Genomic DNA, 576716 nt, shown 5'->3' with positions numbered 1-576716 from the left:
AGTGATGAGTTTAGTTAGAGAAATAACTACATTTTGAACTGTCCTAATAATGAGAATGTATGAGGGAAATGGAAAGCCTGTCTAGAGTACAGGCGGGGGTCGGGTGGGGAGGAGGGAGATTTGGGACTTTGGTGATGGGAATGTTGCACTGGTTATGGGTGGTGTTCTTTACATGACTGAAACCCAAACACAATCATGTATGTAATCAAGGTGTTTAAATAAAATTAAAAAAAAAACTTAAAAAAGTTTATGTATGTGTGGCAGCCTTATACAAAAATAATGACAAAGAAGAAATATACATTAATTACACAGTCTCATTCACAATAGCACCACAAAAATTCAAATGCATTGGAGTCAACTTAACTAAAGAAGTGAAGGAGTTATACATGAAAACTACAAAACACTGCTTTGAGAAATAAAGAGGGCATAAGAAAATGGAGACATATAACCTGTTGATAGATTGGGAGGATTAACATAATTCAAATGACAGTACTACCCAAAGTTTTATACAGATTTAATGCAAACCCTTTCTTGATAATCACGGCATTCTCCAAAGAAGATCAAACAGTCATGAAATTTGCCTGGAACAATAAATGCCCAAGAATATCTAAAGTAACCCCAAGGGAAAAATGACTGGAGGCATCACTTTCCCCAACTTTATTTTGTACTCAAAAACAATAATCATTAAATCAGTTTGGTATTGCACTAAGGACAGACCATCATCATATTAATGGAACAGATATAAGTATTCAGAGAATAAACTCTAGCATACCATCAATTAATATTTGAAAAAGCAGAAGAAATGCAAAATAGAACAAGGAAAACCTTTTCAACAAGTGGTGTTGGGACAACTGGTCAGCCATATGCTAAAAAGCAAACTCAGACCTCTCTCTAACACTATGCACAAAGGTCAATCAAAATGGGTCAAAGATCTAGATATCAAACAGAAACTATAAGGTATATAAAAGAAAACGTGGGCCAAACACTCTATGACATTGAGACTAAAGGTGTCTTCAAGGAGAAAACAAACACCACTGTCTAAACAATTGGAAGCAGAGATAAGAAAATGAAACTACATTAAATTGTAAAGCTTCTGCAATTCAAAGGAAATAGCTACTAGGTTATAAAAGGTTATCTGTGGAATGGGAAAAACTATTTCCCCAATACCCATCTAATAAGGGCCTAATATCTAAGATATACAAGTAATTGACTGAATTTAACAAGAATAAAATATCTAACCCCATCAAAAACAGGGAGAAATAATAAAAGACATTTTCTCAAAGAATAGATACAGATGGCCAAGAGACACATGAAAAAAATGTACCACATCACTAATAATCATGCAAATTTAGATGCAAATCTAAATAACAATGAGGTATCATTACAAGTCATAGAGACTGGCACACATTACAAAGAACAAGAACAACTACAGATGCTGTAGATGTAGGAAGAAAGGAACTCTAATTCACTCCTGTTGAGAATGCCCTCTAGTCCAGCCTATCTGAAAAACAATATAAATATTCCTGTAAAAAAAACTGGAAATTGAGCTGCCATATGATTCAGCTCTACTGTTCTAGGGATATACTTTAGAACCAGAAAAGCACTGTACAATATTGTTCTCTGCACTACTGTGTTCATTGCAGCACTATATATAATATCCAGAATTGGGAAACAACCCACATACCTGATAATCGATAAATGGTTAACAAAACTTGTACATCTACACAGTGGAATACTGAGCAGCTATTAGGAAAAATGAAGTCATATTTGCCTATAAAAGATAGAAATGAAGACAATTATGCTGAGTAAAATAAGTCAGAAGAGAGATATGCAGAATAGTCTCACTCATCTCTGGTATTTAAGAGAAATAAAAGACAGTATAGTAATAGTACACAGATACAATAGAGATGAGGGCTGGAAGGACCAGCCCATGAAATAAAGCTTACAACAAAGAGTGGTAAGTGCAGTTAGATAAATAACTACACTAAGAACTACCGTGAAAATGAAAAAGACAGGCTATGACAATCAGAGATATAAATTGTCTCAAAGACAAGCAGTGGATGGGGGAGGAGGGAAATGGGGGACATTGGTGGAGGAAAACTTGCACTGGTGAAGGAGGTTGCATTTTATGGCTGAAACTCAATTACAAACGTGTCCGTAACCATGGTGCTTAAGTAAAATTTTATTGAAAAATAAAATTAAAGTATCTTTTGGATAGTTTACTAAATAAGTATAAAATTTCAGCATTAAAATAAAATACGTGGTTTAAGCGTCTATTGTAGCTAGGTGAAAATGGCAATAAAACAGCAGTGCAGGGGCTCCTTCCACAGCTGCAGTGCGGGGGAGTCTGGATATAGGGACAGCAGCTCATGCACTTGAGCCCCTGAGAGAAAAAAAGCCCTGAAAATCTCCCAGAGAGGAAACACCACCTATTGGTGATTTAAAATCAAGCTCCTAGGGAGATTGCTGGAGAAAGTGGCAATAATGCAATGAATGGTACTCTAACATTGTCCCAAATTTTCCTGACTGACTGGAGTTCTGGAGAGCTGTGTGGATCCATCGCCATGCGAAACTCACAGGAAACAGAGAGAAAGGCAGCTGAGGCACAAAATGAGTGCAGCTGGCACTTAGGGGGTCAGCAGAGGTCCAACCCCAAGGCCAAGCTCCCACTATGAGAATATTAAGAGTGTTGCTGACCCATTAATGGAGTGCATCTAAGCTAGGTTTGGCCCTAAGATCTGGCAGAGCAACACAGCTGTTAGAATGTTGGCTACAAACAGCCAGTCAGTGAGCCTCAGCAATGAGGCCTGGAGGCCATTTTATTAGTTGGCATTTCACCCAGCTCAGCTCCACTTCCCTAGCAATTCAGTTAGGGCCTCAGGCCCAACTATCATTTTCAAGGAAGGTTCTGCACCCAGATAAAAGCATGGCTGAGACAGGCAAGATAAGAGCCCAGCAGTTGTGGTGACAATGGGCAGCTTTTGAAATCAAAAGGGTAATTTAGAACTCAGGCTAGTTACCTAAAAACAAGCATGGTCCTTCACCTAGATCTGTGTACTTAAATTTTTCTAACTCTTTCCTGGTGTGCATTGGTTCAATTTGAGACCATATCGAAGAGTGAATGTCGTGGGTGCTGTGGTGAGTTGGAAGGCAGGTGTCAAATCAAACCTTCTGGGAGTGATTTCAGTAAGAGCACTCATTTATTGTAAAGAGGAAAGAGATATTTAAACTGCTATACAGCAAATAGGGAAAGCAGAATTTACTCATGCAAAAAGCTTGAACAAAGGGAAATAAATGTCCTTACTTTTAAGGTGTATGTACATCATGTCATGTCTGTGGACATTAACTATGTGATGGGGGTGAATGTGACCTAGGTGTCTGGGGGATGCTCAGGATGTGGGCTTCTTTGTGACATGCCAGATGTTTGATCTCACAGGTGACCATCTTATTCTTTCCATAATTGGTTGGGGTTTCCCTGTCCTACAGGGTCCCTCCTTTTAGGGGTTTATTTTGGTTGGCTTGAGAGTCTGCTCTGACAGTGACAATCTCAATGGAGTCCAAGCCTGTCTCTGATGGGCTCTGGCTAAACTAACCAAGAACCCCCACCAAAACACTTAAACAAACACCGCTATACTACAAACGTCACAGTGGGGAGGCAAACCAGAACCCTGCCATGCTTTATGAACAAATAACATCAGCCACATATATAGCCTCTCTTATAAGGACTTTAGAGAGGACATGTAGAGGATGTTGAAAGTACTCCATGTCGAAAGACACCATGGAATAGATAGCAATATGATTCAAGAGAATATGAGAGTAGAAGTGAGAAAAATTAAAACAGATATGACAAAATATCATATTCCTTGGTAGTTGAAGTAAAAATCTCACTTGAAGGCCTCACCAGCAGAGTAACAGCTGCTGAGGAGAGGATTAGTGAGCTGGAAGATGAGTTGCATAACCACTTAATACAACAAAAGAAGCTGGAAATCAGCTCTTAATTAAAGTAAAGGAAGATAAAAAATTTCTCAAAATAAGCATATAAAAATATACCTTTGGGATTAATTCAACTGGAACAATATAAGAATAATAAGTATCCTAGAGAGACAAGAAGAAAACCCCTATGTAAAACAACTGTCAAAATGGGCCGGGTGGTGGCGCTGGAGGTAAGGTGCCTGCCTTTGCCTGCGCTAGCCTAGGACGGACCGCGGTTCGATCCCCCGGCGTCCCATATGGTCCCCCAAGAAGCCAGGAGCAACTTCTGAGCGCATAGCCAGGAGTAACCCCTGAGCGTCACAGGGTGTGGCCCAAAAACCAAAAAAAAAAAAAAAAAAAAAAAACAACTGTCAAAAAATCATTGATGAGGGGCTGGACCAATAGCGCAGGGTAGGGTGTTTGCCTTGCATGCGGCTGACCCAGAAAGAACCTGGTTTCAATCCCCACCATCCCATATAGTACCCCAAGCCAGGAGAAATTTCTGAGCACAGAGCCAGGAGTAACCTGAGTATCACTGGGTATGGCCTAACCCTCCCAAATCATTGATGAGTAGTTCCCAGAGTTGAAAAGTGCATGAATCCACATCTTGGATGCCCAAAGAGTACAAGCTAAAAGAGACTCAAATAAAAACACCCCTAGGCACATCCTCTTCACAATGATGAAAATTATATAAATGAGACTGAAAGAAGAAATAACAAATAGGGAAATTACATACAAAGAAGTATCCTGAAGAGTCACATCAGATTCATCACAATCTAATATGAGGTCCAAAGGTGGTGGGATATAGTAAAAAAAATAATACCTCAATGAAATGAATACCTTGTCATGAATACTTCACCCAGTCAGACTTTAAATTCAGGTTTAAAGGAAGTATACACAACTTTACAGATAAACAAGAGCCCAGAAACTTTAAGGCTCAAAGCAAATCTTTTTAATTAATAATTTTTATTTTGACCAAAGTGGATTACCAAAGTAGATTCACAGTAGTATTTTAGGTAGATAGTGACATTGAATTAGGGGCATTCTCACCACCAATGTCCCTCCACCCCTGTTCCCAGCATGCATCCCATATCGTCCCTCCTTTGCCCCCCAGCTGCTCATATAAATGGTCCCTTCTGTGTATAGCTTGTTGTAGATTGGGTATCAATTCTGTTGTATTTGGTTTTGGATTTGGTGTTTAAATCTGATCATTTTTTATTTCTACTCAATGTTCATACTACTCTTTGGTCTTGGTGCCCTCCATTATTTCCCTCTCAATTTGTGAGCAGAACAAGATGGTTCAAGTTATGTGGTTCTGTTTGAAAGTAAGAAAGAAAAAAGAAAAAGGGGGGGGGGGCAAAAATTCAAGGAAGCAAAAAAACTGAAGGAGTCCTTCCAGAGAGTATAAAATCAGTTTAAGAAAAGAAAGGGACTAAGGAAGGAAAACGAAAATAATACAAAAAAATCAAAACCCAAAACCAAAACAAATAAACAAACAAACAAAAAACTGAAAAGCACCACAGTAATAAAGACAACAACCATAATTTGACACGTTGGAGCTCAGTCATAGTAGATACCATATTCAGTTTGCATTATGAAAATGTCTGGATAAAACACTCCAATATACCCCCTCTTTCTCTGGTATATGCCCTCTATTAGCACCTCAAAGCAAATCTTAAAAGAAAAACAGAAGTGTCTATTTTAAGGCAATACTACAATCAAATATCTAGTAAAAAAAATGGCAAAAAAAAATGAGGAAAATAACGGTAAGATGAAACCGTGGTCTCACAATTTGTATATTTTTATTTTACAAATAACACCTCTTAATGTTAACAAACGAATCCCACCAGTTAACACACATCGAATGGAAAAACTGTATCAGACATTTGAAATGAATATTCTATTCCCATTCAAAAACACATTTGAATAGTCAGAGTAAACACAAATTCAAAGTTAAAGGTTGAAGGAAAATCTTTTTTTACCAAACACTTAAAATATTTTATTATAACATCATGATTTACCAAATTTCACATAATGTAGTTGTTTTAGGCATTAAATTGTGTTCCAATCAAATTTCACCACCAGTTTGGCCTTTCCTCTTCAATGTCCCATTTTCTCATCCTTCACTCTAGTCTGTCCCTTTAGTAGAAACAAAATACTTTTTTAAATTTTTACTTTTATTTAAATACAGTGATTACAAACATGATTGTAGTTGGGCTTTAGTCACAAAAAGAACACCCCCCTTCACCAGTACAGCATTCCCACCACCACTGCTCCCCATAACCCGCCACCCACAACTCCTGCCTGTGTTCAAGACAGACATTCTACTTCTCTCACTCATTAACATTGTCATGGTCGTTATTTGTGTTCTAACTGCACTCACCCCTCCTCGAGGTGAACTTCATATTATGCCTTGAGGTGAGCTTCATATAGTGAGCTGGTCCTTCCGGCCTTCATCTCTGGGTATTATTACAATAATGTCATTTATTTTTCTTAAAACCCATAGATAAGTGAGACTATTCTGAGTGTGTCTCTCTCCCTCTTCCTTATTTCACTCAGCATAATAGTTTCCATGCCCATCCATATATATGAAAATCTCATGACTTTATCTCTCCTGACAGCTGCATAATATTCCATTGTGTATATGTACCACAGTTTCTTTAGCCATTCATCTGTTAAAAAGCATAAGTCCTTGGTTGCCATACTAATATCAGAGACAAATGGGCTGGAGTAGTGGCTTAGGGTGTAAGGTATCTGACTTGCATGCGTCAGCCTAGGAAGGACAGAAGTTTGATCCCCTGGCATCCCATTTGATCCCCCAAGTCAGGAGCTATTTCTGAGTGCATAGCCAGGAGTGACCCCTGAGCATCACCAAGTGTGGCCCAAAGACCAAATACACACACATATCAGAGACAAAGACTTAAGGATTAAAATATTACAAGAGACAGAGTTATTTTCTAATTATCAAGGGATATGTACATCAGGAAGAAATCACACTCCTAAAAGTATATGAATCCAATGAGGGCAAGCAAAATACTCAAAACAACTGCTAATAGACTTGATGAAAGATATCAATAGCAACACAAAATAATGGGTTACTTCAACATCATCCTGTATCCTTTGATAGACCAAGTAATCTAACAGTTAACAAGGATATGTTGAAAGTCAAGGAAGAAATGGAAGAAAATATTTTGATATATATATAACATTTCATTCCTCAAATGATGAATGCACTTTCTTCTCCAATGCAATGATCATATTCCAATATAGACCACATACTGGGTCATAAAATATAACTCCATAAAATTAAGAGGATATAAATTGTACCATATATATTCTCCAACCATGATGCACTCAAAATAGAAGTGAATTACAAACAGAAATTGAGAAACGACCTTATCAACTGTAAATTAAGCAGCTCACTGATGAACATAGAGTGACTCAGAGAGAAAATAAAAAAAAGGAAATCAAAAGATTCCTGAAAAAAATGAGAATGAAGACAAATTATCAGCATTTGTGGGACACAGCAAAAGTGCTATTAAGAGGAAAATTTATAGATTTGCAAGCATATATCAGGAAGAAAGAAAATGACTGCATAAATAATTTAAAGCACAGTTTAAGAAATTGTAAAATTATCAGTAAAATAAACTCAAAGTAGGCAGGCAGAAAGAAATAATAAAATTTAGAGCAGATAATAATAAATTGAATATAATTAGCAATTAGGAAATAAAAACAGGAATACAGATAGGAAAGAAAAAATTAAGCTTTCACTGCAGATGTCATGATTCTCTATCTTGAAATTATAAAGAGTGTAAAAAAGGCTTTCAGAAGTGACAGTATAGTAAAGTTACAGGCTACAAAAGTAATCTGCAAACATCCATAATTTATTTATACAAAACAATGAAAGAGAAAAAAGGTATTAAAATATAATCCTATTCAATATTTTACCTCAAAAAATGAAGTACCTTGAATTATACTTAATTAAAGAGGTGAAAGACCTGTACAAAGAGAACTACAAAAAATTGCTTCAAGAAATAGAGGACAGAGGAAGTGTGTGTGTATATATATATATGTACACATACACACACACATATATCCATGGATTGGGAGAATTAACATTACTAAAATGGCAATACTTTCCAAAGCATTGTAGATTTAATGCAATGACAATGAGAAAATTCATGGCATTTTTACTTTAATGAAGTGGAAAAGACACTTCAGAAATTCACATGTAATAATGACTCCACGAATATCTAAAGCTATCATTGGCAAAAAGAAGATAGGACCACTCACTTTCTCAAACTTTAAAGTATTATTTAAAGCAGTAGTTATTAAATCCTAATGGTAATAGAATAAAGACAGATCCTCAGATCAATGGCATAGACTTGAATATTCAGAAATGGAACAACAGGTTTATGACTAAAACCACAGATCTTAGTATTTGATAAAGGAGCAAGAAATACAAAGTTAAGCAAGCAATGCCTTTTCAACAACTGGTACTGGAAAACTGCTCAACTACATGCAGAAGTTATCTCAGACCTCTCCTTAACATCATGCACAAAGGTCAAATCAAAATCGACAAAAAGACCTTGGTATTAGCGCTAAAACCATAAGGTACATGGAGGAAAACAGAACACTGAATTTGAAGCTGTGATTTTGAAGGATTCCAAGCATGTGGAATCAAAGCAAATGGGACTAACTACAGTAAACCGAGAAGCCTCTGAATTTCAAAGGAAACAGTGACTAGGATACAAAGACCAGCTACAGAATGGGAGAGACTATTCACTCAATATCCATCAGAAAAGGGCTTAACATATAAGATAGACTGATAGAAATCAGCAAGGAATAAATCATCTAACCCTATACAAAATGTGGAGAAGAAATGAACAGATATTTTCTCAAAGAATAAATATAGATGTGTAAAATCACTCAAGTACTGTATCTGGAACCCAGGTGGTCTGAAACAAAGTTGTTGCAGGAACTAATCCAGATACAGCTGTGCTTCAACCAAGTATACTGGCAACCTTCTACTCCTTATCAAGAGCTAGTTATCTGCCAGAAAGTTTTTTTATTGAATACAGAGACCACCCACAGGACAGATTAAGGACAGATAGCTTAAACTATCCTGAGCCAGTCCCACCCAGATTTACATGTAAAATAATCTCTTCTTGTGGGGAAAAGCAAGTTGTAAACAAATAGATAAAGAGGAATCAGGGATAATCTTTGTTTTGGGTGAAACCAATTGTAAACAAACAGATACAAAGAAAACAGGAATGATATTTGGGGGGAATTAAATAAGATATAATCTAATACAGATGCCAAGAGATGCATAACAAATGTTTCACATCTCTATTCATCAGGGAGATGCAAGTTAAGAACAAAAATGAAGTATTATCTCACACTGCAAAATCTAGCACATATCAAAAATAACAAGAACAGCTAGTACTAGCATGAATGAGCAGAGAAATGGACTCTTGTTCATTGCTGGTGAGAATGCAAATTGGATCAGGCCTTTTGCAAAAAATATGGATATTACTTAAAAAGCTAGAAGTTGAGCTCATATATGACTCAGTAATACTAATACTTTGTATGTACCCTATAAACCCAAAAATACAATACAGAAAAGTCTTCATTCCTATGTTCATACTATTTACAATAATCCGAATATAGAAAAAACTCAAGTGCCAGAAAACAGATTAGTAGCTAAAGAAACATGTACATTCATAAAATGGAACAATATCCATCTATTATGAAAAATTAATTCATGGAATGTTCTTATACTTGGATGAATATGGATATTATTATGCTGAGTAATATGAGGTAGAGAAGTAGATATAGAAAAATATCAATAATTTGTGGGATATAAGAAAACAATAATATAGTATGCTAATAATATCCAAAAGCAGTGCTGTTAGGATAGATTATGTACCATTATGACACTGATTTAGTTGAAACTGATCACTGAATAAAATGGGGTTCTAAAAAGAGGACAAAATTATATGTATGAAACATAGCACTTCACTAACAATTGTGCAAACAACAGTATCAAAAGGGACTAAATGGAAGAGAGACAGAGTGCGCAAGAGAGAGAAGTAAAACCTCTGTTAAGTGGCAGGCAAGGAGGTTTGGATGGGAAACTACTGACATTGGTGAAGGGAATTGTTCAGTGGAGAAGGGTGGCGTATATTTTATGACTGAACCATGGTGCTTAAATAAAGTAATTATAAAAAATTTCAAATGTATGGGACCGGAGAGATAGCATGGAGGTAAGGTGTTTACCTTTCATGCGGAAGGTCATCGGTTTGAATCCCGGTGTCCCATATGGTCCTCCATGTCTGCCAGGAGCAATTTCTGAGCACGGAGCCAGGAAAAAACCCTGAGCACTGCCGGGTGTGACCCAAAAACCACACACACACACACACACACACACACACACACACACACACACACACACACACACACAAATTCAAATATAGGGGCCTGAGAGGTGGCATGAAGTGGTAAGACTTCTGCCTTGCCGGCACTAGCATAGGTTTGATCACCCGGCGTCCCATATGGTCCCCCAAGCCAGGAGCCATTTCTGAGTGCATAGCCTGAGCATCACCAGGTGTGGCCTAAAAAAAAACAAACAAAAAATTTCAAATGCCCCTCTACACAGAGAGTTTGAACAGTGTAAAATCACCCCTTTTTAAATCGAAATGACATAAATTTTATAGCAGAGGGAAAATTAAAACATAATTAAAACTACAAAATTTTATTATTTATATTAGAATCATTCTTGGAGTTGTAAATTTTATAAGTTAAAATATGTAATGTTTACTATCAGAATATTTTCATTTCTCTAAAATTCTCTGTGGGTGTATGGAACAGCTCAAAATATATTAAACACATGGACAAAGGAATCTTTCTAGTACCTGCTTTTAACTCACTTTTTGGTGGTAACACATGATTTTTAAATTAAAACTCTAGGTTTCTTAGATTTTTCTAAGTTTTAAGTTTTACTTAGTGACTTAGCAAATATAAAATAAAAATTAATATTTTTAACTTTGTACCATCTTCACTGCTCTTTCTTATTCCAGAACCTTGCTGCAATGGGGAAAATGTTGCTTGCATATTTGTACATGTATTTTTGTTGTGTCTATGTATAATCATGTTTTGAAAATTCATGGATATAATATATGGATGGGGTACTCTTAGCACATGTTTATATACTCTTTTAGACATTATACATATATACATATGTATATATACATACATTTCTTCTTCGAAAATGTCAAATGTGTGATATCCTTACCCACATTTCCAGTTTTCACTTACTTATAAACCCTGTCCATGTATTACAATTTTTTGTAGTTTGGATATATTATTGCATAACTCACTGTGAGAGTCTTTGAAAGGCTATCTAAATCAGTTGCTCAATTTCTGATATGTAGCTAACCTGATGTTTCCAAAAGGTCTGCTAAGTTTGTCCTCATTCTGTAAGGTGCTTTCATAACAACATTTTATCAGGCATTTCAAAAATGGTAATGTGCCCCTGGGTAAAGAAGAACATGGCGCATTACTAAACTTGTCAGCTTTGGTCTCAAATTGTTTATTGTCTATATTTCAAGTTTCATCTACCCACCTCTTTAATTGAGTCATCTTGGTCAAGTTATTTAAACTTTCTGTATCTTGGTTTCCTAGTGAGAAAGAATAAGGACTTGAGAGACTTGGCTTCCTAATCCATCAACAAGCACAGCCTATAAATTCTTCAGAGAACCTGCAACAAGGAAAGTTGTCTACATAGCACAACTCCTGCAGAAAAATGCTAATCAGAATTTTCCATTACAAGCATCTCCAAGCAAAAGATGTGGGAAATTGCTATCCTTGGCACTTACATAACCTGTCTGCTAATAATGACTTTCCTGGAGTGTCAATAATGAGCAATTCTGCCCTCCTAGGCCACGTGCATTTATTTTCAATAGGCATGTATGGTCTGCAGTGTCATGTACCATATTCAACACAAACTAAGTAGGTACATAACAGCAGGATTAAAATGTAGCCACTATGGCTTGGTAACATAAGAAAGTTGCCAGATTGTAAAATACTTTAAAATCCCTGTAGGAAAAGTTAGAACTACTGTTTTCCCTCCCTGTATTGTAGCATTAGTCCCCTTCTTTGTACTTCCACTTACCCCCTAGTACTCTGGTAAAACATTCTGAGAGAAAAGTTCTGGCCTTCTGTAAATGTCTACTTCTTTTTTGGTTTTGTTTTTGAGCCAAACCTGTAGGTGTTCAGTGCTTACTCCTGACTGTTTTCAGTGATCACTTAAGATGGGCTCGGAGAACCATGAATTGGAAGATATTCAAACTTGGATTGGGTACATGCTAAGTAAACACATTACCCCCTGTATTATCTCTCCTGGTATAAAATTCTACTTCTTATACATCAGATACTCTGAGCACCTGTAAACTCCCACAGAAAGAAGCATTGTCTAGAGGCTTTTATAGGAAAAGATCATAATAATGAAGAACAATTAGAACTACATTGTTTTGGTGTCATTGTGTGTGTGCAAGCTCAAACTTACCTTTATCTCCTTAGTCCAAGTGATAATAAATAGCATTGTCATTCATTCAACCACACACAGTTTCCTTCCAGAAAGGAATAAAATCACAAATATAACTGTATTTTGTATCTATTACTTTAAAGAATCCAATATTGCTTACCTTTAATAAAGTGAATATAAAATGGTTGCCTCATAAAATATTAGCCAATTTTACATCCACTTCTAATATCATGTAACTGTTGAGACTATCTTTTGCTATATATTCACAAATCTATTTTCAATGAGAAGCTCTGCTCTTAATATGGAGTAAAGACTTAAAGCTAGGGCAGCTCTACTTTTAACAAATGGACATGGACAAGGACTGAATAAAACTTCAGAGAGCATTTTGAAATTAAATTTTGTCACCTAACCGATTTCTTTCTTGAAAGCTCCTTGTCTAATAACTTTAAAACTACAAATGCCAAATAAATACACATTGTCTTCTGAATTTAATGACCTTCCCATATGTCAATTGAAATATTAATCTCTTGTTAAGACACTCTTGATTTAGAGAGTTACTTATATTTTGAGAAGTACATCTTTTCATGTATATATTTCTTCATATAATATACATAGCAAGATAAGACTTAATTTGTTTGTAGATACTTTAGAATAAATTGAATGATAAAATCATGTCTATTACATATAAAAACTTTAAATTAGACTGATCACCCCACTTCCTTGTTACCATGGCAGCATTGCTCTTTGAAAAGTCAATCTGGTCTTTGTCCAATTTCATTCTAAAGGAAAAGTATCTTTTTGGAAAAGTATTTTCAACGTTTCTGTTTACATATGGTTCTTAAGTCTCCTCAACAAAATATGCTTTCTTCCTTCTTTTTCCCCACTGTTTTATTATATTTCTTTTAAGATGATTAACTACAGACTGTGCTAAATTGTTTAAAATGTTTAAAGTAGAGGTCAGAGCGATAGCACAGTAGTGGGTCATTTGCCTTGCACACAGCCTACCCAGGACCAACCTGAATTCAATCCCTGGCATCAAATATGGTCCCCGAGCCTGGAAGGAGTGATTTCTGAGTGCAGAGCCAGGAGTAACCCCTTATCACCACTGGGTCTGAACCAATAACAAAAAAATTAAAGTAATGTATTTTAGGTTATGCTAATAGAATAATGTGTATTAGCATATAGCCAATACGTTATCACACTATTGTGTCAACAAGTAGAAAAAAGCAGTAGTTTTTTGTGTCAGAGGTTGAACACAGTATTCAAGCATATAGGGCTGCCATCTATTTCTAAACCACATCCCCAGCAAACAAGAGCCTTTAATAACAAATATTAGTTTCTTAAACTCTCTCATATAAAGTTAAATGAATAATTTCTAAGGTTTAAATTAACATAGTATAGTCACATTTAAAAATATTATTCAAGTTCTTGATCAAAGGGCAGGTTCCCCAAACTCATCACTAATGGTGAGATAATCAAAATACACTCTGTCCTTTGATCTGTGCAAAAACTAAGATCACTAATTACAGAATACTGACTGCAACAACCGTAACTGAGCAGAACTTCTGGAACCATAATGAAAGGCTCTATCCTAGACTTCATCCTAAGACCTGTGCAAAAACCAAGAACTCTAATTACACAAGACTGACCTTGACAACTACAACTGAGCAGAACATTTCCTGGCACCATAAAATGGTCTCCGGGAATCTACAATGAACATGGCTATAACCTGTAGTTTACCCATGACAATATGCTTCAAGGGTGTAGAAACCCTGTATGTATTAGGCCAGTGGTCGGCAACCATTTTTTTCAACTGAGCCAAATCTCGCCAAAACCACGATTTAAATTTATTTTGAGAGCCACATTTTTTTGTTTTTATTTTTGTTTTTGGGTCACACCCGGCAATGCTCAGGGGTTATTCCTGGCTCTACGCTCAGAAATCACCCATGGCATGCTCAGGGGACCATATGGGATGCCGGGATTCAAACCAGTGGCCTTCCACGTGCAAGGCAAACCCCTTACCACTGTACTATCTCTCCGCACCCCCTTTTTTGGGGGGGTCACACCCAGCAGTGCTCAGAGGTTACTCCTGGCTCTATGCTCAGAAATCGCTCCTGGCAGGTTCAGGGGACCATATGAGATGCCGGGATTCAAACCACCAACCTTCTGCGTGAGAGGCAAACATTTTACCTCCATGCTATCTCTCCAGCCCCGAGAGCCACATTTTTATTTTTATTTATTTATTTATTTATTTATTTATTTATTTATTTATTTATTTATTTTATTCGTTCATAAGTTTTGTTTTGTTTTTTTAAATATAATTTTTATTTTGATCATAGTGGCTTACATATTGTTGACAATAATATTTTAGGTACATATTTACATAAAATCAGGGGGGATTCCCATCACCAAATTGTCCTCCCTACACCTCCGTTTTTGTCCTACCTCCCATTTCCTCTTCCCTCACCCCCAGGGCGGCTAGAATATGTGGTCCCCTCTGTATCTAACCTACTACTTAGTAGTCTTGCACCTGTTTGGTCTTGATGCCTCCCTTATTTCCCCCTCTAACTGAAGGCAGGACTAGCTAGTTCAAGTTGCGTGGTTTTGCCTGAAAAAGAGAAGATAAATAAACTGGGGTAAGAGTCTAATACCCCGAAAATGGGCGGAATCCTTCTAGAGGCTCTCATCATCGATTTGGGAGATGAAGGAGAAAAAGAAGGTGAAACACATTTTTAAAACCTAAAATACATAGGATGGTACACTGTTTTTAGTTTCAATAAGTTTTTATTAAGAATATTATGCATGCAAGTATCCACATAGATCGGGAGGATACAAATAACACAACTAATAGAAAAAACCTTAGAACGATATTATTTATCGATAATGTTAAATTCCATAAAATTTGCCTTTCAATGTAGAGAAAATTACATCCTGACAATGACTGACAAAGTCACAAACACTAATGTGAACATTGGCATTGCATTTCCTTGGATAGTTTGAGTAAGTCAAGTTTGTATGTTGTTTTTAATTTTAGGGACAATTCCAGGTTCTCATCATGAGACGATTTCTCAATTTACTGTTCATAATTCATGCTTGAAAATGATTGTTCACATAAATATGTACACCGAACAAGGAAAGAACAGCAAACGCTAGCTTTTTTAGTTGATTATATGTCAGGAATACTATTCCAGGTGATAAAAATCAACATATCTTCTTTCTCCAGGTCTTTCAAAGCAGACCACTTATGCTGTGAACTAAGTTCACATTTGCATTTCTCCAATCTTTCTAAATTAGCACAAAGACGTTCAAATTTCGAGCTCTACAGTTCTTTGTTTTTTAAATCCAGCAATTGCATTTTAAAGTTGCCAATGTTGATATTAAAGGGAGAAAATTTAATTCGGTTACAGTGGCATACAAAGCTTTTTTTAAACAAAGGCCAACGTTGCTTTGCTGTTTCTGAAATCCTGAAACCTCTTGAGAAAAGCTTCCCTTATATTTAAAAGTGCTGTTTTAAAATTAGTAATGTCAATATCAGAATTATTTTCTTGGCAATGTTTCAACAGGCTTGGAAAGTGAATCAAAGTTTCTCTGTCAAAATCTTGAGCAAAAACAGATAATTTGTTTTCAAATGAAATAACTTCTAATATAGAAAAGAACTGTGTTTCCTTTCCCCTGTAGTTTATTATTAAGCTGATTTAAATGTGAAGTAACATCCACCATGAAATACAGTTTTTGAATCCACTGATTGTTAATTCTGGATAGTGAACACCCTTCTCGAGAAAAAAATGCTTTGATTTCTGATAATAAGGAAGCAAAACTAAGGATGACACACTGTTATGGGGGGATCTTTGGATGACGCACTATTATGGGGGGAATCTGTGGATGACACATATATGGCATCTTATGTGTGTGTAAATAGTATTATAAAATTAGTGGGGCTCATCATGGCTATTTTAAGCAGGGTTCACTCAAATAGTTCTCACTGGTACTGTTATATATTGACCTCAGTAGCTGGCCAGTAACTTATTTTGCTGGCTCCTAGATTTAAAAATTGTGTGAAGCTCTGGCTCACAGGGCCCCAATACAAATATTGTCCCACAGGACAGGGGTGGGGCGGGGTCCAGGCTGAACAGTGACTCACCAGGCACCACGATGCAGCCACTGACCCACACATAGCTCTCTCCTCTGTTGCTCCTCATTCTGTAGTTCAGAGAGGATGCTGGCTCAATGTCGCGGTGCCAGACAGAAAGTCACGCCCCCCCATACCACATGACCTGACTGGACCTGTGTGGCACCACACAGAAAGTCATGCCCCCCCATACCACATGACCCGACTGGAGCTGTGTGGAGCCGGCCGCCAGGGTGCACACAGGGCGGGCACTGACAGAGGCTAGGAGCAGAGTCTTGACTCCTGGAGTGGCCGCCGGAACACAGAAGAGCCAAATTAAAAATGTAAAGAGTCACATGTGGCTCGCGAGCCACAGGTTGTCGACCACTGTCTTAGGCCAAGGGAATTTCCTTTCTAATTTCCCCAATTACTGTACCTATGCAAAACAAACAAACAAACAAAACCAAAAAACAGCCTCCTCCTGTTTTTTTATTTGATTGTGTTTTGTTTTTTCTTTTTCTTTCTTTTTTTAATTTTAAATTCATAGCTTCTACACAGGGTTATCCCTGTTTTACTTTTTCTTTTTTTTTCTTCTTTTAATTTTAAATCCATAGCTTCTACACAGAGTTATCCCTGTTTTGTTTTGTTTTGTTTTGTTTTCAACAGAAACAGAACATGAATCAACTAGTTCTGCCTCATAAATTGAGAAATAAAAGTGGATGGCACCAGGGGAAAGCAGTCTTATGAACATTGAATAGAAATAAAAAATTATCAGTCCTTAATACCCAACCCAAAGTCAATGACAATAGAATCAAAAGACTCAAATTACAACAAGCTGTACACAAAAGGGACTTGTTACACTAGCAGTTTAGGGAGCTAAGGGTGGAGACATGGGAAACATACTGGAAACAGGGGTTGAGGGAGGTCAACACCGGTGGTGGGAATTGCGCTAATTCACTGTCACTATGTATAAAATTGTATATGTATATAACTGTGAAAGAGTGAAAGACATGTAATTCACATTGGTCTCAATAAAAATTATGTAAAAAAGAAAAGGACAGTTTTAAATATCCAAGCCAAAGGCAATAGAAATAGAATCAAAAGACCCAAACTTTAATAATCTAAACTTAAAATGGGCCTATTATATTGGCAGGCTGGGGGTAAGGAGGGTATTATGGGATGCACTTGGGGAACATTGGTGGAGGGAGGTGGATACTGGTGGTGGGATTGGCTCTGATTTATTGTATGTCTGAAATCCAACTATGAAGGACTTTTAAATCACAATGGTTTCAATAAAGTAATAAATATTAAAAGAAACCTTGGGAAAATATCATTCAAGTTGTTCATAGAGAAATCTTTCTCTTCTTGTGAACATGCCACTCCAATTTCTAACAGGAAATGATGCTATATTTAGTGTTATTGGCTTAAAACATATGGCAGATGTGTTAACTAATACTAGTACTACATCCTTTAGATTTAGATAAGAGTTTAATGGTTCATGCTCACTTATCAAATGATATTTCATTCAAAGTTGTGAACGACCCATAAAAACACATTTTATAGTTTATATTTGATTACCAATGAACAAAAATGAATATAAGTGGTTGAAATAAATAATAGCCAGACTATATTCTAAAATTAGCACATGTAAAAAGCTATATATTAGTTTATTGTGTGCATAAAATGAAATTTTAAATAATTTTTAACTTGTATTTGAAAACAATAAAATTAACCTGGGACTCCAGAATATTAACCCTTTGTTCAAACCCTTTGAGTAATATCCCAAATCTAAATTGCTTGTTCTTTTTTTTTTATTTTAGGCTCACAATAAGATGTTCATGTGAAAAGTTTATACATACACTACCTGGTAAAGCAGGTATAAGGTTGATTTAGCCAATATAATTGTACCATAAAAATCTGTGATAAAATAAAATTTCCTTGTCAAAATTGAAATAAATAACACTGCTCAAGAATCAATTTTGTAAAGATTTATTTGCCTAGAGCTGGTTTCCAATAATACATCAGCAATTATAAAATGAACAGTTACTATTCTTCCAGACTTAATTTTAATAATTTTATAAAATTTTTCTCAACGTAACTTTTAATTTAAATTTTATTCCCATTTTGTACATGAGAAAATTGATATCTGTAGAGATTTTCCACCAAATTATTTTAATTAAAGAGTCACTATTTACAAAGTGATTGATAGATAAGTTTTAGGCATATAATGTTTCAATCTTCAAAACACAGTCAATTGCCAAAATCTTTATCTCATACTCCATCATACCCCTCAACCCTACCTGCCACCAATTCACTTTGAAGTGCCAAATCTAGGTAATACACAGCAGTTTGAATTCAGGATCAAAGTTAGTACCCACTTCATAAAAACCAGGAATTTTATTAGGAAGAACTAGATCATACCTATAGGTGGATAATAGGGAGGAACCTGGGTCATTATTGGGAAATGCCACACTGCACACCCTGGAGTGGAGAACAGAGAGGGACCTGGTTAAAGCAACATATTCCCCTAATTTACTTAATATAAAAATGCAGAAACATAAGGAAAAACAAAGTAATTTGCATCTCAAGGTTCAAAGAAAAGGGCAGATGTCGCTAATGAATAATTTATTTGAACAGTTTCTTTGATATTTCTCTCTAAGATTTTATTTATTTTGTTCATCTTTTGTAAAAAAATTAATCTTTAAAGAACATTAATTTAATTAATTTACTTAAAAGAGCATTAATCTTGAAAGAACAGGTTATATTGAATCTTTGAATTGCTCTTTTGATTTTTATGTTGTTAATTTCTTCTCCAGTTTTTTTTTAATTCTCCAGATTTTTGAAATGTATGTGTTTAAGTGGTGGATTTGTGCCTTTTCTTCATTTTAATGTATGCCTGTGATGCTATGAATTTCTCCTGTAGTACAGCTTTTGCCATATCTGAGAAATTCTGTAAGTTTGTATATTCTTTGTCATTTCTTTTAATGAATCTTGTTTCTTTCTTGATTTATTTCCTTTTTTAATCAATTTTTGTTGTCAGGCTTTCTTCCATATCTGTCCACTGTAAGATTTATTCCTCTTATTTCTGTGGTTAGGTTCTACTTTCATGGCATTATGGTCTGTGAAGTTAATTTCTATAATTTCTATATTTGTAAATCTATATATACTTGAGTTATTCCATTTGGTTTTTGCTAGAGATGGATCCATGTACATAAAAAATATTTATTCTTCCCCAGTTCACTACTTTTCTCTTCTTCAAACCAAACCACGCAAATTGAACTAGCTAGGCCTGCCTCCCAGTTAGAGGGGGAAATTAGGGAGGCACCTAGACCAATCAGATGCAAGACTACTATGTAGTAGGATAGGTACATAGGGGACCACATATTCTAACAGCCCTGGGAGTGAGGGAAGAGGATATGGGAGATAGGACAAAAACGTAGGTGTAGGGAGGACAATTTGGTGATGGGAATCCCCCCTGATGTTATGTAAATATTTAACTAAAATATTATTGTCAACAACATGTAAACCACTATGACCAAAGTAAAAATTATATTAAAAAATGACAAAAAATATTTATTCTTGCTTTGGGGCATGGGGAGTGCTATATAAGTGCAATAATTAGTTCCATTACTTCCTCATTTAGGACTCTTTTCTCTTTATTTATATTCTGTCTGATCTATCTAATGGTAAATATGGAGTGTTTATGTAACCCACTACTATTGTGTTTTCGCAATGTGTTTCTTTAGGCATGTTTGTAGAAGTTTTTGAACTTCTATGAGCCATCATTTGTTACATAAATGTCGATGGTAATAATTCTTTTTTTTTGTTTTGTTTTGTTTTTTGGGGCCACACCCTGTGACGCTCAGGGGTTACTCCTGGCTATGTGCTCAGAAGTCGCTCCTGGCTTCTTGGGGGACCATATGGGACACCGGGGGATCGAACCGCGGTCCGTCCTAGGCTAGCGCAGGCAAGGCAGGCACCTTACCTCCAGCGCCACCACCCGGCCCCAATAATTCTTAATATATTTTTTCTTTAATGATAAGAAGTGTCCATCTATGTCCCTAATTACATTCTTGTATAATGAATTCTATTTTGTATGGTATAATCATGCCCATCCTGACAATATTTTCCAACCTTGATTTTTTCCCATCTTTTTATTTTGACCTTTTTTATCCTGTGAGTTTAGTTGTGTTTCCTATTGGCAAAATATGGATGTATTTTATTTTTAGATCCATATAGCTAGTATATTTCCTTTTTAAAGGGAGATGTTCCATTGACACTTAAAGATATAAATTATAAGTCAGGAATAAGCCAACTGGTGTGGCTCCAAAACAACAAAAATAAAAGGTTTTAAAAATGTGGTTGTTAAATATGACTAAATGAAAGAAACATATACACTTATATCATGTACATAGAAATCAAACAGTATTTTCTATTTGTTATTATCATTATTATAATTATATATGTAATTGCATTGAGTAATTAATTTTACTTGCACTTTTTGTATTTAAAATAATTAAATGCTGCTTCAATCAATATTTTCCAAATATTCTATTGTCAATTATAACATAACTAACAGAAATAGAGATAAATCGTTATCAAGATAAAATAAGCAACACTAAATGAATACATTGCTTAGCAGAAAGAAATCTACAAGGGAAAGAAATTCACACTTAAAGCAAACATTTGAAAACTATTTAGCTGTGCAGATGGATATGATTCGATAAATATAAAACACATTTTCTACATAATATGAGCAAAAAGCAGAAAAAACATTATTTATTTACCTATTTCGACATGGCATAGCTTGTTTTTGACCTATAAAATTATCTTCATTTTAGCAGTCACATGTTTGTATGAAATATGTCCCTTGTCTTAGTCACTCTCATAGGTCTCATACCCTTCAGAATTATTAAAAGATAGCAAAAAATTGATCATTTTTGACAAATACACAAATTTGTAAAGAAATAAGCGAAGTATAAAAACAAGTGATCTTCTTTTCTACATGTCATGTGGTTTAAAAACAATATAATCTTTTAACCAAATTCGCATGTCAATCGAAATTCCATATTTTATAATTCCAGGGAACTATGAAGAAACATTATAGTTATCTTAATGTCTCTTTAAATAGTATGAGTATTTTATCTTGAATCTAGCATTTTTTCATCATCTCTGGACTAGAGAATATTTTCAATTTCTTTTCCAGCTATAATATCAAATTATCAAAACTCTTCTGTTAACCACAATTGTAAATTTCATTTTCTCCATGTGTATTTGTGATGACAACAATGATGATCTCATGTTTTGTTTAGGGGATGATTGTCCTTTTATCAATTTTATTTACCAATCTTTTTTGTTAGTAATTGGTCAATACTAACTCAATAATTTTTTCACATATTTATGCTAAAAAAGATATAAGTAATATATAGGACTGAATTGACATTTATCTGTATGAGTATGTTAGCTTTATTTGTTTTTAATAGTCTTTGTTCAATAACCTTCCACCATTGGTTTAGTTGTTGCAAATAATGCCAATTCCACTTTGTCTTAAAAGGTTTTTGTCCGGGCCTGAAGGTGGCGTTAGACATAAGGTGTCTGCCTTGCAAGCGCTAGCACAGGATGGACTGTGGTTCGATCCCCCGGTGTCCCATATGGTCCCCCCAAGACAGGAGCGTTTTCTGAGCGCATTGCCAGGAGTAACCCCTGAACGTTAAAAGGGTGTGGCCCCCCCAAAAAACAAACAAAAAAAAGGTTTTTGTACCTACTTCAATTGTAAATTTTACTTTCTCAGAATGGTGAAATCCATGCTGCACATTTTCTATTTAGTATTTTGAATATATCATTGTATTTCTTTTTGTTTATGTGTCATTCTATTTCTTCCTGGCTTGTAAGATATCACATATAAGTAATTCTTAGGTTGTTTCCTTTGTAATTGAGGTTTACTTCTCTATTGTTGTTGTATAAAAAATATATCATGGCCTTTTGAGTTTAACATTTCATGTCTGAAATATTGGTGTTTTATTTGAGTATCATTTCTTTGATACAATTTGACTCTCTTGGGGCCGGGTGGTGGCGCTGGAGGTAAGGTGCCTGCCTTACCTGCGCTAGCCTTGGACGGACCGCGGTTCGATCCCCCGGCGTCCCATATGGTCCCCCAAGCCAGGAGCGACTTCTGAGTGCATAGCCAGGAGTAACCCCTGAGCGTCACCGGGTGTGGCCCAAAAACCAAAAAAAAAAAAAAAAAAAAAAAACAATTTGACTCTCTTAAATGTGTGCAGGTGCTTCCTCTATACATTAGAAAAATTCTTGTTAATTATTTCTTCCAGCAGCTATTCCTCTCTTTAGAATTTTTCCTTTCCTTCTGAAAATTTTATAATTTAAATATTATTCTTCTTGTAATTATCTAGAAAAATTTTACATTTCCTTTCACTGATTTATTTGTTTTGTTACTTCATTAGAGGTGATGGTTAGTATTTCGTCTTTAGATTCACTGGTTGAGTACTCCTGAGGTTGAAATATGATCCTATTACTTGGTATTGTATTTTAATTCATTTTATTAAATTCATATGGATAACTTGATTCTAAAACCAGTTTAACTTTCAGTTTGTAAAATTGTATTCCACTGATTACCTTATTTTCTTGGCAATTGCATGGAGCATTGATTTTAGTATCTCATCATTGAGGATTGAGGCTTCCTTTAAGTCAGGGGTCTCAAATTCGCAGACTGCGGCCATTTGCGGCCCTCTGTACAACATTTTGTGGCCCATGGCCTGCCTTCAAATATTGCAGTATTTGCGATTATTTGCTAACTGAATAATCACAATAAAAATGGCATTAGTAAGAATAAATTGAATTAAACATTCGCATACCCCGAGCAGTTCCATTCAGGGTATGCAAATGTTTAATGCTATTTTTTGGGGGATTTTTTTCTGACTAGTGCGATTTTTTATTGCGAATATTTGGTAAGCGAATAATCGTGAATACTTTGCGCCTAGCGCAGACGTCATTTCCGCTGCTCCTGCCCACTGTCCCTTGCATTATTGGAGTTCTAAGGGAGAGAAGGGAGAGAAGTTTATTACAGAATTAGTTTTTGTCATACCTTCATCATGACTTCATCAAAGCCTGCAGTGAAGAGAAAGATTGTTGACGAGCACAGACAATTTCAGGAAAAGTGGGAGACGCAGTATTTCTTTGTTGAGCACAGGGGCAACCCCACATGTCTTATTTGTTCAGAGAAAGTTGCATTGCACAAGGAATACAACTTGAAACGCCATTATTCAACTAAACATGCTGAGGAATGTGCAAAATATCAAGGAAATGAGAGAGCCAAGCGGGTTGCCAGTCTTAAAGCATGTCTAATGAGGCAACAAGATTTCTTCAAGAAAGCAACCAAAGAGAATGTTGCTTCAGTCGAAGCTAGTTACATGGTTAGTTGCTAAGGCAGGGAAACCATTCACAGAAGGATACTTTGTTAAAAAATGCATATTACAGGCTGCAAGTATTATCTGTCTGGAAAAGAAAGGTCAGTTTAACAAAATCAGCCTTTCTGCCAACACTGTGGCAGAGCGCATTTCTGACATGTCAAGTGACGTTTATCATCAACTGTGTGAGAAGCCAAATGTTTTGATGCATACTCAGTTGCTCTTGACGTGGCACAGATATAACAGACACTGCGCAGCTCACAATTTATGTCCGTGGTATGGATTGCAATTTTGAATTGACAGAGGAGCTGCTCACAATAATTCCAATGCATGGCCAGACCACCACTAATGAGATATTTCAGCATCTGTGTGATGCCATTCAGAATGCAGGTTTGCCATGGAAGAGGTTTGTTGGAATAATAACCAATGGAGCACCATCGATGACAGGGAGAAAAAATGGACTGGTGGCACTTGTTCAAAAAAAAAATTAAAGAGGAGGGTGTAGAGAAGGCCATTGCTCTTCACTGCATTATCCATCAGCAGGCCCTTTGCAGTAAATGCCTGCTGTGTGACAATGTGATGTCTGCTGCTGTGAAATGCATCAACCAAATCAGATCCAGGGGCTTAAAGCACAGGAGGTTCCATGCTTTTTTAGAGGAAATGGAGTCAGAATATGGAGATGTGCTCTATTTCACCGAGGTATGTTGGCTCAGCAGGGGAAATGTCCTGAAAGATTTTTCGAGTTGAGGGAAGAAGTGAAAGCCTTCATGGAAAAAGATGGGACTGCTACTTCTGAGTTGAGTGATCACAAATGGCTCATGGACTTAGCTTTTCTTGTTGACATCACACATAAGCTGAATGTACTAAACAAGATGTTACAAGGGCCGGGGCAGCTTATCAGTGCTGCCTATGACAATATGAGAGCATTCTCCACAAAACTTGTGTTATGGAAATCCCAGCTCTCTCAGACAAACCTTTGCCATTTCCTTGTATGCAAGGAACTTGTGGATGCAGGCATTACCATTCAGTGGTGAGAAATATGTTGATGCTATTTTTAAGCTAGAGAAGGAATTTGATCACAGATTTGCACACTTCAGAAAGCACAGAGCCACTTTCCAAATTTTTGTGGAGCCCTTTTCCATTGATGTGCAAGATGCCCCTCCTATGCTTCAAATGGATCTCATTGACCTGCAATGCAACTCTGATCTCTAAGCCAAGTTCAGGAAGATTAGTGGAAAAGCAGACATGCATGGGTAATTTTTGAGAGAATTGCCCCTCAGCTTCCCTGATTTTTCCCGAATGTTCAAGCACACCATGTGCCTTTTTGGGAGCACATAAGTGTGTAAAAATTTATTCTCCACATTGAATTTCAATAAATCAAAGTAAAGGTCTAGACTTAATGATGGTCATCTTCAAGCCATACTGAGGGTCTCAACTGCTTCCTCTCTAAAGCCAAATGTGGTTCAGATTTGTGAGAAGAAGCACTGTTAAGTCTCTGGCAGCAAGGAATAAGCAAAAGACGCCATGTTCAGAAGAACTGTTCATGATCTTCACTCAATGTTCTATTCATGTTCAGAAGAAATATTAAAACTGTTAATAATGATGTTTGAGGACTTTTTTGTGAAATCTCTTATGCAGCCCTGCCTCACCCCGACTTTGCCTCCTGTGGCCCCCAGGTAAATTGAGTTTGAGACCCCTGCTTTAAGTCTACTAGAGCATGTGAATTTCTTTTTATCCTCGTTGTCCTTAAATATCTGTGGGTGATATAATTTGAGTTGGAGATTACCATTTGTCTAATACATAAACTGTTTCTCTATACTTCAGACAACAGTTACTTTTTACAAACTTCATCTAATAATTTCTGTGCCCTTAGTATATTAATTTTGTTTTCAAGCAGGTGAATATCTAATAATCCCTTTTGTATAGAGGTTAAGTATAGATGTATTTGAGTCAAGATATCAAACCAGAAACATTTAGTGGGCTTGAAGTTATACATTTTCTATGTATACACAACACAGTTTTAGATTTAAGTAATGCAGGGAGCGTGGAGTGGTAGCACAGCAGTAGGGCATTTGCCTTGCACGTGGCTGACCCAGGACGGACTTGAGTTCAATTCCAGGCATCCTATATGGTTCCCTGAGCCAGGATCGATTTCTTAGCACAGAGCCAGAAATCACATAAGAGCTGCCATGTGTGGTCTCCACAAAACAAAACAAAAAACATGAAAAAAATTAAGTCGTTGTTTGACATCATTGGTACACATAACTAGGGAAAAATTACATAATTTGAAAAGGAAATAGGAGCAGGAAGAGGGTTGGAACCCTTGATACACACCTAGATTACAAAATAAATCTGTGCCAAAAATATGGGACTCTTGGGACATGTTCTGGTTTTAGAGGAAGGTGGCATCAAGGGAGCTTTATTGATTCAATGGGTCAGATGATATCAATGAGGAAATTAAAAAATTTCTGGATACAAATGAGAAAGAAGACATTATCATAATTTATAGGACACAGCAAAAGTGGCATAGAGAAAAATGTTTAGCTTAGGAAGTAATCATCAAAAAAGAAAATATTGAAAAATGACCCAGAATGTGTCTCCAAACCAGGAAGATGGAAAGAAATTAAACCTAGAGAAGAACTTAATGCAATACAAATAAAAATCTAAGAGATTAATAAAACCAAGAGTTGTTTTTTTTTTGGAAAAATAAACACTATAGATAATCCATTACCAGGACACACAAAGAGAGTGTTCACTCTAATAAACTGAATCAGAAATGAAAGGGGATGGTACTACAAACACTACCAATATTTAAAGTATAATCACAGATAACTGAGGATCAGTATGCCACAAAACTAAAAAACCTAGAATAAACTTATAAATTATTGACTCCCTAGACTCTTAATGTTAAACCAAGATGACTTAGAATACATAAACAACAAACAAAAAGAAAACACAAACTCTCCATGAACTGAAAATGCTACTCAAAAGTTTTCATAATTATAAAACTCAGACCCAGATGTATTAACTAGTAGATTTTTAAAACCCTTAAAGAGGACATACTTTACAGTTCCTTTAGGTAACTGAAGAAACAGATTCCACATATTTTCTATGAAGCTCAGATAACCACGACAACAAAAACATACAGAAGATCCATCAAAAAAAGGTAAACTCCAGGCTGATATTTTAATGAACACATATGGAAAAATACTCAATAAAATACTAGCAAAAATAATCCAATAAATTTTTCAAGAACATCATACAAAATGATCAAGAAGAACTCATCCTGATGATGCAAAAATGACATAACTGAAGCAAGTCAATAAACATAATACACCATATCAAAACAATAAAACTAAAAATGTTTGATCATATTAATAGAAGCAGAAAAAGCATCTGATAAAACTTAGCACCATATAGTGATAAAAGTTCTCAATAAGATAGAGATTGAAACAATTTTCCTCAATATATTCAAACAATTTTACACAAGCTCATATCAAAGTATTATACTATATTTGAAAATAAACTAAAATTATTTTCCAAAATATCTGGCAGAAAACAAGATTGTCTACTTTCACCACTTCTACATAATGTTAATAGTGTAATTGCTTGCCATTGCAATTAGGCAAGAAAAATATATCAAGTGCACCTATATAGTAAGAAATATATAGTATATACTATATATCTGGTTTATAGTACATATATTATATAGTAAAGGAAGAAGTCAAGATCCTGCTGATTGCGAATGACAAAATATATTCAAATATCTTAAATACTCCACAAAATTTTCTAGAAACAATATATTTGTATAGAAAATTTGCAGTTTACAATATAAGTATGCAAAATTTTGTTGCTTTTCTGTATAAAAATAATAAAAAGAAGGGTGTATTGTGAAGCCTAAGAAGAAGGGACTCTATTTTGTCTAACCAATGTTAAGTATCCACATAAGGGTAACGAGGTGTTTCCATTTAAGAGCCAAGTTTCTATTTAAATAATAATGATGAAGGCCACAAGGCCATAAACCACAATATATTGCCCTAGACATCTAGCCATAAAAGAACATGATAAAATACCCTAAACAACAGCCAATGAATATGACCATATAAAAATTTGGAGTTGTTACATGGCCACATTTGCAACCTCTTGTTACAGGAATTACAAGCACTATTGGTAAAACTGCAGCATTTGTGTGGTGAGTTTTGGGCTGTCAGTCCCTCCAGAAGTATGGGAAGGCATCTGAACTCAAACCAAATAAAGTCCTGGTGATTTGAGCCCAAATACTGACATACTCAGTGTTTTGGTCAGATTAGTGTCTCTGCAAAGAACCGTAGATAATTGGTTAGGCCAGGCCATTGTTCAAGTGTCAGTTGTGATCGTTGGTTGCAGCTGGGTGGCTTTAGCAGGGCAGGGATTAGGCTTGGCTACTCACTCCTACCAAAAGTTTTAGCTTCAAGGCCCATATATCCATAATTTTTAACAGCTTGGTATAGTTTTAAAGAAAAAAGTGAGTCTATAGGAGCTGGATGCTTGCAGGGATTGTAACTGCTTTTGTAGATGTGGTTTCAGTTCCCAGGACTTCCAGAAGTATGAGAATGCTATAGAAAGTTTCCTCACTCACTTCACAAAAAATGTCTTGGAGATGTTAGCCCACATATCAGAATTACTGGGCGCTTGGTCATTTTGACATATCTGCAGAGGTCAGTGGTTAAATAGTGATATTAGACAATTGTCCAAGCGCCAGTTGTGAGTGGTGGTGTAGCTGCCATGGCATCCGCCAGGCAGGGACTTGGCTGACCCTCCCCTCCCAAGACTGTTGTTTTCAGTTGTGTGTCCTATGACCCATGGTTTTACATAAATTTCTATGCATTTCTTTCAAGAATAGAGTCCGTGGAGCTGGCTGAATGCAGATATGGTGACTGCTTTTTTCCATATATTTTAACGGTAGCCCTATGTATCTCATTTATATTTGAGATGGGTAGGAAAGGTAAAATTTATAAATAAATAAAGGCATACTAAGCAACATTTTCATCAAAATGTGTCCTATTTTCAGTCTTTTTTTGTTTGTTTTTTTTTGGGGGGGCACACCCGTTTGATGCTCAGGGTTTACTCCTGGCTAAGCGCTCAGAAATCTCCCCTGTCTTGGGGGAACCATATGGGACACTGGGGGAATGAACCACAGTCCTTCCTTGGCTAGCGCTTGCAAGGCAGACACCTTACCTCTAGTGCCACCTCACCGGCCCCATTTTCGGTCTATCGTAAAAAAATACAACTACAAAATGCATCACTTAATAGTGGCTATTATCTCATAGTTCTCTTGGGTGGAAGTCTGAATTAAGTGTGTGCGATATTATGGTGATTTCTGCTGATTGATTTCTGATCATTCGAGGTAGCATGCTTCTTGTAAATTTACACAACTTTTTCCTGTGTGTGCACATGATGAAAGTTAATTTTTATTTTTATAGGCCATCAATCCTATATGATTTAACACAATGCTTGTTTAAACTTAAGTATTATAAACCTATTTCAAAGTATAGTTAAATTGGTCAGTAAGGCTCATGAAAATTGAGAGCGATATAAAATTTCTCATTTCTATCCACAACAGTGTGTCTTTGGTCAAAAAGAATTAGTGTACTGAATACTAACATTTGGGGGAATAGAACACCTTTTAGAAATAACTTTACTTTTTCAGTTACAAATGTATAGCACTAAAATATGCAAAGTGAGTGAAGATAATACAAAAATAAGGCAAAACAATCATACTCCCACTGCACAAATAGATCAGTTACTAATAACTCACTGTATATATTATAGGAATTTTTCAATGTATACACCCAAAAATTTTTTTAAAATAAGCAATCTAATACCTGCAATATGTATGGTTTCCTAACATGAGATTTTTGTTCTGTGTTGACATACAAGTTTTCAAAATTTTTGTTTTTGTTTTTGTTTTTGGGTCACACTGACAGCACTCAGGGGTTACTCCTGGCTCTCCACTTAGAAATTGCTCCTGGCAGGCTCGGGGGACCATATGGAATGCCGGGATTTGAACCACAGACCTTCTGCATGGAAGGCAAACGCCTTACCTCCATACTATCTCGCCGGCGAAAATTTTATTAAATATACCAATATTTATTTTCCACTTGTGTGTTCAACAATATGGTTAGTTTTTCATCTACCCAAGTATCCTACCCTAGTGGGCACAAATTGTTTTACTTTATATTGCTTGTTACAACATAATAGAAAATGAGATTATCTGAAAATACACCAATAAAATATATTTTTATATTTATTATACGTCATATATTACTAAATTTCTTGTATGAGAATTTACTGAGCTGGTTCGTGCTTTTTGAGCCTTCTGTGTTATTTTTTTCTCATTGAGGTTGGTGGTTTTCTGTAAAATTTTTACATTCGGTTTGCTGTGTATTTACTGCACTGTCAGTAGTATGAAATTTGATATATTCTCCCTTGCTATAAGTCCCAGAAAACCTGTCCCACATCCAACATTTTCTTGCTTAAAATGCCACAGCTACATAAATAATCTTTAAAAGGATGCAAAATGTTCGAAAACTCTAACATACACATTTTAAAAGCTGAATAGAATTCCAATGCTAGAACAAATTGTAGTTTATCTAGTATTTCTGCTTTTTCACATTAGCCAATAGTTTTATAATCAATACAAATGTGTATGTGCATCCATTTCTGTACATTTATTCAAAATTTTTAATATGCTTAAATTCTTAGTAATTAAATAAATCAGAATAAAAGGTTACTTTTAAGGGGTTTTCATAAAATTGCCTGATTCATTGTATGTCTGAAATCCAAATATGAAGAACTCTGTAAATAACTATGGTTTCAATAAACTAAAATAGTTAAACAAAAAATAAAATCTTGTATTGAATTAAATGCTAAGAAGAAAATAATGAAAAGCTTTTAGATTTTCATGACGAAAAGAACGATCGCCAAACTGACTTTCAGAAAATAAATGTGTAATATCCTTAAATAGAAGCACAAATACAAGTATAAATGACATTAATTCTGTAAATTATACTTCATCATTTTATATATGAAAACTTAGTAGACTAAAATTAGTTTTCTACTTTAACATAATCATGGTGACTTCTAGTTTGTTGAAACATTGATTTTATATACTATTATAACATCCCATAAATTTCTGAAATATATCCATCCATTTTCTTTACTAAAAATGGTGTGGTTGCTCTTCATTTGTGATGTTATATATTCACTGATGAATATTTTTTGTTTTTTTTGTTTGTTTGTTTGTTTGTTTTTGGGTCACACCTGGCAGCGCTCAGGGGTTACTCCTGGCTCTCCACTCAGAAATCGCTCCTGGCAGGGGACCATACGGGATGCCAGGATTTGAACCACAAACCTTCTGCATGCAAGGCAAATGCCTTACCTCCATGCTATCTCTCTGGAACTTCACTGATGAATTTTATTGGCATTAACTTTTGGCTTTTATTTTGGGGGCCACACCAGGCAGTGATTGTCACAGGCTATTTCTCACTATGGCTTGCATGTTCTGGTGGTAGTTAGAAATTTATATAATTATATGGATTGAACCTAGACTTCCCTCTTATAAAGCATGTGTTTAGCAGTTTAAGTTGTCCTCCAGTCATGTATTGACAGACATTTCAGTGATCATTTTTTGATAGGTATGCGTTTTTAATTTTCTGGAGCAGAGAGATAGTACCTGTGGGTAAGGTGATTTTCTTGCAGGTGGCTGACCCAGGTACAATCATCAGCATCTCAAATGTTCCCTCAAGAATCTGCAGGAATAATCCATAAACAATGCTGTTTTGCAGCCCAAATACAAAAATATATGCATTTTACTTGAATAATTATTCATTTTAAATTTAAGGGTTATAGCTCAAAACTTCTACATATTTATTGGATTCACTCTACCAACTTCAAATTTCTAGTGATATTTTTACTGCAAAAATATACCTATACCCATTACCTACACCCATCTACTTTCTCTCTTTTGATCAGTAAGTTTTAGTCAATTTACTTCCAATTTTTCATTTATTTATATTCCAGATATGAGTGAAATCATATGGTAGCTGTCTCTTTATTTGATCTGACATGATCACTTCAAATTCCATCTGTTTTGACCCAAATGACACAAGTTTCTAATGTTAATGGCAAAATAATATAAAACATATACTCATTCATTCTCTTGTTAATGGACATTTAGGTTTGTTCCATTTTGTATTATGAATAATGTAGTGTGAAAAGGGGTACACAATTTTAATTGCTACTTTATTTGTATGTATAAGTAGCAGTGGTACTATATTCTGAAATAAAATGTCCATTTTGTTTTAAGTAACTAAAATACTGCTTTTCATAGAGGAAATTAACATTCCACTAACAATACATTTTTCCTACATCTCGACCAACATTTATTGCTTTCCATCTTTATTTTTTTTATCCTGAGTATTTTTTCTATGCAAAAGCATTATAAGTTGATTTAGTTTCATTTGTTTCTTTGCAATTACTTGTCTTTACCTTTGGAAATAAATAATAGAAGCACCTCAGAAAACCTTATCCTGAAAAGATGTAACCATGTAAATTACTCATGTTTATGATATATTGCATTAGTTGAATTGTATACTAAGCAGGTTTGCATCTCTGGGATATGTAAATCCCACTTGCTAATAGCAAAGTATTGATATTATATATTCTTAGATTTGTTTTTAAGATTATGTTTGTAGGTCTTAAAAATAATTTTCATGAGGGTTGATGCCAGAAAAATATTTAGTGGTTTGTATGTCTGCTTTTGGTATTTGGGCAACATTGGTTTCATAAAAGCTGTGAGGAAGGATACTGCTATCTTCAGTATTTTGAAAAGCTGAGGAATATGTAGTGGAGGAATAAGGCTTTAAAGATTCTATAAACACAGATAAATTCTTCATTACCAACAGAAGTGTTTAATTCCTCTTTTAATTTACTTACTCTTGGGTAGTCTATTCTGGTTTTCTACTTCTTCCTGGTTCATATTATAATCTGATTCAAGTATAGATGTAGAAAGATCAATCTTAAAGGTGATATTCTTTTTTTTTTTTTTTTTGGGCCACACCCGGCAGTGCTCAGGGGTTACTCCTGGCTGTCTGCTCAGAAATAGCTCCTGGCAGGCACGGGGGACCATATGGGACACCGGGATTAGAACCAACCACCTTTGGTCCTGGATTGGCTGCTTGCAAGGCAAACGCCGATGTGCTATCTCTCCGGGCCCTTAAAGGTGATATTCTAAGAATGTATCTCTTTTCTTCTTTTTAATAGTTCATTCATTTAGTAATTTCGAGTTATAAAAAGTAACCTCTAAATATATTTTGTATTTCCTTTTTCTTTGTCTTTTAAACTTTATTTTGTTTGTTTGGTTGGTTGGCTTTGGGGCCAATATCTCCTGTTTTGTGGCACAGCATGTGATATATCTTGGAGAATGTGCATTATGCATTGAATAAGAATGTATATAAAAATTTCTGGGAATTAAAATCCTTATATATAATTATATATACACATTATATATAATTATACAATTATATATATATATATATTCTGAGTGACTCTCCTCTATTTCTTTCATCAACTCAGTTATATACATTTATAATAAAGTGTTCATGGGTTACTCCTGGCTCTATGCTCAGAAATTGCTCCTGGTAGGCTTTGGGGGCCATATGGATGTTGAGATTCGAACAACCGACCTTCTGCATGCAAGGCAAATACCTTACCTCCATGCTATCTGTCCGGCCCCCGTTATACACTCTTTTAGTTGAAGTCTTGTTGTCATTTATGAGGTGACAGGGAGGTGTTGTAATCTCCCACTACTATTGCTTTGCTACTGTTGTCTTTCTTTGAATCTATTAACAAGTTGTGTTAAGTATTTCCTGACCCTTCATTGGATGTATATATGGTTGAGAGTATAATTTCTTTCTGACATCTATATCCCTTGATTCTTAAAAATCACTCTGACATTATTTTTTGAGATTGATATCTATGATTTCTGACATTAATAAGAAAAATTTAGCCTTTTGAGCATGTTATGCTTTAAGAATTGTCTTCCAAATTTTGACTTTGAGTCTGTGTTTTCTCTGACTATTCAAATATATGTATTGCAAACAGCAGAATGTTCAATTCAATATTTTTCTTTTTTATTTTTTCTTTATTTAAATATCTTGATTACATAAATGATTGTGTTTGGGTTTCAGTCATGTAAAGAACACCCTCTTCACCAGTGCAACATTCCCACCACCAATGTCCCAAATCTCCCTCCATCCCACCCCACCCCCACCTGTAATCCAGACAGGCTTTCCAGTTCCCTCATTCATTCACATGATTATGGTAGTTCTCTCTGTAGTTATTTCTGTAGCTGTACTCACCACTCTTTGTGGTGATCTTCATGGAGTTAGCTGGTGTTCCAGCCCTCCTCTCATTGTCTCTGAGGATTGTTACAAAAATGACTTATTTTTCTTAAAACCCATAGATGAGTGAGAATATTCTGTGTCTATATATCCCCTCTGACTTATTTCACTCAGCATGATAGATTCCATGTGCATCCATGTATAGGAAAATTTCATGACTTCATCTCTCCTGACGGCTGCATAATATTCCAATGTGTATATGTACCACAGTCTCTTTAGCCATTTGTCTGTTGAAGGATATCTTGGTTATTTCCAGAACCTGGCTATTGTGAATTGTGCTGCAATAAATATAAGTGTGAGGAAGGGGTTTTTGTATTGTATTCTTGTGTTCTTCGGGTATATCCCTAGGAGTGGAATAGCTAGATCGAATGGGAGCTCAATTTTTAGATTTTGGAGGAATCACCATATCGCTTTCCATAGAGGTTGGACTAGACGGCATTACCACCAACAGTGGATAAGAGTTCCTTTCTCTCCATATCCCCGCCAGCACTAATTGTTCTCATTCTTTGTGATGTGCGCCATTCTCTGCAGTATGAAGTGGTATCTCATCGTTTTGATTTGCATCTTCCTGATTAGTGACAAGGAACATTTTTTCATGTGCCTTTTGGCCATTTGTATTTCTTTTTTATCAAAGTGTCTGTTCATTTCTTCTTCCCATTTTTTATGGGATTAGATGTTTTTCTTGTAAAGTTCTGTCAGTGCCCTGTATATTTTGGATATTAGCCCCTTATCTGAAGGGTGTTGGGTGAATAGTTTCTCTCACTCGGTGGGTGACTCTTGTATCCTAGGCACTATTTCTTTTGAGGTGCAGAAGCTTCTCAGTTTAATGTATTCACATCTGTTGATCTATGCTTCCACTTGTTTGGAAAGTGCAGTTTCCTTCTTGAAGATGCCTTTAGTCTCAATGTCATGGAGTGTTTTACCAACGTGTTGTTCTATATACCTTATGATATCCAGGTCTTTAATCCATTTGGATTTTACCTTCGTACATGATGTTAACTGGGGGTCTATGTTCGCTTTTTTGCAAGTGGCTAACCAGTTCTGCCAGCACCACTTGTTGAAGAGATTTTTCCCTGCTCCACTTAGAATTTCTTGCTCCTTTGTCAAAAATTATTTAATTGTATGTCTTGGGAACGTTCTCTGAGAACTCAAGCCTATTCCACTGATCTGAGAGTATGTCTTTATTGCAATACCATGCTGTTTTGATAACTATTGCTTTGTAGTACAGTTTAAAGTTGGGGAAAGTAATGTCTCCCATTTTGCTTTTCCCTAGGAGTGCTTTAGCTATTCGAGGGTGTTTATTGTTCCAGATGAACTTCACTTCCTTGAAGAATGTCATGGGTATTTTTAAGGGGATCACATTAAATCTGTATAATGCTTTGGGTAGTATTGCCATTTTAATGATGTTAATCCTGCCAATCGAAGAGCACGGTATGTGTTTCCATTTCCTTTCTTGGAGCAGGGCTTTATAGTTTTCTTTGTATAGGTCCTTCATGTCTTTGGTCAAGTGGACTCCAAGATATTTGAATTTGTGTGGCACTATTGTGAATGGGATTGCCTTCCTGATTTCCATCTCTTCCCTATCATTATTGGTGTATAAAAAGGCCATTGATTTCTGTGTGTTAATTTTGTAGCCTGCCACCTTGCTATATGAATCTATTATTTCTAGAAGCTTTTTGTAGATCTTTAGGGTTTTCTAAGTAGAGTATCATGTCGTCTACAAACAATGAGAGCTTGACTTCTTCCTTTCCTATCTGGATTCCCTTGATATCATTTTCTTGCATGATCACTATAGCAAGAACTTCCAGTACTATGTTGAAGAGGAGTGAAGAGAGCAGAAAGCCTTGTCTTGTACGAGAATTTAGAGAAAAAGTTTTTAGTTTTTCTCCATTGAGGATAATATTTGCCATTGACTTGTGGTAGATGGCTTCAACTAGATTGAGAAAGGTTCCTTCCATTCCCATCTTGCTGAGAGTTTTGATCAAGAATGAGTGTTGGTCGAAACATCCAGGCTGGTCTATAACATCACCTGGAAGCAATCCTCTACCACGGAAGACCTACACTGCTCAGACTTCGACCTGCTCAAAAGAGACTTCCCTTAACACTGAGAAGACTTAACAACAACAACCTGCTTACAGGACAGGGCTCCCTGCATTGCCCTTTGATTGTGAGGTGAAAGGAGAGGATGCTCCACGTCCTGACTTCAATGTAAGATATGCAGATTCCAGGATCTTTAATACAGAAACATGATACCAACAACAGAGACTGTGTGAAAAATAAAAGTGTGTTGGCACTACAGACAATGTATTGGATTGGACGATCTAGCTTGCTTGGAGCCTAGACTTGGTCTTGTGCCAGGAAACTTCAGGGGTCTGGTCTCTTTGTACTTAGGCCAAGGTTATTTCTTTCCATGTCCCTCATATTTTGGTGGGCCTATGCAAACAACAATTGCCACTCTAACACCATTCTTATTGTGCTCCTTTGACTCTAATCCTTAAAAAGAACTCACTTAAAATTTGAGGTTAACTTAAGCTAATATGCATGTATATGGAAATGTAAGAAAATACTATGCCTGTAATGTTTAAGGAGTTACATAAGTTTTATGGCTTTAGATTGCCTTGTGTATTGTTAAGAAATATTATAATGTGTTACAATCTGGGGACTTGAGGGACAAAGTAATTGTACATGGATTCTGTCTTATTTATTAATGTTCTTTGGCTGAAATTTCAAAGTTAATATATCAGCAAGGGGACTTCTGAGAATTATGTTATGGGTGATTGTCCTTCCACTGTAACTTTACCTTGTCCTCTTACTTTGCACCCTTGTTCTCATAATTAAAAATAAAAATTAAAAAAAAATTAAAAAAAAGAATGGGTGTTGGACCTTATCAAATGCTTTCTCTGCATTTATTGATATGATCATGTGATTTTTATTTTTCCTGTTGTTGATGTTTGTAGCAAGTCAGCCCCTGAAGAGGTTGACTGATGGTGGGATGGAGGATGAGGCCTTTTTCTTCCAGCTCGGAGCACGCGTCTGCCACCCTGTCTAGCCCACGGTTCTGAGGTGAAATGGCGGGTAAACAGCTCGCAGACAGTCAGGCTCGTGGAAATATTCGCTTTATTCGGAGGACAAAACTGAAGTCCAAAGACTCAGCTTCAGTTCCAGCCAAAAAGCCTCGGCCTTCCACAGACCCTTGTTTTTATACCCCAGAGTCAGGTACCACCCAATGGTGGGATCAGATACCAACCAATGGTGGAAACAGAATCAGGTCCTACCCTAGGGTGGGGGCAGAATGTCAGGTCACACCCTAGGGTAGGGCACAATCACCAATCAGTTTAGGATGAGTAACATAGTAATTCCCCAATATATTTACATACACAACAGATGTTGTATATGATGTTGATAGATTTACGGATGTTAAACCATCCTTGCATTCCTGGGATGAAACCTACTTGGTTGTAGTGTATGATCTTCTTGATGATACATTGGATCCTATTTGCCAGGATTTTGTTGAAGATCTTTGCATCAGCATTCATCAGGGATATTGGTCTGTAATTTTCTTTTTTGTCAGTGTTTCTGTCTGGTTTTGGTATCAAAGTGATGTTGGCTTCATAAAAGCTGTTTGGGAGTGTTCCGTTTTTTCAATTTCATGGAATAGCTTAGCTAGTATTGGTAGTAGCTCTTCTTGAAAGATTTGAAAAAATTCATTAGGAAATCCATCTGGGCCTGGGCTTTTTTTGGGGGGCAGATGTTTGATTACAGTTTCAATTTCCTCAGTAGTGATGGGGGTGTTTAGATCTGCTATATCCTCCTTACTTATATGTGGAAGGTTATAAGTGTCCAAGAATTTTTCCATTTCATCTAGGTTCTCATGTTTAGTAGCATAAAGTTTCTCAAAGTAGTGTCTGATTACCCTTTGGATCTCTGCAATATCTGTCTTGATCTACCCTTTTCATTTCTAATACTGGTTATCAGATTTTCTCTCTATTTCTTTGTGAGTTTTGCTAATGGTCTATCAATCTTGTTTATTTTTTCAAAGAACCAATTTCCACTTTCGTTGATTTTTCAGATTGTTTTTTGGTTTTCTACTTTATCAAGTTCTGCTTTCACCTTTGTTATTTCCTTCTGTCTCCCTATTTTTGGTTCCTTTTGTTGGTCATTTTCAAATTTTTTGAGCTGCGTCATTAAGTTATTCAGGTATGCTCCTTCTTCCTTCCTGATGTGTGCTTGTAGAGCTATAAATTTTCCTCTCAGGACTGCTTTTGCTGTGTCCCATAGATTCTGGCAGTTTGTGTCTTCATTATCATTTGTTTCCAGGAAAGTTTTGATTTTCTTTTTTTTTTTCATCTCGGACCCACTTGTATTTCAGTAGCAGTGTGTTTAATTTCCAATTGTTAAAGTTTTTCTTCTGTGTGGCTTTGTAGTTCACAACTAATTTCAGAGCCTTGTGGTCAGCAAAGGTAGCCTGCAAGATTTATATCCTCTTTATTTTATGGATGTATGTTTTATGTGTCAGCATGTAGTCTATTTTGGAGAATGACCCATGTACATTGGAGAAGAATGTGTATCCAGGTTTTTTGGGATGGAGTGTCCTGTATATATCTACTAGTTCTCTTTCTTCCATTACTCTTTTCAGGGCTAGTATGTTTTTGTTGGGTTTCAGTCTGTTTGACCTATCAAGTGTTGATAGGGCTTTGTTGAAATCTCCCACAATTATTGTTATTATTGATTTCTTTTTTCAGATTTGTCAGTAATTGTATTAGATAATTTGCTGGTCTCTCATTGGGTGCATATATATTTAATAGTTTGATTTCTTCCTGTTGCACATATCTCTTAATTAGTTCATAGTGTCCATCTTTGTCCCTTACCACTCTTTTGAGTATAAAGTTAGTGTCATCAGATATTAATATGGCCACCCTAGCTTTTTTGAGGGTGTTGTTTGCTTGGACAATTTTCCTCCAGCCTTTGATTTTGAGTCTATGTTTGTTCTGACGATTCAGATGAGTTTCTTGTAGGTGGCCGAAGGTTGGATTCATTTTTTTGACCCATTTTGCCACTGTTTCTTTTAATTGGTGATTTTAGTCCATTGACATTGAGGGAGATGATTGTCATAGGATGTAATGTCATCTTTGTAGATAAGTTTGCTGTGCTTGTTTGTCTTTCTTGTCTTAGAGTACAACTGTCAGTTTTTCCTTAAGGCTGGTTTATCATCTGTGAAGTTTCTGAGCTGTTGTTTATCCATGAAGCTATGTATTCTTCCTTCAAACTTGAACATGATTCGGGGTGGGTGCAGTATTCTCGGTGAGGCATTCATTTCATTCAGTCTTGTCACAATATCCCACCACTGTCTTCTGGTCTTGAGAGTTTCTTGTGACATGTCTGCTGTAAGTCTTAGGGATCCTACGTTGAATGTAATTTCCCTTTTTGATCTTGCTGCTTTCATTATTCTATCTCTATCTATGGGATTTATCATTGTAATGAGGATGTGTCTTAAGGTGGTTTTCTTTAGGTCTCTTTTAGCTGGTACTCTTCACCATGCAGGATTTAATTGCATGTAGTCTTTAACTCTGGGAGTATCTCTTTGATTATGTCGTTGACAGTTGATTCTTCCTGGAGATCTTCTTCCTGGGTTTCTGGGACTCCAATGATTCTTATGTTGTTTCTGTTGAGTTTATCAAAGACTTCCGTTTTCATCTGTTCACATTCCTTGAGTACTTTTTCCATTGCCTGTTCATTTGTCTTAAGGTTTTTTTCCAATTTCTTCTGTTGTGCTGAGTTTTTCTGCATTACATCTTCCAGTACTCCGATTCTCACCTCAGCTGCTGATACCCTGTTGGCAAGGCTATCCATTGAGGTTTTTCAGTTGAGCAACCGTGTATTTCAGATCTGTTATTTCAGTTTGGAGTTTTCTCATTTCTGTCTTTGTGTTCTCTTCAGATCGATCTATGCTTTTTTTGAGTTCTACGAACATCTTCCATATTTCTATTCTAAACTTCTTATCTGAGAGGTTAATCAGGTGGTTGGAATTTATTAAGTCATCCGAGCTTTCATCTTCATTCTCTGTGGATGGTGTTTGCCTGTGAAGATTCCCCATTGTCACGCTTGTAGTGTGGTTTTCCTGCATGTTTTGGTGGAGTTCATTTGTTAGAAAGAGTGTGTGGCCATGAAGCAAAGCGAAGCAGGTGCGCTCTTCGGCTGCCTCTAGTTGACAGTCCTCAGAGTGAACAAAGAAACAGCAGGGTGAAGCCTCCACAGGCTAGAGATCTCAGTTTATTGGACATCGACCCCCGCAGCCAGAATGTACTTATTGGGCAGCCTCGAAATGCAGTTTTTGGGGGGTGCACTCCCTAGGCCTCTGAGGAAATCTTCAGGGATTCAGAAACACCGGCAGATAGGCGCAGAGGAAGTTTCCTTTGAAGTACTCAATTCAATTTTTTATCTATTTGCCTTTCTGTGGCTCTTAATCTTTCTTTTTAGTCCACTGTAATTGAGAGAGATAATTTTCATGGAAGTTTGTGATATTTTGTAGAAGTTTAGTACATTTTTGGTTTATGTCTTGTCATAAATAAACCAGTCAACTTTATATGATTAATTTTGACTTTGTAGAGTTCTTTAGTTTCTTTTTCTGTAAAGGTTTTATTCATCCTTAAAACTTGCATAAAAGATAAAAACCGGCTATCCTTTGCAAAAGCTGGCTCCCTGTGTGTGACACCAGGCGGGGAAAATCCGCGAAAGTACACCGGCCCAGTGGGGCTCAGCTGTGAAAGACTGTGAGTGTGACCTGTCTATGTCTGTCTACTGTCCTCTTGCGTGAAACTCTTGCGAGTGGGGCAAAAAGAGGCTCAGAGGAGCACGGCCACTCCGCTTCGCTACGCGGCCGTGCACTCTTTCTAAGGAAAGAACTCCATTGCAACAAGAAGGAAAAATCACACTAAGAACGGCGCTATATCACAGAAGCAAACATTTCTCTCTGGACTGTCTTCTCTGTTACATGCTCGGGCCTAAGATTTGACCCAGTGTGAGGCTTCATCCACGGAGGACTCCCCTCCCTTAGAGGCAAGTCAGCCCATCCAGAAAGGGAGGAGCCAGAGGAGTGTGCTGCCTACATCATATAGACAATGAATACCACTACAACACGTAGAAAAACCCACAATACAAATGTGACAATGGGGAAACAGCGCAGGCCAGCATCAGACATAGAGAATGAAGATGACAATTCTGAGGACCAGATAATGACTGAACAACTAATCAACCTCTCAGATAAGGACTTTAGACTAGCAATATGGAAGGTGCTCAACAGACTCCAAGAAACCATGGATCGAGTTGAACAGAACACTAATAAGAACCAAGAAAATATGAAGGCAGAAATGACAAAACTCCAAACTGAAATAACATGTCAACTAACAGGCCTGAAAAACTCAGTAAACGAAGTGAATGACAAAATGGATAAGCTCTGGGACAGGGTATCAGAAGCTGAGAATAGACTTGGTGCTGTGGAAGATGAGATACATAACAATTCCATACAGCAGGAGAGATTGGACAAAAAACTTAAAGCAAATGAGCAGACAATGGAAAAATTAGTCAAAGAATGGGAACAGACGAAAATAGAAGTCTATGATAAGATCAACAGAAACAACTTAAGAATCATTGGAGTCCCAGAGACCCAGGAAGAAAATTTCCAGGAAGAATCAATGGTCAAGAACATCATTAAAGAGAAACTTCCAGAGCTAAAGAATATATGTGATCAAATCCTGCATGCCCGAAGAGTACCAACCAAAAGAGACCCCAGAAAAACCACCCCAAGACACATCCTAGTCACAATGACAAATCCCACAGATAGAGACAGAATTCTGAAAACAGCAAGATCAAAAGGGGAAATCATGTTCAAGCAAGCTTCCCTGAGATTTACAGCAGACCTGTCACCAGAAACGCTCAATGCCAGAAAGCAGTGGTGGGATATTGTGACAAGACTGAATGAAATGAATGCTTCACCCAGAATACTATACCCAGCAAAACTCACTTTCCGGTTTGATGGAAGAATACATGGTTTCACAGACAAAAAACAGCTCAGAAACTTCACAGACACAAAACCAGTCTTAAGAGAAAAACTGAAAGACCTAATCTAAGACAAGACTACCCAAAAGACACACCAAATTTTGAAATAAAGATGGCGTTAAATCCCAGGACAATTCTTTCTCTCAACGTCAATGGACTAAATGCACCAGTTAAGAGACACAGAGTGGCTAAATGGATCAAAAAACTCAATCCAACCTTCTGCTGCCTACAAGAAACGCACCTGAATAGTCAGAACAAACATAGACTCAAAATAAAAGGCTGGAGAAAAGTTATCCAAGCAAACAACACCCATAAAAAAGCTGGAGTGGCCATACTAATATCAGATAATGCAAACTTTATACTCAGGAAGGTTGTAAGGGACAAAGACGGACATTTTATATTAATCAAGGGGTACGTAGAGCAGGAAGAATTCACTCTCCTAAACATATATGCACCGAATGAGGGGCCAGCAAAATATTTAATACAACTGCTGACAAATCTGAAAAATAATATCAACAACAACACAATAATTGTGGGGGACCTAAACACGGCTTTGTCAACACTGGACAGGTCAACCAGACTGAAACCCAACAAGAATATACTAGACCTGAGGAGAGAAATGGAAGAAAGAGGCCTAGTGGATATATATAGGACACTCCATCCCCAGAAACCTGGATACACATTCTTCTCCAATGTACATGGGACATTCTCCAGGATAGACTACATGCTGGCACATAAAACATACCTCCATAAGATCAAGAGGATAGAAATTTTGCAGACTACCTTCGCTGACCACAAGGCTCTGAAATTATTTGTGAACTCCAAAGGGACTCAGAAGAAACACTTTAACACCTGGAAGTTAAACAGCCTCATGCTCAATAACCAGTGGGTCCGAGATGAAATCAAGGAGGAAATAAAAAGGTTCCTGGAAACAAATGACAATAAAGACACAAACTCTCAGAACTTATGGGACACAGCAAAAGCAGTACTGAGAGGAAAATTTATAGCTTTGCAAGCACACATCAGGAAGGAAGAAGGAGCTTACCTGAGTAGCTTAATGACACAGCTAATAGAACTAGAAAATGCTCAACAAAAGGACCCAAGAACAGGAAGACAGAAGGAAATAACAAAGCTGAGAGCAGAAATCAACGAAGTGGAAACTCAAAAAACAATCCGAAAGATCAACGAAAGCAGAAGTTGGTTCTTTGAAAAAATAAACAAGATTGATAGACCACTGGCAAACCTAACAAAGAAAGAGAGAGAGAGAAACTTGATAACTCGTATCAGGAATGAAAAAGGAGAGATCACTACTGATATGACAGAGATTCAAAGGGTAATCAGAAACTACTTTGAAAAACTCTACGCCACTAAAATTGAGAACCTGGAAGAAATGGATAAATTCTTGGACTCTTATAATCTTCCACGGTTGAAGGAAGAGGATGTAGCATATCTAAACACCCCCATCACCATTGATGAAATTAAAACAGTAATCAAATGTCTGCCGAAAAACAAAAGCCCAGGTCCAGATGGATTCACTAATGAATTCTATCAAACTTTCCAAGAGGAACTACTGCCAATCTTGGCAAGACTCTTTCATGAAATTGAACAAACAGAAACACTTCCAAATAGCTTTTATGAAGCCAACATCACCTTGATACCTAAACCAGACAGAGACGCTACCAAAAAAGAAAATTACAGACCAATATCACTGATGAATGCAGATGCAAAGATCCTCAACAAAATCCTGGCAAATAGGATTCAATGCCTCATTAAGAAGATCATCCACTACGATCAAGTAGGTTTCATCCCAGGAATGCAAGGCTGGTTTAACATCCGTAAATCTATCAACATAATACACAACATCAATAACAAGAAAAATAAAAACCACATGATCATATCAATAGATGCAGAGAAAGCATTTGATAAGGTCCAACACCCATTCTTGATCAAAACTCTCAGCAAGATGGGAATGGAGGGAACCTTTCTCAATATAGTGAAGGCCATCTACCACAAGCCAGTGGCAAATATTATCCTCAATGGAGAAAAACTGAAAGCCTTCCCTCTAAATTCTGGCACAAGACAAGGCTGTCCTCTCTCACCACTCCTATTCAACATAGCACTGGAAGTACTTGCTATAGCGATTAGGCAAGAAAAGGATATCAAGGGAATCCAGATAGGAAAGGAAGAAGTCAAGCTCTCACTGTTTGCAGATGACATGATACTCTACTTAGAAAACCCTAAAGACTCTATCAAAAAGCTTCTAGAAACAATAGACTCATATAGCAAGGTGGCAGGCTACAAAATTAACACACAAAAATCAATGGCCTTTCTATACACCAACAGTAATAAAGAAGAAATGGACATTAAGAAAACAACCCCATTCACAATAGTACCACACAAACTCAAATATCTTGGAATCAACTTGACTAAATATGTGAAGGACCTATACAAAGAAAACTATAAAACTCTGCTCCAAGAAATAAGAGAGGACACACGGAAATGGAAACACATACCCTGCTCATGGATTGGCAGGATTAACATCATCAAAATGTCAATACTCCCCAAGGCATTATACAGATTTAATGCCATCCCTCTAAAGATACCCATGACATTCTTCAAAGAAGTGGATCAGACACTTTTGAAATTCATTTGGAACAATAAACACCCTCGAATAGCTAAAGCAATCATTGGGAAAAAGAATATGGGAGGAATTACTTTTCCCAACTTTAAACTGTACTACAAAGCAACAGTTATCAAAACAGCATGGTATTGGAATAAGGATAGGTCCTCAGATCAGTGGAATAGGCTTGAATACTCAGAAAATGTTCCCCAGAGATACAACCATCTAATTTTTGATAAAGGAGCAGGAAATCCTAAATGGAGCAGGGAAAGCCTCTTCAACAAGTGGTGTTGGCACAATTGGATAGCCACTTGCAAAAAATTAAACTTAGACCCCCAGCTAACATCATGTACAAAGGTAAAATCCAAATGGATTAAAGACCTCGATATCAGCCCCAAAACCATAAGATATATAGAACAGCACATAGGCAAAACACTACAGGACATTACAGGCATCTTCAAGGAGGAAACTGCACTCTCCAAGCAAGTGAAAGCAGAGATTAACAGATGGGAATATATTAAGCTGAGAAGCTTCTGCACCTCAAAGGAAATAGTGCCCAGGATACAAGAGCCACCCACTGAGTGGGAGAAACTATTCACCCAATACCCATCAGATAAGGGGCTAATCTCCAAAATATACAAGGCACTGACAGAACTTTACAAGAAAAAAACATCTAACCCCATCAAAAAATGGGGAGAAGAAATGAACAGACACTTTGACAAAGAAGAAATACGCATGGCCAAAAGACACATGAAAAAATGTTCCACATCACTAATCATCAGGGAGATGCAAATCAAAACAACGATGAGATACCACCTCACACCCCAGAGAATGGCACACATCACAAAGAATGAGAATAAACAGTGTTGGCGGGGATGTGGAGAGAAAGGAACTCTTATCCACTGCTGGTGGGAATGCTGTCTAGTTCAACCTTTATGGAAAGCGATATGGAGATTCCTCCAAAAACTGGAAATCGAGCTCCCATACGATCCAGCTATACCACTCCTAGGAATATACCCTAGGAACACAAAAATACAATACAAAAACCCCTTCCTTACACCTATATTCATTGCAGCTCTATTTACCATAGCAAGACTCTGGAAACAACCAAGATGCCCTTCAACAGATGAATGGCTAAAGAAACTGTGGTACATATACACAATGGAATATTATGCAGCTGTCAGGAGAGATGAAGTCATGAAATTTTCCTATACATGGATGTACATGGAATCTATTATGCTGAGTGAAATAAGTCAGAGAGAGAGAGAAAAACGCAGAATGGTCTCACTCATCTATGGGTTTTAAGAAAAATGAAAGACACCCTTGTAATAATAATTTTCAGACACAAAAGAGAAAAGAGCTGGAAGTTCCAGCTCACCTCAGGAAGCTCACCACAAAGAGTGATGAGTTTAGTTAGAGAAATAACTACATTTTGAACTGTCCTAATATTGAGAATGTATGAGGGAAATGTAGAGCCTGTTTAGGGTACAGGCGGGGGTTGGGTGGGGAGGAGGGTGATTTGGGACTTGGGTGATGGGAATGTTGCACTGGTGATGGGTGGTGTTCCTTTTATGACTGAAACCCAAACACAATCATGTATGTAATCAAGGTGTTTAAATAAAAAAAAAATTAAAAAAAAAAAAAAAAAAAAACTTGCATAAAAATCTGGCTGGTTAAATTGTTTTTAGGGAGGTTTTCATTTAATTGGGTTTTTTCCCACTATATCCCAAAACTGTTTTAAAATGCTCCGCTGGATATTATTTTCTTTTTTATACTCTGCTTTCAGTGTTTAACACAACCTGTGGCAATCCTCACTGTGAGTAGGGTGTGTCTTGGGATGCTTTTGGGGAGAGAGGTTGTACTCTTCTGGTATACTGGATGTGGTTTCCAGTGTTTTTCAACTCCAAAAATTCTCAACAATCATGTCTTTAATTGCTACATCTTAATATGGGTTTTCTTCTTGGGTCACTGTAACACCAATGACTCTTATGTTGTCCCTGATGAATTTATCACAAAGGTCTATTGTTGTTGGCATATTTTGAGAATATTTTCTATATTCAACTTATTTTATGGCTCTTTTCCAACCTATTCTTTGGTATCAAAGTGTTGTGCTGCTCATATTTCAGCTCACTGATTCTGTCCTCAAGCAGCTGTTACTCTACTGGTTAGGCCTTTCAGAGAGTCACAGCTTTTCTCTTTTTTGGGCACAGGGACTGAACTGGTGTCAGTTTCCATTGAATCCGAGAGGTACCCAACGACTTTTTTGCAGTCTTTTTCCATTACAGCTTTGTTCTCAAGATGTAAGAACTGACCTGGGTTAAAAAGGGCCCCACTGTTTCTCACAGGAGCCCATTGCCACAAGTCACAATCCTTTCTATTACTGGTTGTATGTAAAGTTGAATTGGAGAAGTTTACTATGAATATTCAACTTTCCCTTTTATGTATGTAGTATTCTATTTCTTTCATGTTGCTTTATGGAGTATGTATCTTCATTTCTTTTTTTCTTTCTTTCTTTCTTTCTTTCTTTCTTTCTTTCTTTCTTTCTTTCTTTCTTTCTTTCTTTCTTTCTTTCTTTCTTTCTTTCTTTCTTTCTTTCTTTCTTTCTTTCTTTCTTTCTTTCTTTCTTTCTTTCTTTCTTTCTTTCTTTCTTTCTTTCTTTCTTTCTTTCTTTCTTTCTTTCTTTCTTTCTTTCTTTCTTTCTTTCTTTCTTTTTTCTTTTGGTTTTTGGGCCACACCCGGCAGTGCTCAGGGGTTACTCCTGGCTGTCTGCTCAGAAATAGCTCCTGGCAGGCACGGGGGACCATATGGGACACGGGGATTAGAACCAACCACCTTTGGTCCTGAATCGGCTGCTTGCAAGGCAAAGCCGCTGTGCTATCTCTCCAGGCCCTTATCTTCATTTCTTGTGGTTTTCATTACAATGCATCTTGGTGTTCTGTTTTGGTTTAGCTTATCACTTTTGAGCCTTTTTGCCATGGTATTTCTTCTGTGAAGAAATGTCTGTTCATTTCTTCTCCCCATTTTGGATGGGGTTAGTTGTATTTTTCTTCATGCTAAGTTCTGTCAGTTCTTTGTATATCTTTGATTTATCAAATGGTATCAGATGGTTACTTAGTATCAGATGGTTACTTAGTAAATAGTTTCTCTCTTTCTGTTGATAGTGTATCCTATTCACTGTTTCTTTCGAAAAGCAGAATATTCTCGGTTTTCTGTAGTCAATTTGTCTATCTTTGATTACACTTCTTTTTTTTTAGATACTATTTTTTTTTTTTTGGTTTTGGGGCCACACCCAGTGACCCTCAGGGATTACTCCTGGCTATGCATTCAGCAATCACTCCTTGTTTGGGGAACCATATCGGATACCATTGGATCTAACTGCGGTCTGTCCTAGGTTAGCATGTGCAAGGCAAATGCCCTACTGCTTGAGCCACTGCTCCGGGCTCTAGATACTATTTTAAATGGAATAGAGTCTTTGATCTCTTTCTATTCTGATTTACTTTTGTATAGAAGAATGTAATAGATTTTTGTGTTTTGAATTTGAAGCCCGTTACTTTGTTGTCTTGATTAATTTTTCTAATAAATTTTACTGTGGAATCTTTAAGATCATCTATGTATATTAGTATGTAATCTCTGAATAGTAATTATTTGATTTTTTCTTGTCTAATTGTCATAATTTGATTTTGTTATCTTGCCCAATTCCAATAAATTTCCCCTTCTTACAGAACCTATAGGTTTTGACAACTTGTATCTTTAGTCATTAATTACAAAATAATTTTATTTCTGGGGCTGGAGTAGTGGCACAGTGGTAGGGAGTTTGCCTTGCAAGTGGCTGACCTAGAAAGGACCACGGTTAGATCCCCAAGTATCCTATATGGTCCCCCAAGCCAGGAACAATTTCTAGTACATAGCCAGCAGTAACCCCTGAACATCACCGATGTGGCCCCCCCAAAAATTATTTTTTCCTTGATATTCTCTTTGATCTAGTTGCTATTACCAGTGTTTTTGTCAGGTTTCATTGTTCAAGTTTTCTTCATAGTCATTCTGTGTTTAATGTCTAATTTCATGGCATTAATATCTGAGAAGTTACTTTGCAAAAGTTACTATATTTATAAGTTTATATATCTTTGATGTACTTCCTAATATGTGATCTCTCTTGGAGAATATTTCTTCCATGTGCACTAGGGAAGAATATGATTCTTGTTTGGAGGATGAAGTACCTTCTATTTGTCCAATAATCCCAGTTTTTTTTTAGCTTCTCACTTTGGGCTCTAGTCTCTTTATTGATACTTGTTTTGTTCTGTCTAGTGATGAAATTAGAGTGTTGGAGTATTGCAACTGTATTATCTCTGTCAATGTGTTTCTTTTGGTTTTATAGCAGATTTATAAATTTTCCAGGGTGATCATTTGGTACAAAAATGATGATAAGATTTATTATTCAATTTTCTTTATTCAATAGGTAGTTTTCACCATTGTTTCTAATACCATCATTATACTGAATATTATTTAATCTGATATATGAATGTCACAACTTTTTACTTTCTTCCATTAGCATATATGGTAGTTTCCCATCCTTTCACTCTGAATGTAATTAACCTTTAAATTAGTTATGTTTACTGTAAGCAGCAGATGGATGGATTTTGTTTCCTGATCCATCTAGCTACTCTGTAAATGAAAGTAGAGGAGTTTAGTTCTTTGACATTCAGAGATTAAAGATATATAAAGTTGTGTTGCCATCTTTTTTGTGGACAATTAGGCATCATAATTGTGGAATCTAATGTGGAATCCAGCTTTTTTTTTCCAAGAATCTATTTCTTTTTGGTAGCCTTTTGGTAAATCTTGAGGAATAGGTTTAGTTGTTGAAAATGTTGCAAGTTCTTGTCTATCTTAGAAGGTTATTGCCCCTCCCTAAATTCTAAATGTTAGTTCCACAGTGTGGTGAATTTTAAACTAGATTTCTTTTTATTCATTACTTTAATTATGTCACTCCATATGTTCCATATTGAAAGATAAGATAGAGAAGTTCTATTTCTGTTGCTATATTGTTTCATTTATATTCAAGTTTTTTCTCTCTTTCTCATTTAAGTAGTCTGTCTTTGTCTTTTGATTTTGCTATGTGACATGCTGTTATTTTGCTTGAGCTTATTTTATTTGGTATATTTTAGGCCCTTTGAATCTATTCAGGATCTTCTCTCCAGAGACAAGGCATGCTCTAGGTGATTATTTCTTCTACCATCTAGTATTTCCTTTTCTGTTTTCCCCTCCTTCTGATATTCCTATAATTTGAAGGTTATCCCTCTTGCTATTATCTATCACACAATTTACATTATCTTCCGTTTGTTGATTTTTCTTTTATCACTTCATTTTTGGTGATAGTCAACATGTTTTCTTCAATATCATTAATATGTATCTCTGCATGTATAATTCTGTGGTGGTTAGTATTTTATAACTCCTTCAATTTTATTCACGTGGATTCTTGTATTTTCTGAGTAATTTCTTCTTTCGCCTGGTTGAATTGGTGATTAAATTACTGCCTTATTTCTAATTCCATGGAATGGAGTATTGTTTTAATTTCCCCATTGATAAAGGGTTGAGATTTTGTTTGAGCTCAATGAGATGGCAGGTGTAAAATCCCCATCTAGGAAATGTAAATGTTTGTTTCTTCATCCTTTTAAAGATTTTTGTTTGCTTTTATTTGAAAATAAGATTCCTAATTTTCTGAAATCTGAACTGTCTCTTTATATTTCAGCAAATATAACTCACTATAGTCTTTTAATCTCACAATGCCATGATAGATACATCAGTGGTTATATAGGAGAAATACTAGTGGCCCTATTTGCCTAAAGGGCAGATGAGAAAAAAATCTTCCAGATGCAGGACAGCCTGGAAGAAATGAACACGGCTTGGTGACGATTATATGGTCTGACTTATGAATAGTATCTTTTATGGGAACACATTCAGCAGTACCCAGAAATAACTGCTTTCTCTGCACTCAGCGATCACTCCTTGTGGAGTTCAGTGGAGCCTATGGGTTGCGAGGGATTGAAACATGACATCTATATGCAAGGTAAGCAACCTACAACCATACTAACTCTTTAGCACCTAGGGCAGGGTGGAAAGTGGGTTTAGAGGTGACTGAAGAACTCCTTTTATTATCAGGGAGGAGTATTTAAACAAAGTTAATATGGCTGGGAGTACACAGGAGGTGCATTGTGACATGCAAGCTATTTGCTCTCTAACAGGTGCTCAGCTCCTTCTTCCCCAGCAAGGGCAGGGATACCTAGGTCTGCAGGGTGCCTCCTTTCAGGGACTCTGTTCGTAGACCTAAGAGTGGTGATCTCAATGGAGTCGAAACCAGTCTCTGAAGGGCTCCAGCTTTATCTCCCTCTCTTTTATTATATTGATGATATCGTGAAATTATTAGGTGTTTGAGAAATGAGGGACTCATATCTCTGGACAGTAAACTGATGCATCATCATGTGTGTTATTTTTCTTAAGCAGGTCGTGGGAAAGCTCATGAAGTAGGAGGCAATAAGTAACAGAAAGTAAATCAGAATAATTGGCTAAAGAATGCAATGAGTCTTTCAGGGTTAGATAATGGCTGGAGCAGTTTAGATACACATAAGTTTCATGTCTCAAGTACTACACAAAGTGTTAATGAGCCCTACCTATGTAGGTGGCTACCCTATGTAGTATTGTCTGCTGCATCTTATGTATTGAAGTTCCTTTCTTAAAGAGAAACTAACAGTGTGGGTTTTATTTAACATAGATTGAATTGGTGATGAGGAGTAAGAAGAGGAAGAAGAAAGGGGAGAAGGAAAAAAATAGGGAGAAGAGAGAGAGGAAATGTAAATTTGCCAAAACATGTTCTAAAGTAGGTCTAAGGTAGGTCTGTGGTTCACAGTTGACTGTTTCAGTGCTCTGAATGATCATATTCTTTAGGTCCTAATAGAGGACATTCAGCAGAGGAAAAGGATATATTGGAATGTTTTATCAAGACAATTTCATAATGCAAACTGAATATCTACTTATCTAGTATGGCTGAGCACTGCGATGTAAAATTAGGGTGTCCACATTTTAATAAGGCCCAGGCCCATAACTGATTAAATGCCTAGAAACTGGGAAAACCTTCCAACCCTGACGTACTGACTCAATCTCTTTTATTTGATTTATTTAATCTTTTTACTATATTTATTAATTTTTCTTTTCTCCTCTCTTATCACTTGCTCTCCCTTCTTCTCTTTTTTAAGCTATACTTAAACTAAGTATTTATCTTAATTCAACCAGTCCTTAAGAGCTCAGACCATTTCTATTAGGGTCAGACCTCTAACAACACCTTAAGAATAGATCACTAATGTATGTCTTTATGTGGGCATGAAAACATAAAGAGAAGACTCCTTTATGAAAGCCAAACCTAAATTGTAAACAATCCATGCCTATAGTGTATATAGCCCTTCTTATATACTATTCCTCCTCCCCCCTTCAGAAATCCTACTATCCGTTCAGACCCCAATCCTAATACAATATCCCACACTATTAAGGCTCTTTACCCTCAGGTCTTAACCCATTAGGTATCAAGACTGGTATCCTGCCCCAATAAGACACACCCTGCTCCCAAACAAAAGGAAACTCACTCAGCCCCACATCTTGTCCCCTGGCAAGAAATTACAACCAAAACTCCTGCTGAATCATGCTCTGTGGCCGTCCTCACATCTGTCCCAACTGTGGACTGTTGCTTGATACCAGCTTCAGCTCGAAAAGAACCCCCAATGAAAGAACTCCACCCTTTCTGCCCTTTCTAGCCCTTTCTGCCCCAAAGCCTTTCTCAAACTCAACAAGACCAGGGTGTGTGATGTAATGTGCCCTGTATTGCACCTCCCAAAAGAATATCTCAAAAGACAATAGGGAAGCCTATATTTCCTTTAGAATTTTAAGACTTCTATAATTCTACTATAAATACTTTTTTAAAACTCATCCTTATTTATTTTTTCCTTTATATATATATATATTATATATGTGTATAGTGTGTATGTGTATTTTGTCTTGTGTTTGTTTTCTTCTAATCCTTAACTTCACCTGTTTTGGATCTTCTTGTTACAAAACCTACAAGAAAAGTTTTTTTTATTTAAACAACTTTATTACATACGTGATTGTGTTTGGGCTTCAGTCATATAAAGAACACCCCCCATCACCAGTGCAACATTCCCATCACCAATGTCCCAAAATCTCCCTCCTCCTCACCCAACCCCGCCTGTACTCTAGACAGGCTTCCTATTTCCCTCGTACATTCTCATTATTACGATAGTTCAAAACGTAGTTATTTCTCTAACTAAACTCATCACTCATTGTGATGAGCTTCCTGAGGTGAGCTGTTATTTCCAGCTCTTTTCTTTTTGTGTCTGAAAGTTTTTATTGCAAGAATGTCTTTCATTTTTCTTAAAATCCATAGATGAGTGAGACCATTCTGCATTTTTCTCTCTCTCTCTGACTTATTTCACTCAGCATAATAGATTCCGTGTACATCCATGTATAGAAAATTTCATGACTTCATCTCTCCTGACAGCTGTATAATATTCCATTGTGTATATGTACCACAGTTTCTTTAGCCATTCATCAGTTGAAGGGTATCTTGGCTGTTTCCAGAGTCTTGCTATGGTAAATAGTGCTGCAATGAATATAGGTGTAAGGAAGGGATTTTTGTATTGTATTTTTGTGTTCCTAGGGTATATTCCTAGGAGTGGTATAGCTGGGTCGTATGGGAGCTCAATTTCCAGTTTTTGGAGGAATCTCCATGTTGCTTTCCATAAAGGTTGAACTAGATGGCATTCCCACCAGCAGTGGATAAGAGTTCCTTTCTCTTCACATCCCCCCAACACTGTTTGTTCTCATTCTTTGTGATGTGTGCCAATCTATGGGGTGTGAGGTAGTACCTCATAGTTGTTTTGATTTGCATCTCCCTGATGATTAGTGATGTGGAGCATTTTTATGTGTCTTTTGGCCATTTGTATTTCTTCTTTGTGAAAGTGTTTGTCCATTTTTTCTCCCCATTATTTGATGGGATTAGATATATTTTCCTTGTACATTTCTGTCAGTTCCTTGTATATTTTAGAGATTAGCCCCTTGTCTGATGGGTATTGGGTGAATAGTTTCTCCCACTCAGTGGGTGGCTCTTGTATCCTGGGCACTATTTCCTTTGAGGTGCAGAAGCTTCTCAGTTTAATATATTCCCATCTGTTAATTTCTGCTTTCACTTGCTTGGAGAGTGCAGTTTCCTCCTTGAAGATGCCTTTAGTCTCAATGTCCTGGAGTGTTTTGCCTATGTGTTGTTCTATATATCTTATGGTTTCGGGTCTGATATCAAGGCCTTTCATCTATTTGGATTTTACCTTCGAACATAAAGTTAGCTGGAGGTCTAAGTTGTGCCAACACCACTTGTTGAAGAGGCTTTCTTTGCTCCATTTAGTATTTCTTGCTCCTTTATCAAAAATTAGGTGATTGTATGTCTGGGGAACATTCTCTGAGTATTCAAGCCTATTCCACTGATCTAAGGGCCTGTCTTTATTCCAATACCATGCTGTTTTTTATAACTATTGCTTTGTAGTACAGTTTAAAATTGGGGAAAGTAATTCCTCCCATGTTCTTTTTCCCAACCTTTTTCCAACACCCATTCTAGGGTGTTTATTGTTCCATATGAATTTCAAAAGTGCCTGATCCACTTCTTTGAAAAATGTCATGGGTATCTTTAGAATGATCACATTAAATCTGTACAAAGCTTTGGGGAGTATTGCCATTTTAATTATGTTAATCCTGCCAATCCATGAGCAGGGTATATGCTTCCATTTCCACATGTCCTCTCTTATTTCTTGGAGGAGAGTTTTATAGTTTTCTTTGTATAGGTCCTTCACATTTTTAGTCAAGTTGATTCCAAGATATTTGAGTTTGTGTGGCACTATTGTGAATGGGGTTGTTTTCTTAATGTCCATTTCTTCCTTTTTACTATTGGTGCATAGAAAGGACATTGATTTTTGTGTGTTAATTTTGTAGCCTGCCACCTTGCTATATGAGTCCCTTGTTTCTAGAAGCTTTTTGGTAGAGATTTTAGGGTTTTCTAGGTAGAGTATCATGATATCTACAAACAGCGAGAGCTTGACTTCTTCCTTTTCTATCTGGATTCCCTTGATATCTTTACAAGCAAAAGTCTTTCTGGGATAAAAGCTCATGACAAAACACAGAGATAATGGAGCCTGACACTCTCACCCCCAAATGCACTAGCAATATAATATAGTACCATTTCTTTTTGCAAAGGCATACTAAAAAGGAGGAAATTTTAAGTATAGAAAGCTCTTATCTATTAGAGAAGGCATACATTTTACAATACAAGGGCACTTCTCACCTTGAACATATGTCCTGTGGCCCCAATTTAGACTCCATGTGATTAGACAGCGACCATCCAACCCCGAACCATAGATCTCAGACATAGAACCGACAGAGTTCTCTGCAACAGTTCCTGGAATAAACTCCCTCTGGGACTTTCTTAATACTGCTCTGACACCAACATGAGCTAGTTTTGATAGGACATCTTGACAATGAGGAAATGGCAACAATTTTATCTAAGAGCAGGTTGTCTTATCTCACCACCTAATGATAAGATAAAATTATAAGACACATCAGCCTTTATATGTGCAAAAGCCAAGATTGCTAACTAAATAAGACTGACTATGACAACCATGACTGGGCAGAACTTATCCTGGGACCTAATAAAAAAGACCCTGTACAACTACCAAGATCTCTAATTCCAGAAGTCTGAGACAACTGAAACTGAGCAGAACTTCTGGAAACATAATGGAAGACTCTATCCTAGGCTTCATTCTAGGATCAGTGCAAAAACCAAGACCACCAACTACAGAAGACTGATTCAAACAACCGTAATGAAAGACTTCATCATAGGCTTCATTCTTTGACCTGTGCAGAGACGAAGATCTCTAGATACAGAAGTCTGATTTTATCAACCATGATGGAGCAGAAGTTTTCCATACACCACAAAAGGACCTGGGGAGAGTAAGTGAACATGTATGGAGGCGGTAGTTATTCCCATGACAGTATACTTCAAGGGTGGAAAAACCCTGTATCTCTTAGGCCAAAGGAATTCCCTTTCTAATTTCCTCAATATTTAATGTCCCTATGTAGGGAAAATGAAGAAGCACCACAAAATAATTTTTATTGGTTTCATTATTGTTGTTGTTTTCATTTTTTGTGCTTTGTTTTGTTTTTATTTCAGGACCATGGTTATTGTGTGGTGGCTCTCTTTATTGCTGTGGTGCTTTTTATTTTAGGTACATATTTGTAGTGCTTTTTGGATTTTCTGTTTTATTTTTCTTTTTGTATTGTTGTGTTTCTCTTCCTTTTTCCCTTTCTTCTCTCAAATTGATATTTATAGCCTCTAGAAGAACTCTGCCCATTTTTTGCTGGTCTGATTTTTACCCCGTTTTATTTTTTCTTTTCTCGAAACAGAACCCCACAACTTAAACCATGTTGTTCCACCTCTCAAATTGAGGGGGAAATAATGGAGGGCTCCAAGACCAAACAGTTTTATGATCACTAAGTAGTTAAAAAAATGATCGCACTTAAACAACAAATCTAAAGCCAATGACAACAGAATCAATACCCAACCTACAAGCCAGACACAGAAGGGACCACTTATACTAGCAGCCCAGGGGGTAAGGGAAGGGGATATGGGATGCATGCCGGGAACGAAGGTAGAGGGAGGACAGCCTTGGTGGTGGGAATTCCCTGATTCAATGTCAATATGTACCTAAAATATTACTGTTAAAGATTTGTAATCCACTTTGGTCAAAACAAAAATTATTATTATAATAAAATAAAAATGAAAGTGAGAGGTGAAAAAAGAATGTGTGATATTTAAACATGTGATCATTTGTTCAAGGAATATCAGAGGCAACTGGGTTCCATATAGATGAAAAATAGGTTTATTCTTATAAATGTAATTTAGGTTCCCTAGGACAGTTCTGGGTAGTAGTGAGTCCCTGAGTATGTTCCCATGTCCCTGAGTAAATCACATATAGTATTGACTATAGTTCTATCACTACAGGGCCTTGCAGTGATCTAAGAGTTTAGTTCACTGCTATGTGATATGATTCACTAGAAAAAGTTTAATTAATTAAAAGTTTTAATAATTTATTATAGATAATAGAATTTAAAACAATGTATATAAGATAAAGGAAATCACAGCAAGTCAGCAGGACACAATATAGGCACTTTAGGTATCCAAAAAGTGTTGAACTTACGCATTTTCCCCAATTGATATGATTCCAGTTTACATGTCAATACACCAAACAAAATTTCAGCTCCTTCAATTTCTAGAAAAATAGTCCCTTTATCTATTTACATTATAAGATGAAGAAGCTACTACCTTAACAAAAAAGGAAATAAATGACTTTGTGTAATTGATATTCATATTGCCTTGGTATATTTCAACAAATATGATTTATTTGTCATCTTTGAAGACTTGTGCATTTATGATTCTGACTAAAACCTTATTTCAAGCCAAGAATTTACCAAACAGTTGTTCATTTCCATATAATAGAAATGAATCAGTTTTCTTTCAGATTGTAGCAAGTGCCATTATAAAAGATATCAATTATACTAATACTATATATATATTTATATATATATTCTCCTATTGAAACAGAGATTAGCATTGATGCAGAGAGCACTAGAAAATATGTAGAAAGAAAGGTAACTCTAATTTTGAAATGAGATTGGAAGAATAAATAATATGAGTATTTTTCAGAATCACTCAAAGAAAATAACTGCAAAATCAGTGTGAGCTTAAGCAAGATAGTGAATCTTATACTAAATAATTGCAAATGGAGGGAAGAAACTTAATTTTAAGATGTAAATGGCATGCTATGCATGATTTGTGCTTTAATTAGAATTTGAAACATTATAGGCCTTCTCTAAACAACACTATTTATACTCAGAGTACAGTGATGCTCAGAGAACCCACAGCTGCTCATTGGTTATAACCACATCATTGGTTATAAACAGTAACCCCCCTGCTAATTCACTAAGTTGGATGTCTTCAGCAATGAGCCCTAGTGACGCTAGCACCACTGGAGAGTTTCCAATAAAATATTACATTAAGACTCCTTAAATCATGTATAAAGAGAATTTTAAAAAACATTTCAAAGAAATTAGTCAAATATTTAATTAGCATAAAATTACAAATAATTTTACTTTATATGTAATACATTTGTCTTCCAATAGTATTTGCCACTTCACAAATTTTCAAGTATATCGTGTCTATAATAAAACATTATATTCCCTTTCAAAATGCTTTCTTATTAATATAGTTATATTTATTTTATCCTTTTTATTAATATCTTTATTTAAAATCTTGATTTCAAATATGATTTAATTGGGTTTCAGTCATGTAAAGAACACCAGTATAACATTCCCATCACCATTGTCACAAATATCCCACCTTCCCACCCACCCCACCTATGCTCTAGATATGTTTTGTGCTTCCCTCATTCATTCACATTGTTATGATAGTTCTCAATGTAGTTATTTCTCTAACTGCACTCATAACACATCGTTGTGAGCTTCATGTCGTGAGCTGGACCTTCCAGCCCTACTTTCTTTGTCTCTGGGAATTATTGCAAAAATGTCTTTTATTTTTCTTAAAACCTATAGATGAGTGAGACTATTCTGCATTTATCTCTCTCACTCTGACTTATTTCACTCAGCATAATCGATTCCATGTACATCCATGTGTAGGAATATTTTATGACTTTATCTCTCCTGATGGCTGCATAATATTCTATTGTGTATATGTACCGCAGTTTCTTTAGCCACACACCTGTTGAAGGGCATCTTGGTTGTTTCCAGAGTCTGGCTATTGTAAATATCGCTGCAAAGCATAGAAGTGTGAAGAAGGGATCTTTGTATTGTGTTATCCCTAGGAGTGGTATAGCTGGATCATATGGGAACACAATTTCCAGTTTTTGGAGGAATCTCCATATTGCTTTCCATAAAGATTGGACTAGCCGGCATTCCCACCAACAGTAAATAAGAGTTACTTTTTCTTCACATCCCCGCCAGGACTGCTTGTTCCCATTCTTTTTGATGTTCTCCAATCTCTGTGGTGTGAGATGGTACCTCATAGTTAATTTTATTTGCATGTCCCTGATGACTAGTGATGTGGAGCATTTTCTGATGTGTCATTTGGCCATTTGTATTTCTCCTTTGACAAAGTGTCTGTTCATTTTTTCTGCCCATTTTTGATGGATTAATTGCTTTTTTATTGTAAAGTTCTGTCAGTGCCTTGAATATTTTGGATATTAGCCCCTTACCTAATAGGTATTGCGTGAATAGTTTCTCCCACACAGTGGGTGGCTCTTGTATCCTGGGCACTATTTCCTTTGAGGTGCAGAAACTTCTCAGCTTAATATATTCCCATCTGTTTTCTCTGCTTCCACTTGTTTGGAGAGTGTTGTTTCCTCACTAAAGATGCCTTTAGTCTCAATGTCATGGAGTGTTTTACCTATATGTTGTTCTATATACCTTATGGTTACAGTCTAATATCAAAGTCTTTAATCCATTTGGATTTTACCTTCGTACATGATGTTAGCTGGGGGTCTGAGTTCGATTTTTTGTAAGTGGCTAAACAGTTGTGCCAAAACCACTTGTTGAAGAGGCTTTCCTTGCTCCATTTAGTATTTCTTGCCCCTTTACAAAATGTAGGTGATTTTATGCCTGGTTCACATCTCTGAGTACTCAAGCCTATTCCACCCATCTAAGGATCTGTCTTTATTTCAATATCATGCTGTTTTGATAACTTTTGCTTAGTAATACTGTATAAAATTGGGGAAAATAATGCCTCTCTTATTCCTTTTTCCAAGGATTGCTTTAGCTATTTGAGGTTGTTTATTGTTCCAAATGAATTTCAGAAGTGTTTGATCCACTTCTTTGAAGAATGTCTGGGTATCTTTAAAGGGATCGCATTAAATATGTACAATGCTTTTGGGAATATTGCATTTTAATGATGTTAATCCTGGCAATCCATGAGCAGGGTATATGTTTCCATTTCTGAGTGTCCTCTCTTATATCTTTGAGCAGGGTTTTATACTTTTCTTTGTTTAGGTCCTTCATGTCCTTTGTCAAGTTGACTCTAAGATATTTGAGTTTGTGTGGCACTAATGTAAATGGGGTTGCTTTCTTAGTGTCCATTTCTTCCCTATCATTATTGGTGTATAAAAAAGCCATTGATTTCTGTGTGTTAATTTTGTAACCTGCCACCTTGCTATGTGAATTTTTTGTTTCTAGAAGTCTTTTGGTAGAGACTTTAGGATTTTCTAAGTATAGTATCATGTCATCTGCAAACACTGAAAGCATGACTTCTTATTTTCCTATCTGGATACCCTTGATACCTTTTCCTTGCCTAATTGTTATAAAAATACTTCCAGTATGATGTTGAATAGGAGTAGTGAGAAAGGACAGCCTCGTCTTGTACCAGAATTTAGTGGGAAGGCTTTTAGTTTTTCTCCATTGAGGATAATATTTGCCACTGACTTGTGGTAGATGACCTTAACTACATTGAGAAAGGTTCCTATACTTTCCTGGAAGGGGAGATACCATGATCACGAAGGTGGTTTTCCCAGGGTGAGGCTTATTCGTTGCACTCCAAAATTGCTGACCCCTGCTATTTCTCCAAATGTGGGAAACTCAACTGCATAATTTGTCGTAGTGGGGGTACTTATTTAAAAAAAAGGAAAAATAAGAGAAAGGTTCTTTTCATTCCCATCTTTCTGAGAGTTTTTTTAATCAAGAATTCGTGTTGGACATTATCAAATGCTTTCTCTGCGTCTACTGTTATGATCATGTGATTTTTATTTTTCTTGTGTATTATGTTGATAGATTCACATACGTTAAGCCATCCTTGCATTCCTAGGATGAAACCTACTTGATCATAGTGAATGACATTCTTGATGAGGCATTGAATCCTATTTGCCAGGATTTTGTTGAGGTCTTTTTATCTGTGTTCATCAGAGATATTGGTTTGTAATTTTTTTGGCATCATCTTTGTCTGTTTTTGGTATCAAAGTGATGTTGGCTTTATAAAAGCTATTTGGACGTGTTCCAGTTTTTCAATTCCATGAAAGAGCCTGGCCAGATTGGTAGTAGTTCCTCTTGAAAGGTTTGAAAGAATTCATTAGTGAATCCATCCATCTTGGCCTGGGCTTTTCTTTTTGGGCAGACATTTGATTAACATTTTAATTTCCTCAATAGTGATGGGGGTGTTTAGATATGCGACATTCTCCTTTTCAACCGTGGAGTCCAGTAATTTATCCAATTCTTCCAGGTTCTCATGTTTAGTGGCATAGAGTTTCTCAAGTAGTTTCTGATTACCCTTTGAATCTCTGCAATATTTGTAGTGATCTCCCCCCTTTTTATTTCTGATATGAGTTATCAAGTTTCTCTCTCTCTCTTTCTTTGTGAGTTTTGCCAGTGATCTATCAATCTTGTTTATTTTCTCGAAGAACCAACCTCTGTTTTCGTTGATTTTTCAGATTGTATTTTGGGCTTCCACTTCATTGATTTCTGCTCTAAGTTTTGTTTTTTCCTTCTGTCTCCCTTTTTTGGTTTCTTTTGTTGATCATTTTCTAATTTTATAAGCTGCATCATTAAGCTATTCAGGTAGGCCCCTTCTTCCTTCCTGATGTGTGCTTGCAAACTATAAATTTTACACTCAGTACAGCTTTTGCTGTGTCCCATAGGTTTTGATATTTTGTGTATTCACTGTCATTTGTTTTCAGGAAAGTTTTTAATTCCTCTTTGATTTTATCTCGGACCCACTTGTTATTCAGTAGCAGGTTGTTTAATTTCCAGGTGTTAAAATTTTCTTCTGTGTCCATTTGTAGTTCACATCTAATTTCACACCCTTATGGTCAGCGAAGGTAACGTGCAAAATTTCTATCCTCTTGATTTTTTGGAATTATGTTTTATGTGCCAGCATGTGGTCTATCCTGGAGAATGACCCATGTACATTGGAGAAGAATGTGTATCCAGGTTTCTAGGGATGGAGTGTACTATATATATATACTAGGTCTCTTTTCATTTGAGTAATTATGTAGAAAATCTAAACCTCATTTTTTAACTACATTTTTTAAATTATACTGAAACAAGATATTTTAACAGTGGTCTAAAAGAGAAAGTTCAAGTCTTTAAGATAACTGTTTCACTCAAAGAAAAATACATTTCCCACAAGTATTAAAATAAATTTTATGAGAACTATTACTATAATGCTAGTTTAATGTGAAAAAATATCACATGGCTTAACATTTCCTTCTGAAACTGTGTTCACAATATACATTCAAATATGCTGTGACCATTAAGATTGGGGTAGATTTACTTTTGTTTTGAAAACAATCATTAGTCATTTGTAGATAATATACTTAGTGCTACATAAAGCTTATTTTCATTTGTTCATACATGGAAACATGCAAAGTAGCAGTTATTGTCAAGATTTCATCCTATAATTACTACTCGGATATCATGCCCTCTAGTGTTGAACTATAAAGAAGCAGAAATTTAGTTCTTTTGGGGTCTACAACTGTAGAATATGCTTTCTCAATAAGGAAATTTATTAATAGGAAGAATGTGAGAGTTCAGAGATTATTTAATGTATATTAATAGTCATTTCACATACTGCTCTGTATAAGATGGTGATTATAGTTTGTTTTTTCTCCCTAACTTTGTTTTTATAGAATCTTCACATGACACCTAAATATTAAAACCTTTTGACTTTCCACATATTTTCAACACATTATTATGTGACAGAGTTGAGACAGAGAGACTGGGCTTGTCAATAAATTGTGAAAGACAAAATATAAAAGACAATGTACCATTTATCTGTCATCCAGCTGTTTTACAAAGCTTTTTTCAAATGTGGCTACATTTTGATTAATATTAAATTTTCAGAATAAATCTTCATGAATGAAACTGTTGCATCTTAATATGAGTATAGACTAGGGTCTTTTAATATGCTATTGTTTCATCTAGATTTCAGCAGAAAACCATGTTACCACTAATTATAGAATGCTATAGAATAATAAATATATAAAAAATAGCAATTACAATTATCATTACTGAAAGTACTACTATTTATCCTGTTCCATGTTCTTCACACTGAACTGAGTTGTTGTAAGTAGTCTAATTTAATATTGCAGGAGTTCAGTTAGTTATTGTTTATTGCCCTTATTTTACTAGTTGTTTGAAGCTAATTGGATTGGCACATTTGATCCTGGCCCAGTAGAAGAGCATCACATTGAATGAGACAAACTCATGAGACCAACATATACCAGAGTCTGATCAAGCTGTATATCACCCAAGCAGCCAATTTTGATTGCACAGGTAGTCCTGTGAGACAAAATTCAATACAGTGAAAACAAATAGAATTGTGAGACTAATTTAATACTCTCCCACTCCAAGAGGCTTCCAACACTAAGCGTTTGTTGACAGAGACATTAAGGGCAATTTGTACGCACATCAATAGTCAATTAGTATAATAAATCAGAAACTCTGTTATTTTACATTGATATTAAAGTACCATTAAAATACATAATATTTACAGTTTCTTCTATATTTTCCATGGAGTCTTTATAAAAGATATTAGCACACTTATACAATGTTTTCCTGGTGTATATTTGCCACTAGCAATTATTTGCTGTCGTTTCCTTTTCTAAATGCAATTTTGAAAAACCTCTGAACTCTAATATCTAAACTATTTTACCTATGGTCAATATCTATCCTTGTGATTTTTGCTTGTGGAGTAAATTTCTACAACTAGTAAGGACAGTGTGAGTCAGAAAATATAGGGAAAGTTTTAATGGAATAGTTTAAATTACTTTAAATTAATTAGAAATTAATTAGAAATTAATTAGATTAAATTAATTAAATTAGATTTATTAATAAATAAATAAATTAAATTAGATTAATTTAATTAAATTAATTAAATTAATTAAATTAAAATTAATTAGAAATTAAGCAGGCAGACAGGTTGGGTAGCCCCTACCTTTCTCCCATGGAAATGAGTTCATGGGACATAATGAAACTTTTTGGAATATAATAGAACCAAGATATAGGTTTTAAAGATGGCTTCCCGGACCCACCTTGTGGACACAGGCATCATTAGAAGTTAACCTGGCAACACTGCAGGTCTAGAGAAGGCTGGAACCTATAACAAGAAATGTTTCAGTAGGAAAAATGATCAGGTAAGGAATTCTTAAGACCATCAACTACTCCAACTCCTTTGCCACAACCATAACAATGAACTCTTACCTATGAGAAAAACTCACATGGGGCAGGTTGGGTAAATACTTTGAAAAACAAGTTGGATTAAAGGAAATGCACAAATGTGTGTTAAAAGCCCATACATATGTTGTCCACAAACATGATGCCTACCTCTCTTCTATTGTAATGTGTACATTTATACACACCTATAGGGATGTATACTGGTGCTCTCTCTGCCTTTGATGAAATCTATACACACAATCTTTCTCTCTTTCTCTCCCTCTTCTCTATCTCCCACCCAATTCTTCATAGCCTCCAAATAAAATCTGTTTACACTTCACAGTTTGTATCCTCCTAAAAGTATTTATTAAAAAAAATAACAGTGGAACTGAAAGGTCTTAGTAAGGTCTAGTAATGACTTTCCTTTCTGTTAAGATCAAGGCCCAAAGTCCTGTATCTAATCACTCAGCCATTCTGGGATCGCAGAGGTGGAGAATGAGTGGCAGGATTACTTCTCTTGGTTCTTGCCTCTCTCTTTCCACTTTATATAAATCACCGGAGGACCTCCACCAGAATCAGAACCAGACCTTAGGTTTAGCATATGGATTGATATTTTTTATTCACCTGCCACTGTCAGATTGAAGAAACACAAAAATGCATGTTTTACTGATGAATCATAACTACTGTTATTATCTTCTGATTACAGGTCAAGCAATATACTGATTATAATTTTAATTACCTGTAAGCCTTTTATCATTTTTACATAAACATAAATAGTTAAAAGTTGATTTATATCTTGATATGGTATTCAAATTTTATAAACAGATTAAGGTCATAAAAGTAGTGAGCATATGCCTATAGGATGAAGATGTCATCTTTGAATTCCAACTCTGTGGTTAAAATGAAAATGTTTATCAGATGAACTAGGGTGGCAGTGAAGAGCAGGAATTTGCAAGATAACACTAAAAGTAAATTGCAAAATTGATAATTCATGAATTAGTATCCAAAAGATTATGTAGTTTAAAGTTAGAGTGATTATTGTGGATATTGCTGGATTTGTAATATAATTAAGTTTCCTACTTTAAAATCTTATTAAATGCATTATATTCTATGTATCTTTTGACATAGGGCCAAATGTGTATAACACATTCAATTCTGCCAGCTGTGTTTAAGGAAAAAAAATATCTTGTTTTCCTGCAACTTGATAGATATTCTCAGTGTGTGAGAAAACAGAATTTCTCAAAATGTGATGTTAGAATCAGAAGAAACTCTGAGATATTTCAAAAAGAAAAAACTCATTGGCCTTATTAGAATAAAATATTTTGTTATTTCTCAATTGTATTGAAATTGTATTAAGCCTATTTTTCATTATAATTCTCTTAATATATTCTCCTTTCAGATATGCCAAAATAAAAGTGACTAAACAAACCGAGCTAGTATAGGTTTTGCTGATACCTCCCCCTGCTACGAAGGAAAAATAAACACTCAGGAACCAACAATAGTGAGTCAATGATTGAGGCACAAAGAAATGCAATGTCTACAACATAAATAACTCATGTCTGAAGAGATACCAAGGCTGACTCGTCATTTATGACATACTGATTTTGAATCCTGATATCATATATGACACTAACACAAAGTATTTTTAAACAACTTGAGAAACAGATAAACTTTTGAGAAAATGTGTCCCCAAAATTAAATAAATTTTTCGCTTATTTTTTTATTTAACCAACTTTATTACATACATGATTGTATTTGGGTTTCAGTCATGTAAAGAACACCACCCATCACTAGTGCAACTCCCTTCACCAATGTCTCAAGTCTCCCTCCTCCCCACCTAACCCCTGCCTGTACTCTAGACAGGCCTTTTATTTTCCTCGTACATTCTCATTATTAGGATACTTCAAAACGTAGTTATTTCTCTAACTAAACTCATACTTGTTTGGGGTGAGCTTTATGAGGTGAGCTGGAACTTCTAGCTTTTTTTCTCTTTTGTGCCTGAAAATTATTATTGCAAAAATGTCTTTCATTTTTCTTAAAACCCATAGATGAGTGAGACCATTCTGCATTTTTCTCCCTCTCTCTGACTTTTTTCACTCAGCATAATAGATTCCATGTATATACATGTATAGAAAAATTTCATGACTTCATCTCTCCTGACAGCTGCATAATATTCCATTGAGTATATGTACCACAGTTCTTTAGCCATTCATCTGTTGAAGGGTATCTTGGCTGTTTCCAGAGTCTTGCTATGGTAAATAGTGCTGAATGAATATAGGAGTAAGGAAGGGGTTTTTGTATTGTATTTTTGTGTTCCTATGGTATATTCCTAGGAGTGGTATATCTGGGTCGTACGGGAGCTCGATTTCCAGTTTTTGGAGGAATCTCTATATTGATTTCCATAAAGGTTGAACTAGACGGCATTCCCACCAGCAGTGGATAAGAGTTCCTTTCTCTCCATATCCCCACCAACACTGTGTATTCTCATTCTTTGTGATGTGTGCCATTCTCTGTACTGTGAGGTGGTACCTCATAGTTGTTTTTATTTGCATGATCATATGAATAGACACAAAGAAAGCATTTGTTAACGTACAACACCATTCTTGATCAAAACTCTCAGCAAGATGGTAATGAAAGGAATCTTTCTCAATATAGTTAAGGCCATCTACCACAAGCCAGTGGCAAATATTATCCTCAATGGAGAAAAACTAAAAGCTTTACCTCTAAATTCTGGCACAAGGTAAGGCTGTCCTCTCTCACCACTCCTATTCAATATAGCACTGGAAGTCCTGCTATAGCAGTCAGGCAAGAAAAAGAAATCAAGGGAATCCAGATAGGAAAGGAAGAAGTCAAGCTCTCATTGTTTGCAGATGACATGATACTCTACCTAGAAAACCCTAAAGACTCTACCAATAAGCTTCCAGAAACAATAGACTCGTATGCAAGGTGGCAGGCTACAAAATTAACACACAAAAATCAATGGACTTTCTACACACCAATAATAATAGGGAAGAAATGGACATTAAGAAAACAACCCCATTCACATTAGTGTCACACAAACTCAAATATCTTGGAGTCAACTTGACTAAAGATGTGAAGGACCTATACAAAGAAAACTATAAAACTGTGCTCCAAGACATAAGAGAGGACACACGGAAATGGAAACACATACCCTGCTCATAGATTGGCAGTATTAACATAATTAAAATGGCAATACTCCCCAAAGCATTGTACAGATTTAATGCAATCCCTCTAAATATACCCATGATAACTTCAAAGAAGTGATTCAGGCACTTTTGAAATTAATTTGGAAAAATAAACACCCTGAAATAGCCAAAGAAATTATTGGAAAATAGAATATGGGAGGCATTACTTTCCCCAACTTTAAACTGTATTACAAAGCAATAGTTATCAAAACAGCTTGGTATTGGAATAAAGACAGACCCTCAAATCAGTCGAATAGACTTGAGTAGTCAGAGAATGCTCCCCAGACAGTCAGTCATCTAATTTTTGATAAAGGAGAAAGAAGTCCTAACAGGAGCAAAGAAAGCCTCTTCAACAAGTGGTGTTGGCGCAACTGGCTAGCCACTTGCAAAAAAGCGAACTTAAACCCCCAGCTAACATCATGTATGAATGATGTAAAGTCTAAATGGATTAAAGATCTTGATACCATACCTGAAACCATAAGGTATATAGAACAACATGGAGTTATAACACTCCATGACTTTGAGTCTAAAGGCATCTTCAATGAGGAAACTGCACTCTCCAAGCAGGTGAAAGAAGAGATTAAAAGATGGGAATATTTTTTTTTATTTAAACACCTTAATTACATACATGATTGTGTTTGGGTTTCAGTCATGTAAAGAACACCACCCATAATCAGTGCAACATTCCCATCACCAATGTCCCAAGTCTCCCTTCGCCCCACCCGACCCCGCCTGTACTCTAGACAGGCTCTCCATATTCCTCATACATTCTCATTATTAGGACAGTTCAAAATGTAGTTATTTCCCTAACTAAACTCATCACTCTTTGTGGTGAGCTTCCTGAGGTGAGCTGGAACTTTCAGCTCTTTTCTCTTTTGTGTCTGAAAATTATTATTACAAGGGTGTCTTTCATTTTTCTTAAAACCCATAGATGAGTGAGACCATTCTGCGTTTTTCTCTCTCTCTCTCTGACTTATTTCACTCAGCATAATAGATTCCGTGTACATCCATGTATAGGAAAATTTCATGACTTCATCTCTCCTGACAGCTGCATAATATTCCATTGTGTATATGTACCACAGTTTCTTTAGCCATTCGTCTGTTGAAGGGCATCTTGGTTGTTTCCAGAGTCTTGCTATGGTAAATAGTGCTGCAATGAATATAGGTGTAAGTAAAGGGTTTTTATATTGTATTTTTGTGTTCCTAGGGTATATTCCTAGGAGTGGTATAGCTGGCTCGTATGGGAGCTCGATTTCCAGTTTTTGGAGGAATCTCCATATCACTTTCCATAAAGGTTGAACTAGACGGCATTCCCACCAGCAGTGGATAAGAGTTCCTTTCTCTCCACATCCCCGCCAACACTGTTTATTCTCATTCTTTGTGATGTGTGCCATTCTCTGGGGTGTGAGGTGGTATCTCATTGTTGTTTTGATTTGCATCTCCCTGATGATTAGTGATGTAGAACATTTTTTCATGTGTCTTTTGGCCATGTGTATTTCTTCTTTGTCAAAGTGTCTGTTCATTTCTTCTCCCCATTTTTTGATGGGGTTAGATGTTTTTTTCTTGTAAAGTTCTGTCAGTGCCTTGTATATTTTGGAGATTAGCCCCTTATCTGATGGTATTGGGTGAATAGTTTCTCCCACTCAGTGGGTGGCTCTTGTATCCTGGGCACTATTTCCTTTGAGGTGCAGAAGCTTCTCAGCTTAATATATTCCCATCTGTTAATCCCTGCTTTCACTTGTTTGGAGAGTGCAGTTTCCTCCTTGAAGATGCCTGTAATGTCCTGGAGTGTTTTGCCTATGTGCTGTTCTATATATCTTATGGTTCTGGGGCTGATATTGAGGTCTTTAATCAATTTGGATTTTACCTCCGTACATGATGTTAGCTGAGGGTCTAAGTTCAATTTTTTTCAAGTGGCTATCCAATTGTGCCAACACCATTGTTAAAGAGGCTTTCCTTGCTCCATTTAGGATTTCCTGCTCCTTTATCAAAACTTAGGTGGTTGTATGTCTGGGGAACATTTTCTGAGTATTCAAGCCTATTCCACTGATCTGAGGACCTATCCTTATTCCAATACCATGCTGTTTTGATAACTGTTGCTTTGTAGTACAGTTTAAAGTTGGGGAAAGTAATTCCTCCCATATTATTTTTCCCAATGATTACTTTAGCTATTCGAGGGTGTTTATTGTTCCAAATGAATTTCAAAAGTGTCTGATCCACTTCTTTGAAGAATGTCATGGGTATCTTTAGAGGGATGGCATTAAATCTGTATAATGCCTTGGGGAGTATTGCCATTTTGATGATGTTAATCCTGCCAATCCATGAACAGGGTATGCGTTTCCATTTCCGTGTGTCCTCTCTTATTTCTTGGAGCAGAGTTTTATAGTTTTCTTTGTATAGGTCCTTCACATATTTAGTCAAGTTGATTCCAAGATATTTGAGTTTGTGTGGCACTATTGTGAATGGGGTTGTTTTCTTAATGTCCATTTCTTCCTTATTAGTATTGGTATATAGAAAGGCCATTGATTTTTGTGTGTTAATTTTGTAGCCTGCCACCTTGCTATATGAGTCTATTGTTTCTAGAAGCTTTTTGATAGAGTCTTTAGGGTTTTCTAAGTAGAGTATCATGTCATCTGCAAACAGTGAGAGCTTGACTTCTTCCTTTCCTATCTGGATTCCCTTGATATCCTTTTCTTGCCTAATCGCTATAGCAAGTACTTCCAGTGCTATGTTGAATAGGAGTGGTGAGAGAGGACAGCCTTGTCTTGTGCCAGAATTTAGAGGGAAGGCTTTCAGTTTTTCTCCATTGAGGATAATATTTGCCACTGGCTTGTGGTAGATGGCCTTCACTATATTGAGAAAGGTTCCCTCCATTCCCATCTTGCTGAGAGTTTTGATCAAGAATGGGTGTTGGACCTTATCAAATGCTTTCTCTGCATCTATTGATATGATCATGTGGTTTTTATTTTTCTTGTTATTGATATTGTGTATTATGTTGATAGATTTACGGATGTTAAACCATCCTTGCATTCCTGGGATTAAACCTACTTGATCGTAGTGGATGATATTTTAACGAGGCATTGAATCCTATTTGCCAGGATTTTGTTGAGATTCTTTGCATCTGCATTCATCAGTGATATTAGTCTGTAATTTTCTTTTTTGGTAGCATCTCTGTCTGGTTTAGGTATCAAGGTGATGTTGGCTTCATAAAAGCTATTTGGAAGTGTTTCTGTTTGTTCAATTTCATGAAAGAGTCTTGCCAAGATTGGCAGTAGTTCCTCTTGGAAAGTTTGATAGAATTCATTAGTGAATCCATCTGGACCTGGGCTTTTGTTTTTCGGCAGACATTTGATTACTGTTTTAATTTCATCAATGGTGATGGGGGTGTTTAGATATGCTACATCCTCTTCCTTCAACCGTGGAAGATTATAAGAGTCCAAGAATTTATCCATTTCTTCCAGGTTCTCATTTTTAGTGGCGTAGAGTTTTTCAAAGTAGTTTCTGATTACTCTTTGAATCTCTGTCATATCAGTAGTGATCTCTCCTTTTTCATTCCTGATACGAGTTATCAAGTTTCTCTCTCTCTCTTTCTTTGTTAGGTTTGCCAGTGGTCTATCAATCTTGTTTATTTTTTCAAAGAACCAACTTCTGCTTTCGTCGATCTTTCGGATTGTTTTTTGAGTTTCCACTTCGTTGATTTCTGCTCTCAGCTTTGTTATTTCCCTCTGTCTTCCTATTCTTGGGTCCTTTTGTTGAGCATTTTCTAGTTCTATTAGCTGTGTCATTAAGCTACTCAGGTAAGCTCCTTCTTCCTTCCTGATGTGTGCTTGCAAAGCTATAAATTTTCCTCTCAGTACTGCTTTTGCTGTGTCCCATAAGTTCTGAGAGTTTGTGTCTTTATTGTCATTTGTTTCCAGGAACCTTTTTATTTCCTCCTTGATTTCATCTCGGACCCACTGGTTATTGAGCATGAGGCTGTTTAACTTCCAGGTGTTAAAGTGTTTCTTCGGTGTCCCTTTGGAGTTCACAAATAATTTCAGAACCTTGTGGTCAGCGAAGGTAGTCTGCAAAATTTCTATCCTCTTGATCTTATGGAGGTATGTTTTATGTGCCAGCATGTAGTCTATCCTGGAGAATGTCCCATGTACATTGGAGAAGAATGTGTATCTAGGTTTCTGGGGATGGAGTGTCCTATATATATCCACTAGGCCTCTTTCTTCCATTTCTCTCCTCAGGTCTAGTATATTCTTGTTGGGTTTCAGTCTGGTTGACCTATCCAGTGTTGACAAAGCCGTGTTAAGGTCCCCTACAATTATTGTGTTGTTGTTGATTTTATTTTTCAGATTTGTCAACAGTTGTATTAAATATTTTGCTGGCCCCTCATTCGGTGCACATATGTTTAGGAGAGTGAATTCTTCCTGCTCTATGTACCCCTTGATTAATACAAAATGTCCATCTTTGTCCCTTACAACCTTCCTGAGTATAAAGTTTGCATTATCTGATATTAGTATTGCCACTCCAGCTTTTTTATGGGTGTTGTTTGCTTGGATAATTTTTCTCCAGCCTTTTATTTTGAGTCTATATTTGTTCTGACTATTCAGGTGCGTTTCTTGTAGGCAGCAGAAGTTTGGATTTAGTTTTTTGATCCATTTAGCCACTCTGTGTCTCTTAACTGGTGCATTTAGTCCATTGACGTTGAGAGAAAGAATTGTCCTGGGATTTAACGCCATCTTTATTTCAAAATTTGGTGTGTCTTTTGGGTAGTCTTGTCTTAGATTAGGTCTTTCAGTTTTTCTCTTAAGACTGGTTTTGTGTCTGTGAAGTTTCTGAGCTGTTTTTTTTCTGTGAAGCCATTTATTCTTCCGTCAAACCGGAAAGTGAGTTTTGCTGGGTATAGTATTCTGGGTGAAGCATTCATTTCATTCAGTCTTGTCACAATATCCCACCACTGCTTTCTGGCATTGAGTGTTTCTGGTGACAGGTCTGCTGTAAATCTCAGGGAAGCTTGCTTGAACGTGATTTCCCCTTTTGATCTTGCTGTTTTCAGAATTCTGTCTCTATCTGTGGGATTTGTCATTGTGACTAGGATGTGTCTTGGGGTGGTTTTTTTGGGGTCTCTTTTGGTTGGTACTCTTCGGGCATGCAGGATTTGATCACATATATTATTTAGCTCTGGAAGTTTCTCTTTAATGATGTTCTTGACCGTTGATTCTTCCTGGAAATTTTCTTCCTGGGTCTCTGCGACTCCAATGATTCTTAAGTTGTTTCTGTTGATCTTATCATAGAGTTCTATTTTCATCTGTTCCCATTCTTTGACTAATTTTTCCATTGTCTGCTCATTTGCTTTAAGTTTTTTGTCCAATCTCTCCTGCTGTATGGAATTGTTATGTATCTCATCTTCCACAGCACCAAGTCTATACTCAGCTTCTGATACCCTGTCCCAGAGCTTATCCATTTTGTCATTCACTTCATTTACTGATTTTTTCAGGCCTGTTAGTTGACATGTTATTTCAGTTTGGAGTTTTGTGATTTCTGTCTTCATATTTTCTTGGTTCTTATTAGTGTTCTGTTCAACTCAATCCATGGTTTCTTGGAGTCCGTTGAGCATCTTCCATATTGCTAGTCTAAAGTCCTTATCTGAGAGGTTGATTAGTTGGTTGGTCATTATCTGGTCCTCAGAATTGTCATCTTCATTCTCTATGTCTGATGCTGGCCTGCATTGTTTCCCCATTGTCACACTTGTATTGTGGGTTTTTCTACGTGTTGTGGTGGTTTCCATTGTCTATATGATGCAGGCAGCACACTCCTCTGGCTCCTCCCTTTCTGGATGGGCTACCTTGCCTCTACGGTAGGGGAGTCCTCCGTGGATGAAGCCTCACACTGGGTCAAATCTTAGGCCCGAGCATGCAACAGAGAAGACCGTCCAGAGAGAAATGTTTGCTTCTGTGATATAGCACCGTTCTTAGTGTAATTTTTCCTTCTTGTTGCAATGGTGTTCTTTCCTTAAAAAGAGTGCAAGGCCGCGTAGCAAAGCAGAGCAGTCATGCTCTGCTGGAGCCTCTTTTTGCCCCACTTGCAAGAGTTTCACACAAGAGGACGGTAGACAGACATATACAGGTCACACTCACAGTTTTTCACAGTTGGGCCCCACTGGGCCGGTGTACTTTCGCGGATTTTCCCCGCCTGGTGTCGCACACAGGGAGCTGGCTTTTGCAAAGCTTAGCCGGTTTTCATGCTCTGTAGTCCCTCCCTGAAAATGGCGCCTGGGCGAGCGAGGTTTCTGGAGCCTCTTTTTGCCCCACTCGCAAGAGTTTCACGCAAGAGGACAGTAGACAGACATAGACAGGTCACACTCACAGTTTTTCACAGTTGTGCCCCACTGGGCCGGTGTACTTTCGCAGATTTTCCCCGCCTGGTGTCGCACACAGGGAGCTGGCTTTTGCAAAGCTTAGCCGGTTTTCATGCTCTGTAGTCCCTCCCTGAATATGGCGTCTGGGCGAGCGAGGTTTCTGGAGCCTCTTTTTGCCCCACTCTCAAGAGTTTCACGCAAGAGGACAGTAGACAGACATAGACAGGTCACACTCACAGTTTTTCACAGTTGGGCCCCACTGGGCCGGTGTACTTTCGCGGATTTTTCCCACCTGGTGTCGCACACAGGGAGCCGGCTTTTGCAAAGCCTTGCTGGTTTTTCCAAACACTTCTATTTTCATCTGTTCACATCCCTTGAGTACTTTTTCCATTGTCTCATTGTTTGCCTTAAAGTTCTTTTCCAACCTCTTCTGCTGTATGGAGTAGTTCTGCATTCAATCTTCCATTTCAATGATTCTGACCTCGGCTGTTGTTACTCTGCTGAAGAGGCTGTCTGCTGAGTTTTTCAGTTGAGCTACCCTGTTTTTCAGATCTGTTATTTCAGTTTGGAGTTTTCTGATTTCTGTCTTTGTGTTCTGTTCATCTAAAACTATTTTTTCTTTGATTTCCATGAGGATCTTTCATATTTCTATTCTATTTTTATCTTTTTAGATAAACTTTTTATCTGAGAGGTTAATCCGATTAGTATTTTTTGGGTCATCAGAGATATCTTCATTCTCTGTGCATTGTGTTTGCCTTCGAGGTTTCCCCCATTGTCATGCTTGTAGTGTGTTTTTTCCTGCGTGTTGTGGTGGGGTTCATTAGTTAGAAAGAGTGTACAGTCGCGAAGCGAAGTGGAGAAGCCGTGCTCTTTTGGGGCTTCCAGGAGACAGTTTTTTTTTTTGGGGGGGGGGCCCTTCCTAGCCTCTGAGAGAAGCTTCAGGAGTTCAGAAAAGAGAAAAGAGCAAAGTCAACAGGTGCCTTCAGCTTCTGCCAGAAGGCAATCTTACAGCAGGGCAGATTCCTCCACAGACAAAGGAGACAGCACTCTGCCTAGCATCCCTGTTTGCCTGTTTTTCCTGCTGCTTTCCTTAAAAATTACTCCATATGGGATAATATAAAATGCTGGGGATCAATCCAAGGTCAGCTGTGTGCAAGGCAAACAACCTACTCCCTGTGCTTTTGCTTTAGCTTCACAACCATTATACTTTTAATATTTTATCTCAATAGTAAAGTGCTAGGTACTTACATTACATTTAACACGTTATAAAAATTTCTCTTTTCAGATGAAATGTAAGGTTATTTTGGGTGATTAAGCAACAATGATGAAATTAAATAATGTTAGTTCTGTTATCTTTCATTTATATAAACTATTTGAAATAAATCATGCTTTTTCTTGTTATAATTCTTTCTAGCTCAAATTGTAAACAGAGAAAATGTTAAAAATACGTGTTTTATAGTACAAATTAAATTACTGAATCAGTAGTATACTAATAGTCTATTTGGCATATGTTATTGATCAATTTTTTGGTTTCTTTTTTTTTTTTTTTGGGCCACACCCGGTGACGCTCAGGTGTTACTCCTGGCTATGCGCTCAGAAGTTGCTCCTGGCTTGGGGGACCATATGGGAAACCGGGGGATCGAACTGCAGTCCATCCAAGGCTAGCGCAAGCAAGGCAGGCACCTTACTTCTAGCGCCACTGCCCGGCCCCCAATTTTTTAAGATTTCTCTTTTAAAAAGTATTCATGGTTTATTCAAAAAATTGAGACTTGTGGCTGATCAGAGTACAGTGAATATAACAATTGACTTGCATGCATTGATCTGCATTGCATCTCCAGCGCCCCATATGTTCCCAGACCATTGTCAGGATGATCTTATTTTTTTAACTTTATGCTTTCTTTGTTCTTTTACCAAATTATTTTTCCATCAAATTCTTTATTTTTTTTCTTACCTCCCTAATGGGTCAGTCACCAACCTAAGGTAATTAGTGTGACAATTAAATAAGAAAATAACTACAAAGTTGCATAGCCATTTTTCTAACACATAACAATTCAGCGAGTGTTAAGGATTATCATTAGCTCAGTAATGAAAGCAAAATCAAACCTTTTACCTCTAATCATCATACTTTTGCAGTTAAATTTTCAGAATTATTTTGTGTTTGATCTTGGGGAAGCTTGTTTCTTCTTATCCTGAGGATTTTAATGTGTTATGCTGCTCTTTTGTTTGAATTATGTGCATCCTTTCCCAATTTTCCTCTTTGCCTCATGAGAAGAAATAACCAGCAATGCAGGTGCCCAGTAATTTCGGGCTGGGTAACTCATACATGTAGAGTCAGCAGGGATTCCAATTTAGAATCACATCAGCAGACATCATCCTCTGTAAATATTTCAAAAATTGATGGACATGGCAGTTTTCATGATTCTAAATTACCATATGTGTCCATCACTCAAATCTGTTTCCATTCACAAATAAACTTCATGATGTTCTTTGGGGGAAAAAATAAACGAATCCAAATTTCTACCAACATCCATTTTAGTCATTCTCATTCTTTTCAAGGGTTGACAAGCGAAGGGAAGGTTTATAAATTGGTGATTGGAATACATTCTGCATAATCCCGTTGGTCAGCAATGTCCTATAAGCATGTTAGAAACTAAAGGTAAAATCTCCCAAAGTCAAAAGCTGTTTTCCAAGGACAGCTATCTCATATTACTTCTTTTTTTCATATTCTATTAACTTTAATTTTTTAATAAGGAAGTATTACCATTCTAAACTCAAACAAATTCAATGCTTATTATAGTACATCAAAGGTATATATTGTTCTTTACAGTAAGTTCTCTGAAATCATTATGACATAATTACAGGATACACACAAAATTAAATACATCAGCATGATGCAACTACTCAGTACTGCATGCAGTGCATTATTTATAAGACACCACAAGGACACAATTCTTATAAATTAACATGGATTGTTGTTCTCAGGTTTGTGCTATTATTCCTGTTAGTGATAGTGACCATCAACATTGAATATTTTGTAGATGGCTTCCCTGGATCAGAGGTGACTGGAAAATGCCCAAACCTCTGAGGTTTGTGCCAGATCATCATGTCAATGTTCAGGGTTTGTAAGGTTCCATTGCACCACAAGATTAGTGTATTCCCACAAATCTTGTACTGCAATGGAACTTACACCCTGAACATTGACATGATGACCTGGCACAGACCTCAGAAGAATGGGCATTCTTCATTCACCCCTGATCTAGGGAAGCCATCTACGAAATATTCAATGTTGTTTATGACATCACCTGGAAGCAATCCTCTACCGGGAAAGACCCTACTGCTGCTCTGACATCGATTTACTCAAAAGAGTCTTTCTTTAACACTGAAAAGATTTAAACAATAACAACGACTTGCATACTGGACAGGGCTTTCTGCATTGCCCGTTAATTGTGAGATGAAATTAGACGCCACTCCACACAAGCCTGACTTCAATGTGGGATGTGCAGATTCCAGGGTCTTTAATACAGAAACCTGATGCCAACAATAGAAACTGTGTGAAAAATAAAACTGTATTGGCACTACAGACAATGACTTGGATTGAACAAACTGGTTTGCCTGGAGCCTAGAAATGGTCTTCTGTCAGGAAACTTCAGGGATAGGGTCTCCTTGTATTTAGACCAAGGCTTTTCCTTTCCATGTCCCCCATACTTTGGTGGGCCTATGCAAACGATATTTGCCACTCTAACATTGTTTTTTTACTGTGCTCCTTTGACTCTAACACTTAAAAAAACAAACTTTTCGTGTTAACTTAAACCAATATGCATGTGATTGAAAATATAAAAAAAATACTATGCCTTCAATGTTTAAGGAGTCACATAAATTTCATGGCTTTAGATTGCTTTGTGTACTGCTAAGAAATGTTAGAATGTGCTACAATCTGGGGACTTGCGAGCAAAGTAATTGTACATGGGTTCTGCCTTATTTTTCTTAATGTTCTTTGGCTGTAAGTTCAATATTTAGGCGTCATCAAGGGGATTTCTTCTGAGAACTGTTATGGGTGATTGTCCTTCCACTGTAACTTTACCTTGTCCTCTTTGCATCATTGTTTTCATAATTAAAGATAAAAAAGATTAGTGTGTTCCTATCTCTATTAGATAAGAAATTATTTGTATGTATAGTGTTTTCCATTTTAATGTGCTCATGCAAACAAGGAATAATGCCACCTGGCATTATCAGCACATAAGGGGGCCGCAAGAACAAGTCCAACAATCCCCGTGACCTGGTTCAAACTTAAGTATTAAACTGAGGGACTCTTTCACCAAAATTTCTTATTGAACAGTTCCCAGTGAGATTGGTGCCTATGGGGATGCTAGAACAAGTCCAATAATCCAATTGACTTGGTTCTTATATAAACGTTAAACGGAGGGACACTTCTACTTCCTTATTTAACAAATAACAAGGGAAGAAAAGATAGAGAGGGACTCTTTCACCAAAATACCTTATTGAACAGTTCACAAAGAGGAGAAAAGATAAGAAGTGGTGAAAATAAACAATCTAACTTAAGACAGTGGAATCAATTGTCACCATTAATGGGAACTAATCAGAAACCTAGTATGGTAGCAACCACAGTTACATAATGAAAGAAGGAAGAGGCCATGAGGTCACTGAGATTAAACCAGTAGATAAAGAGTAATGGCCTCTTCCCAGCCTGAGAGTCCATCCTCTCATTTTTATTTTGAAAATGTATGGTACCCCCACCCAAACTGGTCTCTTCCCAAACTGAGAGTTTATCCTCCCATTTTATTTTAAATATATATGGTTTTTGATATGGAGACCAATAAGAAAAAAAAATACCAGTGAATGTCACGATGTAATATCCCAACATACATCAGTGCTGCATTGGCCGGCCATCTACCTCATGTGTCCCCTAATTAGTGTCGGGAGAGAAAGGGGGAAAGCCTGAGGACCACGACAGAGTCTACCTGAGCCGGCAACCAGGGAAGACCTGGACAAGGGGAGAAAATAGGGGAATGGCTGGAGGCCTGCCAAGCCTCCCAGCACTCCCCAAACTAAGGAAAGTGCCTGTAGTATAGGGTGTCCCCTAACCCCATAACTGGGAAGATCTGGCCTCCAGGATCAAAGCACCAGAAGCCAGGTATCTGCCTGGCCCCTCCCTCAGCTCCTCCTTCCTAGAGTAGAGAGGGGTGGGAAAGCCTGGAGACCCCTAATTGAGTCCACCTGGAACCCACAGCAGGCCCCCCCTGAGGTGGCACTCAGGCCGGGCCTAGAGTCCAGGGGGAAATAGGGAAATGGCTGGAGGCCTGCCAAGCCTCCCAGCACCCCCCCCCCCAGCTAGGGAAAGTGTCTGCGGTGTAGGGTGTCCCGTAACCCATACCTGGGAAGAGCCGGCCTCCAGGATCAAAGCACCAGAAGCCAGCTATCTGCCCGGCCTCCAGGAGTGATTTTTAAGGGCATACACAGGAGTAAGCCACTAGTACCACATGTGTTTTCCCCTTCAAGAAAATTGTATAAGGCTAAGACCAGAGATTTTCAGCTTTTATGTAAACTCCAAAATTTGTAAAAAAAATTGTATTTCAGATAATTTTACATGTCTATTTTATGGTCACTTAGTTCTACAGAATTAAGAAAGGCAAAAGGGTGAAATAAATGAGAAAAAAGAAGGGTAATGAAGAGGGGGAAACGATAGTTTAACATTATATCAGAACTTGATGAAGCCTGATATCATTAACAACACTGTGATATCTCTAGCAACTGCAAAGCTAATTATTTCCTAGCTAAAGGCAAATTTTGTTGCTCAAAGTTAGAAAATCATGTAAATAGCCTAATTAATATAATTTGCCTTATGTTTTACTAATAAAACAAACAAATATGTAGCTTTTAGAATAAATATCATGACATAGACTAATTATTACAAAGATTCAGTGAATTTTGTGAACAAATTTGCTGATTATAGAATTTTTTCAGATATTCCATGAAATTCCACGTGATTTAATGAAATTATTATGGTTGCTTGAGTTAACAGCTGCATTAAATAAAAAAATAAAACATTTATTTTGCATTAATAAGTGGAAGATATATCCTGGTGTGGGCCTGAGGAGATAAAGAAAATGTTATTATGTTTCTTGCTATGACTAATCTCAGAAGAACCCCAAGGTTAAAATAAATCTTTTAAAATAGTCCACATGCCACTGGTAGAGAAAAATAATCATTAACTATTTGCCATTCTATCATGTAGAAATGAGAGGAAAAGCTGTTTTTAAGACTTAAAAGACTCACCAATCATTTTATAACAGGTTTTCATGTTAATATTGATAAGAATTTATTTGCACATGTAAAATGTATAAAGAAATATCTGAATTGCATTGCTATTTATTTAAGGGCCTTCCTCTGTCCCTTTAATTTTAATAAACTGGCCTCTGTTTTGCTAACAATTATTCAGCACTCAAAATAAACTAATACCACAATAAACAAAGAGAATGTGAATACTAAATAATATTGAGGTACTGTGTAATCAGCATCGTGATAGGACCTATAAATTAAACAGAAGCAACAATTGTTCACAAGAGTATAATATTTATGTTTTAGACTAGCACAGTGTAACTTCCACCAACATAGCAATATACTATACTTTTGTCTGTTTCTGTCTTCAGCCTAAAGATACCTTTTAGCCATCTTTTCTTACAGTAGAGTAGTATTCAACTGTATTAATATGCCAGTTTCTTAATTAAATTAATTATAATGAAGCTTAGTTTACACAATTATGATAGTGCCAGCAATTTTAATTTGGATGTACAATTACTGTACCTCATTAGTACCAAGTTGTCCAAGATCCCCCCCACATTGTGCTTATATTACTTCGAGTCTTCCTCTTGATTCAGTTCATTCAGTATTTATATGTTATTGCTTTGATACCATTGATGAAAAAGAATATTCTAGTTGTGGGGCTGGAGAGATAGCATGGAGGTAACGCATTTGCCTTGCATGCAGAAGGACTGCGGTTGGAATCCCGGCATCCCATATGGTCCCCCAAGCCTGCCAGGAGCGATTTCTGAGCATAGAGCCAGGAGTAACACCTGAGCGCTGCTGGTGTGACCCCAAAACAAAAATAAACAAAAAAAGAATATCTAGTTGTATCCTCCATTCTGATTTACATGGTTCATCATTTTATTCTCAATTCCAGCCAATTATCAGAAAGTTGAAAGTATTCATTCTTTCTTATAGTTGAAAAGAATCCATTGTGTGTATATATGTATGTGTATATGTGTATATATATGTATATATATATATATATATATATCACAACGCCTTCATTCACCTCGATGTATATTCGTTTGTTTCCATATCTTGGCTACTGAACTTAGAGCTCTAACACACATATGTTTGAAATGAGTTAATGTTTTTGTGTTTATAGAATATATAACAAGATGTGGAATCACTAGTCATATGGGAGTTCTATTCTCACATCATTTATCTATCTCCATGCGGATTTCCATAGATGACTATCCTACTTATTAAGCATGAAGATTTTTTAGCATGCCCATACTTTGGCAACAGTTCCTTCTCAGCGCTGAATAATTTGTCCATAAATTCTTGATTTGAGGCATGTGAAAGCAGTTGTTCTTTCAAAGAGATTTCTGTAGTAAAAGAAGTATAGAGTGGAGGTTTGTCCAATGGTTGAGAAAGGAAGGAAACCAATCATAATGTGTAGGAAAATAATGTGAACAAATATTGTGTGAGGAAAACAATGCCTGGAGTTTCCATAGAGCAAAGGAACATTAAACAATGAGACCAGGTGTCCTGCCTAACAGGAAGCATCCTATATTGAGATTTTATGAATAGAGTACTTGACATTCTATAAATTACTTCATGCTGGATATGACAGTTTCCCAACTGGATTGTACATGGCAATGTCCCAGGTCTTGAATCCACTATAGATATATCCAAAATCACTATAGATTCACACCTAACCAATAATGAATGCTTATGTTTTATTTGCCATGATATACTCAATAGAGTGAGTATACTTCTTTGTAATTTTGACCTAAATTTTTAGGTTTTTTTTTGGGGGGGGTCAAACCCAACAGTGTTCATGGGTTATTCCTGGCTCCAGGCTCAGAAATTGCTCCTGGGGGCCGGGCAGTGGCGCTGGAGGTAAGGTGCCTGCCTTGCCTGCGCTAGCCTAGGACGGACCGCGGTTCGATCCCCCGGTGTCCCATATGGTCCCCCAAGAAGCCAGGAGCAACTTCTGAGCGCATAGCCAGGAGTAACCCCTGAGCGTCACAGGGTGTGGCCCAAAAACCAAAAAAAAAAAAAGAAATTGCTCCTTGCAGGCTTGGGGGATCATATGGGATGCCGGGATTTGAATCAATGACCTTCTGCATGAAAGGCAAACGCTCTATCTCCATGCTACCTCTCCGGCTCCTGACTTAAATTTTTGACAAGTTATGATAGATAGTTTTGTATGGTTTATTCTGAAAAGTTTTTCCTTGACCTAAAGAGAACTGCCTGAGGGTATCTAGGATTGAGTCTTTGGGCCTTGACTCAGGCAAACATTAAATCCTAGAATTCTTGTACACATGACTACTCCTCAGGATTATAGGACTAGGGAAGGAATATACTTAGTATTATGCTATATTTTTATTGTAGATAAAATTTATTCTTTATTAGAACAGTCTGATATGTTTTTATAATTTTTGTTATATCTTATTCTTATGTAATTCTATTTTCTTTAATTTATTTGATCATCAACAAATTTTAGTGCCTTTTGCTATCTTTAATTCTTTGAGGAAATGTCTGTTCATAACTTTTTCCCATTTTTGGATAATTTTAAAATATTTTTCTTTTTTTCTCTTTTTAATTTTATTTAAACATCTTGATTACATACATGATTATGTTTGGGTTTCAGTCATGTAAAGAACACCACCCATCACCAGTGCAACATTCCAATCACCAATGTCCCAAATCTCCCTCCTCCCCACCTGACCCCCGCCTGTACTCTAAACAGGCTTTCCATTTCCCTCATACATTCTCATTATTAGGACAGTTCAAAATGTAGTTATTTCTCTAACTAAACTCATCACTCTTTGTGGTGAGCTTCCTGAGGTGAGCTGGAACTTCCAGCTCTTTTCTCTTTTGTGTCTGAAAATTATTATTGCAAGAATGTCTTCCATTTTTCTTAAAACCCATAGATGAGTGAGACCATTCTGCGTTTTTCTCTCTCTCTCTGACTTATTTTACTCAGCATAATAGATTCCGTGTACATCCATGTATAGGAAAATTTCATGACTTCATCTCTCCTGACAGCTGCATAATATTCCAGTGTGTATATGTAGCACAGTTTCTTTAGCCATTCGTCTGTTGAAGGGCATCTTGGTTGTTTCCAGAGTCTTGTTATGGTAAATAGTGCTGCAATGAATATAGGTGTAAGGAAGGGGTTTTTGTATTGTATTTTTGTGTTTCTAGGGTATATTCCTAGGAGTGGCATAGCTGGATCATATGGGAGCTCAATTTCCAGTTTTTGGAGGCATCTCCATATAGCTTTCCATAAAGGTTGAACTAGATGGCATTCCCACCAGCAGTGGATAAGAGCTCCTTTCTCTCCACATCCCTGCCAACACTGTTTATTCTCATTCTTTGTGATGTATGCCATTCTCTGTGGTGAGAGGTGCTATTTCATCGTTGTTTTGATTTGCATCTCCCTGATGATTAGTGATGTGGAGCATTTTTTCATGTGTCTTTTGGCCATTTGTATTTCTTCTTTGTCAAAGTGTCTGTTCATTACTTCTCCCCATTTTTTGATGGGATTAGATGTTTTTTTTTTCTTGTAAAGTTCTGTCAGTGCCTTGTATATTTTGGAGATTAGCCCCTTATCTGATGGGTATTGGGTGAATAGTTTCTCCCACTCAGTGGGTGGCTAAAATATTTTTCTTACTAAATTCTAGCAATGCCATGTGTATCTTATATATTAGACCCTTATCACATGAGTATTGGGTGAATAATTTCTTGAATTCTGTAGATAGCATTAATATCCTAGTCACAGTTTCCTTTGAAGTGAAGAAGCTTCTGATCTTAATGTAATCCCATTTGTTTATTTTGTTTCCATGTGCTTGGACATGTTTCATCTTTGAAACTGTTAGTTTCAATGTCATGGAGTGTTTTGCACATATTTTTCTGTATGTACCTTATGGTTTTAGTCCTGATATCAAGGCCTTAAATAATTTTTTAACTTTGCGCATGGTGTTACAAACAGGTCTGAATTAACTTTTTTTTTTGCATATAGTTGACCAGTTTTTCAATATCACTTCTTGAAGAGACTTTCCTTGTCCCACATAGTATATCTTGCCCCTTAAACAATGTTTAATTGATTTTATAACTGGGTGTCTGTCTCATAATATGCAAGCCTGTTCCATTCATCTGAGACTCTGTCTTTATACAATTTTTTTTTTTTTTGTTTTTGGGCCACACCTGGTGATGTTCAAAGGTTACTCCTGGCTATATGTTCAGAAATCGCTCCTGGCTTGGGGGACCATATGGGATGCTGGGGAATTGAAGCGAAGTTCATCCTGGATCAGTCCCATGGAAGGCAAAAGCTCTACCACTGCGCTATCACTCTGGCATCTTTTATTCCAATATTATACTATTTTAGTAACTATTGTCTTAAAGTATAATTCAAAGTTGGGGTAAGAGATCTTTTTCCCAATGGCTGCTTTAGCTTTTCATAGACTTTTATTTTTCCAAGTCAATATCAAGAGTGTTTGATCCAGTACTTTTAAAAATGTTATGTGTAATTTTATAGGGATTTTGTTTAATTTGCGCAATGCTATGGGAAGTATTGACATTTTAATGACAATAATCCTATCAATAAGTGAGTATTTGTATCCATTTACTTGTATCTTGAAGCAGTGTTTTGTTATCTTTGTATGTCTAGGTCCTTCATCTCCTTACTTAGCTAGACTCTGAAGTACTTGATATTCTGAGACACAACTGTGATAGAATTTTTAATGTCAACTTATTCTCTTTAAATTTTGTATATAGAAAGGCCAAGGATAATTTCATGTTAATTTTTAGCCTGCCAAATTACTCTACAACTCTATTGATTTTAGAAACATTTTGGTAAAGACTTCAGGATTTTCTAAATATAGTATCGTATTATCAGCCAACAGTGAGAGTTGACTTCTTTCTTTACTATCTAGATGTCCTTGTTATAGTTTCTTTGCCAGATTGCTATGCCAAGTACTTCTGGTAATATATTGAATAGAAGTGGCAAGAGGGAGGGAGGGGCTTGCCTGCCACCACTGATAGCACTCCAAGGGCCTGAAGCTGAACATCACTGTGGGTGCTGGGAACAACCCAGCCCAGAAGCCCTTGCTGAAGCTGTGTAAGCGGAGATAAGCTCAAAATGGACAAGCATGGAGGAGTGTGGCCACAGACATGGGCATTTCCAAGCCCATGAACCCAACCACAAAATACAGTAAAAGCCACATTACAAGGATGACACAAGAAACTCTCAAAGCCAGAAGGCAGTGGTGGGATATAGTGACAAAACTGATTGAAATGAATGCTTTGCCTAGGATGCTGCACCCAGCCAAACTCACTTTCAGGTTTGAAGGAAGTATACATACATAGCTTCACAGATAAACAGCAGCTCAGAAACTTTACAGTCTCAAAATCAGTCTTAAAAGAAAAACTGAAAGGTCTACTTTAAGACAAGACAGACTAACAGGCACAACAAACTTCTACACTAAGATGACACTAATATCCCATGACAATTATCTATCTCAACATCAATGGACTAAATGCACCAGTTAGACACAGAGTGGCAAAATGAAAAAAAAGGCTGAAGCCAACATTCTGTTGCCTACAAGAAACGCATCTAAATAACCAGAACATAGGCCCAAAATCAAAGTCTGGAGGTAAATCATCTAAGCAAACAACTCACTTAAAAATATGAAGTGGCCATATTAATGTCATATGACACAAACTTTAGACTCAGAAAAATTGTACGGGACAAAGATGGTTATTTTGTATTAATCAAATGATATGTACAGCAGGAATAAATCACTCTCTGAAACATATATGTACCCCATGAGGGACCAGCATAATATTTAATACAATTGTTGACAAACCTGAAGGAAGACATCAATAGCAATACAAAAATAGTGGGAGACCGGAGTGAATTTCGGCCCCTTTGTGCGGCTTGGGTCGGCACCTCCTCCCAGGGGCTCCGGCGTGCAGGCGGGAGGCGTGAGTGAGGAGAGACCTGAGTGAATTTCAGCCCCTTTGCGCGGCTTGGGTCGGCACCTCCCCCCAGGGGCTCCGGGGTGCAGGCGGGAGGCAGGAGTGAGGAGAAGCGTGAGTGAATTTCGGCCCCTTTGCGCGGCTTGGGTCGGCACCTCCCCCAGGGGCTCCGGCGTGCAGGTGGGAGGCGGGAGTGAGGAGAGACCTGAGTGAATTTCAGCCCCTTTGCGCGGCTTGGGTCGGCACCTCCCCCCAGGGGCTCCGGCGTGCAGGCGGGAGGCGGGAGTGAGGAGAAGCGTGAGTGAATTTCGGCCCCTTTGCGCGGCTTGGGTCGGCACCTCCCCCCAGGGGCTCCGGCGTGCAGGCGGGAGGCGTGAGTGAGGAGAGACCTGAGTGAATTTCAGCCCCTTTGCGCGGCTTGGGTCGGCACCTCCCCCCAGGGGCTCTGGCGTGCAGGAGGGAGGCATGAGTGAGGAGAAGCGTGAGTGAATTTCAGCCCCTTTGCGTGGCTTGGGTCGGCACCTCCCCCCAGGGGCTCCGGTGTGCAGGCGGGAGGCGTGAGTGAGGAGAAGCGTGAGTGAATTTCGGCCCCTTTGCGTGGCTGTGGTCGGCACCTCCCCCCAGGGGCTCCGGCATGCAGGAGGGAGGCGTGAGTTAGGAGAGGCCTGAGTGAATTTCTCTCCCTTTGCGCGGTTTGGGCTGCCCCCCCCCCAGGGACCCCTGCGTGCCAGCCGGAGAGTGTCCAGTGACTCCCTTCCCCCAGGTAGGTGCCTAGAAAGGCAAGTTGAGCTACCCGAATAGACGGGAGAGATAGGGCCAGCCATCTGGACTCGCAGGTGACCTAGAACAGTCCACCCCCCTGGACCCTGGAGTGGACCAGGGACTCCCCAAGGGTGAGGACAGAACCAAAAGTGTTGGACTGAGGGAACCCTTCAAGGGAGACGTGGAGGGGGCGGAGCCCCAGTGACTCCCAGAGAAAGGAGAGGGGATTGAGAGCTAGGCTCAACAGCGCCAGTAACCATTGTGGCCAGGAGTGGAACTGCACCGCTGACACAAATAAGGAGCAGAAAGGGACAAGACCCACAGCAGGAAGGCTGCACTCTAGGTAGCAAAGGGGAGGAGAAAGGGCTAGGCTCAACAAACTCACCCAACAGGCCCCTCTAGAAACACCTTCAGGAAGGGGACCAAAGCAGGCCAAAATTAGAAGCCACAGCACTCCAAAATACACCATTAAATACAAAGAACAATGCGTAAAGCAAGGAAATCGCTAATAACTGGAGACACCATGACAAACCCTATCAAATTTCCAAGTCCACCAAAGCGCACAGATCCATGGGAAGAAGACCTAAAAGCGGTCATGAGGAAGGAAATGCAAGAATTACTAAAAGAATTAAAAGAAACCCTAACAACCGAATATAAAAAATCCATGGACGAACGAATCAGCCAAATTAAAGAAGAAATGTCAAAGAACATGAGAGAGTCCATACAAAAAGAAGTGAAGGAATTAAAAGACAAGGTAACAAGCCTTACGAGCAGAAACACAGAGTTGGAGAAGCACATAGAAGAACTCGAAGGAAAACTGCAATCAAAAAATGATCAAGAAACCAACAAAGAAAAGGCAAAGCACTGGAAGGAAAAATCCAATATCTAATGAACAAGGACAAAAGAAACAATCTAAGAATTGTGGGTATACCAGAAGGGGAGGAAATAGGGAAGGGGGTAGAACAGGTAGTCAGGGAGATAATAACAGAGAACTTTCCCACCCTCTGGAAAGACAATTCAGGACAAATCCAAGAAGTCAAGAGAGTGCTAATAAAATAGACCCCAATAAACCCACAGCAAGACACATAATAATCCAAATGGCAAAAAACAAAGAGAAAGAGGAACTCCTGAAAGCAATAAGGGAAAAAAAAACCTCAAGTACAAAGGAAAGGACATAAGAATCAAACCAGATCTCCCATTTGAAATAATTCAAGCAAGAAGACAGTGGAATGACATATTTAAACGACTGAATGAAAGAAATTTCCAACCCAGGGTCCAATACCCAGCAAAACTCTCATTCATATGGGAGGGCAGATTAAAAACATTCTCAAACATGAATGAACTTGAACTATTTGTGCAAACTAAGCCGATCCTAAGCGACTTACTCAGAGAAGAATTACACAATCCAAACCCCCGATTGTAACAACAACCACTCCACACAATACAACTGCACAACAGTCCTCTCTATCAATAATTTCCCTAAATGTAAACGGACTAAACTCTCCAATTAAAAGACACATAGTAGAGAACTGGGTTAGGAAAAATAAACCGGACTTCTGCTGTCTGCAAGAAACACACCTACAGCTACAGGATAAGCACAGGCTTAGAATAAAAGGATGGAAAGTAATTATTCAGGCCAATGGAAAACAAAAAAGAGCAGGGACAGCCATTCTTATATCAGACCAAATTGTATTCAACCTCAAGAAAGTGATCAGAGACAAAGAGGGTCACTACTTACTGGTCAGGGGAACATTAGATCAAGAAACACTAACCCTGGTCAATATCTATGCACCTAATGTAGAGTCACCAAAATATGTGAGGCAACTACTGGCAAACCTGGAGAAACACATGAAGGGAATTGTGATAATAGTAGGGGACCTCAATACTCCACTATCACCACTGGACAGATCCTCCAAGCAGAAAAATAGCAAAGAAATAAGAGCTCTAAATGAAAAATTAGAAGATTTAGGGCTAATAGACTTATATAGAGCCCTCCATCCCCAGAAAGCAGAATACACATTCTTCTCAAACCCACATGGAACCTTCTCCAGAATAGACCATGTCTTAGGATACAAAGCCAACCTATGTAAGATCACAAAGGTAAGGATCATTAGAAGTACCATTTCAGATCACTATGCAACAGAGCTTAAAATTGATGTCAAGAAGAAGCAATGGAGGAAAACTAATACCTGGAGACTAAACAACATGCTGCTCAACAACAGCTGGATCAAAGAACAACTCAAGGAAGAAATAAAAAGATTCCTTGAGACAAATGACAATGAAGAGACAACATGTCAAAATCTATGGGACACAGCAAAAGCAGTAATTAGGGGGAAAATCATAGCAATACAGGCTTATGTCAAGAAACAGGAAAACAACAAAACCAACAGTTTAAAAGATCACCTCAAAGAATTGGAACAACAGCAACAGAGAAATCCAACCACAACCAGAAGGCAAGAAATAATAAAAACCAGAGCAGAAATAAACAACATCGAAACTAAGAAAACAATACAAAAAATCAATGAGACCAGGAGTTGGTTTTTCGAAAAAAATAAACAAGATAGACAAACCATTGGCAAGACTCACCAAAAAAAAGAGGGAAAACACCCAAATCACTAGGATCACAAATGAAAGGGGAGAGATTACAACAGAACCCCAAGAAATACAACATATCATGAGATCATATTATGAACAACTATACTCAAGTAGGCTAGAGAACCCAGTAGAAATCGACAGATTCTTGGACAAACACCCTCCTCCAAGACTGGAAAAGGAAGATCTAGAAAGTCTAAACAGACCAATCACTTCAGAGGAAATTGAAGAGGTAATTAAAAAACTCCCTAAGAACAAATGCCCAGGCCCAGATGGATTTAAAGAAGACCTTTAAAGAAGACATTTAAAGAAGACCTATTACCACTGTTTCAAAGGCTTTTCCAAACCATAGAAAAAACAGGAATCCTCCCCAACTCCCTTTATGAGGCTAATATCACACTCATTCCCAAAGAAGGCAAAGACACCGCCAAAAAAGAAAACTACAGAACAATCTCACTAATGAACATAGATGCAAAGATACTCAACAAAATCTTAGCAAACCGAATCCAACACTTCATCAAAAAGATCATACATCACGACCAAGTGGGTTTCATACCAGGAATGCAAGGTTGGTTCAACATCCGCAAATCAATAAACATGATACATCACATCAACAACATGAAAGACAAAAACCACATGATCATATCAATCGATGCCGAGAAGGCGTTTGACAAAATCCAACATCCTTTCATGTTAAAGACACTCAGCAAAATAGGGTTAGAAGGAACCTTCCTCAAGATAGTTACAGCTATTTATGAAAAGCCTACAGCCAACATTATACTTAATGGCGAGAAACTAGAAGCATTCCCACTAAGGTCAGGAACTAGGCAAGGCTGTCCACTCTCTCCACTCTTATTCAATATAACCTTAGAAGTCCTAGCAATAGCAATCCGACAAGAGAAGGGAATCAAAGGAATTCAAGTAGGGAAAGATGAACACAAGCTAGCTCTATTTGCCGACGATATGATGATATACATCAAAAACCCTAAAGAGTCCACAGTAAAACTCCTAGAAACAATCAACCAATACAGCAAAGTGGCTGGATACAAAGTCAATACACAAAAGACAGTAGCGTTTCTATATACAAACAATGAAGTTGAGGAGAGAGAGATTAAAAATACAATCCCATTTAAGATAGTATCAAAAAATATCAAGTATCTAGGAATAAACCTTACAAGAGAAGTGAAAGACCTATACCAGGGAAACTTCAAAACACTTCAGAAAGAAATTGAAGAAGATCTAAAGAAATGGAAGAACATCCCATGCTCATGGATAGGTAGAATTAACATAGTCAAAATGACTATCTTACCCAAACTTCTATATAGATTTAATGCAATCCCTATCCAAATTCAGACACAATTCTTTAAAGAAATAGAACAATCAATCACAAAATTCATCTGGAACCACAAAAGACCCAGGATAGCCAAACACATACTGAAAAACAAGAAGCTGGGAGGCATCTCCTTACCTAACTTGAAACTATACTATAAAGCCATAGTAATTAAAACAGCATGGTACTGGAACAGAGACAGGAACTCAGACCAGTGGATCAGAACAGAATTCCCAGACATAAACCCCAAGATATACAGCCAACTAATATTTGATAAAAGAGGCAAGAATCTGAAATGGAACAAAGAAAGCCTATTCAACAAATGGTGTTGGTACAACTGGAAAACCACATGTACGAAAGTGAAAATTGACCCATACCTCACTCCTTATACAAAAGTCAACTCAAAATGGATCAAAGACCTTGAAATCAGACCTGAATCTATAAAGTTTATCGAGAATAAAATAGGCAGAACACTCGAAGACCTATATATCAAAAAGGTCTTTGAGAACGGAGCACCAATGGCAAGAACGTTAGCATCAAATATAAACAAATGGGACTACATCAAACTAAAAAGCTTCTGCATGGCAAAAGAAACCCTACTAAACGCAAGAAGACAGCTAACAGAATGGGAAAAAATCTTTTCACTTCACATATCAGATAAAGGGCTGATATCTAGAACATACAAAGCACTCAGAAAGCTGAGCCCCTCAAAACCAAATAAAGCCATAGAAAAATGGGGAGATGAAATGAATAGACACTTCTCTGAGGAAGACAGAAGGATGGCCAACAAACACATGAAAACATGCTCACCTTCACTCATCATCAGGGAGATCCAAATCAAGACAACAATGAGATACCACCTTACACCAGTGAGGTTGGCTCACATCAAAAATAATGGAAACAACCTTTGTTGGCGAGGATGCGGTATGAAAGGAACTCTCATCCACTGCTGGTGGGAATGCCCCCTAGTCTAACATCTATGGAGAAAAGTCTGGAGAGTGCTCAAAGAACTCAGAATTGAACTGCCATTTGACCCAGCAATTGCTCTACTAGGCATATTCCCACAAGATGGAAGGACATTAATTCCAAAATATATATGCACCCCACTATTTATTGCAGCACTCAGTATAATAGCCAAATCTTGGAACCAACCTCGATGTCCAACAACAGATGAATGGATCATTAAGATGTGGTACATATACACAATGGAATATTACATGGCAGTCAGGAACGATACAATCACAGACTTTGCAGCAACATGGATGGACCTAGATCATGTTATGTTAAACGAAGTAAGTCAGAAGACAAAAGATAAACACAGAATGGTAGCACTATTCTGAAACACCTAGAACACATAGTTTATACACAACTAAATCCTATCAAATAACAGGGTAGAAACTCCGAACACTGTAATAGTCAGCATAGACGTGGGAGCAGTGTCCAAAATACATGAAAAAGGAACAACGCAAACTCTTGACTACACATTATACCACAAAGAAAACAGCAACAACAGAAACGACAGCATAGAGAGTACAGGTATGTAATCAGACTTCTACAACAAAGGTCCACAATAATCCCTTAGAGTTCATATACAGGAACACAAGTATAGAACACCAAGGGAAATCACGGAATACAATGGCAACATACCATAACACTACCTTTTAATGCCTTTATCTTACTATACTTTAAATAACCTCTCAGCTTTTCTGCCCACAGGTGCCCTTGGATACAAAGGGCGGACAAACTAAGGTGGCAACTCGTGATACCACACGGGATACCATACCTTGCTTGCACTACGAGATGGCCACAAGAAAACTCTTTAACATACACTTTATCTCTAGGTAATACCTTCATTTAGGAATTGAAGCACGTGTCCAGTCAGACCACTGAAGCAGTACCTGAGACGTACAGACTTAAACTACAGGCTCTATTCTTCGAACACATTCAATCAAACCAGCATTCCCTTGCTATTCTCTCCCCTCTTCTCACTACTTTTTTTTTTCTTTTTCTTTTTCTTCTTCTATTCTGCTCATTACTTTTCTCCCTTTCTCCCCCCCTTTTCTCTCTAAGGTATTTTCTCTTTTCTCTCCCTTCAAACCCTTCCCATACACCTTCCCCTTTCCCCCCTCCGGAAATCCAACTATCCCCTCACCCCTCAATCCCATCCAGATCTCCCACCATATTAAAACTCTTCACCCCCAGTCCTTATTCTATTAGGCATCAAGATTGACCTCCTACCCAACGAACCAGTACCCAGCACCCAGGCGAGAGGACACCCAGATAAACCCACACCTCGTCTCCTGAAAGAAAAGACAGCCAACTCCCCTATGGACTCATGCTGCGAGGCCCTCCCGACCAACTCCCCCTAACGCGAACTGCTCCTTGAAACCGGGCCTAGATCCAAAAGTATCCCCAATGCAAGAACTCTTCCAAGACCTCCCTGCCGCAAATATTTACCAATCTGAAGAAGGTCAGGGGGTGGGTTAGGAAGATGCATGGGAACCCACACACCACAAGAAAAACCCAAAAGACAATGGGAAAAACTGTACTTCCAACATAGGCATAAGACCTGTAATACACCACCTCTTTACCTGCCCTCCCCCAAATGTAAGGTAGTCTTTTGCACCACTTTGGTCCCATAAAAATTTCGCTAACTCATTTTATTTCTTTTTTTTTTAAATTTATTTATTTATCTTTTTTTAAATGTTTGTCCTTCATATATATTTGTGAGCACATACAGTTTCAATCCCCCCCCCTTTTTTTTTCTTCGTTTTTTGGTATGTGACCTGTGACTGTTATCCCATCAGTCCACCCACGAATATACAGACATTATAATGTAGCACCACTTCCCCCTACAAAGGCACACTAAGTAAAGGGGAAATTTTACATTTAAAAAAAATAAAAGAGAGCTCTTATCTACTAGAGATAGGAACTCATAGTTATTTAAAATATAGGGATATCTCCTGCCTTGAAAATATGTCATGTGGAATCAAATTAGACCTCAGGTGATTAGATACCATTCATCCAGCCTTGAACCCTGGATCCCCGACATAGAAACGGCACAGCTCTTCACAACAGCTGCAGGAAACAAACTCCATCCAGGACGGCCTTAATACGACGAGACCAACAACAAGGCCCAGCTCTAACATGATATCCTGACAACGGGGAAAATGCGACCATCTTGACCTTAGAGCAGATTAGCCTACCTTACCAACTAACGACAAGACAAAACCAGAAGTCTTGGCTCCCTTTGGTAGGACAAAAACCCAAGATCGGGATTTACAGATGACTGGCTGCTTGATCCACGACCAGACTGTATACATCTTGGGACCAATAAATAAGCCCTAGTTTAGGGTTTGAACTATGACCTGCACAAGAATCATGATCCCCAGCCCCAAAGATCCGGCAGAGACAATTGTAATGGAATGGGGCTTTTGGGGAGCACAAAGAAAGACGCTATCCTAGGTGCCACCCTAGGCTCAGTGCAAAGACCAAGATCATCAACCACAGAAGATGGATTAAAATGACACTGAGGTAACAGAACCTCTAGAACCACAAAGACTGACTTCATCATAAGTCCCACCTCAGGATCTGTACAGATACTGAGACCTCTAAACACAGAGCAGAAGTCTTCCACACACCAAAGGAAAATAAAACAAAAAAAAACAAAAAAAAAAACACCACCGGGAAAGTAAAGGATCCTGAGCAATGTCTAGAGTTGATCCCATGACAGTATGCTCCAAGGACGGAGAAATCCCATATCTCTTAGGCCAAGTGAATTCTTTTTCGAATGACCCCAATATTTACTGTGCCAGTGAAGGAGGGAAAAAAAAATACAAAAAGCACAAAACCTTGGCTATTTTTTTGATATAAATATATATATTACCTTCATTTATTATTGTTATTATTATTTTTGATTTACCAATCTATTTTGGTCGATTTCTCTGTTTGGGTGTGATTATTTAAAGTGTAGTCCCCAATTATACTTATTTTTTTTCTCTTCCTTTCTTCTCTTTCGTTATGTGCTATGCCATGTTTCTTAATTCAAGACCATGGCGTGATTTTTGTTTGTCTGTTTTTGTTTTGTTTTTTTTTCTACTTGTTTGTTTGTTTGTTTTGTCTGCTCTGTGGGGTGCTTATCGATATAGCTGGAGCCCTCACTGGATATTTGACACTTCTTTTGGTACTAGTGGAGTGTTTCACCTACTTTTTCTCCATCTCCCAGATTGATGATGAGAGCCTTTAGAAGGACTCCGCCCATTTTCGGAGTATTAGACTCTTACCCCAGTTTATTACTTTTTTCTCCTTCAAACAAAACCACGCAACTTGAACTAGCTAGTCCTGACTCCAGTTAGAGGGGGAAATAAGGGAGGCATCAAGACCAAACAGGTGCAAGACTACTAAGTAGTGGGTTAGATACAGAGGGGACCACATATTCTAGCCGCCCTGGGGTGAGGGAAAAGGAAAAGGGAGGTAGGATAGAAACGGAGGCGTAGGGATGACAATTTGGTGATGGGAATCCCCCCTGATTTTATGTAAATATGTACCTAAAATATTATTGTCAACAATATGTAAGCCACTATGATCAAAATAAAAATTTATATTAAAAAATATCCAAAATGTAGTGGATATAAAATAGTAACCCTAGACAACTAGAATATGTGAACTCATAAAGATTTACTCTTCTACCTTAAAATATAAAATAAATAATAGTTATATTCCTAATAAAAAAAAATAGTGGGAGACCACTGATAAGTCAACCAGGCTGAAATCCAACAAGAATATACTAGCTCTGAAAAGAGAAATGGAAGAAAATAGAATAGTAGATATTATATCTATGTATATGTATATGTATATGTGTATATATATCACTCAATCCCCAGTAACCTTGAAACACACTATATTCCAATTCACATGAGTCATTCTGGCCCATAAAATGTACCTTCATCATTCTGGCCCATAAAACATACCTTCATAAAATCAAGAGAATATAAATTGTATAGACTACCTTCTAGAATCAAAAGGCACAAAAATTAGTAGTAAACTACAGAGGTTCACAGAAGAAAATCTTTCTCACCTGAGCTTTTTTTCAGAGTGAATCCTGAAGGTAGAGTCAGGACTCCTGAGAATTGTCAGGTTTAAGAAAAGAAAAAAAGAAGAAAGAAAAGTAAAAGAAAGAAATGAAAGAAATAAGTAAAGAGAAAGAGAATGAATGAAAGAAAAAGAGACAAAGTAAAAGTGAAAGAAATGGAAAGAAAGGAGAAACAGAAAAAAAGAAATTGAAAGAAAAAATTGAAAGAAAAAAGAAGAAAAGAAAGAAAAACATAAAGGAAGAAAAGAGAGAAAGAAAGAAAAATAGAATTAGAAAGAAAAAGAATGAAAGAAGGAGAAATAGAGAAAGAAAAAAGGAAAGAGAAAGGAAGAAATAGAAAGAAAAAGTGAGAAATAGAAGAAATAGAAAGAAAGAAAAAGAGAAGAGAAAAAAATAAATAGCAAGAAAGAAAATGAGAAAGAATAATAAGAAATAGAAAAGAAAGAAATAAAAGGGAACAAAGAAAAGAGTGAAAGAAAAAGAAAAGGAAGAAAGAATAGTAGAAAAAATAGAAAGAAAAAGAGAAATAGAAAGAAAAAGAAATAGAAAAAATGAAAGAAAAAGAGAAAGAGAAAGAAAGAAAAGAAAGAAAAAGAAATAAATGGAAACAGAAATATGAGAAATAGAAAGAAAGAAAAGAGAGAAGGAAAGAAAAGAAAGAAAAATAGACAAAGGAAAGAAAAGAGAAAAATAGAAAGAATGATAAGTACGAAGAAAGGAAGAAAGAAAAAGACAGAGAAATAGAAAGAGAAAGAAAGAATGCATGAGGGAATGTTGCACTGGTGATGGGGGGTGTTCTTTACATGACTGAAACCCAACCACAATCATGTTTGTAATCAAGGTGTTTAAATAAAATATTTAAAAAAATATTGTGGAGCCAGAGAGATAGTACAGCGACGTTTGGCTTGCAAGCAGCCAATCCAGGACCTAAGGTAGTTGGTTCGAATTCCAGAGTCCCATATTGTCCCCCGTGCCTGCCAGGAGCTATTTCTGAGCAGATAGTCAGGAGTAACCCCTGAGCAACGCCAGGTGTGGCCCAAAAACCAAAAAAAAAATAATTGCATTCTAGAAAAAACTAATTAATATTAAAAATTATCAAAGAATTTTAAAATGTTTTAACTATACTGAAACAGTGATAGTTTGCTAAGTCACAATGAAAATTCTCCAAGTATTGGTATGATAAAATTTTAATATATAATAGAAAAGTGCATTAATAAAAGGATTTAAGTTTTGGAAAAAGAATGAATGAATGAGAGAAAGAGAAATAGAAAGAATGAAAAAGGATGAGAAATACAAAGAGAAAAGAAAGAAAAATAGAAATAGAAAAAAAATAAAAAATAGAAAGAGAACAAGAAAAAGAAAGAAAGAAGTAGCAAGAAAGAAAAAGATAAAGATAAATAGAAAAAAGAAAGAAGAAAGAAAAAAGAGTGAAAGTAAAAGTAAGAAAGGAAGTAGGCTAGGCTATGTTTGGTAGTTTATATGTATTAAGTACATGTAAATGTAAATGTATTAACTAAGCTTTTTTAAGTTTGTGAGGACTTCATAAATTATAAAAATTTATTTTGAATCATTAAATTGATTAAATATGTAATACACCCATATTAGCATTATAAAGTTCAAGTAGACGTGTAAATTTTATCAAAATATTTGTACTGGGGCTGGAGTGGTGGTGCAAGTGATAGGGCCTTTTCCTTGCATGCATCTAATCTAGGACAGACTTTGGTTTAATCCCCTGGCGTTCCATATGGTCTCCCCCCAAGCCAGGAGTGATTTCTGAGCACATAGCCAGGAGTAATCCCTGAGGGCCACCGGGTGTGGCCCAAAAATGTTTGTACTGAATAGGTATTAAAATGACAGTATTTGGGGGGGGGAGTTCACACCTGGAGGCACTCAGGGGTTACTCCTGGCTCTGTGCTCAGAAATTGCTCTTGGCAGGGTCGGGGGACCATATGGGATGCCAGGCATTCAATTCGGGTCCATCCCGGATTGGCCATGTGCAAGACTAATGTCCTACCACTGTGCTATTACTATGGCCCAAAAGATTTTAATATACAACATATCCTAGAGTAATATTATTTTATTATCAAATTAATGAGAAGAAAGATCTAGTCTTAGTCAATGGTATTGCATGTGTAATAGGGACACACTTTTTTACAGGACTGTGTTTTCGCTGCTATTCTGGTTTGCTCCTCCATTCAAGAGATTTGAATCTATAGGTTTAATCTAGAAGTTTAAATCTAAAACATAAGATTTAAAGATTTGCTTAAATAGCATCAATATAACTATTTTGTGTATATGTGTGTACACTACCATGGAAAGCTACACTTGACTTATTTTTAGTATGCTTTCACTCTCTTAAAAAAGCTCCTGGGAGTTAATATCTTGAGCTCAAAAAGCACATTGGAAGATGAGTGATTGGATGAATATATCATTGAAGGGTATCTGAAGTGTTTGGGGTCTTTATTAAGAAGTGTGATATGGGGCCTGAGCGATAGCACAGTGGCAGGGTGTTTGCTTTGGAGGAGGCCAATCCGGGATGGACCTGGTTTGATCCCCAGCGTCCTATGTGGTTCTCCTAGCCAGGAGCAATTTCTGAGTGCATAGCCAGGAGTAACTCCTAAGCATCACTTGTTGTGGCCCCAAAACAAACAAAACGTGTGGTAATATTTTAGTGGTTCAAAATAATGTTTAGGACACCTGCCACCTTGATGGGAGAGAAATGGCATGCAAACAAGCAAGAAAACAAAAAACATGATGCTACTGAATCTTCTTAGATAGAATGGTCCAGAACTCTGCAATCTTTTTGAAATGGGGGCAGACAGTTTCCCTTTTCTTTCTGAAAGCACAATTCATGTCCACACCCAACACCCTCTGACTCAACAGTCTAGTTCTCCAACTTATCTCAAAAATAACAGGAAAAAGAAAATGTTTTCCATGTTGGACAAGTCTATGGTCAGAAAACACTGGTATATTATCAGAATGGGTACAGGAAATGCCTCTTCCACACAAAACTCCCAAACATCACCATTAAACCTAGCAGCCCCACTACATACCTGACATCTTGCCTGCTCCAAAACAAATCTCAAAAATAACATGATGCCACCAAATTTGTTTACACTCTCAGGCATAGTGATGACCTCTATCCACAATTAAACATCACCATCAAGCTGCCAAACCACCAAATCAATTTATATCCCCACTCCTGGAGTGCATAACTGCATATGGGGCCATGAGTCACCTCCAAATTTCATAGTACTACCAGCCCAGTAAGATCACAAAAAATTTGATGGGGCAGTAGCATAGAAAACCAATATACTCAATGTGGCTATAGAGACTCTAGACATCTTAAAAACTGACAATAAATATAATCTTTAGGTATATCATTTTACTATAGATCAAAGCATCCAACAATGCCATATGCGCTGCATGTATAAAATCTCTGCCTTCTTTTGAATTTTGGAATTAAGCTCAGATATCCTAATTATCTATACTGAAATTTTCAGATTAAATACTAAAGAAGTTTTCTGCTGACATATCAGTGAGAAAACAATAAAATCATTCCTCCCTCCATATAATCCAGATATACCACTCCTAGGGAAAAAACCTAGGAACACAAAGATACAATTAAAAAATAACCTTCCTCACACATATATTCATTGCAGTGCTATTTACAATAGCCAGACTCTGGAAAAAAACAAGATGCTTTTCAACAGATGAATGGCTAAAAACACTTTAGCCATTTGTGTACATATATACAATGGAATATTATACTGCCACCAGGAGAGATGAAGTCATGAAAATTTTTCTATATGTGGATGTACATGGAATCTATTATGTTGTGTAAAATAAATCAGAGGGAAAGAGACACAGAATAGTCTCACTCATCTATGGGTTTTAGGAATAATTTAAGGGGGCCGGAGAGATAGCCCAGTGGTAGGGTATTTGCCTTGCATGCAGCCGATCCAGGACAGAGGGAGGTTCAAATCCTGGCATCCCATATAGTCCCCTGAGCTTGCTAGGGGCTATTTCTGAGAGCAGAGCCAGGAGTAATCCCTGAGCACCGCTGGATGTGACCCAAAAACCAAAAAAAAAAGAAATAAGAAAGAAATAAAGAAAGAAAGAAAGAAACAAAGAAAGAAAGAAAGAAAGAAAGAAAGAAAGAAAGAAAGAAAGAAAGAAAGAGAGAGAGAAAGAAAGAAAGAAAGAAAAACAAAGAAAGAACGAGAAAGAAAGAAAGAAAGAAAGAAAGAAAGAAGGAAGGAAGGAACGAAGGAAGGAAGGAAGCAAGGAAGGAAGGAACGAAGAAAGAAATAAAGAAAGAAAGAAAATATTTGGGACTAGAAAGATAGCATGGAGGTACGGCGTTTGTCTTGCATGCAGAAGGACGGTGGTTCAAATCCCGGCATCCCATACAGTACCCCGAGCCTGCCAGGAGTGATTTCTGAGTAACCCCTGAGCACTGCCAGGTGTGACCCAAAAACCAATAAATAAATAAATAAATAAATAAATAAATAAACATTATTGTAATAAAGCCCAGAGACAATAGAATTAAGGGCTGCAAGGGCTGGAAGGACCGGCTTACAATTTGAAGCTCACCACAAAGAGTGGTAAATGCTTTTAGGGAAATAACTACACTAACAACTAGCATGAGAATATTAAAGAATGAGAGAAGTAGAATGCCTGTCGTGAATACAGGCAGGGGTGGGGGAGGAGTGGGGCATTGGTGGTGGTAATGTTGCACTGGTGAAGGGGGTATTCATTTTATGACTGAAACCCCACTACAAACATGCTTGTAATCATGATGCTTAAATAAAGATTTATTTAAAAAATTCAAATCCTTCGAAGGCAAATAATGGTCTTGCTAGTTACTTTGCCAGTTACTTTGGTTCCGCTTGTCCAGCTCTTTCTTCAAGTCAGTGTGTCCATGTGATATTTTTAAATGTCCTTTGGAACATAGTTACCTATGATAATTTATCAACCACATAAAGTTTTTTAGTTACCTGAGATCATACATTACATTTGCTTTCATTCTATAACAAAACAAAAATGAAAAGTTTCTGTGAAAAAAAAAACAATCTATTCTCTCAGAATGTAAAACATGCTGTCTTTTCTGCACTTCTGAGTTACATAAATATGTATTTACCACTGGCGAAAAAAACTCTTAAAGAAAAATCTTATAATTCCCACAGGTATATTTATCTTTGAACATATACTACACTCACCACCTGTTCAAGTTTTATAAAAAATTCATATTTTAGTTCAGGTTTTTATTTATAGAACATTATTACATGCAATTTTGATACTTATTCATTACTTCAGGTCATCTTCAATAGAAAATATCATACACAACAAAACATTTCACATTTTTCATTTTATTGAATAAGTTAGTATGCATTGCATTGACATAATAAATCATTACTGGTCCTGCAAAAAGACAGTTGCTCATTTCAAAGCAAAATGAGTGCCTGAGTCCACAGTTCTACTTCTATTGAAATAATTCTAGGTGTCTTGATGTGGGTATAGTCTTTCCCAAGAACCAATTCAAACTAGGCTTGGCTGTCACCTCTTTCTTCAGCTGAGGATTCACCGTATCTAAAATGGGCTTGTAAATAACTCTTCTGCTGTAGAGGTAGTTTTATTCCTGAACTATAAATCACAGAATACATTTTGTCAAAAATTCCATAAAAGGGACAAAGAGATATATTAGAACTCAAAGTTAAAACCATTTTAATTTTTAAGCTAGTCATAGTAGCAAATGTAACAGCTGAACTTTAGAACAACATATTCAGCCAGTGAATATCCAAAACATGCAGTTGACTGTGATGACCATAATTTTTAAATAAATCTTTATGTTTTATTTGATATCAAGAATGTAATTTAACATGGAAAACTACATTAATATACAATTACCACTGTTTTGAACAGAATAGTGACTCCCTAAATATATGTCTATGTTCTAAATGTTGGAAATGTTATTTGGAAAAAAAACTTTGCAGATTTAATGACATTAAGGATCTTGAGGTGAGGTAATTATTAAGAATAATTATAGAAGTCCCTAAATGCCAGTATAAGTATCCTTTTAAGTGAGGCAGAGGCTGATAAAATATATAAAGGGGAAGATAATATGACAGCCAAGCAAAAGATTTGGCCACAAGTTATGGAATAAGTCATAAAGAAGCTATATAAGGCAAGGAAAAGAATTTTCTTTAGAGCCTTTGGAGAGTGTAGCCTTGCCAATACCTCAAGTTGGCACAGTGCTTTTAAAACAAGAAAATAAATTTTGGTTGAATTCAGCTATCATGCATGAAATAGTTTGAAACTGCAGCCACAGGAACCCAATACAGATTTTGGAATATGGAAGTCAGGTACTAATATTACTAAAACCTATTTGGGTGTGATTATGGAATTGTATAATGAGTAAGGATGTGGAGAAAGCATATATTGCCTTCAATAGGCTACTGATAGAAAAAGTTAAAGATGTTTTTAGTGATGGGGAATTCAGAAAGAACCATAGAATATTTTATTGAAAATTAGAGGAAAGAATCCATATAGTGGCAAAAAACCCCACACAACTTTATAGTGGTAAAAATTTGAACTGTTTGCAAGTGTATAAAAAGCAGAACTTTAAGTAATTCACTTGAATATTTACCTGAGGACATTTCAAGCAAAGTGCTGAGGGAATAACCTATTTTCTTCATTTTTAGTAAAATATGAGAATAAATAGACAAATTAATGAAAATGGTTAAGCAGATGTGAATCATTATCTGGTAGATTTTTGAATTTTTTAAATTAATATTGTAAAAGATACTATAATTCTGATTCACTGCTAAGTTAGTGTGCTCTGAAAATGAGGCCAAGAATTTGGCTGGAAAACCTTTGCTGGCTTTAGGGATTAGGTATTAGGTAAAAGAGACACTCAAAACAAGTGAAAAAAGAGAATTAGTAGAATATCTGAGAGAACACTTTTGTTTTAAAGGAATCAATATGACACGAGAGAGGCCTTCAAAGTTTTTGAGAAATTTATAATGGCAGTATCTTTCATTGGCTTTTAATGGCTTGAAAACTACAAAAACAGGTCACAACAAGAAGTGGTCATGTAGCCAAATTTTTATGAGCAGGAAAGGGACAGGTAAAGTTGCAAATGAGTGCTATGCTTCAGGTACAGTAGTCAAGGCTCAAACATGGGAATAGAGACACATAAACTTATACATGTAAACTACAATGCTTTGGAGCAGTTCTCCCAAACACACACTAATCTCTAAAATTTGTAATTAACTGCTTTACTTAGAAAAAGAATCTTAGAGTTGAAATTCAGTTGAAATTAAGTTTAGAATCTTGAGAAAATTATCTGAAATATATGAGAGACTTAAGTGTCTATATGAATTTCAATAAAGAGAGATCGAGGTAAACACCGTACACAGAGAAGTGATGTGAAAATATAGCAGAGGGATATATAACCATAACCCAATGGATGGCAATATTCAACAAAAGATAGAAGAGGAAAGCTTTTCCTCTAGAGTTGGTGGAGGAAGCAAGGCCCTTCATATTTGACATCTGGCCACCTGAATTGTGAAATAATATATTCCTGGCATGTTAAACCACCGATATTTTGGTAATGAAACTACTAGTTTGTGATAATAAAAATACTACAGAAAATGAAATTAATACAACTAATAAACACTTTTAGGGTATTTTACTTTTAAAACATTACAAGAAAAACTTTATAGTTGTTGTTTCACCTATATGGGAGTAATAAAATTAACAAAATATTTTAATATAAATTGGTTCTAAAAATCTCACTATATACTTTTTGAGTGAAACTTTTCAATTTAAAACACAACTGCAAATGTCTAGCACAGGACCATTAGAAACCTGGGAAAACTCCATTATATTGATTACTGGAACTTAATGAAAGAACATGAAGTATTGTTGATACTTCAGGTTTTCCCAAAAAGCTAAAAATCTGGAAAGTTTAAATATGAAAAAGGTGATAAACATTAGCATTTCTATTTTTTGCCAGCTTGATATTAGGGTATGACAATTGTCCCTAAATTATAATCAAGCTTAATATTTCAAAATATTATTGTACTATATCTAAGAACCTATCAAACATCTTTAAAAGAGAGGACAATGTGAAGATATATAAAAACATGAATAGCTAAAAAATACTTATATTAAGTTTTTATATAAATTATTTGGCCCTACATTTTTATACGGTATTAAAAATTTGTGAGAAATTGATATACAACATAAACCTTTGTGTGTGTCTTAAGATTAAATAACTTTAGATACTATTTCTCTAATGTAAAACTTCAGATATTATTATTCTCTTTGATTTTTCTCATAGCAACTTCATAGATTTTAGCAGTATAAAACACAAGAAAGAATGTACTGGAGAAAAATTAAACAATTCTTCTCATTCTACATCACGTATAAAGAAAACTATGATTTACTGCTCTCTTGTTCTGGGATAATCACATTATCTGAGGTGGTGACTACCAAGCCCTAGTATTTGTTCTTTCTATAATATCTGTGATCTGTACTGGAGGAGTAAAAATAGTATTTTCTATATAATAATAAACACATATAATAAATCACAGTCACCAGCATTGATTAATTTTAAAATTGCATTCTGGACAAGTTATATCACATTATTCCAAAACATTTTTTAAATAACTAAAATTTATGTGTAACCTTTCTCCCTCATTTATTTAAGAAAATTGAAGAGACTATCTGTCCTTATAAAGTGATTTTAGAATTATCACCCTAATTTGTTAACACAAGGCATATGTGTTTGAAAAGCTTTCTTAGTCACCAGGACATGAAATTATTGTAGCCATAAAATAACATATACATACATATCTGTCCTTTTATTCTTCAAGTCACCAAAGCAAAATTGGAAAGATGAGTAAAAAGAAAGATAAAAATTGGCTTATCAGACACTTCTATTTCTGCCTGTAGAGATAAAATTTTTCCTTTTAGGGTTTGTAGAATTAATTCTCTGCCTTCAATGTGATTATGGGAGAAGGAATCAAGAAAGAGAAAAAATAAAGCAAAGACAATAAGAATCAATGTTTATCTTTAACAATCTAAAGGTAATTAAATGTTCAGGTAAATCCCATGCATAAACATTAAAATATAATGCTTTTCCCAAAAATAGCCATATAAAGTATTTGTATAAAGTAGATATATGTGCATGATTAGAAAACACCTTTTAAAATAAAATTTAAATCACTTTATTTCTAACTGGATTCTGTTAAACTTTGGTTTTATTTTTTAGCAATAAGTGCCTGAAATAGCATGCTGAAACTCTAAATTAATAAATTTAATTTACGCCAAAGCAAAACTTTCACTACAGATGAAATTTTAAATGACTTGACGGGTGAAGCAGTACTTCTTTGAGTTTTTCCAAAATAGCTTCTCTTACAGAGCATGCAATATTAGCATTTCTCCAGAGCACAAACATGCATATTTTCATTGACCTTTTCTTTTTCTATGTAACAGATACCAAAAGCAGAATTGAATCTATTTAATTTTCTCTTTTTTTTTTCTATATTGTAAGGGGGTGTTGCAAATTTAAGTAACATTGTAAACTTCTGACAGTAAATATTTTCAAAAGCCTTTAAACTCTTCCATTTCTTACTCTTTGCACTATTATCATTGGGTCACACTAAATAACAAAAGTACAGGTCTGTACACAAAACAAAACACACATTTTATAATTCTAGTCATTGTGTTCACGTAAAATTGTGGGAAGTCTTATAATAACAGGAGAAATGCACACTATTTCATCCAGCTTAGCTTGATATTTGCAGACTCCACTTATTTCCTCTCCATTCCTTGTTTTGTTCTTCATAAACTGTACGATTTTATTTACTTAAATATATTCATATACTTTGGCATCAGCAAATCACTTAGATGAGACAGCTCCATTGTGACGAGAGCGTGATCTTTCTAATGGTGGTACTCGTCTGTTATCTGTAAGATTAAAAAAAAGCATGAAAATTATGTGATCATTTTTATATAGTCTATTACTCATTGTAAGGTACAGCCAAGTTCTCAACCTGTTTTTAAGTATCACTTAAGTTAGATATTAATACATCAATAAGTAACAACACTGGTAGAATAATTTTTATTTTACTTTTTTAAAAAATATTTTTTTAGTAGTTCACAATTTCTATAATTAGCAGAATGGCTTTTCTAAGGAAGCAAAGATAGAGTGATAAAACAAGTGGAAATATTCTTCAGAGTAGTCCCATTTGAAATAGCAGATGACACTAAAAATTCCTTGATAAATATCTGGAATAAAAATAATTTATGTTCAGTTACTTAAGCTGTAATGTAGGCAGATACTTCATAAAATTTAAATGTTCTGCTTACCTTTAGAGGACAAATTATTAGAAATGCTTTTTATTATCTACAATGCAATGGTCTTATTTAGATACCATTGCATTATATACTACTTATAGAAGTTAATACTGATAGCTCAAATTCCCTAAGAAAAGTATCACTGTAGGTCTGGTGAGAGATGGCTGGAACATATATTGTATTTGTCTTACCAAAAGATTTACGTTTTTTCCCCAAAGTATATCTTATGCAGAGAATGCTACTTGGAGCTGAAGTCTGAGTGAAGGGGAAAAGAGCATCTAAAAACTATGTGGGTCTTATAGAATAAAAAATACAGTATTTCACATGCAGGTTCTCATGTTCTCAGAACTCGATGAGCAATCAGAGCACCAAGCTAGAAGTAGCTTCCTCCACTCAGCACTTCTGGTTATGGTCTCAAAACCAACCCTAAATTTAGAAATACACTGAGCATGAAAAACAAAGTTTTATAAGTTACTGAAAATTTGAAAGTTGATTAAAATACTATGTTATGGTTACATGTCATTTCTTACCTTAGGTACAAAATACATAGTTTAAAATTATTTTCTGACAAAAGCACAATGTACTTAGACTCCCTGTTTAGAAGGAGATTATGTTCTTAGAACTAATGTACAGATCTATATGCTAATACTTTATACTCCTTAAGTATTATTTGTGTTTTACTAGCAGAGGTCACACACATTGATAAAACTGATGTGGACTTACAACACAAATATAATACTCAAAAGTTAGGCTGCTTTATTCACATCTAAATAAGATGTGGGGGGTCTCCTAAACAATTGCTTCCTCCCTAAAATGGTAATATCCCACATATATCCAATCTTGACCCCATATGTCATGGTAGGAATAAAGTTTCACAATAGCACATTTTCCTTCTGTGCTACTATGTCCTGACTAATCTCTAGTCATGTGTAGTTTATTCACAGAGAAAAGCGCTAGTTCCATGAAGTTTGCCTCAGTAGTATCTCTGTACAAGCTAACAAACAAAAATGTTTCATAATGTAATAAGACCATAGACATGTGAAAAAGACTTTTCTGTTTAGAAATTTGTCTGAGTGATGGTTTCATTGGGTATACTTTAAAAGATATGGATGCTACTCCCAAATGGAAGGAATATTGCACACAAAATTAAAAGCAGCAAACAACATTGAATTTATGCTGTTGAGATTATAAGATTTATTTTCTCCTCTGCCCAAAGAAGAGAATACAGAAATACATATGTCAAACCTTTACTGTGAAATATTTCTTTAGATTTGCAAATACACTTGCAATATATTTAGAAGATCAGCCGCAGAAGAATTTATGACCATCCGGATATCTATCAGTCTGAATATGGAACATGCGAAATTTTATTCTTTCTAAAAATAAACTTTAAAGAATGGAGAACAAGTACAATGGGTAAGGGTAAGGTAAGTATAGTGAGTGAGCCATGCACACAGAAACCTGAGTTCAATTCCCAGTACCACATATGGTCCTCCATGCCACACCAGGAGTGATCCATAAGCACAAAGCCAGGAGTTAGGCCTGAAGCAGGCAGGAAGAATGGGTGCTGGCACACACACACACACACACACACACACACACACACTTGTTGCCTTGGCAATGAGGATAGCATTTGGAGGGTGGGTGCTGGCAATGAAGTCTCAAGAGATGAGGTGGGATTTAATTAATCACATCTTTAAATTGACCTAACGTAATCATAAGGCATTCTGGCTGAATTTACATTGTGGACACAGGAGCTGAGGTCTGATAGAGCCCTGGATGCCCTTTCCGGAGAGAGGTTACAGCCGAAACAAACTGTATTAAGGACACTCAGCTTAACACCACTTGAACGACAGAATCTGAACACCATAGGAAGCCCTATATGGAGGAAAATTTTGGAGAAAAATCTTTAAAACCAGCCCTCAAACTAAATAGATTGTTTGACCATTCTATGGAGGTTGGCCCTCTTCTCCACCAGAGATGTGTACTCTAGACTCTCCTGGAGAATTTCAGACTCTTATAAATGAATCTCTCTCTTTTTCTATTTATAACTTAAAATATAACTGTATTCTTGACTATTCATCTGCTTCTTGCATTCTTTTCTTCATAGGAAAGCAAAGGAATTGGAAACCTGGTTTAGAATTGACTTTCCTTTCTGGCAAGGAGTTCCAGCCTGAATTCCACAGCCTTCCAAGAAATTAGATGGTAGGGATTATTTGCCACGTTGAGTATAGTAAATGGAACCTAGGTGATGTCTGAGGATTTCCCCAGGGGGCTGGTGGGAAATAATGTCTTTGCCATGCAGATGCTCTTCAAATACTCTTATTTATTCTAAATCTGCTCAGGTGCTTCTTTGAGTGACTGAGGTGGAAAGAGAAAAGCAATAGACTATATTCTTCAAGCTTCCATCTCTCTTACCTACACCACATCAGTCACCCTACAGTGATTTTATTCTTTAAAATTTCATTATATTTGTGATTCAGATCACATGAAACTTTATTACTTAGATGTCACTAATGTGTATATATATGTTTATATATGTGTGACATCTAAGTAATAAAGTATATACAAACATATATACACACACATATATGTTGCCTTGATTTAGTTTTTCTGTTTTGTTTTGCTACACTTGGCTGTGCTCAAGGCTCACTTCTGGCTCTAAAACTCATGGGTCCTTCCTGGAAAGCACCGGAGACAATAATCATCACTAGGTATGGAACACGAGTTGGATGCTTGTAAGGCATTCTGTTGTAATAACCTCTATTCTGATGGTTTGTGAACTCTTATCATCTAAAATAAGCTTCTAATATCAAACTTGATCATTGCATTACTAGCATTTAAACATTCACTATTAAAGCTATTACATATGTGAATGGTAATATTATATAGAAAGGATTGGTCCAGATTAAATAAAGATTTGTGCCTTGGTTATATAAACACCATGATCAACACCAACCATATCTCACTCCTGAAATGTTATCAGAATATACTCACTACTGGATCAAAGAAATAAGCATGTCCAAAAATTTACTACAACATTAGACCTGAAACAAACTTATTAGTAATAAGCAGCTATAAAGAAATAGGTAAACAAACAGAAATCAACTTTCAGGTCAAAATGAACTGAAAAGAGAGCATAAAAACCGGCTAAGCTTTGCAAAAGCCGGCTCCCTGTGTGTGACACCAGGCGGGGAAAATCCGCGAAAGTACACCGGCCCAGTGGGGCTCAACTGTGAAAGACTGTGAGTGTGACCTGTCTATGTCTGTCTACTGTCCTCTTGCGTGAATCTCTTGCGAGTGGGGCAAAAAGAGCCTCCAGAAACCTCGCTCGCCCAGACGCCATTTTCAGGGAGGGACTTCAGAGCATAAAAACCTGCTAAGCTTTGCAAAAGCCGGCTCCCTGTGTGTGACACCAGGCGGGGAAAATCCGCGAAAGTACACCGGCCCAGTGGGGCTCAACTGTGAAAGACTGTGAGTGTGACCTGTCTATGTCTGTCTACTGTCCTCTTGCGTGAATCTCTTGCGAGTGGGGCAAAAAGAGCCTCCAGAAACCTCGCTCGCCCAGACGCCATTTTCAGGGAGGGACTTCAGAGCATAAAAACCTGCTAAGCTTTGCAAAAGCCGGCTCCCTGTGTGTGACACCAGGCGGGGAAAATCCGCGAAAGTACACCGGCCCAGTGGGGCTCAACTGTGAAAGACTGTGAGTGTGACCTGTCTATGTCTGTCTACTATCCTCTTGCGTGAAACTCTTGCGAGTGGGGCAAAAAGAGGCTCAGAGGAGCACGGCCACTCCGCTTCGCTACGCGGCCGTGCACTCTTTCTAAGGAAAGAACTCCATTGCAACAAGAAGGAAAAATCACACTAAGAACGGCGCTATATCACAGAAGCAAACATTTCTCTCTGGACTGTCTTCTCTGTTGCATGCTCGGGCCTAAGATTTGACCCAGTGTGAGGCTTCATCCACGGAGGACTCCCCTCCCTTAGAGGCAAGTCAGCCCATCCAGAAAGGGAGGAGCCAGAGGAGTGTGCTGCCTACATCATATAGACAATGAATACCACCACAACACGTAGAAAAAGCCACAATACAAGTGTGACAATGGGGAAACAACGCAGGCCAGCATCAGACATAGAGAATGAAGATGACAATTCTGAGGACCAGATAATGACTGAACAACTAATCAACCTCTCAGATAAAGACTTTAGACTAGCAATATGGAAGGTGCTCAACAGACTCCAAGAAACCATGGATCGAGTTGAACAGAACACTAAAAAGAACCAAGAAAATATGAAGGCAGAAATGACAAAACTCCAAAATGAAATAACATGTCAACTAACAGGACTGAAAAAGTCAGTAAACGAAGTGAATGACAAAATGGATAAGCTCTGGGACAGGGTATCAGAAGCTGAGAATAGACTTGGTGCTGTGGAAGATGAGATACATAACAATTCCATACAGCAGGAGAGATTGGACAAAAAACTTAAAGCAAATGAGCAGACAATGGAAAAATTAGTCAAAGAATGGGAACAGACGAAAATAGAAGTCTATGATAAGATCAACAGAAACAACTTAAGAATCATTGGAGTCCCAGAGACCCAGGAAGAAAATTTCCAGGAAGAATCAATGGTCAAGAACATCATTAAAGAGAAACTTCCAGAGCTAAAGAATATATGTGATCAAATCCTGCATGCCCGAAGAGTACCAACCAAAAGAGACCCCAGAAAAACCACCCCAAGACACATCCTAGTCACAATGACAAATCCCACAGATAGAGACAGAATTCTGAAAACAGCAAGATCAAAAGGGGAAATCATGTTCAAGCAAGCTTCCCTGAGATTTACAGCTGACCTGTCACCAGAAACACTCAATGCCAGAAAGCAGTGGTGGGATATTGTGACAAGACTGAATGAAATGAATGCTTCACCCAGAATACTATACCCAGCAAAACTCACTTTCCGGTTTGATGGAAGAATACATGGTTTCACAGACAAAAAACAGCTCAGAAACTTCACAGACACAAAACCAGTCTTAAGAGAAAAACTGAAAGACCTAATCTAAGACAAGACTACCCAAAAGACACACCAAATTTTGAAATAAAGATGGCGTTAAATCCCAGGACAATTCTTTCTCTCAACGTCAATGGACTAAATGCACCAGTTAAGAGACACAGAGTGGCTAAATGGATCAAAAAACTCAATCCAACCTTCTGCTGCCTACAAGAAACGCACCTGAATAGTCAGAACAAACATAAACTCAAAATAAAAGGCTGGAGAAAAATTATCCAAGCAAACAACACCCATAAAAAAGCTGGAGTGGCCATACTAATATCAGATAATGCAAACTTTATACTCAGGAAGGTTGTAAGGGACAAAGACGGACATTTTATATTAATCAAGGGGTACGTAGAGCAGGAAGAATTCACTCTCCTAAACATATATGCACCGAATGAGGGGCCAGCAAAATATTTAATACAACTGTTGACAAATCTGAAAAATAATATCAACAACAACACAATAATTGTGGGGGACCTTAACACGGCTTTGTCAACACTGGACAGGTCAACCAGACTGAAACCCAACAAGAATATACTAGACCTGAAAAGAGAAATGGAAGAAAGAGGCCTAGTGGATATATATAGGACACTCCATACCCAGAAACCTGGATACACATTCTTCTCCAATGTACATGGGACATTCTCCAGGATAGACTACATGCTGGCACATAAAACATACCTCCATAAGATCAAGAGGATAGAAATTTTGCAGACGACCTTCGCTGACCACAAGGCTCTGAAATTATTTGTGAACTCCAAAGGGACACAGAAGAAACACTTTAACACCTGGAAGTTAAACAGCCTCATGCTCAATAACCAGTGGGTCCGAGATGAAATCAAGGAGGAAATAAAAAGGTTCCTGGAAACAAATGACAATAAAGACACAAACTCTCAGAACTTATGGGACACAGCAAAAGCAGTACTGAGAGGAAAATTTATAGCTTTGCAAGCACACATCAGGAAGGAAGAAGGAGCTTACCTGAGTAGCTTAATGACACAGCTAATAGAACTAGAAAATGCTCAACAAAAGGACCCAAGAATAGGAAGACAGAAGGAAATAACAAAGCTGAGAGCAGAAATCAACGAAGTGGAAACTCAAAAAACAATCCGAAAGATCGACGAAAGCAGAAGTTGGTTCTTTGAAAAAATAAACAAGATTGATAGACCACTGGCAAACCTAACAAAGAAAGAGAGAGAGAGAAACTTGATAACTCGTATCAGGAATGAAAAAGGAGAGATCACTACTGATATGACAGAGATTCAAAGGGTAATCAGAAACTACTTTGAAAAACTCTACGCCACTAAAAATGAGAACCTGGAAGAAATGGATAAATTCTTGGACTCTTATAATCTTCCACGGTTTAAGGAAGAGGATGTAGCATATCTAAACACCCCCATCACCATTGATGAAATTAAAACAGTAATCAAATGTCTGCCGAAAAACAAAAGCCCAGGTCCAGATGGATTCACTAATGAATTCTATCAAACTTTCCAAGAGGAACTACTGCCAATCTTGGCAAGACTCTTTCATGAAATTGAACAAACAGAAACACTTCCAAATAGCTTTTATGAAGCCAACATCACCTTGATACCTAAACCAGACAGAGACGCTACCAAAAAAGAAAATTACAGACCAATATCACTGATGAATGCAGATGCAAAGATCCTCAACAAAATCCTGGCAAATAGGATTCAATGCCTTGTTAAGAAGATCATCCACTACGATCAAGTAGGTTTCATCCCAGGAATGCAAGGCTGGTTTAACATCCGTAAATCTATCAACATAATACACAACATCAATAACAAGAAAAATAAAAACCACATGATCATATCAATAGATGCAGAGAAAGCATTTGATAAGGTCCAACACCCATTCTTGATCAAAACTCTCAGCAAGATGGGAATGGAGGGAACCTTTCTCAATATAGTGAAGGCCATCTACCAAAAGCCAGTGGCAAATATTATCCTCAATGGAGAAAAACTGAAAGCCTTCCCTCTAAATTCTGGCACAAGACAAGGCTGTCCTCTCTCACCACTCCTATTCAACATAGCACTGGAAGTACTTGCTATAGCGATTAGGCAAGAAAAGGATATCAAGGGAATCCAGATAGGAAAGGAAGAAGTCAAGCTCTCACTGTTTGCAGATGACATGATACTCTACTTAGAAAATCCTAAAGACTCTATCAAAAAGCTTCTAGAAACAATAGACTCATATAGCAAGGTGGCAGGCTACAAAATTAACACACAAAAATCAATGGCCTTTCTATATACCAATAGTAATAAGGATGAAATGGACATTAAGAAAACAACCCCATTCACAATAGTGCCACACAAACTCAAATATCTTGGAATCAACTTGACTAAATATGTGAAGGACCTATACAAAGAAAACTATAAAACTCTGCTCCAAGAAATAAGAGAGGACACACGGAAATGGAAACGCATACCCTGCTCATGGATTGGCAGGATTAACATCATCAAAATGTCAATACTCCCCAAGGCATTATACAGATTTAATGCCATCCCTCTAAAGATACCCATGACATTCTTCAAAGAAGTGGATCAGACACTTTTGAAATTCATTTGGAACAATAAACACCCTCGAATAGCTAAAGCAATCATTGGGAAAAAGAATATGGGAGGAATTACTTTTCCCAACTTTAAACTGTACTACAAAGCAACAGTTATCAAAACAGCATGGTATTGGAATAAGGATAGGTCCTCAGATCAGTGGAATAGGCTTGAATACTCAGAAAATGTTCCCCAGAGATACAACCATCTAATTTTTGATAAAGGAGCAGGAAATCCTAAATGGAGCAGGGAAAGCCTCTTCAACAAGTGGTGTTGGCACAATTGGATAGCCACTTGCAAAAAATTAAACTCAGACCCCCAGCTAACATCATGTACAAAGGTAAAATCCAAATGGATTAAAGACCTCGATATCAGCCCCAAAACCATAAGATATATAGAACAGCACATAGGCAAAACACTCCAGGACATTACAGGCATCTTCAAGGAGGAAACTGCACTCTCCAAGCAAGTGAAAGCAGAGATTAACAGATGGGAATATATTAAGCTGAGAAGCTTCTGCACCTCAAAGGAAATAGTGCCCAGGATACAAGAGCCACCCACTGAGTGGGAGAAACTATTCACCCAATACCCATCAGATAAGGGGCTAATCTCCAAAATATACAAGGCACTGACAGAACTTTACAAGAAAAAAACATCTAACCCCATCAAAAAATGGGCAGAAGAAATGAACAGACACTTTGACAAAGAAGAAATACACATGGCCAAAAGACACATGAAAAAATGTTCCACATCACTAATCATCAGGGAGATGCAAATCAAAACAACGATGAGATACCACCTCACACCCCAGAGAATGGCACACATCACAAAGAATGAGAATAAACAGTGTTGGCGGGGATGTGGAGAGAAAGGAACTCTTATCCACTGCTGGTGGGAATGCTGTCTAGTTCAACCTTTATGGAAAGCGAAATGGAGATTCCTCCAAAAACTGGAAATCGAGCTCCCATACGATCCAGCTATACCACTCCTAGGAATATACCCTAGGAACACAAAAATACAATACAAAAACCCCTTCCTTACACCTATATTCATTGCAGCTCTATTTACCATAGCAAGACTCTGGAAACAACCAAGATGCCCTTCAACAGACGAATGGCTAAAGAAACTGTGGTACATATACACAATGGAATATTATGCAGCTGTCAGGAGAGATGAAGTCATGAAATTTTCCTATACATGGATGTACATGGAATCTATTATGCTGAGTGAAATAAGTCAGAGAGAGAGAGAAAAACGCAGAATGGTCTCACTCATCTATGGGTTTTAAGAAAAATGAAAGACACCCTTGTAATAATAATTTTCAGACACAAAAGAGAAAAGGGCTGGAAGTTCCCGCTCACCTCAGGAAGCTCACCACAAAGAGTGATGAGTTTAGTTAGAGAAATAACTACATTTTGAACTGTCCTAATATTGAGAATGTATGAGGGAAATGTAGAGCCTGTTTAGGGTACAGGCGGGGGTTGGGTGGGGAGGAGGGAGATTTGGGACTTGGGTGATGGGAATGTTGCACTGGTGATGGGTGGTGTTCCTTTTATGACTGAAACCCAAACACAATCATGTATGTAATCAAGGTGTTTAAATAAAAAAAATTATGCATTAGAAAAAAAAATGAACTGAAAAAAGATATAAAAGTCCTGGTGAGCCTTAATAAGACTGATTAATGTTCCAAGTCTATCTCAGGACATATTTCCTCCTCTCCAACCCTTCCCTTTAATACTTCTCTTGCAACACACTTTTGGGATCTAATGGGATCCTATGCTCATTAGCTACTTACAAGAGAAAAATATGTAAAAGTCAACATATACCTTTATATTTCTTTCATTTATTTTCCTGTGGTGACTGGTTGTGATGATCACACACGTTACTTGTCATATACCATAAAGAAAGAGAAGAAAAATGTCTGCCACAAAGGCAGACAGGTGGGAGGGCAGAAAGTAAACTGGGGTTATTGGCGGCAAGAAGTGTGCACTCAAGAAGAGTGTTGTAGGCCTGGAGAGATAGCACAGCGGTGTTTGCCTTGCAAGCAGCCGATCCAGGACCAAAGGTGGTTGGTTCGAATCCCGGTGTCCCATATGGTCCCCCGTGCCTGCCAGGAGCTATTTCTGAGCACACAGCCAGGAGTAACCCCTGAGCACCGCCGGGTGTGGCCCAAAAACAAAAAACAAAACAAAACAAAAAAAAACAAAAAAAAGGGTGTTGTACATTCTATGACTGAAACTTAAACATGAGTAACTCTCTAACTGTATCCAAATTGATTCAATTAAAGAATGTAATTACAAATAAAATAGATTTAAAAAGGAAAAGTTGGAGGCGGAGTGGTGGCGCAAGCGGTAAACTGTCTGCCTTGCCAGAGCTAGTGTAGGACTGACCGCGGTTCGAACTCCTGGCATCCCATATGGTCCTCTAAGCCAGGAGTGATTTCTGAGCACATAGTCAGGAGTAACCCCTAAGCGTCACCGGGTGTGCCCCCAATAAAAAAAGAAAGATTGAGGGGCCAGAGAGATAGTACAGCAGTAGGGCGTTTGCCTTGCACACAGCCAACCAGGACAAACCCCCGTTTGACTCCTAGCATTCCATATGGTCCCCTGAACCTGCCAGGGGTGATTTCTGAGCACAGAGCCAGGAGTAATGCCTGAGTGCTGCCAGGTGTGGCCCAACAAAACAAACAAAAAGAAAAAAAAGAATAAAGAAAGGTTGAAATCAACTGGTTTAGTGCCCTGGTTTAGCTGCTGATCCATACACGAGTATCCACTTGTAATTTAAATAGATATAGAAAAGTTAAAGAATGCTGATTTGGTTGGCAAAAAATAGGACCTTTCCTGCCAAATGTCAGTAGTCTAAAAACGTGTGGGGTGGATATGTATATATACATATATACATATTAATTACATAATTTTCTTTCAAGGGGACTGGCTTCAATCCTTACCACATTTCCCAGAGCACCATTGGAAGTAGCTCCTGAGCAGTACTGAGTATGATACCTTACATAATAATAAAACACACACATATATATTTATATTTATCTGAGACAATATATAGTTTTGTTAACAAGAAATAGCGTCCCTTTTTAGTTTTCTTGATAATATTTTGGAAATTGATGACCAGAAGATATGGCAGATAAATGCTGCCTATATTTGTATATTTGTTTGATATTTTGTACAACGATGAAAAAATTCATTGGAGGGTTTGTAAATATTGCTTGCCATATTCCTCTTCCTTTTTATTAACACCTGAGTTAATATAGTAAATAGAAAAGTAGGTATAATAAATTATCATGGTTTAAAGATTTATCTAATTACTCAAGATTTTATTGTTTGTAAACATAAGAACCAGTGTAGCAATGAAGCCAGAGATTTCAGTCCCAATATGTCCCTTTCAAATTCACAATATTCATATCCATAACATAACTAATTCTCTTGGTCATCAAAGTGTAGTCTAGTCTTACACAGAGAGAAGTGGCATAATGTAAAGTTGAAGAACAGACAAAGTTACATAAAAGCATGCTTTTTAAATAAGTAGGACAGCCAAGAGTAAAACAATATTCCAATCTGTCACCAGTAGAGAATATTAATACATGATCTAGCTGTAACAAGCTTCTGCATATTCTGAATCTAAAGTTAGTCAGCTCAAACTAATATAATAGCTTTCCACACTGTCAGAAGAGCAAGTCATTTTATGCATTTTCTCAGTATCAGTTGGTTCGGCATTCATCTCAAAGCTTTCTCAAATGAATCCTGAAATGAATGGATTAGGTCTGTAATTCTGCTCTAAAATTCATTCATACAACTATTAATTTAGAAACTATATACAAGCTAGATCTTCCATGAAATATCTAAATGTCACAAGGATTAAAATATATAACTAAATTACATCACTACATCAGTAATTTCCTTCTTAGTGAAAATATAATCAAGTGAAATTATTGTAATAAGCACATCACAGATAAAGTTTAAAAGCAACACAAGAAACAAAACAAAGAACTCAAACTTGATGCATTTAATTTATAAATAGGCAATTTAATTCTCTAACAAAACTGAGTGTATGCTAAAAGTATAATAATATATCTTGTAATTTGAATGAGTTAGTTAAATTGGATTAAAATTTGTGATTAAAAAGGCCAAGTTTATTATTCATTTTCCCTAAGTAGGTTTCCATATGTTGTCTATAAAAGAATTGTTTGCTCTCGGCTATTTCATAGGCCTATAGACCATGTTGAATTAATATATTGTATTGGCTCCTCCAGTCAAGGTAACATAAAATAAATATGTGTCCAGTATCTACAGCTCTTTGTGTCAAACCTTACTCCATTTTAATGCAAATTGGTTGACTAGAAAACAAAGCAAAGAAATACTTTGTAATTTACTGTGATCTTTTACTTTTTTAAAAGTAAAATGTGATAGACTGACCATAGGCAATGTTCTGGCAAATTGAGCAAATGGAGGTCAGGGACTATGCAGTTTAGGCTAAAAAACAATAATAAACAAACAAGTCATTCAATAAAATGTTAGGTTTCTTTTGAAATGTATGTTGAGCTGCTATTTGTATTTTAATCCTTAACTAAAGACAATTTTAGATTTTTAGACTGAAATAACTTCACATGAGATTATACTTTTCCTACTGAGTGCCAGGATTAAAAAACTGATCTGTGTGATGTTTTTCTCAAATCAGTAGAAATGACTCGAAGATGGCAGATAAAATTAGGATATAGCCTAATGTTTTGGTGAAGAACAGCTGAGTAGATTCCAAATGATAGTAAGTATATGAATACCTTATCTCACTTGAGAATTTTAGTATTTAAAGTGGTTTTATATGACAAGCAAATAATGCTATTTGAGTCAATCATTTAATATTTCCCAAATTCCAGTGAGATAATATTGCTTACATATATATACATGTTCAATAATATCTGTTAATATTTTACACTTTGGTCTGTCCCTTCATTTTTAAATTTAGAAAGTGTCTAGATAGAGACATCTAGACACTCCTCTTGTTACCCCTTTCTCTTCTTTAAAATTTCTTTCACATTTACCTAAATAACTAAGAATTTGTTTATTTTTTTGGTTTTTGGGCCACACCCAGAGATGCTCAGGAATTACTCCTGGCTCTGTATTTCAGAAATCATTGCTGGCAGGCTGGGGGACCATAAGGGATGCAGGGATCGAATCCAAGTTCGTCCCATGTTGGCAGCATGAAAGGCAAACACCCTACCACTATGCTATTTCTTTGGCCACAATAGTTTTTTATAGACTGAAAATATAAATTTCCTTACATATTTCTTTTTTTAGTTCTTAGAAAGAATAAATGAGTTATTCCAGCATATTATTTGTATAGAAATAATAAACATCTATAGATATACTAGTATTTGTTTTTATGTCATTGGCCAAAGAATTCTCCAATATTTTTTAATTTTTTTTGGGGTTTTTTGCCATGCCCATTTGATGCTCAGGGATTACTCCTTGCTAAATGCTCAGAAATTGCCCCTGGCTTGGGGGGGCATATGGGATGCTGGGGGGTCGAACTGCGGCCATTCCTTGGCTAGCGCTTGCAAGGCAGACACCTTACCTCTAGTGACACCTCGCCGCCCCCCCTTTTTTGAATTCTCCAATATTTTTATATCAATACTTTCTAGTTCATTACTTCAACTTTATAGTAGGTCTACTATTTGCTGGAGAGAGTTCTTTGCAATTTATATCTTTAAATGTATAAATATTATATGGTAATCTTTGGAACCCCACTCATGCTATGTTAACTAGGTTATTCTACTAAGGATTGGATAAACCTATTTGAGTGCCAATGTATCAAGTGACTCTAGAGTGCTAATGGTATTTTTAAGAATTTATTTCATGTTTTCCATATACTTAAGGACTTAATAAACCACTTCTTGACTTCTAACCACTGTGCTACTGGAAATAAAGCAGAAATCATCATTATAAAAAAGAGTGCACCAATTCAAATTCAAAGATTTTTAGACATACTTATTCTTATTTTTCTTCTCAACAGTTTGAATGATTAGAATTAAGTTTAAAGTATTTTTCTGCTAATATTACAAACTTTTTCATATAGTTTGTAAACTGTATTTTTGCTTGTTTTACATATTTGGAATGCAATACATTCTTTCCACAGTAGAGATTTTTGTGTTCCAACAGAACTGTTGAACCTATTGGATGCTTTGCAAGAAATTGTAAATGAGTCAATTAGCTTTATTCAACAAGTACGTACTTCTAGCTTATTCTAACATCAATAGCAGTGAACTGTTCTTAAAAATATAAATAGACAATATCATACAATGTACATCCTTCATTGCATATAAATATTTATGCAAACCTAAATTTTAGTTTTTATTCAGTTTGGAACAACAAATAAAATTTATTTGAATGATGATGGTGGCTGTTCAGTCCCCTGAAATTCTACTGATGAGTCCAAGAAAGACCCAGTGAAAACTATTTCCTAGAGGCTCCACAGCAGACAGGCTCTCTCTCTCTCTCTCTCTCTCTCTCTCTCTCTCTCTCTCTCTCTGAAGGGTGATGAAATCTCTAGGGAAAATATGAAGCAGAATGGTCATCAGAAAAAGCTACCAGGAAATAAGGGGAAAAGAAAGGCCACAGAAATTAATAAGCCAAGTTGACAATTAAAAATAACATTATGCCTATCTATCCCAGAGGTTGGAGCAGGTAGCAAAAATAAACAAACCCTAACATTTAATGATGGGTAGTATAAGAAAAAGAGTGAAAATTATGCTTCCCTTGGTAATGTTAAGAGTAAGAAAATTATTACTAGATGTGAAATTTCTTCATCTCTGACCCAGTGCAGGAAAGGCAACTGAAGTTTAGGGCTCTATTGTTCTCTCTACCCCAACAGCCCTTTAAGTTGAAAAAATAAAGCAGAAACCTCCTTATCTTCATGGTGAAATTCACAGCCTGAATTAGAAGAAAGCCCTGAAGATCCAGCTAAGTCAGCTCATAGGACCAGAACAGAAGGCAGACAATCCCGGTGTTCCTACAGCAGTGACCATAACTGCACAGCAACTAGCAAGAATGACATCCTCTGCCCAGACTATGGATAAGGGGGGTTGTGGGCCTGGACACTGGGGGAGCTGGGCTAGCAAGATCAATAGACAGGTATAACAGGCTCTCGCAACAGTTAATTTCAGATGTGAAGATGGTATATAAATCTATTAGTGATCTGCAGGACCAGCTTGACTCCTTGGCTAAAGTGGTATTACATAACAGGCAAGGGTTAGATTTAATCTTGGCAGAGAAAGGAGGGCTTTGCGTGGCCTTGCAAGAAGAATGTTGTTTCTATACTAACAAATCGGGAGTAGTGCAAGACAGAATCAGACACCATCAAGAGGAGCTGGCCAAAAGAAAAAAGGAGCTATTAGACAGTTCCTTATGGTCTATATGGGGTGGGATTCTCCCCTATCTAATACCCCTTCTGGGGCCCTTTTTGGGGCTCCTACTCTTGGTAGCCATCAGGCCATGCATAATAAATCGCCTCACTACATTCATTCGGGCTCAGGTTGGGGAAGTCAAGCTCATGGTATTATGCCAACAGTACCAAGAATTAGCTCACGCAGGCAATTCTGACCAGGAATATCAGGAGATGGAGGCTCCCTATCACAATGGTTTCTAGGATTAGAAGCCTTACTACAAGAAGTGGGGATTTAAAAGGGAAGTCAACAACTAGTTACACCAGCCCCCACTGCTGGAACTTAAAGGTCAGGTTTTGTAACCAGAAATCTGTAATTTTCTATGCTTATACCTGATTTTGTATCTAACACTTTTTGTCCTAAAAAGGAAGTTTATACCAACCCTAACCTCATGTGATAACTTGTACTACCTCAGCGGATGTTATGCCCTGATAAGGAACTTGGACTACCTCAGTGGATGTTATGCCCTTATAAGGAACTTGTACTACCTTAGAATGTCTCAGCGGATGTTATGCCTTTATAAGAAAATCATCCCTACCCCCTCTTCCCCTCTCCCCTTTAGTTGCCCAGGACAAAAAGCAAGGAAGACTGGGTCGTGAGTGAAAACCAGTTATCAGCGATAAATTGCAGAAAGGCAGATACCTTTGTCTGTGAAGTCAGGTGGGAAGAATCTGGCCAGCTGTGTGATTATCAATTGGGAGAGACAATGCATGTTGTCTGTGCGTGTTTTTATACTGTACTTCTCCTGAGCCTCTCCTGAGTGGGCAGAGAAGGATCCAGCAAAATTGCTCTCCTAGAGGCTCCAGAAGAGCACGGCCACTGCGTTTGGCTTCGCGACTGCACACCCTTTCTAACGAATGAACCCCAGCATAACACACAGAAAAAAAAAATCACACTACAAGTGTAACAATGGAGAAACAATGCAGGCAAACACCAAGCACAGAGAATGCAGAGAATGAAGATGATAGCTCTGATGACCCAAAAACCACAAACCATCTGATTAAACTTTCAGATAAGGAGTTTAGAATAGAAATATGGAGGATACTCATGGAAATCAAAGAAAACATAGCCTTAGCTGAACAGAACACAAAGACAGAAATCAGAAAACTCCAAACAGAAATAACAGATCTGAAAAACACAGTGGCTGAATGGAAAACACAATGGAAAACCTCTCCAGCAGGGTAATAACAGCCGAAGACAGAATCAGTGAACTGTAAGATTAAATGCAGAACAGCTCCATACAGCAGAAGAGATTGGAAAATAACCTAAGGCAAATGATCATACAATGGAAAAAGTACTCAAAGAATGTGAACATACAAAAATAGAAGTCTTTGATAAACTCAACAGAAACAACATAAGATTCATTGGAGTCCCAGGAACCAGGAAGGGATACACAGGAAGAATCAACATTCAAAGACATCATCGCAGAAAAACTCCCAGAGCTAAAGACTGCATGCAATCAAATCCTGCATGCTCAAAGATTATCAGCTAAAAGAGAGCTGAAGGAAACACCCCACCCAAGACACATCCTAGTCCCAATGACGAATCCTACAGATAGAGATAGAATACTGAAAGCAGCAAGATCAAAAAGGGAAATTACATTCAAAGGAGCATCCATAAGATTTACAGCAGACATGTCACAAGAAACTCTCAAGGCCAGAAGACAGTGGTGGGATATTGTGACAAGACTGAATGAAATGGAGGCTCCACCTAGAATACTGAACCCAGCCCGACTCACATTCAGGTTTGAAGGAAGGATACATAGCTTCACAGATAAGCAACAGCTCAGAAACTTTACATAAGAAAAAATAGCCTTAAAGGTAAAACTGAAATGTCTAGACATTTCAAAAGTCAAGACAAACCAACAGACATGCCAAACTCATACACTCATACATTAAATCCCATGACAATCATCTCCCTCAATGTCAAGGGACTAAATGCAGCAGTTAAGAGACAGAGTGGCTAAATGGATCAAAAAGATGAATCCAACATTCTGCTGCCTACAAGAAACACACCTGAATAGTCAGAATAATCATACACTCAAAATCAAAGGCTGGTGGAAAATATTCAAAGCAAACAACACCCTTAAAAAAGCTGGAGTGGCCATACTAATATCAGAAGACACCAAGTTTAGACTCAGAAAATTTGTAAGTGACAAAGATGGACACTTCGTACTAATCAAGGGATATGTGCAACAGGAAAAAAAATCAGACTACAGAACATATATGCACCCAAATGAGAGACCATCAAATTATCTAATACAATTACTGACAAATTTTAAAGAAGACATCAATAATAACACAATAATTGTGGGAGGCCTCAACAAGGCCCTGTCAACACTTGTTAGGTCAAACAGACTGAATCCGAACAAAAATATACTAGCCCTGAAAAGAGAAATGGACAAAAGAGGCCTATTAGATATCTATAGGACACTCCAGAAACATGGATACACATTCTTCTTCAATGTACATGGATCATTCTAAAGAATAGACCACATTCCATAAAATCAAGAGGATAGAAGTTTTTCAGGCTACCTTTGTTGACCACAAGGCTATAAAATTAGATGTGAACTACAAAGGGACACAAAAGAAGAATGGTAACAACTGGAAATTAAACACCCTGCTACTGAACAACCAGTGGGTTGGAGATGAAATCAAAGAGAAAATCAAAACTTTCCAGAAACAAATGACAATGAACACACAAACTAATCAGAATCTATGAGACACAGTTAAAGCAGAACTGAGAGGAAATTTTACAGCTTTGCAAGCACACATCAGGAAGAAAGAAGAGGCATACCTCAGTAGCCTAATGACACAGTTCCTAAAATTAAAAAATAATCAACAAAGGGAAGCAAAAATAGTGAGACAGAAGAAAATAACAAAGCTTATAGCAGAAATCAATGAAGTAGAAACCCCCCCAAAAATCCAAAAGATCAACAAAAGCAGAAGTTGGTTCTTTGAAATAATAAGATTGATAGACCAATGGCAAAACTCACAAGAAGTGAAATTTGATTACCTGTATTAGAAATGAAAAGGGGGAGATCACAACAGATATTGCAGAGATTCAAAGGGTAATTAGAGATTACTTTGAGAAACTCTATGCCACCAAATATAAGAATCTGGAATAAATTGATAAATTCTTGGACTCTTACTACCTTCCACAGTTGAATAAGATGTTGCGTATCTAAACACCTCCATCACCATTGAGGAAATTTAAACAGTAATCAAATATCTGCACCCAAAAAAAGCCCAGGCCAATGGATTCACTAAGGAGTTTTTTCAAAGCTTTCAAGAGGAACAACTACCAATCCTGGTCAGGCTCTTTCATGAAATTGAAAAAATGGGAACACTTCCAAATAGCTTTTATGAAGCCAACATCATCTTGACACCAAAACCAGAAAGAGATGCTGCCAAAAAAGAAAATTACAAACCCAAATCCCCGAAGAACACAGATGCAAAGATCCTCAACAAAATCATGGCAAAAAAGACCAAGGCCTTATCAAGAATATCATTCACTACGATCAAGTAGGCTTCATACCAGGAATGCAAGGATGGTTTAACATCCATAACTCTATCAACATAATACACATCAACAAGAAGAAAAATAAAAATCACATGATCATATCAATAGATGCATAGAAAGCATTTAATAAGATACAACACCCATTCTTGATAAAAACTCTCAGCAAGATGGGAATGAAAGGATCATTTCTCAATATAGTTAAGACCATCTACCACAATATAATGGCAAATATCATCCTCAATGGAGAAAAACTATAAGTATTCCCTCTAAATTCTGATACAAGACAGGGCTGTCCTCTCACACCACTGCTATTCAACATAGTACTGGCAGTACTTGCTATAGCGATTAGGCAAGAAAAAGATATCAAGGGCATCCAGATAGGAAAGGAAGCTTAACTGTCACTGTTTGCAGATGGCATGATACTCTACTTAGAAAACCCTAAAGACTCTACCTAAAAGGTTCTAGAAACAATAGATTCATATGGAAAGGTGTCAGGCTACAAAATTAGCATGCAAAAATCATTGGCCTTTTTATCCACCAATAATGAAATAATGATAGGGAAGAAATGGACATTAAGAAAAGAACCCCATTCACATTAGTGCCACACAAACTCAAATATCTTGGAGTCAACTTGACTAAAGATGTGAAGGCCCAAGAAAAAGAAAACTATAAAACACTGCTTCAGGATATAAGAGAGGACACTAGGAAATGGAAACACATACCCTAGTCATAGATTGCCAGGATTAACATCATTAAAATGGCAATACTCCCCCAAAGCATTGTACAGATTTCATGTTATCCCTCTAAAGGTACTCATGACATTCTTCGAAGAAGTGCATCAAATACTTCTGAAATTTATCTGGAACAATAATCATTCTTGAATAGCTAAAGTACTCCTTGGGAAAAGAAATATAGGAGGCATTACTTTCCCTAATTTTAAACTGTATTACAAAGCAATATTTATCAAAACAACATGGTATTGGAATAAAGACAGATTGTCAGATCAATGGAATAGGGTTGAATACTCAGAGAATGTTCCCCAGACAAACAATCAACTAATTTTTGTAAAGGATCAAGAAATCTTAAATGGAGCAGGGAAAGCCTCCTCAGCAAGTGCTCTTGGCACAACTGGTTAGCCACTTGCAAAAAACCAAACTTAGACACCCAGCTAACATCATGTACGAAGGTAAAATTCAAATGGATTAAAGACCTTGATATCAGACCTGAAACCATAAGGTATATGGAACAACACGTAGGTAAAATAATCCATGACATTGAGACTAAAGGCATCTTTGAGGAGGAAACAGCACTCTCCAAACAAGTGGAAGCAGAGATAAACAGATGGGAATATATTAAGCTGAGAAGCTTCTTCACCTCAAAGGAAAAGGTTCCTAGGATACAAAAGCCACCCACTGAGTGGGAAAAACTATTCACCCAATACCCATCAGATAAGGGGCTAATATCCAAAATATACAAGGCACTGACAGACCTTTACAAGAAAAAATCATATAACCCCATAGAAAAATGGGGAGAAGGAATGAACAGACACTTTGTCAAAGGATAAATAAAATGGCCAAAAGGCCCATGAAAAAAATGCTCCACATGACTAGTCATCAGGGAGATGCAAATCAAAACAACTATGAGGTATCATCTCACATGACAGAGATTGGTGCACATCACAAAGAATGAGAACAAGCAGTTTTGGCGGGGATGTGGAGAGAAAGGAACTCTTTTTCACTGATTATGGGAATACCGTCTAGTCCAACCTCTATGGAAAGCTATATGGAGACTCCTCCAAAAACTGAAAATTGAGCTCCCATACAATCCAGCTATACCAGTTCTAGGAATATACCATAGGAACAGAAATATACAATACAAAACTCCCTTCCACACACCTATATTCATTGCCGCACTATTTACAATAGCCAGACTCGGGAAACAACAAAGATGCCCTTCAACAAATGAATGGCTAAAGAAACTGTGGTACATATACACAATGGAATATTATGCAGCCGTCAGGATAGATGAAGTCATGAAATTTTCCTATACATGGATGTACATATAATCTATTATGCTGAGTGAGGGAGAGAGATAGACATGGAATAGCCTCACTCATCTATGGGTTTTAAGAAAATTAAAAAACATTTTTGCAATAATTCTCAGAGACAAAGAGAGGAGGGCTGGAAGATCCAGTTCACAACATGAAGCTTATCACAAAGAGTGGTGAGTGAAGTTAAAGAAATTACTACACTGAGAAATATCATAACAATGTGAATGAATGAGGGAAGTGGAAAGTCTGTGTAGGTGGGTATGGGGTGGGTAGGAGGGAGATCTGGGACATTGGTGGTGGGAGTGTTGTACCATTGAAGGCCAGTGTTCTTTACATGGCTGAAACCCACCTACAATCATATTTGTAATCAAGGTGTTTAAATAAATATATTACTTTAAAAAAGATAGTAACAGCCATCTAAATTGCTTTTATATTATTCTTAAAGTTGAAAAACTGGAAGCATTCTCACTGAGGTCAGGCACAGGGCAAGGATGTCCATTTTCTCCTCTCTTATATCACATAATATTTGAAGACCCAATTATAGCAAGCAGGCAAGAGAAGGAAATCAAAGGGATCCAATTTGGAAAAGGGGAAGTTGATCAATCTTTATTTGCAGATTACATGAGAATATGCACTGAAGATACAGAAGAATCCACAAAAAAACCTCCTAGAGAATGGTCTCAGTCATCTATGGGTTTTAAGAAAAATAAAAGACATTTCTCAACAATTTTCAGAGACAAAAGAGAGGAGGGCTGGATGTTACAGCCCACCTCATGAACCTCACCACAAAGACTGATGAGTTTAGTTAGAGAATAACTACATTGTGAACTATCCTAACAATGACAATATATGAGGTAAATAGAAATCCTGTCTAGAGTACAGGTGGGGGCAGGGAGGGGAGGAGGGATATTTGGGACATTGATGATGGGAATATTACACTGGTGATGGGGGGTGTCATCTTATATGACTGAAACCTAACCACAATCATGTCTGTAACCAAGGTGTTTAAATAAAAAATATATTAAAAATTCTCCTAGAAACAATGAATCAAATAGCTGTGTACAAATTCAATACACAAACAACAGTTGCAATCCTTTGTGCAAATAATGAACCAGAGGAAAAGAGATCAATGATTTTATCCCATTTAAAGTAGTTTCAAAAACTATCAAGTACCTAGGAATCAAATTAACAGATGAGGTGGGAAACTTCTGCCACAAAAGATTGAAAAATTAAAGAAATATTAAAGACCTAAATGTAACAACATCCCATGCTCATGGATGAGAGTCATCAATGTTATCAAAATGACCTTATTACCTAAATTCCGATCCTAATTCAGAAACCATTCTTCAAAGATTTCAAATAGTCAATTATAAAGATTCTTTGGAACATGAAAGACCCCTAATAGTAAAAATTATACTGAAATACAAAAAAAAATTTGGGAGGAATCTCATTGCTTATTGTAGCCAGGGACCTTCTAAGACAGGTTTGGACCCCATTGAGATTTCCACTCTAGCAGGGCAGACTCTCATGCCTGCTGAATGGAACCCCTGAAAGGAGGCACGCTGTAGGCCAAGGCACCCCTCCACATTAGGCAAAAGGGAGAGGAGCATCTGTTAGAGCAAACACTTAGCATGTCACAATGAAGTCCACCTCGTGTTCTTTCCCCAATAAGTCACATTCCCCCTACTCACAGAGGTCATGTTTACAGACTTGACATGCTGCACTTATACCTGACCAGTATGGCCCACCCTTTCCCTTTCTTCAAGCTTCCCACTGAGGTAAATCCTATTAAATTTGTAATTGTTTAAATAATCCTCCCTAATAATAAAGTGAATTGTCTCACTGCAATGGCTCCAGAAGGCCTTTCTTTGGACACTGCTATCCCAGCTTTCTACCCTAAGCTGGCCTGAGATAGGTTGCAAACTTGACCAGGATCTAACACCAAGAGTGACATCCTTTACATCTTTTGCAGCCTAACTTGAAGCTGCACTACAAAGCCATAGTCATCAAAATATGGTATTGGTACAACGACAGACAGACTTCGAACCAATGGGTCAGAATAGAATGAATACCCAAGGACAATCACCCAAGTATATGTTCAACTAATTTTTGACAAAGTAGCCAAGAACATTAAATGGAATAAAGACAGATTCATCTACAAATGTTGTTGGAACAATAGGATAACCATGTGTAAGAAATTCAAACTGAATCTATATCTCACACCAAATGTAAACGAAAAGTGGATCAAAGATCTTGAGATCAGACCTGAGTCGATAAAGTAAAATGAGGAAATCATAGCAGAACACTCCAAAACCTTGATCTCAAAGGAATGCTCAATTATATGATGCCAATGGAATTGGTTATAGAATCAAACCCGAAGAAATGGGACTACATTAAACTAAAATATTTCTGTATGGTAAAAGGAACATGTGCTAAAACTAAAAGACAGGTGAGTGGGATAAAATATTTGAAATCAACACATCAGATAAAGGGTTGATATCTAGGATATAAAAATACTCACCAAGATTGACCCCTTAAGCCCATAAAACCCATCAAAATGAGAAGAAATAAATAGGCACCTCTGTGAAGAAGACCAAAAGATAGACACACACACCTAAAATAATGCTCATCCTCACTTATTAGGGAAATCCATATTAAGATGTTGATCAGATATCATCTCACACCAATGAGGATGGCATATATAAAAATACTGCAGCCAATTTATTGCGGGGGCATATGTTGAAAAAGGAACTATCATCCACTGCTGGTTGGAATGCTGTCTAGCCCAACTTCTATGTAAAACAGTATGGAGGGTTCTCAGTAAACTCTGAATCGAGGTGTTTGTCATATGACCCAAAATTTCCACTTTGGTTTATCTATCCTCAGGACAGAAAAACATTCAATAAAAAGGATGTATTCACACTACTATTTATTGCAGCACTCAGTACAATAGTTAAGATTTGGAATAAACATAGATGTCCAAAAACAAATGAATGGATTATGAAGATGTGGTACATATACCTATACAAATTGAAATAGCACATAGTTGTGCATGTAATGTGCAGCAACATAGATGGGACTTAAGTACATTAGTTAAATGAAGTAAGCCAGTGAAAATAATAAATACAGGACGATATAACTTATATGTGGTATTTAGAGTAACTTTATGAAGGAATGCAATGGTTTGAATAGAGATTGTCTAGAAATCACTTGGCCCCAAAGTATTGTGAGAATGAAAGAACTGACTACAGAAGGAAAAGGTCAGATTTAAAATAACAGGGGACACATAGTAATATTATGTATGATTATTGCTGCTACAATTATGTATTTGGTTAATAAAAGTGGCCTTTCAGCAGTTCATTTGTTAGTTTGTTCATTAGTTTGATTATCATGGACATTGCAATTTATTTTTTCATCAATAATGTTTTTATCCACTTCTCCCATATAATGAGAGATGTACTCTGTAGTGATAGACTCTAAGTTAAAAACGTCTTTCAGTAAACTGAATATGTCCTTCCACACTTTTCTTGCCTGGAACATTTCATATAGGAGATCTGTTGTGATTCTTATGTTCTTTCCTTTATGTTTAATACTTTTCTTCTCCCATACTCCTTTAAGTTGCTCACCTTTCTCTTAGGGGCTTAGGTCCACTGTTGCATAAGGAAATGACAGAAATAATAATCCAAAGCACCAAGTCATCAACAATAAAATCATGTTTCATTTCATGTAAAACTATGAAAATTTAAAAACCAAACTTAAACGGTACCTGCTATTTGGCAGGCTGGAACAAGATGGTGTATACTGTAATTCTATCACATATAAAGTATAATAAAGTATTTTTAATATTACTGAGGAAATTACATTATATAGGACAGAAAAATGGGAGACAGATATAATAAAACATGTCAGGTACTTTTCTTGTATGCAGCTGACCTGAGTTCAATCCCTAGCATTGTATATGATCTCCTACACATTGCCAAGAGTGATTCCAGAGTGCATAATCATAAGTAAGCTCTGTGCACTACTGGGTGTGTTACAAAACCCCCAAACAAACAAACAAACAACAACAACAACAAAGAGTACAGAAAAATCCCAGGAACAAACGAACTTTATATAAAAAAGAGAAGTAACATCATATAATACCAGTGCATCTGTAAAATATCTGAAGACACTCAGAGAAGGGAACAAGTTGTTCACATTTCTATAAATATTCCCCTGAAAAAGATTTAATAGCATAGTTAAATTAAGCAGTATGTGAAAGCAGAGGGGCAGGAAAAATCCATGAAAAAATAGTTTAGCATTGAAAGAAAATTTTCTCAAGTATTAGGTATGATTTTAGGAACAGTTGTCTCTAATATACTTAAGGTTGAGAAAAGAGTCACAGTTAATTACTATAAAAACAGCTTTGAAGTCATGAAGTGACGTCGAATAAAGTATCATTTTACCTACAATAATGCCAGACATATATTTCATACCATTCATGTCTAGAAAAGATGTCAAAACAAGCAATACTTCAAAGTTTAGTTTCTTTTCCTTTAACACATTTCTATTCTTTTCACCCATTACAACCATTTCAATGAGAAGAGATTAGTTGATATTTAAGAAAAGAAGCTAACGGTTGAAGATATAGTACAGCTGGTAGGGTGCTTGCCTTTCAAGTAGCCTACCTGGCTTTGATCCAAGATCCTGTTATCATACACAGGTCTCCAAGCCATCTAGGAGTGATCCTTGAGCTCAGAGCCAAGAACCCTAAGATTTCCAGGTTTGGCACCAAAGCAAAACAAAATAAAACTAATAGAATGGAAACTAAGAAGCAGTTTGAAATTATATATGGTACATAATAATATATTTCTACATTATTTGACTTAAAAATTATAACATTTTCTACATTCTAGAAGCTATGTTTCAGTTCATGTCAGCAGAAATATACACATTGTAATCTCACTGAAGCTAATTTCTAAATGTTTATAAAACATGAATAATCAAAGGCAAGTTTTCAAAATATCACGCAAAAATGAACATTATCAATTAACTTATAAGAAAAAAGACACTTTAAAATGTTTTGCTTTACATATTCCCTATTCATAAGGTACTCTACTTTGAGGAGAATTAATTATATACTCAGCCATTATTAGTATTTTATTTCAATAATACAGGGATAAAAATACTAAAGGTGTTAAACTACTTGATCTATAATAATTTTCTACTTTTACTCTTGAATACATTCACAAGCTGTAAATGTGCACTGTGGGTTAGAGGTTTCATTACAAAAAACTTTTCCTTTGGCAGAAGCCCTTGCCAGCATGGGGAATAGCAAGGCTATGTCGAAGGCCTTCTTACCAAGCTTAGTGGGGGCTGTGGAGTTTGGGCTGTCCCCAACAGCCTTCCTTCCCTTTCCTCCCAGACTCCAAGGCTATCCCTGGGCATCTGTCCAGGAGGCCAGCGACATGGTTTTCATTTTTTTCTGAGCCACACCTGGTGATTCTCAGGGGTTACTCCTGGCTCTGTGCTCTTATTCCTGGCTTGGGAGACCATATAAGATGCAGGGGATGGAACCCACGTCTGCACTGGGTCAGCTAGGTGCAAGCTAAACTCCCTACCACTGCACCATCACTCGGCTTCGAGAGTTTATTTTGAATAATGAGTATTGTCAGTGTTAAATCTTATTTTGTTGTTACTTTCTTTTTTAAGACAGAAGGCTGAGACTTACTGAGATGCATAATAAACATCAATGCTGAAACAATTATATTTACCAGTCTTGCCAGCCTCTGCTAGTTTTGCTTTCTCACAGTTAATGTGTGGGATATAAGATAGAAACAATAGAGGTTTCAAAGTGTTATAATGCAACAATCATGACAAAGTTAATAGAGAAGTAGAATGCCTGTCTCGAATACAGGCAAGGGATGGGAAGGTAGGGGATGGAGCATTGATGGTAGGAATGTTGCACTGATGAAGGGATGTGTGTGTTTTTTACTGAAACCCAACTACAAACATGTTTGTAGTCATGGTGCTTAAATAAAGATATTATTAAAAAAGAAAGTGTTATAATGACATAAAGAGACAAAATTATTCTTATGAAGCAGCAGAATGGAATAGAATAAAGTGAGATAAATTAGACTATAAGATCACAAAGAATTCTTATTAGAAAAAAGTTGAGATTAGCATAGGATAATATATAAAGCAAAGAATCAGTGTAGACAGCATTCATCTGAACCATAATGAATTTTCAGTGCTTTTCGTGTTTCTTTTCATTTATAAATGAGCTGTGCAGTATAATCAATGCTATTTAAGGCAACTGAAAAAACTTTCAAGCTTCTATAAATAGTATTTTCTTCCTATTTGTACTACCCAATATAAATTATTTTGAATTTTACACTTATGTTGTGTATGTAAACATTTATGGGATTATTATGTTACTGACCCTACCCTGATCAGTGATTGTGTCCTACCATAGGGTGTGACCTGGCATTCTTCTCCCACCCTAGGGTGTTAACTGATTCTGCTTCCACCATTGGGTGGTATCTGATTCCACCATTGGGTGGTACCTGATTCTGGGGGATAAAAACAAGGGTCTGTGGAAGACGAGAGGCTTTTGGCTGGAACTGATACTGAGGCTTTGGACTTCAGTCTTGTCCACCGAATAAAGCTAATATTTCCACAAGCCTGATTGTCTGCGAGCTGTTTACCTGCCGCTTCACCTCAGAACTGCCAGCTGAACAGGGTGGCAGACGCGTGCTCTGAGCTGGAGGGGAAAGACCTCATCCTTCATCTTTCCATCAGTCAACCTCTTCAGGGGCTGACTTTTAACATAATGGTGCCTGGACAGGCTGAACCTGGACCCTCAATAACTGTAAGTAAAATACTTCATTGGAAATTTATTCTGCTGACCATGAAATTTTTCTGTGGTTAGTCATGTGGATTCTGCCACCTTTTTGCTTATGCATTGGTTCTCTATTATACAAGTGGATTATTCCATTTTATTTAAAACTAATTGGTTTTGATCTAAGGACAATCACTGCAGTTGGATGGTTTTGGTCTACATTTCAAATGAAAATTGCATTGTCTCCAGCCGTCATAGTTTGTGAAATTTCTGTGTTGGCTCACGTTGTTACTGTAAGCATAGTTATTGGCTGGTATTTAGGAAATAGAAAGTGTAAAAATGGTGAGACTAAAACCAGTATGGATAATAAGGAAATATTTCTGATGAAAATTCAGACCAAGGTGCAGGCTGACGAATCCAGCACCACCATCAACAATATAGGAATTTTTGCTGGAAGAAAAACAACTTGGAAAGGAAAGCCTGATTCTAGCAAATCACATGACACTAGTGACTCAGAGAATGATCAACCTCCGGTGCTAACTCCACAAGTGAGGCCTGATTCTATTCACAAAATTGAATCGCACAACAATGAAGATTCAGACGATGAACTACACGCGTGGCCTCAGAGCTCTATTCAGAGTAATTTTGCTAATCCAGCCTCATCCCCTTTACACAGGGTAAATGTACCTCCATGTACCCTATCTGATGGAAGAATTAGATTGGTTTAAAAAAGCATGTAAAGAGTATGGTCCAAAATCACCATAAAGTGTGGAGTTACTAAGACTTTGGAGTCATAACTAATCTTGTACTTTGTATGATTTTAAAAGTATTGCTGAAATATGCCTGTCATCTAAACAGTGAACTGAATGAGAAATGTACTATTCAGAAAGTGTAAAAGTCAAATTATATAGCCCGGATGGTACGAAAAAAACAAGTGGCAGGTGTTACTCTATTGTATGAATTATTGATGGCAGAAAATTAATTTGCAAATATTCAGACACAAGCAGCTTTATCTAAAGAAATCTTAACTTTAATTAGGGATATTGCATTGTCATCATGGGAATAAATTGATTCTAACAGCATTGGTAGAGGAAACTTTTTAAAAATTATCCAAGGCCCTTATGAGTCATATGCAGAGTTTGTAGGTAAGATTAAAGATGCTCTGAAGTTACAAGTTGAAGATAGATGAGAAACTTCCTAGTAAAATCTTTGGCTTATCATAATGCAAATTCGGCCTGTAGATTAGTATTGAATACATTAAATGAAAAGGCAGACGTGAATGATTTCCTTTATGCCTGTCTGAATGTCTATGGGGAACCCCAACCCCCACTCCACTTAGACTCGGTACAAACCTTCCCAGTTACCAAGGGAATGATGCCTTACTCCCCTCGGGGACAGGGCACTTTCCTTAAACCAGGTCTTTGCCCAAAATGCAAAAAGGGTCGCCACTGGGAGAAAGATTGCAGATCCAGAAACCTCAATGATAATAACCTAAGTAGAGGTTTCGACACAATCCCCAGGAGGCAAAACATCTGCTACCATTGTGGAAAACAGGGGCATATGAAAAGAAATTGCGGTTTCCTTATAAATTCAGCTCCTCAAGGGCACACATACAAGATGCAGGGAAACGCCCACAGGGCCTCCTTCCAGGCCCTTCCAAATCAGGGGCAAAGTTCACAGACAATAATCCTTCCAAGCACAGCCCAAGAAAATTCATCACGATAAGGGAATTAATTCACTCCATATCAGGGAGTGCCAGATTAGGCATATTATGCCCAGAGGACATTACAATTTACCCAGGAGCATGCCCTTACATGCTAGAAACTGGCATTGCAGGCCTGCCAACCCCAGATACTATGGGTTTGATTCTAAGCAGAAGTTCCCTCAACATAAAGGGTATATTAGTAACCACTGGTGTCATTGACTCAGTTTCTATGGGAGAAATTATTGTAGTTATTACCGTACCAGTTACATGGACCTTTAAAAAAGAAGAAGCAATTGCCCAGATATTAATAGTTACTTATGTCAAATTTGGGACTTCAGGTAAGACTAGAATTGGAGGTTTTGGAAGCACTGCTCAAAACTGAATCGTGGCTTTGGTTACTAATTTTAAAGATGAACACACAATGATCAAACTTCACTTGGAAGGGCAACCCTTTGACGGAATGATAGATACTGGTGCTCAGGTTAACGTAATTTCTGATAAAGAATGGCCAGAAAATTGGCGTCTTCAGAAAATCCCATATTCACTAGAAAGAGTAGGAGGCCTGAGCTCCTGTCTGTTAAGTGTGAAGACTATGATATTTTACGGCCCAGAAAAATCAAAAATCGATAATCAGACCTCAAGTGGGCCCATTTTCATTATCCCTGTGGGGCCGAGACCTACACAAACAGTGGTAAGCAGAATTCCACATCCCATTAGCTCCAGAAGAGACTGAACCTTCTTTTGACTTAAGAACCCAAAGTTTTTATAGTGGCCACTGTCATAAAAACACCAGCACCAATAAAAATAAAATGGAAATTTGACGAACCAATTTGGACAGGTAATTGGCCCCTTAAAACTGATAAATTAAAGGTGCTGGCAGCATTAGTGGAGGAACAGCTAAGTTTAGGACATATTGAACCATCTTTTTTCAATGGAATTCACCTATATTCACTATAAAAAAGAAATCCGGTAAATGGAGACTTTTGATGGATCTTAGAGCTGTAAATTTATTCATGATACCTATGGACAAATTGCAGACTGGTTTACCATCACCTGTAGTTATTCCAAAGGAATGGACACTAATTATAATTGATCTGAAAGATTGCTTCTACCATATAAATATCCACCCAGATGATAAAAAACGTTTTGCATTCTCAGTTCCTTCTCTCAATAACACCCATCCCTGCAGAGGGTTCCAATGGACTGTTCTCCCGCAAGGCATGCTGAATTCTCCAACAATGTGCCAGTTTTTTGTAGATAAGGTTTGAGCCTTGCTCCTGAAAAATTTCCTCAAGCCATGATATTTCATTATACAGATGATATCTTGCTCACAATGAACAATGAAACAGATTTACAGTACTTATACTCTTATGTTATTGACTGCTTACAAACATCAGGACTAAAAATAGCTTTAGAAAAAATACAGATAATGCAACCATATCAATATTTGGGTTTTATTTTGGACCGGATGTCAATACGTCCACAAAAAATTTCTATCAAAAAAGAAATCCTCAGAATGCTTAATGATTTTCAGAGACTTTAGGTGACGTAAATTGGCTCCGCCCTGCACTAGGAATCCCGAATGCAGAGTTGTCTAATCAGTTTAAAACTTTGGAGGGTGACCCTGCGTTAGATAGCCTGAGAAACTTAACAGCTGCCAAAAATGAAATGGACATCTTCCTGAGCAGATTACAAAAATCATTTCTCTTAATATTCATCCCAGGAGAAAAGGTATTTCTGTTAATCTTCCATACTATAGAAACCCCCATGGGGGCCTTGATGCAACAGGCAGGACCTTTGGAATGAGTGTATTTACATAACAAACAGCCTCACTCAGTTGTCCCCTACTTGCAACTAATTTCAGAGATTATTATCAAGGCAAGACTCAGATCTATATCTTTATTAGGTTTTGACCCAGATATAATAGTTTTGCCAATACCAAAAAAGGAAATTGAGTCAATATTGCCTCTTAATGAATCTCTACAAAGGGCCCTCTCAGATTTCACAGGAGAAATATCCTCCAATTATCCAGCAGGAAAAATTTGGGACTTTTTAAAGAAAACTCAATTTGTTATTTCTTCAATTGTTCGGGATTCTCCTATTCCCAATGCCAAAGTTTTTTACATCGATGGATACCAAAATGGAAAAGGAGAAATAACTGGAGACAACATTAATATGACCATAGATACCAAATATAAATCTTCACAGAAAGTTGAATTAGCAACGTTAATTTACCTACTAGAAAATGTATCTGAAGCCATGAATATAGTTTCTGATTCTTTGTATGTGGTAAATTTATGTCATGTAATAGCCACTGCCTCCCTTAATGCTAAAAACCCAATCATACAGAACTTACTTAAATGATTACAGCAGCTTCTTAAAAAACAAACTGAGCCCATCTTCATCATGCATATTAGAGCCCACTCAGGTCTTCCAGGACCGATGGCTCAAGGAAATAAAACTGCTGACTTGCTAGCAATGCCTATATTTAAATCACCTGTAGAGAAACATTCAGCCCTACACACAAATGCTCACTGTTTACTTGTGAATTACCAAATTCCATGAAGGCAAGCCAGAGAAATTGTAGAAAACTGCAACATATGTGCACCGTTAACAAAAAAGACTCACATAGCAGGAGCAAACCCAAGAGGCTTACAGTCTAACGAACTTTGGCAAATGGATATAACTCAAACAGATTTATTTCCAAGAAAACCTTATCTGCATGTTTAGGTGGACACTTATTCTCAGTTTATGTGGGCAATTCCTATGTCTTCTCAGAAATCTAAGGCTGTTTGTAGTTTTCTTTTACAATGTTTTTCTGTGATGGGTATTCTGTATTCTATAAAAACTGATAATGGGCCAGCCTATGTTAGCAAAACTTTTAAATTTTTTTGTAAAGAATGGCAAATAAGACATCTGAAGGGAATTCCTTACGATTGTAGCGGACAGGCCATTGTAGAAAGGACACAAAGAACCTTTAAAAACTCAATTACAAAAAAATAGAAAAAGAGGTTTACCACCAACAGATTTGCTATCTTTGACTCTTATCACACTTAATTACTTAAACTTACCCCAAGGGGAAAGTTACACTGCAGCGGAAAGACATTTTAAAGAAGATATTCAGAGACAAGGAACAACCCATAAACCTATTTGGATCAAGGAGGATGAAAAATGGATAGCTGGATATCTTCTTTTGAGAGGAAGGGGTTATGCCTATGTTTCTACAAATGACAACCCTCCCAAGAAATTTTGGGTTCCATTATGCCTTGTTAGAAATTGGGCTAGCACAAATGATCAGGTTCAGACTATAAACTTCCCTTTCAGAGCAAAAACAAAATACTCAAGACTATCAACAGTAATATTGCTGAGGTCTCTGGGGCAGAGTACAAGGATTTAGCTATAACACACCATACATTGAGTGAGACTGATGGTAGTGATAAACCCTTACACTCCGAGATGCAAAAGGAAAGACAGGAACCTGTCTTAACTGGGCTCCAAAATATAGGAAACTCTTGCTACATGAACTCAATATTGCAATGCTTGTATAATATTTCAGACTTGACTCAGTATTTTCATCAAGATCATTATAAAAAGGATATTAACAAGAAAAATCCAATGGGGCATGAAGGTAAATTAGCTGAAGAATTTGGTCGGCTTATCAAAACCATGGGAAATGGATTTCATAGATATATTAACCCTGAAAGCTTCAAAGTAACAATTAGTTTACTTAATGACCAGTTTGCTGGACACTATCAGCTAGATCCGCATGAACTACTGATGTTTCTAATAGAGGGACTATATCAGGACTTGCTTACTGTAAATATAATGACAAACAAAACTACACAGCTTATGGAAAATGAAAATTATGAACAATTTAGTCCAGAACACCAAAAGGCTCTCAATTCTATTATTTATGATCTCTTTCAAGGTCAATTAAAATCTATACTACAGTGTCTCACATGCCACCAAAAGTCTGAGGTTTATGAGATATTTGTTCATTTGTCTCTGGCTGGTACATCTACAGATAAATGTACGTTACGGGAATGCCTCTCTGAATTTTTTAAAGAAGAGTTAAGGGATGACAACAAAGTTCAGTGCAACAGCTGCAAAACTAGAAGAGATTTTTCAAAGAAAACATATTTATGGAAACTGCCACCAGTATTTATAATACACTTGAAACGTTTTGCTTTTGATGGCAAACAAATAAAAAAAATTGCACACTTATGTGGATTTTCCTTTAGAAGACCTCAATTTAGTAGAATTCATTTAGGAGAATAAAAGCAAGATTAAGAAATACAATTTATCATCAGTGTCAAACCATTATGGTAAAGTTCACTATGAACACTGTACTTCATACTGTAAAATTGCTGCAAAACAACACTGGTTCAATTTTGATGACAAGAAGATCAAAAAAGTCCCTAATACATTGGTGAAATCCACAGCAGCATACATCCTGTTTTATACTTCTTAGAGATCTACAATGAACACCAGATAATCATTTCACTCCCTTATCAGTTGCTATTAATGCTCTATGATTCTTTCCACAAGCATTATCAATGAATAGGATTAAAAATCATGGATCCCCAATGTGTTTCCTTGTATGGTGGATTTATGTCTTAATTTCATTATTGCTCTAGGTCTCAGTTAATCATGAAACCTTACAATTTAATTTAGTCAAGGTTCACCTGAAAGAAAAATTTCTCATCATATTAATGTTGTTTTCTTTCTAGATATACTCATTTAACGACTTTCACTCTTTTTATTTTAACATCATTGCTTTATTTCCCTCAATTTAGGTTTTAAGACGCTGACATAATGATTATTTTAGGTGGACTTTCTTCACAGTGCTTCGCCTAAGATTGACTATCATAGAGTTACTGTTATATAATAACTTTGTATATATACTCTTATACACTTATAGTAGAGTTTTCCATGTTTGTATTATGCATGAAATTCTCTTTCAGATCTGCTCTGCTCTGAGATAAAAATTTTTTTTGAATTTGAAATGATTTATCTAAACAGTTGCCAGCTATTATATTTTAAAGCGCTTTTAGTTGATTCAGCTGAATTCTTTTTTTTTCTTTTTCTCTATTTTGTATGTGTATGTCTTATTCAGTGTCTGTTTTGCATATTTTGTATATAGTTCCCTTTTTCCTCAACATTATCTTCCCCCAATTTAGTCTTCCTTATCCTTCCTTCTCTCTTCCTAGTCCTTAAAATTTATTTTTCAGGATTCCCTTCACCTGTGCAACTCATCTCCTTCACCCACAACTACAAGCCTCTCGGCCTGAGGAAGAAATCCATGTCTATTGGACTTTTGTACCATGTTTGCTGCAAACTTGTTGGAAATGAAGCCACCTGAAATTTGTGTCACAATATAACCCCAAAGAAAGATCCATGGATAAGATCCAGAGTCCCTAGATCCCAGTTAAACTGTGCCATCTAAATTTCTTGTTTTCCATCCACATACATAGTGCTACTGTTGACCATTTCTACAATGGCTACCCGAAGATTGCACTGATCCCAAAGGAAATGTAGACGCCCAACCAACTCATGATGGTAATGATGTAACGCTTAGGGATGCCCTAACAGATGCATGATTGTACTGGCCTTCCTTCTTTATTTAGCTTGATGTTATCTTCTGTACCAGGCTTCAACCCACTTTTTCAGACCCATCAAGTGTCTTTTGCCAGTCTTTTCGAAGTTCCAGACCACTCATCTTTACAGATTGGTATTGGACTCTGTAGAAATTTCACCTTTTGTATTTTTCTTATAATTGTAATCCTTTGAATTTATATTTGGTACTACACTTCTTTTGACTATTGTAATTAATGTTTTTCTATTTTAGTTTTTAATCTTAGGAATTGATGTTGTATTACATTAGGGTTTTGCTTTCTTGACTTTAGGTTAGTGGGTTAGATATTGTTGTCTATAATTTCCTAACTGATATTTTTGTCTGGTCTCAGGGCTTTTTGCATGGGCACATCATAGGCAAAATACTAGGCTTATAGGAGGTTCCATCCATTTTGGATGGGCCCTCAAGTTGTTTATTTACACAGGGAGGGTCTCTGCCTTAAACATTTTGTTTTGGTTTGTGACTTAAGCTCCCATCTATAAATAATCGACCTCATTGGTACATCAATTTCGGACATCATATGGACTTCAGCCTGGATTAAGAACTTGGATTAAGTTCAGAGCCTATTTACCATCATTGCAGTGGCCCCCCACTGTGCAGGGGGTATATGCTTCTTCCTCCAAAATAGGGGCCTAATTCAATGCCCTCAAAGATGGGCTTTCTGGTCTCCCTGAACTTGAATATAAGTGGGTCTTGAGAGATAGCATGAAGATAAGGTGTTTGCCTTTCATGCAGAAGGTCATTGGTTCGAATCCTGGTATCTGCCAAGAGCAATTTCTGAGTGTGGAGCCAGGAGTAACTCCTGAGCGCTGCCAGGTGTGACCCAAAAACCTAATACCAAAAACCAACAACAACAACAAAAAATAAAGAAAAGATGCTTCTTCTTGCCTGCTACACAACCTTTCTGACATCTCTTCGAAGGATCTATGTACGTCTTAGATTTGTCTTCTCAGGAGCCTGTAGTTGATTCCTTGATACATGTTTCTGGTTTTAGACACCCTGTGTTTAGGTTAGAAGTTTTTCTTTACATTTTCCTGTGATGCGCTTATACAAACAGCCGCTCTTTTATTATTGACTATTTTTTCCTTTAATAATTGTAGACAATACTGTTTGTTTACTAAAACAAATGGGGGAATTGTTGTGTATGTAAACATTTTATGGGATTATTATGTTACTGATCAGTGATGGTGCCCTACCCTAGGGTGTGACCTGGCATTCTGCCCACCCTAGGGTGATACCTGATTCTGCTTCCACCATTGGGTGGTATCTGATCCCATTCTTGGGTGGTACCTGATTCTGGGAGATAAAAACAAGGGTCTGTGGAAGGCGAGAGGCTTTTGGCTGGAACTGATGCTGAGGCTTTGTATTTCAGTCTTGTCCACCAAATAAAGCTAATATTTCCACAAGCCTGACTGTCTGCGAGCTGTTTACCTGCCGCTTCACCTCAGAACCGCTGTCTGAACAGGGTGGCAGATGCGTGCTCCGAGTGGAGGGGAAAGACCTCATCCTCCATCCCTCCATCAGTCAACCTCTTCAAGGGGCTGACTTGCAACACAATTAAATCATACTTAATATGTTTATATAAACTCAATTATGTTGGCAGAACATTTCTGAATTTTCAGGTAATTCTCCTGTTGCCTTTATTTTGCAGATTTTAGGTCCATTAGTTGAACTTACTTTAATGCTCGTTGTTTCTGTCAGTGCATAAAAATATAATTTAAAATGGGACCATAGGGCCTGGAGCAATAGAATAGCAGGTAGAGTATTTGCCTTGCATGCAGCCAACACAGCTTTGATTCCCAGCATATCATATCGTTCCTAGAGCCACCCAGGAGTAACTTCTGAGTGAAGAGTCAGGAATAGCTCCTGAATGCTGCTGGTGTGGCCAAAAAAATTAAAATGGGGCCATAAAATAAAGCCTATATATATTAGAAATGTTTTTTAAAATCCATCTTCAAATCAACAATTAAATTATCTGATGTTATTACAATAAAAATAAAACTAAAATTGTACAAATCAGAGTTGCCTCTCATTTGCTTTTTTGGTTTTATTTCTCATTCATACCCAGCAATACAATATACTGGGCTTACTCCTAGCTTGGCACTCAGCAATGCTTGTTGGAGGTACTTAAGTACCATAAGAATGCTAAAGATTGAACATGAGTTGGTGGAGTGCAACTCATGTGTCCAACCCACAATACTAAGACCTCAGTTCCTCAACCTACCCTTTTCTATGTCTAACATGGTACTTACAAGATAACAGATTAAATAGTAAACATAATTAAAATTAAAAATAAACTATGTACTCAAATTCACAGCTTATACTTTCTGATAAAACTTCATAATTTCCAAAGAAATTCGAAAATAAAATCAATATTAGAAACCTAAAAATGAATCTGGTTTGAGACTACTGAAAGTGTTAAAATATAACCATTATCTTTTAAAAACTCCTTAAGTACTGTTATTTACAAAGTTATTGATAGTTGAATTTTAGCCAAATAAATCTTAACAACAACCCTCAAGGCCAGAAGGCAGTGGTGGGATATATAGTGACAAAACTCAAAGAAATGAATGCTACGCCTAGAATAATGTACTCAGCCAAACTCACTTTCAGGTTTGAAGGAAGCATACATAGCTTCACAGATAAACAGCAGCTCATAAACTTTACAGACTCAAAACCAGCCTTAAAAGATAAGCTGAAAGGTCTACTTTAAAACAAGACAGGTCTAAAGATGCATCAAACTTCCACACAAAGATGGCTCTAAATTCCATGACAATTATCTCTCTCAACGTTAATGAGCCAAATGCACGAGTTAAGACATACAGAATGGCAAAATGGATCATAAAGCTGAACCCAATGTTCTGCTGCCTACAAGAAACAAATCTGAATAGTCAGAACAAACAAAAAATAGTCAAAATCAAAGTTGCAAACAAATATTTTTGATTTTTTTCTTTTTAGACTTTAAGAAAAGGTGAGGATAGTAGTATAGGAGAAGGATATATCTATAAATCCAAAGTACAGACTCAACACTGAAAACATAACATCTGAGCTACAACCTACAACCTACTGTTGTAATGTACCTATCAAAGTGGCAGGCAGAGGGTGAGGTTATGGGAAAATGTGATGGAAGCTGACATTGGTGACAGAATTGTTGTTAAGATTTCTATTGTTAAAATTCAAAGTTGCAAGCACACATTAGGATAGAAGGGACTTACATAAATAAGCTTAATGACACAGCTAATAAAATTAGAAAACAATTAACAAAATTTTGAACCCAAAACAAGTAGGCAGAAGGAAGTAATAAAGCTTCAAGCAGAAATTAATGAAGTGGAAACCCAAGAAAGAATTCGAAAGATCAACGAAAGCAAAAGATGGTTCTCTGAAAAAATAGACAAGATCGATAAACCACTAGCAAAACTCACAACAAAAGGAAGAGAAACTAAATAAACTAGATTAGAAAATGGGGAGGCCACTACAGATAATAAAGCGATCCAAAGTATAATCAGGACTACTTTGAGAAACTGTGCTATGAAATATGAGATCCTGGAGGAAATGGGAGAAAAAATAAAATACATTTTTGTAATAATGCCCAGAGATGATAGAGATGAAGGCCGAAGGACTGGCTCACTATATGAATGCAGTTAAGAGAAATGACTACACTAAGATCTACCATGACAATGTTGATGGGTGAGAGAAGTAGAATGTCTGTGTCAAATATAGGCAGAGGGTGAGGGAAGATGGGGTAGGGGGGCACTGGTGGTAAGAATTTGTACTGGTGAAGGGAGGTGTTCTTTCTTTGACTGAGGCCAAACTACAAGCATGTTTGTAATCATGGTGCTTAAATTAAAAGAAAATAAAAGTACTATAATTAAAAAAAGAAGTACATCTTAGGGGCTGGAGAGGTGACACAATGGCAGGGTGTTTGCCTTGGATGCGGCTGACCTATGACAGACTGCGGTTGATCCCCTGGCATCCCATATGATCCTCCAAGCCAGGAGCGATTTCTGAGCACAGAGCTAGAAGTAACCCCTGAGTGTCACCGGGTGTGCCCCTCCCTCCCAAAAGAAGTACATCCTATGGGGCCACAGCAATAGGACTGAGATGGTTGGGTGCTTGCCTTGCACACAGCTGATGCAGGTTCAATCCCAGGCATCCTATGTTGTCCCCAAGCCCACCAGCAGTGAGCACTGATCCAGGAGTAATCCATTTCTGGATGTTGCTTCAAAACATAAATTAATTAATGAATAAAGTAACTATCTTCTCAGATGAATACAATTTTTATATCTACTTCTGTCCCTTTTGTCTTTGAGGGAAAAGTATCCAAACTTGGAAATTTAAAAACAAATTTATATATAAATTTCAAATATTTGAAGATATTTATCAATTTATTATAAAATACAAACTTACATAATTTAAATACAGATATATGTAACCAAAATTCTATCAAGATTTATTACTGGAGTAATGATGGTAATCCATATTATAATATTAACTTTGCAAAGCTTTTGTGATTTTTTTCTCATTTTTATGTGAGATAATACATAGTGACTTTCTGAAACCACTGCAGAGTTGTTAATAATGAAAGAAATTTAAAAACCTTTTTATTACCCAGAGAATACTATATTGTGTTCTGCTATATCAATGCAAGTGTACAATAAGACAGACCAGCAAACCCAAAAATCTCAAGTAGAAAGAGAAAATATCCTGTACTTTTAAAGTCCCTTAAATAATAAAAATCCTTAGAATACTTTTAGGAGTTAATCTACATAAAGGTCATTTTTTCTCAGTAAATCTGTATGAAAGCTACTAACGAAATCAATTACTTGTTAGTATTATAAATAGATTTACTAACTCATGTCTATTTCCTCTGTTTTATATACAATATTTATAAAGATTAATGAGAAGTTGAGTAAATTATAAACAAATGTCTGACATTTCTTTAGAAGTATTTAGGAGTATTGTCCTATAAATAGGAATTAAATCTACTTCAATTTGAGATTTGGTTAAAAAAAGAGATCAGTGTCAAATGCAAATTCATTTGATATCAAATGGACATCAGAATAAGAGTTGGCGTTCTCACATGCTTGTGAGAACACATAAGAGAAGAAATTGTGAGAACCAAATAGAAGCCACAAAGCATCAGCAACTGAACAGTACAATTCAAAATGAGCAGAAAACAATCAAAAGGCAGCACTAGCATTCATGTAGATTGGTGGGTAAAATTAATGATAAAGGGAGATGCTAAATTTAGGGACCAACAAGACAGAACAGCAGGCAGTGTGTCTGCCTTGAACCTGGGTTTAATACTTGGTACTACATATAGTCCCCCCAGCCCCATCTGAATTGATCTCTGATTTCAGAGCCAGAAATAAGACCTGAGAGCTAATGGATGTGGTCCAAATTATCCCCAATCTCCCAAAATGTTTAATTCATATAAATATTTAGCATGACTAAAGAATGTTTAATGCAGACAAAAGAATGTTTACTGAACACAGCCAAGAAAGCAGTGAGAAAACCAGCAACCAGCAAGCATTGAGACAACCACAGGTAATCAGAGACCTCTGTGTGGCAAGAGGTAAATGGCATGAACAAGTGCCCTGAACAGGAAAAGCATGGAGGACAAAAAAGTGGTTGGGATGAGCTGCAATGAGGATTGATGATTCAGACACAAAAGCTTCTATTTCTGTAACTATAGCAATTTGCAGATATACTTACATAGGTATAACTATAACTCCAAAGACTTCTGGTGGTCCGTGCACTATTCTTACACACAAGACTAGAAGTTACTCAATATTATCTCTAACAGCTTCACAAAAGCTGACAGGGAAGTGTAGGATATAGTCTTTTATACATATAAAAGGGGCTGCCACTGACCACTGGTACAGAGGTGGAATTCTTCTGGAGAGGAAGTATAGTTTATAATTTCTTTAGATCCTTAGAAATAAATCTAATTATATGGTATATAACAGAGAAAGATTAAACATAATTACTACCACAAAAAAGAGCAATTTCCCTTGTTGAAAAAAATTTAGGTGTTTCATATATTATGATGAATACCTCTTCACTTAGTACAGTTACAAAGCAGTGTCTGTTCATATTACAAGTACAAATTGCCCAACCCAAAACATATCTTTAGCCCTGGTGGAAGAGCAAAGGCCACCTTCAAAATATTCATGTGTACATGACTCTTAGAAATATTTCCCCTTTGAACAGGGGAAGCAGAAATCTATGAAGAAGGCTATTTAAATATGCCTGATTTGCATTCATGTTCCCTTTGCATAACAATCATAACTAAGACTTCATTTTCTTCACAACCATGATTTATGAAGTAGCTAAACTATTTTATAATTTTATCAAAGACCAAGTGCATAGGTGTTCAGTTTTTCTGAGTTTCAGCCTGTTATAGGATGTACATAGGTTATAAATAAATGTGCCTTTGCTTTTTTATTCATCAACATGACTTGCAGTTGTTTATGTGTATAGGCTCTGAAGAAACAAGAGAGGCATAGAGTGATTACTTTTCAGACCCTCTGTTCCATGAAGTTTAGATACAGTTTTCCTGATGATTTACTCCTGAAATAAACATCTATAAACAGGAGTAACAAATGATTTTATGAGCATAGCTATCGATAGTATCATGTCTGATATTTTTTGTCTGTGTATTTTTGACAAAGAATTAAAACCACCAAAAGTTACTTGTCCTAATGTATGCCACACTTTGTTACCTAAAGAAATTTTCCTATGGGACCAGAGTAATCTCTTGCCTTATACATAGGGGATGTGGGTTCGATCCCCAGAATTCCTTATGATACCCTGATCATCACCAGGAATAACATCTGAGTGTAGAGACAGGAGTAATTTCTGAGCATTGCTAGGTGTGGTTCCAAAAGAAATACAAACAAAAGGAAATTCTCCTACATAGGATCAATAACTCAATGGATTGGAGGAGATACTCAGCATTTTACGCCTTGCAAAGCATGTTCATCCAGCGCACCCCTGTGAATGACTGAGAGAATCCCCTGAGCATTGCTGGGTGTGGGTCCTGAAACCAAAAACAAATGAATAAATAAAAGAATATTTCTAAAATATTCCATAAAAATGAACTAGAAATTGACCTTAATTCATACTGATCTGCAAAAATTTAATGAGGAAAATTGCAGCAGAGCTGATTCTGTTGTAGAACAGATAAGGACAGTGATTGGAATTCCTATTATGAGCATCATTACAGGTTGCTCAGAACAGTTTTGCATACATATACATGTAAGCTTAAGTGATCTGTATTCAATTTTCCTCTAGATGTCAAAGAATAATTCAAGCTAGACTACATAGTGATACTTTCTATCTTCTGAGATGTCATCCTAGATCTTTTAATGAGTATGTGTTAATGAGGGGGCCGAAGCAATAGAACAGTAGCTTTCATGTGACTGACCCAGGTTATATCCCCAGCATCCTATATGTTCCCCAAGAATTCACCAGAAGTAATTCCTGAATTCTGAGTAATAAATAATCCTATATTATTGCTGGGTATGGCCCAGAAGCTGAAAAACATATTTTATATTCTAGAAATGCAAAGGAGAAAGGTAAGAGGATATATAAAGACACTTCTGTGCTGCTCAAGCACACAATTCTGTATCAAATCAAAACATAAAATTGAATTGCGATTTTGTCCCTTAGGGAGGGACACAGACTTAGAAGGAAGATTTAAAATTTAATGAACTAATCACAATATTTAATATCATTTTGAATTTCTAATCCAAAATGCACACTGTCACCTCATTTTTACACAATAAACTAAAAACACTGCAGTTAGAAGTATAGTTGCAGAGTTATATATTTAACATACTATAATTTTCATCTATAAGTAATAATAACAGAGATAGTCAGCAATGATAGCAATTGCACACATCTTGGCTGTATGCAATTGAGACCCATTTCAGAGATTTTTGGCTATTTCCTCTCATTTTACTTTACTTGGAGAAAAGAACCTTATTTATGATTGGGTTAATACTGGTTTTCAACCGAAGCAAAGATAGCTTCCTCTTTACATGCTAAAGACTCACCTGGGTGGGAAGAATTCTAGATGAGTCCTTTGCCTTTGCTCCCCCTACCGATAGGGGTGGTTTTGGTTCCTAATAAAAACTGCAATTTTGACAGCCCCCCCTCTCTCATACACACTGTGATGTGGAAGCTTCTCAGACCAACATGTTTCACCCTCCTCAGGCTGGTTTGATTATTTCCTGTGGTGACCCATGTGAAAGACCTGCTTTCCCAGGGTGGAATTATGGTATTTGGGGCCCTACATCTGGTATGACAAACAGGGACATGAGAACAAAGACCTCAAGAATAGTAAATGACATAATACCCTGGTGTATTAAGGCCATAATCCTTCATGTATCAAGGTGGATTAAGGCCATTGTATTATCTTGGTTTTTGACTGAAGTGTAGGAAGTGTGTATGAAGTGGTAACATACATGCTGGACAGTTTGATGTTACTCTGGTGCATTCACATGGGGCCAAAATGCATATGAAAAAATGCTCCAAATCACTAATAATCACAGAGATGAAAATCTAAACAACAATGAAGTAACTCATACTACAGAGAATGGCACATATCACAAAGAACAAGTACAATTAGTGCTGGGGTAGATGCAGACAGATAGTGTCTCTTATTCACTGCTGGTGAGAATACAATCTAGCCTAGTCTTTATGGAAAACAATATGGATATTACTCAAAAAATCGGAAATTGAGCTCCCATATGATCCATCCATACCACTCCTAGGAACACAAAAAACACAATACAAAAATGCCTTGTGATAAACCTATGTTCATCGCAGTGCTATTTACAATACCCAAATTTTAGAAACGACCCAGATGCCCAACAACAGATGAGTTGCTCAGGAAATTGTGGTACAACTACATAATGGAATAATATGCAGCCATTAGAAAAATAGTCATGAATTTTGCCTATCCATGATGGACATGGAGATTATTATGTTCAGTGAAATGAGTCAGATAAAGAAGACAAATATAGAGTGATCTCACTCATCTGTGGGATATAAGGAAAATAAAACACAGTATGGGGATGATATTTAAAGTTAAAAAAGATGAGTATTAGGAGGACTAGTCCATGGTAGGAAGCTTGCCACAAAATGTGGATAGTACAGTTAGAATAGAGAAGGGTACAGTTAGAATAAAGGAAGTTAAGAACTTTAATAAGTTGGAACTTATCACTGTAAACAAAAATTGGGTGCTGAAAGGGAATAAAGTAAAATGCATGGCACCCCATCTTTAACAACAGTGCAAACCACAGTGTCAAAAAAAAAGAGTGAAGTAAAATGCCTCCCCCAAGAGGTAGATAGGGGATGACGGTGGGAGGGAATGAAAAGGGCATCAGGGTGGGTGAGAGGAAAACTGGGAACATAAGTGGATAAAATTGCGCACAGGTGATGGTTATTGTACATTATATTACTAACTCAATCATGAACAACTTCCACTGTAAAAAACTGTATATGAATAACCTTGTAACCCTGGTGTTTTTATAAAACAAATTTTAAAAAGAAGCCATCCCAGAGATGATAATTTGTTGTTCACAACAAATTAATGGAATTAACCAGATAGGTTATCATCTTCCAGTTCTAATACATCAGGTAAAGTCAATGCTAATGAAAAGTAATCTACTACTACTTTGGACTCAGAACCTGAAAGCTATTTAGTAACATCGTCTTCTCTTCCCCTACTTCAGCCTCCTTCAAGACTGCCATCCTATCTGTAGGATATCCTTAATCCTATGAGGTCTTAAATATGATCTCACTCAGCTGGTTTAAAAATGCCTGTACCAATATGTACCTAAAATATTATTGTCAACAATATGTAAGCCACTATGATCAAAATAAAAATTATATTAAAAAAGTCAAGAAAAGGAAGACAAAATTTTAATAAAATTATGAGCATGAAATAAGTGGAAAAAAATGCTTTTCTCATGTTTAGATATTATTTTGTTTTGTCAGAAAATAAATATTTTATATTCAAAAAAAATGCCTGTACCTCAGATAGACCAACATTCGCATATTGTACTGAGTACCTCACAGGCTGGATTGAGAGTGCACTTTGGAGTACTTAGAGTTTTCATATTATTGCTAAGATTTGCCTGAATTCTCTGCAATTTATGCAGTGGAAAAATGTGACTTAGTGATAAGGTTAAGACAAAACTCCACACTCTTAAGTCATTCTTGAAGTAGAATTTAAGGGGTTTGGTTGATTTAGGAGATGTCGATCAAAGAAGGGAAGTAGACTGACATAAGAAATAAGTTGCCATACCTTGTGCTAACTTAGCAAAGGACCACGAGATAGCTTGGGAAAAGATTGATGCTGATTGCAAATTTAAAGAAAGGTATAGAAATATTTTTCACGAAGTTTCTGAGCTGTATGCAGAATTTCTAAGAAAATGATGGATGAAATCTAGAGACAAGTTAGATGTAAGGAAAAAAATAGCAGCACCTAATGAGACAATTAGCTTTTGAAAATGCCAACGAATACTGCCAGGTGATCTTGTGCCTTTTTAGAGATAGGGACGATGTTATGGGATACTGAAGAGCTTGTCAAAATGATGTTTCTATAAAATAACAGGCACATATTGATGACACTGTGTCCTAGTTCATATGAATGCAAAGTCAAGAAAATCAGGATAAATCAGGCTATTGCTACTAGAGAATACAGAGCCTCTTGCAATACTACCCTTCAATCGCACCCCACAGACCATATTTGAGTTGCAGCAAGGGAAAACATAGGGCTAGAGACTGCAACTGGACTGGTAATCCTGTCTTGAGAAACTGGATAAGAGGCCAGTTCCAGTATTTGCAAACTCAGAGTAGATGTTTAACTGTGGTAAACTAGGGCATTTTCATAGAAACTGAAGGATTCTTCTTGGATCTGCCTTCTAGAAACCACAAGTTGTCGAATGGGGCATCCTTTCCAACCTTCCTTCAGTCTCCTTCTCGTTCCAGTGCCATCACTGTTTATCTGCCCTTTGGAACTAGCCAGAAACAGGTGCAAAAGTGTTTGGAAGCCATAGGCTTCTACTACAGAGCTCTCTATAAGTTTTAATGTCTTAATTTTACTATGTCTATAATAACTCCTTGATTGTTTTGGTCACCCCAGTACCACATTGCAATGCTATACTATATTAGGTTCAGGAAACAGGGCTCATTATGATAATGTCAGGTCAAAAATTCTAATCTATTAATTTTCTACTTGATTATGCCTGCTAATATAAAGTTTATGTCCATAGATAGCAATGAAATATTCAACTGCATGCTATAACACTTCTGCTATAGAGCTCATTCATTGAATATATTATTGTAATCTATTTTCAATTGTATGCAGTTTACCATTATACCATAATGCTCATGATTTTAGTTTGCTTTTAGGAAAGGAACCTGGAAGCTCAAGACCCTCTAGACAATTCTTCATGATGTAGATTCTTCTTACAGTGCTCATTACCTTATCACTTAGTTTTCTAGACCCGAAAATTATGATTGTTTTTATGAATGCTCTATAAACAATCTAACTCATGAAGCTTCTTAAGTAAAGTTTACCCTCACCAATCATGATTGGCCTAGAAAATTGAAAACTTCTCCATCTGACTTGTTGGCTTTATATTTTTAAGCTTTTTGTCCCATTTCACCTGGGTTAGCTTTTTAACTATAACCCATGGATTAAACTTTAGTATCTTTCTATGTGTTCACATGAGTGTATGTGTTGCCCACCTCAATATCTGTCTAATGTTCATCTGTAAAGTCTGTCTATGTTGTATACTGTCCTTTACCATGTTATGTATAATCCCTCTTTTTCCCCCTCACTAACCATCTTACAAATTATTTTCTAACCCTTCACTCTCTTGTCCTAATTTATTTTCCCCATTTAACCCTTTATACCCTCATTTCTTAAGGAAACAGAACATTCCACCTACCCATTCAGCTGCCAACCAAATCCTATAGTGAAAAGATAGATTCTCAGTCTGAGAAGAATCTGCTAATGTCACTGCTGCTCATTTGCTTTCAGTGGCCCCCTTTCCCTTCCTTCCTTTACTGTGGACTGTTGCTCATTACCAGATTCAGTATCTGAGAATCCCCCAGCTCAAGAATTTCCTGATATATGACTACAGGGAGCTATTTTTTAGACTCCACAAGACCAAATCACAGACTGATGCTGTGCTCCAGATCCCCCCAGACTATTTCAAAAGACTTAAAGGGGATATGTATATATCTTTTGAACATTTCTTTAGATATATTTTCTTAATAGGTATAGCTCTTACTGTCTATCTTCTCATGTAGCAGCAATTTCCTCCATTTTTTATCTATTTAGTAGGGAATTCAATTAAATAAGTTTCTCTAGTCTTCTGAGTTCACGTTAGAACCAGGTTATAGGGATTGTTTAGCTTGTTTATTTTACCCCCATATGCACCAGAAGTACCATGTGGTATTATTCCGTTTTGCATAGGCACATTCAAATGGGGAATTTGTATGTGTGAAAACAAGTTCCTATCTAATAGAAATAGGAATACATAGATATTATATTGCAGTGAAGACTTACACACTGAACATTTGCCATAGCTACGTGGCTTAGGCTTCAGAAGATCTGACATTGACCATTCACCCCTGAACCTTGGATCCCATCTATGGAAAAAGCACAGTTGTCTACATCAGCACCAGGAATTGAACTTCTACCAGGAAGCCCCTACTGCTACCTTGGCATTGGCTTCCTCCAGAGTGGGTTCATATGACACCCTGACAAATTGTAACAGCAAGAAACTGCTTTCAATGCAATATTCTCTGCATTGCCACCTAATGGTGAGATGAAAACAGAAGACATTCAGCATCACCTTGACTTCGACGTAGGATCTGTAGAGAAAGCAGGATCTCTAACAAAAACCTGACAGCAACAACTGTGATTGTGAAGAGCTTTTACTGGGACCAAAGAGAAAGACTTTGAAATTAGATAACTTAATATGCCTAAAGCCTGTAGTTGCTCTTATGCCAGAATTAATGGGTAAGGTCCCCCTGTTTGTAAGCCAAGATTTTTCCTTTCTATTTTCCCTATATTTTGCTGTACCTATGCAAACAAAAACGATTTTCACACACTTTTATATTGTATTTTTATCTCTTATCATTAAAAATAGCTTACTAAACCTTTTGCTATTGTATTAACAACTCTATTGGAGATACAATAATTTTCACAAATATACTTGCTACTGAACTTTTTTTCTTTCTTCTCTCCCATTTTATTTTATTTTTTTCAATAAATTTGCTTTCCTTATCTTGAAACAAATATATTATGATGAGTCAGGTCAACTATGTGATACACTTTCTTTAAATAATATAATTAAAAAAATAGAAACTACAACTCAATCAATCTGTCTTGGGTAACTGGGAAAGGGAACAGTGTCAAACTTTGCAGAATCAGGAGACACTCATGTCTGTAACTTTTCTTTTCAGCCCAGGCCAACAGAGCTATGAAGTTGCAGCCTACAACTTCAGGATATTTCCTGCCCTGAGACAGTAATCAAGACATTGGCTCAATGCCCCCAAGAAATTAAAATTTGGCATAAAAGGGCCAATCCCTCCAGGCACTGTAAAAATGCTCATAGGAAAAAGCCTTCTGATTTTTGAGGGAATTACTGTTCATGTGGGAGTAATAGATTCTGATCATGTTGAAGAAATAATTGTCATTTGGGTGCTAAATCTTTGGAATTTTGAGAAGGGAGAATACAATGCCCAGCTTCTGTTACTACTCTTTGTAAAGTCTGGCAATGATGATCGACCTAGCATTGAAGACTTCTGTAGCACTAACACCCTCACATCCTCTACTGATCCACTGCTAGCCTTTTTCTTTAGTATTACAAAGGTGAAGCACCCAATTATAAACCTTGAGATACATGGGAAGAAGTTTAAAGTTATATTTGACGCAGGTGCCAATGTTTCTATCATCTCCACAATACTGGGCCTGTAACTGGGCCATGCAAAAGATGGCCTGCAAGGAGTTAGTTCATTGCCTTCTTCCTCTGACTGAAAGAATGCCAGATGGTTGAAAAGCTAAAGCATTCCAACTCCTACCCAGATTGAAAATAGGCAATTCAAGAGGAAGCAGAAAGAAAACCAGCAGCAAATCCCAAGGTAAGAAGGAGAACAAACGAAAATGTCACCCTAAACTAGAGATTAGAGTAATCAGATTAAAAATTTCCATCCTATTTTTTGTAAAACTAGTCCATTTCTCACTGGACTTTAAAACTTAGAAAACACTTGTTACATGAACTCAGTTTACAATACCTGTGTAGTGTTGTGTTGGCGGATTGTTTCAACTAAAACTATTACCAGGAGCATAAAGGTAAATTGGCAGAAGAATTTAGCTTAATAATAAAAGCTCTGTGGGGAGGACAGTAAGGACATATTAGCCCAAAAGACTTTAAAATAATCATTGGGAAGAGCATGACCTCTTTGTAGGATACAGACAAGGTTAATATAAACTACTTTTATTTCTAAATGATCTTTATGAAAATCTGAATAAAGTAGATAATCAGAAAAGACATAAAGAGGAAAACAATGATTATCTTGATGACTAGAAAGCTGTAGAGAATGCTTGGCAGAGAATTAAACAGCTTAATGAGTCTAATATTGTTAAAAGTTTTCAGGTTCTATACAGTGGTCTTCTCTCTGATTGCCAAACCTAAACTGTAAACAATCCATCAGAGTATATAGCCCCTCTCATATATTACTCCTCCCCCCACTTCAGAATCCCTTCTACCTCCTCATCCCCCAATTTTGATCCATTATCCCTCCTTATTTAACCTTCTTTACCCTCAGTTCTTAACTCATTAGGCACCAAGACCAACCTCCTGCTCTAACAACCACCCAGCTCCTAAATGAAAAGACACCCTCTCAGTCCCATATCTCGTGCCCTGGCAAGAAACTACAACCAATTCACCTGCTGACTCAAGCTATGTGGCCCCCTCAAAACATGGACTGTTGCATGGTACCAGATTCAGCTTCAGAAAGACCCTCAGCTCAAGGACACTACTTGATCCCATAATGCTGCAAATCATGTCTCAAGACCAAGGCCTTGATAAAAAAATTGCCTTGGATTTCACCTCCCACAAGAATATCTCAAGGGGCCGGCAAAATGGCGCTAGAGGTAAGGTGTCTGCTTTGCAAGCGTTAGCCAAGGAAGGACCGTGGTTCAATCCCCCGGCATCCCATATTGTCCCCCCAAGCCAGGGGCAATTTCTGAGCATCAAACGGGTGTGGCCCGAAAAACCAAAAAAAAAAAAAAAAAAAGAATATCTCAGAAGACCTCCTTGGGAGGCCTATATTGTCTTTGTATGTTTAATATCTTTATAATAATGCATCTTAGGATGTTTATCCCAAATATAAAGGTACCCTCGTCCATCACTTGTTTTCTTCAATTACTTTTTTAAAATTCAGTTTTATTTATTTGTTCTATTATATATATTTTTTCCTTTATTTTCACCAGTTTTGGATCTGCTTGGTACAAAAGTCGAGAAGAAAAAGTCTTGCCTGGGATAAAAGCTCAGGTCAAATCCAGAGCACAAAGACTGTGTAACCTGTCATTCTTATCCACAATAGCACCAGGAACACAATATGACACCATACGCTTTTGTATAAGCACAGTATAAAAAAGGAAACCATATACACGGAAATAAGATCTTATCTTCTAGGGATAAGAACTCATACATTTTATAACACAGGGGCGCCTCCCACCCTGAACATGTGTCATGTGGTTACAACTCAGTCTCCATAAGATTGGACAGTGTTAGTACAACCCCAGACCCCAGATCCCAGATGTAGAATTGATATAGCTCCCTGTAACAACACCAGAAACCAAACTCCGCTGGGAAATTTCTAACACTGCTCTGGCACTAACTTGCGACAGTTCTGATATGACATCCCGACAACGAGAAAACGACAACTTGATCTAAGACCAGGTTGCCCTATCACATCACCTAATAATAAGAGGAAATCAGAAGACATGGAGTCCTTAGATCTGTGCAAGAACCAAGAGCGCAGGTCCGGCGAGGTGGCTCTAGAGGTAAGGTGTCTGCGTTGCATGCGCTAGCCAAGGAAGGACTGCAGTTCGATCCCCTGGCATCCCATATCGTCCCCCCCAAGCCAGGGGCAATTCCTGAGCACTTAGCCAGGAATAGCCCCTGAGTATCAAATGGGTGTGGCCCAAAAAAACAAAAACAAAACAAAACAAAAAAAAAACAAGAGCAAGAGCACTAACTACAAAAGACTGACTGTGACAACCATGACTGTGCAGAACTTATCTTGAGACCAATAAGAAAAACCTTACCCTAAGCTATAGCCTGAACATGTACAAAAATCAAGATCTCTAACTACAGAGGCTTGACTTTGACAATGAACTGAGCAGAACTTTTGGAACCATAAGGAAGACTATCCTAGGCTTCAGCCTAGGATCTGACCAAAAACCATGACCACACATTACAGAAGACTGATTACAACAATGATGGAACAGAACTTCTAGAACCTTAAAGACTCTATCCTAGACCTTGTCCTATGATCAGTGCAAATACCAAGACGTCTAGCTACAGAGGCCTGATTTTATCATCCACAACTGAGCAGAAAGTTTCCTGGCACCACAAAAAAGACCTTTAGTTGTGGTAATGAGCATGTACGGAGCCAGTAGTTGTTCCCATGACAGTATGCTTCAAGGACAGAGAAACCCTGAATATCTTAGGCCAAGGGAATTCCCTTTTTTAATTCTCCAATACTGTGCCTATGCAAAAAAAAAGGGGGGGGAGCACAAAACCTTGCCACACCAACAGTCCTTTTTTTTTTCTCTTCTTTTTCTTTTTTTTATGTTTCCTCTTTTCTCTTCTTTTTTACGCTAGTGGTTATTATTTGGTGATTCTTTTGCTGCTGGGTGCTTTTATTCTTTGGTAGCTGCTATAATTTTTCCCCTTTGTCCTCCTACAGCACAACCACACAATGTGAATCATCTTGTTTTACCTCATGAATTGAAGGAAAAATAAAAATGAACAGTACCAGTACCAAACAGCCATATGGACATTAAGTGGAATTAAAAAATGAATCGACTTAAACATCAAACCTAAAGTCAACAACATAATTGATACCCTGTCTACAACAAGCTATACACAGAGGGGAACGGTTTTACTAGTAGTCTACAGAACAAAGGGGAGATAAGGGACACATGCTGGGAAAAGGGATGAAGGGAGGAGAACAACACTGGTGGTGGCAATGGCCTTGATTCATTGTCACTATGTACCTTAAATACTACTGTGAAAGATTTGTTATTCACTCTTTGGTCACAATAAAAATTATTAAAAAAAATTTTGGGTCAGTTCAAACCCACAGTTCAGTGCCTCACCTGTCCAAAAGTCTTGGATATTTTAGATTTTTATACATCTATCTCTGCCATTAGCCTCCACAAGTAAATGTATATTACAGGTTATTTTCCAAGAAGAAATACTGATAGATAACAGGTTTTTATTGCAGTCACTGAAAAGCTAAGTGGGATTCTTAAAAAAAAATGATAGAAATTTGGAAGTAATCACCTGTGTATATAGTACCTCTAAAATGCTCTTCCTATGAGGACAGGCAGAAGCAAAATTACAACATATGTGGACTTCCCCTTGCAAATACATGACTTGCCACAGTATGTTATTAATTCAAAGAACAACTTGAAGAAATATAAGATACAGCAAGTTATAAGCTAATTGCCTCTGAAAAGATGTCTGTAAAAATGTTCTAATATTTTCACCCACAGAAATACAGGGAGAAGGAACATGGATGCTATGGACTCTCAGTACAGTGCTCATTATAAGAATGTTTTGGCAACTTGTTTTCAAATCAAGTATGTATGCAATAATGTTCTAATATTTTTGTTCACAGAAATCTAAGGGACAAAACTTGGAAGCCCTAGACTCTCATTACATGCTCAGTACTCTAAACTCTCATTACAGTGCTCATTATGAAATTTTTAGCAACTTATCAAAAGTCCTTTATGATAAGCTTAATACAGGATTTTGAAAAGCCAATTGGTTTGATAATGATGTATATATAATCTAACCTATGACACCTTTAAGACAACTTTACCCTTAACAGCAGTAAATCCTAGAAATTAACTATTATAGTAATTGGTTTAAAATTTCCTCATCACCTTACTTGCTAGCTTTATATTTATGAAGCACTTTGAGTCATTCCCATTTACCATTCTATATTGATCAGTTGTACATTTGTAACATATTGATCAATCAACTATTTATGTGTTTACATGTGTGTATGTGTGGCGGCCACCTTTATGTTATTCTAGTGTATATCTGTGTTGTACATAGCCCTTCTAATTTATCTTCTCCTGCATGCCACTTCTGAAAACCTTTTCTATTGTTTACCTATGTTCACTTATCCTGGATTTGTTGCTTTCCTTATTAATATTATGCAGCTGTTAAAATTAAGTCATAAAATTTGTTTATAAATGGATAAATATAAATTTATCTGAGCAAAATGAGTCGGAGAGAGATAAAAATAGAATGAAGACATTTATTTGTGAGAGATAAAGTGGATAATATGGTAATTATATCCAAGGATATAAAGGCAAGGGTCAGAAGGATCAATTCAAGGTAGGAAACTTGCTACAAAAAGCAGGGGAGAGCAGCTAGGTCAGAGAAGGAACCATGATGACAATAATAGTTAGAAATAATCTCTAAGGTCAGAACTGGCTACTGAAAGGTGATAAATTGTTATTCATAATATTTATTTTGTAGTCATATTGCAAATCATATTGGCTAGCAGGAAATAAAGAAGAAAGAGAAGAAAAATGTCTGCGACAGAGGCAGGCAGGGGAGAGGAAAGTGTGGAAAATGTGATATGGTAATAAAAATGGAGCAATGGTAGCCAGAAATGTGTACTGGTGAAGTGTGTGGTACATTGTACGACTGAAACACAAACAACTCTCTAATTGTATATATCAATTGTATTTATATAAACATAGTATATAATTTATATAAATATCTTATTTATATAATATTTTATTTATAAATAATTAATTTTCTACTTAACATTAGAGCCTAAGAGAAAACTTTTGCAATGAGAACACTTACTTTGTTCTTCTATTTTAATAAATATATAAAGTAAAGCATAAAAGTTGCCTTAGAGAAGGAAGAAATCTTGATTTATATGGATTATCCCAAATTAGCTGAGCTTTTCCTTAGCCATAGGTATAATCAGAGATGGTAGACTTTCATTGGACGTCCAGTTCAAAAAGGAGATTGTTTAATTCTTTATGTGTTTCTCTCCTCCTTGATATCAACATTTGTATTTTTCAGCAAAGACAATAAAATATGTTCCAACCTTTGGGACTTTGGTGGCTGGTGAATTTACTATTTCTCTTTTTATTCCCATCACAATGGAAAGTGGATCTATCTCATACTACAGTATATAAACAATGCCCTATAAAAACATTTTGTTTCCTTATTTATAATAGAAAACTAATATGCCATCCTTTTGAACTTGTAATTATCCATCTACGTTTGTGAGAGTCCATACAAGTATTATTCTTATAACCAACAATTTAAAACGTTCAATATCAAACACAACAGGAACATTTGTTCCTGACTTTTTTGTAAAGTATACAGTTATTTGATTATAATAATACCAAACTGGGACACATATGATCACAGAAATGTAAAAATCTGAATCTTTACCATAAAATGAAACTGAAAAACTATCTTTATGAAGACAATTATGTATTTGCTATTTTTCTTACATTTTTCTTAACAATGAATTTTTACACTTAAGAGTAATATAAGAGTTAGTAAGGATTTTACCTGAGGTCCTTGGAATTCGCTTTCTGCGATCTCGGAATGCTGCACCTGATTGTAGGGCTTCTAGAAGATTATCCATAACACCAGTCTCATCACCTTCTGGGTAAAGGGAGAAAGGGAGAAATCAGAATTAATCTTTTTTTTAATAAATTATCTTTATTTAAACACAGTGATTACAAATATAATTGTAGTTGTATGATTACAGTCATGTAAAGAACACCCCCCTTCACCAGTGCAAGATTCCCACCACCAATTTCCCGGATCTATTACTCCCCACCCCACCCACACCTGTACTCGAGACAGGTTTTCTTTTTCCCTCATTCATTCACATTGTTATGATAGTTTTCAGTGTAGTTATTTCTCTAACTGCACTTATCACTCTATGTGGTGAGCTTCATGTCATGAGTTCACCTACATGGGAAAATGGGGGGAAATAAGGGTTGGGATTAAGGCAGTAAAATATTAGAAATAAGATTTGTAGGACAGTATCAAGGTCACAATACAAGATGGATATTATGGATATATAAAATATATGCATACAATACTATCAATAGGAAAACAAGGAGAAAAATTCCAGTGACTGTCCCAACATAAACCAGTGCTAAAACGGCCCACCCTCCTCCCAAAGTGCATTCCCATTAGTGTAGGAAGAGGTAGGGGGGAAGCCTGAGGACCACTGAGTCCACCTGAACCCACTTCTGGCCATCTGAGCTGGCACCCAGGGAAGGCCTGGAGACAGGGGAAAAAGACAAGGATGGCTGGGGGCCTGCCAAGCCTCCCAGCACTCCCCAGGCCAGGGAGAAGGGCTCCGGAATGGGGCCTCCCCAAACCCCATACCTGGCAAGAGCTGGTCTCCAGAATCAAGGAGGAAACCGGAATTAATCTTGGAGCAATTAAGGTTAAACCACATAAAACCGAAAGGAAAAAATACTGTCATATTTACATACTACCAGAAAAATAGCACCAATCACAGCTCAGTAAGTCCTTAGACACTGACTCTAGTAACATTATGGAAAGATATAACAATCATTTCAAATTTACCTCTGACGCTATGTTTTGGGAACCACATTTGTCTTTCTTTGTCTTGAAACAAACTATATGAAGTAAATTTATTTGTATCTGCATGGAGGCAGACTATGATGGTGGGTGGGAAATTGCAGACACTAGTGAAGGAAAGGTCTCTGATAGTGTACTTAGTGTTTTAATATTTAATGCCAGAAATGATTGTATGAGGAGCAACTTGGTAAATCATGGTGTTATAATAAAAATTAGGGAAAATAACCCCCCAAATTCAAGGATTGTTTAAAGATACATTGTGAAAAGAAATAGCCTGCTGATAGCTCAGGACAAAAACTGGACTGTCTTGAGAGAATGGGAGAGTTAGAATTATTCTCAACAGCTTTTTTCTTTTTAAAAAAATTACTTTATTTAAACACCTGATTACAAAATTGTTCATGAATGAGTTTCAGTCAAACAATGAACACTACCTTTTCTCAGTGCATGTTTTCCACCACCAGTGTCCCTAATTTCCCTCCCACCTACCCCCTGTCCACTTCTAGGCAGATTTTTCACTTTTCTCTCTGTTACATTTTTCCCTTTTTGACACTCTGGTGCACTATTGCTAATGAAGGGGTACCATATGTATCACTTTATCCCTTTCAGCACTCCACTTTTGTCCAGTGTGACAGGTCAGTTCCAACTATCTTTGTCATAGTGGACTCTTCTCTACCATAACAACAATTGTGGCTCATTGTTGAAAGTTTCCTTCTTAGCATTGACTCAGCCAAATATGAGGCAGTTTGGAAAATAACAATAGCAACAACAACAAAAGAAATCATAGCAACAACAGCAAAAGAAATCATTTTAAATTAGTCTCAAAAGGTGCCGGAGACATAGCACAGCGGTGTTTGCCTTGCAAGCAGCCGATCCAGGACCTAAGGTGGTTGGTTCAAATCCCGGTGTCCCATATGGTCCCCCGTGCCTGCCAGGAGCTATTTCTGAGCAGACAGCCAGGAGTAACCCCTGACCACTGCCGGGTGTGGCCCAAAAACCGAAAACCAAAAAAAAAAAATTTAGTCTCAAAAATTAGCTTGGTGTATTCCATTTTGAAGTAGTATTTAGAGATTTACTTTGGGTGGGTGTATACCTAGCTCTCTTTCCTTGTTAGTGTACTGTACTCTGGAGATCTCTGCACTGGTTTTCAGGGTATGTATGTATGCATTTCTTTTACTTTAAGGGCTCTCTTTCTGTTTTTGAGAATTCCATATTCTGTACTCATAAGCTTTTTAATAAAAATAGTTTCAATTCATTGTCTACTCTGGAAAGATTCCTTACTGTGACCAATCTAAACACAAGGCCTAGTATAAACTGGGATCTAATCTAAGCAAAAAAAAACCCTATTTGACTAATTAAAAACAATATCTAGTATGATTTAATAAAGTTGAGTTGCTACTGTATTAATCATTACTTGAAGAAATGCATTTGCATTCAATGCCTGCCCAAATCCATATCCTCCACACATTTCAAAAATACTAACAATGCAAAAGAAAAAGAAAAAAAAAGTGACCAAATCATCTGAAAGGCCACATTTCATATTGGTGAGACATTAGCTAGAATCATCATTCATGCTAGAATGTTGGTATATTTCAAAACATTTTAATGGGTAAAAATGATGAAAATTTACGAGCAGAGTATTTGAAAATGTTTATAGATTTCACAATATATATTAATTCAGAAAAGTTTTTTTGACTCTTTAGTTTGAATATACTGGACAGATAAAGCTCCTATTAGATTTGTTGGATTTTGAAGACATTATTTGCCACAAATTTGATACTAAATTTGATAGGCCTATGAATTGCCTTAAAGTATAAAATGACTTTACAGTGGATAAATATGTGGTATTTTTTCATATGTGCTATAGGGTATCTGTAAAACAGGGTAATTAAGAGAAAATAAAGAGAGGGAACAAGAATAAGCTAAAGTCTGAGTATGGTCTTCAGAAACTTTGAGATTCTTTATTGGTGTAATCATATATTTCTAAAGTACATTCTCTGGGATCATATCTTAAATTAAAAAGTAAATAGCCACCCAGGATCAGGTTTGCTAACTCTGACCCCCTCAGATAGTTCCTAAACTGCACATACCCTACCTCAGCAGGGACACCCCTGTGACCCCTAGGACCACCATTAGGCACATAAGAACCCCCCTAAGGACACTCCACATGCTAAATGCCATCAGGTTGGAGAAAAAGAGAAAAAAATCCACAGGAAAATTCTGTCCAGGGTCAGATTTACGAACATGCCCCCTTAGTCCTCAGACAGCACATCAGTATCCTCATGAAGACAATTATAACTTACACCATATAGCTCTAGATAGGTCATACTTAATATTTCTTTCTCTTAGATAATCCACACCCCCAAAAAACAATGAAATGGTTTGCAATACCTCTACAATACTTAGATAAAGTCGTTGTCTAGAAAAAATAAAATCAAAATCAGATATACCTCTAGTCACTTTCAATACAATCAGTTCAGTAGACTGCTTTATTAAACACCCTGAAACTTTAGCATTACAAACCACCAAATGCAAAGAAACATGGGTAAACTAAGGAAGACATCTGTAGCTGGGGATATTGAGAGAAATCCTAGCAAGTTTCCAAGTCCACCAAAATACATGAGCCCAATATATGAGGACCTAAAATCAGCAACAAATGTTTAATAATAGAACTCAAGGAATCACTAGCCTGCAAAATTAAGAAATCTATAGATGAACAATTGATTCAACTCAAAGAAGAACTTGTACAGAATGACAGAATTCATACACATGGAACTAAGGGAAATAAAATACGTTAGCAAGCCATAATAGCATAATTGCACATGTAGAAAATTGCATAGAGGAACTTGAAGAAAAATTATAAGTCACCAAAGACAAAAAGTCAATAAAGAAACAAGAGATAACATTGGAAGAAAATGTTAGGTACTTAATGAAGACAAAAGAAAATGTCCAACTTATAGGAATAGTAGAAGGGGAGGAAAAAAGAAAGGCAAAGAAAAACTAGTGAGGGAGATAATAGAAGAGAAATTTCCCACTCTATGAAAAGAAGCTACTGTACAAATCCAAGAGGCAAACAGAGTGCCTAACAAAATAGACCCTAACAGAACAACACCAATACATATAGTAAAGAGATGAATTCTTTAAAGTAGTTAAGGAGAAAACAACTCTCAAGTATAAAGGAAAGAAAATAAGAATCAGACTAGACTTTCTTGCCCAAAAAAAATCTAGGCAAGAAAAGAATGGAATTACATATTTAAATATTTTTTTTTGGTTTTTGAGTCACAACCTGTGGTGCTCAGGAGTTAATCCTGATTCTGCACTCGGAAATTGCTCCTGTGAGGCTCAAGGGACCACATGGGATGCCGGGATTTGAACCACCATTCGGCTGCATGCAAGGCAAAAACACCCTACCACTGTGCTATCTCTTTGGCCCCAATATTTAAACTTTTAAGTGAAAGATACTTTCAACCTACAGTGCACTATCCGTTAAAATCTCATTTACATGGGATTAAGGATTAAAAATATTCTCAGACAAAAAGGAACTCACAATATTTGAGCTAACCAAACTGATGCTACATAAAAATAAAATCAGTACTAGATGATCAATTATCTTCCGCTATTCCTTAGAGCATAGCAAAAAATTATGTTGAGTTAATTCTTTATTTGTTTCTCACTTTTATCTTTTTTTGTTGATATAGAAAATTAATTGATGGATTCTGTTCTGGACTATCTTTCCTAGACAATTTGATAGTTAACAGCCTCTAGAAAAGTTATTAAAATGTTTTCTCTCAGGATATTATAGAACATTTGAGTTCTCTTTAGATTTCTCAGAAATGAGAGATACTGCTGTTTATTATGCAATGAAATTTACATTGGCATCATTCCATGAGAGAGAAATGCAATACTGACATAAAGCTCAAACATCTTTGTTGTATAATATATAACAGTTTTCTTTTTAATCTCTGGCTTGGGAGTCCTGTCTATTCTGCCAACATCTTTGAAAATGGCAGGCTAATTTTCAGTCAATCAAAATATATTTGACTCACTATATTTTAAAAATACTCTGAGGCTTCCATCCTTTTCATTATCAATTAAAATTTTCCTTATTATTCTAAAAATTATTTAACGGGTGTCTTGTATTTTTATAAAAGAAGAACCCATTACTTCTAAACAATATAAAAATCCTAAGAACTGTGTATAATCGCTTAATAGACTCATAGCATTTTGATCTTATCAACTAAGGTTTTAAGCAATGAGCTTAAAAAACTCAAACTGAAAAGGAGAATAAAAAAAAAAACCAGCAGGAATAGTGGCAGGTAACTATCAGATATGGGGTGGGAATAGATGAAGTGCCAACTTTAAGCCATGTCATTTTGTGTACCCATAAAAAACACAGCTGTGAGGCAAATAAGAACAACAAAATCATTGGCAGCAAGGTGGCAGTGGTCACTTTCTGACATGGAAGGCACACAGAAGGCCACATCAGTGAGTGAACCCCAAAAAACATTATTGTGAGGCAAAAAAGCATGGTGACAGGAGCAGGTCCTGCTTTGACACAGGGGAAGAAGACATTTTAAGCTATATCAGTGAGTGAGCCAAAAAATAACACAGTCGTTAGGCAAAAATAATATCAGAGGCAGCAGGTTCCTCTTAGACGGGGAAAAGCTCAATATAAGCCAGGGCAGGGAGTGTGCCCAGGAAGAGCATGGCCCTTGAGATTCATTATATGGGCAACTTTACTTCTAGTCAATGAGCCCTACCAAAACACAAAAAAGACATCACCACACTGCAAAGTTAACAATGTAAAAGCAATGCGGAACACCACAATACTCAGGGGGAAAATATGGTAATTTGGAAATACAACTAGTATCAGCTACCTCTGTAGTCTATCTGATACTTTAGAGGAAAAGTGTTGAGATGTTCAAATAACTCAAAGTTGGGGATGCTCAAAAAAACTCACAGAAACCATGGAATGAACAGTCAAAGGACTCAAGAGGATATGAGTGTAAAAATGAGAAAATTTCAAACAAAAATGACAGAACTGAAGAAGGTGATAGGGTAAATTAAAAGCTCACTGGAAGGCCTCACCAACAAAGTAACAACTTCAGAGGACAGAGTAACGGTAGCAGGGGTCTCAAACTCGTGGCCCGTGGGCCGTTTGCGGCCCTCCATACAACATTTTGTGGTCCTGCCTTAGAGGAATCTTTTTTTGTTTTGTTTTGTTTTAGTTGTTTGGGTCACACCCCCCAATGTTCAAGGCTTACTGCTGACTTTGCACTCAAGGATCACCCGTCTTTGCCTCCTGTGGCCCCCAGGTAAATTGAGTTTGAGACCCCTGGAACTGGAATAAAAGCTGCATAACAACTCAAAACAACAAAAGTTGGAAAACAGCCTTAAAATGAGCAAACAGAAGATGGAAAAATCTGCACAATTAAAAATATGACAATAAATAGAAGAATCATAAGGGTCCCAGAGATCCAGAAAAATATTCCAATGAAAAAGAATTAAAAGTCAAAGACTTTATTGCTGAAAAGTTACCAGACCTGGGAAGTGAATACACTGTAAGCCAAAGAGTACCATTAAAAAGAGATCCAAATAAAAGCACCCCAAACACATCCTAGTTACAGCGATAAAAAACATATGTTATTTCCCTTTTTTGATCTTACATGTAAAGAAACAAACTTAAATTTTGCAGAATATTTATCACAAGCAACTGACCAGACTCAAAGACAGTGATGAGTTATAGTTAAAATCTCAATGGAGGGGCCGGAGAGATAGCACAGCGTTTGCGTTGCAAGCAGCAGATTCAGGACCTAAGGTTATTGGTTTGAATCCCAGCATTCCATATGGTCCTCCGTGCCTGCCAGGAGCTATTTCTGAGCAGATAGCCAGGAAGTAACCCCTGAGCACCGCCGGGTGTGGCCCAAAAATTAAAAAAAAAAAACTAAAATATAAAAATGGAATGAACACCTCACAATAAATACTTCACACAGTCAGACTTCCATTCATATTTTATGGAAGGATACACACAATTTCAAGGGTATAAAACAGTTCAGGAACTTTACATATTCAAAATAAACCTTAAAGAAGAATTGAAGGGGCTATATTAAGGTAAAATAAATACCATAAAGACACCAAACTTCTATAAAAATATGGTACAAAATACCATTATAATCATCTTTCTCAATGTCAATGAACTAATTGCACCAGTTAAGTGAATTACAGAGAAAAAGATTATCATCTGAAAATTAAATAACTCAGTACTGAAAAAGCAATGGGTCATATATGAAATAAAATATTCTGAGAATTAATGAGAATGAAAATATAAATTATCAGAAGTTGTGAAATACAACAAAAGCTGTATTAAGAGGAACATTTGCAAGCATTCATCAGGAAGGAAGAAAGGGCTTAAATACATAAATAACACCTTTAAAAATCAAAAAGGATCAACAAAATGAACCAAAAATAGGCAGGTGGAAGAAACAATAAAACATAAGAAGCAATTAATGAACAGAAAACCAAAAATAAAAAATTCAAAACATCAATAAAACCAAGAGTTAATATTAGATAAATAAACAAAATCAGTAAACTATAAAGACTCACAGAGAGAGAAAATAAACTGATCAGGAATGAAAAGAGGAAGGTCACTACAGATAGTATAGAGATTCAACGAGTAATAAGAGATTACTTTGAGAATCATTTTGATTCAAAACAAGAAAATCTTGAAAAATTGGTAAATTCTTGGACTATTATAACCTCACAAGGTGGAACCAAGATGATCTAGACTGATTATCTGAAGAGACCTCTCACTATTGAGAAAATTTAAACGGCAATCAAAAGTCTTCCCAGAAACAAAAACCCAGGCCCAGACGGATTAATTAGTAAATGCTTTCAAACCGTTCAAGAGGAATTACTGCCAATCCTTCTCAGGATTTTGTCTGTAAATTGAGGAAACAGAAACAATCCCAAATAGTTTTTATGAAGATAACATTACCATGATACCCAAATCAGACAGATATGCCAGAAAAAAAGAGAATTGCCGACTGATATACTTGATCAACACAGCGGCAGAGATCCTCAAGAAAATTCTAGCAAATAGAATCTAAAAGCTAATCAAGAAGATAATACACAATGACCAAATAGAATTTGTTCCAGAGATACCTGGATGGTTAATAGATACAAGTCAATCAATATAGCTTATCATATCAAAAAAGAAAAAATACAAATCAAATGATCATATCAATAGATGCATATAAATAATTTGTCGAATGCACGGCAATTGGACTTGGACACGTCCCTTGATACCCCCACTTGGCATTTGGACATGGGCATAGTCCTTGAATACCTCCACTGTAATGACTGTTGAAACAGGACTCGCCTCTTGGTCATGCCCTCTGTTATGTCGGGTATAAAAGAAAAAAATTGAACTACTGCGGGGAGTGGGAGGGAGTAGGATAGTGACCAGAGCAGAACCTGATGGTCCGCAGAGGCCAGAAATAAAGCATCAGAAAAATGATGCTTGCTTCGTATCTATTCATTTTTCTTTCTTTTTTTTTCAGGGCCTCCCCCAGCCACCTCTGTCTGGTGATATTCCCCTTCCTCTTTTGGAAACCCCTGGTTGGTGGCAGGTTTCAGACTCCAGGAGGAATAAAAAAGACAGTTTTTCTCCTCTCTTCTCTCTGTCCTGTGCAGTCGCTACAGTCAAGGTCCAGCACCTCTTCATGATAAAGAAATACCAACAGCCACAAGGCCCATGAAAAATGCTTGATATCACTAATATCAGGGAAGTGCAAATCAAATCAACAACATGATATACTATCACACTGCAGAGAATGCCACAGACCACAACAAGAAGAACCAGTGCTGGTACAGAAGCACAGAGAAAGGGATTGCTGGTGGGAATGTAGATTGGTTCAGCCTTTTTAGAAAACAATATGAATATTTCTCAATAAAATAGTAATTGATCTTCCATATGATATAGTAATACCATTCCTAGGATATACCACCAACCTCCTAAAAGAACCAAGCAGAAAGTCCTTTGCATTCCTATGTTCATTGTAACAATATTTACATTAGCCAGAATTTGAAAACAATCAAAAATCCTGAGAACAAATGATTCACTAATAAAACTGTGGTACATCTACACAATTGAATATGATAAAGCTGTTAGGAAAAATGAAGTAAATATATTTCATTTTAACATGTATTGATAAGCAGCTTATTATTCTGAGTGAAATGAGTAAGATGGAGAATGATAGTTATAGAATAATCTCATTCATTTATGAGATATAAAAATAAAAGATAGTATGGTAATTATGTCCAGGGACTATAAAGATGAGGGAAAGGAGGACTAGTTAATGGTATAAAGATTGACACAAAGAAGGTGAATGCAGTTATAGTGGAGAAGGGTTCAATAAGATAGATGGAACTGATCACTCTGGACAAGAACTTGGTGCTGAAAAGAGATAAAGTAACATGCATCTTAACCCTTCCTTAACAATAGTGCAAATAATTATCAAGATGAAAGAGAGAAAAATAAAATGCCTGCCTTAAAGACAAGCAGGGGTGAGAGAGCAGGAAGGAAATTTGCATTTGTGGTGGGAAAAGTGCACTGCTTAAAAGTGGTATATATTCTATGATAGAACATAAATCATGAACAATTTTGTAACCACATTGCTTAAATAAAGTATAAAAATGGTAATAAAATATTCTGACCCTTAGTTTCTTCATTTTGAAATATGAGCATTAATATCAGAGTTTCATAAAGATAAAGAAGGAATAATACAGAAAGTGTACTTTAAAGTTTTTATGAAACTGCAATGTAATAGAATAAATTTGGGGCCAGAGCGGTGGCCAGGAGAGGTAAGGCGTCTTCCTTGCCAGCGCTAGCCTAGGACGGACCATGGTTCAATACTCTGGGGTCCTATATGGTTCCTCAAGCCAAAAGCAATTTCTGAGTGCATTGCCAGGAGTAACCCCTGAGCGTCAATGGGTGTGCCCCCCCCCAAAAAAAACCCAAAAGAATATATATGATGTTAATATTTACAGCTTTATAACTGATTTTTTTCTGAAGCAAAACAAAAAATCATCACAAACTATAAATATTTACTTACTGGTAGAATGTCCTAAGACAAATTTTTATTCTGGAAAGTAAATTTTTATAGATTTTTGTCTTGTTTTTCAAAACATGTTAGGTTTTGTTTTTCTCATAAATAAAAATTAAATAATTGAAATAATACCAATTTTTTACAAAAGTGAAAATTATCTATAGTTTACCTACATATAGTGACCTGAAACCATAAAGTACATAGAGCAACACGTAGGTAAAACACTCCATAACATAGACTAATGGCATCTTCAAGGAGGAAACTGCACTCTCCAAGCAAGTAAAAGCAGAGATTAACAGATGGGAATATATTAAACTGAGAAGCTTCTGCACCTCGAAGGAAATAGTGGCCAGGATACAAGAGCCCCCCACTGATTGGGAGAAACTATTCACCCAATACCCATCAGATAAGGGGCTAATATCCAAAATATACAGGGCACTGACAGAACTCTATAAGAAAAAAAAATCTAATCCTATCAAAAATGGGGAGAAGAAATGGACAGACACTTTGATAAAGAAGAAATACAAATGGCCAAAAGACACATGAAAAAATGCTCCACATCACTAATCATCAGGGAGATGCAAATCAAAAAAACTATGAGGTACCATTTCACACCACAGAGATTGGCACACATCACAAAGAATGAGAACAAGCAGTGTTGGCAGGGATGCGATGAGACAGGTACTCTTATCCACTGCTGGTGGGAATAACGACTAGTTCAACCTTTCTGGAGAGTGATATGGAGATTCCTCCAAAAACTGGAAATTGAGCTCCCAATCCAGCTATACCACTCCCAGGAATATACCCTAAGAACATAAAAATACAATACAAAAACCCCTTCGTTACACCTATATTCATTGCAGCACTATTTACCATAGCAAGACTCTGGAAACAACCAAGATGCCCTTCAACAAATGAATGGCTAAAGAAACTGTGGTACATATACACAATGGGATATTATGCAGCTGTCAGGAGAGATGAAGTCATGAAATTTTCCTATACATGGATGTACATGGAATTTATTATGCTGAGCGAAGTAAGTCAGAGAGAGAGAGAGAAAGATGCAGAATGGTCTCACTCATCTATGGATTTTAAGAAAAATGAAAGACATTTCTCAACAATTTTCAGAGACAAAAGAGAGGAGGGATGGACATTACAGCCCACCTCATGAACCTCACCACAAAGAGTGATGAGATTAGTTAGAGAAATAACTACATTGCAAACTATATAAACAATGAGAGTATATGAGGGAACTAGAAAGCCTGTCTAGAGTACAGGTGGGTGTGGGGAGGAGAGGAGGGATATTTGGGACTTGGTGGTGGGAATGTTACACTGGTGATGGAGGGGTGTCCAGCCACAATCATGTTTGTAACCAAGGTGTTTAAATAAAAATATTAAAAAGATATTCTATACCTTTATTCATATCAATTAGCTGTTTCTTTTTCTTCTGGCGTTCCAATTTTTCTTGTTCAGCTTTTTCTTTAGCAAGTTTTGCCCTCTTACTTTTTTCCTCCATTTCCTTCCTCTTGTTGTTTTCTTTCACTGCTTCCTACATGCATGCAAGACATTAAACAAAAATATCACATTATGTACACATTTTAAAAGTTGCACAATTAATTAAATATTAAAATATAAAGCTTCAAGGTACATTTATATAATATATATTTTGAGACAAAAAACTAATTCTAAAGTGTCTCTTATTTAAAAAATATTAGAATTAACCCCAGCCTCTATTGTTATTGCTAGTGATGGCAAAATATTTAATACAAATAAAATATTTAATACAAATGTTTACAGATTTAAACATAAATATTTTATGCTAATAAATTATACAATACAGTAGATACACAGTAAAGATTCCATAGTAATTACTTATTAACACAAATTTTACTACTTATATATTTTCTGCTAACATAGAATTTTTGTTCATAAAGGATTATTATGAAAATTAAAGTAGATACATCTATATACCTGTATCTATATATTTTTTTGTTTTTGTTTTTGGGCCACACCCGGTGACACTCAAGGGTTTCTCCTGGCTATGTGCTCAGAAATCTCTCCTGTTTCAGGGGACCATATGGGATGCAGGAGAATCAAACCGAGGTCTGTTCTGGGTCAGCTGCTTGCAAGGTGAAAATTTAATCTCTAAAATTTATATTTTCTTACAGAATCCCTAGCAATTTATACATTCAGGAGTGTATAGATATAGCTGTGCTACCGCTGTACTATATCTCCGGCCCCTGTATCTACATCTTGTATAGATCATCTTATATACATCTAAAAGATGTATCCTTACCATCATGCTTATGTGATAATAGTGGTGGTAGTAATAAATACATATAGTGATGCATAATATAAAATAGTCAGATATACAGATCAAATCACAGAAAAGAAATGCCATAAAAGTTGGATTTTTAGGTGTTGACTTAATTAGAAATGATGAAATGTATTTCAAGTTTTTATCTTTTAAAAAATTTCAAAAGTCCACCAATCCTATGAACAAGAATATCTTATAGTAAAATACAGCCATCCGTTCATTTAAATCATGGAAATATGCTGATATGACAAATAAAGCCATTTTAAACACATTATTATTAATTTGAAAATGTCCATATTGTTTTCCAAGTAGAAACTAGAAAGAAATTGTTCCCAGATAATCCTAAAACAAGTATTCTCAATTGAGACACTTATTATTAGTTTGGGCAGGATATATTTCTGGATGTTGATATAGTTTCAGAATGTTTATAATCATGTTAGCTTTACTCATTTTACTCATTTTGTGCAGGAGTCAGTAGTAGGTTTGGTCCTAGTGACCAAATTTCCTTTACAACTTGCCAAAAGTCCCTTGCAAATCACCTCTGGGTAAAAAAAACCAAAAACAACAACAAAAAAAAACATTACCCTAAAGTAATACCAGACAACTCAGTCTTGAAGCAATTTATTTTGCCTCACAATAACCTGCACCAATTATCTTATTTCGCAGGAATATTTTCAATCATAAGAAGAATTGATGGTTAGTGAATGTTTTTCCAAACATTTAATGGCTAACTCTTAGATGACAATTATTTCTGATAGCAACTTTCTTAGAAATGACATATCTGTATTACAGCTATGAGTCACATTTCTGCTTCTGGTAATTTTGGAAACATTATGTATTAACTGCTAATATTAAACAACACATATGGTGACTGGACCCAGTCATATATCATGTCTTTATTAAAAAAGAGTAAATGACTCCCATTTTGCTAATAAACGTTTTTTGTGTGTAGGTATTCAATATTAGTTATTTTTTCATAGTCTGCTTGCTATTCCTTACTAGAATATGAACTCTGGCAGAAAATATTTTGATTTTTTTCATCCTTGGGACATTTGATTTATTGTTTTCTTAATTTACTATATCATTCAAATATACTTTTTAGTGATTATCACTCTGAATTATCCACTATAGAAGATAACTATCATGTTGATATTATCTGAGGGTAAGACACAACACACTATATGAAAAAAATATACTAAGATGAGTGGGTTGAGGGGAAAATACACTAAGATGAAAATATATATAAGCCCACAAAGTTAGTAGATAAGCCATTATGGGAATACAACAGAGGGCTTTAGGTGAATTGACTTGGAGTATCTGGCTAAGCAACTGGAGAGAAAGAGAGGCTGGAAAGAGTATTTTTTTTTTTTTTGTTTTGTTTTTGGGCCACACCCGGTGACGCTCAGGGGTTACTCCTGGCTATGCGCTCAGAAGTCGCTCCTGGCTTGGGGGACCATATGGGACGCCGGGGGATCGAACCGCGGTCCGTCTCCTAGGCTAGCGCAGGTAAGGCAGGCACCTTACCTCGAGCGCCACCGCCCGGCCCCTGGAAAGAGTATTTTCAGTTGCTGGGAATTTTGATTCCCATTGACTTTTATAGGGATGAGGACATGCTTTTAGATAAAATATTGATTTACAATATAGAAACAAATATGTATGAAGTAAAGTGAAGAATAGACCATCTAGCAGAAGGTAATACTAATAGCATTAGCTTCTAGGATCTTCCTGTTTGGGCCATAACAGGCAGACTTTCATAATACTTTTGGCCAATCTTTTTTGGGGGCGGAATTTCGGGCCACACTCGTTTGATGTTCAGGGGTTACTCCTGGCTAAGCGCTCAGAAATTGCCCCTGGCTTGGGGGGACCATATGGGACGCTGGGGGATCGAACCGCAGTCCTTCCTTGGCTAGCGCTTGTAAGGCAGACACCTTACCTCTAGCGCCACCTCACCGGCCCCACTTTTGGCCAACCTTAAAGATAAAGGAAAAGGTCAGCTTGTATAGCCAGTGCTTATCTTACATTTTTCCTATTTTCTGGTGTTTGATTGCAATTTATAAAACCTGACAGGTGGGCCAGCGTGATAGCACAGCAGTAGCGCATTTACTTTGCACAAGGCCAAGCTGGGATGGATCACGTTTCAATCCTCGGCATCCCATATGGATCCCATGGAGCCTGCCAAGAGCGATTTTTCAGCACAGAGCCAGGTGTATCCCCTGAGAGCCTCCAGGTGAGGCCTCAAAATATCTTTTATTATTGTCATAATCAGAACCTATGATCTGGCCAAATAATTCCAACCAGTGGAGAAATATTTTATAACACTTATATATAGCAAGAATTTATCTTTCATTAGCATAACTGGCACACACCTTCATTTCATGCATGCTGATATTTACTGTACCTCAAATAATTATTTTTAATGCTCACATTCTAAAAAAAAATTAGGTATTCAAGGTCAACTTAGTGCAAAATTAGTTTCTCATATAAACAATGAAAGAAAGCTCTTAATACACTATAGCATTTTAATGTATTAAGTAAAATATAATTATAGATGCTAATTTTTTAACTTGGGGGAAATTATAATAGTGTGCCATACTCAAAGTAAGAGTCATTCATGTATTAATTATTCGTCTACTATAAAATTTGATTATATAAATTTACATGTATACCTAAATTTGAAGAATATACTTGTTTTTATATCAAGGCACAGCTTATGTTTCTTGATATAAATTTATCTATGTCATGAATAAAAATATGTATATAAATTTCTGACAAATCAGTAAGATCAGCAGTTTTATATAACAATAATAGAAATATACACAGGCAATACTGATAGATAAAATTCTTTTGTATATTTCTGTAGTCACATTTTAATAGCTATAATCCTTAGTGTTTACTTTCATAGGTAGAGATAGTTTTCCCCATTCCTTTTTAGGATCTGCTTATTAGGAAATTTCAGTAGAAAAGTCTTCTTTCAGATCGAAGTCAGGTTAAAAGCAGTTTACAGAAATTTTTTTGCTTATTATCTTTAATCTCATATGCACCAGTAGTATATATAATTTGGCATTGTTCCGTTTTGCATAGACACATTAAAATGAGGGAAACATGTATAGAAAGAAGTTCTTTAAAAAAGAAGTTCTGATTTAAAAGAGATAAGAATCCATAAATTTTATAGTAATGCCTTTCACCGTGAACATTTGTCATGGAGTCTTAACTTAGGACTTAATTGATCGGACATTGACTGTCCAACCCAGAAAGTCAGATCTCATATTTGGAACCGGCATGGTTTTCTGCACCAGAACTAGGATTCAAACTCCTTTGGGGGAGACCCTAATGCCGCCTTGGTACCAACGTGTTCCAGAATAGGTTCATATGACACCCTGACGGTGAGGAAACAGTAACAACTTGTTTTAAGGGCAGATTCCCTGCCTCACCACCTAACAGTGAGATGAAGTCAGAAGACACTCTGTGACACTCAGGTTTCGAGTTAGGATATGAGAAAAATCAAGATCTCCAATTATAGAAGGCTCACTGCAACAACTGAAACTGAGTAGAAATTTTCCTGGTACTATAAAGAAAGACCTTGGGGTTGGACAATCAGTTATCCTGGAGCCTGTATTCAGTCGAACGACAGTATGCTTCATGGGTAAAGACACCCTGTGTTTTTAGGCCAAGTGTATTTCCTTTCTAATTTTCTAAATGTTTACTGCGCCTATGCAAAAATAAAAGACAGAAACAATGAAACAACCCCCCTCCAAAACATCTCTCACATCCATTCCCCCTTTTAAAATTTTATTTTATTTTATTTATATCTTCCAGATAGGGTCTCCCACCTTTTTAATAGAACCTTGGAACATTAATCATTTTGCTTTACCTTATATAATTATGTCTTTCTAAATTTGAGAAAAGAAAATAAATGTGGATAGGACCAGGGGTCAAGTGGTCTCAGATGCATTGGGTGGAAAAATGTCCAGAACTAAATACCCAAACCAAAGTCAATGAAAATAGAATCATGAGGCCCAAAGTATAACAATATAAACACAAAATTGACTTGTTAATACTGGTAGATGAGGTGGCTAAGGGTGGATGTATAGGATGCATGTTGGGAACTCTGATGGAAGGAGGTCAACACTTGTGGTGAGAATGGCCCTAATTCACTATCACTATATGCCTGAAATACAACTATGAAGAATTTGTAATTCACAATTATCTCAATAAAATTAATAAAAAAGACAGGACATATCCAGCAGTGCTCAGGGACTTCTTTTGGCTCTTTGCTAAGACACCACTCCTAGCACTGCTCAGGGTACCATATGCAGTGCCCATGACAATACCAAGGTTTGCTGCATGCAAAGCAGGTCCTTTTTCCACTGTATTGTCTGGCTTGGTCCAGAAGTTAAAGTAAAAGAACAGTTTGTGATGCTTGAAGTTGTTTTACTTACCAGAAACAAAGTTCGAAAGTTGCTGAGATCACCAAAAAACTCTTCTATGCTCACTGTCTTGGGGTTAAAAATAAAATATTCTCCCAGATTCTCATAGAGTTTTATCATGTTGTTATACATGGTGAGTAGTTTTTCATATTGTTCTCTGGCACTCTTCGCAAAGCTGTATCTTTGAGTTAAGGTGCATAATTCAATTGTATCTCATAAGAAACCACTATGATTTTAACAGATTTTAACACTGAATTATACTATCATTTCTAAACATGAATGCAGCAATTTTTCTAGAGCTGCCATGACAAAATACTACTGTCTTAAAACAACAGTTGTAAATTTTTCATAAGATTAGGAGGTGGAAGTCAGTATCAAGTTGCGGATATGCTCAGTTTCTTCTGTGGTCTCTTGGCTCACATATGTTTTTTTTTTTGTCACTGTGTCTTTAAATGATGGTCTATGCCTTTTTGTGTAAGTCAATCTATCCTCCATATATGGACACTATAGTGATTAGGACCCATACTACTTAACTTATTTGTAACCTAATTAAATTTTTTGTTTGGTTAGTTCTTGGCTCAACATAGTTCAGTGTTTAATTACTCCAGGCTTTACATTCAGAGATCACTCTGGCATGAATGAGGTACCAGGATTGAAACTCGTTCAGTTGCTTGCAAACTGCACTACAGCCTGTAACATCTGGGCCCTGAATGAACTTTGAGGAGCTGTGCTCAGAGTTTACTCCTGGCTGAATCAAGATTATCCTGGTGGTACTCAGGGGATATGAAGTGCAAGGGACTGAATCTGACTTCTCAGATGGCAATGCACTCACTTCAAGCCCAGTACTATAGCAGTGGTACCATCTTATTACATGTTAAGGTCATTCTCATTTTTATCTTAAATGACACCGTTTTGAATTGAATTACCTCCAAATGGCGTTATCTCCAAATGTTGCCAATATGCTGAGGTTATGGTTGAGGTTAATGTGCCTCAGCAATTACACTTTAGGAAATGAAATTCAGATTATAGCAACAAACGAGAGCCTTGGGCCGAAGTGGTGGCACAGTGATAGGGCGTTTGTCTTGCACGCGACTGACCTAAGACAGACTGAGGTTCGATCCCCCGGAGTTCCATATGGTCCCTTAAGCTAGCAGTGATTTCTGAGTGCAGAGCAAGGAGTAACTTCTGAGTGTCACCTGGTGTGACCCAAAAATCAAACAAAGCAAAACAAAACAAAACAAAAAAAACAAGTGAGAGCCATTTTATAAGTGAGGTTTAAAAAGCAACGAATGAGGCAGAAATATTTACCAAATATCCAGAAATAATGTTTATATATCCATATTCATTAATAAAATCATATTACAGCAGAAAATAAAAATATACAAAAATGCATCATATTAACAACTTAGTGTATATATAAACAGCAATCAAGCATTAATAAAATAGTTTCCTCATAAACAGCAGTCAAAACTAATAAAAATAGTTTCCTCTTCTTTAATATTTATGTTGTATAGAACTAAGAAGACTACACAAAATTCTATGAAGATTATATAGATAAGTATGTGACCAACTAGATATGATATAAAACCTCATATATCACATGAAGAGGAGAAAAAGAATGAGGTAGGAAAGAGAGAAAGAAAGAGAACAGGGTAAAGGACGTAAGAACGAAGGATTAGAAATAGATATGGCAAAAAAGGGAGGAGACTGTGGAGTGGAGGGAGCAGAGAGGAAAGATTCTAATATATAGTTTTATCTACCTTGTACCAAAAGAATAAGCTAAAATTCAGCTATATATATGCTGAGCTTCAGTCTAGGCACCTGAGAATTCTAACAAATTTCCAGATGAATCTAATACTTCAGGATCAGCAATATTTTAGTAACATGCTTCTGAAAACTGATCAGAAGCAAACAATTATATATTAATTTCAATATCAGTAAAATTAAATTTTGTGATAACAATCACTATCACATCTTAACTTGAACCAAATAAATAAATAAATATATTCAACTAAAGGTTTCTCTTTACATACAAGTGTACACTTAAAGAAATAAATTATTAAACTTATTTTTAAGTAGCACATATATAGAATTAGACTGCTTAAAATTTAAAAATACAAATTAAATTTTCAAGCGGTTTATAAGTATTGTGAAAATTTGGATCATTTATCCCCTGGTTTTATTTCCATGGCTACTACATTAATTAAATATTAATTATAAAGATGATTCACAGAAAAGTAAATGAGCTAAGAAAAAAGTAATAAAAATTTTTATAAATCATAAATTAAATATATCACAACTCAATAATAAACACAGAATAAAAATATATTTGTATGTAAAAGCAAATTATGATAAATCTTACTTTACCTGAGGTATAATTTATTTTTCATGAGGACACAATTTTATAGCAAAGTATAAATTAATGGGATCTTACATTACAGTTAATAGTGAAATACAACACAATTTTAAAGTTAGGTGGCCCTTCTTCCTTCCTTCCTTCCTTCCTTCCTTCCTTCCTTCCTTCCTTCCTTCCTTCCTTCCTTCCTTCCTTCCTTCCTTCCTTCCTTCCTTCCTTCCTTCCTTCCTTCCTTCCTTCCTTCCTTCCTTCCTTCCTTCCTTCCTTCCTTCCTTCCTTCCGTCTTTTTTGTTTTGTTTTGTTTTTTGGGCCACATCCATTTGACGCTTAAGGCTTACTCCTGGCTATGTGCTCAGAAATTGCCCCTGGCTTGGGGGGACCATATGGGACGCCGGGGAATTGAACCTCGGTCCGTCCTACGCTAGTGCTTGCAAGGTAGACACCTTACCTCTAGCGCCACCTTCCCGGCCCCAGCTTCATTCTTTTTTTTTTTGCTTAGTGCTTATTTCTGGATCATGCTCAAGGATCATTCTTTGTGAGGTTTCAGAGACCTATAGTGTATGCATGAGCAAACCAAGATCTGCCATATGCAAAGACAAGAACCTTAATTGCTATTATATTCTCTGGACCTGCTGAAAGTAAACGTTACAAAGTAAATAAAATATCTGAGCTGTGCAAATTATATATTATTAAAAATAAAATAATTAAAAGACAAATTAAAATATATTTCATGCTCATATATTAAAAGAGATATGCTACATGTGGCCATTTTATCAAATGAAAATTGGTTATTAAATGAATTCTATAAATAAAAATTTCAAACAATATTGAGAAAAAAACCAAAATATTTTGTAAGCATAAAATACCCCTATATGGCTGAGGCATTTGGGTTCAAACAATATTTATGAAACTGGGGCACTTATATGAATAAAATGAGCCTAAAATAAAAGACAATTACTTGACATTTTTACTAATACATAGAATATAAATGAGCAAGTAAAATGCAATAAAATATTCTAAGACCTATAAAAAACTACAAAATACTGTTTTAATAAATAAAAGGACACAGAAAATAGAAACATATACCATGTTTATGGATTGGGAAGATTAATATAATAAAAATGTCAATATTTCCCAAAACAGTGTACAGATTTAATGAAATCCCTATAAGGACACCCATGACAATGTTCAAAGAAATAGATCAAACTCTCTCGAAAATTATATGTATGAGTAAATCTTTATTAAAAGCTAAAGCAATCCTTGGAAAAGAGAAAATGGGAGGTATCACTTTACCCATCTTCAAACTATACTATAAAGAAGTTGGTCGTTAAAAGAGCATGATACTGGAATAAAGACAGACACTAAGATCAATGGAATAGACTTGGGTATTCTGAGAATTATTTTTAGATATATAATCAATTAAATTATTGTAAAGGGGTGAGAAATGCTAAGTAGAGCAAGGATAGCTTCTCCCATAAGTGGTTTGAGAAAACTGGTCAGCTATTTGCAAAAAGTCAACTCAGATCTCTCTTTAATGCTATGAACCAAAGTCAAATGAAAGTGGATTTAAGCCTTGATGTCAGACCTCGAACCATAAGGTACACATAGGAAAACTAGGCAGAACTCTCCATGGCACTGAAGCTAAGAACATCTATAAGTATGAATTATCACTAAACACAAGTGAAAGAAAAGATAAACAAATGAAACTATATTAAACTAAGAAGCATCTGCACCTCAAGTAAATGATGACCAGTATATAAAGACTACACATGGAAAGGAGAAACTAGTTACCCAATAACCATCTGATAAATGGTTAATATCTAAGCTATTCAAGGCATTGATAATTGATAGAGCTTAGCAAGAAAAAATATAACTCCCTACAAAAAAGGGGCCAAGAAACGAACAGTGTTTTTCTCCAATAAGAAAAACATATGGCCAAAAGACATAGGAAAAAATGCTCCACATAATTAATCATTAAAGATTCAAATCAAAACAATCAGAAATCATCTCACAACACAGACTGGCACATATCATGAAGAACAAGTATAACCATTGCTAGCTCATATACCCTTACTTTCCTTTACTGCTGGTGGGAACGTAGAGTGGCCCAGGCTTTATGGAAAACAATATAGATATTTCTCAAAATATAGATGTTTCTCAAAAGTAGAAATTGAGCTTTTATATAATCCAGCAAATCTACTACTAGGAACATACCTATGGATCCCAAAAGAACAATGCAGAATAGTATTGAAACATTAAAATATTATTTATCAAATGGTTACTTGAATACAGATTTCCAGGTTGATAATATTTCTCTCACAAATAAAGAATCAAAACTGTTATGGAAAAAAAATAAAATATTATTTATGATAGCCAGAATCTGAAGAAATATCCAAGTGCCTGAGAACATATGAGTGGTTAAAGAAACTGTGGAACTTGTACCCAATGGAATACTAGGCAGCTGTTAGGAATAAATGAAGTAATGACATTTACTTATACATAGATATGGAGGGTGTTATGCTGAGCAAAATTAAACAGAGGGAGATAGGCATAGAGATTACACTCATTTGTGGGATATATAAAACAAAAATGATAATATGGTAATAATATACAGATACAATAGAGATACAGGAGGAGGATTCCATTCTTAGGAAACTTACCATTAGAAGTGGGGTGTACAGTTAGGGCACTGAAAGGACCACCACTATGATAATGATAGTTGGAAATTATCACTCTGGCTAAGAACTGGGTGTGAAAGGAGATAGTGTTTTGTATCATATGCCTACAGAGAGAGAAAGCACAAAAAAATGTCTGCCCCAGAGGCAGGCAGGGCGGGTGGGCAACTGGGAATGTTGGTGGTAAAAAAATGTGCACTGTTAAAGTTTATTGTGCATTGTATGTCATACTAAATCACGAACAACTGTAACTTGTTAAAAATAACTAGCTGATTTATGAACAAACTTGTAACTACAATGTTTAATAAAGTAATTAAAATAAAAATGTGAGGCTGGAGTGGTAGCACAGTGATAAGGCATTTCCCTTGCTTGAAACTGACCCAGGATGGACCCGGGCTCAATCCCAGAAATACCATATGGTCCCTTAAGTCAGGAACAATTTTGGGAGAACAGAGTCAGGAGTAACCCTGAGCACTGCTGGGTGTGGCCCCCCCCAAAAAAACAAAAAATTAAAAAATATTTCTAGTAGAAAGCTACATGCTAAACAATTTTTAAAAAGTATCAGGGGCCAGAGTGGTGCCAAAAGCGATAGGTGCATCTGTTTTGCACACGCTAACCTAGGATGGACCATAGTTCAATCCCCTGGAGTCCCGTATAGTCCCCCAAGCCAGGAGCGATTTCTGAGCGCATAGCCATAAGTAATCCCTGGGAATCACCGGGCATGGCCAAAAGACAAACAAGCAAAAATTGTATCATAGATTTTTGTAAAAAATTTGATAGAAACCAGATTAGAAATTAATGGAATTGTTGAATGTGGTTTAAGGGTCAAACTTGTAATGCTAAATGTACTAGAATGTTGGTGGTAGATAAAATTTTATCTATAATTATAAAGTTGTGATACCAAAACAATCAAATGAATGTTAACTAGATGTTAAGTAGATATTGCTCTTATGTAGGATAATATAAAAAAAACATTCACCCCAAAGCATGTATGGACACCACTATTTATTGCAGCAAATAGCTAAGACTTTGAATCAACCTAGATGTTAAACAACAGATAAGTGAATCACGCAGATGTGGTACAAATTTACAATGGAATATTATATAGTTTTAAGGAATGATGCAGTCATGCATTTTGCTGCAATATGGAAGGAACAGGAAGATATTATGTTAAATGAAGTAATCCAGAAGGATACATACAGAGTATCACTTACAGGTGGCATTGAAAACAACTTTATGCAGAAATGCAATGATTTAAATGGAGCTTCTCACACACCCTTGCCCCAGAGTATAATGAGGACAAGGAAAGAAAGGATGAGTATTAGGGGTCATGTGGTCTCAGGTACATTGGTGGTATTAAAAAAGGACAGAACTAAATATTAAAGCCAAAGTCAACAACATTGGAATCCAGAGATCAAAACTTTAACAATCTAAAATTAAAATGGTCTTGTTATATTTTCAGGCTAGGGGGCAAGGGCATGTGGTCTGGGAACATTGTTGGAGGGAGGTCAACACTAGTGGTAGGGTTGGTTTTGATTCATTGTCTGAAAACCAACTACAAAGTACTTTGCAAATCACAATGGTTTTAAAGAAATGAAATGAATGAAAATATAAAATAAATCCTTAAATATAAGTTCTTGGTAAGTAAAATTAAATGAAGGGCATATAATAGCACAGTTTAAGGGTTATAAATGTCCTTCATTACACAGGGAAGAACAGAAGGAGCTGCTAAGCGCAAACCTGTATGAACAAAAATTATCTAGACATCAAATCTTGCATATTTTCTGCTGGAACTCTTTGAATACAGTAATTATCAGAACCACTTAAGTCTTAACTGTTTCAGGCTACAGTGAACCATTTACTAAATGACCAAATAAACATGATATGACTAATCACTTTCACCTTATACACTGCACTATCTATCCATATGCAAATGACTTAAATAAAACACAAAGTTATTTTATTTAGTAGCCTAGAGCAGAGAGATCACTTATTTATTATACAAAAAAAACTCTCTGAGCCAGACCTTCTGGTGTAAGTAAATTCAAAGGGGTTCACAATTAGAAATTTTGGTTAATATTGTCTTTTAAGTCATACTATCCTGCATTCTGAGGTCACAAATAATTCAGTGTGACCTGAAAGCATTATGTAAGTGGATTATCATTCAAACCATAGAAAGAATATTCATAAAATAGAAAATGACTTACTTTTTCCATTTCACTCATTGAAAGTACAGAATTCATAATTCCACTTCAATGTTAATTGAATGTTAATTCCACTTTAAAGTTAATTACATTCACTTTTACTGAAAACAATTTATAACAAAAATAATAATTTATAATAATAAAACAATAATTTATCTTGTTTGAGAAATTTGGAAATTAGTAAAATTTGCTACTTGCTAACAGTAAAAATGTAAGCACAGCATATTCTGTTTCTAGGAATTTTAAGTTTTCCTCTTAATAAAGACACAAAGAAAATGAAAGTATTTATTAGAGGAAGAGGATTGGGCCACATCTGGCTGTGATCAGCACTTATTACTGAGCACATGTCAATGTTTAGGATTAAACAGGGCCAATAACGTGCATGAAAAGTATTCTAGCCTTCCTGATCTTTCCCTCAGACCTCAAAAAAATTTAGGACATGGGTAGCCAGTGAGATACAATAAATAAGAAGCTTGCTTTGCATGCATATGACCCAGATTCAGTCCCCTGAAAACCATATGGTCCTCTGAGCAATGCCAGATCCATTAAAGTGGAGACATGAGTAAATCACTGCTGGAAGTGGCTGAAAATCAAACAAGATGAAGGATGGTAGAAATATGCTAGTGGTCAGAGAATATTTTAAGGGTCTTTCACTATCATTTAAGAAGATTTTTTTTAGAAGAAAACAACATTTTGATGTATAAGTAAGAGTAAAAAAAGAATATGTGATATAGAAAGGCTGGAAAAGATTTATTGCATATGTCACTGAAATGTAGCTGGCGCAACCCATTACATTACATTATATACACAAGATCCATATTACTGATAACTTTGCGGTTAAATGTTTGTTAATTTGTACAAATTAGGTGGTAAAATGATACCTGTCTATTCATTAATATTACAAATTAAGTTCCCAGTTCAATTAGCAACATCATGAATAAGAAACTAATTTTACTTGAATATTTCTAGTACAAACATCATCTCTGGGTTTGAATCAAATATTATAAAGTTTTTAGTATTGTCAACTCAAAAGCATTTTGCTCTATACCCATGGGAATTTTAACCAAAATAAAGGATATCTAATAACATAAAAATGTGTTATATAATAAAAAAGAAATATATCACATTTCTAGGACACTGCTTTGGCTAAAAAAGGTAAGTCCACCATAATTGGCAAATACGGAAATAGTACTGTAATTTTTTTAAACATAATTTTGATATAGGTTTGCCAACTAAAAAGGAGTAAATATAAATGATTCTATCAAGAGCAAAATTAAACAATTAAATATACTATATATATATTCCTTTTTGCCTTATATTTTCCTGAAATAGTAAATTAAGAGGTGAGAAGCTTTACAATGATAATTGCCATGTTTCTTTCTATTTTTTCTTTCTCACACTCCACTTTATAAATTAAAGTATACCAAAAAATTCCATGAAAAAAGTGACAAGATATCCAGTCACCAAGGATTCTTTTGTTTTAAGGGAGATGGCACAGGCTACTTTAGATTTCATTTTATTTTATTTTTAGATTTTAATTTTTAATATCTTTATTTAAGCACCATGATTACAAACATGTTTGTAGTTGGCTTTCACTCATAAAAAAGTGCACCCACTCCACCAGTGCAACCAATACTCCCCATTTTCTCCCTCCCTCACCCCTCCCTGTCTTTGAGATAGGCATTCTATTTCTCTCACTACCACTGTAATGATAGTTGTTAGTGTAGTTATTTCTCTAACTGCACTCACCATTCTTTGAGCTGGTCCTGCCAGTCCTCATCTCTATTGTATCTGGGTATTATTACCATACTGTCTTTTATTTTTCTTAATTTCCACAGGTGAGTGAGACTATATTTAAATCAAGTCAAATGTCCCAGTGATGTTCCAATAAAGATAATTACAGCCTTTGTATGAATTGTCAGGAACTACACAATATATACAGCTAAATTCAAATTGGGAGAGAATGAAACTTATAATATGAAAGTCTAATATTAAAGTAAATGCTGTTAAATATCCTTAAGACTTATTTATATATATGTAAAAGAATTAAGGGCTGGAGAAATAGTACAGGAGATATTATACACACTAATGTAGCCACAAAGCTAATTCAAATTCTTAGTGTCACATATAGTTACCTGAGTACCAATAAGGGTCACTCCTGGGCATAGAGCCAGGAATAGGACCTGAACACCTCTGATAATGACCTAAAAACCAAAATCAGGGCCCAGAGAGATAGCACAGCGGCATTTGCCTTGCAAGCAGCCGATCCAAAACCAAAGGTGGTTGGTTCGAATTATGGTGTCCCATATGGTCCCCTGTGCCTGCCAGGAGCTATTTCTGAGCAGACAGCCAGGAGTAACCCCTGAGCACCGCCGGGTGTGGCCCAAAAACCAAAAAAAAATCAAGCAAGAAAGCAAGCAAGCAAATAATGAGGATTTTGATTTTCCCCCACTGTGGAAAGCCCATGTTTTCTGTTGAACACACATTTCTTTCTCTACCATCACATTTCTCTAAGTATTTAGTTTGAATAATAACTATTTTACTTCATTAAAACAAACAAAAATAAACAAAAAGAACATCATCTTAGGCCATGCATATTCTTTCAAAATTAAGGTGATTTTTTTGTTTAAAAATTCAAACAATATATTATGTATATTGAAAATTCTTTGCAATGAGAACTGTGATTTCAAGCATGTAGATGGTTAATATTAGATGCTAAACTTTCTCGAAAAATGTCTGATTAAAATGAAAATTAATGGCAATAATAATTTGACTTAGCACTGTTATGTTTAATATTTCAGTCTACTCAACAGGGACATACATGTTTCCTCCTCAGTTGTTAGATATTGCTATATGAATTATCCTTTATTTATTGCATATAAACTATATTGATTTTTTCTTTTTGACAACATACTAAATTTATTCTAACTTCTACAATTTTGAACACTATCCATCTTATTCATAATTCTCTTAACCAATTTTTGTATGGCTGGAAACTATTTAAGGTCTATTATTTATTTCACCCTATTATCTGCACCCTTTTGTCCTTAGTTGAAGATGTGACTTAAGGTAGTGACTTCGGATATTATGGAGAGTTACTCAGTTTTCCTTGGCTTCTCCCATATACCAGTAAATATACTTGTTACTAAACTTCTGTTTCTAGACTGTTAACTGGCCTTTTATAACAAAGAGGCCACAGCAAAAAACTTAGAAAGATATGTGAAAAACTAATTTTTTTCCAAACCCAAGTCCCTTAAATGTGTGGCATAAAGCATACGTAACAACTTTAGGAGTTTAACTGAAGTGTTCCATCATATTGCTACCTCAGTAATTATTTTTGGGAGAGGAGGTTGGGACGACAGCTGCTAGCTTCTAAGAGGCTTAGGAAACCATGTGAATGCAAGGATAACACAGGTAGGACTCGAGTAGGCAAGTGCCTTTCTTGGTGTACTATCTCTCAGTATTCTTTTATAACAAAATAGAGGCATTGAATAAAAGAATTTGTCCAGATCAGAGTGTCTTGAACTTTTCTTCTTTTGACTTATTTTCATATAAGAATTCTAGAAATATATCAAACTCATTAAACATTTGATTTCAAATTGTTTTGACCTCTGTATATTCAGAAAACCTTTACTGTTGCCAAATATTTTTTCATGAAACTTCACAGTCAGAGGTGACTAAGTATTTAAAAGCTAGACCTTAGGTAATATCAGAAACATATGCAATGGTAATTGTTCAAAATTATTTACACAGTCAATGTGAGTAAAATTTGCTGTCACATCTTTGGGTTTTCACTACTTTTTAAGACCTTGAATGATAGATCTATCAAAACTATCCAGATTAGACCTTTAGGAATGTCTCATTTTAATTTGTGACACCTGGGCCAGTCACATGCAAGCCAAGCATTATATCAGTTGTGGCATCTCTTTTTTACCAAAATATTTTTAAAAATATTGTAAGGAAGGTTGTTAAAATTCTTTGAAAAAAGTAAATTTCGGCAGTTGCAGTCCTGTTCTCTGTGTTCTCTCTGCCGAGCATCGCTGGGATGGCCTCCAAAAACCACGATCCCACTGCTACCAGTGTCGCCGCTGCCCATAAAGAAGCTGAGCCCAGTGGTGGAGCTGCCCGGAGCCTCGTGGGAAACAGTCTACAGGAGGATCTGATGACCCTCATGGCCATGAAGACCTGAGGTATAAGCTTTCCCTGGAGTTCCCCAGTGGCTATCCTTACAACACACCCACAGTCAAGTTCCTCACACCCTGCTACTACCCCAATGTGGACATCCATGAGAACATCTTTCTGAACATCCCGAAAGACAAGTGGTCTGCTCTCTACGATGTCAGGACCATCTTACTGTCCATCCAGAGCCTGCTAGGAGAACCCAACATCGACAGCCCCTTGAACATGCATTCTGCAGAGCTTTGGAAAAACCCCCCGACCTTGAAGAAGTTCCTGCAGGAAACCTACTCGAAGCAGGTGTCCAGCCAAGAGCCCTCACAGAAGGACCATCTCTGCCCTGCCCCTCCTCTATCTTCGTCTTTACTGTCTTTTCAGCCATTACATTTGTGTCTCTCTGTCTCTATCTCTATGTATAGGATTCCATGTTTTCACTTGTATCATTTTTGTTTTGTTCTTGTTCATTTTCAATTATGTCTGTTCAACTTTTTTGATGGTTATATTAAAAATTATTTGGGAGGGAAAAAAGTAAATTTAATGGTAGGGACTTGAAAGGCATAGCACAATTTCATAATTTCATAGCACAAAACATAATTCTGCTTTCTCCATTGAAGACATAGCTGATTTCACGTTATGCCATGGAAGATGATTGATCATCATCTTCCATGGCATAACGTGAAATCAGCTATGTCTTCAATGGAGAAAGCAGAATTATGTTTTTATATACTTTTGTACAGTATTTTCTTTGCTAATATCCATCAGCCAAACATAGCCTTATTTAGGGCATAGCCTTATTCCATCCAATGTCCTCTATATTAACCAAGTTTACTTTAAACATCTAATCCCATCAAAAAATGGGGAGAAGAAATGAACAGACACTTTGATAAAAAAGAAATACAAAGGGCCAAAAGGCACATGAAAAAATGCTCCTCGTCACTAATCATCAGGGAGATGCAAATCAAAACAGCAATGAGATACCACCTCACACCACAGAGATTGGCGCACATCACCAAAAATGAGAACAATCAGTGCTGGCGGGGATGTGGAGAGAAAGGAACTCTTATCCACTGCTGGTGGGATTGCCGTCTAGTCCAACCTCTATGGAAAGCGATATGGAGATTCCTCCAAAATCTGGAAATTGAGCTCCCATTCGACCCAGCTATTCCACTCCTAGTGATATACCCTAAGAACACAAGAACACAATACAAAACCCCCTTCCTCACACCTACATTTATTGCAGCACTATTCACAATAGCCAGGCTTTGGAAACAACCAAGATGCCCTTCAACAGACGAATGGCTAAAGAAACTGTGGTACATATACACAATGGAATATTATGCAGCCTTCAGGAGAGATGAAGTCATGAAATTTTCCTATACATGGATGTACATGGAAACTATCATGCTGAGTGAAATAAGTCTGAGGGAGAGAGAGATGCAGAATAATCTCACTCATCTATGGGTTTTAAGAAAAATAAAAGTCATTTTTGCAACAATCTTCAGAGACAATGAGAAGAGGGCTGGAACTTCCAGCTCACTTCATGAAGCTCACCACAAAGAGTGGTGAGTTCAGTTATAGAAAAAACTACACAGAGAACTACCATAACCATGTGAATGAATGAGGGAACTGAAAAGCCTGTCTGGAGTATAGGTGGGGGTGGGGTGGGCTGGAGGGAGATTTGGGACATTGGTAGAGGGAATGTTGCACTGGTGAAGGGGGTGTTCTTTATATGACTGAAACCTAATCACAATCATATATGTAATCAAGATGTTTAAATAAAGAAAAAAGTTTCAAATAAAAAAATGACTTCAGGTATATAAAAGATACAATAGTATGGGGAAGACACTTACTTGTCTTGCATGTAGCCAAGCAGAGTCCAATCCCTGGGACTAAATATGGTTTGCTAAGCACTGCCAGGAGTGTTTCCTAAATGCAGAGGCATTGAGAATCATTAACTATGCCCATTTCTTACACCCTCCAAGAAAAAGGTTTCAAAATTCATATGGCTGAATGTCTCCTTTTTTTTTCAGAGAAGTTCCATGTATACAAGAGATATAGATGTCATTTAGAAATTTATATTTACTTTTGTCCTTATCATTTTGAAATCATTTCTTCAATCTATGTAGAACTTAAAGAAGTAATAATGATTTTGTGTCCTAACTCTTGCATATTATACTGTCTAATCAATAAATATAAGGAAAATACACTTAATTTTAATTTATTTGGGGGGGACACACCCCTGCTTTGCTCAGGGATCACTCACTCCCAAGGAATTTAAGAAACTATACATGGTTCCAGCAATTGAATGCAGGTCTGCCACAAGCAAAGCATAGGGTTCAATTCTTGGCATCCCATTTGTTCTCCTGAGCACTAAATGGAGTAATTGTTAAGTGCAGAGTCTGGAGTAATGCCTGAACATTATCAGGTTTGGCCTTACCTCCACCTAATAAAAGAGAACTCTTACCTTATTATACATTCCCATATCCTTCAAATAGAATGTAAGAATGTAAATTATGCATTAATTTGTTCACTAAATATATAGAAAACTTTAATATTAAGTCTAATATTCCATTATACCATCTACTTAATTTTGACAAAAGAAAGGTGCCTAACATATTTCCATGATTTATTATGTTTTGATTAATTTATGTAGTAGGAATGAGTTAACTCTAGAAATCTCATACAAAAAACTTTCTAATTGGAACATATAAATTTAAGTTTCTGTCAGGGAAATAGTATTTATTTCTGACATTGATCTAACTTTTTCAAAATTTAGTCTGAAACTACATGCAACAAATTAATTTACTTAAGTAATCATTATTAAAAACACGCTCCAGAGTGATAGAGTGATAGTACAGGAGCTAAAAAAAGTGTTTTGCATGTAGCTGATAATGACTCATATCACTGGCACCACATATAACTATTTGTGCATTGTTTTACTATTTTGTGAAAATATTAATTTACTTATTTGGTCAATAATATAATACTTACCTTAAACAGGCATGAATTAGCTGTCCTACAACTGATTAGCCTTTTTCTTGGGGCCATATTAATAGTGTTCAGAGTCTACTCTTGGTTCTGTGCCTCCAAGTAGGCTTGGGGGATCATATGGTTTTGCAAAGATTTAAACCTGGGTAAACCTTGCCCAAGGCAAGTGCCCTAATTGCTGTCTATTTCTCCCACTCTAAAACTGATTGCAACTTATAAGTATGTTGCAAAGGAGATTTATTGTTACCTAAAGGTGAAAATTTATGAGAAGAATATTTTCTGACTAGAATTACAGTTTACTGCTGTTTAACAATAGAATTTTGAAGTGCTAATTAGGAGCTCAGATCAGATATTTATTTGTTCAATGTTTAAGACAACTCTTGAGTAGCTGGTAAGACAGATCAGGAGCACAAGTGTAATGCATATAGGACATAGTTTGATCCCAGACAACAGACTCCAAACACCACCAGGGTGGTCCTAGATCCCATTTTTCCTTCCTCACCCGTGCAGGGCCTAAGCAGCACAGAATCCTTGGTACAGCCATTAGAATATTACTGGGAGTGTTACCTGAGATCCCTGAACACTGCTTGGTAGGCATCCACTCTAAGTAAAATTATATGGTAAGCATATTATTTTAACATACTAGAGATGATCTTGACCATGGGTATATAGAAGTACAAATAAACATGCAAATGTCAGATGCCAACAGCTTGAGGTCAAGCTTTCTATCTTATGCACTGTTGTAAAATCTGGCAATGCATATTTTGTACTCTATTTTATTAAAGAGCAAGGGTGAACAAAGGGGGGCACTAGGAAACTAAATTCAACCTAGGTACTTAGTTTTAGGACCATCCCAACATTTCTGTTACCTATGGTGTTGATATTGTTTTGAAGGCCCAAATATGTATCAGCACTGTTTGTATATTTTGTTTTTTAATCATTTTTACCTCTAAATAGGTTAGATTGAATTGGGTAACATTATTTTTAAGGCAAATGCTCCCACAACTGTGCTAAGTACTTAGTCCATTTTCAGGGTCAGTGATGTGAGCAAAATAATGTATTGATAGGAAAGAGAATGCACTGAAAATTTCAAGTATAATGAATTCTATTATAGAATAACAACTATATTTCTAATTTTAAAACAGTAGCAAGTATCTAAGAGTAAAATATTCTCTTGTGCAATTCCAGAGAGTAGGACAAAATAATAAAAGACAGAAAAGTACAAGGTTAAAAAACTTGCCTTGCATATGGCTGACCCTGATGTGATCCCTAGCTTCAGAGAGCACTAAGGCAGGAGTAAACATTGAGCACCTTTGGGAGGGTATGCTCCCCTCAAAATAAGAAGAAAATAGTGGAGACATAATTTTTAGGAACCTAAATACTCATTAAAATTATTTATATGAAAATGTCTTATGATCTATGATAATTATGCATTTTCCTTTTTCTAGAACCTCAAAATTCTCAGTATTTCAATGCATGAAAAAAATTATAATAGCTCTATCATTACATTCTATAAATTTGAAGTTCCCCATAAATTAAGTTGGATATTCTAACTTTTTCCTCTATAATAAATTGCTGATTGTATAAAATATGACATACATGTAATAGTCCCACACATTTTAACACAGTTTTCAATCCCATTATGGGCAAATAGTCACATTTTAGAGCCACTTAAATGAAGAATAATAATTCATCTGTCATAGGCAGATACCAAATGCTGTGTTTTTCATTTTAAATTTTAATTACCTGCCTAAATAGAGAGATAAAAATAAGTAATCCACAGCAAATTCATAAAAGGTTTAAATTATTTTTTAAAAATACACAACAAAGACTTCTTACTTTTTGAAGCTGCTGTGTAGAGACATAGCTCAACTTTAGAAGAAAAAGTTGAAATTTTTGAAAAAAAAAAAAAAAAGAGAAGAGAACATGGCATCAGAAATTATGTGTTATATGAAGAAAGCACCAAAACAAAAAGATAAAAACTGTGGGTAGTTTCTTTAGCCACTGTGCAACAAAAAATATTTGAATGCAAAATCTAACCAGCAATTTAAAAGCTATTATAGCTTCATATTAAAAATCCCAATATGTACAATTCTAAATTTCCATTTAATTTTTAAGGATTTTATGGCTCTAATAATGCACAAATATATACTTCTGATATTCCTATTTATGTAGGCACTCAGTGCCATTAAAGGAGCTCTTGAAACATAATATTAATTCATGAACAGAAAAGCCTGAAAAAAATCACATAAATGTCATTGTAAGTTACTAAAGCTCAGTATTTACCTTTAATTTGGGCAGTGAAAGAAAATGTTTTCAGAGAAGAAAGACAGGAATAGATTTAATCTTTAAATGAGGTGAATACCAGTAATTATTCAAGGAGTTTACTTAATTTCAAATAAAGAATTCAGAGCACTTATATCTATAAATATAAAATGATGAATCAATCTGAAGTTTAAGATGTGTATTAAAACATAGAGGAGGATATGGTTTTAATTTTTGCAAACATGAATAAGACATAATATCAGTTTTAATGCTCGGCAATAACATTTAAAATTCAAGCCATGCACTATTTCTCAAGTAAATCTTTAATATATTTTACGATTTATTTTATAATAATATATTATAATAAATAGGGATTTCAAAAACATTTATCCCATTGACCTAAGTTTCAAACTCTTTATTTATGCTTTTACTTTGATGCTAACAATTCTTTCAACCTACTGACATGAATCATCCTCTTGAAAATTCCCGTGTTACCTTTTATTTTATTTGGGGGGGGGGTGAGGCGCACAACCGGTGGCACTCGGGTTAATCTTGGCTCTGCACTCAGAAATCATTCCTTCCTTAGGATGATATAAGATGATTGGGAGCAAACCCACATCTGTCCTGGGTCATCCGCTTGCAAGGCTAATGTCCTACTGCTGTGCTAACGCTCTGGCCTGCATATGTTACATTAGAAAATGCCAAGCATAGATAAATGGAAAAATATAAAATTCTGACAATTATTTTTCTTCTTTATCAAGTGTTTTAGGCAATTCATCATTGGACATTAATACTTAGATTAGTGTCTCATACCTTTGATATCTTGTGGACATTCAAAGTTCTCCTTTGAGAAATAGCTTCATTTTTATATCATATCACTCCCAGTCATCTTCAAAACAATATGAACTAGAATTTTTGCGGCTAACAAAAAAGCAACCTCCATAAAATTACCTACAGGCATGTGATTTGCATAGTAAATTTAGAATTGACTCTAGAGGAGGTAGAAAGGAATATAAAGGGAAAAAAATAAGTAGGTAGACATATAGAAGGCAACACAGAAAATAAAATATAAAATGATTTAAATAAATAAAGGATATTGTCATCTTTTCCACAAACTTGTCATGTTGATTATCTGCATCTGGAAATTTCTTCAGATTACGTTCTAGATTAACAATTTGTTGTTCCATTGCTGCAAGGTTACTCTTTAGAATTTGTGCTGAAACTAAATAGAAAAGTAAGTGGTTAGACTATTTGATCTCTCTGACCCCATAACATATTTTTGAAATCTTAATCATAAAATTATTGTCTTTAAAATAAGTAACCGCTATTTTGCACACCACCCAAATCAATGGTGCCATGTACCTTGTAACTGTTGTCTTCACATACCATCTTGTTGCTGTAATGCATAAGTTGTATTATTACCCACATTGTTTCCCTCCTAAAGTTTACCCTTATATGCCTTGTCCCTACCTTCAATAAATGAAGTCCATTGCTCTGACCCAAAAAAAAATAAATAAAAGAGGATACAAGAAAATGGAGACCTATACCCTGCTCTTGGACTGGGAGTATTAACATAATGAAAATGGTGATAATTCCCAAAGCATTGTACAGATTGAATGCAATCCAGATAAGATTATACATGACATATTTCAAATACATTGATCAAACACTCCTGAAATTTATTTGGAAGAATAAAAGTACACAAATAGCTAAAGCATTCTTTGGGGAAAAAAGATGGTAGAAGGAATCACTTTCCCCAACTTTAAATTATACTATAAAGCAGTAGTAAATAAAACAGCATGATATTGGTTATAAAAACAGGAATAAAATTGAAAGTCCCAAGAATGGCCCCCATGTGCAATCAGCTAATCTTTGATAAGGAGGAGGAAATACGAAATTGAGCAGGGATACCCTCTTCAAAAAGTAGTGTTGTGATAACTAGTCAATTCTATGGAAAACAAATGTACTCACTTTAACACTGTGCACAAAATACAAATCAAGGTCTACCACTTAAACTTTTGAGGTTAACTTAAATTAATATGCATGTGCATGGAACTGTAAAAATACTATGCTTTCAATGTTAAAGGAGTTATATAAATTTTGTGGCTTTAGACTGCTCTGTATACTGCTAAAAATGTTATAATGTACTACAATCTGGGGACTTGAGGGACAAAGTAATTGTGCAAGTGTTGTGTTTTATTTTTCTTAATGTTTTTTGGCTGAAAGTTCAAAATTAAGGTGTCATCAAGGGGATTTCTTCTGAGAATTCTGTTTATGGGTGATCATCTTCCCACTGTAGCTTCACCTTGTCCTTTTACTTTTTGTTATCTTCATAAAATAAAAAATACAAATCAAAATGGAATGAAGACCTTGACATCAGTCCTGTAACCATAAGGTACATAGAGGACAACATAGGCAAAACATTCCATGACACTGAAACTAAAAGTATCTTCAAATATGAAACACTATGGTCTAAGAATGTGGAAGGAAAAGTTGACAAATAGGATTACATAAAACTAGGAAGCTTCATCACTTCAAGAGAAACCGTAACTAGGATACAAAGGCTACACACAGAATGAGGGAAACTATTCACCCACTAACCATCTGGTAAGGGTTTAATATCTAAGATATACAAGTGCTAATGGAACTTAGCAGGAAAAAAATCTAACCAATCCAAAAATGGGGAAAATAAAAAACAAGCATTTCCTCAAAGAAAAAATACAGATGTCCAAAAGTTATATGAAAAATGCTATACATCACTATTTATTAGGAGGATGCAAATCAAAATGATAATGAGATAGCATCTCACACCATAGAGATTGGCACATATCACAAAGAACAACCACTGCAGGATTGAATGTGGGAAAACTCTCATTCACTGCTGATGGGAATATCTTTTTAGCCCAGCCTTTCTGAAAAACAATATGGATATTTCTCAAAAAAACAAATAAAGAACTCCCTTTTGATCCAGCAATACCACATTAAAACATATACCCTAGGACCACATGCACACACACCAAAAATACCAAAATATTCACTGTATTCCAATATTCATTGCAGCACTATTTACAATACCAGATTTTGGAAACAACCCAGGTGCCTAAAACCAGAAGAGTGCAAAAAATATGCAGTATATATACAATGGAATACTATGCAGCTGTAAGGTATAATGAAGTATGAAGTTTGCTTGTACATGGATGGCCGAAGAGTTTAATGCTTAGTGAAATGAGTGAGAGGAAGAGAGATAGACATAGAATAATTAATACTGATGGTTTGTGGTATATAAGAAAATGAAAAGGCAGCCTGGTAAAATCCAGAAGCAATATTGATGAGGGACAAGAAGACCAGTCAATGGTAGGAAGTTTGCCATATAGAATGAGGACTGCAATTTGTGCAGAGAAGGTCCACCATGACAATGATAGTTGAAACTTATCTTTCTGAACAAGAAATGGGTATTTTGTTAAGTCTGTATTTCTGGTAATTTATTTGTATAAGATTAACTATCATTTAAAGTAGCTGACAAATAAAAATCTATACTGAGTCTTTTATGTTAAAGGTTTGTACAGTTCAACTATATTGAAAATTGAAACTTAATGTCTTTGAACAGTACTGGAGGAAAATTGTCATTGAAATATTATATGCCTAAAACTTAACTGTAAATAACTTTGTTAATTATATTTTTTACTTTCCTTTTATTTTTTACTTAAAACAAATGTGGTTTACCAAGTCACTCATAATTGGGCTTTAGATCAGATTCATATACTTAATAGAGTAAGGATCCAATATTCAAATATAAAAAATAATTGAAAAATTAGCAGTAATTTCAGATTCAATACCAGCAATTAAGTTCAGAAGGAAGTATAAAGAAAACAAGGGTTTCTGTATAATAAAATTTCCAAACAAGTATACAAACAAGGATGGTCTTGAAATCATCTTTGACTTTTATAAAACATGTGAGGAGCAAACTCTGAGAACTGGCAGGTATGGCACAAACCCTGCTCAAAGAAATTACAATTATGTTAATTCTTTATTCTCATCCACAGGGTTTTAATATAAAATTGCATATCTTTTTAAAATATCTATGAGTTTCAGTGTTTTGGGGGAGATATTCTAAGTTTATACTATAGGTGTGTATTACCAGTCACACAATTTTAGATACTTAGCTTTATATAGAATAAATGTAATCAGAAAGTATATTTTTTCATGAATGCAACATATTTCATACTTTAATTTTACTTTCACATTGAAATGTTTACTTTTCTTTGTTAAATTGAGTCTACAACTTTTGTACTGAATTGATATATTTGGCAGAAAATTGGAGGCTGGAGTAATAATACAGTGGGTAAGGTGTTAGTCTTGCAAGCAGGCCATCAAAATTCAATATTCGCATCCCATATGGTCCTTTAAAACTCAAGGAGCAACCCCTGAGAACAGATTCAGGAGTGAACCCTCAGCACCACTGTGGCCCAAATTACCAAAATATCTTTAATGCACTAAGTATATAGATTTTAATAATGTAAAAATATGACTATATATTGAAATGATTTTACTTTAAACATGAGTTTATAAATTAAGCCATTGAGTAATCAACCTATTGTTCTTTTTTTTTTTTTTTGGTTTTTGGGCCACACCTGGCAATGTTCAGGGGTTACTTCTGCTCAGAAATAGCTCCTGGCAGGCACGGGGGACCATATGGGACACCAGGATTCGAACCAACCACCTTTGGTCCTCGATCGGCTGCTTGCAAGGCAAACGCCGCTGTGCTATCTCTCCGGGCCCTGTTTATATCTCTTTTGTTAAAAAATAAACAGTTCGTTTTTATTATCACACTAAGATAAAGTGTCTAAATACATTTAATTATAGGAGTTTGAAAGATAGTACATCACATAAGGCAATTACTGCTTTCCAGGTCCTTGACACAGTTAGATATTTGGCACCCAATATATTCCTTGAGTCTGGCAGAAATAACCACTGAGAGCAGAGCCAATAGCAAATCCTGAGAATAGCCAAATGTAGTTTAAAAAAAAACCAAATTAAATAAAACTGAATTAAATAATTTAATCATTATTTTTCTATTTTCACTTTTATTACATAAGGCTGTATTTGTATACCTGTTTGTATTCCATTCTCAATATTGGAGTGTTAGAATGTGATTAAAAAGGAAATCAATAAAGCAATAAATTTAACAAGGTAAGTTAGACTAAATAATTATTTAAGTATAACAAAATATTTAAGTATAAATGAATTAATTTCCTTGATCTTTTATAATGATTTATTGTTTTCCTTAGGAGATGTTAATTCAAAAGTACTTTTGCTAAGGCTTTGATAATAGAATTTTTTTAAAAATGAAAAAATGGACTTGGTAGGTAGCTCAGTAAATTGAGCTCATGAATCACATGCCATAGACCCAAATGCTCTTACAATGCAGGTGTCTCCGGAGTACTATGTGGAGCAACCACAAGATTCTGATCACATCTAGATAAGGTTTAGTACTGCCAACCACAGCAAAAAAAATGAGAACTATAACTATAGGCATAAAATAAGATATATAATTTTAATCATTACTAGTACTACTACTACTTACACTACTACTAATACTAAAAATGAAAATAACAGTACAGATAGAAATATGGCAACATATATGTATAAATTACATATTTAATATTTTTTAAGATTTTATTGACTATTTAATCATGGAGGATTTTGGAGACCAAATGAAGTTCTAGGTAATGAACCCACCTCAGCCACATATGAGGCCATCATGCTATACACTGTTCTATCTCTGAAGTCCCTCAATGTAAGATTAAAGAGTTATCACTAAAAACAAACTGAACATTTACTCAAACATATCTTTAACGTTCTTCTTCCCAAAACATTTCTCAAATTTAAGCTACATATTGATTAAACAAATTTTAATACAAAATTTTGGTAGTTAGTACTTAAAACTATAATAACAAAACTGAAAGTATCCGGCATAAGGAGAGGTCTTGGGGACATATAATATTGGATAAGGTATTTGCATCACTTATGAACCCCCAAACATTCCATGAGTGATACTTCAGTACAAAACTGTGAGTAAACCCTAAATACTGTTGTGTGCCTCTTCCAAAATTGATCTGAGAACTATTTTCACACCAGTCAGTGCATCCCAAGAAGTTCACAGTTTTGAAGAAGAAAGGGATCTGCAGCAGGCTCATCTTTAATGTAAAAAAGACAATTTCACAGCTATGGAGGACAGAACCAGTGAGCTATATGATGTGCTGCATGAAATTAAACTCAATGAATACTCATTCCCAAAGCTGACAAAGATACCACCAAGAAAGAAAACTTAAAACCAATCTCACTAATGAACATGATACATGTAAATCCTTAACAAAATCTTAGCAAACCACTTTTATGTTCTGGAGGCTAGCTCTTGCCGACATGGGGTGTGGGGAGACCCAGGCCAAAGGCCCTATTCCTTGCTTGGGGGTTGCTGGGAGGCCAGGGAGGCTCAGCCATCTCCCCACTTCCTCCCATACTCCAGGTGTATGCCTGGGTGCTGGCCTAGTTAGCCAGAAAGGTGGGGAGGATTCTAAAGGAGACCCCAGGTCTATCCCCGCCCCCACCCAGCACATGGAGGTACAAGATTAGGGAGGGGGTGGGCAGATTTCTAGCTTCCAGTTCTACACAGAATCCTTTTCTGTTCTGAAGGCTAGTTCTCGCTGGCATGGGGTGTGGGAAGACTCCAGGCCAAAGGCACTCTCCCTAGAGTGGAGGGTGCTGGGAGGCCAGGGAGGCTCCCAGCTATCTCTCCACTTCCTCCCAGACTCCAGGGGCATGAAAAGTGGGTGTCGGAGAGGACTCTAAAGAGGATTGGGCTGGGCCAATCACCAGAAACTAACTTTCTCACTGATCTCTATTTTGCTGTGCACTAGATTTTTATCCCCCCAGACTATTTCAAAAGACTTAAATGGAACATGTGTATATCATTTGAATATTTCTTTAGATGTATTTCCTTAATAGATATAACCCTTATTGTCTATCTTCTTATGTAGTTGCAGTTTTCCCCAATTTATGGGATCTACTTAGTAGGGAATCTATTAGACAAGTTTCTCCAGTGTTCTGAGTTCATGTTAGAACCAGGTTATCAGGATTGTTTAGCTTGTTATTTTTACCCCTATATGAACCAGTAGTACTATGAGACATTGTTACTTTTTGCATATGCACATTAAAAAAGGAAATCTTATGTGTCCAAACAAGTTCTTATCTAATAGAGATAAAAAACACATAAATTTTATATGGCCATTTAATCTTACACCCTGAACACTGGTCATAGTGACTTGGCTTAGGTTTCAGAAGACTGGTCATTGACCATTCACCCCTGAACCTTGCTCCCACCTATGGAAACAGCATGGTTTTCTACACCAGCACCAGGAATTGGACTTCTAAAAGGGAAGGCTCTCCTGCTGCCCTGGCACTGTCTTACTCCAGATTGGATTCATCTGACACCCTAACAACTTTGTGATAGGAACAACTTGCTTTGAGAGTAGGGCTCTCTGCATTGCCACCTAATGGTGAGATGAAACCAGAAGATGCTGTGTGTCACCCTGACTTCAACAAAGGATCTGTACAGAAACCAGGATCTCTAACTACAGAAACCTGACAGCACAATCGTGATTCTGAAGAGCTTTTACTGGGAAAACAGAGAAAGACTGTGGGGTTAGACAACATAGTATGCCAGTAGCCTGACGTTGGTCTTATGCCAGGGTACTTCTTGAGTAAGGTCTCCCTGTTTTTTAGTCCAAAGGTTTTTTCCTTTATATTTTCCCCATTTTTTCTTTGCCTTTGCAAATAATAACAATTGCCACACACACACCCCTTTCATTTTATACTTATCTCTTACCTTTAAAAAATAAGAGCTTACTAAATCTTCTGCCATTGTAATTAATGACTTTATTGGAGATAAAATAATTTTCACAAATATACTTGCTACTGAGTTTTTTCTTCTTTATCTTTTCTACTCTTCCATTTTATTTTTAGTTTTCCTTTCTATTTTCTTTTCATTTTTTCAATAACTTTGCTTTCTCTTATCTTGAAACAAATGTATTATGATCAGTTATGTTAACTATGTGATACATTTTCTTTAATAAAAATTTAAAAAAAATTTTGATATCTAGCATATACAAAGAACTTACAAAGCTTAACTCCACAAAACCTAAAAATCCCATCAAAATAGGGAGAGGAAACGAACAGACACTTATCTTAGGAATACCAACAGAGAAATGAAAAATGCTCATCATCACTTATTATTAGAGAAGTCAAAATTAGAGAGAAACGAGATATCGTATTTTACCAGCGAGGATGACACATATAAAAGTACTGGGAACAATCTCTGTTGGCAGGGATATGATAAAAAAGTAATTCTCTTCCACCGTTGGTGGTCCTAATGCAGCCTGATCCAACCCATATGGAAAACAGTATGGAGGATTTTCAGTAAGCTTAAAATTAAACTGCCATACAACTTAACAATCCCCCTTTTGGGTATATATCCCAGGGCAGAAAACATTTATCTAAAAGATATACGCACTCTGCTATTCATTGCAGCACTCAGTACAATAGCTAAAAGTTGAAATCGATATAGATGTCCAGCAATGGATGAGTGGATTATGAAGATGCAGTACTTGTATACAATGGAATACTTCGTAGCTCTCAGGAATGATGCAATAATGAAAATTTCAGAAATATGGATGGAACTGGAGGATATGATGTTAAATGAAGTAAGCCAAAAGAAGGGTAAATACAGAAAGATATCTAACATATGTGGTGTTTAGAATAACACCTTGATAAAATTCAATGGTCTAACTGGGAGTTGTTGTGAAAACCCATGGCCCCAAAGAATAGGGAGGAGAAGGAAATTGAATGGATGAGGAGAAACACAAATTTAATGGATGGGATCCAGGGGCCAAGTGGTCTTAGGTCCACTGTTGGAGATAAAAATAAAGACAGAAATAAAATACAACCCAAAGTCAACAACAATGGAATCAAAAGACCCAAACAACCTAACTTGTAAGTAGGCCTGTTATACTGGCTTGCTGGAGGGCAAGAGATGAAATGGGATACAATGAATAAATATTTTCATAATATTATAAGAAAAGGAATAAAAAGTATTATTATTTTTCCTTTGGCCATAAAATTAAATGAATTCTGTTAAATTTCAGTCATATAGTAAGGAGCTGACTGATAATATTTGACCAGAAGATTTGAGCATCAACAATATTACAAGAATATTTTTCCTCCTATGGTTGACTTTGGTGTGTTTAGGGGCCACACTCACCAGAGCTCAGGGGTTATGTCTGGCATTGCACTCAAAAGTCACTCTTGTGGTCGGAGCGATTGCGCATCTGTAGGGCATTTGCCTTGCATGCAACTAAACCAGGACAGCCTGTGGTTCAAACCCACAGTGTTTCATATAGTCCCCCAAGCTGGGAGCGATTTCTGATTGCATAGCTAGGAGTAATCCCTGAGTGTCACCCGGTGTGGGCCAAAAATAAAAAAGTCACTCTTAATGGGATCGTGAAACCTTTTAGAATGCCAGGGATCAAACCTAGGCCATCCAATTGCACAGCAAGCACCTTACCTTATTTTTCTATTTTATAGATTACGCCTGTTTATCTTTCAGAGGATTGTAATATGTTTATATGATTTATAATACCTTGGGAAATATATTCTTGAGTCCTCACTGAATGGACTAATAGTTACTGAAAAATGAAGTAAAACAGTGCAATTTTAAAAATATGATTTATGACAAGCTATTCAAGGGAGAATGTACTTCTCCACATATATACTCTCATGTCAAAAATTGTTTCCTTTACTCAACTCTTGCATTACATAATTAAGGATGGGGCTGGATGGCAGTGGATGGCGATGGATTTCTTTCTGCCATCCCAGACCACGTGGCTCCGCATCCCCAGTTAGCCAGCGGGTTCCAGGCCCAGGTAATCGGCGTAATCACTCACTCACAGGCAGGCGTTAGGAAGCAACAACTTTATTCATGCCCTATCCACCACATGTGTGTGGCCTACTCATAACCTTTCAAGCATTCAGCCATTCTTGGCTAGCCCTGCGTCTTAACTCACTTCAGCCATCTTGAGGGCCAAAGGAAATGGCCAAAAGGCCCGAATTCCCTAGGTCCCAGCCTTATCTAACTTTTCCAAGACCCCTCCCAGGAATGGGAGGGTCTTGCAGGTAAGGTTACATTAATATTCAGTTCCCAAGACCCCTCCCAGAAATGGGTGGGTCTCAGGTACACTACACTCAACTATTTTCTTTTTTTTTTACTTCTCAATATCTTTTAAGATATTTTAGGTAACATAAGGGTCTGGAGAGATAGCACAGCAGTAGGGCATTTGCCTTGCATACAGCCAATCCAGGATGGACGGTGGTTCGAATCCCAGCATCCCATATGGTCCCCAGTGCCAGCCAGGAGAGATTTCTGAGCGAAGAGCCAGAAATAACCCCTGAGCGTTGCCGGGTGTGACCCCAAAATAAAAATATAGGTAATATAAATCACAAATTTAATTACATAAATTAAAGCTCTTAAACATATTTTGTTTACTTTGTAACATTCTGCACTTATGTCCAATGGGTCTGTTCTAGTCATTCAATAACGTCCTGCTATCTAGAGGTAGCACCAAGAGCAGACTCCTTATTACTATACCAAATATCTGAGACAGTCACTTTATTTCTCCATTTAATAAATGATTCTATACTTATTCCAATGCATTCTGTCATTGGTCGTTCTCATTGTTTTCGTAAACAATACTTTAAACAATCCTTAAGCAGATACTTAAACAATTCTTAAAAATACTTATACAACGTGATTGTTTAAAAGCAACCACAAATCATTACCTTTACTTGCACTTTCTACATGTTCAAGTTCTTCAGGAAACTTCAGAATATCATGATATTTTTCTTCACAAATTTCAGCAATAAAATGCAAGAGCGTCGTTTTTTGATCTGCTGATTTAGTATCTCTAATCTGTAAGAAAACAGAATTTTTGAGTATCTTTAAAATTGACAGATTTTTTTCTAAAACAACTGACATAAGTAAATTCTATTTACAATAACTCTTGTTAAAATTCATTTGTTTTTGGTTGTGGGCCACACTTGGCTGAATTTGGGCTTAATCCTGATTTGGTGCTCACGGATTATTCTTAGTGCACTGTCGGGATCATATAGGATAACATAGATGGAGCCTGTGTTGGTCTGGGGAGAGGCAAGTGACATGATGTACTATTGCTCTGGCCATATCAATTTACTATAACTCATGGAAACACAAAGAGGTGATTTTCAAAGGAGTTTTATTAGTAACATTATGAACTTACAAATAAAATATTCTGAAAGTGAGAAAACCCACAAAAGTAAAAAAAAGGATTTACTTGTAAAATATTTAAATCATTATGACAAAACAAAATATTTTTTATAAGACCACTCACTTCAAGATTGTTAATAACAGGCAATGATAAAATGTTATGTTATTGGCATTTTCTGCTTTATTTTTCTGGCCACAATTGATGCAAATATTATTAAAATGGTTGATCACATTTTATCAAGCATTATTTGCATGGGTATCATAAAGAATAACTGAAACCTCTGAATTTTTATTTGCATTGCTTTATATGGGGGACATAAAATACACTTGACAGTGGTTAAGGGATATTCCCAAATCTATGATATCTCTGCCACTTAACTTATAACTTTTTTTTTTGGGTTTTGGTTTTTGGGTCACGCCAGGGGACGCTTGGGGGTTACTTCTGGCTCTGCAGTCAGAAAGTCAGAATTCGCTCCCGGGAGGCATGGGGATGCCAGGATTTGAACCACCATCCATCCTGGGTCGGATTCATGCAAGGCAAACGTCCAGCGCTGTGCTATCTCTCTGACCTCTTAACTTAAAACGTTTTATTTTTATTGTTAAACAGAATCTGACAGCACAATCAGGATATTATGAAATTGTTTATTTGCCTGTTTATATATTATATTTTTCTTTTCACATATTATATTTGTTTCCTTGTAAGAGTCAATAGAAAATGAAAGGGCTATTTTGAATTTAGATTATTGTATCCAGAGAAGAGTGTAGCCATGAGACAGACAGTACCAGTGATCAACAGTGGTAGAAGTGGGAGGATTTTTGAATCAAAAGAGCCATTTTGAACTTATTATGTTGAGTGAAATGAGAAAGAGAAAGATATAGTATGATTGTACTTATTTGTGAGATATTAAAATATGATAGTATGATAATGACATTCAGAGACAATGGAAACGAGAACAAAATCACCATTCCATGGTAGGAATCTAGCCACAAATAGCAGGGTATTCCACTTATGGCAGAGAAGGGACCAGTAAGACTATGATCCTTAGAAATAATCAATCTTGGGCAGAGCTGGAGTTCAATCCCTGGCATCCTATATAGTCCCCTAAGCCAGGAGCAATTTGAGCATACAGCCAGGAGTAACTCCTTAGCATTATCAGGTGTGGCCCACAAACCAAAATTAAAAAAAACACAATCTATTTAAGCATGGGTGCAGAAAGGAGACAATGTCATAGGCATACCTCTTAGTAAAAACATTTCAAACCAAAGTATATAAAAGTGGAAAAAGAAGAAAGGAAGAGAGAGAGAAAGAGAGTGAAGAAAAAAGTTTGCCTCAGAGGCAGCTAAGGGGGAAGGTGGGAGTGTATTTGGTCTCATTGGTGGCAGAAAATGTTCACCTCTGAAGGTGTTGTAAATTGTGTGACTGAAATTCATGAACAATTTTGCCTCTATTAAAAAACAACTGTATTATAAGCAATCCTGTAACCATGGTGCTTTAAATAAAGTAATGTACAAAAGAGACACTAAAAAATTAAGTGTAGCTAGAATGTAAATTTCTCTTTTATGTTTTTGGTCACACCCCAGGGTTCTTAGGGGTTAGGCCTCATTTTGTTAAGAGGAGTCATTCCTGTTGGTGCTCGGAGGACCATCCAAGATGCTGGGGAATTCAGGTCAGGTGCTAATGTCCTATACACTCTGCTATCATTCCAGCCCTAGAATGTAAAAATCTTAAAATAAAGCACAGTAATTAAGATGCAAGACTTTTTTAAAAAGTAAATCGTCATGCTGGACTAACTTGTCAATATAAACAATGATTTACTTTAAAACAAACCAAAATGGCATAAATAAAGTTTCGTCATTATTTGGGGTGTTTTAGTACTACTAATCCTTAGATGATGGGTTTATATATTGATGTTCATACTGATGCAGTTTTGGGCTTCAAGGATTACTATTTTTAGAATAAATGGGAATTCATGACAATAAAAGTTATGTATAAATGGTGGAAGGCATCTAGATAATAACAAAATAATTTATTCCTTATTGTTGTATTCACTAAGAAAATTAAACCATCAGATTTAGTACATCAATATTATTATGAAAATTTACAAAACAGCTTTTCAATAACTCCTTATGTCCCATTGACACAAACACCAAAATGAAATATTAATCTCAAAGCAAAATATCTCCACAGGAGGTAAGATCTCAATATTTTAAGTGATCAAAATTATACCTTGTAGAATTTTGCTATTATTATAATTCCAAATGAATAGAATTATCATGCTGATTTCTTAAATACATAAGTACCACATGGATGAAACAACACAATCCAAGGACAAGCTCTAAGAGCAAAAAGCAACAAGCTCTTTAAAAGTCATGTGCCTGGAGGCTTGGCACTGAGATAAAAAGCAATGTGAGGATTAATTTTCTAAGGAGAGGCATACTTAGTACTTCATAAAAATATAACTTTTAGAATCTTCTGACTTTTTCCAATAGCAAGAATATTTTTCTTATAAATTAAATCCTATAAACAATAGGCTGTTACAAAATCAAAAATAAGTTATATAATCCTAAAGTAAATCAAATTAATGTATATTTTTGAATTATGTGAAGATTAAAACAAACAGAAAAATAAATATAGCAAACAATAAAAGCCCACCAAAATTCCAGGACACCAAGCTATATATGTTGATTCTATATATTTTTAATAATGTCTTTATTTAACCACCATGATTACAAACATGATTGTAGTTGGGTTTTGGTCATAAAAAGAACACCCCCCCCTTAACCAGTTCAACAATCCCATCACCAGTGCCCCCTATCTTCCATCTCCCTCATCCCCTGCCTGTATTTGAGACAGGCATTCTACTTCTCTCACTCATTAACATTGTCATGGTACTTGTTAGTACAGTTATTTTTCTAACTGCATTCATCACTCTTTGTGGTGAACTATAGATTGCACTGATTCCATTTTTATCTACACGGTCAATACCTGTCAAAAATGCACAAATAAAAATCAGAAGAAAGTACAATGGTTAAGGCACTTGACTTGTATGCTTTGAACTCAGGTTCGATTCATGACACCACATATGATCCCCTGACAAATACCAGGCATTATCCCTGAACATGTTTCGTGTGGCCCAGAAACCAAAAATAAAATTTCGGGTCCAGGGTGGTGGCGCAGGGCATTGGTTGTCTGTCTTGAGCTTGCTAGCCTAGAATGGACCGCGGTTAGATCCCCCAGTAGTTCCAAATAGGTTCCAAGTTAGAGGCGATTTCTGAGCATATAGCTAGGAGTAACCCTTGAGCATCACCAGATGGGGCCCACCCCCTCCAAATAAATAAATAAATTGTAAAATTCCTCGAATAGAATAGAACATGACCTTTGTACTCATATGCCTAGTTTATGGATGATTTAAAACTTGAACTACTGGGCTGGAGAGATAGATGACACAGATTCTGATGGCCCTGGTCCGCAATCAGAAATGTCTGCCCCTTAAAGGATAAGAGATTTAGTTATTAGAGGACCCTTGTAACTGTTGTTTAGGAGCAGTTTCCTGCCTACTATATAAGACCCAGGCTAGAGTGGAGGGCTGCTGCCTTCAAAGGACTGTTATGCTGGATGGTTGTTGCAAAAGTCCTGGAATACTTTGTGCTGAAATTCCTACTTCTGTAGCTTTTTCTTTTTTGGGGTGTGCTGGTCATTTCAGCCTTCTAAATATTCATTCTGATATCTCTTTGATTTAGCATTTTTTATTTTTTATTTTTATATTGATATCTTTATTTAAACACCTTGATTACAAATATGACTGTAATTGGGTTTCAGTCAGGTAAATAACACCCCAATTCACTGGTGCAACATTCCCACCACCAATGCCCCAAATCTCCCTCCTCCCCACCCCACCTCCACCTGTACTCTAGACAGGCTTTCCACTTCCCTCATTCATTCACATTGTTATGATAGTTCTCAGTGTAGTTATTTCTCTAACGGCATTCACCACTCTTTGTGGTGAGCTTCATGTAGTGAGCTGGATCTTCCAGACCTCCTCTCTTTGTCTCTGATGATTATTGCAAAAACGTCTTTTATTTTGCTTAAAACCCATAGATGAGTGAGACTATTCTGCGTCTATCTCTCTCCCTCTGACTTATTTCACTCAGCATAAGAGATTCCATGTACATCCATGTATAGGACATTTTCATTACTTCATTTCTCCTGACTGCTGCATAATAATCCATTGTGTATATGAATCACAGTTTCTTTAGCCAATCATCTGTTGAAGGGCAGCTTCGTTGTTTCCAGAGTCTGGCTATTGTAAATATACTGCAATGAATATAGGTGTGAGGAAGGGATTTTTGTATTGTATTTTTGTCTTCGTAGGGTATGTCCCTAAGTGGTACAGCTGAATCATATGGGAGCTCAATTTTCAGCTTTTGGAGGAATCTCCATATCACTTTCCATAAAGGTTGGACTGGACAGCATTCCCACCAGCAGTGAAAAAGAGTTCCTTTCTCTCCACATCCCCGCCAACACTGCTTGTTCTCATTCTCTGTGATGTGCGCCAATCTCTGTGGTGTGAGATGGTACCTCATAGTTGTATTCATTTGCATCTCCCTGATGATTAGTGATGTGGAGCATTTTTTCATGTACCATTTGGCCATTTGTGTTTCTTCTATATCAAAGTGTCTGTTCATTTCTTCTCTCCATTTTTTGATGGGATTAGATGTTTTTTCTTGTAAAGTTCTGTCAGTGCCTTGTATATTTTGGATATTAGCCCCTTATCTTATGGGTATTGGGTGAACAGTTTCTCCCATTCAGTGGGTGGCTCTTGTATCCTGGGCATCTGATGCCTTTTCTGCCTCTCATGCTCTTCCTTCCCTTTTTATGGTCCTCTCCCTGACTGACCCCTTGCTTGGTCCAAACCTTAGCCCTCTCTCTCTCTCCCTTTCTCAGCCTAGGGCATTGGCTTTATAGCCTTTGACTTACCTGCCTCTCTTTCCCCTTTTCAACCCAGTTCCAAAACCCTTCTTGTTGGTGTTGTGCTTGGCCCAGACAGTAAGATAAAAATCTTGCACACAGACAACCCATGTTCCATCTTCAGCATTCCAGAGGGTCTCATAAACACCACCAGGAGTAATTTCTGAATATAGAGTCAGAAGTAACTCCTTAATGTTGCCCAGTATGGCCCCATTACAAAGAAAAAATAAAAAAAAAGAACTTCTCTTAAATACCTGCAAGTGTCTAATTTTCTAAAATATTTTTCCTTTAAATATCTTGTTTAATAGAAGAGATTTTATAAAATTAAATCCATCTTTTGAGACATTTTTACTCAATTCTTTGAGATATTTATTACTGTTCATGTTTCATTTTAAAAAGATAAATAAGACATAATGTTCTAGGTTAATAAAATCTTAGTATCTTGGTCAAAATCAGAAAGTTATAGATGAGAATACATGTGTATATTTAGAATTAAAACTTTACTTAAAGCAGTGCTTCTCAAATACTGGGGTACTCCCCCCTCCGTAAATGCGGGCGCGTTTTACCTCGGCAAACACTGTCATAACAAGCTAAGCCCTGTGTTTATGTCTCTGTATGTCTCTGGAGCTGAGAGTTGCTGTGTCCTGCCTCAAACCCCGCTTCGAAAAGCTATGCATTGCAAAACGTGCTCATTGTAACCATTCATCCAGACATCACCTCTGATTAAAAAATCAGCTCAAATTATTTTATATATTTTTGTTTTGCAGGTTAAGGTTTTTTTTAATAATGATAATATTTACAGTCACATGGGGGCACAAAAAATAGGAAAAAACTAAATCAGAGCATTGCAATATTAAATATATTTCATCATTATAAAATAAAATTTATTTCCATCTGTAATCTGATTTATTAAAATGTGTTTATTTTATATTAATATCAACCATTCTAAAATATATCTGAAGATTTTCCAAATGGATTAGTGGATATATTGTTAACCATTTCAAGGTCGGCTTCATCTAGAATTAAAGTATATCTTTGCTTCCCTTCCTGTTATCCCCCTTAACTCTCACAACCAGTTTGACAACAGAATGAGATTTATATAAGATACAAACTTATAAATACAATACTGACTCTTTAGATCCTGTCTTGAACATATTTTCAAATAAAATAACTCTCCAAGTCATTTTAGAAATCGAAATGCTTGGACCTACAAGCATTTTTACTATTTAAATTATTTGTTGTAAATATGTTAAAATAAATGAATATTCTCATTGAAAAACTGTCATCAGTTTATAAGCCATGTATTATTTTACTGAAATCACCTGGCCAATAAATGATAATTAATAATTATAATCAGAAATAATTATAACTATCTAAAACTTAAAAACTTTCTGACATGGCATATAAATATAAAACTAACACAATAATACCAGCTTATATCACTTATTATGGCTATTTCTGTTTTCTTCTAATAAATATGAATATTATATATTTGTGCAGATGAACAAGAGCTGTACTCAAAGATGATTCCTAGGGAACAGGCAGTTTCTGGGATCAAATTCTGGTCTATTGAATGTAAAACTCATGCTCTAGACTTTGAACTACCTGAATTGTATTATGCCTGAATAATGATGCTCAAACTACCTAAATTATATTATGAAATATAATATTTATGTTTGATATAATAAACACATTTCTAATACTTTAGTTTAGGCAAACAGCAAAATATCTGACTAACTTCATTGTAAAGTATTTTTAAATTTCACATACACTGATTCAAGCCAAAGATCTTCAGAAGTTACTCTGGTTTTGAAGCCAGGTATTTTGAGCAAAAATAATCAACACATAAACATCTTCTATGATAATTGCACATGATTTTTCTTGGAAGGAACCTTTCTGTAGATAATTTCCCTTCTGCTGAGATTTAAGCTTATGTTTTCTTGCTTTGTACTCGGTGAAAATCGAACATAACTGATCATTATCCTTTGTATCATTTCAGTTATATTTCCTTCTCCTATGTCCTGTTTTTTAAAACAAATTATGTCCATTCCCATAACTTCTCTATTATTCTTTGTGGTGTTTGTTTTTTATCAAGATAACTATAATTCAACTAAGTTTCCTACTTGATAGATTTCCCTCATCTACTACAAAAATCAATCAAACTTTGATTTTGTGTACTAAGTTTTCACAACATGGGATTTGCCTAAATTTCTATTATGTTTACTACCACTTTGTAATGTATCTCTTTTATAAACTAGTAGTAACTCATTTATCACATATTTTTGTCTATTAACATCTCTAGTCTTACCTAGTTTCCACCTTATCTTTCTCATCTACCTTCATAATAAAAGACTAGTTAACTACATACCATCTCCTATTTGAAGACTTCTCTATCTCACGACTAATTTTGCTTTCTTTTGCCAGGTAACTTCAATATAAGCATCTCAACATAGTAGGGCCCTCCAGTCAATGAGGGTTATTTTAAAGTCAGAGATCCTATTTTAATGCTCTTTTTCCCATGCACCCTTGAAAATGCTATAAGAGCTAAACTGGCAGTAAAATATCCTGAATGGAAATATTTTTTTAAGTTAAATGTTCACTTCCATGTGCTACAAAAAGAGATTTGCACATTCAACATCTCTGTTTTCTTACTTAACAATAGCCATTATAAGGGCTGAAGTAATAGCACAGCAGGTGCCTTTTGCGTTGTATGTGGCTGACAGGGGTTTAATCCACATTATTCCATATGGTCCCCTGAGCCTGCCAGGGCAATTTCAGAGCACTAGACAGGAGCAACCTCCCCCCTGAAAAAAAAAAAGAGAAAAGAAAAGAAAAAAAATAACTTACACTCATATGTACTACATAAAGATCAATTATATCAAATGCCCAATGGTAACAATAACTGTTGCATTAAATAATTAGTGATGATGCTGGATAGAGTGGATGGATGGAGGGATTTTTCTCTGCCATCCCAGGCCACATGGCTCCGCAATCCCCATTCAGTTGGTGGGTCCCAGGTTTAGGTGAATGGCGGAATCAGACTCATCCAGAGACAGGCATCAGGAAGCATCCACTTTATTCATGCCCTATCCACCACATGTGTGGCCTATATCATAACCTTTTAAGCATTCAGCCATTCTTAGCTAGCCCTACATCTTAACTCCTGTCAGCCATCTTCCCTTTGACCTCCATGCTGGCAAAAGACCAAAAGCCAAAAAGCGCCCTCATCCCCTCTGGTCAAAACCTTATCTACCCTTTCCAAGACCCCTGCCAGGAAATGGGCGGGGTCTTGCAGGTAAGGTCAAGTTACCTAGGAAGGATGGGTTGGGGATGAGTCTTCATCTCCCCCTTCTCTGAAATATAAAAGAACCTTTTCTTATCCTGACAATGAAGCCTCATCCCCCACCCATTCTTCCTAGGTAACTTGACCTTACCTACAGGACCCCGCCCATTTCCTGGCGCTCAGAACTCTGACCTGAAACCTGGACCCAAGAAAACAGCGAATATGGTGAGATTTCTGCTCTTCCGTTTGATTTTGGCTCTTTTCAGATGGAGTCAGCCCAAAGTGTTTGGCCACGTGAAGTCATGTTCAAAGATGGCCACGACCACTTCTAGGGGCAAAAATATCAGTAAAACAGGGGAGTTGAAAAATTGTATCAATCCCATTCAAGACTTAGGACTGAAACTTTGTTGCCTAAAATCCTTTTTCCTAAAACCTCGGCCTCCTCAAAGACTGATTAAAAGCCTAGATTGGAAATGGAGGAGAAAAAAGACTATTGAAAGTGCACTGATTTTCTTTTTTTGTTTTTTGTTTTTGTTTTTGTTTTTTTGTTTTTCGGGCCACACCCGTTAGATGCTCAGGGGTTACTCCTGGCTAAGTGCTCAGAAATTGCCCCTGGCTTGGGGGGACCATATGGGACACTGGGGGATCGAACCGTGATCCTTTCATTGGCTAGCGCTTGCAAGGCAGACACCTTACCTCTAGCGCCACCTCGCTGACCCCAGAAAGTGGACTGATTTTCTAAGAACAAACTTTGGCTTGAATTTGGATTTCGACTTTGGAAATTTCGGACTGGACTTTTAGTTTAAATCACTTTAAACTCTGAACATCCAAAATTGCCCTGTAAAGCTGTGGCCGAGAAGCTGCAGCGGCTGTGGCAGCAGAACCTGCTTCCAAAGTGCACCCGAAGGGGAGAAAAGGCAGCGGTGATCAGCCAACAGTGCCCGTCCTGCAGCAAAGAAGCAGCGGAAAACTCCTAATCAGCCCAGAAATGGCAACACCTGCAGCTTGGCTCTGCTCTGCTATGGAAAAGCAGCAAGCCTGGAATCCACCCTCCAGATCACAAAGCAAACCGGCCTGCAGAATGTTTAAAGAAGCCACGTGGTGAAATCAGCGTGGGACAAACCAGCATCTGGACTTATGGTTTTAGGTGTAGGGACTAAGTGGGTAGTCATATATTTTACTCATAGTTGGTGATGGGATAAGTTTTAGTTAGTGGTTTAAAAAAAGGAGTAATAACAGTTTAGCCCATTTAAAGATCTGATTTCTAACCGCTTGCATCTCTGTCTTGTAAGTCATTTTCTTTATAATTTAAATGTGTTTTGTTGTTTTCCATAGTTAATATTTTCAATTGCAAAATGTATTACTGTGTGTATTTTAATGTACTTAGCCTGTTTTTAAAATGTATGTTAAGCATTTATGCTGTAGTACTTGTGTGTACAGAAGGTTAATAGGAACAGAAAGTTCCCCCAATATAGTTTAAAAGTATAGGAACATGAAAGTTCCGGAATAGTGCTTGGTAGAAAAACATTAAGAAAATTTTAAGATACAGGTGTATAGTATATTTTGCCTAAATGTTATGTTTTAGAAAAGGGCTGGTATGTTAATTTTCACTTTATTATGTTGTTGCTATGGAAATATTAACCCGCCTTTGGCTAAAGGTGGAGACAGGATTACAAAAGGTTCTTTTATATTTCAGAGAAGGTGGAGATGAAGACTCATCCCCCACCCATTCTTCCTAGGTAACTTGACCTTACCTGCAAGACCTCGCCCATTCCTGGGAGGGGTCTTGGAAAGGGTAGATAAGGTTTTGACCAGAGGGGATGAGGGTGCTTTTTGGCTTTTTGGTCCTTTGCCAGCATGGAGGTCAAAGGGAAGATGGCTGACAGGAGTTAAGATGCAGGGCTAGCTAAGAATGGCTGAATGCTTAAAAGGTTATGATATAGGCTACACATGTGGTGGATAGGGCATGAATAAAGTGGATGCTTCCTGATGCCTGTCTCTGGATGAGTCTGATTCCGCCGTTCACCTAAACCTGGGACCCACCAACTGAATAGGGATTGTGGAACCATGTGGCCTGGGATGGCAGAGAAAAATCCCTCCATCCATCCACTCTATCCAGCATCATCGCTAATTATTTAATGCAACAATAACAAACCTATAAATTATAATGTCACAACAACCATTTCTATCAATAGTTTCCTTAAATGTCAAAGGACTAAACTTTCCAATCCAAAGGCAATTTGAATCAGGAAACAAAACCCAGCTACATGAAGTCCGCAAGATACACACTTTCCAAAAAAATTTCAGGATAGACTAAGTCTCAGAATAACAGGATGAAAAACGATTACACAATTTACTGGAAAACAGTAAAAGGTGAGAAAGCCATACTTATATCAAATAAAATTACATCCAACCTCTAGAAAGTACTTAGAGACAAAATGGGCACTATTTATTGAACAGGGGAACATGAGACAAAGAAGTACTAACTCTAAACATTTACACACCAAATATATAGTCAGCAATATATGTAAGGTTTTTTTTCTCTCACAAACTTAGAAAAACATGGACAGAAATGTGACAGTAGAGGGAGATCGTAATATGCCACTACTGCCACTGGATAGACCCACTAAACAGAATATTAGCAAAGACATAAGAGCCCTAAATGAGAAACCAGAAGAACTGGGATAAATGAATCTACACAGGGCCTGTCATCCTTAAAGCTAAATATTCACTCTTCTTAAGTGCACATAGAATCTTCTTAAAGATAGATCACATTTTAAAATACAAGTCCTAAACTTACATAAAATAAAAAATATAAGAATTATACCAAATATCCTATCAGACCACAATGCCATAGAGATCAAGATTAATTTTAAAAAGAAGATGTGGAGAAAATCTAATACCTGGGGACTAAACAACATGCTGCTCAAAAACAGCTGGATCAAAAAGAAAATCAAGGAAGAAATAAAGACATCTCTTGAGACTAATGACAATGAAGAAACAAATTGCCAAAATCAATGGGACACAGCAAAAGCAGTGATTAAGGGGAAACGCATAGCAATATTGGCCTACATTAGGAAAGAAGAAAATTGACAATTGAACAAAATTGACAACCTAAATGTACACTTTAAACATCTGGAAAACCAACAGAAAAGGAATCTGAACACAACAAAAAGAAAAAAATAATAAAAACCAGAGCATAAATAAACAATATAAAAACAAACAAAACAATGCAAATATTTGATGAAACCTGGAGCTGTTTTTTTTTTAAGAATAAATAAGATATACAAAGAGTTGGCAAGATTCACAAGGAAAAAAAGAAAAAATACTCAAATAAATTGGATCAGAAATGAAAGAAGAGAGAGTACGACAGAACCCCAAGAAATCTAAGACACCATGAGAGCTTGCTATGAACAACTGTACTCAGTTAAGTTAGAGAAACTAGAAAAATGAACACATTTCTAGAAAAATATAATCTCCAATACAGAATGAAGAGTAAGTAGAAAGCCTGAATAGGCCAATCACAAGTAAAGAAACTGAAATGGTAATTAAGAAACACTCAAAGAATAAAAGTCCTGGACCAGACTGGTTTATGGGTGAGATTTATCAAACTTTCAGAGCACAGATATTACCAATGATCCTTAGACTCTTAAAAATTATGGAAGAGATGGGAATTCTCCATAATAGCTTCCAAGATGCTAACATTATACTCATTGCCAACTCTGACAGAGATACTACCAAAAAAGAAAACTATCGACTAATTTCACTGACATACAATGATGCAAAAATCCTTAACACAATCTTAGCAAATCAAATCTAACAACACTTCTAAAAGGTTACAGTCATCACCAAAAGGGTTACATCCCAGGGATGAAAGAATGGTTCAATATATGCAAATAAATCAATATCATACACCACATCAGTAAACGGAAAGAATACATGCTACAAGGGCATATCAATTATTTCAGTGAAAGTATTTGACAAAATCCAAAACCTATTCATGATGAAAAGCCTCAGTTAAATAGGTATGGAAGGAACCTTCCTCAAGAAAGGAACAACTATCTATAAAATACTATAGCCAATATTATTCTTAATGTTGAAAAACTGAAAACCTTTCAACTAAGGTCTGGAACTAGGCAAGTATGTCTACTGTCTCTACACTTTTTCAACACAATATTAAAAGTCCTAGCAATAGAAACCATAAAAGAAAAGGAAATCAAATGAATACAAATTGGAAAAGAGTAGGTCAAAATATCTCTATTTGCAGATGACATAATGATATAGAGTGAAGACCCTAAAGAATCCACAATAAAGCTCCTAGAAACAATAAGCCAATACAGCAAGATAACTGGCTACAAAGTCAATACACAAAAGACAGTTGCACTCCTTTATACAAATAATGACTCTGAAAAGAAAGAGTTCAGAGTCTATTCCATTTAAAATAGTATGGCCACTGAACTTCACTGGATCTCAGATGCCAGCACCCTTCTGCCTCTCTACTCTGCTGTCCTGCATTTTCAGCCTGATTTCACCCTTGGTGCGGCTCATCAGCCAGCCTGCCTTCCTGTGAGCTTTCCGGGGAGTCTGCCTTCCCGTGAGCCTTCCGTGGAGGTGAGTAGACACGCCCAGAAAGGGAGGAGCCACTGAACTTCGCTGGATCTCAGATGCCAGCACCCTTCTGCCTCTCTACTCTGCTGTCCTGCATTTTTGGCCTGATTTCACCCTTGGTGTGGCTCATCAGCCAGCCTGCCTTCCTGTGACACGCCCAGAAAGGGAGGAGCCACTGAACTTCGCTGGATCTCAGATGCCAGCACCCTTCTGCCTCTCTACTCTGCTGTCCTGCATTTTTGGCCTGATTTCATCCTGGGTGCGGCCCATCTGCCAGCCTGCCTTCCTGTGAGCCTTCCGTGGAGGTGAGTCGACACGCCCAGAAAGGGAGAAGCCAGAGGAGCACGGTTGCTCCGCTCCCCTTCGCGACGGTGCACAGCATTTAGCCGATGAATACAATCACAACACATAGAAAAACACGCAGTACTAGTGTGACAATGGGGAAACAACACGGGCCAGTGCCAGACATAGAGAATGAAGATGGCAACTCTGATGACTTGAACATGACCAACCACCTAGTCAGTCTCTCAGATAAGGAGTTTAGAGTTGCAATATGGAACATGTTCAAAGAACTCAAACAAAGTATAGAAGAGAAAACTAAAAAGAATCAGGAGAATATGAAGATAGAAATGAGAAAACTCCAAACAGAAATTTCAGATCAAATAACAGGTCTGAGAAACTCAGTAGATGAATTGAAGAAAAACATGTTTGAGATTTCCCACAGGTTAACAGCAGCTGAGGATAGAATCAGTACACTGGAAGATGAGATACATAACAATTACATACAGCAGAAGAAATTGGAAAAAAGCCTCAAAGCAAATGATCAAACAATGGAAAAATTACTCAAAGAATGGGAACAGATGAAAATAGAAGTCTATGATAAGCTCAACAGAAACAACTTAAGAATCATTGGAGTCCCAGAGACTCAGGAAGAAAATCTCCAGGAAGAATCAACAGTCAAGAACATCATTAAAGAGAAACTACCAGAGATAATGAATACATGTGATCAAATCCTGCATGCCCGAAGAGTGCCAACTAAAAGAGACCCCATTTAAAATAGTATACAAAACTATCAAGTACTTAGGACTCAACCTTACAAGAGAGGTGAGAATTTTATACCACACCAACTTTAAAGAAAACTTAAGAAAGTATCTGATGAAGACCTAAGGAAATAAAAGAACCATGAAAGAATGAAAGAATCATGCTCATGGATTGGAAAAATCGATATCAAAATGACCTATATATCTTACAAAGACCATTGTATAGATTCAATGCAATCTCTATTCAAATTCTGAGAACATTCTTCAAGTACTTAAAAATTAATTATAATGTTTTTGTGAAGTCATAAAATACTTAGAATAGGCAAATCTATATTGAAAAGCAAAAACCTGGGAAGCATCTCATTACTTAACTTGAGCTCTATTACAAAGCCATAGTGATAAAAACAGCATGGTCTTAAACTAAGACAGACTTTGAGACCAATGGGTTACAATAGAATATCCAGTAACAAATCCTAAGTTTATGGCAATTATTCTTTAACAAAGGAACCAAGAACTTGAAATAGAAAGAAATCTCTTTAAGAAATGGTGTTGGAACAATGGGATAACCACATGTAAGAAATTTAATATTGGTCCATATCTCAAATCTTACACATAAGTCAATTCAAAGTGAATTAAAATCTTTGAAATTATAGTAGTTCTCAAGTAGTTATTTCTCTAGCTATCAGTGAGTGAGGGATGTAGAAAGCCTGTCTCAAATACAGGCAGGGGGGTGAGGGAGGGAAGAGATGAGGGCACTGGTGATGGGAAGGTTGCATGCGTGAAGGTGGTGTTCTTGTTATGACTGAAACCCAACTACAATTTTGTTTGTAATCTTGGTGTTTAAATAAAGAAATTGTTTAATTTAAAAATATTCTAAATCTAAAGGGTTTCCCTGTACTATTTTACAACGCAAGATAAAAGATAATTTAGAAAGACCTTGAAATTAGACCCGATTGAATAAAATTATTTGAGAAAAACATAGGCAGAACTTTCCAAGACTTAGACCTCAAAGAAGTCTTTGATGATAGGATGCCAATGGCAAGGGCTACAGCATCAATTCTGAATAAATGGGACGACATCAAAATAAAAATAAGATCCTGAATGGATCTGAAAGGAACATGGGCTGTAATCAGAAGATGGTTAACTGAGTGGGAGAAAACTTTTAATTTATTTTCTTACCCTCAATCCCCCCTCAGGAGAAAACTTTTGCACTCAACATATCAGATCAATATTTGATATATAGGATATACAAAGGACTCAAAGTTTATCTCCATAAAACCTAGAAACCCCATCAAAACTGGGGAGAGGAAATGAATAGACACTATTCAGAGGAAGACAAAAAAATGGCAAACAGGCAAATGAAAGTGTTCATCATAACTTATCATTAGAGAAGTCCAAAGCAGGACAACATTAAGATATCATCTTACACTAGTGACAATGGCACATATCAAAAATACTTGAAACAATCCCTGTTGGTGGGGATGTAGTGAGAAATGAATTCTCATCCACTACTGATGGGAATGCTATCTGGTCCAACCCCTATGAAAACATTATGAAGGGTTCTCAGTAACCTCAAAATTGAGTTTATGACCCTGTAAGTTTTCTTTTGGGTATCTATCCCCAAGACAGAAAAACATTCATTCAGAAGGATGTATGCACATCACAATTAGTTGCAGCACTCAGTACAATAAATAGCAAGCACTTATAATCCACCTAGCTGTCCAACAACAGAGGAGTGAATCATGAATTTGTGGTTCAAATATACAATGGAATACTATGTAGCTATAAGGAATGATGCAATCATGGAATCTGCAGCAACATGGATGGAATTGGAAAATGTTATGCTAAATGAAGTAGGCCAGAGAAGAATAATAAATACAGAATTCTAGCACTTATATATGGTATATAGAAGAACTCCATAAAGCAATACAATGGTCTAAATGGTAATTGTCTTGAATACCATAGTCTCCAGCGTATAGCAAGGAGAAGGAAAGAAACTGAGTAGAAGAGGAGAATCACAGATAGGAAAAGATGCAGGCCAGGGACAAAGTGGTGTCAGATACATTGATAGCGTTAAAATGGACAGAACTAAATATCCAAGACAAAGGCAACAATAATGAAATCAAGAAACCCAAACTTTAACAATATAAACTTAAAATGGGCTTGTTATACTGGCAGGCTTGGGGGTAAAGGGGAGTGGTTTGGGATGACCTGTGGAACTTTGGTGGAGTATGGTAGAAACCTGTGGTAGGATTGACCCTAATTCATTAATGTCTGAAACCTAACTATGAAAAACTTTGTCAATCACAATGATTTCAACAAAATTAAAATGAGAAAAATAAATTAAGGACAAAATAAATAAAATAAGCCAATATAGCACTTTTTTCTTTTTTTTGGTTTTTGGGCCACACCCAGCGTTGCTCAGGGGTTACTCCTGGCTGTCTGCTCAGAAATAGCTCCTGGCACGCATGGGGGACCATATGGGACACCGGGATTCGAACCAACCACCTTTGGTCCGGGATCGGCTGCTTGCAAGGCAAACGCCGCTGTGCTATCTCTCTGGGCCCAATATAGCACAATTTGAGACTTATTTAACTGTTGAACATAGTATAATATCCTGATTATGATCATTTTATTAGAATTAATGACAGCCTACTAATCTTTATGCAGGCCAAAACATTAGCATAATCTGGATCTCTGTTAGCACTGTGATTTTATTTTTATCTTTACTTATTTATCACCATAATGTTCAGCCATGCTGACTGACCTTCACATTGGCAAATCAGAAAAGTGTTGCTTAAATATTCACTAAACATTTTTAATCAGAATAACAAATTCAACTGCAGACATCAAAAATTTTGCACTGGTAATGATTTCACAGTTCACACATTTAATATTTATGAATACTGGTTCTGAAAATACAAATTCCTTGACCTATGTATCAAAGAGTTTACTCATAGGAAGCTGCAGAGAGCAGACGACAGTAGTTGCCCATAATGGTAAAGAGAGCAAGGAAAGAAGAATGACCCTTGTCTGTCACACAGGAATCATCTGATACTGTTTGTCTCGTCAGCAACCCCTTTTGGAACTGGTGTTATAGACAAAGTATCTTTAATTCCATATATTAACATACATTAATTAACATATTAGACATTATGCTAATATCAAATTTTACCTCACATTCTACTCAAAAATTTCCATTTAAGAGTCAAAATGAATAAACAAGCAAATAATCCAGTCAACTGCAGGAGATTATTATTTTCCAGAAAGAAAATATAAATACATCAGGTATGTATAATTTGCAGTAGAATATGCATTTACCCCCAGATAAAAGTGATTTTATGTAAATAATGAGAAAGTAAGTCATAAGGTATATTAATTATAGTGAAGGCAAAAGCTTCAGGGAAGACATAATATGTTCTATAAAGACTAAATTGAAATTGTACTGTGCATCTGAAGAAAAACACTTCATATATTCCTTTCCTCAACCTCAATATCTGTATAATAAAATAAGCAAATAAAAATTAACCCTTACTCAGAAAAATGTCTAATCAAGGCAAATGTTCTGATAGAAATGTAACATAAAACATATTGATAATGGATAATCTTTGGGGAAAAAAGGCACAGAAAAATTGAGTGAAGAAATATGGTTGGGTTGATGGAATAACCAAACCTAAATTACTAATATAAAAAACCAGTTTATTTCTAATAGCAAAAATCCAGTATATGGCTTCTTGTTTCACTGTCTTACTTGTATCGTCATAAAATGTTTAATATTTAAGCAATCACAAATGCTACTATATAAATATATGTATATCAAAACAACTAAAATTTGCCAAATTTAATACAACACAGAAATTTTATTTTTATAGTCCTTTAAACAAAATTAACTTCTTAATTTCTGCATAGGGGAGTTACAATGAGAAAGAAAGGTAATATAAAATTTAGGGTTATACTTACCATAAACATATTAGTTATTTCTCTACAACTATGTGTTCTTTTGATCATACTGCTACAATTTTTTGTTCTATTTTGATTTAGGGACCATACCTGGTGATATTCAGCACTTAGACCTGGATCTGAACAATGGTATTATTTGTTTGTTTGAGGGGCTACACTTAGCTCTACTCAGGGCTTATACCTAGTTAAAGATCACTCTTTCTTGGGGGCTGTTTATTGGGGGTGCTCACACCTGATCACACTCAGGAGTTACTCCTGGCTCTGTGCTCAGAATTCGCTCCTGTCAGGCTTCGGGGACCATATGGGATCTCGGGAACTGAACCCAGCTTTGTCCTGGATCGGCTGCATGCAAGGCAAATGCCCTATTGCTGCACTATCTCCCCGGCCCTTAAGATCACTCGTAGTGGGGCTCAGAGAACTTCATGAGTTACAGGGAATAGAATTAATTCAATTTCATTCAAAGCAAGTGCATTGCCTACTATCTCTCAGGCCCAAAATAGACTTATGCAATGTTTCAATGTAAAAAAAGTGAAAAAACGGTATGATGTCAAAGATAGATTATATGTCTTTTGAGCTATTTCATCTCATTAGTTTTTCAGCCTTTCACCTCATATTATGTTAATTTATTTTCTCTATAACAAATAGCTACTAAATATAAATATGTATATCAAAACAACTATTATTTGCCAAACTTAATACAACACAGAAATTTAGTTTGCAATAGTGTTGGTTTGCAATAGCTTACTTAATAATGAACATATATGATAATTTTCAAGTCACTTGTTCAATTTGATAAGAATTAAAAAACAAAGAAGCATATTACCAGTAAAACAAATGTCTAAAGGCAAAAACAGATCGACAAAACTGAGCTAGCTTACCCATCATCACTCATAATTAGAGAAACACAAGTCAAAACAACAATGAAATATAGTTGTGCCCGTGAGTTTAGCAGATATCAAAAAGATGAAATAGAAAGTATTGTTGGGGTTGTGGTGGTAATATCTATTAATGGGAATGTCCTTTGGTTAAGCCACTATGATAAGCAATATGCAATTATTCAAAAAATAGAACTAGAACTCCCATTTGATTCAGCGATACCAATTCTCGGTATCTATCCCCCAAATACAAAAGCATTAATCTGTAAATATATATGTACAAATATTTTCATCGCTGCTTACAATACAATTTAATATATGAAAAAAAACCAAATGTCAAATTACAGATATTTGTATCAAAAAGTTGTGGTAAATATAAATATTTTTTTTGTTTTTGGGCCACACCCGTTTGACGCTTAGGGGTTACTACTGGCTATGCACTCAGAAATCGCCCCTGGCTTGGGGGGACCATATGGGATGCCGGGGGATCAAACCGCTGTCTGTCCTATGCTAGCGCTTGCAAGGCAGACACCTTACCTCTAGCGCCACCAAATTATTAAATAAATAATAAATATTGTAAAAAAAAAACCAAATCATGCGATTTTCAGTAACATGATGGAACTAGAGGTTATCACGCTGAGTGAAATCAGACAAAAGAAATGTGATAAATACAGAATAATTTCATCTGTGAGACTTAAAGATACATAGCAAGGTAGTAACAAATGTCTAAAGGAAACACAAGTAGAGGAAATTATCCACAAAGTTGAGTTGGGGGGAGGTGAGAAATATGAGTCGTGATGCTCTTGGGGAAAGGAAAATGGGTACACTAAGGATAGATGTTGTGTTGGAATCATTTGCATGAGAAACCATTATCAATAGAAGTGTAAATCATAGTCTCAATAAAAAAATAAAAGATGTGGGGCCAGAGTGGTTGTGTGGAGTGGTAAGTGCCAGTGCTAGCCTAGGACGGACTGCAGTTTGATCCCCGGTGTCCCATATGATCCCCCAGGCCAGGAGCAATTTCTGAGTGCATAGCCAGGAGTAAGCCCTGAGTGTCACTGAGTGTGGCCCAACCCCCCTCACCCCCCAAAAAAGATGTATACAGGAAACATGAAGAGATGGAACTTGAAACTAGTTAAGGGATTCTTATTGGAGTATCATATATTTGAAACCTAAAGATGAATAATTATAATTTATGATGGCTACAATTTTAAAATTAATTAAAATCTGAGATTACCATGGTGCGGAGATGAGCTAGAAAGGGCAGATGCAGCTAGTTGTTTTCAGGCCTGAGCCTTGAGATAACGGTGGAGGGAAATACACAATGGGAAGGGCTGGGGTATTATATGTTTATAACCCTATTATTAACAGTAGTGTAAATAATGGTGACTCAAATTATAAAAATCACCAAAAAATAACACTGAATTCATTGTAAGCAAGAAATGTCTTTCATTTGATCTTTTTAAACCTTTGGTTAATGAACCTAGTAAAAGTTCAATAACACATTATCCTACACTAAAGAACATTATTTTTTAAAAATAGATTAAGAAAATATATTTTAAAATACGTCAGTAAATTTATCGGATCAAATATTTATTGTAAGACAAATCTAACATAAAGGAATTGAAGCACATGATGCATCTATTTTATAATGATTTTTGTTTATTTGTTTTAGTGCCTTGTCCAATGCTGCTTAGGGATTAAACTTGGCTTTCTGATAAAAGATCAATTCTAGTGGGGCATAGGAGACAATATGGAATTGAATTTAGATCTGCCACATTCAAAGTCAATACTCTCCCAATGTAGGCCTAACTTCAACTTTTATTTTGATTTACAAACTTCAATAACATCATATCAGCCTCAGCTTTTAAATTTTCTTTGGAGTTTAAAGAGAATATTTCTAAAATTTATTAGTTTTAGTTGACATATAACTTATATACCACAAAATAAACTTTTCTGAAGCATTTCTGGGTTCATTTACTCTAATGTTGTTTCTATAGAGAACGAGCCCTTTCATAGAAGAAATCATTGTTGGAAATTAGAAATATAATTTTTTATCTTACCTTACAAAGGAAGTTGATCTTAAAACCCAAGGACTGGGCATTTCTTGAGCCAGAGTTCATGTAGTTTCCTACCAAAAGAACTAACTCTAAAAGTTTGTTAAAACTTTCACTTTTTTTCAGCTCTTCACAGGCAAGAGTTACTGCTATGATGCTTGGCTTGATGTTGTTTACTTGTTCTTCAAACATAAGCTTGAAAAGAATGCTATTAAGGCGAGACTTTAACATTTTCACAGAGCTCATCTGTAAGATAAGAAATAGTCAATCAGAATATACATGTAAAATCTCTTATATTCTATTTCTAGTGGGAATAATTTTAAAGATAGTACATTAAAATTTGCTCATAAAATGAATTTTATCTTTGTTTTCATTGTTTTATTTGATAATAATATTCTAAAGAAATAGTCTATTACCCTTTAAAGAAGCCATGGGATAATATTGACTCAATCTAGAAACACTGGTAGAGGGATTGGTATAGTAGCTGTGAAACTGTAAAATAACTTCAATACATTGCAAAATATGATGCAATGGTAAACAATTGAGAAAAAGTTCATTATTATAAAAACTATCAAAGATCTCTTTGAAATAAACATAGAAAACATATGAAGATGACAGAGTTGAATAAATAGCTATACCATAGCAGTGCATGATAACAAAAAGTATAAGGGAATCCATTTTTCTTAAGCAATTAGCTTCTGCTATCTGTGATTAGAGGACCAGATCTGACTAAGAATTTTTTTTAAATTTTATTTTATTGAAACAGTTCTAATATACAAAGTCCTTCATAGTTGCAGATTACAATGATTCAGGGCCCTTCCCACCACCAATGTCAAACTCCCTCCACCAATGGACCCAGAGTGCATCCTATTTGCCCCCTGGCCTGCCAGTATAACAGGCCTCCTTAAGTTTAGACTGTTAAAAGTTTGGTCCATTCATTTTATTATCATTGACTTTGGCTTGGATATTTAGTTCTGTACTTATTTCCCTGCCTTGCATCTGAGACCACTTGGCCACTGAACCAGGCTTTATTTATACAATTCTTATTAGTTTTATTTAAAAAATGCAGGAATATGTGCTAAAATAAAGTAATATGTGTCCCAAATTTTATGAAAAAGGTGGGAGCTTTGATTTAAAAGATGAGATAAAAATAAAACAAAATAAGAGGTGCGTGTGCGTGGCAGTTTTTTGTTTGTTTTTGCATAGGTACAGCAAATTACTGAAAAAAACAGGAAGGAAAAATCTTTGAACTAAAAACAGAAAACCGTACCCATGAATCATCCTGCTACAAGACCAACTACAGGCTCTGGGTATACTAAGTTCTCTAACCCTAAAGTCTTTCTCTGTAGTTTCAGTAAAAGTTCTTCACAATTATGGTTGTCATGGTAAGATTTCTATAGCTAGAGATCCTGATTTTTGTACAGATCCTATGTCAAAGTAAGGGTGACATGGAGAGTCTTTTGGTTTCACCTCACCATTAAGTAGCATTGCGGAGATTCCTGCCATGTAAGCAGATTGTTGCTGCTATCAAGTTGTCAGGGTGTTTTATAAACACACTATGGAGCAAATCAGTGCCAGGTAACATTAAGGCCTTCCCTGGTAGAAGACCAACGCCTGGTGCTGATGAAGAAAACCTTGCTTTGCCTAGAGATGGGATGCAAGGTTCAGGGGTAAGTGGCCTAAGGCCAATCTTCTGAAGCCTAAGCCAAGTCTCTATGACAAGTGATTAGAGTGTAAGGTCTCACTGTAATATAAATTTTATGTCTTCATAAATTCAGAAATAAATAAATTCATAAATAAATGCCAATCCCTATTTGATAAAAGCTTGTTTCCACATATAAGATTTCCCATTTTAATGTGCCTATGCAAAAAGGAACAAAGCCACATAGTACTACTGGTGCAAATCGGGGTAAAAATAACAAGCTAAACAATCCTAATAATCTGGTTCTAACATGAACTCAGAGCCCAAGAGAAACTTATCTATTAGAATTTCCTACTAAATAGTTCCAGAAAAAGGAAAGGGGAAATCTGCTGCTACATAAGAAATTAGACAATAAGAATTATACTTATTAAGGAAATACATTAAAGAAATATTTATAGGAGATATACACATACATATGTCCCCTTTTGAAATGGTCTGGGGGATAAAATCCAAAGCAGAGCTTCTGAGAATTTAATAAGTAAAAACCCATTAAGTAAATTCATAAAACGTTTTAAACAAACATGATTAAAAGGTTTTTACCAACATTAAAAAAGGTTGATGTCAAATAGTCATGGTGAAATCACATTAACTTGTTTTCAAGCACATTATTCCAAAATTGAATTAAATTGTTTATTAAAGAAGTCTATAATGTTTCAACTTAGGTTATAATAATTATCTTACAGTATACTGGTTTACATTCTATGTTTGCCTTGAACATTTTCTATGAAAAATTAGTCTAGTTTAATTTTAATTTTGTTATTTTTAATTTTAATGATTTTAATTGTGACCAAAGTGAATTACAAATCTTTTACAGTAATAATTTAAGTACAGTGACATTGAATTAGGGGCATTCCCACCACTAGTGTTGTCCTCCCTCCACCCCTGTTCCCATCTTGCATCCTAAAAACCCCTCTTTTGCCCCCAGGCTACTATAATAAGTGGTCCATTCTGTGTATAGCTAATTGTACAATGGGTATCGGTTCTGTTGCAATTGACTTTGGATTTGGTGTTTAAGTCTGATCACTTTTTTATTCCTACTCAATGTCTGCTTTTGGTATCATCCATTTCTTCCCTCAATATATGAGGCAGAACAAGATGATTCAAGTTATGTGGTTCTGTTTAAAAACAAACAAACAAATAAAAAACCAGGAGGAGTCCATCTAGAGGTAATATATATAAATTTAAAAGAAGAAAGGAAAAAAGAAAACATAACAAAAAGACAAAAAAACTGCAAAACCCAGAAACAAACAAAAAATAAAACCAACAAAAATCAAACATAAAACAGCAACTACAAAAAAGCACCAGAGCAATTAAGACAACAACCAAACAAAAACCATGAGCATAAAATAAAAAGTAAAAAAATAAGAAAAATAATTTTACTTTTTTTTGCATGGGCACAGCAAATATTGGGGAAATTAGAAAGGGAATTCCGTTGGCCTATGAGATACAGGGATTCTCCGCCCTTGAAGCATACTGTCATGGCAATGACTACAGGCTCTGTACATGCTCTTTTTCACACCCCGAGGTCTTTTTATGGTGCCAGAAAATTTTCCGCTCAGTTGTGGATGATAAAATCAGAGATCTTGGTATTTGCACAGGTCATAGGGTGAAGCCTAGGGTAAAGTCTTTCTAGAAGTTCTCGGGGCCGGGGACGTGGCGCTAGAGGTAAGGTGTCTGCTTGTAAGTGCTAGCCAAGGAAGGACTATGGTTCGATCCCCCAACGTCCCATATGGTCCCCCCAAGCCAGGGGCGATTTATGGGTGCTTAGCCAGGAGTAACCCCTGAGCATCAAACAGGTGTGGCACAAAACAAAACAAAACAAAACAAAAAAACAAAAAAAGAAGTTCTAGGAGTTCTGTTCCATCAATGTTTTAAAAATAAATATTTACTTATGCACCATGATTAGAAGCATGTTGGTAGTTGGGTTTCAGTCATAAACAGAATACCTCTCTCACCAGTGCAACATTCCCAGAAGTAATATCCTCTCCTTCTCCACTCCTGCCTATATTCACGAGAGGCATTCTACTTCTCTCATTCTTTAACTTTGTCATGCTAGTTGTTAATGTATTTATTTCCCTAACAGCGTTCACCACTCTTTGTGGTGAGCTTCAAATTGTGAGCCGATCCTTCCAATCCTTCCAGACCTTAACTCTATTGTCTCTGGACCTTATTACAGTAATGCCTTTTGTTTTCTTAAAACCCATAGATGAGTGAGACTATTCTGTGTCTATTCTCTCCCTCTTTCATATTTTACTCAACATAATAGATTCCATGTACATCCACATATAGGATAATTTCATGACTTCATCTCTCCTGACTGCTGCATAATATTCCATTGTGTTTCCAGAGTCTGGCTATTGTAAATAGTGCTGCAATAAATATAGGTGTGAGGAAAGGATATTGTAATTGTATTTATGTGTTCCTAGGGTATATCCCTAGGAGTGGAATAGCTGGATTATATGGAAGCTCAATATCCATTTTTTTAAATGAATCTCTATATTGTTTTTCATAAAGGCTGGACTAGATGGCATTCCCACCAACAGTGGATAAGAGTTCCTCTCTCTTCACATCCCCGCCAGCACTGCTTGTTCTCATTCTTTGTGAGCACTAATCTGTGTGTTATGAGATGGTACCTCACTGTAGTTTTGATTTGCATCTCCCTGATGATTAGTGAAATGGAACATTTTTCATGTGTCTTTTGTCCATTTGTATTTCTTCTTTGAGGAATTGTCTGTTCATTTCTTCTACCCATTTTTGATGGGAGCTTTTGTTCATGTGTCTTTTGGCCATTTGTATTTCTTCTTTGAGGAAGTGTCTGTTCATTTCTTCTACCCATTTTTGATGGGGTTATATATTTTTTTTCTTATTAAGTTCTCTTAGTACCTTGTATATTTTTGATATTAGCACCTTGTCTAATTAATATTGGGTGAATAGTTTCTCCCATTATGTGGGTGGCTTTTGTATCTTAGGCACTATTTCCTTTGAGGTGCAGAAGCTTCTCAGATTAAATTTCTAGCCATTTAGCTGGTTTATAATCACCATATAAAGTATAAATTATATAAAACATAAAACTAAAAACACATGACAAAACACAAGCACACAAAAAGTGAAGAGAATTATTAATATCACTAATTATATTAATTTAGTTATGCATAAATGAATCCCATAATTTCTTGAATATAATTTTCATGTACAAACTAGACAATGAGATTATATACAGTTTGAATAAAATAATTTTTTTGTTTTGGGGCCAAATTCAGCAGTATTCAGGAATTTAAGGCATTGTGCTCAGAAACCTCTCCTGGCAGGCTCAGGGGACTAGATGAGATGCAGAGGATAGAACCCACATCCGTCCTCAATCAGCCACATGCAAGGCAAATGCCCTACTCCTGTACTATCACTCGAACCCCCCAAATAATTAAATAATTCTAATAAATCTAATGAGCTGATGAACATACCATAACTCCTTCAAAATCTGTCTGATTTTCTTATTTGAGATGAACTTATTTAGTAGCATGTATATCTACTTCTATAAATATTAACCTTCCCTTTCTGCTAATCACAGATTATTATCAGCATATATATGAGAAAATGAAATAAAAAGTTAATATTTTTTCATAAAAGAGGAAAACTTATATTAAAATTATAGTGTTTACTAAAGATTTCATAGTAGAAAGGATAGAAATGGAGATGCAGAGTTTAAAAAATTTCAGGATTAAGAATAGATAGAATTCTTGTCCCAAATTTCTTCAACTAAGTTATTAAACTAAAAATGTTAGGGAAATAACTCTTTTGAACTTCTTTTACTACATAGATAGTCATTCATTACTCAACTTGATTTCCGGAATAGGTGTTACTTATAATGGACTTAAAACAATCTTTTAAGCAGATAAAATATATGCATTTATTTATCTTCTAGAATATGATTTGACAACAGTTAATCCATATTATTGGTAATGAATTAGCACTAAAATGAATACACAAATTAATAGATTCATTAATTCAATTAAGTTTGAATACTAGTAAAATATTAGATTGGAAGGAAATACAGCAAAACTTGTATCCTTTAACGCAAATGTTGGAAGGGAAGGGAGTATATAATTTGTTACTACATGAGTCATTTTAATGTGGCATGCTTAATGACAGAATAGGGTCTTGCTGCAAGTCACTGGGGGTCCCACATCCAACTTTCCCTTATGCCATGTTAACCAACATGGAAAACTGCATGTCAGAAAAACACCATCTAACTGATTGGCAACAATTAATGACCTTTCTCTTCACTCTACCCTTCCCATACATGGGTAATCTCATCTTCCCTACTGTTCCCAATTCTGTATAATTATCCCATCTCCACCTGCAATAAAAGAGCTGTAACAATGAACTGCCCACAGAGGGTTAGTCATGTCTCCTCTGCATTTCACCACATGCTGTCATTCAGATGAGGGGCTGCGCTTTCTCGAGCCTGGGCCCAGGACATTCCACAAACAGCTACATTCTAGAATCAATACCCCGTCTCAATATTGCTCAAAATTCATAGTCCTATACACATAATTGGGTTTGGTTTTTGTGGCAGACCTGGTGAGGAATAATCTAGGATCAATGATCACTATGTCACTCTGTAATTCTGGGGGACCATGTAGTGTTGGAGATGTTATTAAGTGTTATTTTATTTTCGTGGCTGTTACTAAGTGTTATTAAGCAAACAGTTCAGCAAGTAAGGAGACAGGCCAACAGGCTCCCCCAGGTTCTCGCCTCTTCAGGCTCTCTGCCTCCAGGTGGCAGAACCTCACTTAAAATTCCACAATTACAACAACCCTCCATTGACAGAGCAGTTACATGGGTCATAAGGACAGAGTATCACAGTTATAGTTGGATTCCTTCAGGTTTCCAGAAAGTAAAGGAAGAAATCAAGCTCTCACTGCAGACAACATAATATATTTAGAAAATCATAAAGACTCTACCAAAAAGCTTCTTAGAAAAAATAGTTGTATAGTAATTTGACAGGATACAAAATTAACCTGAAAAATTCCATGCATTTTACAAATAATGAAAGATAAGAAAAGTAATTTATTAATTTTTATTTTTATATATTTGTTTAAGCACCATGGTTACAAAAGGCACAATTGTGAGTGGGATTTTTAAGTACTTTTTAATGACTGAAAACCAACTGAACAATTTGTAACCATGGTGCTTAAACAAATATATAAAAATAAAGATTAATAAGTTACCTGGGGGTCTGTCTCCTAACTTGCTGAACTGTTTGCTTAACCATGCAAAATCAAATCCAAAGAAAACCTGCCTCCCACTTGCTGATCTACTACATTGTCCACTTAGCTGCTGCTTCTGCTGCTCCTGTTGCTTCTGTGTCTCAAGGCTATCTGATGTTTAGGCATTTTAAGTCTCCTGCTCTTCTCTCTCTCTCTCTCTCTCTCTCTCTCTCTCTCTCTCTCTCTCTCTCTCTCTCTCTCTCCCCTCCCTCTTTCTCTCTGTAATATTAAATGTTACATTTTGTTACATTTTGGCTCCCAAACAGTGACCTGAACCCTGGATCTTGGAAACAGGGACCTCAAAATAAGGAGAGACCTCAAGACAAAGAAAAAGATGTGTTGTTGTATGAATGTTGAAAGACAAGACAAGAGGAACAGAAAAATTAGATAAATAAAACAGGAGAAAAAAATCAAAGAAAAAATGAGAGAGAAAAATATTTTAAATGGCATAAAATTGAAGAGTAAGACAGAAAAGGCATTTATTTTTAAATGGCTTAACTTACAAGTTGTACTAAGGGTTTATATTTGGAGATGAAAAAAATGAAATGGACAAAAAGAAACTAGTTGAAATTTTGGTAGGAACGAAAGGCACATATGCCTGTTCTGTCCCTGCTATTTTGAAGCTATTTAAACAAACTCTTGTTTTCAGAAAGTTAAGCTATATATAAAATAAACTAAAATTTCTTTCTATTCTTGACCCAGTAAGAAGCCAATTTTTCCGCTTGATTTTATGGAGGCAACTTTTATGTCTATGTATGTGGTTTACCTTGGAGAATGCCTTATGTGTATTGAAGAATAATGTTCTTTAAACTTCTGGGGATAAAGAGCCCACTGTATATCTAAGAAGCCACTATCTTATATTTCTTCATTTAGAACCAGTACACCTTGTTATGTTTAGTCTGATTAACCTTTCAAAGAGTGACAGGACATTGTTGATATCTCCCACTCTTATTGTATTGCTACTGATGTCTTTCTTCAAGTATACAGCAGTTATTTTTAAGTATTTTGTAGACCCTTTATTAGGTTCACATGTTTAGCAGTGTAATTTCCTACTGTAGGCCCATTTCTGTCTCTTAAAATCTTTTAAGCCTAAAGTCTGTGTTGTCTGACTATGGTCCCCCTAGCCTTTTTAAGTTCTTTTTGCCTGAATTTTTGATTCAAACCTTAGACTTTGAATCTATGTTTCTTCTGACTAATCAGATGTGTTCCCTGCAGGCAGGAAAATGTTGAATTTAATTGTCTGATCCATTTTGCCACTCTATGTCTTTTAACTAGTGTGTATATTTAGTGCATTGACAGTGAGAGAGATGATTGTCATGGAATGTATTATCTTCATTTTGCAAGAGTTTCGTGTCTTTTTTGGGTATATCTAGCCTTAAAATAGATCCTTCAGTTCTTTGAGTCTGTAAAAATTTTAAGCTGTTGATTGTCTGTGAGTCTGTGTATCTTTTTTTTGAACCTGAGGAAAAGTATCTCGGTGATGCATTCTTAGCAAACCATATATTTCATTGATTTTTGTTACTATATTTCACCACTGAATTGACATGGATGGCTGCTTATAATAAATCGCCAGAAAATCTTAGGGATGCTTTTTTCTATGTTATTTCCCTTTTTGATCTTCCTACTTTTAATTTCTATCTCTGTAGGCTTAATTTTTGTGGCTAGGTTGTGTCTTGTAGTGCTTTTCTTAGGATCTCTTTTAACTATTACTCTTCTAGAATCTAGGATGTGGTTGCATTCACTATTTTGCTCTGGTAACTTCATTTCTAAGCAATGATGTCCTTGTCTTTTGGTTCTTTATGGAGATTTTTTCCTGGGTCTATGAACTCCATGATTTTTATTTTGTTACCATTTATTTTATCCAAATTCTACTATTGACTCTAAGCTTGCTTTGAAGATTTTTCCATCTTCTGTTCATTTACTGAAAGGCTCTTTTTCAAAGTCATATGATGTATAGAGGTGTTATACAGCTCATCTTCCAGCTCATTGAATTTGTCGTTAGCAGCTGATACTCTGTTGGTGAAGCCGTCAATTAAGTTTTTCATTTCATCTACCAAGTTTTTAAGTCCTGTTATTTTTGCTTGAAATTTTCTCATTTCTCTTCTATTTTCTTGAGTTTTATTTGTGTTTTATTTCATGGTTTCTTTGAGTTCTCTTAACACAATCCACATTTCTTCCCTAAAGTCCTTATCAGAGAGGTTATATAGATGACCAGTATTGTTGGGGTTTTTGACTTACCATCTTTACTCTTTATGCATGGTGGTGTTCTTATTTTTTTCCCATTGTGACCTTTTCAATGTGGCATTTTATAGGTTGTGCTGGTGCTCACTGATGAAAAAAATGGATGGCCACAGAGACGATTGAGTGTCCATGCTCTACTTGCTGCACCATTCTGATTTTGTCCCTTCTTCCTAGGCTGAACTGGTCCTGTCACAGGAGAAGCAGGGTGTAGCTTCCTCAGGCCCCTGGTCTGGTTTTGTTCTTACTAGGCTGGACTGTGCTCATCCTTTAAAGCAAGTCCTTTTATGAGGGAAGTTTAGCTGGTCTAGTTTTGTCCCTTCCTAGGCAGGGCCTTGGTTACTTATAGAGATGGACCTGTCACAGGTGGAGCAGGGCTACCAGAAGTGATCACTACCAGAAGTGATTCCTCAGAAAAGAGGCAGGATAAATCACTAAGCATTGCTGCGTGTGACCCCCAAAATTAAATATGAAGATATCTACAAACTACAATGATGCACTGAAAAGAGATGAAGTTATACTTTTAATTGACAGGCCAATGATGGTATCACCAACAAATGTAGGAAAGAGGGAGGTATCAAATAGAAATATGAGGGAACAAGCTATGTAATGTAAGAGAGGAAGAAAGGACCTTATTAAATTAAAAAAATGAATGAAAGTATAATATAGCTGAGGTAAAATTGTCAAGAGTCCAAGCAGAAGTGCTGTGCTGAGATTGATTTGTAGAAGGGTAAAAGTCCAAGTGGGGAAATAAACTAAAAATAAGTATTATACATTACTGAGAAATTATGATGGTGCACGTGGAGAGATTAATAGGTAGGAGGATACTTTACATAAAATTAGGTTTCTTTAAATAGGTGTTAGATTTCTGTTTAGGGCAGATTACTGACTACGATTCTTTAAACAGTGAATGGAATGTGAAATAGTAGAGAATAAAAGGTGTTTAAACATTGAGAATACTTATACTAGGAAATGGAGAAGGGGTTGTAGCTAAAAAGATAATCTTATACTATCAAGCTATTCATTTTTAGGCAATTAATGGTTTAAAGAAGCTTAAACAAACCTTTAAAACAATAAGAGGCAATAGATTCGATCACAGAACTAAGAAAGAAAATAACACTGCACACCTAAAGTTGGCAGGAAACAGAAAAAAGAAAAGTAAATTTCAAAAGAATATCACTGTCTTGGGCACACAGGTGCATGCAAATATACAAATGTACATGCACACACTAGTATAGCACAGAAGTTAAAAGCACTAATTAATCATACTATCTTGGTTGAGTTAGACATCTACTACATATTATATAATCTTGGATATTTCCCTACAGTTCCTTGGCCCTAGTTTCTACCTTTATAATATTGATCTAGTCTACAGCTCCAGCCTGATGAGACAAATACAAATATTTTAAATGTGACCATAACATGTAAAATGATTTGATATAGTAACACTTCAATATCTCTGCTTTTATCAATAATAACAAAACTGTATTAGTCATAGTAATAAAGCACCCTCTTCCCAAAGATTTGAGAATCTTTTCAGATAGATATCATTTGTTAAGGAGAAAATATATTGGAAGTAATAGCAGTGTTTTTATTTTTTATGCTGCATAAGATATTAAGTTGTTGGAATAAGTAAAAAGAATGGTAAGTATAAAAATGGAGGACTCCAGAAGAAAATTTAAAAAGTGGTAAAGGTAGTAAGGAAAATTGAAACAGCTCTGAATAGGAACAAATTAAATTACTCATGAAATGGGAATGAAAGTCTCACTGAGGTAAAAGCTGAAATTTCATAAAGACATCAATCACTCGGTCCATTCAAGAGAAAAACAAAATATAAAGCTAGAGAGTAAACGGCAAAATAATTCTAAAATATTCACTATTATTCTATAATGACTGTGAGAATACAAAAGGTGTTCAAATAAAATCAAATGATGAATTTAGAATATTCATGTCATATCATTAATATGAGGAAAGAACAAAGACAACTGATTTGAACTCTCACTATTTTTTATGATTATACACATTACTAAAATTATTATAAATGTAGCTTTCTAATATATATTGAGGTTAAAATTAGTTGGTGTATTCACAGAAAACAGAATTTGATTTTAGTTACCAAATTAGCATATTTTTATTTTTCAGATATAAAATCTCCCATTTTAAATCTCTACCGTAACCAAGATATTCTAAGCCATAGTCTAAGTATATATATTTAAAATACATCATTCTTTCAAAAAATCTTACAGAAAGGTTATCTAAACTTTATTTGGCAAACTATTACTGATATGGTCATTTAATTTATTAAAATAATTTACATAGTACACACTACTTTTCGATGTTACTGGTTTTGTTTTTTTTGCTCTATGGACTATTATAGATGATGAAAGCAATTAAGAATACCAAATAACTTCACAGATTCAAGAATTATTTATGGCCATTTCCTCAGTGCCATGCCTAGGATATTCATTTAGAAGGATTTGTTTGGAAAACTAAGATACATTCTAAAATACACTGTATTTAAAAAATAGTTTCAGAGAAATCACATAGCATATCTACTATAAGATTTATAACCATCAAGACACATCTGAATTTTAAGATTTTCAATTATAAAATAAATCAACAACTTAAATTTCAGTATAAGATTTATTTTCAAGAATTATTTAATATTGTATAAAGTATGGATAGTTTTTTAATATTAAAGTATCAGTTGAGTTACCTAAATTAAAAATAAGATACATGTCTAGTTGGATTGTATACAATTCTATTTTCATATATACTTCCCAGCTTGTTTTAAAAGACTTTGCAGACTCCTATTGCATTGCATAGTACTTGCAAAGTTAATACTGACTTTTAATATGGGTAAGTTCTTGTTACTGCACATAGCCAAAAGATATACTTTGTGTTCCATCTATTTTATTTTTACTTAAAAAGATTTTTTAAGATTCCATAGTACCAAATCATTTCTAGTAGATTACTATTACAAAGATCATAAAATATTTTGGATAAACTAGATGCAGTATGTAACTATTATAGGCAGTGGTCATTGTTAACCATAATGTAATAATGCAAAATGGTGAGAAAGATTTAGTAAAACAGGCAAAAATAATATAATGAAGACATTTATATTGAATCAAAAAGTTGTAAAGGTATTTTATCTAAGATATAAAAGAATAATGTACTCTTTCCTGTTTCTTTAATAAAATATTAGAGGAATGCTTAAAATATGACCATGTATGTTACTTAATATGTAATTTGAAAGTACACAGACCTCTTTTGTAAACCTCAAAAGAAAGGGGAATAAGGAAACAAGTCATTACAATGATAGTTTAATCAGACAAATTATATATTTATGGGATTTTAATCCACAGCTTCATGTCTACATTTAAAAATTTCAAGTAATCACATTCTATAAAGAACTTAAACATCTTTGTGTTTTTTCTGATCCAATATGTACTATAGTAAATAGTCTTCAGAATATTGCCATTAGTATAACTACTATACCTTTATTTTTGTCTCAATTAAGGGAAGCCAAATTTTATATCAAGATTTAAACAGAAAAGAGCATATAATGTATACAATATGTTCAATTATCACATACATAATATTAAATGCAAGCACTGATCTGGAAGAAATCCTATAAAATTTCATAACTAATTTTGGAGTTTATGACTTTTATGCTATATACATACCACAATTCCAAATTGTTCAGGCTCACAGAGGTCATTATACTCATTTTTCAACTGTTCTAATTCATTAAGTATGCTCTGCTCTGGAAGATATTTTACTAGGTTCTACAAAGAAAAAATAGCTTTGTATTATTGTTAGAATCAAAATTAAATGAACAAAACTAAAACTAATACATATATTATGATTTTATTGTAAATTAAATATGTCTCTATATTCAACCTAAATAACCCAAAATTAAATTAATAAGTATATAGCAACAAATGGTATTCCAAAATTGATTAAACCTTAAATTGACTTAAATCCTTAAATCACAGTAAACTTGAAAATAATTACTTATTATGAGAGTAAATCCAACAATCATATACAATGAATAACTAAATATATAATAATAACTTATGATTGTTAAACCTCTTAAACATTAATTCCAGAGGTACACAGATTATCATCAGAGAGAGAAAACAAGAGAGCTGGAGGGCAGAAAGAACAGCTAGCAAGGAACAACCAGAATTAGAGAATGAACTTCAAGCACAGGTAGTAGAGGCCCTGCTTAGGAGCATAAATTCCAGAGCTAGAGAGCAAGCAAGAGCAGGATGCCCAGGAGAACACGCAGCAGTCCAATGGACACAAACATTATAACTATGATAAAAGCTATATTATTACCTACAGATTATAAACACAATGAAATTACTAGCAATAATTTTTCTTGTATTTGAACTAAAATATATTTCTCAACAGGTGTTTATGCAAAATTTACTTGAAATTACTAAAATTTTATTCTAAATTTTATTGTTTTACAATTAACTTTATGCCCTGGATGTTCATCAACATATACGAGGAATTATATGAAGTGGTAGAGTGGTAGTCTAGGGTCATGGATAGTTTGGGGAGTTTACCGTAATTTTTCTCAATACCATAAACTAACAGTTCTATAATATAATTATCATATATATGTTTATATATATCAGGTACTACACTACTACACCTTACCAGGGTAAGGCGTTTTCCCTGCATGTAAATTGGGTTTTATGCTAGGTACCAAAAGTGACCCCCTGAACACTGCCAACAGTGATCCCAGAGCATAAATCCAGGAGTAAGTTCAGGAACAAGGGATAGCAGGTGTAGCCTCAAAATAAAAGTTTAATTAAAAGTAGCCAAGAGGAAAGAAATAGAAATTTTCTGCCAAAGACAGGTATCAAGGTAACTCAAATGGCATATGTATAATAAAGAAGAAAATTGGGGGCCAGAGTGATAGCACAGCAGGAGGGAGTTTGCCTTGCAAGAAGCCAACTCGGGACAAATGCGGGTTTGGTTCCTGGAATCCGAAATAGTCCCCCAAGCCTGTTAGGAGTGATTTTTGAGTGCAGAGCCAGGATAAATCCCTGAGCACTGCCAGGTATGGCCCAAAATCAAAAAATAATTAATTGAAATATTATCTCACTCACTTTGCACAAATGTTAACACTGTATTGACGACATGATTTTAGTTCCCAATCCATATAATACATGAAATAATCATTATTTTTTAAGTTCTATAAAGCACTCAAAAAATTAGCAACAAACAAAACATACTACCCCGTATAAAGGGGGAGAAGAGCTGAACAGACAGTAATGACCAACGGGCACATAAAAAAATGTTTAGCTTCACTGATTATCAGAAATGGCAATTTAAATTACTATCTCAGATCAATAAAAATAGTCCATAAAAATAAGCCAGAAACAAGAAGTATGGGCAAGAAAACAAATGATGATTGAAATGTAAGATGTTTATGGAAGCATCTTTATGGAAATAGGAAGGAAACTTCAAAATATTAAAACAGACTGCTAAAAATAAACCTACATCCAGAAGTTCTATATAACATGGGATAGCATGGAATATTTATATATGTATACATTGTTATTATTATCATATAGTTATCATAAGGTTATTATCATACAGAATTATATATCATAAGGCATGGAATATCTATATATCATATCATGAGATAGCATATAGCCCATGAAAAATTTAGGAATTAGGAAAAGTGTATGCATACCTATATTCATGGCACCATGCTACTAGCCATATGTTTTTGATGAGATTTATTGTAATTTGTTCATAAAGTTACTGTCTTTTATCATCCATAATCTTCCACCCACCTTCTTAATAATCTCAGTTTTGCTTATAATAGCCAAATGTTTGTTTTCCTAGATAGATATGCTCCATTCCTTTATTTTGTTTCTTTACCTCAAATGAGTGAGGCCATTTGGTATTTGCATTCCTTCCTCTGATTTATTTCACTAACATGATGTCCTACAGGTCCATCCAAGTTGAAACAAGCACATTGCAGGACTAATACCATTAACCAATAACAAGAAACTATTCATCTAACTAGAGTTAGATGAGTAGATAAAGAAGCTTTGACAAATATACCCAATGGAATACCTACTCAACTATATAGAAAGATGAAATTTTCTTCTTTTTATAACATATATGAAACTGGGGAATTATCATGCCAAGCAAAATTTGTCAGAAGAATATATTCAAATACTAAATGAAGTCACTCATATGTGATATATAAAGAAACATTTTAGGGAGGGATAGAAAACGTTCACTGAAAACAAATCATTAGACTCTGACCATAGAACTGAAGTTACCAGATAAGGTAGAGGATAGTCTGAAAAATCCAATAGATTTTGGAATATTGCCACTTTGACAAATGAAATAGTGTGGTAATATTTTATTCCAAAAATTAGAAATATTTACATATTTGTAAATTTATGTTACCTACTTAAGAAATTAAAATATATGCATAATAAATTGACTGTAACATGTATATTTATTAGTTGCATAGAAAATAAAATGCATATTCTTAAAACACATATGATACCATATATAATATAAGCTTATAGTACAAAGCAAAGAAAGTTCTGTATACACAGCCTATCTATTAAAAATAATAAACACTGAATTTTTGTGATTCAGAAACAGTCTAAGTGGACAATATAAAATTGTCACAGTATAAACTACTTGATCTTAAAAATACAAGAACAAGAAAATAACAAGGATCAAAATCAAACAACATAATTACAATATTTATGTAAAACTTCTGCAGCTCTCTTCAGAAGTCCAAGCAGATGGCCAAATACATACTAAAATTTCTAATAATGTGTTATTAAGTTTTACATTTATGCTACAAAATGCTTTGTATTGTTTAATCTTCATAGTGACCCTGAAATCTCAGATGAGGAGAATAGAATAAGTTTGATCCTAGTACACAGGATAATAAAATAGAAAGAACAATGTATAATGAAATAAAAATCTATATATTTGATGCCCAGATCTGATATTCTCAGATCTCTTTTCTGCCATGTACGATAAGGATAAGTAATACTTCTAAAACTTAGTTTCCTCATCTTTACTAGGAGAATAATAAATCTTATCTCATAGGACTGTTATAATGTACAATACATAAAGTACTTGGCACTATTCCCAGTACATATTAAGTGTCTAACAAACCCACTCGTCCAGGATTCTTACACAAACCAGTTAACCATTTGGCCTCTTTCTCATTTTTATACCCATAAAATGATAATAACAAATTCAATTAACAGAATTATCTTGATTATAAAGAAATGCTATTTTGTGTACAGTGAGCAACAAAAAATAATGTATTTACATATGCTGAAATTTATTTTTAAATATATAATAAATATAAGAGTATAATCTAAATCTAGATAATCTATGTTTGAAGTATTTTTAAACATAACAAGATACTGTAAATGATATTATCTAAGTATGGTAGAAGTATTCTTTAAAATTACATTGAGCAAGAAGCCATTTAGAAACAATGTTGAAAATCAATTTGAAATGGAAACCATGTAACTTACCTGAATTAAAGCCTCACTCAGCATGGATTCATTAACCTCCAGAATAATGTTTTTAATATCTTCATATGGCATACGATAGGATCCTAGGAAGATAGCTAAAATATGATTTTACTTAAATTAGAATGACACCACATTTTTGAAATCTAATATATATCCTAGTTTTATTTTATAGGCTCAAAATATAAAATTACTGTAACTAATAATAATTTAATCATGAATAAATAAAATATTTTCCATTCAATTCATAGTAAAAATATTAGAAACTAATGTTTAAAGCTACTACATATGTGTGAACAGAATAATGCTCCTACTAATGTTACTAATAAGATATTAATTCACTTGATATTGAGATATAAAATAGCTGATGGAAATACAGAAATTGTATATCATGTTGAACTATAAGCTTAGGGTAGAATTTATTGTAGAGAATGCCAGATGTGTCCTATAGCACCTCTCAGTAATGATAATGAAGGAACCAAAGTATTGTTTGGTTGTTTTTTGTTTTGGGGCAACATCCACCAGTGCTCAGGGGTTATTCCTTGATCTGCACTCAGATGTATTCCTGGCAAATTGGGAGACCAAATGGGACAATAGGGGTTGATCTGTGTCATCTGCATGCAACACTTATGTCCCACCCACCATGTTTTATCACCTTGGTACCAAAAGTAACCGAATATTTATAAGTTGATATGACTTTTAAAAATTCAATAGTTTTTTAATATAAGAAAAAGATAATTACATGAGACTGCACCATTTTATGTATTCTAGCTGACAGCTGGTACATTATCTATTTTTATATTAAATCAAAAAATTTCATCAAAGTTTTCTAAGTTAGAAATAAAGATGCCATGGTAAAATATTCAATGAATTACACTTAAAGCTGATATATTTCTTCTGAAGATAAATTTATCAACACTCTTCATGCTTTTATTTTGTGTATGTGTGTGTGTGTGTGTGTTTGTCATACCAAATTGTGATCAAGGCTTATTTCTGGCTCAGAAATCACTCCTGGAGGGGGGGCTCAAGGGGCAGATGTAGTGTTGCAATCATACCAGGTGTTCAAGACAAGAATCTTATATCCTCTATAATATCTCACTGGCCCCAGAAGGTGCTTCTAACAATATGTTCGACTTGTTCTTCTAAAGAATATATGTTTTATTATCACCAGAATCTGTATAAATTGCTAGGAAATATTTTCTATGAATAGATCTGCATGGCATTAGTTCTTTACAAAAAAGGGGGGGCTACTGTCAGAAAATAATTATTTAAACATAATACTAAATGGTGGAATTAGTTTGGACCCATAAAATGGTGCTCAGGAATTAATCCTGGACCTATGCTTAAGGATCATACGTGGCAGTGTTCCAGGAACCATATACAGGCCCTGGGATTGATTCTGGGTTGGTCATATGCAAAGCAAGTGCCTTAATTCTTGTATTATCTTTCAGAATTCAAACGTTTTTTTAAGGAGTACCAAAACTTCTATTTTTGTTAAAGAAAATGTACTGCTAGGTAAGCAATATACATATTCACAATATCTATTAGGATGTGATTCTGACCAAAACATTACTATTGATGTAATCTGTTGGAAAAGTTACATAGTAATCTACCAAACTCAGTGAGCCTAAATAAATAGTAACACTGAAGACTCAACTAGCACCAACCACAGTCCAGTAAATTCTAGCCACTGACTTTAGTAACACCACAGAGAAATAGAATGATCATTTCAAATTGACCTTTGCTGACCTAAGTTTTGAAAATGCCATTTTCCTTTGTGTTATATGAAGAAATGTGAAAAGTAAACCTGTTTGTACCTGTATGGAGGCATACTATGGTGGTGGGTGAGACTGGGGAAACTGAAGAAGAGAGGTCATACTGGCGGTGGGATTAGTGTTTGAATACTTAATGCCTGAAAGGACTGTATGATGAACAATTTGGTAAATTATTGTGTTATACTAAAAAGTAGGAAAAAAGCCTTAAATCCTATTTAAATAAAGATAAATTTTGCCATATAACTGATTCAGAAAGCCATATTTAATGGTTGACTAGATTGGTAAGACATAAGGCTTCACTCACTCATTTTAAAATGCAGTGGTTAATAATATAACTTGCTCATATAATTAATTCTTCAAATATAAAACAATAGCAGAAAAGTAATTTCCTCTATATGACTAGTGACATCCAAACTATTAATCCCATGGCTAGAGAAAAGGAAAGAAAAAATGCCATTTTTACTAGTCTCCCAATGTCTTTAACAATTATTGAAGCCTTTATGTTTTTAATAATTATCAAAATTATCAGTGCCTTTAAAAATTTTGCTATTTAAAGGTTTTTTTTTCTTACTTGACCAAGGCTAAATGCTGCTGACAAAATAACAAAAACAGCAATCTACACATTTTACAGAATTTTGCTTCTAGAAAATGCTACATATAACTGTTGACAGAAGTTCCAACCTTTTTAAATGAAATTAATAATTCCTTCCAACCAAAATCACAACACCGTTACAAAAAATACATACACAGATTCTGGGCAGTTTTGGCATCTAAAACTCTCAATTCTTTTACCCTCTTCTTTGCAGACATAGGCTTCTTTTCTTCTGTAGTGTCTGGATTCTTTTGCACTGGAAGAAAACAATTTTTTTCATAAATAATAATGGTACTACACCAACAACTACCATGGTAAGGGAGGAGGGAAATGGGGGGCATTGGTGAAGGAAAAGTTGCACTGGTGAATGGCGGTGTAATTTTTATGACTAAAACTAAAATACAAATATGTTTGTAACCATGGTGGTAAAATAAAGATATAGAAATAATAAATATTGAGGGTCCAGGGACACATTACAGTGGGTAGGACAAAACTATTGAAGGGAGGATTAAAAAATTTCTCAGTCTAAAAAGAATTCACAGTATTTGCGTTAACAAAACTGATTACTCAGAGATAAATTACACAATCCAAACATCCAATTGTAACAACAACCGCCCTACACAATACAATTGAGCAACAGACCTCTCTGTCAATAATTTCCTTAAATGTCAATGGACATTTAATACCCCCCATTAAAAGACACATAGTAGGGGATTGGATCAGAAAACAAAAATAAAAGTTTCTTGTTGACTGCAAGAAACTCACCTAAAAGTACAAGATAGATACAGGCTTACACTAAAAGAATGGAAATCAATTATTCAAGCCATTGGAAAACAAAACAAAGCAGGGACAGCCATTCTTATATCAGACCAAATTGCATTCAACGTCAAGAAAGTGCTCAGAGAAAAAGAGGGTCACTATTTACTAAATCATGGGAACACTAGATCAAGAAGTACTAAAAGTGGTCCTTTATGCACAAAATGCAGAACCAACAAAATATGTAAAGTAGTTGCTCGCAAACCTGGAGAAAATATGGAAGGAAATGTGATAGGAATATGAGACTTCAACACACCATTATCACCACTGGATAGATCCAATAAGCAAAAAACTAGCGAAGACGTAAGAGCCATAAATGAGAAACTAGAAGAACTAGGACTAATGGACTTATACTGGGTCCTCCAGACCCAAAACGCAGAATACATTTTCTTCTCAAGTGCACATGGAACATTATCTAGAATAGACCATGCCTTAGGATACAAAACTAACATGCAAAAATTCACAAATATAAGGATTATTAGAAGTACCCTATCAGAACACTATGCAACAGAGATCAAGATTGACTGTAAAAAGAAGCTGTGGAGAAAATCCAACATCTGGAGATTAAACAACATGTTGCCCAACAACAGCTAAATCAAAGATGAAATCAAGGAAGAAATAAAAAGGTTTTTGAGGGCCAGAGAGATAGTACGGAGATAGGGCATTTGCCTTGCATGCAGAAGGATGGTGGTTCAAAAACCAGCATCCCATAAGGTTCCCTGAGTCTGCCAGGAACAGTTTCTGAGTGTAGAGCCAGGAGTAACCCTGAGCATTGCCGGGTGTGACCCAAAAATAAAAAAAAAAAGATTTTTTAGACAATAATGAAGAGACAAATGGTCAAAAACTGCGGGACACAGAAAAGCAGTAATTAGAGGGAAACTCAAAGCTATACAGGCCTATGTCAGGAAAGAGGAAATGACAAAATCAACTTATTTTATTTTTTATTAATATATTTTTAAACAACTTGGTTACAAATATGATTATGGTTGGGTTTCAATCATGTAAAGAACACCCCCTTCACCAGTGAAACATTCCCATCACCAATATCCCAAATCTCCCTCCCTCCCCACCCTACCCCTGCCTATACTCTAGACAGGCTGTCTAATTCCTTCATTCATTCACATTGTTATGATATTTCTCAGTGTAGTTATTTCTCTAACTGCATTCATCACTCTTTGTGGTGAGCTTCATGTCATGGATTTTACAGCCCTCCTCTCTTTTGTCTTTGAGAATTATTGCAAAAATATCTTTTATTTTTCTTAAAACCCATAGATGAGGAGACTATCCTGCATCTATTTCTCTCCCTCTGACTTATTTCACTCAACATAATAGATTCCATGTACATCCATGTATAGGAAACATTTATGACTTCATCTTTCCTAACAGCTGTGTAATATTCCATTATATATATGTACCACAGTTTCTTTAGCCATTCATCTGTTGAAGGACATCAGGTTGTTTCCACAGTCTGACTATTTTAAATAGCACTGTAATGAATATACGTGTGAGGAAGGAATTTTTGAATTGTATTTTTGTGTTCCTAGAGTATATCCCTAGGAGTGGTATAGCTGGATCGTATGGGAACTCACTTTCCAGTTTTTGAGGAAACTTCATATCACTTTCCATAAAGATTTGACTAGATGGCATTCCCAGCAGCAGTAAATAAGAGTTTCTTTATCTCCACATTCCCCACCAGCACTGCTTGTTCTTGTTCCTTGTGATGTGCGCCAATCTCTGTAACATGAGATGGTACCTCATAGTTGTTTAGATTTGCATCTCCCTAATGACTAGTGATGTGGAGCATTTTTTTCATGTGTCTTTTAGCCATTTGTATTTCTTCTTTATCAAAATATCTGTTCATTTCTTCCCATTTTGTAATGGGATTAGATGTTTTTTTCTTGTATACTTCTGTCAGTGCCTTGTATATTTTGGTATTAGCCCCTTTTCTGATGGGTATTGGGTGAATAGTTTTTCCCATTCAGTGGGTGGCTCTTATATCCTGGACACTATTTCATTTGAGATGCAGAAGCTTCTCAGTTTAATATATTCACATTTGTTTATCTCTGCTTCATCTTGATTGGAGAGTGCTGTTTCCTCCTTAAAGATGCCTTAACTCTCAATATCATAGAGTATTTTACCAACGTGTTGTTCTATACACCTTATGGTTTCAGGTTTATCTCAAGGTCTTTAATCCATTTGGATTTTACCTTCATACATGGTGGCAGCTAGGGGTCTGAGTTCGCTGTTTTGCAAGTGGCTAACCAGTTTTGCAAACACCACTTATTTAAGAGGCTCTCTTTGCTACATTTAGGATTTCTTGATCCTTTATCAAAAATTACATGATTGTATGTCTGAGAGGCATTCTCTGAGTACTCAAGCCTATTCTACAGATCTGAGGGTCTTTTTATTCCAATACCATGCTGTTTTGATAACTATTGCTTTGTAATATAGTTTAAAATTGGGGCAAGTAATACCTCCCATCTTACATTTCCCAAGGAGTTCTTTAGCTATATGAGGGTGCTTATTGGTCCAAATGTATTTCAGAAATGTTTGATCCACTTCTTTGAAGAATATCATGAGTATATTTAGAGGGAGCACATTAAGTATGAACAATGCTTTGGGAAGTATTGCCATTATAATGATGTTAATCCTGCCAATCATGAGCAGGATATGTGTTTCCATTTTCACGTGTCCTGTCTTATTTCTTGGAGCAGGGTTTTATAATTTCTTTGTATAGGTCCTTCACATCTTTAGTCAAAATCAACATTTTAAAGTGACACCTTAAGGATCTGGAAAAACAGCAGTAAAGAGACCCAAACACAGCCCAAAAACAAGAAATAATAAAAATCAGGACAGAAATAAACAATATAATAACAAAGAAAACAATAAAAAAACAATGAGACAGAAGTTGGTTTTTCGAAAGAATAAACAAGATAGTCAAAGAGCTGGTAAGACTCAATAAAAAAACCGAAAATACCCAAATGAGTATGATCACAAATGAAATGGGAGAGATTAAAACAGAATCCTATGAAATCCAAGACATCATGAGGGCTTATTATGAACAACTCTACTCAGTTAGTTTAGAGAACCCAGAAGAAATCGACTGGTTTCTGATAAAATTTCATCTTCTGACATTTGATAAGAAGGCTGTATAAAGCTTAAGCAGGCCAATCACATCTATGAAAATTGAAACAGTTATTAAGAAACTCCAAAGAACAAAAGTCTGGGACCAGATGGTTTTATGGGTGAATTCTATCAAACATTTCGAGAAGAATAACTTCCATTGATCTTTAGGCTCTTTCAAAACACTGAAAACAGGAATCCTTCCAAAGTACTACTATAAGGCTAATATCACACTCATTCCACGAGATGGCAATGACATCATCAAGAATAAAAATTACAGATCAATCTCACTAATGAACATAGATGCAAAACTCCTCAACAACATCTTAGCAAAATGAATTCAACAATACATCAAAAAAATCATACACCATGACCAAGGGGGTTTCATTCCATGGCTGCAGTGATAATTTAACATATGCAAATCAGTCTACATCATACACCATATTAAGAACAAGAAAGTCAAAAATCAAATGATATGTCAATCGATGCAGAGAAGGCATTCGATAAAATCCAACATTCATTCATGATGAAAACACTCAGCACAGTCAGGCTGGAAGGAAGCTTCGTCAAGATAGTTACAGCTATCTACGAAGAGCCCACAGCCAACATTAAACTTAATGCTGAAAAAATGAAAGCATTTCCACTAAGTTCAGGAACTAGGCAAAGCTGTTCACTCTCTCTACTTTTATTCTACATAGTTTTAGAAGTCCTAGCAATAGCAATCAAACAATAGAAGGGAATCAAAGGAATCCAAATAGGGAAATAGGAAATCAAACTATCTGTTCTTATAGATGTTATGATGGTATACATTGAAAACCCTCAAGAGTCCACAGAAAAACTTCTACAAACAATTAACCAATACAGCAAAGTTTTTCAGATACAAAATTAATACACAAAAGAGAGTTGTGTTCCTCTACACAAATAATTAAGTAGAGAGATTTAGGAGTCAAGCCCATTTTAAATAGTATCCCAAAATATCAAGTTTCTAGGAATTAACATAAGAGAACTACAAGACCTATACCATGAAAACTTCAAAACACTTCAGAATGAAATTGAAGAGGACTAAAGAAAATAGAAGAACCCCTCATGCTCATGGGTAGGTAGAAGCAACATCCTCATAAGGACTATCTTACCTAAACTTCTTTATAGATTCAATGCAGTCCATATCCAAATTTAGGCATCATTTTTAAGGAATTAGAACAACCAATTATAAAATTCATATGGAACCACAAGGGATCCAGGTTATCCAAATCCATACTGAAAAACAAGAAGCTGGGTGGCATCTCATTACCTAACCTGAAGATTTACTAATAAACCCATAGTGATCAAAACAGCATGGTACTGAAACAAAGACAGTCTCAGGCCGATGATTTGGAAAAAAAATATCTAGGGATATACTACCAAATATACTGTCAACTAATATTTGACAAAGGAGCCAAGAACTTGAAATGGAACAAAGACAGTCTCCAACAAATGGTGTTGGAACAACTGGATAACCACTTGAAAGAAATAAAAGATTGATTCATGCCTCACACCTTACACAAAAGTCAACTCAAAATGGATCAAATACCTTGAAATCAGACAGAAAACTATAAAATTCATTGAGGAAAAAATAGGCAGACTATATCAAGACTTATATATCAAAAATTTGATGATAGAATGCCAATGGCAAGAACTTTAGCATCAAACCTAAAAAAAAAAACAAGACTACATCAAACTAAAAATGTATCAGCATGGTAAAAGCAACCTTGGTTAAAACTAAAAGGCAGCTAATGGAATGGGAAAAAAATTTGCACTCAACACATCAGATAAATTGTTGATATCTAGGGTATAAAAAGCAGAGGGGCTGGAGAGATAGCATGGAGGTAAGGCATTTGCTTCACATGCAGAGGATGGTGGTTCAAATCCCGGCATCCATATGGTCCCCTGAGCCTGCCAGGAGCGATTTCTGAGTGTAGAGCCAGGAGTAACCCCTGAGCGCTGCCAAGTGTGACCCAAAAACCAAAAAAAAAAAAAAAAGCTCTCAGAAAGGTTAACTCCAAAACGTCTAGTAAAACCGTAGAAAATGGGGAGAAAGAATAAATAGACAATTCTCTGAGAAAGATCAACAAATAGCTAATAGACTCATGAAAACATGTTCACCATCACTCTTCATTAGGAAAATCCAAATTAAGACAACAATGAGTTAACACATTACACCCGTGAGGATGACAAACATCAAAAATAACGTGACCATGGGCCAGAGATATAGTACAGTAGTAAGGCGTTTGTTTGCCTTGCACATGGCCAATATAGGATGGACCCTGGTTTGAATCCTGGCATCCCATATAGTGCCCAAGCATGCCAGGACCAAGTTCTGAGCGTACAGCCATGAGTAACCCCTGTGCACTGCTGGGTGTAGCCCCCCCCCCAAAAAAAAAGTAAATAAATAAAATAGCATGACCAATCTCTATTGGTGGGAATATGGTAAGAAAGGAACACTCATCCACTCGGGAATGCTGCCTAGTCAAACCTCTATGGTATGGACGGTGCTCAGTAAAGTCAGAATTGAGCTGCCATATGACCCACCCAGCAATCGCACTCCTGGGTATCTATACCCAAGACAGAAGGACATTCATCCCAAAGTATGTATGCACTCCACTATTCTTCGCAGCACTCAGAACAATAGCCAAGATTTGGAACCAACCTTAATGTCCAACAACAGATAAGTGGATCATGAAGATATGTACTTATACACAATAAAATACTACATAGCAGTTAAAAAATGATACAATCATGGATTTTGCAGCAACATGGATGGGTCTAGAAAATGTTATGCTAAATGAAGTAAGCCACTGTACTATTTCTCCAACCACTCCTCAATTTTTGTGTCTCACATCTGACTGTGCTCAGGCATCAGTACTACAAGAGATAAAACTGGTATAAGCTGAATATAACGTGAATGCACTACTTGCTATACTATTTTTCTAGTCCCTACACACATGTAAATTTTTCTTATATGTATATAAAGAACATTACTAACTCATCCACTTAGTTAATACTACGAGAGCAGCTGGCTTAAAGGAGCAACTGGATTTATTAATCAATATCTTTACAAGAATTGCAAAAAATTTACATAAATAAATCTTTTTTTTGAGATTTAAAAATAATTTTTATTTTTATTTTTAAATGGATTTTTGATTTTTCATTTATTTTTTAAATATTTTTATTTATTTAAACATCTTGATTACAAATGATTGTGATTAGGTTTCAGTCATGTAAAGAACACCCCCCGTCTCCAGTGCAACATTCCCACCACCAATGTCCCAAATCTCCTTCCATCCCACCCCCCCTCCTGTACTCTAGACAGGTTTTCCAGTTCCCCCATTCATTCTTTTTTTTAAATATATTTTTTAAGTAACATGATCATATTTTGGTTACATAAATAAATCTAACCTGCCTTTATTACCTGTCTCCTAAGGTTTTGTGTGTGTGTGGGGGGGGGGGGTGCCCACAGCAAGCAGTGCTTGAGAGTACTTACTCTGAACATAAAAATGGGGATGGTAGCATCCAAAGCCAGTGTCTGACCAGTTATACTAGTTTGTTAAGCCCTCAGTCCTTATGTTCACAAAGGTATACTTAATTCACATTATTAATACATTGAAATGGCAAAAGACTAGAACTTACCTAGAAAGCCATGAACAGTAAACTGTTAAATAAATTATTATTTTTTACTTATCAGAGAATTCTATTTAGCATATAAAAAGAACACAGTATATAAACAAATTGCTATGATATAATATAAAATGTGCTACTCATAATTCGTTTTCTTATATATGGAGAGTATTACACTAGTGAAATGAGTGAAAGGGTGAGGAATAAATTGAATGATCTCACTCAATTTGTGAGACATATGGAAAAAGAGATAGTATGGCAATAAGATCCAGAGACAATTGAGGACCACTCATTGGTAGGGAACTTGTCACAAATAATGGAGCAGTGCAGTTACAATAGATAAGGGACCACTATGACAATGACTATTATAGTTGAAATATCAGGGGCCAGCGAGGTGGTGATAGAGGTAAGGTGTCTGCCTTGCAAGCGCTAGCCAAGGAAGGACCGTGGTTTGATCCCCTGGCATCCCATATGGTCCCCCCAAGCCAGGGGCAATTTCTGAGTGCTTAGCCAGGAGTAACCCCTGAGCATCAAATGGGTATGGCCCCCCAAAAAAGAAATATCAAACTGGAGAAGGATGGGGTAGCTGAAAGAAGATAAAGTGATATGCATGGTACCTCTTCATTAACAGTAGTGCAAATCAGTGTCTAAAAAAGGAAAAATGGAAGATGTGTATGTGTGAGTGTATATATAGGTGTATAGTTATATAGATATGGGGGGAATAATAGTCTACCCAGAGGCAGGCAGTGGGGAGGACAGAAGGAAAACTGGAAAATGGGCACAGATAAAGGGGTGTACATTGTATGATGGAAACTCAATCATGAAAAAATGTTGTAACCACACTTGTTAATTAAAGTATTTAATCATTTAAAAAAGCAAAAATGCACTAAATGAAAGGAATCAAAATAAAAGTTATACAACCATATATACTCCTAGAAGCATAAAATATTCATATATATATATATATTTTTTTATTTTGGGGGCAAGCCTGAAAGTGCTAATGTGTTACTCATGGCTCTGCATTTATAAACCAATCTAAGTGGTACTCTGAGGACAATATGCCTGGGGATAGAACCTAGGAAGGCTGTATGTAAAGCAACTGCACTGTACTGTATCGCAGACACTGTATAAGCATTATTTGCATGAATACCCTGATATAAGCATATCCTACTTTTTTCATATATAAAGTAGTATAACGAAGAGCAATTCCTGGAGTCACTGAAAAAACATTAAGATGTATTTTTTGATGTTTACATCAATATTTACATGATTAATTTCTAGGGTTTGTTACAGAAAATCTAGGCAAAATATAGTTAAGAAGCTAATTCACAGACTAATTGTATGAAATAAAACATTTATAAGATGTAAAATCTGCCCTAGTTTGAAAAAATATTATATTTAATTAAATTACAAAATCTGTTATAATTGACAATATAACATTAATATTAAAAGCCAAAAATTCAAAAATTTTACTGAAATGGAATGTTAAAAATTCAAAAGATTTTACAAATGATGGAGCCGAAGCAATAGCACAGTGGTAGGTCATTTGCCTTGCACATGGCTGACCCAGGACAGACCTTGGTTTGATCCACGGCATTCCATTTCGTCCCCAGGAACAATTTCTGAGTGCATAGCCAGGAGTAACCCCTGAGTGTCACTGGGTGTGACCCACAAATTAAAAAAAAATATTTTACAAATGTAATCATAATATAATATCAAATAAGAATTATATAAATATTAAGGATTATATATTATATTAATTCAGATAATATGATTATTGAATAAATAACATTTTTAAAGAAACTAAATTGGTGAGTAATACAAATATAAGAGGAAAGAAATAAATGAGCATCAATCTTATTTCAATTTCATGACATCTTAAAGTCATTAATACTTTATTACAATTTTATTACTATGTATATATCAAAATATTCATATCAGTATTTCTCAGTAAAAATTATTTCAAAGCAGAGAAGACCAACATACTAAAAAACAGAAAACAAGTACTACAGTTTTAGATGAAAAATCAAATATATGCAAATTAAGTAAAAATAAAAATTCTTACATAAATTTATCTGTGAACAGTGCAGTGCAGAAAAATATTTATAAAATTATTCTCAGATATTTTTGTTACAGTGCTTGATTCAAAGTGTAAATTGTGAACTTATACTTAAAAAATGTACCTTTTATTTGCGTGGCAAAATTCAGTGCTAATTTTGCAAAGAGATCAGCATTTTCAAACTTGTCCTCCTTAGCTTTTAACCAGAAACAGTTCTCAGATAAATCTTTGGGTTCAATCTGAAAGACAAATTAAATGTAAATTAAATAAAGTAAATAAAGATAAATATAATTAAATATCTAAATAATTTATATTTAATTTTCAAATAATTCTGTTTTAATAGGCTTAATAACAGCTCATCCATGTAAATATCTACAAAATTTATTTTAGGAAATATATAAATTAATGCCATTAAGGACATTTTTATTAAGAAAATAACAATTATATTGTTATGATGAGAAGATATATTATCAGTAGCTGATACTGCAAACTACATTTTAAAAATCTACTGTATTGGTTTCTCAAAAAAATATGAACAGATCTTCCATTTGAAACCAAAATTCAATTTATTGGCATAGATATCCCCAAAACAAAACAAAATCTTATTCAAAAAGTTATATGCAAACCTTTGAAAAAGATGCATGCAAATCTTTGACTACTGTATTTGTTAATACAACACTTAGAATATAGAAATAACCTAAACCAAATAAATGTTCATTAACAAATATTTAGAATAAATAAATTGTCGTATATAAACATACAATGGAATAATAAACAGAAATAAGGAATGATAAAATGATGTGATGCACTGAAACTTAGATAAAACTGAGGGTGTCATGCAAAGTGAAGCCAAAAGGAAAGGGATAAATACCAGGTGTTCTCATGGTATATGGTATACAGAGTAGCGAAACAAGGCAATGGAAGGTCTCATTGAAGGCAAACCCTTGGCCCTGTATTACAGAAATTAGAATGTCAGTAAAAAGGAGGGAATGATGGGGCTGAGGTGAAGAGAAAAAGTATCCAGAATGGTAGTAACAGGGGGACAAAATCAGCGACTTGGAAATTATATATTGACATCATAATGCATACATATGGAATATGTATAACAATTAAAATATAAGATTAAAAAATTAAAACATAATCATGCACACATACAATTGGGTCATTAACTTCTGGGCATTATATATTGGAATAGTGTATATAATAAAAATAACTACATGTGAACATACATATATTTTACTATAAATGAAGCATAAAATATGCTTAACAACACAACTGAGTCTTAAATCTGGTTAAACCAATTTATTATATTGATATTATGTTATATCAAATATGTTCATGAATCTTACATTTACCTTACTGTAGTCAGGTTAATTATATTTTTGTTAATAGTAGTAATTCCTACTGTTAGGGAGTTATATAATTATTTTTATTTATTATTTCTCTTTATGTAAGCACCATGATTAGATACATGATTATAGTTGGGTTTCAGTCATGAAAAGAGCACCCACTTTCACCAGTGCAACATTCACCATCACCAATGCCCCTTGTCTCCCTACTTCCCCACCCCCTACCTGTAATTGAGACAGGCATTCTACTTCTCTCACTCATTAACATGTCATGATAGTTATTGTAGTCATCTCTACTACACTCACAACACTTTGTGGTGACCTAATCATCCAGAGCCAGTCTTTCCAGTCCTCATCTCTGTTGTCTCTGGGCATTATTACAAATAATTAAAAAAAAACCTTAGATGAGTGAGATTATTCTGTGGCTCTCTACCTCTGACTTACTTCAATCAAGATAATAGATTTCATGTAGATCCATGTATAGGAAAATTTCATGACCTCATCTCTCTTGATGGTTGCATAATATTCCATTGTATCACAGTTTCTTTAGCCATTCTTTTGTTGTTGAAGGACATCTTGGTTGTTTCCATAGTCTGCCTATTGTAAATAGGCTTCAATGACTATAGTTATGAGAAGGCATTTTTGAATTGTATTTTGTGATTCTATGGTATATCCTAGTAGTGGTATAGATGAGTCATATGGGAGCTCAATTTCCATTTTTTTTCTTATTAAGTTCTATCAGTACCTTGTATATTTTCGATTCTAGCCCCTTGTCTGATGGGTATTGGGTGAATAGTTTCTCCCTTTCTGAGTATGGCTTTTGAATCCTAGAAACTATTTTCTTTGAGGTGCAGAAGCTTCTCAGCTTAATATAGTCCCATTTGTTTATCTCTGCTTCCACTGGTTTGGTGAATGCTTTTTCCTCATTGAAGATGCATTTAATCTCAATGTCATGGAGTGTTTTACATACATTTTGTTCTATATAACTATGGCTTTAAGCCAATGGAATATTATGCAGCCATCAGAAGAGATGAAGTCATGAAATTTTCCTATATGTAGATGTACAAAGAATCTATTATGCTGAGCAATATAATTCAGAGGGAGAGGGATAGATACAAAATAGTCTCACTCATCTATGGATTTTAAGAAAATTTAAAGATATTATTGTAATAAGGCCCAGAGATAATACAGTTAAGGGGTGGAAGGGCAGGAAGAACTGCCTCACAACTTGAAGCTCACCACAAAAGTGGTGAATGCTATTAGGGAAATTAATACACTAACAACTAGCATGACAATGTTAAAGAATGAGAGAAGTAGAATGCCTGTCTATAATTCTGGCAAGGATGGGTGAGGAGGGGGGCACTAGTGGTGGGAATGTTGCGCTGGTAAAGGGGTGTATTCTGTTTTAGACTGAAACCTAACTACAATCATGCTTGTAATCATGGCACTTAAATAAAATTTTAATATATTTTTAAAATATGGTGTAAAGAAAGAAAAAACAAAACAAAAATAGAATGGGTGTTGGACCTTATCCAATGCTATCTCTGCATCTATTGATATGATTCTGTGGTTTTAATTTTTGTTGATATGGTGTATTATGTTGGTTGATTTAAATATGTTAAACAATCCTTGCATTCTTGGAATGAAAACTACTTTGTTATAATATATGACCTTATTAATGAGGCATTGGATCCTATTTGCTAGAATTTTGTTGAGGATCTTTGCTTCTGTGTTCATCAGGGATATTGGTCTATAGTTTTTTTTTTTTCCAGCATCTCTATCTGGTTTTGTTATCAAGGTGATGTTAGCTTCAGAAAAACTATTTGGGAGTGTTCCTGATTCTTCAATTTCATGAAAGAGCCTGAAAATCATTGTCAGTCGTTCTTCTTGAAAGGTTTGAAAGAATTTATTAGTTCATTAATCTATCTGGGCCTGGGCTTTTATTTTTTGGAACAGCTGTTGATTAGCACTTTAATCCCTCAATAGTGATGGGTCTGATTAGATATTCTAGATCATCCTAGTTTAACCATAGATGATTATAAGAGTCCAAAAATTTATCCTTTTCTTTCAGGTTTTTATGTTTTATGGCATAGAGTTTCTCAAATTAGTCACTGGTCTGTAGTGACCAACCACTTTTTCATTTTTAATATGGTTTATTTATTAAGTTTCTCTCTCTATTTCAGGGGTCTCAAATTTGCGGCCTGCGGGCCGTTTGTGGCCCTCCGTACAACATTTTGTGGCCCTGTCCTAGAGGAATATTTTTGTTTTGTTTTGTTTTAGTTGTTTGGGTCACACCCCCAATGTTCAAGGCTTACTACTGACTTTGCACTCAAGGATCACCCTGACTTTGCCTCCTGCGGCCCACAGCTAAATTGAGTTTGAGACCCCTGCAGTCTATTTCTTTGTGAGTTTTGCTAGTTCTGAATCAAACTTGTTTATGTTTTTCAAAGAACCAACTTTTGCTTCTGTTGATTTTTCAGATTGTTTTTATTTTGCATTTCCACTTCATTGATTCCTGCTCTAAGTTTTGTTATTTCCTCTGCCTGCCAAGTTTTGGTTCCTTTTGGTGGTAATTTTCTACTTTTATTAGCTGTGGTATTAAGCTTTTATATAGGCCCCTTGTTCCTTTCTGATGTTTGCTTGCAAGATTATAAATTTCCTCTTAGTATTGTTTTTGCTTTTTCCCATAAATTCTGGTAATTTGTGTCTTCATTGTCATTTGTTTCCAAAAGTGTTTGGATTTCCTCTTTGATTTCATCTCTGTCCCATTAGGTGTTTAATTGTTTTGATTTTGAGTTTATGTTTGTTCTGACTATTCATTTGTTTCTTGTAGACAGCATAATGTTTGATTCAACTTTTTGATCCATTTTTCCACTCTGTGTCTCTTAATTGGTGATTTAGTCCATTGACATTTAGAGAGACAATTGTATTGGGTTTTAGAGTTTTGTGTATCTCTTGGTCTATCTTGTCTTACAGTAGACCTTTCAGTTTTATTTATGGCTTGTTTTGTGTCTGTAAAGTTTCTGAGCTGTTGTTTATCTGTGAAGCTGTGTACTTCCTTAAAACCTGAAAGTGAGTCTGGCTTTGTGCAATATTCTAGGCAAAGCATTCATTTTGTTGATTTTTGTCACTATATACTACCACGGTTTTCTAGCCTTGAGGATTTCTTGCGACAGGTCTGTTGTAAATCTTTAGGATGCTTCTTTGAATGTAATTTCCTGTTTTGATCTTGTAGCTCTCAGTATTCTATCCCTATCTGTGGGATTCATCATTTTGACTAGGATGTGTCTTGGGGTGCTTTTCTTCGGGTGTCTTTTAGCTGGTACTCTTCTAGCAAGTAGGATTAGGTTGCATGCAATACAGATACTCCTTGCTTAATGACCAAGTTCCGTTTCAACGACTTGGTCGTTAAGCGAATTGGTCTTTAAGTGAGGAACTGTATTACTGTATACAGTAGTACAGTAGTACAGTAGTACAGTATATACATAGTACTTGACAATACAGTATTCTGAATAAATAAAATAACAAGAAAGATAAAATTGAAAACTTCCACTTGTTTTAATTTGCATAGGTTGTGTAATTTACACACAGTACTGCAATATATTACAGAACTTAAAGTTAATAAAGTAGGTACAGTAAAGCACCAAAAACCACAGTACTGTACAGTGTACAAGATGGGAAAAGGATATTCATCTTCCTCTGCCAGGTTCTGCTGTGCTTCCAATTCTATTAAATCTTTGGTAGTAAGCTCTCCCTCCCTGTTTTGCACTAATTCCTCAATATTTTCCACCTCAACTTCTAAATTAAGCACTTTAGCAAGTTCCATACTTGTTTTATTTATGGAATCAACATGTTCATCTTTCTCAAAAACTGCAACATTGTTCACAAAACGTTTTAGCCAATTTTTCCATATACCTTGCATACACTTTTCTGTCACTTCCTTCTAAGAGGACTCAATGTTGTTTATGCAGTCTAAAATGTTGTATGAACTCCAAAAATCACTAAGAATTATACCATCATTTCTGTTGCTGCTACAGCTTTGGAAAAATTTGTATGTAAATAGTATGCTTTAAATGTGGCTATGGCCCTATGGTCCATTGGCTGAAGGATTAAAGTTGTGTTTTTAGGTAAATATACTGTACAGTATAGCTGTTTATAACGTTTTTTCTTTGCACCGCAAAAAATAATTTACTGCTGAAATGTGAATACTGATCAGGAAAACAGCAGTACCAGACCTCAGAATAGTGTACATCAGCCATGAATGACATTGAGTCGCAGGGCCGCTACCACATTCTAGCATATACCATCGGTGAGATAGTCATAAGTGTGAGCAATCATAACAGTGAAGACATGGTTGCAAGTGCGAGCAGTCGCTAAACAGGTAGGTAGTTAAGCGAGGAGTATCTGTATTTAGTTCTGGGAATTTCTCTGCAATGATGTCCTTGACTCTTAATCCTTCCTGGGGATTTTCTTTCTGTGTCTTTGGGACTCCAATGATTCTTATGTTGTTTCCATTGAATTATCAAAGACTTCTATTTTCATGGGTTCACATTCTTTGAGTATTTTTCCAATGTCTAATCATTTGCTTTAAAGCTCTTTTCCAATCTTCTCTGCTGTATGGAGTTGTTTTGCATTTACTTTTCCAGCTCACTGATTCTTTCCTAAGGTGTTACTCTATTGCAGAGGCTTTCCACTAAAGTTTTAAGTTGATCTACTGAGTTTTGCACACCTGTTATTTCAGTTTGGAGTTTATGATTTCTGTGGTTGTGGTCTCTTCAGATCTATTTATGTTTTTCTTTAATTTCTATGAGGATTCTTCATATTTCTTCCTAAACTCCTTATCAGAGAAGCTAACTATGTGATTTCTTCTTCTCAGGTCTTCAGAGCTGCCATCTTTATTCTCTATGCATGCTGTTGGTCTGCATTGTTTCACCATTATTTCACTGGTAGTGTGGTTTTTTCTACATATAATGGTGGAGTCCATTGGCTATAAGGTGTGCGCAGCCACAGAACAGTGGAGCTGTGCACTTCTGAAACCACGCTTTGTTGGTGGGGACAGCCTACCTTGCTGGTGAGCCTTGATGGGCTTAAGTTTGTGATTTCTTCCTCTGTAGCCTCACGCAGGAAATTAGGAAGTCAAGTTAGTTATGTAATTTAACTAACATTTTAGTAAAACTTATTCACTGGCAATTGTAATATTAAATGTTTTAGAACTATTCTTTTTTTTTCTGTTGTTTCCTGCATGGTTTGTTTCCTCAGTCATGGTCCAGAGGACACTGAGAAGTTGTAGGAATATGCAGGCGCAGTCTTGAGGGCCAGCTTGATCTCCAACAGCGTGGAAAGGGACTGTACATCCTGGGGCAGAGCCCTATGCTCCCCTGCGCCACCTGGACAGTGCCCGGGGAGAGTGACCTCCCGGGATATCCACGTGGGTTTTAGAACTATTCTTAACTAAATCCTAAATTTTCTTTTTTTTTTTTTTTTTTTGGTTTGTGCCATATCAGAGGTTGTGAAAAACTATTTTGGGTGTAAAACAGGGGTTTAAAATATCTTCAAGAAACAAATTACTGAGTTAGTCTCAGTAGAAATAATGTTTTTATTTAATATTTCCAAAGAGGGGCTGGAATGATCACACAATGGGTAAGGTATTTGCCTTGCATGCAGCCAACTTGAAGTTTTTTCCCACAGGCATCCCATATGGTTTCACAAACCTGCCAGAAGTGATTTCTGAGCACAGAACCAGCTGTAACCCCTGAGCCCCACCAGTTGTAATACAAATACAAATTAAAATAAAAGATTTCCAAATACATTTTACCAAGAGACAGAGAGAAATTGAGAGAGAAGAGAAAAAAGTTTACCAAAGAATTTAAGGAAATCATTGTTTTCCTTTTATCTAGATATTTAAAATATTCTCTAAAGATGAAGTCATGAAATTTTCCTATACATGGATGGACAAGGAAACTATTATGCTGAGTGAAATAAGACAGAGGGAGAGAAATAGACATGGAATAGTCTCACTCATGTATGGGTTTTAAGAAAAATAAAAGAGATTATTAAAATAATGACCAGAGACAACAGATATGAGGGCTAGAAGGACCAGCTCATGATATGAAGCTCACTACAAAGACTGGTGAGTTCAGTTAGAGAAATAACTACACTAACAGCTATCATGACAATGTTAAAAGTTAGAGAAATAGAATGCATGTCTTTAAAACAAGTAGGGATTGGGAGAGGAGTAAGACAAGGGGCATTGGTCGTGGTGTATGTTGCAGTGGAGATGAAGAATTAGTGGTGCGATTGTTGTACTGGTGAAGATGTTCATTTTATGACTAAAACCAAAGTACAAGCATGTTTTTAATTATGGTGCCTAAATAAAGATAATATTCAAAATAAAATAAATATTGTGTAAATCAGTTTCACATCGATTTTCCTATGGTTTCTACATTAATTTTAAATTATCTATCAAGTTTCTAATTATTTAAGTAATGAGTTTAAAGATAAATAGGATCTCACAAAAATTATATCAAAGATTTGGCACTTGCTTGAATTCAATTGGCTGACTCAGGTTTGATCACAAACAGCAAATTTGGTCCCCCTATATTAAATCGAGTGACATCTGACCAAATAATCAGGAATAAGGTCTGAAAATAGTCAAAGATGTCGCACCCAAAAAATGAAAATATAATAAAAGACTTAATAGATATAATCTAAAAAGTTATAATGCTTGTTCATATAAATGTAATTATTATGTTAATTATCAACTAGCCTAAAAATAAAAAATCCAATCATAATAATACCTTTGACCAATTGATTCTCTTCATGGAAACCTCAGGTTTATATACTTTCTTCTGCTTCATTCCATAAGGTAAGGCAAGTGTTACTCCTGGGGGAGGAGGAATTCCTCCAAGTACAGGTGGTGGTGGAGGAGGTCCCCCTAACAAAGGTGGTGGTGGTGGTGGTGGTGGTGGTATACCACACATTCCAGGTAAGGGAGGTGGAGGAGGAGGCGGGGGTCCTCCAGGAAGTGGAGGTGGTGGTGGAGGTGGTGGTGGAGGTGGTCCACTACTGGATAGTGAAGGTGGTGGTGGAGGGCCTGGAATTCCTGATGAATTTGAAGATCCCTGAAATATGAATAAAGTTATGTTTAAATGCTTATAACAAAATAGAGCAGTCAATATAGATGAGTAGACAGTTGTGGTTTGTTTGACATAACATATATATTATTAAATTTAGCAATTTAAAATTTGAACAACATATAAGGAGGGAATGCTGGTATTAATATGCACAATAAATGATGATCAACAACTATCATTATTTAAGTATTTGTTAGGAAAATTGTGATTCTATAGATTTTGTGAAATACTTCTCCAAATAATGAAAAATTACCTTATATAGATATAAATGTAAAGATGAAGTATTGCATAATATCTAAATCTCTTAAATAAGTTAATTTAAAAATGAGAAGATATAAAGATGTAACACCACATTTTACACCTAAAACTTATTTCATAGCTCTGATTCATTAGATCAGGGGTCCTCAAACTTTTTAAACAGGGGGCCAGTTCACTGTCCCTCAGACCATTGGAGGGTCTGACTATAGTAAAAACAAAACTTATGAATGAATTCTTATGCACACTGCCTATATCTTATTTTGCAATGAAGAAACAAAACAGATACAAATACAATATGTGGCCCTCGGGCCATGGTTTGAGGACTACTGCATTAGATGGTCACTTACCTTTAAAAGTATAGTGTATACATAGTGCTAGTAACATAATTGTCTTATAATGCCAATAATTATTACAAATATCAGCAATTTACTTAGTAATATATGTATATAAACTATTTATACCTGTTATTTCTCTTCATTTATATTATACAAATCTTTGGTAAGTATTGCACTTTATCTCATTGCTTATTAAGAAAATGTAACTACAAAATATATAGATGAATTAACAAAACTCAGTTGAAAATGTGATGAAACAATGTCCTTCTTGTACACCAATAATGATAGAGAAGAAATGGACATTAATAAAACTACCAATCACATTAATATCTTACAAACTCACGTATCTTGAAGTCAACTTTATTGAAAGTTTGAAGGACATATAGAAAGAAATCTACAAGACCCTACTTCAAGAAATAAAAGAGGGTCTAGAGTAGTGACACAAGCCATATTGCATTTGCTTTGCATGCAGTAATCTAGGATGGACCACATTCAATCCCTCGGCATCCCATATGGTCTCTCAAGCCAGGAGTTATTTCTGAGCACATAGCCAGGAGTAAATGGTGAGCATCACCACATGTGGCCACAAAGAAAAAAGAAAAAAAACGAAAGACATAAAAGAGGATACACACATTCCCTTCTCAAAGATTGGTAGGTTTAACATCATTAAAATGGCAATACTCCCCAAAGCATTGTACAAATTTAATGCAATCCCTCTAAATATAACCATGATATTCTTCAAATAAGTGGATCAAATACTCCTGAAATTCATTTAGAATGATAAACACCCACAAACAGCTAGAGAAACCCTTGGGAAAAGGAATATGGGAGGCATCACTTGCCCTAACTTTATATTATATTACAAGGATATAGTCATTAAAACTGCATGGTACTGGAAATGAAACAAACTCTCAGATCAGTGAAATAGACTTGGGTATTCAGAGAATGGGCCCTAGATATACAATCAATTAATTTTTGATAAAGGGGCAAGAAATGCACAATGGAGCAAGGAGAGCCTCTTCAACAAGTGGTGTTGGCACAACTGGTCAGCCAATTGCAAAGAAGAAAACTCAGACCTCTATCTAGCACCATGCACAAAGGTCAAATCCAAATGGATTAAAGACCTTGATATCAGGTCTGAAGTCATAAGGTATATAAACCAACATGTAGGGAAAAAAACCAGGACATTGAGACTAAAGGGATCTCAAGGAGGAAATAGCACTCTCAAAACAAGTAAAAGCAGACATACACAGATGGGATTATATTAAGTTCAGAAGCTTCTGCATTTCAAAGGAAATAGTGCCTAGGATACAAAAGCCACCCATAGAATGGGAGAAACTATTCACCCAATGCCCATCAGATAAGGGGCTAATATCGAAAAATAGAGGGTAATGACAGAACTTGACAAAAAATGTAACCCCATCAAAAAATGGGGAGAAATGAACAGACAATTCAAAAAGAAGAAATACAAATGGCCAAAAGACACATGAAAAAAACCTCCACTCACTAATCATCATAGAGATGCAAATTTAAACAGCGAAGAGGTACCATCTCACATCACAGAGACTGGCACACATATATCCTAGGGATATATGCTAGGAACACAAAAAATGCAATATAAAAATGCCTTCTTCACACCTATATTCATCGCAGCGCTATTTGCAATAGCCAGACTATGAAAACAACCAAGATGCACTTCAACTGATGAATAGCTAATGAAACTGTGGTACACATACACACTGGAATGTTATGCAGCCATCAGGAGAGATGAAATCATGATTTTTTTCCTATACATGGATGTACATGGAATATATTATGCTGAGTGAAATAGTCTCATTCATCTATGGGTTTTAAAATATAGACATTTCTGTAATAATACCCAGAGAAAACAGAGATGAGGGCTGGAAGAACTGGCTTGATGTGAGTTGTAAGTGTACTTAGAGAGATGTCCACAATATCTTAACAATGTTAATGTGTGAGAAAAATAATGGCTGTCTTGAATCTAGGCAGGGAGAGGTTGGGGAAGGAGGGAGATGGGGGCTTTCATGGTGGGAAGGTTGCACTGGTGAAGGGGCATGTTCTTTTTATCATGTATGTAATCATGGTGTTTTATTAATAGAATAAATGTGACTAAGATGTGAATGGGGTGCTTCTCATACCTAAAAGAATCCTATTTTCATTATCTCATATAGGTCTTATTTGTTATTAAAGAAAATAATTAATATTAGATATTATGAAAATATTAACTAGGACTTCTGTTATCAGAAAATAACTTCAAATCATATAATAATAGAGAAAAACAAAAGTAGACATTATACTCTGTATTATGTTTATTAATCCGTATTATATCTTTAAATCTATATAATTTATAGTGCTTTACATTCTGAACAAATTAATATATAATTGAAGAGATTTACTATTATCCTTAAGAATATCCCTTTCGAGATATTTTTTGTATTGTTGTTATATTTTTCTTCCTTTTTCCCTTTCTTCTCTTAAATTGGTATTTATAGCCTCTAGAAGGTCTCTGATCATTTTTTGATTGTTTGATTTTCCTCCATTTTATTTTTTCTTTTCTTCAAACAGAACCACATAACTTGAACCATCTTCCTCTGCCTCACAAATTGAGGGGGAAATAATGGAGGGTACCAAGAACAAACAGTCATATAAACATTAAGTAGAAGCAAAAAATGGTCAGACTTAAACACCAAATCCAAAGCCAACGACAACAGAATTGATACCCAATCTACAACAAGCTAGACACAGAGGGCAGCACTTATTATACTAGCAGCTCAAGGGGTAAAGGTGGGAGATATGGAATGCATGCTGGGAACAAAAGTGGAGGGAGGACAACATTGGTGGTGGGAATACCCCCGATTCAATGTCACTATGTACTTAAAATATTACTGTGAAAGATATGTAATCCACTTTGCTCAAAATAAAAATTATTATAAAAAAGAATATCCTTCTAGAGGCCTCTACTTCTGTGCTAAAGCACCTCCTTTGAAGATGGTGACACTATATGTTTTATCTCACGTGCTTTTGTGTGATTTGCTGTTTAGAAACGTATGCATCATGACAAAGTATGTGATCAGCACTGCCACACAACCTTAAGTAGAAGTCCAGTCACTATAGACACAAAAAAAATGAAAGAGGAAATAGAAACAGAAATGAAACTGAGCAGTGAATACATATGCTTTGTAATCAAGATATGGCATAAATTTTAATAGAAAAATAGTTTGAACTAATAATATATTTTTCTAATATTACGTAGAGCATCAAGTGGGGAGTGAGTGGAGCTAAATGAGCTCAATGTAGTATTCAGAACCCTGGAGACCTTCTGACAAAAGCAAGTATATCAGACTATTGGTTTACTGTGAGGTTCTAAAGATGTAATACTGCTCAAGCCCTACAGTAATGGAAATTAGCAGAGCCACTTTGTCAATGCTAAGCTGTCTACAAAGGTAGAACAAATGATGCTCAAGGTACTGTGCATTACTAAGGAATCAAATCAGGGTTGGTTGAATGGCTCTTGTGCTACTGTTTTTATTTGGAGATAAAGTCTCATTTTAATAGCCTAACTCTGTCACTTGTACTACAAAACTGTGCTAATTAGACATAAAACATTTACAAAATAAGCAAAAATATTTTTGGAAAACCATTATAAGAAATAAATTATTTATAAGAATACTAAAAATGAAAAATAAGAGGTAGATATTATCATTAAAATTTTACTCTTAAGATCCCAAGCATATTTATGGAGTCCAACAAATCTAATAAACAGTTTAAATAAATCCCAGTGGAAAAAAACCCTGTAAAATTAACAACAAAATGTGAACTGAGATGATGAGAGGTGTCAAAATGAAACCTGGATTAATGGTAGAGGGTTACTGACATTCTGCTGTGGGGGTAGTAAAATAGTATTTTAAGAATAAATCAATAATTTGGAAAATGCTATAAACCATATTACTTTAATATATTAAACAAAAAATAATATTCATTGTACATTATCTAAATATGCTCATCATATATGTAAATTGTGGTATGTATATATATATCTGCAAACTAAAGGGTTATATACTTAACATCAGACAGTAATTTCATGATTTAAGGAAGTATAAATTTTTAGATATAAATAAGAAAAACTAGACCAACTCCCAAAGTACTACATAAGATAGAAATTCACTCACATTAAAAAATTAAAATATAATAAACAATTAAACCTGGCAGAGATCCTTGTTACCACATGAACCACTAGTGTGGCCCATGCCCACAGACTGTGCAGCCAAATCCAAGCATGATGGGACACAGCAAGTCAGAGACCAGCTCAAAGATACTAGAGCATTTCTCTAATTATGTATTTCTTTTAAAATAAACCCAACCTCAACATCTAAAAAATATACTACAAAGGTGACAGTTGGGAAACAATTGAGAAATTCACTATACTAAGTACTAACCACCTATATAGCTGCTCAGATAAGGACTTTAGAGAAGAAATGTGAGGATGTACAATGAACTCAAAGAAAGCATGGAACAAACTTAATGAAACAAAAATAAGACTAAGAAAAATATGTAAATAGAAATGAGAAAATTTCACACTGAAATAACAGGACTGTAAAACTTGGCAGGCAAAATAAAAAAAACTCACTGGAATGACTCACCAGCAGAGTAATAGGTGCTGAGGACAGAATAATTAGGATGGAAAATGAACTCAAGACAACAGAAGATGCTGTAAAAGAGCCTTACAATAAACATTAAGAATACGGCACAAGCAGTAGGGCATCTGACTTGCATGCACTAACCTAGGACGGACCATGGTTCAATTTCTGAGCATCCCATATGGTTCTCCAATTCAGTGGCAATTTTTGAGCACATAGCAGGAGTAACCCTCAGTGTCACCAGGTGTGGCACAAAAAAATAAAAAAAGATTATGCTGAGTGAAATAAGTCAGGGAGAGAGAGAGAAAAATGCAGAATGGTCTCACTCATCTATGGGTTTTAAGAAAAATGAAAGACATTCTTGCAATAATTTTCAGACACAAAAGAGAAAAGAGCTGGAAGTTCCAGCTCACTTCAGGAAGCTCACCACAAAGAGTGATGAGTTTAGTTAGAGAAATAACTATATTTTGAACTGTCCTAATAATGAGAATGTATGAGGGAAATGGAGAGCCTGTTTAGATTACAGGCGGGGGTCGGGTGGGGAGGAGGGAGACTTGGGACATTGGTGATGGGAATGTTGCACAGGTGATGGGGGGTGTTCTTTACATGACTGAAACCCAAACACAATCATGTATGTAATCAAGGTGTTTAAGTAAAAAAAAAAAAATATATATATATATATATATAAAGAATATGGAAAAAATCCTAAAAGACAGTGTACAAAAAATAGAACTTTGGGATAAACTCAATAGAAACAAACAAACAAAAAAAAAACAAAGAACCATTGTCGTCTCAGAGGTGCAGAAAGAAAACCCCTACAAAGAATCAAATATCAAGAACACCATTGCTGAGAAGTTTCTAGAGAGATAATATTGAATAGAGACAGGGCCAGAGCAATGACACAGCAGTAGGGCATTTGTCTTGCACACGGCTGACCCAAGATGGACCACAGTTTGATCCCTGGTGTCCCATACAGTCTATCAATCCAGGAGCGATTTCTGAGTGCATAGCTAGGAGACCCCTGAGCAACACCAGGTGTGGCCCAAGAACCATAAAAAATATGAGAGACATAAATAACAAAAAATGATAGTGGAAAACTTCAATACCACCTTGTCATCTCTTAATAGGTCAACCATGCTAAAACATAACAAATATATACTGGCTCTGAAGAAAAAAAAGTAGTAGAGAGTAGCTTTATATATACATATATATGTATACAGATATATACATATACATAGAGAGAGCTCTTTATCCCCGAAAGCTGCATACACATTCTTCATTCTTCTTCTACACACATGGGACTTTGGCCAACATAGATAACATGCTCTATCAGAAAACATACTGAATAAAATCAAGAAGATAGAAATGGTATCAACTCTCTTCTCATATCATGTTGCACTGAAAATCAAAGTAAATTAAAAGCACAGCGAAAAAACCTTTAAAACACGGAAATGAAAAAACTCACTAGCGAACATACATACAGAGACAAAAATCAAAGAGGAAATTAAGAGACTTCTGGAAATGAGAATTAAGATATCAATTACCAGAATTTGTGGACACAGAAAAATCAGTATTAATAAGAAAAGTTTAACTTTGTAAGCCTTCATCAAGAATAAAAATGGACCTAAAATATTAAATTGTACAGCATAAAAATTAGAAAATGGGATCAGAGCAATAGCAAAACAAGTAGGGGCATTTTGCATTGTATGCAGCCATACTGAGACAAACCTGGGTATGATCCCCAGCATCCCATATAATCACCCAAGCTTGCTAGGAGTGAGTTCTGAGGGCAGAGCTAGGAGTATTCCCTGAGTGTCACTCAGGTGTGGCCCAAAAATTAGAAAAGAAAATTGGAAAATTAACAACAAAAAACATACCAAAAATAAGCAGGCAAAAGGAAATAATAAAGTTTAGAGCATATATTAATGAACTGGAAACCCAAGAAAACAATAAAAAAATCAACAAAAGCAAGAGTTGGTTCTTTGAAAAAATAAAGATTGATAAGCATTAGCAAAACTCACAAAAAAGAGAAAAAATTAATAAATCACATTAGAAATGAAAAGGGAAATTTATTCCAGATACTGTAAAAATTTCAAAGGCTATTTGGAGTTTACATTGAGAAACTTTATGATAAAATTTTATGATAAAAAAGACCTGCAATAAAGTATGGATATAGTATTGGACTAGTGTAACCTCCAAGGTTTGAAACAAGATGATCTGGGATATCTGAACACACCTATCACAATTGAGTAAATTGAAATGGTAAAAGAGTTCCCAAATACAAAAGCCCAGGCCCATATGGATTCATTAGTAAATTCCTTCAAACCTTGAAAGAAACCTACTACCAATCCTTTTAAGGCCTGCTGAGGAAGTTAAAGATACAGAAACACTTCCAAATAGTTTCTAAGATGCTAGCATCACCAGAAATCAAAAGAAGACAGAAATGCCACTATAGGCCAATATACTTAATGAACATATACTTAATGATGCAATGATTCTCAACAACATTTTAGCAAATAGGAACTAATGGTTCATCAATAAAGACATACACCATGACCAGGTGGATGCATTCCAGAGATGCAAGGGTGGTTTAACATAATATACCATATCACCAGGCGGGTCTTCAGGGCCACGCCTGGTTAATCGGGCCCTGGGGGGTGGGGAGGGAGAGAAATTACTCCGTATGCATCCACAAACTACAGAGGCAGGCTGGGTTCAGAAGACCCCACATGCCAGGACTTCTGGGTGTCTTCGACTGGTATGTTGGGGGTTCTGGGCAGGACAGCTAGCCATAGGCCCCCTGGGCTGACCACTTAGTGCAGGGGACTGAGATCCCACCACACCAGATTAGACCTTATTCAGGAGTTCTCTTCTTACTATTATTCATTTTTATATATACTTTTTAACTACACCCAAAAATATTATTAATTCTTGACTGTTTTTTAAGAAAAAATGGAATTCCCTAGATTTGGAGGATAATATTCAAATAGGTCTCTAAAATCAGTGTATATGTAGACGTGAGTTCCTATACAGTGGTCCTCTGACTACCAAGCCTAATCCATAAACAATTCATGTATGCAATGTATATATTCCCTCCGATATATTTCCCCTCCTCCACACAGAGCCCCTTCCACTCCCTCATCTTCCAATCTGGATTCGTTATCTGCCCCTTAATTAACCCTCTTTACCCTCAATTCTTTAGTTTGTTAGGTACCAAGACTAACCTCCTCCCCAACATATTCTGCCTTTTTGCTCACCCTTATTACTCCTTAACTCTCCCACCCCCAACCATCACATTTACCCTTTTAAACTTCAGTACTACACAGTTCTAATCACAGACCAAAGTCGTGCATTTGATTTACCAACCCCCAATTATTTCAAAAGACATAAAATGAACCATATGTCTTTTGAATATTTTATGTGTATTTTCTTTAATAGCTATAACACTTTCTAAATATTCTTTTACAGTGACGATTCTACCCACTGTTTATCTTGTCTTCTCTTTGTGAGCTATTCAATAAGGAATTTTGGTGGAAGAGTCCCTCAGTTTAATGATTATGATTGAACCATGTCATGGGGATTGTTGGACTTGTTCTTATGGCCCCCATATGTGCCGATAACGCCATGTGGCAATGTTCCTGGTTTGCATAGGCACATTAAAATGGGAAAATACTATACATACAAATAAGTTCTTATCTTATAGAAATTGGAACACACAATTCTTGTAGTGCAATGGGACCTTACACCCTGAACATTGATATAATGACCTGGCACAGGCCTCAGAAGAATGGGCATCCTCCATTCACCCCTGAACCAGGGAAGCTATCTACGAAACATCCAAGATTTTTTATAACAACACCTGGAAGCAATCCTCTACCAGAGAAGACCCTACCACTCCTCTGACATCGACATGCTCAAAAGAGACTTCCCTTAACACTAAGAAGGCTTGACAACAACAACGACCTGCTTACAGGACAGGGTTCTCTGCATTGCCCTTTAATTGTGAGATGATATGAGAGGACACTCTGCACCATCCTGACTGCAATATAGGATATGCAGATTCCAGGATCTTTAATACATAAACATGATACCAACTTCAGAGACTGTGTGAAAAATAAAAGTGTATTGGCACTACAGACAATGACCTGGATTGGACAAACTAGTTTGCCTGGAGCCTAGAGTTGGTCTTTTGCCAGGAAACTTCAGGGGTAGGGTCTCCTTGTATTTAGGCCAAGGCTTTTTCTTTCCATGTCCCTCATATTTTGGTGGGCCTATGCAAACAATAAATGCCACTCTAACACCGTTTTTACTGTGCTCCTTTGACTCTAATCTTTAAGAAAAACAACCCACTTAAACTTTTTGAGGTTAACTTAAACTAATATGTACGTGCATGGAAATGTAAAAAAGTACTTTGCCTTTAATGTTTAAAGAGTTACATAAGTTTTATGTCTTTAGATTGCTTTGTGTGCTGCTAAGAAATATTATGTACTACAATCTGGGGACTTGAGGGACAAAGTAAATGTACATGGGTTCCGTTTTATTTTTCTTAATGTTCTTTGGCTAAAAGTTCAAAGTTAAGATATCAGCAATGGGACTACTAAGAATTCTGTTTATGGGTGATTGTCCTTCCACTGTAACTTTACCCTGTCCTCTTTCATTGCATCTTTCTTCTCATAATTAAAAAAATAAATAAAAATAAAAGAAATAATATGCCATATCAACAAAAGGAAAAATAAAAATCATATGATTTTATCAATATATTCAGAGAAAACATTTGACAGGATTCAACACCTGTTCATAATAAAAATACAAGATCCAACACCTGCTAATGATTAACACTCTCAACAAGATGAGAAAGGAAGGGAAAATATTTCTCAGTATGAAAAAGGCTTTTTACCACAATCCCATGCAAGTATTATACTCAGTGGGGAAAAACTCAAAGCCTTTCCTCTAAAATAAAGTTTTCTTTTCTTTTCACTTCTTTCCACTTCTACTTAATATATTACTGGAATTACTTGCCAGAGCAATCTTGCATGTAAATTATATCAATGGCAAATATATAGGAAAAGAATTCGTTGTTTGCAGATGACATGATACTGTACTTAGAAATTCCTAGAGCGAACAAAAAAGATTCTAGAAACAATAGTCTTTTATTGTAAAGTGGCAGGCTATAAAATTTGCATGCAAAAATCCATAGCTTTTATATACAAATAATAAAAGTGAAAAAAACAGAAAATAAAAAATCCCATTCACAATCATGCCATAGAAAATCAAGTATCTTGAAGTAAACTTAACTAAAAAGATGAAAGATACATATGAAGAAAATTACAAAACTCTGCTTCAAGAAATATACAGGACAGAAGAAAATAGAGACAACTACCTTGTTCATGGATTGGGAGGATTATCATCATTAAAATGTATATATTCCCCAATCATTCTTCAGATTTAAAATAATCTCTCTAACGATACACATGACATTTTTCCAAAAAGTGTATAAATCTCTCCCGAAATTCATTTAAAACAATAACTGCCCATGAATAGCTAAATCAGTGCCTAGGAAAAGGATAATGGGATGCTTCATTACCCCAAACTTTTAATTGTACCATAAAGCAATAGTCATGAAAATATCATAGCATTGGAATAAAGACAGACGTTCAGATCAATGGAATAAATTTGAATATTCAGAGAATAACACACATATATTCTATTAATTAATCTTTGATAAAGGGGCAAGAAATAAATACAAAGTGGAGCAATGAAAGCCTCTACAACAAGTAGTATTGGTATAACTGATCAAATACAAGCAAAAACATGAACTGAGCCCTCTAACATCATACATAAAGGTCAAACCAAAATTGATTAAAGACGTGGATATCAAACCAAAATTATAAGGTATAGAGAAGAAAACACAGGCAAAACACTCCAAGGCATTGAGATAAAAGGCATCTTCAAAGAGGAAGCACCTTTGTCCAAGTAAATTTCAATTTTGCTTCAGCAATAAATAAACAAATTGTACATTGAAATGAGAAGCTTTTGCACTTCAAAGATAACAGTAACATTCCAAAGGCTACCCATAGAATGGGAAAAACTATTCACATAGAACACATCTGATAAAGTTCTTATCTAAGCTATAAAAGATAGTTATAGAACTAAAAAAGATAAAAACATCTAACAATATTCATAATAGGGAGAGGTAATGAATAAACATTTCCTCAAAGAAGAAATACAAATTGCCAAAGCACATGAAAAAATATTCCACAATGGGGCCAGAGGGGTGGTGCTAGAGGTAAGGTGTCTGCCTTGCTGGTGCTAGCCTAGAACAGACTGCAGTTCGATCCACCTTGTCCCATATGGTCCCCCAAGCCAGGAGCGATTTCTGAACTCATAGGAAGAAGTAACCCTTGAGTGTCACCAGGTGTGGCCCAAAAACAAAACAAAACAAAAAATTCCACATTGTTGGATGACCTCTGTGATCCTGTCCCCAAACCATCTGACCAGAAATCGGCATGGACAGCACAAAGAAGGACTCTATCTATACCATAGACTTGACCTTGGGCTAACTCCAGTCCTTCACAGAGAGTTCTGGTTAAACGAGATAAAATCTATAAAGAGTGTGTTTCTTGGAGGGCACTTTTAAGCCCCATAGTCTTTCCTCATTTTTGCCTCATCTGCCTCCCAAACTATGTCTCACTTTATAAGAAAAATAAAAAATAGTATGGTAATAGTATCCAGAGATAAGAGTAGAAGCTTCCCACAAAGAGCAATGAGTGTAGTTAGAATCAAGAAGATAGTTGGAACTGATTGCTCTGTGTGCTGAAAGGGAATAAAGTTACATGCACAGTAATATTAACAGTAGTGTAAACCACAGTATCACAAAGGAAAGAGATGTAAGCAAAATAACCTCCCCTTCCAGATAGGTAGGGTGATTGTGTTGATAGGGGGAAACTGGGGACTTTTGTGGGGAGAAAAGTGCACTGGTGAAGTGACTAAAAACCAACTATGAACATCTATAACCAGAGTGCTTAAATAAAACTATAAAATAATTTAGCCCTGGAAGATAGCACAGTGTGTCCTCATGTTACTCAATCTGTACAATCTCTCTAGTCTCAGGTCAGAGTTTTAAGAATAACTATCAAATGATATTTTTGTGAGGGCATGAAAATAGGAATGGAGAAACAATTAAAAACGTATAATATTCTAAAGATGAAATAGGAAAGTGACCTGAAGATTTTAATGCAAAAAAGGAAAGCCAGATAAAAAGCTGAAAACTATACTAATCACAAATATGCTTGTATTCATGGTGCTTAAATAAAAATATATATATATATATATATATATATATATATATATATATATATATAATCACTCCTGGCTTGGGGGGCCATATGAAATGTGGGGAATTGAACCACAGTCTTTCCTAGGTTAGCAAGTGCAAGGCAGACACCCTACCACTTCTGCCACCATTCCAGTCCCACAGGGGAGATTTCTGAGCAAATAGCCAGGAGTAACCCCTGAGTGTCACCAAGTGCGACCCACCCTCCCTAAAAAAAACCACCAAAAAGAAATTTTCATACATATTAGCTACAGTACTCAAAAATATTTTTGTTGAAATATTTTGTCTGGGGGATAAAGAAACAGGAATACAATGAACTAGTTACCAGAGATATAAAAAGAGCATATATAATATAAAATGGAGGATTTAGTGTTAAAATAATGAAATGGCATAGGTAAGAAAAACAGCCTATGGATAAAGTCCACTATATTTGCTAATCTATAGATTAGCAACTCATTTTTCAGTTGACTGATAATGGAGTTGGAAAAAGAGGTATTACAGTGTTAAGATTTCCTTAACAAGAAACCAACCTGGGTTCTCTCCATTGCATCCCTTAAGATCCCCTAAGTCCTACTACAAATAATCTATGAGTACAGAGTCAGAAATAAGCCCTGTGGACAGCCATTTATGCATCCCATTTAAAAAATAATTTGGATGGTAAATACTCAGCATGCACTATGTTAATAGAGTACCTTTCATTATTGACTTTAATTAAAATAAGAATGTGCTGAGAGTAATTAATCAGTTATAATGGTTCAATTAGCTCATATGTTCTCCTTAAGTATATAAGGAAGCTATTCTACATATGGAATATGAGTTGAAAATTAAAGTTTAAAAATTCTGAAGTTAAGGTGTTTAAGATTCAAAGATAGCAGAAAAAGTCAACATCGAAAAAAATGATCAGTGCCAAATTCTTTTAAAGAAAATCAAAATTCCACAAAAGAGAAGTTACAGCTCACCTCATGAAGCTCACCCCAAACAGGGATGAATTTAGTTAGAGAAATAACTACATTTTGAACTATCCTAATAATGAGAATGTATAAGGGAAATAGAAAGCCTGTCTAAAGTACAGGCGGGAGTTGGGTGGGGAGGAGGGAGATTTGGGACATTGGTGATGGGAATGTTGCACTGGTGAAGGGGGGTGTTCTTTACATGACTAAAACCCAAACACAATCATGTATGTAATCAAGGTGTTTAAATAAAATATATAAAAAGGAAAATCAATAATACTACCAGTTATCTTGTTTTACAAATCACCATAAAATTTATATAAAGAACAATTTTCCTTTAATAGTATATTTTGTAATATTCAAAATTTCAAGGTATGTTTAAGTAGCCAATGTCTTGTTTATAATCAAAAGATGAACACATTTAACTAGTCTAGGAAATCAAATAAGTAAAATCATTTTAACTAAAACATAATACTCAAAAAGGCCCATTTTCAGTAACAATCTCCTTTCCGTCCTATGAGGAAATTTTCTATCTTCAAACTCATTGGTTATCTGACATATTTTTGTTTCAATACCTGCGTTCGAAGTTGGTGGATTTCTGTTTCAAGCTCTTTAATTTTTTCTTCTTTCTTTTGAAGTTCTGCTTGAGCTTCCTGTCGAGCTGTGAACTCTTCATCAAACTGCAAATATAAAGTTATGTAAACTTACAGTTTCATAAAGGCTTCAAACAATAAATATCAAATAAATAGGTGTTTATTTATTGAATTCTCACCCAACCAAAGGTAAAATCATTTCCTTTTGTGAAAAAAGAAAACATAAAATTTAAATAATTTACTGAAGTTTTCCTCCATATATGATCAATTGTTTTATTGTATGACTACTGAAAATAAATCAATCAGAAGTTTACTAATTTACTCAATCATTTTATTTACAGAATTAGAACAAGAGTTAATCATTAGCCTTCAAGCAGTTTAATTCCTTAAATTTATTTAAAATTGAAATTTTTTTTCAATTTTTGAATTCTCAAAATATGCACATTACAGGGCCGGGCGGTGGCGCAAGAGGTAAGGTGCCTGCCTTGCCTGTGCTAGCCTTGGACGGACCACAGTTCGAACCCCCGGCGTCCCATATGGTCCCCCAAGCCAGGAGCAACTTCTGAGCGCATAGCCAGGAGTAACCCCTGAGCGTTACCGGGTGTGGCCCAAAAACCAAAAAAAAAAAATATGCACATTACAAGATATTTAAATATATTTATTATTATATTCTTCTTTGTCTAGCATTGAAAAATTGGTGTTTCACAAAATCTACTAAGAGGATGTTATAATGACATTCCCCTTTAAATAACCAAAATATATGTAGAAAATAGAACAAGAAGGAAAACTGAAATTCAAATGACAAATTACTATCCCATAGAGATCATCTAAATAAATTACCTGTTAGAATATTAGCAGGTAGAAATCATAATTTTATTGAAGACTGCTTATGTGTAAGCTATAGAACATTTTATTTACTCTTTATTGTCAATTTTACATCAAGACATTTTAGCATTCTACACATTGCTTCTATAAGTGCTATATCTTACTAACTAGTCTTTAGATTTTGTAGAACAAAAATAGAGTAGACTCACAATTATTAAATATTCATACTCTCAGATTTGACTTTTGTAAATTTTAATATAACATTTATATCTAAGATTAAGGAAAGGGTGGGTGAACAAATATAATACTAGTGATGCCTAAAACACTGAAAATGGTTTTATTAAATTCAACTCAAATTACTGAAAAGCATTACAGAGATTGATACAAATCTTTTTGAATCTCTTTAAATATGAGATTTTCCCAAGACCCATTACAGTTATTGTAGTAGATGTTGGTGATGTCAGATCCCGGATGAGTCCGGGACATAGCCCAGGGTGCCCAAGCTTGGGGCTCAACGAAAGTGGCACCTTGAATGGACGAGTTCCTGCGTTTTCAGAGGGAAACTGGGCAAAAGGTCCCCCCTTAGAGCCATCTTCCCACAGCTGCTCTCTTAACGGATTCTGTCTCTGCTGTCCTAGGCTTCAATAGAGCAATCTTTCATGAGCTGCTCCCTCTATGGACACTCTCTCTTCAATCATCCTCGGATGTCACTCCTTGCCTATATTCCTCTCCTTCCTATCTTTACCGTGGAGTTCATCCACTACGATCAATTCCAAATTATTCCTTGGAGTTTTCATGAAGACTTGAACAAAGAGGCAAGACCAACTGAAGGGTTCTAGGTGGGGCAACTCTCCAGTGAAATAGGAAGTAATATCACCTGCATTTTCATCTGAATGCCCGATTTGGTGGCACCTTTGCAGATTCTAATTCTTTCCTGTCTCTTCTCTCTTTTGGTTATTATTATTATTTTTTTTTTTTTTGCCTTCAAAAGAAGAAATTCGGGCCCGGAGAGATAGAACAGCGGCGTTTGCCTTGCAAGCAGCTGATCCAGGACCAACGGTGGTTGGTTCGAATCCCGGTGTCCCATATGGTCCCCCGTGCCTGCCAGGAGCTATTTCTGAGCAGACAGCCAGGAGTAACCCTTGAACACCACCGGGTGTGGCCCAAAAACAAAAACAAAAAAAAAACACACAAACAAAAGAAATTCCTCATCTCAAGAGGAAACATCCCTCCATGGTTTGCATGAGGTCCTCAACTATAAATAAGGGCTTACACTTATATCCGCACAGTGGAAGGGAGACATTTTGGCAGGCCACCTAAGATATTGCTCACTGATTGGAGCCAGAAAGGGTCTTTGAAAGAGATACCTGGTAAGAATTCCATTTCTGGCTACTCAGGCCCAGATTCGAGATAAGAAGACCCTTCCATTGAATTTTTTCACCATGAAAAGCATCACCCTATAACCTTAAAAAAAAGGCCCTGTAACCTTGCCTTTCTAGTTTTGATACAGTTTCAGCTACTGTCCCTGAATCATAGGGTCTAGGAATAATAAAACATTTTAGACAGTAGAAAATATTTATAGCTTAATTCTGCTTTAACGTAAGATGAAATGGAACTCTTACATCTAAAAGAAAATTCTAATGAATTTGGCATTCGCAGAAGGCATAGTCAGCCTCAAATACTGTCATGTCTACCTGGAATATTAGCAATTTTTTTAAATTTCAATTAGGAAATCAAAGAAAATAAGTACAAAGAGAAAGACATAAACAGAAAATACTGCATCATTATGTTACTATCAGTAAGAATGAATTTTCAAAGATATATAATAGCTTTGAATTGTTCTCCAAGGAGAAATATTACAAGAAAGAACTAAATGATAAAGCCCATATGTTCCCTAGGCCCATGTGTTGGTGCTGTACACATGTGTGTTGGCAACCCATGTAAATGATGCCCAAGCACATGTCTCCTGAATCTTCCCAATAAATATGAAAACTTTCACATTTTCCTACTCTCATACTGGGTTTTATGTGCCTCTGGAGAAGTCTACTCTCTCCATGAGCATGTTACTCTCTTATTTATAGTACCTCAAATGTAAACTGTTTTTACTTCAAAAAAGAACTAAGAACTACAAAGGTAAAGTTGCTTGGTAGCTTCTAACTGTATACTTCAAATAATGTGAATTTTATTTCTCACTTTAGTAGCACATGCCTAGTATTTTTCTTCTATCATAGTTAAAAGGTGATGAGAAAAAGGGCCAGAGCAAGAGTGCAGCAGTAGGGCATTTGCCTTGCATACTGCTGATCCAGGACAGATCTCGATTTGATCCCTGGTATCCCATATGGCCCCCCAAGCCAGGAGCAACCCCTGAGTGTCACTGGTATGGCCCAAAAACAAAAAAATAAAAAAAAATTTTAAAAAGGTGATGAAATGATGGTAACAACCTAATTTTATTAGAAAAGTACTCTAAAAGTATACTTGAATCTAGAATGCTGAAATATTAGAAAATTGAAAACATCATAAGAAAATAAGGATTGCATTGTTATTAAATTATTGAAAAACGAGGGTTATTAATTTATAGAATTTACCTTCTTTGAAAATTCCATTGCTTTTTGTTCACTTTCTTCAACTTTTGCTTTGTTCACAAAAGAATCTGTTAAGGTTAATTCAAAGATGATTAGAAGACACTGTTCATACACTCTAGGCAAAAGTTGGGCTTATAGCTGATGATTTATTATATATTCTCAGTTTAATATTAATTTCAGTAAAAGTTATTTTCTCTAAATTTTACAAAATCATCACACTTCTTTCTCTTTCCTATCAACTGAGTTATATAATATATTTAAGGTACAAAACTACGTATGCTCAAATAATGTTTTATAAAGGGTGGACAGAAGGTAATAGGTCAAAAAGTTGGTAACATCATGAGGTCTACGTATGTTATATGTCTATATCTCAATCACAGATGAATAAATACTTTAAGTATGTGACCAAAACTAAAATAATTATACTTAATTATATAAAATTATATATGTATTATATATAATTATATAACATTGATTATATAAATACTTAAAAATCATAGTGGCTAAATAAAATAATTTTTAAAAGCATAAATGTTATGAAAGCATAACTGTTTAAATGTTAACAAATTTAGTTTATTATAGCTATGAAAATTTTGTTCATTTAAATAACTTCTGATATTGGCTGAATCTTTTCAATAAGAAATAATTATCACACTTCTCATGTCCTACCAAATAATCTGGAACATAAATAAGTAAAGAAATTCTTTTCAATAAAATTGAATCTAAATAGTTACAAAGTTTTCATGATTTTCAGTCATACAATGTTTAACACCTATCACATGGCCAATGTAGCCAGTTTGCTTCCAATTTTCCTACCTGCCTGTCCTTATGACCTCTATAACAAACACCTTCCTCTCCCTCACCCCATCCTCTTAGATACTGTGATTTGCAATATTGTTACTGACAGGGTAACATAAATATCACTTTACCTCTTTTAAGTACCAAGTTCTTGTCCAGAGTGATCATTTCCAACTATTACTGTCATATTGGTGACTTCTCTGTCATAACAAGACTTCCCTGGCAAGTTTCCTACCATGGACCAGTACTCCTGGCCCTCATCTCTATTGTCTTTGTATATTATTACCATACTAGTTTTTATATCCCACAAATGTGTATGATCAATCTATATACCAATCATTACCCATTTAACTAATTTTACTTAGCATAATACTTTCCATATCCATCCATGCATAAGCAAATTTCATAACAAAGAACTTTTTTTGGTTTTTTGAACCACAACATGTGACACCAGTTCTGTGCTCAAATGTCACTTCTGGCAGACTTGGGGGACCATAATGGTTGTTAGGGATTCAACCCAGGTTGGCCAAATGCAAGATAAATGCCCCTTCTCTGTGCTATTGCTCTGGCCCCCATAAAGAAATTCTTTGAAGATCAATAGTCTCAGAATTTTACAGTCTACACTCTACCTATATATTCCATACTTATTTACCCCCAAACAAAGAAAAGTATATTTTATATGAACTCATAAAAGAGCCTTTATAGCAGTTTTATTTATAATACCATAATACTGAAAAGAACCCAAATGTACATTGACAGTTAAAATAAAAATGAAGATCAGTATATCCATGTACTGGTATATTACTCAGTTATAAAAGTAATTTTAATTATTGATAAATACAATTAAATAACATGACTAAATTTGAAAGAAATTACACTAAAGGAGCCAGAATGATTATAAATTGTATATTAATATTTATTAAAAATTTATAAAGTAAAACCAATCAATACTAAAGAGCATATCAATGTTTCATCACAAAGTAAAGGAGTTGGGGGCCTCAATGAAAGCACAATGGGTAGAGCGTTTGCCTTGCTTGGCTCTCGCACCATCCTATATGGTCCATTGAACCTGTCAGTAGTGACTTCTGAGTGCAGAGCGAGGAGTAACCTCTGAGAGATATGAGAAAGACTATTCACAAAAATGTAGAAAAAACAAAGTACTAGAAATATCATTATCTTTACTATAATAATGGCCTTAAGTACATATAATTATAAAATATGTCCATATGGTATTACTGAAATATAGGCAGTTTATCTTGTGTAAAATTTCCTTTTCTTTGCATTTAAAGAACTGTGTGGTTAGACCAGGAAATGATGAGATTAATAGCCAGATCAAACTGTCAGCACAGCCAAATATACTTGTGTTTACCAGTGGTTAATAAATGTCTTTATTTAAATTTCAAAGAGTGTGCAGTGCAAATTTTAAGGTATGGCTATAATCTGAGTAATGAAAGAACTGTGACATCAGAACAGAATCTTTGCTTCTCAAGTTTAAGAGATATTAAAAATAATATAAAGAGCAATAGATTTTATAGGAGCTATTTCACCTGCTGTTTATTGTGGGAGGTTCACACCAGAAGAACTCTAGCTTACTTCTAATTCTGTGCTCAGGGATCACTACTGGAAGGTCTCTAGAAAGCCTATGTTGTACCCTAGATTGAATTGGTTGATTTATGGTCTATATACAAGAGCTGTACCTGTTGCTTTAGTCCTTCACAACTATTTTAAACTGAAGTATATAAAATGATTCAGTCATGATCACAGGAATAACACTTTAATGTGGTCATAATAGGTTCTGATGCTGAATACTTATTGTTTGATTCTTCATCTCTCCCCACTCCAATTTATTGAATAATAGTCATAATCTGAAGTATCTGACCAATAGTGTACAATATTATCTGCTGGATAATGAATGAGAAAATCAAATGCAGAAGTAGAATGTGTGTGCCAATAATGGTCCATAACAAATTATAAGTCAATATAAATATGTTAAAAGAGTCCCTTAAAACTCTTTAAATTGCAAATAGAGTACTAAGTTTATCAAAATTAGTTAAAATTTATGTAATTCTATCATTCACATCAACTTCTGGGAAAGACAAATTAGCAGAACCTTACAGGGAGTTATTGGACTTCTATATTCATACCCTCATTTATAGAAATTAACCTTAAGGAAATACCAATAAATTATGAAGGCAGAGGGTAGAGAATAGTAGAACACAGATACTTAATATGATTCATTACCTGGAACCACATAGCCTCCCTAGAATTATTGGATACAGCCTTGAAGGGCTGCCTAGCAAGAGTGTTTGGTCTATAGGCTCCAAGGCCATAAAACCTTTACTAAGCCTTACCATTGAAGCACAGGCTCAGTTACTTGAATATCACTTTAAGTAACTCCAGACTCCATCTACCACTTGAAAGTACTCTCCCAAAGAAAATAAACAGTTATAAAAAGGACATTTTGAGAACCTGAAAATAATATAAATGTATAAAAAGTAATAATGAACAAAATTACACTATTGCATAAAATGTAATATTATGTGTACATGGTGTCACGTTTTAAGTCTAATTTGGGCAAATCTTCATAATATAGCACGCCAGAAAATATCAGCATAGGGATATAAAAAATAAATCACAATTAAGATGTCGTAAAGAGAAAGTAAGTAATGGATGATATGTACTGAAGATGAAATGAGATTGGTGGTTTGTCTTTATATAATTGTACATGTTGCTCAGAATAAAAGACCATTAATTGTAAAATCAGAAAATAGTAAGATATGATGAATAATAAGAATTTATTATTTTCATATTACTATAAGGCCCCCTACTATAAAGAATAATGTACAATTGACATTCAATATTTGTTTTCTTTAAAGACAACTAATTTCATGCTGAGTCCAACTTAGCAAGTGATTTTTATGATTTATAAACAAACTTGCATAACTCTAGCTTCATATTATATTATATAATTCAAAATAGAGGTTTTATATCATTTTGAGAGACTGTTTCAGAAAATAGAACCATAGGTCCAGGATTATATAAAAATCATGTCATTAGTTGTATAAATAAGGGACTATAATAATCTCAAATTCTTTACTATATCCAGGACTATTCAAATATAAATTGATCTATTTTGTATGAATTAAAATATCCAAAATTTTACTTAAATAAATCAAAGAGAGTACTGCAGGTAAGGCACTTGCCTTTCAGACACCCAATACAGTTCAGTTCGTGATACACCCTAAGAATAATATTCTTCAGAAAAAAAATTTGGGGGCCACACCCGGTCACACCGGGCGGTGCTCAGGGGTTACTCCTGGCTATCTGCTCAGAAATAGCTTCTGGCAGGCCTGGGGGACCATATGGGATGCTAGGATTTGAACCAACCACCTTAGGTCCTGGATCAGCTACTTGGGAGGCAAACGCCGCTGTGCTATCTCTCCGACCCCAAGCTAAGAATAATATTCTATGTGAAGAGCCAAAGTAATTTCTGTCCACTGCTAGGCATGAGTCAAAACTAGTTAAATTTTTACTGAAATAAGGCTTTACTGAAGTTCTTTACAATATAAATAGATTCTTAGAAATAGTCACTACTTGAGAAATATGCAAGTACAAAAATATTTTCTGTATGTTAACTAAGACAAGAAGCATATTTCTGATGACAATAGTATGTCCAAATTGGCAAAGTAAAGATCCAAAAGCACCTATACTCACACACACAAACTCACAACAGTGGGAAAATAAAAACATGTTGAAGGGTTTTAATCTATCTCTTCAGAATGAGAGTAGAAATCAAAGTAAACAGAGAAAATCCATGTAGTTGTGCCCATGGGTAAAAGTTCATTTTTTCCTTTAATATTATAAAGAAAAATATATTACAGAGGATTTAATATATTTTTCTCAATTTAAATGCTAATGACAAGTATATGAACAAGAGATGGTACATTGGTTAAAACTCTTACCTTGCATATGGCCAAACCCATCAAGCCCTGGCACAACATATGTCCATCCAAGCACCCTTATCAGAGATCAGGAGAAATCCCTAAGCAGTTTAGGGTGTGGCCCCTAAAAAGACTAACAATAAAAAACCTAAAACTATGTATTACTAACTAGATACTGCTTTGTATATGAGTCTACAGAGCTCTTAAAACAACCAGTACAATTAATCATTTTTTTAAAAATAAAGTAATAGGGGCCAGAGCAATAGTGCAGTGGTAGGGCATTTGCCTTGCACACAGCTGACCCAGGACAGACCTTGGTTCGATCCCGGCGTCCCATATGGTCCCCCAAGCCAGGGGCAATTTCTGAGCACATAACCAGGAGTAACCCCTGAGCTCGGGTGTGGCCCAAAAACCAAAAACAAAAAAAAAATGAATAAAGCAATAATGTAGAAAAATCTGTATTTTTATGGAGGGTTTGATTTAAGTGAAAACAAGAATGCTGAAATGTATCAAATGGTATATTTCGAATCACACAAATAAAATGTTCTGCTTTTCAAACTTAATGATTAGGAATAATCACCAAAAAAATCAAGTTTTTTTTAAAGTGCTAAACTTAAAAGTACCTCTTACAAAATAGAGTAGAATATAATGATAGAGGAGTGGGTATTATATCACATACCTATTAGATGAGTAAAATCTATATCTAGTCTTTGCCGATATTTGAAATCTGGATCCATACCACTGCAGTGTAGCACTATCTGAGAAACACATTCTTCAATGACTTTGTAATATTGTGGCCTAAGAGAAAGAGGAAAGATAGAGAGAGACAGCAACAGAGAGACAGTTTCCATCAATACATTTCATACTTTTGTTTTGAATTAACTGTAGATTTTATTAAAATATATAAGTACTTAAGAATACTACAATAAACATTTTAATTCATATTCCATGTCTATTCCATTATCTAACAAAGTAATTTCATCACAGGGCCCTAAGAGTGTATTGAATTTTTTACTACTAGAAGTCCTAGTGCTTCCGTATATCCTATTTTTATAATCTTTTGATGCTATTAAATATCATACATTTTGAAAAAAACATTATATTTGTCAAAATCTAACAGGTAGAAATAATAGGTAGAAATAGATGCATAATTGTTGTCTAGGCAACAATAAGTTATCAATTTTATTATAAAAATAAGATTACATATGGTTTTTGGACTCAGAACTGAGTCTGGAGATATAGAACAGTAGAATAGAGCTTTTGTGTTGCATGGTGCTGAACTGGTTTATATCTTAGAAAACCATATGGCATTTCCCCAACCCCCAATAGGAATGATTCTTGAGCACAGAGCCAGGAGTAAGCCCTGAGCACCATAGGCTGTGGCAATATAAATCAAAACAAAACAAAACAAAAATTATTCTCAGAACCTTCCCTTACCTAATGTAATAATCATTTCTAATGAGCAAAAAATGTTGTAGAATAGATAATAGGTAATTTTCAGCAGCAGTGTCCTTCAACATATTGTACAGAAGGTGGTATACTTCATTAATATCAGTGGAAAATTAAGTAAAGGAAAATTAATTATTATTGGTGAAAGTAACAAACATAATAAGAACAAGTTATATTGATATGACTTTTTTGCTTTCATATAATTTTTAAAATTATTTCCTGATCCAGCATTTTTACCTTTACGCAAAACAATAGAATCAATAGAGACATTTTATAATGAGTTAAACAAAGCTAAGAGACTATTCCCAAGACTATCAAAACTTTAAAAATTACGAATACTTTTAAATCCAGACTTTAATTGGTTCTATGGAACCGTAATGTGACCAATGAATTAGATTTTCTCTTTATATTGCTGCGATTGTTATATTCATAATACCACACTATTTCCATAGCCACATAAGTTATGTAAATTGATAAAATTAAAACTGATTTTATATACAGAATATAACTAGGAAATCTAAAATTATTTTTCATTTGCTTGTTTGCATCCACTTGTATTTAATTATTTTTTAAATATAGGAATAAAACATGATGGAAGTTAAAATATCTTAGGTATAAATCAAGTGGTAGAAGTTTAAATTCTATTAGTAAATTAGTAAATAGATTTCCAGATCTGGGTTTTCTTTCTTCTTTCTTCCTTCCTTCCTTAAGTTTTTGGCCACACCTGTTGATGCTCAGGGGTTACTCTTGATGCTGCGCTCAGAAATAGCTCCTGATTTGGCTTCAGGGGTCAAGCAAAATGATTTGGCTTAGGGGACCATATGAGATGCAGGGATAGAACTCAGGTCGTTCTAGGTTGGCCTCCTGCAAGGCAAATGCCCTACTGCTATGCTATCTGACTGGGTATTTACTTCTTATTGTTTGTTTTTTGGGCCACACCCGGTAATGCTCAGGAATTACTCCTGGCTATGGGCTCAGAAATCGCTCCTGGCTTGGGGGACCATATGGGATGCCAGGGGATTGAACCAGTCCGTCCTAGGCTAGCTAGAGCAAGGCAGGTGCCTTATCACTTGTGCCACTGCTCCAGCCCCTGGGTATTTACTTTTACAATAAAATTCAAGTCATTGAAAAATCAATGTAAAAGAATAAAAAAGAAATACAATCAAATATTCTAAAAATAACAGAAAATGTCAAAATTCTCTCACATGTAAACTCAAGCATATGATGGAATACTTCCAAGAATTCAGATGGAAATGCTGTTAATATCTATCTCATAACTGCTTTGAATGGTTAAAGAATAGATTCAAAGATAACTTTATAGTGAATTTGATTATAAGAATAATCTATAGAGCAAGAAATCAATATATACTTTTCTGTAAAACCTTTAATAGTAGGTAAAACACTAGACTAATGTGAATAATGATGTGAGAATATACAAACTATAAAATGTTATAAATTTAAATAAATATGAATATAAAATAATAAAATATAGCTATATAAATATATAAAATATTTCTGATAGCATCAAAAATCAAAGTATTATTCACTGCATATACATTCAACCAAACACTATATGCAATGGCACTTTGATGAAAGTAGTGAAAGAAGATTTGAAAAATATCATTATGCCTCCAATCACATATGGTATAGAACGGTACGTAACTAAGTTAGACACAAAGAAATACTTTAACTTTTGTTTCAATGAAATTACCTACTTTAAATTCATTATATTTTCACCGAAATACTTATATGTGAGGAGTATTGCTTTAACCTCTTGTCTATTCAAACATTTGAGTAAAGTATAACCTCTATGCATCAAGATATTGTCTGATTTCAGCATAGTCAGTAAATCATCACTATATTCTGGCATTTTAAAATGAATCTCAAGGACAAAATCCTAGTGAGATATTAGTATAACTAAATGGATATAAACACATTTTGCAGACTTGAACTCCAAAATAGACCCATAATATCACCCATATATACATGCAAAATTATTTTTCGGCATAAAAGGATATTCCATTTCTGCTCGGATATCATTGTGGCGGTGGGATAATTCATTTAGGTCATCCTCTTTGTCCTCATCAAATACCTTTAACTGAATATCAAGTTCATCATTTTCTTTTTCCTTTAGACCCTGTGATGTACAAAGAAAACTTAAAATTCAAGTAACAGTTTGACAACATAATATTTAAGTAATGAAAGTCAGAAATGCTGTCATTCATTTACATGCACAGACACGATTTTAAATACTAACTCAAGCACTTGGTTTCCTGAACAAAATAAATGTGCTATATATTTCCATTTAAAAAAGAAGAGAACTGGAAGGAGAACAGTTTGGTAGTAAGGGTGTGTATGTATACCATATACACAACCTACCTCAATTTGATCCCTGGTATTCTATATGTTCCTACAACCCCCCAGGAATTATTCCTGAGTGCAATGCCTGAGGTAACCTCCAAGCAATGCTCAGTGTGACCAAAAACATAAAACAGTAATAATAAAACATTAAATACAAACAAAATATAAAAGAACTTGGGGAAACAATAATACAGCAGGTAAGGTGCTTTTGTTGCATTACATGTGGTCCCTGAGCAGTGCCAGAATTGATGCTTGAGTGTAGAGCCAGAAGTTAGGAATTATTGAGTATTCTCCAAAGTCCCCCAATAAAATAAAATAAAAATAAAAATTAATATTTCACTCTTGGTATTTAAGCTGTGTATCTTAGATTTTGATTACTCACATTTAAAAAAATAATGATCTAGCGAGATCAAATAATGATCAGATAATGAGCTAGAGAGATAATACAATGAGCAGGGCATTTACATTGCAGATAGCCAAACCAGGTTATATCGGTGGTATCTCTTATGATCTGCTGAGCACTGCCAAGAATGACCCCTGAGCTCACAGCCAGGAGTAAACCCTAAGCACGGTGAGGTATGCACCCAGTCTCTTTCCAAAAAAGGTTACTACTTATAAGAGAAAATACAAACCCTGCTTGCTTAACAACCCAAATTAAAATTTGTCCTATGGACCAAAGAATACAAAAGGATTCATTCAATTAGAATATTCCACAAGTCTCCAGCAAAAAATGCAACTATAGATCAATCATATTCTGAAGAACAAATTCAAGGAGATTCAAGCACAACAGTTGCCAATGTGACATTAAAATTGTTATAAATTTTTTGAATTATATTTTGTGTGTGTTTTTTTTTCTTGGGTTTTGGATCACACCAGCAGCACTCAGAGGTCACTCCTGGATCAGAAATCACTCCTGGTGGGCTCCAGGGAACCATATGGAATGCCAGGATTCAAACCACCATCCTTCTGCATGCAAGGCAAATGCCCTACCTCCATGCCATCTCTCCAGACCCTATATTTTTGTGTTTTTAAACTAAAAAGGCTTTGGGAACATTTTTAGCAAGCTGCATCATATCTAGTCTGATAACCTTTACTTTTGCTTAATATAATAAGAAAACCCCAAATTGAGTATAAAAATTTTGTTATGTAATAAATTATAAACTCCAGATAACTTTCAAAATTATGACAGAGACAAAATATTAGCAAGTGGGCCCGGAGAGATAGCACAGCGGCGTTTGCCTTGCAAGCAGCCGATCCAGGACCAAAGGTGGTTGGTTCGAATCCCGGTGTCCCATATGGTCCCCCGTGCCTGCCAGGAGCAATTTCTGAGCAGACAGCCAGGAGTAACCCCTGAGCACCGTCGGGTGTGGCCCAAAAACCAAAAAAAAAAAAAAAATATTAGCAAGCATGCCATTCAAGAACTCAGGCTTTATATATCACCTATAATATATTGCAACATGTATCCATTAAGCTATGGTGTATAAACACAAAATGATAATTAAAAATGTAGATGTTCAAAGAAAATTAAAGGGACTTGAATGTTACAGCTAAGATTGAACATTTCCTAGAAAAATGAAATGACAAGCATAGCATACTTTAAATTAAAAAATAAAACAAAACTGGATGCAGTTCTCATTTATATTTTATTAAATAAAACTAGATAATAGGAATATAATGAGTCTTATCGAAAAAACCACAAATTTTTGCAATTTCAAGATGTTCTCTGTAAAACATTCACATACATAATACTCTGAAAATTTACCCAAGAGCATGCATTTGAAATTTTTATATAATTGCATGTAAATATATAATACTTAGTTTATTAATTCTTAGCTTCCTCTTTATAACTATTTCTTTTATACCTATATTTTAATCATGAGAAGAAAAAAGAAATGAATTAGAATACAAAATTATCTAATATTAATATTCTTATGATTAATTTCATGAGAAAGGAGAAGTCATACATCCAAAGCATATTAAACATGATTTTTGCTTTTTCTCATATCACAATGTATTCTCTCATAATCACTAACTTTAACCATCAACATATTAAATATAATTAAAAAATTTTAATGTGTGATAAATTCAGTTATTGAATTAGCATCAGAACTCTATAAAACATGGAATTAAATTGCAAGATTAGGTGTTTCCAATAGAGATCATAGCAATTAACACAGTGTGTAGGGCATATGCCTTACACGCAGCCGAGCTGGGTCTTATTCCTGGCATCCCAAACGGTCTGCTGAGCCTGCTAGAAGTGATTTCTGAGCACAGAGCCAGGAGTAACCCCTGAGAGCCCCCAGCTTTGGCCCAAAAACAAAATAAAACTTTTTCCAATGAAAGCAAAATGGTTAAATGTTCAATTTAGCTTTTAGTTACAAGATTGTATATCTAAAAAATATAGTGTATAAACATATATAATACTTAAGATAAAGTAATGATGTAAAATAGCTCTTTCAGCTATTGCTTATTAATTTTTCAAGTCTACAAAATAAACATATTTAAAATGCATTATAAACATAAAAATTTCTATTGTCAATCTCTAAAATCTATATTGAAATTTTATGATTTAAAATTTAGATGAGTATTTATAATATAATATATTTATTAAAGAAAATATAATATTTATTTAATAAATCATTATTATGTTGAACAGTCAAATAAGTCTGTCAATATTAAATATCAAACAATGAAAACTGAATATTAGAAGGAAAGTTTTATTATTATTTTAAGCTTGAAAAATGATTCTTTTGAATTATTACAACTAATTCAATATTTGTAAGATCATGAATTAAAAGAATCATTTCAAGTTTAACTGACAGATATTTTTAAATCCAGAGAGCTCCAATCATTTAGCTTTTAAAATAAAAATAAGTTTCGGGGCCGGAGAGATAGCATGGAGGTAAGGCATTTGCCTTGCATGCAGAAGGACGGTGTTTCGAATCCTGGCATCTCATATGGTCCCCGAGCCTGCCAGGAGTAATTTCTGAGCGTAGAGCCAAGAATAACCCCTGAGTACTGTTGGGTGTGACCCCCCCCAAAATAAGTTTCAATAGCCTCTATCATCTTGGTACCTCAAGAAATAATGTCTTCATTTGAAATGGATATAAAATATAATGGATGTAGTAACATATATTGCACCAGGTTATAACTCAGATCTAAATTATGTAAGAGAAACATGGAAATTAAAAGTGTTGAAACTGAATAAAGTATTGGTTTTTAGATTAGTGAAATTTAAAATTCAGATGAGTTTCCTTTTAATGTTAGGGATAACAAATTGTATCGATATAAGAACATCTTCAGGTGAATTCTGTATTACCAGTTGTTTGGTCCATTGCAACATAAGTTTATAAATGCTATAAAGAAAGTTTACAAAAAAATGAGAGCAATGAGTCAGAGGGAGAGGGACAGACAGAATAATCTCACTTATTTGATGAATATAAGGAAAATGAAAGACAGTATGGTAGTAATATACAGAGAAAATAGAGATAAGGTCCAGGATCACTAGTCGATGGTAGGAAGCCTTGTTACAAATATTCGTGAGAGCAGTTAAAGTAGAGAAGGGTCCACTGTGACAATAATAGTTGGAACTTATCACTCTGAACAAGAATTGGATGCTGAAAGAAGAGGATACAGTTACATATGTGGCACCCCTTCATTAACAATAATGCATACCACAGTCCAAGAAGGAAAAACAGAGATGAAGAGAGAGAGAGAGAAGTAAAATCCCTGCCCCACAGGAAGGTGGTCTTGGGTGGGTGGTAGGGAAACTAGGTGGATTTGTGGTAGGAAAAATGTACTTGATGAGGGTAGTATACATTCTATGATTGAAACTCAATTATGAACAAGTTTGTAACCATAGTACTTAAATATAATAATTGTTATATTAAAAAAGTAATAAGCAGCCCTATCCATTCACTTACAAGCTACAGAGGCGAGAGCTGGGCCTGGAGTTGGTCCCTTGCACTGGTATGTGGTGGGCACTGGGCTGGACAGCTAGCCAAAGAACCCCCGGACTGCCAGTCAGTCTGGGGGCTCAGATTCCCCCACACCAGAATGATCTTCATGGCCTGATCTGGTAACCTGGGCCTTGGGGGATGGGATGGGGTGGAGCAAAACTCTGCCCTCATCCATTCATTCACAAGCTAGAGGCGAGAGCTGAGCCTGGAGAAGCCACAAGCCAGGAGTTGGTCCCTTTCACTGGTATGTGGTGGGCACTGGGCTGGACAGCTAGCCAAAGAACCCCTGGACTGGCAGTCTGGGGGCCCAGATTCCCCCATGCCAGAATGGTCTTCATGGCCTGATCTGGTAACCTGGGCCTTGGGGGATGGGATGGGGTAGAGCAAAACTCTGCCCCCATCCATTCATTCACAAGCTACAGAGGCGAGAGCTGAGCCTGGAGAAGTCACAAGTCAGGAGTTGGTCCCTTGCACTGGTATGTGGTGGGCACTGGGCTAGACAGCTAGCCAAAGAACCCCCGGACTGGCAGTCAGTCCGGGGGCCCAGATTCCCCAGTGCCAGAAAGGTCTTCATGGCCTGAACTGGTAACCTGGGCCTTGGGGGATGTCATGGGGTGGAGCAAAACTCTGCCCCCATCCATTCATTCACAAGCTATAGAGGCCAGAGCTGGTCCAGAGAAGCCACACGCCAGGAAGTGGTCCCTTGCACTGGTATGTGGTGGGCACTGGGCTGGACAGCTAGCCAAAGAACCCCCGGACAGCTAGCCAAAGCAGATTTATCTCAATCATTTTCAAAAGCGTGTGAGTGTCAAAAAAATTCTAATTCTTTACTATTTGTATAAGGAAATGGAATATCCTATGTATGGAGAATAGCACTCAAATAGATCTCTGAAGTCAGTGTCTAAGTAAACGTTACTTTCTATACAGTTGTCCTCTCCTACTACCGAGCCTTAGCCTTAAAATTTTATCTATACAATGTATAGAGCCCTTCTTCTATATTGCCTTTCCACACCCAGAGACATTTCTACCCCCCCATATCCCAACCTGGAGTTTGTTATCTCCCCCTTATTTAACCCTGTTTACCCTCAGTTTTTAACTCGTTAGGCACCAAGACCGACCTCCTTCCCAACAAACCACCATCTAGCTCCTCAATGAACGACACCCTCTTGATCCCTCATATTGTATCTCCTCTTTTCCTTAACTTTTTATCTCCAACAGATTAGCATAATTTGAATCATTCAGCCTCATAAATTGAGGGGGGAAAAGAATGATACCAGGACCAGTCATATGAATATGTAGTGTAAATAAAAAATGAGTCAGGAGGCTTATTGGTTGTGGTTTCTTGCTGAGATAGAATAAAAAAAGCTGTAAGCAGAGACCATTTGCACTAGGATTCTGGGGGGTAAAGGAGGGAGATGTGGGAGACTTGCTGGGAACAAGAGTGGAGGGAGGACAACATTGGTGGTGGGAATGCCCTTCATTCATTGTCACTATGTATCGTAAATAATTCTGTGTAATGAACTTCAGTAACAATAAAAAAAAAGTAATAAGCGAGGCACAGAGGGGACCACATATTCTAGCAGCACCGAGGGTGAGGGAGGAGGATATGGGAGGTAGGACGGGAACGGAGGTTTAGGGAGGACAATTCGGTGATGGGAATACCCCTGATTTTATGTAAATATGTACCTAAAATATTATTGTCAACAATATGTAAGCCACTATGATTAAAATAAAAATTATATATAAAAAGAAATGTGCAATATATATAGATATATATTTGTTAATATTTTTCTATAGAAAGAGAAATGTTGGTGAATTCACTATCTTTGTGGTGACCAAGTATCTCAGGCTGACATATGCAGTTTCTTTATGCAGCATTCTCCATTTTAGAGATTTCAGTGTTAGATGTGAGTGGTTTACTTTTTCTCTTCATGATGAGCTCATTGTTTTCACTTGAACAACTTGAACATGTCTGTCTGCCTCTAACCCCCCCATCATATATCACTAAATAACAATTATATAACGACAAAAAAAAGAGAGTGAGAGAAGTCTGCTAAATACTCAACTTACTGGTAGCATCACTTTTAATCCAGAACGGAGAAATTCATTCCTTAAATGTATTCGAAAATCTAGCTCATAAGGAGAAGTGACCAGGGCATTTATAAACTGCATGCAAGCTACCTGAAATTAGAAAATATTGTGGTTAAAATATATTATACAAACGAAGAAAACAGTACTTGATGCATTCAGATAATTTCCATTTATTATACATGTAAAATAAAGTAGAAAATTATGAAATTAAAATCCTATATATAAATTAAACTAAAAACAATTTTGAATAAACAATTATCTAATGATGAATGATTTAGTCGATTACACAAAACTTTGCTACGTAATCAAAAGAAATATCAAATTCTGAACAAATAAATGTGACAAAGTTAGAAAAAACTATTTTAAAGTGTGAAATATGTATTTCATAACACTTACACTCAAAATACAGCAGACCACAAGTTTATATAATTATTACACTTTTATAAAATAAATCAAATATGTTTAAATACTAAATGGCATTAAATAGAACAAAGGCAATTTGGAGAATCACTAAAAAATTTAAGAAATTTAAACTATTGTCAAGGACTTTTAAAAAGAATGAGTACAGGTATCGCTGACTTTCAGAAAGATCACATTTTGCCACTCAATTTTTACGAAATACCTACAATAAGTATTTATTTATTCTAATCAGAATAAGAAATAAAAGATAGAACTGGGAAACATTAAAAACAAACAAGCAAAAAAATTCATTATTTGTTTTGCAAAGATCTCATAAAGAGGCAGTGACAGCAGAGTTAAGTATCCAGGAATTACTTTCAGCAAGTGGTGCAATTGTCATACCCATTCCTACATTCTGAGTAATTTGGGCAGATATTATCATCTAGGCTAGGAACACTTAAAACTTTACCCATTTAAAGGGCATTTTTTCTTTGTGTATGATGTTGGAGGTCCGAGTTTGCTTTTTTTGCATGAGGCTCACCAGTAGTTCCAACACCATTTGTTGAAGAAGCTTTTCTTGCTCCATTTTGCATTTTTTGCCCCTTTATCAAAAATAACAAATGGCCAAAACGGACATGAAAAAATTCTCCACATCACTAATCATCAGGGAGATGCAAATCAAAACAAAAATGAAGTACCCTTTTATACCACAGAGATTGGCACACATCACACAACATAAGAACAATCAGTGCTGGCAGGGATGTAGAGAGAAAGTAACTCTCAATAACTGCTGGTGGAAATGCCTTCTAGTCCAGTTTTATGAAAACAATATGGAGATTCCTCAAAAAAACTGGATATTGAGTTCCCATATGATCTAACTATAACACTCCTAGGGATATACCCTAAGAACACAAAAACAAAATACAAGGAATGCCTTCCAGACACCTATATTCATTATAGCACTATTTAAATAGCCAGACTCTAGAAATAACCCAGACACCAATAACAGATGAGTGGCTAAAGAAATTGTGCTACATATGCACAATGGAATACTATGCAACCATCAGGAAAAATAAAGTCACAATTTTTTCTTATACATGAATAGAACATGGAAACTTTTATGCTGAGTGAAATAAGTCAGAGGGAGAGAGACAGACACAGAATATTCTTATTGTGGGATTTAAGAAAAATAAAAGACATTATTAGATTAAACATCTTGTATCAGACACATAAGGTATATATATACCTATATATATACCTTATGTATATGTATATATATCAGAACCATAAGGTATATAGAACACATAAGTAAAAGACTCCATGACATTGAGTCTAAAGGCATCTTCAAGGAGGAAACATCACTGTCCAAACAAGTGGAGCAGAGATAATCAAATGGGACTATATTAAATTAAAAAGTTTCTGCACTTCAAAGAAAGTAGTGACCAGGATATAAAGGCCACCCACAGGCCACAGAATGGGAGAGACTATTCACCTAATACGCATCATATAAGGGGCTAATATCTAAGATATGCAAGACAGAACTTAAGAAAAAAATCTAACCCCAACAAAAAATGGGGAGAATAATAAAATGGTCATTTCTTCATGACCAAGGAATATGCACATTAGAAAAAAAATCAAATATCTAACTATATATACTAAATGAGTGGGAAAGAAAATACATAAAACAGCAAAAAAATTAAAGAAAAAAGTGGAATTTCTGAGTTATATGGCAGCTCAATTTTGAGTTTACTGAGAACCCTCCTTATTGTTTTCCATAGGGGTTGGTCCAGGCAGGATTCCAACCAGAACTGGATGAAAGTTTGTTTATCACTACAACTTAGTCAACTTAGATTGTTCCCAATATTTTCTGCCATTTTCACTGCTTTAAGATGATTTCTATTTGTGTCTTTGATTTGGATTTCCCTAATGATAACTAATGATGAGCATTTTTCATGTACCTGTTGTAGATCTGTGGATCTACGTCACAGAATTTTCTGTTCATGTCTTCTCCCCATTTTTATTTATTTTTTGTTTTTGTTTTTTGGGTCACACCCAGCGGCGCACAGGCATTACTCCTGGCTCTAGGCTCAGAAATCGCTCCTGGCAGGCACAGGGGATAATATGGGATGCCAAGATTCGAACCACCATCCTTCTGCATGCAAGGCAAATGCCTTACCTCCATGCTTTCTCTCCAACCCATCTTCTCCCCATTTTTATGTTTGTTTTTGTTTTTTTTGTAAAGTACTTTGTATATCCTAGATATCAAACCTTTTCTGATGTGTTGAGTGCAAAATTATCTCCCACTCAGTTTGCTGTCTTCTGGTTTTAGCCCATGTTTCATTTGCCATACAGAAACTTTTTAGTTTGATATAGTCCCTACTATTCAAATTTGAATAGTCCTTGCCATTGGCATCATATCATTGAAGACTTCTTTGAGGTCTAAGTCGTGGAGTGTTCTGCCTGTTTTCCTCAATAAACTTTATTATTTGAGTCATACTACTTATATCTTTTAAACAGTCTAAAGCTTTTCCATGCATGATGACTATATATTTTATTTTAGTTTTCATACTCTTCCCTTCCTTGCCTTCATTAATGTTTCATGATGCTCATGGAGTGCATGAACTTGTTTTTGTTGACTATACATCTGGGTGCATTCTCTGTGATATTCAGTTGCTTGCATAGTTAGCAACAATGCTTTCCTGGGGTTCTAAACTTTAGTAGTGGTGCTCACATACAGGATTTCAGGAAATTCAAAATAACAGGCCACAGCTCTTGTACATATTCTTAGTTGTGATTGCCCTTTAGTTGTGTGGCTTCTACATCTGGCTAAAGAGTGCTCAGAAATTTTTTCTGGCACTGGAGATCACAGGGAGTAGAGATGTCAGTCCTAAATAGCAGAGATGCCAGGATCATGCTCAGTGCATATGAAAAACAATAGGGATCAAACTTGGAACTTCACATTTACATGGCAAGTACCTTAGCTACTGAGCTTTCTATAAAAAATTCTGAATATTATTTTTAATTCAAATAAAAATACATCACAATTTTAAAATTAGTAACAAGTTATTAATTTTATTGCTCATTAAAATCAAACATTTCATAATTTTCTTGTTGCTTCTATAATCAGTATTTAACAGTTTTTCAATATTTTACATTTGCTTATTATTCTTTGTTTTACTTATTAACAACCTACATTTCCATTCTATTCAGTCAATTTCAGAGATATGGAGAGAGTAGAACAAAAAGTTAGCAAAATTCAACATAATTAGCATAGAAGCAAAGGGCAAGATGATCCTATATCTTCCATACCTTCTCAGTGACCACCTATATTAGAATTAATCTTGTTATAGAATTCACAGGACATTCTGGAGGAAACCTGTGCACCACTGTAAATGGATTAATAACTAGACAGGGTGGGGGTGATAAGACATCCAAAATCATGGAAACAAAATTCCTATATTTCCTTTTAGGTTGGAGAACAGATCTCTAGGGATATCCTTATTTCACTACTCTGTGTTTAAGTGCCCCTTACAATGAACTTTCTTGTTTTGTCAGTTTTCATGCCTCCTCAAATAAATAATTATTCTTTGGCTGATAGAGTGGAATCTAGCTTCCCAGGATCAAAGAAGAACCATCATGATCTAAAACAATTACCGTTTCTTTTTTTTATTTTTCGGGCCACACCCGGTGATGCTCAGGGGTTTTCTTAGCTATGTGCTCAGAAATTGTTCCTGGCTTAGGGGATCATATGGGATGCCAGGGATTGAACCAAGGTCTGTCCTAGGTCATCCGTAAGCAAAGCAAATACCCTACAGCTATGCCATCACTCCAGCCCCACAATTATAGTTTCTTAAAGCCCCTTTTCTTAAAACTTTAGAGAAGGATTAAGTTTTGAAACACTGCAGTGACGCTGAAGCAGTGGCGCAGTGGTAGGGCGTTTGCCTTGCATGTGACTGACCTAGGACGAACCCTGGTTCAAAACACCTTGTCCCAAGAGCGATTTCTGAGTGCATAACCAGTAGTAACCCCTGAGCATCACTGGGTGTGGCCCCAAAACAAAACAAAACAAAACAAAACAAAAAAAGAAACACTACCGTGCTTTATTAGATAAGCCTGTTTATCTATTTAATATAGTTTCCAAATCTTTTGGAACAAAAAATAGAACAATATTTTACAAACAATAATGAGAAAAGAATGTCTATTTTATAACAGACATTTTAATATTTAAATATGATTGGTATCATTCAATTTCATTAATTAAATGTGGAGCCATCTTTTCTTTTTAGAACAATATTACTGGAGTTAAAAGTGTCTGAAAAACAGCATTGCTTATAAGACAAAATGGTAAATACTTTCTAAAAGTATTAGGATGTTGAACTAAAACTTCTGACAAAAAATTCTCAACTTGCCACTACAAGCTATATCGCTCCAGACAATATATTTATTCTCACTTAATCTATTTACCTATGAGTAAATGGAAATTGTAATGATAACCATATGGCTATATGATGAAAATCAAATATTATGATAATCACTAAAAATGAATCATTATCACCTAAAACTAAGTTATTATTTATAAATTAGGTCTTTTCCATGTCAGGGAAGTAATTCTGGTAGTATGCATGGCTCACAAGTATAAGGACTTAAATTAGATCACCAGAATCATATGGAAAAAATTAATAAAAAACACAAGACACAAAAATGAATGAATAAATAAAATTTTAAATGTTATTTCCTAGAAACATAAAAGAAAATCTAAAGAAAATATTGAGTGTTAGTTTGTACAATGTTACTAGCGCCTAACCAAGAATTGGAACTCAAGTCCCTCCACCTCGAGTAGATTATAGTTCTAAATGCTCTATAAATATCAGAGAGATGTATATAGTTTTCTTGAACTTGCACAAATACAGAAATATTTCATTAACATCAGTCAGGGTGATATTAAGATAAACATCATGCCCTCTTGAACTAGTGTTTAATTACTAAAGTCTTACATTATGTCTACATGATAGACATCTACCACAAATTAATAATTGTCATCTTATGATAACATTGAATCGTTTCTCTAATTTTAAACACATTGCTATTTTACAAACGTATAGCATTTATTATGACAAAATGGCAAAAAAATTTGTTCAGTTTGGGATTTACATGCACAGTTGTTCAGGGAATACTCCTAGTTATGGAGTATATGGAGTATATGGAGTGCTGGGTATTGGACCTGGGACAGGAGTATGAAAGGTAAGCACATTACCTGCTATATTACCTAACGCTCCTACCAAAATAGGAATAATTTTATTTCTACATAGTGTTCTATTAATAACTAATTAAAATAAATTTGATATCTTATAAATTATGCACTCTAGCCTGTTAATCAAAAAATATTTCAAAGCATGTAGGAATGAGGCTCAAGTAGAACAATTGCCTAGCAAGTTAAGTCAGTTTCCAAGCACTATACTTCTACTGAGTACAGTTGGATATGACCCTTATAAGCAAAAGCAAACAAAAAGTAACTCACCTGTAATTGCAAAGCTTCATGATTTTCTAATCCTTCAACAATTGGTGAAAATCGTTCTCTATTATTTCTTTCTGCTGCTGTAGTTATAGCCCCTAAAAGTTTTTCTAGTCTATAAAGAAAAAGAAAATAAAACTGAGCTACCATATGACCCAACAATCTATCTTTTGGGAATATAGACCTATAGCAAAGAAAAACAACTATTCATTGCAGCACTCAGTACAATAGCTAAGGTTTGGAATCAACCTAGATGTCAAACAACAGAGGAGTGGATCGTGAAGATGTTGTACATATACACAATGAAATACTACATGTGCATAAGAAATAGTGTCATCATGTAATTCACTACAACATGGATGGAACTGGAAGCTATTATGTTAAATGAAGTACTGTAAACCATTACCCCATTCTTCCTGTGTAACTTAATATTACCTGCAAGACCCTCCCATTCCTAGGAGGGGTCTTGCTATGTGTAACTTTACCTGAAAGACCCTCCCATTCCTGGGAGGGGTCTTGGGAAGGTTAGATAAGGGCTTTAACCAGAAGGGCAAGGGGATTTGTCTGGATGCAGCATGGAGGAGAAAGCAAGATAGAGAGATGGCTAAGGAAGAAGGTAATATGCAGGACTGAATAGATATACAGCATAAATGGTTATTATATAGGCCACACACGTTGGCGAGGGCAAATAAATTTGTTATCTCTCTGGAAGCCTGCCTGTGAGTGAGTTCTATACCTGCTGCTCTCCTGAACCCAGATACCCTCGGGCTGAAGGGGGTTGCAGAGACACGTGGCCTGAGATGGCAAAGAAAGGTCCCTCCATCACCATCCACCACCATCCAAGCCCATCTTAAGGGCTGTGTTACTACAAAGTACCAGAAGAAGAAGAAATACAAGATGATATAACTTATATGTGGTATTTAGAACAACTATTTAAGAATGCAATGACTTAAATGAGGATTGCCCAGAACACACTAGGGTGCAGAATATAGTGAGAAGGAAAAAAATTGAGTGTGGTAGGAGAAAAATGCATATGAAGTGATGGGAGACAGGGGCTAAGGAAGTCTCATGAGAATTGGTGTTTTGAATGGACAGAAATAAATATTGAAGCCAGAATCGATAATAATAAAATTGAGATCCAAAACTCTAACAACTAAATTTAAAAATGTGCCTCTTATGATGGAAAGCTAGGGCAGGGGGCTTTGGCATGACATCTACTTTGGAAATATTGATTGATGTAGGGTGACACTGGTGATAAAATAGATCCTGAAATAATGCATGTCTAAAACCCAACTTTGAATAACTATGTAAATCACAATAGTTTAAATAAAAATAATAATAAATTAAAAAATAAATAAATAAATGAAAATATGTAAGAAATAAAATCCAAGTAAATGACAAACAACTTAATTCCCTAGCATATGAAACTTATCTTTACAAATATATTGTTAAGTTATGTTTGAAATAAATTATCTGGCATGCTAATCTTTATAAATAATATGAAATTATAATTCATTATTACAAAATACCAGGTTAGATAGTACTTTATAAAATTAAATACTAAAATCTAACTTAATAGAAAATTACTTCTTTTATATGAATACCCTAATTTGCCTATAAAAGTTAAGGAAATGTGACTTTTTAAAAATATTTATGTTTCAATTTTATTGGTGTTAATTCAAAGTATTATCATGTCCTCAGCCTTAGTTTGTTCTCATTTAGATAATATTTAATGTTTTAAGTTTTTAGTGCTTGTTTATGGTTTCAAAAGACACTTACAAGCAATATTTTATTTTATTGTGAGAAATATGAAAAGGACAACAAGGAATACTATAAAAACTTTCAGGACCATACTCTAATCCAAACTAAAATTGTGAGAGCACAAAATGTTCAAAATAATATTTTGTATTCCATTTTGATAGCAAGAAACTATCATTTTTATTTCTTTATAACTGAACTTACTAAGATATAAAATGTGATATTTTTATTCTGATAAGTAATATTTCTATAAAATGCTATGATTAATTGCATGTTCAACACCTCACTGAAATCAATAAATGTACATGCTATCTGCTTTTCTTCCTTTGTTTCAAACATTTTAATAATTTTATTCCACAAATAATTTTTCAGTTTTTTCTGTTAATTCAACCAAATTAAGTAAAATACTACTACACAAACTGGTTTACAATGTATCTAGCCAATTAAGGTATTTAGCAGCTACCTTACAAATATGTTTGTCATTGTAAGTAGTCAAAAATATGCATTAAGTGATTTCCTTCACTTTTTTAGTGATTGAATTATCTTGAATAAATGAATTAATCTGGGGTGTGAGTGATAGAAAAGCAGTAGGGCTTTTGCCTTGCATGCAGCTGACACAGGAAACTGGATTCAATTCCTCGCAAACCATATGGACCCCCAAGCCAGGAGCAATTTTGGAGCAAATAGCCAAGAGTAAGCCCTGAGCATCACTGTTTGTGGCCACCCCCCAAAATCAAAACAAACAAAAAAAATCTGTTCATTTATTTTAATATGATTTTGATGAATTTTACATTAAGCTATGGATATAGCTAAATTTCAAAAAAATTAAATGCTAAAATGACAAAAATGACATTAACTCATTTTCTGACAATTGCCACATATGTATTAATAAAAAATCACAAAAATAAAACTTATTGACTTCTATAGATGAAATAATGATATAAAACACTTACACATTCTCTTCTCCAACAATGCAAATAGCAGAAAGTATTTTTACTATTTCAGTCATCATGTTGGGTTGTTTGGGATCAATTGCTCTTGCCAACAACAAAAGACTTCTCTCATCTCCTAAGATTCGCTGCAATCCAAACTAGGGTAAAAATATACAATGATATTATAAACACCTGTGCACCTATAATGACATAACTAATTATATAACCATTCTTAATAATAAAATATTTGCGTTTCTAAATTTTGAAAAAAAATTGCAGTTTGAGATTGTTGGTTTTTTTGTTTGCTTGTTTGTTTGTTTGTTTTTGGGCCATGCTTGGTGATGTTCAGGGGTTAGTCCTGGCTATGTGCTCAGAAATCACTCCTGACTTGGGGGACCATATGGGACAATGGGGGATAGAACCAAGGTCCATTCTAGGTTAGCACATACAAGGCAAAGCTCTACCACTTGTGCCCCCACTCCGGCAACCTTGAGGTTTTATTTTATTTTATTTTATTTTTAGTTTTTTGGGGGGTTACACCCAGCGGTGCTCAGGGGTTACTCCTGGCTGTCTGCTCAGAAATAGCTCCTGGCAGGCACAGGGGACCATATGGGACACCGGGATTCGAACCAACCTCCTTTGGTCCTGGATCGGCTGCTTGCAAGACAAACGCTGCTGTGCTATCTCTCCGGGCCCAAGGTTTTATTTTTTAATGATATGGTCTACATAGTTCTTACAGAAAACTGGTGTACAATGTTCTCAGAGAAATCAGAAATAATCATTACTTAGTCAACAAAGAATAGCATGTCAAGAACAATTAATAACATATTACTAAGTACTTCGATCTATATTTTAATTCAATTTTATTTTATATTTTAGAATTTTATTTATTAATTTATTTGATTTGGGGGTCACACCTGACAGTGCTGAGTGGTTACTCCTGGCTCTGCACTCAGAAATTACTCCTGGAATCTTCAGGGACCATATGAGATACCATGGATAAAACCTACATCAGCCTCATGCAAGGTAAATGCCCTACTACTGCTTATCACTCCTGCTTCTTTCTCTATGTTGTAATTCTCACAGGAGAGTTTGATATCCATGGTTAAGTTTCCAAAAAGTTAATGTATGGGGTTGATGTGATAGTACAATAGGTGGAAACTTGCAAAGCTTAAGGAAAAATCAGAATATAAATGCCTGGGATACAGAAAGAAAATCTTAATTTATGAATAAAAATTATATATAAGACATCACTGTTTAATTAAGAAAAGTGATAAAGAAGAAATGAATATTAAAAGCTAGTCAAAACACAGAAAATGCAGTACTAATAGGAAAATTGATAGCCTTGCAAGTATACATCAGAAAGGAAGAAGGGGCCTATAAAAAATGCTTAATGACACAGCTTTTAAAATTAGAAAATAATCAGCAAAAGAAACCAAAAATAGGTAGGCAGAAGAAAATAACAAAGCTTAGACCAGAAATCAATGAAATGGAAATACGAAAAACAATCTGAAAGGTCAACGAAAGCAAAAGTTGTTTCTTTGAAAAAACAAACAAGATTAATAAACCACTAGCACAACACATAAAAAGGAGAAAGAGAAATTTAATAAACAGGATTAGGAATGGAAAGGAGATCACCACAGATAGTGCAGAGATTCAAAGATTAATTAGAGACTACTTTGAGAAACTCTATGCCAAGAAACATGAAAATCTGGAAGGACCGGCTCAAGTTATGATGCTCACCACAAAGAAGGGTGAGAGCAATTAGAGAAATAGCTACTTTGAGAACTATCATAACAATGTCAGTGAGTGAGGGATATAGAAAGCCTGTCTCAAATACAGTGGGGGGTGGGGGGATTTGAGGATATGGGGACATTGGTGATGGGAAGGTTTTAATGGTGAAGGGGAGTGTTCTTTTTATGTCTGAAACCCAACTACAATCATGTTTGAAATCATGGTGTTTAAATAAAAAAAAACTATTTTATAAAAAGCTAAGCAAGAAATGACAGCAACTCTATGATTCTTTTATTAAAACCTTCAGAAGAAAATTTAAAGAAACATATTCACACTCCAAAATATAAAACAGTATACCATGCTAGCCAAGTAAATGATACCATACAAAATTATCATTTAAATATTATTGAAAAATGATGTATTTTCTCAAAAACATGTATTTGAGAATAGAGTTTAACACTCTGATAAATACTCTAAAATTATTTATGACTTATTTTTACATGGAAAAAATATAAGACAACAAAACCTTGAAAAGGGTAAATTATTGATAAAGTTCACTCATATCGTGAAATAATATAGCAATTAAAAATAGAAGAATGACTCACGAGAATGACTCAGGGGTTGGACAACCTAGTATGCCTGGGTAAGGTCTCCTTGTATTTAGGCCAAGGCATTTCCTTTCCATTTCCCCATATTTTTCTGGGTCTATGCAAACAACAATTGCCACTCTCACACCATTTTTTACTGTATTTCTTTAACTCTTATCCTTAAAAAAAGAAGAGCTTATTAAAACTTCTGCTAGTGCTTTAATGAGTTCATTGGTGATTCAATAATTTTTTAAAATATATTTGCTACTGAACTTTTTCCTCTTTTCTTTCTGATTCATCTCTTTAGTTTTTTTTCTATTTTCCTATTTTTTAATAAATTTGCTTTTGGTCATCTTGAAGCAAATGTATTATGATCAGTTATGTCAACTATGTGATGCATTTTCTTTAAATAAATTTAATGATAAAAAAGTGAAAAAATAGAAGAATCATTCATTCTACCCAATTGGGATGTATTCCAGGGATAGAGATAACATTTGTTACAAAAAGACTAGGGCCTGTCTGCTCTGCTCCAAGGTGGCACACACATCCTCTATTCAAAAGATTACTTAAAGATATCTTTGAGAATATTTAACCCATAAAACAAGAGAACCTAGAAAAAATGGATAAATTTTTGGACTCCTAAACTTCCAAATATTGAGCCAAGATGACATGGAATACTTGAACAGATCTATCCCTATTGAGGAAATTAAATGGGTAACCAAAACACTTTCAAACAAAAAAATTGCAGAAACAGATGAATTCACTAGTGACGTCTTTCAAACCTTAAAAGAGGATCTACTGCCAATCCTTTTCAAGGTCCTGAAGGAAACTGAATAAACAGAACACTCCAAAATAGTTTCTATGAAACTAACAAAACCCTGATACTAAGAGCAGACAAAAGCACCACAAAAATTATATTCTCATATACTTTATGAACACAGCTGCAGAGACGCTTAACAAAATACTAGGAAATAGGAGCCAAAGCAATAGCACAGAGGTAGGGCATTTGCCTTGCATGCAGCTGACCCGGGTTTGATCCCTGGCATCCCCTCTGGTCCCCTAAAGCTTGGAGCAATTTCAGAGTGCATAGACAGGAGTAACCCTTGACCATCACTGAGTGTGATCCTGTCCCCAAAAAAATACTAGCAAATAGAATCCAACAACTCATTACGTTTATATATCATGTCCAAGTAGGATTCATTCCAGGGATATAGGATGGTTAACAAACACAAATCAATGACTATAATACAATATATAGGCAAAGGAAAAAAAAAACCATATGATCATATTAATAGATGCTAAGAAAGTATTTGACAAGGTCCAGAATACATTAATCATAAAATCTCTCAATGAGATGGGAGCAGAATAAACTTTCTAAAATATAGTCAAAGCCATTTATTGCAAACCCATCGCAAATAATATACTCAAATGGGAAACATAAAGTTTCTCCACTAATACCTGTCCCAAGGTATGGTCACCCTTTCTTGCCACTTCTATTCAATATAATACTGCAAGTACTTGTCATAGCAATTAAGTAAGAAAAAGACATCAAGTGCATCTACTTAGGAATGGAAGAAGTAAAAGCTCTGGTTTTGTTGTTGTTGTTGTTGTTTGTTTGTTTGTTTTTTGAATCACACCCGGCAGCGCTCAGGGGTCACTCCTGGCTCCACGCTCAGAAATCGCTCCTGGCAGGCTCGGAGGGCCATATGGGATGCCAGAATTCAAACCACCGACTTTCTGCACGCAAGGCAAACGCTCTACCTCCCTGCTATCTCTCTGGTCCCAAAGCTCTGGTTTTTTACAGTTTGCTGATAACATAATGCTGTATCTAGAAAATCCTTCACTCCATAAAAAACTTTTAGAAACAATAGACTTGTATAGTAAAGTGACATTCCTCAAACGTAAATGTGCATGGGTCTATTATACAAAAATAATAAAATAAAAAAACATTAAAAATCTCATTCACAATTGTGCTTTAGAAAATCAAGTGCCTTGGAATCATCTTATCTATGAAATATATATATATATATCAGCTCTTTATATATGTGTATATATATATATAAATCTACAAGACAATGCTTTAAGAAATTGATTGGGGCTAGATAGCACAGCAGACCCAGGAGCAGCCCCTGAGCTCTGACAGGTGTGGCCAAAAACCAAACCACAGCAAACCAAACCAAAGCAAAACAAAACAAAATAAAGCAAAACAATTCTTTCCAAAAAGCAACCTGAAAATATAAATGACAATATTCTAGGGAATAGAACAAAGAATGCTTAAGTTTTATGTGGAACCATAAAAAACTGTAAATAGCCAAAGCACTTCTAAAAAATTTAAGAAAATCAGGGAAAGTATACTCCCAGGTTCAAATCATAGTACAAAACTGAAGTGATTAAAATGGCATGGAATTAGAACAAAAACAGTCCAAGGGAGCTATGGCTATATATCACAGAAAAAAAGAAATCAAACAGATGTTTGTCCCAACCCACATTAGGCCATAAAATTGACATGTTTGATTTACATGCATAATTTATATATTTATACACCCAGGACCAAAATAATAATCTAAATCATTACACACTGAATATTTGTATTTATGGTAATAGATATCAACAAAAAATTTACAAATTGCTGTATTTTTTGAATGAATATGGATGTCTACTATTTCACATGCCTATAGTCTCATTTTTCTCAGCACTAATATGCCTTCAGAGTTAACTTCCAAATCATAAATTTTTGTATTCTTTTTTTTTTTTTTTTTTTTTTTTTGGTTTTTGGGCCACACCCTGTGACGCTCAGGGGTTACTCCTGGCTATGCGCTCAGAAGTTGCTCCTGGCTTCTTGGGGGACCATATGGGGCACCGGGGGATCGAACCGCGGTCCGTCCTAGGTTAGCGCAGGCAAGGCAGGCACCTTACCTCCAGCGCCACCGCCCGGCCCCAAATTTTTGTATTCTTAATAAGTAATTATATACTGTCATATCAGCAGATATCTATGAAAATGGCTTTATATAAAAATTCACTAATTGGAATATCTCTCTAGCCAGTACTTTGATAATAGTTAATATTGTGAAAAGGTGTGAATTTATAATATTCAAGAAGAATTTGAAAAAGGGAGACCTATTAACTCATTTTAATATTTTTATTCAATAACTTTAATTATTGTCAATGTATTTATATATTGGTAAATATGTATGTCATATTTAATTTGTTAATCATACTAATAACTAATTAATTAATTAGCATATTTTTGTGATATACTTATTATTAAATTGATTATTTTGTTAAATCAATTATTAAAATTTTAAATTATTAAATTAAATAATTAAATTAAATTTAGTTATTTAATTAATTAAGATAAAGTCATTTTTCATGAGTATTTTTTTCATTTATTAAAGAAAACAAGGACACTTTTGATTACAAGTATGGTATAGTTTACAAGTACTTCATTGTTTTCCTCATTTTAAATAGTTTGTTCTTGAGCTTGTAGAAGCAATGTTTACTAACAATAGGCTATCTAACAGATGATGCATAACTATTGTCACAAAGGCAGGAGTTGAGAAATCCTTTGCTTGTCTATTATTAGATAATTGTATTGCATTATAGTTAATTACTATATATTTCACTTTTACCATTTTAGCTATTGCTAAAATTAATTATATTTAGTCATTTTTAGCTTACTAAAATAAAATTAACTCCATATATAGCTAATCTCCATTGGGTAACAGAAGGATAGGGAAAAGGGTAGGAGGCATGAATTTTTGATGGAGGAATGGCAATAGAATACAGATAGAACATTTGGTACAATTGCACACACAGGACTAAGCAAAAATTCCTAACATTCTGAAATATTGTAAAACTAAATTGATAAATCATAAAAGAAATAAAAACAGAAATCAAAATACAATCTGTATAGAATTATGCAGTTATAAATGAAGCAGTGATCCTTGGCCAAAGGCAAACTGTTTCTAATAGAATTAAAACAAAACAGATCATAGGTGTTATCTAGAAAAGATACTCATTGTGGAACTGTTGTTAATGTTATAAATACTGCAGGAATCATTTCTTTTTTGGAGGAGGGGGATGGGCAAGGCATACTTTCTAGTCCTGGGGCTTACTCCTCACTCTGTTTTTAGGGTTCACTCATGTGTCTACAGAATGACTTACTGAGGTGCTTAAAACCCAGAAAGTTGCTGGGATTGAATCTGAGTCAGATACTGGCAAACAAGCACATTTATATTAACTATACTAAGTTATATAATAAAAAGAGTTATATGTATATAACTATATATAGTTCACTATCTATATTAAGCATCTGTATTAACTCTCAGGCCCCTACAGAAAAATCCTACACAAAAGTAACTTTAGAATGTTATTACCAAATAACTCAAAACATAACTTAGATTTTATTTTTCTCTTTTTGAAAAAAGTACATTTGTTTTAGTTTTTCTATCATAAAAGAAAAGCATTTTGTTTAGAATAAGACATTGTTGGGTTGTATGATTATATAAGCCTAATAAACCTTTTGTGAAGAAAGTGCAAGTAACACTTAAGTGAAACTAATGACAATACATCATAAGGAACATTTTATAAATTGAACAAACACCTATGAATTTTCTTTTAAACCCTCACACAGAGGCCAGAGCTATAATAGCACAGTGGTAGGGCATTTGCTTTGCATGTGGCTGACCCAAGAACGACCCGGGTTTGATCCCAAACATCCCATATAGTACCCTGAGCCTGCCAGGAGCGATTTTGGAGTGCAGAGCCAGGAGTAACCCCTGAGTGCTGCTCGTTGTTGCCGAGAGAGAGAGAGAGAGAGAGAGAGAGAGAGAGAGAGAGAGAGAGAGAGAGAGAGAGAGAGAGAGAGAGAGAGAGAGAGAGAGAGAGAGAGAGAGAGAGAGAGAGAGAGAGAGAGAGAGGCAGGCAGGCAGGCAGGCAGGCAGGCAGGCAGGCGGGCGGGCGGACGAACAGACAGACAGACAGACAGACAGACAGACAGACAGACAGACAGACAGACAGACAGACAGACAGACAGACAGACAGACAGACAGACAGACAGATAGATAGATAGATAGATAGATAGATAGATAGATAGATAAAGTAAGTTCTCACAGTTAGACAAATTGTTACTTTTTATGACAGTCAGAAATTAAACACTTACCTTATTATTCATAAATGCTTTGAGGCACTGAATAAGCTTATACTGATTCTTCTTGTCAATATTTTCTTGCCTACATAACAATAAACAATTATTATTCTAAAATTAAAATTTTCACTTTTAAAATAATTAAAAATTGTATTCTTACTGTTTCTTATCCAGAAGTCGTTCCAGTACATCCAGTAAGAGTCCAAAACCTTCATGACCAAAGTTGTTAACCCAGCTATGAAAAAGAAATTAAAAACATATATGAGATTGAATATTTACAATATTTTATGCAAGAAATGAAAACAATTTATGAATCTGATCACCATGGGCCAGGTTATAGCTCTAATTGGTGGTACATGAAGAAATCTTATATACAGCCCAGAGATCAATTCCTAGAATCACATTGTCCATGATCAATGCTGGATATGTCTTCATGGCCCGGGTCCCGAACGCCAATGTCTGTGGTTCTGATGGAACATTAGCCCATTAGTACTGATGGTCCCTGCTTGTCTGGGACTGATTATATAAGACTGTCTCTTTCTTTCTCAATAATATCACTGAGCATGATACACCAATACTATATAAGTTTCAGTAACTGCAGAATTTCATTTCTTCTCATAGTTGAGTAGCATACTATTGTGCATATATACTATTATGTCTTTCTCCACTCGTCTGTGAAAGTGCTTAGATTGTTTTCACATATTGGTTACAGATGTGCATATATCCTTTCCAAATAATGATTTGCTGTTCTTGGGGTGGATGTCCAGGAATAAAATCACAGGTTCATATAGAATATCTATTTATAATTTCTGGAGAAGTTTCCAAACTGTTTTGCAAAGAGAATAAATGAAGCAGCCTATGAGTGTTGCTTGTTTATTACATCTACACCAGCACTTACTTTACCTAGACTTATTGGTAGACTATCTTTGCTTGTATAAGATCATATCTTATTGTCATTTTGTTTTGAATTTGATTTAGGTAAATCAGTTTACTAAACATATTGCGCTCAAAGAGATAGTGAAAGGGTTAAGGTGCTTGTCTTGCATGATGAGGTAACCCAGATTCAGTCCTGGCAATGCACAATTTCCCCGAGCTCAGCCCAGAGCAACTGCTGAACACTGTTGGGTGTGGCTCAACCACCCAAGTTAAAAAAAAAAGTAAAATAATATATCAAAATAATGTAATGAAAGCAGGATCTGGAGAGACTGTACATACAATAGGCAAGGTGCTTGCCTTGTCATGGCTGACAAGGGTTCAATCCCAAGCACCTTATGTGATTCTCTGAGCCCTGACGGAGGTGATCCCTGAGTGAAGAGCCAGGTGTAAGCTCTGAACACTGCTAATGTGTCCCAAATTTTTTTTAAAAAATTAAATAACGGGGCCGGGTAGGTGGCGCTGGAGGTAAGGTGTCTGCCTTGCAAGCGCTAGCCAAGGAAGGACCGCGGTTCGATCCCCCGGCGTCCCATATGGTCCCCCCAAGCCAGGGGCGATTTCTGAGTGCATAGCCAGGAGTAACCCCTGAGCGTCAAACAGGTGTGGCCCAAAAACCAAAAAAAAAAAATTAAATAACAAAAACAAATTTTGGGGGGCTATATTATCTGCAAAAATATATACTTTGCTTTCAAAATATATCTTATGCTTTCAAGATTTCAAAGTTATACTGAGAGGCTGGATTGATAGTATAGCACAAAGGACACTTGCCTTGGAAGCAGTCAACCCAGATTAAATTACTTAATTACAGTTCACAAAAAATAAGATGGTCAGATACAGGACACTATATATTATATAAACATAAGAAAAAAGTAGTCAATAGAAAATCATGATTATATATTTAATATTAGAATGTACAAATTTGCATATTGACCTTTCAAAAAGATTCAACAAAATGTTATAAAGTTCTATCCTAAAACTTGACAATTATAACAGCAATTGGTCCCCTTTGCAGGAATTCAATGTTAGTCATTTTTCTCACTATTTGGTTAATGCCAAATTTTATTATATAAGGTTACAAATTGTGAACAAGGTATGCAGTTTTCTCTCTAAAGGTGTTCTAGTCACTAGTAAAGGCATGAGTGTTGGAACACTGCATGACGGAACCTCAAATAAAAAATTTTAACTGTATATATGAAAACTGCTTTCATTAAAGTGTTATATGCGGTCGTAGTGATAGTACAGCAGGTAGGCTGATGCCTTGCATGTGGCCAATCCCGGGTTTATTTCTGGGTTCAATGCCAGGTATCTCATAGGGTTATCAGCAGAAATAATTCCTAATTAGAGTCACAAATAAGTCCTGAGCATCTCTGGGTGGGACCCAAATACAAAAAGTAAACATAAATTGTTTAAAGCATTCTATTCCTGGGTATATGTTTGATCTACCAAAAAGATCCAACAACATGCTTATATATATGTACACCATGGTGCTTATTTACCACTGTATTTGTTCATAGTGCCTATCAGTAAATATTATTCAAAACTTTCAGGTCACATACTTGATAAACTATTTTAAAAATGTCGTTTATTCTTGGATTGAACTCATATAGTTGTCTATTATCAACTTGAAAACTACAACTTTATAGGATCATTTGTGAAAGACTTGGAAAATGTTTATGTAAGTACATCCAATATTCATTACCAAATGTGTCAAGATATCCATTTCCAAATTAAAAAGTTTAACACACATGTTTAAAATACATTATAAGTAATATAAAAGTATAGCAAATCCTAAATTAATGAAAATCAAACACATCAAAACTTACTACATAATACCACATCCTATTATTGGGAAAGTAATGTTAAGACATTAAATTGGTAGTATTTTAGAATACAAAATGTCATACAAAAAATAATACTCCTATATCATTGCCTCATACCACATGCTTTGTGTTTTCTTATTTTTGGTGTTGTATGGTAAAATATCCTTGCTTCATAAAAAAGAGAAGAACTCAGTAACCAGCCAATAGCTCCAAAATGGAAGAAATTTGATGTCTATATACTTTAAGTAACAGATATTGCAGAACAGACCTAACTGCAGGAAGAAGTTGATTAAGTTTCATCTCATACAGCACAACACTAAACTACCTCCCTGATACTTTTTTTTCTTTTTATTTAGGTTAGTCAAGTGAAGCAGTGGGAGGGGAGAAGGAACAAAGAAATCTGTATCTGGCTGTGATCAATTAATTGTAAACACCACTGCACTTGAACCAGCCTTTCACTGATATTTTTGAGAATACATTACAACATTATGCTTCATAATAACAGGTTATTATATTTAAACTGCTTAGCATGATTATCCAACAGCAGACTAAAGATTAGAATAAAAGAAAGATAACTCTGTTCTCTAACGCACATGTATTCTTTCAGTTGGCCACACAGGCTTACGGCAATATCTGGTATCTTAATTGTTAATTGCCAGCACTCTTCTTTCTATCAAAATTTCAGCTGAGAGATGACAGCAATCTTAGAGAAAAAACTCAGGGACTTTACTAAAGTACATCTTGGTAGCAGGTTAAAGTGTTTGATGCTGCTTGACAATAATACTTATTCCATACCTATGCACAAACATCACAACTCTTTTGTTCATTAGCTAGTCAGTTGTATTTAAACCTAGTCCAATTATAAAAAACTCTCATACTATATGGACAATTATCAGACCTTTGTTATTATGCTATTTGATATTCCTCATTTATAGAAATTTAGCTTAAATTTCCCAGCATTCAAAAATAAGAAATAATACTCAGGAGATAACAACTATGTCTCTTAATATTATGCATGTAACTGCCTCTGTCTCCCAGACTAAGAAGAAACACTAGAACAATTTTATATATTTCATATTCAAATAATTATCTGGCATTGTCCAAGATATTCTGGAGTACCACTTTCCCTCATTCTTCACTTGGAGTTTATTCAGTCATATCTTAATAGTGTAAAGATATCTGCATTTCTTCATTTAAGCTGAAGTTGTGGTGACAATATATCCAAAAGAGGAGTATAAAACATTCTAATGTTGCCAATACTTTGATTTTATATAGATTAAATAACAATATTTCAAATGACACATATTTTATGACTAGATTAGTTTTGATTAGACAAAAATACTGTAAAGAAGTGGGACCAATATGACTATATATACAACATTCTGTAATCATATCAAAATCTATACAGCAAATTTTGTTACTTTCAACATTCTTTCTGTGTTCTCATAAAAAAATGGTACAAGGGTGGTGAGACATTTCACATCCAAACTCTGAGAGAAATGCTACCATAAAACAAGCTCCAGGTCCAGCTAGAAGTTTTATTGTGAGAAACAGGGAATGGAGTAGGAGTAGCGAGCTATATAAGGTGTTACAGACACAAAATTTGACTCTAAAAAAAGAGCAGTTGAGTTGAATTCATAGTATGCCATTCCCATAATTATACTGTTTCCCAAAAAATGAGAGGCAAAAGACTATTAGTTATTTGAGAGACAACAATAACTGTCATCTTCATTATTTCATCGTGGAATTGTAAAAAAAGAATTGTATAACATCATGCTTGGCTTAATATAGTTTATGCTTCTAATTAAACTAATAAGTTTTATGCCTGTATAGAGAAAGATAGATTCTAGTCAGTGAAATAAAGCAACCAATTGATGAACATTTCAACCAATTCAAAGAAGAAATCTTTCAGAAAATGAAACAATCCATAAACATGGAATTAAAGAAACTAAAGTATATGTTAGCTAGCCATAGGCGCAGATTCACATATAGGGGGAAATTATATAAACAAATTTTGGGAAACATTGCAGGCTAATATTGATGAAGAAGTCAAATCAGAAAAAAAAAAGTCAAGAGGACGGAAGAAAATGTAAGGTATTTAATGGACAAAGACAAGAGAAATAATCTCTGGATTTTATGAGTACCAGAGTAGAAAAACGAAAAGGGGAAGAAAAAGTACTGGGTGGTAAAATTAGAGAATTCCCTCACTTTATGAATTTCCAACTGTGAAAATCCAGGTGTCCAAAGACATACCAAAAAAAGAAATAAAGTCAAGCAGAACAACACCAATACATATAGTAATCAAAATGTCAAAAACTAAAGAGAAGGGCCAGAGAGATAACATGGAGGTAAAGCTTTTGCCTTGCATGCAGAAGGACGGTGGGGTGGTTCAAATCCCGGCATCCCATATGGTCCCCCTAGCCTGCCAGGAGCGATTTCTGAGCATGGAGCCAGGAGAAACCCCTGAGCGCTGCCGGGTGTGACCCCCAAAAAAACAAAAACAACAAAAAAGAGAGATATATACTTCTTAAAACAGTAAGGGGGAATAAAAACCTTAAATATAATGGAAAGAACATAAGGATCACACATAATGATCTCCCATACAAATCAGCAAGAAAAGAGTGGAAGATATACTCAAATTAATGAATGAAAGAAACTTTCAAACTGAAGTCCACTACCCAGAAAAATCCTAATTTATATGAGAGGAAGGGATAAAAGTTTTCTCAGACCAAAAAGAACGTGGAACATTTGTGATAGCCAAGTCAAATACTGTACAGTCACATATATATATAATCAAAATAGCCAATTGAAACCCACATTTAAGTTACATAAACGAATATGCATATACAGTGATTTATTCCTCTATGGAATATTTTATAAAATTTTTATTCCTATACTAATTATACATATTCATGCATTTAATCTAACACTACTTTCTTCTTTTCAACTTATAGTTACATTGTCCTTATTTGTTACTTGCTTTTCTTTAGCAGGAAGACTTATCAGATGTTTACTGTACTTATTTAAATACCTTTTTCTTGCCTTTATTGAGGGAGACTTTAATATAGGGAGTAGTAAGATACCAAAATTAAATATCAATAGATGTTTTTCATTGTTTTAAAAATAGGTGAGGTTTGTACTACAGAAATAGTTATAGGCATTTTAAAGGAACAAAATTTTTTTAAAAAAATTGACTCTCAAATGCAATATTAATAAGATCAGAAATGTTTCTTCCATGATATACTTTATCCTTTTAATAAATAGTACTACTATTTACTATGGTCAACCATTGGGGGAAAATACTACAAGGTCCTTTGATATCATTGAGAAACATGACAAATACTCTACCAACACAGTTTTTATTTGAGAGGCAAGTGGACAAGAGTTTCTTTTATCAAAAGGGTCACATTTTTGGTCACATTCAAATGTTAGAGGAAAGCCCATTTAAAAACAACTACTTATACAAATTCTCAAGACATTATATATAGAGTGATAATGTTGGTGTCCTTTAACTTAATCTCCTCACTTTAAACATAGCAATCATCACAGCACACTAGAAAATTTCTAGTTTACTTTTCTCATTTACTCAACATCTGAAAGGTATCCCTTCCTCCAATGCCCTAAATTTTCTGTTGAAATGTTAATACCTCATAGATCGTCAGTCCTGCCCGCACCTGGGATGGGTGGGAGTTGAGTATAGAATAAGAGAGTCTGGCTGGTTAAGGGAGAGGGAGAAAGAGTTGGAGAGCCAAAGGAGAAACAGCAAGATAAACTGCTCAGCATAGAAAGCTTCAAGGATAAATACATGTGAGAAAATGGACATGGCGGATAAGGCCATAGAATAATGCAAGATGGCTCCGATAAAACTTTGACCGCTTGTGAATTAATTTCTCCACCATTGTCCTGCAATCTTCAGACTCACTGGCCGAGGGGCTACAGGTGCCATGCCAAGGAAGGCCTCACCCAACACCTGAACATTATACTTTATATTTTAAATCAACAAATATCTAGTGTCATAATAAATAATGGTTATTGCTAAATATCCAGGACAAATAAAGTATTTGACTATAAAGAAATGCCCACATATTACTCATTCTTTCATCTTGTTAAATTCAGTGTATAGATTAATTTCTTGCAAATTCATAACCTTTTCTTTGTAGGGTACACATTAAACAGAAAACTTCTGAGGGTTAACTTAAAAGATTCTGAATCAGCCTCTAAAATTGATTTTTTCAGAAGAACTACAGACTAAAATGATCTGACATTTTCAAGGATGAAACACAACAGACCAAGCATATATAAGCAAAGAAAAACAAATGGAACTACATTAAACTGAGAAGCTTCTGCAAATCAAAGGAGTGACTAAGATACAAAGACTGCACACAGCATGGGAGAAAGTATTCACCCAAAACTTATCAGATAAGGATTTAATATCTAAGATATTCAAGGCACTGATAGAATTTAGAAGGAAAAAAACATAAGCCCATCCAAAAATGGGGAAAAGAAATGAACATTTGATCAAAGAAGAAATATAGATGGCCAAAATAGCACATAAAAATGCGTAAGTTCACTCAATCACTCACTAACCATAGAGAGATGTAAATCAAGATAACAATGAGGTATCATCTCACACCAGAGAGACTGGCACACACCACAAAGACAGCCAGTGCTGGCACGGATGCCGGTAGAAAGGACTATCATTCACTCGCTGCTGGTGGGGATGTAGAGTGGTTTGACCTTTTTGGAAAAAAATATGTATGTTCCTCAAAATAAAAACCCAAGAAAAGTTAGAACTGATCACTCTGGACAAAACCAGGGTACTAAGAGGGGATTAAGTGATATAAATGATACATACACTTTCATTAACATACTGCAAAATACTGTGTTAAGTAGAGGGAATAAAAGGAAAAGAGAGGGAGAAGTAAAGAGGCAGGCAGGCAGGTGTGTGTATGTCTGGATTCATATTATATACCACTTAATACAGAGAAAGATATCTAGAAGAATAGACCAATAGTACAACTGGAAGCACAGTTACTTTACATGAGGTTAAATCTGTTTCTATTCCCAGTTCCCAATATGGTCCCTGAAGCCAGTCAGGAGTGATCCTTGAGTGCAGTGCCAGGAATAAACCATGAGCATTATAGCATGTGTTTCTAGAAATAAAACAGATGATGTAGCATATTTTGATATTACTTTATGGGATATCTGTCCTATATATTAAAATAACCATAAGTTGATTTTCATTTTTCACACTTCAAAGATTACCAAACATTATATTTATAAGCATTTGAGATAGATTTTGAGAAAACAACTAGAGTAAGATTTTTTTTCAATCATTTGTGGTTTTCTGCAGAGAACTAAATCTGACCAAAACTCCAGCTATGCCAGTATGTGTGTTGTCATAACCACTACTTTTTATTGAGTAAGCGTGGCACCCTCTTCATGCCTTTTAATAGCTGCAAAAGGCAGCTGAAATTATGCCCCCCAAACAAAAGTATCAGTGATATTGCTAGGAATTCGGGATTGTACAGATGCATGCAGAATTCCATTTTTGTTTAATAGTACTATATAGTAACATATAAAAACACTAATATGTATCTGAATCCACCTAATGTTCAGAAACAAAATAAATAACAGAATGATCCACTAGCAATAAGAATTTACTAACCCTTCTGACAGTGACATAATGACCTCATTATAAAATAAAACGTTTTATAAATTTCCTTGTTTTTGTTTGCTTTTTAAATTTTTTAATTTTTATTACTCTTTATTTTTGTTTTTTTGTGGGGGTGCCCCCATTTGATGTGCAGGGGTTATTCCTGGTTATGCTCATAGAAATAGCTTCTGGCTTAGGGGGACCAAATGGGACACCGGGGGATTAAACCTAGTTCTGTCCTAGGCTATTGCTTGAAAGGCTTTACCTCTAGCATCACCACTCCAGCCCCTATGCTTTTTCAATTTTTATTTTTCTATTTCTTTCCTTTCTTTTTAAATAATTTTACTCCCACTTATCTGAAAACAAAAGTGCTATGACCAACTATTTCAAATATGTGATAAATGGTCTACAAATAAAGTAAATTTTAAAAAAAGAAACTAGAAAATAAATACTAGAGCTAAAATTAATTAACAGAAACCCCCCCAAACAATCCAACAGGTCAAGGAAAGCAAGAGTTGGTCCTTAGGAAAAAAAATTAAATAAGACTTATAAGTCATTAACAATACTCACAGAAAAAGAGAGAACCCTCATACCTGCTTCAGAGATGAAAAGGTGAGCTTACAACAGAGAATACAGAAATTCAAAGAATAATCAGAGATTAATTTAGAAAGATTATGCAACATAAACAAGAGAATATGGAAGAAATAGATACATTTTGGACTCCTATAACCTTAGAAGTTTGAAATAAGATGTTTAGGAATACCTAAACTGACATATGGAGGAAAAGGAAATGGTAAGTAAATCTTCCCTAAATTAAAAGCCCAGGTCTAGATGTATGCATGAGTTAATTCTACCAGACATTTAAACAGGATCTACTGCTAATCCTTTTAAAGCTCTTCCAGAAAATTAAATAAACAGAAACTTTCCCAGCTTTTCTGAAGCAAACATCACTCTGATATCAAAAACAGAGACACCACAGAAAAAAAAATATAGGCTGATATCCTTGATAAACACAAATGTAAATATCCTCAACAAAATACCAGCAAGTAGAAACCAATAATTCAACAAAAATCATATACTATAACAAAATATTATTTATCCTAAGAATGCAAAAGGGATAGTTTATTTTTTTATTTTATTAATTTTTTTAGTTTTTGGGTCACACCCTGCAGGACTCAGGGGTTACTCCTGGCTTTATGCTCAGAAATCACTCCTGGCAGGCTCGGGGGACCATATGGGATGCCGGAATTCACACATCATTCTTCTACATGCAAGGCAAATGCACTACCTCCATGCTATCTCTCCAGCCCCTGTCAAATTTTTTTTGGCAAAAAGAATATTTAATTTATGCAAGCAATCAACACGATGCACTACTTAAATAAAAGAAAAAATAAAATTCTTATGATCATATTACTAAATGAAGCAAATTTACAAGTTCTAGCATTCATTCATGATAAAAAACTATCAACATGATAGGAATTTAAGAAACTTTCCTCAATATAGTCAAATACATCTAAGCCAAGAACACAGAAAACATCATTCTTAATGAAAAAAAGCTGCAAGTCTTTTTCTAAAATCTGGCAAATGATTATGTTGTTTCAAATTTGTTTCACATGGATAACTTACACTTATAATTCACACTTTTTAACGTTAAAATATTTCTAAAGAAAAAGAAAATTGGTTAGTGGCCACTACAGGAAAGAATGATTCAAAATATCTTTGCAATAATTCTGCACATACTTGGGTTGCATACTCAGGCAATTTATCAATATATTTCTGCACTGTGTTTATTTCTTACGTATCTATATTTTGAAATTTCATTTACATACTATAGAATCAAAATCTTGTCTTTGGGCAGGTGTTTGCCTTGCACATGCCCAACCCAGAACCAATCTGTTTCAATCTCCAGTTCAAAATAATCCAATATGGTTCCCCGAGCCTGCCTGGAGTGATTTCTGAGTGCAGAGTCATGAGTAACATCTGACTGCCGCCAGATATGCATCCCCCAAAATCATGTCTTTCACTTGATAAAGGAAAATTCAAAATGGACCAAAGAATATAAATTAGGAGAAAACCATAATATATATCAATGAAAACACAGCAGAACCCTTCAGGACACAGACCTCAAACATCATAAATAATTCAATTCAGTTAGCAAGACACAAAAATAAACAAATGGAGATATATCAAACAAAAACATTTCTGCACTGCAAAAAATACCTATGGAGAAAATATATAAAAATAACTTTCTGAATAGAAAAGACTATTTGCATACCGCACCTCTGACAAAGGGCTAAAAATATACAAGGTATATTAAGCCCACATCTAACACAAAAGAAAATCAAACACAACAGAAAATGGTAATAGATGCAGACAGAGAGACAATATACTTATTAGGGCACATGCTGTGCATGTGTCCACCTAAATTCTATACATGGCTATTACAATGATTATTACAATGAACCCCACAGGAATAAACCTGAGCAAAGAATCGGGAATCCAAGCCTCTACCAGGGAAGACCTACCACTGCTTTGGCATTGACTTACTCCAGAGTGCTCCCAACACCCAGACGACTTAGCAGCAGTCTGCATGCAGGGCAGATCGCTCCGCATTTAATGGTATGCTGAAACTAGAGGATGCTCCACATCAGCCTGACATCGATGAAAGAAATGCACAGAATCCAGAGTCTTTAAATATAAGAATCTGATACCAACAATAGCTAAAGTGTAAAAAGTTTCACTGGGACCTTGAGAATGACTCAAGTTGGACGAACTGGTATGCCTGGAACCCAGAGTTGGTCTTATGCCAATAAACTTCTGGGGTGAGGCCTTTTTGTAATCAGGTCAAGGATTTTTTTCCATTTTCCCATTTTTCTGAACCTATGCAAACAACGGCGATTGCCACTACCACACCTTTACTATATTTTTTACTCTTATCCTTTAAGGAAAAAAAATACAACTAACTGAACTTAAAAACAAATAACTAGTAGAATGCCTGTCTCGAATACAGGTAGGGGATGGGAAGGGGGAGGGGGTAATGTTACACTGGTGAAGGGGGGTGTTCTGGTTATGGCTGTAACCCAACTACGGTCATGTTACTTAAATAAAAAATATATTAAAAAGGGGCCGGCGAGGTGGTGCTAGAGGTAAGGTGTCTGCCTTGCAAGCGCTAGCTGAGGAAAGGACCAGAGTTCGATCCCCCGGCATCCCATATGGTTCCCCCAAGCCAGGGGCAATTTCTGAGTGTGTAGCCAGGAATAACCCCTGAGCATCAAACAGGTGTGGCCTTAAAAAACAAAACAATATATATATGTATATATATATATATTTAAAAAAAAGAATCGGGAATATGCCTTCATTATTGCCACCAGTGGCACAAAAATTATAAAAAAACAAAATGGAAAAATAAATGAATTTATTTTAATAGACAAACTAAAAATATTTTAATAAACTAATTATTAAATACATCAAATTTCAGATTACCAGCAGGTATGTGATGAGAGTGTTCATCATCACTGAATATCAGGAAAATGCAAATAACAATGAGATATTGTCTAACACCTATGAGAATAGCTATATCAAGAAAAGCCTGAGGGTCGGAGAGCTAAATCGCAGTAGGGCATTTGCCTTGCTTGCAGCCAACCCAAGATGACCTACCTTTCATTCCAAGTATTCCATATGGTCTCCCAAGTCTGCCAGGAGTGATTTCTGAACATAGAGCCAGAAGTTAGCCCTGAGTGCCTCTATGTGTGGCACGCACACACACACACACACACACACACACACACACACACACACACACACACACACACACAGGAAACCTGAGACAATTCAGGTGGAAATATGGTAAATGTAATCCTTATATAGTTGTGGTGGGAATGCCAACTGAAAAAAGGTGCCTATGTAAAATAATATGGAGATTTCTCATTAAATTATACTGTAGGGCTGTGGAGATAACTTAATTTGCAAACTTCAAGTCTTTACCTCTACAATTTATCCCTTGAACTGTATTACTCTCATACACTGAGATGTTCTTGGATACATTCACCCAGCACTGACCCAGGAGTAGCATAAACACAATTGGGTATGACTCAAAACAAACAAATCTCCACATAACATAGTGAATGCACCCTTTGTCATCTATCACAAGTACACAAAAACATTACATTGAATATATATGCACACTAAATTTCACTGAAGTGCTATTCGCAATCAATAAGAAATGGAAAGATTTCAAATATCCATTATTAGGGAATACTACTCAGCCTCAAAAATAAATGAAATGCTACTTTTTGCTAAAAGTGGATCTAACTATAAGGTGTAGAGTTCAGTGAAGTCAGAAGAAAAGACAAATGCTATATTATCTTACTCATATCGGTTACAATTTGCTACAAGTTGAATGGAACAGAATATAGGGTTAAGTGAAACCAGAGTAAGTCAAATGTAATCTCACTCATATATGTCATATGAAGAAACAAAGAAAAGGAAATAAATTATTCACTAATAACACGTGGACTTTTCAGAATAGTGGTTAGAAAGTTGGAGGAGTTGTGAGGTTATTCAGAAAAAAGTAATGAGATAAACTAGAAGGATGTAGGATATTAGTGGAAAAAAATTAGAAGTTAGGTGCTGGAGGCTTAGTAACCCTGCAAACCAGGGGTGGCAAACAAGTTCGACACAAAGAGCCAAAATTTTAAACTGTGAGAGTCAGAGAGCCACACCACGCAGTGACCTGCCAAAACAGACAAATGCTCACACAAAAGCATATAATTTTAATAATAATATTTAAACACATATTGCATTTTGCCATTTTGACTGAGGGTAAAAATTCTGCAGCGATGGTGAGGGTGTGCTGTGTCCTCCACACTAAGAACTAATGGCAAGATGTGACACAACATGTGATACACTGGTCAACTGCTCGCTGGCCTGCGCAGTTGTTTCCGAGGGATGGGAGACAGAACTCCGTGTTCGGAGATCTCTCCTCAGAGGTCCCTCCTCAGAAGCAGCAGAACAAAGTCCAAACTTGGCAAAGAGCCACAGTATACAAAATAATGATAAGAGGCAAAGAGCTGCATTCATTTTGGCCAGGAGCTGCATGCAGCTCAAGAGAGGTGTGTTCACCACTCCTGCTGTAAACCAAAAGCATTAAAAACTGATATTATTCTTCTTTAATGCCTTAATATCAATAATAATAATAATAATAATAATAATAATGAAAAAATTTAGGTTAGGCAGTGGTCCTCAAATGTTCTATACAGGGGGCCAGTTCACTCTCCCTCAGACCATTGGAGGGCCAGACTATAGTAAAAACAAAAACTATGAACAAATTCCTCTGCACACTGCATATATCTTATTTTGAAGTGAAGAAACAAAACAGCAACAAATACAATTTATGGCCTGTGGGACCTAGTTGGAGGACTAGGTAGTGTCATATAACTCACAAATCTTATTCAAGTAATCAAAATTAGAAGCTTTGGGCTGAAAGATAGTACAGTACTAAAATAAGGGACTTGAATTGCACACAGCTGACCAGAATGTCATAGGAGCCATCTGCTAAGGTTTTCTGAGTACCAACAGGATTGATTCCAAAGTGAAGAGCCCAAAACGCCCAAACACAAAATAAAAGAATAAAGAACCCTAGAAGTTCTCTGAAAGTAGCAAATCAATACCTTTTGAATAAAATTTAGCAGTGACATTAAAATACATTATAATGGAATTCCAATATCAGAAATTTATATTTCTATCAAATGTACTATTTATAAAGCCAAATTATATTTTTATTTCTATCAATACATATAAAATTATAATAGCATTGAATTTTAACAGGTCTAGATATTTTCAAAAATTTATGAATAGAGAATTACAAACTATTTGGGTCTCGTTTTATAGCAGATAAAATAAATAAAATCAGTTCAGACTTTTATCCTAAAATTCTAAATTTTGTTAACTGTGTAAAATTCAAGAATATTTTAGAATAATTTCAGAATGAATAATGATTTTATCATTAAAAGATTGTTTACTATTGATTTTAATATTTTGATGTTTAATAAGGAAACATAAGTTGAAATCTTCATGGTCAAGAGATTTTCTTAAATTTTTAGCAATTAAGTAATAGCCTAGTGTTCATTAACAATTAATTTTTTATTATATTTTATTTTTAAAAACATTTTTTAATTTTTATTTTTAATTATGAGAACAATGATGCAAAGAAAGAGACAAGGTAAAGTTACAGTGGAAGGACAATCACCTATAACATAATTCTCAGAACAAGTCCCCTTGCTGATATATTAACTTTGAACTTTAAGCCAAAGAACATTAAGATAAATAAAACAGAATCCATGTACAATTACTTTGTCCCTCAAGTCCCCCAGATTGTAATACATTATAATATTTCTTAGCAGCAGACAAGGCAATCAAGGCAATCTAAAGCCATAAAACTTATGTAACTCCTTAGATATTAGAGGCACAGTATTTTTTTACATTTCCATGTACATGCATATTAGTTTAAATTAACCTCAAAAGTTTAAGTGGGTTTTTTTTAGGATTAGAGTCAAAGGAGCACAGTAAAAACTGTGTTAGAGTGGCAATTGTTTGCATAGGCCCACCAAAATATGAGGGGCATGGAAAGGAATAACCTTGGCCTAAATACAAAGAGACCCTATCCCTGAAGTTTCCTGGCATAAGACCAACTCTAGGCTCCAGGCAAGCTAGATCTTCCAATCCAAGACATTGTCTGTAGTGCCAACACACTTTTATTTTTCACATAGTCTCTGTTGTTGGTATCATGTTTCTGTATTAAAGATCCTGGAATCTGCATATCCTACATTGAAGTCAGGATGTGGAGCGTCCTCTAGTTTCACCTCACAATTAAAGGGCAATGCAGAGAGCCCTGTCCTATAAGCAGGTCGTTGTTGTTGTTAAGTCTTCTCAGTGTTAAGGGAAGTCTCTTTTGAGCAGGTCGATGTCTGAGCAGTGGTAGGGTCTTCCGTGGTAGAAGATTGCTTCCAGGTGATGTTATAGACAAACTTGGATGTTCCGTGGATGGCTTCCCTGGTTCAGGGGTGAACGGAAAATGCCCATTCTTCAGAGGCCTGTGCCAGGTCGTTATGTCAATGTTCAGGGTGTAAGGTCCCTTTGCACTACAAGATTTGTGTGTTCCAATCTCTATTAGATAAGATCTTATTTGTATGTATAGTATTTTCCCATTTTAATGTGCCTATGCAAAAAAAAAAACAATGCCACGTGGCGTTATTGGCACATATGGGGGCCAAAAGAACAAGTCCAACAATCCCCATGACATGGTTCAATCAACAGCATTAAACTGGGGGACTCTTTCACCAAAATTCCTTATTGAACAGTTCACAAGGAGAAGATAAAAAGTTGTTAGAATCGTCACTGTATAAGAGAATATTTAGTAAGACTTATAGCTGTCAGAGAAAAAACACATAAAGTATTCAAAAGAAATACGTGTCCATTTTATGTCTTTTGAAATAATTGGGGTTTGTTACACACAATGCACGGCTTTGGCCTGTGATTAGGATTGTGCAGTACTGAAGTTAAAAAGAGTAATGTGGGTTAGTGATATTTGGGGGGTGAGAGAGTTAATGAGTAAAATTAGTTTTGTAGGGGTGTGAGAAAGGGCAGAATACAAAATGGACATTCTGGATACACAAAACATAACATAAGGATAAGGAATACTCTTGATACATGCTAGCGCCCCCGCGTGATTTTCCACATGTAAACTGGTCAGAAATTGACAGTGACTAAGCTTAGTGCAACCGAGCAAATCTCAGCACACCCCAAGTTAGGACCCACCATTTCTGGCCTCCTGGGCTGGAACCCAGAGAAGGCCTGGAGGCCGGGGGCAGAAGAGAGGACGGCTGGAGACCTATCAAGGCTCCCAGCGCACCCAAGTTAGGGAGAAAGCCTTCCACATGGGGTCTCCCCAAACCCCAAGCCGGCTAGAGCTAGCCTCCAAATCAAGAACGGATCGATAGAGAGCCAGAAGCCAGGATCTGCCCACCCTCCACCCTGTGCCCTTCCCACCCTAGTGCAGGGGGAAGGGTGGGGAAAGCTTGGGTCCCATCCAGGAGGGACGCCCCTGACACCCACCTTGTCTGGCCGCCTGGGCTGCCACCCTCGGAAGGCCTGGAGGCCAAGGGCAGAAGAGGGGAAGACTGGGGGCCTATCAAGGCTCCCAGTGCACCCAAGTTAGGGAGAAGACCTCCCATATGGGGTCTCTCCAAACCCCATGCCGGCTAGAGCTAGGCTCCAGATCAAGAACGGATCGATAGAGAGCCAGAAGCCAGGATCTGCCCACCCTCCACCCTGTGCCCTTCCCACCCTAGTGCAGGGGAAAGGGCGGGGAAAGCTTGGAACCCCATCTGTGGGGAGCCTAGCTGATGAAACCTGGGACATAGGACACCTCAGTAATTCCTAATCTGGTCACCCACGTGACCAAAAGGCCCATGCCTTGAGAACAAAGGAAATAGACAAAAATAAAGTAATTCAGAGCAGCCCAATATATCCAGCCAGAAAGAAAAATATAGAGTTTGCCTTTGTGTTAGCAAACATTATTAAGAACTCTGTTTGAATCTTATGCCTTTTAGTAAAACGTGCTCAGGTCTACCTCTTTGCCCCTCCCTACTATCTGCCCCAGTTTATGCTAATGAATGCTTGTAACTGTGATTGGTGTAAAATTTGTAACACCCCTGACGTGTTTCAGCCCTTAAAAGCTGATCCCCCAACAATAAACTTCCCTTTTTGAACAGCATGTGTTGTCTTGAAGGCTTCTGTTACTAATTTCTCTAGTTCTTCTTTACAGGTCGGTTCTGCTCGAGTGAACCCACTAATAACTAGCAACTTTCATCTCCACACCCCCGGGGGTCGGGGGACTCCCACGAAAGTTGCAGAGTGGCGCCCACGTGGGAGCTCGAGTTACAGAATCTGATCGAGTGGCAGAGTGCGACAAGTCCGGAGCTGAATTACGTCAGGTAAAATAAATTAAAGCAACGTAATTTAGTAGTCTAATGCCTAGGTGAAAAACCGCCACCCCATTACAGTCCCAGAGTAAAAATGGGGACCAGTCTGAGCAAAGGAGCAAAATTTATTAAAGGTATACAAGAAGTACTTAGAAGTAGAAATATAGTAATTGAAGAGAAAGATTTGTTGAAATTTTTAATGTTTGTTAATAAAATTTGTCCTTGGCTTGCTATTACTTGCCCAAAAATAGTTTCCAGTATTGGGATCTAGTCGGGGCAGAACTCACTAATCATTTTAACACACATGGCAGTGAGTCCGAGAAAGAGATTATACAACAATATTGGGATCTCCTCAAAAGCATCATAGTAAAATCTGCTTTTGACCCTAAGAGCTTGCAAATTGTGAAAGATGCCCAGGAGCATTTGGAGCACACCTCCAAACAATACTCACACCCCAGTTCCCGCTCCAGCTCATTTTTGCATATTGATTCCCTTTCTCCCCCCGAGGAGCCTTCTTCTCTTATGCAGAAAACTCTTTATCCCTCTCTGCAAGCGGCAGCCTCAGAGCCCCCTGAGGAGAAGCAGGACTCAGAGGAAGAAAGTGAGTTGCAGGATAAAACTGATCCCTACCATGGGAATGCAACCTCTCTTCCCTCACAGCCCCCCCTGTATGATTTGCCCGCACCCATAAAAATGCCTCTTCCAGAACCCGATAATCCTTTATTGATAGAGATTCGGCAGCTCAGACAGCAAATTGCCCAGCTTCAAGCTACAGATCCATCATCTCCACAATTTTTGTTCCCCGTCCATGGCCCGGACGGGGAGGACTGGGAGGAGGAGGGTGAACTCCCCTCTTTACCCCTTGGCAGACCCCGCACGAGGGCGCAGGCCAGGCAAGAAGCAGCCGCAGCTGCTGCTGCTGCTGCCACTTCAGCAGCTCCAATTCCAGCTGCCAGAGCCCCCCAACACCCAGCCCAGCCTGACAATGGCTCCCTAGACCATAGTCCCGATCAAGCAGAACCCCCTGACATTCCTGAAGTCCCTATCAGACGGCAACTGCGGCAATACAAGGCCCTCGACAGAAAAGACCTCAAAGAACTTTTTACTGCAGTCACCTCTTATGGCCTACATGCTCCATACACCTTGTCTTGCCTTGAATCCATCGGTGGCGGCGGCGCTGTTCTGCCAGCCGAGTGGCGAGATATTGTTAGAACTGCTTTGAAAAATGATGTTTATGTTTCTTGGGAAGCTGATTTCCTATTAAGATGTCAGGGTATTGCTGCAGGAAATGATGACCTTTATGCCCGCATAGCAGGAATACCCCCATATCACGTTCTTAAAGAACAGTGTAAACTCCCTAGAAGCTTGCTTGCAAACACGGCTCTCGCTGCCCTACGAGCTTGGAAGTCCCTTCCCCGGGCTGGTACCTCTACCGCCCCGCTCTCTCAGATAGTGCAGGGCCCAGACGAACCAATTCTTTCATTGCCCGCCTTTCAGAGGCTGTGGAGCGTGTCCTGGGCGTCACCGCCACAGACTGATAGTACTCTAGTGAAACAACTAGCCTTTGAAAATGCTAATGATACCTGTAAAAGTATCCTTAGGAACAACCTGAAAGGAAAGTCCTTGCATGATATGATAAATCTCTGCCGGGAGGCAGACCCCTTTGTTCATAAGATCGCCAAAGCCCTTGTTGCCTTTCAAGGCCAGAACAAAGGAAAAACCTGCTTTCAATGTGGTGCTCCGGGCCATTTTGCCTCCCGCTGTCCTCAGCGGCAGACACCGGTGTTACAAGCAGGTAACACTAATCCCCGCCCTTCTCTTTGTCCCCGCTGCCGCCGCGGCAGGCATTGGGTTTCAGCTTGCCGCTCAGTGATTAATTTAGAAGGGAATCCACTACCACAGGTACAGGGAAACGGGCCACGGGGCCAGCCCCGGGCCCCGAAACACATTGCATTCCAGCCGGCCACGGGGATCAGCCGGCACAATCCACCGCAGCCAGCCTTCTCACAGCAGCCCCAGTTTGCGGCGCTCTCTCAGACTTCAGCTCCCGAGGTCCAACCGCTGGTGCCAAACGGTATGTTGCCCCCCCAGCAACTTCTCTTGTCAGGGCCTCCCCAGGGAGTGCCGGCCTCGATCTCAGTGCAGCAGCCCCAAAGTTATTAACCCCTGAGGACGGTGTTCAGATTATTCCAACAGGTATTTTTGGACCCCCACCTCCAAACACCTTTTTTATGATTATTGGCAGAGCCTCTGCCACAGTGAAAGGCCTCATAGTACAACCCTCTCTGGTGGACAATGACTACACTGGAGAAATTATGCTATTGGCTGTCGCCCCCTACCACCCAGTTCAAATTGTTCCTGGCCAGCGCATTGCTCAGGCCTTACCTCTCCCTATGAATGTGCAGTTTCCCGCCCTCTCCCACAGTCGCGGGTCTACCTCCCCTGGCTCCTCTGACATTTTTTGGGTGCGTGCCATGTGCCGCATTCGCCCGCCTTTAACCCTTACCATCTCGGGTAAACAATTCACAGGCCTCTTAGATACAGGTGCAGACACCACGTGCATTTCTCCCCTAGACTGGCCTCCTGAGTGGCCCACTGCTTCTACCTTTGACAATGTTTCAGGGATAACTGGCTCCGTCAAAAGAGTTCTTGTCAGTGCCAACAAACTAGTTTGGCAGGACGAAGATGGTGACACAGGTCTCGTCCGTCCTTACATTATTCCCGACTTACCCATTAATCTTTGGGGTCGGGACATTATGGAACAAATGGGTGTTTATGTTATAAAGTGTAAAAATCCTGTTGTATTACAGCAAATGTTACAACAGGGCTACACACCCTCCAAAGGACTGGGAAAAAATTTACAAGGTATCACTCAACCCATTACCCTTTCGCAAAAATTAGATAGGGCTGGATTAGGTTTTTCGCCCCCTGCTCAAAATTTTCAGTAGAGGTCACTGCCTCTCCTGCACCCCCGGCAGATAAAATAACTTGGCTTGATGACAAACCTGTCTGGATTGGGCAGTGGCCCCTAACCAAAGAAAAATTGGCTGCGGCTCAGCAACTTGTGCAGGAGCAACTTAATGCTGGCCACATAGAATCTTCCACCTCCCCGTGGAACACCCCTATCTTTGTTATTAGAAAAAAATCAGGCAAATGGAGACTTTTACATGATCTTAGAGAAATTAATAAAACCATGGTGCCTATGGGGGCTACTCAGCCTGGACTTCCTTGCCCCTCAGCTGTACCCAAAGGAAGCTATAAAATTGTTTTGGATCTCAAAGACTGTTTTTTTTCCATCCCCCTGCACCCCGAAGACTGTAAGCGTTTTGCCTTTTCGGTACCTTTAACTAATTGCGTGGGCCCCAACCCTAGATTCCAGTGGAAGGTCCTCCCCCAAGGGATGACGAACAGCCCTACGCTCTGTCAAAAATATGTAGCATCCATTATAGACCCATTTCGAATCCTTTACCCCTCAGTTTATATCATTCATTTTATGGATGATATTCTGTTAGCTTGTGCTGATGATTCACTTGTCCTACACACTGCAAAAGAACTCGTTTTTGCTCTGCAACATCGCGGATTTAAAATTTCTGAGGACAAGGTCCAAATTCACCCCCCCCCAACTTTTTCTTGGATTTGAACTGCTTCCCAATCAGGTTCGCACCCAGAAAGTACAACTTCTTACCCACCACCTAAAAACCCTTAATGATTTCCAACGCCTCTTAGGTGACATCACATGGCTGAGACCTTACCTACAGGTCTCCACGGGTGACCTGAAGCCACTTTTTGACATCCTTCAGGGCGATTCTAATCCCACCAGCTCACGCCAACTTACCCCTGAGGCTTCCAAAGCCCTTTCCATTGTTAACACCGCCATTCAAAACCAGTTTATTACTTATTATGAGCCCTCTCACCCCCTTTTCCTCATTATTTGCCCTACTGCCATTGCACCCACAGCTGTTTTGTGGCAGTTCGCCCCACTTTACTGGATCCATTTGCCTTCCTCCCCCGATAAAGTTTTAGCCACCTACCCCCACCTAGTGGTGCGGCTTTTGATGCAAGGCTGCACAGCCTCTCTGAAACTTTTTGGCCGCCAACCCACCAAGGCGATTATTCCCTATACGAAATCTGAATTGCAATGGCTTATGGAAAATCAACAAGATTGGGTTATTTTTGTGACAGGTTTTTCAGGAACTCTAGATAATCACTATCCACCTAATAAATTGCTTCAATTTTTGCGCCTTCACCCAGTAGTTTTTCCTAAACTTACTAAATTTCAACCTATTTCTAATGCCTCACTAGTCTTTACAGACGGCAGTTCTAACACCATGGCCGCATTTAAGGTCAATGGCATCATTCACCAGGTCCCCACCCAGTACACTTCGGCCCAGCTTGTAGAACTTGCTGCTGTCCTCAGGGTTTTTCAGGTTGTCCCAGAGCCCTTTAACTTGTACACTGATAGCTGCTATATTGCAGCCTCCCTTCCCCTGTTAGAAACAGTTCCTTATATAAAACCTTCCACCCCTGCAACTGTTCTTTTTTCTAAAATTCAAGAACTCCTTTTGCTGCGCACCAATCCATTTTTTGTTGCCCACATTAGAGCTCACACTGGCCTCCCAGGCCCTTTGGCTGAGGGCAATGACTCAGTCGACCAGGCTACCCGTCTTTTACCTGTCTTTAATCAGCCTGACTCTTTACAGTTGGCGCAACAAGCCCATAAGCTACATCACCTTAATGCGCAAACGCTTAGGTTAAAATATTCTGTCACCCGGGAACAGGCTCGAGAAATTGTTAAGTCATGTAAAGCTTGCCTTTCCCTCTTGCCTGAACCTCACACCGGAGTTAATCCTCGTGGCCTTACACCTGGAGAACTCTGGCAAATGGATGTTACTCATTATTCTGCCTTTGGCAATCTTAAGTATATTCATGTTACAGTAGATATGTATAGTGGTTTTATTTGTGCTTCTCTCCAAACAGGAGAAGCCACCAAGGATGTCATTGCTCATCTTTTACATTGCTTTACTATTGTTCCTGTCCCTATGGTCATTAAGACTGATAACGGTCCAGGATATATTAGTTCCAAATTCAAGGATTTTTGTGAAAAATTTGGTATCACCCTTAAAACAGGAATTCCCCTAAACCCTCAAGGCCAGGGCATTGTTGAAAGAGCTAATCAAACTTTGAAAAATACACTTTTTAAACTCACTTCAGAAAGCGAGAATTTGTACTCTCGCAAAGGCAAACACCGCCTGCTTTTGAATCATGCACTCTTCGTGCTCAATTTTCTCTCCTTGGATTCCAGCGGCCGTTCAGCGGCTGATCGACTCTGGCACCCCTCCACTCGTGAGAATTTTCAGCAAGTGCTTTGGAAAGATGTTCGTACAGGACAATGACTTGGCCCACACCCTGTTCTCATATGGGGCAAAGGTCACGCCTGTGTTCACAACCCAACCACCTCTGAAACGCGCTGGCTTCCTGATAGGCTGGTCAAACTCCATAACCCTCCCAGGGGTAACGCCCCTGAGGACTCTTCTGTTTCCCTTTCAGGTGCCGCTCCTGACACTTCCCCAAGGACACCGCTGGCTGACAATCCTTGCCGCAGCACCTCAAAAACTCTCCCTCTCCGCGCTCCTCTTGAATCTCCCTTGCAAGACGATGACAACACCCCTGGTTCCTTCCCCTCCCCTTTTGACTTTTAGTTCTACAATGGTGCCGGAGACATAGCCAACTCCCCTCCCACCCATCCCCTGACCCATCCTTAAGTAACCCTTTGTGCCCTCACCATGGGTGCTGAGGAACAGTGAGCCACCCCCAATCAATTTTGCCACGACCTGGCCCGTTCACCCATTCCCCAGGACACACTGGCGACAACCACCTTGACGAGAGAGCCAGCGCCCCCCCCCCCCCGCTGTGACCTGCCTACCTTTAGAGAATTTTTTTTTCACTATCCCCTTTATGCTTGTCCCGGCCACCACCGTGACCGCACTTCATTCCAAGTGCGGCAATCGCTCAAGTATTTTTGTTTGAAAATTTTGGAGTTGTGCAACCACTGCCAACACGAATTGGATTACAGTGTCTCATAAAATTGGATCTTACAAAAAACCTTGGGCATCCGGCGATCTTCTGGCATCCGTGAATGTCAGCTCAACCTCTCCCACGCCACGAGCTCTTCAGAACTCTGCCTGCTTCCCCACCCTTCCAGCCCATGCTGTCCTCCGGACCCCCCTCCTCTTCTCAGCTCATCCTTGTCATGATCAACGCCTCCGCCCAGACGCCTTCGGTACCTGCTATTCACCCACCTCACCGGCCTAAATTGCTGCCTTGACCTGCCTTACTTCACCAATGACACCAACCTTCTGCGATGCGGTATGAAGCTTCAACAACGTGGCTTAACTTTAAAACTAGTGGTGGGACTTGAACTTTGCCCCTTGGTACCCAATATGATTCCCCCTATTGAAAATTGTAATCAAATTCTTGTCGTTGATTTCTCCTTTCAGTTCATAATTGCCCCCAATTTAACGTTTTTTGCCTGTTTCACTGGTTTATCTCCCCCATTGTTTTACATTTGTTTCTTTAGTCCTAGGACTACTGTGTTTTGGTTGTTTTAATGCCTAAATTGACTGTTAAATCAAAAATTGCCTTATTACCTCTTAAAAATAACCTTGTCTCTCTCCCGCTGCAGTATAAAAACAAACATTGCCTCCACCCCAGCCTTATTGAAAGGCCTGGGTGTTACTGGTGTAAGCACAAAAATTTATTCATTGGTTCATACTCTAGAATCTGTTAATGCCTTATAACTGTTGTTAAAAATGTTTACAAACTTAGAAAAAGTTTACACTACTTAACTGTTAAATCCCTAGCAGTATTAGAGCAGAAAAACTGCCATGGTTTACATTTGACTTTTTTTTGAGGGAGGGGGAAATTTGTGTCATCCTTAGAGAAAAATGTTGCGTTTTAAAATAAACTTGGCTTAGCTAAAGATAGCATTAAACTTGTGGAAGAAAGTCTAGAGAATAGAAATAGACAGAGGGATTAAGATGAGTCCTGATATAAAAATTGGTCCTCTACCTCATCCTGGCTGTCTAAGCTGCTACCTAATTCGGTCCTTTCATTGGCTTTTTGCTAATTTTTCCTTTGGCCCCAAGGCATTCTGTCGCCTCACAAGTTTGTTAAAAATCCGGTTACTGAGATTGCCCTAATGTTCAGTATAGGTCCAATATCAGTGGCTCTCCTAAATGCACCCCGAAGAACTTGAAGCCTTGGATATACCTCTGAGCTTTAAGGAGTTTTGAGTATCTGGCTAAACGCCCCTGCTTGCTCTGCTCCTGGCTGTGAAGATGCCCATGACGGGGATAGCTTGGTGCTAGTGTCTGGGTGCAAACATGGCATTCCTAATATTTTGCGCGCAAAAACTTTTAATTTGGTCTCTTGTTGCCATGTCCAGTACTGGAAGCCCACCAAACGACCTAAGACAGGCTACTCCACCCATCTTGCTCTTCTTCTTTTATTATTTACAGGAAAGGGGGAACTGTGGGGAGCCTAGCTGATGAAACCTGGGACATAGGACACCTCAGTAATTCCTAATCTGGTCACCCACGTGACCAAAAGGCCCATGCCTTGAGAACAAAGGAAATAGACAAAAATAAAGTAATTCAGAGCAGCCCAATATATCCAGCCAGAAAGAAAAATATAGAGTTTGCCTTTGTGTTAGCAAACATTATTAAGAACTCTGTTTGAATCTTATGCCTTTTAGTAAAACGTGCTCAGGTCTACCTCTTTGCCCCTCCCTACTATCTGCCCCAGTTTATGCTAATGAATGCTTGTAACTGTGATTGGTGTAAAATTTGTAACACCCCTGACGTGTTTCAGCCCTTAAAAGCTGATCCCCCAACAATAAACTTCCCTTTTTGAACAGCATGTGTTGTCTTGAAGGCTTCTGTTACTAATTTCTCTAGTTCTTCTTTACAGGTCGGTTCTGCTCGAGTGAACCCACTAATAACTAGCAACTTTCATCTCCACACCCCCGCGGGTCGGGGGACTCCCACAAAAGTTGCACCCATCCAGGAGGGACCCCCCTAACACCCACCTTGTCTGGCCGCCTGGGCTGCCTCCCCAGGAAGGCCTGGAGGCCGGGGGCAGAAGAGGGGAAGACTGGGGGCCTATCAAGGCTCCCGAAGGCCTTCCACATGGGGTCTCCCCAAACTCCATGCCGGCTAGAGTTAGCCTCCAGATCAATAAAGCTTAATAACTTTTAATTTTTGAGGATTTCCAGTGAATGCCATTGCAAATAGATGCTGCCTGACAATCAGCTGCAGCTTTTGTGACCACCACACAGAAGTATCTGCAGGACCTACATGATCTGAGGTGACCTAACACCACATGAAAAGGGGGAAGTCAAAGAAGCATGGTTGTTCAGCTTCGCTCTAAGGCTACACACATCTCCTAATCAATGACACCTAGAACAAAAAATAAGCAGAAAACATCAAACTATAGAGGAAATAATGGAGGCCAACACCATGCAAAGATAAAGAAGATGAAAGCTCTGATGAGCCAAAAAGTGCCAGCCAACTATTTAGCCTTTCGGGTAAGGAGTTTAGTGAAGAAATATGGAGGAGGTTCATAGAAGGCAAAGAAAGCAGAGATTGAGCTGAAATGGCCAAAATTAAGAACCTAGAGGATATGGAAATAGAAATCAGAAAACTCCAACTAAAATAACAGGACTGAAAACATGGTAGGCAAAATGAAAACCACACTGGAAAACATATCCAACAGAATAACGGAATCTGAGGAATACATCAGCGAGCTGGAAGATGTGATAAATAACTTAACACAACATAATTGAATAGAAAAGAGCCTTAAAACAAATGATTAGCAATGAAAAATATCAAATAATGTGAACAGATGAGAATAGAAGTCTTTAAGAAACTCAACAGAAACAACATAAGAACAATTGGAGTCCCAGAGACTCAGGAAGAAATTCCCCAGGAAGAATCAACAGCCAAGGACATTATTGCAGAGAAACTACCAGAGCAAAAGAGTGCATACAACCAAATCCTGCATGCCAAAAAGTACCAGCAAAAAGAAATATGAAAAAAGCACCTCAAGACATATCCTAGGCACAATGATGAAACCCATAGATAGGAATAGAATACTGAAAGTGGCAAAATCAAGAAGAGAAATTACATTCAAATGAACATCCTTGGGATTTACAGCAGATATGTCACAAGAAACCCTTAAGGCCAGAAGGCTGTAGTGGATATATGGACAAAACTCAATGAAATGAATGCTTTGCCTAGAATACTGCATCCAGCCAGACTCACTTTCAGGATTGAAGAAAGTGTACATAGCTTCAGGGATAAACAACAGCTTCAAAACTTTACAGATACAAAACCAGCCTTAAAAGATAAACTGAAAGGTCTACTTTAAGACAAAACAGACCAAAAGATACACCAAACTCCTACACAAAGATGCAACTAAATCCTATGACAATTATCTCTCTCAACAACAATGGACTAAATGTGCCAGATAAGAGATACTGAGTGGCAAAATGGATCACAAAAGTGAATCTAACATTCTGCTGCCTATAAGAAACACATATGAATACTCAGAACAAAGATAGACTCAAAATCAAATGTTGGATGACAATCATCCAAGCAAACAACTCTCTTAGAAAATCTGTATTGGCCATATTAATATAAGGTAACACAACCTCTAGACCAGTGGTCCTCAAACTATGGCACGCGGGCCACATATTGTATGTGTATCTGTTTTGTTTCTTCATTGCAAAATAAGATATATGCAGTGTGCATAAGAATTTGTTCATAAGTTTTGTTTTTACTATAGTCAGACCCTCCAATGGTCTGAGGGGCAGTGAACTGGCCCCGTTTAAAAAGTTTGAGGACCCCTGCTCTAGACTTAGAAACGTAATAAGTGACAAATATGGATATTTCATAATGAGCAAGGGATATGTACAACAGGAAGAAATCATACACCTGAGCATATACACACCCAATGATAAACCAGCAAAATATTTCATGCAATTGTTGACTTATTTGAAAGAATATATCAGTATGAAGACAATTATAGTGAAAGACCTCAGAATCACCGTTTCTCCTTGATAGGTTAACCAGGATGAAATGTAAGAACACAGTAGCTCTGAAAAGAGAAATGGGATAAAGTGTAATATATATATATATATATATATATATATATATATATATATATATATATATATATATATATATATATATATAGTGCAATTCATATCCAGAAAACTAGATACACATTCTTCTCCAATGTACATGAGTTATTCTCCAGGATAGACCACATGCTGGCCCATAAAACATAACTCCATAAAATCAAGAGGATAGATGGGCCTGGAGAGATATCACAGTGGCGTTTGCCTTGCAAGCAGCCGATCCAGGTGGTTGTTCAAATCCCGGTGCCTATATGGGCTCCCGTGCCTGCCAGGAGCTATTTCTGAGCAGACAGCCAGGAGTAACCCCTGAGCACAGCCGGGTGTGGTCCAAAAAACAAAAAAAAAAGGATAGAAATTGTTCCGACTACCTTCTCAGATAAGAAAGCACTGAAATTAGATATAACTACAAAGAGACACAGAAGAAAATCTTTATCATCTGGAAATTAAACAGCTCAATACTGAACAACCAGTGGATCAGAGATCAAATCAAAGACAAAATCAAAATATTCCTGGAAACAAATTCAAATGAAGACACAAATTATCAGAATTTGTGGAACTCAGCAAAAGTGTACTAAGAGGAATATTTATAGCTTTGCAAGCACACATCAGGAAGGAAGAGTCCTACATAAATAGCTTAATGACACAGGTTAACAATTAGAAAATGATCAACAAAAGGAACTAAAAATGGGTAGGCAGAAGAATATAACAAATCTTAAAGCAGAAATCAATAAAGTGAAAATATAAAAGAAATTTCAAAACATCAACAAAAGCAAAAGTTAGTTCTTTGAAAAAATAAACAAGATTGATAAAAACCCTAAAGATTCTACCAAAAAGCTTCTAGAAACAATAGATTCATATAGCAAAGTGGCAGCCTACAGAATTAAGACACAAAAATCAATGTACTTCTTATACAGTAATAATGATAGAAAAGGACCAGGCCTAGTGGGGGTGCGGGACTTGGGTAATTCCAGCACCCCTCTACCGCCTTGCTCCAGATCTCCAGGCTTCCCTGGGCCACACGCCTGGGCAAGACGGTGAGTTGGGTCCCTTGGTGGAGCTTGAAGGTACCCTAGGCCTTCGCCCACTATCCATGCAGCTCCTTAGGGAGGGTCTTGGTGGGGCTCTGAACTTCTGGTCTCCCAGCTTCTTGAAGGATCTGTCCTTCCTGGGAGCTGGGAGTCTAGCAGGAGGAGGTTTGGCAGGCCCCCGCCATGCCAGAGGCCTGCTTGACCAGGCCTAGTGGGGGTGCGGGACTTGGGTAACCCCAGCACCCCTCTACCGCCTTGCTCCAGATCTCCAGGGCTTCCCCGGGCCACACGCCTGGGCAAGCCGGTGAGTTGGGTCCCTTGGTGGAGCTTGAAGGTACCCTAGGCCTTCGCCCACTATCCATGCAGCTCCTTAGGGAGGGTCTGGGTGGGGCTCTGAACTTCTGGTCTCCCAGCTTCTTGAAGGATCTCTCCTTCCTGGGAGCCGGGAGTCTAGCAGGAGGAGGTTTGGCAGGCCCCCGCCATGCCGGAGGCCTGCTTGACCAGGCCTAGTGGGGGTGCGGGAGTTGGGTAACCCCAGCACCCCTCTACTGCCTTGCTCCAGATCTCCAGGGTTTCCCAGGGCCACACGCCTGGGCAAGCCGGTGAGTTGGGTCCCTTGGTGGAGCTTGAAGGTACCCTAGGCCTTCGCCCACTATCCATGCAGCTCCTTAGGGAGGGTCTGGGTGGGGCTCTGAACTTCTGGTCTCCCAGCTTCTTGAAGGATCTCTCCTTCCTGGGAGCCGGGAGTCTAGCAGGAGGAGGTTTGGCAGGCCCCCGCCATGCCGGAGGCCTGCTTGACCAGGCCTATTGGGGGTGCGGGACTTGGGTAACCCAAGCACCCCTCTACCGCCTTGCTCCAGATCTCCAGGGCTTCCCCGGGCCACACGCCTGGGCAAGCCGGTGAGTTGGGTCCCTTGGTGGAGCTTGAAGGTACCCTAGGCCTTCGCCCACTATCCATGCAGCTCCTTAGGGAGGGTCTGTTAACCCTCGCGCCCCCGCGCGCACAAGAAACATTAATAGTACTCTCACAAGAAACATTAATAGTACTCTCACAAGAAACATTAATAGTACTCACACAAGAAACATTAATAGTACTCACTATCATTGAATTATGTTTTTATGTATGTAGAATGTCCATTTTGTACTCTGCCCTTTTGCATACCCCTTCATAAGTTCATATTTCTCTTTAACTTCTTTAACTCCTATCATCATTACTCCTTTTTTACCCTTTCTAACTTAAGTACTGTGAGTCCTAAGTCACAGACCAAAGTGGTGCCCTAGAGTTAACACCCACCCAACTATTTTAAAAGGCATAAAAAGGACACATATCTTTTCAACATTTTATGGGTGTTTTCTTTGACGGCTATAACTTTTGCTAAATACTTTCTTATACAGTGATGACCCCCCCATGTTTTTTATCTTCTCTTTGTGAACTGCTCAATATGGAATTTGGTGTGTAAGAATCCCTCAGTTTAATACTTATGTTTGAACCAAGTCATGGGTCTTGTTGGAAATGTTCTTACGCCCCCATATATCTGATAGCACCACGTGGCTTTATATCTTGTTTGCGTAGGCACACTAACATGGGAAAATACTATACATACCAATAAGTTTTTATCTAATAGAAATAGGAACACACAAATCTTGTAGTGCAATGAGACCTTACACCCTGAACATTGACATAAAGACCTGGCACAGGCCTCAGAAGAATGGGCATTCTCCATTTACCCCTTGTTCTACAGAAGACATTTACAAAACATCCAAGGTTGTATATAACATCACCCAGAGGCATTGCTGTACCAGGGATGACCTTACAGCTGCTCTGACATCGATCTACTCAAAAGAGACACCCCTTAACACTGAGAAGACAACAAGAACAATGACCTGCTTACTGGACAGGGCTTGCTGTATTGCCCCTTAATGGTGAGGTTTGTCTATAACATCACCTGGAAGCAATCCTCTACCACGGAAGACCCTACCACTGCTCAGACATCGTCCTGCTCAAAAGAAACTTCCCTTAACACTGAGAAGACTTAACAACAACAACCTGCTTACAGGACAGGGCTTCCTGCATTGCCCTTTCATGGTGAGGTGAAACGAGAAGGCACTCCACATCATGACTTCAATGTAGGACATGCAGATTCCAGAATCTTTAATACAGAAACATGAGACCAACAACAGAGACTATGTGATAAGTGTGTTGGCACTACGGACAATGTCTTGGATCGAACGATAACTTGCCTGAGGCCTAGAGCTGGTCTTATGCCAGGAAACTTCAGGGGTAGGATATCTTTCTATTTAGGCCAAGGTTATTCCTTTCCATGCCTCTCATATTTTGGTGGGCCTATGCAAACAACAATTGCCACTCTAACACCGTTTTTACTGTGCTCCTTTGACTCTAATCCTAAAAAAAACCCACTTAAAATTTGAGGTTAACTGAAGCTAATATGCATGTACATGGAAATGTAAAAAATACTATGCCTCTAATGTTTAAGGAGTTACGTAAGTTTGATGGCTTTAGATTGCCTTGTGTGCTGTTAAGAAATATTATAATGTGCTACAATCTGGGAACTTGAGGGACAAAGTAATTGCACATGGATTCTGTTTTATTTATCTTGACTTTCTTTGGTGAAAGTTCAAAGTTAAGATATCAGCAAGGGGACTTCTTCTGAGAATTATGTTATGGGTGATTGTCCTTCCACTGTAACTTTACCTTATCCTCCTTCTTTGCATCTTTTGTTCTCATAATTCAAAATAAAAAAATTATAAAAAAAATAAAATAATGATAGAAAAGAAGTAGACATTAAAAATCTCATACACATTAGTGCCACACAGTCTCAAATATCTTGGAGTCAACTTAACGAAACAGGTGATGGACCTACAAAGAAAGCTACAAAACACTATTTCAAGAAATAATGGAAGACACAAAGAAATGGAGACACAGCCCTGTGTACCGAACCAGCGAAATGCCTGGCCGCTGGGACTCTCAGACAAATTCGGGAATGCCCCGCCCCTATCTGCCTAACCGCAAACCAAGGGGACCTAGACAGATTCAGGAAAGGCCCGCCCCTTTCCAACTTAGACTCCATGTGATCAGACAGCGACCACCTAATCCTGAACCCTAGAGCCAAGACATAGAACCAACACAGTTCCCTGTAACATCACCAGAAACCAAATTCCCCCTGGAAAATTCCTAATGCTGCTCTGGCACCAACTTATGCCAGCTTTGCTATGACATCCTGACAATGTGGAAATGGCAACAACTTGATCTAAGAGCAAGTAGTCCTATCTCATCACCTAACGGTAAGATGAAGCCTGAAGACACATCATCCAGTGATATGTGCAAAAACCAAGATCACTAACTACAGAAGACAGATTTTGACAACCATGACTAGGCAGAACTTATCCTGGGACCAATAAAAAAGACTCGATCCAAGGCTTCAACCTAAAATTTATACAATAACCAAGATCTGTATTTCCAGAGGTCTGACTTTGACAACTGCGGCTGAGCAGAACTTCTGGACCCATAATGAAAGACTATCCTAGGCTTCATCCTCGGATTGTGCAAAAACCAAGACCACTAATTACTGAAGACTGATTACAACAGTGATGGAATTGAATTTTTAGAACTGTAAAGAAAGACTTTATCCTAGGCTTCGTCCTATAACCTGTGTAAATACCAAGATATCTAGTTATAGAGCCCTGACTTTATCATCCACAATTGAGCAGAAAATTTTCTTGGCATATAAAAATAACTTGAGGTTGAAAATTAGCATGTAAGGAGCCTATAGTTGTTTCCATGACAGTATGCTTCAAGGACAGAGAAACTCTGTATCTCTTAGGCCAAGGGAATTCCTTTCTAATTTCCCCAATTCTTACTGTGCCTTTGCAAAAAAAAAAAAAGATACAAAAAAACCTTGCCACACCAGCCCTCCCTCCCTTTTCTCTTTTATTTTTTTCTTTTATCTTCTTTCTTGTGGTTATTATTTGGTTGGTTTGTTGTTGTTGTTGTTGTTGTTGTTGCAGTTGTACTTTTTTGTAGTTGCTGGTTTTGTTTTTTTTATTGCATCTTTGTTGTGTGTTTTGCTTGTTTGTTTGATTTTGTGTTGGTTTGTTAGTTATTTTTGGTTATGTTTTTCTTCTTTTTTTCCTTTCTTCATTTAAATTGATATTTATAACATTCAGAAAACTTCTCCCAGGTTTTTTTCCTTTTTCTTTCCATTTTTTCCAACAAAACCACATAATTTGAATCATCTTGTTCTGCCTCATAAATTGAAGGGGAAAAATGAATGGTACCAGGACCAAACAGTCATATGAACATTCAGTGGAAATAAAAATGACCAGACTTAAACACCAAACCCAAAGTCAATGACAACAGAATTGATACCAAATCTATAACAAGCTATACAAGAGGGGACCAGGTATAATAGCAGCCGGGGAAGGGGGGCAAAGGAGGGTGATATGGGATACATGCTGGTAACAGGGGTGGAGGGAGGACAACACTGGTGGTAAGAATGGCCCTGATTCCTTGTGACTATATACCTTAAATATTACTGTGAAAGATTCGTAATTCACTTTGGTCACCATAAAAATTATTGAAAAGAAAAATGGAGACACATAACTCATTCATGGTTTAGTAAGATTTTCAGTGATCCTCAAACTTTTTAAACAGAGTGCCAGTTCACTCTCCCTCAGACCATTGTAGGGCTGGATTATAGTCAAAACAAAAACTATGAACAAATCTATACACACTAAATATATCTTATTTTGAAATGAAGAAACAAAAATGGGAGCAAATATAATATGTATTTGCTACCGTTTATCATATTGGGCTGTTGTTTGAGGATCATTGATTATCATCATTAAAGTGGCAATGGTCCCCACAAAGCATTGTACAGATTCAATGCAGTCCTCAAATGATCCTCAAGACATTTTTGAAAGACTCCTGAAATTCATTTGGGACAATAAACATGCATGAATGGCTAAAGCAACCCTTAGGAAAAAAAAGATGGGAGCCATCACTTTCCCCAACTTTAAGTTGTACAACAAAGCAGTAGTTGTTAAAACAGCATGTCATTGGAATAAAGACAGGCCCTCAGATAAGTGGAATAGACTTGAGTATTCAGAGAATGTTCCCCAAACATACATAAGTTAAACTTTTATAAAGGGACAAGAAATGCAAAATAGAGGAAACCCTCTTCAACAAGTGGTGCTGAGACAATTGATCATCCACATGCAAAAAAAAAAAAAAAAACAACAAACTATGACCTCCATCTAACACCATGGACAAAGGTCAAATCCAAATGGATTAACAACCTTGATATCAGACCTGGAACCATAATATATATAAAAGCATACATAATACATCACTCCGTGACTTTGAGACCAAAGGCATTTTCAAGGAGAAAATAGGACTGTCCAAACACATGCAAGCAGAGATAAACAGATGGGAATATATTAAACTGATAAGCTTCTGAATCTCAAAGGAAATAATAACTAAGTTACAAAGGCCACCCACTAATGACCTTTTCACCCAATAAACATCATGTAAGGGCTAATATCTAAGATATACAAGGTACTGACGAAACTTAACAACAACAAAATATAACCCCATCATAATTAAGGAGAAGAAATTAACAAATAATTCCTCAAAGAAGAAATACAAATGGACAAAAGGTGCATGAAAACATGCTCCACATTACTAATCATCAGTGAGATGAAAATCAAAACAACAATGAGGTACCATCTCATGCCACAGAGACTAGTACACATCACAAAGAACAAGAGCAATCTGTGCTGGTGAGGATGTGGGGAGAAAGGAACTCTCATTCACTGTTGGTGGGAATGCCTTCTAGTCCAGCCTTTATGGAAAACAATACGGAGATTTCACAAAAAAACTGGCCATTGAACTCCCATATGATCCAGCTACAGCACTCTTAGAAATATGCCCTAGGAACAGAAAAACACATTACAAATAGACCTTCTGCACATCTATATAAATTGTAGCGCTATTTATGATAGCCAGAATTTGGATAAAAACCAGATACCCAACAGCAGATGAGTAGCTAAGGAAACTATGATACATATACACAAGGAATATTATGTAGCCATCAGGAAAAATGAAATCATGATTTTTCCTATACATGGATGGACATGAAAACTATTATGCTGAGTGAAATAAGTCAGAGTGAGAAAGACAGACACAGAATATTCTCACCTATTTGTGAGATTTAAGAGAAATAAAAGACATTTTTGTAATAATTCCCAGAGACAACAGATATGAGTACTGAATGAGCTGGCCCATATTATGAAGCTTACACAAACTATGGTGAATTCGGTTAGACAAATGACTACACTGACAACTATCATGACAATGGTATGGAGTGGAAATAAAATGCTTATCTCAAATACAGGAAAGAGGTGTGGGAGGATGAAATAAGGGGCATTTGGTGGTGGAAATGTTGCACTAGTAAAGGGGGGTGTTCTCTTTTATAACTGAGACATCTACAAACTGTTTGTAATCATGGTGTTTACATAAAGATAATGAAAAAATTAATAAATAACTTGATTTTTGTAATGCCTCATAACAAGTATAATTGTATATAAAACTTTAGGATAACCAATACACTTCACAAGTTAAAAAGAATGTCATAAAGATAGTGTACTTAATTTGTTTTAAAATAAGTATATAATTTCTTAAGTAAATGGATTTCATGAAAATGTGGACATTTAGTGACTTCATATTTTTTTTTTTTTTTGGTTTTTGGGCCACACCCGGTAACGCTCAGGGGTTACTCCTGGCTATGTGCTCAGAAGTTGCTCCTGGCTTGGGGGACCATATGGGACACCGGGGGATCGAACCGCGGTCCGTCCAAGGTTAGCGCAGGCAAGGCAGGCACCTTACCTTTAGCGCCACCGCCCGGCCCAATGTGACTTCATATTTTATATAACCAAAAACAATCCATTTCAAAGTAATATTTTAATTCTTAATATTTCAGATCATTAGTGATACAGATCAACATTTTAAATGTAGGTCATATCATAATCACATTTACATTAAGTTAATTACTTTGTTAGAAAACATTTGAATATTAAATTATTATATTAGAAAGATAGTAGAATTTTAGGTACTTCCATTTGATTAATACAGGTTCCATTACAAAAATGAATATGAACACTCAGGTATTTCCCTGAGCATAGACTCAGAATATGTGTCTCAAAATTCAAAAATAGATTTGTAACTTTCTAAATAGTATAACTAATTGTATTTATATTAATTATTTACAAGACACTTAATAATCAGACACCTACCTAACAGGATTGCTGGTTAAAGAAACCCTCAAAGATTCTAGGCAATTAAGAAGTTTTTCATCTGAAATACCGGATCTTAATTCATGAACATATTCTTGTGAAGATAGAGTGCATTCATGTTTGCTCGCTTTCAGTCCACCCTATTGAAAAAAGAAAAAAAAAAACACATTTTAGACAAACGACTGTTAAAAGTAAAATAATATAAATATTATAGCTATTTTACTATATAACAACTTAAAGCTTGTTAGGCACTTAGTGTTGACTGAACATATAATTGGAAGGAACATTATGCTAAATACACACACAAAAAAAAAACAAAGGTCACACCGGAAAAAAACAATGGAGAACCTAAACATGCCTAAGGAATAAAGATAGTACATTTGAAAACCTGACTACTAGTGACCACCTATATATCCTCTCTAATAAGAATATTAGAGAGGAAATGTGGAGGATGTTGAAAAATGCAAAGAAACCATGAAATAAACCAAATAAACACAAATAAGACTCAAGAGGATAAGAGAATAGAAATAAGAAAACATCAAACTGAAATAACAGGAATAAAAAAACTTGGTAGATATAATGAAAGACTCATTGTAAGGCCTCACCAGCAGAGAAACAACTGTTCACAGACTCTGTGAACTGGAAGATGATCTGCCTAACACCTCCATACAAAATAATAGGTTGGAAAGAGCCTTAATGTAAGCAAACATTTATATGAGTGAAATAAGTAAAAAAAAAGAAATAGGCATCAAATGATTGTACTCATATGTGGGATATTTAAAATAAGAGATATAAGGGTAATACTACCAGAAGACAATAGAGATGAGATCCAGGAAGATGGGTTCATGGCAAGAAACTTGCCACAAAGTTCAGGGGATTGCAGAGAAAGAGAAGGAATCACTATAATAATGATAGTTGGAAATGATCACTCAACAAGAATTGGGTGCTGAAATGTATAAAGTGATATTCATAATACCCTTTTAATAACAACAGCAGTAACAATATTGCAAGCTTCAGTATCTAAAAAGGGGAGTGGTTGGAGAGAGAAAGCAATGCCTAATATAGAAGCAGCAGAAGGAAGATCAAGAGGATGGTGGGAGTGACTACTGGGGGACATTGGTAGCAGGAAATGTGCACGGGTAAAGGAATAGGTGTTGGACACTGTATCACTGAAATTCAATCATGGGCAGCTTTGTCACTTCTCTCATGATGGTTCAATTAAAAAGTATTTGAAAAATGAAAATTAAAAATAAAAAACTGAGCAATTATTTATAAAATTACATTAAAGTAAAATTCCCCCTGAAAATATCATAAAATTAAGAACAATGAAAATCATAAATACAATCTGTTAGGTTTGTGAGTAATCATCAATCATGATATAAAATCACACTTATATTTATTATCATGTTACTTAATAGTAACAGAAAACTAATGGTTCTTTAGACAAATATGCTTTCCAAGTTTCTCAATTATAGTTATGGTGGATATATATAGAAAATAAACAAACATGGCAAATGCTATAAGTAACTCCCTATACTGAATGATTTGAGGAATACACTAAATTCTTAACTTTCTCACATTTATGTAGGCAGGAATACACACTTAATACAATTTAATAGACAACATCAGAAAAAATAGTAGGAGTTAATAGACAACATCAGAAAAAATAGGAGTTTCTAGTAAACATCACAATTTTCTCATGAACTTTTTGACTAAAGATAGTATTAACAAATAATTTTGTTTTATGTCTGAGTGACCAAATGGTTTTAATCTAAGTTAAATTTATCATGTATTAACACACTAACACTACACCTTGAGTGACTGTGGGCACAATACAACCCCAGTGTTGGTACTGATTATACAGCAGTTCAGACAAAAGAGTGGGTTATATTTTCATAGCACAGCTCATTTTTAGGGCGTGGGCCATACCGGGAGGTGCTCTGGGGTTACTCCTGGCTCTGCATTGAGAACTAGCACTTCTCAGGCTCTGGAGATCATATGGGATGATGGGAATCAAACCTGGGAGTGCTGATTGCAAAGCAAACATCCTACCAGCTGTGCTAATGCACTGGCCACCTAACACAGGTCTAAAATATTATCAAAAGCAGAAGATGATAATGCGTCAAATATTTATTAGTTTGCATCTACTAAATAATTAAGTACTCACTCACCTTTTCAATGATGAATTGAGAAATGTGTACAATGGAAAGAGATTTTTCTATAATATATTCAATTTATAATTGTATAATATATAAAACTAATATGTCTTTTTAAATTTTAACCAAGGCATTTATTTGAAAAATATAAAAATTAATTAACTAAACAATAATAAATATTTTCGTGAAATGACTCAGTATTTTATTGACAGGAGCTAATACATAGTGGACTTTCAAGACAGAACTGAAATTTAGACTATGTAAGTTACTCAAAACCTGAGCACTCTGAGCAAGCAATACAAGATACATTTGAAACCTAGTATTAATTAAATTTACTATAAAATTTTATAATTTATATAACTTTTATGAATTTCCACATATCTTAAAAACATTACTTAATTATCTTTGCCTGATTATAAATATTGTACATTGATTATAGCTATTATAGAGCTATTCTCACTGTAGTGATACAGCATATTATCAGGGTGGCCTTACTATCCCTTAAAGCTGCTTCTGCTTTACGAATAAAAGGATTAGGATTTAATACTGACATTTGAAAAAATAATTCTGGCACCTAACAATTGTTGCTTAAAGAAAAAATGAAGAAAAATATTTGATAGAATTAAATGTTAAGTATCTGACATAATAGATTACTTTTGTCTGGTCTCTAATAAAACTCCTTAGTATGTATTATGAAGCGAAAATCAATGATGTAGAGGTTTTAAAAAGAAATGCTCAATTTATTTAAGTGAAAATTCAGAAAAATAAGTGCATAAGCAATATAACTGAATAAAATATATTTTAGTATTAAAATACCTCACTTCTTTAAGATGCAATATTGAAAATTCAAAATAATATGTAAAACATAGCTTTACAATATTCCTGATTGTCTGCCCCTGGAAACAGTCAGGTCTGTGTATGTACTGGACCAGGGAAACTCCTGTCCTAATCCATACCACCAAGTGCAAACTGGGTTGTATTTCAGGCCTTTTCTTAGCCTTCTACCAGGTTTCCGTGCAATTCCTGATCATCTACTCATTGAGGCAAGCCAGGTTTGTGTGTGGGCGAAAATATGGAGCCTTACATCTGACTCCCTCCCACCTTCACTCAGCCTCCTTCTGGGTCCAGCATCAGTCTTGATCCTCTGTCCCCTGGGCCAGTCAAGTCTGTTTCTGGGCAGAAAGAGTGAAACCCTCCCTCATTCCCATTAACACTCAATTTTCCCAAACTGCACAGACACTAGTGCATCTACACTGTCATTTTAATTTATATCATATAGTTCCTGGCAGATTGGATCTAGCACTTTTTTCACTTAGAAAATGTACAGCTCAAAACCCAGAAAAACAAATCAATTACCTAGTATGCAATATTTTTATCATATTTAGATATCATTGTCTATTTAGAAAAATAAACTCTAAAGAAGATATATCTTGACCTACCTTTCATACAAATAGTTCAGTAGATCTCTTTCTTAAATACCCTGATACTCCAGCATTCCAAATCTCTAAATTCAAAGATCAATAGTGAAGCTAAGGAATAAACCTACAGTTTGGGATATAAAGAGAAATCCTGGCAAATTTCTAAGTTCACCAAAATGTCTGAGCTTTAGAGATGAAGACCTAAAGTCAATACATAAATAATATTCTAGCAATGGAGATCAATGAGTTGCAAGCCTACAAAATTGAGAAAGATAGAGATGAACAATTCAACCAATTCAAAGAACTCTCAGAAGATGAGAGAATTTATACAAATGGAACTGAAGGAAATAAAAAACATATTAACAAGCCATAGTAGTAGAATACACAGCTGAAGAATCGCATAGACAAAATTAAAGACAAATTACAAGCTAGCAATGATAAAGTTAAAAAAATGAGAAACAAAACATTGAAAGAAACTATAAGGTACATAATGAAAAAAAGAAATAATCTATGACTTATAGGAATACCAAAAGGAGAATAAAATGAGAAAGGGGAAGAACAAGTAGTAAGGAAGATAATAGCAAAGAACTTTCCAACCCTCAGAAAAGAGGTTTCTCTACAAATCCAAGAGGAAAAATAGAGCCAAACAAAATAGACCATAATAGAACAATACCAAGACATTTATTAATCCAAATGACAAAAAAAGAGAGGTGGACTCTTTAAAGCAGTAAGGGAGAAGAAAAACCTCAAGTATAAAAGAAAAAAATTAAGAATAAAACAAGCTCTTCCATTTGAAACAATCCAGGAAATAAAAGAATAGATTGACATGTTCAAACTGCTGAATGAAAATAACTTTCAACCTAGAGTCCACTACCAAGCAAACCTCTCATTTACATGGATGGGAGGATTTTAAACATTTTCGAGCAAAAAAGAACTTGCAATATTTACACTATTCAAACTGATCCTAAAAGAACTATTCAAAGAGCAATTACACAAACCAAATCCCCAATTGTAACAAGAACAACCCTATACAATATAATGTAACAACAGCTCTTTCTGCCAATAGTTTCCTTAAATGTCAATGGACTAAACTCTCTCATCAAAAGGTACAGAGGGTTGCATCAGGAAACAAAATCCAGACTTCACTGCTTGCAGAAAACACACTTAAAAGTGCAGGATAGATACAGGTCAAACTTCTCTTCCCCTTAGAAAATATATAGCCCCCAAACCAAAAGAAAACCCATCAAACTACACTGTACCATCTCTATTATACTTGTGTAACCTTGCATACCTAGAATAAATAAACCTCAAAATAGATCTATCAACACCCTGAAACTCCAACACCCTAACCTGAAGTTCTACTATGAAGCCATATTGATCAAAACAGCATGATACTGAAACAAAGACAGAGGCTCAGACCAATGGGTTGGAATAGAATATCCAGTGACATACCCCCAAATATATGGTCAACTAATATCTGACAAAGGAGGCAAAAATTTGAAACACAGTCTCTTCAACAAATGGTGTTGGAACAACTGATAACCACTTGTAACAAATTAAAGATTGATCCATACCTCACACTTTACACAAAAGTCAACTCAATGGGCCTAAGTGGTGGCCCAAGCGTTATGGATTTGTCTTGCATGCACTAACCTAGGATGGACCATGGTTCGATCCCCAGGTGTCCCATATGGTCCCTCAAGCCAGGAGCAATTTCTGAGTGCATAGCCAGGAGTACCTGCTGAGTGTCACCAAGTGTGACCCAAAAACAAACAGACAAAACAAACAAAAACAAAATAAAGCAAAAAAAGTTCAACTCAAAATAAACTAATAACCTTGAAATCAGACCCAAAACTGTAAAGTTCATTGAGGAAGAAATAGGCAGAACACTTCAAGATTTATACCTCAAAAATTCTTTGGTGATTGAATGATAATGGCAAAAGCTTTAGCATCAAACTAAAAGCTTTCTGTATGGCAAAACAAACATGGGTTAAAACTAAAAGGCAGCTAATGGAATGGAAAAAAATTTTTGCACTTAAACATAAGGTAAAGGGTTGATATTTAGAATGCACTAAGCTCTCTGAAAGGTTAGCTACAAAAAAACCTCAAAGAGAAACATCAAAAAATGGGGTGAAGAAATGAATAGACACTTCTCTGTGTAAGAACAACAGGTGGCCAGTAGTCATATAAAAACATGTTCAGTAGGGAAATACATATCAAGACAACAATGAGGTACCATCTTACACCAGTAAGGATTGCTATATATATAGCACCCACCACTGCTGGTGGGTATGCTGCCTGATCCAACCCCTCTGGAAAACAGTATGGAGTGTTCTCAGTAAGTTTTTTTTTTTTTTTTTGGTTTTTGGGCCACACCCTGTGACGCTCAGGAGTTACTCCTGGCTATGCGCTCAGAAGTTGCTCCTGGCTTCTTGGGGGACCATATGGGAGCCGGGGGATCGAACCGCGGTCCGTCCTAGGCTAGCGCTGGCAAGGCAGGCACCTTACCTCCAGCGCCACCGCCCGGCCCTCTCAGTAAGTTTAAACTACTGTATGACCCAGTAATCCCTCTTTTAGGTATCTAGAAAGACATTCATCCAAAAGTATGTATGCACACCACTATTTTTTGCAGCACTCAGTACAACATCCAAGACTTGGAATCAACCTACATGTCCAATTTTCACCAACATGGATGGAACTTGAAGATATTCTGCTAAATAAAGTAAACCAATTCCTCCATAGGCATCCAAAAACTACAGAGGCTCGGCTGGGCCCAGAACACTCCACATGCCAGGATTTCGTGGGCTTTTGACTGGTATGATGGGGGCTCTGGGCAGGACAGCTAGCCATAGGACCCCTGGGCTGACCACTTAGTCCAGGCGAGCATGATTCCCCCCACACCAGGCGGGTCTTCAGGGCCACGCCTGGTTAATCGGGCCCTGGGGGGAGGGGGTGAGAAATTTCTCCCTAGGCATCCAAAAACTACAGAGGCTCGGCTGCGCCCAGAACACTCCACATGCCAGGATTTCGTGGGCTTTTGACTGGTATGATGGGGGCTCTGGGCAGGACAGCTAGCCATAGGACCCCTGGGCTGACCACTTAGTCCAGGCGAGCATGATTCCCCCCACACCAGGCGGGTCTTCAGGGCCACGCCTGGTTAATCGGGCCCTGGGGGGAGGGGGTGAGAAATTTCTCCCTAGGCATCCAAAAACTACAGAGGCTCGGCTGCGCCCAGAACACTCCACATGCCAGGATTTCGTGGGCTTTTGACTGGTATGATGGGGGCTCTGGGCAGGACAGCTAGCCATAGGACCCCTGGGCTGACCACTTAGTCCAGGCGAGCATGATTCCCCCCACACCAGGCGGGTCTTCAGGGCCACGCCTGGTTAATCGGGCCCTGGGGGGAGGGGGTGAGAAATTTCTCCCTAGGCATCCAAAATCTACAGAGGCTCGGCTGGGCCCAGAACACTCCACATGCCAGGATTTCGTGGGCTTTTGACTGGTATGATGGGGGCTCTGGGCAGGACAGCTAACCATAGGATCCCTGGGCTGACCACTTAGTCCAGGCGAGCATGATTCCCCCCACACCAGGCGGGTCTTCAGGGCCACGCCTGGTTAATCGGGCCCTGGGGGGAGGGGGTGAGAAATTCCTCCCTAGGCATCCCAAAACTACAGAGGCTCGGCTGGGCCCAGAACACTCCACATGCCAGGATTTCGTGGGCTTTTGACTGGTATGATGGGGGCTCTGGGCAGGACAGCTAGCCATAGGACCCCTGGGCTGACCACTTAGTCCAGGCGAGCATGATTCCCCCCACACCAGGCGGGTCTTCAGGGCCACGCCTGGTTAATCGGGCCCTGGGGGGAGGGGTGAGAAATTCCTCCCTAGGCATCCAAAAACTACAGAACCGCTCGGGGGCTCACGCCCCCGCGTGTACTTCATGTACTTCATGTATTCAGAATATTCCTTATTCTTATGTTATGTTTTCCGTATACAGAATGTTTATTTTGTATTCTCCCCTTTCCCACACCCCTACAAAGCTCTTTTTTACTCCTTAACTCTCTAACCCCCTCTCAAACATCACTAACCTAGTTTACTCTTTTTAACTTCAGTAGTGTCCAATCGTAATCACAGTCCAAAGCTGTGCATTGTGTGTGACAACCCCAAACTGCTTCAAGATACATAAAATGGACACGTATTTCTTTAGAATATTTTGTGTTTTTTCTCTGACAGCTATAATTCTTACTAAATGTTGTCTTATACAGTGATGATTCTAACCACTTTTTATCTTCTCTTTTTGAGCTGTTTAACAAGGAATTTTGGTGGAAGAGTCCCCCTGTTTAATGCTTATAATTGAACCATGTTTTGGGAATCATTGTAATTGTTCTTATGGCCCGTGTTATGTGCCAATAACACCATGTGGCATTGCTTCTTATTCGCATAGGCACATTAAAATGGGAAAATAGTATAAATACAAATAAGATCCTATCTAATAGAGATTGGAACACACAAATCTTGTAGTGCAAAGGGACCTTACACCCTGAACATTGACATAACGACCTGGCACAGACCTCAGAAGAAAGGGCATATTCATTCTCCCCTGAACCAGGAAAGCCATCTACGAAACATCCAGGCTGGTCTATAACATCACCTGGAAGCAATCCTCTACCACGGAAGACCTACACTGCTCAGACTTCGACCTGCTCAAAAGAGACTTCCCTTAACACTGAGAAGACTTAACAACAACAACGACCTGCTTACAGGACAGGGCTCACTGCGTTGCCCTTTGATTGTGAGGTGAAAGGAGAGGATGCTCCACGTCCTGACTTCAATGTAAGATATGCAGATTCCAGGATATTTAATACAGAAACATGATACCAACAACAGAGACTGTGTGAAAAATAAAAGTGTGTTGGCACTACAGACAATGTATTGGATTGGACGATCTAGCTTGCCTGGAGCCTAGACTTGGTCTTGTGCCAGGAAACTTCAGGGGTCTGGTCTCTTTGTACTTAGGCCAAGGTTATTTCTTTCCATGTCCCTCATATTTTGGTGGGCCTATGCAAACAACAATTGCCACTCTAACACCATTCTTACTGTGCTCCTTTGACTCTAATCCTTAAAAAGAACTCACTTAAAATTTGAGGTTAATTTAAGCTAATATGCATGTATATGGAAATGTAAGAAAATACTATGCCTGTAATGTTTAAGGAGTTATGTAAGTTTTATGGCTTTAGATTGCCTTGTGTACTGTTAAGAAATATTATAATGTGTTACAATCTGGGGACTTGAGGGACAAAGTAATTGTACATGGATTCTGTCTTATTTATCTTAATGTTCATTGGCTGAAATTTCAAAGTTAAGATATCAGCAAGGGGACTTCTGAGAATTATGTTATGGGTGATTGTCCTTCCACTGTAACTTTACCTTGTCCTCTTTCTTTGCACCTTTGTTCTCATAATTAAAAATAAAAATTAAAAAAAAAATAAATAAAGTAAACCAGAGAAAGAAGGATAAATACAGAATGATATCACTTATTTGTACTATTTAGAATAACTGCACAAAGCAACACAATAGTCTAATTGGTAGTTTTGTTGAACACCATTAGTCCCATAGTATAATGAGGAGAAGAAAAGGAACTGAAAAAACAAAAGCTTATATTCTCTTCTATACTTCAAAGAGACCTTAGCAACAGAAACAGCTGTTTAGATTGAGTAGGCGTCCAATCAACTGCTCTTCATAGATGTCTATAATAATATTCTAATGCTTTTAACCACATGCTTTTCTTTTTTATTCTTGTTAGTTTCTTTTGTTTGTAGTGTTTTGTTGTAGTTTTTGATATTTGATTTGATTTGTTTTTGCTTCTTTTGGGTCACTCCTGGTGGCGCTCGGAGTGTGCTCCTGGCTCTATGCTTGGAGAACGCCCTGGGTGGGCACGAGGGACCATGGGGGATGCCGGGATCTGAGCCACCATCCTTTTACAGGAAGGACAGATGCCTTGTCCCAGCCCCACTTTATTCCTTTAATTATGTCTTTTTTATAATTATGTTTTTATTTAATCTTTTTTAAAGAAACTTTTATTCCTTTAGATATGTGTGAGCATATATATTCTTAGTTTTTGTCAGGTGTCTGTTTTCTTTTCTCTCCACCCCCAAATCCACCAGCAATATAATGTAGCACCACTTCCTCCTGCAAAGACATATTAAACAAATGGGAAATTGTACGTGTAAAATAAGCTCTTATCTACTGGGAATAAGAACTCATACTTGTTTAGAACACAGGGACATTTAACACCCTGAATGTATGTCATGTGGAAACAACTTAGGCTCCAGGGAACTAGACACTGACCATCCAGCTTTGACTCCTGGATCCCAGACATAGAAAGGACAGAGTTCTCCACAACAGCTCTAAGAGCCAACCCCTCTCCAGGGCATTCAAAATGCTGCTCTGAGGCCACCATGCGCCAGTTCTAAATTGATAACCTGACAATGAGGAAATGGGAACAGACTGATCTAAGAGCAAGTTGTCCTTCTCATCAGCTAACGATAAGACAAAATCAGAAACATGTCAGCCTTTGATCTGTGCAAAAGCCAAGATCGCTATATACAGACGACTGGTTGTTACAACCAGGACTGGACAGTAAGTATCCAGGGACCAACAAGAACAACAACAGCAACAAAAAGCTCTAGCCTAGCTTTTGGTCTATGACTTGTTCAACAAACAGGATATCCAATTCCAGAGGTCTGAATGAGACAACCGCAACTGAACAGGTCTTCCAGAAACATAACGAAAGACCTTATCCCAGGCTCCATCCTAGGAGCAACATAATGACAAGACCACCAACTACAGAAGATGGATTAAAATGACACTGAAGAAGCATAACTGCTAGAACCACAAAGAAAGACTTCATCCTAAGCTCCATTACTTGAGCTGCATAGTCACCAAGATCTCTAGATACAGAGGTCTTATGTTACCATCCAAGACGAAACAGAAGTCTTCCATACACCACGAAAGCACCGAGGGGAGAGTAAATGATCATGCAAGGAGTCTATAGTTAAATCCATGACAGTATATTTCAGGGGTGGAGAAACCCTGTATCTCCTAGCCAAGGGAATTCCCTCTAGAATATCCCCAATAGTTACTGTGCCTATGCAGGGGGAAAAAGAAAAGGGAAAAAAAGCACAAAACAATCATTTTTCCACATATTTATTTATCGAATGATCGATTTTTTGACGTCTTTATTTTGGTGTAGGGATTGAAGTTGATGTCTCCAATATTATTTTATTTTATTTTATCTTATCTTTCTCTTTCTTTTTGCACTCCAGCATGATTTGATTTCAGAACCGAGACTATTAAGTGGTGCTTGTCTTTATTGCTGTAGTGCTCACTGGATATTTAATTTGATACTTCTCTCTGTATTGTTGTGGTGTTTCAATTAACTTTTTCATATCCTCTCTCAAAGTGAGGTTGAAAGCCTCTAGAAGAACTCCGCCCATTTTCAGCATATTTGACTTCTTTTTTTTCTTTTCTTATTTTGTACCGAAATCTATTGCTTTTCTTTCCTTCAAACAAAACCACATAACTCGATTTATCTAGCTCCGCCTCTTAAATAGTGGGGGAAACAAGGGAGTGTAACAGGACCAAACAGATATATGATCACTAATAGTAAGCTAGGCAAAGAGGGGTCCACCTACTCTAGCAGCCCGGGGGTTGGGTGGTGATGGTGGGGGATATGGGTTGCAGAAAGAGAACTGGGATGGGGGAGGACATATTTGGTGATGGGTATTCCCCTGATTCAATGTTAATATGTACCTAAAATACTACTGTGAAAGATATGTAAGCCATTATGATCAAAAAAATTGTGTTTTAATCAGAAATGTTCTTTGACTTACATGTATTATTATATTAATTATATTATATGTTATGTTACTATATTATGTTATGCTAGCTCACCTCAATATGTTAATCAATTTTGTCTCTTAAATAAACTCTTAAAATAAAAAATAATATTCTAATGCTTTTATCCACAGAAACAGGTGCAGGATGAGTTTGGAAGCCACGGACTCCCAATACAGAGCTTGCTATAAGAATTTTTAATGTCGGGGCCAGCAAGGTGGTGCTAGAGGTAAGGTGTCTGCCTTGAAAGCCCTAGCCAAGGAAGGACCACAGTTCAATCCCCCGGCGTCCCATATGGTCCCCCAAGCCAGGGGCAACTTCTGAGTGCTTAGCCAGGAGTAACCCCTGAGCATCAAACAAATGTGGCCCGAAAAACCAAAAAAAAGTTAAAAAAAGAAATTTTAATGTCATAATTTTAATATGTTTATATTAATTCTTGACCTTTCTGTCCACATTGGTACTTAGAGATATAGGCTGATCACCCTAGTTTCACATTGCAATGCTATTAGACTCAGAAGACAGTGCTCATTAAGAGAATGTCTTGTCAGAAACTTAAATATATTCATTTTTCATTTGATAATACTGCAATATGATCTAATGTTTATGTACATAGATAACAATGAAATATGCAACTGCATGCCATAAATTCCTGCTACAGTGCTCAATTATTGAATATACTATTGCAATTTATTTTCGATTTTAGGTAATTTACCATAATACCATAATGTTCATGATTTCAGTTTGCTTTCAGGAAAGGAAACTGGATGCTCAAGACCTCTAGACAATAGTTTGTAGTGTAGACTTTTCTTACCTTGCTCATTGCCATAAGCTCATAAGCTCATTGCTTAATGTCTTGGACTTGAAAATAATGATTGTATTTAAAAATACTCTCTCTATACACAATCTAACCCAGGAATCCTTTCTTCAGTAAAGTTTACTCTCACCAATCATGAATGGCTTAAAAATGGAAAACCTTTACATCTGATGTGCTGGCTTTATAATTTTTAAATGTTCTGACCCATTTCACTTGGATCAGTTTTTCAACTGTAACATGTAGATCTATCCTCAGTGTCTGTCTATGTATGTGCATGAATGTATGTGTTAGCTCTCTCAATGTCTGTCTAATGTCCATCTTTATTATATATAATGTCTATGTTGTATATTGTCCTTCCCCCTGGTATATATAACCCTTCCACCACCAACACTGTTTACCACTTTACAAATCGTTTTCTAACCCTTCAATGTCTCTCACACACATCCATCAGTTATTTCTCCCTGTTTAACTCTTTTTACCCTCAGTTATCAACTCATCAGTAAATGGAACGTTCCATCCACCCCAATCAGTGCCAACCAGCCCCCCAAAAGAAAAGACAGATTCCCAGCCTGCCTTTCCTCAGCCCAAGAAGAAGCTGCCTCTGCTGCTGCTGATGATGATGATGATTTGCTCTTAGTGGCCCCTTTTCTCTCACCTCCCTTTGCTATGGGCTGTTGCTTGCAATCAGATTTTGTTTTTGAGAAACCCCCAGCACAAGGGCATTTTCTAGTCAGTGACTGCTGAGAGCTGTTTTTCAGTCTCCACAATACCATGTCACAGGCTGAAGCTGTGATTCAGATCTTATCCACCCCCAAGATTATTCAAAAGATGTAAAGGAGATATATATATATCTTCTTTGTATATTTCTTTATATGTATTTCCTTAATAGGTGTAATTCTTATTGTCTATTTCCTTATGCAAAGGTAGTTTTCCCCATTCATTCTTTTGGTAAGAAACTTTTTAGTAAGAATTTTTTTAGTAAGAAATTCTAGTAAATAAGTTTCTCTAGAATTCTGAATTCATGTTAGAACCAGGTTATAAGACTTGTTTAGCTGTTATTTTTACCCCATGTGCACCAGTAATAATATGTGGCATTGTCCCTTTTTGCATAGGCACATTAAAATGGGGAAATTGAAAAAAAAACATAGATTTAGAAGAGGGAATAACTAATGTGTACAACTGAGTAAGTTACAAGAAGTCTTATCTCAGAAGACTAACAATGATTAATATTCAGTCTGTAAATCTCCTTGGATCTTAAAGTTCTGTTTCTAAGTGAATCTAATAAAGACAGGTTATACATGTTTCATATGCCTTTTCAGCCACTGAAAGATATCTACTATGATTTTTTTTATCATTTGACAATAATTGCATAAGAGACTTTACCAACTACATATTCATTTCTTTACTTTTAAAACAACATGTATATTACTAACTTTTCAATTTTTGCTGCTACATTTATAAATGATCAGCCAAATTAATAATATAAATATATGTAAAGTTTAAAAACCACTTTACCTAGTTCTCAGAAATAACAGATTATACAAAAGGTTATATAAGACCAGATTTGGGTTCTATTTTATCGATCTTTGCTCTGTGTCAGAGCTTTACTATATAACAACAGTGAGAACTTATACTGTGAGTTTAAAGGAAAAGGCATTATTTTAATAAATATCTCACAGGAGGCACTGGTAGAAATCAAACATTCCTTCCATCTATAATAGAAATAAGACAGGAGGTGTAAAAGTAATATAGTGCTACTCAAAACAAAAAACAAAATGTCCTGGAGACCCACTCTGAACTACTAGTTAATTTTATCTCTAAACTTAAAAGAGGCTTCATCTAAGACTGTGGAAAGGATATCATATTGTGACACTTTTTAAATTACTAAATAAAATTAATTGGACAATTATATTTAATGCTCTATATACTATAATATGACAAATTTTGACAATATGAAAATTATATCCTACAAAATATCATAGTGAGAAATTTAAGAAATTAAGAAGCTACATACTCAATCAAATTACGTGGCTATCAGTGAATAAATTCCATTGAAAAAGTGTAGGCTGGACTGAGAAGAACTATTTTGACTAGAAGAAGGCCCCTCTTTAATACAGAAGATACATTTTCACCTGGGGTCAGATGGCCCTTGAGAAGAGCAAGGCACTGACAGAACTTTCAAAGAAGAACACATCTACCGTATTTTCCGGTGTATAAGACGACTTGAAACAAAAAAAGTCTACCGAAAATCAGGGGTCGTCTTATACGCTATGGTAATCTCATCAGAAAATGGGGAGAAGAAATTAACTAACACTTTGATAAAGAAGAAATACAAATGGTCATAAGGCACATGAAAAAAATGCTCCACATCACTAATCATCAGGGAGATGCAAATCAAAACAACTATGAGGTACCATCTTATGCCACAGAGATTGGCACACATCACAAAGAATGAGAACAAGCAGTGCTGGCATAGATGTGGAGATAAAGGAACTTTTATCCACTGCTAGTGAGAATGCCATCTAGTCCAACCTTTCAAGAAAGCAATATGGAGATTCCTCCAAAAACTGGATATTGAGCTCCCATTCGATCCAGCTATACCACTCCTAGGGATATACCCTAAGAACACAAAAATACAATACAAAAATCCCTTCCTCACACCTATATTCATTGCAGCAGTATTTACAATAGCCAAACTCTGGAAACAATCAAGATGCCCTTCAACAGATGAATGGTAAATAAACTGTGGTATATATACACAATGGAATATTATGCAGCCATCAGGAGAGATAAAGTTATGAAAATTTCCTATACCTGGATGTACATGGAATCTATTATGCTGAGTGAAATAAGTCAGAGGGAGAGAGAAAGACACAGAATAGTCTCACTCATCTATGGGTTTTAAGAAAAATAAAAGACATTCTCGCAATAATTTTCAGAGACAAAAGAGAGGAGGGCTGGAAGTTCCAGCTCACAACATGAAGCTCACCACAAAGTCATGAGTGCAGCTAGAGAAATAACTACGTTGCGAACTATCATAACAATTTGAATAAATGGGGGAAGTAGAAAGCCTGTGTAGAGCACAGGTGGGTGTGGGGTTTGGAGGAGGGAGATTTGGGACATTGATGATGGGAATGTTGTACTGGTGAAGGGGAGTGTTCTTTACATGACTGAAACCAAACCACAATTATGTTTGTTTTTAATCAAGGTGTTTAAATAAAGATATTAATTAACAATATAGGCAGGGGTTGTAGGTGGAGAGAGATGGAGTAATAAACAATACCGGTGGCAGCTTTCCCTTGACTCAGAAGAACTATTCACCATGTCAATGCTGGCCTGACAAGAATGTAGCCAGAAGGAGACAAAAGACCAGTGCTACATGCACTGTTTAGCCATTTTCACCTCAGGTCAAAGTGATCAAGAAAAATGCAAAGGTGAGACAGAAGCCTGGAGGCAAACTGTTCCTTGACTTAAAAGAGAAATTTTTAACTTGGTCACTGCAGCCTGCTTAGAGTCACACATTTCTTTTAGTCAATGAGTCCCACCACACATAAAAAAGGACAAAAACACAATGCAAAGATCACAAGATCACAATGGGAAACTAGTGTGGAACCACACCTCACTTAGATAATGAATATGGTAGTCCTAAATATCCAACTAACATTAGCTACCTAAATGGTTTCTCTGATCAAGAAAAATAAAGGTAATAATTAATAATGAGGGTATTCAAAGCCTAAAAAAGGGGGGGTGAGCCACCAATAACACTCAAGAAGATATGGATATAGAAAGAAGAAAACTTCAAACAAAAAGAACAGATCTGAAAAATTTGGTAGGTGAAATTGAAAACACACAAAAGGACACACCAGAAAACTGGAAGGTAAGCTGCATAGCAACGGCATACAACAAAAGAACATGGAAAAGAACCTTAATATAAAAAAATAAGATTGGAAAACCTCAAAATAAACAAACAAGCAAATAACAATAGACCTTGGGAAAAATTAACAAAAACAATAAAACACTGGGGGAACTGCACCAATAACCCCAATGAAGGAGCCATGCAGGTGAGCACCCAAATGGATGAAACCAGATGGCACCATGGCTACACAAATCTCCTAGACAATGAGCCCCCAAACAAGATATAAAAACACTACACTAATGACCATAAGAGACCAGGCTAATCATACAGAGCAGAGTGGTTGAGCTGCCCTAGCACCCTGAGAGCAGTAAGGAGGCATGCACAAACTGCCCCACACCCTAAGAGACCCAGCAAGACTTACTTGCAAAACTGGAGGCATGCAGATACTTGCTCCCGCATCTTGCAAATCTTCAAGTCAATGAATCCAAGAACAACAGGTAGAAAAGACACATTTCAAGGAACACAATAGGGAAAGAACACAGAATATCATCATGCAAAAAGAATGATAATGGCAGCTCTGAACACCAGACTAATACTGGCCTTCTATTTAACCTCTTTGATAAGGACTTTAGAGAGTAAATCTGGAGGATTTCTAATACTTAAAGAAACCATGGAACTAAACAAATGAACCACAAATAAGACACAAGAGGCTATGAATGTAGAAATAAAAAAAAATTCAAACAGAAATAACAGAACTAAAAAGAATGTTAGATAAAATTAAAATCTCACTGGAAAGGCTCACCAGAAGAGTAACAGCCACTGAAGACAGAATTAGTGAGATGGAAGATGAACTACATAATAGCTCCATACAACAGAGGAGACTAGAAAAAATCCCCAAAGAACTCTGAGATATATTCAATAAAAACAACATAAGAATCATTGAGGTCCCACAGATACAGGAAGAAAACTCCCATGAAGGATCAACTGCCAAGAAGATAATTGCTGAGAAATTCCAATAACTAAAGAGTGCATACATCCACAACTTGGATAACTGAAGAATACCCGCTAAAAGCGATGAAGTGAAAAGCATTTCAAGCAAATATAATCACAATGATGAAAACCACAGATAGGGATAGTCTACTGAAAACGGCAAGGTTAAAAAGGGAAATTACTTACAAAAAAGCAACCAGCCACTCAGGTCCCAAGGCAGTGATGGGATATAGGAAAGGCTCCCCTCCATTAAGAACAGTGCAAACCACAGTGTCAAAAGGAAAAGAAAGAGAAAGTGAGAATAAATGTGCAGGCCATAAAGCAGAGCAAAAGTGAAAGGTAGAGAGTGGAAGGGAAACATAAGTCATCAGACTGTGACAGGAAAGGTGCAGGAGACATCAGTGATGGTGGGAAAGGTGCACTGGTGAAGGATGGTGTACATTCTATAAAAAATGATGAATAATTTTGTAAGAATGGTGCTTAAGGTTTTGGGGCTGATATCAAGGTCTTTAATCCATTTGGATTTTACCTTCGTACATGATTTTACCTTCGTACATGATGTTAGCTGGGGGTCTAAGTTCAATTTTTTGCAAGTGGCTACCCAGTTGTGCCAACACCACTTGTTGAAGAGGCTTTCTTTAAGATATATAGAACAACACGTAGGTAAAACACTCCAGGACATTGAGGCTAAAGGCATCTTCAAGGAAGAAACTGCACTCTCCAAGCAAGTGAAAGCAGAAATTAACAGATGGGAATATATTAAGCTGAGAAGCTTCTGCACCTCAAAGGAAATAGTGCCCAAGATACAAGAGCCACCCACTGAGTGGGAGAAACTATTCACCCAATACCCATCAGATAACTATTCACCCAGATAAGGGGCTAATCTCCAAAATATACAAGGCACTGACAGAACTTTACAAGAAAAAAACATCTAATCCCATCAAAAAATGGGGAGAAGAAATGAACAGACACTTTGACAAAGAAGAAATACAAATGGCCAAAAGACACATGAAAAAGTGCTCCACATCACTAATCATCAGGGAGATGCAAATCAAAACAACGATGAGATACCACCTCACACCACAGAGAATGGCACACATCACAAAGAATGAGAATAAACAGTGTTGGCGGGGATGTGGGGAGAAAGGAACTCTTATCCACTGCTGGTGGGAATGCCGTCTAGTTCAACCTTTATGGAAAGCGATATGGAGATTCCTCCAAAAACTGGAAATCGAGCTCCCATACGATCCAGCTATACCACTCCTAGGAATATACCCTAGGAACACAAAAATACAATACAAAAACCCCTTCCTTACACCTATATTCATTGCAGCTCTATTTACCATAGCAAGACTCTGGAAACAACCAAGATGCCCTTCAACAGACGAATGGCTAAAGAAACTGTGGTACATATACACAATGGAATATTATGCAGCTGTCAGGAGAGATGAAGTCATGAAATTTTCTATACATGGATGTACACGGAATCTATTATGCTGAGTGAAATAAGTCAGAGAGAGAGAGAGAGAGAAAAAAACGCAGAATGGTCTCACACATTTATGGGTTTTAAGAAAAATGAAAGACATTCTTGCAATAATAACTTTCAGACACAAAAGAGAAAAGAGCTGGAAGTTCCAGCTCACCTCAGGAAGCTCATCACAAAGAGTGATGAGTTTAGTTGGATAAATAACTACATTTTGAACTGTCCTAATAATGAGAATGTATGAGGGAAATTGAGAACCTGTTTAGAGTACAGGCGGGGGTCGGGTGGGGAGGAGGGAGACTTGGGACATTGGTGATGGGAATGTTGCACTGGTGATGGGCGGCGTTAAGAAAAAAAATATTGTTATTCAATAATGGAATACAATGTATATACAATATATTATTATATACAATACATTGCATTATAAAAAAAGGGAAAAAAATTTCAATATAAAAAAAGAATATATATATGCTCACTGAATATCTTATTTGATTCCTCTTTAAAAAAAAAAAGAAAGAAATTAAAGAGGAAATCAAAACCTTCCTGGAAACAAATGACAATAGAGACACAAACTATCAGAACCTATGTGACACAGCAAAAGCAGTACTGAGAGGAATATTTATAGTTTTGCAAGCACACATCAGGAAAGAAGAAGGAGCATACCTGAATAGCTTAATGACGCAGCTCATAGAATTAGAAAGTGCTCAACAAAAGGATCCAAAAATAGGGAGACAGAAGGAAATAACAAAGGTGAGAGCAGAAATCAATGATGTGAAAACACAAAAAACAATCCAAAAGATTGGTCAAAGTTGGTTCTTTGAAAAAATAAACAAGATTGATAGACAAAAAAAAAAGAATGGTGCTTAAATAAAATAATTAATATAAATAAGCAAATATCATATGATTATATCAATATATCCAAAGAAAGCATTTGACAATGACCAGGACCCACACATAATAAAATCTCTCAACAAGATGGGAATGGAAAGAAATTCTCTCAATATAGTCAATGCCATTTACCACATGCTCATGGAAATTATATTCAACGGAAAAAATCTAAAAGCCTGTCCTCCAAGAGCTGACACGAGGCAGGTTGCTCTCTTTCGCCACTTTTCTTCAACCAAGTACTAGATGTACTTGCCATAGCAATCAAGCAAGCAAAAGAATCAAGGGCATCCAGATAGGAAAGGAAGAAGTCAAGTGCTCACTATTTACAGATGACGTGGTGCTACATATAAAAAATCCTTAAGATTCAACTAAAAAGCGTCCAGAAACAGTAGATTTATGTAAAAAAAAAAAAGTGGCAGGCTATAAAATTAAAACACAAAAGTCCATAGCATTTTATATACAAATAATGAAAGAAAAGAAAGAGGCATTTAAAAAAACTCCCATTCACGACTGTGCTTCAGAAAATCATGTACGGGGCCGGCGAGGTGGCGCTACAGGTAAGGTGTCTGCCTTGCAAGCGCTAGCCAAGGAAAGGACCACGGTTCGATCCCCCGGCGTCCCATATGGTCCCCCCAAGCCAGGGGCAATTTCTGAGCGCGTAGCCAGGAGTAACCCCTGAGCATCTAACGTGTGTGGCCCGAAAAACAAACAAACAAAAAAAAAAAAAAACAGAAAATCATGTACATTGGAGACAACTTATCTAAAGAGGTAGGTGAAAGAGCTATTTAAAAAAAACTAAAAAACACTGCTTCAAGAAATAAAAGAGGACACAAGAAAATGGAAACATATGCCCTGTTGATGGATTGAGACGGTTAACATCATTAAAATATCATACTCCCCAAGCCATTGTACATATTTAATGTAACAATTTTAAGAAAACCCATGACATTTTTCAAAGAAGTGGATCAAACACTCCCAAAATTAATTTGTAACAGTAAACGTCCATGAACAACTAAAGCAATCATTGGGGAAAAAAAGGAGGGAGGCATCGAATTAGCCAACTTTCAATTGTACTATAAAAATAATCATTAAAAAAGAATGGTGGGGGCCGGAGAGATAGCATGGAGGTAAGGCATTTGCCTTTCATGCAGAAGGTCAGTGGTTCAATCCTGGCATCCCATGTGGTCCCCTGAGCCTGTAGGTAGCGATGTCTGAGCATAGAGCCAGGAGTAACCCCTGAGCGCTGCCAGGTGTGACCCGAAAACCAAAACACACACACACACACACACACACGAAAAACAAAAATAAAAACAAAACCAGAATGGTATTGAAAAAATACCAGCCCTCAGATTCATGCAATAAACTTGAGTATTCTGAGTGTACAACCAATTAGTCTTTGATAAAGAGACAAGAAATACAAAGCAGAGTAAGGAAAGCCTGTTAAACACGTGGTATTGAGAAAACTGATAAACTAATTGCAAAAAAACTTAATGCAGACATCTCTTTAATAATAATAATAAAGCATCGTCAAAAACAAACAGCACTGTCCAAGAAAGTGGAGGCAGAGATTAACTGGAACTACATTAAACGGAGAAGCTTCTGAACTTCAAAGGAAACAGTGAGTAGGATACAAAGATGATCCATGGAATGAGAGAAACTATTCACCCAACACCATCACATAAGTGGTTAGTATCTAAGTTATATAGGATATTGGCAGATCTCAACAAGAAAAAAATCTAACTCCATCAAACTATGAGAAGAAATGAATAGACATTTCCTCAAGGAAAATCATAGATGCCCAAAAGACACATGAAAAATTGCTCCACATCACTAACCATCAGGGAGGTGCAAATCAAAACAACAATAAGTTATCATCTTACACAAGAGTAAATGGCACATCACAAAGAACAGTGCTGGAGAAGATGAGGGGAGAAAGGGCTTCTCATTTACTTCTGGTAGGAATAGCTTCTGGTACAGCCTTTCAGAAAAAGATTATGTATATTTATCAAAAAAACCTGAAAATTGAGCTTTCTTATAATCTAGCAATATAACTACTAGGGATGTACCCTAGGAACCCAAAAACACAATACAAAAATGCTCTCTGTACTCCTATGTTAATTGCAGTACTATTTACAATAGTCAGAATCTGGAAGTTACTCAGGTGCCCGACAAAAGATGAGTAGCTAAAGAAACTGTGGAACATTTCCACAATGAAATACTATGCAGCCACTAGGAAAAATTAAGTCATGAAATTTGCTTATACATGGATGGAAATGAAGATTATTATGCTAAGTGAAATGAGTTAGAGTGACAAATATAAATAAAGCATAATTGAAATCATCTGTGGGAAAAAAGGAAACTAAAAGAGTGAAGATGATATCCAGAGATAATAGATATAAGAATTAGGAGGACCAGTCCGTGGTAGGAAGCTTGCCTACCATGAAGAGTGCATTTATATCAGAGAAAATTCTACTATGAAAGTAAATAGAATTGATCTCTATGGACATAAACTGGGTGCTGAAAGGAGAAAAATTGACATGCATGGCACCCCTTCATAAGAAGTAGTGCAACCAATGGTGTCAACAATGAAAAAAGAGAAAGAATTAAATTGCCCTAGAAGCAGTCAGGGGAGGAGGAGTGGTAAGGAAGAGGGGATAAGGGAGATGAGAGGGAAACTGGGAACATTGATGGCAGGAAATGCACACTGGTGAAGGTTGTTGTATATTGTATAACTACAACTCAATCGTGAACAACTTTATCTGTGAAAAAACTATTAAGCACAAACTTGTAACCTCAGTGTCTAAATCAAATTAGAAGAAAAGAAAATTAAATCTATCATTTTGCTGCCTACAAGAAACTTATTTGAAGAGTCAGAGAAAACAAAGACTCAAAGTCAAATGTTGAAGGACAATTATTCTAGCATGCAACTTCCTTAAAAACTCTGGAGTTGCCATACTACTAATATTAGACAATATAGGATTTAGAAATACAAAGTTTTATGACACAGAAATAGGCATTTAATAATTAATAAATATGTAAACCATGAAACATCACAATCCTAAATATATATGCACACAATGAGGGGATAGCAACATATTTAAAACATTTGCTAAAAACGTAATATGAAAATTCCATTACATTTCTATATGCAAATATGGAAACAGAAGAAATATATTTTATAAATGCCCATTCACAATTGTGCCAAGGAAAAGCAAGTACCTTGGAGTCAACTTAACTAAGGAGATGAAAGACCTATACAATGAAAACTACAAAATACTACTTCACAAAATAAAAGAGTACACAAGATAATGGAAACACCTACACTATTCATGGAATTGTAGGATTGACATCTTACGATAGAAATAATTCCCAAAGCATTTTATGGATTTAATGCAATGTCTGTAAAGATGCCCATGATACTTTTCAAAGAAATAGATCAAACAGTCCTGAAATTTACAGGGAATAATAAGCCTCCATGAACAGCTAAAGCAATACTTTGGAAAGAAAAAATAAGGGGCATCACTTTCCACAACTTTAAATTGTACTATAAAGCAGAAGTAATTTAAACAGCATGGTCTAGAATAAATACAGACTATGAAATCAATAAAATACTTTAATATTATGAAACTGACCCTCAGGTGTATGATCCATTAATTTTTGCTAAAGAGGCACAAAATAAGCAGTGGAGCAAGTAAAGCTTGTTTAATATGTGATTCTGGAAAAATTGGTCAACTACATGCAAGAAAGTGAACTTAGACCTCATTTAATGCCATGCACAAAGGTCAAATAAAATGGGTTAAAAACCTTAATATCAGGGGCCGGAGAGGTAGCATGGAGGTAAGGCGTTTGCCTTTCATGCAGGAGGTCATCGGTTCGAATCCCGGCGCCCCATATGGTCCCCTGTGCCTGCCAGGAGCAATTTCTGAGCCTGGAGCCAGGAATAACCCCTGAGTACTGCCAGGTGTGACCCAAAAACCAAAAACCAAAAAAAAAAAAAAAACCTTGATATCAGAACTGAAACTAATAAGGCACATAAAGGAGATCATAGGCACAATACTCTATGAAATTGAAGATAAAAATATTCTCAAGATGAAATACCAGTGTACAAATAGAGTGGAAGCACAGTTAACAAAATAGGACTAGAGTAAACTAAGAAACTTTTATACCTCAACGTAACCAGTGACTTGGATACAAAAATTAACAAAAATATGAGAAATTATTAATGCCAACTCATCTAAAGGATTAATATCTAAGATTTAAAAGGCACTGGCAGAACTTTGCAGAAAAATCTAATCTTATCCAAAAATAGGGAGAAGAAATGAAATAACATTTCCTCAAATAAATACATATGGCCAAATATCTCAGGACAAAATGTTCCATATCACTAATCATAAGGGCAAAACAAATCAAAACAACAATGAGACATCAGTTCACACCATAGAGAGTGACAAACATCACAAAGAACTAGTAGAACAACAACTGCTGGTGATGATGCAGTGAGAACGGGACTCTCAGTGCTGGTGGAAATGCTGACCCACCTTTTGTCCAGCCTTTGATAAATATAGATATTTCTCACAAAATAGAAATTTAGCTTCCATATCAACCAGCAGTACTACTCCTAGGAATACACGCCCAAAAACACAATGCAGAAGGAAAGCCTTTTGCATTACTATGTTCATTGCAGCACTATTTACAACAACCAACCTCTGGAAACACTCAAGTGTCTGAGAACAGAGGAGTGCATTAAAAAAAAAAACCTGAGTAACCCCTGAGCAACGCCGGGTGTGGCCCAAAAACAAAACAAACAAACAAAAAAAAACTGAGGTATGGAGCCGGAGAGATAGCATGGAGGCAAGGCATTTGCCTTGCATGCAGAAGAACGGTGGTTCGAATCCCGGCATCCCAAATGGTCCCCCGAGCCTGCCAGGCGTAATTTCTGAGCATAGAGCCAGGAGTAACCCCTGAACGCTGCCGGATGTGACCCAAAAACAAAAATAAAAACAAAAAAAACTGGGGTACATCTACACACTGAATACTACGCAGCTGTTAGGAAAAATGATGTCATGAATTTTTCTTATAGGTAGATGGGTATGGATATTATGTTGAGTGAAATGAGTCTGAAGAAGTGGGACAGATGATAGAAAAGCACTCCTTTGTGGGATATAACAATAAAAGATAGTATGGTAATGATATGGAGAGACAATCAAGAAAGGATCAGAAAGATCAGTCCACAGTAGGAAGCTTGCCACAATCAAGGAGGAGTGCAATTAACATAAGGGATCATTATAATAATGAACTAATAAATTAATCCCAATGGACAAGAACTGGAGGCGTAAAAAAGATAATTGATATACATGGTAACCCTTTCTAACAATAGTGTAGACCACAGTGTCTAAAAGAGAAACAGGAAAGGGGGTGATAAAATGTTCCTTCAGATATTGGCAGCGGGAAGTTTGGGAGAGAGACTTAGGATATTGATGGCAGAAAATGTTCACTGGTGAAGGGCGTTATGCATTGTATGACTGAAAATCAATCATGAACAACTTTGTAACCACTGTTTAAATAAATTAATAAAAAATCAAGAAAAGTTAATTATTTTTCATGATATATTATTATTATTAAACATGACTACCATTAATAAATAATAATATAAGTTCGAAATTATAAATCTGAACATAAAGCCAATGAATATTGTCTTTCAGAAGTTTCCAAAGCCCCAGGGCCAGAGCAGTGGCACAAGTGGTAAGGCATCTATCTACCTTGCCCACGCTAGCCTAGTACGGACCACAGTTCGATCCCCTGGTGTCCCATATGGCCCCTCAAGCCAGAAGGAATTTCTGAACGCAAAGCCAGAAGTAACCCCTAAATGTCACTGAGTGTGGCCCAAAAACTAAAAAAAAAGTTTTGAATGCCCCAAGGTAAAATGATTTGCCAACATTTTATAATCTATATTATGTTAGCATTTCTACACAATTACTATAATCTGGCATGATGAAATAATGGAATTTATGTCAATGTATTGTAAGGGGAAAGACTGATCAGAAACTGTTCTAAAAATGAAGATATTTAAATAATGAAGTCTTTTCCAATTGTATGCATATTCTCCTATAAATACAAAACTAGTGTATCTATTATACTGTCTGTCTTACAGTATTTAATCATAAGGAATAAAGTTACTCCGCAATAAAGTGACACATATGTAATGATCTCCCTCATTTATGGAATACAAAGAAACATTGTAAGGAAATAGGAATGCTCAAAGACAACAGAATTTGAAAACTAGTTTTTAGCAGGAAGTTTACTTACCACACACTGCAGGAGGATAGAAGGGACAACGCAGGAAAGAAGTGCGCCCTCAGCTGGAGAATGGGGTGCTAGAATATTTTGTGCATGAAACCCTACCAGTAACAGTACTATAAACCAAAGTCTACAATGACATGAAATGAAATGAAATGAAATATAAGGAAATTGTACGATAGCTATTTACTGCACATAATGAATGTGAAATTAGAAGAGTATAAAACTGTAATTGTAATAGTGACTTTCTGTCTTTAAAAATTGTTTATAGTATGCTGTCATTTAATAGTATCAGATTTTATTTTCAGCTAAAAGCAAGTTGGATTTTTCTATTTAATGTTTCTGTGTAATATATTCCTATATATATATGTATATGTATATATATATATTCTTTTTTTTTTTTTTTTTGGTTTTTGAGTCACACCCGGCGGTGCTCAGGGGTTACTCCTGGCTGTCTCCTCAGAAATAGCTCCTGGCAGGCACGGGGGACCATATGAGACACTGGGATTTGAACCAACCACCTTTGGTCCTGGATCGGCTGCTTGCAAGGCAAACGCCACTGTGCTATCTCTCCGGGCCCGTATTCCTATATATTTCTACTTTATACTTCTACTTAATTTGCTACAAGATAAAAATCATTGCACTGATTTTTATTCTGCTTAAACTTATTTTTCAGCAAGACTTTTATGCTACCAAAGTATTTTTCAGTAGTAACCATCCTACAATTTCTAAATCCATATGGGAAATTAAAAATTGGAGTAATTGAAAGTAACATTTTATCAAGAAGCAAATTCAAACTATAAAAAACAGTGTTTTGTCTCCCCCTACTGGAATATACAATATAATAATTTAGTCTCTTTTCTGAATTTTTGTTCATATTGCTTATTTTACACTGCCAGGACCAAACCCAAGCCTCACAAATGCCAGGCAAGTACCGTACTGATGAGCTATATATTTTTTTCACAGTATATTTTTATTTTTTTGGTAAGAAGGCTGTAGTACTTCGAGGTTATTCCTGGCCTGTTGCTCTGTGCACCAGGTGCCAGGGATATAACCTGGTAGTTTCACATGTGAAGTATATTCCTAGTTCTTTGTGCTGTCTTTCCATATTCCCAGAATTACTTTTTAAGGCAACAAACGATTTGATCTTTGGTTCATAAGATATATTAAAGTGGTTGACTTGACCAAAATGTAAGAACACATGAAATAATCATTAAGATGCTATTTATTCACTGAACTCAAAAAAAATTAGTTTAATATGAGGCAAGTGTAACAATGCACAAAATAATTATTAATATACTACTTAATCAGTAAAATAATAAAATTTGAGTTAAATATGTCTATAACAAATTATCACCCCACAAATACAAATTACTCTGCTTAGTAATATATTATAGAAAATAGCATTACTAGGCAGTCATAGTAAGGAATATTTCATTAGAATTGTTTTGTTTTTTTTTTTTTTTTGGTCTTTGGGTCACACTCGGCAGCACTCAGAGTTTACTCCTGGCTCTATGCTCAGAAACCGCTCCTGGCAGGCTCGGGGGACCATATGGGATGCCGGTATTTGAACCACCATCCTTTTGCATGCAAGGCAAACGCCTTACCTCCATGCTATCTCTCCAGTCCCTCATTAGAATAGTTTATTAATTTGAAACCATTCATAAAAGAAACTTTGAATTTCATCTTATTACACAGTCTTGGTAAATAAGTTATTCTGTGTCTATATGAGGAAAGACAGATACCTATACTCAGTTCATATCTGATTCTCATGTCTTGATTAATGTATAATTTTTACCTGTGATAAGATTCCCTCTTCTAAAAATTTTAATTTTGCAATTAGCCTTCTAACCATTTTTTATTTTTAATGAACTGTTTAATAGACCACCATGAGATAGTTACAAAGTTCTTCAAAATAAATTTCGGTCATATGATGTTGAACACAAATCCCTATATCAGTACACATTTCACACCACCAATGTCTCCAGGTTCCTTCTGCCCTCCTTCTGCCTGCATATATGAAAGACAATTTTATTTTCTCTCTCTCGCTCAATCTCTTTCTTTCTCTCTATTTTCCCCTTTTTTCTTTTATATGCCGTGATTCTCAATATGATTACTGAAGGGATACCAAGCATATCACTTTACCTCTTTTTAGCACTCAATCATCTTCAGAGTGAGCATTTCAAACTATGACTATCGTGGTGGTCCATACTCAGCCTAACCGCATTCTCCCACACTACACAAGTGTTACATTAAATGGGTTGTTTGTCTTCATTGCTCATCAAGGTGAAATTTAATTATTTTCTAGGTCAAATAGTTCCCTTTCAATTTATTCCCAGGATAAAACCAGAAGCTCACACACAGAAGGTATGTGCTTTACCACTAAATTACATCCCTGGCCATGATTGTTCTTTCAGTTCAGATTATTTCAAAAGGCATAAATGTGACATTTTAATAATATAAAATGGTATCTCTGATATGCTATCAAAAGCATAACTCTCGGTGCTAGAGTAACACTACAGCAAGTAGGGTGATTGCCTTACACATGGTCAACACAGTTCAATCCTGGTATAACATGCAGAGCTCTGAGCTGGTGAGAAGTGTTCCTTTCATCACTGTCTCAATGGCCTCTTCCCTCTCCCCTTCCATGCCTTCACAATTTCCTACATTCTTTGGTGGTTTGGGTTTTGTAATTCAGGTAAAAGTGTTTAATGTTATATACTCTCCTGTTCTGCCTCTCTATACCACAAATAAATGAATCAAGTAATTGTCCCCATGATTTATTTCATTTAACATAATACTAGCCAGTTCTATCCATATTATATTGAAATGAAAGACTGCACCTTTTCTTACAATATCACAATATGCCATTTCGTGTATATATAGTACAACTTATTTATTCATCTGCCATTGGATATTTGGATTATTTCCATGTAATGGCTATTGTACTAAGCAAATTATTTGACACAGCTGTACATGTATCACCTTAATGGTTTTTTCCATTTTTATTAAATCAAATTCAACTTAGTTTTAGATGGCTCTAATTTTGGCTCCCTGCCAGAAATAGTCTTTGCTCAAGGTTTAAATCCTGTAAGGACTATACTATTAATTCTTGTGGACCCCACAAGGTAAAGGACTTAAAACTCAATGTTAAATATATAAATAACTAAGGTGTTAAAACTAAAACCCTCCTCTTAAACAGTTAAGTATTTACTCCAGGGGTCTACAACTCAATTTACCTGGGGGCTGCAGGAGGCAAAGTCGGGGTGAGGCAGGGTGCATAAGGGATTTCACAAAAAAAGTCCTCAAACGTCATTATTAACAGTTTTTATTATTTCTTCTGAACATGAATAGGACATTGAGTGAATATTATGAGCAGTTTTTCTGAACGTGGCATCTTTTGCCTATTCCTTGGTGCCAGAGACTTGACAGCGCTTCTTCTCACAAATCTGAACCACATTTGGCTTTAGAGAGGAAGCATTTGAGACCCTCAGTATGACTTGAAGATGATCATCATTAAGTCTAGACCTGTACTTTGACTTATTGAAGTTCAATGTGGAGAATAACTTTTCACACAAATATGTGCTCCCAAAAAGGCACATGGTGTGCTTGAACATTCGGGAAAGCTCAGGGAAGCTGGGGGCAATTCTCTCAAAAATTGCCCATGCATGTCTGCTTTTCCACTAACCTCCCTGAACTTGGCTTTGAGATCAGAGTTGCACTGCAGGTCAATGAGTTCCATTTGAAGCAGAGGAGGGGCATCTTGCACATCAAAGGAAAAGGGGTCCACAAAAATTTGGAAAGTGGCTCTGTGCTTTTTGAAGTCTGCAAATCTGTGATCAAATTTCTTCTCTAGCTTAAAAATAGAATCAACTATACCCTACTGTACTCTACTGTACTCTACTATACCATACTATACTATACTATACTATATACTATACTATACTATACTACTATACTATATACTATACTATACTAATGCTATGCTATGCTATGCTATACTATACTATACTATACTATACTATACTATACTATACTATACTATACTATACTATACTATACTATACTATACTACTATACTATATACTATACTATACTAATGCTATGCTATGCTATGCTATACTATACTATACTATACTATACTATACTACTATACTATACTATACTATACTATACTATACTATACTATACTATACTATACTAACTATACTATACTATACTATACTATACTATACTATACTATACTGAATGGTATGCCTGCATCCACAAGTTCCTTGAATGCTGGGAAATGGCAAAGGTTTATCTGAGAGAGCTGGGATTTCCATAACACAAGTTTTGTGGAGAATGCTCTCATGTTGTCATAGGCAGCACTGATAAGCTGCCCTGGCCCTTGTAACATCTTGTTTAGTACATTCAGCTTATGTGTGATGTCAACAAGAAAAGCTAAGTCCATGAGCCATTTGTGATCACTCAACTCAGAAACAGCATTCCCATCCTTTTCCATGAAGGCTTTCACTTCTTCTCTCAACTCAAAAAAATCTTTTCAGGACATTTCCCCTGATGAGTCAACGTACCTCGGTGAAATAGAGCACATCTCCATATTCTGACTCCATTTCCTCTAAAAAAGCATGGAACCTCCTGTGCTTTAAGCCCCTGGATCTGATTTGGTTGATGCATTTCACAACAGCAGACATCACATTGTCACATGGCAGGCATTTACTGCAAAGGGCCTGCTGATGGATAATGCAGTGAAGAGCAATGGCCTTCTCTACACCCTCCTCTTCAAGTTTTTTTTGAAAGAGTGCCACCAGTCCATTTTTCCTCCCTGTCATCAATGGTGCTCCATCGGTTATTATTCCAACAAACCTCTTCCATGGCAAACCTGCATTCTTAATGGCATCACACAGATGCTGAAATATCTCATTAGCGGTGGTCTGGCCATGCATTGGAATTATTGTGAGCAGCTCCTCTGTCAATTGAAAATTGCAATCAACACCATGGACATAAATTGTGAGCTGCGCAGTGTCTGTTATATCGGTGCCCTCGTCGAGACCAACTGAGTATGCATCAAAACATTTGGCTTTCTCACACAGTTGATGATAAATGTCACTTGAGATGTCAGAAATGCGCTCTGCCACAGTGTTGGCAGAAAGGCTGATTTTGCTAAACTGACCTTTCTTTTCCGGACAGATAATACTTGCAGACTGTGACCTGCATTTTTCAACAAACTCTCCTGTGAATGGTTTCCCTGCCTTAGCAATCATCTCACTAACCATGCAACTAGCTTCGACTGATGCAACATTCTCTTTGGTTGTTTTCTTGAAGAAATCTTGTTGCCTCATTAGACATGCTTTAAGACTGGCAACCCACTTGGCTCTCTCATTTCTTTGATACTTTTTGCACATTCCTCAGCATGTTTAGTTGAACAATGGCATTTCAAGTTGTATTTCCTTGTGCACTGCAAATTTCTCTGAGCAAATAAGACATGTGGGGATGCCCCTGTGCTCAACAAAGAAATATTGCGTCTCCCACTTTTCCTGAAATTGTCTGTGCTCGTCATCAATCTTTCTCTTCACTGCAGGCTTTGATGAAGTCATGATGAAGGTATGACAAAATCCAATTCTGTAATAAACTTCTCTCCCTTCTCTCCCTTAGGCCTTCGATAATGCAAGGGACAGCGGGCAGGATCAGCAGAAATGACATCTGTGCTAGGTAGAAAGTATTCGTGGTTATTCACTTACCGAATATTCACAATAAAAAATCGCATTAGTAAGAAAAAAATCGCAAATAATCACATTAAACATTTGCATACTCCAAACAGAACTGCTCAGGGTATGCGAACGTTTAATGTTATTTTTTCTTGCTAATGCTATTTTTATTGCAATTATTTGATAAGTGAAAAATCGTGAATATTGTGATATTTGAAGGCCGGCCGGGCGTCACAAAATGTTGTACGGAGGGCCTCAAATGGCCCATGGGCCACGAGTTTGAGACCCCTGATTTACTCTGTAATTCTGTAATTTATTTTTGTTGTTTTTTTTTAATTTAATTTTTTTTTTGGTTTTGGGGCCACACCTTTTGGCACTCAGGGATTACTCCTGGCTTTGTTCTCAGAAATACCGCTCCTGGCTTGGGGGACAAAACCAGGGTCCTTCCTAGGTCAGCCATGTGCAAGGCAAACACCCTACTGCTGCGCAACCACTCCAGCTCCATTTTTGTTGTTTATTTTTGTTATTTTTTATTGTTTTACTTAAACACCATGTTTATAATTATTTCTTGTTGTGTTTCAGTCAGTAATGTACACCACTCTTCACCAGTTCACCTTTTCTGCCACCAAAGTCCCCTGTTTCTCTCCCATCCCCCACTTCCCACTCCTGCATGCCTCTTGGGCAGGCATGTTGCAACCCCTGTATAAGGAACTCTAGCCTAGAGCCCATGGCTCAGAGAGGGCACTAGGCTCAAAAAGCCTTTGGTTTCCTGTACCCACAATTATCATGAAATGCTCAGGGTAAAAGGGATATTGATAGATATTCTGGCATAAATTTGTACTTCTCATTTGAGACATAGTTTTATTTATATCCTAATGACTTTTCTCTGAGTCCCTCTAAAGACCATCAAGATTTCTGTAAATCAAAACTGTTTCCTAGTTACCAAGCAAATTTGATGAGGCCTGGTCAGCCTAGTCCTAATAAGTAGAGATAAGTATGTGAAGATTTCTGCAGAACTAGAGTCGTCTGGTCCTATGACAAGGCCACTTGGTTCTAAAGATAATCTTTGCATCATAGCAAAACCCAATTTAGCCATGTAGTAAACAGCCATACAAAAGACCTACCCTGGAAAAAAGGAACTGGACATTCAACCCACAAAGCTGATTCTGCAGATTTATGAGACTTTGGGAAATTAGGGTATTGTTAAATCTTAGGCCAAAAGTAAGTGATATTTTGGTACAATACGTATTGTAATCATTGTATTAAGCAGGATGTCAATTAATTCTATACAGTGATTTGATGATTATCTATACCTCACAGAAGCAACATGTTTTCCTGCTATGCAAACTATTGATCACCCCTTCTTCCTTGACAACACAGAATGACTTACTAAAGTAAATGTATAAAAACCCAGCTCTTTGAGTGAATAAACAGGCTAGATCCAAAATCCTCTTTTGGTGTGTGGTCTAGTCACAATTCACCAAATCCTGTGCCCACTCTCCTAGAAGACCACACCGCTGATCCTTTGTCCAGCTGCTCCTGCTCAACTCTGAAAGGCCTGTGACACAGGCAATTGGCTTCTTTCTCTCTCTCCCTTTTGGCACTGTGGCCTGCACTATTGTCAATGGATTGGTGCCTTGCATGTCACTTTCTCCCCTTTCAGCATGAATTCTTGTCCAGAGCGATCAGATCCAACTATCATTGTCCTAGTAGAGACTTCTCTATTCTAACTGTACTTAATGCTCTTTGTGGTGAGCTTGCTACTCTGAGCTGAACCACCTGACCCTTGAGATTCTATTGTCTCTGGGTATTGTTACCATACAATCTCTTATTTTTTCTTATATCCCACAAATGAGTGTGATTATTCTATGTCTATCCCTTTCCCTCTGCCTACTTCCACTCAGCATAATAATCTACATGCCCATCCATGTAGAAGGAAATTTCATAACTTCATTTTCCTAATGACTGAGTAGTATTCCATTGTGTAGAAAATATTCGTGCAAATGATCAAACTCAGGTTGGCTGAGTGAAAGATCTGACCTGCTATAATGCCTCTCTAGTCCTCACCAAAGTAATTTTAAATATATTCTTTGCTCTCTGTTGTCTCAAAAAAGCAAATAATCTTCCTCTTTAAGACAACATTGTCACTCAAAGTCCACCACTAATTCTTCATTAATTCCACTAAAGACTAATTCCTAGGTATTAGCAAGTTATCAATAGGTTGACAAAATCAAGTAAGGAAAATAAACAGCTGATATTTTGGGGTGGTGATGCTCAAGGAATCATGTACTGGAGACTAAACCCACATCAGTAAGTTATGCACCCTACCCACTGTGGCTCAGGTCATAGGCCATAAGTTTTTTACACTGGTTATGGAGCATGATATATTTATATAAGGTTTATATCTTAAAATGCCTTCTAAAAGTATCAACTGTGTCATTTAAAACAAATGAAGAAGAAAAAACTTTCGATGTATCATACATAGCATTTTGGCCTGACACTTTACATTCTATATTGCATCTTCATTTTGATTTTGATTTACTTTCATGCCATTAGACTGAAGGGTTTTTTTTCCTGAGCAGTGGTGTTCTATATATTGTGAAAGAGAGAAATACAAATGATCATAGTAAATACAATAACTATTATACAGAAGAATATACATATTATAGTAAGGAAATAGATATTTAGGGTATTCTCTCTTAAGATTCTTATAAACCTTGATAGATATTTAGGAGCTTGCTGGGCAAATTTCAATAGAAAAATATATTGGTACTTCAGCTCAAAAAAATAAATATTGTTGATTTTGACATTAGGAAAATAGGGTCCTAATTGTCAAATATCCCCATACTGTACATAAAAAATAATGAGTATATACAAAAATGAGGCTAAAATGAAGAGGTCATTGGGGATCAGGTGTGAAAGCTTCTAAGGCATAAAATGTAGCTTTCTACTAATAAGGTAAACTATGCATGGGCATAATGAAAGAATAAAAGAACAAGAGACTGATTAGTGTGTTCTAGCAATCAAAATGTATTAATGAATCTGAACAAAATAATAGCAGTACAAAAGAATTGGGGAAGAGAACTGAATATTATTTGGGATAAATAATCAAGAGACTATATTTAGAATTTAGGTAAAACTATACTGTCTTCTGGCATAGCACATTGGATTATTTATGGTTCTAAACAAAAACAGTAATAATAAAATAAATTCAAATTTGTGATTCCTTTATCTCCAAAACATCCATAATTTCACTATCCCTTTCCTACTGCTTGTTTTCAGTTTAATATAGATCCTCACATATTCAATTATAAGCATGGTTCACTAAATAAGTTTCTCATCTCTTTCACTGACTTAAAATATAATAGAATTTCAGGAGTTTTACTTCAAAAAATTGTGTGAAATAATCATGTGTCCTACCAATAAAGTTCCAGAACCATCCAAACAAACTAAAACTACACCTGTGCCTGGAGTAGTGCTGATGAATCATATGAAATTTTCATTCTTATTGTTTTTAGGAACTTACATCTATGCTGTTTTTCATAGCAGCTACATTAATATAATTCCCCAGCAAGATGTATTAGAGTTCTTTTTATCTCCACTTAGAAAATCTTGAAGAATACAAAAATTTTCACAAGTATTTTCACTAATATTGTTAAATTTCTTTTTTATTTATTGTTTAATTTATTTTTCCATTATCACTATGATTCTCCTATGACTCAAACTAATTTCTAGTCATTCAGTTGAACTTCAAAACACTCATTGAATTTAAATTTTGAATCTTCCAAAAATACTTTTTGTTTCAACAAAGTATATTAAAAAGTCTAAATAAAAATATATTTTAAAGGCAAACAAATGCTGATAGATTCACTATTCAAGACACTGTAGCATTTTATTCTAAGGACAATATTTCATGTTCTGTTCTTTATAGACAGAATGTTAATTAATGGAGGCAAAGTACATACAAGTAGCTCTTGTAATTATAAGTGATTAAATATCAGCCACTGTTGTCGTACACATGTAAAATCACTTTACTTTGTACTTTCATCTTTTATAAGTTAATTAGCACAAGTAACCCTAGTTAAGTCAACCTGACCCTTAAGTGATTTATGTCAAACTATGTCTAATAAAAGTGGCAGGGAAGCAGCAGGAAAGAATCCTGGCTGACTCAGTAAGATCCAAGAGACTGCTCAACATCCCTAGCTGAAAATGCACTTTTGACTGTATGATTTCTTGTACAAAACTGCAAGCTGAGCCCCTACAGAATTACCCACACAGAAGTCAGTTTTGTTTTTATTATGTATAGTATATCATGCTAAAATAGCACTGAAATATTTCCTTAAGTAAAAGCCCTTTAAATTACAGCAGCAGAAATAAATGTTAAAAATAATGTAAGATGATCATTCTAATTTATTCATATAACTGAAGTTCAGAGAAATTGCCTAACTATCCTGAAGTCACAGAGTTTGAAAAAAGAGTAAATGTAAACAAGATTAGTTTAATTTTAATTTTAATACTAAAAGTATGTGGACATTTTACTAAGTATTCCTATAAGTATAAAACATAATTTTATAGGTTCCCCCCTGCCACCATAGAAAGAGGTAAAAGATGCAATGTCAACAAATCATAACAACTGAAACAAGTACAATATAAAAACATGAAAATAAAATCACAGGAAAGAAACCATAGCTAAGTTTTATTCACTTGATCTTAATATCTATCACGCTGTTTGGGTAAAATAAACACCAATATAATAACCAACTTTATCATTAAACAAACGCAATTCCCCCAAACACAAATTTAAATCTAGGAATTTGTACTCACCATAACTTTACTTTCTACATCTGCAAACAAATATCAATGTAGAGAGGGTATGATATAAATAAATATCAGCAATATTTGTAACAAGCTCAGTAGTTTAGTGCTTGGTAACGTAAAAAATAGTGCTTGGTAACGTAAAAAATAGTTAACATAATATACTTCTAATACTTTTTTTTTGGTTTTTGGTTTTTGGGCCACACTTGGTGACCCATAGCTCAGGAGTTACTCCTGGCTATGCTCTCAGAAATCGCTCCTGGATCAGGGAACCATATGGGATGCTGGGAATCAAACCCAGGTCCTTCCTGGTTCAGCTGCATGCAAGGCAAACACTACCGTGGCATTATCGCTCCAGCCCCTATACTTCTAATACTTCACATTTAAATATTTAAACAAGTATGAATTTCATTATTGAGTATATTTCAAATATATAAAAAAGTTTTCAAGATTCGGGACCGGAGAGATAGCACAGCGGTGTTTGCCTTGCAAGCAGCCGATCCAGGACCTAAGGTGGTTGGTTCGAATCCTGGCGTCCCACATGGTCCCCCGTGCCTGCCAGGAGCTATTTCTGAGCAGATAGCCAGGAGCAACCCCTGAGTATAGCCAGATATAGCCCAAAAACCAAAAAAGTTTTCAAGATTCAAGAAAAAAATTCAGAAATTACATTAGCACTTGAATATTTTAAACAATGTGCTGCAATGAACTTCTATACCAAGAAAATTTACCATGCAATACAAGATCAAGTAGAATCAGGCTATTTTGCAAACTGAGAACTCATAAAAATTAGAGGAAGTTAATGTTTTCAAAATACTGGTGCTTTTCCCAGGATAACAATCAAGATTAAAACTATTTTAATTACATATATTACATTTGAAGTCATACACTTAGTACAGAAAATAAGGCACTAAGACTAATGGAACAGAACTGAGAGACCAGAGATAAGTCTTCTCATACATGGAAAGTTATATAACAAAGGAAACAAGAGCATAAAATGAAAGACTAAAAAACTCTCCAAAATTGATCAGTAATTAAATAATCAAGCTTTAGAGCTAATACAGTGTTTAGGGCTCTTGCATTTCTTGCCTTGCACATGGGTGACCTGGTTCAATCCTCAATATCATATATGGTTATTTAGCTCCACTAGGAGAGATCCCTGATCACAGAATCAGGAGTAAGCCCTGAGCACTGCTGAGTATGATAGGAATGGGTAGGGAAAGTGGATGGGGGAGGGAAAGGGAGGATAGGGAATGAGGAGGGACTGAGGAAAGAACAGTGGAGGAGAGGGCAGAGAGAGGAAATGAAACAGGATAGGAGAATAAGTGGAGAAGAGGAGGAGAGGGAAGAGAGGAATGGAGAGAAGAGGAGATGGAAAAGAGAAGACAAGGGGAGGGAATGCAGAGATGGTGTTAGGATAGGAGGGCAGGAGAGAGGAGTGAATATTTTCTCAATTTTAGTGACATATCATGAGTTAAATTAAAAAAAATTTTATTATCTTCTACTGAGCACAGTTTGCATTTCACAAACTAATGTTAGGTTTAAAATAATCCATTTACCATCAAAAGTGTACATATATTCTATCAATACATAACATGTCAAATCTCCAGAACATGCATGTTTTAGGATTATTTAGTACCAGTAGTATGATAAGTGTTTTCAATATTAAACAAAGCTTCTTTTACATTTTCTGAGATTGTAAACTGGGTTCTGAATAGTCTCCCAAAAATGCTTATCTACCATATTTTCCGGCGTATAAGACAACTGGGCATATAAGACGATCCCCTAATTTTGCAGTTAAAACATATGTTTAGGCCTATATTTGCTGTATCAGACAGAACATTCCTCTGCTGCAACTGTGTGTACCACAGTGAGCCAATCACAACAAGCAAAGGTTCAAAGGTTCTACTGTAATAGACTTCCTCTCTGACTGGCCAATCTGAGCAGGCTTTTTACAGTGCAGATTCGGGTCCAGAACATTGTCTAATCTGCATGCATAAAAAGCCTGCTTGGATTGGCTGAGTTAGAGAGGCGGTCCAAGCAGCCTTGCAGTGATTGGTCCCTTATTAAGGCACCTTTTCTGGCAATTCCCTGGTGGCTTCAGTTAATCTCCCCCACTACATGAACCAAACAACACCCCATCCTCGGACCCTAGCACTGAACCACCAACACGGTTAGCTGGGTTTTGCCAGAAGTGGCTCCCAGATCTCTGAGTACTGTTTGGGAGCCCCCAAGAAAGAGATTTGGAAACTCTGTGGCCTGATTTTTTTTTGTTTCCTTTAGCGTCATATTGAAACATTTTTCGGGATATACTCAGCTTTAAGATGACCCCCGATTTTCGGTTGACTTTTTTTGTTTCAAAAGTCGTTTTATACGCTAGAAAATACGGTAAATAGTAACAAATGTATCCAAACCTCTCTGGGTACCAAATGTACCCAAAGCCTACTAAATACATGACACTTGCAATGAGCAAATGTGTCCAGCCTCTTCTTGAATTTCCTTGAACACTAACATGTACTTCTTTTGTTTTACATTAGTATAACTATTACTGAAGAGAAAATTAGTAAATAATGCTTATATCATTTTAAATTTTCTTGTATTATATTGGTCCATACTACTTTTTGGAGCCAGTAATAAAGCAAAGCATTTTGATCCTAATAATGAGAATGTACGAGAGAAATAGAAAGCCTGTCTAGAGTACAGGCGGGGGTCGGGTGGGGAGGAGGGAGATTTGGGACATTGGTGATGGGAATGTTGCACTGGTGATGGGTGGTGTTCTTTACATGACTGAAACCCAAACACAATTATGTATGTAATCAAGGTGTTTAAATAAAAAATATATATGTATATATACAGATATATACATATACATATATACATATATACATATACATATATATACGTATATACATATATACATATATATATAAATATATATATAAAAGAAACAGATTCTGAGTTTGTATTGCTTCCCAATAAACACACCGGATCTCAGCGAGAAACTGTTTGCGGTTTCAGTTTTCCACAACTTAGCTATCTGCCTGATAGCCTTAGTGTTAGGAGCAGAATGTCTGAGATGGAATTTTCCTGGACCTGTACCATCCCCTTCAAATTTGTGTGAATCATTTCCTGTGTTAATGTTTTCGTTCAGACATATGTCTCCCCCAAGCCTTTGGGATTTGGGGCTATGAGGCTTCTACTTCAGATCACTTAAAGACTGCTTACAATAGAAAGGATAATAAAGAACCAAATCCCCAACAACAGAAAACTGGCTCAAAAATTTGTAGTGTATATATAGCTCTATGAAAGGATAAAATCTTGCCCTTTGCTACAACTTGGGTGAAACAAGATATGTCAGTAGGAGAGAAATAAATGTCACATAATCTCATATCTGGTATGTTAAGAAACAAAGCAAGGGAATGAAAAGTAGCCAATATAAAACCCTTGAACTTTTGACTTAAAATCTGAGATAACCTAGAGAGAGAGGAGGAGGATTGAGTATGGGAAAGTAATGGATGGACTAGTCTACAGTGATATAAGAATAGTGGCATTTGTGCTTTGGTGGTGGGGTAGGATCAATAAATTGTATATCAAAAGAATAAACATTATTAATATTGGAAACATCTACTTTAACAACATGAAATAACAAGTTTATTTCAAAAATATGCATGTTTTAATTAAATATGTCCTCAATAATATTTTTACATAAATGTAAGATACATTTCACCATTTAAAAATACATTTTGGGGCCAGAAAGATAGCACAGTACTTACATCCTTTGCCTTCCTTGCAGCCGACCCAGGTTCAATTCCTAGCATCTCACATCGTCCCCCAAGTCTGACAGAACTATTTCTGAGTGTAGAGCCATGAGTAACCCCTGATCGCCATCAGGGTGACCAAAAATACCCCAAGAAAATAATAATAAATAATCAAAGCATACATTTTTCTGGAACTAAAAGGGTAGTATAGAGGATAGTACAGAGGATAGAGAGTTTCTTAAATTCACATTCTTAAATTTGGTTTTAATCCTTATTACCCCAGATAGGACCCCAAGCCTGCAAGAATTTATCCCTAAGCTCAGAACCTGGAGCAAACACTGACTCCAAAACATAAAATACTGATGATTTCTTCTAACCAAAAATGCAAATCTAAGACTACAGATGTACCTTAAGCAAATAAAACAAATTATTCCATTTAACTACTGAAAACAAGAAACAAATCTTTTTTAAAGACAGATGATAAGTCTTTTAAAATACTACTTAAAATCATTTGAAACACAAATTTGATCAAAACATTCTTTATATATTAAGCAACATATGTAATGACAAAATAGTTCATATACTTAGCACAATTAAAAGAATAGAAAACTAATGAAACTACTTAGCAAATCTTTCTAAGGCATAAATTAGACAGAACCTTAATATAAATTTAAATCTGTAATTATACATGTATGTGCCTTATTGCACAAAATTCAAAATTTTATTATTAAAATAACTATAGCAATGTAATACTTTCAGTTTGCTATCAATTTTTAGTAAATTCACAAAATCTCTTCTCACTTTAATATGTCAGAGATGCCTATTCTTAGTCTATGTTATTTATAATATCTAATTTATGTTCAGTTATGAACATATGTTAAATGTATGCTATGTAAAAATAAATGCATTTTTCTAGATTTTCTATGAGTTAATTGAGAAAACACAAAGAACAAGGTATATTAATTTTAAGTATTTTAATATTAAGTTACTTATGTTGGTGCTGGTAAAATATCAATAATTACCGATTTTGAAGTAGCAGAAATATACTGTCCAACCATCTCACGCTTAGTGGTAAAATCCTTGTTTCGTAAAGGAGCTTTCCGTTCTTCATTAAGGTTCATATCCTCCTATGATTTGAAAAATACATTAACTGTGAGCACTAACAAACATCTGCTTAAGAGTTTCAAAAATAATTAATATGCTAATATTCTGTTTTAAAATAATTAACTTGTGTTGCTAAAAAGTACATTTTTTAATTTTCATATATATTTTAGGATTACACCCAGCAGTGTTCAGGGTTTCTTATACCCTAACCTCAGCGCCATTTTTCTGGCTCCCACAAGTATAAAATTTTCCTTTCCTTTTGAAATTTCACTATAACAACACACCTAACATTTTCACTAAATAAATTTCTTTTTCATCTTGGAAGTCAAGTGAACCCTTAACACAGATGTAAGCGGCTTCAAAAAAAAAAGGTGGGCTAGCCTAAAATAGTTAACAAATGAAAAGCAATCCAGGGAATAGAATAAAAACATGTCATATATATGTATCAAAAGTTATAAAGATCTTTTAGAAGTCAACAATAAAATGACAACTCATATATAAATGGTCTAAAGGAGAACATGTTGGCCACTGAATTTTCCCAGGTATATTGATGTGGGATGGCATGTCAAGCTTTCTTGTAATGGGGTAGGAAGATCCCCCTTTCTGTTTGAAGGCACAGCCACACCTGATAAATGTGTGAAAGCTGCCATTCCTGACATACCAGGCACATCTGAAAACCTCTAACAAAAATGGCCCAACTCCACAACTAAAACTTATCAAACTACAGATACACCAATTTTTCCCAAATCCATAGACACTGGATGTGTAGCTGCATATGCAGCCATGACACAGCTCAAAATTTATAGTACAGCCAGCCCAGTAGGATTATAGAAAATTGGATGACAAATTTGCATAGAAGGCCACTAAACTCATTGAACCAAAACAAGAACACTAACGGCTCAGTTAACAATAATTGCATTCCCAGTAAATCCTTAGACAATGACTTTAGTAACACCATTGAGACATGGAACAATTATTCAGATGTACATTTACTGATCTAAGTTTTGATCATTCCATTTGCCTTTGTGCTGCTACACCGAACAATATTAAATAAATTTGTTTGTACCTGAAAACTGAAGCAACTGTAAAATGTTTAAACCTAAGTACACAGAATGCTACAGCATAAAGAAAATAATGTATTCCTTTATTATAAAAGCAAGATCATTATATATTCATATATTTATAGTCTTTTGAATTGAGATATATAGAAAACATTACATTTGTTGTTCTTTTAATAGATTAACTCTAGTATCTGAAAAGAATGTAAAAATTATAAAATTTAGCAATAGTGGGGCATTTTACATTAGAAAAGGCCAAATTATTTGTAAATGATTACTGTATTATTATTTGTAAACAACTATTTTTTTAAAACTATCATATAAATTCATTACAAAGGAATCCATAGGTACAATCCGGGTAAGTCTCATTTATACCTTCCTCACTATTCCTCTTTCTTCCGAAAATTAGTTAACATGTCTGAAACTGATATGTGAAAACATACATAAGACTATAAGGCTACACATTAAGGATATGAAAGAAAATATAAAAAACGCCCATGCCCCTGATGTTATTTACTGAAGAATATGTTTTAAAAATACAATTTAGGAGCCAGGGCCACAGTACAGTGAGGACCTTACACACAGCTGACTCAGTTTCACTCCCTAGCAGCCTAAATGTTCCCAGAGCCCACTAGGAGTGATCCCTGAGCACAGAGCCAAGAGTAAACCCTGAACACCACTGGATGTGTCTAAAATAAATTCATTTAACTAAAATTTTAAAAATACAATATTTCACACTAGGCAGAAAAACAATGACTATAATCAAGGAATACTACCCATTTCTCAGCAGGAAACATTTGTTTATTCATAGAATAAATTAGAAAACATTTATATCATTAATAATTGTTGCTAATAATGTTCCTCTATTTGGGCATAAGTATAATTGTCAGTTCTATATTTCATATGTAACAAATTTAAAACCAAATATCAGAACCAAATAAACATAGAAATAAACTTCCTAATTATTTGCTTTTATATCGTAAGATATAGAATGTGACACAATGACATTAATCTGACTAAAATCCTAATTCTTAAATCAAAAATTTTATATGTTTAATAAATAATAAACTCATTTTAAATCTGTTCATGTTATTTCTAACTGCTTTCTTTCGTATTAGATGATGTACCTAGTATTTTATATGGTTAATTCAAAAAATAAATATTTTTCTGAAAAGCAATAAATTAAAAATTTTAAACATTGTGGCCAGCGAGGTGGCACTAGAGGTAAGGTGTCTGTCTTGCAAGCGCTAGCCAAGGAAGGACCATGGTTCGATCCCCCGGCATCCCATATGGTCCCCCCAAGCCAGGGGCAATTTCTGAGCGCTTAGCCAGAAGTAACCCCTGATTATCAAATGGGTGTGGTCCGAAAAGCCAAAAAAATGTTTTAAACATTACTATAATACTGAAGAATTTGAGAAATATTTTCTACAAAGGAACAGACAGTAATTGCTTATACTTAGTCACATGGTCTCAACATAAATTATTGACTCTACACTTGCATGAAGCCACTCCATACAGATCCTAGGAACATAAAGACACAAATCTATAATAGACAAAACTTTATTTTCCAAACACTGAATTTTATATAATATTCAAGTGTTCTGAAAGTCATCTTTTGCATTTTTAGTCATTTATATATAGAGAAAGTGAGTGAAATATTTTTATTGAAAGCAATTTAGAATACAACAGAGAATGAAATGCATGTTCCAGAGCCTGATAACATGAGCTTGATAAAGCAAACAAGCTTAACAATATATTTTAAAATATTAACTTCATGAGTTATTTTAAAATTTTAATTTAAAATTAAATTATTAAAATTTTAGGGACAGGGATGATGTACTTGAGATCTATATGTCTCCTATAGATGTATTAAAGTATTTGATATTCAATAAACATTTGTCTCATAAATATATATTATAGATTAGTAAGAAACTTCTTAGAAGATGGCAGAGAAAGGATGGATCATAAAAATACTTTTAGCAACGTTTAGTAGACTTAAAAAAGAAACTAGTAAAACATGATAGTAGATTTTTTAATAGTTGTAGTAGATTTTTAAAATTAGTTTATCACTGATAGATCAACTTGGCAAAAATTTAATAAATAAAAACATCTTTAAAGGAAGACATGGAAGTGATGGGCCTAACAAAAATATATAGGGCTATTCATCCCCAAAACTAGAGTACATTCTTCTCTACCATATATACAGCATCCTCCAATGTAGACTATATATTTTGTCATAAAAACAGAGCCAAAGGTATATGGTAAAATAATTAGGTAGTAGAGGGTGAACATGTCTATTAAACCTAGTTTTTATTATCAAAAACTGTTATCATCAAAGACTCTTATTTCTTTACTGACAGCTGATTAATTTATCAATTAAAGAGAGTAGGTATTACGGTTATTTTCTAGAATTGTGTTGTCATTACATAGCCATCTTTATAGTTCTTCTGATCTATCAGTAGTTGCCTTATAACTAACTGCTTCATTCTTCATTCAATGCATATATGTTGATACAAGTTAATCTATAAATCCTCAGCTTTCCCTTAATTGATCCCTAAGGGATATAATGTTGATCCCTTCCTCTTATTATTTTCTTCAGCTTGAATATTATTAGGTCTGTTGCAAGTATTGCCTTCCCTGTATTTATTAAATTTGTCATTAGCCTGTCTGATTGTTTTAGCAGCCTGGCATTGAGACCTAAATTTAAATTGAGAGTTTAGCAAATTTCTTGTAAGAAACTGAAGGTGAAATTTTCTTTCTTCATTCAGCAACTCTGTGCCATCTTATGGGGGACTTCAGTTCATTGATATTTAGATAAATTATTATACGAAGAAAGAATTTGTTGCCATACATCCATGAGAAATTTTGTTGCTCATCTATGGTCTTTGTTTTTTATATGAGGCCATACAATATCCCTGCCATAGCTAGCTTATATGTTGTAAATATCCTCAGTTGCTGTTTTTCTGAGAAGATTATTTTTTTCCATTTATGAGTCACATGTGGGTTACTCCTGGCTCTTTGCTCAGAAATCACTCTTTGCATACCATATGGGATACTAGTAATCAAACCTGGGTCGACCATGTGCAATACACATACCCAATCAATGTGCTATTGCTCTATCTCCGGGCAAAATATTCATGAATGGAGTTTCCTTTTATTTAATACTTTTAAATGACATTCCATTCTCTTCTTGCATGTAAAGTTGTATCTGAGCATGCTTTTAGTCACCCTTACCTTTTATTTTAATGTTGCTGAAGGGACTTCTAACATGCCTACAAACATTAATTGAAAATTAACACAACACTGTATTTCAAACCACTAGTTAGTTGGATGTTGCTTAACACAAGTTGTGGTGACAAAAATCAATGCCAAAACCAAAGTGTAAATAGACATCCAGAAAAATATTTGTTACCCAAAATGAAAGAATTGTAAATAAATTAATTGTAAATAAATTAAGATATACCTTCTTCTTTGATCATGCAAACCAATGTCATCTCTCCTCCATATTCTATGATAAATTGTTCTAAACTTGGAATATTACATTTTCGTAGTTTTAAAATCACACCAGGCTAGGTTCAGATGTACTTCTGGCTTTACACTCACGGTTCACTCCTGACAAGCTCATGGAATCACATGGTTCCCAGGATTGAGTCTGGATCCGACACATGTAAGGCAAGCACTGTACTCGTTTCATAATATATTTTTATATAAGAAATAATATAGCTATGTATCTATAAAAGTTTTTTGTATAACTGTTGTTGCTAGAACAAACAAGAATTATTTTGTTACTTCTACTGTTTTAATTCTTATATTCATCTTTCTGATTCTACTTCATGTACCAAACAAGATACCTTCTCCTGTTATGAGAAAAAATTATTAGGACTTGTCTGCTTTACAGCAACAGGAACAAAAATGAGTTAATTTAAAAAGTCAATTCAGTGTTCTAGAAAAAAAAACATTCCAGGAAATAAAAACAGAAATAAGACATCACTTGTTTTCACTGGCCTAATGAAAGAGATAAACAGGCAAGGATTTTTTTTGCTGAAAACAAAATCCATTCACATATAAAAATTATTCTGTTCTATCAACAAGCTTCTGGTCTTTTCTTTAAGTATTAGATACACAGTTCATAAAACATTCCTACTTCAATGCACAGCTATTCTGGACATTGGTACTTTTCAATCCCTAAATTAGGAATTTAACTTACCATCATTTTTTCAAAAAGATCCAGTACTTCTTTTTCTGATAAATTTAAAGATCTTTCATCATATAATGGCTGAGCTGCTGGAAACTCACTCATTGCAACTTGTGAATCAATAGGATGCTGAATAAGAGGCTTCTCTTTTTTGACAGTAGATTTTCTAAAACTTGTAATTCTGTCACGCTAAAAACAGGAAAAGAACCATGCATATGAATAACTGAGGTATCAAAATGACATTTATATAATATATACCATTATTGTCACCTGACAATACTGTTATTTTGAGTAGCAATTGCCACGTAAGAAATTGCACTATTTTGAAACCTTTGAAAATGTGGGTTATAGAGGGTAATCCTCAAAACGAAAATTTAGTCCCTTATCATTTCTGTTTCGCAAAGTATATAAAAAAAAAACAAGTCTGCTGTCAAATTCATGTGGTGGAAGGAAAAATTAACTTTAGTAGCAACTTTCCCGGTGAGAAAAAAATAAAGAAGGAAAAGTTTTGGATATTCTATTCTGAGGGGGAAGTTGGAGTAATTTTTCTCTTCTTAAAAGTGACAAAAAATTGTGATAATTATGATTATTTGCCAATTAACTGGCTTGAGAAAAGCAGCTAAAAGAAAAGACAATGGAGGCAGATGATCTGGGTTTAAATGTGCCATTTACTTGAAGAGTAATTCTGTGCAAATTACTTGCTTTATTTATGATTATTTCTTCATTACTAAAATAGATATAATGAGCTAACTAACGTTAAATTAAATTAGAAAATAATTCAATTAAATTGTAACAATTGTAATACCTATACCATAAAAGAACAGAGGCATTTAAATTAAATTGATATTCTTTGTGTGCATAGTTTCTATTTAGTTATTATTATTCCTATTACCATCATTTCCCCAATTATCTCTGCTCTAAAAGTGGAACCAATAAGAAAGCAAAATTAAAACACCACTGTTCATTTATTAAAATCATAACATAAATATCTTATGCCTATAAATATTATCCAAAATTGCTGTTTTATGAATATTGACTATGAAATAATTATTCCATGCACAGTGTCTAATAGACTGCTATTTCACCATGACTTAAATATTTCAACTGAAAAAAATATTTATTTTAAACCACAAAATAATATGTATAAAAAGTTAGTAGTGACTATAAAATTGAAGAACTCAATTTTATTATGGTTTATTATGGTTAGAAAGCACATGCATATCACCAGCTCACGTTAAACATGCATACACTTTAGAAATAATAGCAACAGCTCTTTTCACGAGACTGAATTCTTATTAATTAACTCAACAACAAAGAAAAAAACAAAATATTAACATAGTTCATGTAAAATTTTGTTAGACTCGGAGAAAGATATACATTTAAATTTAATTCCAAAAATAGTTTTTTGGAAGAGTGTACTTTAAAAGGGAGAAATACAAGTAACTTTCCACAACCTATTCAGGATTACAATATTTTTATATCTCATTGCTTAAAAAGATTATATCCATGATAATTTGTAGGAACAGCCAATACAATGATCTTGGGGACATGAAGGCCACTTCCAGGGATATCCAACCAAAGTGGCCAAATAGTACAATGCTAGGACATTTTGTATTACTTGGGATCTGTGATGCTGCAGGCCAGTAGGGTCACAACTTGGGCTATAATAGATCAAAATTGGTCTCACATATCCAGCCTTGATATCAGTCCCATCTCTCCATCTCCAAACCATAACACTTTAGAGATAGGGAGATACTAGAAAATAATTTAGATCCACTGATTTTGTGGGGTGGGGGTGAATGACTGACTAAAGAATCCATTCTTACGAGTACACAGTAGTCATGTGAAAATAAACTTCATTTCTTAAAATCACTTTGATAATATAAAAATTTTCTCTTATTTGAGAAAAATCAAATTGGCTTAGGTACATATATATCTTTAAAGGACTCATGGAAAAAACTTAAGTAATCCCAAATAAGCTATTTATCCAACATTCAAATTGTACTAAGAGTGGACATAAAAGCATTCAAATATGAAATCAACCAAATAAAATATCACTATTTCTTTTCCTTTGTATTAAAACTTTACTTTTATAATGCCAATCTTTTTTATTGAATAACATTTTACCTACATATTTATCATTCACTTTGTGATGATAAAATTAAGTTAAAAGTACTTTAACGTACTTAAATTACTAATAATATAATCCACAATGTTTGTAGATAAGAAATATCAAAATGTAAAAAACTGGTACTACTTAAAGAGACATTTTTTAAGTTTAACTATGAAGAGGCACACTAAATTTTGAACCTCTGAGTATTTCTATGAGAGACTTCAAAATCAAATATATATAAGAATTTTAATATAATAGTACAAATTTAATTAAACTTCTGAACTGAGCATATCTAATTTTGTTCTTCAGGGGTAGTTGGACCCCAGAAGCAGTGTTCAGAGCTTAACCTGACTTCATGCTCAGAACTAACTCCTGACAAAATTCAGGAGACCATATTCTGAGTACCATCACAAGCAAAGCCAGTACCCTAACCTTTATTGTATCTCTCTGACCCAGCTTCTCTATTTAATTTTCTCCAATATTAACATTAATATTTGACACTTAATATCCATTTACATTGCTATAATATATATATTACATATACATATATTTTGATTTACTAGAGAATAAAATTTAAAGTAAATTGCAATCTGGAATAAACTCAGAATTTAATAAGCATAAAATGTCAGCCAGGTAGAAAAAGTAAATAATGAGTAAAACAAAAATTTTTGACATCTCATATAATAATGATAATTTGTTTTGAAACTCATTCTATTTATAATTGAACAAAACTACTGTGTTATATTATATTTTGTAAAGTTCTATTTTTATATTACATATTTTACTGCTTTCATGTCCACCTACTTTAATAAATGGCAACATGCATAAGTAATATAATAACATGCTACTAAGACCACCTTACCACATCATCTGCCAAAGTTTTAATTTGAATGTTCTATTAAAATCAAAAGGAAAAAAAATACCTGTCAGATAAAAGAAATTCATAGATAAAACAAATAAATAAACCCCCAATCTACATTTATCACCTACAGAAAAATATTTAGAATTAAAATATATAAGCAAGGATATTCTTTAGAAAGGAAAAAGCATTTAAAGATAATTATTACTATTTGGTGAATGTGTATATTTATTTTAAAGATCATTCCTAAGGTACTATATTCAGATTTTGTACATACATCACTACCTGAGAAAAAGTATAGTACATTTGTAAACCCTGATAAATTTTTCAACATTTTAAAGAAATGGTTTTGCTACAATAATTATTTTAATGAAAAAGAGAAAATATAATTTAATAGTAATAAAATATATTAAAATATCCCAGTTGTGGCTGTAGTGATAGCACAGTGGGGAGGATGTTTGTCTTGCATGCAGCCGGCCTGGGTTTGATCCCTGGCATCCCATATGCATCCCGAGCCTACCAGTAGTAATTTCTGAACTAGAGCCAGGAGCATCCCCTGAGTGTCCTTGAGCATGCCCAAACAAACAAGCAAAAAGAACAAATAAATAAATAATAAAATAGCCCAGCATCATAACTTAGTGTTAAATCTAATAATTGATACATTTTAAAAATAAGATTAATATTTTTATAAATTGCTTATTTGATCAAATTTATTGACTTAAAAAGACCATTATTCTTATTCTATATACAATGGGCATATTGCTACTGTTAACATAATGCTTCTGTTAACCACGCTAACATTTCTAGTGATTTTCAGAACTGGAAACTACACAAAAAGAAATAACAGTTGGACTTTTGAAGAAATGGGGTATCTCCAAAAGTCCAATACTTATTTCTTTTTGTGCAGTTTCCAATTCTGAAAATCACTAGAAATGTTAGTAGAGTGGTTAATCATAACTATAAGACACACATGACTACCATTATTTGAAATACTAAAAATACTAAAGAAGTTTCTAACTATTTAATAATATTACATGGTTCAATATATGTTTTATAACTTAATATAATATTCAGTCACCAAGGTTGACTAATAGTATAATAGGTTGAAGTAGCAATTAAAAGTTAAAATTAAAAACCAGTTTGTTTTAACTGCTTGATAGGAAATAAAATTAATCATTCTGGCATAAACTATACATTTAATCTCAATGAAGTACATGGACTTGGTGATTCATGCAGTTGGTTATTCCTTTTTATTAAGAAAAAATATTAACTATTTACTTTTATTTGAATAATTAAGATTTTAAAGCGAGAATTATTTTCACTCCAATTATTAGAAAATTGTTTTCAAAAATTATCAATCAATTTTCCTGGGTCAAATGAAGCAACTAAAAGTATATGTATAGATATTTTCTACTTTGATCCAATTTTCACTAAAATACATAGTTTTGTATATTGGCACATAAATTTCCATAACAACTGTGTGAGAGTGGTAAAATGAAACAAACAGTTGAATCCAACATTTTGCTGCCTACAAGAAACACATCTGATTAGTTAGAACAAACATAGACTCAAAATCAGAGGGTGGAGGAAAATTACAAAGCAAACATCTCTCTTAAAAAAGCTGGACAGGACAATTTAATATCAGGTAAAAAAAAAAACTTTAGACTCAGAAAAGTCATAAGCTGTTATATATGAAAACATTTCCATAAGATTATTCTTTGCCTGTTGTCCCACCTTGACCTTCCAGGTGGGGGCGCTGTTGAGAGCGGAATAAATAGTTTGGGAGCGAGGTGTTCGGGGTCTTTTGGGAGAGTTTGCTGGGTGGCTCCAGATGTTTTTTGGAGCTAGCAGCAGGCTAGCAAAGGACTCTCTTGGCCCAACCTTTTACCCCTTAACCCTCCTGTCTGCGTGGATTATTTGCTGCGGATAAATATTACCAAGATCTTCCCCCAAAAGTGGAGAAGGGGATGGGAATGAATTTCTCATTCTGGGAGCTCTTTGAGGATACACAAATAACAAATAAATGAGTAAATGGGACCCCACAATAAGCAACAAATATGGACATATTGTATTAATCAAAGAATATATACAAAAGGAAGAAACCACACTCCTAAATACAATGAGGGACAAGCAAAATACTTAATACAATTGCTGACAAATCTGAAAGAGGATATCAATAGTATCAATAGCAACACAATAATAGTGGAAGACCTCAACACTGCCTTGTCATGCCTTGATAAAGTTAACGACGGTGAAACCAACAAGAATATACTAGCTCTGAAAAGAATAAATGAAGAGTGTAGACTAATAGATTTATATAGGACACTCCATCTCCAGAAAACTAGATACACATTGTTCTCCAATATGCATGGGTCATTTTTCAAGATAGACCACATGCTGGCCCATAAAACATATCGCCATAATTCAAGAGAATAGAAACTTTAGAGAATATTTTCTCAGATCACAAGGCACTGACATTAGAAGTGAACTATAAAGGGACACAGAAGAAAAAAGTTATCACCTGGAAATTAAATAGCTCACTACTGAACAATTAGTGGGTCAGAGATTAAATCAAAGAGGAAATCCAAACATTCCTGGAAACAAATAACATTGAAGACACTAATTGTCAGAATTTAAGGGACACAGCAAAAGCAGTACTAAGAGGAAATTTTATTGCTTTGCAAGCACACATCAGAAAGAAAGAAGGGGCCTATATAAAAAGCTTGACACAACTTTTAAAATTAGAAAATGATCAACAAAAGGAATGAAAAGTAGGTAGGCAGAAGGAAATAACAAAGCTTAGAGCAGAAATCAATTAAAAGGAACACACACAAACAATTTGAAAGATCAACGAAAGCAAAAATTGGTTCTTTGAAAAAATAAACAAGACTAATAAACCACTAGCAAAATTCACAAAGAAACAGAGAAAGACAAACTTAATAAACCAAATTAGAAATGAAAAGGGGAGACCACTACAGATACTGCAGAGATTCAAAGGGTAATCAAGATTACTTTGAGAAATTCTATGCCATGAAACATAAGAACCTGGAAGAAGTGGACTTGGACTCCCACAATCCTCCACAGTTAAACCAGGATGATCTAGCATATCTGAGTAGATCCATGACTACTGAATAAATTAAAAGAGTAATCAAAAGTCTTCCTAAAAACAAAAGCCCAGACCCAGATGGATTCACTAATGAATTCTTTCAAACTTTCAAGAGGACCTACTAACAATCTTTTTCAGACTCTTTCATGAAATTGAAAAATCAGAAACACTCCCAAATAGTTTGTATGAAGCTAACATCACCTTCATACCAAAATCAGACAGAGATGCTGGAAAAAAAAGAGAGAAAACTATGAACCAATATCCCTGATGAAAACAAATGCAAAGATCCTCAACAAAAATCTTGCAAATAAGTTTCAACGCCTCATCAAGATCATACAACATGACAAAGTAGGTTTCATTCCAGGAATGCAAGGATGGTTTAAATATGTAAATGAATCAATCAATCAACAAAAGGAAAAATAAAAATTATATGATCATATCATTGATGCAAAGAAAGAATTGGATAAAGTCAAATACCCATTCTTGATAAAAATAAAAAAATTCTCATCAAGATAGAAATGGAAGATTTGCTCAGTACAGTCAAGGGCATCTACAAGACAATGGCAAATATTATTCTAAATGAAATAAACTAAAAGCCTTTCCTCTAAAATCTGGTACAAGACAAGGCTGCACTCTCTTACCACTCCAATTCAATATAAGTCTGGAATTTCTTGCCATAGAGATCAAGCAAGAGAAAGATATCAAGGGCATCAAGATAGGAAAGGAAGAAGTAAAGCTCTCACTATTGGTAGATGGCATGATGCTATATTTAGAAAACCTGAAAGATTATACCAAAATGTTTCTAGAAACAATAGATTCATATAGCAAAGTGGCAGGCTACAAAATTAACATGTAAAATCAATGGACTTCTTGTACACCAATAATGATAAAGAAGAAATGGACATTTCAAATACAATCCCACTCAGTGTCACAGAAACTCAAATACCTTGGAGTTAAAGAAACTAAAAAGGTGGGGCCAGAGAGATAGCATGGAGGGTAAGGCATTTGCCTTTCATGCAGAAGGTCATCGGTTCGAATCCTGGTGTCCCATATGGTCCCCTGAGCCTGCCAGGAGCGATTTCTGAGCATGAAGCCAGGAGTAACCCCTGAGCACTGCTGGGTGTGGCCCAAAAACCAAAAAAAAAGAAACTAAAAAGGTGAAGTAATTATACAAAGGATACTACAATACCCTGCTTCAAGAAATAAAAGAGGACACAAAGAAATGGAGACACATACAATGTTCATGGATTGGGAGGATTAACATTATTAAAATGGCAATATTCCCCGAAGCATTGTACAGATTTAATCCAATCCCTCTAAATATACCAATGACATTTGTCAAAGAAGTGGATCAAACACCACTAAATTCATTTGGAAAAATAAAAACCCACAACTAGCTAAATCAATCCTTGTGAAAAGGAATATGGGGCATCACTTAACCCAACTTTTAATTGAATTACAAAGCTATAGTAATTAAATCAGCATAGTATTGGAATAAAGACAGACCCTCAGATCAGTAGAATAGACTTGACTATTCTAAGAATGTTCCCTAGACAATCAATTAATTTTTGATAAAGGGGCAATAAATGCAAAATGGAGCAAGGAAAGCCTCATCAAGTGTTGGCACAACTAGTTAGTCACTTGCAAAAATGCGGACAGACCTCAATCTAAATCCATGCACAAAGGTCAAATCCAAATGAATTACAGAGCTTGGTATTAGACCCCAAACCATAAGTTATATAGAACAACATATAGGTAAAACACTCTAAGACATTGACACAAAGGCATCTTCAAGGAGGGAACATCACACTACAAACAAGTGGAAGCAGAGACAAACTGATGGAACAGAAGCTGTATTTCAAAGGAAATAATGACTAGGATACAAAAACCACCCATAGAATGTTAGAAACTATTCACCCCATACCCATTAGATATGGGACTGATATCCAAATTATACAAGACACTGACAGAAATTAACAAGAAAACACAATCAAATCCTTTCAAAAATTGGAAAGAAATGAACAGACACTTTCTCAAAGAAGAAATACAAATGGCCAAAGGGCACATGAGAAAATGCTCCATATAACTATTTATGAGGAGATCCAAATCTAAACAATAATGAGGTAACATGTCACACCACAGAGACTGGCACACATCACAAAAAATAAGTACTATTATTCCTGGTGGGATGTGAAGAGAAAGGAACCTCATTCATTGCTGGTGAGAATGTCACCTAGTCCAGCCTTTATGGAAAACAATGTGGAGATTCCTCAAAAAAACTGAAAAATGAGCTCCCATATGATCCAGCTATAGCACTCTTAGGGATTTACCCTAATAACACAAAAATACAATTCAAAAATGCCTTTCTCACACCTATAGCCATTGCAGCACTATTTACAATAGCCAGACTCTGAAAAAAAAAACAAGATGCCCTTCAACAGATGAATGGCTAAAGAAATTATGATACATATATACAATGAAATAGTATGTAGCCACCAGAAGAGATGAAGTTATGAAATTCTTCTATACATGGATGTACATGGAATCTATTTTCTGAGTGAAATAAGTCAGAGGGAGAAAGATAGACGCAGAATAGTCTCACTCATCTATGGGTTTCAAGAAAAATAAAAGACATTATTGTAATAATGAACAGAGAGAATAGTGATGAGGGTCACAATGACCAGCTCACAATATGAAGCCTACCTCAAACTGTGGTGAGTGATGTTAGAGAAATAACTACAGTGACAACTATGGTGACAATGCAAATGAATGAGAGAAGTAAGATGCCTGTCTTGAATACAGGCGGGCGGTGGTAGGGAGACTGGGGATATTGGTGATGGAACTGTTGCACTTGTGAAAAGAGGTGTTCTTTTTATGATTGAAACCCAACCACAATCATTTTTGTAATCAAGGTGCTTAGGTAAAGATGGCATTAAAAAAGAAGCAAAGAACATACATTTAATCATTCTTAAATATAAAAATCTTTTAACCAAATATAAGGCAATCAAAACTTACAATTTTTTATTTTTTATTTTTGGGGACACATATAGTTGTGTGTCAGGACTTACTTTTGGGTCTATTATCAAGTATCACTCCTGGTGCAACATGGCGACTATATGTGATATGAGAAATTGAACTGAGGTCAGCCATGTGCAAGATAACCATCTTTCCTGCCATGCATCGTTCTGGTCCATACAAATGGATATACTAACAAATGTTTAGTTCAGAGATGAAACTCAAGAATGAAAAACTGCTCTCTTAAACATAGTCAGTAAATATAAAAACCAGATAAAAGGAACTCAAATCAGATAAAGTGCTAAAACTACACATAAGATTATATATTGTCAAAAATAAGAGTATTATTATATTAAAGTTATTATTATTTGACTATTATATTCAATATAATATCATTATAGAAAAATAAGATTATGACAGTCAAAGATTCAAGGGTAGATTTTAAATAAAGGATATTAATATTTCAGGGCTGGAGGGAAAGCACAACGGGAAAGCATTTGCCTTGCAAGTGGCTGACTCAGGACAGACCTAGGTTGGTTTTCTGGCATCTCATATGCCCCCCACTCCGAGCCTGCCAGGAGCATTTTCTGAGTGCAGAGCCAGGAGTAACCCCTGAGTGCCACTAGATGTGCCCCGAAAACCAAAATAAAAAATTATTATTTCAATATTCAGCATGTCCTTTTCAATAAGCTTGATTTTTCTTAGACATATGGTATATTTGACATAGATAATAAACAGTTCTACCTAGAAGATCGATTGTTTACTAAGAAAATATACTTGCCTACACTAGCCTAGGAAGGACTGCGGTTTTATTCCCTGGCATCCCCTATGGTCCCCCAAGCCAGGAACGATTTCTGAGTGCAGAGCAAGGAGTAGCCCCTGAGTGTCACTGACCCAAAAACCAAAAGATAAATAAATAAATGGATGAATGAATGAATGAATGAAATATACTTCTGCTGTTGGATCCATCTTTATTTTATGTTGAAGTATGAACTAAAAATCTAATTTTATCTACTATATGTAGATCATAATCTAATATACTCATGTGAAACATGAAAAGCAGTGAGTTGGCAATCACCTAAAATCTTCATTCTATTTTAATACCCTAGATCAAGCTTTCACGAATTTAATGTGTCAGAATTTTAAATGCATCTTTCTGGCTGATCTCATTTTTCTTTAAATTTTTATTTGGGGTGCACACCCAGTTTTCTCAGGGGCTATCTCTGTTGATTCTACACTGAAGGTTTGGGATGGAAGGTAGAGGATATGACTGCCTTGTAATAATACTCAGGGAATTGAACCAGGTCAGTTTTCCCTCAGCCCATTGATCTAATTCAGCTGCATCAGGCTAATCTTGTCTTCAGAGTGGATTAGATTACTGACTACATTAAGTAATGTAGGTTAAACATTGTATGTACTTTTATGAGGAGAGTATTACCATGTCAATTACTTAACCAGGATGGAATCATTAAAATAATAACCTTTACAAATTAAAATGTAATCATTAAAACACTTGAAATCAAGAGAAAAGCAGGAACTTCAGAAGTAACCAAAGAAATACTTTTAGCATTTACTTTAGAAACATACATCTGGCATTTCCCTCCCAAATGAGAGTTGAAATTGTATGACTAAATAAGATTACCAAAGGTTTGTAGTGTTTTGACCCAAAGACCCACGTTTGATATGTAGCACCATATGTTCCTTCAGACATCTAGAGGTGAGGCTCTAAAAGCCCATCTGCACCTCCAGGTTGGCCCAACTTGTATGTGTGAGGCCCTAAATTTCATCCCTGGCACCATACAGCCCTGCTACAGCACTGACAGATATAGACCTGGTCAATCTCTTACACACACACACACACACACACACAGCACCACCACCACTTTTCTTTATTAATTATGTGTCAACAAACATTGAAGGTGACTTCCCAAGTAAACTTTCAGGTTTGCATGCTTGTAAATCATACTAAAACTCCATACACAAAATATTTTAACTGCATGTATTTTCTTTATATAATAATATTTCTTAACTATCTATTTGAATCTGAATAAAAATAAATGCATAAAAATCATATGTTTGAACACAAACTCCAACCTTAGCCATAATGAAAAAGAAGGGAAATTTTATACCAAAATTTAATACAATAAAGATATACAGTAAATCTAAACCTATCAACACCAAGTATTTTCATTCTAGTTTTCCCAATAGATTACAAAATATGCACAATAACAAGCTTCCTTGTTGTCCTATAATGTAAAATGAGAGTGAGAAATGTCAAAGCCTAGAAAATCCATCAAGTACTTTGTTACATACAGGAAAATATCTGTCTACCTGTCCTTATTACATACACTTCAATCCTTCAAGCATCCACTGTTTTGCTTTTCTCTTATTTCTTTGGGTTACAAACCAGAGAAAGTAACCATATCTTAATCTATAAAGTAAAAATAAATATAAGGGAAATACATTTTATTAATTCAATTTTCTATGTTAAGATACACATATACCTGAAATGTTTTAAAATTATATCTCAAAAAATACAGAATTCACAGTAACCACTGGGGACAGAAATAATAACTATGTATTTTAGCAACATTTATCCAAATACAGCAAAAATATGAGCCATTTTCTCTTACTTTACTCTTTTATATTAGAGATTTTGACATATTAAACTGTACAAAAAGGAGTGAAAAAATATTAGTTTAAAAATGGAATTTAAGATAAACTTGTGAAAACCTCCTATTTTAATAATTTATAAACTTAAAAATGATGCAAATCAAAGCAACTATGAGGTACCATCTCACACTACAGAGATTGGTGCACATCACGAAGAATGAGAACAAGCAATGCGGGTGGGGATGTGGAGAGAAAGGAACTGCTGAAATTCACTGCTGGTGGGAATGTCATCTAGTCCAACCTTTCGAGAAAACAATATTGAAATTCCTCCAAAAACTGGAACTTGAGTTCCCATACGATCCAGCTATACCACTCCTAGTAATATATGTTAGGAACACAAAAATATAATACAAAAATCCATTCTTCAAACCTATATTCATTGCCGCACTATTTTTAATAGCCAGACTCTGGAAACAACCAATATGCCCTTCAACAGATGAATTGCTAAAGAAACTGTAGTACATATACACAATAGATTTTATGCAACCATCAGGAAAGATGAAGTCATTAAATTTTCCTATACATGATGTACATGGAATCTATTATGCTGAGTGAAATAAGTCAGAGGGAGAGATATAGATGCAGAAGAGTCTCACTCATCTATGGGTTTTAAGAAAAATAAAAGACATTTTGCAATAATTTTCAGAGACAAAAGAGAGAAGAACTGGAAGGTCCAGCTCACAACAGGAAGCTCACCACAAAGAGTGATGAGTGCAAGTTAGAGAAATAGCTACATTGAGAATTATCAAAACAATGTGAATGAATGAGGAAAGTAGACAGCCTGTCTAGAATACAGGCAGGGGTGGGGAGGAGAGGAAGGAGATTTGGGACATTGGTGATGGGAATGTTGCACTGATGAAGGGCGGTGTTCTTTACATGACTGAAACCCAACTAAAAATATTTGTAATCAAGCTGTTTAAATAAATATATTAATAAAATGAGAAATTAATGAATAAATGTCAATTACAATAAACTGAACTAAATGACCTGCACAAAGAACATCATATATACTTATGATGATATAATAACTCCTAGTAAACTTATGTTCAAATAAAATTATAAAGCTTTAAGACTTTAATGGTACACAACCTGCACCAAAGCTGCAGCCCTTAAGGGAACCAGCAAGAAGGCTGACTAGCAGTTTGGCAAGCTCCTCCTGAGACAGCAAGAGCTTAGAACCCAGACCACAGTCCTGAAGAAAACCATCAAGAGGGCTGAACAGCAGCACAGCAAGAATGACACAGTTCCAAGGCCCTGAATGGAACCGGTCGGAGGGCTGCATGGCAAGATCTCCCACCCCTGTTCTGCAGACAAATGCATATGCTCTAATCAATGAACCTCATAGAAAAACATAAAAAACAACACAATGCAGATGAGAAAAATGGGGAAACTATGTAGAACATGACCATGCTTAATGAATGATAATGGTAGCTTTGCTAACCACCTATATAGTCAAGCAGGGGTCTCAAACTCGCAACCCGAGGGCCGTTTGCGGCCCTCCATACAACGTTTTGTGGCCCTGCCCTAGAGGAATCGTTTTTCTTTTGTTTTGTTTTAGTTGTTTATGTCACATCCCCCAATGTTCAAGGCTTACTACTGACTTTGCACTCAAGGATCACCACAACTTTGCCTCCTGCGGCCCCCAGGTAAATTGAGTTTGAGACCCCTAGCTAGAGATAGCTCAAAGAACTGAAAGAAACCATGAATGAACAGAATGAGTCACAAATTTAAAACAAGAGAATATGAATGCAAAACTGAGAGATTTTCAAGCTAAAATAACAGGACTGAGAAACTCTGTAGGAGAAGTGAAAACCTTACTGGAAAGCATCTCCAGCAGAGTAACAGTAGCTGAGGACAGAATCAGTGAGCTGAAAAATGAGATGCATAACAACTCCATACAACAAAAGAGATTGGAAGATCCTTAACACAAACAAACATTCTCAGAGAATGTGAACAGGTGAAAATAAAAGTCTAGAATAAATTTTAAAAAATGAGAATCATTGGAGTCACAGTGAAGCACTAAAATATCCTCACGATGAGTCAACGTTCATGATATAATTGCAGAGAAATTCCCAGAGCTAGAGTGCGTGCAATAAAATCCTGCATGCCTAAAGATTACCAACCAAAAAAGATCCAAAGGAAAGCACCCTGAGACACATCCTAATTACAATGAGGAATCCCACAGATATGGATAGAATAATAAAGGCAACAAGATCAAAAAGGAAATTACAAAAAAAGGAGCATTCTTAAAATTTACATATTTGTCACAAGCAGCACTCAAGGCCAAATGCAGTGGTGGGATATAGTGACAAATTTAAAATATACAAACATTTAGCCAACAGTACTTCAGCCATCCAGACTTACATTCAAGTTTGAATGAATGATACACAGCTTCATGGATGAACAACAGCTCAGAAACCTTACAGACTCAAAATCAGCCTTAAAATCTAACTGAATTGTCGAGTTAAAGACCAGACAGACCTAAAAGACACAAAAAAAACCTCAAACAAAAACATGGCACTAAATCCCATGACAATTATCACTCTCAAAGAAAATGAAGTAAAGACACTAGATAAGAGACACAGAGTGGCAAAATGGATCAAACATGTAAAATGCAATGTTCTGCTGCCCACAAGAAACACATCTGAATTATCAGATCAAATAGATTCAAATTCAAGTATCGGAGAGCAATCATTCAAGCAAGCAATCCCTTTAAAAGGCTGGTGATCATACTAACATCAGATGACACATTTATTTATGTTTAATAGCATATTTATGTATCTTATATTTACATATATTATTTTTAATATAAAGGTTTATAAAGAAAGAGATGGACATTTCTTAATAATCAAAGGAAATCACACTCAGAAACATATACACACCCAATGAGGAACCAGCAATATATTTAAAACAATTACTGATAAGTTTGAATGCAGATATCAATAGCAGTACAATAATAGTGAGAGACTATAACACCGCCCTCTCAATCAACAAGTCAATCAGGCTAAAATCTAACAAGAATATACTGGATCTGAAGAGAGAAATGGAAGAGAGAGTGGATTAGTAGATATACATATGGGACTCCCCATCCCCAGAAAACTGAATACACATCAACTCATGTTGATAAAATCCAGAGACAACAGAGATTAGGGCTGTAAGGACCAGTTCATAATACGAAGCTTACCACAAAGAGTGGTGAGAGCAGTAAGAGCACTAAGTGCACTGACAATTACCATGACAATGATAGTAAAAGAGAGCAGTAGAATGCCTGTCACAAGACAGGCAGAGGGGATATGAGGAACATTAGAGGGGGAAAAGTTACACTGGTCAATGGTGGTGTACATTCGATGATTGAAACCCAGCTATGAACATTTCTGTAACCACAGTGTTTAAACAAATAATTAAATAAAAATAAACAAACAAAAATATGATTACTGTATTTTATTGAAACTATTCCTGCAAAATTCTTAGCATGGAGTTTGGTATGCAGTAAATGCTCACTAAATGAAAACTGTATTAAAATACAGCAGATTTGCAGATTTCTCAAATATGCCATTTTAGACTGTTTTCCTCATATCTGTGATAAATATTACATTTTCTCTGAATTTCTAAAATCTGAAAACTCTGGCGTTTTATATCAAATGCTAACAAAACCTGGTATGGTTCCAGTTTAAACTTTGGAAAATTTTAATTTCATTAACCTCGAGCAAATTTGCCTCAAGGGTGTTTCTGCAAACTCCATTGAATGTATTTTGTAGTATATGACACATGAGTTTGAAAAATACTGGGCTTTAAATTTTTCAGAGCAGAGACTGTCATCCTGTACCAGTCAATGTCATTTTTTACATGCTTCATTTAGCATTTAGGTATGATATGGCTTGTTTTCATTCCCTGATTAGACTTACAGATACCTGGGGAAATATTTTTAATTTTCAGTTGCAATAAAGTGCCAGGCATTTTATGTATCTTTTCTTGGTTAAGTAACTGGTACTATTAGATTATATCTTATTTTACCCAAAAGAATGATCTCTCTTGTTTCTTTGTATCTGGTTAAAACATGACTGTAATCATACAACTATAATCATGTTTGTAATCACGGTGTTTAAATAAAGATAAAAAAAAGAATATATGTGTGTAAAAAAAAAAACATGTTTTCACCCAAAACAAAGATCATCCCTGGCTCCTTTGTATCTGTTTGTTTACAACTTGGTTTTCCCCTAAACAGAGAATGTCTTACAAGTAAATCTGGGTAGGACTAGCTCAGGATAGCCTGAGCTATCTGTCCTTACTGCCCCACCTGGGTGATGGTCTCTGTACTCAATAAATATGATAGTTCTGGCAGGCAGTTCATCTCCATATGAGGTAGAATAGTGCCAGACTACATGTGTTTCACCCTCATCCTGGTCTGGATATTTCATGAAGTGACTGCTTTAGACTCTCACCTGGGATTGGAGATACAGTGCATAAGGTGATTTTAGAGCTAACAAAAACAGTAAAAATTATTTTGATTGATCCAAAATTTAGCATTTCATATATTCATAAATATCTATTTTGTGAAAAGTACTGTTAATTTTTTGAAAAGTATAGTTTCATAAAGCTAGCTTTATCATCAATTATACTGCCTTTATTAATAGACAAAAAACACAAGAATTTTCTCTGTTGTTTTTGTTTTTGTTTGGGGGGCTACAGGAGGTTTTGCTCAGTGCTTATTCCTAGCTTTGTGCTCTGGGATCACTCTTAGCAGGGCTAAGAAAACCATTATCTGGTGTCAGGGATGGAATCCAGATCAGCAGCATGCAAAGCAAATGCCATATCTGCTGTACTTCCTCTTCTAGTCTCACAGACACAATAATTTTTATGTTCAGTTAAAAATGTTTTAATACAAAGCAATTACACATTATTTTATATCTGCAGAAAAGACTAATTTTAAAATCTTACTATATACATAATTTTAATTAATTTTGGTATTAATTGACATACTCTAAAACTCTAGTGTGAGCTTTAAGAACTAAGAAGTAAACAGAGATTTCATAAATGCTTCAATCTTAGTACTGAAGCTGAGCAGGATTGTTATAAGAAACTGAATAATGTATTTCCATATCTTATCATCTCTTCTTAGCAGTTTTGATCTTTGTTTTGGGTGAAAACATGTTTTAACCAGATACAAAGAAACAAGGGAGATATTTCTTTTGGGTAAAATAAGGTATAATCTAAAAGTACCAGTGACTTAACCAAGAAAAGATCCATAAAGATACATAAAGACTGAAGTTCAAATAAAAACTATTTAATATTGGGTATATCTTATTATGAATACTTTAATAAAATACAATCAGTAAAATAACATAGTATTTTGTTCCACACAGAAAACTAAAGTCCTGTACATTTTATATTTTATTTCTAGAACATGCACATTTAATTCTTTATAAACTGAAAGGTCTAGGAAACCCTAAAAGAAAGCATTTTATATCATACAACTGGTGAAAATAATTTTGTAATATAGTAGACAAGAATTTTTGTAAGTTAAAATGGTTAACTTGCTTTAACAATGATTCTGACATGGTGCATCGTAGATACAAACTACAATAGTATTGCTTTGACAGTGATGAAATTAACTAAGTACATTTTCTCAACTACTAGACATTTTCCTTTGGAGGACAGGACTATTTTTTATCCCAGTGTCAAGTGCATTGCTATCTGACTGTAAGAGCAAATGGTAATGAAAGACAAGTATCTAAAATTATAATGCTGGAATATAAATCTTTTATTTTTTGTGGTTTTTGGGTCCCACCTGGCAGTGCTCAGGGGTTATTCCTGGCTCCAGGCTCAGAAATTGCTCCTGGCAGGCACGGGGGACCATATGGGACCCCGGGATTCGAACCGATGACCTCCTGCATGAAAGGCAAATGCCTTACCTCCATGCTATCTCTCCGGCCCCTGGAATATAAATCTTACTATTAGAAAATAGTTGAATGTTTTAGAGAAATTTTAATATGGCCAAAGTTTCCCCTCTTGTCATCTTAGAATCAAACATTTAACTTGATTTGATTTTAAAAGTAAGATTCTAGTAGCTGGAGAGATAAAAAGAGTATAGGGCACTTGCCTTCCACACACACAGATGACCTTGGTACAATCCTCTGCACTCCATAGGGTACAGTGAGCCTTCCCAGGAGTGAGCCCTGAACATACATACAGTCAAGAGTCATCCTTAAGCACTGCCTGGTGTAGACCCAACATAAAAGCAAAATAATCAGATTATGTAGCACTTTATTGGTAAAATAAACACAACTGAGCACTACACAGGTTTATTTAAATCTTGATAATAAAGTATTTAAAAGTCTAAACATAATGTTCAACTCTGTTACTAAGGATTAAATGACCTTGAATTCTCTGATTTATCTTCCTGACCTTTTAAAGGTTAGGATAATACAAGATCTGAAAAACTAGAACGCAGGCCCTTGAAAATTAATCATTTCCCGCTTGAATACTTATTTTAATATATATTGGAGGCACCAATTTCCGGAGATTTGAAACCCTGGATTGACTCCAGGATGTGACTAAATAGTAAAGCACATACCTCGCATATGTCAGGTCTTGGATTCAACATCAGCATAGGAATAGAGGGGAGGTGAAGGGAAGAGTAAGTGGAGGAAATGAAAGGGAAGAAGAGAGGAGGGAAGGAAAAGAGTTGGAAGGAGAGGGAAGGAAGTTAGAAGGTAGGAAAGGGAAACCAGAGGGGAGAAATAGGAAAATAATGGTAGGAAAGTAGAAAGGATGGAAAAAGGGAACGAATGAGAAGGGGAGGAGGGGAAAGAAGTGGGAAGGGGATGGAAGGAGGAGAAGGAAGGGCAGAGTGGAAGGGGAGGGGAGGGAAGAGAAGGAAAGGGAAAGGAAGGAAAGGGAAAAATAAGGAGGGAAAATAAAGAAAAGGAAACCTTGGATTGGTAGTTTGAAGGTTGATTTCTATTTAAAGTCATTTCTAATGTGCAAAATCCTGACGATACAATAAGGTGCTATTCCAGGAATCTTTTCAAATTTTTTCTTGTTACCGTTCTTTCATATGACCTGCAAATAAATTTCAGCTTCCGTGAGCGAAGAACAAATGTTTTATCTTATTTATGATAGTATTATTAGTTTCCAGTTCCAAATAGATTCATGGAACATGTTCAAATATATTTAAATTGACCTGAACATAGTTTTTTATGTCATATTGTCAATTTTGCTTGACAGAGAAGAATATAACGCTAGGTGAATTGATGTCCATATATAAGTTATAATAACTTAAGTTGAATTATTTTTTCTCTATAAATATGTTTTTTTGTATTTGACTAAGTTGTATGATGAGACTCGTTAATGTTGATGATGAATTAAGTTGGTGATGAGACTTGATGAATTAATATGAATTAAGCTGGTGATGAGCCTTGTAAAGTATATGAATGTATATGTAATTTAGTTGTCCAATTTTTATGATACTGCAGTAATTGCATGGTTTATAAAAATATAATGCTATGTAACAGTAACTATGAGTAGACTTTTACATTTACTTGTATGTGATTATTTATGCATGAGAAAATTTAAACTTAATTTTCTTACAATGATCTGTAGTTCAATCAGAACTATATAGTTAATAATTAAATCAGGGACCAGTTGGAAATTTATCTTACATATGGCTGACCTAAGTGGGTTCAATCCCTGGCATCCCATATGGTTTTCCTTGCCTGCCAAAAATGATTCCTCGGTGCAGAACCAGGAGAAACCCCTGAGCACCGCCAGGTATGGCCCAGAAATCAAACAAAAAATTAATTCAGCCATTTATGATACTCATAAAATGCTATATTTACAATATTTAATTTGAAGGAACCAAGCTGAAGGTACTCAGGAACTAGCACAGTGCTCTGAGATACTCCCAAAAGTGTTCTGGGAGTACCATGAAGTGCCAGGAATTGAACCCACGAATCCTACATGAAAATCATGTGCTCCAGCCCTATTATATTTAATACTATATATCACAAAAGCAGTAAATTCTGATTGCTTGACTAACACACAAGCTCATTGCTTGGCCAAAGTTAATTTTAAGGAAAATATATTATTAGCATAGTTATGGTTGCATGTACTCTTGTACTACATACAATGAATATTAGAGTTGAAATAAAATCTTACTGAAATTATTCTAATCAATGTTTTTCATTTACGAGATTAACTGTTAGAAAGAATGATTCTGTGGCCTGAGACTTAGCACTGGATTTAAGGTATACACCCTAATTGCAGTTGACCATGTTGCAATCATTGACATCACATGGTCCCTCCCAAGCATCACTGGGTATATTATGGAGGCCTCTGAGTAACATCAGGTGTGGCAATGGAAGCCCCAAAACACCTCTAGGGTAGTTTGTGTAATATCTGGAACCACAAGGCCTAATCAGGCCACCTTGTTTTACCAGTACGGAATCCTCCCAAAAGCACACTATTTCTTATTCTGGGGCTTTATTTATTTATTAATGATAATGGAAGATGACAACACAAGTAATCATACTAACAATGTAAGTACTCTACTGCTAAATTACATCCACAGTGCAGGTTTTTTTTTGTTTTTGTTGCTGTTTCTAATATAATATAGTGATATCTTATATAATAGATTAGCAGAAAGTATTGTCTGGATGTAGAGAAAGATCAATGAATATATAAATTGTATCAGATAACATTTGAGAATTTTTTCCTGTTTTGACGGCAACATCCAATGTTTACTCCTGACTCTATGTTTAGGGATCACTCCTTGTTAAGATTAAGGGATTATATGGGGTGCCAGAGATTGAACCCAGGTTGGCACATGAAAGGCTGAACCCTATCCTCTGTAGAATCGTTAATAGCCAGCATTTGAGTTTTAGGGCTTGAACTATGACCTGCACAATAATCATGATCCCCAGTCCCAAAGGTCCGGCAGAGACAATTGTAACGGAATGGGGCTTTTGGAAGCACAAAGAAAGACGCTATCCTAGGAGCCACCCTAGGTTCAGTGCAAAGACCAAGATCACCAACCACAGAAGATGGATTAAAATGACATTGAGGTAACAGAACCTCTAGAACCACAAAGACTGACTTCATCATAAGTCCCACCTCAGGATCTGTGCAGATACTGAGACCTCTAAACATAGAGCAGAAGTCTTCCACACACCAAAAAAAAAAAAAAAAAAAAAACCACCATCGGGAAAGTAAAGGATCCTGATCATGAGCAAAGTCTAGAGTTGATCCCATGACAGTATGCTCCAAGGACAGAGAAACCCCATATCTCTTAGGCCAAGTGAATTCCTTTTCGAATAACCCCAATATTTACTGTGCCAGGGCAGGAGGGAAAAAACAAATACAAAAAGCACAAAATCTTGGTTATTTTTTATATAAATATATATATTACCTTTATTTATTATTGTTATTATTATTTTTGATTTATTTATCTATTTTGGTCGATTTTTCTGTTTGGGTGCGATTATTGAAAGTGCTGTCCCCAATTATATTTATTTTTTTTCTTTCTTCCTTTCTTCTCTTTCGTTATGTGCTATACCATGTTTCTTAATTCAAGACCATGGCGTGATTTTTGTTTGTTTGTTTTAGTTTTTGTTTTTGTTTTTGTTTTTTTTGTTGTTGTTGTTGTTGGTTTGTTTGTTTTGTCTGTTCTTTGAGGTGCTTATCGATATAGCTGGAGCCCTCAATTCATGGGAGGATTGCCCTGGTTTGTCTCTAAGGAGGCGAGATTGGGGAACAGGTGACTGGGCTGCTAGAGCAGTTCACATGATCTGTGGTGGTTATTCATTGAAAATGTACCTCATTATATCTGCTTTTGCTTTTCTTGGGCAGCCCTGTCAGCCAACCCACCAGCTATTAAGCAGTTTACAAGTAAATACAATTTTTTGTTGTGGGGTTTTGGTTTTTTTTTATATTTTATATTACATTTTGTTTAAAGTCCTATGAATGTATATGTGTGATTAAAATGGCTTTTTCTGTTTGAAAAAAAAATAAAAACCATTACAAAAAAATTTCAAATAAAATAAAAACTCAAATTTTAACGTGAGGAGTATTCTAAAGAAATAATCTAACCTTTCAAAATATATCACTTGTGTTTTTTTTTTTTTTCAAAAAAAAAATCTCAAATCTGGGGTCAGAGAGATAGCACAGCAGTAAGGCATTTGCTTTGCACCGGCCAACCCGGATGAACACAGGTTCCATTCCCGGCATCCCATATGGTCCCCTGAGCCTGCCAGGAGCGATTTCTGAGTACAGAGCCAGAAGTAACCCCTGAGAGCCACAGGATGTGCCCCCCCCAAAATCTAAAATCTCATTTTATATAAAAATAATTGATACAATTGTCAAATATACAGTTGTACTGCTATTTTAGCCTTGTATTTGGCTTTAGTATTGTATAGCTAATTTACCTTCTTTTAGTATTTTTTTTTTTGGTTTTTGGGCCACACCCAGCGGTGCTCAGGGGTTACTCCTGGCCGTCTGCTCAGAAATAGCTCCTGGCAGGCACGGGGGACCATATGGGACACCGGGATTCGAACCAACCACCTTTGGTCCTGGATCGGCTGCTTGCAAGGCAAACGCCGCTGTGCTATCTCTCCGGACCCAGTATTGTTTTTCTTATTGCCAACTTCCTTTGTAACTTTTTATAATTGATAATGACAATTTTGTGACAGAAATTGTTTTTCTCTTTAACTTCATACTTCTCTAATAATGGTCACCAATCCTTACACTGTTCTTGGGGAGGGGGGGCTATTGGAATACACCCCCATGGTCTTAGGGCTTACTCTAGGCACTAAACTGGATCACTTGTGCTCAGGGGACCATATAGATACTCAACATATGTTGGCAGCTCAAGTAAGGCAAGCACCTAACCTCAATACTCCCTCCAACTCCCCACAACTATAGTTCTAGGCTAGGGCCATACAATCAACAATAAATCTATCTCCTTATTCCTCACACTTCCCTTTCCCATTAGTTCTTAATTTTCACTGAATCCAAGAGTTAGCTTCGTTTTTTCTTGTAAACTCAGATCGTGTTAGTAATCCATATTCTACATGAGAAAACCATTATTTAACTGTGTTTCATTTTCTTATGTACTTCACTTAACAATATCACCAGAAAGTCCATTAATGCTTCACCAAAGGGCACAATTAACTGTTTTATTGATGGTAGAATAGCATTACAGTGACTATATAAAATAATTTCTTTTCAATTGAAATTTTTCTTTTGATTTAAATGTTCTTTTATTTGATTTATCTTTCTAAAATACATACAATGTAGACTTATTAATTACAAAATGCAATTATTTCAGTTTTAATTATGCCTCATGACCAGAGTAATTTTGATCGCTAGTATTTTAAAAACAATGAGTTAAAATAAAAGTACAGAATTGTATTTGTTTACTGTTAAAAATGAGAAAATTATAATTCTTCAAAGAAAAAACCAGATACTAAGATTTCTGTAGTCATCCAATTATTAAGAATACAAAATATTTGAATATTTATTATGAAAAAAGACAAAACTAATTTTAATCCAATAGTTATGGAGATAATACTTTAATTTTAAAAGCATTTACCAATCTATAACAAGCTAGACACAGAAGGGACCACTTATTCTAGCAGCACGAAGGGCAAAGGAGGGGTGATATGGGATGTATGCTGAGAACAGGGGTGGAGGGAGGACAACATTGGTGGTGGGAATGCCCCTGATTCAATGTCACTATGTACCTAAAATACTACTGTGAATGATTTGTAATCCACTCTGGTCAAAATAAAAATTATTAATAAAAAAGCTTTTACCAAAAGAAAGGAGAAGCAATCTAAGTTGTGTATTTGACAAACATAATATTAAATACAAACACTTGATTTGTGGATGTGAGATGAGACCATTTCCTGATTTAAACTCTCAGTGTCTCTGAATCATTTCATTTCTTTGCTACCATAGCCACATGCTTGTGAAAAGGATTAGTATCTATCTTCTCTATAACTACTCTTCCCCCATTGGAATTGGACCTCAAAAAGGACTTTATATTTCAGATTCTAAGACGTTTATATTTATATTTTATACTGAAGTTGCATCATGGTGGCTCCTCTCCATTCTTAATTTGGTGTTTTCTTCAATTATTTGTAAAGCATTAACGGAAAATTAAGAACTCCATCTTACAAGTTTTGCCTAGACAATTTTTCTGATAACCCTTCTATTTTTCTGCAGATATTGCTATGGCTTTAATGTTGAAACTCTCTTTTTTTATACAGTCATGATGGAGATGAAACAAGTGAGGGATATTAAGAAACTAAAAACCTCAGTCGACTGATGAAAATATTTTCAGTGAGGTTAGGAGTGAGACACACCAGAGTGAAAGGTTCAAACTTCTGTCCAGCCTCAAAAAACACTCAGAACTTCAATCCCTGCCCAGAGCCTGCCTCTGTGTAAAGGTCACATTTTTGTACTTTTTTTTTCCTTTATGGTTTTTGAGTCACACCTGGCAGCGCTCAGGGAATATTCCTGCCTCTAAGCTCAGAAATCGTTCCTGGCAGGCTAGAGAAACCATATGGGATGCCAGGATTCAAACCACTGTCCTTCTGCATGCAAGGCAAATGCCCTACCTCCATACTATCTCTCCAGCCCAAGGTCACATTTTTAAAGATGTTTTGTACCTGATTATGCAGTTACACAACTCAACTCATCCCAACTTCTAACCAAATACCTCACGACTTTACTTAGTTTTGATTTTCCTCAGAGTTCAAGTTTGTACCAATAGCAGTCTCCTTCCCAGCAATTGACTCATTATCTACAGTATGTCTCCTAATGCTAGGTCAGGTGTTTCCACAGTAATGCCACATGTTGTGCATTATATTGTTATCAGACCTCTTCACCAACTGATTTCCACATCAGTTCCTTTTTGTACTATGCTCATACCCCTTTAAATATATGAATGCATGTTTCTCAGTTAAACCAGACTATAGAGATTTTAGGCATTTTCTGCAATGTGTAGATGATGATAATTTCTGCTATTATTTATTAAAATTGATTTTCAGTATATATTTTATATTATTAAAGTTCTGTCCATAAGTATTAAAAATAAACAATTATTTGGTCAGGAAATTTCTAAGCAGAAGACATCATGTGGGTTTTTTCAAAAAGGCCAGATCAGTCTACATTCCCACCAGCAGTGAATGAGAGTTCATTTCTTTCTGCAACTGCTGATTGTTCTTAGTGATGTATGCAAGTCTATGTGGTATGATCTCACTGCTGTCTGATTTGCATCTCACTTATAATTATTGATGTAGAGCACTTTTATGTGCCTTTTTGCTATCTGTATATCTTCTTTGAAATAATGTCTGTTTGTTTCCTCTCCCCATTTTTGGATGGGGAGAGATGTTTTTTCTTGCTAAATTCTATTGGTACCTTGTATATTTTCTATATTATCCATTTATAGGTGTGAACTGTGTGAATAGTTTCTAACATTCTGTGGGTAGTCTTTGTATTCTATTCACAGTTTCCATGGAAGTACATAAGCAATGTAATCTGATTATATAATCCCATTTGTTTATCTTGACTTCCACTTGATTGTACAGTGGTCTTGCATTCTTGAAGATGCCTTTAGTTTCAATGTCCTGGAATATAGCTGGTTCTTTTCCTCTATGTGGGGCAAAGATAAGCTTTTTCAACAAATGGTGTTTGGAAAACTGGTCAACTGCATGCAAAAGAGTGAACTCAGACATTTTATTAACAATGTGCACAAAATCAAAATCAAAACTGACTGATCAAAGAACTTGTTATCATATCTGGGACTATAAGGTACATAGATGAAATAATGCACTCTCTCACCACAGAGACAGAAACACATCACAGAGAACAAGAACAACCAATGCTGGCACAGATGTGAGTAAAAAAGGACTCTCATTTACTGCTGGTGGGAATGTATAATGGTTAAGCCTTTTTGGAAAACAATATGGATATTCCTAAACTTAAAAATTTAACTTCCATACAACCCAACAATAACATGCCTATGAATATATCCTAGGAGTTCAAAAACAAAATGTGTGAAGTCTGAACATATGGCTATGTTCATCAGAGCACTATAGAAAATAATCAGAATCTTTAAAAAGATTAATATATGCCTGCTAAGTAGATAAGTAGATAAAGAGAATCTACACCATGAAATACTACATAGCAATTAGGAAACTGAAGTCATGAAATTTATAAAAAAATTAGAAGGAGGATAGATATAGAATAATATCACTTGTGGGGTAAAATATAGTATAATAATATTAATAAGATCTAGAGAAAATAGAGACAAAAGTCAGGAGGACCATTTCATCATAGAAAGCTTTATTCAAATAGCAATGCTGTTAGGTTAGAGTAGGGTCCACTATGACAATGATATATGCAAATGTTCACTCTGAAGTGAATTGGGTGCTGAAAGGTGATACAGTTGTATTCATGATACCCCTCCAGTAATAATATTGCAAGCCACAGTGTCTTAAATGGGGAAGATTATGGAAGAGAAAATAAGAGAAAAAAGTGTCTGTCCCTGAGGCAGGGAGGTAGATAAAAAGGGGGGATTGATGACAGGAAATATGCACTAGTGAAGGGTGTTGTACACTGCATGATTGAGACTCAAAAATAAACAACTTTGTATCTGTGCTAAATAATGAACTGTATCATGTACAACATTGTATGTACAGTGTTTTAATAAAGTAATTTAAAAAATGTATAACTATAGTATATGTTTATATATAGTATATGCTTATATAGTATATATAGTATAATATATCATATATATAGTATATGCTTATATATAATATATGCTTTTATATAGTATATGCTTATTCTATAAAACATTTTATAGACACAGTTTTAGAACAGTGTCTTCTTTTTATAAAAACATTTTTTACATTTTTAAAATAATTATGGCACTTAATAAGAGTCAAGTAGTATCCCTTGTTTGATAACATATCTTTCACAATGGGTTGACCAATATTTTTTACTAAGTGAATAGAAACAAATATTTGATTACTTCATTTTAATATGTTATTTGTTTTTGCCCACATCCACTGTTGCTCAGGGATTACTCTCTGGTTCTATGCTCAGGAATGAATCATTTGGGGCTTTGAAGATCATACTGGACCCTGATGATTGAACTCAAGTCAGCTGTGTGCAAGTCAAACAACCTACCAACAGTACTATTGCTCTTGTCCAGACTATTTCATTTTTAATTATATTTGATAGTGCTTACAATATACAAAGTATCTATATATACATATTAACACAAATGCATCCTATTTAAGGATTTGAAGAAATTTTATAGCTAGTCTCATGAGACAGAAAACATTTTTTGGGGGGGGGACAATTGGATTATCCAGTAGGATTCTCAGTCAGCCTGGAGAATCAGTGAAAGGGTCCAAGGAAATTATGATGTTTGGATACTACACTGCCAAGAATTATCTGGCCATTCAAGTGGTACTGAAGAAAATAAAAGTGGACCATCCAGAGCTGCAACCAGTAATGCTCCATTTTGTGTCAAGAATAAAATGTGGGTTAGGAACATGCTAAGAATGTACTATATCACATGTAGCTAATCACCTTAAGAACACACCCTGTTTTAACACCTAGAGTACACACCCTGCTTTCCCTAATCCTGTTACACTTACCCTGTCTTCCCTTAACACAGAATCACACACCCTATTTTAATCCATTCTAGCATCCTACCTGATTGGCTGACACAATGTCCATACCCTACTCTCCCCTAATAGAAATATCCATTTCCCACATACATAAATTGAGCTACTCTTCCGAAGTGGAGGGTGGATGCTTCTTTGTGAGTGCTCTAGTCACCTGGTATCAGACCTCACCAGAGCCTCTGACCTCATCAGTGACTTCTACATCTTGACACCAGTGCCATTTACAGCTGGTACCTTAACAGTGACACTTTGAAAAGACCCCAAAGATGCTCAATGCTTTGACTCTCTGGTGGTCATCCTCCTTACACTGGACTGAGTGTGCAGTACCCTTCACCGGAACATTAGTGCAGGTGGCCCCTATTCTGATTGACTTCATATTGTTCCGGTTCATTTACCTGCATTTCTTGTGCCAGGCTCCTTAGCGATTCTCCTGAGTACATGCCCCAGGAGGGGATGGGTGCCTTGCCAGTGGTGAGAGTTCTCAATCTAACAGTTCTTAAGGCTGATGATTTATTATTTACTGCTGGCACTAAACCAGAGAAACCCCATCTCCCAAGATGATGTGCTGGCTACCATCTCTGTTGTTCAAAAATGGCTCAACCAGAGATTCCCTCGCACCCCAACCCCTGTGTCAGGTAGACAAGCCAGTGCTAGCAATCCAAGTCCTAGGCACTGTCAAATGTTTCTATGTTCACAATGATTACAGATTTATTAACAGAAATGATATCAAAGAAAATGTCTTTGTTCACTGGACAATTATTAAGAGAAACAATTCCAGGAAATTTCTCTGTAGCATTGGAGATGGGGAGACTGTGGTGTTTGATTTCATGAAAGGACAGACAGGTACAAAAATTGCAGACCTGGCAGAATGCCATTGATAAGTAGCTGATATGCTCCCAATCAACATAGGTTCTGCTGATTCATCTCCTGCCCTCAACTCAGCTGCCCCACCACTCATGGTAGCAGAGGCCCCCTCAGGCAGGACAAAGGCAGTGAAGAGAATAGAGAGCTAAAGACTCCAGGCAGCATCCCAGATACTGACACCTACCACTTTTCTTCTACCAAAGTCACTTTGTTCCAGGACCGCAGCCTCCCAACCTGTAGCAGCTTATAGAGGTCACTGATGGTGTAGAAGCCAAAGAGAAAACCTCATTGGAGGTACCAAGAGAAGGAAGATGAGCCCGTCCCTCCTCCCAGATTTCAGTGCAGGTACCAAAGGTCTTCACATCCCATTTGACCTCAGCAGCCTCCCACAGAAGGTGGAGATGCAGAATCCAAGCCCAGCCAAAGCCCAACTGAGGAAAAGCTGCTTTCAGAACCTCCTACACCTTCAAAAATTAACTTTCTTCTAGGTTAATCTCTTGACCCTATTTTCATTGTTCATTATATTGCTGGTTAAACTGTGTTCTACCTATACAGTAGGTATATCTTAATAGCTACTCTTTTGTTCTATGCCCCACTGTGTGCACAGTTCTGGAAAATGCATAATGTCATTAATTTTCAATGGTTCTTTACTATCCTAGTGCATGTTTTCCAATTGCTATGATGCTTGATTTTATATATCATTTGGCAACTTATTCTCAAATAAGTATGTCTGCAAAAATATCCTAATATTTTTGTCCACAGAAGTCTATGGAAAAGGAACTTGAATGCTCTAGACTCATATTACAGCGCTTGGTATAAGAATGTTTAGGAACTTGTTTTCAAATTAAGTGTATTTTAATTTAAAACGTTCTAATGTTTGTGTTCAGAGAAGTCTATAAAATTTTTTTGATATGCTTAAGACAGGATTTACAAAAGTCAATTGTTTTGAGAATGATTTATGCAAAATCTAACCTAGGATGCTTTTACAGCCAAGTCTAAAATTTCCTTATCACCTTACTTGCTGGCTTTATATTTATGAAGCACTTTAACACATTTAATACCCTAGATGGGTCAGTTTTACAGCTCTAACATATTGAGCAATCAATTATTATGTGTGTGGTGGCCACAGTTATGTTAGCCTAATGTCCATCTGTGTTGCACATAATGTCTGTCTGTGTTTTACATATCTCTTCTACCTTCCCCCCTCCCTTAGCTGCCATTTAGCAAAACCTTTTCTCTTTTCGTTTTTGGTTTCTTGTTCTTAACTTTATTTATTTATGTATTTATTTATTCATTTATTTATTTATTTATTTATGGAGAGTGGTTTTGGCCACATCCTGCAGTGCTTCAGGGATAGTCTTGTCTTCGTGCTCAGAAATCGCTCCTGGCAGGATCAGGGGACCATGTGCAATGTGGAGATCGAACCTGGGTCAGTCAGGGTTGGCCACATGCAAGGCAAACACCCTCCCACTGTGCTATCTCTCTGGCCCCCAGCAGAACCTTTTCTATTGTTGCCCTATGCTCACTTATCCCAGACGTGTTGTTTTCTCCACTAAACATCCGTTATGTTCTAAAAAGCCACCCCACTTCCACACACCCATGCCCCCCCCAACACACACCCTTCAGCCTCTCATAACCGTGGATTGGTGATCATGACCAAAAAGGCTTTTCAACTGGGTCCTGCTTCAGGGTCTCTTCTCAGCTATAACTCTACCCAGCAGCTGCAGGATATTTCCACTGTCTCCTTGACAACCATCAAATGTCACTTCACCTCTTTAGCTAAAGAAGTATTAGACTCTACCTACCTTGGAAATGTTCAACAGACCAGAGGTATATGTTTATTTCTTTATGTGTATTTCCTCCCTCATGTGCATTTCTTTATTTGGGAACCAGTATTAGTCCTTTGGACTCATTCAGAAGAAAATAGGGAATATATGTGTTTTTTATGTATTTCTTGGTAACAGTGTTTTTTAATTATGTATCAGAGATTGTAGAGACTGACTGAGGGATAGATACTACAACCTAGCCATAGTTCCTAGTGCCTCAATCGTAATTTGTGGCATCATCCTTTTTATTTTTGCATAGATCTAGTAAAATGTGGAAATCTTATATAAGACAGGGGTGAGTACTTGTCTATTAAGTATAGGAATTCCAAAATTTATATGCTGCAGCTTAGCTTTTTTCATGAACATTTTTCATATTGATTTGAGTTAAGCTTCATTTGCTCTGAGATAAACTGCACACCCCCGGAACTTTGGGTCCCATCACCAGAACCAAGAGCAGGCTTTATACCACCCTGACAATAATGAATCCAGGGACAAGTTTTGCACCATCCTAGTAACAATTTGATATTAGAGAATGCTTTATGACACCCTGACAAAGACTCGTGATGCCTGAAAATGACTTAAGGCTTATGAGATCCCCAAGAACTCTAGTGCAATGCCTGTCAGTGATCAACACTAAAGAAAAGAAGATAAAGGAGAGAGAACCTTTTACTTTTCCCAGGACCTAGATGAACAATCTGGGGTTAAGCAAACTAAAGACTGACTTGAATTCACAGTTGAAATGTCTGACCAGATGTTTCCTGAGAAAGGCTACCCTGCTAAAAATCTAACCTAGATTATGAGTTTTTATCCCAGCTTTTACAGCACTTATGCAAAATAACAGCCACCTTGCAAACTCTGATCTGAGTTCCTGACTCGAGCAGAAGAAAATCTAGCCTGACTTGTCTAGTCCTTCTCTATTTTTGTGCTTAACTAACCATCTCAATTCTTGTTTAACAAACAGAAAGGGGGAGTATGTAGCTAATCACCTGAAGCACACACCCTGCTTTAATATCCAGAGAACACACCCTGTTTTCCCTAATTCCCTTACCTTGTCTTCTCTAAACACAGAAGCACACACCATTTTTAATCCCCTCTCACATCCAATCTGATTGGCCAACTCAGAGTTCACACTCTACTCTCCCCTAATATAAATATTCATTTCCCACATACAATGAACTCACTTATTCTCCTAAAGTGAATGCTCTACTTGCCAGGGATCAAACCTCACCAGTGACTCCAACTTCACCAATGATTTCTACATCTTGGGTTCTGACTTCACCAGCATCATTTACACCACAGATCTGTTTCCCAGGGCCTGATATGCAGAAATTTTCTGGTGAGAATTTTTGGATTTGGAGCCCAAAAGTCAGCCTTATTTCTATGCTCAAGAGCCGTCTCAGGTGGTGCTTGGGGAACAACATAGAAAGGCAAGGAATTTAACTAGGGTCAAACAAAAACAAGGCAAGAACCTTAACCCTAGTACTGTCTTTCTGGCCCACTGATATAATGAACTTTTATGGCTAGTCTATGCAAACGGTATTGACTAGAATTTATGCAGTTTTGAGTATATTTCTTTAATGAAAACAACCTGATAAATAAATATATAATTAAAAATCAAAATAGAAATTTATGTGTATATTTACTCATTCTTTCTTCGAATATGTTTTCAATAAACACTTGCTAACCTACCACTGTGCAAATGCTAAGAACAAAATAGTGAACAAAAGAATAAAACAGGGTCGGAGAGATAGCACGCAGGTAAAACGTTTGCCTTGCATGCAGAAGGTCAGTTTTTCAAATCCCAGCGTCCCATATAGTCCCACGAGCCTGTCAGAAGTGATTTCTGAGTAACCCTGAGCACTGCTGGGTGTGACCCAAAAAAATAACAAAAAAAGAATAAAACAGCTTACAAACTAATGGGGAAGAAATATGTTATAAGAATTACAGAAACAAACATCTAAATAATATAAAGAAAATAAATACAAACTTCAAACTAATATGAACAATATATATGCATTACAAAAAAAGGAAAACAAAAAACTCACTGTCAATGAGCTGAGGTCTTAAAGAAAAAATGAATTTTAATGCAGGCTATGAAAATGATAAATCCTATGCAAAGTTCCTGAAACTTCCACTTTAGAATAAAATTTGGCAGTATATATTTATAACTAAGTATTACTGAATATATTCTTTTTTATTTTATTTCTGTTCTGTGGCCTTACACATGCAAGGCTGAGAGCCACATCTCCATCCCTATGGCAACAAAATTGTACCCTGAAAATAGTCTTGTAAACCAACATCTCCCCAATAAAATACTATATTTTGTGTTTGCTTTGTGGCTGCAGCTAGCTTTGATCAGGCCTTATTCCTGATTCTGCACTCAGGGATCACTCATAGAAGGCTCATAAGGCCAAATAGGATGCCAGAGATCAAACTTGAGTCAGCAATATACAAGGAAAGTGTCTAGTGATGGCTAACCTTTTTGAGCCCGAGTGCCCAAACTGCCGCACAATGCCCAGTCCTCCCAATGGCCAGTCCGGCCCTGTTGCCAGGTGAGCTGCAAAGCAGACATGGGCACACTCGCCTTTCTCCATGCCACTTATCTTTATTTTTTGGTTTTTGGTTTTTTGGTCACACCCCGCAGTGATCAGGGGTTACTCCTGGCTCCATGCTCAGAAATCACTCCTGGCAGGCTTAGGGGACCATATGGGATTCGAACCACAGACCTTCTGCATGCGAAATACCTTATCTCCATGCTATCTCTCGGTCCCCAGCATGCCACATATCTTAATTGCGGACCTTCCCGTGTGCCAGCTGCAAGGCCTTCACGTGCCATAGCTGGTACATGTGCCATAGGTTCGCCATCAGGGGTACTATATCATTGTTTCCCAAAGTCCACTAAAGCCCACATTTTTTTTTTTTTGGTTTTTTGGGCCACACCCGGTGACGCTCAGGGGTTACTCCTGGCTATGCGCTCAGAAGTTGCTCCTGGCTTGGGGGACCATATGGGACGCCGGGGGATCGAACCGCGATCCGTCCTAGGCTAGCGCAGGTAAGGCAGGCACCTTACCTTTAGCGCCACCGCCCGGCCCCAAAGCCCACATTTTTAAGAAAATAAAAACAACAAATATTTAAGTCAGAGGGACCATATATGGTCCCTCTGTGTGAGGATCACTGATTACAATACACCAAGAAATGCTTTTTATTTTTGATTTTTGGGCCACACCTGGTGACACTCAGGTTACTCCTGGCTATATGCTCAAAAATTGCTTCTGGCTTGGGGGACCATATGGAATGCCGGGGATTGAACCCAGATCTGTCATGGGTCAGCCGCATACAAGGCAAACTCCCTACTGCTTTGCTATTGCTCTGGTCCCAACAAGTGCTTTTAAGATAAAGGAAATAAGTGCAAAGTCTAGAGAGAATGTGTAAAAGAAAAGTTCTAAGCCAAGATGTGAATTAATCTGACTTACCTTTATTTTCCTCAAATGCCTAAGGTCATAAGCATGAATTTGAATGATGTCCTTTCTAAGCAGATTTATATCTGTATCTGTACCCATGAATAAGCACATACATACAGAGTCTATATTCTTATTCAGAGACATTGGGCACACCAGTATAAATTATCAGGAAGGAAATAATGGAAAATACACGCATTAAAATTTTAGCATAGAAAACAAAAATCAAATGGATTTCAGATGCTGCTTTTCATCTAGTCTCAAATAGATGATCAGTGATTTTGGGGATAGAAAAATAGTACAGTTGTTAATGTGCTTGCCTTTCATGTAGCCAACCAAGTTCCAATCTCTTGTCATTCCTTTTGGTCCCCTGAGCCTGCTAAGAATAACTTATGAGTTCATCTTATATGAGCACACATCATCCGTACTAACATAACAGGATAACCTAACTGGAATTACAGTGTTGTTCATCTCCTGCCTCCCCACACATACACAGGCATGAACCACATTTTTGCTCAGGAAATTATGGAAAATAATCCAAAACAGAAGTATATATGCAGGTGAACAATAGAGTAGCAGGAAATTCCTGGGAATGCTCAGGGAAGGAAGTCAAGGAAAGAGGAAGTATACTGTAACTAATTAAATTCCATGTAGCTCAGTACAGAAAGCAGTTACTTATTTTACGGTCAACACAGATAAAAGCCTCTAGAGTATATAACTGCTTTGCAATAAAATTCCTTTCCATACCATATCTCTAAATGATTTTGATTATTAGAAAAAGAGCCCAGGAACAGCGTCACACAACTACTATCTCATGCCACCAAAGAACATAAATACCATAGAGTAAAGTTTCAAACTACAAAACAGTTAAGATTTTATAAAGGGGTTGTCACTAGTAAACAACACTAAGGGAAGAAAAAGATGATAGTGTATACACTAAAACTTATCTGTACCACTAAATTTGTATATGTATAATATATAAAATAAAATTATAAAAGAAGAGGAACAAGTCAAATCCAATCTACCAAAGCAATGGGAAAATACATTAATACAACACACCAAAATGGTAAAACCAACACACCAGAGGTAATAAAATACCTTAAAAATCAAAATTAGGTCCACAGTGACCAATTTCAATTATCACTGTCATAAAGGACCTCTTTCTACCCTAACTGTAATGTTCCAATATTTTTGGTAAGATTCCTAGCAAATCAGTGATTTGTCACAAGCTTTCTGCAATAAAATGGTCCTTTCCTAGTCCACATTTCTATAGTTTCTGGATACTATTAACACACTGTCTTTTATTTGTCTTATTTGCAACAAATAAGTGAGATTTATTCTATGTCTATTTCTCTCCCTCTGACTCATTTCATTCAGCACAATATTCTCCACATCCATACAAACATAATCAATTTTCATGACTTCCTTTGTGTAGATGTACTACAGTTTCTTTAGCCATTCATCTGTTCTCTGGCAATTCAGTTGTTTCCAGATTCTGGCTATTGGATACTAAACAGGATAATGTAATATAGATTGTACCCCTTCATTAACAATAGGGCAAACCACATTGCAAAAGAAAAATAAAATGGAGAAAGTGAGTGTGAAAGAAGTAAAATATCTGCTCCAAAAGCAACCAAGAGGTAAGTGGGGGATGGGGGGACTAGGGACACTGGTGGCAGAAAATGAGCAGGATGAATAGCAGTATACATTGTATGACTGAAACTCAATCATGAACAATTTTGTAAGCATGAAATTTAAGTAAATTAATTAATTTAAACATTATAAGTGTGGGACACAATCTGTAGAAATTAATAAGTGAAATCAAAGGAATTGTAACAAGAAATGCATAATGCTTATAGATATGATAACAGGTCTAGAAAGCAAAGAAAATCCAGGGTATAAAATGATAGGAGTCAAAATTGGAAGCCAGTTTTGGAGCCAGAAGTCACATCAGCAGTGTGCACATGAGAAACAAAATCCAAATCAAAGACAAAAAGCCAGTGGAAACCAACTGCTCGACTTCACTCCATGGCCACGCACTCCTCCTAGTTAAAAAACACATACATGGGACATAGAAAACAACACACTACAACTGTGACTGTCAGAAAACAATTTCAGGGTGCCACCATGCTTAGAGAATAAAGGTGATACCTCTGATGGCCTGAAAAATACCAGCAACCACCTATTTACCCTCTCTGATAAGGACTTCAAAGAATATGGAAGATGTTCACAGAAATCAAAGAGAGCATAGAACCAATGGAACATGTCATAAATAAGAATCAAGAGGAGGAGCCTGAGAGTTAGCATGGAGGTAAGGTGTTTGCTTTGCATAGAGAAGGATGGTGGTTCAAACCCGGCATCCCATATGGTCCCCCGAGTCAACCAGGAAAAATTTCTGAGCATAGAGCCAGGAGTAAACCCTGAGCACTTCTGGGTGTGACCCAAAAACCAAAAAAAAAAAAAAAAAAAAAAAAAAAGAAAGAATCAAGAGAACCTGAGAGTAGAAATAAAAAAAACTGAAATAACAAACTTAAATAATAGGGCTGAAAAACTTGGAAGGCAAAATGAAAATCTCACTAGAAAGACTCTCCAACAGAGTAACAGCAGATCAAGACAGAAACAGTGAGCTGGAACATGAGATACATAACAACTCCATACAACAGAAGAGGCTAGAAAAGAGTCTCAAAACAAAGGATCAGACAATGGTAAAAATCCTCAAGGAATAAGAACAGACAAAATAGAAGTCTTTGGTTAACTCAACAGAAACAACATGAGAATCATTGGAGTCCCAGAGACACATGAAGAAAACCTCTATAAAGTTTTAATATTCAAAGGCATTATCACAGAGAAACTCCCAGAACTAAAGAATGCATACAACCAAATCCTGCATGCCTGAAGAGTAACAGTCAAGAGATCCAAAGAAAAGCACCACAAGACACATCCTAGTCACAATGACAAACACCATAGTAAGGGATGGAATACTGAAAGGGGTATCCCTAAGATTTACCATAGACTTGTCACAAGAAACCCTCAAGATCTTAAGGCAAGTGTTAAGTAGTAAAAAAAATCAGTAAAATGAATGCATCACCAAGAGTAATTCACCCAGTCAGACTTACATTTAAGTTTGAAGGAAAGACACAACTTCACAGATACAGTTTAGTAATTTTACAGAGTCAAAACCAGCCTTAAAGGATGAAATGAATGGTCTAATTTAAGATAAGATAGAACACAAGATATACCAAACTTCTACCAAAAGATGACACTAAATCCTATGACAATAATCTCTCTTAATGTCAATGTACTAAATGCACCTATTCAGAGACACAAAGTGACAAAATGGATCAGAAAGTGAAATTCAATGTTTTCTGCCAATAAGAAATACATCTGAATAGCGAGCATAAACACAGACTCTGACTAAAAGTTTGGAGGAGAATCATTCAAGCAAAAATTCATTTAAAAATGCTGGTGTGCCTATACTAATTTAAGACAACACAGAATTTAGTCTTAAAAACTTCTAAGTAATAAGGATGGACATTTCCTAATAACTAAGCGATATGTACAACAGAAGGAAATCATACTCCTAAACATATACACAGCCAATAAGGAACCAGAAAATATTTAAAACTATTACTGAAAACTTGAAGGAAGATACAAATAACAACACAATCAATAGTGGTACACTTCCAACACTGCCTTGTCACCACTTGATAGGTCAACCAGGCTGAAACCTAACAAGAATATACTAGCACTGAAAGGATCAATGGAAGAAAATGGCATAGAAGATATATTTAAGGCTTCCCATTCCCATAAAACTAAATACACATTGTTCTCCAATAAACAGGGTTCATTCTCCAAAACAGGCCACATGCTAGCCCATAAAACATACCTCCACAAAATAAAGACAATAGAAATTATACAAACTACCTTCTCAGAGCATGATGCACTAAAACTAGAAGTGAATAAACAAGCAGACACAAAGGAAAACTTTTTTGTTGTTTCTTTGGGTCACACCTGGTGGTGCTCAGGGGTGTGACCTGACTTTGAGCTCAGAAATTGCTCTTGTGACGGGAAACCATATGGAATGCCGGAAATCAAATCACTGCCTTCCTAGGTCAGTGGAGTGCAACGCAAATACCCTACCACTGTGCTATCACTCCAGCCCCATAAAGAAAAAATGTTAACCCCTGGAAATTACACAGTTTATTACTAAAAATAACAGTGGTTTATAGGGGAAATCAAAATAAAAAATTTCCTAAAAACAAACAATAATGAAGACACAAACTACCTGAATTTGTGGGACACAGAAAAAGCTGCCTAAGAGGAAAATTTATTGTTTTGCAAGCATCTATCAGGAAGGATGAAAAGGCCTAAATAACTTAATGTCAAAGCCTACAAAACTGGAAAGTGAACAACAAAATGAATCAAAAATAGGGAGATGAAGCTTAAAGCAGAAATCAATGAATAGGAAATCCAAAATACAATCCAAAAGATCAATCAAAGCAAGAGTTTGTTCTTTGAAAAAAAATAAGAGACCAATAAACCAATAGCAAATCTCAAAAAGAAAAGAAGAAAAGCTTAATAACCCGAACCAAATGAAAATGGACAGATTACTACAGATACTATAAAAATGCAAAGGGTAATCAGAGACTACTTTGAGAAACTCTATGACATAAAACATGAGAACCTAGAAGAAATGGGTAGATTTTTTTTTTGTTTTTTTGGGCCACACCTGTTTGATGTTCAGGGGTTACTCCTGGCTAAGCACTCAGAAATTGCCCCTGGCTTGAGGGTACCATATGGGACGCCGGGGGATCGAACCATGGTCCTTCCTTGACTAGTGCTTGCAAGGCAGACACCTTACCTCTAGCACCACCTCTCTGGCCCCAGAAATGGGTAGATTTTTGAACTCTTATAACCTCCCAAGTTTGAACCACTATAATTTAGCATATCTCAACAGAACCAACACTTTTGGGGAAATTAAAAAGTCTTTAAAAAGACTTTAAAGTCTTTTAAATTTTAAAATTTTTAAAAAGTAAAAGTCTTCCCAGGTCATAATGGATTCACAAAATTTTTTTTCAAAGCTAACAAGAGGATCTATTTTCTACACTTTATAGGCTTTTCCCGAAAACTGAAGAAACAGAATTAATGAAATTAACATAATTATGATAGCAAATTCAGAGAGTGATGCCACAAAAAAAAGAGAATCAAAGACCAATATCCCTGATGAACACGAATGAAAAGATCCTAGTGAATAGGATCCAATGCCTCATGTAAAAGTCATACACGATGACCAAATATGATTCATTCTGGAGATGCAAGGATAGTTCAACATATGTCAGTCCTCCAGGCCTTCCCTGGGTGCCAGCTCAGATGGCCAGAAGTGGGTTCAGGTGGACTCTTAGTGGTCTTCAGGTTCCCCCCTCTCTCCGTACTCCAGGGGGGAGGTACATGGGGAGAAGGCCAGGCAGACATCTAGCTTCCGGTTTCCTCCTTGATTCTGGAGACCAGCTCATGCCAGCCATAGGGTTTTTCTCCCCTGGACTTCAGTCTTTCCCTGGGCACCGGTCTAGGTGGACTCTATAGGGGTCAACAGGCTTTCCCCCTATGTCTCCCTACACTAATGGGAATGCGCTCTGGGAGGAGGGCAGGCTGTTCTAACACTGGTTTATGTTGGGACAGTCAGTGGAAATTTTTTCTCTTTGTTTTCATATTGATAGTATTCTGTGCATATATTCTATATATCCATAATATCCATCTTGTATTGGGACCTTGATACTGCAAAGCTCATTTCTAGTATTTTACTGCCTCAGTCCCAACCCTTACTTTCCCCGATCCTCCCATGTAGGTGCAGCTAATGACATGAAGCTCACCACATAAAGTGATAAGTGCAGTTAGAGAAATAACTACACTGAAAACTATAATAACAATGTGAATGAATGAGGGAAAAAGAAAGCCTGTCTCGAGTACAGGTGTGGGTGGGGTGGGGAGAAGGTAGATCTGGGAAATTGGTGGTGGAAATCCTGCACTGGTGAAGGGGGGTGTTCTTTACATGACTGTAATCATACAACTACAATTATATTTGTAATCACGGTGTTTAAATAAAAATAATTTAAAAAACATATGTTAGTCAATCAACATAATACACCACATCAACAAAAGGAAAATTGAAAACCATAAGATCATATCAATAGATACAGAAAAAGCATTTGATAAGACCAAAAGCCCATTCATGATAAAAAATCTCAACAGGATGTGAATGGAAGGAACTTTTCTCAATATAGCCAAAGCCACTTATCACAAGCCCATGGCAATTATTGTGCTCAACGGGGGGGGGGACATTGAAAGTCTTCCCCCTTAGGTCTGGCACAAGTCAAGGCTTCCCCCAATCCTCCTATTCATTATAGTACTGGAACTACTTGCAATAGGAATTAGGCAATAAAAAGATATCAAGGGCATCCAGATAGGAAAGGAAGAACTCAAGCTCTCACTGTTTGCAGATGACATGATACTATACTTATAAAATCCTAAGGACTCTAACAAAAAACTTCTAGATAACAATATACTCATATAGCAATGTAGCAGGCTACAAAATAAACATGCAAAAATCAATGGCCTTCCCTGATTTTATCATCCATGACTGAGCGGAAAGTTTCCAGACATCACAAAAGGATCTAGGGGAGAGAATAAGAGCTTGTATGGAACCTGTAGTTATTCCCATAACAGTATACTTCAAGGGCAAATAAACCTGTATCTCTTGGGCCAAGATAATTCCCTTTCTAATCTCCCAATATTTACTGTGTCTACACAAAAAAAAAGAAAGAATAAAAAGAAGCACAAATTTCTTTTGTTTTTGTTGTTGTTGCTTGTTTTTTATGATTTGTTTTGTTTTTATCTCGAAACCATGGTTATTGTTTGGTTGTTGTCTTTATTGCTGTGGTGCTTATTGCTGTGGTGTTTTACAGGTTTTTTTGTATTGTTGTTAGATTTTTCTTTCTTTCCCCTTTTTTCTCTTAAATTGATATTTATAGTCTCTAGAAGGACTCCTCCCATTTTTTGATTGTTTGATTTTTGCCCCCCTTTTTTTCCTTTCCTTCTAACAGAACCACATAACTTGAACCATCTTTTTCTGCCTCACAAATTGAGGGAGAAATAACGGAGGGAACCAAGACCAAACAGTAGTATGAACATTGAGTTGAAATAAAAAATGATCAGACTTAAACACAAAAATCTAAAGCCAATGACAACAGAATCGATACCCAATCTATACACACTAGACACAGAGGAGTCCACTTATACTAGCAGCCTGGGGGGCAAATACATGCTGGGAACAGGGGTGGAGGGAGGACAGCATTGGTGGTGGGAATGCCCCTGATTCAATGTCACTATGTACCTGAACTACTGTGAATGATTTGTAACCCATATTGGTCAAAATAAAAATTATTAAGTAATTAAAAAAAGAACTAGACATTAAAATATCCCATTCACAATAATACCACAGAAATTCAAATACCTTGGAGTCAACTTAAAGGAGTGAAAGATCTATACAAAGAAAACTATAAAACATTGCATCAAGAAATAAAAGAGAACACAAAGAAATGGTGAAATATACCCTTCTAATGTATTGGGAGGGCTAACATATTTAAAATGGCATTACAGGTGTAGTGCAATCGTCCATGAATACCCATGACATTCTTCCAATAACTGAAAGAATTATCTTTATCATATCTTTTTCAAAATCACCAAATTTGGTGATAGATTATAGAGGATAAGGCTCTTTCTTAGAATGTAGCAGTCTTTCGTTTGAATCCTTGCACCAAAGCTTTTCTCAAAGCACTCTCAGTGGTCATTCCTGAACATGAGCTAGGGATAAGTCCTGATCACCTGTTGGCATGCCCCCCAAAAAAACAAACAAAACAACCAACAGACAAAAATAAGCAAATTTTATAAAAATAAAACATTTCAATTAGTTCACAAATATTTTGTTGTTGTAAATTCTGTTCATGAGAATTATGTTCTTCAATAAAATTTTAAAGTAAAAAAGAGAAACACAAAATGAGGCAAAAAAAAGCCTCTTCTACAAGTGCTAACTGTAGATAACTGGGATAACTGGTCAGCCATATGCAAAAAAAAAAAAAAAAAACCTTGGACTTCTATCAAACACCATGCACAAAACTCAAACCAAAATGGATTACAGACCTTGATATCAAACCCAAAACTATAAGATATATATCAGAAAATGTAAGCAATAACACTCCATGAGATTGAAAAATAAAGGCATCTTCAAGGAGAAAATACCACTGTCTTAACAAGTGTAATCAGAGATAAACAAATGGGATTACATTAAACTGAAAAGCTTCTGCAATTCAAAGAAAACAGTAACTAGTGTGAAACGGTCACTCACAGAATGGAAAAATATTCACCTCATAACCATCAGATAAGATATACAAGCTGCAGACAGAACTTAACAAGAAAAATATCTAACCCCATCAGAAAATGGGGAGAAGTAATTAACAGACTTTTCCTCAAAGAAGAAATACAGATGTCCAAAAGTCACATGAGAAAATGCTCCACATCACTATTCATCAGGAGATGAAAATCAAAACTACAATGAGATATCTCACACCACAGAGATATCTCACATCACAAAAAACAAGAACAACCACTGCTGGCATGGATTTGGGGTAAAAGAACTCATTCACCGCTGCTAGAAATGCCATCTAGTCCAACCTTTTGGAACACAATATGGATTCTAAAATACTGGACATTGATTACCCATATTATCCAACTACAACTCTCCTAGGGATATAACCTAGGACCACAAAAACACAATACAATAATGACCTCTGTACCTTCATGTTTATAGTAGCAAGATTTACAATGACCAGAATCTGGAAACAACCCAGATGCCCAACAACATATGAGTGGCTAAAGAAACTGTGGTGCATCTATATAATATGAAATCATGAAAATTGCTTATACATGGATGGATTTGAAGACCATTATGTGAATGAAATAATGGAGAAAGATAAGCATGAATAATTTCACTCAGATGTGGGATTTAAGAAAAATAAAAGACAAGATAGTATAATAATAACACCCAGAGATAATAAAGATCATGGTTGGAAGGACCAGCCCAAGATAACAAGTGTATCACAAAGAGTGATAACTGCAGTTAGAGAAATAACTAAACTAACACCTACCATGAAAATGATAGAGAAAGAAATAAAATGCCTGTCTTAAAGACAGAGAGGGGCTGGGAGAGGTAGGAAAAGGAGGGACAATGGTGGTGGGAAAGTTGCATTGGTAAAGGGGGGTGTGCATTTTATGGCTGAAACCCAATTATGAAAATGTAACCATTGTGTTTAAATAAAAAATTATTTTTAAAATAAAAAGATAACAAGCTAACTATTTAATAAACCTGTTGAATTAGCATAGTTCAAAATACTGGGGATCCAGTATCTAGCAAGATAATCACTTCAAGTATATTCTTTCTGTCTGAACTTTTAATTATATTTTGTTTGGCTGATTAGTATCTAGGCCAACCTGGAGACGCTCAGGGGATACTCTTGGCTCTGAGCTCAGAAATCACTCCTGGAAGGCTTGGGAGACCATATGCGATGCCAAAGATCAAACCCTGTTTGAGCATGTGCAAGGCAAACATGTCCTACCTGCTGTGCTATTGCTCCAGCCCTAAATTATGTTTTGTTTTAATACAGTTCTGATTTTTACAGAATCTACTTTGATTATGACTAAGAATAGAAACGTTCTAGCAAGATACTATCATGACACATGGTTGCATCAAAACCGAATATGAAGAAGTAGAATGTCTTTCTCAACTACAGGCAGGGGGCGGGGGAAGAGGGAGATTGGGGCATTGGTGATGGGAATGTTGTACTCGTGAAGGGGAGTATTCTTTTTTGACTAAAACCCAACTACAATCATGTTTGTAATCAAGGTGCTTAAAAAAGATGATATTTTTAAAAAGATAAATATAAAAATGGTGTTTTTCAAGCAAAATACTAAAATTAAAAGCAAAAATAAATTTTGCCTGGAGAAAAGATAATAATTACACATTGCTCCTCCTCCTCATATATTTTTCTCTGAAGTTTTACCCATTTAAATATGTAACTAGTATAGTATATGGTATAGTATATACAATCATTTCATATCAACCAAATAATCAAGTTTATGAAACTAAGACAGAATTTCAGGAGTTAAGTAAGCAAGAAAAGATTGTCTTCAGGCTTATTATATAGTTTTTAAATATGTGATTTCCCTTTCTGAGAAAAAGCATCTGTTTCATTTATTTTGTTTACTTATTGTAGGAAGACAAAGCCATACTAATACCTTTGTTAGCTGGGGGTCTTCGTACATGATGTTAGTATTAGAAAAACCCTGGCTGAACAATGTTGATCAATGAAAACAATTCCAGTGTCCTCCCTGATTCTGATTGTCACCTAATTTCTCACTACCATATTAAAATGCATAAATCTGATATCATGCCTCTGCCATTTTTTGTAAATGCAATGAATAATTAGATATGCTCATTGTATGTTCCTCAGGTGGACATATTCACCATTTTCCCTTATAGATATGCATAAATTTCCCTGGAAAATCCTAAATATGTAGAGACTTTTACATAACTCTAATTCTATTCAACATAAACTCATACATACACACCTTTCCTCTTTCTAAAGCTCACTCTAGAACAGAGATAATTTTATATTTACAAATTATAGAGACATGTGAAAAAGGAAAGTCACAGAATGTATTACATTTTATCAAAGTAATGGCTATCCATGAATTTTCAAATCTGAAAGTCAAATTCAGACAGGGGAATGAAAGAAAAATATAAACTTCCCTGTTTGGCTGCAAAAACAATGAATTCATTTTAAAATTACCAGAAAAACCAGAAGGTGACACAGCAATTTGCAATAAAATTGTGATATGGTATAATCCTCCATGTTGAATTAAGACTATTAAGACTTTAGTAACTAAATATCCTTCTTTTCAATAGTAGGGACAAATGGCAGAGGGAAAAAGACACTCTGCTGGAGCATGTGGCATTGGATCATTGTACAGATATATATATATATACATAAAGATCTATTTTAACATTATTGTAAATCGCTGCACCTCAAAAATTTTAGCCAACTGCTTTTGAATTAACAGCTTTCTTTAATCATTAACTACCCTAAAGGCTGAGTCAGATCAGATTAAGGACAGATTGTTGAATGACATGTTCATCTAAATTTGAAAAGAACTGTAGAAATAGGGTAAATAATTCCAGAATTCCCCCTATCAGAGGACTTGTAAATTATACTTAGCAGTCACCCTAATCAAAACCCTACTAAAATAAGTTAAAGTGAAAATACATAGAATTCCTTAAGATAACCTAAAAGTATCACAAATGTTCTAGAAACTATATCTGATTAAATCTTTTGGGGGAAAAAACCTGCAATTACAAGAATTTAGTCATAGTGTACTGAAATCGTTCACTAATTTATCATTTTCACATTCAATAATGTCTTTATCTGTCATTGAAAATGATGTTATAAAATTATCTCATTGTTTAACGTTGTAAAGAATGAATATCAATCTGTGTGACTCCTATACTCATTCAATAAATGATATGAAGGCATGTTTTTCATTAACTATGCCTTGATAAAAAAAATTAAAAATAAAATTTTTATGCCTTTTTATTTTGTTTTTTTTCTACTCCCAGCAATTTTCAGAGGTTACTCCTTGCTCTACACTCAGTAATCATTCCTGGAAGACTCAGTGGACCATGTGAGGTTTTGGGCATCAAATCCATGACAGCCCTGTACAAGGCAAATGCCCTAACCACTCTATTATCACTTTGGCCCTTGAAAATGAACTTTTAATTATATAATATTGTATAGACATAATTAGGTTTAATATAGGGTAGCCTTTAAAGTTGATTAAGTGAAGAATTATTAAATTAGGAAAAATTATAAAATTAGTAAAATTTATCATTAACATGCTAGTGTAACTTACACATAGTAGAACTAAAGCCTTTTTATTATTTTTTGTTTTGTTTGTGGGGGTTTTTTTGGGTTTTTTTTCAGGCCACACCCATTTGATGCTCAGGGGTTACTCCTGGCTAAGCGCTCAGAAATTGCCCCTGGCTTGGGGGGACCATATGGGATGCCTGGGAATCAAAACTCGGTCCTTCCTTTGCTTGCAAGACAGACACCTTACCTCTAGCGCCACCTCACTGGCCCCTATTTTTTGTTTGTTTGTTGGCCACAACTGGCAGTGCTCAGGAGTTACTCAGCTCTGCGCTCAGAAATCACTCCTGGCAGGCTCAGGGCACTATATGGAATACTGGAAATTGAAGCCTAGTATGTCCCAGGTCTGTTCCAGGTCAGCCCCGTGCAAGGCAAATGCCCCACGGCTGTGCTATTGCTCTGGTCCTAAAGCCTTTTTAAAAGTAAATACTTTAGCTTGAGTCAACAGAAGCATGCTTTTTCATAAACTGAACCCTTAAGGTGCTTCTAAGAGAACGCATTCTGGAGATTATATAACAGATAACTACAAATCCATGATAATTCTTGTAAATTTGTTGATTTTTCCCTAAACTATCAGATACATTGCTTCAACTATGGTTAATTCTATCTCAATCTTTTCATCTGTTTTGTCAAATTATTCAAAAGACCTAAACCTGGTTTTAATTTCATAAGAGATTCTCCTCTCACATTTACTTTCATCTAATGTTACTTTAATCATGTTCTAAAAATAGCAATTACTGCTAACACTGTAAGGAGAAGAAATATGTTAATTTTAAATAATTTTGTTTGTGTGAATAAATTTTAATAATTTGAATAAATTCAGTCATTTTAAAGAAGGCTCTGGTAAGCATACAATTTTAAATAGTAAGTTAAAACATAAAGTAAATTTAATTATTAGAAAACAATCCTGTTAATGATTTTATTTATTTACCTTAATTATAAAATTAACTAAGCCTCAAAAAATTCACATTGTTATTTAAAGATAAGATAAATGGGGGCCGGAGAGATAGCATGGAGGAAAGGCGTTTGCCTTTCATGCAGAAGGATGGTGGTTCGAATCCTGGCATCCCATATGGTCCCTCATGCCTGCCAGGAGCAATTTCTGAGTGTAGAGCCAGGAATAATCCCTGAGCAATGCCGGGTTTGACCCAAAAACAAAAAAAATAAAAATAAAAAATAAAGATAAGATAAATGAAATATGGCAGATAACTTGATGGTGCTGGGACCGAAAATCAAATCCAGGTACATTGTGCCTCCTGTCTACATGCCAGTGTAGTCTTGGAGGTCTCTGAGCACTAGCAGGTGGTTTTCTCAGCCGCACAGAGCAGACAAGCTTCACATCTTGGAACCTTAACATTGAACAATTCAGCCTGATTAGCTGAACATGGCAGAAAATAGCTCCCAGGTTACTTGATTACTGTTTTGGAATTCTCTTAAAAATGACATTTTCCTGGCTAATTAACAATTATAAAAAATAAACAATTATAAAATACACTCTTGAATCGAATAAGATAGAGAATCCACTGTTTATCTATTCATTACCCTTAATAGAAAGCCTCTCTGTATCTCTCATGAAAACAACCATGAAAATAGTTAAGCTCTGAGAGATGAATTCAAAGTTAATAAAAGTACAACTTTCAAAACAGATATACTTAAAATCTGGTAATCTTCTAAACGCAATCTTAAATCAGAATTATTTACAATGTTACTTGTCCAAAGTTCCAAAAACAACCTCCTTTCACTACCTGACTACATTTGCTTTCCTGTGCTACCTACTAACAATCATCTATTTAAAAATAATTATAGCACTTCCAAAAATGATTTAAGAATAATTAATTTAGAAATATAGAGATAAATTGGACAACAGAAATTATAGCTTTGAACATTTTAATAGTTTTGCAACACAATAAAACAAAAAAAAAGGATTTGAAAACATGGAATACAGATGGGGAGCTGTCAATTGAAAAGAAATATAACACCCAGAAAGCAGAATACACATTCTTCTCAAGTGCACATGGAACCTTTTCTAGAATAGACCATGTCTTAGGATATAAATATAACTTGTACAAAGTCACAAATATAAAGATTATAAGAAGCACCATATCAGATCACAATGCAACAGAGACCAAGATTGATTGTAAAAAGAAGGTATGGAGAAAATACAACACATGGAGATAAAACAACATGCTGCTCAATAACAGCTGAATCAAAGAGGAAATAAAGAAAGGAATAGGAAGATTCCTAAAGATGAATAATAATGAAGAAACAAATTGTCAAAACTTGTGGAACACAGCAAAAGCAGTAATTAGGGGGAAACTAGTAACAATGCAGACCTATGTTAGGAAAGAGGAAAATGAAAAAATCAACAGCTTAAAGGGATACCTTAAGGATCTGGAAAAACAGAAGCAAAGAAATCCAAACACAGGAAGACAAGAAACAATAAAAACCAGAGCAGAAATAAACATAGAAACAAAAAAAAATACAAAAAGTTAATGAGACCAGGAGCTGGTTTTTTGAAAGAATAAACAAGTTAGACAAACTACTGGTAAGACTCATAAAAAAAGAAAAGAAAAGAAAAAAGAAAAACACCCAAATAAATTGGATCACAAATGAAAGGAGAGAGATTACAACAGAACCTCAAGAAATTCAAGACATCATGAGGGCTTACTATGAACAACTGTACTCAGTTAAGTTAGAAAACCCAAAAGAAATCGACAGATTTCTGGAAAAATATCATCTTCCAAGACTTAATAAGGAGGAAGTAGATAGCCTAAACAGCCCAATCACAACTAAGAAAATTGAAACAGTAATTAACAAACTCCCCAAAAACAAAAGTCCTGGACCAGATGGTTATACGGGTGAATTCTACCAAACATTCAGAGAAAAATTACTACCATTGATCATCAAACTCTTCCAAAATATTGAATCCTCCCTAACTCGTTTTAAGAGGCTAATATCACACTCATTACCAAAGCAGACAAAGACACTGGCAAGAAAGAAAAATACAGACCAATCTCACTAATGAACATGGAGGAAAAAATCCTCAACAAAATCTTAGCAAATGGAATCAAATAATACATCAAAAAGATTATACACCATGATCAAGTGGGTTTCATCCCAGGGATGGAAGTATGATTCAACATACACATATCAATCAACATCATACACCACATCAACAAGAAGAAAGAAAAAAAGTCACATGCTCATATCAATCGATGCATAAAAGGCATTTGACAAAATCCAACATGCTGAAAATACACAGCAAAATAGGGTTGGAAGGAACCTTCCTCAAGACAGTTACAGCTAACTATAAAAAGCCTAAAGCTAACATTATCCTTAATGGTGAAAAACTGAAAGCAGGAACTAGCAAGGCAAGACTATACTAGCTCTGAAAAGAGAAATGGAAGAAAGTGGACGTGTGTGTGTGTGTGTGTGTGTGTGTGTGTGTGTGTGTGTGTGTGTGTGAAATGGAAGAAAGTGGACTAGTATATATGTGTGTGTATGAAAAAAATCCATCCCCAGAAAACTGGATTAACATTGTTCTCAAATGCACATGTGTCATTTTCCAGAATATACCACATGTTGGCCCATAAAACATAAACCCAAAAGGATAGAAATAGTACAGATTACCTTCTCAGATCATAAATTAGAGAAATTACAAAGGGACACAGAAGAAAAACTTTAACACCTGGAAATTAAACAGCTCACTATTGAATAACCAGTGGGTCAGAGATTAAATCAAAGAGGAAATCAAAACATTCCAGGAAACAAATGTCAATAAAGACACAAATTACCATAATTTATGGGACACAGCAAAAGTGGTACTGAAAAAATATTATAGCTCTGCAAGTACATATCTGAAAAAAAGAAGGGGCCTACATAAAAAGCTTAATGACAGAGCATATAAAATTAGAAAATGACTAAAAAAAGGAACCAAAAATAGGTAGGCAGAAGGAAATAACAAACCTTAGAGCAGAAATGAATGAAGTGGAAATAATAATAAAATAATAATAATAATAATAATAATAATAATAATAATAAACTCCAAAAGATCACTGAAAGCTAAAGTTGGTTCTTTGAAAAAAGATAACAAGATTGGTAATCCACTAGCAAAATTCACAAAGAAATGGAGAGAGAAAATTAATAAACCGGATTAGATATGAAAAGAGGGAGATCACTACAGATACTGCAGATATTCAAAGGGTATCAAAACATATCACAACACCCCCACACTATTGAGGAAATTAAAATGGTAGTCAAATGTCTGCCCAAAAGCAAAGGCTCAGGCTCAGATGGATTCACTAATGAATTCTTTCAAACCTTTCAAGAGGAACTACTACCCAAACCTGATCAGGCCCTTTCATAAAATTGAAAAATCAGGAACACTCCCAAATAGTTTTATGAAGTTAACATCACCTGTATCTCTTAGGCCAAAGGAATTCCCTTTCAAATTTCCCCAATATTTATTGTGCCTATGCACACAAACAAACAAACAAAAAAACCCAAAGGCACAAAACCTCACCACACCAGCCCTCCTTTTCTTTTCTTTTTTGTTTAGTGATTGTTTTTGTGGCTGTTGTGTATTTTGTCATTACTTTTCCTTTTTCATTTTTCTTTTTCCCCCTTTTTCTTCTTAAATTGATATTGATAGCTCCTTGATAGATTCCTCCCAGCTTTTTTTTTTCTTTTTTCCAACAGAGTCACAGAACTTGAATCATTTTTTTCCTCATAAATTATGGGGGAAAAATGAAAGGAAAGTGAATGGTATCGGGAGCAAATAGTTACATGAACATTGAGTAAAAATAAATAATGATCAGGCCTAAATATCAAACCCAAAGTCAACTACAACAGAATCAGGATTTACAAGTCAGATACAGCGGGGACCAAGGTCACACTAGCAGTCCAGGGGGTAAAGGCGGGAAGTATGGGATGCATGCTGGGAACAGAGGCTAAGGGAAGTCAACACTGGTGGTGGGAAATTGTCCTAATTCACTGTTACTATGTACCCTATTTTACTTTTTGGGGGAGGGGGTTTGGGTTTTGGGTCACACCCGGCAGCGCTCAGGGTTACTCCTGGCTCTACACTCAGAAATCGCTCCTGGCAGGCTCAGGGGACCAAATGGGATGCCGGGATTTGAACCACTGTCCTGCATACAAGGTAAATGCCTTACCTCCATGCTATCTCTCTGGCCCCCACTATGTACCTTAACTATTACTTTAAAAGATTTGTAATGTGGGGCCGGAGAGATAGCATGGAGGTAAGGTGTTTGCCTTTCATGCAGAAGGTCATCGGTTCGAATCCCGGCGTCCCATATGGTCCCCCGTGCCTGCCAGGAGCAATTTCTGAGCATGGAGCCAGGAATAACCCCTGAGCACTGCCGGGTGTGACCCAAAAACCACACACAAAAAAAAATGATTTGTAATTCATATGGTTCTCAATAAAAATTATTTAAAAAAAGAAAAAAAAAGAAATACATATAGTATGTGAGATACATGACGTAAGAGAAATTCTAAAGAAAAAAATTACCAATTTCAAAATGCTGACCAAAGTTGAAAAGTCTAGAAAAAAAAAGTCTATTCTTCCTATACTACATGGCAGGTACATGATTGCTCCCAAGAGTCCAGTAATTATTGTCTCATATGCAATGAACTGGTTTTGAAAAAGGGACACTACCCTGAACCTAGTCATCACAATATGTTACCAAAGAAATAATGTTCTCAGAAATATAAAAAGTAAAATGTCTTGTATACATTTATGATATGCAGCCTGTTTCTAATATCCAGTGCACTAAAATTACAAACAGATCAAAATATCAAATGTAGAAAATAGAAAAGGAGAAAGAGAGAGACCCAGTGAGTTCCCCCTGGTGGCCAAAGATCCAGTGCCCAACCCCAAGCCCTTTAGAAAACGACAGGAATGCTATTAAGAGCCATGGTTAGTATGCCAATAACCCAGAGGCAGCAGAGATCTAGCTCCATTCCCCAGCCCTGAAGGAAACCAGCAGGACAGATGACAAGCAGTGTCGTGACTTCCCCAGTCCTCAAAGGATGCAGAGATCAAGTGCCCAGCCCACAGCCCTGAAGAGAACCATCTGGAGGGCAGACAATTGGTATGGTGAGATCCTCCTGACTCCTGGAATGCAGGGTCCCTGCATATCCTCTAGTTAATGAGCCACAACACAATACTTGGAAAACACCACATTTCAAAGGAAACAATGGGAAAACAACACAGAACTCTACCATGTTTAGAGAATGATGATGGTAGCTCTGCAGACCCAACCTTCATAGCCTGTCTAATAAAGTTTAGGGAGGAAATCTGGAGAATGCTCAAAGAACTCAAAGAAACTATGGAACAAACCGAAAGAACCACAAATAAGAATCAAGAGGATATGAAAGCAGAAATGAGAATGATAGGTGAAATGAAAACCTCACTGGAAAGCCTCACCAGGAGAATAACAGTGTATAAGTATAGAGATGGTGATCTGGAAGATGAGATGCATAACAATTCGATACAACAGAAGAGATTGGAACTGACCTTTAAAACAAATTATCAAACCATGGAAAAACTTTTTAAAGAATGTGAACAGAAGAAAATAGACGTCTGGAATAAACTTAACAGAAACAACATAGAGTCCCAAGACCTTGGAGTGTCAAGTACCAGAAAGAGAATCTCTATGAAAAATCAACATCAAGGACACCATTTCAGAAAAAACTCACAAAGTTAAAGAGTACATCCAACCAATCCTGCATGCCCAAAAATTATCATCTAAAAGAGATCCAAAGAAAAGCACCCCAAACACATCCTAATCAAAATGATGAATACCACAAATAAGGTTAGAATCCTGAAAGCAGCAGGATAAAGGGAAATTACATACAAAGATGCATTATTAAGATTTACAGCAATACTGAAACAACTCTCAAATCTCAAAATACAGTGGTGGGATATAGTGACAAAATTCAAAGAAACGAATGCTTAGCCAGGAGTACTTCACCCAGCCAGACTTACATTTAGCTTTGTAACCATACGTTTTTAAGAAAAAAATACTTGTATTAAGAACAAGTATCAGAAGTTTTGAATATACTTTTTTTTCCAACCTAAATGAATACTCCTGTTTAAGATGGGGGTTGTAAATTAGGGAAAAACCTTGTTCAAAAATTAAATCATTCCAAAGGCAAGGACGACTTTGACCTAAAAAAAACCATCTCAGGTCAGAGAAAGCACAACTGGGAGGGCATTTGTCTATCAAGAGGCTTACTAGAGTGCTGCACGCAGCCAATCTAGGAAGAAGGTGGTTCGAATCCCGGCATTCATATAGCCTGCCAGGAGCGATTTCGGAGCATAGAGCCAAGAGTAACCCCTGAGTGCCGCCGGGTGTGACCCAAAAATAAAAAAATAAATAAAAATTAGGCCCGGAGAGATAGCACAGCGTTATTTGCCTTGCAAGCAGCCAATCCAGGACCTAAGGTGGTTGGTTCGAATCCCGGTGTCCCATATGGTCCCCTGTGCCTGCCAGGAGCTATTTCTGAGCAGACAGCCAGGAGTAACCCCTGAGCAATGCTGGGTGTGGCCCAAAAACCAAAAAAAAAATTAGTAAATACTTTGATAACATTGATTATGTGAAATTCCTTACATATGGATAAATTTTCATTTACCTGTATCTTAGATCATATTCATTTGGACTTCATTCAGAAAAGGAACTGTGAAAGTTGTAGTAATAAAACGAACTTATATATTATATGAATTTCTTAATTATCTTAGAGTACTCAAGTTCAAATCACAGCCCTAGGACAACTTTCCTACAGATGTTAATAATATATGTTATTTTGTAATAGAAGACACATTTACAAAAATGAAAATAAACAACAAAATAATGAAAAGAATGAAGATAATATTATCTGGCTTTGCATGGCATTAATCTTTTCGTAATAAAATAATAAATTCTACTTTGATAATAACAACCTTGTATTGTATACTACCTAACCTTTACAACATTTGCCTTTCTGTAAATATAATCAAAACTCCAATCAACAACAAAAAGTACTTCAGACTTAAAGACACATCTTTCTTTAGAAATCCAACCAACAACAAAAAGTACTTCAGATTTAAAGACACAACTGCCTTTACAAAAGGTTGGGATCAAGGGTCAATTAAGCTACAAGAAAGCTATGAGGTCAAAGTGTGCACTAAGTATATGTTCAATTTCACTTTCAAAGCTACAAAATTAAGTATGCAAAATAGTATCAAAATTAATAAATGCCTTTATATTTATACTACAAAAATAATTACTGAAGATTTTTTACAAGATTACAGACTTTATTATTTCTAATTAGGAAGTTAAATGGTCTATAATAACTTGAAAATATCTCGATTGCTCAGATATTCTACCTGAGTTACAAAATGAATTTCAAGATTTATTTGACTTTGAAATAAGCATTTAGTTCTTAACAGGATGGACCAGCAATTTTCCTTTCCTATAGGCTAATTCCATTCCTCAAACTTTCCCTAACTTCCAAGCCCCAATGCAGTCATACATAATGTTCCTCATTACAGAGAATGCTCTTTCTCCAAGTTCTATTACTATTTATTCAAGAAAAGCACTTGAAGATTTCTTAAAATCTTTCCATGAAGTCACTGCTAATACTTAGAGAACATTTTTTACCTCTAGAGTAGCATTTACCACATTCCATCTTACATTTCACACTATCAGTCAGAAATTGTGTTCCAACCAGACAAGGAATATTTATTCTAGTATCTTAAAAATAAAGTTTAAGCATAATACTGAAGTTGGTTTATTATCCAAAATATGTATTAGATGAATCATTGAACAAGATAACTTTCAGAGCTAGAACTTTTTTACTGGGTAGACTGTCCAAGTGGTCAGTAGTAAAATGGACTATACAAAGCTCCAAGTGTGGAAAATTCACAGGCATGATATAAAAAACTAACGCTAGAATGTGTTAGGATGTATTTATTATGTTTTAAAGTTCCTGGTAGGAAGAAAAGAAAACTAGAAAAATCCATCTTTTTCATATATATTTGTTTGTTTGCTTGGTTTGGGTTTTTTTTTTGGGGGGGGGCACACCCGGTGACACTCCGGGGTACTCCTGGCTGTGTGCTCAGAAATCACTTCTGACTTAGGGGGCCATATGGGACTTCGGATGATCAAACCAGGGTCCATCCTAGGCTAGAGAGCGCAAGGCAGACACCTTACGGCGTTCACTACCATTCTGGCCTGTTTTATATATATTAAGAAAAATAATTTCATTTCTAAATTTTGAATACTGTTAGTCCAAAGAATACAGCAAAAATCATAACACATCATGTATTTTGGAACTAGAATCAAAGAACCTAAGATTCATTTCCCTTCTCAGTAGAATGTAGTAAATAACTACACTTACCATACATGTTTATAGTAAAAATTAAGATGATTATGTAAAAAAAAACACAACATTTCTTGAAGCACTGTAGATGCACAGTAAAAATCAGCTCCATCTCTTTATCTCACTTCTGAGCAGATTAAAATTTAGCTTCAAATCATAAGCAAGATTAATAAGAAAGCAAGTTATAATCTTTGTAAGACCTTAGTATTTTCAATCAATTACACTTAAATATATACCTGCCTTTTTCTAAATCTAAACTTGCACACATGATAAACCCTCTTACTGAAAATGCTCTCCTTTTTAAACTTTATTAAACAATTCCCCATTTCTTCAAGGTGTAAATCAAATATGGTCCCTGCTAAGTCTCTACTTTTGTAGCAGGCAAAATAAATGGGATTTCCAAGAGTACTCTGCTCATCACATCTATTTATCATGAGACTTCTACTTTAGTTTCGTTTGCACAGCTTTTTTTCCAGGGTCATAATATCCACAAGACCTGTGTATACATAGGGCAAAGAGACATAATATAGGCTACAAGGAGCTTGCCAGCATCACATATGGTCAATTCTCCAAGCACTGACGGGAGTAAATGTTGAAATCAGAGATAAGAATTAATCTCTGAACACTGATATTTATATACTGACAAAAGTTACACACAAAAAGACCTAAGTATAATGGTAGTTATGCACCGAGTTTGACAATATACATAATGAGGATTTGATGTGCGCAGAATATGTATGCATTGCTATATACTTTTATAATAAACAAAAATGCGATCGAGAATATTGTACACATTGGAAGTAAATTTTAATCAGGCAATAAATTTATTTTGTTTTATTGAAACCATTGTGATCTACAAAGACCTTCATAGTTGAATTTCAGATATACATTGTGTCAGGGCCATTCCCACCAAGAACCCAGAATGCATTCTCTACCACCATTCTTTGACCCCTGGCCTGCTAATATAATAGGGCCATTTAAGTTTAGATTGTTCAAGTTTAGTTTTTTTTGTTTTTTTGTTTTTTTGTTTTTTTTGGGGGGGGCCACACCTGGTAACGCTCAGGGGTTACTCCTGGCTATGCACTCAGAAGTTGCTCCTGGCTTGGGGGACCATATGAGACGCCGGGGGATCGAGCCGCGGTCAGTCCAAGGCTAGCGCAGGCAAGGCAGGCACCTTACCTCTAGCGCCACCGCCTGGCCCCAAGTTTAGGTCTTTTTGATTCTACTGTCATAGACTTTGGCTTGGATATTTAGTTCTGTCCTTACTTATTCACCACCAATGCATCTGAGACCATTTGGCCCCTGACACCAAGCCTTTCCTCCCTATTTAACCCTTTTTACCCTCAGTCCTTGACTCCTCAGGAACAGGAACGATCCCCTCACCCCATCTAGCTGCCAACCAGTCCCCAAAGAGAAAAGACAGATTCCCAGCCCGCCTAGACTCAGCCCAAGAAAAAGGTGCTGATTTGCTCTCAGCAGCCCCTTTTCTCCCAACTCCCTTTGCTGTGTGCTGTTCCTCACTAAACAGATTCTGTTTTTGAAAAAAACCCAGATTGAGGACACTTCCTAATAAGTGACCATTTTTCATACTCCGCAAGACCAGGTAACAGGCTGAAACTGTACTCCAGCTTTTATTCCCCTCAGACTATTTCAAAATACATAAAGGGGAGGGTGGCAGAGCAATAGCACAGTATTAGGGGGTTTGCTTGCAGGTGACCAACCCGGATGGACCCAGATCCCGGCATCCCATATGGTCCCCAGAGCCTGCCTGGAGTGATTTCTGAATGCAGAGCCAGGAGTAACCACTGAGTGCTACCGGGTGTAATCCACTCCCCACAAGAAAAGGACTTAAAGGTGATAGGCATATCTCCTTTGTATATTTCTTTAGATGTACTTCCTTAATTGGCATAATTTTTATTGTCTATTTCCTTACATAGGGGTAGTTATCCCCATTCATTTTTATGAATCTATTTAGTAGGAAATTCTAGTAGATAAGTTTCTCTTGGGTTCTGAGTTCATTTTAGAACCAGATTATAGGAATTATTCACTATGTTATTTTTACCCCCAAAGGCAATAACAATTTTAACAGTTACATGTAGAAATTGAAAGTTCTTGGAATTCAGTGAGAATAGAAAAAATATGAGATTGTTTTAGAAAATGGGACAATCCAGATAAATGTCATATTTATATAAAGTGATAAAGAGGAATTTTGGAATACAAAAGTGGAATAAAATTTTGGAACAAAAAATTAAAAAAATTTAAAAAATTGGAATAAAAAAGTGGGTAATTCCACAGTAACTCTAAATATAAAAATAAGTTTGATCCTGTTGAATTAAATTAGATGCAGTCACTGGCTTTCATCATGAAGATCAGTACTTAAAATTAAATATAGTAATATATTATACACAGTTCTGATAAGGCAAAAAAAAATCTTGAAAAAGAAAGCTCAAGAAACATTGTATGTATGTTCGGGTGATTTAAATTTCAGTTTTTATTTTCCCCACAAAGAGAAAAATATTAAAACTACTATTGTCACTAAGGTTTCAGATGGATCCATCTCAAATAAATGAGTCAATTTGATGCCATTTTTAGCAAAATCAGATAATATCTTGATAATATTTTTATCAAAAATGATATTATCAAACTTAGATATCAGAGTAGCTAAAAAATTCTGGCTTAGAATCATTTAGGTAGGGGCCAGCGAAGTGGCGCTAGAGGTAAGGTGTCTGCCTTGCAAGCGCTAGCCAAGGAAGGACCGCGGTTCGATCCCCGGTGTCCCATATGGTCCCCCCAAGCCAGGAGCAATTTCTGAGCACTTAGCCAGGAGTAACCCCTGAGCATCAAATGGGTGTGGCCCGAAAAACCAAAAAAAAAAAGAAAGAAAGAAAAAAGAATCATTTAGGTAGTACTGGAAGATAAGTACTTATGATAGTTTGTAATGATATGCAGAGAAGAGCAGATAAAGAGGGGTTTCTGAAAAGAGAGGCAAGGAAGGCTGTTATTCTTGACTTTGTTGTTGTTGTTGTTGTTGTTGTTTTTGAGCCACAACCGGCTATGCTCAGGGGTTACTCCTGGTTGTCTGCTCAGAAATAGCTCCTGGCAGGCACGGGGGACCATGTGGGATGCCAGGATTCGAACTAACCACCTTAGGTCCTGGATCTGCCGCTTGCAAGGCAAACACCGCTGTGCTATCTCTCCGGCCCCTATTCTTGACTTTCAATAAATAAACAGACAGAAGGTGACAGAGAATATTGAACCAAAAAAATCTGAAATCCATATAAAAATGTTGACTGTTACCGGAATTACTTGAGCCTTCCTTTCTTATCATAAATTTGGCAGAGGGGAAAAATAACCTTTTTTAATAAATATAATTTATATTTTATTCATAGTGGCTTACATATCATTGACAATAATATGTTTGGTACATATTAACATAAAATTAGGGGAATTCCCATCACTGAATTGCCCTCCCTCCATTTCCGTTCCCATCCTACCTCCCATATCCTCCTCCCTCACCCCGGCAGGCTGCCAGAATAAGTGGTCCCTTTTGTGCCTAGCTTACTACTTAGTGGTCCTACCACTGTTTGGTTTTGCTACCTGCCTTATTTCCCGCTCTAATTGGGAGGCCGGACTAGAGGGTTCAAGTTATGTGGTTTTGTTTCAAGAAGAAAAAATAATAAACTAGGGAAAAATCAAATACGTCAAAAATGGGCAGAGTCCATCTGGAGGCTCTCATCCTAGGTTGGAGAGACGAAGGGGAAAAAGAAGGTGAAACACCACAACAGTACAAAAAGAGATTTCAAATAAAATATCCAGTGAGCACTCCAACAATAAAGATAAGCACCGCATAAAAGCCATGGTCTTGAGATAAAAACACATGGCAGAGCACATAAAGGAAGAAAAGAAAAGAATAAAAAATATAAATGGAGACAACAACTTCAATATCCACACCAAAACAAAGAAATCGACAAAGACTGGATAAATAAGAAAAATTGTTTTATGCTTTTTTCTTTTTTTTTTCTTTTTTTCTTCCCTCCTGCACAGGCACAGTAAATATTGGGGTCAATCGAAAAGGAATTCCTTTGGCCTAAGAGATACAGGGTTTCTCCACCCTTGAAGTATATTGTCATGTGATTAACTATAGACTTTTTTCAGGTTCATTTACTCTCCCTTTGGTGCTTTTGTGGTGTGTGGAAGACTTCTGCTCCGTCCTGGGTGATAAAATCAGACCTCTGTATCTAAAGATCTCCGTATCTGCACAGGTCAGGGAGTGGAACTTATGATGAAGTCTTTCTTTGTGTTTCTAGAAGTTCTGTTCCCTCAGTGTCATTTTAATCTGTCTTCTGTGGTTGGTGGTCTTGGTCTTTGCACTGATCCTAGGATGGGGCCTGGGATAGTGTCTTTCGTTATGTTTCCAGAAGACCCATTCCGTTGCAATCGTCTCAGACAGACCTCTGGAACTAGAGATCATGGTTGTTGTGCAGGTCGTAGCTCAAACCCTAGACTAGGGCTTTTTTATTGGTCCCAGGAAGAATACAGTCCGGTCATCTATCATCTATCTATCAGCCAGTCATCTGTAAATCGCAATCTTGGCATTTGGACAAACCAAAGGGTGACAAGTCTTCTGATTTTGTCTTATCGTTAGCTGGTGAGGTAGGATAACTTGCTTTTAGAGCTGGCACTTGTTGGTGTCCAGACAGTATTAAGGATGTCCCGGATGGGATCTGTTTCCTGTGGCTGTTGTGAAGGACTGTGTCATTTCTATGTCTGAGATCCAGGGTTCAAGGCTGAACAGTTGGTGTCTAATCAACTCGGGTCTAAGTTGGGACCACATGACATATTTTCAAGATGGGAGATGTCCCTGTATTGTAAACAAGTATGAGTTCTTATCTCTAGTAGATAAAATAAAAATATATGTGCTCACAGGAAAAATAACCTTTTAAGCTCATTAGTATAATAATAAATTTTAGAGGTCAAAAATTAGGTGACAAAAGGGTATAGTTTATGTACAAAGTTGTACATGCTCCAGTATAGTGGTCTTTCTAGGAGAGCAAGAAAATGAAACACAATGGATAGGGAAAGTGTGTTAATGAAACAATGATTCCTTGAATATGTGGTAATCTGGCACTGTCTCAATATGGAGCAAATAATTAACAGAGTGTAAAGAATGGCTAAGCAGTGGCAGGAATTGATCATACTAAATAAACAAAAGTTAGAGGTTCCAGATTAGTTTCTCAATCTTGGCAATACTGACATTTGAGGTTGAAATTTTTAACATTATAAAAAGGAACTATCATGTACAATGTAGGATGTTCTATAGCATTCTTGGCCTCTACTATCTACATATCAGTAGCACCCTGCCCAGATATGAGCAACAAAAATTCCCAAATGTATCCTGGAATGCATGTAGACAAAAAAAAAAAACATTGGTATATAGTGTATAACACAATCTGGGGGAAAATAATATTAGTGCATACTTCCTTATATATATATTTCCATTGCAAATAGTTATTTCGGTTAAGTGAGGTAAAAAAAAAAGTAAGAAACAAAAGCAAGTGTGGAGAAATATGTCTGTAAAAATAAAATTTATTTAAAAATTCTTAAAACAGCATTTTTCTAGTAAAGTTTATATCACAACATCAGCTTAAGATAGTATTTATATCCTTAATTTAATATAATATACAAAATTCTATAAAAACATAAAAATTTTAACTTATTACAGTTAACCTTAGTGAAAAATAGCATGTTTCCTGGCATTTACTTCTGTGATCACAATATATTTTACCAATGAAATTTTTTCTTTTTTTTTGGGGGGGGGTGGGGGTCACGCCTGGCGATGCTCAGGGATTATTCCTGGCTCCATGCTCAGAAATTGTTCCTGGCAGGCACGGGGGACCATATGGGACGCCGGGATTCGAACTGATGACCTTCTGAATGAAAGGCAAACGCCTTACCTCCATGCTATCTCTCCGGCCCCACCAATGAAATTTTTTAAAGTAAATGGTGTCTTTCCCTATGATAAGAGATGATGATTAAGGCTGAAGAACTAAAACTGAAACCACATTTTGAACGTACATATTATTTGGCACCTAAACCCGATGTCTGAGAATCTATTACTTCTCTCATAATATGACAAAAACAGTTTGTCACAATACTTTCAGCAACTTAATTAAAAATATATAACAATTGACTAAAAATGCCACACTTTTATAGCAGTCAATCTTTAGGCAAAGTAGATAAAGGAAGCAACAGAAGGTAGGTGGTTTTTGGCACTGACTTAAATAAGAAACAATGCCAGTTATACACTTGTGTAAGAGGAAACAATTAGTTTATCCAATGCAGTTTCATTTCACACAAAATTTCACAAATAAGCATACATGGGGAGGGGAAGAAAGAAAATGAAGAGAAAGTATGATATAAAAAAGCAAGCTATTCAAAAATCATTCTCTTAGTGGCAATGTTGGGATCTAAGATTGAGAATTAACTATAACCTAAATGTTGATGTTAAAATATGATGTGCTTTTGTTTAGAGATAATATTGTTTCCGCTTCTGTACTGTGCTTGCTTACGGAAGTTAATTGCTGTTAACTCAGCTTTACTGTGAGCCTAAGTACAACCATGACAAGCTCTAGTTTTTTTAATATCTTTAAACATCGTGTTTACAAACCTGATTGAATTTGAGTTTCAGTCATAAAAAGAACATCCCCCTTCACCACTGACACATTCCAATCACCAATGCCTACATCTCCCTCTCCCAACACTCCCGCCTGTATTCAAGACAGGCTTTCTTTCCACTTCCCTTTCATATTGACATTACTATGATAGTCCTCAGTGCAGTTATTTCTCTAACTCCACTCACAACTCTTGTGGTGAGTTTCATAGTTTCATATGGTGAGCCAGTCCTTCTGGCTCTCATCTCTGGGAAAATATTAAAAAAAAACTTGATAAAATCAGATACCCTATTTGTTTTATTGTCTAGTTAATATGGCATATTTTGATATATTTTTAGATTCTATAAAATAAACAGTGGTATTTTAAAATCACAAAATTGAGGTACTAAAATCAAAATGTAGAATCTTTACAGAAGAAATAGTACAGTGGCTAAGGCATTCAAACCATGGCACCACATATGGACACTCAAGCCTAACAGGAGAACCTTCAAAGAGCAGAACCAGAAATAAATTCTGGGCAACATCAAGGGTGACCCTCAAAAACTTTAACAAAAAGTGAAGTAAAATGTAATATCTGTTAGTTTATGTTAAGAGGGCTGGTAAAAAGGCAATATTTTTTTAAAAAAATATGTGTCACATTCAGTAGTATTTGTTTTCACATCCCATAGTCACTCTTAAGTATTATTTCTGTGATCAGGAAAGTCTGCAAATGATGAGTCTAGAAGTTGGGAAAGAGATAGTTTACTAGTCAAAATCTACACAGGTTCATAAAAATCAAGAAATTATGTTTTAGTCCAGAAAAATTACAGCACTAATTTTTTTCTTAAGAACATAGAAGTTGGGGGGAAAAAAAGAGAAAAAAAAAAAAGAACATAGAAGTTACATAAAGTAACAAAAATGTGGCGAGGCTGGAGTGATATCACAGCAGGTAGGGTGTTTGCCTTGCATATGGCCAATCTGGGTTCAAGCCTTAGCATACTGGACTTGCCAGGACTGATTTCTGAGCACAGATTGAGGAGTTACCCCTTGAGCGACACCACATATGGCCCAAAAACTAAAAATATTAAATGTGGAGTCTGGGTAATATAGATTAATTCAATTAAAACGGATAGAAAACAGAGATACTTTTTCAAATATCAAACTAGTTTTCATACTGAAGTGAGAGACGCAAATATGAATTTAGCTGTGCCTATGTGTGTAATAAAAGATAATCAAATCATTTGTATAGGAAACACATTTTTTTGCCCAACTATCTTACTTTCCCTAGAAGAAAAAAAATTTTTTGTTGTTGTTTTAGTTTCTTTTGGGGGGGGCACACTTGGTGAGCTCAGGGATTAATCCTGGCTATGTGCTCAAAAATCGCTCCTGGCTTGGGGGACCATATGGTGCCACAGCATACAGAGCTCAACCCACCAGATGTATCCTCAGATTTTCCTGGTGGGGAGAACTGAAATAAGTCCCCTGGGGTTCCTCAAAAGGCCCGATGTGGACGCCTTTTTCCCCTTCGTGGATGGTTGAGGAATTTCTGAAGAGATGCTTGGCATAACATTTTTGGTCATCATTTGGCTTTGTCTCCCTTGCAAAATTACAGGCCGAAATAGGGCCTCTATCTAATTCCTTTTCCCAGAGAAATTTCTCCACCAAATTAAGACAGGCTCTGTCAGTCTATTTACTTCCAAAGGCCAAGTCAAAACATAGCATCTTCAAGACAATGTCTTCTCTCCTTGTCTTTGAGCACCACAGCAGGATGACTTTGCCTCAGGGACTTTCCCTGTCACTTTGAATACCTGCTAACAAACAAGTTTGGCCAACGTAGAATTAGGCTATTTTACTAGGTATAATTCTGTACCCCTTTCTTAAGTTTTATCTCTTTCCATAACCAGACCATAGGAAGTGGGTCTTAGCTCCTAGCTAGAAAACTATCCCCTCAGGTTAAGGATATTTGTTATTAGAAAGAAAATCAGGATTCCTGCTATCCCTTAATTTACATCAGTAATGACACCTAGGGCCAGGAACTACTTTGATATGTAAGAAATTAGCCTTCCAGGCCAGAGAGATAGCACAGCGGTGTTTGCCTTGCAAGCAGCCCCAGGACCAAAGGTAATTGGTTCGAATCCGGTGTCATATGGTCCCCCGTGCCTGCCAGGAGCTATTTCTGAGCAGACAGCCAGGAGTAACCCCTGAGCACTGCTGGGTGTGGCCCAAAAACCAAAAAAATAAAATAAAATAAAATAAAATTGTTTAAAAAAAAGAAATTAGCCTTCCTTTTATCCTGTGACTCCTAACTGAAACCTATTCTATTCTAAGGTTACAAAGCACCTAAAGCTATGTGTATTTGTTTTAAAATCAAACAATGTACATTGATAGTTCCTGTACTTTGAAAGAAACAGATGTGGGCATTCCTTTCATGATATGACTGTCTCTTTACCCTTTATATACTCCCAGTCTGGAGATTAAATTTGTCTCTTGTCTGTCTCACATTTGATGCAGACGTGGGTCCCCATACAATGTATTTTGTGTGGTCTCATTTATTTCATATTTCATATTCATCCATTCGTGTACCCGTTTTCCTCTCGTGAAAGATTTTCGTCCCTACCAGAGATGCTGAGAAGCAAGACGCCTGCAGCAATATAGAATGCTGGGAATTGAACCAAGGTCTGTCCTGGGTCAGCAGCATGCAAGGCAATGCTGGGAATTGAACCAAGGTCAGTCCTGGGTCAGCAGCATGCAAGGCCAACAAACGCCCTACCGCTAGGCTGTCCTCCAGCCCCAATTCTTACACTCTACCACACTTTGCAATTGTAAGGTAAAGTATGAACGATCAACCAGTAAATAAAGCCCAAAGTCTTAATATGTTCTCTTGGTAAAGAGATGGGATTGGAGCCACATGTGATACTGGGATTGAACCAGGTTTGGCTTGAGGGCACCTCACTCTTTGGTATCTCTCTGGCCTTGACCTAATTGTTTTTATGACACACAGTAGCTGTTCCAAAACAATATTATCAAAAATTGTATTTGGTATGCTTTCTAAAAATAAGAAAGTCATACTCAGTGGTGCCCTCAGAGTTGGAGATCTCAATGTCATAATGCTCCAGAGACTGAATTTAGAACTTCACACTTGCTAGGTTTATAATCTATCCCTTAATCTACCTCCCTAGTTCTAGTCAGCCATTCCAGAAACTTCTGCAGAATTAAGGACAAAAGTAGAATTAATTTAAGGTGATGCTTTCTGGTGTGAAATAACTTTTTGCAAGTTTATCATTCAGGGTTACTTCAGAAGCTTACAGATACCAGTATCTACATTAATTAGGAACAAATTAAATTAAAATATTTTTGAGGTAATTAGGGATATCTGATTATGAATTAAGTATGAAATGTAGCAAGAAATATGTTCATTTTGTTTATTTATTTGGGGCCACCCAAACAGTGCCCAAAGCCTAACATTTAGTGCAGGGGTCTCAAACTCGCGGTCCGCGGGCCATTTGTGGCCCTCTGTACAACATTTTGTGGCCCTGCCCTAAAGGAATCTTTTTTTGTTTTGTTTTGTTTTGGTTGTTTGGGTCACACACCCCCAATGTTCAAGGCTTACTACTGACTTTGCACTCAAGGATCACCCCGACTTTGCCTCCTGCTGCCCCCAGGTAAATTGAGTTTGAGACCCCTGATTTAGTGCAAGGACCAGAGAATAAAGTAATGTTTAGTCTAAATACTGGAGGCCTGCAGGGACACACCCATCAGTGTTCATAGCACAGGAATCAAATCTTGCTTAGGGGCAGGCTAGGCATGTGCACTAACCACTGTACTATAAAAAGCCAGAGATATGTTAATTATTTACATGCAATAGTGAGGGCCTGCGAGGTGCAGCAGGTAAGGTTCTGTTGCACATAATCCCAGGTACCTCAAACACCACCAGGATAATCCCTGAGAATCGAACCAGGCATAAACCCTTGAATATGATTACGTGAACTTGAAATAAAACAGAATGAAGATGAAATAGTGGTGAAGTACGTGATCCGGGTCTTTACAAATAAGCTTCAGGCAAATAAGAATTTTATAAAATAATAGAAAAGTATCTGGATAAATAAAATATATTCTGAAAAGGAGCCACCTTATTGCTCACTCTGGATGAAAATCAGATCTTTCCCTTCCTGAGATGAAGACTGCAGATGGCCAAGAAGAATGTCCTGAATAAGACAAGTGAATAAAGAAACACCATAGGCCAAAAGGTCATTTTTCTTGATAATTAACACTTTACTGTCATCCCAAACTGGAGCAGATTGTAGTGCGGAGGATTACTACAAGATCAGCTTTCTAGATCAGCTCATCACACTCTAGTACGGTGTTTCCTGCATCACATCTGGGCTCAGGATTTCTCCTTTACACTTACTTTGGAGTTACAGATGTCCTCCTTTAGGATTACACTTAACTTTACATTGGGAGCTATTTTATCTTCTCTCTTTCTTTCTCTGGAACAGCCCACACTCTCTTTAGAATTAGCATCAGTAGTTGTCTTCTCTGGAAATGCAAAGGAAAAAGTCTGAACAGAGAAGGAGATTAAAACTGATGACTTTTACCAGTCTTGATTTCACCAGGCTCATGTGGCCCTGATCCCCCAACAACAGTTGAAGAGAACCTGTTTTTTTTAAAAGCAATGATCAAGATTTGTACACTGAGATACATAGCAGTAAAATGACAGAATATCTGGGATTTGCATTACAAAACTTTTAGTGAAAAAATAAAGGTCACATGAAGTTAATACTAAAAATGGAGGCAACTGTTGTATACAGCTTATAGATATCATGATCCATTACACTATCCTCTCTACTTATTATTATTTCTGAAAACTTTGGTATTTTATTTTAAAGTACTAACTATTGGAGGTACAGTAGCTGCACACAGAAAACATAAAATTAAAACAATTGTCAAAATAATGGTTGTAAAAGTTTTATTTTTGTAAATTCTTAACTTGCTCATACTACAAATAAAGTGAAAACTTTATTTGCCCTTTCTTAGGTAAGAGAACAACAAATTGAAGACTGAAAATTTCTACAAATGTTTGAGCATATATTTTCAAAAGACGTAGGTATCTACCACAGAAAAACTAATTATTTTTCAAAAGAGCGATTCCCTTGTTTCCCTTTGGTTAAGTATCATAATCACCAGGAGATGGAGTAGCCTTTGGAGAATAACATATTCTTAATAAAATCTCAGATTCTGACCTTGGCCTGAACAGGCACCTTAGAGTCTTGAAGTACACTCCATGCACAGAACCAGAAAAGGAAAGAGTGATAAGTCAAATTTCTGGTGTATCTTTTGTAACAATGTAGATTATTTTCTCTGAAGCAAGATTGAGAAAACAAAGCCTATATACATCGTTAATAATAATAAGTTTGTGTTCTACAATCTTTAATAAGACGGGCATCACGTCCAGCCTACACGTAAATTGGCACATAAAGCAAGGAAGTGTCAGGAGTTCACGCTACAGTTATAGTGAATCAATTAGATTAAAACATTCAGTATGATCAGGTAAGGATATTTTTATCTGAATCCAATTTTTTGCTGTTATTTATATTTATAATAAAATTACATGTAATTATATCCTAATCTACTTTTATCTGCATCACTTTGGATGTTTCCCAGAATGGGTCTCTTCCACAAGATGACCACATGAAAAATAAGTTTATAATATACCGTAAATCAAATATCATTTTAGTTTCTTTAGTCTAGAATCAAATATCAAGTCAAGTAACCAAACTCTGAGAAGGAACATCTCTCTTCTTCAGAGCAGAATCAAGATGAGTCTTCATTATAACATATAGACTAATGATATGCAGGAAAATTTGGCTAAACATATTGATACATGTAAAAAGCACATATCTGTACTATTTTTTGTTTCTTGCTATTTATGGCACTTTTAAAGACCAACTAAGAAAGAATGTGATTTTACTTCTGTGACATGTTGCTACTGCAAGTAAACTTGAAATTACACATAGGTGGGTTATAATTACAACTATAACAAAAAGTAAGAGGAAGAAGAACAGAGAGAGGCACTGACGGAAGAAAGAAGAGAGCAAAGAAATAGGGAGATAACGTGAAGAGAAAGAAAAAGAATGGGGTTGGAAGTGAGAGGGAGAAAAAGGAATTTAAATAACTAGAGTCTCTGAAGCATAATTCTGGTCTATAACTAATTCCTGCAACAAAAATGGTAGCTTTAAAATTTATCTCTAGGTCTTACACCATAACACCACAGTGCCTATGTCTTCCTGTAAAACATCAATAAACTCTAAGCAATAAAACAAAGGAAAAATATCATTGACAACAAAAGAAAACTTTTAACCAAATGTTAAATACCTTTAATTAATTAAAAAATTAGGGGCCAGAGACTTAGCGTAGCAGGTAGGGTATTTTCCTTGCTAGCAGCGGCCCAGGACCAATGGTGGTTTGAATCCCGGCACCCATATGGTCTTTCGTACCTGGTGCAATTTCTGAGCACAAAGCAGGAATAACCCCTGAGCACCGCCAAGTGTGACCCAAAAACCAAAAATCAAAAAAAAATTTTAAATAGTAGCCTGGTTTAAAATAAACTTGGAAAAACTTTAAATTCATATTTTACCATTCCATTATTAGTAAAAATAGAAGCATGCTGAATACTCCAAATAGACAAGTGGAATGTAGAAAAGAAAAAAAGAAAATCAGGGGTTGGAGAGAATAAAGTGGGTAGAATGCTTCCCTTATGTATGACCAACCCAGGTTCGATCATCAGCACCCCTTTCTGCCAGAAGGGATACATGAGCAGAAAGCTAGGAGTCTGCCATGAGCACCTCCATGCGTTGTAGCCAAAAAATACAAAAAAGAAATAAATTGACATTAATCAACAATATGGCTCTTTATATAATAAAGCTAGAGATATCAAATTGCAAGAGTGTAATTAAACCATTCAACCATAATCACTTCTGATCCAAGTTATATAAGGAGCTAACAATAAGGTATTGTATTAAATAGCATCTATGTAATCTTCATCCCAATTTACTGCTGTTTTATTTGTTTTGATTTTGGTTTAGGACCTCACCCACTTGTGCTCAGGGCATACTCCTGACTCTGTGATTGAGAACTATCCTAACAATAAGAATGTATGAGGGAAATAGAAAGCCTGTCTAGACTACAGGCAGGGGTGGGGTGGAGAGGAAGGAGTTTTGGGACACTGGTGATGGGGATGGGTGTTATTTACATGAATGAACCCCAACCACAATCATGTTTGTAATCAAAGTGTTTAAATTATATGTATATATATAAAGAAATGAATTACAGAAAGAAATTTCTTAAAGAGCAGTTTCTTGGAGACATATTCCAGAATAGTTGCAAGATCAGTTAATGGCATAAAGGAGTTTGATATTTAGAATTAGATACCTGAGTTCTAATTGTAGCTCATCTATTCATGAATTTACTAGGTCATCCACTTATTAGGCATATTGATCTGCATTTCAATTTCTTCCACTTCATTCCATTCCTTCTTTTTATGCCATTCACTGTAAACAGCTCTGCCAAATTTGAAATGTCTACCATTTCTTTATAAATATCATCCTTTTTCACATGCCTATATTGTATATAGCCCCTCATATATTATCCCTCCTCCCCCGATTCATAACTTCATCTATTCTCTCACACCCTCAATCCTGACCCATTATATCTCCCTATTTCATCTTCATTGCATCCTCTTCATCCTCATTGCATTCTCCATTACTTCTTAAATAATAAGGCACCTATGTACAAGTTTCAGTGAACTGTTTGTTTTTTTTTGGGTGGGGGGGAACATGGCTATGCACTCAGAAATTGCTCCTGGCTTGGGGACCATATGGAACACTGGGGATAGAACCAAGGTCAGTCATGGGTCAACCGTGTGCAAGGCAAATGCCCTACCACTGTGCTAGCACTTCGGCCCCATTCAGTAGACTGTTCTTACTCAGGGAATGACTAGCTCATGCACTGTGTGTCAGTTTTTTGTTGATATAGTTCTACTCTCTTCTCGTGCAACACTTCTTCATTCTTATATTATCCACAACATGAACAATATTCCATATTCCAATAAGAGTAAGTCTATATGAGAATGTTATGATGAATTTGCCACCAACTGGATTACAAATTGCAACAGAAAAATATCAAATGCTACCTCCATATGAATAATTAGGTTATGTTCTTGAGCACACTACAGTACATTTTCAGAAAATTTACATTGACTGGAAAGACATCAGTGATTTTTAGAAACTGCTGAAATATATTAATGGGGACTGCTCCTCTCTTGGTATTCCTAATTTAGAACTAAGCAATTTGTTCCTCACTCTAGGAGACTGTATCCTGAATAGCCCAAGACAACTAATTCCAGAGGCTCAGAAGTAATTGGAGTTTTTTAATGGACTCCCTCCAAAAGTCCTATTTTACTCAGTTTACTCTTGGAGAAAAGGTACGATTATTATATTTTGCAACACCGCAATCACCAGCAGCTGTGATTGTTCAATTTTCATGCCCATTAGAATGGATTCATTTACATAACAAAGAGTTTCACATTATTGTAGCAAGCTTGGAATTAATAGTTGCTCTAATAATCAAAGGGAGACTGCAAACACATGCTTTACTTTACGACCAAAATATTGTGCTACCAATTTCTAAAAAGGAAATTGACTTAATATTACCTCTCGTGAAGTTCTTCTAAAGTGGTTTGAAAAACTGGTTTCTCAGGAGAACTTTCCTCACAATATCCAGCAGAAAAAGACTTGGGACTTTCTCAGTAGGACTTCAATTATAATCTCTTCCATCATTCAGACCTCTTTCATTCCAAATATCCAAGTTTTTTATATTTATAGTTTATCATTAGGGTAAGGTGGGACATTTGCCCATCTCTGACTACAAGAGTGTGCATTGATTATAACTCTGTACAACAGGTGGAACTTGCCACCTTAATTTATCTACTCTCCCATGTGTCAGGCCCATGCAATATTGTAAGTGACTCACCCTATGTAGTTGGCCTTTTTCCCTGAAATTGCTCACAACTCTGTAGTTCAAGATTTGCTTCAACAAATGCAAGGCATGCTGAAATAGCACTATGAACCTATTTTCATCATTCGTATAATATCTCATTCTGGTCTCCTTGGTCCAAAGACTTTAGGAAATGAATAAGCTGATCATTTAGCAATGCTAATATTTATGGTACCTGTAGAGGAGCATACTGCTCTGCACACAAATGCCCATCACCTTCATGTACAATATTGTATCCCACTAAGACAATCCATACAGATTGTTTATAGTTATTCTGCCTCTGTTCCTCTGAACTGTATATCTCATGTGGCATGAGCTAACCATCAAGATTTAAAGACAAATAAATTACGGCAAATTGATGTAACTAATGTTGATTCTTCTCAAACAAACAATACCATGCAGCTATTGATAGCTAGTCTCATATGTGCAGCTCCTATGACTTCAGAAAGAGTAAAGCTATCTGTTCCTTTTTATTACAATGCTTTTCTGTTATGGTAGTTCCTAACACAATCAAAATAGATGATAAACCAGCCTACACCAGCAAAAATATTCCATCTCTTTGTAATGAGTGGCAAATAAAGATTATTATAGGTATGCCTTAATGATAGGCCGTTGTTTAACATGCTCATAGAACCCTCAAAACCCAGTTGCTGAAAAGCAAAAAATGTGGTATACCTGCACTTGATTTTCTATGCTTATCGTTGTTTTTCTAAATTTGCTATATCTACCACTAGGAGAATCTCATACAACCACTGAAAAGCACTTCTAGGAAAAACTACAGATCAAACGACAATTAACGTATTTGGGTGAAAATTAAAACAAAGACTAGGTTGCAGAAAATCTGATCATCAGACATCTATTTCTGTGGAGGACAATCTTAGAAAGAAAATCTAAGTTTCACTACACCTTATCAGAACTCGTCAACTCTAAAACCCTGAAAGACTTTTAGCTTTTCATCATTTTAAGAGAGGTGGGGAAATCATGTTGTTTCCAAGAAGTGCAGCTGAACTTTTGTATATGAACCAAAATGTACTCATTTGTTTTCTTTTTGAACAAGTAAAAACCCAGTTTGTTTTTGTCCCCTACTCTTTATTAGATAGATAAAGAAGTGAACTCTGACAACATCACAATACATCATGTCACCAGGTAGTAGCTAGAAGATTATATCATCCCTATCTCTAATCATCAGAGTTTTCACATCAAGATAATTATGGGTTTAAATTTTTATATAACTTTTTATATAACCCCTGAACTTTTTCAGTAAACAGTATTTTATCACACTGTGCTAATATAATAAATATAAAAAAACTTCCAAAGCACTAAAATTATGCGACATTTAAAGGATGGATGTAGGACATTTTCATGGAACCATAACAGTCACCAGTATGGTAGCACATTACTCACAGAAAAAAAATGTACAGCTTCCCTAGATAAATAATCTAATTTCCAAATAACAAATATTGTGCAATAATTTCCAGTGTTTAAAATTTAGTCTGAAACAAAACAACCCCAATTGCATATATAAACTGAAAACTGAATGAGAAGAATATTTACAAGAACCTTCTCATAACTATGATAATGGATTTTAGTATTAAATATAAAACACAAAAATGGCTAATGTAGAAAATGGGTATGTAGAAATATGACAATTTACTGATTACTGTTGAGATGGAACTTTGTTATAAATAATTCCTTGATGTTTCAAATTTTCTCTCTTTCTGGCTATTTTTATGCTGCATTCCACATACAGAAAAATGTATCTAGTTCTGGTAAGTTTAATATGTTGCTATGGTTACTTTGCTCTAAACAAGATTTCTTTTTCTTTTCTGTTTCCTTGGCAATGAAGTGCCAAAACCCTTAGGATAAAAGAATTGCTGCTTACATCCAGTCTATCTGAACCAGCATGAATCAGCTTCACCCACTGGGATCCTGGACCTACAAAGGAATCAAGAACTTCCTGACTACCCTGAGCAGACTTTTATGACGTCATCAGCTGAAGCCCTTTGGCTAAAGAGAACCAACAAATTCCAGACAGCTCTGTACAGATTGATGACGTTATTAGCTGCAGCCCTTAGTATCTGATCTACCTGAAACTGTTTTGGCAGTGTGAAACAATACATGGATACAAATCCTACTCCTAAAACCTTTTTCAATTTATAGAGAAAGGAGTTTTTGGGTTACACAAACTCCAATGTCACCTGAACAGCCATAAAAGGGGCCTGTCCCTTTAGGGGCTGAGAAATCATTAGAAAAGATCCCTTAGTAGCTGTCATTTAGAGGCAGTTTTCTGGGATCTATATAAACCCCTGGCTGTAGTGCAGGGTGATGGTGGCTGTTTCTCTTGGCAGTTTCTCCTGGATGTTTCTCCAGGCGTTTTCTCCAGGCTTTTTCTCCTGGTATTGTTTTCCAGAACACTGGCTGCATTTCCCGGATGGTCCTAACCTCAGCACTCCCTCTCCCTCTCTCTGACCAGGTATTGGCTGTAAGGCCCCTGGCTTCAGTTGCCTGTTTCTCCATTAAACCCAGTCTCCAGAAAACCCTTTTATTTGTCAAAGTCATGGCTGCTCAGCCTCCGGCAGGTAGCCTCTAGCAGTTCAGAGCCTTGAGTTCCATTGGGTGTGGCCCAACAGCCCTGAAAAATTATACATAACATGTGATTATATCAAAGATGAAGAGAAAGCATGTGACAAGATCCAAACCCCATTAATAATAATAAAAAAATGAAATAGAGATAGAGGAGCCAGAGATAGTACAGAGGGAAAGGCTCTTGTCTTTCAGATGGCCAAAGTGGCTTCAATCTCAAGCATGTCAGAAATGATTCCTGAATGTAGAACAGGAATAACCCCTGAGCACTGCCCGGTGTGACTCCCAGTAAACCAATAAAAATGGTGGAAGAAACTAAAGTCATTTTTTGGAGGGAGGGATACCCGGCTGTGCTCAAGGGTTAATTCTGGCTCTGTGCTCAGAAATTGCTCCTGACAGCCTAAGGCAGGGGCCTTCAAACTACGGCCTCGCGGGCCACATGCGGCCCGCAGAGTCTGATCCGGCCCGCCAGCAGTGAACGCTGTTTGGTTGCCAAGATACCTGCCAGCATAAACACTCAGTGTATATCCAAATATCAGGAACCATGCACTCAAAATGGTAACCATCTTTGGTAGCACTTATGCCTGTGAACAGACTTTTTCAAGAATGAAACATCTGAAATCTCCAACCAGATCAAGATTAACTGATGCCTACTTGCATCACTTGTTACGGCTGGCAGTGACAAATATGGAACTGGACATTGACCATCTCATTAGCCAAAAGCAGGCCCACAGTTCCCATTGAAATACTGGCATGTGATCTGTTTATTTATAAATGGTTTTCATTTTATTTATATAAGATATGTGCAGTGTGAGTAGGAATTAGTAGCTCATATAGTCTGGCCCTCCAGCTCTCTAAGGGACTGTAATCCGGCCCTCACTTTAAAAAGTTTGAAGACCCCTGGCCTAAGGGGATCATGTGGGATGCAGAAAATAGAACCCAGGTCAGTAGCTGAGTAAAAGGCAAATGCCTACTTAATGTGCCATTGCTCTGGCCCTGTACTAAAGCAATTTACCACAAATGTTCAACTAACATGGTTTTTACAGTGACATACTAAAAACCTTTCCTCAAACATCATGCACAAGACAACCCTGCATACTCTCACATTATTATCCAATATAGTACTAAAAGTCCTTGTCAAAATGTAAAAGAAATTTAAAGTGATCAAGTTTGTAAAATAATTCAAAAATACTACAATTTGAGATAAAATTGTACCTATACTTAGAAAAACCTAAAACTTTACAGAAATAAACACCTAGAAACAATAAACTTGCACAGCAATGTGGCATGCTAAATAAAATCAATAGGCAGAAATTCAAGACATTTTAATACTTAAATAATAAAAAGTGAAAGTTATTTATAATCAGATTAACAATTGCCTCAAAAACATATTTACCTGAGTGATCAGCTTAATACTAGAGTCATGGGCACAATAGAGGCAGGGCAACAGGGGTGGGCAGTATCTTTTACTATCAATACCAAAAAAATTGAACATTATTGTAATCCTATCACCTAAATTATGATAAAAATATATGATTTGTTCTATTTTGGGGGCCACAACCAGTGATATCCAGAGGTTCTCTTTGCTCTGCACTGAATAATTACTCCTGGCAGGTTCGGGATGCAGGTATTCAACCCAGTTTAGCCGTGAGATATCACTCTGTCCATTAAACTAAATAAACAGTTTAAGAAGAGTCAAAATATGTATACTTGAGGCCTGAGAGGTGGCGCTAGAGGTAAGGTGTCTGCCTTACAAGCGCTAGGGACTTCGGTTTGATCCCCCGGCCTCCCATATGGTCCCCTTAAGCCAGGAGCGATTTCTGAGTTCATAGCCAGGAGTAACCCCTGAGTGTCAAACGGGTGTGGCCCAAAAACCAAAACAAAATATATGTATACAAAGAATATTAATAAATAAGAGAATGAAAAATCCCTGTTCCTAGATTAGGAGGAGTAATATTCACAAAATGATGATCCTACCCAAAGCACTACACAAATTCAATGCATTCTCTACATAAATGCCTATGACTTTTTTTAAAGATACAGACCAAATACTGTTGAAATGTGTATGGATAAATAAGACCCCAAATAGCTTATAGCAGTAGTAATAAAATATTTGATACATCTATTGTCCCACTTTAAATTATACTATAAACCATATAAATCAAAATAGTGTTGTACTGAAAGAAAGAAAGACTTTCTGACCAATGGAATTGAATTGAGAGCCCCAGACAGAGCCATAGGTAGAGTCTTCTAGTCTTTTTCCAAGGAGCAAAGCACATGAAGGCAACAAGGAAAGACTCTCAACAAACGGTATTGGGAAAACTAGTAAGATACATGTAAGAAAAATAAACTTAAAGCCTATCACATTACCTCATAAAAGTCCAATCAAAACATATTAAAAACCTTGATAGAATAACTAAATCCACAAATTATATTAAGGAAAGTAGCAGAAATGTTCGTGAAATGTAATCTAGAAGTAACTTCAAGATTTCAATGCAACTGGACAAAGAAGCAGAAGGAAAAATAAAACAAAACAAGTGGAACCATATCAAAATAAGCTTTTACACTGGAAAAGAAACAATGACCGAACTAGTAGAAACTTCACAGACTGGGAGAAAATATGTATCAAGCACTCATATGATATGACCTAATATTCAACCTCTATAAATCACTGATAAAACTTAGCAAATAAACCTGCCTCATCAAAAAACAGAGAGAAAATAATGAATAAAAACCTCATAGATACACTGATATCCAATAGGTAACTGAAAAACTGTTCTTTTAACATTTATCATCAGGGAAATAAATCAACAGATTAACGAGATACCACCAGACACCAGGGAGACTGGCACATATCAAAAAGAACAAAAGCAGCCAGATAAAACATTAATCAACTGCTGGTACTGAAAATGTTGACTGATTTAACTTTTTTGGAAAATCATATGGACACTTCTCAAAAAACTAAGCTTTGTTGTTTTGTTCTTAGCATTGTTGATTCTACTTAGATATTAGCTATACCATTCCATTACACCTGGTAGAGAGATGATGTTGGTGGTTCATTTGATTCTGGAAGACAGTATTTCTAAAACTTAATAACTTTGTAAATTGGATTTTTTAATAAAAATTGTAGAAATAAAAATAAAATAAATATGCATAAACTAATGTAAAGCTAAGTATTAATCTTTCATGTGATCCAGAAATTCCACCTTCTCATACAACTCAAGATCCCAAAAACTCTATTCTGAAGACATCAGTGCACCTTTGTCCACTGTAGCACTATTGCAATAGCCAAAATCTGGATATAACTCAAGTATTCAAGGAATAGACAGCTAGATAAAGCAATTGCATTATAGGATTAGAGCTATCTAGTATAGGGAATAAGAAATTTACTGGCCCTGCATGTGGCCTACTGAAGTTGAATCCTCGTCTCCCCATTTGGTCCTCCAATCCCTTTCAGGAGCAGTCTCTGAGAGCACAGAACCTGAGCTCTACCAGGTGTGCCCCCTCAAAAAATTATAATGTAGTGGTACATATACACAATGGAATATTATTCCGCTACAAGAAAAGACTAATAATACAATTATAAAATATTTTGCTGGGACTGGATCTGGAAAGTATGCTTAGTGAAGTTATTCAGAAGGATGGTGCAAGAGAGACAGTATATCAGGCAGAGCACTAGCTTTGAATGCAACTGACCAGGGTTGAATCCCCAATATCCATATGGTCCCAAAGCACCACAAAGAGTGGTCCCTGAGCCCAGAGTAAGCACTGAGCACTGCCAGTTGTGGCCCCAAAATAGAAAAAAAAACCAGAGAGATAGATCTTTCTTATAGTGGGATATATGGAAACTGATGATGGAAATAGTAAAGAAAAATCAATGGAGTCAACTGCTCTATAGAACTAAACTTAGCATGGCGGGGGGATGTGGAGGGTGTGATATTAGCATATTGTATTTGTGAAACTTCAGCATCAACAGTATTATAAATAACAGTGCCTAAATTTTTAATTTTTCTTATATTTTAGACAGGTTCTAGAATTTAAGAACCTTATTACAACACAATTCTCATCTCTCACTTATAATCCAACACTACAACTCAAACACAATTAGGTATGATTATAGTGATGATTAGAAATTTCTAGAATTTGAGGTCAGAGAGATAGCACAGCGGTAGGGTGTTTGCCTTGCAAGCAGCTGACCCAGGACTAATGGTGCTTCGAATTCCGGCAACCCATATGGTCCCCGTGCCTGTTAGGTGCAATTTCTGAGCACAGAGCAAGAAGTAACCCCTGAGCGCCCTTGGATGTGATCCAAAAACCAAAAAAAAAAAAATTCTAGAATTTAAGAATCTGACTCCCTACAATCACCTATATAATTTCTATTTCCATATTATTTTCGCTTATAACCCCACACAACTTCTCACACAAAAAATATAGTGATTGTTAGCATAATATTTTCAAAAGTAAAATTTGGTGTATTAAAGATTTAGTTCACCAATAGTAGACCTAAGAATTTTACCTTAAAATGTCTCAAAGAAAATGCTGAGCTCTTAAATGATATAACTTAAAAGAAGAAAAGAAAGCATTTATAAAAATAAAGAATATAAGGTTTGCAGTGATAGCACAGCAGGTAGGACATTTGCCTTGTATGTGACTAACTGGGTTTGATCCCCAGCATCCCTTATGATCCCCTGAGACTGCCAAGAGTGATTTCTGAGTGCAGAGCCAAAAGTAATCAAAGTGTCACCAGGTATAGACCCAAAATCAATATATATAATATTTTATATAATAAATTATATATAATCTTTTTCAATTTACCTGTTTTAAAAGGTACTGTCAATTTCTTCCTTCACTTGTTATAATTAACTCAGTTACATTCTCTACATGTAAGATAATATAAGGTTCAAAAGCTGTATTTTACAAAGCACCCCATTAATATTTAACAAATTCTTAGTATTAAAGACTTGTCCCACTCTTTCAATGTATGTTCAAGACAAATAGTGTTAGCTAGGAACTGAAAGTAATAACTATCTCAGATCTAGTTACCTTGTCATATCAAGAATAACATAAAACATGAAACTGGACAAATGACCAAATGACAAAAGGAAAAAGAATGCAAGTCCTCCACCTTTTGAAGTGTTGTTACTAGCAAACAGAAATAAGTGCTCTTTCTGGAGAGCATAGTTCCTTAAAGTGGAAGGTTTGTGCTGGGTGTGCCAAACTATTTATAAAAAATATAAATTGCATTGTTTTTATTATTTTATTTAAGCACTGTGGTTACAAAAATTGTTCATTGTTGGGTTTCAGTCATAAAATGTCACCATCCTTCACTGGTGCACCCTTCTCATCACCAATTCCCTCCCACCCTCCACTCATTTTTTTTTGGTTTTTGGGCCACGCTGGGCAGCGTTCAGGAGTCACTCCTGGCTCCACAATCAGAAATCGCTCCTGGCAGGCACAGGGAACCATATGGGATGCTGGGATTCGAACCACTGTCCTTCTGCAAGAAAAGGCAAACGCCTTATCTTCATGCTATCTCTCAGGCCCCTCCACTCATGTTTTAAGTCCCAAGATTTATATTTCATTTCCTTCCTTCCTTCCTTCCTTCCTTCCTTCCTTCCTTCCTTCCTTCCTTCCTTCCTTCCTTCCTTCCTTCCTTCCTTCTCTCTCTCTCTCTCTCTTTGTACTTCACAGAATAAAAATACAATCATTCTTCAACCTAAAACTGATAAACTTAAAAATCAAATTAGAACTGCAGACTTTTCTTTTTTCCAGAATTTTTAATGTGTTGCATTTCAGTGTAGAAAACACAAAAATATTTTTTACCTTTAAACACCTTAATTTCCTACCAGCATAGACAATTCACATATTCCTTGTGATACAAATGTTTTTGTTTTTAAATACTGGGATACTAGAGCATATCAAATGAGTAATTTCTCAGTGTACCACAAATTACGGTAAATTGATAAAACTTTAAACTTGTTTTTATTCTATTCTACCCTTCAAATGTAATGGAAGTCTTCAATATTTATTGAAATGATATGCTCTGACCCAATATAGACAGTCAATAAACGAAAGGCAAATAGGAGGCAAGAGAGTAAGACTAGTATAAAAACATACCAAAAGACCATATGGTGTTAAGGAGTGGCTCTTATTTCATATCATGATCTCCGTTATTAAAATAAATTGCTGGTTAAATTGAAAACGAGATATGCAACATGTGGCTTGTACTTCAGATCTAGACCTCTGACAGAACTATTTGCTAGTCTGAGTAGGTAGCTCAGGATTCAAAGGAGAAAGAGCAGGAGGAATATTTGCTGAATTTACAGATGGAGAGTTTTTCCCCTCTTGCTACCCAAATCAGAAAAATTAGAATGTCTATACATCAGACAGTTTAACCCCCAAAATATAACCTTCGCAACTGAAGAGTTTTAGAAACTTCCGAATGTCCAATCTAATACCCAGGCTTTTTTCATGAGTCAGGAAACTAGACTTCTACCACGGGCACCGAAATCTGTGCTCTCTTGTGTCTAATCTTAATCAACTAAAGAAATTGTATAATAATGTCTGTTCTAAATATACACACAGAGACACAGGGCAGTTGATGGTACCTCACATTCTCCGACTCCCACGCTCCCCCCCACACCCCACTTTCCCAAAGAAATGTTACTTGGAACAGCAGTATATGGAAGCTTCGGGGTGGGGGAGGGATGGCAAACACACAGGCGGCTTTATCTAAGATTTCAGGGCAATTAGAAAGACAGGGAGAAACGTCTGTCTGGTGCTTTGGGTTTGGGGTCATGGTTTTGTTTTGGGTTTTCTTTTTCACTTCTAAATCTGAGGGTGGGCTCCTAAGTATTGGAATTGCCAAGAAGAGACCGGTTTCCCGGCCTGAACCCTAAACATTCAAAAGCAAAACCCAGACAACTGACAAAGCCCAGCCTCTGCCAGGGGTGGGAGGAGAGTGGCTCAAAGGTCGGTGCGCCAAAGTTAGATAAATAAATGGCTGCTGGCCACTTCAGAGTGTCCCCCCAAGTTGAGATGGGGAGTTCCTCTGGGCCGGCTGCTTTCCCCACCCGGTCCCCCACAGTGGTGAGAGAGGGGATTAAGCGGCGCTGCGATTGCGCTTCCGCTCCCACGCTCTCTGTGCCTCGCTCGGCCTGGCAGGCGCCTTTGGCGGCTCCCCTGGTCACCTTGGGTGTGGACCTCAAGCACCCCCGGAGGATCCCGGAGCACCAGCGCGCCCCGAGGCCAGTGGAGCTGGCGGGAGCACTCACCAGCTTGGGTTTGTTTTTCGTTTCTTCTTCGTTCGAGGCCCGGGTTCCCATGCTCCGCTTGTTGCTCCGGCCCCCGCCGGGTTCCTCGCCGCCTCCGCTGGCGCCGGCTCCGGACGCCGCCGCGCAGGGCTGCTCCATCTTTCGCAGGCCCGGGGACCCGCGTCTTCGAAGCTCTCCTCCTCGGTAGAGATCGAGCCCCTTGGGGAGGTGCCAAGAGTCGGCGCTGATCGTCAGCACCTCCTTCCTGTGGGAAATGACTTTGGGCCCAATGGAGCTGCGGAGATCAGGCCCACGGGGTGCCCGGCTCCGAGTCACTTCCGACGAAAAACGTTGTCACTCTTCCCTCGCCGGCAAAGCCCTCCGTCTGGGGAACTTCTATTCTCCGGGGCTCCGACGTCCCCAGGGCGGGGCGGACTCTAGGGTGGAGAAAATGCCGGCGCCTGTCACTTTAAGGAGGGCTTGACACACGTAATTCGCCCAAGTGCTGGGAGTCGCCCGCCCGCCCGCCCGGGCATCGAAAGCAGCAGCTTCCTAGTCTTGGTGCCAACTGAGCCCAGCAACGACTGAGCATGCCTAGCGCTGCAAGTCCCAGACGACGGAGAGAACTTGAAGCTGGGCTTAGTCACCGATTTCACTTCGTGTGTGTGTGTGTGTGTGTGTGTGTGTGTGTGTGTGTGTGTGTGTGTGTGTGTGTGTGTGTGTGTGTGTGTGTGTGTCGTGGGAAAGGTTTAGGAACTAGAGCACAGAGAAACGAGGTAGCCCATTTTGGATCTGGGGAAACTGAGTCCCGACAGGAGGCACCGCGGGTTTCTCTGGTTGGTCTCCAAAAGCAGCCGCTTTCAGTAAGTGTAGGCCAGAGCAACTTTTCTGGGCTTTGCTGGACTCGTATGGTCTTGCTCCCCTCTTTAAGAAGGAAAATCACGGAATGCTGACTAATTGTCTAAACCGACCGCATGGTTCAAAGTGGAAAGGATGGGTGCTTTTTGTGTTACTGTGATTGCGTAAGACCCAAGAAATACTGACGTGCCTTTCTTCTCATGTTACTGGGTAATAGAAGCACATGTCCACCCTGAGTACCAAGGAAGTGTTAGACTCTTTATCCAAAGCACTTATGTAAAGCTAACAATAGGATTGCAGGCTATTTTCAATTTCCTGAACTAATTTAGCAGTATTGAGAGGAGTGCAAAAGATCATGTGAATCAGAGCTTGGTTTAAAATGTGAATCTCTAGACAAATGTGAAGTATTTTATGCTGCAGTAGTAGGGAACTGCAGAATTTACATTTTATTCAAGGAAAAGTTCCAAGCTATATAGCTTTCATCCTTTTTAAACAGAACCCTTTTGAAAATCATGTTCAAACTGAGAGCATTCGAAGCTCATGACAGGGGCTGGAGAGACAGCACAGCGGTAGGGCTTTTGCCCGGCAAGCAGTGATCCAGGACGGACCCAGGTAAGATCTCCATCATCCCATATGATCCTCTGAGCCTGCCAGGACCGATCTCTGAGGGCAGGGCTCATAGTAACCCCGAGAACCACCTGGTGTGGTCCAAAACAAAACAAAATAAAACAAACAAACAGAAGCTCAGGACAGAATTTGAATGAATCATCATCATCAATTGAACATATTGCTAGAGAAGCTATCCAAAATGTAAACTCAGACAAATTCTCTTAATATGGCCGTATCCCTGTTACTAAGATATATTTAGCCTATGATTCCTTTGCAGTTCTTTTCTTCTACTTAAATTCTGCTATGCCAAATCCAATTTGTATCTGCATATTCAATGGGATGTACACTAGGACAAATTTGGTCATGCTTTGATATAAGGAGGCAATTACAAATACCACAATTTTAAATAGATAATGTGAAAAGGGGTTTAAACTCAGCTTTATCAGTATCATTTTCTTTTTAGTCATGCAGGTAAGACATCTCGAGACTGACTGCGGTATACTAACTACCCAACAATAACAGCAAAGATGCAATGCATACTCCCAGACAGCCTGAACACAAAGCCTTATATTAAGTTTTGCTTTGTTGAAGTTTCTATCCATCTTTAAATTTTATACATTCTTAAATTTTGTTACACTCCTATATAACACACATATATGATTTAAATAAATTAAATGCATTTCCTCCTTTAAAGATGAGTGAAAATGATGCTATGAAAGTGTTAACCTATTCTGAGATAATCATTCATACCTTAATGATAGGGGCCTGAGCCATCATTGAGTATCCTCCAAGCTCAGTATTCACTGATATTTTTGGTAGGTATTGATTGAGTTCATTTGAATGAATCAGGTGGCATACTGTTGTGGCTTAGAAAGCTTGATGCCATTACCAGCTATGCTCTGTAGAAACTTAGTCTAGACATATTTTTTGTGGGAGGGCACACCCAGTGATGCTTAGGGGTTACTACTGGCTATGTGCTCAAATCACTCTTGGCTTAGGGGAACCATATGTGATGCCGGGGATCAAACTCAGGTCTGTCCTGGGTCAGCCGTGTGCAAGGCAAACACCATACAGCTGTGCTATTGCTCCGGCTCATGAGTTTAGACATTTTTATGTGAGAGATACCATTATTAATAGTATTGAAAACCACAGAATGTCAAATCAGTAAAACCCTGGCCCACAAAATTGATTATTTCTGATACATGGAGTTTAGTGGGATTTCTTTTTACAGACCCCTATCACACTCAGCAAGCCTTAAGTAAATCTGCCTGCTGAGAATATTGGCTTTCATCAATTATTGCTTGTTTCATTTCTGTAGAGATTATCTCCTGTAATGACTTGCTTGTTTTATTGTAGGGAATTCCCTAACTATTCTGGCCCAAAGAATGTGGACACCTTCTGAAATTACAGAAATTTTCTTAGTTAGTTCCAGATACGGAGACCTCCTTTTAAAAAATAACCACCTGTTGAAGTTTTACTGAATGTTAGGGTCTGTGTCCAAAAGATCACACAAAGCAATGAGCTTTGTTTTATAAGATTGTATTATGCACAAATCACAAGTGTAACAAGCATTAAGTCCTGAAGCTGACCAATCAGCTTTAAAAGGAGAGAAACCTGGGCCTCAAGTAAGAACTTCCCTATATTCTAAAACCAAGATTCAATAATTTTCTTATGCCCTTTACAATGATTGATTGGTTGGATCCCCCTGGAGGAGTAAATTTTTCATATTTCCAGGGGAACTGTCAGATCAGTACTTTTCCTCTGCCTACTTGATAGATTGATACTTTGTTCAAGACATGGTTGGGAAGTTTCAGAGCATATCTAGGAGTAACTTCTAGGTCAGTTCACCCTGTCCAATTGCACAAAGTCCCATCCCAGAGATTGGGGGTGACTGAGAGATCAGCTAGGTGTAAAATGGCTGATATTTAAGATGGAGTACCTTATGTTAAGTCTTAATTCAGAGTGGCCTTATACTGAAAACCGCCCTGTTGTTGTTTCTTATACCACACTCCATAGATAATCTTTCCAGATGGCCTGTGTTTATGGCCAGTGATAGGCATTTCCTGGGAAGGTAACACTTGAAACTCTAAGCTCTGGGTAAACTAATCATCATGACCAGTGACAGGAACCTTTTCAAAGTTGTAGACTCTGAAAATAATCTTTATTGATTAAGATAAAAGATAGGGCATTTTCTAATTAACCATTAAAATAACCCATGATTGTAACCATATATCTTACTATTGTGACACTGTATTTTACTTCTCTGCTGAAAAATTATGTACTACACACTCTCAAAGGATGGGGAGAATTGTGTTCAGGGCTGCACTTTGAATGAAGTGCAGTCACCGTGCGGCTAATAAATAATTCCTGACTTAAGTTTTTCCAAGTGCTTCCATCCCCAGGAGTAAGTACTAAACACCACCATGTGTGGGTCAGAAACAAAGAAACAGTCTACTGGGTGAGACAGACTAGTAGATGACTGCTGATCAGTACAAAAGATCTCACTCCAGGAATGCCTGCTTGAATGTCACAGACTCCAAGACACCTTTCCAAAGAGAATCATGTTTAAACCTAGTCTGAAGGGGCTAATTTAAGTATTTGTTGACAATTTGTTATGTACTGTGCTAGCAATTACAGGTACAATGTAAAAAAATAGATTTATTTGCATTGTTCTTATAGTGCTTTCAGAGCCAAAGGAAAGACATTAAATTACACAGCATTAAAACTGTAGTGAAGGACTAGAAAGATAGTACAGTGGGTAGAGCTTTTCCCTTGCCCACAAACCACCTGTCACCCTATATGTTCCTACAAGCCCTACTAGTATGATCGCTAAGCACAAAGCAAGGAGTAAACCCTAAGCACTGTGGAATATACCCCTGCAAAAAAAGGAAAGTGAAGTATATTCCAAAAGAAATGAAAACACACACGAACAAAGTCCAATCAGTTAAGAAATTGGAAGAAACAGCAGAACATTGAAGTAACTTCAAAATCAGGAAAGTTCATAATTATAGGTTTCATTGGTAATAATTGAAATGGTTGTTAATGCAATGACTTCTGTATAAGGTTTAAGAAGTAAACCTAAAAATGGTTTGACTTATTTTTAAGTTTTTGAGCCACATCTGTCGGCACTCAAGGGTTACTCCTGGCTGTGTTCAGAAATTACTCCTGGCAGGCTTCAGTCGGGGGACCAACCATAAGGATGCCAGTGATCAAACCTGGGTCAGCAGCATGCATGGCAAATGCCCTACCTGCTGTGTGATCACTCAAGTCTCCTGGTTTTAATTTAAGATTAGACTCATCATCTTCAAGCTAGTCTATGCTCCACTGAACTCTCTTATTTGATTTATTTTTGTTTTTGTTTGGTAGGAGCCACACTAGGCTATGCTCAATGCTTACTTCTGGTTCTGCAGTTAGGAATAACTCCTCAGGGCTTTGCAGCAGACAGATATTGTTATCTGATATATTCTTTCCTGAGTACATATTTGCAAAACATCTGATTTCTAATACCTAAACTATTTTACTTGAGACATATCCTACCCTTGGGAGATTTTTAATGGCTGGGAGGATTCTGATAAACATTAAAACCATATTATTTCTTGTTTCTTTAAATTATTTTGCAAATTAAACAAGAATTAAAAACAAGCACCATTTCTTTAAGCAATAGAGTCATGGTTCTACCTTAGAAGTTACCACATTAGTCAATTATTTATGAACCAGGTGCTTCATTATATCTATATTCCTTTATTTTAATTTCTTGGAATATATAAATAAATTGAAGTGTCAAGATTTTTTCTTATGCTAAAGAAAGAAGGGGTATCAAAAGTGTATATTAGACTCACTGACCTTGCGAATTCTACCTCTCATGAAATTAGCATCCAATCACAATTTAAAATCTAATCCTGGAAGAGAAGAGACAGAAGTTTGCTAGACTCTATCTTAGTTAAAACTATTTCCTTAGAGATTTTGATTATTTTTTTCTGATATTCATCAGCTTTATATTCTTCCTCTCCATCTAATTTTCACATCTAAACATTTGCTTTGCTAAAAGAGCAGTTAAAGTAAACATTGATAAGACAAAATAAATAAATGACAGTCATGGAAAGGTATTTAAGATCTAAAAGTTGCCTAAAAATAAGTATTTATTATTATCTTGCTAATACCAAACTTGGTATCATGTAGATAATGTTCTGATAAAATAATGTTGTATGTCTTCCTGAAGAATCACCTGCTTTGAAAGAACGAAATAAAAATAATAGAACTTATGAGGGAAATATGGCTAAGTAAGGCCTCTTAATCTATTTCAACTTGTAAGAAGAACATTAATGAAAACAATAACCATTCAAATAAAAACAATCCTACTATTAAATATTTCCTAATCTTTGTACAGATAGTTTCTTTTTGTTTCCTTTTTCTATTTTTTTTTTGTTTTGGGGCCACACTCAGGGGACTCTTGGGGTGACTCTCAGGGACTACTTCTAGCTATGGGCTCAGAAATCAATCCTGACTTGGGGGATCATATAGGATGCAGGGGGACTCAACCCAGGTCCACCCTAGGCCAGCCACATGCAAGGAAAGCGCCTTACCACTGCACCACTGCTCTGTCCCCTGGAATTCACTTTTAATAAATGCTATTTTCATATAATTAAAAATCTAGTTGGGGACTGCTCAACTTTTTTTTGAAGATGTCATACCTGGTCTTCTCAAGTTTATTATTGGTATTCAAAGCCTCACTAGATGATTTAATGTGCAAAACAATTTGAAAGAGCCACCAAGTAATCACATTAGAAAGGGGCAAAGCCTTGTTTTTCTCTGTACTAAAGTTCTCATCTATTGCTAGGTGTTTGTTTTTTATAATTTTGTGGAACCATCACCCCAGACTTTAAAATTCCAAGTAAATTCACACAAACTACACAACCAAACTGGAATTCTTCTTCTTCTTTTTTTTGGTTTTTGGGCCACACCCAATGGTGCTCAGGGGTTACTCCTGGCGCATCACTCAGAAATCCCTCCGGGCAGGCTCAGGGGACCATATAGTTGCCAGGGATTGACCCCTTGTACAAGGCAAACACCATGCCCACAATGCTATTGCTCCTAATATTTATCCATACATGGTACAAATAAACAAAATATAAAATCTCTGACATTTATTGATAGAACAGCAATTGACAAAACTACAAACAAATTGTTTAGAAGTGTAAGAGAAAATAAAATGCCTAATTCACAGTTATGACACTAAATTCAACAGAAGATTATAAAGAGTAAGATTAATGAGCCTAGAACAGAAGAAACTTTTTAGGAAAGAGTAACTTGAAGTGCTGAGGTGTGAAGCAGAAAAAAATAATAAATGGACACTTTAGAAAAGAAAGGAAATGATAATAATTGAAGTCTAGAAGCAATTTTAGTCGTCAGTGGAGCTTGAGTAAATTGGTGAGAATACAGCTATCAGAATCATGATTATCTCCAAAGCACTTTCCTAATATGTAAACAAATTTCAATATAAGATATAATCAAAATGGCTAATAAGGATCTCAAGTAGAAATAATTATTTTTTTAAATTTTTTATTTTTAATTATGAGAACAAAGATGCAAAGATAGAGGACAAGGTAAAGTTACAGTGGAAGGACAATCACCCATAACATAATTCTCAGAAGAAGTCCCTTGTTGATATCTTAACTTTGAACTTTCAGCCAAAGAACATTAAAATAAATAAAACAGAATCCATGTACAATTACTTTGTCCCTCAAGTCCCCAGATTGTAACACATTATAATATTTCTTAACAGCACACAAGGCAATCTAAAGCCATAAAACTTACATAACTCCTTAAACATTAGAGGCATAGTATTTTTACATTTCCATATACATGCATATTAGCTTAAGTTAACCTCAAATTTTTTTTGTGTGTGTTTTTTGGGTCACACCCGGCAGTGCTCAGGGGTTATTTCTGACTCCAGAAATTGCTCCTGGCAGGCACGGGGGACCATATGGGAAGCCGGGATTCGAACCGATGACCTCCTGCATGAAAGGCAAGCACCTTACCTCCATGCTATCTCTCCGGCCCCTCAAATTTTAAGTGGTATTTTTTTAAGGATTAGAGTCAAAGGAGCACAGTAAAAAACGGTGTTAGAGTGGCAATTGTTGTTTGCATAGGCCCACCAAAATATGGGGGACATGGAAAGGAAAAGCCTTGACCTAAATACAAGGAGACCCTATCCCTGAAGTTTCCTGGCATAAGACCAACTCTAGGCTCCAGGCAAGCTAGATCGTCCAATCCAAGACATTGTCTGTAGTGCCAACACACTTATTTTTCACACAGTTTCTGTTGTTGGTATCATGTTTCTGTATTAAAGATCCTGGAATCTGCATATCCTACACTGAAGTCAGGATGTGGAGCGTCCTCTCGTTTCACCTCACCATTAAAGGGCAAGGCAGGAAGTCCTGTCCTATAAGCAGGTTGTTGTTGTTGTTGTTGTTAAGTCCTCTCAGTGTTAAGGGAAGTCTCTTTTGAGCAGATAGATGTCTGAGCAGTGGTAGGGTCTTCCGTGGTAGAGGATTGCTTCCAGGTGATGTTATAGACAAACCTGGATGTTTCGTGGATGGCTTCCCTAGTTCATGGGTGAATGGAAGATGCCCTTTCTTTAGAGGCCTGTGCCAGGTCGTTATGTCAATGTTCAGGGTGTAAGGTCCCTTTGCACTACAAGATTTGTGTGTTCCAATCTCTATTAGATAAGATCTTATTTATATGTATAGTATTTTCCCATTTTAATGTGCCTATGCAGGAGCAATGCCATGTGATGTTATTGGCGCATATGGGGGCCATAAGAACAAGTCCAACAATCCCCATGACATGGTTCAATCATAAGCATTAAACTGGGGGACTCTTTCACCAAAATTCCTTGTTGAACAGCTCATAAAGAGAAGACAAAAAGTTGTTAGAATCGGAACTGTATAAGAGAATATTTAGTAAGACTTATAGCTGTCAGAGAAAAAACACAAAATATTCGAAAGAAATATGTGTCCATTTTATGTCCCTTGAAATAGTTTGGGGTTGTTACACACAATGCACGGCTTTGGTCTGTGACTAGATTGTGCAGTACTGAAGTTAAAAAGAGTAATGTGGGTTAGTGATGTTTGGGGGGTGAGAGAGTTAAAGAGTAAAAATAAGCTTTGTAGGGGTGTGGGAAAGGGCAGAATACAAAATGGACATTCTGGATACACAAAACATAACATAAGGATAAGGAATACTCTTAATACACGCAGTGCACGCAGGGGCGCTAGCCCCCACGCGGTTCTGTAGTTTGTGGATGCATACAGAGGAATTTCTCTCCCTCCCCACCCCCCAGGGCCCGATTAACCAGGCGTGGCCCTGAAGACCCGCCTGGTGTGGGGGGGATCTCAGTCCCCTGGACTAAGTGGTCAGCCCAGGGGGCCTATGGCTAGCTGTCCTGCCCAGAGCCCCCAACATACCAGTCAAAGAAGTCCTGGCATGTGGAATCTTCTGAGCCCAGCCCTGCCTCTGTAGAAATAATTATTTTAAGGAAATAGCCTGCCTAATAACTTTGAACAAATATTCTCAAGTTATATTCTTTCAAATAAATGTTTCCTAAATGAAACTTTTCAGAGAAGTACAGTATATATAACAAAAAAATTAGCTGACCCTTTTAAAATCCACGAGTAGAAAGACTTTATTTAGTTCCTGCTCATGTTCACTTAGCTTCTTTTGGCCCTTCTGAGATGAGCCTCTGAGGAACCACTGCTGAACTCTACTAAAATTAGACAATTATGCTGGAAAATTTTTATTTTAATAATATCTTTATTTAAGCACCATAATTACAAACATGTTTGTAGTTGGGTTTCAGTCACACAAAGAACACCCCCTTTAACTCTATAATATTCCCATTATCAATGCTCCCCATATTCCTCCTCCCCCATCACCTGACTGTATTTGAAACAGTCATTCTAATTCTCACTTATTAACATGGTCATTATAGTTGTTAGTGTAGTTATTTATCTAACTGCACTCACCACTCTTTGTGGTGAGCTTCATAATATGTGTCAGTCCTTCCAGCTCTATCTCTATTGTCTCTGAGAGTTATTACAATAATGTCTTTTATTTTTCTTAAAATCCATAGATGAGAGAGACTATTCTGTGACTATCTCTCTCCCTCTGTATTATTTCACTCAGAATAATTGTTTCCAGGTCCATCATGTATAGGAAAATTTCATGATTTCATCTCTCCTAGCAGCTGTATACTATTCCATTGTGTATATCTAACACAGTTTCTTTAGCCATTCATCTATTGAAGGGCATCTTGGTTGTTTCCAGATTATAGCTATTGTAAATAGTTCTGCAATTAATATAGGTGTGCAGAGGCATTCTTATATTGTGTATTTTTATGTTCCTAGTATATATCCCTAGGAGTGGTAGAGCTGGATCAGATGGGAGCTCAATTTTCAGTTTTTTGAGATCTCCACATTGTTTTCCTTAAAGGCTGGACTAGATGGCATTCTCACCATCAGAGAATGGGAGTGCCTTTCTCCCCACATCCCTGCCAGCACTGAATGTTTTTGTTCTCTGTGATGTGTGCCAGTCTCTGTGGTGTGAGATGATACCTCATTGTTGTTTTGATTTGCATTTCTCTGATGATTAGTGATGTGGAGCAGCACATCTTCATTTGTCTTTTGGCCATTTATATTTCTTCTTTGAGAAAGTGTTCATTTCTTCTCCCCAATTCTTTGATGGGGTTAGATTTTTTTTCTTGTTAAATTCTGTCTGTACCTTGTATACCTTCAATATTAGCCCCTTATATAATGGGTATTGGATGAATAGTTTCTCCCATTCTGTGGTTGGCTTTTGTATCTTAGGCACTATTTCCTTTGAGGTGCAGAAGCTTCTCAGATTAATATAGTCCCATCTGTTTCTCTGCTTCCACTTGTTTGGAGACTGCTGTTTTCCCCTTGAAGATACATGTTGCTCTATATACCTTTATTTTTAGGTCTGATATCAAGGTCTTTAATCCATTTCGATTTGACCTGCTGGAAAATTTTTAAAGATTGGAACTAGAGTCACCTGGGAAGGGAAAGGAATGAATCTAAGAGTAATTTAAAGGGAATAAATGCTCCTCTCTGCAGATTATAAACAGGAAACAAAGGGAAAGAAAAAGTAAACAATAATTACTGAAATGTGGCCTAAGGAAATTACCTAATGTTAATTAGAAGATAGTATCTCAACAGGTGCTTAGCATTGGCAGGCAAAACTCGAATAAGGAAACCAGTGATTAGAAACCAAAGAGGATAATTAGTATAAGACATGAAAGATTAGAGACAGTTCTAGTATTAAGTAACAGAAAGATTGAAATGGCCAGTAAAGCAAAAGTCTGTATAACAGTGGAATAATTAAGGAGACAGCTGGATGCAAACTTTCTGCACTGGATGTACTGTAGCTAGCAGTGCACAGATTTTAAAGTAAGCAGAATCAGGATTGATTAAAAGTTAAGAAACAAATGATCTATCCCTTAAAAAACCTGGTAAGATTACACTAATGTGGCTGAAGAGATATTATTTATGTTAATTCATGTTAAGGTACTTCCCTTATATGTAACAGACATGAGACTGATCTCTAGCTCTACATAGTATCCGCTAAGCACCTACAGGCATGATCCCTAAGCACAGAGTCAGAAATTGCACTTGAGGACTGCCAGGTGTGTTTCAAAACCTGTCCATAACAACAAACAAAGAAATAAGGCAACAAACCTAAAATAATTAGCATATAATTAAATTCATGAAAAAGAGGAAAGCATAGGTGAACAAACAGACACCAAAGACAATTACTAATTGGAGATCAGAAGAAGGCTAAATGTAATTAATTAGTTTAATGCTAAACCATGAATATCCGAGACACTGCTTTTTGGCACCTTATTCTAGAATCAGTTTGTGAACTGAAATTTGTAAACCACATTTAACTATGAGCCACCAGATGTACACAAAAACATTAATGGCATGGTTAAAGTCCTCAATAGGGCCAATGGAAAGAGATAAATAAATAACTATAAGGAAGATGGAAACATAGTACAATGGTACAGTACTTGCCTTGCATGTGATTGACCACAGTTTGATCCCTGGTGCACCATATGATTATTGAGGTGATACTTAACTATAGAGCCAGGAATAAATCTTGGCCACCACTGGGTGTGCATTACAACAAAAGGAAAGAAAAGGGAAGATCTAAAATGGCAGTGAGATGGTGGTAGCAGTAGCAGTCTCAGCAACAGTAGCATGGAGGAGCCTGGTGACTCCAAGAGCTGCTCATCTGCACATGAACCTGAGTGTGAAATTACCAAAACCCCTGAGCCTTGCTGAGTACAGAATCAGTGAGGTAGAAGATGAATGCATAACCCCTGCATACAGCAGAAGTTGGAAGAGAGCCTTAAAAAATTAACAGAAGATAGAAAATATCCTCAAAATAAGTAAACAAATTACAATAAACCTTTCAGATAAATTCAACAGGAATAACATAAAAATGATTGGATTCTCAGAAAGGTAGAAAAGAAATTCCCTGTGAAAAAGCAACAGTCAAAGGCCTCATTGTGGAGAAGATTCCAGAGAAGAAAATTGCATGTACCCACATCTTGGATGTACTAAAGGTACCAGCTAACAGAGTCCAAAATTAAAAAACCCCAAGGTACATCTTACTCACACTGATGAAAAACACAGATAAAGATAGAATATTGAAAGGGGAAATTACATGCAAAGAGCAAAGATTCACAGCAGAATTATCGCAAGTAACCCACCAGGGCTGAAGGCAGTGGTGGAATATAATGAAATACCCAAAAGAAAAGAATACATCACCATGGATACTTCACCCAACCAGATTTTTATTCAGGTATAAAGTAAGGATATACTGTTCCATGGATAAGTAACAGACCAGGAACTTTACAGACAAGTATCGAACCTTAAAATAACTGATAAGGTGACTTAAAGGCAAGACAACCCACACAAACACAACAAACACCTCCAAAAATGATGCAAAGTCCTATGACAATAATGTACCTTAAAGTCAATGGACTATATGCACTGATTAATAGACAAAATAAGTCAGAAAATTGAATCCAACATTTTGCTGCCTGCAAGAAACTCATCAGAATAGTTAAAGAAAACAGACTCAAAGCCAAAGTTTGGAAGACAAGAAAACAATTCATTTAAAAAGGCTGGAGTATCTATATTATTATCAGATGACACAGACTTCAGGTTTTAAAAAGGCAGGGTCATTTCTTAATAATCAAGGGAAAAGTACATCAGGAAGAAATCGCACTCCTAAACTGACAACCACTGAGGGAACAGAAAAATGCTTTAAATATGGTAATAAAATTAAAGAAAGACATCAATAGCAAAACAATTGTATTGTGAGACTTCAACACCACTCAATCAAATTTTAATAGATCAATAAGGCTGGGGCCGACGAGGTGGCGCTGGAGGTAAGGTGTCTGCCTTACAAGTGCTAGCCAAGGAAGGACGGCAGTTCGATCCCCCAGCATCCCATATGGTCCCCCCAAGCCAGGGGAAATTTCTGAGCACTTAGCCAGGAGTAACCCCTGAGCATCAAACGGGTGTGGCCCGAAAAACAAAAACAAACAAAAAATAGATCAATAAGGCTAAAACTTAACAAGTCTATAACAAGAAATAGAAGAGTGGCTTATTAGAAATTATATATACATATATATAGGCAGAGAAATTATTTGGTATGGCCCAGCATTCATTCATAACAAAAATTGACAAAAAATGGGAATTGAAGAATTCTCATTCTCTTCTCAATGTAGTCAAAGTTATTTACCACAAGCCCATGATAAACATTATACTCAAAGGGAAAAAACTAAAAGTCTTTCCTTTAAAATCTGGCACAAGACAAGATTTTACCTTCTCACCATTTCTGTTCAATAGAGTACTGGAAGTACTTGTCAGAGAAATTGAGCAAGAAAACATATCAAGATCATCCAGATAGAAAATGTTTGAAGATGACATATTATATTTAGAAAATCCTAAATACTCTACAAAAAAGCCTCTAGAAACTATCTATTAGTATACTAAAGTAAGGTTATATATGTCATACCCACAAAATTATGATTTTTCTAAAAAATAAAGTGAAGAAAGATTCTAAAAATAATACCATTAACAATTTTGCTTCAGAAAACCAAGTATTTTGAAGTTAACTAAAGATGTGAAAAACCTATACAAAGAAAGCTACCAATCACTTGTTCAAGAAATAAAAGAGGACACATGAAAATGGAGCAATAAACCCTACTCATGCATTGGGAGAACTAACACCATTTAAAATGGCAATAATTTGCAAGTGTACCATGCAGATTTAATATAATCACTATAAGAATACTCATGGCATTTTTTCAAAGAAGTAGATTAAATACTCCTGAAATTCATATAGAACAATTTTACATTTTACATCCTCAATTTACATCCACAAATACAAATAAATCTTTGAATAAAAGTAGTTCAGTGGCATCATTTCCCTAGTTCAAAATGAACAATAAGTCAGTACTTATTAAAACAGCATTGTACTATAATAAAGATAGATCCTTGATCAGTGAATAGACTTGAATATTCTGAAAAAGACCCACAAGTATATGATCCACTAATCTTTGATGAAGAGACAAGAAATATAAAAAGCAAATTAAAATGGTTTAAAATCTGATATCAGACAGTAAGGCATAAGTTACAAAAAAGAAAATTTACACAGAAAACTCTATGGTATTGAAGCTAAAGTCATCTTCCAAGAAGAAACACTATGGGCCAAGCAAGTGAAAGAAAAGTAAAACAAATGGAACTACACTACACTGAGAAGTTTCTGCACCTCAAAGGAAATAGTTACCAATATAAAAAGACTAAAATTGGAGTGTGAGAAACTGTTCATCAATACCCATTTTATAAGGTTTTGTTTTTGCTTCATTTTTTGGGCCACACCCGGTGATGCTCAGGGGTTACTGCTGGCTATAGGCTCAGAAATTGCTCCTGGATCAGGAGACCATATGGGACACCAGGGACTGAACCCAGGCCATCATGGGTCTTCTGCATGCAAGGTAAATGCCCTACTGCTGTGGTATCGCTCCAGCCCCCTTATAAGGGCTTACTATCTAAACTATACAAGGGATTATTGAATTCAGAAAGATATATTTCCATCCAAAAAATGGAAAGAAGAATTGAACAGATATTTTCCTAAAGAACTACAGATGACCAAAGGGAACAAGCAAAATGCTTCACATCACAGACTTCCAGGGAGATGAAAACCAAAACAACAATGAAATATCATCTCACACCACAGAGACTGGCACACATCACAAAGAACAAGAGCAGTCAGTGTTGGATAGGATGCATGGAAAAGGGACTCTCATTCACTGCTAATGGAATTGCCAAAGGGTCCAGCCTTTTTAGAAAACAATATAGATATTCATTAAAAAATAACCTAGAAATTGTGCTTCTATATTATCCAGCAATATCACACTTAGGGATATAACCTAAGAACTTGAAAATACAATAAGAAAAGCTTTTTGTACTCCTATGCTTATCACAGCACTATTTACAATATCCAGAATATGGAAACAACCCAAGTGTCAGAGAACAGGTGAATGTATAAAGAAACTATGGTACATTTATGCAATGGAATATTATGCAGCTATTAGGAAAAATAAAGTCATGAAACTTGTTTATACATAGTTGGATATAGAGAGTATTATGCTGAGTTAAATGGAATATTATGCAGCTGTTAGGAAAAATAAAGTAATGAAACTAACACATGGGTAAATAAGGAGAATATTATGCTGAGTGAAATGAGTCAGAATTAAAGACATAGCATAATCTCATTTTGGTGATATAAAAATCAAGAAAGATCATATGGTAATAATATCCAGAGACAATAGAGATGAGTGCCAGGAGGACTTTATCTTTGCTGGAAGCTTGCCACAAATAGTGGTGCAGTACAGTTAGGGTAGAGATGTAAACACTGTGACAATTGTGATTGGAACTGATCAATCTGGACAAGAACAGGTGCTGAACAAAATGAACTGAATACTGAACAGAGATTAACATGATATGCAAGATACACCTCCATTAATAGTAGTGCAAACCACAGTGTTTAAAATGGAAAAAAAAAGTAGGGAGAAAGAGGAGAGAGAGAAAGGTATAAAATGCCTGCACCAGAGGCAAACATTTGAGATGATGGAATAAAACTGGGGCATTGGGGATGGGAAATGTGCACTTCTGAAGGGTAGAGTATATTGTAAGACTGAAAATCAATCATGAACAACTTTGTAACCATGGTGTTTAATTAATAGGGAAAAATAAATGACCCGAGATGGCCAGAGAAATAATACAGACAGTATAGCATGAATATAGTACCAGCATACAATGTATTTTCCTTGAAAATTCTTGACCTGATTTGGTCATTGGCACCCCTACCTCCTGTAAGTGATATAATTGAGGACAGAAAAAGCTCTAAGCACTACTGCCACTACTTCTGGGTGTGGCCCAAACACACAATACAAACACAGAAAGAAAACGAAAAAATATTTTAGAAAAATCACAGTGATTTTCTTGGTGGCAAATGTTAATGCATTCTCTTATGATGAACATACAGGTCTTAAGAATATGGAAACATATTAAAAAAAAAGAATATGGCAAGCAGTTAAAGCACTGCCAGAAAAAAAATAGTTCAACTGATTGTACAAATTTCATCTTTGAGAGGAAGTGAGGAAGCTACTGCTAGAATACATAATTTCATACACCGATCCTAGAAATCATAATTTCATTTTTATTGTATGACAAATACAAATATTTTAAATTTTATCTAAAAATGTACTTGTACTGTAAAATTACCCCCACACACTGTATCTCCAAGCCCAGGTGAACGAGTCTGAATCAGCGTTGCACAAGAACTAATCCAGACCAGGTGGAGAGTGAAACGCGTTGTAGTCTGGCAGTCTTCTACCTCGTATGGATTTCCTCCTGCCTGCCAGAACTACCGTTTTTATTGAGTACAGGGACATTCCTGATTGGGGCAGTAAACCCACTCAGGTTTACAAACAAGTCAATCTCTGTTTGGAGGTAAATTCAAGTTGTAAACAAACATGCAAAGAAACTAGGAATGATCTTTGTTTGGGGGTAAAATAAGGTGCAACCCAACAATGTACTTCTAAAAAGGAACGGGTTTCATTGCTCTATGTTAATAAAAGTCCCAAACTCAGGAGGGATGGAAAGATGCCTCAAAAGGCCAGATGGGGACAGAGCATAGTACAGTGGGGGTAGGAAAGGCATTTGGCTTCAACAAAGACCAGGATTCAATTTCCATCATTCCACATTGTCAGTAGTGATTGCCCATAGGTCAGGGCTATAAAACCAGGAATGATCCCTAAAGCCAAAGGAATGTGCCCCTAGTCCTACCATGCATCTACTTTGCATGAAGCAAGCCTGTGTTCAATCCCTGGCACCTCAAGATTCCCTGAACATTAAGCAGTGTTCTGGGGCTGCTGTTTTTCAGTAGACTTCAAGATCAATGGCCCTGGACACTAACTTGGAAGTTATAACCTGAAGGAAGGTTGAACACCTGTACCTACCATAAAATCCATGTGCAAGCAAGTGCTCTATTGCTTAACTACATTACCAGCCCCAAGAGATTAGGGGTATAAAGAGCATTTGCCTTGGATGTGAGGTCAAGAACTATGCAAAAATGTTTTTGGCAAACATGCTAAAACTGGGACTAAAATATTTTCTTGATAAGGATGTTTCCTAGATAATATTTTCTAGGCTGTTGGAAAAACAGCAGGGAAGAGATTTGGAGCAACACTTGTCTGCTCAAGCTTTATTCCCATGCAGAGTGCTTAATAGACTGTGTGTGAGGTTCTGGGTACTGAACTGGGACAGGTCTTCTGCACTAGCTATCTCTACAGCCCCTTTTCAGATATTGACCCAGGTACATTTTTTTGGTCCATTCTAGGATTGGCCTCTGTAGAATTTCTCTCCCCAAACATCTTTCCCTCCAGGAACAGCAAACCAAGAAATCGACTATCATATCCACAGATCTTGCTGCACCTGGACATTGCCTCAGCAGGTGTACACTCCACACCCCAAGACTTAATTTAAGTCCCAGGTGTGTTGTGGGTAGGAAAATAAATGCCCCAATGCTCTTAGCAAAGACACCCTCTAAGGGAAAGCAGGAAGCAAGTCAACTAGGATGGATTGACTTTGGAGGGATACAGCTTCAGTATCTTTTCTTGAGGGGATATGTAGTGTGGACACAGGATGAAATCTGTGTCTTCCAGAATGCAAAGCCTATGCTCCAGCCTGTTGAGCTCATTCTGCACTATGACCCCTGACATAAAGCTGGGTCCTCCCTTTTGGGGGAGTCCCTCCCAATTTACCTCAATACAATATGCATTAGTGTGGCCACCAGTCTACTCCTAACCAGCAAGGTGTCTCCATTCCAAATCCCCTAGGTAGAGTGGTGGGAAGAGGTCAAGCTGCACTTTGAGAAAATCAAGTCAGAAGAAACCTGTCTACACCGCCTAGAAGAGGAACTGGTGATGAGGAGAAGGGAGGAGCTCAGGTCTGTGTATGGGACGGTTGTTCAGAAAGAAATTTCCCAGAAAATTAGCTCACACCGGAGTCTCTTCTGCTTATTTCAGACATGCCCTGGAAATCAGGGAGCACTATGAGTGGAAACTGGAGAGAGCTAACAACCTGTATATGGAACTTAATGCCCTTATGTTACAACTGGAGCTTAAGGAGCAGGAGTTGCTGAGGTAAAAGATTTCTTTGTGCACCGGGTCTCCCCCAATCCCTTTTGACTACATGTCTAGGTGAAATGTCCTATCTTTAGGAGAGAGCAAGCTTTAGAGCGAAGGTGCCCAGGTCTGTTGAAGTCACACCCTTCCCGAAGCCTCCTACATGGGAACACAATGGAGAAGCTCATCAAGAAGAAAAATGTCCCACGAAGCTGTCACCTCACAGTAAAAGGTGAGACCAAAGTTTGAAAAAGACTTGAAATAGTAGAGGGCATTATGGAGGGGTGGGACAAAAAAATAATATGGGAAAATTTGCTTTCATTGAAGAATTTAATAATTTCAAATTGTACTTTCCCTATCAGGCCAGATAATCTCAAGACAGAGTCTTTGCTGCCTAAATTAGACTCTTCCCTACCACACATGATTCAGTGGTTGCTTTTATCTGGGGGGGGGTGCACCCATCAATGTTCATGGGCTAGCCCTGGCTCTACTCAGGAGTCAGTTCTGGTAGGCTTAGGATGCTAGATATTGAACCTAGGTTGACATGTGCAAGTCTCTACCTCTCATGCTATCTACAGCCCCTCCAGAGCCCACTTTGAGACCATCCTATAGTGCTCCCTCAAGGTTTTAGTCATTCAGCATGACCTTTTTCTTTTGTGGATCATTCTGGTTTTTTTTGAGGGAGGGATAAATGGGATATGCCCAGTGGTATACAGTGTTTATTCCTGATGGTACCAGGAATTGAATGTCTGCTACATACAGGACCAGAATCTTTCCCACAACTATCAAGTCTCTCAGTAATCCTTTGATGTACACCTGGAATCTGGAGTTTGTATGAAGCCAAGTGAGAGATTGTTCCCTTTACTTTCAGGACTCTGGGCTAGGATGCCTGAGTTCTAGGTGTTAGATATCAGCCACTTATGCCCCCAGCTTTATCTGGCCAAATTTCCTGGTCTGGAATTGCCTTACCAGCATTGGCAAAGCAGGATTTTGAAGCCATCTGGGCAGCTGGAAAGCACAGACAGGTGGAGGCTGTTGCTTCCCACACCTCAAATATTGGCTGAAGAATCCACATCTTTGTAGGGGATCTCACCAGTCAACGTCTCCCATAGCACAACACCAATGGACCTGTGTGTGGATAGAGGGAATCTTAACTGGAAAGGGTTCTTTCTAGCAGCCTGGCTGCAACATCTCAGTCAATTTTCCAAGCCCTTTTCCTCCCTGAGCTGGCCATCACCAACTCTCAGTCTTCTGCTTGGACCTCACCAGATGTCCACATTCTCAGACACTGGCTCATTGCGGATCACTTCTGAGGCCATCCAGGCTACTGTCCCTGTAAAGGACATCTTGGTACTCTTGTCACTCAGCTCCTTTGAAGTGTTAAAATCTGAGATCTTCACCACATCATCATATGTGATTAGCATGCTGGTAAAGAATGAAGTCAGCTGGGGCCCAGGAACTCAACATATCTAATTGCAGCAAGCCAGGCCGGAGAGATAGCATGAAGATAAGGCGTTTGCCTTGCATGCAAAAGCACTGTTGTTCGAATCCTGGCATCCCATATGGTCCCCCTTGCCTGCCAGGAGCAATTTCTGAGCACAGAGCCAGGAGTAACCCCTGAGAGCTGCCGGCTGTAAACCAAAATAATAATAATAATAATAATAATAATAATAATAATAATAATAATAATAATAATAACTGCAGCAAAAATAAATAAATAAATAAATAAAAGTCCTAAAGTAATTTTCATGTAGGACTTACATTTTCTTGAATGGTAAATGCTCAATACATAAGTGATTAAGACACATGTGTTTTAATAACCAGAAAGAGAAGAAATTTCTGTTTTCCTGATAAATTATGTAGGTCTTATACTTGTTTTCACAGGGATGGTAGTTTATAGTAAATAATGGTATTTGAACTTAAACCTTAAATAACCCGAAAGAAATGACAGTTGAATCTGGACACGCCCCTTGGACACGCCCCGTGTCATGTTTGGAATAAAAAAAAAGACTTAGACATTTTCGGGTTGAGGGCTTGATAATGGCCAGAACCATGTCTTCTGGTTCGCAGGGGAGGAGGGCGGAGATAAAGCATCAGAGAGATGCTGCCTGCTTTATTTCTTTTTTGCACCAGGGCCTACCCTGGCCGCCTCTGGCCGGTGAATTTTCATTTATCTCTCCTTTTTTTTTTGGTTTTTGGTTTTTGGGTCACACCGGCAGCACTCAGGGGTTACTCCTGGTTCTAAGCTCAGAAATCAGAAATCGCCCCAGGCAGGCTCGGGGGACCTTATGGGATTCAAATCACCATCCTTTTGTATGTAAAGGCAAAAGCCTTATCTCCATGCTATCAATTCACCCCCATCTATCTCTCCTTCTGTCCCAACCCCCACCCCACCCCACCCCACCCCCGCCACACACACACAGACAGTGGCTGCAGGCCTCAGACTCCAGGAGGAATAAAAATTATACTTGGTTTCTACTTCTCCCCTCTTTCTCTCTGTACCAGGTGGGTGGCTGCTACATGTTGGCATCCCTGGATTGGAATCCCCACGCAAAAGTTGGGCTTCATGGGCCCTTGAGAGCCTTGCAGCACCCGGCCCTGGTAGCCTTGGGACTTTGCAGCTTGCAGCCCTGAAGCCCCGGCAGTCTTGGGCCTTTGTAGTTTATAATGAAATCGAGCAATATTTTTATTAAAGTTTTTATTGATATAACATTGGTTCAGAAGTGTGTAAATATTTATACACTTTAAAAATATAACCACACATCATGTCTATGAGAGAAATGACAGAACCCTCTACAACAGTTCAGTGAACCCTTTAACTCCACTCCATTATCTTGGTAATCTCAAGTCTATGACAAGATGTTTGCTTTATTTGACATTTTCTATTCTCTTTCGTTGTCTTTAATTCCATATATTAATGATATCATCTGATATTTATGTATTTCCTAATACCAGTAAATTACTTCATTTAGTGTGCCTCCCTCTACTTTCATCCATGTAATTCAAAAACCAAGATTACTTTTTTCTTTTCGTTGAGTAAGATTACATTTTGTATATAAAGCAATAGTTATTTTAGTGTAGTTTACATTGATGCAGCACTGCATCAATGAACTGAGTTAAACTGTGTTCAAAGTGAGTCAATGGTGGTATGCAACTAATGTTAACATGTTAAATAGCAAACTTAAAAAATGCTAGCATTCATGGTATTGATATCACTGCTGCCAAAAGGACCCAAAATTTTCCACCACTATTTTTCTGTTACTTTTTTCATCACCCCACTTCTCCCTCACTGTTTGGTAATATCAGCTTATTTTAGGGGGGGGTGTCACACCCATCAGCACTCAGGGGTTACTCCTGGCTCTATGCTCAGAAATCGCTCCTGGCAGGCTCGGGGGACCATATGAGATGCCGCAATTCGAACCAACGTTCTTCTGCGTGCAAGGCAAACACCCTACCTCCATGATATCTCTCTTCCTCCGGTAATATCAGTTTTATACTCCAAAGTCAAGGTTTGTAATTGTTCAATACTGTTTATTATCTTGTTTTGATTCTTTACATGTCACAACAATACTATATACAGCCTTTATCCTCTTTATTCTTACTTATTTCACTTAACATGATGCCCTCGAGTTCCATCAAAATTGTAACAAAATAAAACATCTTTTTTATAACTATAAATATTCCATTGTTGTTTTTTTAACCATATTTTCTTAACTGGAATTTATGGTTCCTGTGTAATCCCAGGATATTCCAATAGGGGGCACAGGTGAAACTTACATAAATTGGTGAGGTCTGACATGAGAGTAGAAACCTTAGTAGAACAAGGGTCCCACAAGAAAGAAGAAGGTCAGAAGAAGATCACTACTAGAGAATTTTCAAGATTTGCATTTTCCTATGGTCAGTAATTTTTCCTCTTAAGAGCAGAGAATTTTTTCAAGTGTCTGCTGTCAGTCCGTTTGTCTTATTTGGTGAAGTGCTGGAGCCGGCAAGTTTATGAGGTGAGTCACTTCTTGGCAATGAGTTCTTGGAACATAATAAAACCAAAATGGGATTCAAAGAATTTACTCTGTCACTACTTCTAAAGCAGCTAAAAGCATTATTTCATGCCCAGTTTGTGGAAAAAGAACTGGGATTTTATATGATTATAACTGGTGCCAGAGTAGGCTTAGAAGAAAACCCTCCAATGCCGCCGCACACACACTAGAGGACAAACCAGCAAAGACAAAAAGCTGCTGCTATAAGGACCATGAAAAGTTTCCAGCTTAACCATAGCGGTGGACTCCTATCTGGGTAGAAAGTTTCACATGGGAGAAGCTTGAGAAAAAACTATAAAATTAATTTACAAGGCAAGCAACGCACCTCCTCCACTTTAGATATGTACTCAGCTCTCTGCTTCTGGAGCATGCATTCTCTCTTGAACTCGTTTCTCTCTCTTTTTCTCTATATATCTCTTGAGCTCTCTAATCTATTCCCCAAGTCTCCTCATAATCTCTAAATAAACCTGTTTTATTTCACCATTTATCTCCCTTTGAAGTTATTTTCTGTAAATGCAAGGGGAAGGATCCGAAAAGCCTGGATAAGGTTCTAGGACTGACTTTCCTTACCTACAAAAGAGCAATTTCTTACTTTGACCTGAGCTCATAGTTCCCGGGATCATCTCCACTGTGCACAAAGATAGACATTACATGCAGACCTTGTGACTGCCTTATGGAACTGGTAAAATGTGAACTCTCATATCAGACTCTCAGTCCTAGATTTCCCAGCTACTTCTCCAGTGACAGAGGTGGGTAGAGAGGGAAATGTCACACTCCATTCTTGAGGATGCCATCTCTTTTTTTCTACCCACCTCACTTAAGTCAATGGCAACATTCTGTTTTCCCAAGTTTTAGTGTTTTTTTTTTTATGTTGTTGAGTTTTGAATAGTCTTGGCTAACAGCCCTGGTAGGTGCAAATATTTTCTACAGTAAGCTCTTCAGTAAACTCTCTTCAATAAGCTTTCATTTTATACCAGTGATAGTTGCTTTCATTGTGCAGAAAAATCCTATCTAATCCCATTTATATATTTCTTCTTTTATTCTTGTCAAAGGTGTTGAATAACTAAAGCTCATAACATGTAGTGTTTTTCTATGTTTTCTTTTATAGTTTATTATATTATTATTTATTATAGTTATTTATTATTAGTTATTATATATTATTTATCAGTCGCAGGGCTGAACCCTACTACTTAATCCATTTTAGTTAACTTTTGTGCAAAACATAAGGTAGCAAACCAATTTCATTCTTTGTGTGTGGCAAACCACATTTTCCACTACCATTTTTTCTCCATTGTATGGTTTTGTCTACTTCATATAGATTCACAGTCCATATGTACAAGTAATTATTTCTGGACTTTCAATTTTATTCCATTAGTCTGTGTGTATGCTTTTATTTATCACTACACTGCTTTCATTACTGTAGCTATATAGCATGGTTTAAAGTTGGGAGATGTGAAGTCATCTACCTTTTTATGGCTTCTTTGATTATATGAAATCTTTTATGATTTCATACAAATTTTACATGTGCTTGTTCTATTTAGAAATTCTGTTGGACTTCTGATAAAGATTTCACTGAGTTTGTATAATGCCCTACCACTTTGCTATCTCCCCGACCTCTGTTCTGATCATTTTTGTGTACTGATGGTCACTGTTTCCTTTGAGATGCAAAAGCTTCTTAGTTTAATATAGTCCCATTTGTTCATATTAGCATCCACTTTCTTGGTCAATGGTCTTTCATCCTTGAATATGATTTTAGCTTCAAAGTCATAGAGAGTTTGACATTCATTTTTCTCTAAGTACCTATGGTTTTAATGACATATCAAAAGCTTTTCATTTTGACTTGACTTGTGTGCATAGGAGAGTTCTGGGGGAGAAGGAGCAATAAAAGAGAGATCTGAGTTCATTTTTTTTACATAGCTGACCAGTTTTTGCAACACCAATCTGTGAATAAAATTTCTTTGCTCCAGGTCATATTTCTTGCTGCTGTATCAAAGAAACATTTATCATATATCTGAGAATCTGCCTCAGTATACTCAAGTCTATTGTAGTAGTCTGAGGGTTGACTTTCATTCCAATTCTATATTGTATTAGTACTACATTATACACAATTTGAAACTGGAGATTCTGATGCCACCCACTGTCTTTTTTCAAGGTATTTTTTTCTTCAGCTATTTGTAAAGGTTTATTGTTCTGTGTAATCTAAGACTAGTTAAAAACTCTAAACAAAAGTGTTCCCCCAACTTTCTCTTTCCCTAAACCTATTCCTTTGATATATAAAAGCCCAATGGATACTACTTTTGTTTTTCTGTCTCAACCTTCCCCATCCCTGTATGGGGAATTGGTTTGAATAAAGAAAAGGAGTTCTGACTGTTTGCTAGGGAGAGAGAACACAAGGCAAAAATCCATGGATGCTATATTCACCATCTTTTCCTGACTACTTGATGTATTATTTCTTCACCACTACCCTGCTTCATCAGACTGATATGCCTCAGGGAGTAGAAACACAGTGTGTGGGGTGCTCCCACAATCCATGTATTTTTATTTTACAACAGTGACCTAGGACTTACGGAGCCAAGATGACAGCAATGATGGTGAGTAGATAATGGCCTCCTTGAACTGGACTGACTGATCAGTGCCTTGGAACATCAGTGGACATGGCCCCTGTTTTGAAGGTGACAGAGGCCTCCTCAGGCAGAACAGAAGCAGGCAGTGAAGGGAAGAGAGCTGAATATTCTGAACTGTGTCTCAGAGGCCAAGGCCCGCATTCTTTCTTTTACCAAAGGTGCTTTGTGCGAGAACCTCAGCGCCCCAATCTGCAGCAGTTTAGTCACTGATGGGGAAGAAGCCAAAAAAGAAAGCTCCCTTGGAGAGGGATCAGAAGCAGGCAGATGAGCATGTCCTGTATCCAAACTCCAGCTCAGGAACTGAAGGCCTTTTCATTCCAGATGACATAAGTGGCCTAACACAGAAGAAGGTGGAGAAGAAGAACCAAAGCCAAACAGAGGGAAAGCTGCTTTCAGAATCTCTTGCATCAGGGTTACCTCCAAAAAGTTAACTTTTCTAGACTAATCTCTTGACCCTATCTGTATAGGCCATTGTATTGCTGGTTAAACTGTGTTTAATCATAATAGCTACTGTTTTGTTCTAAGCCCCATTGCAAACAGAAACTTTTGCATTCAACTTTAGTGGCTTAATATTAGTTTGCACAATTTTGAGAAAATAGATAATGTTGTTAGAGTTTAAAAGTTCTCAGCTATCCTAGTGAATGTTTCCCTATTTCTTTTTTTTGTTTGTTTGTTTGTTTTTGTTTTGGGGTCAAACCGAGCAGCGCTCAGAAATCGCCCCCAGCAGGTTTGGGGGACCATATGGGATGTCAGGATTCGAACCACCGTCCTTCTGCATGAAAGGCAAACACCTTACCGCTGTGCTATCTCTCCAGCCCCGAATGTTTCCCAATTTCTAGCATGTTTTATTCTGTATATTGTGTAGCAACTTATTCTCAAATTATGTCTGCAAAAATGTTCTCATTTCTTTGTCCACAGAAGTAGATGGAAAAGAAACCGGATTTTATAGACACTTACTACAGTGCTCATTATAAGAATGTTTAACAAACTTATTTTTAAACTATACATGTGTATATATATATATTTGTAGAAATGTTCTTGTTATTTTGTTTAGAGATGTTTATGAAAAGGAACTCAGATGTTCTAGGATTGTATTACAGTGCTCAGTGTAAGATTGTTTAAGAATTGTCACATTAAGTGTATCTACAAAAAGGTTCTAATGTTTATGTTCAGATAAGTCTATAAAATATTTGTGATATGTATAAGATATGAAAAATATGAAAAGGATGGTTGTTTTTGAGAATGATGTATACCATTTAAAATTTGATGCTTTGAGTTCTGATCTAGGGTTCCAGCCTCTATCAGAAAAAAGAATAAAACTTTTGTAACTTTTCTCTTCTTTTTTTTTTTTTTTTTTTGATTTTTTGGCCCACACCCATTTGATGCTCAGGAGTTACTCCTGGTTAAGCACTCAGAAATCGCCCCTGGCTTGGGGGACCATATGGGACGCTGGGGGATCAAACCGCGGTCCTTCCTTGGCTAGCGCTTGTAAGGCAGACACCTTACCTCTAGTGCCACCTCGCCGGCCCCAACTTTTCTCATTTTTTTGTTTTGTTTTAAACAGAAAAGATTGAATATAAGATGAAACTAGCTAAAAACCCTAAAGGCTTTCTCTTTCTTAAACCTCTTCCTTTGACATGTAAAAGCCCACTTAAGAATAGTACTTTTGGGAAGCCAGAGAGATAACATGGAGGTAGGGCATTTGCCTTGCATGTGGAAGGACAGTAGTTCGAATCGTGGCATCCCATATGGTCCCCCAAGTCTGCCAGGAGCGATTTCTGAGCATAGAGCCAGGAGTAACCCCTGAGCACTGCCGGGTGTGACCCTCCCCCCAAAAAAGAATAGTACTTTGGTTTCTCTCTCACTCTCTCTCTGTCTCTGTATCTCTGTCTCTGTCTCTCTGTCTCTGTCTCTGGATCCCTGTCTCTGTCTCTGTCTCTCTCTCTGTCTCTCTCTTTCTCTCTCTCTCTCTCTTTCTCTCTCTCTCTCTCGGTCTTCCCTCTCCTGGTACAGGGAGTTGGTTTGAATAAAGAAAGGAATTCTGGCTGTTTTCTGGGGAGAGAGAGCATGAGGCAAAAGGCCATGTTCATCATCTTTTCCTGACTGATTGTTGTATTATTTCTCTGCTACTATCCTGCTTCATCAGACTGGTATGCCTAAAAGGTTAGAAATATGATATGTTGGGGCTGGAGAGATAGCACAGCTGTAGGGTATTTGCCTTGTATGCAGCTGACCCCAGAGAAACCTGGTTTGATTCCTGGCATTCCATATGGTCCCCAAATTTCCAGGGGTGATTTCTGAGTGCAAAGCCAGGAGTGACCCCTGAGTGCCACTGGGTGTGGCTCAGAAACCAATTAAATAAATAAATAAATAAATAAATAAAGTTTTAATAAAAGAAATATAGCATGTGGTGTTATTTCATCACTTGTGTATTTTATTTTACGTTTCTGTATAAATTTCAAGAGTGACCTATTTCTTTGAAAAAAAAGTCATGGGGGCCGGAGAGATAGCACTGGAGGTAAGGCATTTGCCTTGCATGCAGAAGGTCTGTGGTTCGAATCCCAGCATCCCATATGGTCCCTTGAGCCTGCCAGGAGCGATTTCTGAGCGTAGAGCCAGGAGTAACCCCTGAGCACTGCCTGGTGTGGCCAAAAAAACCAAAAACAAAGTCATGTGTATTCTTATTGGGGCTGTATTGAATCATTATATTGCTTTGCAGAGTCCAATTTAATGATAATAGTACACCTCCCTCTCCATGAGCAGGGAATGTGTTTTCATTTTCTCATGTGCTCTTTCATATCTTAAAGTAGTGTTTTGCAGTTTTTTGTATAAGTCTTTTACCTCTTTAGTTAAGTTGATGCCAAGGTTCTTGATTTTCTGAGGCATAATTTTTTTCTGCGCTGCATAATTTTAAATGAAATGATTTAATGTCTCTTTCTACTCTTTCATTATTTGAATATAGAAAAGCCATGGCTTTTTGAGTATTAAGTTTGTAGCTTGCCACTTTAGTATAAAATTATCTTGTTTCTAGAAATTTTTGGTAGAGTCTTAGAATTTTCTTAGTATCGTGTCATCCACAAATAATAGTGCTTGACTTGTTTATGTTCTATATAGATGCTCTTGATATATTCTTTTTGCATAATTGTTAGGGCAAGCACTTCGAATGTATTAATTAGAAGTCATGAAATGGGCACACTTTTCTTGTGCCAGATGTATAGAGAAAAGACTTTCCCCAATGAGTACAAATACTGTAGTGTGCCAATTGTAAATATCTTTGAATAGCTTGAGGAAAGTTACTTCAATTTTACTCTTTTTGGAAGTTATCATGAATGGCTGCTGTATCTTGTGAATGCTTTCTCTGAATATACAAATATGATGAGTTTTATATTGTTGATATATATATTATTTTGATTGATTTGCATATGTTAGATCATCTTAGCATGTCCAGAATGATCCTTTTCAGCTGGAGTATATGAGCTATATGTAGATATGCTTGGAGGGGGGGAGATGGCCGCGTGCAAGGCAAATATCCTACTCACTGTGCTCTTCTTCCAGCCCCAGTATATGAGCTTTATGATAACTTTTTGGATAATATTTGTGAGGATTTTGCATCTTGTTCATCAAGTATATTGGCCCCTAATTCTGTTGTTGTGATGTGAAAATTGTTTTTTTTAGGTGATACACAGAAGCTGTTTGGGAGTTTCTATTTCTTTAATTTCCTGGAAGACCTTAAAAGAGATTAGCTATAGATCCTCTTTATAGAACTTAAGGAATGATAATGAGTGAGAGAAGTAAAATGTCTGTCTCAAATAAAGGCAGGATATGGGGGAGAAGGGGGTGGGGGGCACTCCTGGTGGGAATGTTGCACTGATGAAAGGGGGGGTGTAATATTTATGACTGAAACCAGTCTAAAATCATGTTTGTACCACGGTGTTTAAATAAGATATTGTTAAAAAATAAAGAACTTAAAGAATTCCTTAGTGAATTCACCTAGGCCTAGGGTTTTCTTTTGGGAAGAAATTTAATTACCATTTTAATTTCCTCAATAGTAAAAATTGTTGATATATTTTAAATCATCGTAACTCAACCTTGAAAGAATATAGGAATCCAAAGATTTATCTAATTTATTTAGGTTCTCTCCTTTTGTGGCATAAAAATTCTAAATGTAATTTATGAATGCCCCTTGACTTTCTGTAGTGTCTGCTGTGACATCTCCCATTTCATTTCTGATTCTGTTTATTACGGTTCTCTCTATTTCTGTGTATTGATAATGGTTGGCCAAAATTGTTACTTTTTTTTCAAAAGAAACATCTACTTTCATTGATCGTTTGGACTGAATTTTTAGTTAATTCCTATTCTAAGTTTTGTTAGTTCCTTTCTCCTGCCTTGTTTTGCCTCATTTATTTGTTCATTTTACAATTTATTTTTCTTTTCTTTCTCTCTTTTTTTGCCACACCCAGAAGCAGTTAGGGGTTATTCCTGGCTACACATTCAGAAATTGCTCCTGAGTGGATGCTGGAATCTAACCTGGGTTAGCCACATGCAAGGTAAATTTCCTACCCTCTATGGCATAGAGGCTATGCTATCACTCGGCCCCTAGTTTTCAATTTATTAAGATTGACAGTCAGTTATAATATTTAGACCTTTTCTTACTTTTTGATTAATGCTTTCAAAGCTTAAATTTTCCTCTTAATGCTGCTTTTGCTGTGCTCTTCAATAGCTGATCTTTTATGTCCTCATTTTCATTTGTTTCCAGGAATCTTTTGATTACTTCCATGATCAATTGGTTGTTTAGTAGTGAGCTTTTTAATTTTCAGGTGTTTTCAGTTTGTAATTTATTTATATTTCAGTTATCATGGTTTTAGATAATCAGTAATATAATTTCTGTCCCCTTGAATTAATCATGGTATATTTTGTGGCCTAGAATGTGTTTTATCTTGTATAAATTTCCATGTGCATTACAGAAAAATGTGTATATTTTTGGGAAAAAATCCTTATATCTATATCTATATCTATTTGCTAATCCCCTCTCTTTCATTTCTTTTCTTTCTTTTTTTTTTTTGTTTTTTTGGGCCACACCCGGCGTTGCTCAGGGGTTCCTCCTGGCTGTCTGCTCAGAAATAGCTCCTGGCAGGCACAGGGGACCATATGGGACACCGGGATTCGAACCAACCACCTTAGGTCCTGGATCGGCTGCTTGCAAGCAAACACCGCTGTGTTATCTCTCCAGGCCCTCATTTCTTTTTTTTTTAATTTGATCCATTTAGTCACTCTGTGTCTCTTAATTGGTGAATTTGGTCAATTGATATTGTGGGAGATGATTGTCATGGGATTTAATGTCATCATTGTGTATAAGTTTTGGTGTGTCTGTTGGTCTCTCCTGTCTTAAAGTAGACCTTTCAGTTTTTCCTTTATGACTGGCTTTGCATCTGTAAAGTTTCTTAGCTGTTACTTCTCCATGAAACTATGTATCCTTCCTTCAAACCTGAATGTGAGTCGGGCTGGGTGCAGTATTTTAAGTGAAGCATACGTTTCATCCAGTCTTGTCACAATATCCCACCACTGTCTTGTAGCCTTGAGAGTTTCCTATGACATTTCTGCTATAAATCTTTAGGATGCTCCTTTGAATGTAAAATCCCTTTTTGATATTGCTGTTTTTAGTATTCTATCTATATCTGTGGGATTCATTATTGTGACTAGAATGTGTCTTGGGTTGTTTTCCTTCAGGTCTCTTTTAGCTGGTACTCTTCGGTGTACAAGATTTGATTGCATGCAGTCTTTAGCTCAGGGAGTTTGTCCGTGATGATGTCTTTGACTGTTGATTTTTCCTGGGGATCTTCTTCCTGGACCTCTGGGACTCCAATGATTCTTTTTTTTGTTTTTGGGCCACACCCGGTGTTGCTCAGGGGTTACTCCTGGCTATCTGCTCAGAAATAGCTCCTGGCAGGCACAGGGGACCATATGGGACACCGGGATTCGAACCAACCACCTTAGGTCCTGGATCGGCTGCTTGCAAGGCAAACACCGCTGTGCTATCTCTCCGGGCCCTCTTTTTTTTTTTCCAATAATTCTTATGTTGTTTCTGTTGAATTTATCACTGTTGTGTATGTAAAGATTTCAATGGGATCATTATGTTACTGACTCTACCCTGATCACTGATTGTGCCCTACCCTAGGGTGTGACCTGGCATTCTGCTCCCACCCTAGGATGGTACCTGATCCTGCTCCCACAATTGGATGATACCTGATCCCACCATTGGGTGGTATCTGATACTGGGCTATAAAAGCAAGGGTCTATGGAAAGCAGGGGCTTTTTGGCTAGAACTGATGTTGAGTCTTTTGGCTTCAGTCTTGTCCTCCGAATAAAGTTGATATTTTCACAAGCCTGACTGCCTGCTAGCCTTTTACTCGCCGCATTCACCTCAGAACCGCCGGCTGAACAGGGTGCCAGACGCGTGCTCCGAGCTGGAGGAGAAAGACCTCATCCTCCATCCCTCCATCAGTCAACTCCATCCAGGGCAGTATTGCAACAATCACTATTTTCATCTGTTCACATTCCTTGAGTACTTTTTCCATTGTCTGATCGTTTGCCTTAAGGTTCTTTTCCAATCTCTTCTGCTGTACTGAGTTGTTCTGCATTTGATCTTCCAGTTCACTGATTCTGTCCTCAGCTGTTGTTATTTAAAATAACCTCTCAGCTTTTCTGTCCACTGGGGTTCTTGGATACAAAAGGTGGACGACCTAAGTTGACACCTCGGTGCTCAGTCACATTAGATACCATACTCAGTTTGTATTATGAAAATGTCTTGACAAAACACTTTAATATACCCTTTATGTCTGGGTTATGGCCTCTTTTAGGACCTGAAGCATGTGACGAGCCAGACCACTGAAGCAGTCAACTGTCACCCACAGACTTATATTATAGAACCTACTCATCGAACATGTTTAGACACATTAACATTTCCTTTCTCTTCTCTTCTCTCTTCTCACTACTTTTTTCTTTCTCTCTTTTCTTCTTCTACCTTTTCTTCCTCAATATCATCAATTCAATTTATGTCAAATAAAAACCACACTGTTACTTTCTCTTTAGGGAAGTAAATTCGATACATAAGATGCAGTGGACAATACTACATAGAGTAACCACCTACATAGACAGGCCTCACTAAGACATTGTTTAGTACTTGAGATGCGAAACCTATGTGTATCCTAAATTGCACCAGTCATCACCTAATCCTGAAACCCCCATTCAGGAAGACCCAACCACATCACTGATGAAATCCCTAGAAATTGAGAAAACTTCCTTACTTTGATACACTGGTCCAATCTGTCTTAGTTGACTTATTACTTTCTTTACCTTACTTTTACTATATTTGCCTATTTTTCTGTTCTACTCTTAGTTATTGCTCTCTCCTTGTTTTCTTTTCTTTTCTTTTTTTTTTGTTTTTTGGGCCACACCCCGGCGATGCTCAGGGGTTCCTCCTGGCTGTCTGCTCAGAAATAGCTCCTGGCAGGCACGGGGGACCATATGGGACACCGGGATTCGAACCAACCACCTTTGGTCCTGGATTGGCTGCTTGCAAGGCAAACACCGCTGTGCTATCTCTCCGGGCCCCTCTCCTTGTTTTCTTAAGCTACACTTAAGCTTACTATTGTATATTTCTATGTGAACATGAGCACATGAGAGAGAACTCCTCCATGAAAGCCAAATCTAAATGTAAACAACCCATGCCTATAGTGTATATAGTCCCTTGTATATACTATCCCCTCTACCCCTTCAGACAGCCTACTATTCCTTCACCCCCCAATCGCAACCTGATATTCCACCTTATTAAAGCACTTTACCCTCAGTTCTTAACCCATTAGGCAACAAGACCAACCTCCTAACCCAATAAGCCATTACCCAGCACCCAAGTGAAGGGACACCCACTCAGACCCACACCTCATCCCTGGCAAGAAACTGCAACCAACACCCCTGCTGACTCATGCTGTGTGGCTCTCCTTTTCACCTCTCTCAAACGTGTACTGTTTTTTGATACCAGACTCAGCTCCAAAGGATCCCCAGCGCAAGAACTCTACCCGAGACCTTTCTGCCATAAATCTTTTCAAAGTCAAGGAGACCAGCGTGTGTAATGAAAATGTGTCTTGGATCCCACACCCCACAGGAAAATCTCAAAAGACAATGTGGAAGGTATAATTCCTTTATAAGTTTAAGACCTATATAATACTACCTCTTAACCTGTTTATCCCCAAATGTAAGATAGTCTCCTGAATCACTTTGTTCCCTTAATTACTTTTTTAAACTCATTTTAAAATTTTTTCTTTATATGTATATATATATATATATATATATATATATATATATATATATATATATATATATATACATACATACATATATATGTCTTGTTTCTGATTTCTTCCCTTCCTTACCTTCACCTCTTTTGGTTCTGCTTGGTACAAAAACCTACAATGAAAATTCTTGCCTTGGATAATAGTCAGGTCAAAACCAGGGCACAGAGGGGATGGAGCCTGACACTCCTACCCCCAAATGCACCAGCAATATAATGTAGCACCATTTCTTCCTGCAAAGGCATACTAAAAAGGAAGAAATTTACATAAACAAACAAGCTCTTACCTACTAGGGATAAAAATCATACTTTTTTACAATACAGAGGCACTTCCCACCTTGAACATATGTCATGTGGACCCAACTTAGACTCCAGGTGATTAGATCAAACACTGAGCCCTAGATCAGACATAGAACTGACACTGCTCTCCCCAACAGCTCTAAGAACCAAACTCCCTTGGGGACATTCTTCATACTGCTCTGACACCAACATGTGCCAGTTATTATTTATTTATTTATTTATTTATTTATTTATTTATTTATTTATTTATTTATTTGGTTTTAGGGTCATACCCGGCAAGCGCTCAGGGATTACTCCTGGCTCCACACTCAGAAATTGCTCCTGGCAGGCTCGGGGGACCATATGGGATGCCGGGATTCGAACCAATGGTCTTCTGCATGAAAATCAAACACCTTACCTCCATGCTATCTCTCCGGTCCCTTTATATGCCATTTTTGAGATGATATCCTGATAATGAGAAAATGACAACAACTTGATCTAAGAGCAGATTGTCTTACCTCACCATCTAACAATAAGATGAAATCAAAAGTCTTGTCATCCTTTGATCTGTGCAAAAGCCAAGATCACTATCTACAGAAGACTGTGACAACCATTATGGGGCAAAACTTATACTGGGACCAATTTAAAAGCCTTAGTCTAGGCTTTGACCTACGATCTGTACAACGACCAAGATCTCTAATTCCATAGGTCTGGCTGAGACAACTGCAACTGAACTGGTCTTCTGGAAATATAATGAAAGACTCTATCTTAAGCTCCATCCTAGGATCAGTACAAAAACCAAGACCACCAACTACAGAAGACTGAATAAAACAATAGAATGGAACAGAACTTATAGAACCATAAAGAAAGACTTCATCATAGATTCCAGGGACCGGGGAGATAGCATGGAGGTAAGGCATTTGCCTTGAATGCAGGACAATGGCATCCCATATGGTCCCCTGAGCCTGCCAGGAGTGATTTCTGATCATGGAGCCAGGAGTAACCCCTGAGCACTGCCAGCTGTGACCCAAAAACAAACAAACAAACAAACAAAAAAAACCCAAGCATCAAAGGCTACATTCTTTGACCTGTGCAGAGACCAATATCTCTAGATACAGAGGTCTGATTTTATCATAGATGATGGAGCAGAAGTTCTCCATGCACCACAAAAGGACCTAGGGGAGAGTAAATGAACATGAATGGGGCCGTAGTTATTCCCATGACAGTATATTTCAAGGGCAGAGAAACCCTGTATCTCCTAGGCCAATTTCTACGATATTTAATATGCCTATACAGAAAAAAGAAGCAGCATAAAATAATTTTATTGGTTTTGTTATTGTTGTCGTTTTCAATATTTTTTGCTTTGTTTTGTTTTTATTTTAAGACCATGGTTTTTGTGTGGTGGCTGTCTTTATTGCTGTGGGGCTTTTTGAATTTTTTTGTTTGATTTTTCTTTTTGTATTGTTTTGTTTGTGTTTCTCTTCCTTTTCTCCTTTCTTCTCTCAAATTGATATTTATAGCCTCTAGAAAAACTCCGACCATTTTTTACTTGTTTGATTTTTACCCCATTTTATTATTTTCTTTTTTTTTTCAAACAGAACCACACAACTTGAACTATCTTGTTCAGCCTCTGAAATTGCGGGGAAAATTATGGAAGGAACCAAAACTAAACATTTGTATGATCACTAAGTAGTAATAAAAATGATCGGACTTAAACACCAAATCCAAAGTCAATGACTAAAGAATCGATACCCATTCTACAACAAGCTAGACACAGAGGGGACCACTTATACTAACAGCCCAGGGGTAAGGGAGAGGGATATTGGATGCATGCTGGGAACGGGGGTAGAGGGAGGACAACTTTAGTGGTGGGAATTCTAATGATTCAATGTCAACATGTGCCTAAAATATTGCTGTGAAAGATTTGTAATCCACTTTGGTCAAAACAAAAATTATTATTATAATAGTAAAATAAAAAGATATAAAAAGCAAAAAATAGATTAAAACATATTGTTTGGAATCACTGCAGCTGGAGTCTCTGGCTTCCAATCTTATTCTTCACCTATATCTGTGTATAAGCTCCCTAAGACATTATTATAGGCCTTTGTAGTAAAAGGCTTATCACATACCTGTTCACTCTAAACTGTTGTTTCCATTGCTGATAGTTTCTTTATGGTAATGGATAGTCGAGGCTTTGTGATGTTCTTCTTCCACTTGATTTGAACATATTTCGCCACTAAATGCTGGAAACTAAGGTGCTTGGAGTTTCTATATGGCAGATGCTTTTATGTGTTATGCTCTACAAGTGCCTTATAAATCTTAGATATTAACACTTTATCAGTAAATACTTTTCTGCCATTTCTTGGGGAGTCTTAATATGTTAGTCACCATTTCCATTGTGTTGCAGAAGCTTTACTTAATGTCTTCCCATTTATTTATTTATTTATTTATTTGTTTATTTATTTATTTATTTATTTATTTTTTGGTTTTTGGGCCACACCCTGTGACGCTCAGGGGTTACTCCTGGCTATGCGCTCAGAAGTTGCTCCTGGCTTCTTGGGGGACCATATGGGATGCCGGGGGATCGAACCGCGGTCCGTCCTAGGCTAGCGCAGGCAAGGCAGGCACCTTACCTCCAGCGCCACCGCCCGGCCCCTTTTCATTTTTTTTTTTTGATGTCTTCCCATTTATTATGTTTCCTTCCACTTGCTTACCCAGTGGTCTTTCATCCTTTAAGATAACTTTAGCAACAATCTCATATTGAATTCTTCCTATGATTTCCTTTATATACCTTATGGTTTCAGGTCTAATATCAAGGTTTAATTGTTTTTATTTGACTTTTTGCAGTGTTAAAAGAGGACTGAGCTCACTATTGCATGTATTTGAATAGTTTTCCACTTTTTGAACTGGCTTTGCTTATTCCAATTCGTATTTTGCCCACTTTACCGCATATTAGTTGATCATAAAACTGATGGTCAGTCTTAGGACATTCAAGTCTATTCCATTAATCTGAGTACCTGCCGTTATTCCAATAGCATATTGATTTAATGACTACTGCATTTTTTCAGGATTATTATCTACTTTTTACATGTTTTATTTAAGCTCAGTGGTTACAGTATTGTTCATAATTGGGTTTCAGTCATAGAATTGACATACCCTTCACCAGTGCACCATTACCTCCAAAAATGTCCCCTATTTCCCTCACCACACCACACCCACTTGACTCTGGGCAGGCATTTTGCTTCTTTCTCTTTTTCTCTGACTGTAGTTTGCATTCTTGTTAATGAAGGGGTACCATGTATGCATACCATGTATGCTACTTTATTCCTTTTCATCATTCCAGTTCTTGTGCAGAATGATAAGTTCCAATTATAGTTGTCAGAGTAGCTCCTTCTCTTCTATAATTTCACTCACTACTTTTGTGGAAAGAGTCCTATCATACGCTGCTCCTCCTGACCGTTATCTTTATTGTCTCTGAATAGTATTAGCACACTGTCTTTTATTATTTTTATATTTATAAATTAGTAAGAATATTCTATGTCTATCCATTTCCCTCTGACTCATTTCACTCAGCATAATAATTTCCATGTCCCTACATCTATAAGCAAATTCATGGCTTCTTTTTACGTAACAGCTGCACTGTATTTCACTGTGCAGATGTATCAGTTTCTGTAGCCCCTTATCTCTTGTCTGAAGCCTCAGTTGTTTCCAGATCTTAGCTATTGCAAATAGTTCTGCAATGAACACAGGAGAGCAGAGGGCATGTTTGTATTGTGTTTTTTGTGTTCCTAGGGTGTATTTCTAGGAGTTGTACTTTTGGGTCATTGGTATGAAATTAGATTCTTTTTTCTTGCAAGGCTCTATCAGTGCATTGTATATCTTAGATAATAAGCTCTTATCTGACTGGTATTGGTTAAGTAGTTTATCCCATTTGGTGGGTAGGTTTTTATCCTAGTCACTGTTTCCTTTGAAGTGCAGAAGCTTCTCTGTTCAATGTAGTCCTATTTGTTTAAGTTTGCTTCTACTTCTTGGGGGCAGTAATGTTTCACCATTGAAGATATCTTTAGTTTCAGTGTCATGGAGTATTCAGCTGACATTTTCCTCTATGGATTTTATGGTTTCAGATATTATATCCATGTCTTTAATCAATTTTGATGTGACATTTCTGCATGCATTAAACAGAAGTGTGAGGTCAGTTTTTGCATGTAGTTGACCATTTTTCCCAGCATCACTTGTTGAAGAGGCTGTTCTTGCTCAACTTCATAGTTTTGTAACTTATCAAAAATTAACTGACCATAAACCTGTGTATCCATCTCTGAATATTCAACTCTATTTTGTAGTAGGAAGCTACATGTTAAAAATATAAAGAGTAGATAAAACCCAAACACTTAGAGGTCAGGAATTCAGAGAAAAGATATAGATAATAAACTGAAGGTCTCGTAAAACAAGTTATAGGAATGTCTATGCCATTCAGGAAATGCCCCAGGGAGGGAGTCCTTGTATACAGTTTCCTATCTATTATCTTTCCCCTGAGGAAGACAATCCCCAGAATATATTACCTAAAACTTCTCATTCCTCACATTTTCTTATTGAACTTGTAACCCCCCTCATGTTTAATTAGAATCTAATTAAAGTAATCTAATCTAATTAAATCTAATCTAATCTATGGCCAATGATTTCTGAACAATAAATATCCAATGGAAAAGACAGTGGGGCTCTCTGTCCATGAGGCAGTTAGCCTCAATACCCCCATACTATCTCTCTAGTACCTGTCTTGTTTTCTTAATCCTCACAGGACTCTGCTTCACACCCTTTCACCTGGACCAGGACTCTGGCACTATTTCATTTATCTGAGGGTATGTCTTTATTCCAGTATCATGTTGTATTAATGAATACTGCTTTTTAGTACAGTTTAAAGTTGGGGAATTGATTCCTCCCTTATTTTCTAAGGATTGCTTTAGCTTCTCATGAAAGTTTATTGTTTCATATGAATTTCAGAAGCATCTAATCAACTTCTTTGAAAAATGAAATGGTCTACATAGCTCCTTCTTAATGAAAACTAAACTCTGTTTTGGGGTTGTGTAAATCCTGTAGCAGCACAGAAGCCTGTAAATAAAAATAACAGACACATGTTTTAAACTTCATCTTGCAATTGTTTGTCACATATTTACTGAACTTGTAAACAATACTTTAGTTTGCATAAAATTTTACAATGCAAGAAGGATGTTAATGGTAGATGACATTCTAAAGTATACCCTGACAGAGGATGCATTTTTAACATTAATTTTTTATCTTTTTCCTTTTGTTCAAGCACAATGATTACAAAGTTGTTCCAGTCTTACAATGTACACACCACCCTTCCCTTCACCTGTAAACATTTCCTACCACCAATGTCCTCAGCTCTGGGTAGGGCACTTAACTCCTTTCTCTCTCTCTCTCTGTCTCTCTCTCTGTCTCTGTTTCTATCTCTTTCTTTCTCTCTCTAGTCCGGATGTTCCTGGATTTTAAAACTGTTCCACTAAACCATATAGTAAGCAGTCTACTTTTAAATATTACTTAAAGTTCATGTATCCTTATTATTCACGTACCCTTTTATTTTTCTGTAAGGTTACAAGAAGTGAGGGTATTTGAAGGTCATCAGTAAGTTGGGGAGTGTTATATGCCAGAGTAGAAAACAGAAATACAGTAAAATAATGTAAATAATTACTGATAAAATACTCAAACTTTGTACATGGATATAAGCTTGGTTTGTGAAATACCAGAGAGTCTTATTAAAAACTGCTATGTGGAGTGTGAAAATTACTATGCTGCTATCCAATGTCTCCTCCCTGCCAAGAACCAGATCCATGTTCTAATGATGCTCAATGCTATAAAATATTGCTCATAGAATATTTAGATAAATTAGACGTATTTTGGCAAAATGAGCCATAATTTCACTACCAGATTAAACCATTTGGGAATTTTAATCCTTTATTTAATGTGCAGGGTTTTAGTTAAGAGATTTTGAAAAAGCAAATGGGCTTTCTCAATATAGTGGGCTGATGGGAGGACACTCCTTTTCCATTGTGAGAATCTGTGATTAGAATTTTAATCTCAAATATAATTTTGGTATATTTATTACAAAACTATAAAATTAAAATTTTGAGGAAATTTCTTTAAAAACTAGTCTTCTTAGATACTTTCGGCTATTTAGCAACTTTGGGAAGATGTGCTGAGGGGAGGAGGAGAGCTAGCTAGCAAGCAAAGGAGAGCAAGAACAAGAGTGAAGAGAGCGAGTGAGGGAGAGACAAAAAGAGAGGGGGGAGAAAAAGAAAGGATAGAAAGAGAGAAGGGAAGGAGGGAGAGGGGGTGAGAGATTGAGTATGGTCGTTCATTAGTTCATTGGACATAACGATTGCTGTCAACCATACCCTGCAAATGGGGTGTGAGCTAGAGTTACTCAATAAACCAGATTAGCTGGTGGTTTGACGGAAAGGAGGCTAGTGAGGTAAACAGTGAAGTTCAGGCCTTGTAGCAGTCATTCCACCGAGGCAAGCCTTTTCCTGGAGCACCTGCAGCTGGGCCTTGAAGAGGCCGCTTTCATTCTTTCCTCCACTGCTGCTGCCGCCTCAATGCAATCACTGCATCTCAGCCCTGTCCATTCCTCCCTTACCTTTATCCAGGCTGCTTCCATATGAACAAGGACCTCAGCTTTTGCTATCGAACAATCCGTGAGTCTTTTGCCCATCTCTGAGCGCAGGTTATTTGCTTTAGAGGCTCTCACTTTAAGAGGTTTGCAGGCTTGCAAAATGGCAGAAGCTAATGCTTGCATGGTCTTAGAACCTGCTGCCCACGGAGTTGCTAAAGTGGTGATGGCTAGCTCATCTAGTGATTCTGGGGAAGACTCTGACAGCAGATCCTATCGTGGCAGCAGCAGCAGTTGCAACAGCAGTCTCAGTCTCTTGTATAGCAATAAGAGGAAATCTGTGGCTTCCAGAAGGTATTATCTTCACGTAGAAATTTTATGGATCACCTGCCACGGGCAGTTAGAAATCGTGTGCAGGCACTCAGAAATATTCAAATGGAGTATGACAAAGTTGACACCCTTCTTAAAGGCAATTCATGATCTGGAAAAAAATATGCTTTGCTCAACAAGCCTTTATATGATCAATGATTTAAAATAGTCAATGCAGAATATGAGCCGACAAGAGAAGAATGTGAATGGAATTCAGAGGACGAAGAGTTCTGCAGTGATGAGGAAATACAAGAAGATAGCTTTAATGAAATGCCTGCCTTAGAGGGTGAAGAAGAAAACAGGTCTAAAGAAAAGACTGACATGAAAACTGAAGAAAAGAAGATTTTTAAAGAAAATCCTGAGAACGACAAAGCAAAATCTAAAGATTTTCCAGAGGCAGAGCCTCAAGTAAAAGAAGATACTAAAGAATTACCTCAATCAAAGGCAGAAGATAAAGACAGCCTAAACCAAAAGATGCTGGTGTTGCCCAAAATTAATCTTTTAGAAGAGCTCTTGAGGTGAGGCTTAAACAAAGAGTGAATTGTAAAAGAGTTCATAAGGGAAAGTCCAGAAAAGATCCCAGAGGCATCCCTAATTATTGGCTAACTGCTCTAAGAAATGTGGAGAAGCTCAGTGCCAGGATTCAGAATTATGATGAGACAATTCTGAAGTACTTGTCAGATGTCAGCTTAAAATTCTCAAAACCTGGCCAGCCTTATAAGTTACACATTTGAATTCCACATCTGCTGAATTCATATTTCAGAAATGAAGTGCTAACAAAGACATAAATGATAACTTCAGATCACAGTGATCCCTTCTCTTGCGGATGGGAAATTGAAGATTGCAAAGGCTGTAAAATAGATTGGAGAAGAGGAAAGAATGTTACCGTGACAACCACCTAGAGTCGAACAACTGCTACTGGAAAAATTGAAATCTAGCCAAGAATTGTTCCTAATGCACCATTCTTCAATTTCCTTAGCCCTCCAGAGATTCCTAAAATTGGAAAGCTGGAACCACGCGAAGATGCTATACTTGATGAGGATTTTGAAATTGGTCAAATTTTACATGATAATGTCATCCTAAAATCAATCTATTACTGTACAGGAGAAATCAATGGTGCCTATTACAGAAATAAGAGATATTGAACATAACAAAGGAAAGATTCTTTAATTTTTGTGAATCTCAAAGTTCAAATAGAAGTGAAGCAGATTTATAAAGCCTTGAGTTAAAAAAACTGCCCTATACTCTCAACACTAATATTCCTTGCTGTCTTGTGCTTTTAGCTTCTTGATAACTTAAAAATTATCCTTTGAGGTGTTTAAGTATCATTTCACTTTTTACATCTTGTTGTAATATTCTTAAGAGATATGTAAAATGCTGATATGTAAAGCCTAAATCATGTTTACTTAATTCTATAAAGTTTTTATATTTGTGAAGTCTTTTTGTTATGTTCCCATTAGACTTGGACTGCGAAAACTGTCAGAATCATTGTCAGAATTGTTAATTAGGGCAAAAAAATTACTTGAAAAATAATATTTCTGAGATAAAAATGCAGCCATTTATTATCCCCTACTCAGCTCAGAGGATTGGGGATTTACATCTACTTCCATTAACAGTGTTTTCTTTGCTATACATTATAACATATTAACCACTAGATTGTACAGTATAGTGAAATTTGCAAGCAAAAAGATTATAATTCAATGAATAATATTAATACTGTGTATAATATGATTAAGTTTGCTTATTATTAATTATAATGAAGTTGTTTTGCCACTTAATTGTCCATATAATAAAATATTTTATGGTGAAAGTTTATCTTATACTGTGTAATCTAAAATTACTAGTAACATTTCTTTGTAAATGTTCTACTTTTGTTTATAATGAAAATTATCACTTAATGTTATTTGACATTTTTCATGTTATTATGTCTTAAAATAATGAACGCTAAATAATTGTTCCCAAATATGTTTTCTATCAAGGAAAATAGAAAATATTTTAATATTTTATAATATTTATAATATAATAAATATTTTATAATATTTATAAATATAAATATAATAAATATTTTATAATATTTTAATAAAATGTAATTTGACAGTTTTTCTTTTCTTTTCTTTCTTTTTTTTTTTTTTTTTGGTTTTTGGGCCACACCTGGCATTGCTCAGGGGTTCCTCCTGGCTGTCTGCTCAGAAATAGCTCCAGGCAGGCACGGGGGACCACAAGGGACACCGGGATTCGAACCAACCACCTTTGGTCCTGGATCAGCTGCTTGCAAGGCAAACGCCGCTGCGCTGTGCTGTGCTATCTCTCCGGGCCCTACAGTTTATTTTCTGATCTGGATTTTGCAAAAGCTAGCTAGCATTCAACCATTGGGTTTCCTATTTGTCTGTCTCACATGCTGAGCCAATCAGAAGGAAGAATGACTGGAAAGCGCTTAGGAACTGGAAGCAGAGCGAGAGATGCTACTCTTTCAGCATTGTATACGCAGCCTTTTTGCGTAAACTTTGGATCCAAAATGGAGTCCGCTGACAGATTTGCTGCCCCTTCCGTGAACCTGTACTGAGGGTCCTCCCACCTCCTCTTTAATCACTGTTGCCATCACCACCAGAACTGGATTCGCGAGTTTTTTCACCATTATTTTTTGCCGGAACTAAGCATCCAGTTTGGTACTTTTAAAATTTATAACAAAGGAACTTTCCTATGCAGTCACAGGAGCTGCTGAAGAGGAGGCAATAGAAGAAATTGTCTAGCTAAGTGTAAAAAATGACAACACTGTTTACTGGCAAATATATAATTTTTATCCTATTTAAAGAGCTTCCGAGGTCAAAGTAGTACACTAGAAGCAAATTTTGAAAATTTTTTGGGAAAAAATGTTTCTTTCCTTTGACTCTTAAGACCTCCTGCTGGGACCTGAGCAATAGCACAGCGGGTAGGGCATTTGCCTTGCATTAGAATCTCATCTCCCGCATTCTTTATGGACGTCTGGGCCTGCCAGGAGGAATTTCTGAGAGTGGAGCCCGGAGTAAACCCTAGCGCCATTGGGTGTGGCCCCAAAACCAAAGGAAAAAAGACAGCTGCTGCATAATAACCTAAACAATGTTATATACATGGCTTCAAATTTTGTTTTTATATATTTCAAATGTTAAAAATAAAATACTTGAGCATCAAAGCACACAATAAAAATATCTGAGCACCAAAACATATAGTAGGTTTCTTCCAATGAGGTAGAAAATCAGTAAAAATTTCCCCCCGAAACTCAGTAAAATTTTAAAGCATCTTGCTTTTATCCACAGAAATGGGTGCAGAATGTGTTTGGAAACGTTTGGATTCCCACTATATTGCTCATTATAAGTAGTTTTAATGTCTTAATTTTACTATGTCTATAATAACTCCTTGATATTTTTGTCCACAGTGGTACTTGGAGATATAGGTTGCTCACCCCAATTCTACATTGCAATACTATACTATATTAGACTCAGAAGACAGGGCTCATGATAATGCCATGACTAAAATTCTAATATATTTATTTTCTACTTGATTATGCATGAGAATATAATCCAATGTTTATGTCCACAGATAGCAATGGAATATGCAACTGCATGCCATGAACTCCTGTTACAAAGCTCATTCATTGAATATGTTATTGTAATCTGTTTTCAATTATAGGTAGTATACCATTATACTTTAATGCTCATAATTTTAGATTACTTTTAGGAAAGGAAATGTAACTGTAACCCATAGATCAATCCTCAGGGTCTGCCTATGTGTGTACATGAGTGTATGTACATGAGTGTATCTTAATGTCTGTCTAATGTCCGCCTGTAATATATAATGTCTATGTTGTCTATTGTCCTTCCCCCCTGTCATATATAACTCCTTTCCTCCATTGCTTACCACCTTTCAAATTCTTTTCTAGCCCTTCACTCTCTCACCCTACCTGTTATTCCCTCCCATTAAGCCCTTTTACCCTTAGTTCTTAACTCCTCATGAAACAGAATATTCCCCCCACTTCAGCCAGCTGCCAACCAGCCCACAAAGTGAAAAGATAGATTCTCAGCCTAAGAAGAAGCTGATACTCCACTACTACTTATTTGCTCTTGGTGTCCCCTTTCCTCTGCCTCCCTTCACTGTGGAATCTTGCTGTTACCATATTCGGTTTCTGAGAAGCCCTCTGTTCTAGGACATTTCCTGATATTTGACTTGGAGAGCCATTTTTAGACTTCCCAAGACCAAATCACAGGCTGAAGCTGTGCTCTGGATTTACTCCCTGCCCCCCAAATATTTCAAAAGACATAATGCATTTCTTTAATAGGCATTTCTCTTAAGAGGAAAATATTAATATTCTATTGTATTATGCACCCATCAGGAGAGATGAAGTCATGAAATTTTCCTATACATGGATGTACATGGAATCTATTATGCTGAGTGAAATAAGTCAGAGGGAGAGAGATAGATGCAGAATAGTTTCAATCATTTATAAGGGTTTTATTTGGGGGGTCACACCCAGTAGTGCTCACGGGTTACTCCTGGCTCTATGTTCAGAAATCGCTCCTGGCAGGCTCCGGGGACCACATGAGATGTTGGGATTTGAACCACCAACCTTCTGCATGCAAGGCAAATGCTTTACCTCCATGCTATCTCTCTATCCCCCTTTTATGGATTTTTTTTGTTTTTGTTTTTGGGCCACACCCGGTAACGCTCAGGGGTTACTCCTGGCTATGTGCTCAGAAGTTGCTCCTGGCTTGGGGGACCATATGGAACACCGGGGGATCGAACCGCGGTCTGTCCAAGGCTAGCGCAGGCAAGGGCTTACCTTGCCTTTAGTGCCACCGCCCGGCCCCCCTTTTATGGGTTTTAAGAAAAATAAAAAACATTCTTGCAATACTTTTCAGAGACAAAAGAGAGGAGGGCTGGAAGTTCCAGCTTACTACATGAAGCTCACCACAAAGAGTAATGAGTGTAGATAGAGAAATAACTACATTGAGAACTATGATAACAATGTGAATGAATGAGGGAAGTATAAAGCCTGTCTAGAGTACAGGTTGGGGAGGAGTGGGGAGGAGGGAGATTTGGGACATTGGTGATGGGAATGTCGCACTGGTGAAAGGGGGTGTTCTTTACATGACTGAAAAGCTACAATCATGTTTGTAATCAAGGTGTTTAAATAAAGATATTAATAAAAATAGGGAAATATTTCCTTAATAGGTATAACTCTCATTAAATATCTTTTTATGTAGCTGCAATTTCCTCCATTTATTTGGATCTGTTTAGTGGGAATTTTAGTAGAGTTTAGAGTTCATGTTATAACCAGGTTATGGGGATTGCTGGGCTTGTTACCTCTGCCCCCGTATGTACTAGTAATACTTTGTGGCATTGTTCTTTTTTGCACAGGCACATTAATTTTTTGCGATAAGAGTATAAAATATGTTGAAGCTACCACTTCAAGCTATACTGATAGTGAAAGTTCTAGCAACTCTTTTTCTATTCCTTTACTCAGATTTTGTAAACTATGAGAATTAAGCATATTTATACTTTTTTTAAACTTTATTTATTTAATGATTGGTTGGTTTTATGGGCCACACCCATCAGCACTCAGTGGTTACTCCTGGCTCTGCATTTAAAAATCATACCTGGCAGGCTGGGGGACAATACAGGATTCCGGGAACTGAACTGGGTCCCTCTAGGTTGGCCACATGCAAGGAAAACACCCTACCAGTGTACTATCTCTCCAGTTTCAGTTCATGCTTTAATTAAGTTAACATTTTTACTATTTCTTTTTTTTTTATTAAATGCTTCATGAATTTGCGTGTCATCCTTGCGCAGGGGCTATGCTAATCTTCTCTGTATCATTCCAATTTTAGTATATGTGCTGCCGAAGCGAGCACCATTTTTACTATTTCATTGCATCTTCTGACTAAGTAACTTATAGAAAATTTATAAATGTACCAAGATTTGCAAAACTTTTATGTAATTGGAAACAATTTTAATTTATGTCTCACTATGTAAAGTAATCTGTAGTTGTCTCTATTAAGAAAAGTGCTGCTGGGCCCGGAGCCATAGCACAGCGGCGTTTGCCTTGCAAGCAGCCGATCCAGGACCAAAGGTGGTTGGTTCGAATCCCGGTGTCCCATATGGTCCCACGTGCCTGCCAGGAGCTATTTCTGAGCAGACAGCCAGGAGTAACCCCTGAGCACCACCGTGTGTGGCCCAAAAACTAAAAAAAGAGAGAGAGAGAGAGAGAGAGAGAGAGAGAGAAGTGCTGCTATTCTATCCCATTCATTTTCTATTTAGTCTGTGTGTATACTTCATTTATTTTACCATACAGTAATTAAATGGATATACTGTAATTTATTTTACAAGTTTCTTATGGGCATATGGGTTAAATATTTTTTTCAATTTTATTACTAATAATAAATATTTTCTTTCTCTTTTGGTGTTGTGATCATTCGTTGTTTTTTGTTGTTGTTGTTGTTGTTGTTGTTAGGATGTGTGTGTTTGTGTGTGATTTCAGGGATTGAACCCTGATACTTGTACATGCAAGTCAAACTCTAAATCCCTCGCCGCTAAGCACAGTTTTGAATAAAGAACATCTTATTTATATGTTTTTCCTCTGTAAGAATGTTTACTGTTAACATGCCCAATAAAAAAAATTATCCTTCCGTTATAGAAGTTCACACAAATACAGATGGTTAACAAAAGTTCACACAAATTTGGAAAACAGGCTCCTTAGAATAGCAGTTAAAATATCATTTTATTGTCCAAGAATTTGATAAAAAGAAACTGCTACATATGCACAATAGAATATTATTAAGATATAAGGCAAGATAAAATCACACAATTTGCTGCTACAGGGAGAGGCCTAGAAAGTTTTATGCTAAGTGAAGTTAATCAGAGGTAGTAAGACTGGCAGAATGACCTCTCTCATATGTGGAATATAAATAAATACAATAGAAATAAAGAATGAGACCTAGTATTTTATAAGGAATTTGATTGAAATAGGGAATAGGTAAGTCTGTGTTGGGAGGAAGTATTCATCCAGGAGGAGAAGAGGAAAAGCTGAAAAGTGGTAAAATGTTATAAATGAAACTCTATCAGCAACAGTACTGTAAACTGCAGGGCAAAAATGCATTTGAAAAAGTGCCTCATGTAGGGGCTGGGCGGTGGCGCTAAAGGTAAGGTGCCTGCCTTGCCTGCGCTAACCTTGGACAGACCGCGGTTCGATCCCCCGGTGTCCCATATGGTCCCCCAAGCCAGGAGCAACTTCTGAGCACATAGCCAGGAGTAACCCCTGAGCATTACCGGGTGTGGCCCAAAAACCAAAAAAAAAAAAAAAGAAAAAGTGCCTCATGTAGAAGAGAACTGGTAGGAAAAAATGATGTGGGAAAATTCATGGAGTTCAGTGGACACTGCTGGAGATTTCTGTTAAATTATTGTATGCATGAAACTCAATTATGAATAATTTTGTAATTTCATAGTGATTAATTAATCTTTTTAAATCACCCTACTATATTAATATAAAGCAATATTATTCAACAATTAAATGGAACAAAAAGACTAACTTCTATAACAGTTAATCCTGGAATTTTAAGCTCCAATTACAGTATACTTTTTTTTGTTTTGTTTTATTGGGCCACACCTGTTTGATGCTCAGGGGTTACTCCTGGTTAAGCGCTCAGAAATCGCCCCTGGCTTGGGGGACCATATGGCACGCCGGGGGATCGAACTGCGGTCCTTGCTTGGCTAGTGCTTGCAAGGAAGTCACCTTACCTTTAGCGCCACCTCACTGGCCCGATTACAGTATACTTTATATTGTGATTATATTTTACTCATTTCTATAAATGTAAATCTACAGATACAGAAAACACATTATTGCTCAACTAGGGGTAGATATGGAGTTTAATGAAAATGAAATTGGATATTGCTATGCTGAACAAAAACAGCTAAAGCAGAAGGATTGATATGTGTAATATAGAGAAAGAAATCAAAGAATTAACAATGTTAATTGGTAATAGTTTATTGATGGTAAATCCTCTTCACTGTATTATGGACCTAAGAGTGCCAGATTTTGGGGAAAGGTGAGACTTTTGATGTTTACTGGAGGTAATATAGGTGAAGTGTCTGGAACACATGGGTAGAATGTAAGGGAGGTATGCACAAAAGCCATAATTGTCAGTGAGCAAGTGGGGGTGATAGTTGGAGAAAGAGAATTCTCTGACCAGAGGTGTCATAGATCCAGAGATAGAGGGAAATGGGTACTTTGATTACAATTTTGTACATTAATACTATAAGTTTAAAAACAGTTGTAACCCTATTTTCTATCTGTAATAATGCCAAAGATTTTTTTTTATTTTGGTTTTGGGGTCACACCTGATGTCGCTCAGGAGTTACTCGGCTATGTGCTCAGAAATTTCACCTGGCTTTGGAGGACCATATGGGATGCCAGGGATTGAATCCAGGTCTGTCGTGCATCAACGGCGTGCAAAGTAAAGACCCTACCACTGCGCTATCACGTTTCCCTTTTTTCTCCAAAATAGATAGGGGTTTGTGTTAAATCCGGTGCATCACTTTGGTCTGTGATTTGGCTTGTGAAGTTTGATAACTGGTTGGTGATGAACCTATATCAGGAAAAATCCTTGAGCAGTGATTTCTCAGAAACCGAATCTCTTAGAAAGCAAAGGCCCACAATGAAGGAAGGAGGAGGGAAGGAGGCCTCTGAGTGTAGATCAATAGCAACAGAGTATTGGGATCTTCTTAGGTTGAGAGTCTATCATATCACTTATGGTGCGAATTAGCAGCTGGCTTTGTGTGGGGATAATTATCTGCTTCTTGAGAAGCCAAGAACTGAAGGTAAAAAGGGTTAAATGTGGGGTAATGATGGTTGGGGGTGAGGGAGTGAGGGACTAGACATAAGCTTGTAGGACAATAGGCAAGGACAGAATATAATATGGACATTCTGCATCTGCAAAACATACATTAATCATAGAAAATCCTATTGATTTATATCATACGTGTGGGGGCAATAGCCCCTATGCAGTTTTGAAAATGGAGACCAGTGAGAAATAAAGTTGCTGGTGATTGCCCCAGTCCAACACTCTTTAGAGTCCTCCCTGGCACTGAACTTTCTGGATGCCTGGGCCAGCACTCACGCATGTCCCTGGAGTCCGGGAGGAACGGGGGAGATGGCTGGGATCCTCCCTGACCTCCAAGTACCCACCAGGCTAGGGAGAGAGCCACACCCCATGTCAGCCAGAGCTAGCCTCCAGAACAAAAAAGGATTTGGTGTAGAACGGAAGCTAGAAACCCGCCTGCCTTCTCCGTAATCTCTTCCCCCCATTGCTGGGTGGGGGTGGGGGATAATCCTGGGGTCCCCTTTATAGTCCACACCAGCACTGACCTTTCTGGCTGCCTGGGCCAGCACCCAGGCATGCTCTGGGGTCTGGGAGGAAGGGGGAGATGGCTGGGAGCCTCCCTGGCCTCCCAGCACACCCCAAGCTAGGGAGAGGACCTTTGGCCTGGGGTCTCCCCACATACCATGCCGGCCAGAGCTAGCCTTGGGAACAAAGAAGCTTCTCTATCAATCTTGTTTATTTTTTCAAAAAATAAATTTTTGCATTTTTTTCGTTTTTTTTTCTTATTATTTTTTCTTTTCTTTTCTTTTTTTTTTTTTGTTTGTTTTTGGACCACACCCGCTGATGCTCAGGGGTTACTCCTGGCTGTCTACTCAGAAATAGCTTCTGGAAGGCACGAGGGACCATATGGGACACCGGGATTTGAACCAACCACCTTAGGTCCTGGATTGGCTGCTTGCAAGGCAAACACTGCTGTGCTATCTCTCCGGGCCCTATTTTTGCTTTTCTTGATCTTTAAGATTATTTTATTTTATTTTTGGATTTCCACTCCATTGATTTCAGCTCTAAGCTTTGTTGTTTCCTTCTGCCTACCTATTTTTGATTTCTTTTTTGATAATTTTATTTATTTTTATTTTTTTTATTGTGACTAAAGTTCATTACACAGAATTATTTACTATACATAGTGACAATGAATGAAGGGCATTCCCACCACCAATGTTGTCCTCCCTCCACTCTTGTTCCCAGCATGTATCCCACGTCTCCCTCCTTTACCCCCCAGAATCCTAGTGCAAATGGTCTACGACTTACAGCTTGTTATAGGTTGGGTATCTATTCTGTTTGGTGTTCCAGTCTGGTCATTTTTTATTTACACTACATGTTCATATGACTGGTCCTGGTATCATTCTTTTCCCCCCTCAATTTATGAGGCTGAATGATTCAAATTATGCTATTCTGTTGGAGATAAAAAAAAAAAGGTTAAGGAAAAGAGGAGAAAAAAATTGGTATCAACAACTAAAAAAATCACTGAATAATATCCACAAAAGTGGAAAAGAAAGAAAAAAGTGGGAGAAAAAAGAGAAGAAAAATAGGGGAGTCTAGCAGGAGGAGGTTTGGCAGGCCCCCGCCATGCCGGAGGCCTGCTTGGCCAGGCCTAGGGGGGGTGCGGGACTTGGGTAACCCCAGCACCCCTCTGCCGCCTTGCTCCAGATCTCCAGGGCTTCCCCGGGCCACACGCCTGGGCAAGCCGGTGAGTTGGGTCCCTAGGTGGAGCTTGAAGGTACCCTAGGCCTTCCCCCACTATCCATGCGGCTCCTTAGGGAGGGTCTGGGTGGGGCTCTGAGCTTCTGGTCTCCCAGCTTCTTGAAGGATCTCTCCTTCCTGGGAGCCGGGAGTCTAGCAGGAGGAGGTTTGGCAGGCCCCCGCCATGCCGGAGGCCTGCTAGGGCAGGCCTAGGGGGGGTGCGGGACTTGGGTAACCCCAGCACCCCTCTGCCGCCTTGCTCCAGATCTCCAGGGCTTCCCCGGGCCACACGCCTGGGCAAGCCGGTGAGTTGGGTCCCTTGTTGGAGCTTGAAGGTACCCTAGGCCTTCCCCCACTATCCATGCGGCTCCTTAGGGAGGGTCTGGGTGGGGCTCTGAGCTTCTGGTCTCCCAGCTTCTTGAAGGATCTCTCCTTCCTGGGAGCCGGGAGTCTAGCAGGAGGAGGTTTGGCAGGCCCCCGCCATGCCGGAGGCCTGCTAGGGCAGGCCTAGGGGGGGTGCGGGACTTGGGTAACCCCAGCACCCCTCTGCCGCCTTGCTCCAGATCTCCAGGGCTTCCCCGGGCCACACGCCTGGGCAAGCCGGTGAGTTGGGTCCCTTGTTGGAGCTTGAAGGTACCCTAGGCCTTCCCCCACTATCCATGCGGCTCCTTAGGGAGGGTCTGGGAGGGGCTCTGAGCTTCTGGTCTCCCAGCTTCTTGAAGGATCTCTCCTTCCTGGGAGCTGGGAGTCTAGCAGGAGGAGGTTTGGCAGGCCCCTGCCATGCCGGAGGCCTGCTTGGCCAGGCCTAGGGGGGGTGCGGGACTTGGGTAACCCCAGCACCCCTCTGCCGCCTTGCTCAGATCTCCAGGGCTTCCCCGGGCCACACGCCTGGGCAAGCCGGTGAGTTGGGTCCCTTGGTGGAGCCTGAAGGTACCCTAGGCCTTCCCCCACTATCCATGCGGCTCCTTAGGGAGGGTCTGGGTGGGGCTCTGAGCTTCTGGTCTCCCAGCTTCTTGAAGGATCTCTCCTTCCTGGGAGCCGGGAGTCTAGCAGGAGGAGGTTTGGCTGGCACTGGTAAGCTCTGCCCAGTCTACATTTTCAAAATCGCGCGGGGGCACACAAGAAACATTAATAGTACTCTCACAAGAAACATTAATAGTATTCTCACAAGAAACATTAATAGTACTCTCACAAGAAACATGAATAGTACTCTCACAAGAAACATTAATAGTACTCTCACAAGAAACTGTAATAGTACTCTCACAAGAAACTTTAATAGTACTCTCACAAGAAACTTTAATAGTACTCACTATCATTGAATTATGTTTTTATGTATGCAAAATGTCCATTTTGTACTCTGCCCTTTTGCATACCCCTTCATAAGTTCTCATTTCTCTTTAACTTCTTTAACTCCTATCATCATTACTCCTTTTATACCCTTTCTAACTTAAGTACTGTTGAGTCCTAAGTCACAGACCAAAGTGGTGCCCTAGAGTTAACACCCACCCAACTATTTTAAAAGGCATAAAAAGGACACATATCTTTTCAACATTTTATGGGTGTTTTCTTTGACGGCTATAACTTTTGCTAAATACTTTTTATACAGTGATGATCCCCCCCCCCCATGTTTTTTATCTTCTCTTTGTGAACTGCTCAATATGGAATTTGGTGTGAAAGAATCCCTCAGTTTAATACTTATGTTTGAACCAAGTCATGGGTCTTGTTGGAAATGTTCTTATGCCCCCATATATCTGATAGCACCACGTGGCTTTATATCTTGTTTGCGTAGGCACACTAACATGGAAAAATACTATACATACCAATAAGTTCTTATCTAATAAAAATGGGAACACACAAATCTTGTAGTGCAATGAGACCTTACACCCTGAACATTGACATAAAGACCTGGCACAGGCCTCAGAAGAATGGGCATTCTCCATTCACCCCTTGATCTACAGAAGACATTTACAAAACATCCAAGGTTGTATATAACATCACCTGGTGGCATTCCTGTACCAGGAAAGACCCTACAGCTGCTCTGACATCTACTCAAAAGAAACACCCCTTAACACTGAGAAGACAACAAGAACAAAGACCTGCTTACTGGACAGGGCTTGCTGTATTGCCCCTTTATGGTGAGGTTTGTCTATAACATCACCTGGAAGCAATCCTCTACCACGGAAGACCCTACCACTGCTCAGACATCGTCCTACTCAAAAGAGACTTCCCTTAACACTGAGAAGACTTAACAACAACAACCTGCTTACAGGAAAGGGCTTCCTGCATTGCCCTTTCATGGTGAGGTGAAACGAGAAGGCACTCCACATCATGACTTCAATGTAGGACATGCAGATTCCATAATCTTTAATACAGAAACATGAGACCAACAACAGAGACTGTGTGAAAAGTGTGTTGGCACTACAGACAATGTCTTGGATCGAACGATAACTTTCCTGAGGCCTAGAGCTGGTCTTATGCCAGGAAACTTCAGGGGTAGGATCTCTTTGTATTTAGGCCAAGGTTATTCCTTTCCATGCCTCTCATATTTTGGTGGGCCTATGCAAACAACAATTGCCACTCTAACACCGTTTTTACTGTGCTCCTTTGACTCTAATCCTTAAAACGCACTCACTTAAAATTTGAGGTTAACTTAAGCTAATATGCATGTAAATGGAAATGTAAAAAATACTATGCCTCTAATGTTTAAGGAGTTACGTAATTTTGATGGCTTGAGATTGCCTTGTGTGCTGTTAAGAAATATTATAATGTGCTACAATCTGGGGACTTGAGGGACAAAGTAATTGCACATGGATTCTGTTTTATTTATCTTAACTTTCTTTGGTGAAAGTTCAAAGTTAAGATATCAGCAAGGGGACTTCTTCTGATAATTATGTTATGGGTGATTGTCCTTCCACTGTAACTTTACCTTATCCTCTTTCTTTGCATCTTTTGTTCTCATAATTAAAGAAAAAAAAAGAGAAGAAAAATAATATCAAAAACAAACAAAAATAAAACCAAACAAAACCAGAAAAAGTGCTGCAGTGGCAGGGTTTGTGTTACTCCACCTTTTTTTGTATAGGCACAGCAAGTATTGGGGAAGAAAGGAAATTCCCATGGCCTAAGAGATTCAGGGTTTCTCCACTCTTGAAACATACTGTCATGGGAACAACCACTGGCTCCATACCTTCTCATTGCCATATCCCAGGTTTTTTTTTTGTTTTTTTTTGTGGTGTCAGGAAACTTTCTTCTCTGTTGTGGATGAGAAAATAAGGCCACTATAGCAAGCAATCTTGGTATTTGCGCAGGTCCTAGGACAGGGCCTAGGATAGAGTCTTTAAGGTTCTAGAGGAATTGTTCCTCCATTGTTGGTGTGTTCAGTTTTCTGTATCATGTGCTCCATGTTTTTGCTCATTTCCTAAGCTGAAGTCTAGGAAATTATGGTTCCAATGGTTCTGCTCAGTCTCTGTTGTCAGAATTGGGCCTCTGTACTAAGAAGTCTTGATTTTGGTAAAAGACCTGGGCTATAGCCTAGGGTAGGGTTTTCCTTAATTGTCTCAAGGTACGTTCTGCCCAGTCACAGTTGTCAAAGTCAGTTTTCTGTAGTTAGTGCTCTTATTTTTTATAGTTCAAAGGACGATACATCTTCTGATTTCCACATAGTGTTAGGTGATGTGATAGCACCTCCTGGTCTTAAGGCAAGTTGTCATTTCCTTGCTGTCCTGGTTGTCATATTAACACTGGCACAAGTATATCTCCCAACACAGCTTAGTTCCTGGTGTTGTTGCATGGGTTTGTTTCAGTTCTACATCTGGGATCTGGGATTTGAGAATGAATTAACACTGTCCAATCTCGGGGAGACTGAGTTGTATCCACATGACTTATGTCCAGGATGGGAGGCACCCTTGTATAAAAAGTGTGAGTTCTTCTCCTTAGAAGATAAGATCTTGTGTCTGAGTTCATGATTTCCCTTTATTTACTGTGCCTATACAAAAACATATGGTGTCCTTTTGTATTGCTGGTGCTATTCCAGATAAGGATGACAGGCTACACGTACAGTATCTGTGGTATGGTCTGAGCTTTTATCCCAGGCAAGACGTTTTCTTGGTTTTTGACCAAGCAGCACCAAAACTGGTGAGGGTAGAGAAAATATGTGTATATAAAAGTAGAATATATAAATAAAATTGAGATATATATAAAAAAGGAATTTGAGAAAAAAAGGGAAAAGGGTATTTGAAAAAGAAAGTGATTGGGGAGGTTATCTCTGTGTTTAGGAATACATATCTTAAGATACATTATTATAAGGGTATTAAGCTAACATAGGGAATATAGGCCTCCCAATTAGGTCTTCTGAGATATTCTTGTGGGGAGCGAAAGCCAAGGTACTTTTTCGTATCACAGACTTTGGTCTAGAGTTTAAGGTATGATTTGCGGCATTTCAGAGTCCTATAGTGTCCTTGAGCTGGGGGTTTTGCTAAAGCTGAATCAGGTATCATGCAACCGTCCATGATGTGAAGGTGGTGAGAGGAGTCACAAGCTGAGTCAGGAGGTTTATTGGTTGTGGTTTCTTGCTAAGAAACAAGATGAGGGATTAAGAGGGTGTCGTTCATTGAGGAGCTGGATGGTGGTCTGTTGGGAAGGAAGTCGGTCTTGGTGCCTAAGGAGTTAAAAACTGAGGGTAAGCAGGGTTATATAAGGGGGAGATAACAAATCCAGGTTGAGATATGGGTGGGTAGAAAGGTCTCTGGGTGTGAAAAGGCAATATAGAAGAAGGGCTCTATACATTGTATAGATAAAATGTTTAAGGCTAAGGCTTGGTAGTCAGAGAGGACAATTGTACAGAAAGTAATGTTTACTTAGACACTGACTTCAGAGATCTATTTGAGTGCTATCCTCCATACATAGGATATTCCATTTCCTTATCTAAAATAGTCAAGAATTAGAATATTTGGACTATGTTAAAAAGGGTATATGTCGCACGGGCGCATCTGCACCTTTTTGATCATTTTCTAATTTTAAAAGCTGTGCCTTTCAAACTATCAGAATCTATGGGACACAGCAAAAGCGATTCTGAGAGGAAAATTTATAGCTTTTCAAGCACACATCAGAAAGGAAGAGGAAGAGGAATAGCTTAATGACACAGCTTATAAAATTAAAAAATTATCAACAAAAGGCACCATAAATAGGAAGGAAAAAGAAATAACAAAGCTTAAAGCAGAAATCAATTAAGTGGAACCCCCCAAAGTTTCAAAAGATCAACAAAAACAGAAGTTATTTTTAAATAAACAAGATTGATAAACCACTAGCAATACTCACAAAGAAAGAGAGACTTGATATTGCATATTAGAAATGAAAAGCAGGCTCTCCTTCTTGGGAGCCGGGAGTCTAGCAGGAGGGGGTTTGGCAGGCTCCCGCCATGCTTGAGGCCTTCCTAACCAGGCCTAGTGGGGGTGCGGGACTTGGGTAACCCCAGCACCCCTCTACCACCTTGCTCCAGATCTCCAGGGCTTCTCCGGGCCACATGCCTGGGCAAGCCGGTGAGTTGGGCCCCTTGGTGGAGCTTGAAGGTACCCTAGGCTTCCCCCATTATCCATTCAGCTCCTTAGGGAGAGTTTGGGTGGGGCCCTGAACTTCTGGCCTCCCAGCTTCTTGAAGTCACTGGTAATCTCTGTCCAGTCTATATTTTCAAGACACATTAATAGTACTCACTAACATTGAATTATGTTTTTATATATGCAGAATGTCCAGTTTGTATGCTGCCCTTTTGCATACTCCTTCATAAGATCATATTTCTCTTTAACTTCCTTAACTCCTACCATCATTACTCCTCATTTACTCTTTCTAACTGAAGTACTGTAGAGTCCTAAGTCACAGATCAAAGTGGTGCCCTGGAGTTAACACCCACCCAACTATTTTAAAAGGCATAAAAAGGACATCTATGAGTGTTTTCTTTGATCGCTATAACTTTTGCTGAATATTTTCTAATACAGTGATGATCCCCCCCATGTTTTTTTTATCTTCTCTTTGTGAACTGCTCAATATGAAATTTGATGTGAAAGAATCCCTCAGTTTAATGCTTATGTTTGAACCAAGTCATGGGTATTGTTGGAAATGTTCTTACACCCCCATATATCTGATAGCACCACGTGGCTTTATTTCTTGTTTGCTTAGGCACACTAAAATGGGAAAATACTATACATACCAATAAGTTCTTATCTAATAGAGATGGGAACACACAAATCTTGTAGTGCAATGAGACCTTACACCCTGAACATTGACATAAAGACCTGGTACAGGCCTCAGAAGAATGGGCATTCTCCATTCACCCCTGATCTAGAGAAGACATTTACAAAACATCCAAGGTTGTATATAACATCACCTGGAGGCATTCCTCTACCAGGGAAGACCCTACAGCTGATCTGACATCGATCTACTCAAAAAAGACTTCCCTTAACACTAAGAAGACTTAACAAAAACAATGACCTGCTTACTGGACAGGGCTTGCTGTATTGCCCCTTAATTGTGAGGTTTGTCTATAACATCACCTGGAAGCAATCCTCTACCACGGAAGACCCTACCACTGCTGAAAAGAGACTTCCCTTAACAATGAGAAGACTTAACGAAGACCTGTTTACAGGACAGGGCTTCCTGCATTGCACTTTCATGGTGAGGTGGAACGAGAAGACACTCCACATCATGACTTCAATTTAGGATATGCAGATTCCAGAATCTTTAATATAGAAACATGATACCAACAACAGAGACTGTGTGAAAAGTGTGTTGGCACTACAGACAATGTCTTGGATAGGACGATAACTTGCCTGAAGCCTAGAGTTGGTCTTATGCCAGGAAACTTCAGGGGTAGGATCTCTTTGTATTTAGGCCAAGGTTATTCCTTTCCATGCCTCTCATATTTTGGTGGGCCTATGCAAACAACAATTGCCACTCTAACACCATTTTTATTGTGCTCCTTTGACTCTAATTCTTAAAATGCACCCACTTAAAATTTGAGGTTAAATGCACCCACTTAAAATTTTAGGTTAACTTAAGCTAATATGCCTGTACATGGAAATGTAAAAAATACTATGCCTCTAATGTTTAAGGAGTTACATAAGTTTTATGGCTTTATATTGCCTTGTGTGCTGTTAAGAAATATTATAATGTGCTACAATCTGGGGACTTGAGGGACAAAGTAATTGTACATGGATTCTGTTTTATTTATCTTAATGGTCTTTGGCTGAAAGTTCAAAGTTAAGATATCAGCAAGGAGACTTCTTCTGAGAATTATGTTATGGCTGATTGTCCTTCCACTGTAACTTTACCTTGTCCTCTTTCTTTGCATCTTTTGTTCTCATAATTCAAAATAAAAATTTTAATAAAAAAAAAGAAATGAAAATCAGGAGATCACCACAGATATTGCAGAGATCCAAAGGGTAATCAGAGACTACTTTGAGAATCTCTATGCCACAAAACATGAGAACCTGGAAGTAATGGATAAATTCTTGGAATCTTGTAATTTTCCACAGTAGCATATGGTGGATGTAGCATATATCTAAACACCCACAGTCATTATTGAGGAAATTAAAAAACAAAAGCCCAGGTCCAGAAGGATTCACTAATGAATTCTTTCATAGCTTTCAAAAGGAACTACTACCAATTCTGGCCAGATTCTTTCATGAAATTGAAAAAACAGGAACACGTTCAAACAGCATTTATAAAGTCAACATCACCTCGACATCAAAACCAGACATTGATGCTTCCAAAAAAGAAAATTACAGAACAATATACCTGATGAACACAAATGCAAAGATTCTCAACAAAATCCTGGCAAATAGGAATGAATACCTCATCAAGATGATCATTCACTATGATCAAGTAGGTTTTATCCCAGGAATGCAAAGATGGTTTAACACCCATAAATCTATCAACATAATACACAACATCAACAACAAGAAAAATAAAAATCACGTGATCATAGCAATAGACGCAGAGAACAAAACGCCCATTCTTGATAACAACTGTCAGCAATATGGGTATGACTTAGAAAACCTTAAAGACTCTACCAAAAAGCTTCTAGAAAGAATAGATTCATATTGATTGTGTCAGGCTAAAATATTAACACACAAAAATCAATGGCCTTTTTATACACTAATAATTATAGGGAAAATGGGCATTAAGAAAATAACCCCATTCACATTATGTCACACAAACTCAAATTTCTTGGAGTCAACTTGACTAAAGACATGAAGGAACTATACAAAGAAAATTTTAAAGCCTTGTTCCAATAAATTGAGAGGACAAGCGAAATGGAAACACATGCCCTGCTCATGGTTTGGCAGGAATAACATCATTAAAATGGCTATACTCCCCAAAGCTTTGTATAGATTTAATGCGGTCCCTCTAGATATACCCATGACATTCTTCAAAGAAGTGGATCCTACACGTCTGAAATTAATTTGGAACAATAAATACCCTCGAATAGCTAAAGAAATCCTTGGGAAAAGGAATATGGGAGCCATTACTTTTCCCAACTTTAAATTGTATTACAAAGCAATAGTTGTCAAAACAGTATAGTATTGGAATAAAGACAGAACCTCAGATCAGTGGAATAGGCTTGAGTACTCAGAGAATGTTCCCCAGACATACAATCACCTAATTTTTGTCAAAGGAGCAAGAAATTCTAAATGGAGCAAGGAAAGCCTTTTTAACAAGTGGTGACTGGTTAGCCACTTGCAATAAAGCCAACTCAAACCCCCAGCTAACCCCAACTGTATATAGAACAACACATAGGTAAAACACTCCATGACATAGAGACTTAAGACATCTTCAATGAGGAAACTGCACTCACCAATCAAGTGGAAGCAGAGATATACAGATTGGAACATATTAATCTGAGAAGCTTCTGCACCTCAAAAAATAGAACTCAGGATACAAGAGCCACCCACTGAGTGGGAGAAACTATTCACCCAATACCCATCAGATAAGGGGCTAATATCAAAAATATACAGGGCACTGATGGAAGAATAAAAAAACATCTAATCCCATAAAAAATGAGAACAAATGAATAAGCATTTGATAAAGTAGTAATACAAATGGCCAAAAGGCACATGAAAAAATGCTCCACATCACAAATCATCAGGGAGATGCAAGTCAAAACAAATATGAGGTACCATTTCATGACATAGAGATTGGCGCACATCACAAAGAATGAAAACAAGCAGTGCTGGCGGGGATGTGGAGAGAAAGGAACTCTTATTCACTGCTTGTGGGAATGCTGTCTAGGCCAATCTTTATGAAAAGTGATATGGAAATTCATCCCAAATAGGAAATTGAGCTCCCATACAATCCATTTATACCACTCCTATGGATATACCCTAGGAACATAAAAATACAATACAAAATTTTTTCCTCACACCTATATTCCTTGCAGTGCTATTTACTATAGCCAAACTGTGGAAACAACCAGAATGCCCTTCAACAGATGAACAGCTAAAGAAACTGTGGGGCCCGGAGAGATACACAGCGGCGTTTGCCTTGCAAGCAGCAGATCCAGGACCAAAGGTGGTTGGTTCGAATCCCGGTGTCCCATATGGTCCCCCGTGCCTGCCAGGAGCTATTTCTGAGCAGACAGCCAGGAGTAACCCCTGAGCACTGCAGGAGAGATGAAGTCATAAAACTTTCCTATACATGGATGTACATGGAATCTATCATGCTGAGTGAAATTAGTCAGGGGAAAGAGGTAGACAGAGAATATTCTCACTCATCTATTGGTTTTAAGGAAAAAATTAGATATTTTTGGAATAATTCTCAGTGATAAAGAGGGGAGGGCTGGAAGGTCCAGCCCACGTCATGAAGCTCACCACAAAAAGTGATGAGTTCAGTTAGAGAAACAACTACACTGAAAACTATCATAACAACGTGATAGAATGAGGGAGTACAACTCTAGAGTTGTACAGGGAGTATCTGTCTAGAATACAACCGCGGGTGGTGTGGGAGGAGGGAGATTTGGGACATTGGTGATGGGAATATGCACTGGTGAAGGGGGATGTTCTTTACCTGATTGAAACCCAACTACAATCATATTTATAATCAAGGTGTTTAAATAAAGATAGTAATAAAAAAGCTGTTTATGTAGGCCCCTTTTTTCTGATATGTACTTGCAAGGCTAAATATTGTCCTCTTATCCTAGTTCACTTCCATTTCTCCTTCCAGAGATAGTATATTCCTGTTTGGTTTTAGCCTGGTTTAGCTATCAAGGGGTCATAGAGCAATGTTGAGGTCACCCACTATTATTGTGTTGCTACTGATACTTTCAGTTTTGTAAACAATTGCATTAAATATGTCAATGGTCCCTCATTAGGTGTGTATATGTTTAGAGAGTCTGATTTCTTCCTGCAGTGCATGTCCCTTGATTATTATAAAATGTCCATATTTGTCAGTTATAACTTTTCTAAGTGTATAGTTTGTGTCATCTGATTTAATATGGCTTTTTGAAGGGTGTTGTTTGCTTAGATAATTTTTCTCCATCCTTTGATCTTGAGTCTATGTTTGTTCTATTTTAGATGCATTTCTTCTAGGCAGCAGAATGTTAGATTAAATATTTTGATTCATTTTGCCATTCAGTGTCTCTTAACTGGTGTATTTAGTCCATTGATGTTAAGAGAGATAACTGTCATGGTATTTAGTCTCATCTTTGTGTTGAAATTTGCTATCTTTTGGACTGTCTTGTCTTAACACAGACATTTCAGTTTTTCTTTTCAGGATTGTATTGAGTCTGGAAAATTTCTTGCTATTGTTTTAGTTTTGAGGCTATGTATACTTCCTTACAACCTGAAAGTGAGTCTGGCTGTGTGCAGTATTGTAGATGAAGCATTAATTTCATTGAGTTTTGTCATTATATGCCACAACTGCCTTCTGGTCTTGAGAGTTTCTTGTGACTGGTCTGCTGTAAATTTTAGGATGCTACTTTGAATGTAATTTCTATTTTGATATTGCTGAATTCAATATACTTACTATCAGTGAGATTCATCATTATGAATAGGACTTGTCTTGGAGTGCATTTTTTTTTTTTGGTTTTTGAGCCACACCCGGCGGTGCTCAAGGGTTACTCCTGACTGTCTGCTCAGAAATAGCTCCTGGCAGGCACGGGGGACCATATGGGACACCGGGATTCGAACCAACCACCTTTGGTCCTGGATCGGCTGCTTGCAAGCAAACGCCACTGTGCTATCTCTCCGGGCCCTTGGAGTGCATTTTTTTTGGATCGCTTTAAACTGCAGTTTTGGTTGCACGCACTCTTTAGCTCTGGGAATTTCTGTGCAATGATTTCCTGGACTGTTTTTACTTCCTGCAGATTTTCTTTCTGAGTCTCTGTGACTCCAGTTATTCTTATTTTGTTTCTGCTGCATTTATCAAAAACTTCTGTTTTCATCTTTTTACATTCTTTGATTATTTTTTCCATTGTTTGATCATTTTTAAGGTTCTTTTCAATACCTTTTGTCATATGGAGTTGTTATGCACCTCAACTTCCGGCTCTCTTATTTGGTCCTCAGCTGCTATTACTCTGTTGGAAAGGTTTTCTGGTGAGGTTTTCATTTCATCTACTGAGTTCTTCAGGCCTGTTACTTCAGTTTGGTGTTTTCTGATTTCCATTTTTATATCCTCTTAATTCATATTTGTTCTCCATTCAGCTTGATCTATGCTTTCTTTGACCTCTTTGAACATCCTCCATAACTTTTCTCTAAACTTCTTATCTAAAAGGCTAAATATGTGGTTGGCACTTTTCGGACCATCAGAGCTACCATCTTTATTCTCTATGCATGGTGTTTTCCTGCATTGTTTCCTGAGTGTTGCATCTATAGTGTGATGTTTTCTGTGTGTTGAGTTAGGGTTCATTGACTAGGAGATGTGCATGACCATGGAGTAAAGTGGAGTGGACAGGCTCCTCAGGCTCCAGGTGCCAACTTACCTCTGATCACATGGCTTTCACAGACACTTCTTGGCAGGATTGGCCCTCAAATCCACAGCCTTGGGTACATGTAGCAGCAGCATTAAAGGCAGTCAGCTGCAATCAGGCTCCATCATTCTTGGGCAGGCCTAGCTCACCTCTGATCATGTTACTTTTGCAGATGCTTCTGGGCAGTGTTGGCCCAAAAACCCACAGTCACAGGTTCAGGCGACAGCAACTTGAAAGATAGTCCCATGATCTTCTAGTAAGTTTCTCTTTGTGCTTGCTCTTTTCTTTTTTATATTTTATATTTATATATATTAAATATATTTTGCAATATTCCTCACTCTTACATATTTTAGAAGTTTGATCAACATAAGTATTAATTCTTTGAAAGTTTTTTTAAAATTCACTTATAAAGCAATTTTCTCATCAGCTTTTGTTCTTTAGGAAACTTTGAGTTACTGTTTTGATTTATGTACTTGTGATAAAAAATAGTGATGATCTCACTCATAGTATATGCTTGGGTAATGTTTTATAAGTTCACTAATTTTCTCTAATAGAACATTGCTAAAAATTTGGGGGGGGTTTGGGTCACACCGGCAGCTCTCAGGGGTTATTCCTGGCTCTGTGCTCTGAAATCATTTCTGGCAGGCTCGGGGGATCACATGGGATGCCAGGACCCAAACCACCGTCCTTCTGCATCTAAGGCAAACGCCTTACCACTGTGCTATCTCTCCGGCCCCAACATTGTAAAATTTTTAAATAAATCTTTATTTAAGCAACATTCCCACCACCAATGTCCCTCCTCCTCCCACACCCCGCCTGTATTCACGACAGGAATTCTACTTCTCTCATTCTTTAACATTGTCATGCTAGTTGTTAGTGTAGTTATTTCCCTAACAGTGTACACCACTCTTTGTGGTAAGCTTCAAATTGTGAGCTGGTCCTTCTGGCCCTTCCAGCCCTTAACTCTATTGACTCTGGGCCTTATTACAGCAATTTTTTTTAAATTTTTCTTAAAACCCATAGATGAGTGAGACTATTGTGTGTCTATCTCTCTCCCTCTGATTTATTTAACTCAGCATAATAGATTCCATGTACATCCATGTATAGGATACCTTCATGACTTCATTTCTCCTGACAGCTGCATGATATTCTATTGTGTGTATGTATCACACTTTCTTTAGCCTTTCATCTGTTGATGGGCATCTTGGTTGTTTCCAGATTCTGGCTATTTTAAATAGTTATGTAATGAATATAGGTGTGAGGAAGGGATTTTTGTATTGTATTGTTGTATTCCTAGGGTATATCCCTAGGAGTGGAATAGCTGGATCATATGGGAGTTCAATTTTCAGAGTTTTGAGGAATCTCCTTATTGTTTTCCATAAAAATTTGACTGGAGACAGTACAGGGCAGAAGATGTAAGATGCTTGCTTGCTCACTTGGTTGCAGCTGAATACAATTCAATACTCTAGATTAAATATGCTCTGTGCACAGCAAGGGATGACTCATGAGTCAGAAGTAAGTCTTTAGCACTACTGAGTGTTGTCCAAAAGTAAATTAATAAAAAAAAACAAAAGGTACTATATTATGCATTCTATATATTATGTATATGATTTGGGCTTATAATTTCATGTTTTGTGACTCTTTTAAATTTTTAAAGCACTGTGATTTACTGTTAATCAAAGTTGAATTTTAGACATATGATATTCCAGCATCAGTCCCACAATAAGTGCCAGCAGCTCTCCAGCAATGTTCCCAGTTTCCTTCCCATACCTTATTCATATAACCAGCCACCTTAACAGTACCTTTCAAAACCTGGTTGTTAAAATTGTTCAGTATTATTGGCTCTGTGGTTTGGATAATTAGCTTAGTCCTTCCTATCACCACCAATGTACACAGAATCCACTTGACACCTATTCGTTATTTCACACCTGTTTTCTCCCTATACACTCTATTTCTTTTCTTCTCACTATACCTTGGGGCCAAAAATGACCTGGGCAACTCCCCATTGAAACTGTTATATTACTTTGTGTTGTTATCTTAAGTATTATGGTGATATCATTCTGTATTTAACCTTTTTTACTGATTCCTGAATATCTTCCTGTTCCATCGATATTGCAGTGAAGTGGACCATTGCAGCTTTCCTTATAGGTATGCAGTATTTAATTGTGTCTACATATTCTATCTCTTTATATATTATATACACTATTCTATAAATGTATATACACACATGCACCACATCTTTATGATCCATATTATTGGATATTTACATTGATTACCAGTCTTAGCTATCATACTGAGTGTTATAATAAATAGTGTTGTGTGTATATCTTTTTAATGATTCTCTTAGTTGAACTTAATGACTCATAAATAGAATAATATTGAGCATGTATTGACATTGTGAATTTGAGTTTTTAATATAGTGGTACTCTTCACTTAATTAAAAGGAAAGTTAAGTCAGGATTAAATTATTTTGTTACATAAATACTTTCAACTTTATACATACAATTATTTTACTTAGAATATCATCAATTGTATAATTCAACATGTATATATTATAAAATAGTTTCATATATTAGGTAGCTTTTACATTAAATGAGGCAATATGCTTTAGAATAAATAACTAACTCATAAGTTAGTTTAGTTATCAAAAATGGACGTTTGCCCAGAGTAATAGTACAGGAGATCTGGAACAAAAGATCTCTTGCATTTGATTAGGTTTTGATCGTTCTCATTGCATGTGGTCCCAGAACTCCAAAACAAGTGATCCTTGAGCACAGAGGCAGAGTAAGCCCTGATCACCCCTGAATATTGTGCAAAAACAAATAAGAAAAGAAAGTTTAGATCATAAATCTTAAAACACTTACTTGTCATATATAGCAACTTTAAGAATAAATTGAAAGATACCCAAATCAAAGTGTTATATTGAAAGGATTATGATAAGAATAATAAAGTAAAATAACTGACAAATATGTCATCAAAATGGTGTTAAACTAATGCAAATTTTAAAAACCATTTAAAATAAACATTTGATATTTGTGTTAAATAAGGCAATAGAAGCACATTATAGTTTTTCAAAATTATTTTATTAATACTTAGATTATTAATAATTAAAAAGCATGCAATGCAGAATATTATACTGGATAATTAATATACATTTGCCACTAAACTTCAAATTCCATCCTGAGCCATACAATATCCTAACATCTTATTTCCAAAGCAAGCCTAGATTTGCTTCGGGATACTGTTCATAGTGAGATTATATATGATGTCAAAGAGGTAAATTTTTCCCAAATTCATCCATGAATATGTATTTGGCAAAAATCCAAATATTTAAAGCACAAATGGCATAAACTACATATTCACAGAAGTATCACATAAAATCACTAAATTATTGCCTTCACATTTTTTATTTTGTCCACATACATTTATCTGAGTAGTCTTCTTATTGCTCTGCTATTGCATTGGTTTTAAAAATATTTAAAGCACATTGAAGGTTAGTGTAAGAATCCACATTAATGGTGAGTTTAAGAAAGTCAATAAAAATAATATAATAAGGCCTCTGGTGTGATAATTGGCACATCATGTATAAATATTATGGTACAAATATAATTTAGCTTCTTACCTCTATGCATTCAGGTCAATTATGCCAGTTGAATTACATTAAAAAGTTTCTAGTGATTGATTAAATTTACCTAAACATAAATATATAATTGGTTTCAAACAGACATGAATAAAAACAATATTACTAAGCATACTGAAACAAAACACAATGTTCATAAATGAATATTAGAATATATATACAGCCAGCCTGATAGACAGCATTAAAACTAATATTAAAATATACACATTGATTAAATCTATTGCATTTTACTATGACAGATCACAATTGGTAATAAACTATTTAGCATGAAAAAACTATTTCACATGTTTTAATACCTACTTACAGAAATATGGTAACTTATACTAAAATTAATAATCACATGTAACTGAGCACGGGCATAATATAGAATAGCCAACTTATCTGTTTTTATTGAGAAACACCATTATCACACCTGTAATTTCATATAAATCTCAAACTAAAATCACTTTCCAATGGAATACTTTTTATTGAAGGAAAAATATATTTCCTGTAATTCTAGGACTAATAAACCACGAGAGCCATTTTGGCTGAGGGTGTTGATGATGCATAACCCTAGCTATCTACTTTAGAAATATTCAGCAGTATTATAAGAAAGGTATTGTAGGATATAAATCTTTGTAAGATAAAGGTTGCCCAGATGAGACTCAGTAGAAGCTTAGGAAGATAATGCATAGGGGAGTAAAACTGAGCTCACATTCCTTGCTTCTTTTGCTACTTTTATCTTGCTTCATTTAAAGTCTTTAAGATACAGACCCAGAAGAGGCTATCCAAACATTCAATATTCTAACATAATCTAATTCTGGTTTTCAGAGTTAGATAGGACAAGGAAGCATATGTTCATTCCTGTATCGTTATCATTTCTTTGTAAAATCTTAACTTTACATATACCTTAAAATATACATATAACTCAGCAAATTACACCATCAGAAAAATCATAAATATGTAACTGTTATCCCTATTCCAATTTTCATTATGATAGTAACTATTTATACTACTAACATTATTTTTAAATGTTTTCATTTCTCTTTTTCTACCCACTTTTTATTATTTTATATAGGTCTTAAGTAAATATGTGGAGGAAATTGGAAGTAACTAAAATAGAAGGAAAAGTTTCACTATAATATTTACAGGTGTTTTGAGAGAAGAATGCTCTAAAATATAGTGGAAGCTCTGATATTTTCCATTTAGAATTTCTTTACCTATCCTAGATTTAAAGCCATCATAAATAACAATACAACACATATTTAGGTCAGATATCAGTAAGTTTAAACATCTTTAGTTCTTGAAAGTTTACATGCAAAAAAGAAAAATTTTATTCACATGCACCTGAAATATCAATATGTTTCAAATGCATTTCAAACATTAATGAACACTAAAGAGAAAAGGTAAATAATACTAATTTTAACCCTCATTAATTAAACACTAATAGTTATACTTTATGAAGTTATTTTACAAAGCAAAATATGATTTAAAAAGATTCACAATGAGAAAATATATTTTCAAAATTCTGTATAATCTACTGGCCACAAAAAATAAAATTAAACATTCAGTGTAAATCTTATCCAACCTAATTATATATTTACATAGTTTGTATAACAACATATACAAAGTAATTATAAATTACATATTTAATGTTCTACATTAAAAAGACTATAATCACATACCCATTCACACTTCCAAATTAATTCATCAGTTGTATTTTAGTTTAAGTGTAATATTAAAATGAGCCATTTTCTCACTATGCTAAGGAGGAAAATTAAGTTTATATTTTTGAAAACTATGGAAATACATGTAAAATATAATTTCTAATTAATATGACTAGAAACAACAATAATGGTAGAAACATCAACAATAATGGTAGAAAACTAATGTCCTCTTGGAATAGTAATTAGCATCCTTCTTTTGCTTTATAAATGAGCTTTAATGTTGGATTTCTTTCTTTTTTGTTGCTATGCTTATATAGGCTATTCTAATTGACATCAAGAAATTATGAGTTTTATAATCCCTTGTATATTTCATCTTATTTCATATTGTAAGACATTTTATGTAGCTGTATACTAAGTCTGGAAAAATCTTTTCTGACTTTTTATATTATATTTTACTGACACCTTTGTGATTTACAAAGTTCTTCATAGTTGTATTTCAAACATACAGGCCATTCCACCACCAGTGTTGACCTTCCTCCACCAATAAACCCAGAGTGCATCCTATATCACCACACTTTGCCCCCTGGCCTGCAAATATAACAGATCCATTTAAGTTTAGATTGTTATAGATTGAGTCTCTTGATTCTATTGCTGTTGACTTTGGCTTGGATATTTAATTCTGTAATGTTTTTATCTCCACAAATGCACCGAAGAAAACTTGGCCATATGAGTGTCATATGAGTCTACCCTGGAGTAAGCCAGTGCCAGGGCAGCATTAGGGCCTTCCCTGGTAGAAGTTTGATTTCTGGTGCTGGTGCAGAAAACCATGCCAGTTCCAAGGATGGAATCCAAATTTTGGGGATAAATGGCATATGTGTGATTGACTGAAGCCAAAGTCAAGTCACTATGACAAATGTTCGGGGTTAAAGCCCCCCCTGCAACTTAAAATTTATGAGTTCCTATCCCTACTAGATAAGAACTTCTTTCTATACATAAAATTTCCACATTTTAATGTGCATATGCAAAAAAGAACAATGCCACATGACACAATGAAGAAATAAAGAGATTCCTGGGACAAATGATTATGAAGAAAGAAATTGCTAAAATCTATGGGACACAGCAGAAGCAGTAGTTAAGAGAAAACTCAGAGCAATATAAATCTACATTAGGAAAGAAGAAAAAGACAAAATCCATTACCTAAACTGACACTTTAAATACCTTGAAAACCAACAGCAAAGGAAATCAAACCCAAGCTGAAGAAACAAAATAAAAACCGGAGCAGAAATCAACACTATAGAAACAAAGAAAACAAAACAAAAAATTGATGAGACCATAAGTTGTTTTTTTGAAAAACAAAACAAAACAAAACAAAAAACCCAAGATATACAAAGGGTTAGCAAGACTCATCAAAAAAGGAATAATACTCAAATAATTTGGATTAAAAGTGAAAGGGGAGAGATTACAAAAGCACCCCAAGAAATTCAAGTCATCATGAGACCTTATTATGAACAGCTGTAAGCAATTAAGCTAGAGAACATTGAAAAAACAGATTTCTGGGAAAAAATCATTTCCCAATACTGAAAGAGGAGGAAGTAGAAAGCCTAAGCAGGCTTATCACAAGTAAGGAAATTGAAATGTTAATTAAGAAACTACACAAGAATAAAAGTTCAGGACCAGACGAGTTTATGGGTGAATTTTTATCAAATATTTAGAGAAGAGTTGATCCTTAGACTCTTCCAAAACATTGAAAAGATGGGAAACCTCCCTAATACCTTCTATGAAGCTAATATTCTCATTCCCAAAGCTGACAAAGATACCACAGATAAAGAAAACTACAGACCAATCTCACTAATGAACATGCATGCAAAAATCCTTAACAAAATCTTGCAAAACAAATCCAACAACACATCAGAAAGATTATACATCATGACCAAATGGGTTTCATCCCAGAGATGCAAGGATGGTTCAATATATCAAATCAAATAACATCATACATACAAAATCATAAAAAGCATAAAATAACAAATACATAAAAATCATAAAACACATGATCATGTCAATTGTTGCAGAGAAAGAATTTGACAAAATCCACATCTACTCATGATGAACACCCTTTTCCAACTTTTATCTTTGATCAGTGGATATTTTAGTAAATTAAACTAGAATTAAAAATATTCTTGTTTATTTGTTTTATTGTTCAACCATGTTTTTTCTAATCATGTTTATTTTCTTATGCTTACTGATTATCTTTCAGTAGTAACCTGGAAAATTAATGTTTAAACAGTCTTGGAGTTCTCTAGAATGTAATTTATAGTCATTTTTAAAGGTCATGAATTGAATATATCTATCTTTCCTGTGATTTTCTAAGCTGTTATATGTAAATTCCAGAAAGTAAAGACCAAATTTATATTGAAATATAAGTATGAAATAATAGGTGCAGGGGACAGAGCAATAGTACTAAGGTATGGTGTTTGCATTACACACGACCAATCCAGGTTTTGATTCCCAACATCCCATATGATCCTCCAAGCACCACCAGAAGTAATTCCTGAGTGTAATGCCAGGATTAACCTCTTAGCATTGCTGGATGTGCCACCCCTCAAAAATAGCAGGTGGAATATATTTTCTGATATACTTTACACTACAATAAAAGATAAATTTACAAAGGGGTCTATTTTGAGGGGCTAGAGAGATAGTACAATAGGTAAGGCACTTTCTTCACACGTGGCCAACCTGGGTTCAATCCCTGGCACCCCAAGACCTGCCAGGAGTGAACTCTGAATGCAAAGCTGCTAGTAGTCTATGAACACTGCCAACTGTGGCCCCAAAATAAAAAAAAATTCCATTTGAGCAAATACTTGATTAATTTGGTCACAATATTGCACTTCTGTGTCTCGAACTCTACTAAAGAGTAGAGAAATGGTTTATGCATGTTATTTACCGAAACTATACATAAAAATATTATCAACAGATAATAGATTCTTAAAATAAAAGTAGAAAGCATAAAATGGCATTTATAAGGAAAATTTTCACCACTGCTTTACATTTTGGAGGATAGCAACACTAAAATTTCTGGACATAAACATCACAAGCAAATTTTATATGGAAATACAAAAATTATGGGGCCAGAGCAGTGGTGAGGAGCAGTAAGGCATCTGCCTTGCCGGTGCTAGCCTAGAACATACTGTGGTTCAATTCCCCGGTGTCCCATATGGTTCCCCAAGCCATGAGTAATTTCTGAGCACATAGCCAGGAGTAATCCCTGAGCGTCACCGGGCATGGCCCCCCAAAATAAAACAAAGAAACAAAAAAGACAAAAATTATACAATTGTTCAGCTTTCTAACTCCATATGAACAGAAGTTTACATATTCTGAACATGTTTATGAAAGTTAGATACTTACTAAGTTTTAATTTGCTGAATTCTGGGTCCACAAACATCAGAATGAAAAAATCCATAATATTGCATATATTTAAAAATGAAAAATTACATTGTACCAAATTCATATATACCATATATTAATACCCTAAATTAACATTATTTTTATATAAAGCAGTATGAAATTTTATTCGTTTTATTTTTCTTATATTTGAATAAAATTATAAATTTTTGGTATTAATGGCCTTGCTTTGATCTGGCATATTTTTATATACATAGTTATTTACATATTTAGCAGTTTGATATAAGTATTAAAATTTCATTAAACTTAAATTTCTATATTCTATTGCAAAATGTGAAATAACCACTTAAACTTTTAAAGTATACTCTTCCATAATGTTATTATCAGCTTTAGGGGTTTTGGCCTGTCAACACTGACTGAAATTTTCTCAAAGGAATGACATTAATTGATTTATCACGAGGATTAATTCTTTCAGACATTGGTATACAATGATAATTTACTACTTTACAACTCAACGAAATAGTTCATTGGATCAAATACCATACATCCACTCTTGGCTCAAACAGCTTGTGATTGTGCAGTGTTGAAATGAGCAGCAACAGCCTATAGCATAGATGAGCTTGTTGAATTGCTGCAGCTTGTACCAAGGGAGGGCTATACTAAGGGACTGATGACTTTGTTCATGGGGGAACAGTGGCAAAAACAGTAGCCTGTGATAAAATTAGATTGTGGTATAGAACAGAGGCCAGTATTGTTGGAGACTTATAACATGGTATGACTTCCTAGGTTATTGAGAGGACTGTGGCCCAGAATAGTGCATTGTATCAAAAGAAACTAGGTGGCAATCAGAAACATCTGTCAGATGTCAGTGGTGAATGATAGGTGGTGACTGCGAAGGACGGGACTGGTGACATAGAACAAAAGGTGGTGACCTTGAAGGGCTGGAATGGGTCAGAGAAGATGGCATCCAGCAGGCATCAGAATGACCTAGAACAAGACATTCTTGAGTGCAGTTGTCAGAAGCCTCTTCTACAGTTAGATGAACTGTTATTTCTGCAGCTGTTGGATGGAAAAATGACAAAATTAATAATTCAAATGTATGTTTTATTAATACAATTCACAATATGACAGGAAACTTAATCTATATATAAATGCATCATGCATCAAGATTGTAATATTTTAACCGCTGACATTTTATTTGTCCAGAAATAATTCATAGAGAAACATAAATAATCAGTAATGGGCAAGAGGAGTCTCACTTAATTTCCCAAATGCAGATATTATAAATTCTGCTTGTGACCACAAATAAACTATTATCATTAATATTTTACATCAAATGAAATTTGGATTCTTAAATATAGAGGACATATGTCTAAAAACTTTTGAAAAATTGTCATATAAATATATGAAACCGCTGAATTATTCTAAGAATTAAAATAAGATTAATTAGGTTAATTAAGAAGACAGTCTACTATTTCTAAGATACAAGTTTCCAAAATGAAATAAAACTGTAATTATATCAATGATAATTGAATTCTGTAGTCTTCATTTCTCTGAAATTATAATAAATCAAAGTTTAGTGGCATATCAACTATAGGTCCTTCGTCTAAAATTATGCATGGTTTTAAAAATATTTTCTCTTTTTTTCTTTTGGAATATATGAGTATTTTCTACTGTACTATTGTAATGAAGATGGGTTTTAACCACACTAAGCTTTGGTCAGTGGATTAGGGGAGTTCTAATAACTTAAATTGAAAGAACATCTGAAGATTTCTGTCATTTTTATTCTTATCTAACTTTATGAAAATAGAAATTCACTTTGGAAAATTATATATTTTGTACAATACCTAACCACCTGATGATATATTAATATACTCATAGGAAAATGCAATGTAATCAAATAATCAATTTTATCAAGGTACATGAGTACATATAATTTATTGTTATCAATTGTTTTATGCAGTTTGAGTTGAAGTTATAATTTAAATGATAGACAACAAATTAAAATGCATATTTATATCATAAATTTTGGAAATGGAACATGCACCAGGGTAACAAATATTCCTAACCATAATAAACATACTGCAGAGAAGACTGTCTATATAGCTATCTGAATATTATTTAAAAATAAATGTAATTATCTTCAATTATTGAGGAGGTAGGAAAATTCATGCTTTATTGAAATATATTTTAGTACCAATGAAATGGTGATAAGTGTTGAGTTGCAATTTATCATCAAATTGTTTGGACAAAATAAGTTTATAGTGTTTTATAATGTTTATATTTACTAGTCTTTTAAATTGTTTTTGAAAAATATATTTGTGTTGGAACACATGAGTTGTAGAGTCTTGAGACTTACTTATTTCTTGAGACATATTTCTTAAGACTTATTATTTTAAACACAACAGAATAAAGAAAAGTCAATTTTCAGGAACAGTCAGCAGCCATTCCGGAGATACGTAGTGTCAAATAGGGTGAAAGTTTCATCTCTGCCCCTCAGAGCTTGCAGCCATGGCTCATTATGATAGGCTTACAACTGAGTTTCACCCTAACAAGACCACACCTTTCATGTTCTAGATGGCTATAATTTGACAAACTTTTTTTTTTTTTTTTTTTTTTTTGTTTTTTTGGGCCACACCCGTTTGACGCTCAGGGGTTACTCCTGGCTATATGCTCAGAAATCGCCCCTGGCTTGGGGGGACCATATGGGACGCCGGGGGATCGAACCGCGGTCCTTCCTTGGCTAGCGCTTGCAAGGCAGACACCTTACCTCCAGCGCCACCTACCCGGCCCCGAAACTTTTAATCACATCTAACACAGAACCAAAGCAAACTACCCAATTTGGTGCACCAGACTTAATTTCTGAACCTGGGCACAAATAATTTTAAAAAGTTCCATTTGGACCTGCTCTGACTAAGTCAGAGATTAATAACTTTCAGCATCCTTCATGTACAAGACAGAGCTTTTCATAGGCCACAGTATGGAGTAGTAATTTCTGAGAAATCATCTTAGAGCTGCTTACCCAGATTTTGAAAGAGGCAAAAGATACTCAAGACACCCACACATGGATCTCACTAGACCCTCCCCCACCTGATTCAATTTTTTACTGGGAGAATAAAGAAAGGTTAGTTTCATATGAGAGACCATGAGACATAAAGTCAACTGTATTTCATCATTCTTTCCTGCTGGCTTGATTTATTAATCTTCATGGTTATTCTTCTTCAGACCCGCCTGGGTCTTGCAAGTGGAGAGTTATTTATATTTATTTATTGGGGGAATAGTTTCTCCCATTTTATGGTTAGTCTTGGTATCCTACTCATGTTTTCCTTTGAGGTACAGAAGCTTATCCTTTTAATATAGTTCTATTTTTCTATCTTTGCTTCTAATTGCTTGGCCAGTGGTGTTTCTTCCTTGAAGATGCCCTAAGTATTAGTGGCATAAAATTGTCTACATACATTTTTCTAGTTGTATCTCATGGTTTCAGGTCTAATATCAAGGTTTAATCCATTTTGATTTGATCTTTGTGCATGACATTAAATAGAAGTATGATTTTGCTTTTTGCATGCAGCTGACCAGTTTTCCCAACACTTGTTGAAGAGGTTTTATTTGCTTCACTTTTTTGGGGGGGCACACCCAGTGATGCTCAGGGGTTATTTCTGATGATGTGCTCAGAAATTGCTCCTTGCTTGGGGGACCATCGGGGAAATTGGGAGATTGAACCGCTGTCTTTCCTAGGCTAGCATGAGCAAGGCAAACACCTTACCACTTGCACCACTGCTCCAGATCTTTATCAAAGGTTAATTGATCATATACCCGCAAACCCATCTCAGAGCATCCAAGTCTATTCCATTGATAAGAGTGTTTTTTTCTATAACCATGCTGTTTTATTGATTACTGCTAGGAACATAAAAACGCACCACAGAGTATTCCTCTCTACTTTTATATTCATCATTGCATTAATTACAATACCGAGAATCTGGAAATAACCCAGATGCCTGAGAAAAAAATGAATGGTTAAAGATACAGTGGTACATCTAACACAATTAAATAGTATGCAGCTTTTAGGTAAAATGAAGTCAGGAAATTTGCTTATACATGGATAGATATGGAGACTATTATGCCAAGTGAAATAAATCAGTGGGTGCAGGATAGATATAGAATAATCTCACTCATATGTGGGATATAAAAATGATAGTATGGTAATACTATCCAAAGATAATAGAGTTGAGGGTCAGGAGGACTAGTCTATAGCAGTAAGCTTGCCACAGATAGTGGAGCAGTGAAGTTAGAGTAGAAAAGGTTGAGGGGTGGAGAGAAACTCCTCCCCAATGCATAAACAACCAGGAGAGGCTGGAGCTGGACTCAGCAGACCCCACATGCCAGGACTTCACTGTTCCTCTTTCAACTGGTATATGAGGGATCACTGAGTGGGGGACCTAGCTGAAAGGCCTCCTGTACTGAACACTAGTGCAGGGGACTGAGGCTCCCCCATGCTAGACGGGCCTTCAGGGCAAGGCCTGGCAGATGGGTCACTGGGAGGTTAGGGGGTGGGAGAGAAACTCCTCCCCAGTGCATAAACTATTGGTGAGAGGCTGGAGCTGAGCTCAGTGACCCCCACATGGCAGGACTTCAGCATTCCTCTTTCAACTGGTACGTGGGGGCTCACTGAGCGGGGGACCTAGCCAAAAGGCCTCCTGTATTGAACACTAGTGCAGGGGACTGAGACCATGCCAGACCGGCCTTCAGGGAAAGGCCTGGCAGATAGGTCTCTGGGGGATGGGGGAAAGAAATCATACATAGCCTTCCATGGCCATAAATGGGGCTAAGTGGTGGTCCCCCCTTGCAGGGGTGTCCTTCTTTAGTAGTCCTCATTTTTAAAATCGCACATGCGCTAATGCACCTGCGCGACGAATATACATTTTAACCATTATTTAACAGTGCTCCTAATTTTAGATTATTCTTAGGAAAGGAAATGGAATGCCCAAGATTTGGAGGATAACACTCGAATAGATCTTTAAAGTCAGTCTATATGTGGGCAAGTTTCTATACAGTGGTCTTCTCTCTGATTGCAAACCTAAACCATAAACAATCTATCTATATAGTGTATATAGTCCCTCTTATATATTACCCTCCTCAGGTTCAGAATCCCTTCTACCCCCTCATCCACCAATCCTGATCTGTTATCCCTCCTTATTTAACCCTCTTTACCCTCAGTTCTTAACTTGTTAGGCACCAAGACCTACCTCCTACCCCAACAAACCACCACCCAGTTCCTCAATGAAAAGACACCCTCTCAGTCCCCCATCTTGTGCCCCGGCAAGAAACTACAACCCACACACCTACTGACTTATACTATGTGGCCTTTCTCACCCCCTCAAATCGTGGACTGTTGCATGGTACCGGACTCAGCTTCAGAAAAACCCTCAGCTCAAGGACACTACATGATTCCATAAAGATGCAAACTCAAGACCAAGGTGTGTGATAAAAAAAGTGTCTTGGATTTTACCCTTCACAAGAATATCTCAAAAGACTTACTTGGAAGGCCTATATTGCCTTTGTATGTTTAATCTTTTTTTAATAATGCATCTTAAGATGTTTATTCCAAAATATAAAGGTAGCATCCTACATCACTAGTTTTCTTCAATTTCCTTTTTTAAAACTCAGTTTCATTTATTTGTTCATATACACACACACACACACACACACACACATATTTTTCTTTATCCTCACCAGTTTTGGTGCTGCTTGGTACAAAAAACAATAAAAAGTCTTTCCTGGGATAAAAGCCCAGGTCAAAATCAGAGCACAGAGACTGCATAGCCTGTCACCCTTATTCAGAATAGCACCAGAATACAATATGACGCCATACACTTTTGTATAGGCACAGTCAAAAAAAAAAGGAAACCATAGACACAGAAACAAGACCTTATCTTCTAGGGATAAGAAATCATACATTTTACAATACAGGGGCGCAACCCACCATGAACATGTGGATACAACTCAGTCTCCATGAGATTGGACACTGTTAGTCCAACCCTGAACCCCAGATACCAGACATAGAACTAGTACAGCTCCCTGCAACAACACCAGGAACCATACTCTGCTGGAAAATTTCTAACACCACTCTGGCACCAACTTGTGCCAGTTCTGATATGACGCCCTGACAATGAGGAAATGACAACTTGATTTAAGACCAGGTTGTCCTATCACATCTCCTAACAGTAAGAGGAAATCAGAAGATGTATCATCCTTTGATCTGTACAAAAACCAAGAGCACTAACTACAGAAAACTGACTTTGACAACCACTACTGGGCAGAATTTACCTTGGGAGCAATAAGGAAAACACTACCCTAGGCTTTAGCCTAGGATTTGCACAGAAATCAAGATCTCTAATTACAGAGGCTCGACTTTGATAACAGAAACTGAGCAGAACTTTTGTAACCATAATATCCTAGGCTTTGGCTTAGGATCTGAGCAAAAACAAGGAACACTTATTACAGAACACAACAACAATGATGGAACAGAACTTCTAGAACTGTAAAGACTCTATACTAGACCTTGTCCTATGACCTGTACAAATACCAAAATCTCTAGCTACAGTACCCTGATTTAACTGAGAGGAAAGTTTCCTGGCACCACAAAAAAGCCCTTTAGATATGGTTATGAGCACGTATGGAGCCAGTAGTTGTTCCCATGAAGGTATGCTTCAAGGGCAGAGAAACCCTGAATCTCTTAGGCCAAGGGAATACCCTTTCTTCCCCAATACTTACTGTGCCTATGCAAAAAGAAAAAGAAAAATGGGAGAGCACAAAACCCTGCCATACCATCACTCATTTTTGTTTTGTTATGTTTTTCTTTTCCTTCTCTTTTTTCTTCCACTTTTTTTTTCTTTTTTACGCTTGTGGTTATTATTTGGTGATTTTTTGTTGCTGGGTGCATTTTTTCTTTTTTGCGTAGTTTCTACCAAATTTTTCTTTTCTTTTTCTCTTTCTTTTTATCTCCAACAGAATTACATAACTTGAATCATTCAGCCTCATAAATTGAGGGGGGGAAGGATGGTACCAAGACCAGACATTTATATGAACATGTAGTGGAAATAAAAATGATCAGACTTGAAAACCAAACTCAAAGTCAATGACAACAGAATCAAAACCCAGTCTACAAGAAGCTATAATGTGTGGACCAGTTATACTAGTGTTTTGGGGGGTAAAGAAGGGAGATATGGGATGCATGCCAGGAACATGGGTGCAGGGAGGACAACACTGGTGGTGGGAATGCCCCTCATTCATTGTCACTATGAACCTTAAATATTGCTGTGAAAGATTTATAATTCACTTTGGTCACAATAAAAATTAAAAAAATAAAAAATATCATAAAAAAGACAAAGGGACTGCATTGACATTGATAGTTGGAACTGATCACTCTGGACAACAACTGGATGTTGAATGGAGATAAAATGATATGCATGGTTCCTCTTCATTACCAATAGTGCAAACCATAGCTTCTAAAAGGATAATAAAGAAGAAAGAGACCTGGAAAGATAGATAGATAGATGATAGATAGATAGATAGATAGATAGATAGATAGATAGATAGATAGATAGATATTGAAAGGAGAACAATGCCCACCCAGAGGCATGTGAGGAGGTAGGAGTAAAACTAGGGACATTGGAGGAGGGAAATGTTTATGGATGAAAGATATTATATGTCATAAGACTGAAACTAACCATAAATAACTTTTAATTATGATGTTTAAATAAAAGAAAAATTAAGGCAAGGTAATAGAAATATGTGGCCTTCCAGGGACCCCGACCAGCGGGTAAAGCTGGGGACCACGTCAGTAATTCGCAATTCTCGAAGAAGAATCCGGCCTGAAATAGAAGAGGGACTGGGAAATAATGAGACTCGAGACGAGGGTCCGATCAGGAGTCCCTTTAATAAAAGAAAAATTAGACCTTTTATAGACAATGCAAAACAGAGAGAGTAGGGGTGGGGAACAGTAGGAATTGCTGTAATTTTCCACGGGAACATCTTGATTTTCCAAGGTTAATAAGATTATCATCAGTCAAGAGATTTACATTATTTTTGAGCAACAAAGTACAAAATCTAATCTCAGCTTGGGCCTTTTGACCCCTGTCTTTACAAGGACATCTTGGAGCCTAGTAACTCCCTAGCTCTAGGCTATTTCTATTTCTTTGGGTCCAAGGGCAAGGAAGGCCACATGCAGCTTGTAAGCACTTTGGCTAAGACTTTCAGAAACTTCATTTTGATCAGTGAGAGGGCTTTTTAATCATTCCAAACAGTCTCCAACAGAAATACATAGAAATAATAAATAAATTTAAAATATTCATTTGGAGGGGCCAGCACGGTGGTGCTAGAGGTAACGTGTCTGCCTTGCCTGAGCTAGCCTAGGACGGGCCGCGGTTCGATCCCCTGATGTCCCAAATAGTCCCCCAAGCCAGGAGCGACTTCTAAGCACATAGCCAGGGGTAACCCCTGAGCATCACCAAGTGTGGCCCAAAAACCAAAAATAAATAAATAAATAAAATATTCATTTGGAAATAGCAAGAGGAACAAAATCTAAATCCAAAATGTGAGGAAGGATAGAAAGGCTGGTAGAATTTGTAATATCACTCATCAAATCCCCTTCTTCACTTAATTCCATGTTTTGATCCTTCACTATACTACAGTGGATGATACATGGAATCAAGTGAACATAAATGTTTGATGAGTATGGATATTCTTGGTGTAGTGTAGTAAAAATATGACTCAAGAAGATCAAAGGAACTTAATTTCTATAGTCACTGATTAAATACCAAAATAAAATACTATTTTGGGGAGAGATAAAGCTGATTTTAAAACAGTTACTTTCAAAAAAAGGAAAGAAATAAAGAGGCTGGAGTGTTGGATCAGGTGGTAGGGCATCTGCCTTGCATGCACTAACCTAGGAGGTTTTGCAGTTCGATTCCCCAGCACCCCATATGGTCCCTCCAGCCAGGCGCGATTTCTGAGCACATAGCCAGGAGTAACCCCTGAGCATCACCGGGTGTGGCCCCCAAACAAAAACAAATAGTAATAAAAGATTAGTGCAACTAAAAGTTGGCTATTTTAAAAGACAAATAAATTTAAGTCCTCATGTAAGACTTATTCACAGAGAAAAGAAAAGAATTGATAAAAAGAATCGAAAATGAAAGAAACATAATTAAAACTTTTATGCAGTAACAAAGGCATGCAATAGACAAACTGTAAACTCATATATGCAGATAAATGGGAAATCCTAGAATAGAAACGTTGATTACAACTTTCTATGATGATCCATGAAGAAATAGATTAATTATAATGTCAAAAATACAGAAATTGAGGGCCTGAACAATTAAAACTGTAATAAAAAATTTTCCCTAAAGACAAAATTCCAGCACCAACAAAATACAACACTGAGTATACAAAACTTCCAAAATTGAACTAATATTGTGCAAACTTTTGAGAAGTTTTGGACATACCCAAACATAGACCAGGATGTAGAATATTACTTTATTTACCAAACCAGAAAGGGAAAAAATAAAAACAACTAAAATCCCTGGAGATGTATCCACCCAAAGAATACCGATGCAGAAAGTCCTAAAAAGATCTTGGAAGGTCAATTAGAACAGTACATGCAGATTATCAATTATCTTGATGAAGCTTGCTTTATTGTAGATGACAAAAGGTTTGATTTATGCGTCAATTGTTGTTACAACTACAATAAAAGATAAAATTTCCCTGGTAATATTAATTGCTTTTTATAAAATATTTGATAAGATTCAACTTCCATTTAGGATAAAACATTCTATAACTTGATAATAAAAGGATCATACCACATCCTAATAAAATATATTTATAGAAAATCTACAGCTAACAATGTACTGTGAAATCCACAGAAATCTTACTTTACTATCTAGTGAAGAAAAAGATAACTCCTGGGCAAAACAAACAAACAAACAAAAACCCTTAACTTTTAGGCAAGAAAAATACATAAAAATGACTTCAAATTTGAGAAGTGGTAAAAACAAATTTAACTAGCTGTCGATGCCATAAAACACATAGAAAATCCATAAGAATGCACAAGCAAAAGTGCTAATAGTTATAGTCCAATAAAATGGCAGGTTGCAAAATTTACAAAACTACAGTTTGGAGATAGATTCCAAAAAAGGGGTCTATCACTTTAAGAGTAAAAGGTCCTCTCAGATGGAAACTCCTGTGTCAAACTGAAAGCAATAGCCCTAGAGCAGGGGTCTCAAACTCAATATACCTGCCCCAGGAGGCAAAGTCGGGGTGAGGCAGGGCCGCATAAGGGATTTAAAAAAAAAAAAAGTCCTCAAACCTCATTATTAACAGTTTTAATTATTTCTTCTGAACATGAATAGAACATTGAGTGAAGATCATAAACAGTTCTTCTGAACATGGCATCTTTTGCCTATTCCTTGCTGCCAGAGACTTCTCACAAATCTCAACCTCATTTGGCTTTAGAGAGGAAGCAGTTGAGACCCTCAGTATGGCTTGAAGATGATCATCATTAAGTCTAATCCTATATTTTGAGTTATTGAAGTTCAATGTGGAGAGTAACTTTTCACACAAATATGTGCTCCCAAAAAGGCACATGGTGCGCTTGAACATTCAGGAAAGCTCAGGAAGCTGGGGGGTAATCTCTCAAAAATTGCCCATGCATGTCTGCTTTCCACTAATCTCCCTGAACTTGGCTTTGAGATAAGAGTTGCATTGCAGGTCAATGAGCTCCATTTGAATCACAGGAGGGGCATCTTGCACATCAAAGGAAAAGGGGTCCACAAAAATTTGGAAAGTGGCTCTGTACTTTTTGAAGTCTGCAAATCTGTGATCAAATTCCTTCTCTAGCTTAAAAATAGCATCAACATATTTCTCACCACTGAATGGTATGCCTGCATCCACATCCTTGCATGCTGGGAAATGGCAAAGATTTGTCTGAGAGAGCTGGGATTTCCATAACAAAGGTTTTGTGGGAAATGTTCTCACGTTGTCATAGGCAGCACTGATAAGCTGCCCCGGGCCTTGTAACATCTTGTTAATACATTCAGCTTATGTGTGAATGTCAACAAGAAAAGCTAAGTCCATGAGCCATTTGTGATCACTCAACTCAGAAACAGCATTTCCATCCTTCTCCATAAAGGCATTCACTTCTCTCAACTCAAAAAATCTTTTCAGGACATTTCCCCTGCTGAGCCAACATACCTCGGTGAAATAGAGCACATCTTCATATTCTGACACCATTTCCTCTAAAGAAGCATGGAACCTCCTGTGCTTTAAGCCCCAGGATCTGATTTGTTTGATGCATTTCACAACAACAGACATCACATTGTCACACGGCAGGCATTTACTGCAAAGGGCCTGCTGATGGATAATGCAGTGAAGAGCAATGGCCTTCTCTACACCCTCCTCTTTAATTTTTTTTGAGCAAGTGCCACCAGTCCATTATTCCTCCCTGTCATCGATGGCACCCCATCAGTTATTATTCCAACAAACCTCTTCCATGGCAAACCTGCATTCTCAATGGCATCACACATATGCCAAAATATCTCATTAGCGGTGGTCTGGCCATGCATTGGAATTATTGTGAGCAGCTCCTCTGTCAATTCAAAATTGCAATCAACACCACGGACATAAGTTGTGAGCTGCACAGTGTCTGTTATATCTGTGCCCTCGTCAAGAGCCACTGAGTATGCATCAAAACATTTGGCTTTCTCACACAGTTGATGATAAATGTCATTTGACATGTCAGAAATGCGCTCTGCCACAGTGTTGGCAGAAAGGCTGATTTTGCTAAACTGACCTTTCTTTTCCAGACAGATAATACTTGCAGCCTGTAACATGCATTTTTCAACAAACTCTCCTTCTGTGAATGGTTTCCCTGCCTTAGCAATCATCTCACTAATCATGTAACTAGCTTTGACTGATGCAACATTCTCTTTGGTTGCTTTCTTGAAATCTTGTTGCTTTGCTCTTGGATTTCTCATTTCCTTGATATTTTGCACATTCCTCAGCATGTTTAGTTGAATAATAGTGTTTCAAGTTGTATTCCTTGTGCACTGCAACTTTCTCTGAGCAACTAAGACATGGGGATGCCCCTGTGCTCAACAAAGAAATACTGCGTCTCCCACTTTTCCTGAAATTGTCTGTGCTCGACATCAATCTTCTCTTCACTGCAGGCTTTGATGAAGTCATGATGAAGGTATGACAAAATCTAATTCTGTAATAAACTTCTCTCCCTTAGGCCTCCGATAATGCAAGGGACAGTGGGCAGGAGCAGCGGAAATAATGTCAGCGCTAGGCGCAAAGTATTCATGATTATTCCCTTACTGAATATTCACAATAAAAATCGCATTACTAAGAAAAAATTGCAAAAAATCGCATTAAATATTTGCATACCTCGAACGAAACTGCTCGGGGTATGCGAATGTTTAATGCGATTTTTTTCTTACTAATGTGATTTTTATTGCAATTATTCTGTAAGCGAAAAAAAAAAATATTGCAAGTAGTGCAATATTTGAAGGCTGGCCGTGGGCCACAAAATGTATTTAGGGCCACAAATGGCCCATGGGCCACGAGACCCCTTCCCTAGAGTATAAGAACCTTTGCTGAAATACTGTATGTGGAGGTGGGGGATAGTTCTGGGGGGAAGAGTTATTGGTTGGAGTGATATGGTCGGTTGTATTGAGGGTAAGCTATAAGATACTGACTCCCCTTCTTATCTGTTTTGTCCTATTAAACCCTTTACAGAAAAAACCCTGTGTTGTAGGAGGCATTGCTGAGAGACAACAGGAGGATGGTGTTTGTTACACCTAAGTCTGTTGTTTGCCTATATACTAACAACACAATGAAGGAAAATTAAAGTAGCCAAATTATCTCATTCACAATTGCATAAAAATATTAAATACCCCAAACAATCTAATAGAGGTATTAAAAATACCTATATAATAAAAAGTTTTTCATTAAATATACTATCCAAAATATTTTTTATCCCCCCCCTCCCCTTTGTCTATCCAAAATATTTTTTTTTTTGGTTTTTCGGGCCACACCCATCTGATGCTCAGGGGTTACTCCTGGCTAAGGGTTCAGAAATTGCCCCTGGCTTGGGGGGACCATATGGGACGCCGGGGGATCGAACCACGGTCGCGATCTTTCCTGGGCTAGCGCTTGCAAGGCAGATACCTTACCTCAAGCGCCACCTCGCCGGCCCCTATCCAAAATATTTTTAAACAAAATAGAGGAGAGAAAGATCCATGCTCAGTGATGGAAAAGTAAACACTGTTAAGTACCTGTTCTATCTAAAAATTCTACATATTGAATGCAATCCATATTACTATGGCATTTTACAGGGAAGTAAAATAATTCTAAAATGTGTGTGGAAAAGAGATCCTGTATAATTAAAGCAATTCTTCAAAAAAAGAAAACGTGACTCATGTGCCCTGACTTAATATTGCATAGAAACTGTAATTTATTATTGAGGTTCTGTGGTTTGCAATGTTATTAATAGTCGTTTTTGCAAATAATTCCAACACCACACTCATGACCAGTGCATCTCCTTTCTCTCCCATGGATCCCAAGCCACACTACTCGATTTATGTCTACTACTCCCATTATGTCACCTGTGGATCTTAATTGCTCCCTTAATCTTTGTTTTTGGTATTTTTTGTTACTCCTGGCTCTTTGCTCAGAAATGAGTCCTGGCAGGCTGGGGGTGATATGGGATGCCAGGATTCGAACCACCGTCTTTCTGCTAGTTGTTTGTGCAGCTATTTCACTAACAGCATTCACCACTCTTTGAGGTGAGCATCAAATTGTGAGCTGGTCTTTCTGGACCTTCCAGCCCTTAACTATATTGTCTCTGGGCCATATTACAATAATGTCTTTAATTTTCCTTAAAACCCATAGACTGGAGAGACTAGCCTGTGTGTCTCTCTCCCTGTCACTTATTTCAAGCAATAAACAAAAATTAGGCAACTAGAAAGAGAGTAGAAATGGGAAAAAGAAAAAATGAAGGAGGCCTGCTTTGGCAAGATTATGTATTTTTATAGGCACATTAAGTATTGGGAAAATTAGAAAGGGAATTCCCTTGCCCTAAGTGATACAGGGTTTCTCCACCCTTGAAGCATACTCCCATGGGAATAAATACTGGCTCTGAACATGCTCGTTATCAAACCCCAAGGTCTTTTTATAGTGCCAGAATATGTTCTGTTCAGTTGTGGTTGAAAAAATCAGTCCTCTGTAATTAGAGATCTTGGTATTTGCATAGGTTATAGGACGAAGTCTAGAAAAGAATCTTTCTTTATGTTTCTAGAAGTTCTGTTCCATCACTGTTGTTATAATCAGTCTTGTTTTTTTGCACAGATCCTAGGACAAATCCTAGGATAGAGTCTTTCCTTATGGTTCTAAAAGTTATGCTCATTTGTGGTTGTCAAAGTCAGACCTCTGGAATTAGAGATCTTGGTTTTTGTACAAATCTTAGGCCAAGTCTAGGATCTTTCTTGTTGGCCTCAGAAAAAGTTCTGTTCAGTCGCAGTTGTCAAAGTCAGTCTTATGAAATGAGTAATCTTTTTCTCCCCACAGATCAAAAGATGGATTACCTTCTGATTTCATCTTATGGTTAGGTGACGAGGTTGGGCATCCTGTTCTTCAATCAAGTTGTTCCTGTTTCCTCATTGTCAGGGTATTTTATGCATTTGGTGCAATTTGGTGCCAGAGCATTATTAGGTATTTCCTGGGAGAGTTTGTTTCCTGGTGCTTTTGCAGGGAACCATGTTGGTTTTATGGTTGGAATCTGGTGTTTGTTGTTGAAAGGTCACTATCCAAACAAATGGAGTGTAGATAGAGCTCCAATGACATTGGTTCAGGGTGGTAAGTTCCCCTGTATTATAATTTTATTTTTGGTTTTTGGGTCACACCCGGCAGCGGTCAGGGTTTACTCCTGGCTCTATGCTCAGAAATCACCCCTTGCAGGTACAGGGGACTATATGGGATGCCAGGATTTGAACCACTGACCTTCTTCATGAAAGGCAAACACCTTACCTCCATGCTATATCTCCGGCCCCTGTATTATAAAATTGAAGGGTTTTTATCCCTAGAAGATAAGATCTTGTTTCTATACATAAGGTTTCCTCTTTTTAGTATGCCTATGCAAAATGGAATGGTGCCATATAGTATTGCTTGTGCTTTTTGGGTGTAAGAATAAGAGGCTTTATGATGGCTATGCCCCGGTTTTGACCTGAGCTTTTATCTCAAGAAAGACTTTTTATTCTAGAATTTTATATCAAACAGAACCCAAACAAGCAAAATTAAAAAAAAACCTGTACTTATATAAACATTTAAAAATTGGAAAATTAGGGAAAATTAGGGGCCAAAGCGGTGGCACTAGATGTAAGGCATCTGTCTTGCAAGCAGTAGCCTTGGACGAACCACAGTTCAACCCCTCAGCATCCCATATAGTCCCCCCAAGCCAGGAGTGATTTTTGAGCACATAGTTAGGAGTCACCCCTGAACATCAATGGGTTGGCCCAAAACAAATTTTTTTAAATTTAAATAAATAAAGGATAAAAGAAGCTACATTTACCTTTGGAAATTAACACACTAAGAACTATAACAATTGAGATATTAAACATTCAAGGAAAATATAAATATCCCCATTGAGTCTTTTGAGATATTCTGGGGTGGGTGAGATTCATGGCAAATTTTCATCCCACTCTGTGATTTTATTGAGTTTGAGCAGTGGTTTGCAGCAGTTAAGGGATCAGGTAGTGTCCTGTGTTGAGGGTCCTTCTGGAGCTGAATCTAGTAGCATGCAACAGTCATACTTAGAACTTAGGGGTGTGTGTGAGAAGAAGGGCCACATAGAATGAGTCAGCAGGATTGGTGGTTATAGTTCCTTGCTGAGGCACTAGAGGTGGGACTGAGAGGGTGTCCTTTTGCTTTGAGACCATGTTAGAGGCTTATTTGGGCAGGAGGATGGTCTCAGTACATAATGAGTTAAGAACTGAGTGTAGAGAGGATTTAATAGGGAGGGATAACAGATCCAGATTGGGAGAATGAGAGTATAGCAGGGGTCCTGAAGGGTGGGAGGAGGGATAGTATATGAGTGGCTACAAAAATATAGACAGAGATTGTTTACAATATAGATTGGGAAGAAATACAAATACAAATTTGTATACAAATTTGTTGTATATGTAATATTATAGGGGATTATTATGTAACTGATCGGTGATTGTGCCCTACCGTAGGGTGTGACCTGGCATTCTGCCCCACCCTAGCGTGGTACCTGTTTCTGCTTCCACCATTGGATGATATCTGATTCCACCACTGGGTGGTACCTGATTATGGGGGATAAAAACAAGGGTCTGTGGAAGGCGAGAGGTTTTTTTGCTGGAACTAAGCCTGAGACTTTGGACTTCAGTCTTGTCCACCGAATAAAGCTAATATTTCCACAAACCTGACTGCGAGCTGTTTACCTGCCGTTTCACCTCAGAACCGTCAGCTGGACAGGGAGGCAGACGCGTGCTCCGAGATGGAGGGGAAAGACCTCATCCTCCATCCCTCCATCAGTCAACCTCTTCAGGGGCTGACTTGCAACACAAATCTATGCCTACTTATAGACAGACATTTGAGATCTGTTCATAAGTTGTTGAAGGCCTGATCCTCATAGGTTGGGTCTGAGCACTTAAGAAATAATTGAATTAGGAAAAGATAAATAAATAGCTAAAATATAGATTAGGAGAGAATTGAGATAAAAATAATGAAAAAGAAGATGGGGAGAAATAAAAAAGAAAAATTTAATTATAAAAATAATTGCTGGCACATGGGCAGTCTTTGAATACTAGTTAGCATTTTTTGAGGTGCAGAAGCTTCTTAGTTTAATGTAGTTCCATTTGTTTATCTTTGCTTACACTTGCTTGGTCGGTGGTGTTTAATCCTTGAATATGCCTTTAGCTTCAGTATCATTTGTTGAAGTTCCTTGCTCCATTATTTAATACTTGGCCCTTCATACATTGACTACATATCTATGGATCTGTCTCAGAATAATAAAGTATTGTTTTGATCAAAGGTCTCTCTTTATTCCATTACCACATTGTTTTAAATACTAGTGCTTTATAGTTTAATTTTCAGATGGGAAATGTAATGACTCCCATCTTCTTTTCCCCAAGGATTGCTACTTTTTGGGGGGAGGTTTAAATTTTTTATTTAAACAACTTTATTACATACATGATTGTCTTTGGTTTCAGTCATGTAAAGAACACCACCCATCACCAGTGCAATATTCCCATCACCAATGTCCCAAATATCCCTCCTCCCCACCCAACCGCTGCCTGTACTCTAGAAAGGCTTTCTATTTCCCTCGTACATTCTCATTATTAGGATAGTTCAAAACATAGTTATTTCTCTAACTAAATTCATCCCTGTTTGTGATGAACTTCATGATGTGAGCTGTAACTTCCAGCTCTTTTCTCTTTTGTGTCTAAAAGATATTATTGCAAGAATGTCTTTCATTTTTCTTAAAACCCATAGATGAGTGAGACCATTCTGCATCTTTCTCTCTGACTTATTTCACTCAGCATAATAGATTCCATGTACATCCAAGTATAGGAAAATTTCATGACTTTATCTCTCCTGACAGCTGCGTTGTGTATATGTACCACAGTTACTTTAGCCATTCATCTGTTGAAGGGTATCTTGGCTGTTTCCAGAGACTTGCTATGGTAAATAGAGCTGCAATAAATATAGGTGCAAGGAAGAAATTTTTGTATTGTATTTTTGTGTTCCTAGGGTATATTCCTAGGAGTGGTATAGCTGGGTTGTATGGGAGCTCAATTTCCAGTTTTTGGAGGAATCTCCATATTGCTTTCCATAAAGGTTGAACTAGACGGCATTCCCACCAGCAGTGGATAAGAGTTCCTTTATCTCCACATCCCTGCCAACACTGCTTGTTCTCATTCTTTGTGATGTGTGCCAATCTCTGGGGTGTGAGGTAGTACCTCATAGTTGTTTTGATTTGCATCTCCCTGATGACTAGTGATGTGGAGCATTTTTTCATGTGTCTTTTGGCCATTTGTATTTCTTCTTTGTCAAAGTGTCTGTCCATTTCTTCTCCCCAATTTTTGATGGGATTAGATTTTTTTCTTGTAAATTTCTGTCAGTGCCTTGTATATTTTGGAGATTAGCCCCTTATCTGATGGGTATTGGGTGAATAGTTTTTCCCACTCGGGGGGGGTTCTTGTATCCTGGACGTTATTTTTTCTGAGGTACAGAAGATTCTCAATTTAATATATTTCCATCTGTTAATCTCTGCTTTCACTTGGTTGGAGAGTACAGTTTCCTCCTTGAAGATGTATTTAGTTTCAATGTCCTGGAGTGTTTTACCTACATGTTGTTCTATATATCTTATGGTTTCAGGTCTGATATCGAGGTCTTTCATCCATTTGGATTTTACCTTCGAACATAAAGATAGCTGGGGGTCTAAGTTCAATTTTTTTGCAAATGGCTAGCTAGTTGTGCCAACACCACTTGTTGAAGAGGCTTTCTTTGCTCCATTTAGGATTTCTTGCTCCTTTATCAAAAATTAGGCGATTGTATGTCTGGGGGAACATTCTCTGAGTATTCAAGCCTATTCCACTGATCTGAGGGCCTGTCTAAATTTCAATACCATGCCGTTTTGATATCTATTGCTTTGTAGTACATTTTAAATTTGGGGAAAGTAATTCCTACCATATTCTTTTTTCCAATGATTGCTTTAGCTATTCTAGGGTGTTTATTGTTCCAAATGAATTTCAAAACTGCCTGATCCACTTTTTTGAAGAATGTCATGGGTATCTTTAGAGGGATCACATTAAATCTGCCTTTGGGAGTATTGCCATTTTAATTATGTTAATCCTGCCAATCCTTGAGTAGAGTATGTGCTTTCTTTTCCGCGCATTCACTCTTATTTCTTAGAGCAGAGTTTTATATTTTTTGTTGTATAGGTCCTTCACATTTTTAGTCAAGTTGATTCCAAGATATTTGAGTTTGTGTGGCACTATTGTGAATGGGGTTGTTTTCTTAATGTCCATTTCTTCCTTATTACTATTGATGTATACAAAGGCCATTGATTTTGTGTGTTAATTTTGTAGCCTGCCACCTTGCTATGTGAGTCTATTGTTTCTAGAAGCATTTTTGTAGAAACTTTAGGGTTTTCTAGGTAGAGTATTATGTCATCTGCAAATAACGAGAGCTTGACTTCTTCCTTTTCTATCTGGATTTCCTTGATATCTTTTTCTTGCCTAATCGCTATAGCAAGTACTTCCAGAGCTATGTTGAATAGGAGTGGTGAGAGAGGACAGCCTTTTCTTGTGCCAGAATTTAGAGAAAGGCTTTCAGTTTTTCCCCATTGAGGACAATATTTGCCTCTGGCTTGTGGTAGATGGCCTTAACGATAATGAGAAAGGTTACTTTCATTCCCATCTTGATGAGAGTTTTGATCAAGAATGGGTGTTGGACCTTATGAAATGCTTTTTGTGCGTCTATTGATATGATCATGTGATTTCTATTTTTCTACTGTTGATGTTGTGTATTATGTTGATATATTTATGAATGTTAAAGCAACCTTGCATTCCTGGGATTAAACATACTGGATAGTAGCGGATGATCTTCTTAATGAGGCATTGAATCCTATTTGCCAGGATTTTGTTGAAGATCTTTGCATCTGTATTCATCAGCAATATTGGTCTGTAATTTTCTTTCTTAGTACCATCTCTGTCTGGTTTTGGTATCAAGGTGATGTTGGCTTCATAAAAGCTATTTGGAAGTGTTCCTGTTTTTTAGATTTCATGTAAGAGTCTTGCCAGAATTGGTAGAAGTTCCTCTTGAAAGGTTTGAAAGAATTCATTAGTAAATCCATCTGGACCTGGAATTTTGTTTTTGGGCAGACATTTAATTACTGTCTTAATTCCCTCAATAGTGATGGGCGTGTTCAGATATGCTACATCCTCTTCATTAACTGTGGAAGATTATAAGAGTCCAAAAATTTATCCATTTCTTCCAGGTTTTCATTTTTAGTGGCATAGAGTTTCTCAAAGTAGTTTCTGATTACCCTTTGAATCTCTACCATATCAGTAGTGATCTCTCCCTTTTCATTCCTAATATGAGTTATCAAGTTTCTTTCTTTTTCTTTTTTAGTTTTGCCAGTGGTCTATCAATCTTGTTTATTTTTTCAAAGAACCAACTTCTGTTTTTGTTGATCTTTTGGAATGTTTTTTGTGTATCCACTTCATTGATTTCTGCTCTCAGCTTTGTTATTTCCTTCTGTCTCCCTATTTTTGGGTCCTTTTGTTGATTAGTTTCTAATTCTATGAGCTGCATCATTAAGCTATTCAGGTATGCCCCTTCTTTACTGATGTGTGCTTGGAAAGCTATAAATTTTCCTCTAAGTACTGCTTTTGCTGTGTCCCATAGGTTCTGATAGTTTGTGTCTCCATTGTCATTTGTTTCTAGGAAGGTTTTGATTTCCTCTTTGATTTAACCTCAGAACCACTGGTTATTCAGTATTAGGCTGTTTAACTTCCAGGTATTAAAGTTTTTCTTCTGTGTCCCTTTGTAGTTCACATATAATTTCAGGGCCTTGTGGTCAGCGAAGGTAGCCTGCAAAATTTCTATCCTCTTGATATTATGGAGGTATTTTTTTTTGCTGGCATGTAGTCTATCCTGGAGAATGTTCCATGTACATTAGAGAAGTATATGTATCCAGGCTTCTGGAGGTGGAGTATCCTGTATATATCTTCTAGGCCTCTTTCTTCCATTTCTCTTTATGTTCTAGTATATTCTTGTTGGGTTTCAGTCTGGTTAACCTGTCAAGCATTGACAATGTTGTGCTGACGTCTCCCACATTTATTGTGTTGTTATTGATATTAGTTTTCAGATTTGTCAAATGTTTTATTAAATATTTTGTTGGCCCCTCATTTGGTGCATACATGTTTAGGAGAGTGATTTTTTCCTGCTGTATGTATCCCTTGATTAATACAAAATGTCCATCTTTGTCCCTTACAACTTTCCTAAGTATAAAGTTTGCATCTGCTGATATTAGTATGACTACTCCAGCTTTTTTATGGGTGTTGCTTGCTTGGATGATTTTCCTCCAGCCTTTTATTTTGAGTCTATGTTTCTGCTGACTATGCAGGTGCGTTTCTTGTAGGCAGCAGAAGATTTGATTGAGTTTTTTGATCCATTTAGACACTCTGTCTCTTAATTGGTGCATTTAGTCCATTGATACTGAGAGAAAGAATTGTCCTGGGAGTTAGTGTCATCTTTATATCGAAGTTTGGTGTGTCTGTTGGTCAGTCTTGTCTTAAAGTAGGCTGTTCAGTTTTTTCGTTTAAGAATGGTTTGAGTCTGTAAAGTTTCTGAGCTGTTGTTTGTCTGTGAAACCACGTATTGTTCCTTTAAACCTAAAAGTGAGTTTTGCTGGATGCAGTATTCTAGGCAAAGCATTTATTTCATCGAGTTTTGTCAGTATGTCCCACCACTGCTTCTTGCCTTGAGTGTTTCCGGTGACAGGTCTACAGTAAATTTCAAGGATGTTCCCTTGAATGTAATTTCTCTTTTCAATCTTACTGCTTTCAGAATTCTGTCTCTATCTGTGGGATTCGTCATTGTGTCTAGGATGTGTCTTGGGATGTTTTTTATGGGGTCACTTTTAGTTGGTACTCTTTGGGCATGCAGGATTTGAACGCATGTATTCATTAGCTCTGGTAGTTTCTCTTTAATGATGTTCTCGACTGTTGATTCTTCCTGGAGATTTTCTTCCTGGGTCTCTGGGCTCTCCAATGATTCTTAAGTTGTGTCTGATGAGCTTAAGATAGACTTTTATTGTCATCTGTTCCCATTCTTTGAGTAATTTTTCCATTGTTTGATCATTTGCTTTAAGTCTTTTTTCCAATTTCTTCTGCTGTATGGAACTGTTATTCATCTCATCTTCCAGTGTACTAATTCTATCCTCAGCTGCTCTTAACCCGTGGGAAACTCATCATGTTTTTCTTCAATTCATCTACTGAGTTTTTTAGACCTGTTATTTGACCTGAAATTTCAATTTGGAGTTTTCTGATTTCTATCTTCATATTCTCTTGATTCTTATTAGTGTTCTATTCTATACTTTGAGTTCTTTGAACATCTTCCATATTGTGACTCTAATCTCCTTATCTGAGAAACTGACTAGTTGGTTGGTCATGGTCAAGTCATCAGAGTTGCCATCATCATTCTCTATGTCTGGCACTGACCCACGTTGTTTCCCCATTGTCATTGATGAATCGTTGGATTTTATTTGCTAGTGTTTTATTGAGGACATTTGCATCTATGTTTTTCAAGGATATATGCATGTAATTTTCTTTTTTTAGTGTCTCTTCTTTTTCTATCAGAGTGGGTTAACGTCATAGAACCAGGAAGTTTTTCTCTTTTATGAATTTCCTGGAAAAGTCTTTAAAGCATGGCAGTAGGTCATCTTAACATTTCCCTTATTTTGCCACACAGGCCACACACAGCAGTGCTCAGGTGATACTCCTGTTTCTGTGTCCACATATCACTTCTGGTAAGGTTTGGAAAGCAATGTGTGGTGCTGGTATGAAACCAATGTCAGATGTGTGTAAGTTTCTTTACCTGCTGTCCTATTTTTCTGGTGCCAGTAGATCTTTTTCAACACTTTGAAAGAATTAACTAGTGAATGTATCCAGATTTTTGTTTTGCAGAAGATTTTTGGTGTGGGTTCACACCCGGCAATACTCAGGTTGTAATTCTGGCTTTGTGCTCTGAAACTACTTTTGGAAAGTTTTGGTAAACATTCTGTATGCAATGTATCAAAGGTGGATCATCCAAATGCAAACTTTGGCACCCAAACTTTTGGGAAGACTTTTGATTACCATTTTAATTTCTTTTATAGTAATAGATCTGTTTAGTTATTTCAGATCATCTAGGTATAGCCCAGGGAAGTTATAGGATTCAAACAATTTATCCAGTTATTCTAGGTTATTTCATTTTTGTCACAAATATTTTCAAATCTCAGATTATTCTATGAATCTCTCTACTGTCTCTTGTGATCCTCCCCTTTCATTTCTAATATCATTTATTACAGTTTTCTCTCTATTGTGAGTCTTGCTAATGTTTTATTGATACTATTTTATTTATCAAGAACCAGATTTTATTTGATTTCTCTGGATTTTTTGACAATTTATACAAATTTTATTTTAGTGAGGTGTTTTTTTTTGTTTTTTGTTTTTTTTTTTTTTTGGTTTTTGGGCCATACTCGGCGGTGCTCAGGGGTTACTCCTGGCTGTCTGCTCAGAAATAGCTCCTGGCAGGCACGGAGGACCATATGGGACACCGGGATTCGAACCAACCATCTTTGGTCCTGGATCAGCTGCTTGCAAGGCAAATGCCGCTGTGCTATCTCTCCGGGCCCATTAGTGAGTTTTTTTTAATTATAATTACTTTATTTAAGCACTGTAGTTATAAAATTGTTCATGGGAGCCGGAGCAGTGGTGCAAGTGGTAAGGCGTCTGCCTTGACTGTGCTAGCCTTGGATGGACTGCGGTTCAATTCACCTGAATCTCATATGGTCCCTCCAGCCAGGAGGGACCTCTGAGCACATAGCTAGGTATCACTGGGTGTGGCCCCTAAACCAAAAATAAATAAATAAATTAATAATAAATAATAAAGAAAATGGTTCAAGATTTATATTTTGGATTTTTATTTGATTCCATTTCATGAATCTTTGCTCTCATTTATTATCTGCCTGTTTTCTTCTTGTTTACTTGGTGATTTTCAAATTGCTTAAGCTATGCAGTCAAATTATTTATATAGGACCTTTCTGTTCTCTTGACAAATACTCACAAAACTATAAAGTTTTCTCTTAACACTGCTTCTGCTGTTCCCCACAAACTCTAATAGTTATTGTCCTCATTTGTATTTATTTGCAAATTTATTTTTTAGGGGTCATGCCCAGCAGCACTCAAGGTTTCCTTCTGACTCTGTGCACAAAAATTAATTATTTAAGTCTCAGGGGACCATATGTAATGCTGTGAATAAAACTGGGGTGGATGCATGCAAGGCAAACATTCTATCCACTGTGCTATCATTCTATCCACTGTTTCCTGATTTTTTATTCCTTTCTGAACCACTGGTTTTTCAGTAGTAGGCTATTTAATTTCCAATTGCCATAGATATTTCTCAATTTCTATTTGTAATTTACTACCATTGTTGATGCACTATGGTCTGAGAAGGTAGTTGATATAATTTATATTTTCTTGATTTTATGGAGGTATGTTTTGTGGCCCATCATGATAACTTTCTTGGAGAATGTCCCAGGTGTATTGGAGAATAATGTATAATAAGCTTTTCAGGAATGAAAAGCCCTATATGTGTGTATATACACATAACCCCTTCTCTATAATTTATTACTTCATACCCAGTATTTCCTAGCTAATTTTTAGACTGGTTGATATATTGAGAGATAATAGTATGGTGTTGAAGACTCTACTATTGTATTGCTATTGATGACTTTCTCCAGTTTCTTATGAGTTGTTTTAAGTATTCTAACTGATCCCTCAGTGAGTGTTTCTATGTTTCAGAGTGTGTTTTTTTCATGATGTACATATCACATGATTATTAGAAATTTACCCTCTTTGTCTCTGATAACAATTTTGAGCCTTTAGTCTATGTTGTATAATATTAGTGTGGCAACACTAGTCATTTTTAGGGAATTATTTGTTTGAAAAATTGTCTTCTAATGCTTTGAATTTGAATATGTTTATCCTCTATTGAAATGGTTTCTTGTTGGCACAGAGGGATTCATTCTATGTTTTAATCTATTTCACCACTCTGTCTCTTAATTGCCGCATTTTCTTAATTGATGTTGAGATAGATTATTGTCTTGGAATTTTGGCCATCATTTTGTAAAAATTTGTTGTCTGTAGAATTTGTCTTTTATTAAAGTAATCCCATCATATTTTCTTTTAAAGTTGATTTTTTAGTCTATAAAGTTCCTGTTGTTTATTCCCAAAATTGTATACAATTTCTTCAAATTTGATTGAGAATCTAGATGGGTAAAGTATTCTTAGTGACACATTATTTATTTATTGGAAGTTTTCACTATATCTCACTGTTGCCTTTCAGCATGGAAGATTTCTTTTCGTTATTCCTCTACAAATATTAAAGATGCTCCTTTTTATGTGATTTCCTGTTTGATCTTGCTGCTTTAAACATTCTATATCTATCTACAGTTTTTTATCCTAATTGAGATATGCCTTAAAATATTTTCATTTGTGAAGCAACCCGACCCAGGGACCCCAAGCCCGAGCGGAGAGTGGACTGGGTGAATCCCTTCCCCCCACGTGGGCACCCCAAGCAACCTGCCCGAGGAACCCCAAGCCTGAGCAGAGAGCGGACTGTGTGAGTCCCTTCCCCCCACGTGGGTGCCCTACCCACAGCTGCCCCGGCATCCCAAGCAACCCACCCCAGGGACCCCAAGCCCGAGCAGAGAGCAGACTGGGTGAGTCCTTTCCCCCCACATGGGCGCCCTACCCCGCGGCTGCCCCAGCACCCCAAGCAACCTGCCCCAGGGACCCCAAGACCGAGCAGAGAGCAGACTGGTGAGTCGTTTCCCCCCACATGGGCACCCTACCCCGCAACTGCCCCAGTACCCCAAGCAACCCGCTCCAGGGACCCCAAGCCTGAGTGGAGTGTAGGAGGGGTGAGGAGAACCCTGTACCTGACCCACTCGAGTCACTGGGACAGGCTAGGACCAATAGACTAGGTGAGATTGGGCTGGCCACCTGAAACTTTGGGTGACCTAGAGTAGCTTACTTCCCTGAGCCCCGGAGTAGACCTGGGACTCCCCAAGGGCTGAGGGCAGCAGCCAGCAAGGGTTTGGCTGAGGGAATTTTTTCTGCTGAGGCTTGAAGGGGCGGAGCTCCATTGACTTCCAGAGAGAGCAGGGAGGATAGAGAGCTAGGCTCAATAGCGCCTGCAACCATTGTGGCCAGGAGTGGAACTGCACCGGCTGAAAGGAATAAGGAGAAGGAAATTAACAAGACCCACTGAAGGAAGGCTGACCTCCAGGTAGCAAAAGAGGGAGAAAGAGCTAGGCTCAACAGCACCCTCCACCATTGTTCCCAGAAGAGGACCTACACTAACGGACAACAAAAGAGAAAAGCAACGGATTAGATCACATAAAGAGCACAGGAGGAGCCAAACCTCAGTGAGCTCACCCAACATCCCCCTCTAGTACCACCCTCAGGGAGGGGACCCATCTCCACGCCACAGGGGACCAAAGCAGGCTGAACTTAGAAGGCACAGCACTCCAAACGACACCAATAACTGCGAAGAAATATGGGTAAATCAAGGAGAACCCTATATCTGGAGATACGGAGACAAACACTAGCAAGTCCACCCAAATGCACAGATCCATGTGAAGGAGACCTAAAAGCAGCCATGAGGAAGGAAATGCAAGAATTGATAAAAGAAATGAAAGAAACGCTAGCTACCGAGTATAAGAAATCTATGGATGAACAAATCAGCCAAATTAAAGAAGAAATGTCGAAGAACATGAGAGATTCCATACAAAAATAATTGAAGGAATTAAAGAAAAAGTAACAAGCCTTATGAGCAGAAAAACAGAGTTGGAGAAGCACATCGCATGCTCCGAGCTGGAAGAGAAAGGCCTCATCCTCCATCCCACCATCAGTCAACCTCTTCAGGGGCTGACTTGCTACAGGAGATAATAGCAGAGAACTTTCCCACCCTCTGGAAAGAAACTTTAGTGCAAATCCAGGAAGTGAAGAGAGTCCCTAGTAAAACAGACCCTAATATACCAACAGCAAAACATATAGTAATCCAAATAGCAAAACAAAACAAAACAAAAAAAAAAACAAAGGGAAAGAAACTCCTTAAAGGAATAAGGGAGAAAAAACCTCAAGTACAAAGGAAGGGACATAAGAATCAAACCAGATCTCCCATTTGAAATAATTCAAGCAAGAAGACAGTGGAATGACATATTTAAATGACTGAATAAAATAAATTTCCAACCTAGGGTCCAATACCCAGCAAAAATATCATTTATATGGGAGGGCAGACTAAAAACATTCTCAAACAAGAATGAACTAGAACTATTTATGCAAACAAAGCCGATCCTAAACGACCTACTCAGAGATGAATTACAAAATCCAAACCCCCGATTATAACAACAACAACTCCACACAACACACCTGCACAACAGTTTTCTCAATAATCTCCCTAAATGTTAACTGACTAAACTCTCCCATTAAAAGACACATAGTAGAGAACTGGATTAGGAAAAATAAACCGGACTTCTGCTGTCTGCAAGAATCACACCTACAACTATAGGATAAGAGCAGGCTTAGAATAAAAGGATGGAAAGTAATTATTCAGGCCAATGGAAAACAAAAAAAAGCAGGGACAGCCATTCCTTTATCAGACCAAATTGCATTCAACATCAAGAAAGTGATCAGAGACAAAGAGGGTCACTACTTACTGATCAGGGGAACATTAAATCAAGAAGTACTAACCCTGGTCAATATCTATCTAATGCAGAGCCAGCAAAATATGTGAGGCAACTGCTAACAAACCTGGAGAAACACATGAAGGGAAATGTGATAATAGTAGGGGACCTCAATACTCCACTACCACCACTAGACAGATCCAACAAACAGAAAAATAGCAAAAAAAAATAAGAGCTCTAAATGAAAAATTAGAAGATCTAGGACTAATAGACTTATATAGAGCCCTCCACCCCCAGAAAGCAGAATACACATTCTTCTCAAGCCCACATGGAACCTTCTCCAGAATAGACCATGTCTTAGGATACAAAGCCAAACTATATAAGACCACAAATGTAAGGATCATTAGAAGTACCCTATCAGATCACTATGCAACAGAGGTCAAAATTCACATCAAGAAGAAGCAATGGAGAAAAACTAATACCTGGAGATTAAACAACATGCTGCTCAACAACAGCTGGATAAAAGAACAACTAAGGAAGAAATAAAAAGATTCCTTGAGACAAATGATAATGAAGAGATAACTTGTCAAAATTTGTGGGACACAGCAAAAGCAGTAATTAGGGGGATACTCATAGCAATACAGGCCTATGTCAAGAAACAGGAAAATGTCAAAATCAACAGTTTAAATGATCACCTCAAGGAATTGGAACAACAGCAGTAGAAAAATCCAACCACAACCAGAAGGCAAGAAATAATAAAAAATGTAGCAGAAATAAAGAACATAGAAACTAAGAAAACAATACACAAAATCAATGAGACCAGGAGTTGGTTTTTCAAAAAAGTAAACAAGATAGACAAACCACTGGCAAAAGTCACCAAAAAAGAGGGAAAACACCCAAATCAGCAGAATTACAAATGAAAGAGGAGAAATTACAACACAATCCCAAGAAATACAACATATAATGAGATCATACTATGAACAACTATACTAAGCTAGACAAGAGAACCCAGTAGAAATCGTCAGATTCTTGAAAAAATACCATCTTCCGAGACTGGAAAAGGAAGAACTAGAAAGCCTAAGCAGACCAACCACCTCAGAGGAAATTGAAGACATATCAAGAAACTCCCTAAGAACAAAAGTCCAGGCCCAGATGGATTGAAGGTGAATTCTACCAAACATTTTGAGAAGACCTACTACCACTTTTCCATAGTCTCTTCCAAACCACAGAAAAAAACAGGAATCCTCCCCAATTCATTTTGTGAGGCCAATATCACACTCAATCCCAAATATGGCAAAGACACCACCAAGAAAGAAATCTACAGACCAATCTCACTAATGAACATAGATGCAAAGATACTCAACAAAATCTTAGCAAACCGAATCCAGCACTTCATCAAAAAGATCATACATCATGACCAAGTAGGTTTTATACCAGGAATGCAAGGTTAGTTCAACATACGCAAATCAATCAACATTATACATCACATCAACAACAAGAAAGACAAAAACCACATGATCATATCAATCGATGCAGAGAAAGCATTTGACAAAATCCAACATCCTTTCATGTTAAAGACACTCAGCAAAATAGGATTAGAAGAAACCTTCCTCAAGATAGTTACAGCTATCTATGAAAAGCCTACAGCCAACATTATACTTAATGGCGAGAAGCTAGAAGCATTCCCACTAAGGACAGGAACTAGGCAAGGCTGTCCACTCTCTCCACTCTTATTCAATATAACCTTAGAAGTCCTATCAATAGTAATCCGACAAGAGAAGGGAATCAAAGGAATCCAAATTGGGAAAGAGAAACTCAAACTATCTCTATTTGCAGATGATATGATGATATACATCGAAAACCCTAAAGAGTCAGCAGTAAAACTCCTAGAAACAATCAACCAAACTATCAACAGCAAAGTGTCTGGATAAAAAGTCAATACAGAAAAGACAGTAGCATTCCTATACACAAACAACGAAGTTGAGGAGAGAGATTAAAAATACAATTCCATTTAAAATAGTATCAAAAAATATCAGGTACCTAGGAATCAGCCTTACAAGGGAAGTGAAAGACCTATACCAGAGAAACTTCAAAACACTTTAGAAAGAAATTGAAGAGGATCTAAAGAAATGGAAGAACATCCTATGCTCATGGATAGGTAGAATTAACATAGTCAAAATGACTATCCTACCCAAACTACTACATAGATTTAATGCAATCCCTAT

The 576716-nt window shown here is 36.5% G+C and overlaps 4 protein-coding genes, 2 non-coding genes and 1 pseudogene across 6 annotated transcripts in view; 3 read left to right on the top strand and 4 right to left on the bottom strand.

Moving 5' to 3' along the window:
* Positions 1-60793: 60793 nt before the first annotated feature.
* Positions 60794-60977, top strand: LOC125999985 (uncharacterized; annotated as a pseudogene).
* A 44173-nt stretch (positions 60978-105150) lies between these two features.
* DIAPH2 (diaphanous related formin 2) lies at positions 105151-475363 on the bottom strand. Its single transcript, XM_049766649.1, has 27 exons — positions 475226-475363; positions 397618-397650; positions 394655-394831; positions 389308-389412; positions 348212-348351; positions 312445-312519; positions 312300-312369; positions 304839-304975; positions 302134-302242; positions 296196-296306; positions 289824-289942; positions 287794-287910; positions 287036-287154; positions 281621-281685; positions 278193-278297; positions 263748-264071; positions 255726-255840; positions 246104-246205; positions 243586-243680; positions 239722-239823; positions 226832-227071; positions 205571-205700; positions 195778-195902; positions 178029-178193; positions 172686-172821; positions 161116-161211; positions 105151-106038 (listed from the first exon to the last, which is right to left on the bottom strand). Exons 1-27 carry the CDS (start codon positions 475361-475363, stop codon positions 105971-105973), a joined length of 3318 nt encoding a protein of 1105 aa, XP_049622606.1. The 3' UTR covers positions 105151-105970.
* On the top strand, positions 189297-191485 carry LOC125999371 (ubiquitin-conjugating enzyme E2 C-like). The gene is given in 3 exon segments (XM_049767435.1): positions 189297-189423; positions 189426-189786; positions 191458-191485. Coding segments are annotated over 3 exon segments (516 nt in total).
* On the bottom strand, positions 262180-262383 carry LOC125999619 (small nucleolar RNA SNORA73 family). The gene has a single exon (XR_007492132.1). It is a non-coding gene; the product is annotated as a small nucleolar RNA SNORA73 family (small nucleolar RNA).
* A 40163-nt stretch (positions 475364-515526) lies between the features above and the next one.
* Positions 515527-516877, top strand: NAP1L3 (nucleosome assembly protein 1 like 3). The gene is given in 3 exon segments (XM_049766920.1): positions 515527-515724; positions 515727-516186; positions 516189-516877. Coding segments are annotated over 3 exon segments (1347 nt in total).
* Positions 516878-521510: 4633 nt separating this feature from the next.
* LOC126000245 (U6 spliceosomal RNA) lies at positions 521511-521617 on the bottom strand. Its single transcript, XR_007492601.1, has one exon. It is a non-coding gene; the product is annotated as a U6 spliceosomal RNA (small nuclear RNA).
* Positions 521618-547573: 25956 nt separating this feature from the next.
* Positions 547574-576716, bottom strand: part of PCDH11X (protocadherin 11 X-linked) — a 1221358-nt gene continuing 1192215 nt past the window's right edge. The window contains exon 6 of the mRNA XM_049766592.1: positions 547574-548018. Within this exon, the coding sequence (XP_049622549.1) occupies positions 547825-548018 (194 nt within the window). The 3' untranslated portion in view covers positions 547574-547824. The remainder of the gene's footprint in view (positions 548019-576716) is intronic.

The sequence above is a fragment of the Suncus etruscus genome, chromosome X (genome assembly GCF_024139225.1).
Source record: "Suncus etruscus isolate mSunEtr1 chromosome X, mSunEtr1.pri.cur, whole genome shotgun sequence".
NCBI lineage: Eukaryota > Metazoa > Chordata > Mammalia > Eulipotyphla > Soricidae > Suncus > Suncus etruscus.
The sequence above is the reverse complement of the archived record's forward strand: the minus strand, read 5'-3'. Positions and strand labels throughout refer to the sequence as shown.

What these genes read in the sequence shown, in the direction of transcription:
- DIAPH2 (XM_049766649.1), bottom strand. Translation starts at nt 475,363, where the DNA reads ATGGAGCAGCCCTGCGCGGCGGCGTCCGGAGCCGGCGCCAGCGGAGGC. An exon ending in AAGCATTTATGAATAATAAG is followed by an intron (nt 304,976 to 312,299) that starts GTAAGTGTTTAA and finishes TTTTTACCCTAG; the next exon opens with TTTGGATTGCAGCGAATCTT. An exon ending in TGTAGAAAGTGCAAGTAAAG is followed by an intron (nt 195,903 to 205,570) that starts GTAATGATTTGT and finishes TTTTCTATTTAG; the next exon opens with TTTCAGCACAAATTCTAAAG.